The sequence below is a fragment of the Capra hircus genome, chromosome 25, assembly GCF_001704415.2.
Source record: "Capra hircus breed San Clemente chromosome 25, ASM170441v1, whole genome shotgun sequence".
Lineage (NCBI taxonomy): Eukaryota > Metazoa > Chordata > Mammalia > Artiodactyla > Bovidae > Capra > Capra hircus.
This window is the reverse complement of record NC_030832.1, coordinates 16,856,522-17,433,237: the sequence shown is the minus strand read 5'-3', so window position 1 is coordinate 17,433,237 and position 576,716 is coordinate 16,856,522. Positions and strand designations below refer to the sequence as shown.

The window sequence follows — 576,716 nt, the reverse complement described above, 5'->3', positions numbered from 1 at the left end:
ATAGATGAAGATCCTCCTGAGAGACTAGGCAACGGGCCCGGGGGCTGCTTCCAAAGTTCCCCAGGGACCCAGAAGGATGGCTGGGGCCACTTGCCAGCCTGATCTGACTGGCCTTCCAGAATGCCCAGTGAGCTCTTCCAGCCCCACTAAACCTTCCATTAATAAACTCATGATAAGGGAACTGTCTTCCCATTTAAGGATGCACTGCTGATTGCTGCTGAGAGAAACCTGTGTCCTATGAAGGGGGTTGGCCAGTACTGGTGATGGATGACCTCCTCCCTTGCCTGGCCTCCCTTGTCTACCCTCATCTGCCAGCTCTCCAGGTTGGCAGGGGCTGCTGGCCAGAATGAGGAAACCCACTATGGGTAAGGGGAACTTCTGAATAGAAACAACGAAATCCCTCAGCACCTTAGGGATTAAACCACAATTGGGATCTCACTAACTCCACATCTTAACCAACTGACCTAAATGCATACTGTGAATGAGCATCTCCTTTCAAAGTGATAAATTCACCCAGAGGAAGCAGTTAACTGGACCAATAAAGGTAGGAGGGAGCAGAGCAGAAACATTTATCAACAGTCTCTTAATCACCTATTTCCCCTTCCCTCCCATTTAATTTCCCCAATAGTCTTTTTGTAAATTATTTTTTATTATTTAATAAAATATAGTATTTATTATGTAATAAAATAATTATACAGCCTTATAATGTCTTCACTATTATTATTAACCATTTTACTGATGAGAAAACTGAGGTTCAAAGAGGTTCTATGATGTTCTCAATACTACATAGCTAAGAAGCTAATAAATTTGGTCCTTGTCACATTATGTCCACTTTACAGATGAAGAAACTGATGAATCCAAGCCTGAGAGATTAAGTGGCTTCCCCAGGGAAAGACATGTGGCTGGGAAGTGGTGTGGTCATTATTTCTGATCTCAAATGCAGAGTTCTTTCCTTGATTTGATGCTTTGAGACAGAAGCAGAATCTCACCTTGTTAATCACCCTCTTGGAGGCTGGATTAGACCTTTCCTGATCTACTGTATTGCACTGCTTTTTGAAAAGTGGTCCTGGATTCCCTCACAGTGGAATCAAACCAGAGTGCATGCTAAAATGCAGATTCCTGGGCCCTGTCCCAGTCTTTGAATCAAATGCTCTCACCACTAGATCAGGAATCTGCATTTGAAACAAACATCCTAGGAAAGGTCTTTATGCACATTGAAGCTTGAGAACCATGTCACAGGCATCCTTGCCTAATGCCTGGTACATCTTGATCCAAGAAAGGACAAGGCAGCTTTTGAAAGAGCAATGTTTCAAATTTTTTAATCCATCATCATTTTACATTTATGAAGCTCATTTTCATCCCCTTAATCAGGTCTAAAACTGGCAGCCTAGAGTCTTTCTTTTGCCAGCTGTTTAGTCTCCCTAACCCCACTCCTCACCTAGGGTTTTGTAAAGAATCCCGTCAGGGTTCCTGGATTCAAATCCTGGCTCCAGCTGTGCCTCATACATACTTTAGATCCCAGCTTCCTCAAATGCTAAATGGGATAGTAATAGTTCATTCCTCACAGGTACACTGGTCTGTGAAAGTGTGAAATACACTCACCAATAGAAAGCTCATAGAAGAGTGTCTAGCAGAGAGTAAATACTCTGTGAAGGTTAGCTGTCAATATCAAAATGCAGTTGTCTAGGTTTTCCTGATTTACCCATGGTAACACATAGCTGGATCCAGGTGGTGGACTTGGGAGGACGGTGCAGTCACCCCAAACAGCACTTAGTCACCTGATGATCCCTCATGAGGAATCTTCAGCTGTCCCTGCACGCTCTTGCATTGGTGACACTGAAGTCTTGTGGAAAACACATGTCTTTTCCTGAATCTTTGTAGAATGGAGGGGTTGTCTGCAACAGATACAGTTTTAATACTCCTCTTTTTGAAATGCAAGACATGCTCACCCCACCCCCAGGAGTCGGGGCTCCAAACTCCTCATCGCACAGCACCAGCCCAAGCCACACCCAGCCAGGGGCCACCCCAGGGCTCTGCACCCACATTCCTGGGGATGGACCTAGAGCAAGAGACTTCTTCAAGACAAATTCCTGCTGCCCTGCCCAGCCTCATGGCTCACTGCTCTCCGTCTGTAGCTCCATCTCCAGGAGGACTGGTATAGTTACCCAGCCATCACACCATCATGGAAGTACAAGCATAGTGATCATTCTGGGATTGGTTCTTCTAAGGCCTCTTCCCCTGGCTAACCCACCTTCTCTTCCTCAGGTTCCAGGTTAACCATCACTTCCTCTGGGATGCCTCCTAGGCCCACAGAAGCTGCTCTCACTTCCCCGGGTTCCTGCTCTCCAGCAGCTATCATGTTGGAGTTGGACTACCTGTTTATTTTCTCCCCTCACAGATCAGGAGATCCCTGAGGCCAGAGTCTGTGTCTTGTTCACCACTGAATCCTCTAACAAAATACTTAGCACATGCTGCTGCTACTGCTGCTAAGTCACTTCAGTCGCGTCCGACTCTTTGTGACCCCATAGATGGCAGCCTACCAGGCTCCCCCGTCCCTGGGATTCTCCAGGTAAGAACACTGGAGTGGGTTGCCATTTCCTTCTCCAATGCATGAAAGTGAAAAGTGAAAGTGAAGTCGCTCAGTCGTGTCTGACTCTTCGCGACCCCATGGACTGCAGCCCACCAGGCTCCTCTGTCCATGGGATTTTCCAGGCAAGAGTACTGGTGCTTAATAACTGTCTGTTGAATAAGTGACTACAAACAGGGGTTCTGTTCAGAATCCAGAAGAGGGACCAGAATTCTTTTTACAAAAAAAGAGAGAGAGAAAAAAGCAAACATTTATTGAACTATCATATGTGAACCTTCACAACCACCGTATGAAGTGGGTATTACAAATCCTTTTACAAATAAGAAATCTGAGTTTCAGAAAGTTTTAAACTATTTGTTCAAGGCTATTAAGCCAAAGCAGGGATCACCAAAGTCTTTCTGTAAAGTCTCAGTTCACGGATATTTGGCGTCCGTGGGTCATATGGTCTCTGTGGCAGCTATTCCACTCCACCATGACGGCACAAAATCTACCGCATGGAAACAAACAGCCTTGACCGGGTCCCAGAAAAGTGTTTTTTTACATAGCAGGCAGTAGGCAAAAGCTGTAAACCCCTGAGGTAGGTATTGATCTATGGAAGCTTTGTCCACTACATACCCAAATCTTCCAGACAAAAAGTTGGAGAAAGAGGAGTAGCAGAAATGGTGATGGTCCAGGAAGAGGTGTTTGCTTTGGAAAAGGCAGGAGCAAATTGAGCAAATCTGATCATGGAAGCTCATGTGATTTATTTTCTCAAATAGGTCCTCACTGAGCATTGAATATGTGCTAGGATTTTGCCAAGTGCCCAGGGGACCTATGCATGAATAAGGCTGGTCCCTGGCCTTGCTTCACCTGCCGAGTAGTAAATGAAGTGATATATATGCACTTTCCTTTGGTCATTAAATATCGAGCACCTACTATGTGCTGGGAATGAGACAACAGCAGTGGACAAAATCAAGGTTTGGTCCCCTGCTTTTAGGCAGGTTACAGCTCAGCTGCAGAAAAGAACATGAAATAATAATCACACAGATAAATATTTAATTACAAATTGGGATAAATGCCATGAAGGGAAAGAACATGATGCTGTAAGGGAGAATAACAAGAGAAAACACACTGAGGTTGAGGGGCAGGGGATGGTCAGGGAAGAACTCTCTGGAGAAATGGGACATGTACCAAAATTGAGACAGCAAAAAGTAGAGGCAGTTCAGAGGAGGGTTTGAGAGAGGTTTCTGAAAGGCCATGATATCCGACCCTACTTGGATGGATGAGTAGGACTTGGTGGTACAAAAACCAGGCTGCATGGGCATCTGTGTAGACCGTACAAGGCACACAAGTCCTGGGGATGCCTTCCACACAGACATGGTGGAAATGGCACCCACTATGGGTATGCCGCTGCACAACTGTGTGCAGCAACCTGTGCTGGGATAAGGAGAAAAAGCATTCCTATAGGGAGGAACAAGAAGCAAGGTGATGGCTAGGAGCCCCTTAATTTCACCAGGACCGCTGGTAAATTGGCCTGGCTTGAACACTTGGCGTTCTGTATTCTGCCTCCCCTCCTCCTCCTCCGGTGCTGGGTGGGGTGCTCGCGGGTCTCCTCACAGCTGTGATGAATGTCCTCTCATTGCCTGTATTGATCCCCCAGTGAGGCCCTTGCCTGGCTCCTCATCAACCCTCCTTCTGGCTGCAGTATGTTAAGTGGGTACTCAGCCCCATACTTATTACTCCAGTTTAATAAGCTGGTGGCAAAAACTTGCTGATATAAAATTCATATGTATTGAATTTGATTGTCCTGAGGCTGCTCCTGCATGTCTAACCTGCTTGTCCTGGTGGCTGGGACCACCCTGGATTATTGTGTTAGAGTTTTACTGATGGGCAGTATGTGCTCATTTCTTTGGATAAGAAGTCACACACACACACACACACACACACACGCGCGCGCGCACACCCCGACCAACACCTATCACTGTTGGTTGAGCACTGGAGGGTTTTCTGATTAGCAACTGTCTGAGTATGGGAGAGTTAGGGCAGAATCTAAATTCATATGCTGTCAGGACCTGCAGGTGTGGCAGATGAGGGTATTGGGCTGGTGGGCGGAGCACAGCAGGGGATAAGGAAGCGCCATCAAAGGGGATGGCCAACTCAGTCCCCATCTCTTGTTGCCATTTGCAAATGGGACCCTAGTGTGATCAGATCTTCAGTGTTCCAGGAACTCAGAAAAGGTGTTTGTGTGTGTGTCTGTGTGTGCATGTATGAAATGTCTCAATTTCAAATATCTGCGATTAATCTTTAAGAATGTTTTTAACACCATGAAAGCCAAACAAGTCACATCTAGAGGTCAAATACAGCTCTTAGGTCACCAGCTTGCAATTTTTAAGCAAGGAGAAGCTGAGAGTCTGAACATCTATGTGGTGGAACCACAAGCCATTTTGCAAGGCACTGGACTTATTAGTTAAGAATACAGGCTGTGAAGTCAAACAGACCTGAGTTCAATGCAAGATCCAACATGTGACTTGCTTTGCCTAATGAAACGTGAGCGCAGTGACGTATATTGCCTCGAGGCAGAAGCTATACCGGCCAACGCACCATTTGCTGTATGCTCTTTCCTGTACTATGGCCTCATGCCAAAATCGGAACCTCCGTCATTCTGGGACCCTCAGTGACTATAAGGGACAGTTTCCCCTGCTGAACATTGGCAGACTCATGGCATGAGTCAAAACTAATTTCTTAACTGGAAAAAAATAGTAAGTTCTTGGGGAGCCATTGAGTATTTGCGGGGTTTTGCTACTGTAGCAAAACCTACCTTATCCTGACCGGCATGTATTTCATAAAGCCATTGTGAGAGTTAAACTAATTAAAAAATACATGTAGAACAGTGGGCTTCCCAGATGGCACGGTGGTAAAGAGTCCGCCTGCTAATAGAGAAGACATGGGTTTGATCCCTGGGTCAGGAAGATCCCCTGGAGAAGAGAACGGCAACTTACTTCAGTATTCTTGCCTGGGAAATCCCATGGATGGAGGATCCTGGTGGGCTACAGTCCATAGGGTCTCAAAGAGTCAGATATGACTGAGCACGCATGGTGGAGGGGTGGAGGGGGCACAGGGCGGGCGGCATAGAACAGTACCTAGAACTTGGTAAGACTTTGTATTAGTCAGCTTTGTGAGATAGCAAATAACCCCCAAATTTCAGTGGCTTACCACCACAAAAGCTTACTTCCCAGCAACATGATGGGAAGAGATAAGCCCTGAGATGAGCCATTCCTTGGTCAGAAGGAAAAGAACAAGAGAGCTGGTAGAAACAGGCAACAGCTTTAAAGCACCACCTCCACTCACATGCCATTAGTCAAAGCAAGTCACATGGCCAAGCCCAAAATCAGTGGGGCAGGAATATCATTCCAGTGGGAGAAGTAAATAATCAGGAAAAAAATATGTATAAATTCTAATACAGCCTTCAGTAAAAGTTAGCCGTTCAGATTTTCAGACACAGCAGAAGGGGGCACCAAGGAGATGCTAGGCTCTTAGGGGCAAAGATACAGGGAAGGATGGTGAGGATGGTTTGGGGTGTCCCCACCTGGCCACTTGGAGGTCAGGGCTGGTGGAAGCAGCCACAGACGCCAGTTTCAAATGGGGTCTTAGATACAGAGACCCAAGCACAGTTTAAGGTCCACAAAATTAAATATGTTCTCAAGCACCAAGAAAGAGCCTCTCTCTGCATTGTGACCAGGATCCAGCAAGGATGGACTCAGATGCTGTGCTATTGCAGCATCTCAAGGATTCATCTTTTGGGGGAGAATGGGCAACACCTCCAAGATGGAGGGGGGGGGTGGCGGGGAGGGAGGTGGCTGGCATTATTAAAGGTACAAGCTCAGCAGCCACAGTGAATGTCCCCTCCTCTCGTGCCCTGTCAGACAGCCAAGATAAGCCAGAGGACACAGAGAGGCAACCAAAAGGACTGGTCAGGGACATGTGAGGTGCCCGGGACTGCAGGAATGCTGGGAGACTCAGGGAAAGACACAGGGGAATTCTGCGCTATGCAGGTAAAGCCATGAGTCAGCAAAAATAACACTATCTCAGAAAATAAGGCCCCATTGACCACAAAAGTCTGCTGAGCCCTGTAAAATCAGGTAGCTCACTGGGTAAAGAATCCGCCTGCAATGCAGGAGATCCCAGTTGGATTTCTGGGTCGGGAAGATCCCCTGGAGAAGGGATAGACTACCCACTCCAGTATTCTTGGGCTTCCCTGGTGGCTCAGATGGTAAAGAATCTGCCAGCAATGTGGGAGACCTGGGTTCGATTCCTGGGCTGGGAAAATCCCCTGCAGAAGGAAACAGATACCCACTTCAGTATTCTGGCCTGGAGAATTCCATGGACAGAGGAGACTGGCAGGCTACAGTCCATGGGGTTGCATAGTCACTCAGACATGACTGAGAGACTTTCACTTCACTTCACAGGAAAACTATACATAGGTAAGGACAGCTATACACAAATGAAAAAAGTCTCTACACGGAAAAATGCAGAAATCAGCACTTGACACTCACAGGCTTTTCCTCTCCTTGGCAGGCTTGAGGAAGAGGGCACGCTGCAAAAGGTAGGCGAAGGTGGCAGCTGCAGCTGCTGGCTGGGGTCAGATGAGGTGGGGAGAGAAATCAGGGGATGATGACTTTTACCCACGGGAGCCCTCTGAAGACAACTCATGCCTTCACGAGTAAGGAGATGAGTCCTAGAGTTTGGAGATGAGAGTTCACATAAATATTATTCAATAACAGTTATTAAAACCATACTAAAAGCTTGCTTTTAGGTTGAACCATATGAAATATCTGATATCAAACCAGTTCTAACCTGTCAGAATGGCAGTCTCTTATGGTTCAACCTAATTTATGCCAGGCATCGTACTAAAAATTAACATGTATCATCTCATTTAATACTCATTCCAGTTTTCTAAGAGGGTCGATTATTATCTCCATTCTACAAAGGAGGAAACTAAGACAAGTGAAGTTAAATTATTTGCCCAAGGTGCCAACCTAAGACATAAATCCAGGGTTTTTTTGTTTGTTTTGTTTTAGGGTTGATATCCTTTTTGAAAACGTATTTATTTTTAATTGAAGGACAATTGCTTTACAATATTGTGTTGGTTTCTGCCATATATCAACATGAATCAGCCATATGTGTATGCATGTCCCCTCATGCTTGAACCTCCCTCCTGCCTCCCGTCCCACCCCACCCCTCTAGGTTATCAGATTTGAGTTCCCTGGGTCATACAATAAATTTCCCCTGGCTATCTAATTTTATATATGGTAATGTATATGTTTCAATGCTACTCTCTCAATTCATCCTGGGGGTCTTAACCCAAGAACTAGGCCCTTAGCCAGTGGCTACTCAAAGTCAAGAACCAGCAGCAACAGCACCTCCTAGGGATTTGCTTAAAATGCAGTCTTGTTTGCCTACCCATGTTCATAACTACATTATCTATAAGAGCCAAGAAAGATGAGAAGAACCTAAAAGTCCATCCACAGATAAATGGACAAACAAATGTGGTAGACAAGGAAATATTATTTGGCCTTTAATAGAAAGGAAATTTTGACACATGCTACCATCTCAATGAACCTTTAAAATATTATGCCAAGTGAAATGTCAGTTGGACACAAAAGTACAAATACTGGGTGATTTCATTTATATGAGGTTCCTAGAGTAGTTAGTTCACAGAGACAGGAAGTAGAATGGTGGTTTCCAAAAGCTGGGGGTTGGGGAAGGGGAGAGTTGTTGTCTGATGAGTTTTGGACATTCCTGGTGGCTCAGATGGTAAAGAATCTGCTTGCAAAGTGGGAGACCTGGGTTCAATCCCTGGGTTGGGCAGATCCCCTGGAGAAGGGGATACTCACACCATACTCACACCAGTATGAGTACAGAGTTTCAATTGGGGAAGAGGAAAAAGTTCTGGAGATGACTGGTGGTAATGGTTGCATAACAATATGAAGATACTTTATGCCACTGAACTGTACACTTTAAAATGGTAAATTTTATGTTATGTATATTTTACCACAATAAAAAATTAATACTTAATTATCCCCCCCTACAAAATGCAGTTTGTGGCCACATTCAAGACTAGCCCAGGCCCTGCCTTTTTAACAAGTTCCCCAGGTACCTGCCTGCATATTAAAATTGGAAAAGCCCAGCCAGCAGAATGCACAGCCACCAAATACAAATAAGCACTTGCAGGGACGGCTGAGAACAGGGCAAAGTATGACATCGGCCTAAAAGCAAAAAATAAGTGGGAGGAGCTCTGATCACTGCTTCCTGCTCCATAGGCCCCCCTCCCACCCTCAGAATGCAATGTCTGTTCAGCAGCCTCCCAGTCCTGCCCAGCACCAGGGAAGGTGCTTGTGACTAATGGGGTCCTGGCATGCTGGCCATCAGGAGGGACAACAGAGCTCACCTCCCCACCATGTTTAGCTTGGCTGTTTTGAGCCCCTTGGCCGCCAGTGGAAATCACCATGGTGCCTGAGCTCTGCTACAGATGAAATTAATTCCTCCAGAGCTGAGGGAGCTGAGCGGGCAGGCAGTGCTCACAGGGCTGGTGGAGCAACTGCTTTGGCAGCAGCTGTTCCATTTGGGGAACTAATGAGACTCGAGGAAAAACCTGCCAAGGGATGCCAAGTACTTGTTTGCTTGTGGAGCCGATACAGCCTTGGCCAAATTGGACAGCGATGCAGAAGTGTCCATCATTTTTTTTGTTCAATTTTGCAACTCTGTCTTACATTTCAAAAAGAGGAGTATTAAAACTGTATCTGTTGCAGACAACCCCTCCATTCTACAAAGATTCAGGAAAAGATGGCCACTTTACCATGCTGGGTGCTCCTGGAGTCACTTGTCAGGACCCCCAACTGACTCACTTACCATCAAGCCCTGACCCATCCCTACTTTCATATTGGCTACTTTTGTAGCCAATGTATATCTCCTGATAGCTGGTATAACATTAAAAAGTGACAAGCCCCAGTGAGCAAAAATATAATCTTTCTTATTTCCTTCTAACTGGATTGTATTGTTTCCCTGTGTCCCCACTCTATCTGGCTGCAGTAAACCTTATCCTGCTCAACTGAGGATAAACTTGGACAATTCAGGAAGAACTCAGCAAATTCAAGGTTTCATTGGTTATTTCATGATCTATTCCCTGCCTTCTCCTTCCAGTTACATCTAATTTCTGGAGGGCTTATTGGTGGGAGAATTATCTGACCCTTGGTTATCCCTTTGGTATCCACAAAGGATCACCTTGTCTTGTCTAGTGTTTAATCAGCATTGTTACTCCTTGTTGACATTCACTGGGGCTTAATGCTGTCTGGTATCAGTCACTGATGATCATTCCCCCTCACTCCCACTACGAGGCTCTCAGTGTCTTAACCATGCTGACCTTGGATGACCTAGGGTACAGAAAGTATATTCTATGCTCCCTTGGAGAGGCTGCGGATGTTGAGGACTCAATGAGCCTCCCACTAACTAGTCTGCTCAGACAACACCCTCGGCCACCCCTTATCCACCATTCCAAGCTGGGCTGCATGGGAGCTTCTATGAGGCTGAACAGATGAGGTTCAGGTCCACTAAACCTACCTAGAATTTGTTCAACATCCTCCCCCTTGAGGCTCAGTGTGGAGGAGACAGGAGACAAGGCCCCTTCTCTAAAACACTTGTGACAGTTTGACTTTCCACAAGGGAGGCAACAACGTCTCTCGTCCCATATCTCTGCTTACAGTGTGATCTTGACAATCCATCTACTGAGCAGTAGATCTGCATTCCCTTCCCTTGAATCTAAGCAGAAATCTATGACTGCCTCGGCCAACAGAGTAAGGGTAGATAAGACTTTATGTGACTCCCAAGATCAGATCACCTCAGTGCTATGCATTTCCACCTTCTTCACTTGGTACCACTTGGGTTCCACTTGGCTCTTGGAACCGAAACCCCATTCTAAGAAAAGTTTAAACCACCCAATAAGGGCCTCTTGGAGAGCAACCAGATCCATGGCCACTGCCCCAGCTGAGCTCCCCACCAACAACCAGCACCAACCTGCCAGCCAAATGAATAAACCATCTTGAAAATGGATCCTCCTCACCGCTCCACTCCCCATCCACCCATGCCATTTCAGCTGAGGCACTTTCTACATCACACTCAGCCCAAATGGCAGAATACCGGCCACAGCAGATGACTACGATTGCTTTAAACCACTAAGTTTGGGGATGATTTGCTATGCAGCAATAGATAACTGATTCAATACTTATCAGCACCTATTTCTCTTATTTTTCTTTGTTTCTCTCTCTTCCCAAGGAGATTTTTTCATCATTTCTATAGTGATAAAATTGGCTCTTCATCTACGCTTTCCAATTGTTTTATTACAGCATAAAACTTACACCTCAAGTTCTTCAGGACTCAGGCTTTTGAAACTGTAAAAAAAAAACCCTGGCTCTTCTAAACCAAGCCTTTGCTTTCAAAATTACTGTCAAGTGCCAGGAGTTTCAAAAGCCTGTTTGGAAACTCAAAAGTTAAGCATTGTCTTTTTCCTTCTTTCTCCACGCATTCCTGCTCTTATGACCATTCTCTGAGGGTGATAAAGATGGAAAGAGAATGGAACGAGATGAGGAAGACAGTGATACAAGGAATTTTCAGAAGTGGCAGCAAGTACTGAAAAGTGGTTTATAATATTACCATACCGTTTTAACCAAAGCTGAGGCAAGTCTTCAGCATGCCAGATCATCCTATTCCTCTGTTTTCCTTAAATCAACTTAAACCCAATTCTGGGTCCCCATCCTATAGTACTGGTAGGAAAGTTGACCTCAGTCATTATCAGAACACCTTTCCTGGGCATCATAGTCCACCATCCCTGACGGTCATACAAAAATCCCAAAGCCTGAGCCCAAATTCTTCAGGTAGTATGTGTGAGATTTTTGGCCCGTGCTATCACTGCTGACATGTACATTGTTCAAACCAGTCAGCAAGGACTTTTGCAAAGGGCTGGATAATAAATACTTTGCCCTTTCAGACCATACAGCCTCTGTTGCAACTATTCAGCTCTGCTGCTGTTACAAAAGCAGCCATAGGCTGTACAAATGTATGGTCATGGCTGTGCTTCAGTTAAATTTTATCTACATAAAACAGGTAGCAAGCCAGAGTTTGCTGCCTCTGAGTTTAAACCAACACAAGACCTTTGAATTCCTGGGTTTCTCCGATTCTGCCCAAGAGAGGGGCATGGAAATCTTTGCCAAAGCTGGAATCCCATACCCTTAGGGTTCAGAATCCCAAACGAATTGTATATCCATGAGACATTGCTTCTGAGTGAGCTGGGAGTACCAACTGTATGGGTTTCTCCAGAAATATAGAACCATTAGGACATGTAGAGATATACAGAAAGAGATTTATTATGCAAAATCGGCTTGCATAATTATGGGAGGCTGAGAAGGCCCATGATTTGCTGTCTAAAAGCTGGAGGCCCAGGAAAGCCAGTGGTGATGTATATAGTTCCAGCCCAGACCAAAAGGCCTGAAACCCAAGACTGCTGAAGTCCAAAGACAAGAGAAGATGGGTGTACCAGCCCAAGCAGAGAGCAAGTTCACCCTTCCTCTGCCTCTTCATCCCACGCAGGCCCTCAATAGACTGGATAAGGCACACACACAAGGATGAAGGCCACCTTCCAAACTCAAGCCACAGACTCAAAGGCTAATCTCTTCTTGGAAACACCCTCACAGACACACTCAGAAGTAATGTTTGACCAGCTCTCTGGGCCTTCTTCCCAGGTGGTGCTAGTAGTAAAGAACCTGCCTGCCAATGCAGGAGACATAAGAGAATGGGGATCTATCCCTGGGTCGGAAAGATCTCCCTTGGAGAAGGGCATGGCAACCCACTCCAGTATTCTCAGCTGGGAAATCCCATGGACAGAGGAGCCTGACGGGCTACAGTCTATAGTGTTGCAGAGTCAGACATGACTGAGGCGACTTAGCACACACACTGGGCCTCCTAATCCAGTCAAGCCAACACACAAACATCACATCAACTCATCAAGTGACCTGCCAACCTTCAGCCTTCCCAGACACCAGGATCATGTCCTTTCTATGACCTTGCCCTCCCTTCCCTCTTCTTCCTTCATCTCTTCAGTGAGTTTAGGCAGTTTACAAAAAGACAGAAGAACCACTGACTTTGAGTAGATCCTTCTTTTAATCCTGTAAACACCCCCCCGGGTTAGAAATGCATGCCTAGCGATTCACTTGAAACATCAAAAGACAAAAACATAAAGGTACAATGAACACAAATTAACATGCTACACATTATCCTGCCAAATATTGTATCATACTTATCTGTTTCCTTGACTCTCTCTCACACACGCTATGAGATTCTAGAGGGCAGAAACCAAATCGCACTCAGTGCTGTCGTTCAGCTCAGCCCCAGCACATCCTAAGTGCTCCATAAATATTTTTAGAATTAAATAAAGCACATTCTGCAGAAATATGTGGTGGTTGGGTTCCCAGAGACCTTCTCAATAGCTTATTTAACAGTGAAGCAGCTGAAGTCCTCTGTGTTTGCAATCTCTAAAATGGTGTAAAGCAGTTCTGGTGAGTGCTGATAATGAAAATAATTAAATAAGAAAGCGTCAAGTTAGAGGCAGATGCCCTGTGCATAGTGTTAAGTAGTTAGTCAGATATGAGCAGGTCCCCCCCTAGGCCTGGATGGGGTCACTCTTCCCTCCCCCACCTGGACATTGGTCATCAGAACACTCCCAGAGACCATCCTTCCTGTGGTCAAGGACCTCTGCTAGGTCTCGCCATATCAGATAACTCACCAAGCAAGATAACTTTGACAGCACAGGTAGATGCTGGCACGCCAACACCTAAAAGGTGACTCAAGGTAACCTGGGGTTTATTATGCCATATTTAATTTAATTAATTAATACTGCAGTTTTTGCCCCACACATGTGGGTTTCACTTGGGTGCTTATGGCTAAGTGTCTGTGCACTAGGAGGAAAGTATATATAACCTAAAGCTGTCAATCAACTTGTCAGTCAAATAACACAGGGCATAGGGAGGGACCACCACTCTAAAAACCCAACCCTACCCCCATTGGAAACTGCTTCTGGTTTCCAGACAGCCTGCTCTCATCCTTTCTCAGAAGTGCACTTTCTCTCTGCTTAATAAAACTCTTGCTACTTAAAACTGTGTATATCTCTCAACTGAATTCTTTTCTCTTTGAGAGGACAAGCACGGTGGGGTCACTGTTCTGGGGTGACATTAGTAGGATGTGCATCAGTGAGGAGGATGAAAAACAGGTTTAATTAACAAGATGACAGAGAAATCAAGGGAGGCATTCATGTAGATCTTGACTCAACCCTGGGCCTTTCAATGGCTTTTGAGGTTGACAAGGTGGTTCTCCGTGATGCTACTACTGTCAGTGAAACACTGGAGCTTTTCTTCAAACTCAGAGAAACAGAGTGTGGAACAGAGGGTGGGAGAGGTGGGAGACGCTGGTCTAAGGGGCAAGGCCTCGGTGCCATGACAAATAAGCTCTGGGGACTCTCAGGCATGGTAACTGTCATGAATAATACCAAGTGCTTGAAGTCTGAAGTTTGCTAAGACAGCCAATCTTGAGCATTCTCACAATCAAAAAAAAAAAAAAAAACTGAAGTTCTTCCTTCACCCTAGCACAGACATAGCACCCAAAAGTCTACCATTTTAGCAAGCTTGTTTATGACTCTTTGAGGCTTAGAGATTTTCCTAAAGCAGAAAAACTGGGAGAATGGAAGACAGAGTGATGGTTAAAGGGGCACTTGTGTGTTGTGAACACCAGTGAAATTCCTGAAGTAGAACTGAGATCTGCGGTTCAAAGGCAGAGGGCAAGATTGAAAAAAAAAATCCCCTTGTAGAAGGAAATAGAAGCTTGTAAGAAAAAGTCAGACATTCCCAGGGTAGCCGCTAGGAGGTGCTGTGGGCTAACACCGCTTGGCTGCTGTCCAGAGTTTTATTGGGAGACAAGAGGACATCATGCTCAGGATCAGGAACCATCCAGCCACTGTCGCCTGGTGTACCATCTTGTCTCACTGAATGGCTCAGGCTATAAGCATTCTGTGTCCTTGAGAGTCAGGAAATCCATGAGAACCTCCAACCCTGAAGAACAGTCTTAAGGTCAATGCTTTATTATTAGGGCCTGCTTTTCACCTCTGTGTCCGCTCTGCCCCTCTCTCCATTCTTTGATGAGGCCAAGTGAGTTCTCTCTGCCTGGAAGGCTCTTGTCCAGACCTCTTCATTCAGTCTGAGCTCAAAAGTGACCTGAACTTCTTGTCTACAGTCACTTCTTCAGTCACTCTCTATCCCATTATCATGCTGTGGTTTCTTTATAATCCTTGCCAGTATGAGGAAATATCTCCTTTATTTATTTGATTATTTATTATTTGACTCCAAGAATGCGAACCCAAGAAGACAAGTTCCTTTTCGTTTTGTGTGTTTGCACTCAGTCACTCAGTCATGTCTGACTCTTTATGAACCTTTGGACAGTAGACCTCCAGGCTCCTCTGTCCCTGGGATTTTTCAGGCAAGTATACTGAATGGGTTGCCATTTCCTCCCCCAGGGACTGAACCCATGTCTCCTGTGGCTCTTGCACTGCAGGCAGATTCTTTACCTGCAAGCCACTGGAGAAGTCCCCTTTCTGTGTCGTTCAATGCCATGTCCCTGGATACAGCCCCTAGAGCAACATTTGGTCCTGAAAGTGATCTGTTGATGGTGATTTAGCTACCAGGAGCATCTGAAAGTAGCAGAATCAACATCTCCTATTTATCTAGTGAACATATAATCAGCAGATACTGGAAACCCATCACATTATGCAAAAGAGCACACCATTGGACCATGAGTCAGGCTTGGTCCTGGACATTCCTTGACTCCTGTAAGACACACTGTTGGCCTAATAAAATCTCCTATGGTCTCTATAGTATTAATAAGTTAGTACCTTGCCCCAAGGACCCTGGAAGACCCACTGGAAGACAGTGTCCTTGGGAATGGGTACTGATCTGGAAAGCAACGAGGATGCACCTGGCTGAATCCCTGGTGCCTTCTTTTTGAGTTACTAGGCAATTTCAATCACTGCACCTCTACCCTTGGCTTTAAGGAGACATAAATCAGAAGTGGCCCAAACCCACCACTTCCACTCTTTTGAGTATACTCATCACACTGATATGTGCCAAATCTTTCAGCACCACTCAGTTAGGAAGGAGAGAAGACAAGAAATTAGATGATGAGGATGCGGGGCAGCAGTAGATCAAGGAGAGATGAAGTTACAGGTTCTGTCCAGAGTTCTTTCTCCTGTGCTCCAGGAAATGCTTACCAGCTCAACCTGCCCAGCTCTGTCTTTGCACCACCTGGGCATGAACTTTTTCCAGGGGAGGGACTGAAGTGGAGAGACAAGAGGGAACAGGAAAGAAAGACTCCCCCCACCCTACAATAAAGGTCCAGGGAACACACTGCTATTTGACCTTCTGCCCTTTGAATGACCTTTACTGCTATGACCTGTTAGCCTGGTGGAAGGAGTTGGTTGCTCAATCCCTTCTCTTCTTTCCGACACAAAGACCTCATCATTTTAGAAACCACAGCTCCATCGGAAACTCATTCCCTTTACAAGAACCTAAAGCCAAGGAGTCTACCTTTCTTACTGCACACCTAAAATGTTTTTGAGCATATGCCCCCAGTATACATACACGTATACATAGATTATACATATGTCTTATTATATGAAAGTGTGGGAAGATTAAAAATATCCGTGGTGGAAGGGGGGAGTTAAGGATGAGATGAAAAATAACCAGAAAGAGAAGTCTAATTTTTCTCCCTACACCCTAAGAGATGTGTCAATTTAGAAGTCCATAGCCCTAAATAATGAAGGTAGCTTAAAGAAAATTTGCATATGACATTGTCATCTATGTAAAACAATATACTTAAGGAGATTCTGAACTACCTAACCCCCAATAAATAATCTATGCAAATCATCAGCTTCTTAAATCTCTTATGCAAACTATTATAAAGACCCAACAGCTTAGCAGCTGCAGCTGCGTAAGTGTTGTCTGTGAGCCAGCAGCACGGGCAACAACTGGGAGCACATTAGAATTAAGCAAGAAAGTCAAATATTGTATATTAATGCGTATATATGGAATCTAGAAAGATGACACGGAGATCCTACATACAGGCAGCAAAGGAGACACAGACGACAGGATCAGACTTTTGCACTCAGTGGGAGAAGGAGAGGGCGGGAGGATTTGAGAGAATAGCATTGAAACATATACACTGCCATACGTAAAGCAGATAACCAGAGCAAGTTTGCTGCATGAAGCAGGACAAAGCTGGTGCTCTGTGACAACCTAGAGGGATAGGCTGGGGGGCGGGGGCGGTGAGAGGGGGATTCAGGAAGCCAAATTCATATCGATGTATGGCAAAAACCATCACAGTATTGTAAAGTAATTATACTCCAATTAAAATAAATAAATTTTTAAAAAAAAACATAGGATCTCAGGCACCATTCCAGATCTGCAGAGTCAGCATCTGCGCATGAAGAGGTACCCAGGTGAGTCTTGACAGAGATTGAACTAAAACACTGTTTCTCAATGAGAGAGTAGCATTGAAACCTATACATTACCATGTGTAAAACAGATAGCTAATGCGAAGTTGCTGTACAACATGGGGAGCTCAACTTGGTACTCTGTGACAACCTAGAGAGGTGGAATGGGGTAGGGGGATGAGAGGGAGGTTCAAGAGGGAGGGGACACATGTATACTTATGGCTGATTTGCATTGTTGTATAGCAGAAACCAATACGATGCTGTAAAGCAATATTCTGCGATGAAAATTAGTTTTTTTTAAAAAAATAACAACAACAACAAAAAAATCCCCTGCTCATCAGAATCACCTGTGATGGTGAATAAATTTACATCTTTCAGTCGAACTCCAGACCTCCTGAACCAGAGCCATCTGGAGCAGGGCCTAGGAATCTGCATTTTTGTAAGAGCCAGCTAATTCTCTAATCAGGCAAGTTGGGAACTGCTGCTTTAAGAGAGTTCTAGCTGGATGGCTCAATGGTTCAAGAATCCACGTGTAATGCAGGAGATACAGGTTCGATCCCTGGGTCAGAAAGATCCCTTAGAGGAGGAGATGGCAACCCACTCCAGTATTCTTGCCAGGAAAATATGGACAGAGAAGCCTGGCAGACTATAGTACATAGGGTCACAAGGAGTTGGACATGACTGAGCACAGCACAGCACATCTAGCTAGAGGAAGGCCTTTTCCCTTCTGAAAATGAACTTCCTGATGTTCAAGCTGGTTTTAGAAAAGGCAGAGGAACCAGAGATCAAATTGCCAACATTTGCTGGATCATGGAAAAAGCAAGAGAGTTCCAGAAAAACATCTATTTCTGCTTTATTGACTATGCCAAAGCCTTTGACTGTGTGGATCACAATAAACTGGAAAATTCTGAAAGAGATGGGAATACCAGACCACCACCTGACCTGCCTCTTGAAAAATCTGTATGCAGGTCAGGAAGCAACAGTTAGAACTGGACATGGAACAACAGACTGGTTCCAAATAGGAAAAGGGGTACATCAAGGCTGTATATTGTCACCCTGCTTATTTAACTTATATGCAGAGTACATCATGAGAAATGCTGGGCTGGATGAAGCACTAGCTGGAATCAAGATTGCTGGGAGAAATATCAATAACCTCAGATATGCAGATGACACCACCCTTATGGCAGAAAGTGAAGAGGAACTAAAAAGCCTCTTGATGAAAGTGAAAGTGGAGAGTGAAAAAGTTGGCTTAAAGCTCAATATTCAGAAAATGAAGATCATGGCATCCGGTCCCATCACTTCATAGGAAATAGATGGGGAAACAGTGGAAACAGTGTCAGACTTTATTTTTTTGGGCTCCAAAATCACTGCAGATGGTGATTGCAGCCATGAAATTAAAAGAAGCTTACTCCGTGGAAGAAAAGTTATGACCAACCTAGATAGTATAATCAAAAGCAGAGACATTACTTTGCCGACTAAGGTCTGTCTAGTCAAGGCTATGGTTTTTCCTGTGGTCATGTATGGATGTGAGAGTTGGACTGTGAAGAAGGCTGAGCGCTGAAGAGTTGATGCTTTTGAACTGTGGTGTTGGAGAAGACTCTTGAGAGTCACTTGGACTGCAAGGAGATCCAACCAGTCCATTCTGAAGGAGATCAACCCTGGGATTTCTTTGGAGGGAATGATGCTGAAGCTGAAACTCCAGTACTTTGGCCACCTCATGCGAAGAGTTGACTCATTGGAAAAGACTTGGATGCTGGGAGGGATTGGGGGCAGGAGGAGAAGGGGACTACAGAGGATGAGATGGCTGGATGGCATCACTGACTCGCTGGACGTGAGTCTGAGTGACCTCTGAGAGTTGGTGATGGACAGGGAGGCCTGGCGTGCTGCAATTCATGGGGTCGCAAAGAGTCAGACACGACTGAGTGACTGAACTGAACTGAACTAAACTGAAAGGGAGCAGGTGTACATGGGAAGGCAAGCATCAAGCCAGAAAGGTAATAACCATCCTCTGACCTGTGCACACACCTCACAAAGGTCAAGGTTACAGGGTGGGAAAGAATGGCGGGCAGTGTGAACACCATCTAATCTGGGCACTCGCCACCAATAGGTGGACGCTCACTTCAGTGACTACCTTCACTTCCAAAGGGGAACAAAGGTTATTTTTTTTCTCCCATGATCATTGGTTAATAGAATGAATATGATATTTTTATGTAAAGCATCAGTCCTATCTCAAATGTAATGAAATCACAAACAGGACTTGTAAGGAAGATGGAATAAATTATTCACAAGGGAAGCTTTGGCTTTAGAAGTGTGAGCTGGGGTCTGCCGTTCACAGGGCCCTGATTGGTGAGCGCGTGCTGCTCATTCAGTCTAACTGGATGCATCCAGCCTGCCCTGGAAACACTGCTTTGTAGACAAACATCATTTACGTGGATAACGTGAAATCCAAGTAAGCCACTAGCTGACATACTGTTGCCCCAAAGAAATTCAAGATTCCCAACAAGTGAGTTGTGAAGTTGTGGGGAAAGTTTCCTCTGAAGAATTCTTTTGTTTGGTTTATTGCCTCAGTTTTACCACTCGGGAGCATCTTTATTTCATAGAAAAGAAAAAAATGAGGCCAGGTTAACTACCTGGCAATCATATTATCTTTCATTTGTTGAGTGCTTACTATGTGCTACTACGTGTTGCCCGAAGATACTGTTATTACCATCATCATCCCTGTTTTAACCTCCGAGGCTCAAAGAAATTAAGTAACCTGCCCAAGTTCTTGCAGCCAGAGCTGGAATTCACACACTGATTCCACAGTTTGGGGTTTTAACCCCTGTGTTATGCTGCCTCCTTTTCTAAAACTCGCACAAATGGAAATGCCAGGGACTGTCTTCATGTGACGGTAACTCTATGGAAGCCCTCCTTCAATCAGCAAAAATGCACTGAATGTTTACCAAATGCTGTGCACATGCCCATTGCTGGGTATTCATAATCTCCACCCTCACATATTCATAGGATTCACACCTACATAGGCACATAAGTACATTAAATGTGTAGGCACATAAGTAAAATTAAATGTCAACACACAAAGAAGAAAGCTAACAACTCTTTTCAGACTGGAGAGCTTGGGACAGCTTCACAGAGGAGACATGCCTGAAAGATGAGTGCCAGGCAGAGCACAGACAACACTCGGGATCAACTATGCTGAAGCCTGAGCCTCACAGCAGTCCAAGAAACTATTTTTGCTGCAAAGCCTGGGTAGGAGGACCAGCATTGAGCATGGCAGATAAGCCCATTGTAGAGGGGATCTATTATTTCATCTTCCCCAGAGCTCTCTCTCCTGGTCATTGTTCCTTTCCCAACACTATCCATAACATTTCCGCAAGACCTGCCAAGTTCTTTGGCCTCAAGCTACAATCAATTGGTGGGATGGGAACTTGAGCCAAGGAGGGGTCAATCAGAAGCCAAGAGTGGCCTCTCTCTAGCTGGTACAACCATGATTTGAAAAAGTCAACACCTGTGACTGCCATGTTTCCAGCCACATGGAGCAAACTCATCTACCACAAGAGAGGGAAGCTAACACTTCCAGAGGAACCAAACGGCAGAACAGTGGTCCTGCTTGCCATAGTTCATCAGGCCCAGCTGCCTCACAGCCCTTCCTGTGGTTGTTTAACCCTTGCTTGGATTCCATGTGCCAAAACCCCCTACTGTCCTTGGTAACTTCTAGTTGGGTTTCTGTCACTTTCAACCAAACCAAGGCATTCATGCTTCTTGGTTTCCAATAGATCATCAATTAGTGCCAATTATGGCTTCTCCTGTTCACTCCAGATTTGAATCCATTCTGAAATATCTGCAGAGTACCTAGCATGTGTCAGTCCAAGTTATAACTAGAATGAGGTGATTGAGACATGCTCCAGGGCACTGAAATTTAGATTTGAATTTCAATGGATTGAGAGGGGCTTGAAAAGCTGTGTGAAGCTCTCGAACTTTGCAAAATAAAATAATAATAATCTCCATAATCATGCTGTCAGTCAAATATGAACAGAAGGATGTCATATCTTGCTGTCACTTAATTTTGGTTGAAAAATATGTGCTAAAAAAGGTGATTCATTTTTTGTTTATTCTAAGATTTAGTGCAGAGTTGTTAGCAAAACTGAAATTATATTAAATACATCAAACCCAATATAAAAAAACTTAACTTCTCCAATGTTATAAAATCTATCTTTCCATATTTTTCCCTCATTTTTCCCTCTTTGTCTACAATGAAATATTGGTCCTCTTTTAAAGGAGATTGACTTTCAGCAGGCTGTGAAGTGAAAGTCGCTCAGTAATGTCCAACTCCTTGCAACCCCATGGACTATACAGTCCATGGAATTCTCCAGGCCAGACTACTGGAGTGGTTAGCTGTTCCCTTCTCCAGGGGATCTTTCCACCCCAGGGATTGATCCAGGTCTCCCTGCAATCTCCCACATTGCAGACGGATCGTTTACCACCTGAGCCACCAGGGAAGCCCACGAACACTGGAGTAGGCAGGCTGACCCTCGTGTAAATTATCTTTGGATAAGTAGGGCCTCCTGCAGTTAAAATAAGCAGTTACCAGATGGTGCATGATGGGAACATTTTGCCGCTTTCCAAGGATTGAGAATTGACCAATTTCAACCAGTACTAATGGATCCTGGGGTTCCAGAGTCGCTACCATTATGGCACTCTCAATCTAGCTGGAAGACTCAAACCTCTTCCAAACAAATCACAGCTTCTGTGGCCAAAGCTAGTGACAGAGGGAGAGATTCTCCAGGACCCCCATTCATCCTCTCTCTGCCTGCCCCTGCAAGTCCCCAGGCCCAAGCAGATGCCCTCCCTGAGGAGGCATTTTTACCATAGATGTACATTCCCCTAAAGTAGAGATCTGCAAATGTTTTCTGTAAAGGGCCAGATAGCATTAGGCTTAGCAGACGATATGTTACACCTGCTCACCTCTGCTGTTGTAGCACAAATGCAGTCAAAGACGGTGTATAAACATATAGGCGTGGCTGAGTGACAATAAAACTTTATTTACAAAGACATGCTGCAGGCTGGATTTGGCCCCTGGGCCATAGAGTGCCAGCCCTTGCTCTAGGGCAACTGAGGGAACAGGGGTGGGCTGGTCTTAGACCCCCATCCCCTCCCCCGCAGGCTGTGTTTCCCAGGCTCCTAAATCAGTCAGCAGCCAGCAGATTAGCAGGACATTTGATGGTAAGAGAAACAGCAAAGCCAGAAAATTTCCCTGTCCCTGACCCTAGATTCAGTCAACCTCTCAGACAGCATCTCTGCCTTCTCCAAGGCTTCAGCCCCTACAAGACATGTGTGCCACAGTGCCAGCTTCTTCTTGAAGCCCCAGCCCTGGGCTCTGCCAATTCCACTCCCTCCCTTTATCCTTCCAGCCTTCCTGCTTTGGGTTTCCGCACAGTCCCCCACTTGGCTTCCAAAGCTTTTCCTTCTCCTGTGCTACAACAACTCTGTGTATATAAACTCCCTTTTTAAAAAACTTGGAGTAGTTTCTTTTCTATTTCTCACCCCGCACCCCAGTTGGATCTGGCTGATCCAGGCGGCAATGATTATGCCTTTGCTCTCCAAAAGCAAAGAGTGCTGAGAAACATTGCTGGCTGGGCCTGAGCAGGTTTTAAAGATGCTATCCTTTCCTGGCTCTGTTGGAAGAAATAATGAGTTTAGCAGAGAAAGCACTTTGCTTGGAGAGTGAACCTTTCAGCAGTGCTTGACCTGAGCTGATGGATGGTGTGTGCAAGGAAAACTGCACCATTTGGCTGCCGTGGAAAGGACGCAGGAAGAGAGTGAGGAGGGAGGGCAGATGGGGGGAGGAGTGTTATCCTTAGAGGCTGCATGGACACCCCTCACAGCCAGGTTCTGTTCAACGCCAAAAAAAAAAAGTAACTACAATAACGCTATGTGTCACGGCACCATAATTAACAAAATGATCATAAGTACAAAGAAAGTTAAGCACTTTGCATACTTACCTTGGTGTTTCCCAAACTTATCTATTGAAATTACAATTCTTGGACCCCAATGCAGTTTTATTGACTCAGAGGTAAAGCCAAGAAGTTGCATTTTGTAAAATAGCAAAATGACCAGCTGACCAAGTAAGCTGGGGACAAACTAACATATCACATTACATCAAATCGGTGAAGTGTATACTCTTTTCCCCATGTTATAGATGGGGAAACTAAAATGCAGGGAGGAAAGGGGGCTTCAGAAGGGCCACACAGCTAGGGAATAACAGCTGCTGCTAAGTCGCTTCAGTTGTGTCCGACTGTGTGTGACCCCATAGACGGCAGCCCACCAGGCTCCCCCGTCCTTAGGAATAACAGAGCTTGATTCAAACCCAGGTCTGTTTCACTCCAAAGCCCAGAGGATTCATCCCAGATCACTGGCCACGTCTGACCAGCTGGATGCTTTCTGTGATTCATCGTCCTCACAATAACCCTTTGGGGAGGGGGGTATTCATCCCAGGAATAACGAGGAGGTGGAATGGGGTTTTGACCCAGCTCCGTTCAGCCTCCTGCCCCAACCTTCACCCATCCTCCTTTTGGTCCCTATTTCTCATCTGAATTCCTGCTTCTCTACACTTTCAGGTCCACACCCAGCATCCAGTGGGATGTGGGCCAGCTGACATTGTCCAAGTTCCACCATCTCCAGGTCCATGTCCTGGGGCAGAAGATGAAGCAAACACAAATGAGAGGCCTGTAAGTGAGTGCTAAATCTGCCCCCTGTGCGTGCATGATCACATCCATTCTACCCAAGCCCGTGAAGGAAGTACTATTAGGTGTCTCATTTCACAGACGAGGAAGCAGAGGCACAACATTTAAGTCACTTGGGCACAAAGCCCAAGGTCACACAGGTGGGACTGAATCCAAGACAGAGCGACTGCCAAGCCCACTGCTAGCACTACAGTGTGATGCCTTGGACGAGTGGAAGCAACGCCAGGCCAAGTGTCAGAGAACATCATTCTAAAGTGAAGGAAACCAAGGTCAGTTTGCAAGTTCCTTCCATGGCTCTCGGCTTTTATGGTGGTTCCTGAGCCTCTTCATAAAATCTCTCTTAAAGAGTCCAGCCTCATCTCAGCCCCACTACTGAGGATATAAGGAATAGGGTCTCCAAGGTAGAAACTCAAAAGAAATGAAGATATACACCCACAGATTTCCCATGAATGATTACAGCAGTGCTATTCATAAATGATCGAGAAGAGGAAGTGATGTAAGTGCCTATCAAGCGGTGAATAGAGACACAAATAGATAAGTTACATACACACACTGGGAAACTACTCACAATGGAAAGGTACAAAACACTAAGACACGCTACCACATGGATGAATCCTAGAAACATTATGCTAAGTGAAAAACAAACAAAAAAAAACCGCATAACTGTGTGATTTCATTTATCTGAAATGTCTGGAAAACCATGGATACACACCACTGGTGGCTGGGGCTGGAGGTGATGATGAAGATTAACTGTAAATGCACGTAAAGGATCTTTGGGGTGGTAAAAATGATCTAAAACTGAACTCTGATAATGGTTGTCAATGCTATACATTTGTTAAAAATCATTGAATTGTACACTTAAAATGAGTAAACTTTATATAGTGTATAGACGATGCCTCAATAAAACTGCTTTTAAAAAAGGAGACCATTGTCACCTTTGAATCCAGCAACGTGGCCACAAGCCTCTAGAAGCCACCCTGATCCTTCCCGCACAGAGCCCCTCCCTCCAATGGGGGTCTGGGATTTGTTTTCTTAAAGGAAGTAACGTGTTCTTCGGTCCCCTCCAGACCCTCTCCCCTAGGCTCTCTCCAAGGTTCTAAATAAGCAATGTATTAGAAGTCTCTCTCCAGATGGATCAGACAGTCCCTAGAAAACAAGGTCCCGGCAAGTGCTTTCAGCGTGTGTCTAGAGGCTTTTTGCTCACTGTGGGGGCAGCTGGCCAACCAGGCAGGGACCCAGGCCTGGTACTGGGGGGAGCAGTTCTCTCATGCAAGGTCAAGCAGAAGACACTGCTGCTGTTGCTAAGTCACTTCAGTCGTGTCTGACTCTGTGCAACGCCATAGACGGCAGCCCACCAGGCTCCCCTGTCCCTGGGATTCTCCAGGCAAGAACACTGGAGTGGGTTGCCATTTCCTTCTCCAATGCATGAAAGTGAAAAGTCAAAGTGAAGTCGCTCAGTCGTGTCCGACCCTCAGCGACCCCATGGACTGCAGCCTTCCAGGCTCCTCCGTCCATGGGATATTCCAGGCAAGAGTACTGGAGTGGGGTGCCATGTATGGGATTTCAGACACTTAAGGTCAGGAGCAAACTTAACAAGAACGTGGGGCTTACATCCTAGGAAAGGAGTTTATTCCTTATCTGTTGCTATGTAACAAATTACCATAAAATGTAGCAGCTTGAAACATCACAGGTTTTAGTTTCTGTGGGTCAAGGAGTCCGGACGTAGTTTAGCTAGCTCCTCTGTTCAGGGTGTCTCACAAGCTGTATTGAGGTGTTGGCCCGACCGGAGTCTCATCTGAAGACTCGACTGGGGAAGGATGAGATTCCAACTCCACATGGTTGTTGGCAGAATTCAGTTCCATGAAAGGCTGTTGGACTGAGGGTCTCAGCTCTTTGTGGAGTGTTGGCTGCAGGTCTCTCTCAATTCCTTGCCACTGGGCCTCTCCATATGGCTTCTGGCTTCATCAAAACATGCCAGGTAAGAAGGCAACAGGGAAAGAGCTGGCTACCAAGATAGAAGTCACAGTCTAATTCTGTGATTAGATCTGAGGTCATGATCCATTGGCTTGTTGTTGTTCAGTCACTAGTCATGTCTGACTCTTTGCAACCCTATGGACTGAGCACGCCAGGCTTCCCTGTCCTTCACCAGCTCCCAGAGTCTGTGCAAACTCATGTCCACTGTGTCAGTGATGCCATCCAACCATCTCATCCTCTGTTGCCCCGTTCTCCTCCTGCCCTTAATCTTCCCTAGCATCAGAGTCTTTTCTACTGAGTTGGCTCTTCGTATCAGGTGACCAAAATATTGGAGCTTTAGCTTCAGCATCAGTCCTTACAATGAGTATTCAGAGTTGATTTCCTTTAGGTTTGACTGGTTTAACCTCTTTGCTGTCCAAGGGGCTCTCAAGAGTCTTCTTCAGCACCACAATTTGAAACCATCAGTTTGGCACTCAGCCTTCTTTATGATCCAGTTCTCATACCCATACATGACTACTACTTTGACTACAGGACTTTTGTCAGCAAAGAAAGTAATTTGCTTCTAGCCCTGAGCTATTGGCTAGAAGCAAGTTACTCCCTGGGAGGGGATTACACAAGGGCATGAGTACTAGAAGGAGGTGACCACTGGGGGACTTCTCAGAGGCTGACTGCCCAGAGAGCAAGACAGTGTAAGAAAAAAATTAAACTAAATTAGTGTATTAGGTATAGTAAAGACAGGGAAAAATATAGTAAGAAATGGGCTTCCCAGGTTGCACTAGTGGTAAAAAGCCCACCCGTCAATGCAGGAGACCTAAGAGATGCGGGTTCAGTCCCTGGGTTGGGAAGATCCCCTGCGGGAGGGCACAGCAACCCACTCCAGTATCCTTGCCTGGAGAATCCCAAGGACAGAGGAGCCTAGTTGGCAATGGTCAATGGAGTCACAAGGAATCAGACATGACTGAAGCAACTTAGCACACATGCACACATAGGAATAGGGATGGGGAACACGGAGATATAACGTTAAATAATCAGTCAAGTCTTTGCTGAGAAGGCTGCTTTTCAGTAAAGAGTAGAAGGAGGTGATGGCACTTGTTCACTCTCTCAGTCGTGTCTGACTCTTCGCGACCCCATGGACTGCAGCACACCAGGTTTCCCTGTGCTTCATCTCCCGGAGTTTGCTCAAACTCATACCCATTGAGTCCGTGATTCTATCCAACCATCTCATCCTCTGTTGTCCCCTTCTCCTCCTACCTTCTTTCTTTCCCAGCATCAGGGAAAGAGTCAGCTCTTTGCATCAGGTGGTCCAAGTATTGGAGCTTCAGCTTTAGCATCAGCCCTTCCAATGAATATTTAGGGTTGATTTCCTTCAGGACCGACTGGCTTGATCTCTTTGCTGTCCAAGGCATAAGCCTGGCTAGACTCTGGGCACAAAGCCTTCTAAGCAGAGAGAACAGGAAGTGCAAAAGCCCTGAGGTGGAAGTAGGACTAAAGTATTGAGGACCAGGAGAGAGCCTGGACTGAAGCACGGAGGTGACAAGTGATGACTCCAAGGAGGCAAAGGGAGGCTGGACCAAGAAATCTTGCGGGTGAGCTGGGAGCCACTGCAAGGTTTTAAGCAGAGGAGTGAGCAAGCACTGGATGAAGCCTTGTCACAGGGAACCCCTGAATTCTCCTGCTACACTCTGTCTACTACTCCTGCCAGGAAGGCTGGCCAGGGTCCAAACAGCCAGCTGGGTCCAGACTGACAGGAGAGCAAGCAGGACCAGGCACTTCCAGAGGTAGCCTGAGTTGCCATGGAAACAGGGGCTTCCAAAAACCTCCCCAGGGACTCTTGGGGCAGCAGCAGGCTGGGCTCATTTCTTGTAATCCAGCAGCACGAGAACATAAAGAAATCAATTTATTGGCACAAAGAGTCCTTTGGGCTCACACGGTCACTCTACTTAGAACTCAGAGCTCCCCAGACCTCAGAGTGAAGTAGATTTGTGAGAGCTAACTTGGCGGAAGTGGGTTGCTCTGAAGGAGACTGGGTGGTCTCCCTGACACTCCGTGGAGGAGAGCTGAGTCTCCGTGGGGATGGCTCTGGGTTCACATCCAGCTGTCATCTGCTAGCTGTGTGACCTCAGGCACAGGTCACTTAACCTCTCTGATCTGCATGCTCCTCTCGGCCCATTGTTTGGAACGACTGAAGAAGCTGATGCACACCTTGTGCCCACCTCCTCCTCCCACGTAGGACCAAAGCCTCTGTGTGCCTGGACCCTGACCAAACCCCTCCCTTCTGAACCCTCTCCCTCGTGTCTTTCATATCTGCACCCAGGTGTCAGCTCCTGGTGAGGCTCTCCCTTCACCCCACATTTAAACTGCAACATCTGGAATATCCAAATGTCTTATCAGTCGTGAAGAAGAGGCTATGCTTCATCAGTGAGTAGGGAATGGCAAATTAAAACCACAAGGTATTTGGCCTCTTTGCAATCTATACATTTTCCCTTTTCTCTTCTCTCATCCACTCCTCAGCCCTCTGCAGTCCCACTACAGGCTCCAAAGCAGCCCTTCAAGAAGACCACCAGTGACCTCAAGATCACTCAAGGTTACTGAGCCAGATTTGAATCTAGTTTATGTCCTGCCTTTTTCATATCTTCACACACAGAATGAGATATAAGCTCTATGAATGCTTTGCAAGCGATCTCTTCCCAAGGCAAAAGTGACTGTCATGTCAAGGTCATAAGTAAACTCCTTTGGGACCATCCAAGATCTTTCTCTGCACACACACACACACAAACACACTCTGCCCCACAGCCCTCCAAGAAGCCAAATGTCTCTGGATGTGAGAGACACCCCAAATGTCCTCAAGCTGGGCTTACTCTTGATCAGACACCTTAGGGTGAACTTCACAAATTGTTGCTGTGCTGTCTGGTTGGGTTTCTTCAGACAGTTACAGGCACTTACGGGCTGTGAGACGGAACCCACAGCCTCCCCAGCCAGCCTCTCCAGGGCTCTCCTAAGTGTGTTCCCCTCAAAACCCCACTCAGCTCTTCGCCTCCGTGTCTCACGCTGGATGAAACAAACTACATGTTAGTCCCAGAAGCCAAAGTCATCTTTCATTCAGCAAACAGTTAGAGCCAACAAACTCAGGATGGACACAGGACTTCAGAACTGGATAAGACACAAGCCTCTGTGCTTCAGTTCCTCTATATGGAAGTGGGACTAATGACAATGCCTGCTTCACAGAGTACAGTGGAAAAGATTAAATGAGATCTGGCACAAAGCCCTGTGAATACAAGGTGTTAAATAAACTGAAGTTCTGGTACATGTCCTTAGAAGGAACAGGCTTATATCATTAATATATTCTCAGAGGGTGTCAGCTGAAGCTAAAGGCTCACATGGGCTACAGAGCTCGTTCTGTGGCTGTGGACCATGACCACTGCCTCACTACCAAGTTCAAATGTGCTGCTGCTGCTGCTGCTAAGTCGCTTCAATCGTGTCCGACTCTGTGTGACCCCATAGACGGCAGCCCACCAGGCTCCCCTGTCCCTGGGATTCTCCAGGCAAGAATACTGGAGTGGGCTGCCATTTCCTTCTCCAATGCATGAAAGTGAAAAGTCAAAGTGAAGTCGCTCAGTTGTGTCCGACTCTTAGTGACCTCATGGACTGCAGCCCACCAGGCTCCCCCATCCCTGGGATTCTCCAGGCAAGAATACTGGAGTGGGGTGCCATTGCCTTCTCCGACCTCATGGACTACCAGGTACCAAATGCATCATACAAGGTTTGACACTAGTCATCATTTTATTACTACTACTATGACTTTAAACAAACATTTATTAAGCAGAGAGGGCCAGCACTATTCTAAGTACTTGATTAATACATCTAATCCTCAAACAACCCTGTGAGATGAGTGTTATTATAATTTATTTTATTTTTATTACTATTATCATAATCTTTCCCATTTACAAATATGGAAATGAAAGGAGGTTAATTTCTCTGTGGTATCTCAGAGAGTTACATAACAGAGTTGGGGTTTAAACCCAGGCACTTAGACTCCCAAAGTCTCAGTCATAGTTATTATGTTTACACACCCTGCTTACCTCATTAGGTTGGGCAAGGATCAAATAGTAAAGTCCAAAAGCACAAGGACATTCGGTTGAAAACCGGTAATATCAGTATTCAAGCAAAACTCATATTTAATCCAAAATTCGCCTTGAAAATTCCTTATATCATCCATAAGGCATGGTTGTAAATACTACTGTATGACCTCACCCAGCCAGTTTATCCTCCAGCATTGAAACTGAATGCTGATCCTTTAGCAAAACACCAAAAAAGCACCTGGCTGGGGGTTGTTTTGCTGGCTGCTATCTGGGCCAAGCTTGCACGGTTTAATTCCACTAAATTAAGTGGGTGTGTAATGCGGTTCCACCATTCTGTGTGTGGATTTGCGGCATCATGACAGGACTGCCTAACCCTTGCCTGTCTCTTACCGTGTGTCAGGCCCCCCTGTGTGTTTCACACGGGTGGATGCACTTAATCCATCAGTCCCGGGAGGCAGGTAGTGTTATTGTCATTCTCATCTTACCGATGGGGAAACTGAGGCACAAGAGTTCAAGCATTTGTCGGACATCATCCAGCTGGATTTGACCCCAGACACCCTGGCTCCAGGGGTCATGTGACAAGCTGTCTCTCCAAGGATCCCCAGGTGAAGACCTCCACCCCCCAAGTTCTTTCCTCCCTGCCCCAGCTGCCTCCAAAGAGCTTGTTGGTCTCTGGGAAGAAGCAGTCTTGTTGAATCCTCTCTGAAAGCTAATTCAGCCATTTACTCTCAATTTGTAGCTGATGCTGTCGTCTCTCAGATTTCAAAGAAGATGAATGCATGGGTCAAATTGAATTAAAGAATTTAATTGAATAAGACAGAACCAGACAGCTTGATGGAAGACTTTGATCCGATAAAGGGAGAGTAGAAATACGTGCTCCTAAGGCTGGGGTGTGACGGGGAGCTGTCTGGACCTCGTCTAGCCTCTTCTCATCTGCAGGAAAACCAGTTATGCCAATTAAGGGTGAGATTGCCCTGGAGTGGTGTGGGGAAGACTGTTCCCAAGGCATTTACCAGATTACATGTCCCAAAACAGACTGGCAGCCCGCCCACCTTCCCGTCCACCCCTGTCTCCAGATGAACCCGATTCTGAGCCCCTGCAAGTCAGGGACCTCATCTCAGACCTCACAAGACCCCTGTGTCCTGGTCACTACAGGACCCTAAAAAAGAGGTACTAAGAAACAGAGAAAGATTAAACCAGCAGCCCATAGGGAGGTCCCAGCCTACAGGTTTGCTATTTTAATTAGGAGATTTCCCATTTTAAAATCTATACTGCTATTTAAAGAATATATTAATGTATTAATTAGTTAATATATAAATAAATAATTAATATAAAAAATATTAAAGAAGCTACCAGGGGCTTCCCTGGTAGCTCTGCTGGTAAAGAATCTGCCTGCAATGCAGGAGACCCTGGTTCGATTCCAGGGTCGGAAGATCCCCTGGAGAAGGGATAGGCTAGCCACTCCAGTATTCTTAGGCTTCCCTGGTGGCTCAGACAGTAAAGAATTTGTCTGCAATGCAGGAGACTGGGGTTCAATCCCTGGGTCAGGAAGATCCCCTGGAGAAGGCAATGGCAACCCACTCCAGTATTCTTGCCTAGAAAATTCCATGGATAGAGGAGGCCGGCAGGCTACAGTCCTTGGGGTCACAAAGAGTCGAACATGACTGAGCAGCTCACACTTTTAGATAATACTAGAGTTGGACTGTGAAGAAGGCTGAGTGCCGAAGAATTGATGCTTTTGAACTGTGGTGTTGGAGAAGACTCTTGAGAGTCCCTTGGACTGCAAGGAGATCCAACCAGTCCATTCTGAAGGAGATCAGCCCTGGGATTTCTTTGGAAGGAATGATGCTAAAGCTGAAGCTCCAGTACTTTGGCCACCTCATGCGAAGAGTTGACTCATTGGAAAAGACTCTGATGCTGGGAGGGATTGGGGGCAGGAGGAGAAGGGGACGACAGGATGAGATGGCTGGATGGCATCACTGACTCGATGGACGTGAGTCTGAGTGACCTCTGGGAGTTGGTGATGGACAGGGAGGCCTGGCGTGCTGCGATTCATGGGGTCACAAGAGTTGGACATGACTGAGAGACTGAAATGAACTGAACTGAACTGATACTAGTCAAAGTGAGGCCCATGGAACAGAAGCAACGGCACCAAGTGGGAGCTTATCAGAAATGCAGAACCTCAGATCGCACCCTGGATATTCTGGACCAGAATTAATATTCTAATGTTAAAGTTAGACAAAATTTGCTTTAAAACAGTGGTTTTCACCCCTGGCTGCACATCAGACTCATCTTAAGAGTTTTTAAAAACCCAGATATTCAGCCATACTCCAGCCCTTTCATTCAGGATCTCTGGGGGTCAGACCTAGGCATCTGTATATTTGAAGCTCCCAGGTGAGTCCAGAGGGTGACCAAGGCCAAGAACCAGCAGATTAAATCAGAATGTCCAGCAATACTGAATTCCTGTTCCCAGAAGGCAAAAGGGACCAGGGATGAGGAGGCATTCCCCAACCGCACCTGGCCTTGCCATGCATTTTCAGAATCTGCCAGGTACCACGTGCCTGCGTTGCCTGACCTACTTACATACTTGATATCCCTGAAGCTCATCTACTCCTGGGACCCTTGCCCTGCCTTCCCCATCTCTCCCTCTTTTAGGAAGGCCGTTAACAAGATGCAGCCAAGCAATTTCTAATTAAGCAAATATGCATGCAATACACGCCCCAGCAATTGCACTCCTAGATTTATATCCAACAGACGCAAATGCACATGCCCTCAAAGAGATTTGAAGGAAAACACTCAAAACATCATTTTTCATAATAGCTCAAACTGGGAACAACTCAAATGACCATCAGCAGAAGAAAGGATAAGTGAATTATGGTACACCCATTCAATGGAATAAATCTCAGCAATAAAAGGGAACAAACTACTGATTTATGAAAAACATGGAAGAATCTCAAAACTTTTATTTATGCTGAGGAAAAAAAGACAAACACAAAAGCATACATGCCGGAGAAAACATGGAAGAATCTCAAAACTTTTATTTATGCTGAGGAAAAAAAGACAAACACAAAAGCATACATGCCGGAGGAAGTTTCTAGGAAACTCCTTTAAAATGCAAAACAAAGATATGGTGAAATAAGCTAGAACAGTGGTTGTCTCTGTGGGGGAAGCAGGATGTTGACTGGAAAGGATCCTGACAGAACTTTCTGGAGTGGTGTGAATGTTCTGTGTCTTAACTTGGTTATGGTTGCATGGCTATACACATTTGTCAGAACTCATTAAGCTATACTGTTAAGATCTGTGCATTTTACTCCATGGGAACTTTACTTCAATAAAGAACATTTTTAACCACTAATTTTTCTTTTAAAGTTGTCAAGAGGCAGTGTGAGGTGATGGAATATGTGTGAGCTTAGGAATTTGAGTCTTGACTCCTCTACTTTCAGCCTTAGAGGTCTTAGGCAAGGGGGCAAGAGGTCTGTGGAACTGGGAACAATATTACCATAGTGAACATAATTGCTGAGCTGCCCAATTTCTTTCTCCCAAGCTGACTCTGACTGAAGAGGGATGAAAACCAAATATTCACTTTCCCAGCCTCCCTCATAGCTGGGAGTGGTCATATGATCAGATACCAAAATATATAGATAGATGTCAGAGATACTTTACATTTCTAGCTAAAAATAAAGAAACAGGTGTAGCTGATTACATCCTTCTCTCTCCCTCCTTCTTACATTGAAAACAGATATAATGCCTGGAGCAGGGGCAGCCCTCTTTTGACCATGAGACAACAAGAAATTTTAAAAAGTTGGGGCTGGTGCACTGGGAGACCCAGAGAGATGAAATGGGGAGAGAGGTGGGAGGGGCGTTCAGGATTGGGAACTCATATACACCCATGGCGGATTCATGTCAATGTACGGCAAAACCAATACAGTATTTGTAAAGTAAAATAAAAATATATAAATAAATAAATAATGAAATAAATAAAAAAATTAAAAAATAAAAAGTTGAAGAAACTCAGAAATACTGTCCCTGACACACTGGTTTGGCTAAACCAAACTCAGGAGCTGCCTACCTTCAGACTTCTATGAAAGAAATAACTCCCTGTTTGCTTGGGCCTCTGCGAGTCAGGCTCTAAGTTCCTTATAGGTGAAAACATCCCTAGCTACCCACCAGCACAAACTTCTAGGAGGAATGAGACAGATAATCTGCGTGAAATCATAAAACCAAACTGTGTGCCAGACACACATGTGGGGGTCAGTGCATGCAAGCCCCCTTGCAGGAATCTGGACCCTCTAACAGTGAGAACAGTATGATGAGTTGAAGTGGATATTTCCTCCTAATTAATGAATAGGTAATGTAGGTATATATAGTAGCCAGAATAATGTTCCCCCTCCCAAAGATGGCCATATTCGAGTCCCTAGAACTTGTAAACATATGCTCACGACAAGAGAGGATTAAGATTGCAGATGGGATTTTTTTTTTTAATTGCTCAGTCATGTCTGACTCTTTGTAACCCAATGGACTATACAGTCTGTGGAACTCTCCAGGCCAGAATACTGGAGTGGGTAGCCATTCCCTTCTCCAGGGGATCTTCCCAACCCAGGGATTGAACCCAGGTCTCCCGCATTGCAGGCAGATTCTTTACCAGCTGAGCCACAAGGGAAGCCCAAGAATACTGGGAGTGGGTAGCCTATCCCTTCTCCAGGGGAATCTTCCCAACCCAGGAATTGAACCAGGGTCTCCTGCATTGCAGGTGGATTCTTTACCAACTGAGCTTTGAAGGGAATTAAGATTGCTCAATAGCTGACCTTGAGATGGGAGATTAATCTGGATTACCTGGGTGGGCCCACTGGAATCACAGTGGTCTTTAAGTGTGGAAGAGGACGGAGGGAAAGTGAGTGTCAGAGGATGCTACGAGAGGAACAGTCACGTGAGCATTGCTGGTTTGAAGAGGGAAGGGGGCACAAGCCAAGGAACGGGCAGCCGATCTGGAAAAGGCAGGAAAGCAGTTTCTCTCATAGAGCTTCCAGAAGGAATGCAGCCCTGCCAGCGCCTTGGCTTCAGCCCTGTGAGACCCAGTTCAGATGTCTGACCTCCATAACTGTAAGTTAATAAATCTGTGTTGTTTTACGCCATACAGTTTGCGGTAACTTGTTACAGCAGCCACAGGAAGCTAATGTAGCATAATTTGGAGGCTGAAGTGAACACAATAAACAACTCCTGCTCCCAGCAGGATGGAGGGACTTCAAACGCTCCTAGACAGAAAAACTTCTAAATCTTTATCTGATAGTGTAGATACACGTTAACATATGTAAAATTCTCTTTACTACGTTTGCATTACACATCAATTAAAAAGTCAAAAAGTCACGGTGAATGTCCTAACCATACCTTCTCAAACAGTTCCCCCTAAATCCCACAGACATGTCCCGGGCCAGAAGGGGACAGGATGCTGCTTATGGAAGAGAAATGGCCAAATTGCCCCATGAGGCCATAGGGAACCGGCAGGAGCCAGCTCAGTTCAGAGGCCTCCAGCCTCTGACTCTCCTCTCTACCTGCCTGTCAGTCTGACCTTTATCTCACTTCTGCTAACACCTTTTCACAAGCATGTTGCCACTATTACCTAGGATGATTATACCACTCTGTTTGCCCAGAAAAGTCCTCAATTTGTACCTATTGTCTTGGTGTAATTACTAACAGTGTGTCCCAGGTTGGCAGATGAATCATATAACCACCTAGCTTTAGCAAACTGTTGGAAAAGTGGCATCTGGGGAGAACGTACCCAGGGGAAGAAATCACAGCCCCCGCTACACCCCCCATCTCAGCGCTTCTAGGTTATGGTGAAAGAGGGAGGAACACGAAATCGCACTCACTGTTTGGGTCTGACCATGCTCACACCCTCTGCCCCACTGACCACACCAGCCTCATCAGCACAAGGATGAGCTCAGAACAGCTGGGGATGTGGATCTATAAAACCTCACTCACGTCCTGTCCCTGACCCAAACCAAACTGCTCACTCCATCCTCCCTGGGCAAAATCCGCCTGCTTAAAAGCATCACGTGGGACCCATTCAAGGTAATTAACAACTTGCTCGATGTCTAAACCAGCTCCCCTCCCCGGATCTTTCCCCAACCTTGGGACTTACATGAAAGGTGGACAAATTTAGTTTCCATTTGTCTTTGGGCTGAACTTTTTCTCCTGAGCTGGCTAAATGACATCCTGCCTTCTCAGGATCAGAAAACACAATCTATTTTGTGTTCAGCGACTCTGAGTGTCTGTGAGAGTTGCAGGAGTGGTCTGGTGAATCTGGCCCCACGACGGCTGGTTTCCCAGTGGCATGAAGGTGATTAGACTTCAATCTGTGGCTCAGCCACCTCCTAAGGCGAGAGGCATACAATAGTGGTCTGTTAGGCTCAGCTGACAAATCAGAAACCAAACAGATAGAGGGGTGAGTCCAAATGATTCTGGTCTCCCGCCTTCAAGTTTTCCAGCCAAAGACACAGACATCATAGAATAAAGACAATCCATCCCATTCATTATGCCCTGCCTAAGTCATGACCTACAGAAACTGTGAGAGAGAATAAAAATTAGTGTTATTTAAGCACTGTGTTCTGGAATGATTTGCAACAGTTGATAACTAATAGAGAAAGAACCTAAATTATGGCATCTCACACAGCATCTGGGTATAAAATCTTTTGGAAGGACTGGGATTGGCACTCTCTGAGGTGTGTATGCCTCTGGACAAATCACTGAATCCAGGAGAAAGCTATTCCATGATGGGTCCATCAGTAACCCAAATAGGGCGCCATGACAACTCCACTTGCAAAGGAAGGAGATGGAGAGAGGTCCTCCCAAGAAAATAACACTGGCAGACAAAAGCAATGTCAAATGCAGTGACCTCAATGCTTATCTAACTCCCACTCCTGTTAGCTGCAGGGATGTCTTCTGCTGATGTCAAACTAGTTCGCCCATTACTATTAAAGATATCTGCCCTGATAGTTCCCATGGATGACTGTACTAGGACAGTGGGTACCAATGCCATTGCCAAGGTCAGTCTCCCACTGAAGCTGAAATTCTTAGTCGATGCCTTGAGCTACATTTTTACCTTTTTATGGCCATTTTATTTCATTTCTGGCCTTAGAAATCAACTATTATTCTAAACGGGATGCATGACAGACTGTCCCATGAACAGTACCATGCAACTAATCAGCTTCTGCTCCAGTTACTGTGTTGGAACCCAGCACACGCTCCTTGGAGTCCTCTGATTTAGAAAGGTGGTCCTCAGCCTTGACTGCACTTTAGAATCACCTGAGGAGCTTTTCCAAACAACGCAGATATCCAGACTTCACTCCAAGCCTGACCCTAACCCTAACGTGAGTCCTGAAGAGAAGAGATTGATCTCCATTTTTGAAGCTCCTACGGAAGATTCTCGAGGTACCTTCAGGGTTGGGACCACTGGTTTGGAGTGAGGTCAGTCCCTGAATCAGTTTCACTCCCTGAAGTGTAAGGCCGCGCTCACACTGCCACAGCTGCCTTCCTACCATCGCCAGTAGCAAGCTCTGCCGTTCCTCCTTCTGAACATCTTCACGCCCTGTCCATCTGAGTCCAGCTTCCAGTGGCTTGCTACCACTCAGCATGCGGCACCACCACCACGTGCCTCGACCATTCTGGAAGCCTCCTCATTAGACCTCCCCTTCTCTCCTCGCCCTACTCCCCACTTCCTTTTGGCCCCCTCTGGATGCTTCACACAGCAGCCAGTGACCCTTTATTTTCTTTTTAATTGAAGGATAATTGCTTTACAGAATTTTGTTGTTTTCTGTCAAACAACCAGTGATCCTTTTAATACACAAAACAGACACTGCGTGCCTTGAATTAAAAACCATCAATGACTTCCAACTGGACTTGGAATCCAAACTCCTCATCATCAGGACATCGAGAGGGTCCACATGGTCTCATTCCTGCTCCCGTCTTCACCTCGTCTCCTGACGTTGGTCACTAATCTCCAGTCCTCCTAGACCAGCCCCATGCAGCAGAAATTTCTATGCTGCTGAAAATGTTCAATATTAACACTAGCAACAGGGGTCCTCTCAGCCACACGTGGTTACTGAAGACTTCAAATGCGAGTAATGCAAAAGCAAGCGAGAGGCCAATTTTTTTTTTTAATTTTATGTAATTTCCATTCATTTAAACTTAAATAGCCATGTGTGCTTAGAAGCTACCCTATTAGCACAGCACTTGGGTTTCAAGCATGCCAAGTTCTCTACCTCCCAGGGGTTTAGAACAACAACTCTCCCTGCTTGGAATTAGACATTAGTGAGAAGTGTTTCCCCAGAGGCAATCAGGGGCAAGTATGCCCATACTGGGAGGATGGAGAGGTGAGAGTCACAGGTGTCGCCGAACTAAGGGGGTAATCAGGGATGACTCAGACAGCAAATGTCAGGGAATAATAAGGGGAGAGCCCCAGGTGCGGAGTTCAAGTCAGAGCAGTGCACAGATATGAATAGGCCATGGTGTAAAATGGAAAAGCAAGTTGTGGATAAATGCATACACTTTGAGTCCATTGATACAAACTCAGAAATCAGCACAACCGGGACTCCCCTTGTGGTCCAGTGGCTAAGACTCCAAGCTCCCAACGCAGGTGGCCTGGATTCAATCCCTGGTCAAGGAACTAGATCCCACGAGCCACAGCTAAAGGTTCCACATGCCGTAACTTAAACTCAGCCAAATAGATTTTAAAAAAAAAACCACAAAATTCAAATTTTAAAAACAGAAATCAGCACAGCTAAACAATATATTGTTTACAGCTACAAACATACTAGGTAAAACCAAAAAAAAAAAAAAAGGCAACAGAATGATAAACACAAAATTCACAATAATAGTGACTTCTGAGGGAAGAGAAGGAGGTAAGGGAGGGACAGTGCAACCCACCCTGGGCGCAGGCATGGGGTGCATGGCTGTGGAGAACTTTAAAACATTCAGTTCAGTTCACTCGCTCAGTCGTGTCCGACTCTTTGCAACCCCTGAATCGCAGCACGCCAGGCCTCTCTGTCCATCACCAACTCCCGGAGTTCACTCAGACTCACGTGCATCGAGTCAGTGATGCCATCCAGCCATCTCATCCTGGGTCGTCCCCTTCTCCTCCTGCCCCCAATCCCTCCCAGCATCAGAGTCTTTTCCAGTGAGTCAACTCTTCACATGAAGTGGCCAAAGTAAACATTAAAACAAGCTAAAACTCAGTCTGATTTTTACTTTCACCAAGCTCCAGCGATTGTAAACAAGGTCAGCAGTAACATAAACTTCCCTTAACAAAGCTTTCGTTGGTTTAAATTCTAAAAATTGCTGCAATTACTAGACACATAGATATAGATACAAATACAGATGTATATATGTATATACCTATATACCTACATACATATATATGTATGTGTAAACTTCAAATTTTCACATTTTATCGCTTATACTTTGTGCCAGTTATCAATTTTTTTTTTTCGTTTTGGTCTCTCAGCTCCAAATCCGTTCTTCTCTCACCTGCTTTGGGATTTTGAAGCTGGGACTGGAAACATTTCTCAGCTGACACAATGTTGCCTGTCTGTAGAAGGTGCTGCGGAAGGAAGGAGCTTGCCTCCTTTCCCTGGTTCCAGCAGGAGACATCCCAGGGGGTTTCAGGACGACCGCCAGAGGCTTCCCTGTGAGTTCTGCTGGTCCTAACTGATCATTTGCTGCCACCAGCCCCGTCATGTAAGTACATCAGTGAACTGTGTAGTGAACGTCAGCCCTTCCTCTCCCCCAGTTTAAAAGCAACATCTTCCAATCTGTTCCTTCCCTGGTGTGGTAGGTGGAATTCTAAGGATTCCCCCTTGTGTCCCTGCCCTGTATAATCCTTATGATAAATCCTGTGGTTAGATAATGTTTTATGGCATAAACCATAATTGCCTGACCTAATCACATGAGCCCTTTTAAGTCTGAGTCTACGGGTCAGAGACAGGGAAAAATAAAGATTCAAAGCACAGAGGATCTACCCTGCTGTTGCTGGCTTGAGGATAGATGGGGCCACTTGGCAAGGAATGTGAGTGGCAGCTAGGAGCTGACAGTGGCCCCCAGCTAACAGGCAGCAGGAAATAAAGACATCAGTCCTACAAACAACTACGAGGAACTGAGCTCAGCCAAGAACCAGAATGAGCCTCCATATGAGAACTCAGTCCTGCAGACACCTTGACGCAGTCTTGCTATATCCTAGGCAAAGAACTGATAACCTACAGAATTGTGAGCTAACAAGTGCCATTTTTTAAAAAATATTCTTTATTGTGGTAAAATACACATAATATAAAATTTACCATTGTAACCATTTTTAAGTGTACAGACCAGTGGTATTAAGTACATTCACATTGTTGTACAACCATCTCCCCCATCTACCTGCAAAATGTTTCATCATCCCAAACTGAAACTCTGAACTTATTAAATAATAAATCCTCATGCCTTCTCCTTCTAGTCTCTGGCAACCAATATTCTTTCTGTCACTATGAATCTGACTATTAGATACTTCACATCAGTGGGATCATACACTATTTGTCCTTCTGCAACTGAACTTATTTCACTTAACATATTTTCAAGGTTGCTGTATCATGAGTCCATGTAACAGCCTTCCTTTTGAAGGCTGAAGAATATTCCATAGTATAGTTCGTTATACCACACCCTGTTTAGCCATTCATCTGTTGATGGATACTGGGGTTGCTTTTCACTACTGTAATAATGCTGCTGTGAAAATAGGTACACAGATATTTCTAAGTCTCTATTTTCAATTATTTGGGGTATACACCCACAAGGAGAATTGTTGGATCATATGGTAATTCTATGTCTAATTTTTTGAAGAGTCACCATACTGTTTTCCATGGCAGCTAAAGAGGTATTGTTTCAAACTGTTGCTGTTGCTGCTGCTGCTAAGTCACTTTGACCAACTCTGTGCAGCCCACCAGGCTCCTCCGTCGCTGGGACTCTCCAGGCAAGAACACTGGAGTGGGTTGCCATTTCCTTCTCCAATGCATGAAAGTGAAAAGTGAAAGTGAAGTCGCTCAGTCGTGTCCAACTCTTAGCGACCCCATGGACTGTAGCCTACTGGGCTCCTCCGTCCATGGGATTTTCCAGGCAAGAGTATTGGAGTGGGTTGCCATTTCCTTCTTGCTAATTTGTTATTCAGCAATAGAAAACTAATACACTTGAGTATTCTCTCTCTCCTCAAGAAATTGTAACTGCTTCCATCTACTAGTCCCCTATTGTTAATCCCTTCTTCTAGTTAATAATTAATAAAATTTTCCCTATACAAGTTAATGATGTGGTATTTGTCATCTGAGCGGTCCCTGGTGGGCAGAATCTTTAATAAACTTTGTGTTCTACAGAGAAGTTAATTTGTTTATTTTTTTATTGCGTATAATTGATGTACAATGCTTGGTTAGTTTCTGGTATACAGCAAAGTGAATCAGTTATACATATATATTCTTTTTCATGTTCTTTTCCATTATGGCTTATTACAAGATATTGAAATTAGTTCCCTGTGCTCTGCAGTAGGATTTTGTTGTTTATCTATTTTATATAAATTAATAGTAGTTTGTATCTGTTAATCCCAAACTCTTAATTTATTCCTCCCCACTCCCTTTCCCTCTTTGGCCCTTTGATAACCATAGTTTGTTTCCTATGTCTGTAAACCTGTTTTTGTTTTGTAAATATGCTCCTTTGTATCATTTTTTTTAGATTCCACATATAAGTTGCATCCTATTATATTTGTGTTTGTCCGACTTGCTTCACTTAATATGATAATCTCTAGGTCCATTCTTATTGCTGCAGATGGCATTATTTCATTCCTTTTCATGGCTGAGTAGTATTGCATTTATACACACACACACACGTATATACATAAAACACATTTTCTTTATCCATTCATCTGTCGATGGACACTTAGACTGCTTCCTCGTCTTGGTATTGTAAATAGTGCTGCTGTGACCGCTGTGGTGCATGTATCTTTTACATGGAAGTTAATTTGAAGAATTAGTTACACGGTCAGTCTTTAACACACACAGCAGATTCAGTGACATCTTCTTATTTTCAGTTGTAAATTAGTAACAGTTGAAATTAGTTTGGGTTTGTTTCAGGCACATTTCATATCTCTAATCTCCCTGAGTTTTATCACTTCTGTCCTATCTGACAACTTGGAGTTTTTATTTGTGTTTAAAATTTAAACAGCGAAAAAAAAAATTTTGAAAAAAAAAATTTACAAAGTATAAATTTTTTAGTATTTCCAATTTCTGATAAATACATTAAATATTTTTTAATTTGAGTAATACATTTAAAATAGACATGTATTTCTTTTTAAATTGTTTATTCTATATCTAAACATGAATCAGAAAAATTTTTACTGAATAGTAAATGATCCTCAAAGTAGCTTTGTTGAATACGAGAGGGAAGTAGTATAAAATAATATACCCTGAGTGTAAAATATTTGGTGTGCCGCTGGGGAGTACACTCAGTGATGGTAACATTAGATTTGTCCTCATTCTATTGTTTATTCAATATATTAAAGCAATTTTAAGTCAAACAGCACAAAGAAATACAGAATAGGTCTAATTTTAGTTGCAAAATTCCCTTCTCTAATCATGTCCTCCCTAACTGAATTTCCTTCAACCTTTCTGTGCAGACTTTATTTCGAGCTTTCCTCTTAAGACAAAACAGCAATACTGGGAATTTAAGTTCCTTAAACCTTCTCTTTCTGGCTGCTTCTTCTAAAATAAAATGATGAAAGCACTAAATTCCCCCAAAGAGAAAGAGATGAGGCATGTAGGGGGACCTTTTCCTTCACAGAGCTTCCAGCCATGGTCCCTGTGACTGGGGGCTTCCCCCTCCTGTGACTGTCTTCCAAGATCTTTCTGAAGACCCACTGTCTGTCAACCACATGCCTACCAGGCTATGACCCCGGTGCGGGCACACAGAGGCACTGATTCCCAAACAAAGTGCCACATATTGACCAGCTACCATGGCAACGAGAGCTGAGCCACGCCTGCTGGACTCCACAGGGAGGAGGGTTATCGACTCTCTCCCTGCATAACTCGCCTTCCTGCCACGGCTGCATACTTACTCCACAGCCATACAGAGAAGAAAGGGCCCCTGAATCATGGATGCCTGGATTCATAATTAAGGGAGCACCTCGGTGTCAGCTCAGGTGCTCTTTAGAATTGCCCTGACTTATGGCCTGGAGAAGGAGATGGCAACCCATTCCAGTATTCTTGCCTGGAAAATTCCATGGATGGAGGAGCTTGGTGGGCTACAGTCCATGGAGTCACAAAGAGTCGGACACGACTGAGTGACTTCACATTCACATGGCATGAAAGGGCTTCCCAGGTGGCACTTGTGGTAAAGAACCCGCCTGCCCATGCAGGAGACATAAGAGGCGCAGGTTCGATCCCTGGGTTGGGAAGAACCTGGAGGAGGGCATGGCAACCGACTCCAGTGTCCTTACCTGGGGATCCCCCATGGACAGAGGTGCTTGGCAGGCTACAGCCAATAGGGTCTCAGAGTAGGACAACCGAAGCAACATAGCAAACACATGCATGTGCGTGAAAATACCCAAGGCTAGGACTCGGTTCAGTTCAGTCGCTCAGTCGTGTCTGACTCTTTGCGACCCCATGAATCGCAGCACGCCAGGCCTCCCTGTCCATCACCAATTCCCGGAGTTCACTCAGACTCACGTCCATCGAGTCAGTGATGCTATCCAGCCATCTCATCCTCGGTCGTCCCCTTCTCCTCCTGCCCCCAATCCCTCCCAGCATCAGAGTCTTTTCCAATGAGTCAACTCTTCGCATGAGGTGGCCAAAGTACTGGAGCTTCAGCTTTAGCATCATTCCTTCCAAAGAAATCCCAGGGTTGATCTCCTTCAGAATGGACTGGCTGGATCTCCTTGCACTCCTAGGGATTCTCAAAAGTCTTCTCCAATACCACAGTTCAAAAGCATCAATTCTTCAGTGCTCAGCCTTCTTCACAGTCCAACTCTCACATCCATACATGACTACTTGAGAAACCATAGCCTTGACTAGATGGACCTTAGTCGGCAAAGTAATGTCTCTGCTTTTGAATATACTATCTAGGTTGGTCATAACTTTTCTTCCAAGGAGTAAGCTTCTTTTAATTTCATTGCTACAGTCACCATTTGCAGTGATTTTGGAGCCCAAAAAATTTAAGTCTGACACTGTTTCTACTGTTTCCCCGTCTATTTCCCATGAAGTGATGGAACTGGATGCCATGATCTTCGTTTTCTGAATGTTGAGCTTTAAGCCAACATTTTCGCTCTCCTCTTTCACTTTCATCAAGAGGCTTTTGAGTTCCTCTTCACTTTCTGCCATAAGGGCGGTGTCATCTGCATATCTGAGGTTATTGATATTTCTCCCAGCAATCTTGATTCCAGCTTGTGTTTCTTCCAGTCCAGCATTTCTCATGATGTACTCTGCATATAAGTTAAATAAGCAGGGTGACAATATACAGCCTTGATGGACTCCTTTTCCTATTTGGAACCAGTCTGTTGTTCCATGTCCAGTTCTAACTGTTGCTTCCTCACCTGCATACAGATTTCTCAAGAGGCAGGTCAGGTGGTCTGGTATTCCCATCTCTTTGGGAATTTTCCACAGTTTATTGTGATCCACACAGTCAAAGGCTTTGGTATAGACAATAAAGCAGAAATAGATGTTTTTCTGGAACTCTCTTGCTTTTTCCATGATCCAGAGGATGTTGGCAATTTGATCTCTGGTTCCTCTGCCTTTTCTAAAACCAGCTTGAACATCAGGGAGTTCATGGTTCACATATTGCTGAAGCCTGGCTTGGAGAATTTTGAGCATTAGTTTACTAGCATGTGAGATGAGTGCCATTGTGCAGTAGTTTGAGCTTTCTTTGGGATTGGAATGAAAACTGACCTTTTCCAATCCTGTGGCCACTGCTGAGTTTTCCAAATTTTCTGGCATATTGAGTGCAGCACTTTCACACCATCATCTTTCAGGATTTGAAATAGCTCAATTGGAATTCCATCACCTCCACTAGCTTTGTTTGTAGTGATGCTTTCTAAGGCCCACTTGACTTCACATTCCAAGATGTCTGGCTCTAGATTAGTGATCACATCATCATGATTATCTGGTTCATGAAGATCTTTTTTGTATAGTTCTTCCATGTATTCTTGCCACCTCTTCTTAATATCTTCTGCTTCTGTTAGGTCCATACCATTTCTGTCCTTTATCAAGCCCATCTTTGCATGAAATGTTCCCTTGGTATCTCTAATTTTCTTGAAGAGATCTCTAGTCTTTCCTATTCTGTTCTTTTCCTCTATTTCTTTGCATTGATCGCTGAGGAAGGCTTTCTTATCTCTTCTTGCTATCCTTTGGACTGCATTCAGGTATTTAAAAGATGTCCCGCCAGGTGAGTTCCATGCAGTTCGGAACCACTTGAGTGATACAGTTAAGAAACAGTTAAGATCCACTGCTGTATACAGCATGAGCAGAGTTTACAGGAGGATGACCAAGGGATTTCAGACACAAGATGCTAATCTCACCCCGAGACAGGAACCCCGCAATGCAATCATATTTTTCACCTATCAGATTGGCAAAGATCAAAAGTTTGATACTTGTAGACAAAGGGCTAATCCCTCTAGATTATAAAGTACTTCTACAGACAGATAATTAAAAGACCAATAATCCATTTTAGTAGGAAAAGGGCAGAGAAAACAGATAGCTGACTCAAAGGGAAATACGAATGACTCTTGAGCATATGAAAAGATGATCTTTTCATATGTAACAAAAACACCTAATCAGATAGTTTGGTAGTAGACTGATAAGGTCATCCAGGAGCAGGCTGGTGAGAAGACAGACAGATAGGGCCCTATGCAGACAATATCTATAACATGACAAGTGCAATTACTCTTTGAGCCATCAATGCCTCTCCTAGGAATCTAACCATCTGATGCAACTGCACATGTGTGAAAAGATTTCGGTGCAGCAATATTCATTTTTTCAGTGCTGTCTGTAGCAGCAAAAGACCAGAAATAACCCCTTTCCCAACAGAAGTGAAGTGAAGTGAAAGACAGTCGTGTCCGACCCTTTGTGACCCCATGCGCTGTAGCCCTCCGGGCTTCTCTGTCCATGGCAATTCTCCAGGAAAGAATGCTGGGATGGTTTGCCATGCCCTCCTCCAGGGACTCTTCCCAAGCCAGGGATCGAACCCAAGTCTTCTGCATTGCAGGCAGATTCTTTACCATCTGAGCCACCAGGGAAGCCCATTTCCCAACAGAAGACCAGTTAAATCAGAGTAGAGCCGTAGAGTAGAATACTCTACTAGACAACCATTTAAATAAAAGAAAGTTCTGATCCATAAAACAATCCCAAGACATTATATTAAATGAAAAAAATGACAAGGTGAAAAATAGTGTGTGATTAATGACAATATTATTTTCACTACTGATCACTTTTCTCAATTTATACTTTAGATTTTAAAATAAATATTTAACTATTATAAAATAATAAGCTTCTATTTTAAAGATTGTTGATTTTGTTATTGCTCAGTCACTAAGTAGAGTCCAATTCTTTGAGACTCCATGGACTGCAGCACACTATCTCCCGGAGTTTGCTCACATTCATACCCATTGAGTCGACGATGCTATCTAACCATCTCATCCTCTGCCACCCCCTTCTCCTTTTGCCCTCAATCTTTCCCAGCATAGGGGTCTTTTCCAATGAGTCATCTCTTTGCATCAGGTGGCTAAAGTATGGAAGCTTCAGCTTCGAAATCAATACATGAATATTCAGGGTTGACTTCCTTTAGAATTGATTCATTTGCTCTTCTTGCTGTCTGAGGGACTCTCAAAAGTCCTCCAGCACGATAATTCAAAAGCATCAATTCTTTGGCTCTCAGCCTTCTTCATGGTCTGATTTCATGACTACTGGATAAACCATAGCTTTGACTATATGGACCTTGTGGCAAAGTGATAGCTCTGCTTTTCAATATCCTGTCTAGGTTTGTTATAGCTTTCCTTCCTAGGAGCAAGCATCTCCTAATTTCATGGCTGCAGTCACTGTCCACAGTGATTCTGGAGCCCAAGGAAAGAAAATCTGTCACTGCTTCCAAATTGTCTCCTTCTATTTGCCATACTGCTGCTGCTGCTAAGTCGCTTCAGTGTGACCCCATAGATGGGAGCCCACCAGGCTCCCCCATCCCCGGGATTCTCCAGGCAAGAATACCAGAGTGGGTTGCCATTTCCTTCTCCAATGCAGGAAAGTGAAAAGTGAAGTCACTCAGTCATGTCCAACTCTTAGCAACCCCATGGACTGCAGCCTACCAGGCTCCCCATCCATGGGATTTTCCAGGCAAGAGTGCTGGAGTGGGTGCCATTGCCTTCTCTATTTGCCATGAAGTAATAGTATTTTTAATGTTGAGTTTCAAGTTTTTCACTCTTCTTCACCTTCACCAAGAGGCTCTTTAGTTCCTCTTCACTGTCCTTACAGTGGGATCATCTGCATATCTGAGGTTGTTGCTATTTCTCCCAGCAATCTTGATTACAGCTTGTGCTTCATCCAGCCCAGCATTTTGCATGATGTACTCTGTATATAAGTTAAGTAAGCAAAGTGACAACACACAGCTTTGTCACACTACTTTCCCAATTTTGAAGCAGTCCATTGTTCCATGTCCAGTTCTAACTGTTGCTTCTTGACCCACATACAGGTTACTCAGGAGACAGGAAAGGTAGTTGGGTACTCCCATCTCTTTAAGAATTTTCCACAGCAAGTTGTGATCCACACAGTCAAAGGTTTTGACACAGTTGATAAAGAAGAAGTTGATCTTTTTTTCTGGAACTCCTTTGCTTTCTCCATGATCCAACAAATGTTGGCAATTTGATCTCTGGTACATCTGCCTTTTCAAAACCCAACTTCTGCATCTGGAAGTTCTTGGTTCACATACTGCTGAAACTTAGCTTGAAGGATTTTGAGCATAATCTTGCTAGTCTGTGAAATGAGCACAATTGTATGGTGGTTTAAACATTCCTTAGCATTTACCTTATTTGGAATTGGAATGAAAACTGACCTTTTCCAGTCCTGTGACCACTGTTGAGTGTTCCAATTTGCTGACATATTCAGTGCGGCACCTTAACAGGATCATCTTTGGGGATTTTAAATAGCTCAGCTGGAATTCCATCACCTTTACTAGCTTTGTTCATAGTAATGCTTCCTAAGACCCACTTGACCTCACACTCCAGGATGTCCAGCTCTAGATGAATGACCACACCATTGTGGTTTTCCTGTTTACTAAGACCTTTCTTATATTAAGAAGTTCTGTGTGTTCTTGCCACCTCTTTTTAATCTCTTCTGCTTCTGTTGGTTTTTATCATTTATGTCCTTTATTGTGCACATCCTTGCATGAAATGTTCCCTTGAAATCTTCAATTTTCTTGAAGAGATCTTTAAGTCTTTCCCATTCTATTATTTCCCTTTATTTCTTTGCATTGTTCATTGAAAAAGGCCTTCTTATCTCTCCTTGCTGTTCTCTGGAATTCTGCATTCAGTTGGGTATATCTTTCCATTTCTCCCTTGCTTTTCACTTCTCTTCTTTCCTCAGCTATTTGTAAAGCCTTCTCAGACAACCACCCTGCCATCTTGCATTTCTTTTTGTGGGGGATGGTTTTAGACAGACTCCTGTACAATATTATGAACCTCTGTCCATAGTTCTTCAGGGACTCTGTCTACTAGGTCTACTCCCTTTAAACTATTCATTACATTCACTGTATGATCATAAGGGATTTCATTTAGGTCATACCTGAATGGCCTAGTGGTTTTCCCTACTTTGTTCATTTCAGCCTGAATTTTGTAGTAAGGAGTTCATGATCCGAGCCACAGTCAGCTCTAAGTCTTGTTTTTGCTGACCATATAGAGCTTCTCCATCTTTGACTGCAAAGAACATAATCAATCTGATTTTGGTATTGACCATTTAGTGATGTCCATGTGTAGAGTCATCTCTTGGGTTGTTGAAAAAGAATGTTTGCTATGACCAGTGTGTTCCATTGACAAAATTCTGTTAGACTTTGCCCTGCTTCATTTTGTACTCCAAGGACAAACTTGCTTGTTATTCCAGTTATCTCTTGACTTTTTACTTTTGCATTCTAATCTCCTGGGATGAAAATGAAATCTTTTTTTTTTTAATGTTAGTGAAGATTCCCTGCAGAAGACAGTTGCAACCTACTCCAATATTCTTGCCTGGGAAATCCCATGGATAGAAGAAATGGCAGGCTACAGTCCATGGGGTTGCAAAAGAGTTGGGACACAATTTAGTGACTAAACACCAAAAACATAAAAAGTGTTTTAGGTCTTCATAGAACCGGTCAACTTCAGCTTCTTCAGCATCAGTGGTTGGGGCATAAACTTGGATTGTGATTTTGAATGGTTTGCCCTGGAAATGAATGACAACATTCTGTCATTTTTGAGAGTGCACCTGAGTACTGCATTTCAGACTCTTCTGTTGACTGTGAGGGCTACTCCATTTCTTCTAAGGGATTCTTGCCCACAGTAGTAGATATAACAGTCATCTGAATTAAATTCACCCATTCCTGTTCATTTTAGTTCACTGATTTCTAAGATGTCAGTATTCACTCTTGCTTCCTTCTGCTTGACCACGTCCAATTTACCATGATTCGTGGACCTAACATTCCAAGTTTCTTTGCAATATTGTTCTTTACAGCATCGGATTTTATTTTCACCACCAGACACATCCACAGCTGAGCATTATTTCTGCTTTGGCCCAGCCACTTCTTTCTTTCTGGATCTGTTAGTAATTACCCTCTGCTCTTCCCTAGTAGCATATTGGACACCTTCTGACCTGGGAGCGGGAAGGGTGTCTCATCTCCTAGCATCATACATTTTCATGCTGTTCATGGGGTTCTCCAGGCAAGAATACTGGAACGGGTTGCTGTTTCACTCTCCACCGGTGGACCACATTTTGTCAGAACCCTTCACTATGCCCTGTCTGTCTTGGGTGACCCTGTATGGCATGACTCATAGTTTCATTGAGTTACACAAGCCCTTTTGCCATGCCAAGACAGTGATCCATGAAGGGGATACTCTAATCCAATATATACATGTATAGCATATGTATACTTGCATTATACACATAATTCTGGAAAGGTACAAACACAAAGATAATTGGTTATGGGGCAGAGGATCTAAATAGACACTTTTACAAAGCAGACATACAATTTTAGGTCAATTTAAAATTTGAAAATAAAACAGAAAATTAACAAGCATAACCAGAGGAACATATAAGTACTTGGAAGCAAGGTGATTAATTTTCGAGATTCTACAGGAATGGGCTATAATATAACTGCAACGGAGAAGAAAAATGTGTCTCAAAGAAGGACATGACAGAATGGAGATACTGGGGACCGAACCCAGAACCTCATGCATGCTGAGCACGTCCTTTACCACTGAGCTACATCCGCACCTCACACACCTCTTTGAAAATAGCTTCGTGACAACCTAGATGTCTAGCAACAGATGAATGGATAAGAAAGCTGTGGCACATATACATGATGGAATATTACTCAGCAACTAAAAAGAATGTATTTGAATCAGTTCTAATGAGGTGGATAAACTGGAGCCTATTATACAGAGCGAAGTAAGCCAGAAAGAAAAATACCAATATAGTATATTAATGCATATATATGGAATTTAGAAAGATGGTAATGATGAACCTGTATGTGAGACAGCAAAACAGACACAGATGTAAAGAACCGACTGTTGGACTCTGGGAGAGGGAGCGGGTGGGATGATTTGAGAGAATAGCACTGAAACATGCATAATATCTTATGTGAAATAGATCACCAGTCCAGGTTTGATGCATGAGACAGGGTGCTCAGAGCTGGTGCACTGGGATGACCCTGAGGGATGGGATGGGGAGGGAGGTGGGAGGGAGGACCAGGATGGGGAACACATGTACACCCATGGCTGATTCCTGTCAATGTATGGCAAAAACCACTAAAATATAGTAAAGTAATTAGCCTCCAATTAAAATTTAAAAAGAAGACTAGGTACACACCAAAAAAATAAAAATAGGTTCATGAAATAAAATGAATGCGTTCCCTTTTTAAAAAACTGATTACAGTGGTAATCAGTTGTTTTTTAAGAAAAGGCAGGCACAGAGGGTATGTAGGGGGCAGATTTTTGGAATTTGGAGTGAAAAGAAATTTACTTTTCTTCCTATGCTTTCTGTACTATTTGCATCTTTTATCATGGAAGCATGGCCTACTTAAAACAAATAAAGATGTAAAATAAAAGAGAAAATTAAATGCTAAACAAAACCACTTTTCTGCAACAAGGCCTACATTTTACGGATGGAAATCTGAGGCCAAAAGGGAAGGGCCTCCTCTGCCCACAAAGCTTCCAGCCCCTCTCCTGGCCCCCTCTGTCCCCGCCAAGCTCCCTCTGACCCCAGAATCCTTCACTCTTCCCTGGTTAAAGCACTAACCACACCTTGTTGCCATCATTTCCATGTTTTGCCCATATCTGCACCCTCAGGACCCAGATCAAGGAATCCATCATTTTTATTCATCTTGCAACAAATATTTGTTGAGATATTCTGGTTAAGGGCCAAGAGTTCACTGAATAAACTCATGGTCAAAGTCCCTCCTGGCCTTGTAGACAGAGCTGCCATATACAGCCACAGAGGCTTTGCATTATAGAACTTCAGGAAGTGCCATTCACATAGACTATTACTTAACTGGTACCCCCTGGATTTGTGCAGTACACGACCTGTCTATACCTAGTGGCACTGTCCATGTTTTCAATAGTCCAGGGGAGAAGATAAGTTAAATAAAGCAGCATAGATTTCTTTTTATTGGAATCAGGGCAATGAAAGAAAAAAACTTGCTGTATAAGAGAGAGCAAAAAGAGGGAACTCTTTTGAGCTTCATATAAGTCATTCTGAGAAAGCCATTTTTAAACTAGAAATTGTATTAGTCAAGAATTTTATTTAGTTGCTAGGAACAACTTAGTAGCTTTAACAAAACAGTTTCCTTTTTCTCTTATTCCATGAGAAGCCAGAATAAACACAGGACTGATTCGATAACTCCATCAGTTATCAGGAGTCCAGCTTCCTTCCTTCTGGGAAGGAACCAGAATATGCTCTGCTTCACATTTCTTAACATGTGGCTTTCATTCTCAAGGTTGCCTCATAGTCCAAAATGATTGCTAGAGCACCAGCCACCAAATCTACATCATAGACAACAGGACAGGGCAAGAACATTCAAAAATTAAGGGACTACACCTCCACTTACTTAAGGAGCTGTGTCTTATAGAACATTCCATTTCTATCTCATAGGCCAGAAGTTGGTCATATGAACATATCATACTGCAAGAGAGGTTGGGAAATGTAGTCTCTAAGGTATTTCCCAGAATTGTTACTAAAAAGGGGGAATTGTTCTTGAGAGGCAATGAGCACCCCCTGCTATAGACTCAGGAATAACATAAGTTAATTAAGTGAGAGTGTGTGGGGAGCAGGTTCCAGGTAGAAGGAATAGTAAGTAAAGACCCTAAGAAGAGAAGGATGTTGGTGTGTTCTCAAAACTGAAAGGAGGCTGGGGTGGAGCACATTGAATGGGAGGAGATGAGGAACCAGGAGAAGGAGAAGGACCCAGCCCCCTTACACACATCTGCAAACCCAGGTGCCCACCTCCCTTTCTGGGCAAAGCCTTGGAGTCAAACAGACCCACGCTCCTATTCTAACTTCACTTATTGCTCACTGAGAGCCCTTGAGTAAGTCATTTATCTTGTGTGAGCCTCTGTTTCCTTATCTGCAAAACCATGAATTGCACAGAAACAATCTACAGATTTATTATGTGACTTAAATGCGAAAATGCATGTAAGGAGGCTGGCACTGTACCTAACACATATTTCGCACACATTATTACTTGTTAATTACATCCTTGACCAGAAAGACTTGTGTAACGGTGACAGTCAACAGTCAAGATTTTATCTCCAGACTTCAACCAATCACCTGGCACGTAGTTACTGCTCAGAAAATGATAGCTGTTCCTCTTGCGACTATTGCCAAGGACAGTAGACAGCTCATCAGAATTCCTTCCAGCCTCTTTCTTGACTGCTTCCCCCTATGCCAGCCAATCACAGATCAATCCAGTCTTCAGGTTACCCACCCAGCAAACCAGAAGTGAGGGTGCCAGGGTTGAAAGTTGCCACCCCAGGGAGCTAATAGACCCTCAGGTGCCTGGGTCGGGCCCAGTCTCTCCCTTCTGCTCAGACTTTGAGAGTGAATTGGCTCAGCCCTGCTGCATAAATGCTTACGGCACTGAACTTTAATAAAACCTTTGTTTAGACTCCAGGAACCATCGCCATTTATATCCCCATCGATTTTCTAAGCCTATTTTTATTATTCCTCTTCCCGGTGAGGGCTGTATATATTTGGGGACTGTGTTCCTTTCATAAATAAGTAAACATGTTGGTAAATACTGAGAGTTAACATTCATTAAGTGACTGGTGTAGGGCCAGGGATGATGCTGAAGGACTCTGCCTACAATATTTCATTCCATCACGAGACCCCAGTAAGACTGGCACTCTAATGATCTCCATTTGACAGAAGAGGAGACCAACATGCAAAGAGATGATGAGCAAAGCAGATGCTATGGAAACACTCCGGTAGTTCTGAAAAAAGCGTTAAACGTGCGGTTGCCGTATGACTCAGCAATTTCAGTCCTAGGTATCTACACAAAAGAAATGAAGACACACAGCTACACAAAAATGTGCCCGTGAATGTTCACGAAAGCACAGTCACAATAGTCAAAAAGTAGGAAAAGTTCAAATATCCATCACCAGGCAAATGGGTAAACAAAATGTTATATATCCGCACAATGGGATATCATTCAGCCATAAAAATGAATGAGATACTGATGCAGGTTGCAACATGGATGAGCCTTGCAAACATGATGCTCAGTGAAAAAAGGCCGCACATTGATATGAAATGTAGAACAGGAAAACCCATCAGGACAGAAAGCAGTCGGTGGTTGCCAAGGGCTGGGGGATAGAAGGGAATGGGGAGATGGGATTCCTCTAGGGGTGATAAAAATGTTCTGGAATAGACAGTGGAGGAGGAAATGGCAACCCACTCCAGTAACCTTGCCTGAAAAATCCCACGGATAGAAGAGCCTGGCAGCCTGGCTGCCTGCAGTCCAAACGGTCACAAAGAGTCGGACACAGCGAGCAGCATAGCATAGATAGTGATCGAGGCTGTTCGATTCTATGCTGCTGCTGCTGCTGCTGCTAAGTCGCTTCAGTCGTGTCCGACTCTGTGCGACCCCATAGACGGCAGCCCACCAGGCTCCCCCGTCCCTGGGATTCTCCAGGCAAGAATACTGGAGTGGGTTGCCATTTCCTTCTCCAAATCCACTGAATTGTGTACTTTAATATGGTGATTGTATGCTAAATGAATTATATCTCAATTTTTTAAGAGAGAGGCAGAGCAGGGATTTAACCTCAGGCTCTCTGATCCAAAGTCTTAATTGCCACATTCAAAGCAGCTCATGTGGTTACAAACCCAAACTCCGCTTCACATCCCAAATGCCTTGCTTCCCTCTGTCTCCATTAATCAAGCTTCTGGACCTGATGCCAGGCCGGGCAAGGAAACGCTAACAGCTGATGGTTTGCACATGCCAACAGGCCTTCATTTCTGCTGACCACCCAAGCCTGGGGCTGGCTCTTCCCAAGCCTGAGAGCCAGAGCAGCATAACAGACACGCCGCATTAAACACTGCTTTTTGGCATTCTCGGCAGTCAGCGAGTTAATCACAACTGCCTGAGTAAGGCCCACTCACCCTTCAATACCACCAAGCCAGTTTCAGAAGAAAGAGGCAAGATGGCTGTCACTCAAGCATTTTTACTTCATTGATACAAAATCATTTGTTTTCCTGCAAGTCTCCCCCATTTCCATCCCACTCCTGCACAAAGAAGACTCCAAGGAGAAGGTGAGAAGGCTTAGCACAAAGGACATAGACACTAAAGCTGGAGAAATCTGAGGTCATATCCTGGCTCTGCCACTTATGACAAGTGTCCTCAAAGGGACACTTCATTTCCCTGAACCACAGTTTACCCACTTGTCAAGTGGAGTTAATAACTTCCACCTCTTGCACGTTTATCCTGGGAACTAGGAGATGCTGTATTTGAATATTGCAGTTTGCACTGGGGCTCAGCACATGGCAGCTGTCATTGTTAACTGTCTTAGATGAGTTGGGTCATTTCCACAGCATTTCCCCAGTGGTGACCATGGGACCTGAAAATTGTCTTAAAATTTCAGCACATTGTAGGAGATTGTATACATGTATATGTATGGCTGAGTCCCTTTGCTGTCCATCTGAAACTATCACAAAATTGTTTATCAGTTATACTCCAATATAAAATAAAGTAAAAAAATAAAAAGACTAATGCAAAAAAAATTCAGTGCACCTGGACACTTGTTAACGCAAGGACCCAACCCCAGTGTTTTGTGTCCAACAGGGAGACTGACGATGCTGCATTTTTGATAACCAATTCAGGGTTTAAGACTCTCAAAAACACGATTTTCAGTCCTGGCTACACACTGGAATTACCTGGAAAAGGTTAGGCTTTTTGTTTTGTTTTTCCTTTTTTTATAATGCTAGATCCTACCCCTAGAGATTCTGATCTCTTAGGGCCTTTGTGTGGCCAGAACATTAGAATTATTTTTCAAGCTCCCAGTTAATTGCAATGTACAGCCAGGGTTGAGAACCCCAGGTATGAGCCAGTGTTTTTCAACGTGGTCCAGAGACCCACAGCATCAGCATCACTAGGAACTCATTAAACAAGCAAATTCTCAGTCTGTCCTTCCCCAACCTACGAGTCAGAAATGCTGGGGGTGGGACCAGCACACGGTGGTGGTTCAATAAGCCTTTTGCCAGATTCTGAAGCAGATTCAAGTGTAAGACCCTCCACTATGAGGCACGGTCTCCCCTAACGTGCATGATGATAAGAATCACTGCGGGGAAAAGGGGGGCAGTGCTTATCATTCCTAGACACCTCCCCACCCAGATTCTGATTCTCAAAGGCTGGACTGGGGCCTGGGAGTGTGCATTTTTACCAAGTACCCTTTACTCTCCTGCTCAAACTACCAATACCTCCCATTTAATTTTGAATTAAATCCAAAATCCTCTCCTCAGCCCACTCCTTTCTGAGCCTCAGGCAAGTCAGGGCAACACTGGTTAAAAGAAATGTCATATAGGGAACCAAAAACCCCACCCCTTACCTCCACCACCAGGCTCTCACCTCCTGGTTTTTACTATTTCGTTCCAGATGCAGTTTGAGGAACCACAGAACATGGCATGCAGTTTCCCTGAAGAGCTTCTCTAATTAATTACATCCAAACTAACATTTCCTCTGTCACCTGTTTATCTAGACAATAACCTAAATCAGAGAATACTGAAATATATATACGTAGCACAAATACATATTCACATACAACTCATGCATATACACACTACACGTGCATCTGTATACCGCATATACACTCATACCATACACGCATATAATTGTTGTTGTTCAGACGCTGAGTTGTGTCTGATTCTTTGTGACCCTATGGATTGCAGCGTCCCAGGCTCCTCTGTCTTCCACTATCTCCCAGAGTTTGCTCAAAATCATGTCCTCTGAGTCAGTGATGCTATCTAACCATCTCATCCTCTGCCACCTCCTTCTCTTTTTGCCTTACATTTCCCAATATCAGTGTCTTTTCCAATGATTCAGCTCTTCACATCAGGTGGCCGAAGTATTGGAGTTTCAGCTTCAGCATCAGTCCTTCCAATGAATATTCAGGACTGGTTTCCATTAAGATGGACTGGTTGGATCTCCTTGCAGTCCAAGGGACTCTCAAGAGTCTTCTCCAACACCACAGTTCAAAAGCATCAATTCTTCAGGGCTCAGCTTTCTTTATGGTCCAACTCTCACACCCATACATGACTACTGGAAAAACCATAGCTTTGACTAGACAGACCTTTGTTGGCAAAGTAATGTCTCTGCTTTTTAATATGCTATTGAGGTTGGTCATAACTTTTCTTCCAAGGAGCAAGCATCTTTTAATTTCATGGCTGCAGTCACCATCTGCAGTGATTTTGGAGTCCCAAAAGTAGAATCTGTCACTGTTTTCCTTGTTTCCCCATCTATTTGCCATGAAGTGATGGGACCAGATGCCATGCTCTTAGTTTCCTGAATGTTGAGTTTTAAGCCAACTTTTTCACTTTCCTCTTTCACTTTCATCAAGAGGCTCTTTAGTTCTTCTCTTTCTGCCATAAAGGTGGTGTATACATTGTACAGGAGGCCGTGATCAAGACCATCCCCAAGAAAAAAGCACCAAAGTTCAAAAGCATCAATTCTTCAGTGCCTAGCCTCCTTTATGGTCCAATTGTCATATACATACATGACGTATGGACATTTGTCAGCAAAGTGATATCTCTGTTTTCTAATATGTTATTTAACTTTGTCATAGCTTTCATCCCAAAGAGCAAGCATCTTCTAATTTCACGCTTGCAGTAACCATCCACAGTGATTATGGAGCCCAAGAAAAAAATCTGTCATTACTAACACTTCTTCCCCTTCTATTTGCCATGAGGTGATGAGACCAAATGCTGTGATCTTAGTCTTTTTAATGTTGAGTTTCAAGACAGTTTTTTTACTCTCCTCTTTCACCTTCATCAAGAGGCTCTTTAGTTCCTCTTCACTTTCTGCCATTAGAGTGGTATCATCTGCATACCTGAGGTTGTTGATATACCTGGGGATACTTCCCTGGTGGCTCAGACGGTTAAGCGTCTGTCTTCAATGCCGGAGACCTGGGTTCAATCCCTGGGTCAGGAAGATCTCCTGGAGAAGGAAATGGCAATCCACTCCAGTACTATTGCCTGGAAAATCCCATGGGCAGAGGAGCCTGGTAGACTACATGTAGTCCATGGGGTTGCAAAGAGTCGGACATGACTGAGTAACTTCACTTCCACCTCCCAGAGTACTGAAAACAAAAACAAAAATAAGCAATTGGGACCTAATTAAGATTAAAAGCTTTTGCACAGCAAGGGAAACCATAAACAAAAAGAAAAGACAACCTACAGAATGGGAGGAAATATTTGCAGATGATGCAACCGACAAGGGCTTAATTTCCAAAGTATACAAAAAGGTAATACAACTCAATAACAAAAAACAACCCAGTCTCAAAAATGGACAGAGGATCTAAATAGACATTTCCCCAAAGAAGACATACAGATTGCCAAAAATCACATGAAAAGATGCTTAACATCACTAATTATTAGAGAAATGCAAATTAAAACTGCAATGAGGTATCACTTCACACCAATTAGAATGGCCATAGTCATAAGGTCTATAAACAATGAATTCTGAAGAGGATGTGCCCTTCTATACTGCTGGTGGGAATGTACAGCCACGGTAGAGAACAGGATGGAGATTCCTTAAAACACTAAAAATCAGGACTGGGGAACCTTCAAGATGGTGGAGGAACAGGATGGGGAGACCACCTCCTCCCCCACAAGTGTATCAAAATATCACCTGCATGTGGAACAATTTCCACAGAACATCTTCTGAACACTGGCAGAGGATCCCAGAATTCCAGGAAGGCAAACCAAACTCCCCAAACTGAGGTAGGGCAAAAGATAAAAACAAAAAAAGGGAGACAAAGGAGTTTGGGACTGGGACCTGAGCCTGGGGAGGGAGTGGTGAAGCAGGAAGTCTTCTCACACTAGGAAACCCCCTCACAGGCAGGGTCAGGGGGAACTTCAGGATCCCAGAGGGGAGTGCAGCGAGACACCTGCTCCACAGGCAAGACAGTGAAAATTCACCGCAGAGATCACACTGAATGGCATTTCCCAGCCAGGAAGCAGCTCACAGGCTCACGTCCGTCCACAGCAAGCCAGGGCTGGGTATGGAGGCTCAGGCCCTTGGAGGTCAGTCCTCAGGGAAGGGACCAAGGTCGACAGCCATGAAAATGCTCTGAGGTGGCTGATGTGATGCTGCAGAGACAGGCCAGGAAAAACCCTGGGACTGCCAGAGAAGCAAAAGATCACTCGTGAAGGAGGACTCTAGCACCGTGCTCTAACCCCACTCTCTCACAGAACAAAGAATCGTGCTCTAGCGAATGCTAAAGGGGGAGCGGGTCGGCTGTGGTCTGAAGCCCCAGAGACAGAGAAGCAGGCGCAAGTACCAGAGGCGGAAGGTAGGGGGCCACTCCGGTCCCAGCTCCAGAGGTTGCAGCTGCCACCAAGCTGTGAACCGCCGTAGGTTGCTACCCATGTCTTCCGGGAGCCTGAGTGGTCGGCTCTGCCAAGGGTCCCACAACCCAGGACCAACTCCCTGGGGAAATGTGCGGCCTGCCTCAGACGGTGGCAACCTCCCCCAGGGACCGGGCACGGTGGGCACTCCCCACACAGCCTTAGCAGTGTCTGCTGTACCACTCGCCCTGCTGAGCGCAACGGAGCAAGTGAGCCCTAATAAGTGGGTTTTTTCGCCCCCTCGTGTCTGGGTAGAGAACAGACGCTGGAGAGAGAACTTAAAAGCAGAGGCAGGCCCCAAACCAGAGCAGAATGCCAGGGGCTATGCACACTAAGGAAAGAAAGGGAAACTACCCCAGAAGCGGCAGGTGCAATGGCTTACACGCCCACAATTAGCCTGAGACTATGCACTTTAGGGGTAATTATAGACTTTGAGAGCAAGTACAGTCTGGAGCAAGGGAAGATCTGAGTCTGAGCTGACCCCACACTGCCACAACAGATCCAGAGACCTTTCTAGATATACTGGAGGCCTTTCTGTCAATCAACTGGAGCAGAAAAATGGAAGAGTTACGGACATTCCTCTCACTACCACTCTATATATAGTCTCTCTCTTTTTCCCCTTTTTTCCCTCATATTGTATAACATGGTTATTTATTATGCCTTTAATTTTTCATTCTTTATAACCTACTTTTTCCTTTTCTAAAAAAATCCTATTTTAAACAAATTCCATGTTTTTTATTTTTGCTTTTGATTTTATATTTTTGAGGGTCTAATTTTTCCCCCATGTTTTTGATTTTGCTTTTTGATCCTTTGTTTTTAATTTTGTAGTTTTGAGAGTCTAATTTTTAGTATTGGTTTTCACTTAGGGGTTTGATTATTGGTTTGATTGCTCTCTTCTCTTTTGACCCCTCTTCTTGACCTTTTTTATTCTGTTTTCTCCTTCTTCCTTCTTTTTCTTGTATTAGTGTCTGAATCTCTTTGGGTGATCTTGGCTGTTGACAGCTGTTTCACCATTAGTCTAGGGGTTTTGTTTTCTGTGCTGTGTGGCCTCTAAAGTCTTGATGCTACTGGAAGAGGTCAGGCCTGAACCCCAGATGCAGGAGACTCAACTCTAGGACTTTGTACCACCAGAGAACTCCCAACCCCACAGAACATTAGTATGAGAGAGCACTCCCAAAAGCCTCCATTTCAACACTAAGACCAAGCCCCACCTAAAAGCCAGTAAGCTTCAGTGCCGGATATGCCACACCAATCCCTCAGGAAAACAGGAGCACAACTCTGCACATTAGCATACAGGCTGGCCAAAGCCATACCAAACCCATAGATACCCCAAAACACACCACCGGACACAGCACTGCCTTCAAGAGAGGCCAGACCCAAGCATCCAGCAGAATATAAGCATGGGTCCTTCCCACCCCCACAATCAGGAGACTTTCACAAGCCACTGGCCCCACCAACACGGGGCAGACTACACAATTAAGAGGAACTACAACCTTCCAGCCTAGAGAAAGGACCCCAATCACAGTAAATTAAACAAAATGAAAAGACATAGAAACATACAACACATGAAGGAGCATGGTGAAAAAAAAACAAAAAAAAAAAAACCAGCAGACCAAACAAATGAAGAAGAAATAGGCAGTCTAACTGAAAAAGAATTCAGAGTAATGATAGTAAAGATGATCCAAAAATCTTGAAAATAAAATGGATGCACAGATAAACAGACCAGAGGCACGGATAGAGAAGACATGAGAAATGTTTAACAAGGACCTAGAAGAATTAAAGAATAAACAATCTACAATGAACAGTGCAATATCTGAGATTAAAAATGCACTGGAGAGAACCAGTGGTAGAGAAACTGAAGCAGAAGAGGGATAAGTGAGCTGGGAGACAGAATGGTGGAAACAACTGAAGCAGAACACAATAAAGATAAAAGAATAAAAAGTCATGAGGAAAATCTCAGAGACCTCTGGGACAATATTAAGTGCCCCAGTGTTCAAATCATAGGGGTCCCAGAAGAAGAGACAAAAGAAGAGGGCAGGAGAAAATATTTGAGGTGATTATAGTTGAAAACTTCCCTAAAACGGGAAAGGAAATAGCCACCCAAGTCCAGGAAGCCCAGAGAGTCCCATACAGGGATAAATTCAAGGAAAAACTTGCCAAGATACGTATTAATCAAGCTAACAAAAATTAAACACAAAGAGCAAATATTACAAGTAGCAAGGGAAAAGCAACAAATAACATACAGAATGGTCCCCATAAGGCTAATAGTTGATCTTTCAACAGAAACTCTACAGGCCAGAAGAAAATGGCAAGATATACTTAAAGTGATAAAAGGGGAAATCTACCACCAAGATTACTCTATCCAGCAAGGATCTCATTCCAATTCAAGGATAAATCAAAAGCTTTACAGAAAAGCAAAAATTAAGAGAATTCAGCACCACCAAACTAGCTCTTCAACAAATGCTAAAGGAACTTCTCTAGACAGGAAACATAAAAAGAAAATGCCTACAAAAACAAATCTGAAACAGTCAAGTAAATGATAACAAGATCATAAATATCAGTAGTTACCTTAAATGTAAACAGCCCAAATGCTCCAACCAAAAGACATAGATTGGCCAAATGGATGCAAAAACAAGACCCGTCTCAGATCTAGGAATACATACAGACTAAAAGTGAGGGACTGGAAAAAGACATTCCATGCAAACAAAAATCAAAAGAAAGCAGGAGTACCAATATTCATATCAGATAAAATAGACTTTAAAATAAAGATCTTTAAAAGAGACAAAGAAAGATACTACACAATGATCAAGAAATCAATCCAAGAAGAAGATATAATCATTATAAATATATCTGCATCCAACATAGGAGCATGTCAATACATAAGGCAAATGCTAACAACTGTTAAAGGGGAAATCGATGGTAACACAGCAGTAGTGGGGAACTTTAATACCCCACTCACATCAATGGGCAGATCATTTAAACAGAAATTTAATAAGGAAACACAAGCTTTAAACAATACATTGGACCAGTTGGACCTAATTGATATCTACAGGGCATTTTATCCAAAAACATTAGATTTCACTTTTTTCTCAAGTGCACATGAAGCATTCTCCAGGAAAGATCACATCTTGGGCCATAAATTCAGTTCAGTTCAGTCGCTCAGTCATGTCTGACTCTTTGCAACCCATGAACCACAGCATGCCAGGCCTCCCTGTCCATCACCAACTCCCGGAGTCCACACAAATCCATGTCCATTGAGTCAGTGATGCCATCCAAACATCTTATCCTCTGTCGTCCCATTTTCCTCCCTCCTTCAATCTTTCCCAGCATCAGGGTCTTTTCAAATGAGTCAGCCCCTCGCATCAGGTGGCCAAAGTATTAGAGTTTCAGCTTCAGCATCAGTCCTTCCAATGATTATCCAGGACTGATCTCCTTTAGGATGGACGGGTTAGATCTCCTTGCAGTCCAAGGGACTCTCAAGAGTCTTCTCCAACACCACAGTTCAAAAGCATCAATTCTTCAGTGCTCAGCTTTCTTTATAGTCCAACTCTCACATCATACATGACCATATGGAAAACCATAGGCTATGGAAAAACCATAGCCTTAACTAGATGGACCTTTGTTGACAAATTAAAAATAAAATGAAATTTGAAAAATAAAAATCAGAACTTCCCTGGTGGTCCAGTAGTTAAGAATCTGCCTTCCACTGCAGGAGACATGGGTTTCATCCCTGGTCAGGAAACTAAGGTCCCACATGCTATGGTACAACTAAGCCCATGAGCCACAACCACAGAGCCCATGAGCTCTACAGCCCACTCGCTACAACTAGAGAGAAGCCTGTGCCACAAAGAAGAGCCTACATGCCACAACTAAGACCCAATGCATCCAAATAAATGATTTTTAATTATTAAAAAAAATCTAAAAATTGAGTTGCCATTATGACACAACAACCCCACTCCTGGGCGTATATCCAGAGAAAACCATAATTCAAAAAGATACATACACCCCAATGTTCATTTCAGCACTGTTTACAATCGCCAAGACATGGAAACAACCTAAATGTCCATTGACAGAGGAATGGGTTAAAAAGATGTGATACATAAATACAGTGGAATACTACTCAGCCATGAAAAATGAAATAATGCCATTTGCAATAACATGGATGGACCTAGAGTTTATCATACTAGGTTAAGCAAGCCAGACAGAGAAAGACAAATATCATATCATATCACTTTTATGTGGAATCTAAAAAAAATGATACAAATGTATCTATTTACAAAACAGAAAGCAATTATGATTACAGATACAGAAAGCAAATTATGATTATAGATATAGAAAGCAAATTATGATTACAGAAGGGGAAAAGGTGGGAAAAGTGATAAATTAGGAGTTTGGGGTTAACATATACATGCTAATACATATAAAATAGATAGTCAATAAGAACTTACTATAAAGCACAAGGAAGTCTCCTCAATATTCTGTAATAAACTAATTGGAGAAGAACCTGAAAAAGAATAGATATATGTATATGTATAACTGAATCACTTTGCTATACACCTGGAACTAACACAACATTGTAAATCAACTTTATTTCAACATATAATAAAAATTTTAATAAATAATAAAATAAAAGTATATACATACAAAATATATACATTTATATATCACGCATTCCTATGCATGCCACATATACAGGTGCATACCACATACATTTATACACACCATATGCACATATACATACCACAAATGCATATACAATACATGTGTACACATGCCATATATACAGATACATGGCATACATACATGTATATACCATGTACACCTACACATTTACCCACTCATAACACTTCCTGAACACCTCCTGCCCTGCACACATGCACACCTCTCTTCCCCGCGGCTGCTCCTACTCAGTTGTTAGGAGCTTTGTTCTTTCTGAGCCACCCTGGACCCCAGGAAATTTGCTGAGACTCTGCAGCCCATAGTCAGTGGAGGATAGACACCAGTGGTCTCCTCCCAACAGCCGTCACTTCTTCCCTGCCAACAGCTCCCCCGTCTTGTGCAGGATGGAATGGCGAAGCTCTCAGGGAAGGTGGCTCAACTCCAGGAGAAACTTCCAAGCTAAGAGGCCACAGCCCTTCAGACCCAATAGTTCCTTGATTATAATAAAAAAGTTTGTTGTCCCTACATTACTCCCCTGAAAGGAAATTCAAGGATACCCACACACATAATTTTTTCATTAAATCAGAACAATAAGCTAGTTGCAATACAAAGAAAAAAATTAAAGAATATCTATAATAAAAAATAATAGGCATTTTGATATATTGATACCCAGACACCACCACTTGGAAGTCATCAGAATGAAGCAACCATGTGCTTACAGCAAGACTCAAAATCACCAGAAAGGGAATGACCACCAGCATGGACAGGCAGGGGCCTGTGGGGAGTCCCTCAAACACCACTGAGCCAGTTGCCACCAGTAATGTGAGCTCCTGAAGAAGACAGGGAGCAATTCCTGTTAACATTCTCAATAAAACAAAGTCCAGGCTATTGGTCAACATTAAAACCCTCAAAGCATGTCGTGTTTACATGCAAAGTAGAGTTAGGTTCTAGTTTCCGATGATTATAATGAATGTCTAGTAGGAACATTCTTCACAAGGGGGGCTGTCCCAAGCATTGCAGGACACATAACATCTGTGGCCTCCGTGCTCTAAATGACCTTGACACCCTCAGGTCGCTGGGACAACATCAGTGTTTCCATACATTTTTCAAAAACACTCTGTGGGAGCATTACTATTCCTGCAAGTTCCAACAAGAAAACACCTTGATCTCTTGATCTCTTCCTCCTACCCTTTGTGTTTTGAATACTACTGTGTGAGGACATGATGCTTAGAGCTTTGGCAGCCATGTTGGGGCCATGGGGTAACACTCTAGTGCCTAACAATCAATGAGTCACTTCCCCATTCCTTTAACTGACTACTTCCAGACTTCGCATGATACAAATCAATCAAATGCCTTTATTGTTTAAGCTCTATTATTTGAATCTTCTCTTTCTTGCAATGGAACATATCTTTACTGTTAGAGGTAGACCCCCACAGGCCAGCATGAGTCAAAAAGAAAAATACAAAAGATCCAGGCCATAAAATGATATGATGCCTCAGATCTTAAATACTCCCAGCAAAAACAAACAAAATGACTTCCAGTTATAAGATGAGGAAGTTTTGAGGCTGTAATATATAGCATTGTGACTATATAATCCTGTACTGTACATTTGAAAGTTGTTAAATTGCTAAGAAAGTAGATTTTTAAAGTTCTCCTCCCCGACAAAAAAAAAAAAAAAAAAAACTGTAACTATGTGAAGTGATGAATGTGTCAACTAACCTTATTGTGGCAATAACTTCAATATTAACATATATCAAATCATTACATTACACTTGACACTTATACAATGTCATGTCAATAATATAACAATAAGATTGAGGGGGAAATCGTGCTATGGGAGGAATAGGGTGGGGTCGACAAGATTTTCTTTTAAGATAAATCTTGAGAAATCCCTCTTGAGGGAAAAAAAAATTGAATTTCGGCTGTGGGGATAGATGAAACAAGACGGCAAATGATAGCCATTGAAGCTGGGCAATGAATCTATTACACACAATATTTGTATACCATTGTAAAAATTATCGCAGTAGAAAGGTGAAAATAAGTAAAATTTTTAAAGGGTAATTGTTTTTTAAAAGTTGATTCACTTCTCTCCTGGAGCTAGGCTACAATTCTTATTGTTTTGTATTTTTATTTTTTAGAAATACTGGAAACTATCCTGGAGGGTTGGAACCTGCCTCACAAAGTATGTTCCTGGAGATTTTATCATCCCAAGAGTATAGATGAGGGTAATGGAATATTAGAGAAGCTAAGAGATGTTACAGCCCCATGGCTGAGCCCAGTGATTTGACAGCTAAAACTTCAGGCTCTGCTATCTATCAAGTGTGTGACCTCAGGCTAGTTACTAACCTCTCTAAGCCTCAGTCACCACCTCTATAAATGAGTTTAATAACACTGCCCTCCTCTTGCATGACTGATGTTCAGTTGCTAAGTCATGTCTGACTTTTTCTGACCCCAGGGACTGGCATATACCAGGCTTCCTTGTCCTTCACTATTTCCCCTAGTTTTCTCAAACTCATGTCCATTGAGTCGATGATGCCATCCAATCATCTCATCCTTTGTTGCCCCCTTCTCCTTCTGCCCTTAATCTTTCCCTGCATCAGGGTCTTTTCCAATGAGCTGGCTCTTCACATCAGGTGGCCAAATTATTGGAACTTCAGCTTCAGCATCAGTCCTTCCAATGAATAATCAAGGTTGATTTCCTTTAGGATTGACTGATTTGATCTCCCTACTCTCAAGTGTCTTCTCCAACACCACAGTTCAAAAGCATCAATTCTTTAATGCTCGCCTTCTTTATGGTCCAACTCTCACATCCATACATGACCACAGGAAAAACCACAGCTTTGACTAGATGGACCTTTGTCACCTAAGTGATGTCTCTGCCTTTTAAAACGTTGTCTGGGTTTGCCATAGCTTTTCTCCAAAGGAGCAAGCATCTTTTAATTTCATGGCTGCAGTCACCATCCACAGTTATTTGAGTCCAAGAAAATTAAATCTTTCCATTTTTTTCCCATCTATTTGCCATGAAGTGATGCAACTGGATTCCACGATCTTAGATGTTTGAATGTTGAGTTTTAAGCCAGCTTTTTCCTCTCGGTGTTCACCTTCATCAACGGGCTCTTTAGTAGTCCTTCTTCACTTTCTGCCATTAGTGTGTTGTCATCTGCATATCTGAGGTTGTTATTTCTTCTGGCAATCCTGATTCCAGCCTGTGAGTCATCCAGCCCCGCATTTTGCATGACGTACTCTGCACAGAAGTTAAATAAGCAGGGTGACAATATACAGCCTTGATGTACTTCTTTCCCAATTTTGAACCAATCCATTGTCCTATGTTCAGTTCCAACTTGTTTCTTGACCTGCATACAGGTTTCTCAGAAGGCAGGTAAGATGGTCTGGTATTCCCTTCTCTTTAAGAATTTTCCAGTTTGTTGTGATCCACATAGTGGCTCATAGCCGTCCACAATGGCTTTAACATCGTCAATGAACCAGATGTTTTTCTGGAATTGTCTTGCTTTTTCTATGATCCAACGAATGTTGGCAATCTGATCTTTGCCTTTTCTAAATCTAGCTTATACATCTGGAAGGTCTTGATTCATGTATTGTTGAAGCCCAGAATGAAGGATTTTGAGCATTTCCTTGCTAGCATGTGAAATGAGCGCAATTGTATGGTAGTTTGAAAATTCTTTGGCATTGCCCTTCTTTGGGATTGGAAGGAAAAGTAATCTTTTCCAGTCCTGTGGCCATTGCTGAGTTTTCCAGTTTGCTGGCATACGGACTGCAGCACTTTAACAACATGATTATACATGATTGTAAGAAACAAATAAAGTTGCATGTGTGCTTAACAAACAGTAGATACTGTGGCTATTTTATCTTTACTTTAAATCTAAAACATGGACTCTCAGCTTCCCCTTGCCACCCAGCAAAATGATTAGATGTTCTCAAGCTTTTATCCTGACTATATTTCTGAGCATCCTCACCTCCATTCTGCTCTTAGCTGCCCTCCACTCCCCACCCGACCCCAGGATTAATACCGAGTGAACATTTATAATGTCAAAGACTGGGCTGGGCTCTTTACCTGGATTATCTCATTTAATCCATGATATTATTAGATCCATTTTACAGAGGAGGGAACTGAGGCTCAGAGAAGTTAAGGCTATATACTAGATGGGCTTTGAAACCAGGTGTACCTGATTCCCCAAAGTTGGAGTCCTTTTAAAAGTTCTCCTAACATAGGTGTTGAAATTTCAGAATAAAGATCTCATCCAAAGACTGGACCACGTTTGGTCTCTGCACACAGATATCACCCAATTTTTTATTCCATTCTGCAAATAAGAAAGCTGAGTCCTCCGGTCTATCCCAGCAGCAGAGATGGATCTCCTTTCTGATGCCACATCCCATGAGCTGAGTGTGAAGCTCACATCTCTGGACTCTCCATCCAGTGCTCATTCCACTCCTCTCCCCACTCAGCCTTGAAACCCCCCAGCACTGAGCCAATACTGAGCCCCAGGCCTGGGGAAGCAAGCGGAGTGACACACTGGAGAACTGGTCCAGGGAGCAGAAGACGCAGCTCCGGCACCAATCAGCTGCGTGATCTTGGGTCACTAACTTGCCCTCTCTAAGCCCCAAATTCCTCATCTCACCCTGCATCTGCGGTCATCTCAACAGTCCCCTGGGAGAGTCCCACTCTCCTCTCATACCCTGACCCTCCATTCCTCACCCTCACCTTCAGAGGCATAGACACAGGCGCCATAAGACACAAGGAAGCCTGCTCATTGGTGCCCAAAGTTGCTGTCCTTTCAAGGACAAAGAGAAACAGATCTACGTTAACCGCTTATTCTACAACCTCCCCCGAGCTGGATGAGGAGCCATCTCTGCGGGAAGCTCTGCCACCCTGTGGCCACTGGGCGCCATTGCAAGCCACTTTCGAGGATTTGCAAGTGGTCCGCCAGACACTCAAGGGCTGCATTTCAAACGGTGGAGAGGAAGGCACCTTTGACCCTTAGGGGTGGCAAAATTCAACCTGGCCCAGAGGAGAGAGAAGGCAACATGGCGTGCTGGGAAGCGCAAAGGCTGTTTCCCTGGAATGCTCTTCACCATGTAAAGACAGGCTTCTCACTCCTCCAAGCCTCGGCTCACAGTGTCTCTCGATGCCCTGTTTAGAATAGTGACATCAGCAGACCCCACGGCCCTGTGCTCTGCATTTCCCTGTAGCACTCACTCCAACTAAGGGGCTACATGCTTTAGTGCCTTAGACCACAGGTCTTGCTAATTGTCTCTCCCTACATAGAAAGTGTGTTCTAACAGGACAGGAAGTTTTTCAGTCTTGCTAGTGACTGTTGCCAGCACCTAGGACAGTGCCTGGTCCCTATAACACTTATTTTTTAATTGAATGAATGGGTTCAGTGGCTAAGGAAAGCTGCTAAGGCTCTCTGAACCTCAGTTGCCTCGACTGTAAAATAAGGACAAAACAATCTCTTCTTTATTTGCATCACAGGATTGCAGTGAAGATCAAATGAGTGCCTACTCCATAGATTCTACAGTGAGTTGGCTTAAAATTCAACATTCAAAAAATTAAGATCATGGCATCCAGTCCCATCACTTCATGGTAAATAGATGGGGAAATAATGGAAAAGGTGACAGATTTTATTTTCTTGGGCTCCAAAATCACTGCAGATGGTGACTGCGGCCATGAAATTAAAAGACGCTTGCTCCTTGGAAGAAAAGTTATGACCAACCTAGACAGCATATTAAAAAGCAGAGACATTACTTTGCCAACAAAAGTCCATCTAGTCAAAGCTATGGTTTTTCCAGTAGTCATATATGGATGTGAGAGTTGGACCATAAAGAAGGCTGAGCGCCGAAGAACTGATGCTTTTGAATTGTGGTGTTGGAGAAGACTCTTGAGAATCCCCTGGACTGCAAGGAGATCAAAATAGTCAATCCTAAAGGAAATCAACCCTGAATATTCATTGGAAGGACTGATGCTGAAGTTGAATCTGCAGTACTTTGGCCACCTGATGCGAAGAATGGGCTCAATGGAAAAGACCCTAACTCTGGGAAAGACTGAAGGCAGGAGAAGAAGGGGATGACAGAGGATGAGATGGTTGGATAGCATCGCTGAGTCAATGGACATGAGTTTGAGCAAGCTCCGGGAGTTGCTGACAGACAGGGAAGCCGGGCGTGCTACAATCCATGGGGTTACGAAGAGTTGGACACAGCTGAGCAACTGAACTAGTGAATTGAACGTATCCCTCAAAAGTTCATGTCCACTCAGAGTCTCAAAACATGATCTTACTTGGAAATTTGCAGATGTGATTATTTAACAGGGGCTCATCCTGGGTTAGAATGAGCCCTCAGTCCAATGGCACACAGGGAAGAAGGCCGTGGGAAGACAGAAGCAGGGACGGCAGCGGTGCTGCCTCCAGACAGGGACCGCCTGGGCCCGCCAAGAGCAGGAAGAGGCAAGAACAGTCCCCCCTTCAGCAGGAGCATGGCTCCACCAACACCTTGATTTTGGACTGCTCACCTCCAGAACTGTGAGAGAATAAGGGCCTGCCATGTTCAGCCACCTGTTTTGTGGCTCTTCGCTGCGGCAGCCACATCACACTAAACAGCTCCTATCTAACACGCTGCAAGGCTCGAAGCAGATGTTTGCGGTGGAGTTGCACGCATACTCTGTTCACCGCAGTCCAGCCAGCATGGATTCCTTATATGTACTTTTCTCTGAAATGTTTTCTTTTCAATATGAATCCCTTTGCATTAGTTATTTATCCAGGCTGAATACAAATGTGCACATAGCCAGTGAGCTTGGGCATCAGGCGGGGCTCCACACTCTTAGCCGAGGTGCTTGAGCGGCTCTCGCTGTAAGCGTCTCCAAAGAGGAGGCTCCAGGGGTGCTCGTGAGGTGGGGGTTCCCCGCTGGTTAGGGCTCACTCTGCACCCACCTCTCCTTCTCCTGCTTCTCTTGGGTTTGGTGGACGATTCTGACCTGTCGTGGAGCATCAGGGGTACACTGGTGAGAAAGCCCGGCCTGCCGGTGAAGTAACGTTTTCTACCGGCTCCAGGGTTCTCCAAGGAAATGGGTGGGTCAGTTTCCTACTGCTGCTATGACACGTTATCAGAAATGCATGACTTGAAACCGCACTTAGGCTTCCCTGGTGGCTCAGTGGTAAAGAGTCCACCTGCCAATGCAGGAGATACAGGTTTGATCCCTGGTCTGGGAAGATGCTATATGTCACAAAGCAGCAAGCCCGTGCACTGCGCAGAGCAACTAACGCCTGTGCTCTGAAGCCCAGGAGCCGCAAACTCACAATTACTGAGCCCGCGTGTGGCCACTGCTGAAGCCCACATGCCCTACAGCCTGTGTGCCACGATAAGAGAAGCCGCTGCAACGAGAAGCCTTCACACCACAGCTAGAGAGGAGCCCCCACAACCAGACAGAAGCCCGCGCAGCAACGAAGACCCAGCACAGCCGAAACTAATTAGCGTGAAATAAATAAATAAGTAAACAAATGAAATCATTAAAACACAGTCTGAAGAAAATGCATAAAACCACACTTACTTATCAGCTCACAGTTCTGGAGATCAGGAGTCTTAAACAGGTTTCAATGGGCTAAAAGTCAACGTGCTGGTAGAGCTGGTTCTTTGTGGAGCTTCTAGGGGACAATCTGTTGCCTTGACTTTTCCAGCTTCTAGAGGCTGCCCACATTGCTTAGCTTGTGGCCCCATCCAGGGAGCAGGCTGCACACGCCAACCTCTGCTCCCGTGGTTACATCTCCTTCTCTGACCCTGGCCCTCCTGTCTCCCTCTTTCCCTTATAAGGACCCTTGTGAGTCCATGGTGTCCACCTGGCTAATGCAGGACCATCTCCCATATCAAGATCCTCAACTTAATTATGTCTGCAAAGTCCCTTTGCCATGTAAGGTAACATTCTAGAGATTAGTACATTGGCATCCTTGGAGATGGGGGACATTATTTTGCTGACCTCAGTAGTGCAAGGACAAAGAGGATCAAGACCAGCACGCAGTCGGGGTCAGACAGAAGCCCTCTGACATTTCCCATGGCCCCTCAGAGCATTCTCTCTGGCCCAGCAGCCAGAAGGAGTGCCTCAATTCACAGAACAGAATGCCTCTGCCTCATTGTCAACCTCCCAGGTCTTCTCACCACTCAGAATAAAATCCAGACTTCTGATGACAAGGTCCTATAGATCTGACGTTGGCCACGTCACTCGACATCACGGCCCCAACACTCTGCAGCATGCTAACTGTGCTCCAGCCATTCTTTCCTTCTTTCTGTTCCTCAAACACAGAAGGCCATTCCCGCCTCAGGCCCTTTGCACCTGCTGTTCCCACTGTATGCGCCGCTCTTCCCTCTCACCTTCACCCCATGGCTCCTTCTTGTGTGGCAGGTCTCCACTCACAGAGGCACCCTCTGACCGCCGTATCCAAAGGAGCCCCCATCATGCCCATTAGTTTCCATCACATGATTTTATTGTTTTTTCTTCACAGCACTGATCACTATCTGAAGTCATCTCAACTATTTTATTTACTTGTTTACCTTCTATCTGTACGAAAGTTAAGCTCTGGGAGATTGGGAGCCTCCCCTGCCTTCTTTGCTGCAGCACCCCCAATGCTGACCCCTCTGTTTGGTAAGTAAGAGGTGCTTGTTAATTGCCTGTTGTATCAACAAGTCTCAAAGGTAATAATACTTACAAGTATTATTAGTACTCATATCTTACTGAGGAGAAAACTGTGGTACATAGAGGTTCTGTAACTTGTCCAAGGTTGCAGAGCTATCCGGAACAAAGTACTATAACCTGGGTTTAAATTCTGGAAGTGCTGGAAGCTACGCATCCAAGATCACAGTGTCAGCAGGCGTGGCTCCTCCTGCGAGCTGTGAGAAAGCAGGCGTCCCGGACCTCTCTCCTCAGCTTGTGGATGACGCGTCTCCCTCTGTCTTCACTTCTTCCCTCTTGTGTGTTCATGTCCAAATTTCCGCCCTTTTATTAGGACACCTGTCAGATTGGATTAGGGCCCCTGATGACCTCACTTCAACCTGATTACCTCTGTAAAGACCCTGTCCTCGAATGGGCCACATTCTGCAGTCTTGGGTGTTAGTACTTCAGCATTTGAGTTTAGGAGTGTGGAAGGATGTCAGCCCAGACGATCTAGCATGTTGCAAAGACGGGATTCAAACCCAGGGCTGTGGGTCACGACAGCACTGCAAGAAAGACGAAGGTGACAATCCTTGGTGGCCCCCACTGCCATGCCCTTGTGCAGTCCCTTCCGCACCCACTGGACGTGCTCATGGGACTCGCTTCAGCCAACAGGATGTGGGCAAGCTTGATGCTTGCTTTGTGGAAACTTGGGATTGGTTCCTTTGGGAACCCAGCCTCATGGTGAGAAACAGGGAAACTGCTCTACTTGGGGAGAAAACCCATGTGAACAGAGCCCCGGAGCTCCAGAGGCCACCTCGGACCCTCCAGCCCAGAGCACAGACAAGCCCTGTCCTGTGACACAGCTGTGAGCAAACCAACGGCTGTATTCTAAGCCATTGTGTTTTGTAGTAGTTTATTATGCAATTCTGACAGCTCAGACCCCGAGCAAATTCAGCTGCAAACAGGCTGACTCTTGTGTTTATGATGCTGTTTACAAAGGTGCTGGATAAATAATAGATTTACCTTGGTTCTTGAAAGAATAGGACCAAGAATGAATGAGTAATTGAATGAATTAATAAACACATATGCACACACGTTGTAAATAACATCATTAATCCTCAGAAGACAAAGTTCTCACACACCTTTAAAAATGTGTCCCACCCAGGTGGTGTGTCAGATTCCAGGGGTCCAAGGGCCACAGGGGTCCGTGGGAGGTGCGGGGCTGTCAGTTCGGAAAGCTGTCAGGGTACTCGGACTTTATAACAAATCCCAAAGCCCGGGGCCCGCCAGAGACACTGTCAGAATCCAAACATGTCTGGCCAAAAGTAACAGGATGAAGAGACGTCTCCCCCTAGTGGGAGTCTCAGGAAATGCCGTCGGGAGGAAGAAGGAAAGGGAGCCTCGTCCAAATTGTTCTAAGTGAGAACTTGCAAGTGAAGCTGGAAAACAGTCACGATCAAGTTGCAAACTCAAGTGCCTCCGGGGCAGGTGAGGCGGTGGATCCTGGGAGCCGGCTGGGTGAGAACTGGGGCTAGGGCAACTCTCCCACTCAGCTCCAGCTCTGGGCTCTGCAGGAGGATGGCAGGGCCTTGATCTCAGAGAAGACATCTCCACTGCTGCTGCTGCTGCTAAGTCGCTTCTGTCGTGTCCGACTCTGTGCGACCCCATAGATGACAGCCCACCAGGCTCCCCCATCCCTGGGATTCTCCAGGCAAGAACACTGGAGTGGGTTGCCATTTCCTTCTCCAATGCATGAAAGTGAAAAGCGAAAGTGAGGTGGCTCAGTCGTGTCCGACTCTTCGCGACCCCATGGACTGCAGGCTACCAGGCTCCTCCATCCATGGAGTTTTCTCAGGCAAGAGTACTGGAGGGGGTGCCATCGCCTTCTCCGCATGGGAGATTAGTACCCCTATAAAGAGCTGCAGAGACCATAGCCCTCTCTTTCTCTTTGTCTGCAAGTGGCTATCTGCAAGCCTGAAAGAGGTCTCTCCAGGAACCCAATCTGCTGACATCCTAATCTCAAACTTCCCAGCCTCCAGAACTGTGAGAAATAAATGTCTATTGTTTAAGACATCCAGTCTGTGGTATTTTAGCAACCCAAGCTGACTAAGACACCTTTCATACAATTTAACTGTTTCTCAATGAACGGGCTCTGAAGCATAGAAGTCTGTTCAGACACCATTGCCTTCACTCCTGTGCTTCATACAACACCTCCCAAGAGACACAGAGGAGGACAAAGTGCCCTCCCAGGGGCACAGGCTGCTATCAGGTAGGCCTTCCCCTCACACAGCTCTGCCCTCTACCAAAGGGAATGTTAATATCCCCCCTCCTTTAGCCTGCAACCAAGGGAAGTGGGATTGATTAAGTAAGAACAGAGTTTATGGGCAATGGAAGAGATGGAAGGAATTTTGCTTGTTTTGTTTTCTGAGTCAAGAGAGAAAACTCATCAAGAACTCTTGCCCCCACCCTCCACCACCACACATGAGGGGTGACCCTTCCTCACCCCATTCCCTTCACCCATGCCCCTACCTAATCAGCCACTGCTCCCCAAGGTACTGCACCAGCCAGGGGAGCTGAGTCCAGAGGGGGTCCCAGCTCCAGCTGCTCACCAGGTCAGAAGACCCCTCCCCACCTCAAAATCCCAGCCCCGACATAGAACCCAGTAAACAACTCAGACTCCAGTATCATGGAAGACCATTCCAATACATGGGAGAAGTTTTCATCTCTTGCAATCATGCAGAAAGGATATATTAGGTGAAAAGTGTGGCTGTTCATATTTGCTTGTAGTGATTCTGCACCAATTACAATGTTTTTTTTTCTCGCACCACCAAGCAATTCTTTTGACACCACGGAGAAGACAATGGCTCCCCACTCCAGTACTCTTGCCTGGAAAATCTCATGGATGGAGGAGCCTGGTAGGCTGCTGTCCATGGGATCGCTAAGAGTCAGATACGACTGAGCGACTTCACTTTCACTTTTCACTTTCATGCGTTGGAGAAGGAAATGGCAACCCACTCCAGTGTTCTTGCCTGGAGAATCCCAGGGACGGGGGAGGCTGGTGGGCTGCCGTCTGTGGGGTCAGACAGAGTCGGACACGACTGAAGCGACTTAGCAGCAGCAGCAGCATGTCCTACAATTCAACTGACTTCTGTCACAACCTACCTGGAGACAGTACCAGGTCCCACAGGTTGTGGGCTCAGTCCTACAAGACCCCCTCACCCCTACACCCTTTGACAAGATACCAATAGTATATCCAGGTTGTCTCCTTGCTTTTTTCTGAGTGACCTACTGGAAATTAGAGCTTCCTCATGTTTGATTTATTTGCTAGAGTAGCTCACAGAACTCAGAGAAACATTTTGGGCTTATTACAAAAGCATACAACTCAGGAACAGCCAGGTGGAAGATACATAGGGCAAGGTATGGAGGAATGGGTGTGAAGCTTCCTTGCCCTCTCCAAGGACACCTCTCTCTCCAAACTCCCTATCAATCTTCCCTTATCAGAAGCTCTCGGAAACCCATCCTTTTGGGGTTTCTATGAAGACCTTTTTATAGAGGCATGGTTGATTAAATCACTAGACACTGGTGATTGATTCAATCCAGCCTCTCTCCCCTCAGAAAGGTCGGACTGAAAGTCTCTATCTTCTAACATGTGGTTGCCTCCCCTGACCACCAGCCCCCTCCCTAGGTGCCTAGCATAACAAAAGACTTCTTTCTCCTCTCATCACAGGAAAAGCCAAAGTTTTTTAGGAGCTCTGTGCCAGGAGCAGAGATGAGGACCAAATATATATTTCTTATTACCAATCATAGCATCACATCTTGGACTTGAATTTTTAAAAATGAAAACTTCTGGAAGCCTGCAAAAGACATGAAGAGCAGTGGTTACCTGTGTGGGAGATGACCTGGGTGCGTGGCTGTAGAAAGAAGGACAGGTTGAGGGGAGAGAGGGGCTGGGATGGAGACTGGAGGGCACCCACCACACCAAAGTCACTGACCCAGAAGGAAAAAATGCCGCTTTCCTCTCACTGAGCCCCTAGCTGCACCCACCAGAGGTGACATCTGTCCTCATCCATGGAAAGCTCCCTGCAGGCCCCTGCAGATGGGGTTTTACACCGGTATCATTTTGTGTAACCAGAAAGGGTCAATTTTGACCCCATGCTGGATCTACTTCCGTGACTTGAACTCTTATTTTGCCGCTTTTGTTATTATAGGCATACATAGCACCTGCTTCAGAGAGCCCTTACCCTCCTCTACCTGATCCTTAAACTAAGCACACTGCTTAATCCTTAATCTTAACTCACTGCTTTGTGTTTACCTCACAGGGAGATCATCTGAACCTGCCCACCTATGAGGGACTGTGGCATTCTTGAGTTCTTTGTGTGGGAAATGGTGTCCCCTTGTTTGCTGTTTACCAACATGGCTCAGAAATTCACACTTGGGGGGCCAAAATCGCAGGTAGCTGTGGCATCCTTGTTTATTAATATGGCAGGAGATATTCCATGTCACACCACCTGTGAAATGACTGTAAGGAAGCAAAACTAATGAATCCCCCTGCCTGAGACTTACCATTCTAGGAGATATTTGCAAGAATTAAATGTTCTTTTTCCTTTGTTTCTTCACCTCCCTTCATCTCTGATCCATAAAAGAACCTGGCATCCGGGCTTCAAAAAGGTGGTTATTTTGAGATGTTAGTCTGCCATCTTCTCAGTCAACTGGCTTTCTGAATAAAGTTGCATTCCTTACCTTAACACCAGGTCTTCTCCTGGATTTATTGGCCTATCGTGTGGCAAGCAGAGCAAGCCTGGACTCGGTAACATTTGCATTGCTGTTTGTTAACCACTTGAACATATTATCCAAGAAGAAATAAATTTTAAAAACAACCTTATTTTAGCGTGTATGTATACTATTACAAAATTTCTGGATCTTACAAATCTTCACGCATGCATGCTAAGTTGCTTCAGTTGCATTCGACTCTTTGTGACCACACGGACTACAGCCTACCAGGCTCCTCTGTCCACAGGATTCTCCAGGCAAGAACACTGGAGTGGGTTGCCAACAAGTCTTCATACGTCTCAATATAAGAAATCTGCTTTTAAAAATCTAGCTTAGAGGCTTCCCTGGCCATCCAATGATTAAGACTCCATGCTTCCACAGCAGGAGGTGCAGGTTTGATCCCTGGTCAGGGAACCAAGTTACCATATGCTGTGAGGTGTGGCCAAAGAAAATCAAGCTTAAGGAAATAACTTTTTGAAAAATGCAAATAAGTACATTTCCTGTAGGACTGTTGATGGCAGCAGGAATCTAGAAATAATCTGATTGCACAATGATAAGAAATATTGACAAGCTTCTGGTTCCAGATGGCAAAGTAGAAGGACATGTGCTCATTTCCTTCGAGAGGACCAAAATTGAAACTATCTGTTGAAAAACAATCGACAGGAGGAGGAGACAAAGACAAAGAAGCCACAGTGAGATGGTAGGAGGGGAGTAATCACGATCAAATCAGATCTCACACCTGCCAGGCGGGTGACCCACAAACTGGAGAACAATAACACCAAAGAAGTTCTCCCACTGTTGTGAAGGTTCTGAACCCCACATCAGGCTTCCCAGCCTGAGGATCTGACAAAGGGCCTGGGAGTCCCCAGGGAATCTGGCCTTGAAGGCCAGAGGGATTTGATTATAGGACTTCTACAGACTAGGGGAAACAGAGACTCCAGTCTTGGAAGGTAAAAACAATCTTGCATGCAATGACCAAAAGGAAATGAGAAGTGATCCCAAAGAGGACTGAATAAAGCCTACCTGCTGGTGTTGAAGGGCCCCCTGTGGGAGCATGGGTCAGCAGGGGCTCACCGCAGGGACTGGGGCACTGGCAGCAGCAGTCTGGCAAGGCCCCCCTTGACGTGAGCCCTCTTGAGGGCAAACCCTACCATGTGAAAGAGTAAGTCGCTCAGTCGTGTCCGACTCTTTGCGACCCCATGGACTGTGTAGCCTACCAGACTTCTCTGTCCATGGGATTTTCCCAGCAAGGGTACTGGAGTGGGTTGCCGTTTCCTTCTCCAGGGGATCTTCCCAGCCCAGGAATTGAACCCGGGTCTCCCACATTGTGGGCAGGTGCTTTACCCACTGAGCCACCAGGGAAGCCCCAACCCTACCATACCATAATCCTACTATTAACCCTACCATAGATGCCAGAGCTGGGTTGCCTCAGGCCAAACAACTACCAGGGAGGGAGCGCAACCACACCCATCAGCAGATAATTGGATTAAAGCTTTACTGAGCAAGGCCCTACCCACCAGAGCAAGACCCAGTTTTTCCCATCAAGCTTATACAATCTCTTAGTCTCCTCCATCACAGAGCAGACAGAAGAAGCAAGAAGACGCAGTCCCACAGAAGCTAAAAAAAAAAAAAAAAAAGCCACATTACAAAAGTTAATCAGGTTGAAAAAGTAGAAAGTTACATTACAGATAAAGGGACAAGATAAAACCCCAGAAAAAAACAATTAAATAAACTGGAGATAAGCAGCTTCCAGAAAAAGAATTCAGAATAATGATAGTGAAGAAGACCCAGGATTTCAGGAAAACAATGGAGAAGATGCAAGAAATGTTTACTAAAAACTGAAGAACAAATGAACAGAGATGGATAATACACTCAGTTCAGTTCAGTTCAGTTCAGTCGCTCAGTCATGTAAGACTCTTTGTGACCCCATGAATCGCAGCACGCCAGGCCTCCCTGTCCATCACCAGCTCCCGGAGTTCACTCACACTCACGTCCATCGCGTCAGTGATGCCATCCAGCCATCTCATCCTCTGTCGTCCCCTTATCCTCCTGCCCCCAATCCCTCCCAGCATCAGAGTCTTTTCCAATGAGTCAGCTCTTCGCATGAGGTGGCCAAAGTACTGGAGTTTCAGCTTTAGCATCATTCCTTCCAAAGAAATCCCAGGGCTGATCTCCTTCAGAATGGACTGGTTGGATCTCCTTGCAGTCCAAGGGACTCTCAAGAGTCTTCTCCAACACCACACTTCAAAAGCATCAATTCTTCAGCTCTCAGCCTTCTTCACAGTCCAACTCTCACATCCATACATGACCACAGGAAAAACCATAGCCTTGACTAAATGGACCTTAGTCAGCAAAGTAATATCTCTGCTTTTGAATATGCTGTCTAGGTCGGTCATAACTTTTCTTCCAAGGAGTAAGCCTCTTTTCATTTCATGGCTGAAATCATCATCTGCAGTGATTTTGGAGCCTAAAAAAATAAAGTCTGACACTGTTTCCACTGTTTCCCCATCTGTTTCCCATGACGTGATGGGACCGGATGCCATGATCTTCGTTTTCTGAATGTTGAGCTTGAAGCCAACTTTTTCACACCCCTCTTTCACTTTCATCAAGAGGCTTTTGAGTTCCTCTTCACTTTCTGCCATAAGGGTGGTGTCATCTGCATATCTGAGGTTATTGATATGTCTCCTGGCAATCTTGATTCCAGCTTGTGTTTCTTCCAGTCCAGCATTTCTCATGATAAGCAGAGTAACAATATACAGCCTTGACGTACTCCTTTTCCTATTTGGAACCAGCCTGTTTTCCATGTCCAGTTCTAACTGCTGCTTCCTGACCTGCATACAGATTTCTCAAGAGGCAGGTGAGGTGGTCTGGTATTCCCATCTCTCTCAGAATCTTCCACAGGCATCAATAGCAGAATAACTGAGGCAGATGAAGGGATACGTGACCTGGAGGACAGAATGGTGGAAATTACTGCCACAGAACAGAATCTAGAAAAAGGAATTAAAGGAAATGAAGACAGCCTAAGAGACCTTTGGGAGAACATCGAATGCACCAACATTCACATTATAGGGGTCCCAAAAGGAGAAGAGGGGGAGAAAGGCCATGAGAAAATATTTGAAGAGATAATAGCTGAAAACTTCCCTAACATAGGAAAAAAAAATAGTCAACGAAGTTCAGGAAGCACAGAGAGTCCCAGGAAGGATAAACCAAGGCGGAACATACCTAGACATATAGTAATCAAATGACAAAAATTAAATACAAAGAAAAAAATATTAAAAGCAACAGAAGAAAAACAACAAATAACACACAAGGGAATTCCCATCAGGCTGTCAGCTGATTTCTCAACAGAAATTCTCCAAGCCAGCAGGGAATGGCACAATATATTTAAAGTAATGAAAGGGAAAAACCTACAACTAAGAATACTTTACCCAGCAAGACTCTCATTCAGATTTGATGGAGAAGTTAAAAGCAAAGTTTAGAGAATTCAGCACCACCAGGCCAGCTTTACAACAAATACTAAAGAAACTTCTCTAGGCAGGAAACACAAGAGAAGGGAAAGACCTGCAGAAAATAAACCCAAGACAATTAAGAAAATGGTAATAGGATCATACATATTGATAATTACCTCGAATGTAAATGGTTTAAATGCACCAACCAAAAGACACAGGCTGGCTGGGTGGATGAAAATATGTATGCCTGTTGTAAACATGTAGACATGTATGCACTTCCACTTACCACATCATTCTGCTTGACCCCCCAAAATTGCAGGCAATTATTTTATATTGTTAGGTTAATCATGTTCCCATTATGGCTTACAATTGCATTATATTTTATTTTTGCCTGCCTATTGATTGTGAAAACTTATAAACATCTTTTACCATTGTGATTGTGTAACTATTATTCACTTAATACCATTGTACAATGATTAGTCAACAGAAAAATAATAGAACTCTATATCACCAAAACTACCATTTGATAGAAAAACCTGAAATCACCTTTGAAAATCCAGATGAATATCAGAATTATTTTGGAATTTTTTGAAAAGTAAAATGTTCAACTCTGGCTTTTTTTAACCTAAAAGCTCCAGATATGCTTCTAATGAGCAGCCTTATTTAAAAACAACTGTACTGTATGGTGTTGACTTACTTTTACCTAGTTTGTTTCCAGTTAAATCCAGTTCGATTAGTCAGTCATGTCTGACTCTTTGCGACCCCATGGACTATAGCCATGAAATGAAAAGATACTTGCTCCTTGGAATAAAAGCTATGACAAACCTGGACAGCATATTGAAAAACAGAGGCATCACTTTGCCAACAAAGGTCCTCATAGTCAAAGCTATGGTTTTTCCAGTGGTCACATACTGATGTGAGAGTTGGACCATTAAGACTGAACACCAAAGAAATGACACTTTTGAACTGTGGTGCTGGAGAGGATTCCTGAGAGTCCCTTGGATTGCAAGGAGATGAAACCAGTCAATCCTAAAGGAAATCAATCCTGAGTATTTATTGGAAGCACTGATGCTGAAGCTGAAGCTGCAATACTTCAGTCACCTGATGTGAAGAGCTGACTCGTTGGAATCGACCCTGATGCTGGAGAAGATCGAGGACAGTGAGGAGAACAGGATGAGAGAGAATGAGAAGGTTGGATGGACTGACTCAATGGACATGAGTTTGTACAAACGCCGGAAGATAGTGAAGGACAGGGAAGCCTGGTGTGCTGCAGTCCATGGGGTCACAAAAAGTCGGACATGACTGAGCAACTGAAAAACAACAACAAATGAGTCAGTCCCAGCAGAAGAGATGATACTCTCAAAACAGGACAGTGTATTAACAGAAAATATTGTTTGGGTTAATATTGCCAGGTAGCAAAGGACCCCAAAACTTAGTGACTTAACAATAAAGTTTTAGTATCTCTTTTGATTCTAGGGATTGACTGGGCTCAGCTGGCAATTCTTCTGCTATACATGTTGTCACCTGGAGCTGCAGTCATCTGAGTCCTCAGGCTGGATGTCCAGGTGGCTCGCTCACATGGCTAGTGTCTGCAAGCTCAGTTGGTGCTGCCAATCAGAGCACTGCAGCTGTCCAGACTGCGGCCTCTCCATGCAACTTGCCTTCTCACGGCCTGGCAGCTAGCTTCTAAGGAAAAGGTTCCCAAGCATGTAGAAGCAGAAGTTATAGGTCTCTACTGATCCCGCCTTGAACAATACACAGCATCACTACTACCACATTCCACTGAGCAAAGAGATTCACAAGGGCAGCCCTGATTCAAGGAGAAGGGGAAATAGACTCCACCTCCTGACGGAAGGAATAGCTGGAATTTACAGCTTACCTATTTTTTTTAATTGAAAATACATTTGATATTGACTTCCCTGGTGGTATAGTAGTTAAGAATCCACCTGCCAATACAGGGAACATGAGTTTGATCCCTGGTCTGGAAAGATTCCACGTGCTACAGAGCAGCTACACCCCTGTGCCACAATTACTGGAGCCCACTCACCCTAGAGCCAGTGCTCCAAAATGAAGAGTAGCTCCCACTCACTGTAGCTAGAGAAAGCCCAGACGAAGCAATAAAGACCCAGTACAATGAAAAATTAGTAAATAAATAATTTTTAAAAACAAATACATGTGACATATAACACTGTGTATATATAAGGTGTACAAGGTATTAATTTGATACATTTATATTTAGCAACATGATTGCCATTGTAGAGATAATTAGTACCTCTATCACATCGCATAATTATCATTTCCTTTTAGTGGCTGGAATAATTAAATTCTAGTCTCTCAGCAAGTTTAATGATAATAACACAATTTAGTCATCTATAGAGTCACACAGGCTTCCCAGGTGGTGCTAGTGATAAAGAACCCACCTGCTATTGCAGAAGATGTAAGAGACACAGGCTTGATCCCTGGCTGGGGAAGATCCCCTGGAGGAGGGCATGGCAACCCACTCCAACATTCTTGCTGGAGAATCCCATAGACAGAGGAGCCTGGTGGGCTACAGTCCACGGGGTTCCAAAGAGTTGGACACAACTGAAGCATTTAGCATGCACGGATGCACATAGAGTCAGTCCTGTGCATTAGATCCATAGGACTTAATTACTACTCACTGCAAGTTTGTGCCCTTAAACATCATCTTTTCCATCCCTCCAGCCGCCAGTCCCTGGTAACTACCAACTGACTCTGCTCTCACGTATTTGGCTTTTTTCAATTCCTCATATAAGTGACGTCATGCAGTATTTGTCTTTCTCCATCTGATTTACCTCCTTGCCTGAATATAATGCCCTCAAGGTTGCTAATCCACTACAAATGTTTGTTCACAAAGGGGCTATTACGTAAGTGTAGGTACAGGGGCACCCTATGGGGCAGTGTGTCACCCAGGGTTAGTGGTCATGGGGAAAGAGTGGTTACCAGAATCCAAAGGAGAGAGATTTGCATGGAAGTGGTTGCCTCACAAAGAAGAGTGACTTTCAGCTGAGGGCCATCACCAGCCCAAAGCACTGGGATAAATATCCTGGCCTTTGCTGCCAGTCTCTGTCCAATGTTCTGCTGGGGCTCCCACCTGAACAAACCCAATCAGAAGCCAGATGGCAAGGAGCCCACTGAGGAATCTACACAGTTCAGCTTCCTGGAACAAAAAAGGGGTGGGGAGTGGATCTCGGGGGACAGAGAGATGCAGCATATGTGTCCACCTTGCCTACCAGACTGTAAACTCCTGGAAGACCAGCACATTTAATCAGTCAAGTGAGGCCAGGCTGTTTGCAGAAACACACAATGTTTAACATTCAGTTGCATGAAAGTGTGGCGTTTATTTCTTGTTCATGCATACGTATGTCCCTCATGGGTGTCTGCTCACCATGGTCACCCAAGCACCCAGAGACCCCAGAGGTCCCAAGGCTGGCAGGGAAGCCACAGTTTTGTAGTGTTAATCTAAGAAAGCTTGGGAGGGCCTCATGACAACCATGGAATCTTTCTCCTGGAAGTGACACCAGTCATTCCCACTATAAACTCACTGGCCAGGAATGATCAGGACCCCCACACACCCACCCACAGAGAGACTGATGTGCAGATCCCACCATGCATGTGGAATGCAGCAAGCTGAAAATACTGGGTCAACAGTTCTAGCACCCTATTCTCATCTGCCTCCTTGGCTCCCAGCACAGCACCTGGGTAATGTTTGTCCATGGACGAAACGCCTGTCAGAGTGAGACCGTGGTCCTATTGGTGGCAGAGAAGAGATAACTGAGAATAACCCACTGGGCTACTTGCCCACCAAAGTGACCTTCAGGTTGAAAAAAATATGACAATAAAACTACCACAAGAGAATGTATTAAGTAGCCATTGTTCACTTATTCACTTAACACACGTATTGAGTAACTACCACAAGAGAATGTATTAAGTAGCCATTGTTCACTTATTCACTTAACACACGTATTGAGTAACTACCACATGCCTAGAAGTTTCTAGACCCCCTTGGATTCTGATATTTGAGAAGGAAAGGGCTCTGTGTTGCTCAAGCAACAGAGCCTGGCTCTGGTTAATTGAGCAATAAAGGTGTTTGGTCAAAAGTTATTGGAGGGGTTTTGGAATCATCTGGCCCCCCAATGGGGCCCAGATAGGAGAAGTTGGGGTCTCCCCAGGCAGGGGAACTGGGGAAGGGACAGGCCAGAGGAATGTCCACTCTGAGCTGTTTCTGGTGTCCCCCTTGCAAGGCAGCTGCCCAGCCAGTGATGGACACGCTTCCTCTGCTCTGTACTCTTTCTTCCCCCTCTGCTCCTGGCGTCTTCCTCTGCCCTAACTCACTTTCGTCCCTGCCTGCCTCCCCCTTATGTAACTGTCCCCTGTCCCAGGGGCTCTTATGTAACCAAGTCACCTCGGGCTCCCATCCCCACCTCACAGCTCCCACCTCGGCCCTCGCCTGTCAGGTACAATCCTTCACAGTTGGCTGGGCCAAGCCCTCAAGAGAAATGTGGGGAGAGGGAGCGGGTGAGAGGGGGGGAGGGGCCCTCCTCACTCCATCGGGGGCTGGAGGAGCCTCCCTGGCAGGCAGGAGCTCTGGAGGGGCCGGTTCTGCAGGGGAAGCCCTGGCCCATGGCCTGCTGTCAGGAGACTCAAGCAGGCTTTCTGTGCCTCAACTCTCACCTCTGCAAAGTGAGGCTAGAGATGTGGTTAATGCTACTGAATTGTATACTTTAAATTTACTACGAGAATAGATCTAAAGTTATTTTACCACACACCCCCAAGAAGAAATGGTAACTGCAAGGTGATATGTAAGGTGATAGAGTGTTAATTTGCTTCATTATGGTAATCATTTCAAATGTATACATATATCAAGTCATCATGTTATATGCCTCAAATGCAATTTTCTTTGCCAATTGTACCTCAAAAAAGCTGGGGAAATTTTTTGATAAAGCTAAATATGGATATAGTTTGCTTCCTAAGATGTCCACAGGATCAGAAAACTGTATGTGTGTATGTATGCATCTATAGCAGTTCAGTTCAGTTCAGTCGCTCAGTCGTGCCTGACTCTTTGCAATCCCATGGGCTGCAGCACGCCAGGCTTCCCTGTCCATCACCAACTCCCAGAGATGCTCAAACTCATGTCCATCAGGTCAGTGATGCCATCCAACCATCTCATCTTCCATTGTCCCCTTCTCCTCCTGCCTTCAGTCTTTCCCAGCATGAGGGTCTTTTCCAATGAGTCACTTCTTTGCATCAGGTGGCCAAAGTATTGGAGCTTCAGCTTCAGCATCAGTCCTTCCAGTGAATATTCAGGACTGATTTCCTTTAGGATTGAGTGGTTTGACCTGAGAAATCCATATGTGTGTGTGCATGCGTGTGTGTGTGTGTGATTCGTGCCCTCCAAGAGTCTGATTACAGAGCTTACACAGGACTTGGGGAAACAGACTCTTGGAGGACACAAACAAAATCTTGTGCCCACTAGGACCCAGGAGAAAGGAGCAGTGACCCCACAAGAGACTGACCCGGACATGCTTGTGACCCAGACAGGCCAGGAGTCTACAGCGGAGGCATTGACAGTGGCCTGCTACAGCATCAGGGGCACTAAATACTTCAAATCCTTTTGAAGGAGGTCACCATTATCTTCATTACCCCTACCATAGTTTGGTCTCAGGTCAAACAAGAGGGAAGGAACACAACCGGGTCCATCAACAGAAAATTGGATTAAGGACTTACTGAAAAACCCCTCCTCCAAGGCAAGGAGCAGTGGCTGAGCTTTGCTGGAGCAGCCTTGAAGAGATACCCCACGTCCAAGGTAAGACAAACCCAAGTAAGGCAGTAGGTGTTGCAAGAGGGCATCAGAGGGCAGACACACTGAAACCATAATCACAGAAAACTAGCCAATCTGATTACACGGACCAGAGCCTTGTCTAACTCAATGAAACTAAGCCATGCCATGTGGGGCCACCCAAGATGGATGGGTCATGGTGGAGAGGTCTGACAGAACGTGGTCCACTGGAGAAGGGAATGGCAAACCACTTCAGTATTCTTGCCTTGAGAACCCCATGAATAGTAGGAAAAGGCAAAATGATAGGATACTGAAAGAGGAACTCCCCAGGTTGATAGGTGCCCCATATGCTACTGGAGATCAGTGGAGAAACAACTCTAGAAAGAATGAAGGGATGGAGCCAAAGCAAAAAAAATACCCAGCTGTGGATGTGACTGGTGATAGAAGCAAGGTCCGATGCTATAAAGAGCAATATTGCATAGGAACCTGGAATGTCAGGTCCATGAATTAAGGCAAATTGGAAGTGGTCAAACAGGAGATGGCAAGAGTGAACATCAGCATTCTAGGAATCAGCAAACTAAAATGGACTGGAATGGGTGAATTTAACTCAGATGACCATTATATCTACTACTGCGGGCAGGAATCCTTTAGAAGAAATGGAGTAGCCATCATGGTCAACAAAAGAGTCTGAAATGCAGTACTTGGATGCAGTCTCAAAAATGACAGAATGATCTCTGTTTGCTTCCAAGGCAAACCATTCAATATCACAGTAACTCAAGCCTATGCCCCAACCAGTAACAGTGAAGAAGCTGAAGTTGAACAGTTCTATGAAGACCTACAAGACCTTTTAGAACTAACACCCAAAAGAGATGTCCTTTTCATTATAGGGGACTGGAATGCAAAAGTAGGAAGTCAAGAAACACCTGGAGTAACAGGCAAATTTGGCCTTGGAGTACAGAATGAAGCAAGGCAAAGGCTAATAGAGTTTTGCCAAGAGAATGCACTGGTCATAGTAAATACCTTCTTCCAACAACACAAGAGAAGACTCTACACATGGATATCACCAGATGGTCAACATCAAAATCAGTTTGACTATATTCTTTGCAGCCAAAGATGGAGAAGCTCTATACAGTCAACGAAAACAAGACCGGGAGCTGACTGTGGCTCAGATCATGAACTCCTTATTGCCAAATTCAGACTTAAATTGAAGAAAGTAGGGAAAACCACTAGACCATTCAGGTATGACCTAAATCAAATCCCTTACAGTTATACAGTGGAAGTGAGAAATAGATTTAAGGGCCTAGATCTGATAGATAGAGTGCCTGATGAACTGTGGAACGAGGTTCGTGGCATTGTACAGGAGACAGGGATCAGGACCATCCCCATGGAAAAGAAATGCAAAAAAGCAAAATGGCTGTCTGGGGAGGCCTTACAAATAGCTATGAAAAGAAGAAAAGTGAAAAGCAAAGGAGAAAAGGAAAGATATAAGCATCTGAATGCAGAGTTCCAAACAATAGCAAGGAGAGATAAGAAAGCCTTCCTCAGTGATCAATGCAAAGAAGTAGAGGAAAAGAACAGAATGTAGAGATCTCTTCAAGAAAATTAGAGATACCAAGGGAACATTTCATGCAAAGATGGGCTGAATAAAGGACAGAAATGGTATGGACCTAACAGAAGCAGAAGATATTAAGAAGAAGTGGCAAGAATACACAGAAGAACTGTACAAAAAAGATCTTCATGACCCAGATAATCACGATGGTGTGATCACTAATCTAGAGCCAGACATCCTGGAATGTGAAGTCAACTGGCCTTAGAAAACATCACTACAAACAAAGCTAGTAGAGGTGATGGAATTCCAGTTGAGCTATTTCAAATCCTGAAAGATGATACTGTGAAAGTGCTGCACTCAATATGCCAGCAAATTGCCAGTGGCCACAGGACTGGAAAAGGTCAGTTTTCATTCCAATCCCAAAGAAAGGCAATGCCAAAGAATGCTCAAACTACCACACAACTGTACTCATCTCACATGCTAGTAAAGTAATGCTCAAAATTCTCTGAGCGAGGCTTCAACAGTACAAGAACCAAGAAATTCTGGATATTGAAGCTGGATTTAGAAAAGGCAGAGGAACCAGAGACCAAATTGCCAACATCCATTGGATCATGGAAAAAGCAAGAGAGTTCCAGAAAAACATCTATTTCTGCCTTATTGACTATGCCAAAGCCTTTGACTGTGTGGATCACAACAAACAGTGGAAAATTCTGAGAGAGATGGGACTACCAGACCACCTGACCTGTCTCCTGAGAAATCTGTATGCAGGTCAGGAAGCAACAGTCAGAACAGCACATGGGACAACAGGCTGGTTCCAAATTGGTAGAGGAGTACATCAAGGCTGTATATTGTCACCCTGCTTATTTAACTTACAGGCAGAGTACATCATGCAAAATGCTGGGCTGGATGGAGCAAAAATTGGAATCAAGATTGCTGGGAGAAATATCAATAAGCTCAGATATCCAGATGACACCACCCTCATGGCAGAAAGTGAAGAACTGAAGAGCCTCTTGATGAAAGTGAAAGAGGACAGTGAAATACTCAACATTCAAAAAACTAAGATCCTGGCATCTGGTCCCATCACTGCATGGTAAATAGAAGGGGAAAGAATGGAAATAGTAACAGACTTTATTTTCTTGTGCTTCAAAAATCATTGCAGAAGGTGATTGCAGCCATGAAATCAAAAGACACTTGCTTCTTGGAAGAAAAGCTATGACCAACCTAGACAGCATATTAAAAAGCAGAGACGTTACTTTACCAACAAAGCTCCGTCTAGTCAAAGCTATGGTTTTCCAGTAGTTATGTACAGATGTAAGAGTTGGACTATAAAGAAAGCTGAGCACTGAAGAATTGATGTGTGGTGTTGGAGAAGACTCTTGAGGGTCCCTTGGACTGCAAGGAGATCCAACCAGTCCATTCTAAAGGAAATCAGCCCTGGATATTCATTGGAAGGACTGATGATGAAGCTGAAACTCCAATGCTTTGGCCACCTGATGGGAAGAACTGAGTCACTGGAAAAGACCCTGATGCTGGGAAAGATTGAAGGCGGGAGGAGAAGGAGATGACAGATGGGATGAAATGGTTGGATGGCATCACCAACTCGATGGACATGAGTTTGTGCAAGCTCCGGGAATTGGTGATGGACAGGGAAGCCTGGCGTGCTGCAGTCCATGGGGTCACAAAGAGTTGGACATGACTGAATGACTGAACTGAACTGAACTGATATATATAATTAATTTAGAACATTGCCTGACACTCAATAAAATACTTAAGAACTATTTGTTTGGGGGAAGAGGGGAGAAATGGATTCTAAATAATTGTGTCTTGATCTTTATTTCTCAGAACTCCTTTACACTCTTGAAGTTGATAGAAGAGTTCAAAGAGTTTTTGTCTAGGTGAGTTTTACCTATCAGTATTTATCATATTTTTAAATTAAAGCCAAGCAGTTTTTTAAAATATTTTTGAAGCCCAAGAAAATAAAGTCTGTTACTATTCCCATTCTTTCCCCTTCTATTTACCATGCAGTGATGGGACCAGATGCCAGGATCTTAGTTTTTTGAATGTTGAGTATTTCACTGTCCTCTTTCACTTTCATCAAGAGGCTTTTCTAAAAATAACAATAATAAATTCATTACATGTTAACACAAAATCTTATAAAAAAAAAAAAAAACTCCTGTATTTCCCAAAACAGAAAGCACTAGTGAAAAGCGTAGTGATAATATGTTTTTGAAAATCTGTTAGATCTGACTTAATAGAAGGCAGCTGAATGCCACATCTGCCACAGCATTCAGCCTACTGCAATATCACATGTCTTGAAGATGCTAGGAAATTCCGCTGTATACCTGTGAGAGAGTGACAATGAGAAGGACAAATAAGATCTTAGCATTATTATGATGCTCTGGGAGTTGGTGATGGACAGGGAAGCCTGGCGTGCTGCAGTCCATGGGGTCACAAAGAGTCGGACACGACTGAGCGACTGAACTGACCATTATGAATACAGTTTTGATCTGGCAGACCCCCTGAAAGGTTCCCTGGAATTCATTTTGGGAACCGCCTGGTATATTGAGGAGAGGAAGAAAGCAGAGAAAACAGGCATATTTTCATGTCTTCTCCCAATCTGTGAAGGCTCACTGGGCACCAGCTCTGACAAGGCAATGATGCAAAGCCCTTGACAGGCATCAGCTCAGTCACTGCTCATTCAGCTTCAATCAGTGGGATCTGTTAAGATCAGAAACCAACCTAGACACAGAGACACTAAGTGATTTTCCAAGGTTGCACAGTGATCTGGATATTCAGTGCCCACTGTTTCTGATTCAGGAGCTCCTGCTCTGAAACTTGGAGTTCTAATGTCTCCTCCCACCTAGCTTAGGCCATTTCTGGCCAATGAAATATAAAGGCAAGTCTATAGTTGAAAGAAGGGGAGAGGGGAAGTTCTAGGAATGATTTCTTTCCTGGTTAACATAAGGCTCATAAGGAGAGCTCTCTCTTGACCACCTCTTTCCTACATTTGGAGACTATCAAGTGAAGACTTCAAGGGGCTTTGGCAACCATCTTGTGACCATGAGGTGCCAACCTGAGTATGGCAGAACAGAAGGCTGAGAAGAATCTGGGCCATTGTTGACGTTGTTGAGCTGTGAACCAACTGAGATCACTCATTCTAAATCACTGTTTTTTTTGTTTTGTTTTTGTTTTTTTCAAGATAATTATGTTTGTTCTTTCTTTTTTTTTTTCATTCTAATTCACTGTTGTGTGATAACAAGAATCTCTATTGTTGAGGCCATTTTTTATTCTGTATTAATACTTGAATACTGCCTAACTGACAGCTTTAGGGGCATTTGGAGAATGTCCCCATGTTGACCTCACAGGGAACCAGAGGGGCCGTGATGAGACTATTCCAAGTAATCTGTGGACCAACGACAAGGACCTGTGGGAGCCGATGCAGGAAAGAAAGAGCAGGTGGCTGCCATATGGTGATGGCAGCTGATATCCTGGTTTGCGGATACCTGTAAGGCACCCTGATAGGGACTCCATAATTAACTGAGAAGCACTTTGCAAGACTGACCGAATCTCCTAACACATAATGAACAGTATAAGTTACACTGAGATAAGAAAGAGTGTGATGATCGATTAGTGATGTCTGTCACGGGCGCAAACCCACAGAATGATGCATCTCACACTCACTTACTCCTGAATGCTCACTCCAAAAAATGCATCCAGACATGATAATGGCCCCAAAGTCCCTCATTCCCACTCTGGAGGGAAAGTCAAGTTCTGAAGTCTCTGGGGAAGCTGAGCCCCCAAGCAAGGGCTCCCAGGACTCCATTAATTTGAGGTACTCCCACATGCTTTGGACTAACCACCTCTCTCTCACACTCTAGTGAGACAGCCTGCCTCCTCTGCTCACTGGAGCTCCCTGAGGTAGGATCCACCTTGCGTCCATCTGTGAATCACAATAGGATCAGGTACAAAGCCCAGCACTAAGTTAGCAGATACCCAAGGAAAGTGTTAGTGATCCATCAAGGTCTAATATTCAGGTGTCACCTGACCACCTGTGATGTATCTGCATTGACATCATTCAAATTCACTTCTTCATGGAGTTTACTGATGTTTCCAGAATTCCCACCCGTGAGGCAGTGCAGTGGATGGGAAGAGCACGTGCAGCTAAGTTCACATCCTGCCTCTGCTCACGTACCAGCCATAAGACCCCAGAGAAGTCATTCAACCTTCCCAAGACTCAGTGCCGTCACAGCAAGACACCAATATCTACCTCAGAAAGTTCCTTCATTAGAGCTAAGTGATCCACAGACGTGGACGCGGTGACTCCAGAACCCTGAGCGGCACCTTCCTTTGGAAAATTGTTGGAGATTGCGAGCGAAATGACACAAAGACAATACACACACAAGAGACAGACACCACTCTGGCCAGAGGAAAAAGAACTGCGCGAGCAAGCAAGCTTGCGGTTTACTTTTATATCGCCCCCCTGGGCAGAATTCCAGACTGTATGACTGAGCCTTTTCAGTATAGCCATGTGCATAAATGTTATCGTACAGCAAAAGGGAGTGAAATTTCTGCTTACTGCAGAGTCTGTCCAGAGCCCTTTATTTCTTTCACAAGAAGGGAATGTTCCCTCGTTTGCAAGGGACCATTAAACTCAAGGCTATGTCCAGACTCCTTGGCAGAATGCTCGTTTGCAAGCACGTTCAGCCCGAGCAGAGAGCCCTGTTTGCAGGCACATCTCCACTTTCCCTATTGTGGCTGCATTAACCCTTCAGAAAATGATCTATTTAGTAGAGAAAAGAGGTTATTTATGGGTTTGGATGCAGAATAGACCTACCTCCAAGGGGAAAGCAAGGCTTGAATTTATTCATTTAGTCAACGAATATCTAGTGAACAATGCCCTGTACTGGGCATGGGATACAGGGGTGAACAATGGACATCATTCCTGTTTCCTTTGCGCTTAGAGCCTCTGGTCACATGAGGTTATTGAAATTAAAATTAATTAGAAATATGTACAACTGAAAGTTGAGTTTTTACAGTCATACCGGTCACATATAAAGTGCTCAATGGCCACATGTGGCCGGTGGTACCATACCAGACAGCACAGGTAGAGAGCACTCCCATCACTGTAGAAAGTTCTTATTGGAAAGCACTGAGATACAGCCTAGTAGGCAGATAGACACTAAAAAAAGAGCCACACCAATACCTAGTCACGCACCAAGACATTTGTCAGTAGAAAAGTCACAGGCAATGCCCTGGCCATTTTTCAGTTGAGAAATAGAGCCTGGCAAGCAATTAGCTCAAAGTGGTCTGAGCATCTGAGAGCCTGATGTAGCTCTCAGCACCTCCTAGAGCTGTTCTCTTTGGGGCTGGAGCCCAGGGAAGCCCTCCAGGGACATGAGGCTTGTCTAGGATGATATCTGACTTTGCAGCAAATGACACAAGTTTAGCCACTGGTTGAGAGGAAGGGTGTAGGTTGAATCCTAGCACTGCCAACTATATAACTGTGGGAGGTAATTAACACCTTGGGCCTCAGTGCCTCCATTTATAAAATGGGTAAATAACAGTATCTGGCATAGAGAGTTGCTGGAAGGATTGAGTACTCTAAAGAATATAAAGCACTTAGAAGAGTTCCTGGCTCACAGTGATGATGGGTCACTGGGACCTTTGAACCTTTATGGCGGGATGCACCCGCCTCTCAACAACCACCTTCATTTTCACCCTTTACTTCTCAAAGCATCATCACTCGAAGCTAAACTGATCATCACGGTCAGATCTCTCTGTAAAATGAGCCAGGAAGGGGAATATAACCGTAATTGTAATATTAACCAACTCACAGTAACAGCTTTCCAGGCTGGGCTCAGTGTGGAGCCCTTTTTTCTTACGTGTGGTGGTGTTTTTTTCTTGGCCACTGGGCAAGTCTAGTGGGATTTTAGTTCCCTGACCAGTGATGGAACCTGAGTCTTTGACAGTAGTCATGCCAAGTCCTAAACACTGGGCCACCAAGGAATTCCCTGTAATATGTGTTTAATCTTCACAACAACACCAATAGGTATGCATTGCTAAAATTATACTCCATTTTGGATATGAGGAAACTGAAACTTACAAACCTGCATTTCCCCATCTTTACAGAGGGAAAGAGGGACTTCCCAGGTGGTGCTAGTGGTAAAGAATCCGCCTGCCAATGCAGGAGACATCAGAGATGCAGGTTCGATCACTAGGTCGGGAAGATTCCCTGGAGGAGGGCATGGCAACCCACTCCAGTGTTCTCGCCTGGAAGTTCCCATAGACAGAGGAGCCTGGTGGGCTACAGTCCATGGGGTGGGAAAGAGACAGGACTGAAGGAATTTAGTATGCAGGCAGAGGGAAAGAAAAGCATCTTGGTGTCAGTTCCACTATACACCACCAGGTGGCAGTGCCCACCCATTTTCAGTTCCACAGTCTGGGGGACCACTGAGGAGGGGTTTGTCTCACAAACATTTAAAGATGGCCTACAGCATATGGAAGAATTGATGCGTTTGAACTGTGGTGTTGGAGAAGACTCTTGAGAGTCCCTTGGACTGCAAGGAGATCCAACTAGTCCATTCTGAAGGAGATCAACCCTGGGATTTCTTTGGAAGGAATGATGCTAAAGCTGAAGCTCCAGTACTTTGGCCACCTCATGCGAAGGGTTGACTTATTGGAAAAGACTCTGATGCTGGGAGGGATTGGGGGCAGGAGGAGAAGGGGACGACCGAGGATGAGATGGCTGGATGGCATCACCAACTCGATGGACGTGAGTCTGAGTGAACTCCGGGAGATGGTGATGGACAGGGAGGCCTGGCATGCTGCGATTCATGGGGTCGCAAAGAGTCAGACACGACCGAGCAACCGAACTGAACCGAACAGCGTACCAGGCACTGATCCGGGCTCTGAGAATACGTCTGCCAATGAAACAGGGAACGTTTTCAGTTTTCATGCTTCTTCTCCATTTTTTCTTAAAATTAATATAAGGTATTTGGAGAGAGGCCTACCCAAAGATATGTGGCCTGCCTGGGAGAAAATAGTTTTGGCCGGGCAAGAGACTCGCAGGAAGGTGTGAGAATATCCGAAAGTTCCACGATCCCCAAAGATCAGGGCCTGCAGCTTGGCCCAGAAGAAAGTGCTACTCTACAACCCATCTTGCTTGCCTCTCCACAACCCCCTTTCCCCACACAGAGAGGTAGGGGAACTGGAGTCATCTCTCCGTCATGTAGGGCTGGGATGGGGTGAGGGGTCTTATCCATACCACAGTGGGGTCCTCAAAGTTCTGGGGAGGGGGGGATTGCGGAGAGACCACTGGGAAAATCCGGCCTGAAGCTGGAGTGCAGCCCCCAGGCAGGGTCGAGGCAATGCCGACCTCAGATAGCCCAGGTGGTCTAGGAGCCACATTCAGTGTTGAGGTACGTGGTGGCCCAGACCCTTTCCATAAGGAGCGTCTCACAGTTGCGCTGTGGGCGGGTGAGCAGCCTGAGCTCTGAGTGCCGGCTGAGCGCCAGACTAGTGGCCCCAGGCCCCCAAGTGTGTGCTGGAGGCAATCGTGGAAGTGTGCGCATGCGTGTGAGTGATGAGGGTGGTAGCAGTGGTGGGATCCTGCGTATGGATCCATGTGAGGGGTGAGTGGGCGTGTGAATATGCTTGTGGTAGACATATGAGTATGTTTGGGGTGGCCAAGAACACGGACGTGGGGCTCACGTTGCATAAAGGGACAAAGGCACGTGGCAGGAGGTGGCAGGATTGGAGTGTGCCCAGGCGGGAGGGGCTGCCTGGCTGAAGTTGGGGTGTTAGTGATTCTGGAACAGTCTCAGCAGAATCCTCTCTGCACCCTGGATCCAGCACTGGTATATTGTGGGGAAGTAACTGTTTAGAATTCAAGATTGAGAAAGGAGTCCAACAGGGCTGTCTGCTGGCACCCTGTTTGTTTGACCTATCCGCCGAGCCCATCATGAGAAATGCCAGGCTGGATAAGGTACAAGCTGGAATCGATAGGCGGGAGAAACATCAACAACTATAGGTATGTGGATGATACCACTCTGATGGCAGAAAGTGAAGAGGAACTAAAGAGCCTCTTGATGAGGGTGAAGAGGGAGAGTGAAAGAGCCAGTTTAACACTAAATATTACAGAAAACTAAGATCATGGCATCAGGCCCCATTACTTCACGGCAAATAGAAGGGGAAAAGGTGGAAGTAGCGACAGATTTCTTCTTCTTGGGCTCCAAAATCACTGTGGATGGTGACTGCAGCCATGAAATCAGAATATGATTACTTCTTGGCAGGAAAGCTGTGACAAACTTAGACGGTGTGTTGAAAAGTAGAAACACTACTCTGCCGACAAAAGTCTTATGGTCAAGGCTATGGTCTTCTTAATGGCCGGGTACTCTTGTGAGAGCTGGACCGGAAAGAAAGCAGAACGCCAAAGAATTGATGCCTTCGAAATGGGGTGCTAGAGAAGACTTCTGAAAGTTCCTTGGACAGCAAGATCAAACCAGTCAATCTTAAGAGAAATCAACCCTGAATACTCGTTGGAAAGACTGATGCCGAAGCTGAAGCGCCAGTAGTTTGGTCACCTAATGCGAACAGCGGACTCATTGGAAAAGTTCCTGATGCTGGAGAAGATTGAAGGTGGAAGGAGAAGAGGGCGTCAGAGGATGAGATGGCTGGAAGGCAACACCGATGCAATGGACATGATCTTGGGCAAACTCAAGGAGATGGTGAGGGACAGGGAGGAGGGAGGCCTGACGTGCTGCAGTCCAGGGGGTTGCAAAGAGTCGGACACGACAGGGCGACAGAACAACAGCTGTTTAGTAACCCACAGTTTAGAAAACCCCTCTATGTGTGTGTTTCTGCAAGTAGATCAACGGAGGAAAATGTCCAGCGCGTCCACAGTGCTTTGGGACGCACTGTGGATGTGAGGGTGGTGGTCCCTAAATGCGGACACTGGAGGGGGCTCGCCTCGGCGCTGCAAGCGGGAAGCAAGGAGCGTGCGCCGGGTTCGGCTTGGAACAATCAGCCCTGGCCGGGACGGGGGCGGGGTTCGGAGGCTCCGGGGGCGGGGCCTCAGGGGGCGGGGCCGCGGCGGCTGCAGCAGCGCGGGCCGGGCCAGGGGGCGCCTCGCGCGGCTGCGGCTAGCGAGTGCGATGCAGTGAGGCCGGACGGGCGGGCGGGCGGGCGGGATCGCTGGGCTGGGGCCACGGCGGCGCTGCAGAGATGTGACTCGGGCCGAGGGCCAGCGGGAGCGTCGGCGCTGCGGGGCCGCGGGGGTCGGTGAGTGCCAGCCGCGCCGGCAGGGTGGAGGGCGCTGCGGCGACCCCAGAAACTTTTCCCCGGGTGCACTTGGGAGCGTTGGGATGTGGTCTGCTTCTTGGGCTTTTCTGAGTTCCTCCTCTTCCCCAAGGGGTTAGTCTGCTGGGGGAGTTGGGGTTTCCGGGCTGGAGGACCACAGTTTGGCGGCAGAGAGGAGCCCGCAGACCGCGGGGCAGGGGGCGGAGAAGGTTGGGACCTTAATGGGGCGGGGGCGGTGTTCCCGGACCAGACGGAGATCAAAGTCTCAGAGGAGGGTCTGGAGGCGATCGCAGATCAGGCAAAGGGCTGTTGGAACTGTAAGAGACTTCAGGCGTGCCCGAGTGACTCGTGTGAGGGCAGCCGCGGGCAGGTCTGGGGGCTGCGTGGCAGGCGCGGGGCCTGACCACAGACAGGGCAGGCGGAGCCGGGGGCACAAGGGGAGAGCTTTGGAGGTGAGCTGCGGCACCTGCCGTAGGGACTGGGGGTCGCGGCTACGCACTACCGGACAAGGAAGGGACACTGCGGGCGAAAGGAGGCAGAGCTGGGACCTGGAGCTGGGGTACAAGTGAGGGGCGGCTGCATACAATGGCGGGGGGGTTAGCGTTTCTGTTCCGGCCAGGCTAGAGGCGATGATCAGCCCTGTGCTGCGTCCCCACCCTTTGGGGGACACAGGCTTCCAGTCCCAAGAATCCCGGGACCCCTACCGCCCGCACCCGCCTCGGCCGGAGGGTTGGTTAACTGGCCAGGGAGGGGGTACCATTGCCACCGAGGAGGGGTCCAGCGCAGCCCTTGGGTTCATTCCCCGGCTATGTCACTCCCAGGCCTAGCCAATCGCCCTCCCACCCCTCAACGCAACTTGTCCCCAGTTCGCTAAGGGGGCGGCTCCTTGGAGCGCGGACAAAGGCCCCTGGAGTGTGGCGGGCAGCGGCATCCCCGCCTGGGGCCCCGGGCCACGCGCCACATTGGCTGCCCAACTGCGCCAGTATGGGGGGTGGGGGGGACCTGAACTGAGCCCAGGAGGAACTAGGGGTCCTCGCAAAGAGGCGAGAAGTGGGGGAGGGGCTTGGCACAAAAGCTTTGGAACTTCTGCCGAGGAACCTTGATTCATAAGTTTCCCCAGGGATGGAGGCTTTCTGGAGGACTCGAGACGTTGAGTTAAACTGCATGCAAATAGGATGTAAATAGAATGCAAATCGGTATCTGTGGGTTGGGAGACCTCCACCCGGCCGGTTTTGTATCTGGACTGTGGAGTGAACTGTTTCCTATCTGTTCCTGCTCTGTCTGAAAAGGGGTCAACTGAGTTGGGAAGGGAAAAATGGAAGTGGGAAGGAGTCGCCATTTAGGGCACAGGCAGTGAGACAAGCAGTCTTGTTAGAGAGAGAGAAGCTTAAAATCTTGATCGGTTAATGTATTATTTCAGTAAATGTGCCAGCTACACAACTGGCAGATAAGCCCCTGCTCTCAGAGCACTGGGGAGTTGGGCAAACACTAAATAAGTAAATAAATAGTAAGTGGATAAAACTTCCATTTGGGATAAGTGCTGCCAGGAAAATAAAGCAGGGTGATGTAAAATAAAGTGACAAGAGTTCTGCGCAGTGACATTTTAGTGGAGCTTTGCAAGACAGGGCTGCCCCCCCCTCCACCCCCGCCACTGGCAGATGTTGGGGGGGAAGACTGAACCAGGCAGAGGGCACTGCAAGTGCAAAGGCTGGGAGGTGGGAATGAGCTTAGAGAAACTGAACAAAGGCCATTGTGGCTGGAGCTGTAGGCAGATGTTGAGAGTGGGGGTCTGAAAGGGGATGACAGGACCAGCCAAACCCCGATTTGGGGGGCCATGGAAAGGAGCTTAGGTTTTATTCTCCTAAATGAATCCTTGGAGGGAGGGTTTGGAGTAGAAAGCCACGAGATCTGATTTTTAAAAGCTCCCCTGACCTCAACAAGGAGAGGAAAAGCAGCTCCCCTTTCATTCTGCCTCTGGGGATGGCGAGGCGCCGGGAGCCTCCGAAGTGGACCTGTAGGGACTGCTTTGAATGAGCCTACGCCAGGGATGGGTCAGGTTTTAAAACCCACTTCTCACTTTTAGGCAGTTTCTGTCTACCCTAAGCAGCCCCCACCCAGAGCCCTCGGCTCCATATGCACTTCCACGCAAGAGCTTCCTGGGGGTTCTGAGTTAGTCACATTTTCTTCTCGGAATTACAGCCTGAGAGGAACCATCCACCCTGGAACGGGCAGCCAAGGATGCAATTTGCATTTAAATGATTGCTTTTATTTACAGGATTGGAGCTGCTTTGCATATTCATGGATCACGGAGCCTGTGTTCTGACAACCCTGTTTACTAACGTGTGAGGGTTATTAAATTCAAGGGCCCCCAGATAGTCTGGTGGTCTGGATGGTGCTGGGAACTAAAGATTATGAGATGGTATAACTTGGAAAAGAGATCAAAGGGTAAGATTGCAGGTCTGAGAAAGAGTTTTAATTAATGTCAGGAAACCTTGCAACAGTTTAATCCTTCGGGAGCAGGAAATGCTCTAAAGGGAGTGGGCAAGGACAGAGTGTGGTGTTGGGGTGCGTGGGGAGACAGGCTCCGCAGTCTCATCCTGGCCGTCTGCTGAACATGGCGGGGAGTCCAACTGGGGTGCAGCAGCCTTGAGGTCAGGAGTCCGGAGCAGTGGGTTCTAGTCCCAGCTCATCCGTCACTTCCAGGAAGCCTCTGGCCAAGTCGCCTTACCACTTCCTATTCCCAACAGGACACAGAATTGTCTTTGTTTTTGTAACAAGTCAGGACCCAGAGCTCCCTGTCTGCCAGGCACCAGGCTGAGTACTTTCTAAGTACCTTTCACGTCGGCTTTGAGAAAGCGGCACTATTACTATCATTGTTTTACAAAGAGACTGAAGGTCAGAGAGGTTAAGTAATGCCCTGTGTCACTCGGTTCTGTCTGACTTCCTCCAGCTGAGGTCTTCCACTCTTGAGGACACAGATGGGAGTGTAAATTCTGTGCCAGGTATTCATTAGTACTTTAGACATGCCCAGGGCTAGGTAAGGCCCTCCAGACCTGCTTAGTTTTTCTTTCCCGTCCATGCTCCAGCACCTCCTCCCCACTTCTTTAGAGAAGGTGGGTTAAAGGGGCCTCTGCTGGCAGTAGCCAAGGGGAAGCGGGTCAGAATGGCATGTTCCAGAGCAGTTTTGTACGTCTTGTATCTCCTGTCATCTGGGTGGGTGGGAAGGTGAGGACGCTGGTTCCCAGGAGAATGACTGGTGTCTGGTTTCTGGGTGTCTACCTCTGACTCCACAGCAGGGGCACCTGGTTTTAGGGCATGCAGACTGGCCTCCGGTCCTCCAGCGCCTGGTTCCCCTCTGGAAAACCACCTGTGCAGTCAGGCCGCCATTTAGAGCACCTGCTGTGGGAATCAGGAGAGTTTGGGAGTTTTCAAGGCAGACCACATGAGTTTGAGTAGGCTTCGGGACTTGGTGATGGACAGGGAAGCCTGGCGTGCTGCAGCACGGGGTCGCAAAGAGTCGGACATGACTGAGTGACTGGACTGAACTGAACTGAACTGAAGGTAGACCACCCCAAAGGCTTCTCCCCTTCACACCCCCTCAGGGACTCCTTTTCTCAGTGTGTGATGGTGGAGGCTGGAAACCAGTGGTGGACCAACACTTGGGTGAGCCTATTTCAGTCCCATCTCCATGGTAACTGCCCCTCCTGGAAAAGGAAAGTCAGAAAACTTCATAACCTCAGGGCATTTGCCAGTCTGTTATTTATTTAAGACCCTTTATAAGTGCTTCAGTTCAGTTCAGTTCAGTCACTCAGTTGTGTTTGACTCTTGGTGACCCCATGAACCGCAGCACAGCAGGCTATGGTCCTAAACCCTACTTATTATTTTAATCCTCACAAGAACCCCGCAAGTCGGGTGTTATCACTCCCATTTTGCAGATGAAGAAACTGAGGCAAGTAAGGTTAAGTCTGCTGTCCCAGGTCACAAGGTTCTAGCAAATGCCAGGGGCAGAATCGGAAACCCAAAGTTCATGCTGCTTGGTGAGGATCAAGGCTGGGAGAACCAGCCCTGCTTGTGGCCTGCAGGCAGGCAGCAGCACTGTCCTCGCACAAGGAATCTTGCCTGCATTCTTTCCAGCCTCTGCAGGCCCCAGCTTGTGAGAAATGGAGCGTGCTGCTCCACCACCTGCCGGCAGCTTCTGGCCCCTCTGTGGGGAGAGAGAGCGTGTGTGCGCGTGCGTGTGCGACGCAGTGTATTTAAGAGCATCTGAATGAGTCACATTTCTGGGAGCCTGGCCGGCAGCAAAGTAATTAGTATGTGAGCCGAGTCTTGCACATTCGTCACTTTATTCATTACTCCTTTTGAGGAGCCGCATGCCTACATCCCACGGGTTTGTTGCCATATATTCATCCCGCCCCAGTCAGCCTTGCCCTGGGGCTGACTCCAAACCTCTAATCAGGTTTTGTGCAGTGTGGGGATCCTGGAGAGCTCCCTGCTTGGCAGGGGGAGGCCTCAGGTGGCTGATGGGGCTGGGGCTTACCTGACAGTGGGTGCAGTGGAGCCTGAGTGGGGTCTGGGGCAGTGGTAGGAAGGCAGAAGGTGCAAGGCCATGGTTCTGGCTCCCCAGCTGCATATGTTCGTGCTTCTCAAACCTCAGTGCACGCAAGCATCTGAGCACACCTGGAGCTTATCGGAGGGCTGTGGAAACACAGGTGGCCAGGCCCACTCTGGAGAGTCTGCATTTCTTACAAGCTCCCAGGCAATGCTGCTGCCATTGCCAGTCTGAGGATCAAACTTTGACTTAAGCCTCAGTCCCCTCCTCTATAAGATGACCGTGAGAGCATCTTCCTGCCCTGTGCCATGAGGGTTGGAGACCATATTTAATCAGTTCATTCATACAGCAGCTGGGCCATGAGCACTGCCCGTGAGCCAGGTGTTGGGGAATCGATGCAGAACAAAACAGACAGGAGCCTGGGTGTGGGGGAGACAGACCAAAAGAGTAATAAAATAAAACAATAGAAAATTGTGGTACCTGTTACAAAGATAAAGATCAGGAGTATTGGTATAGAGCATAAAGGGGCAAAAGGAACCTAATTTAGATAGACTGGCTAGCAAAGGGCTCAGCCGGTGACATTTCCAGAGCCCTGGTTTGTCTGAAGAGCCCAGTAACAATAGTACGTTTGTCTCCTGATTCCACGACTTTCTAGCTGTATAGCTTGTCCTAGCTTGGACAAGCCAACTGGCCTCTCTGTTTTATTTCCTGTAAAATGCAGATAGTGATACCACTTGCCTCATGGTGTCATTGTCCAGATGATTAGGTGTTAACGTATGTGAAGTGCATAGCAGAGGGCCTAGAGCATAGTAAGCACTGGGAGAGTTAACAGTCATTATTATGTTCACGATGGCAGTAATAGAGAACTCCACAGGGCAATTCTGAATCCCCCAGAAAGCCCAGATGAGCTGGACTCTGCTTCATTCTGTGAGGTGGTATAGCCCTCCTTCCGATCATGCCAGAGTTCTGTAGAACAATGACTGTCACCTCGTGGGCATCCCTTGCAGTGATAATGACCTACTTGGGACAACTGAACCCTTCCAAAGACCCTGGAGCCTAGATGTTGATTAGCGAGGACTTCCTGGAAGAACAGGACCACATCATGTGGGATACATCATAGAACGTCTTTGTTAACAAGTTATATAAACCCATCTCAAAATGGCTTAGTCCAAAAAAAGAGAAGTTAATTGACTGCTGGAGGTGCAAAGACCAGGGTATCTGGCTTCAGGCATAACTGAATCCAGCCTTGCAGTGTACTGGGACTCCTGTCCATCCTGTGACAATTTCCTGTGGGCTAGCTTTCCTCTCAGGCAGGTTCTTTCCCTATGATGGTAAATATGCCCTCTCCAGCTCCAGGTTTATATCCTTTTAGCTTGTTGTTGTTCATTTGCTCAGCAGTGTCCGACTCTTTGCGACCCCGTGGACTACAGCATGCCAGGCCTCCCTCTCCTTCACTGTCTCCTGGAGTTCGCCGAAGTTCATGTCCCATTTTGTCAGTGATGCCATCCAACCATTTCATCCTCTGCTGCCCGCTTCTCCTTTTGCCTTCCTTTCAGCTTATTAACCCCAGTAACAAGAGAAAACCTCTTTCCAGTTAATTCTAGCAAAAATCCTAAGAGTGATTCTCATTGGTCTGGTTGAGGCCAAGTGCCTATCCCTGAGCCAATCAGTGCGGTCAAAGGGTGGGATAAATGCTTCAGTTGGCCAGGCTGGGTCTGGGGCTCACAGCTAAAGGGGGCTCTCCAGAGGAAGATCAGGAGCTCTTTTCAGAGCTGGAGGAAGGAGAGGTTTCCACCCTCAGGAATGAAAACAGAAAGCAAGAGTGTATCTATTTTCCCATGTCAGAAAGGAGTGGGAGCTAGAGACGGGGACCACAGCCAAAAGAACCCACACAATTTCAGAAGCTTGGTTGCCATCTTTATATTTTCTTCACATTGGTTTCCTGTTGTTGTTGGAAGGTCAGTCAGGAAGAGAGACGAGCCGGCAGAACCAAGGGATGAACCGACAGAACCAAGTTCCGACTTGTACGCAGGTCTGAAGAGAGGAGATTCCTCCAAGAGAGTGAGTGGAGGCAGCTAAAGAAAGTCTAGTTCTTGCAAGGAAAGGACCTGGGATGCAGGCATGAGGTTGAGAGACCTGGCTGGTTTCCTGGCTTCTTCTTCAAGTCTGTTCTCAAGCATATAAACCAGGCTTTCTCATCCTCAGCACTGCTGACATGTGGGGCCAGATCACTCTGGTGATCTTAGTGTTGAGGGCTATCTCAGGCATGTTGTTCAGTCACTCAGTCATGTCCAACTCTTTGTGACCACATGGACTGCAGCACACCAGGCTTCTCTGCCCTTCACCATCTCCCGGAGTTTGCTCAAACTCATGTCCATTGAGTCGATGATGCTACCCAACCATCTCATTCTCTGTCATCCCCTTCTCCTCCTGCCTTCAGTCTTTCCCAACATCAGGGTCTTTTCCGATGAGCCAGCTCTTCGTATCAGGTGGCCAAAGTATTGGAGCTTCAGCTTCAGCATCAGTCCTTCCAATGAATATTCAGGGTTGATTTCCTTTAGAATTGACTGGTTTGTTCTCCTTGCAGTCCAAAGGACTCTAAAGAGTCTTCCCAGCACAGGCTGCGTAGCGGCTACCCTGGACTCTACCTGCTAGAGGCCAGTTGCACTTCCCTCCCCAGTTGTGACAAACAGAACTGTCCCTAGATATGCCCCAGTGTTCCCTGGGATCACAATCACCCTGGTTGAGAACCACTGGCCTGGAGGTGTGTGGGGAGAGTTGGGGAGAGGGCTGTGGTCAAGACTCCAGAAGCACCTTCCTCCCTGTCTCCTCCCAGCCGTCCTGGGGACTGTTGGCCACTGTGTGAACTAGAAAGTCTGCATGGGGTGTGTTCTGTTGTCACTTGCTGAGAAGTCTCTTAATCACATTTGCCATTGATGAGAAGTCTAGACGAAATCCACTATACTGTGTCAGGGGCCAATGGCATTTTGTTCCAGCGTATCCAGTTCTTAAACTTTTTTTTCTGGGCATGTTGGTTCTTAAATTTTGATTCCGAGTGTGCTCTTGTGATAAGAAGCTCTGACTAGGACAGCATTTTTTTTCCAAAGGTGGTACATTGGGGTATGGCAATGGGGATGCAACATGAGTTCCATCAACAGGTATTCCAATGTGTTGAGCTGTCTTTTGGGTCAATTTCAAGACCTTGGTGAGTCAGTTAAGTAAGTAACTTACAGGGGGTATGTAGACAAAGCTTAAATAGCTGAGGTGGCACTCTTGTGACTGACACGGCACGAAGAGTGATGGGACCAGGGGCCTGATTACCAGTGTCTGAGTGCTTGTTTCAGGAGCGTGTCTTGTCAGATACCCTCTGTTCCTGCCTTCCCTCATCTCTGGGCAAAGGAAGGATCACCCTGTAGCACCAGGCTCCTTCTCATTCTGTGGTATCAATAATTTATCCCAGCTGATGGCCTTGCGGCCAAGACAGGATCAGAGCTGCTCACTATATCCCATCAAGAAGCTGAGAGAGAGAAGTGATCAATACCACATTTACTTAAGAAAGCCCCAGGGATGTGCTGAACTGCCTGGGAGGTGGCTGGTTACAGCCTCACTGTGGGCGGAGCTAAGTCTGGCTTAAGATGCCCAGAAACACAGCACAGCAGAGCTGGGCAGGCAGGGCTTTCCCAAGGCCAGGCTCCCTCCAAAAGCAAGGACCTGGTGGCAGTGGGTAGAGGAGAGCCCTACTGAGAAGTCTCATTCCTGCAGTATCTAAGAAGCATCTACTCGGTGCTAGTTCTTCACCAGTGGTGCTCATTCTGTGATTTCCCACGCCGCAGGGAATGTTGGCACTGTCTAAGAAGGGGTTGTCACTGCTAGGGGAGAGGGTGTGCTTCAGGCACCCAGTTGGTGGAGGCCAGGGGTGTTGCTCACCTCCTGCAATGCGCAGGACAGACCCCCAAACAAGGGAGGCTCAGACCCAAAGTGTCCGTTACCCCGGGGCTGAGAAACCCTGGTTTGCACTGATGAACAAGACAGTGTCCCTGTCCTCCTGCAGCTGGCGGTGAAGAACGGCAGGAAGGGAGGAGAGGAGGAAGGGACCGGAGAAACAAAGTAAACAGGCGAAGGGATAACAGATGCGATTAGACCTAAGGAATAGACGAGAGGCACTGTGGAGGCGGGAGGGGGTGTGACCTTGGCCAAGGTCTGAGTGGATGACATGAGAGCTGAGACCAGTGTGCGGAGGAGCAGTTTTCCATGAAAGCGGGGGTGGGTGGGGGGGGGCTCTAAGCAGAGGAAGCAGGGGGCGAAGAGGAGACTTGGGTTAACAAGCCCGTCTCTGGCTGCTGGGTACAGTCCTTGGGGGCGTCCTGCAGGCATCTCCAGGAGAGGGGGGGCTCCCTGGAGCAAGAGGATGGATTCTCAGGAGATCTTTGTGAGAAGGGTAGGATGTGTGAGGGGAGGGGGAAAGGCAGAACCCAGGAAGACAGTTGACACTGTTTGATACGCTGGGAAGCTTCTAAGAGGGGGTGCTTCTAGGAGCTGAGTGTGTGACCTTGGGCGAGTGTCCCAGCCTCCTCAAGACTGTTGTCACCGGTGTGAGGACTGGCTGTGTTGGGTCCCTGGCCAAGGCTGAGTCATCGGTGAGTGCCAGCTGTTAGCACTGAGGGACCAAAACCACGATGCACGTCCTTCTCCCAGCGAGCGCTCAGCCCATGCGCATCTCTGTGAGTCTCATTTTACTCCCTTATTTTTAGAGAGGTCAGACACGGCCTCACATTCAACGGAGATGACAGGGTATTCAGAGAAAGGGGGTGTCCCTCCCACCCTCTCCTCCAGCCGCTAGCGCTGACGATTCATGGTTGTTCACCGAGCCCAGCCAAGGGGGCAGATGGGGACCAAAATCCTCACCCACTCCTGGCGCCAGGCTGTGCTGCCTGGAGAAGGGGGCTGGTGGTGGGTTTGAAGGGACGTAGGGTCTCCTTAAAGAAGTCAGGAGAGTGGAAGTCTCACCGTGAATTGGTCTTCTCCCCCCAACTTTTCTGGAACCTTCGCGGTGGCATCAGAGAGAAAGATGAGAACCCACCAGGCGCTCGCCTTCCTCCTGCTCTTCGTGATCGCCTCCGGGGCCTCTGAGAACGCCAGCACGTCCCGGGGCTGCGGGCTGGACCTTCTCCCTCAGTACGTGTCCCTGTGCGACCTGGACACCATCTGGGGCATCGTGGTGGAGGCAGTGGCCGGGGCGGGCGCCCTGATCACACTGCTCCTGATGCTCATCCTGCTGGTGCGGCTGCCGTTCATCAAGGACAAGGAGAAAAAGGACCCTGTGGGCCTCCACTTCCTCTTCCTCCTGGGGACCCTAGGTCTCTTTGGGCTGACCTTCGCCTTTATCATCCGGGAGGACGAGACCATCTGCTCGGTCCGCCGGTTCCTCTGGGGCGTCCTCTTCGCGCTCTGCTTCTCCTGCCTGCTGAGCCAGGCATGGCGAGTGAGGAGGCTGGTGCGCCATGGCAAGAGCCCCTCGGGCTGGCAGCTGGTGGGCATGGCCCTGTGCCTGATGCTGGTGCAGGTCATCATCGCCATCGAGTGGCTGGTGCTGACTGTGCTTCGAGACGCAAAGCCGGCCTGTGCCTACGAGCCCATGGACTTCACGATGGCCCTCATCTACGACATGGTACTGCTCGTGGCCACCCTGGGGCTGGCCTTTTTCTCGCTGTGTGGAAAGTTCAAGAAGTGGAAGCAGAATGGAGTCTGCATCTTGGTCACGGCCTTCCTGTCCGTGCTCATCTGGGTGGCTTGGATGACCATGTACCTCTTCGGCAACGCCGAGCTACGACAGGGAGATGCCTGGGGCGACCCCACCTTGGCCATCACGCTGGTGGCCAGTGGCTGGGTCTTCGTCATCTTCCATGCCATCCCAGAGATCCACTGCACCATTCTGCCAGCCCCGCAGGAAAACACGCCCAACTACTTCGACACGTCACAGCCAAGGATGCGGGAGACGGCGTTTGAGGAGGACGTGCAGCTGCCTCGGACCTACATGGAGAACAAAGCCTTCTCAATGGATGAACACAATGCAGGTAAAGGGGTACTGTCCCACTGGGTTAGGCTGTTCCTCCCAAAAGAGCTCCTTTTCCCCCACTGAGCATCACGGGCCCTGGGGGTAGTCCTGGCAAATCAGAGCCCACAAACATTGACCCTGTGCTGAAACTGGCCCCTAGAGATTCAGCGTTATCAATTCATTTAGCGTGCGTGCCTGCATGTGTGTTCAATCATATCTGACTCTTTGCAACCTCATGGACTGTAGCCCTCCAGGTTCCTCTGTCCATGTGATTCTCCACGCAAGAATACTGGAATGGGTTGCTATTTCCCTCTCCAGGGCATCTTCCTGAGCCAGGGATCAAACCCGCATCTCCTGTGTCTCCTACATTGGCAGGCAGATTCTTTACCACTGAGCCATCTGGGAAGAGACTTAATTAGCACTTTCAACTAATTTAATGTAAAAAGTCAGGTTCCTGGCCTTTTTTGAAAAGTTGGATCTGGCAATGCTGGTGCCATTCCCAATGGCACCAGTTGTCTGCAGCTGGCTGGAAGGCCCTGTCAGGTGGCAGTGGCCTTTTAGGTGGGCATCTGTTTTCTCTTCACTACACTCCCCTTGAGCTTCCCTGGTGGCTCAGCTGGTAAAGAATCTGCGATGCAGGAGACCTGGGTTCGATCCCTGAGTTGGGAAGATTCCCCTGGAGTAGAGCACGGCTACCCACTCCAGTATTCTGGCCTGGAGAATTCCATGGACTGTATAGTACATAGGGTTGCAAAGAGTCAGACATGACTAAGCGACTTTCACTTCCCATGGCTCCCTGTCCCAGACACTATAGTATATCAACATCAGCTCCCTGCTTCCTGGATGTTTGAGTTTGCAGCCCGTGTGCTAGCTGGATGCAGGGGATGGAGAGAGGCAATGCTCACGCTCTCTCCTCTAGCTCTGTCTCCAGGAGTGGATGAATTTGGGCCCTGGAGTCAGAGTCTGGATTGGGATCCTGCCCTTTCCCAGATATAGGCTTTGTGTACTCCATAAAGCTGCTGTGAGTCCTGATGTACCAAGGGACCCCCACGGCGCCTGGCTTGTTGAATGTGTATCCTGGTTGGGTTCCCCTGAAAGCAGAGCCTGAGACTTGTTGCAGGCAGTTTACTTAGGAGGTCTCCCCTGCCCGGGAGAATGAGACCGGGAAGGCAGAAACGCCAGAACAAGAGCGTCGAGAGCTAGTTACCACCACGGGCAGCTGGGGCTTATTCCTGCCAGGGACACGTGTAGAACGAGCCTCAGAATTGATCCCTGGAGGACAGGAGGCTTCAGCATCTGTCCATCAACTCCTATCTCCCACTGCCATGAGTGTCCGCCAGGGCTCCCATAAATGGGCTAATCAAGTTCTATTAGCTCCGCCAACAGAAAAGCAGAGATTCAGCAGGCACTTCAGGTGGAGGTGGGATCCCCAGGTGAGCCAAGAAGTAGCAGCCCAGGCCCCAGCTACCCCTACGGGAGATGCTGGAGAAGTGTCTCTTACAGTTGTTGCTTAAAGCAAGTCGGCTGGGTTCCCAGTACTTGAGATTAATTAAAAGTACCTTTTCTCAGTTACCTAAAGATTTATCAGGAGCTATAATAATAATAGTAGCAGTAGCAGCCGCAGTAGTAATAATTACCTGGTATAATTGTCATTTTTTGAACACTAGCTACATGCCAGACCCTACTCCTTAACCTGCATTATCTCATTAGTCCATCCCTCCAGCTGACGAGGTAGGGTCTGTTATCCCCATCTCACAGAGGAATAAGTAGAGGCTGTAAGAGATTCAGTCTTGCCCAGTGACATAGGAGGTGGCCCCTTCGAATGGTTGAGTCCCCTTTTCTGTGACGCTCACCCAGGTGCCTGGGCGGTGGTCTGGTCATACTGCAGAGTCAGCCTTTTCGGGTTCAGCACAGCCGCCCACCCCTACAGGCAGGGGGAGACACATCAAGCCCCCAGGTCCTCCAAGGCCCCCCACAGCCCTCTGCCCACCAAGAGGTACCCCGCTGCCTCTGCACCCTGCTCCTGCTCAGACCCCCGGGAGAATGACAGGCCTGCCCCCTGCTCGTTCCCCCTCCCCACCATGGGTAGAATCACAGTCCTGGGGTGGCCTTTATCAGAGCGGTCTCCTTCTTACTGGAAGCCCCAGACCAGCAAGCCTGTGTTTGTCAAGAGATTTGACAGGGATGAGCCACAGCTCTGGTGGGGCTGACTCCCCTGGTTGCCAGGAGAAGGGGGTCATTACAGGGAGCCCAGAGGGTCCCTCAGGGCATATGATAAGCAGAGGCCAGGCACCTGACCAGTTCTTGGGGTCCTGGTGGAGCCACCTCTTCCCTGGCCTCTCCTGGAATAGGATCCTCTTTATCTGACACTTGCAAACTCCCCTTGGACCCTAAAGGTAACAGGAACTCCTGAAATGGTTATAGAGCTTTATACATTCACCGTGCAATTAGTCCATTGCTTTGTCAAATTCTCAAGGCCATTTGTGATCCCTAGAAGGTTAAGAATCATTTTTGTTGAACCTGATGGTCTAGTTTACTGCAGTGCAAGGAGGAGTTAGGTGCTAGAACTACCTACAAGTATTAGGGGCATCAGAAGTTAAAAATGGCTAACCTTTACAGGGTGCTTACGATGGGCAGGTTCCATTCTGAGCATTTTAGTGACTAATCTAATTTAATTCCTGCAATAACCCAGTAAGGTCCATTTTGCAGACAGGAAACAGGCATGGAGAGGCTGAACAATTTGCCTAAGAGGCAAAGCCAGGGTTTGAACCCAGGCAGCCTGGCTCCAAGCCCACTCTGCCACAGAACTTCTCCTCTTAAAGCCCTTCAGCATCCCTCATCTCACAGGTATGTCAGAGCAACTCTGTGCCTTGAGAAGACAGGGATTATCAGTCCCATTTTACAGAACAGAAAACGGAGTCTAGGAGTGTCCGGCAACTTGTTCAGGCTCACAGTGGGGCAGGGAGAAGGAAGGTTGGTTTTCTGAATGCCCTGCATCCTTTCTTGGGAAAATGCAGTCAGTATGTCATATCCTTGTAAGATCCAGAGATCAAAGCGATTTGGGACCCATGTCAGAACCAGCAGTGCCTGGACTGGCACAGGGGGTGATGGGGCTTCAGAGGTGCCCACACACCCATCTGTTTCCTACTCTGGGTTTCAGAGCCAAGGACATTGTCCCTCATTCCCCTCTTTCTTTTCCAAAGCAAAAATAACTTTTTTATTCCTTTCTGATGACAGAAGATCAACAATAATCAGGAGTTCAGCAAGTGAAAATAATAAAAATTGCTCAAAATCCCATTGCCCAAAGGCTGACTGTTTGCTCCCGTCTTGCCAGACACAGTACCCCCACCCAAACACACATACACACACACAAACCAGTCCAGCAGAGCGGCTCTTAACCTGTCTGCACATTAGAGTCTCTTGGGCAGCTTTAAACAGATAACCAGCGCCTGCCCCCTCAATCTGATTGAGTAAGTCTGTTTGGGCTCAGGTATTTCAGGCCCTCCAAGTGCTTCTAGGGTGTAACCAGGTTGAAAGCGCTCGTTGTCTAAGAGGCTGTCTGCAATGCGCTTGCTTAAATCGACAGTGTATCGTGCAGGAAGGCCTTTCCAGGTCAACAACTGCAGAGCTGTCCTTTTCACGAGACAGAGCTTTCCAGGAGGCACCATAATTTGTTTTCCTGATCTTGGTGATGGTTTAGTTGCTAAGTCATGTCCGACTCTTGCAATCGCACAGGCTATAGCCTGTCAGGCTCCTCTGTCTCTGGGATTCTCCAGGCAAGCACACTGGAGTGGGTTGCCATTTCTTCCTCCAGGGGATCTTCCTGACCCAGCAATTGAACCCGGGTCTCCTGCATTGCAGGCAGATGATTTACCAACTGAGCTATTTATGGTCTTAGCTGGTGAATATTCTGCTTGTTTCTGGCTTTCCATACAAGTTATGCTGCAAGAACCCTTCTTATCCATTCATCTTTGTGTCCTTGATCAATTACCTCCTTGCAAAAGAATTCCTAGACATGCATCAGAATCTGCTACCTTTCAGTCCTGATATATACTGCCAGATCCCCCTCCCCACAGAAAGGTAGACTGATTTAGTCTTCCCTGATGAATTGTATGAGAGCCCCCATCCCCACTTCTTCACCAACCTTGGATATTGTCAGACTTTTTTAATAGCCCTGTTTTGCATTCTCCCAAATGTGTCTCCTCCAAAATTCACGTGGGCACCAGGCAAAGTCAATTCCCTCAGAAGGCTCACAGAGAGAGAATAAATAGTCACCCTGGTTAGGATTGCCTTTGTTCGAGAAATCCTACTTTGCTGGCTGGGGAATGCCTGGGCACCCTTCCTGGCCATGGTGAGAACAGCTGTTGTCCTCTTTGGTCTGACCTCAGCCAGCTGTATTTTAGGGAACCGGGCCCTACACGGGGCCTTACCCGGGAGCTACAGCTGGCGCTGTTTCTCCTGCATTTTAACCAGCCAGCCCTTTGGGCTCTCTACCCTTGAGAGTCCAGCCCTGAGGTCAAGAGACGGGAGGAATATACCCCAGGCTGGCCTGCGGCTCAGCCTCTGCTGCCTGTTTCCTTCCCCCAGTGGGACCCCAGATATGTAGGACTTCACCAGCCTGCTGTTTCTTAATACTTATCAACAGGCATGAGGTATGTGACAGAAGATGAAAATACACAAGGATATAGCACTTCAGATCACATTTTGGAAAGCGCTAACAAGGCGCATTAAATGTTCACCTTCCAAGAGCAGGAAGGAAAAGTGTTCTTTCCTCCATGAGGGGATTTGGGCTTTCTGATCTCATTAGGCCAAGGGCGATTTAAACTCTGCCCCTTCGCTGCCCAGTGGAAGGCCTTGTGTCAGCTTTAGGGGCAGGACCCAAACTTGCCTCACTTGTAGTGAGGGCTGGCAGGAGAGGGCTGGCATTTAGCCTGTGCTCTTAGATTCTTCTAGGGACTCCTTGTGGGTGAGCCCTGCTTGCCTTTCAGAGGCCTCATCTCTGGGTCAGAGTGGGCTGTCAGTTGGGGTTCTTGAAGATGCAAGTTAATTTTTTAAAAAAATCTCATCTGAAGCAATTTAAGTAAACAAAACAACAACAAAACTAATGTACTGGGGATCAGGCTTCAGAAATGGACAGATCCAGCAGGCTCAAGTGATGCCAAGATCCGGTCTCTCTCCATCTCTTGGCTCTGTTAGAATCACACCAGCTCTGAGCTCATGCAGAGTCCCACTAGAGGAAAGGAATGTTTCCCAGGATGCTTGAGTATAAAATCCCAGCGTTAGCTCTGAGTGGACCTGATTGGCCGGGCTTAAATCCCATGCCCACCTCAAGGCCCGGGGAGGAGGCAGTTGTAGCCAGTACTCAGGGACCCAGAATGTGGGAGGGATGTTTACCAGAGGAGAACCAGTCCAAATAACCACTACACAGAGGGATCGCCGGGCCAGGGCACCCCACAGACACCTATCCAGCTGAGACTTTGTTTCTTTGAAGAGAATGTGAGAGCCACATTCCCGCACTGCAGCTGGCCAGGCTCTGCTTCACGAGGAAAGCTGCGCAGTTCCATTTTCCCTCTTTTCGAGGAGGTCTTGGCTAGGAATTGGGACTAGTGAGAGTGAGAGTCCAGGGACTCTATGTCCCCTGGACCCTGTCCCCTCTTCTCAGCTCCCCAGGAAGGGCACCTCCTTGTCAGTGTGTGCGTGGGAGCTATTGAAGGCTTGGAGATGCTAAAGCAAAGAGGTTTTCACAAGTCTTTTAGAACATGCCTTCCCCACTCTGCCTATGGTTTTTGGTTCAGTCTGGGCCGATCTGCTCCCAAATGTCACTTAAATTCAAATTGCTCCTAAGTAACTAAGTGCAGTCGTTAAAAACATCGTATTTGGACCCAAAATAGTGTGATGGTCAAGGAAACCAATTCTGTCTGCTGCTGCTGCTAAGTCGCTTCAGTCATGTCCGACTCTGTCCGACCCCATAGATGGCAGCCCACCAGGCTCCCCCATCCCTGGGATTCTCCAGGCAAGACCACTACTTGGATTCAAATGCTGGTTCTTACCAGCTGTGTGACCTCGGGCAAATTACCTAATCACTCTGTGCCCCGTGTAAAATGGAAATAAAAGAACCTACTATGCTATGAAAATTAAATAAGATAATACATATAAAGTATTTTTATAAGCAGCCCTGGCTCTTGGTTGGCACTCTGTGAAGATTAACTGTACTATCAAGGTGATTTTGGTCCCTTCCCCAAGTAATTTAATTTGTAAAAATCCCAAGTCCTCTTACTACTTTTTAGTCAGGAAAAAAAAAAAAAAAAAAAGACTCTCTTCAGGGAGGACTTTAATTGAGGTTTTTCTCAGCAAAGTAAGATAAGTGCCTTCAGTGAGAAGGAAGATAATGAAGGCGACAGCTCACAACTGAGACGGACTTTTGTTTTGATTTTTTTATAGTGCTTCTTCTTTCTCTGTTATCTTTTAATAGACTATTTTTTAGAGCAGTTTTAGGTACGGAGAAATTGAACAGGAAGTACATGGAGTTCCCACCTGCCCCATCCCCCCTGGTTTTCCCTGTTATTAACAACTTGCATTGGTGTTAACATTTGTTGCAATGGATGAATCAATACTGATACATTATTATTAACTCATGTCCATAATTTGCTTTCTAGAGGTCACTATGTACAGTTCTGTGGGCTTGGACAAATCCATGATGTCATGTCTCCACTGTTACAGTATCACCCAGAGTAGTTCCAATGCCCTAAAAATGCCCTGTGCTCCCCGCAAACCCCTGCCAATCACTGATCTTCTCACTGCCTCTATAGGTTATACTTTTGCAGAGTATTATAGTTGGAATCATATAATGTGAGATTTTATAGCCCACTGCTTTCACTTAATAATACACATTCATGGTTCATCCAAGTCTTTTTGTGCCATTTGATTTTTCTTCACCGAAAGAGGAAATTTAGATGTATAAAAATACATTGCAAATAAGAAACATCATTTACCTTTCAGAGGTAAAACGAACAGACCTATGTTGCTGCCTTTGCTTCAGATCTCCCTTTTTTCCTGTCTAGAAATGACCCCACCCATACACCTGGGGCCCTTCCATCCTCTCCCATGTCACTTTCCCAGGAAGATGTCCGAGCTCTCCCATGTACCTGTGGTCCAGCATCTCAGGCTTGCCCACCTCTGTGTGTATCCAGAAACCATGTTGCACAGTATGGTGTTGAACCTGACATGGATGGCACTCAGCCGTGAGCAGGTCTTTTGTCAGAAGAGACCTTGTGAGAGGTGCAGGTGCTGTCTTTGTCACCCATGGCTCTCTGGGGGTGCGGGGAGAGGCTCCACCCTGGGTCCCCTCCCCAAGAGCTGCCTGTGCCCTGGATTCTGCAGACTCCCCAACCCCACTGAGATGGGTCAGGCTCCAAGAGAACCCGAGAACAAAGCGCCTTTGTGACTTTGTTTTGAATCTGGCTTGTGACAAAGGGGAGGAGCAGGGAGGGGGCGTGTGCCTGGAGCATGGTGTTGATGCAGGGGAAGAAAACAAAACTCAAAACTGTGTCTTTTTGTGTGTGTGTGTGGTGTTGCCTTTCCCTCCCTCAGCTCTCCGAACTGCAGGATTTCGCAATGGCAGCTTGGGAAACAGACCCAGCGCTCCGTTCAGAAGCAATGTGTATCAGCCAACTGAGATGGCCGTTGTGCTCAACGGGGGGACTGTAAGTATCAAGAGGTGATGTTCTGGCAGGAAGCCTTGGAGTGGTCAGTGTTGAGGGGCAGCTTCGACAGGGACACACCACTCTGTGGAGGCTGCTCACGGGGCTGCAAAGAGAGCAGCTCACGTCAACACCCCTTGCAGCTAGGATGCATGCAGAGTTCCATTTCTCTCTCCTCTCCACCTACTTTCTCCATGCATGAGACATTTCCCTGTAGTTAGTTGACCATCTGTAGATCATTTGAACGAGTTCCTGTTTCTTGCAGCTCTTGCACCCAGTGAATTCGCTATTTTTCATCATAACAGGAGGTGCCCCTTCCCATGCTTTCCTTGGGAAGCGACTTTTAGGAAAAGCCCAGAGTTACAAAACCCTGGCAGATTTTGCTGGCATCCAACCTAGTTGAGCCTCCTGCCCCATGCCCCAGCTGGGTACCAGGTTCCCCCCAACCCCCAATCCTTAAAAGATTTCTTAAGAAACTGAGGTGATTATCATTTCTCTCCCACAAACACAAAAACAGATACTATCTGATGCCAAACAGACCTTCAGCAGAATTGTCATCATTTACATTTTGCCTCTGTGGAATTACATCATTTTGTTTCTCTAGCGATCCAAAATTGCACTGTCATGCCCACATTTAATTTTCAAACATAGCTACATGCTTCTTTTACAAACACATGAACCAGTTTACATGTGTAAATTGGATTCCCATTCTTTATATCATGTGCCAATTCCATAACTCAACCTGAACTTTTTTATTTTCAATGTGAGTCAGAGATGGTCTTTGATCTCTAGAGGAAACTTGGGTTTTCCTGGCCTTTGACTGGTATGAGAGGCATCATTTGCACTGGTATGCCAGGGGCTCAAAGCAATAGGCTCACGGGTTGCAGTCATGAAGAGCACCAGCCATCCATGGGCCTGTTTATTGTTGGGTACCAAGAAAATCCTGAGTTTCAAGCATTTGATCTGTGGGCTTTAATAAATTTAGTTAGAAAACAGCCCCACCAGTCATTCTTAAACCCTCTGTGTTCAGTCAAGGCCAATGTGCATAAAAACACCCTGGACTTAGAAAGTGATGTGGGTTCTGGGTAAGGAAACGTATTTGTTCGGGTGCACGATTATAGAAAAGGGGCAGACAGCCTTCCCAAGAGCAGAATGTTGTAGGTAACACACAGTGGTTGCTGCTTTTCTTGGGAATTATTCAGCCCTTTAGGAAAAGGCAAGCTAACTTAGCTTTGGTACATTGTTAACAAATGGGTTTCTAACATTGACTTTGCAAAGCTGAGTTCTTAGTGTGTTATTCCTATTTCCAGATCCCAACAGCTCCGCCAAGTTACACTGGAAGACACCTTTGGTGAAAGACTTTAAGTTCCAGAGAATAAGAGTCTCTCTTACCAATTTTATTCCCTGGTCGTGTCTTTCTTGAGGGAGAAATCAGTAACAGTAGCTGAACAAGGCTGCCTCGAAGCCAGGAGATTTGGAAATCCTAGACAAGGGGATTTCGTGTAAATGTGAACACTGCTGAACTGAAAAGCTAACACCAACTGCCCTCCCCGCCCCTGCCACACACACACACACACACACACACACACACACACACGTAATACCAAACCAACCTCAAACCCCGCAAACTAAAGCAAAGCTAATTGCAAATAGGATTAGGCTCACTCGAAAATGTGGCTGGGAAGACTGTTTCATCCTCTGGGGTAAGAGCGGAACCGCGTTCACAGCCAGCAGGCCAGGCCAGTGTTGGTTGAGCACGGAGAGCCCCACACCATCGCCCCTCCTGAGCAAGTGCTGGACCCAGGTGGCCTCTTGCAGACGGTCATTTCACTGAGGAAGGAGAATAGGGGCTTTCTCACTGGCCTGCCTGTGGGTTTTCACATTTCAGGGGAGTCAGGAGCAGTGGAGGAGATGGTGAGTGTGATTCCGAGGCCCAGCCCATCTGTATCTGGGGAAGAGCTTTATGAGCAGTGGTGGAGGAAGCCTGGCATGTGCCAAAGAAGAGAAGGCAGTCTGGGAATTGAAGAGACCGTCACACTTAGAAAGTAGCACCCAGGCTTTGCTCCTTCTCTGGGCCTCTTGCTCTGGCGTCACTGCCAGGAAGCAAGCCTGCCTGCCTCCAAGGGGCAGTTTCCGACTGGAGCAGCCGTCTCTCCCCTGATTACCCCTCCCTCTTCCCACCTCAGGAGAGTTCCTCCAGCCCTTCCCCGCCTCTCCTGCCATGTCCATTTCAAAGGCTCACGTGGAGCCAGCAGCTCAAAGCCCCTGCCTTGGCCAGGGGGCGGATGCCGGGGTGGATTTTCCACGATGCTGTCACGTGGCAGGGGTACCCTGGGGTGGAGAGGCGATGCCTGCTGCCTAGCAAGCAGTGAGTTCTTGGGTCTTCTCTGCGGATGTAGTAAAAGGTCCAGCGTTGGGTGGAGTACATGAGGATTTCTTGCTGCTTTGGGAGGGCTTGGGGGACATTTTTGTCTCAGTTTTCTGCAAATTCCATGAAAATGGTTCTCTTCCAAGCCCATTGTTTCTGTCATGGTTTCCATCTGTCCTAAGCAAGTCATCCCTTTCTTTGGCATTTCAGACATCTCGGCCATTAAAAGCCCCATGTTCTCTGCACTGTTTGGCCAGCATAATCGCAGGCAATGATTCAAAGCAAAGAGTTTTAACCTGACGGCATGGAATGTATAAATGAGGGTGGGTCTTTTTGCATATACTCTAGTCACTGTATTGCTTTTTTTTTTTTTTTCTATAAAACAACCCATAAGCCTTTAACCTTTACAGAAAATGAAAAAGGTTAGTGTTTGGGGGGAAACTGACCTCTTCAAAAGCCAATATGTCTGAGCTGAGTATGTTTTAATAAACCTTCTGATTTTTCTTGAGGCCCTAGTCTGGTGTGTCCCATCCTCGCCCTCCCCTGTCCCCGTCCTTGCAAAGCACCCAGGTAGGGAGGCCAATCTGGCCCCAGTGTGGCCCTCCTCCAAGGTAGCCCATTTCCACATGTTGCCAGCATGGGGAAGAGGAGGCATACCCGACCGGGGGAAGCAGGGAAGCACCCACCCACCCGGAGCACGTGCTTGCTTCTAGAGAGAGTCAGATCCGAGACCTCTGTGCCAGGAATACCCCGGGTTGGGGGGTGGGTACTGCCATGGGGAGTATTGGGGTAGGGGGGGAGAAGCTAAGACCTGGGCTGGGGTTGAGAGTGCGGGAGGACGCATGTGGACCTAGAATTCTGAAAATCACAGAAATCTCCGAACACCTCGGTCCAGTCCGGTGAAAAGCGGCCACGATACATGTTCTCATGCCAGGAAACAGTGGCTCACCCCTGCTCCCTGGAGTCCTTCGGAGCTCTCTGATCCCATCAGGGGCTCAGGCTGCAAGAGGCCCCCCACCACTTGCAGAGCGGAGAACTCACACGATCATATTCTAAGTTCTTGGTGGTCTAAGCGTGCACGGTGAACACAGCAGAGATGGCTCCAGGCGGAAAGCAATGTTTCACCACCGCAAAAATAGAACTGGCTTTGAGCCACAGGAAACCTCACTAAATGAGACCTTTTTCTTTTCAAGTTTCTGATAGTTTTTTGCGCTTCTGGGTTTTATTTTATTTTGGCTTTAAGGTCAAGAGGCGGCTGAGTGCTCTCCCAGCGGAGGTGGGTGGGAGGCAGGGAGTGAGGGGGAGGGCAGTAAACTGTTCTCTCTCTAAGGACTTCACCTGAAGGGTACGAAGAGACATCTTTGCCGAGAGACTGTGGCAGCCCCCGCCCCCACCAAGTGAAGTTTAAATACAAAATTAAATGGCACCGCTGTTTCAGATCTGTTGTAAACAAGACGTTGGGGAGCATGACCAGGAAGGAGAGCTTCTGTGATCAAAACACCTCATTGTAAGCACAACTCTTTCCAGATCCAGTTATCAAAATCACCTTGGGACTATAACAGCCACTCTTTCTCCCCTTTAATAGGAAATGGTTATTCTGTGCTGGATTCCTCCCCTGGAGATGGGAGCGGGGAGGGAAGCAGGGAATGACAGACTGGGAAGTTCTGTGTGTCTCAAGGGCTGCAGATCTGGTTGTTGTTGCAAGCTGGGGATCCATTGTTTTAGCACAGTTTCTGTCAGGGTCCAGGAAACATGGGCAAAGTGGGGGTGGTCTTCCTGGTTAGGCAAAGCCGAGTTGAACCCTGAACCGAAAGGGAGCATTGTGGCTTTTATAATCCAATGATGCAATGATTATACCAGCTTACAGGAGTTCTCAGCAGGTGCTTTTTATTAATTGATAAAGAGCTAAGGCTCATTTTTGATAGATAATATATATTTATTAAATGTATTAATGTGTGTTTTATAATGTACCTTTATCCTCCCCTGGCTGACTGTTGCATACTTAAAAAAACATCGTTAAAGAAATTTCAAGACAATCAACATGTATCATAAATGACTGTATATAATAAATATTACAGATTTAAAAAGTTGTAAAGCATGGGCAGATAGGTTTTATTTTCAAAATGCTGTTCTTAACACAAAAAAATAAAGGCTTTACTATTTACTTAAGACGTGTGGTAGCTTGTCAAAACAACCCCATACAACTGTTTGGCTTTCAGATCCGCCTGGAGGCTAAGTCTGTGGCATTTTGAATGGGAAAATCCATTCAAAAATGGGTAACAGCAAACTGTGGAACAATTGAAGATAATAAGTCAGTTTACCCATGAAATGAGAAACTTTCTATAATGTTTTGGGGCACAGACAACAAAACGTATTTATCTGTTATAGTTGCCTGTGTTTAAGCATCTCATCTTGCTAGGTTTGCAGTCAAAGTTCAGGGTCAACCTCCTTGTGAAAGGATCACAGGCAATGATGTCCTTTTTTTTTTTTTTTTAAGCATGCTCAGCGGATAAACTTAAACCCACTGCAGAGGTTTGGGACTTTGTTTTAAACATGGATCTTTGCAAAGGCGACCAAAAGTGGGAAGCTGGTAACTAGAACATTTCAACATCCCTTGGAACTAGAGTTCATTGTACGTTTTAGCAGTGGGTGATGTAGAAGTATATTGCTGAAGAAATAGATGAAAGAATAAAATCGGGGGGGGGGATAATGCAGAAAGTTAAAACTACTACTTTTTTATGATAAACTATTTGCACTACAATATGTTTGCAACAAAAAGATCCTTATCCGAATGTACCAGATCTAGTCCTTCAAGAAAACATAATAGAGGAAACATAGCTAGAACATTGTCCTCCAGTTGGGTCATTGGAGCTTAGAGTGGGAGAGACGCCGACAGCTGTTAAGGTTGTGGAGTCTTAGCTGCAGCCTCTTTCTCATCCTCCATTTTGCATTTCACTGCAAAGAAATGAAAGAGAAAGTCAGGGCTGATTTATCAACACACACCTAGACAGAAGTGGCATCTGGACACCGCAAACTTTGATACACGGAAGTCGGTTGCTTTGAATCCCACTGAGCGCCTGCAATGGTTCTGATCCCACAGATCCACCGGGGAAGAACACAGGGCATTGTCCTCCACTGGCAGCACCTGAAGTTTCAAAGGAACTGCACAAAATGTTCACAGCTGTTCTGAGTTCAGTTCAGAAGAAGGTCAAAAGTATGCTTTGCAGGTCAGGGGCACTGAGGGAAGTTTCACTATAGATGATGACAGATTCGAAGCTCTTGATTCAACCGAATCTATCACCACTTCCCCCGTTCACCCCCCCCACCACCCAAAATTAAAAACTCAGGACATGGGGGTCAATGCACGGCCAGAAGAGAACCTTTTCTTGTCTTTCATGGACCGGACGAGAATGTGATCCGGGTGATTTCCTGAGTTGGCCAAACAGGAAAGTTAGGTGAACACACAACAGGGCACTGTCTGTAAGGGAAATTGTCCCGGTAGATAAAAACCCCTCCCCCAAGGTGTACAGAAATCCAATCTCCTGGCAGGTGGGGGATCCATTTGGAAAGACCCTCTCTTTTTAATAAACCTTTGCTTCTAGTGTCCAAGTGCTTGCCCCCGATGTTAATGCCTAAAGGGTTATCCAGAGCAAGGCCACAGGCTCTGGTCATTTGTGGAGAACAGTGTTCAAGTTGGAAAGGGTATTTGGGGGTTGGTACCATGTAGAGTAAAGATTTCAATCAAGCCTGACCTCCCAGTGATTGAGGTCACAGGCTGGCCGTGGACCCCATCACGTGCAGTGCAGTGGGCTAGACAGGCTAGCCCAGCAGTCTTCAGACTGGGGCTACACGAAGAATTCCCAAGAGTTCTTGGTCATATTTTCTTCAAAGACAATCAATTTCCAAATCTTGGCTTCCTTGAGTGGACCTACAGTGTTAGTTTCCCCATCCTGGCATTGCCCAGGGTGTCAGAAATCCCCAGGGGCCAAACAGGGATGCAGTTTGAAATGCTGGTGTCCCCCAGAGTCTTCTTCACTTTCTATATTTAATAACTATCAAATTTTAGAATGTGTTAATTGGCTTTGTGAACTACTATTAGTTGTATTAATAACTGAAACCAGAAAAATATGTTTAATACTAGGAACCTATAGGCATGGGAAAATTATCCTGAGGGCCCATAACATAAACTAGGATATGAAATGTTTAGCAACAGACTGAGGTGGCAGAGTTTTGATTTGTAGCATTTGCCAGTTTCCATGGCTGATTTCAAGCTACCAGCCTGATAACAAAATACTGAGGTAGAAGGGGGATCACACAGCCGGATGGAGCAGCTTAGCACATGGCAGCCCGGATCCCCACAAAATATGCAGGGAAACCCCCAGTGTACAGTGGTTTCCCACATGTGGTTGGGGGACCAGCAATGTTTGCAGCCCCGGGAACCTACTAGAAATGCACATCCCGGCCCGTACCCCAGGCAAGTGAAGCCCAGCCATGTGTGTTCTTATCAAGTCCCCAGGTGATTCTGTTGGACACTGGATAAAGCTGAGACCCACTGACTACTGGTTCTCTATCCTGGCTGCATTTAAGAATTACCTGGGTAGCTTCTGAAGCCTGTTGGTACCTAGGTCTCTCCCCAGACATTCTGATGTAATTGGTCTGGAGACCAGGCATCAGTATTTAAAAGTTCTTGTATATTGCTAAGATTCAGGCAGGGTCAAGAAACCCAAACCAGGGTTTCTTTAAGGAAACCTGACTACAAAGACCCTCAGAGCAGGTCACAGGAGCCTCAGTGTCTCAATATATAAGCCGTATGAATGACATTCTCTCTGGCCTACAAGTGGCAGACAGACACTTAAGGCTACTGGTAGCATGGGAGGAAGGAGGAATTGGCTGACAGGTGGAGTTCCCAGCCCTTGGGTTTTCTTTAATTCCTCAACCCTGCTGGAAAAATCCACCTGCACGTCTTTCCTTTGTCCCAGGATTTTAACCAGTCCTGTCCCTCCTTGAGGTGCTCTTCCCCAGCTCCACATTTTGACCTTGCCTGGGTAAAGCTCTTCTCTCTTTCAGATCATTATACGAAAATCTTGAGGGAGAAGAGTCAAAAGGGATGCTAGGGACACTCCTTCCAAGTTGGAGTGTCAAGACACTAACTGGAGTTGATGGGATCACCTGGAACTCTGAACACTCCTGGTGCCCAGCCTCACGCTGGCCAATCAAGTCAGATTCTCTGGAGGTAGGGACAGTCCATTGGTGCAAGCACCCTGGAACACTGACATTTTAAAGTGAAACAAGTGTGTACATTCCCCACAATGCAGTGATTCCACTTCTTTATCCAACCCCTGAAGAAGCCCTTGCTCACGTGTACTGGCACACATGAATGAAGGTGTTCGTGACAGCAGAAAAAACTGGAAAGAGCCCAAAAGTCCATCACCAGCTGACTGCATCAATAAATGCTGATTTCCTGGAACAGTGAATATACAGCAGTGAGCCCGAATGAACCACAGCTAGTCATGTCAGCTTGTGTTAGCTTACAGTGTTGAAGGGAAAGGTGCAAGGCACAGAATAACACAGAGTGTGATCCTACTTTTAACACATCTAGATGTTAAGGGATACCTATAAAGGTGAGAAGAACTCTAAAGAAAAGCAAGATCATGATGATCACTAAGGTTAGGGTGAGTGGTTTCACGGGGGAGGGGAGCCTTAAAAGTGGCCACAGAGTTCCACTCCCTTAACTGGGATGATGGTTACGTGAGTATTTGCTTTATACGTTATATGTGTTTTATGGTAGCTGTTATTATGTATGTCTCCCCCTTAAATAAAAGGTAAGAAGATGGCAGTGTATTACTTGAAATTACAAAAAGTCAACTATTAAAGGAATGGAAAGGAGCAATTTAAGTCTTTGGGGAGGGCGTGAATGGGGTGGAAGCAAGCTGATTCTCATGTGTCACAGCAGGAAATCAGGAGACAGTGTCTAAATGCCTCCTGACCCTAACACCCTTAACCACCCAGAGAGACAGCTGAGAGCTCAAAGTGACTGCCAGAGAAGACAGTGACAGCGCTGATGCTCATTCAGCCTCCTGCTTTATCCTATATACCCGTAACCAGGGGAACCATGTACAAGGATGACTTTGCTAAAAAATTAAGAAACATAAAACCTCTCCCTTGTGGTTTTTCTCCTCCTGGTCCTGATGGAACAGAACCTTGCACAGATAGGTTATTCAGTAGAAGGACAGAGCAAGGGAAGAGGCAGCAGGGAGGAGCAGGTGGGGAGATGAGAGACCCCAGTTTCCACCTTAGTTTAGAGACATCATCGAGGTTGGCTTCCATCACGAACGGATGGCTGCCTCCGTGCCCCTGTGCTGTCCTTGTCCCCCTTTGGCAGGCTGGTGAGCAGCCAGTTCCGGAAGGGCTTGAGAGAGTGGAAAATCCCGGGGTGATGCGCCAGCCCTTCAGCTTCAGTCAAAGGAAGTGTGACAAGAAAGGCCTCACATATTAATGAGACCCGCTTATACTCTCCGCCTCTCGATCACCCCCCTACATTCTCCGGTTCCAGCCAGTCACAGAGCTGAGAACTCCAGGCATGGCTAGAGAAGCTACCTAAGATGCAGGGAGGAAATTCAGGGACCACGGGGGTCACCCAGCTGCTCATTCAGTGTTGCCCACATGTGGCCTCAGTGCAAAGGGTCCCAGACCTTGACAATTAGAATCTCAGAGAGTGAGGCCTGGGAATCAGGACTGCGCCCACCACTGTGATCCTTCTGGATGTGACAAGTGATCCTGGATGTGACTGTGATCCTTCTGGATGTGACAAGTTTGGGAAAGAGCACGGTATCACTCAGCCATCCCTCAGGGCCCACATTTGAGAGGTGCCCTACCTCCTAAGGGCCTGGGAGGGGCAATCAAGACAAGACCAGCAAAGGGGTCACTCAGCACTGAGTCGGATCCACAGAAGCAGGCACTGCACATTAGCCATTACTCTTTTCAGGGCACAGACTCTGACCTCAAGGAGCTGACAGCCTAGAGGGAGAGGCAGGAAAATTAACAGGGAATTCGAGATGCTTCCCTGGTAGCTCAGCTAGTAAAGAATCCACCTGCAATGCAGGAGAGCCCGGTTTGATTCCTGGGTCAGGAAGATCCCTTGGAGACGGCATAGGCTACCCACTCCAGTATTCATGGGCTTCCCTGGTGGCTCAGACAGTAAAAAAACAAAAAATACTCTGCCTGCAATGCGGGAGACCTGGGTTCGATCCCTGGATGGGGAAGATCTCCTGGAGTAGGGCATGGCAACCCACTCCAGCATTCTTGCCTAGAGAATCCCATGGACAGAGGAGCCTGGCGGAATACAGTCCATGGGGTCGCAAGGACTCAGGCACGACTGAGCAGCTAAGCACCGCACTCAGTACAGCACAGAGATGCTTACAAACCAGAGCGAGAAGCTGCCTCAGTAAATGTGCATCCATCGCAGAGATGGGCCCTGAGGTTACAAAACGGAGACTGGTTCACACTCTCAAGTCAGCAGTATGCGTATAAGGATGAAAAAAAAATTTTTTTTTAATCTGGTTAGCACTCAGTTTTTAGGATTCCAGGTAAATAATAAAACATCACTTCTCTGGTGCTCACTGGGCCCTTTGAGCATACAAAGGAGCAGTGAGGTACATGCTATTCTTTTCCCAGTGATCATATGGATGAGGAAAGGGAGGCATGCATGAGGGGCCTGGGGTCACACTGTGGGCTGCCTGGCTCCTGCATTCATGCCCTTACCCTCTCCAGGGTCTTGGTCTCCCCCTAGCGAGATGATTTCTGCAATAAAGATGTAATAAAGACTCACTTCCCACACAGACAGTTTAGGAACAGCTACAATGCCCAACCCCTGGGGAATGAATAGGTATCTGATATTTTATAAACTTCATAAAACAGGAGGCTGCCATTGCAAACGTGCTTCTGCAAAGTTTAAAGGAACAGGGAGGCAAGCCAAGGGCAAAATACAGTGGAATTTATAAAATTCCTGTACATTTTGACTATGTAAATTTGTTGCTCCATTCCCAAAGTTAACAGTGTCTCCAGAGGGGACACTGTGGCTTCTGTCTGGTCGTGTTGAAAGCCAACCAAGCTGATTCCTCTGAAAGTAAAGTAGAATTTAGTTTCTTCCACTCAGCCATCTCTGCCCCAGTTTTCCCTCTTGCCTTTCTGAAACAAAATTTTTTAAAAAAACAAGTGAAAAAAAATTAAAACAAGTGACGCCTAGTTTACATTTGTTCCTGGGTGAGCTGTTCATAATACATCCTTTAAATGTGACTGCCCCATTAAAAAAAATTACATTCATAACTAAGTTGTAGCCCAGCTTTTTAACTGTTTAAACAACAACAACAAAAAAAACTAAACATAGATAAAATGATTGAAAAGAAATGGGTGAATTTTCATTTTCTCAAATGTCTACAATATACATGCATTGCTATACTATTGGGGAAATTTTTCTAAAAGAATTATCAGAAAATATACCAGACAGAAGAAAAACAGACTGTCAGAGCATCAACAGGTACGTGGTGCTACTGCGATCAGGCAGAGCGCAGAGGTGGGGAGAGGAAAGAAGGAGGAACGGTGAGGAGCTGGGGAGTCTGGAGGGGCGGGGTGCTGGCCTCCTGGTATCAGCAGACCCGGTGTTAGGATGCTGGGAGACCCCAGGGAGAGCTCTACCCAGGGTGGAGTTGCCTTAGTAGAGTGGTGGTGGTGGTTTAGTCGCTAAGACACGTCCAGCTCTTGCAACCCCATGGACTGTAGCCTGCCAGGCTCCTCTGTCCATGGGATTTCCCAGGCAAGATTACTCAAGTGGGTTGCCATTTCCTTCTGCAAGGGATCTTCCCAACCCAGGGATTGAACCCAGGTCTCCCACATTGCAGGCAGATTCTTTACCAACTGAGCCTTCATGGAAGCCTTAGTAGAGGTGACCATTCAAAAAATATTAATGAAATGTATGCCAGGAACAGCTTGCTTGTTCACAGAAGGGGCGATTTTAGAGACAAATAGACCCAGTGTTCGAATCCTGGCTCTTCCATCTAATAGCTGGGTGACCCAGTCCCAGCCCCATTTCCTCATTTGAAATAAGTGAAATAATCTCGCCCACACAGAGTCCTTAGGAAGATTAGGGAGATAATGTACCTAAAGTGCCCAGTGCAGGAATTAATATGTAGTAGGTACTCAACAAATGTGACTTCTTCTCCCCTGAGTGGTCTGTAGAAATACAAGCTGGAGTGTTACTAAAGAGCTCACTTAGCATCATTGAAACTCATGTCACTCATTTGAAAGTTATTTATCTTCAAGCTCAGCTATCAAACACAGTCCAGGGCCTGAAAGTGAGCAGAAGAAGCATTGTAGATGCTTTGGAATGTGTTTCCCAAACTCTGGTATATTAGTCACAGAACAGTCTCTGAGACCCCTCTCAGAGCTGTGTGCCCATTCCTAAAGCATCATACTGGCAAGCTGAGTTATCCTTGGACCATAACTGAATTTAGGAATGAATTAGTTTCCCAATGGGCTTCCCTGGTGGCTCAGACAGTAGGTTCAATCCTCGGGTCAGGAAGATTCCCTGGAGAAGGGAATGGCAACCCACTCCAGTATTCTTGACTGAAGAATTCCATGAACAGGGGAGCCTGGCAGGCTACAGTCCATGGGGTTGCAAAGTGCTGGACATGACTGAGCGATTAACACACACACATATGCACATACACAGTGTCCCAGTGGCTGATAAGCACATGAAAATGTGAGGGTCCACAGTGGGACAGCCACGACACACCCACCAGAATGATTACAATGAAAATGTCTCATCACACTGAGTGTTGACAAGGATGCAGGACAACTTAATGCTGAGGCATCGCTAGTGGGGATGGGAAACCGTCCCACGTCTTTGGCAAACTATCTGAAAGCATCTCGCCAAATTAAATATTATTATATACTCTCAGGGCACTGAGAGTGTATTCCACTCCTGGCTAATCCTCAACTGAAGTGAGTATTGACATCCACCAAAAAACATACAGGCCTCCCTGGTGGCTCAGACGGTAAAGAATCTGCCTGCAACGCAGGAGACCCGGGTTAGAATGTTCGTAAAAGCTGGATACAACTCAACTGTCTATCCAAACTGTGATGATATTCAAGGGAAAGAATACTACAGTTTAGTGGAGAAGAGCAAACTGCTGCTGCCTTCCACAATTTGGTTGAGTCTCCCAGATGTAATGTCCAGCAAAAGAAACCAGACACAGAGTCCATATTGAGTTTCCATTTATATGAACTTTGAGAATAAGTAAAACCTTTTCCACAGTGATAGAAATCCAAATACAGTTTGCCTTGGGATCAGCTGCTGCCTGGTGGGCAGGCCCCTGGAAGGTGGGGCCCATTCTTCAACCATCTGGGTGCTGTTACATTGTACGTACATACGGACAGTTCATTGCGCTGTACCCTGAGAATTAGCACATCCTGCTGAGCTTCACCTCAACAAACGATAAAACAAAACAGGAAAACAGGGAGGAAGAGAACAGGCACAAGAATCTGAGGCCTTTTTCATTCAGATCCAGGGCAGAGTCTGAGGTGCCTCAGTAGTCCCTGAGGGTTCCACACTTGTAACAGATTATTAACAATATCACAGAACTAATTAGAAAATTTGCATTTACTGAACGCTAGACATTATGTTCAGGCTTTACACAAATTTTTCACCTCACTTAATGTTCCTAGTCACTCCAGGAGGTAGATGCTAGCATTATTTCCATTACTGATGAGAAAATTAAGGCCCAGAGACACTAAGCAACTTGCCCAAGGTCACAGAGCTAAAAGAAATGGCCCTGCCAGGACTCTAAGCCTGGTCTATCTGAGTCCAAAATCCATGGTCTTAACCACCATTCATACCAGTGCAGAGTAAGAACTTGGACCCTTTATCATGACCCAGAATCAGCCAACAGAGCTTAAAGTCATGTTCCAGACTTTCCAGTTAGGAAGGCAGGGGACTGTGCAATATATATTACCAAAGTTCTATTTCTTTTCTGTTTTACCAGGCTGAATTTTTAAAATAAGATTACTTTTTGATTATAAAAGCAGTTCACAGTCATTATAGAAAGTCTGAAAAATATAGGAAAATAATGTGAAAAAAACTCCACATGTCCCCACTGGAAGATGTTGACATGCAGAGGGTAATGTGAGTCCTCTGGTACATTTCCCTCCCTTTCCTAATGATGCCAGATGTTGGGTTGTGTTATTTTTGAGGAAAGTTGAGCCAGCTTGGAAGCCACAAGGGACTGGGGTGGACAGTCTTAAATGTGCAGTAATTACTGGTGTTGACTTCTAAACAATGTAAACTCAGAATGAAGTCTCCTGGGAGGCAGCATTTTGTAAGTGGAAATATCTGGTGCTGGAAGTGACAATATTAGTTATATCGAGACAGAATCTCAATATCAAGTTTTGACCCTGGAAAGGGAGACCATCAATAAAAGACTTGCTTTTCATAGATAACAGAAACAGAGACTCCAACAAGGGAAGGAAGGAGGCCATCGGAGCACAGCTTAGTTGTTCAGGGCACAGCTTCTGAAACCAGGGGACCTGGCTGTGAATCCCACCATCATTTAGCAACTGAGTCACCTGAGCAAGTCTCTTAACCTCTTTGAAGCTTCAGCTCCCTCACTCATAAAATGGGGTCAGTAATAGAGTGCAAAGGGTGAAATGAGATGGAACCTGCCTGGCACGTGGTTGACGCCCAATAAAATTATTTCTTAATTATACAGGTAACGCAAACTCCAGGCAAACTCCGGGAGATGGTGAGGAACAGGGAGGCCTGGCGTGCTACAGTCCGTGGGGTCGCAGTCGGACACCACTGGACAACTGAACGGCAACAATGCAGTGACTTTAGAACAACTGGAAATAAATATTTAAACAAATTTTCTTTAAATTATGTAGGTGAGCTTTTGTGCTACTCATATGTATTTATATATCAATTAGTATTTCCTTTCTACATCAGAATTTACAAAGGTAGTTCCATTTTGAAGTTATCAAGACTGGAGATTTAGCACAGCAGTTTAAGCCACTATGTAGTAGGCTGTGCTTAGAAATTCTGCATCTTCAAAAGCCTAGTGAGTCCGGGGTGTGAATGAACACAGACGAACCCTGTCAGCCGTGTCTCATGACTTTTTTATTTATCTCTGCATTCTCAGCTGCTGCCGCCGAGACTGAACCTTTAGAAATATCCCAGGCATTCTGAATGAGCTTGGGGTATAAACAGTTCTCATCCAGTTCAGACTGGCAGAAGCTCTGTATATTGAATGCTGTCTTTAAGTGAAATGGAAACAGATCCCCCAGTTTATTTTTACACAGCTCCTCTGTAAGTATAACAAGTTAATAACTAACTGAGAAACTATTTCAGCCTGTACTTAGGCACCGTGACAGTATTCACTTATTATCTGGTGGTCAGTCCAGAACCCTGGGCTGACACAGCTCTAGACAAGAATCATCCAGGACTAGGAAGACAGTTTTATCAAACCTTAAATGAAGGAGATGGGAAGTAACATTCCAAGAGTTTCAGCACAGAGTTCTAAAAGGAAGCTCTCTGGTGTATTGAAAAGAAAAAATCAAATATTCTTAAACCCTGACCTTGGAGAGAAACATACTGACTCCTAAACAAACCTACTTTTTAGAAGGGATCACTCATATCACCTATGTCATTTTTACTCTTTAAACATCTCCTAAACCCATCCACTTCTGTCGAATTCCACTGGCACCAAGTCATCCGATTCAGCCCCCACCTCCAGCCATGCTCATCCTTCTATAAAGCCCATCTCATGATGCCACTGCCCCGCTAAAGCCCTTTAAATGCTGCCTGCTGCCCCTAGGACCAAGGCCAAAGTCCTTAACCAGGCCCCTGAGGCCACTGCTCTCTCCCAGCTCCCCATCACCTCACACTTGCTTTCATCACTCAAGCCTTCTTTCAGTCCCCCTTCCAGGCTCAGGTCTTTGCCTCCATCCTTTCCTCATTTGAAAGCCCTCACTGCCGCTCATGTCTAGTTAATTACTAGGGGAACCTAATAATTAGGTTTAGGGGAACCCCACTAAAGTCTCTCAAGGCATCTATCTGATGCCTCAGAACTTATTCAGAGCACTGGTCACAGTCTGTAATCAAGGATTCATGTGATTACTGGAATAGCATCCAGCTTTCCCAACTGGCTTAAGTTTCCAGGAGAGCAAGGTGTTAGCTTCTGTTCACCACTGAACCTCAGCGTTGGGCAGGTCCAGTCCTGAACCCAGAGTAGGCGCTCAGTCAATTGGAAGCCCCCAGGCCTCTCTCTCTCAGCCTCCCCCCAGACTGTTGAAAGGACACACCTGTTTACCAGCAACATAAAGGGCGCTCCAGCTCAGAGGGGATACCCAGACTTTAGCATCGGAGAGGCAAGTGTTTGGAGTGTCTGCATCCAGGCTCCAGCTCTTACTACCAGCATGCCCTCGGCCTAGTCACTAGCTCTCTTGATGCTTGTTTCCTCACAAAAACTGGGGGTTTTGCGGATCGTATTGCACAAGGTAATCTTGATATTTAAATACGTTAACTGAGATTACATACACAAATCCGCCAGAAGAGTGCCCAGCACACAGCAGATGCTATAGATGCTTAATAATTGGCGGTTCCTCTCGGGATTCAGACTGCTGTTTCTCCAGTTTTCTAGGCAAAATATAACAAAATGTAACCGGGGGCCTGCTGCCTTCCTTCTTACCTTCCTCTGCCAGCACCTATTGTGTGTTTGTTGACGCAAGACGTAAAATGACGAATGCACCAGACAGAGCCATGCTCTCTTGGAGGTAATCTATGTTTCAACTAAAAGATAAGTGTTTTCAATATGCAAATAATATCTTCAACAGTTACATGAATTGGGTTAAACCCTCTCACAGACGTTGCTGGGCAATGATCCAAAGAAACTGATCTTAGATACATACAAAGATTTAGGAGTGTGGACACTTATCTGGTGTGTGATACCGAAACACTTCTGTTTGGCTGAGGTGAGAGAACATTTAATGTCTGCTTATTCTGACTGCAGTTCCCAGGCTGGTAGGAAGGACCTGCACATCCCCCGACCATCTCCTCACAGGCATCCTGCTCTGTTTCCACTGCCTGTTGCAAATTTAATAGTGCTAGCAACAAGAACAACAAGGGTGAAAATAATGACAATCATTATAAGTACTATTTATTGAGTTCTTAAAATATATGCAAGCACATATATCCCAAAGAGTCAGACACGACAGAGCGACTTCACCTAAAATATATGCAAGCACATATATCCCTCTATTGTCTTTAATCTTCAAAACAACTCTCTGAAGGTATCATTATCTCCATTTTTCAGATGAGAACACTGAGGCTCTGGAAGGTAAGTGACTTCCCTAAGGTGCAAGTGTGGGATTCGACACCTCATTTGCCTGTTCCTGTTCTACTGCTTTTAAGAAAATCAACTTAGAGTTTGAATTAAAAGGTTCATGTTTCCAATATGTAAATATATCTTCAAAAGCTGTGCAAATGAAATCAAACTCTTAGGAATGAAGGCAGCCGTGGCAGCAATACTTATAATGGCGAAACTGAGAAAGAAGTTTCCAATAAGAAAAAAATTATGTAGCTAATCATGTAAAACAAGTTTATAATATAGGGGGATAGGTCGACCACATAAAGTCAGATGAAAAAAAGCGGGGATACGTGAAATAAGTGCTATGAATTATCTCACTGGTGCAGACTTAGAGCCTTTGTGCTCTAGAGCCTGTGTTGCACAACTAGAGAGGTGCACACACTGCAATAAGGAGCCCTTGTGTCACACAGGCTGTAACAAAAAGCGGCACAGCAAAAAAAAATTTTGTTTTTTAATTAAAAAAATAAAATACATTTAAAAAATCCTTACTATTCAATAAAAGACAATCTAATTTTAAAAGGTGGAGGATCTGAATAGACATTTCTCCAAAGAAGCTACACAAACAGCCAATAAATACCTGAAAAGATGCTCAGTCATTTCATTAGGCATGTTGTTGTTCAGCCCCTCAGTCGTGCCCAACTCTTTGCAACCCCATGGACTGCAGCACGCCAGGCTTCCTTGTGCAGCAGCATCTCCCAGAGCTTGCTCAAACTCATGTCGATTGAGTCAGTGATGCCATCCAAACATCTCATCCCCTGTTTTCCCCTTCTCCTCCTGCCCTCAATCTTGCTCAGCATCAAGGTCTTTTCTAAAGAGCTGGCTCTTTGAATCAGGTGGCCAAAGTATGGGAGCTTCAGCTTCAGCAGCAGTCCAAGGGACTCTCAAGAGTCTTCTCCAATACCTCAGTTCAAAAGCATCGATTCTTTGACCCTCAGCCTTTTTTATGTCCAACTCTCATATCCATACATGACTACTGGAAAAACCATAGCTTTGACTAAACAGACCTTTGTCAGCAATGTAATGTCTCTGCTTTTTAATGTGCTGTCTAGGTTTGTCATGGCCTTTTCTTCCAAGGAGCAAGCATCTTTTAATTTCATGGCTGTAGTCACCATCTGCAGTAATTTTGGAGCCCAAGAAAATTAAATCTGTCACTGTTTCCATTGTTTTCCCATCTATTTGCCATGAAGTGATGGAACCAGATGCCATGATCTTAGTTTTTTGAATGTTGAGTTTTACACCAGCTTTTTCACTCTCCTCTTTCACCTTCATCAAGAGTTCTTTAGTTCCTCTTTGCTTTCTGCCATTAGGGTGGTGTCATCTGCATATCTGAGGTTGTTGATATTTCTCCTGGCAATTTTGATTCCAGCTTGTGCTTCATCCAGCCTGGAATTTCACATGATGTACTCTGCATAGAAGTTAAATAAGCAGAGTGACAATATACAACCTTGACGTACTCCTTTTCCAATTTGGAACCAGTCCGTTGCTCCATGTCCGGTTCTAACTGTCGCTTCTTGACCCTGAATACAGGTTTCTCAGGAGGCAGGTAAGATGTTCTAGTATTCCCATCTCTTTAAGAATTTTCCACAATTAGGCATGAGAAAAACATAATTCAAACCACACTGAGATACCACTTCACATCCACAACGATGACTATAATCCAACACACAGTTAACAACATGTGTTAGTGAGGATGTGCAAGAACTGGGACCCTGATCCACTGCTGGTGGGGATATAAAATGGTGTAACCACCGTGAAAACAATCTGGCAGCTCCTCAACCAATTGAATCTAGAGTCACCATATGACCCAGCAGTTCCACTCCTGGTTATACACCCAAGAGAAATGAAAACACGTGTCCACATAAAATCTTTCACATGAATGTTTATAGCAGCATTACTCATAATAGCCAAAATATGAAAACAATTCAGATTTCTGTCCACTGATAAATGGATGCAAAGGTGTGTTACATCCATATACTGGAATACTATTTGGAAACATGAGTTGTGTCTGCCTCAGATTCACATGTTGAAGCCCTAATCCCCCACATGTGACTGAATTGAAGACAGAGCTTTTAAAGAGGTGATTAAAATTAAATAAGGTCATAAGATGTAAACTGAAAGAATGGGAACCCTTTTAAGAAGAGGAGAAGATACCAGAACTCTCTCTACATTATGTGGGTACACAGCTAGAAGGCAGCTTCTGCATGCCAGGAGAGCTCTCACCAGACCCAATCATGCTGGCATCTTGATCTTGGAAACCCAGCCTCCAGAACTGTGGGGGAAAAGATATCTGCTGTTTGAGTCCCCCAGGCTACAGTATTTTGCAGCCATGTAATCAAGTCATAAAGAGAAATGATATATTAATATGTGTTGCAACATGGGTGAAGCTTGAGAACATTGTGCAAAGTGAAGAAGCCTGTCACAAGGGCAAATCTATAGAGACAGAAAGCCTGTTAGTAGTCGTCTAGGGCTGGGAAGAATGGGAGTCTTGCAGGACTATGGTTAAGCTGAGTGGGGTTTCCTTTAGGGGTGATGAAGATGTGCTGAAATTGATTGCAGTAATGGTTGCAAATTCTGTGAATTATACTAAAAGTCACCGAATTGTATGATACATGAATTATATCTGTGTTGTGTGTTAGTTGCTAAGTCACGTCCGACTCTTTTCAACCCCAGGGACTTTAGCCCACAAGGATCCTCTGTCCTGGAGCTTGCCAGAATTCTCCAGTCAAGAATACTGGAGTGGGTAGCCATTCCCTTCTCCAGGGGATCTTCCCATCTCAGGGATCAAACCTGGGTCTCTTGCATTACAGGCAGATTCTTTAACATTTGAGCCATCAAGCGAGTCCCTGAATTATATATAAAGTTATTTTTTAAAAAGAAAGATGACATTTTAATAGCAATCATCTCTGGATGGTGAGACTTAACTTAGAATGATCTATTGGGTTGGTTAAAAAGTTTCTTTGGTTTTCAAGTAAAAAAATAAAAAACACATTTTCCAGTTTCACCAGAACATTACTAAACAACATATTTACTGTTTTGTTCTAGTACCTTCAGCCATTTTTCAGGCAACTTCATAATTTCATCTTCCCAAAACTTTTATTTTTTTTGAGCAAAGAATTCACTTGTTCCAGGTGCCTTGTATAGTCTTCCAGGGAAAAAATTTTTTTCATTAAAAGGATTTTGTAAAGACCAAAATGAATGGAAATCCGAAGATGTGATGTCTGGTGAATACTGTTGATTAATCAGAACTTCCCAGTCAAACTATAACAGTTTTTGCCTGGTCATCAAAGAAACATATTGTCCTGTGTTACCCTGATGGAAGATTATGCATTTTTTGTTGACTAATTCCAGGTTCTTTCCATCAAGTCCTACCTACAGTTGGTCTAACTGGGAGCAGTCCTTGTTTGAATTAACCATGTGGTTTTCCAGAAGGAGCTCACAATAGAGGACTCCCTTCAATCCCACCATATACACAACATTAGCCTCTTTGGATGAAGACCCACCTTTGGTGTGGTTGGTGGTGGATCGTTTCGCGTGCCCCACAATCTCTTCCATTCCATATTGCTGTATAGTATCCACTTTTCATCACCCATCCCAATTTGTTTTAAAAACAAAATACCTTTAAGTAGAAAATCACAAGTGGAAATATGGTCAAGAAGGCTTTTTTTGCTTCACTTATGTAGAACCCAAACGTCAAAGTGACTAACATTACCAAGCTGGTGCAAATGATTTTCAACAGTTGATTTGGATATTTGGAGTATGCTGGCTATGTCCTGCACGGTATAATGTTGATTGCTTTCAATTAACGTCTCAATTTGATCACCATCAACTTGTCTACATAACTGTGGAGCATCATCCAGCAAGAAATCTCCAGCACAAAACTTCACAAAACACTTTTGACACATTCTATCAGCCATAGCACCTTCTCAATTTGTTGCTGTTGTTGTTGTTCAGTTGCTAAGTTGTGTCTGACTCTTTGGGACCCCACGGACTACAGCACACCAGGCTCCTCTGTCCTCCACTATCTCCCGGAGTCTGCTCAAATTCATGTCCATTGTGTTGGTGAGGCTATCTAACCATCTCATCCTCTGCTGCCCCCTTCTCCTTTTGCCTTCAATCTTTCCCAGCATCAGGGTCTTTTCCAACGAGTTGGCTCTTCACATAAGATGGCCAAAGTATTGGAGCTTCAGCTTCAGCATTAGTCCTTCCAATGAGTATTCAGGGCTGATTCCCTTTAGGATTGACTGCTTTGATCTCTTTGCTGTCCAAGGGACTCTTAAGATTCTTCTCCAGCACCATAATTAGAAAGAATTAATTCTTCAGTGCTCAGCCTTCTTTATGCTCCAATTCTCACATCTGTACATGACTACTGGAAAAACTATAGCTTTGACCTTTGAACTACAGATCTTTGTTGGCAAAGTGATGTTTCTGCTTTTTAATATGCTGTCTAGGTTTGTCACAGCTTTCCTTCCAAAGAGCAAGTACCTTTTAACTTCATGACTGCAGTCACCATCTGCAGTGATTTGGGAGCCCAAGAAAATAAAAGCTGCAGAAATCTCTTTTTGTGTGTCAGTTGTGTTTTTACCTTTCTTGAAATAATAAGCATATTATGCCAAAATGTTGTTTTTTCTTCCTTCTTCAATATTAAAATGGCTACACAAAATTCACCAATTTTGATTAGTTTTTTTTAAAAAAATGCACACTGATATGACAGCTATCATAGTACAATATAATGAAATCACTTCAAATGAAGTTAAAGACAAAGCTGGACCATAAAGAAGGCCAACCAACTGCCAAAGAATTGATGCTTTCAAACTGTGGTGCTGGAGAAGACTCTTGAGAGTCCCTCGGACAGCAAGGAGATGAAACCAGTCAATCCTAAAGGAAATAAACCCTGAATACTCATTTAGAAGGAGTGATCCTGAAGCTGAAGCTCCAATACTTTGGCCACTAGATGCAAAGAGCTGATTCATTGGAAAAGACTCTAGTACTGGAAAAGACTGAGGGCAGGAAGAGAAGGGGGTGACAGAGAACGAGATGGTTGGATGTCACCACCAACTCAACGGACATGAACTTGGGCAAACTCCAGGAGATGGTGAGGGGCAGAGAGGCCTGCTGTCCATGGGGTCGCAGAGTCGGACACAACTTAGAGACTAAACAACAACAAGAAGCATTACGAGAGCCATCTTATGGGTAAAAAAAGCCAAATGAACTTTTTGGCCAACCCAATACTCTTTTTGTTCAACTTTCCAGAAAGACAGTTAAAAGAAATTTTTTTTTTTAAATTCTGTTAGAACAAGTGCTAGCAGTATTCATATTCCTTTTCTGCGAAGCTGATAAAGCTCACACCTCTGCAAGAGTTGAATGCACACTAATGATAACTCTTCCAGGTCAGGCTTCTCAGGGTTTAATGTTCTCTCATGTACATTATCTCATGTGATATTCACACCTTCTCTGCATTGTAAGCAAGGCAAATACCTATTTTCTTCCTGAATCTACTTATGTCCTGTTTCCTCCCTAAAAGGATTTCAGATAATTTTGGGGGTTGGCCAAAATGTTCTTTCATTTCATCCGCATGAAAATTTTGCCCAACCCAATACAATAAACTATAGTTAACAAAAATAGAAAAGAAAAAGTCAGATCTGAAGAGAAATGGAGAACTTAGATATGCTAACGAGGAAGAGTCAATAAGTTGCTATAAATGAGCTTTAAACTGAACTCTCAGCTTCCTGGCAGACGAGGCAAAAAGGAAAAGTTAGGGAATAAAGAACCATTTCCCCAAGGGGAGCTACATTTTTCTTGGCACTGTTTGCTGGATAACATTTCTCATGCAGAAATTTATTTTTGTAAAAAGATTTTATGGCCTGTGACCCAGGAATACTACTCCTTGGTATACACTCAGGAGATACTCTTAGATATATACCAAGAATGATCATAAACAGTTACATTTGTAATAACTAAAAGCTGGAAACAGCTCAAATATCCTTCAAGAGTAGAGTGATAAACAACTGTAATATGCTTTTACAATGGAATACTATACTATCAGTGAAAAAAAACAAATTACTGATACATCCAAGATGGCTGAATCACACAAAATATGGAGTGAGGAAGCCAGAAATAAAAGATCATATAAAATCACTATATGATTTTTATTAAAATGATGATCAAAACACAGGTAAACCTAGTTGAGGATGATAAAAATCAAAACAGTGATTCTCTAGGGGGGTCAGGGAGGTGAGAGGTTAGGAAGGTGGGTGGAGTGGATTGACTGGGATGGGGTACGGAGGAGCCGTCACAAATAACAGTAATGTTGGCACTAAGCTGGTTGGTTGGTGGTTACCTGAGGGGAAATATCTATTCAGATCCTCTGCCTGTTTTTAAATGTTTGAGGTTTTTCTTTTTTTGATGTTGAGTTATATGAATTATTGGCATATTTTAGATACTAACCCCTTATCAGATTCAGTGGGTGGCGTTTTCATTTTTTTGATGGTTTATTTCTCTGTGCAAAAGCTTTTTAGTTTGAAGTGGTCTCGTCTGTTTATTTTTGCTGTTATTTCCCTTGCCTGAGGAGACATACTGCCCCCTCCCAGATCACTTAGACTGAGGTCAGAGAATGTACTGCCTATGTTTTCTTCTAGTAGTTTAAGGTCTTACATTTAAAAGAATAAAACTGGACTACTTTGTCATACCATATGCAAAAATAAATTCAAAATGGATTAATGACTTATTTAAGACCTAAAATTATTTCAGTTTTTAAAATGCATGTGGTAACCCACTAATTGATTTCACCATCCACAGCGGGAAAAACAGTGCTCTAACAGGAGTCAAAAACTGTATGATTTACAATAGTCACTGATCATCATTGAACCCCTACTGTCCGTGAGGCATTGGACTAAATGTGTTAAACGCACCGTCTTATATGAGTTTCTCTAGGATCCACTGAGGGGAGTACTTTTATCATTTCTATTGTACAGATGAAGAAACTAAAGGTCAGAGAGGTTAAATCACTTTCTCAAGATCCCACAATCAGTGAAAATTGATAGATGAGCATTAGCTCAAGGCTTTTTAACTCAAATAACCTTGTCTGCAAGTTGGACCTTTAGGAGGATGTTAGTTTCATTTTATAGTTAAAAGATGGTTAAAAGATCAGGAGGGTTAAGTGCTTTGCTCAGGGGTACACAGATAGGACACTTCCAATCAGGATTTGAATATAAAGCTTGGGACTCCAGGCCCAGGACTTTTTCTGCTGTTATAAGCTGCTCACTCTGGAACAGCTTCGAATATCATTCCAAAACCTCTTAAATGACAGGCCTTCAGATGCCACAAAAAGCAAATGAGGGCGACTCCAATACACACGGCAGAAGTAGACCTCATGCAAAAGACTCAGTCTCCTCTACCTCCCACCTGCTCAGCTGGGATAAATAAAGCACTTTCTGAAAGGTCTCTCTAAGTCTTCCTATACACCAAAATATCACCAGGGACAGCATGGTGGGTAGTTTTATTTTGTTTTGTTTTGTTTGATCTCTTGAAACTTTTCTGTATTTTTTCAGAATGAGAATACAGAACAGTTTTTAAGTTATTAAAAAGGGACAGTTTTAAAATTATAGTTCTAAAAAGAATCAGATTAGCCTCCATAGCTCTATACCTTTAAATTTGTCCATGTCCTGGACTAATGAGAGTTGAATCTAAAAATTGGGAAGACATTTTAGCGGCTCAGATCCTAAATTTAGATCCTCAGGGTGAATACCATGCATCAACCAGGGTTGGACTTGCGCTTACAGAGAGAAGATGGGACAATTAGGTGGGTGGGACCACTGCTCTTTAAAGCAGTCTAACTGCTAAAGGAACATGTGCTTCATGGCCTCAGCAGCTTAATCAGAGGGTGGGTCCTGACGGATTTTGCAAAAATACCAAACACCAGCAGATTTCTCCCGAGCTTAACTCCATAAATAACATCCGTACATTGCAGCATAAGGAGGTGGGGAAGAGGAAAGACTTCCAAGCTCTCTTCCTTTCTGAGTGACCCTGGGTACATGGTTCAACCTCTCTGTTCCTCAGTTTCTTCATCTATAGAATGGAGACCATACAGTACCTTCATCAAAGGGCCGATGAGAAGACTGAGTTCCTACTAAGTATGTGCTTAGAACAGTGGCTGCTTCATAAGAAGCACATGGGAGTGTGAACAGTCCTTTTTATTATTTTAGAAAAACGGATAATATATTTCCTTTTATTTATTTGTTTGGTTGGTTGCTTGGAAACAACTCTGATTACCTTAGATTGACCTTGTCCATAGGGTGTTTATCAAGCTGGATGATTTGGGAAGGGGATTGTGTAACACAGATTCATTCACTGAATCAACAAATACTTCTTGAACATCTATCACATGTATGCTGGGCACTGTGCTAGCAGCTGGGATAGAGCAGTGAATGGCACAGAAAGGAAAAAAATCCCCAAGCTGCCACAGGAAGCTTCCATGTTCCAGGACAGTCACAATAAGCAAACAATAGGCAATAAGCAAAATAAAGTATTAAAATCCTGGGCAAGTCAAAAGAATTAAAACCTTGAAAAATTATTACCTAGTGACTGCTGCTGCTGCTGCTGAGTCGCTTCAGTTGTGTCCGACTCTGTGCGACCCCATAGACGGCAGCCCACCAGGCTCCCCCGTCCCTGGGATTCTCCAGGCAAGAACACTGGAGTGGGTTGCCATTTCCTTCTCCAATTAACTAGTGACTAAATATAATTAAATACATCACATAGTCAAAGACAATTTGTAAAGGAAATACAGTGATTACAATATAACCGATCCTCTATGGTGCAGCCCCCAGAACATACACCGGACTCAGGGCACCCCACCATCCTGGAGCTAGCTGTGTCCTCTATCCTTCATCACTATCAGAGTTGAAGGGCAATCACTTTATTTCTCCAAAGTGGCAAAGAAGAAATGGCACCAACACTAAATTCTTCATCTACGTCCATGCGTGTTTTAATACAAGTCTGGAAGTGGCCAGTTCCTTTTGAATCACCCTGTAGATAACATGTTAGATGGAGATGAGCAGGGCAGAGGGATGGGGGTGGTCAGGGAGTTTGCACTGAGAAGGTAATAATTAAGCAGAGTCTGACGGAGGTGAGGGAGAGAGCCATGAGGGAGTCTGGGGTCTGCACCTTACACTTTTTTCCTCCTAATTTTTTCACTGTGATAAAATACACATAAGATAAAATTTACCATCCTAACCATCTTAAATGTTCAATGCAGACATGAAGGCCACCCCATAAAAAGCAATGAAGGACTGATACATGCTTGAATGTAGAGGAACCTTGAGAACTTGAAAACTTTCTAAGTACAAGAAGCCAGACACAAAAGACCATTATTATGTGATTCCCTTTATGTGAAATGTCCAGAATAGTGTACCATTTGGAGGTATTAAGTACACTCATACCATCGCCACGATCCATCTCTAGAACTCCTCATCTTGCAAAACAGAAACTCAGCACTTATTAAACAAGAACATCCCTTTCTCCCCTCCACCCAGCTTGTGGAAACCACCATCGTACTTTTTGTCTCTATGGATACTGCTGTTCTAAGTATCTGATTTAAGTGGGAACATTCAGTATTTCTCTCTTTGTGACTGGCTTATTTCGCTTAGCGAAATGTCTTCGAGGCTCATCCACGTTATCGCATGTGTCGGAAAGTCCTTCTTAATGCTGAACAATATTCCACTGTATGGACACACCATATATTTCCCATCCATTGATGGACACTTGGGTTACTTCTACCTTTTGGCTATTGTGACTAATGCTGCCATTAACATGTATGTACAAACATCTCATTGAGTCCCTGCTTTCTTTCTTGTATATGCCCCAAAGTGGAATTGCTAGCTCATGGGTAATTCCTTTTTAAAAAAATTTAAGGAACCACTTTATCTATATCATTTTACATTCCTACTAATAATGCAAAATGGTCCATTTTTTCCACATTCTCATCAATACTTGTTATTTTCTATTTTTTGATAGTATCCATCTTAATGGGTGTAAGGTAGTCTGTGCCTTCATTTTTATTTATATGACAGCTTTATGAAAATATAACTCACATGCCATATAATTCACTCATTTAAGGTACACAATTCAATGATTGTTAGTATATTCACAGACAGGTGCAACCATAACCATCACTACAATCAACTTCACAACATCTTCATATTCCCCTAAAGAATCCTCTTACCTTTCAGCTATCACCCCCATTCCCTCAGCCTCCCAGGCCCAGGCAAGCACTAATCAGCTTTCTATCTCTACAGATTTTCCTATTCTGGACATTTCACATAAAGGGAATCACATAATAACGGTCTTCTGTGTCTGGCTTCTTGTACTTAGCAAGTTTTCAAGTTCTCAAGGTTCCTCTACATTCAAGCATGTATCAGTCCTTCATTGCTTTTTATGGGGTGGCCTTCAGGTCTGCATTGAACATCTGTTGCACTTTCGAGAGCATGAATTCCAGACCTCTCCCTCAGCCTACTTGCTCAGGGACTGACAGAAAGAAAGGGTATGAGGCCGGCAAGGCAGTATGATGTTGAGGAAGTCTAAATGTCCTCAGTTCTGCTCCTTAGCAGCTGTCGACCAAAAGCAAGTGACTTAACATCTGAGAAAAGAGATGGGGTGACAATAGGTTATTCTCATTACATTTGTTATGAAGATTAAAAATAATATATTTAAGGCATGTGGTAGGCACTCATAAGGACCATGGATCTTTGCAGACACCAAGGCGTGGCAGCTAAGGCTAAAGACAACACTATCCTGTAGGCTGGACACCACAGCAGGAGCAGTTTCCCATGGCCCTCCCTCTGTGAGCTCGATTTTCACTCAGGAAGTCACCCCTGGGTGTGATAGAAATCCCTCAGTCTAGGAGACATCTTCCTACTCTTCAAGTATATGACCAAACAGAAGGCACCTTTAAACATCCCTACTCTTTCCCCTCAAATTCTCTTAAACTGCCAAACACCCAAAATACCCTTTGCCCTTCTTCCCTCCCCAGCGACTCTCTGGCCCTATCTAACCTCATTCTTCACAGCAAAACCCAGAATGTCCCTCATATATTGTTCTGGCTTCACTCTTAAGACCAAACTCCCCAAACCAACAACCACCACCAAGACAACAGCAATAGTTTTCCAGGCTTTGGATTTGGTCAACAATAGGTCTCTTAGCCCTGGAGGCAGGAGATTCTATAGCAGACACCTATCGGATTTCCTGTTTTATAGAGATTTCCTTGCTCACTCGTTCCACTTTTCAAAGGGGAAAGCAAAGTCCAGCTAGTTGGTAAACTGAAGGAACTCAGATCCCCTGAATTTTAATCCAAATGAAATTGCATTAGTGAGAAGAGCCCCGCAAAGGAAGATTTTGAATCCAAAGCTATTACTGGGATCCTCCAGCTAATCCATAGTATTATGATTGTGCTGATGTGGTTACAACACATTCTCTTCTAAGAATACACCCATGTAATCGCTTTCTCTGGCCTCTGGCCTGACACATCCTGGTAAGTTTCCCCCAGGGTGTTCTAACCTGCAGCCAGGATTGAGAACCACTGCTGCAAGTAAATCACCTGGAATACATTTTGTTTCTCTTTCTTGACAGTTCAAAAAATATGACAGAAACCAGCCACCAGTTATTGATCATTCCCTTTGTACCAGGATCTATTTAATAGCATACATGATATTAAATATTATTTAATTCTCACAAGAGCTCTGTCTGATGGGCCCTAACTGTCCCCACATAACAGAGGAGGAAACTGGGCTTCAAGAGAATGAGCACCTTGCCCTGCCCATGCTAATGTTAGAGGCAGGATTCATTCAGACCCCAGAGCAAGTATTCTTAATAATAACGTATATTAGCCATATGTTGAACATTTATATTACTAATAATAGTAATCATTTATTGATCACTTTTTTTGTTTTTTTTGAGCTAGGCACTATTCCAGTTCATTTAATCCTTATAAAAACCCTACGGAGTGGTTACTAACATTAGTGTTTCTATTTTATTGCCATGCAGATTGAGTCACTGAGAGGTTATGCAACCAGCACAAGGTTATACAGCTGATAAATGGGAAACTTTATCCAGTCTGGTTCCTTGAGCCTTCCAGGTGTTTGTGGATACATCTAGATCCTACAAGAGCATTCTGCGTCTATATAACTGCAAAGAATGCTGAAAAGCCAGATGATAGAATGAAGCTACTGGTTGGAAGCATCCATTTACTGGGGACTAAAACTTTAGGAGCTGATCATTTAATAAAGGAATTCATCTTTTATTTTACTTTACATTTCAGTAGAATAGTAGGGGAACATTAGCATTTTAAGCAAAGGCTTGTCCCAGTTGTGCAGACTTGCAAATTTTAAATGAAAAGATATGTATGAAAGTTGATGTCATCCTAATATCCTCACCCACTGGTGAGTCTTAAAAATAGAACTGATGAAAGTAATCTCAAGGCATGAAGTCACTAGACTTCTTTTAATCAAATTTTTATTTCTTCTGCTGGTTAAAATAGAAAAGGAACTAAGGTTTGAGGAGATATGAGAGAAAAAATTAAAACGAAAACGACACCTTAGATTTCCCAATAGTGTATTTCTTCTCAAAGACCCATGGTGATATCAAAGCAATGACCTCATTTAGAATTATTCCTGAGGCATAATCATTCTCATTTTACAAGTAGGGAAAATGAAACACAAAGATTACATCACCCATCAAAAGTTCCAAAGTGACTTGGTTATGCATTAAGCATAAATTGTTGTAGTGTTTTTGGATGACAGTATGGTGATCACTGTCTAAACTTGATATATTTATATCCTTTGACTCAGCAACTCCATTTCTAGGAATTTATCCTATAGAAATACTTTTATAAGTAAGCAAGAATATATCTACGAAACGCCTTTCAATACATTGGTCATGCTGTGCTGCATTGCGCTTAGTCACTCAACATATCTGACTCTTTCTGACCCCAAGCACTGTAGCCCACCAGACTCCTATGTCCATGGGGATTCTTCAGGAAGAATACTGCAGTGGGTTGCCATGCCGTCCTCCAGGGGATCTTCCCAACCCAGGGATCAAACCCAGGTCTCCCGCAATGCAGGTATATTCTTTACCATCTGAGCCAACAGGAAAGCCCAAGAATACTGGAGTGGGTAGCCTATCCCTTCTCCAGGGGATCTTCCAGACCCAGGAATCAAACCGAGCTCTCCTGCATTGAGGCTGGATTCTTTACCAGCTGAAGCTACCAGGGAAGCCCCTACATTGTTCATAATACAAGCCAAATATCTGTTCATTGAGAATTGTTTTTTTAAAAAATATCATACAGATTTATCAATGGGCTTCCCAGGTGGCTCAGTGGTAAAGAATTTGCCTGTCAATGCAAGGAGATCAGGAGATACAGGTTTGATACCTGGGTTGGGAAGATCCCCTGGAGGAGGGCATGGTACCCCACTCCAGTATTTTTGCCTGGAGAATCCCACGGACAGAGAATCCTGGCAGACTACAGTTCATAAAGTCACAAAGAGTCAGACACGAATAAGCAACAGAGCACGCGGCACAGATTTATCATTTTTACGGAACCACAAAAAATCATGAGAGGTCTCTGTATATGTGTCACGAAAAGATGTCAATGATATGTTGTCAAGTGAAGAAAAAAGCAAGTTACAAGATACTGTATATAACATAGCTCATGTTTATAAACATAAATATGTGTATATATATTTACATATTAATAAGTGAAGAAACTCTATGAACTGACACACTCAACAGTGGTTGTCTCTGGAAAATAAGTCGCTGAAAATTTGCCCCTTTCTGTTATATGATAGATCATGTTTGTCAGTCACAAAAGGTCACACCTAATGCCAGAACCCACCTCCTGAGCCTCAGGCCAGAGTGTTCTCTGCACCTGGGCCGCTCTTCTGTGGTCAAGGCCTTCTCTGTTCATCTGCAGACGAGAAGGGCGTATGGAAGGAGGGAAACAAAGCATCCTCATCCTCATCTTCTCACCCCTGGCTTCCTGCTCTAATGGAAATGTTTCCTAGAAACATAGGTATAGATCCTGCATCCTTCAGACTGAGGACTAGGCCTTCCCTACCCTCAGATCTCCCCTATTCCAGCGGCCTGCCATCACTTCAGCTAGTGTCAAGTGGAAGGTACAGCCACATGCTGCCCACTGTCCAGCCTGGGGGTCCTGGTACCCTGCTGGGAAGATTTGCAGGGGGCCGATCAGCCCTACTGGACACACAGCTTAAGGTATTAATAACTGGACACCATGGCAAGAGATGACCAGAGATTCCCTGGCATCAGGTCGATCTGGTTTAAATCCCTGGTCTCTAGCCTTCCTGGCTGTGTGACCTGGGTGAGTCATGTAACCTCCAGCCCTGGTTTCCTCGCCTGTGCGATGGAGATCATATCCTTCCTCTGGGAGAGAAGTATGAGGGCTACATGGGAGCACGGGTGCTTAGTTCAGGCCCTGGCAACAGTTATGGACTCATAACTGTTCCTGAGCTCCAGACAGCCTTCTCTGCTCTAAGAACAAAGTTCCAGGGTGTGACCAAGACAAGGTGCTCATTTTAAGAATATCCTAAAACCCCAATCCTAATAGCTAAGATTTGTCATTACAATCTAAACTTAAATACTAGAAAAGAAATGTATCTGGTTTCTACCCTATCCGGCACTCAGGCTTTTATCTTTTTCCTCCAGAAGCCATGCCCTACTAAGAAACTCATTATATTTAGGGAAAGGATAATGTTCACCTCATTATAATATCTTCTTTATGAGAGAAAAATTAGCTCCAGAAATAAGCGTGCTTCCAAGAAACTTTTTAAATTTGAGGACAACGAACAATGTAATGATCCTATTTCATTCATTGCTGTGGCTTCTAGGAAGCTCGGATATTTCTATTTATTGTAGGAACATTTTTGAGGTTATTATTCACATTGCATAATGTATAGGGAAGGACCCAGTATTTCTTGAACCACTGGCTCACTTTTTTTTTCCTGTGGATACTGTGAATTATGTAACAGACCTTATTTCCCTCTTTACTTTGTCCCTAAGAAATCTCTAGCAAATACAGACCTTGGAGTAAGTATTTTGCTTATTATATTTAATGGCTTTATTTTTTCTCTACTTTTAATTTTTCCTTAATCCAATCACACATTTACCTAAAAATGTTAGATTATGTGTTTCTGTAAGTGACTATAAACTACTCTTGGACTGACATAGGGAATAAAAAGGTGAGCAAACCAAAGTAAAGAATCTGTTTCCTTTGACAGGTCAGCTTCCCCCACCCTTTCTTTTAAAATATCAAGAAGTGATATTTAAAATAGCAAAAATTCCAAAAAGAAAGTTATAGGTAAATGACTATTTTTTTAAACTGGGATATGGTCACTTTCCAGTGTTGCTAGTTTCTGCTCTACAGCAAAGTGAATCAGCTATATGTATACATATATCCTCTTTTTTGGATTCCCTTTCCATCTGGGTCACCACAGAGCACTGGGGAGAGCTTCCTCTGCTACACAGCAGGTTCTAATTAGTTCTCTGTTTTATCCATAGTAGTGTGTACACATCGATCCCAATCTCCCAACTCATCCCACTCTTGAAGATTAAAATACTGTCAGTCTTACAATGATTGAAATAAAACCACATAAAATCCCCCAGAAATTATCAAGAAGTGATAAAAGTCATTCAAAGAATATTTACATAAATATGCAGAATACACACACACATATGAAAATTATTATCAGATGCTGTATATATACGTAATCTGATGTATACATAAAAAAATGGAATCTGATGTTATGGAACAGTTTCTATGGTTTCTTTCTCCTTACTCATACCAGATTTCCAAATAAAATATGAATATTCAGTTACAAAGCACATTTGAAAACAATTACCAATTATATGAAGCTAAAAATATGCTATTAATCAAGAAGAGCTTTTTTACCACATCTCAAAAATGACTTTGGCATCTTCTTTTGGATTATATTGGCTATAATTCTTATCATAAATGCTTTAAAAATAATTCCTGCAACTGTCCTGATGGATAGATACTTAAGGATAACCTCATACCACTTCTGTCCTAGAAGAAAATCCTCCAGGACGGCCTCTGACTCAGTGTAACATAAGACAGGCTATAAATGACCACGGTTCTACCCTGACAGCTGACGCTCCTCTCCTTCAGACCTCCTGTCTGCACCAAGGTTGCTCCAAGGAATGAACTTGGCAAAACTCATTCATACTATAAATACCAGAGCACAATACGGATGAAATGGCATCCACTAAAAAAAAAATCCTATGCCTGTATGATGGATTTGTACATAGATGAGTCTGTAGTGCTTTTTTTTTTTCACATGAAGGTGAAACCCATTTTCATTTGCAATCACTCCACTTTTTTTTCTTTACCACAAATCTAAAGAACTACATGTGTTTAACATTCATTTTTAAATTGCTTCATCAGAGCTCTTTGGAGGTCTAATTGCAGTGTCACCTTGGCTGGAGGGAGTTGATTTTTGAAATCTCCACACTACCCAGATTCATAAGGTTTTCAATAGGAATAACTCTGTTGTACATGAACTTAACTAAGTACATCATCTCCGTGACACGTGAAGGAGACAAAAAGTTTTACTTCACTTTATGGGAAGCAGGTAGTACCCTGGTCCTGGCAATTCAGCCCCTACGCAAGCGCTTCAGTCAAACAGCAAGAAACCATAGGTCGTAAGAAATCAGACAAGCCGTGTATCATATTCAGGAGGATTTCTGAGAGCTTTGGGTCTGATGGTAGAATCCAAGAGAGTGTCTTGTCTCTCTGCATCGCTCCTTTGGGATGTGTCGGAACACAGGACAAAGAAAGGAGTCCCAGCCCTAGGGCCTCCCCGGCTGTGTGACCTTGGCAAGCCCTCAACCTTCCACGCCCTCTACTTATTCATCTATAAAATGAAAACCAGAGCTCGATCCACCAAATATGTACAGACTGTCTGCTCTGTGCCAGGCTCTGTGCTAAATGATGAATAAGACACTCAGTCCCTGCACGGAACCCCTTCGAGCTCAGAGTCTAGTAGAGGAAATCAATGCAAAAGTGCTTGAAGCACAGACATATTTTAAAATGACAGTAACCAACATGTATGGGAACTATGTGCCAGGACTTATTCCAAAGACCATCTCTTGCGATCCTTTAACAACTGTATGAGACAGGACTATTAACAGTTCCAATCTTGCACATGGGAATACTGAGATTGAATGAAGTTAACTAGATCAGGGTCACACAGATAAAAGCAAAGAGTCCAAGGGCAAGTCTTGCCAACTCCAAAACTCCACTGTGCTGTACTGACTTTCTTCTGAACTGACCACAGATCTGGGGACCGTGTTTAGAACGGTTTTCTTTCCCAAGGGCCATTTCTACAGTTTCATTGCAAATGAGAAGTTTACCCACAAGTTCACAATGGGGGCATTTACGGAAAACCTCATCTTGTTTGGAAAGCACTGCTCCTTTTGGAACTCTCAGCAGGTGGAAAGGCGGCAAGGGACGCGGGCAGCAGGTGGCCGAGATGGGACCAGTCATTCTGCCCTCTGCTGCTGGCTGAATCACTGCATTAAGTCCAGCCTGCACTCGCTGCCACATAGCAAGCCAAACTAATCAGTGAGCCAGTGGCAAATCAACTAAAAAAAAAAAAGTAAAAACAGAAATAAATAGGCACACTGCTGCATGTTCCTTGAGCTTTAACTGATTACAGTTCTGACTGTCTTCTAGTTTTGAAATGAAAGGAACCAGTAGTTGTACAGAGATGAGCCTGTCAAACAGTTACAGCTCAAGCTACTTCTTAAAAAGGGACACTAAGAACACCAATGTGATGAGCCCCTGCTTTGCACCAGGCTCTGTATGTGGACTCATACAAGGCTCAGAACTCCACTCATCTGTCCATTCATTCATAATCATAATAATCATCCAAAGAACTTCAGATTCACCATTGTTTATACTTGATCATTTTCTCTGTGTATGTATATGTGTGCATGTGTGTTATTACTTTTTTCTGGATCATTGGAGTTTAAGTTGCATAAAACCTTCAGCATGCATCTTAAGAATAGGTTTCTGGGACTTTCCTTGTGGTCCAGTGGTTCAGTTCAGTCGCTCAGTCATGTCCAACTCTTTGCAACCCCACGGACTACAGCATGCCAGGCTTCCCTGTCCTTCATCAACTCCCAGAGCTTGCTCAAATTTATGTCCATTGAGTCAGTGATGCCATCCAATCATCTCATCATCTGTTATCCATTTCTCCTCCCGCCTTCAATCTTTCCCAGCATCAGGGTCTTTTCCAATGAGTCAGTTCTTCCCATCAGGTGGCCAAAATGTTGGAGTTTCAGCTTCAGCATCAGTCCTTCCAATGAATATTCAGGACTGATTTCCTTTAGGATGGGCTGGTTGGATCTCCTTGCAGTCCAAGGGACTCTTAAGAGTCTTCTCCAACACCACAGTTTAAAAGCATCAATTCTTCGGTGCTCAGCTTTCTTTATAGTCCAACTCTCATATCCATACATAACCACTGGAAAAACCATAGCTTTGACTAGATGGACCTTTGTTGGCAAAGTAATGTCTCCACTTTTTAATATGCTGTCTAGGTTGATCACAGCTTTTCTTTCAACGAGCAAGAGTCATTTAATCTCATGGCTGCAGTCACCATCTGCAGTGATTTTGGAGGCCCCCCCAAAATAAAGTCTCTCACTGTTTCCATTGTTTCCCCATCTACTTGCCATGAAATAGCATGGCAAATAGATGGTCCAGTGGTTAAGTGGTTAAGATATGGTCCCGTGGTTAAGACTTCATTTTCCAATGCAGGGGGTGTGGGTTTGATCCCTCATTGAGGAGCTAAGATCCCACATCCCTCCAATAAAATCAAAACATAAAACAGAAGCAATACTGTAACAAATTCAATAAAGACTTTTTAAAAAATGATCCACATTAAAAAAAAAAAAAACAAAAGAGGTTTCTGATATTGGCCAAGAACATTGATCAACGTGAGGAAACTTAATAATACTATGTACCATTATCTAACATAAAGCCCATACTCAAAGTTTGCTGTTTCAGTCATGTCTTTTATAGAATTTTCCCCCATCCAAGATCCAATCTAAGATCATGCACAGCATTCAGCTGTCACACCGCTTTGGTCTCCTTTAATCTCTGTTTTTCTTAACATTGGCATTTTTGAGGAGTCCAAATCAGTTATTTTGGAGCATGTCCTCAGTTTGGGTTGATCTGATGTTCCCTCGCAATTAGATAGGTTCCAGTCATGCATTTTTGACAGGGGTTGTGTCTAAGAATGTGTGATGTATGTCTTAGTACATCACATCAGGAGGCATGTGATGTCAGTTTGTCCCAATATTGGCAACATTAATCTTCAGCACTTGGTTAAGGTGGGTCTGTCAGGTTTCTCTAGTGCAAAGTTATTATTTTCTTAGATATTTTTTAAAACTTTTTATTTTGAATTGAGGCATAGCCGATTAACAATGTTGTGATCCTTTCAGGTGAAAAGCAAAGGGACTCAGCCATATACATGTACATGTATCCATTCTCCCCCAAACTCCCCTATCTAGGCTGCCACATAACGTTGAGCAGAGTAGCATGTGCTATACAGGAGGTCTTTGTTGGTTATCCATTTTAAATATAGCAGTGTGTACACGTCGATCCTAAACTCCCTATCCCTTCCCCCTATCCTTCCACTTGGCAACCAAAAGTTTGTTCTTGAAGTCTGTGAGTCTCTTACTGTTTCATAAGTTTATTTGTATCATTTGCTTTCAGATTCTACCTACAAGGGATGTCATATGATATTTCTCTTTCTCTGACTTACTTCACTGAGTATGACAATCTTTAGGTCCATCCACGTTGCTGCAAATGCATTATTTCATTCTTTTTAATGGCTGAGTAATATTCCATTGTATATAGTTACCACCTCTTCCTTATCCATTCCTCTGCCAATGGACATTTAGGCGGCTTCCATGTCTTGACTATTGTAAACAGTGCTGCGGGAAACACTGGGGTGCATGTATCCGTTCAGATCATGTTTTTCTCCAGATATATGCCTAGGAGTGGGATTGCAGGGACACGTGGCAGCTCTCTTTTAGTGTTTTAAGGAACATCCATACTGTTCTCCATAAAAGTTGTACCAGTTTACATTCCCACCAGTAGTGTAGGAGGATCCCTTCTCTTATGGAGAGATATTTTAAGACTATGAATATTGTGTCCTTCAATAAACTTTCACCCAGTGGTTTAGCATCTACTGATGATTCTTGCTTTAATCGATTTATTAATATGGTTACAAAATGGTGACTTTTAAATTCCATTATACCTTCTAAATGTGTTAGTTGTCATTCTAAAGCCTCCTCTTCTCCCACATTTATTTATTCGGTTATTTTTGTATACTTATGGACATCTGGATATTTCTTTTAGTCAATGAGTTCATTACTGTCAGTTAATTTTGATGCTTAAATTAAAAACTCAAAAGACTAGAAAATACCAGAGGGTATTACATATAATACATATGTAATAGGTATGTATGTGAAAGTCACTCAGTCATGTCGAACTCTTGGGGATCCCATGGACTATTCAGTCCATGGAATTCTCCAGGCAAGAATACTAGAATGGGTAGCCATTCCCTTCTCCAGGGGATCTTTTCAACCTAGGGATTGAACCCAGGTCTCCCACATTGCAGGCAGATTCTTTACCAGCTGAGCCACCTCGGAAGCCCAAGAATACTGGAGTGAGTAGTCTATCCATCTCCAGGGGATCTTCCCGACCAAAAACCGAACAGGGGTCTCCTGCATTGCAGGCGGATTCTTTACCAGCTGAGCTACCAGGGAAGCCCATCTAATAAGGTCATTTTTCATAAAACTTTTGTTTTAGCTATGTATATATGAAACCATCAGTATATTCATATGTCATAGATTGTGAATAAAACTATTTCTTCCTGGTTCACAATCCCAAAATGTTGAGACTTGCTGGCCTAGAGGAAAATGCTGTATTTTCCTATCCTCCCTTAGACAGGAGTGGGTGCTTCCCCCATCCAAGCCCAAGGCAGGGGAGGGAAGATCCAAGAAAACAACTCAGAAAGATTAGGGGCCCCTCATTATCTGATTGGTCATCTCCTTTAAGGGTAGATTTCCACACACTTCAATCTACTGCGCCTGCGAGAGCAAGTTAAGTGTGAACCGGGGAGACACACGAGGTGGAGAAAAGGGGGCAGTGGAGGAGGAGTCTGCGTGTCCACTCCTGGTTTCCTCTGTGTCAAGTGAACACTGTTCCATTGGGTTCAAGAGGGCTGGCCACTGGCTAAGGAGACCTCAGGAGCAAAAGGCTGGGAGAGCGGTGGCAGAAGTGGGGTCTGAGTGGAAGGAGAAGAGGGAGCGGCAGAACCAGATCCCCCAAGGGTTCTGCCCTGTGAGCTTTGAGGAAGTGCTCATGTGAAACGTAGGAGTCAGAGAGCCAGCATGGGGATGCCCGCCCACAGGACACAGATGGCCACACAGTCTCAGCCAGAGAAGCAACAGCAGCCAAGAGAGGACCACACAGGAAGTGAGGGGACGATGCCCCCGTTCTCCCTCCCTCCCGCTCCCAATCCCACTGAGTCAGAGCCTTAAATCGGAGCTGAGACTGAGATTTTTAAGTAGGCAGGACTTCATGAAACCAGAACATACTTCAAAGACATGCCATGAAGGAACTGGAAAGAGAGATTTGAGAGAACAGAATTGAAGACAGTCTCTGGGCAAAAAAAGATAACTTTTTTCTAGATTTCGCGATGTTGAGATTGCTCCACATTGTTCCTGGTCCCCTTAGGTAAGGCAAGTGGGGGCGGCCCCGCTGAGGCATTAATGCCCCTAGGCCAAAGGGTGAGAAGGAATGGCCACAGAGCGGCCTGGAGAGGATGATTTGGCAGGAAAGGGATTGAAAGTGCAGTCCCCGAGGTGAGGAAGGTGTTGGCATACAGCAGAACAAGAGAGACTGGAGGCACTGCAGTCCAGTGAAAAGGGACAAGGAACGGGGAGGATGGGGGGTCAGAGCATGGATAGTGAGAGGATAGTGGTCTGTCGAGGGAGGTATGATCATTTTTTCCTGTTGGTTTTCATAATTTAAAAAATTCCAAAAGTGCAAGATTTTCTCTAGTCCTGATTCCTAAAGGAAACTAACACTAATGCATTCTCTAGGCTTTTTAGACATCTCTCTATTTCCAAGCATGTATTTTAGTCAGTGAGTGTTAGTCAGTCACTCGTGTTTGACTCTGCGACCCCATGGACTATAGCCCACCAGGCTCCTCTGTCCATAGGATTCTCCAGGCAAAATACTGGAAGGGATAGCCATTCCCTTCTCCAGGGGATCTTCCCACCCTAGGGATGGAACCCTGGTCTCCTGCTTTGCAAGGGGATTCTTAATGAATCTTAATTTTCTTAATGAAAATGTATTGTCCTGCAGTTATTTTTCACTTGACAATCCATCATGAGTCTCATTCCATGTTGTTGGTTAAATAAATGATGCTAACTCAGTACCACACAGCTATTAAACATCACAATACCACTCTCTAGTGCTGGCCTGAATGATGTTCTGAGTATGTTCAGTGACAGTGTCGATGACATAATAGAATGAACAGATATATGGGTAGTAGAATGTAAAAACCCATATTTAATAATATACAAATGGATATTTATTTGCATCATTTTGTACTGGAAAAAGTATAGCAGGATGTGCACCAAAATTTTAACAGTGGTGACATTTTTGACTTTTCTCCTTTTTTGGTTACTTTTTTCTAATTTTTCTACCACAAATATGTAGTAACAAAGTTTAAAAATAAAAATTTTAAAAAAGGGAAGCAAATAGGACAAAATTGTGACACGTACAAGACAGGTGAAGGGTGCTTGCTCTGTTATTCTTAGCGCTTCACTCTGTACATGTGTTTAATTTCTCAGATAAGGGGCGAGGATGGCATAAAACAGCACTTAAGTTCAGACACACAATCAACAGCTCAGAAGGATAACTACCTGTCACACTGATGGGCACTGTGTTTCCAAAATGATGGGTTATTCTTTTTGTTTGTATCTAAAAAAGACAGAGAGAGCGAGCTGCAAACACGGGATGACACTGACGTGTACCTAAGTGAGGGGAACGGCTGGGACAGTTACATCGCGTCACCGCTGTCATTCGGAAGCCAACTCTTTAACATGCCGCCACCTCCCTAACCCCAGTGGAATTCCGTGCAGAACAAGGACCCTAGGAAACCGCTCGGGGCTTCCTTCTTGAGCCTGGAGTAAGACTCAGGCTTTCCCTAAATGAACCAAGGGTTGTGAATCAAACAACTGACCTTTTTGTTCTTGTTTGGCCCAGAAGATTTTGACTCGCTGGCGAATGTGCTTGTCCTCTCGCAGCTTCTTCTGCCACTGACGCAATTCTTGTATCTCAGGATCGCAGCGAACCTGGAAAATTCCCGCAAAGCTTTTAACTCCCTTTCTACATACTTCTAAACATTAACTTGCTAACCCTGCAAGGAAAATCCTTTATAAGTCACCTGGATTACTTTTGATTCCAAATGAATCATTGTTGTAAATGAATTAAATATACCCCTAAAGCTTATGTAATATTCAAGAGTAAATGAGGCTGGATGAAGGTTTGCTATACTAATGGTGGGCTGAGAACTTTCTAGATCTGTGCTGTTCAACAGAAATATAATGAAACTACATGTGTAATTATAAATTTCCTTGCAGTATCATCTTGTTTTTAAAAAATATTTATTTATTTATTGAAGGATAATTGACATACAATATGTTACCTTCCAGGTGATTTGACATTTAAATACCTTATGAAATGATCACCATAAGTCTAGTAACCATCTGTCACATACAAAATTGTTACAGTATTATTTATGTATTCCTTAGGCTGTAAGTTACATCCTTATAACATTTATTTTATAACTGGAAGTTTTGTACCTCTCAATCACCTTCACCTATTTGCCCATCCCCCCACTCACCTCCCCTCTGGCAGCCACTAGTTTGTTCTCCCTATCTGTGAGTCTGTTTTATTTGTTCATTTGTTTTTTTTAGATTCCACATATAAGTGAAATTTTTACAGTATTTGTCTTTTTTTGACTTATTTCACTTAGCCCAATATCCTTTAGAACTATCCATGTTGTCATAAATGGCAAGATTTCATTCTATTTATGACTCAGTAATACTCTGAAAGGAATGGGAATACCAGACCACCTGACCTGCCTCTTGAGAAATCTATATGCAGGTCAGGAAGCAACAGTTAGAACTGGACATGGAACATCAGACTGGTTCCAAATAGGAAAAGGAATACATCAAGGCTGTATATTGTCACCCTGCTTATTTAAATTAAATGCAGAGTACATCATGAGAAACACTGGGCTGGATGAAGCACAAGCTGGAATCAAGATTGCCAGGAGAAATATCAATAACCTCAGATATGCAGATGACACCACCCTTATGGCAGAAAGCAAAGAACCAAAGAGCTTCTTGATGAAAGAGGAGAGGAGGGAAAGTTTGCTTAAAGGTCAACATTTAGAAAACTAAGATCATGGCATCTGGCCCCATTACTTCATGGCAAATATGGGGAAACAGTGGCAGACTTTATTTTTCTGGGCTCCAAAATCACTGCAGATGGTGACTGCAGCCATGAAATTAAAAGACACTTGCTGTTTGGAAGAAAAGTTGTGACCAACCTAGGCAGGCATATTAAAAAGCCAACAAAGGTCCATCTATTCAAGGCTATGGTTTTTCCAGTAATCATGTTATGGATGTGAGAGTTGGACTATAAAGAAAGCTGAGCACCAAAAAACTGATGCTTTTAAACTGTGGTGTTGGAGAAGACTCTTGAGTCCCTTGGATAGCAAGGAGATCCAACCAGTCTATCCTAAAGGAAATCAGTCCTGAATATTCATTGGAAGGACTGATGTTGAAGCTGAAACTCCAATACTTTGGCCACCTGATTTGAAGAACTGACTCATTGGAAGAGACCCTGATGCTGGGAAAGATTGAAGGCAGCAGGAGAAGGGGATGACAGAGGATGAGATGTTTGGATGGCATCACTGATTCAATGGACATGAGTTTGTGCAAGCTCTGGGAGTTGGTGATAGACAGGGAGGCCTGGCTTGCTGCAGTCCATGGGGTCACAAAGAGTCAGACACGACTGAGCAACTGAACCGAACTGAAATACATGTATGCTGCCGCTGCTAAGTCACTTCAGTCCTGTTCGACTCTGTGCGACCCCATAGGCGGCAGCCCACCAAGCTCCCCTGTCCCTGGGATTCTCCAGGCAAGAACACTGGAGTGGGTTGCCATTTCCTTCTCCAATGCACGAAAGTGAAAAGTGAAAGTGAAGTTGCTCAGTTGTGTACGACTCTTAGCGACCCCATGGACTGCAGCCTACCAGGCTCCTCCGTCCATGGGATTTTCAAGGCAAGAGTACTGGAGTGGGGTGCCATTGCCTTCTCTAGAAATACATGTATATATATAACACATCTTTGTTCATTAATCCATCCATGGACACTTCAGTTGCTTCCATAATCTTAGCTTATTGTAAATAATGCTGCAGTGAACATAGTTCCACAACCAGGGATCAAACGCAGGTCCTTGGCAGTGAACACACAAGTCCTAATCATTGGAGCACCAGGAATTCCTGTATCTTTCTTAATTAGTGTTTGTCTTTTCTTAGGGTAAATACCCAGAAGCGAAATTGCTGGATTACATGACAGTTCTACTCCAATCTCATTTCAGAAAGTGAAAATAAACTGGCAAGATCATTTTTAAGAATACATTTTATTGGACTTCCCTCGTTGTCCAGTGGCTAAAACTCTATGCTCCCAATGCAAGGGGCCTGGGTTTGATTCCTGGTCAGGGAACTAGATCCCACATGGCTCAACTAAATATCCTGCATGCTGCAATGAAGATCAAAGATCCTGAGTGCTGCAACTAAGACCTGGTGCAGCCAAATAAATAAATATATTAAAAAAGAATACAGTTTATCTACCTTGAAAGATCCAAAATAATATCATTTCAACACATAATCAATATAAAATATTTTTTATGAAATATTTTGCTGTTTTCTATACTAAGTATTCAAACTCTGATATGTATTTTACTTATAGAACATTTAAATTTGGACATTTTTAAGTGCTCAATGGCTGCATGTAGCTGGTGGCTATTGTACAGGACAGCAGAGTTCTAGACAAATCATAGTTAATGTATTAACCACAGTTCTATTTGATTGAGTGCGTACTGCATACTGGGCTTTGTACAAGACATTGGGAATAAAGAAACAACTAGTGGTAATTATAATAATAATTATTATTATTAAACCATTAATAAAACTCATATTTATTGAACATTTGTGTCTCAGGCATTGATTAGGTTTTTATACATTTTAGCAATCAAAAGCAGATTATCCCCATCTTACAGATAAGGAAACCAAGTTTAAGTGGCTTGCGTAGTCTCACAGCTAGGAAATGGATTCAAACATAGGCAGGCTGTTCCAGTTTCCCTTGAGAGACACAGGATTCACAGGAGCAAGATCAATAAGGTGTGGTAAGAGTAAGGATATCAGTGAGTACAAGGGACACAGAGGGGAAAGCGAACTCAGCCTGGAGAGGTCGGGAAACCCTTCATGGAGGAGATGGCCTCTGGGCTGAGTGTGGAAGGATGACCTGGAGTTGGCTATGGAGAGGAGGCAAGTGGAGTGTCACGGTGCCCTGGGGAAATTAAAATGCATTAAGCAGTCACTTGCAATTCTCCCCTCTCCCCAGCCCCTGGCATTCACTAATCTGCTGTAGTCTCCATGTGTGGTGCTGTGCTTAGTTGCTCAGTCATGTCCAACTCTTTGTGACCCCATGGACTGCAGCCAGCCAGGCTCCTTTTCCATGGGGATTCTCCAGGCAAGAATACTGGAGTGGGCTACCATTCCCTCCTCCAGGGGATCTTCCCAACCCAGGGGCTGAACCCAGGTCTCCCACATTGCAGGCAGATTCTTTACCAACTGAGCCACAAGGGAAGCCCAAGAATACTGGAATGGGTAGCCTATCCCTTCTCCAGAGGATCTTCCAAACCCAAGGATCAAACCGGGGTCTCCTGCATTGCAGGCAGATTCTTTACCAGCTGAGCTACAGGGGAAGCCCGTAGTCTCCACAGTCTCATCTTAATCTGTAGATTCAGTGTCTATGGATTTCCTATTCTGGCTATTTTATATAAATAAACTCATTAGTAGATAGCATTTTGTGTCTGGATTCTTTCATTTGTTGTTGTTGTTCAGCCACTAAATCCAACTCTTTGCAACCCCATGAGCAGGAGCACACCAGGCTCTCTGTCCTCCACCATCTCCTGGAGTTTGCTCAAATTCATGTCCTTTGAGTTGGTGATGCCAGCTAACCATCTCATCCTCTGCTTGCCCCCTTCAAAGCCTCTAGCGTGGTCAATGAAACAGAAGTAGATGTTTTTCTGGAATTCCCTTGCTTTCTCCATGACCCAGTGAATGCTGGCAATTTGATCTCTGGTTCCTCTGTCTCTTTGAAACCCAGCTTGTACACCTGGAAACTCTTGGTTCATGTACTGTTGAAGCGTAGCTGGAAGGATTTTGAGCATTACCTTGCTCGCATGTGAAATGAGCGCAACTGTGTGGTAGTTTGAGCATTCTTTGGCATTGCTTGTCTTTGGGATTGGAATGAAAACTGACCTTTTCCAGTCCTGGGGCTACTGCTGAGTTTTCCAAATTTGCTGGCATATTAAGCGTAACACTTTAACAGCATCATCTTTCAGGATTTGAAATAGCTCAGCTGAAATTGCATCACCTCCAATAGCTTTGTTCATACTGATGCTTCCTAAGGCCCACTTGACTTCACATTCCAGGATGTCTGGCTCTAGGTGAGTGACCACTGACCACGCCATTGTAGTTATCTGGGTCATAAAGACCATTTTTGTATAGTTCTTCTGCATATTCTTGCCACCTCTTCTTAATCTCTTCTGCTTCTGTTAGGTCCTTATCTTTTCTGTCCTTTATTGTCCCCATCCATGCATGAAATATTCCATTGATATCTCCAATTATCTTGAAGATATCTCTAGTCTTTCCCATTCTATTGTTTTCTTTTACATTTTTGCATTGTTCATTTAAGAAGGCCTTCTTATCCCTCCTTGCTGTTCTCTGGAATTCTGCGTTCAATTGGGTACATCTTTCCCTTTCTCCCTTGCCTTTCGCTTCTCTTCTTTCCTCAGCTATTTGTAAAGCCTTCTCAGACAACCACTTTGCCTTCTTGCATTTCTTTTTCTTTGGGATGGTTTTGGTCACTGCCTCCTGCACAATGTTATGAACCTTTCATTGTTCTTCAGGCTGTCTACCAGCTTTAAGTCCTTGAATTTATTCATCTTCACTGTATAATTATAAAAGATGTGATTTAGGCCATACCTGAATGGCCTAGTGCTTTCCCTACTTTCTTCAGTTTAAACCTGAATTTTGTAATAAGGAGGTTATGATCTGAGCCACAGTCTGCTCCAGATCTTGTGTTTATAGACTGTACAGAGCTTCTCTATCTTTGGCTGCAAAGAACATAATCAATCTGATTTTGGTGTAGACCAATCTGGTGATGTACATGCGTAGACTTATCTCCTGTGCTGTTGGAAGAGGGTGTTTGTTATGACCAGTGTGTTCTTTTGACAAAATTTTGTTAGCCTTTGACCTACTTCATTTTTTACTCCAAGACCAAACTTGCCTGTTATTCCTGGTATCTTTTCATTTCCTACTTTTGCATTCCAATCCCCTAAAATGAAAAGGACACTTCTTTTTTGTTGTTAGTTCTAGAAGGTCTTGTCAGTCTTCATAGAACCATTCAACTTAATTTTCTTTGTCATCAGTGGTTGGGGCATAGACTTAGATTACTGTGATGTCAAATGGTTTGCCTTGGAAATGAACCAAGATCATTCTGTTGTTTTTGAGAGTGTACCAAAATACTGTATTTTGGACTCTTTTGTTGACTTTGGGGGCTACTGCATTTCTTCTAAGGGATTCTTGCCCACAGTAGTAGATATAATGGTTATATGAATTGAATTCATCCATTTTAACTCACTGATTCCTAAGATATCAATGTTCAGTCTCACCATCTCCTGCTTGACCATGTCCAATTTACCTTGATTCATGAACCTAACATTCCATGTTCCTATACAATATTGTTCTTTACAGCATCAGATTTACTTTTGCCAGCAGATGCATACACAGCTGGGCATCATTTTCACTTTGGCCCAGCCATTTATTCCTTTCTGGAGCTATTAGTAATTGCTCTCCACTCTTCCCCAGTAGCATATTGCACACCTTCCAACCTGGGGAGGCTCCTTTTCCAGTGTTATATCTTTTTTGCCTTTTCATACTGTCCATGGGGTTCTCCAGGCAAGAATACTGGAGTGGGTTGCCATTTCCTCCTCCAGGGGACCACATTTTGTCAGAACTCTTTACTATGACCCATTTGTCTTGTGTGGCCCTGCCCAGCTTGGCTCATAGCTTATTTGAGTTACATAAGCCCCTTTGCTTATGACCCCAAGGCTGTGATCCATGAAGGGGATTCTTTCGCTTAGTATTTAATATTTTCAAGGTTCATCCACTTTGTAACATTTTCAGTACTTCTTTCCTGAATAATATTCCATGGCATAGTCATGCCATATTTTGTTTATCCATTCATTAGCTGATGAACATTTGAGTTGTGTCTGCCTTTTGGCTATTCTTATTAGAGCTGCTACAAACATATGTTTATGAGTTTTTGCTTGAGCATCTATTTTCAATTTTTTTTTAGTATATACCTAAGAGTGGAATTGCTGGGTCATATGGTAAGTTTATGATTAACTCATTTCCTCCTCCTCCTAAGTCACGTCAGTCATGTCCGACTCTGTGCAACCCCATAGACGGCAGCCCGACAGGCTCCCATCCCTGGGATTTTCCAGGCAAGCATACTGAAGTGGGTTGCCATTTCCTTCTCCAGTGCAGGAAAGTGAAAAGTGAAAGTGAAGTTGCTCAGTCAAAGTCATCAATTGTTTTTCACAGTAAGCTACATCATTTTCTATTCTCATCAGCAACGTATGAGGGTTCTAATTTCTTCACATCCTTGCCAATACTTATTTCCCATTTAAAAAATTTTTATTATAATACCCATCCTGCTACTGCTAAGTCGCTTCAGTAGTGTCCAACTCTGTGCAACCCCATAGACGGCAGCCCACCAGGATCCCCCATCCCTGGGATTCTCCAGGCAAGAACACTGGAGTGGGTTGCCATTTCCTTCTCCAATGCATGAAAGTGAAAAGTGAAAGTGAAGTTGCTCAGTCGTGTCCGACTTAGCGACCCCATGGACTGCAGCCTACCAGGCTCCTCCGTCCATGGGGTTTTCCAGGCAAGAGTCCTGGAGTGGGGTGCCATTGCCTTCTCCATACCCATCCTAGTGGACGTAAAATGGTATCTCACTTTGGTTTTGATTTGCTTTTCCTAATGGCTATGACGTTGAGCATCTTTTCGTGTGTTTGTTGGCCACTGGTATATCTTCTTCAGAGAAATATCTACTGAAGTTCTTTGCTCTTTATAAAATGGAGTTGTCTTTTTATTGTCGAATTATATTTTTTATATATTCTGGATATTAGACTCTTGCTTGATACATGCTTGTTAATATTTCCTCCCATTCTGTAAAATGTCTTTTCACTCTCTTGATAGTGTCCTTTGATGCACAAAGGGTTTAATTTTGATAAAGTCCAATTTAATATTTTTCTTTTGTTGCTAGTGCTTTGGGTGTCACATCTAAGGAATCACTATTGAATTCAAGGCCTTAAAGATTTACTTCTATGTTTTCTTACAAGAGTTGTATAGCTTCAGGCCTTGTATTTAGGTCTATGATCCATTCTGCATTAATTTCTTACACAGTATAATATTAGGAAGTGAAAGAAAGTGAAGTCACTCAGTTGTGTTCGACTCTTTGCGACTCCATGGACTGTAGCCTGCCAGGATCCTCCGTCCACAGGATTTGCCAGGCAAGAATACTGGAGTGGGTTGCCATTTCCTTCTCCAGGGGATCTTCCTGACCCAGGGATCAAAGTGAGAGTCAATTCCTAGGCAGATTGATAAGAAGTCCAGGGATCCCCAAGGAGGGAGGGGTCTGGAATTCTCAAGGTGGAAAAAAGGACAAACTTCTTTTGTCCCTGTACATTCCTTAGGATTATATAACAATAATGTATCCTGCTTGAGGACAGTCTCTGGAAAAAAACTTCTGGCTAATCCTGTATCTTAAGGTATAAATTATGGGAGTAGGTCTAGTGAGGTCTTTACAACCTCCAGACATTCTTTTGATTCACTGTAATAACTAATTAGAGAGTATATAACTCCATGGCTAACACTAGTAAAGGGATACCCTTTCTACCCCTGATGCCTATGTCAGAAGCTTTTTCTATCTCCTTTATACCTTAATAAAACTTTATTACACAAAAGCTCTGAGTGATCAAGACTCGTCTCTGGCCCCGGATTGAATTCTTCTCCTCTGGAGGCCAAGAATCCCAGCATCTTTGCGTGGTTCAGCAACAACCTTTCAAAACTTGGGTCTCTTGCATTGCAGGTGGATTCTTTAGTGTCTAAGCCACCAGGGAAGCCCATAAAATTATAGTCCAACTTAATTCTTTTCTATGTAGATACCTAGTTTTCCCAGCATCATTTGTTAAAAAGACAGTTACTTCCCCCATTGAATAGTCTTGGTATCCTTATTGGAAATCATCTGACCACAGTTGTATGGGTTCATTTCTGACCTCTCAATTCTATTCCCCTAATGCTTTTTTCTTTAAGTTAAAATTTATTCACCTCTAAATAAGGTACAGGGATTGTGAATAAAGCTTAGTATACACTTATTAAATCCTGACATATTTAATGCTGCCTACACTTTAGCATATGAATTTCTTCCCAAAATGCTCATTACAGCTGGATTGAAAGATTATTTTTTAAATGTGGCCATGTGGTTTAGTTGAGTGCTATACATTATAAGTCTCCTAGATATCCAAAGAGATTTGCATGCCTCTTGCAAATTGGGGGATTATGTTCTATGACATAAATATAGGGTCATTTTTATTCTCTGAAATGTGCATAACTTTATAATTTATAGGTAGATACATATACAGTACTTTGCATGTATATATAATTTTTAAAATATATATTTATAGACAAATTGTATTTTTTAAGCAAGAGTAGTTTTCATTTATAAATTCAACTGGAAACAGTCAGTCTTCTTTATTTTGGAAAAATAAAAGTTGAAGAAGTTGAAACAAAAGAACAAGCAGCAAAATCTATTCAGATCCAGATCCACCACTAAAATATGGAAGTACAGTTGACCCATGAGCAACATGGGTTTGAACTGCGTGTATCCACTTACATGGTTCAGTACTACACAATCCACAGTAGGCTGAATTCATAGATGTGGAGTTTCAGATACCAAGCAGCATCTGTGGGACTTGAGTTTCCTCCCATTCTGGTATCTATGCAGGTTCTGGAGCCAATCCCCTGTACATACTGAGGGATGACTGTTCAGTTCAGTTCAGTCACTCAGTCGTGTCCAACTCTTTGTGACCCCATGAATTGCAGCACGCCAGGCCTCCCTGTCCATCACCATCTCCCGGAGTTCACTCAGACTCACGTCCATCGAGTCTGTGATGCCTTCCAGCCATCTCATCCTTGGTCGTCCCCTTCTCCTCCTGCCCCCCGTCCCTCCCAGCATCAGAGTCTTTTCCAATGAGTCAGCTCTTCGCATGAGGTGGCCAAAGTACTGGAGCTTCAGCTTTAGCATCATTCCTTCCAAAGAAATCCCAGGGCTGATCTCCTTCAGAATGGACTGGTTGGATCTCCTTGCAGTCCAAGGGACTCTCAAGAGTCTTCTCCAACACCACAGTTCAAAAGCATCAATTCTTCAGCACTCACCCTTCTTCACAGTCCAACTCTCACATCCGTACATGACTACAGGAAAAACCATAGCCTTGACTAGACGGACAGGAGACAGGGATCAAGACCATCCCCATGGAAAAGAAATGCAAAAAAGCAAAATGGCTGTCTGGGGAGGCCTTACAAATAGCTGCGAAAAGAAGGGAGGCAAAAAGCAAAGGAGGGATGACTGTACTTTTTTTTTTTTTTTTTCAGTTTCAAAGCAAGAACAACCACTTTAAAGTGGCAGGGAGCCCAGTGACAGCAAACTTGCTGTCATGAACATCCTTTAACCTTTTACCTTTCTGGATTAGTTTCCCAACAGTCCTGCTGTCTTCCAGAAAGATTCTCCCATGGATTTTTATAACCAGGAATCTTGAGAAATGTTGGGGTTGGGATGATCTCTATCCCTCCCCTTCCAGAAAGTTTCTAGTTTCTTTATGCAGATCAATCCAAAGCACCCCAGAGCTCTACTCACCAAGAGGAATTTGGAGAACTGCCGTGATCAAATACAAGAAAAATAAATTTCTTCCTGTTACTTCTTCTCCCAGGGCATGGGGTATAGTGTGCCTTACTTGTTTTAAGACAACTGCTCAAGTAATTTTCTTTTTCCAAAATAAAGAAGATTGACTGTTTTCAGTTGAATTTATAAATGAAAACTATTCTTGCTTAAACAAATACAATTTGTCTATAAACATATATTTTAAAAATTATATATACATATAAAGTACTATATATGTATCTACCTATAAATTATAAAGTGATACAAATTTCAGAGAATAAAAATGACTCAATATTTATGTCATAGAAATAATCCCCCAAATCTTTTAAGTTACAAACCAATACTTTTATAGTGTTCCCCAAAGTCTTATTTCATAAGGTTAGGTACCTTCACCATCTTTGTTCTGGATAGGAAGATTATCAGCTGTGGTCTGAGCAAGCCCAGATTCTTCCAGAAGGCCAAAAAGAGGGTTATCCACAACTTTCCCACAAGCTTCTGTTTATCAGGATCCAAGAACACAGATATCCTCACATTTCTTCCCTGTGACAACTGGTAACCTAAATGAGAATAAACTCGGAGAATCTTCTAAATCACTAAAGAAGGGTTAATGCTAATTATAATCAGCAAGTTGTTTTATTATCATCAAATCATTTCTTTACAGTTGGTTTATTCTTAAAATTTGGAAGGAGTTGTTCTCTAGGGAGAAACCTATATGCAGGTCAGGAAGCAACAGTTAGAACTGGACATGGAACAACAGACTGGTTCCAAATAGGAAAAGGAGTACGTCAAGGCTGTATATTGTCACCCTGCTTATTTAACTTCTATGCAGAGTACATCATGAGAAATGCTGGGCTGGAAGAAGTACAACCTGGAATCAAGATTGCCAGGTGAGACGTATCAATAACCTCAGATATGCAGATGACACCACCCTTATGGCAAAAAGTGAAGAGGAACTAAAAAGCCTCTTGATGAAAGTGAAAGAGGAGAGTGAAAAAGTTGGCTTAAAGCTCAACATTCAGAAAATGAAGATCATGGCATCTGGTGCCATCACTTCATGGGAAATAGATGGGGAAACAGTGGAAACAGTGTCAGACTTTATTTTGTTGGGCTCCAAAATCACTGAAGATGGTGATTGCAGCCATGAAATTAAAAGATGTTTACTCCTTAGAAGGAAAGTTATGACCAATCTAGATAACATATTAAAAAGCAGAGACATTACTTTGCCAACAAAGGTCCTCCTAGTCAAGGCTATGGTTTTTCCAGTGGTCACGTATGGATGTGAGAGTTGGACTGTGAAGAAAGCTGAGCACTGAAGAATTGATGCTTTTGAACTGTGGTGTTGGAGAAGACTCTTGAGAGTCCCTTGGTCTGCAAGGAGGTCCAACCAATCCATTCTGAAGGAGATCGGTCCTGGGTGTTCTTTGGAAGGAATGATGCTAAAGCTGAAACTCCACCGTACTTTGGCCACCTCATGCGAAGAATTGACTCATTGGAAAAGACTCTGATGCTGGGAGGGACTGGAGGCAGGAGAAGGGGATGACAGAGGATGAGATGGCTGGATGGCATCACCGACTCAATGGGCATGAGTTTGAGTGAACTCCGGGAGTTGGTTATGGACAGGGAGGCCTGGCGTGCTGCAGTTCATGGGGTTGCAAAGAGTCAGACACGACTGAGCGACTGAACTGAACTGAACTGACTAGGGAGAAAGTGAAATTAGTGGGGAGAGGACTTTCATTTTTCACTATATGTTTTTCTGGATTGAATTGTTTGGGATGTTTACAATGACCATATATTGTTTTAGGAATACGTGTGTTTTAATTTTAAATAACAGGCTGCTGAGAGGCAAACAAGAGTTCTTTAACTTAAAAATCATTGATGGATTTTTGCTATAATCCCTTGAATTCTCAATCACTGAAGTACTCAACAAACAGAAACACCCATTTGCCCACCGCTCAGGAAGCCTGCAGTTGTGCTCAGGGTTCTGCTGAACAGGTTAGGGTGATTTTCCTCTGTTTGGGCCGAGGCCTTCATCTTTTCTTTGATTTCCATCATTTTCAGTTGAGGACTGCTGTTCACCAGCGCAGAATACAGCAGCCTTGTAGTTAACTTATTACCAGGAAAGCCTGGATCCCTAGAGAAGGCTTTTGTAAGCCCTGGGGAAAGTATGCACCCATTGAACTGGGCTAATCCTGGTCATTATTGTCATGATTAGGGAATCCATTTAAATGGCGGTGGTTGCACCAATCAGCAAATACCACAGAGTGCACAGTAATGTTTAACACATAAACAATTTCATTGCAAACAAAGGCTCCCTTTCGAGTGGCTTTCTACTTTTACTTCTTTAAATTACCGTGCGGAGTCCGTCTGCTCTTCTAGGATAGGCACACTGAGCTTTATACACATTATTGTGTACTTGACTTTGGGGTAAGACTAGGAAGAAAACACTATTATGTGGATGTGAAATTTTTTTTTTTAATGCCCATTAAAAGAGCAAATCCTGAGTTCTCATCACAAGGAAAAAAATTTTTTCCATTATATTTGTATATATGAGATAATGTATGTTCACTAAACTTACTGCAGTCATCATTCCACAATGTATGTAAATCAAATCATTATACTATACACCTTAAATTTACTCAGTGTTGTATGTCAATGACATCTCAATAAAACTGGAAGAAAAAAAGAAAAGAAACAGAAATAAAATCCTCCCTCCCAAATGCCCATGAAGCAATCAAATTCTCCTAATTAAATATTATTTCAATGAAAGCCAACATAGGGTGAAGACAGCCAATTCTGGACCAGAAAGCCTGAAGTTGAATCTCAGCTCTGAAAGTTATAAATTGAGACATCTTTGAATATGTTGTTTAAACTTTCTGAGCCTCCATTTCCTCATTTATAAAATAGAGTAATGCAAATATTTCCCTCATCGGGTCATTATGAAAACAAGATGATATATTGTCTGGCACATAGTAAGCTCTCAAGGTATTAGCAATTTCTTAAATCAGTTAATAAAGTAATGAGAATAATCTGCATTCAGCTCTGAGGTTGCATCATACAATTGCTGTTTAGGAACCAAGAGACTGAAGAGCCAATGATTCATAAAATTGAAAGTGAGACCTTCTCCCAAGGGTTTACAACATATTGAACACATAAAGGATTTCACAATTGCATCACTTTAGGCATTGGTCAGCTGGTAGACGGGTAATGGGTCTGTGAGGTGGTGACTGCAGGCAGAGAGAGAGAGGCTGTCTGAGACTGACACTACCCTTCATAACTACACTTCTTAACTCCTCTTAGCTCAGTTGTTTTCCTTGCTTCCTGGCAAAAACATGGCAATAACGAGCCTCTCTGGATGATTCCCTGGAGACTTGCTAATTACTCTGGAGGAAGAGAATGCATTACAGTTGCTGCTAAGATGCCACAGAAGTAGTAGAGTGGGCAACCCTTCCATGGTGCTCACAAGCCCTTACTACATCTTTGCCATGATGTGACATTTTAATGACTATATTGAAAGGTTTTATGCTCTAGAAAGACAGATTTCAACATCAAGGAAACATACATTTTTGAAATCTCTTTCAATTACCTAAGGAAGTATTCTGAGTTCCCAACTCTCTCATGTAGGTAAGTTTTGTGATTTCTTCTCAGATATTTGGCAAAACGAAACAAATTTGGTTTCATTCTGGTGGTTATGAGTGTTCCTTATTGTCTTTAGGAGCTAGTTATAAAAACCCACAGACTTCACATATTTTCTGGTATTGTAGAACTACAGATATTCATCAGTGGTATGACAATATGCTTCTTAGGAGTGACTTGGGCTTTCAGGGAGAATTAGAAGTGTGTTTGGAGCAGCATTTTTATTTAAAAATTGTTCTCTTTCAGTTCTATAGTACTGTATAAGTTTAAGGTGTACAGCACAGAATGGTTTGACTTACATATATCATGAACTGATTACCATGATAAGTTCAGTGAGCATCCATCATCTCATATAGACACAAAATAAAAGAAACAGAAAAACAGTTTTTTCCTTGTTTTGAGAACTCAGGATTTACTCTCTTCACTTTCATACAGAATATACGGCAGTGTTAATTATATTTATCATGTTGTACACGACATCCCTAGTGCTTATTTAATCTTATGACTGGAGTTTGAACCTTTTGATAGCCTTCATCCAATTCCCCCTCCCCCCACCCCCACCTCTCAGTTCAGTTCAGTTCAGTCGCTCAGTCGTGTCCGACTCTTTGCGACCCCGTGAATGGCAGCACGCCAGGCCTCCCTTTCCCTCACCAACTCCCGGAGTTCACTCAGACTCACGTCCATCGAGTCGGTGATGCCATCCAGCCATCTCATCCTCTGTCATCCCCTTCTCCTCCTGCCCTCAATCCCTCCCAGCATCAGAAGCAGAAGATATTAAGAAGAGGTGGCAAGAATACACGGAAGAACTGCACAAAAAAGATCTTCACGACCCGGATAATCATGATGATGTGATCACTAATCTAGAGCCAGACATCTTGGAATGTGAAGTCAAGTGGGCCTTAGAAAGCATCACTATGAACAAAGCTTGTGGAGCTTTGTTGAGCTATTTCAAATCCTGAAAGATGACGCTGTGAAAGTGCTACACTCAATATGCCAGAAAATTTGGAAAACTCAGCAGTGGCCACAGGACTGGAAAAGGTCAGTTTTCATTCCAATTCCAAAGAAAGGCAATGCCAAAGAATGCTCAAACTACCGCACAATTGCACTCATCTCACATGCTAGTAAAGTAATGCTCAAAATTCTCCAAGCCAGGCTTCAGCAATACGTGAACCTTGAACTTCCTGATGTTCAAGCTGGTTTTAGAAAAGGCAGAGGAACCAGAGATCAAATTGCCAACATCCGCTGGATCATGGAAAAAGCAAGAGAGTTTCAGAAAACATCTATTTCTGCTTTATTGACTATGCCAAAGCCTTTGACTGTGTGGATCACAATCAACTGTGGAAAATTCTGAAAGAGATGGGAATACCAGACCACTTGACCTGCCTCTTGAGAAATCTGTATGCAGGTCAGGAAGCAACAGTTAGAACTGGACATGGAACAACAGACTTGTTCCAAATAGGAAAAGGAGTACGTCAAGGCTGTATATTGTCACCCTGCTTATTTAACTTCTATGCAGAGTACATCATGAGAAACGCTGGACTGGAAGAAACACAAGATGGAATCAAGATTGCCAGGAGAAATATCAATAACCTCAGATATGCAGATGACACCACCCTTATGGAAGAAAGTGAAGAGGAACTAAAAAGCCTCTTGATGAAAGTGAAAGAGGAGAATGAAAAAGTTGGCTTCAAGCTCAACATTCAGAAAACGAAGATCATGGCATCCAGTCCTATCACTTCATGAGAAATAGATGGGGAAACAGTGGAAACAGTGTCAGACTTTATTTTTTGGGGCTCCAAACTCACTGCAGATGGTGACTGCAGCCATGAAATTAAAAGATGCTTACTTCTTGGAAGAAAAGTTATGACCAACCTTGATAGCATATTCAAAAGCAGAGACATTACTTTGCCGACTAAGGTTCGTCTAGTCAAGGCTATGGTTTTCCCAGTGGTCATGTATGGATGTGAGAGTTGGACTGTGAAGAAGGCTGAGAGCTGAAGAATTGATGCTTTTGAACTGTGGTGTTGGAGAAGACTCTTGAGAGTCCCTTGGACTGCAAGGAGATCCAACCAGTCCATTCGGAAGGAGATCAACCCCTGGATTTCTTTGGAAGGAATGATGCTAAAGCTGAAACTCCAGTACTTTGGCCACCCCCACCTCTGGTAACCACAAACTGATCTCTTTTTCTATAAGTTGGTTTTTGAAGTATAATTGACCTACAACACTATGTTAGTTCCTGTTACATAGGGATTCAATATTTCTATACATTTCAAACTAATCATGATAAGTTTATATTATGATCTGTCATCACAGATATTACATAATTATTGATTACATATCAATAACCTCAGATATGCAGATGACACCACCCTTATGGCAGAAAGCAAAGAGGAACTAAGAAAGTGAAAGAGGACAGTGAGAAAGCTGGCTTAAAACTCAACATTCAGAAAACTAAAATCATGGCATCCAGTCCCATCACTTCCTGACAAATAGATGGGGAAACAATGGAAACAGTGACAGACTTTATTTTCTTGGCTCCAAAATCCCTGCAGAGGGTGACTGCAGCCATGAAATTAAAAGAAACTTGCTCCTTGGAAGAAAACCTATGACCAACCTAGTCAGTATATTAACAAGCAGAGACATTACTACTTTACTGACAAAGTCCATATTGTCATGGTTTTTCCATGGTTATGGTTTTGATGGATGTGAGAGTTGGACCATAAAGAAAGTTGAGCACCGAAGAATTGATGCTTTTGAACTGTGGTGTTGGAGAAGACTCTTGAGAGTCCCTTGGACTACAAGGAGATCCAACGAGTCCACCCTAGAGGAAATCAGTCCTGAATATTCATTAGAAGGACTGATGCTGAAGCTGAAATTCCAATATTTCGGCCACCTGATACAAAGAACCGATTCATTGGAAAAGACCCTGATGCTGGGAAAGATTGAAGGCAGGAGGAGAAGGGGATGACAGAGGATGAGATGGCTGGATGGCATCACCAACTCAATGGACGTGAGTTTGAGCAAACTCCGGGAGTTGGTGATGGACAGGGAGGCCTGGCGTGCTGCAGTCCGTGGGGTCGCAAAGAATCGGACACAACTGAGCGACTGAACTGAATGACTGATTATATTCCCCAGACTGTACATTCATATCCCTAATTTATTTACTTTGCAACTGGAAGCTTGTACCTCCTAATCTCCTTCAGCTATTTCTCTCCTCTGGCAACCACCTGCCTGTTCTCTGTATCTATGACTCTCTTTCCATTTTGTTTATTCATGTATTTTGTTTTCTTAGATTCCATATATAAGTGAAATTGTAGGGTATTTGTCTTTCCCTGACTTATTTCACTTAATATTCTCTAGGTCCATCCATGTTGTTGCACATGGAAAGATTTCATTCTTTCTTATGGCCGAGTAATATTCCATTGTATATATGTATATACACATTTCCTTCATCCATTCATCTTTTGATGGGCCCTTAGATTGCTTCCATTAAATAATTATTTTTTAAATGGTGGGTGAGTAGCACATTAGTGAGTAATAAATTCAATTTAATGGGTTGAATAGTATTTTTACATATCAGTCTAATCTGATAGAAAACTAATTTTCCTTTATCATTAAGGACAATCTTTAGAACTTTAGAACACTTTAACTCCAATCTTTCTACTCTGAACTTTCCTATGATTGTTGTCTAGAATTTCCATTTCCTCTCACTTATCCCCCATTGAGATCTGTGTATGTGTGTGTGTCTGAGTGCATGTGTGTGTATGTGTATTTTATATATTACATTGCATATAAATGTTGTATTACACATATATGCGTATATAATAGTCAGGGCCTATTTAGATTTAGCAGCTTTTTCATTCACCATTGTTTCTTGCATCCCATTCTCACTCCTTCCTTATGGGTTCAATTTTCTTCTAACTGAAGAACCTCATTTAGCAGTTCTTTCCGTAAGAGATGTGTTTGAAAATGTATTTACTCTTGCTCTTGAATGATAATTTCACAGGGCATATAATTCTAGGTCGAATGTTACTTTCCTTTAGGATTAGATGATAATACACTTCACTGTCTTCTGGCACATACTACTGCTGATTAGAAGTCTCAGTGTCGTTGTTTTCCCTTCGTAGGTAACTCTTCAAGATAGCCTTAAGGCTTCTTTGCTTTTGGTATTCTAGTTTCACCACGAAACATTTTGATGTGGTTTTGTCACTTTCTATCCCGTCCAAGATTCACTTTCCTTCAGCTTTGTAATATTCTCACGCAGTATCTCAGCTCAGAATGTGGCCTCTTCCCATTCATTCTATTGTCACCCTCTGAAACTTCTATTAGACTTATGTTGAACCTTTTCTCACTCTATCTCTGTCTCAATGCTTTTCCACATTCCCACCTCCCTCTCTGTCTGCTACATTCTGTCTCCCAGATCTATCCCCCAGCTTGCTAATTACTCCTCCAGCTGTGTTTATCTGCTACTTAACTCATACCCAAAATATGGCTCATGGATCAGCAACATCAGCATCACCTAGGATTTGTTAGAAATGTAAATTCATGGGCTCCACCTGAGACCTATGAAGTCAGAATTGAATTCGCAATTGGGGTCCAGAAATCAGTGTTTTAACAAACACTCCAGGTGATTCTGATGCTCACTGAAGTTTGAGAGGCACTGCTTTAGCTCATTCACTAAATTATTTTCATTTCTACAGGAGGTACTTCGGAGAAGGCAATGGCACCCCACTCCAGCACTCTTGCCTGGAAAATCCCATGGATGGAGGAGCCTGGTAGGCTGCAGTCCATGGGATCGCTAAGAGTCGGGCACGACTGAGCGACTTCTTTCGCTTTTCACTTTCATGCATTGGAGAAGGAAATGGCAACCCACTCCAGTGTTCTTGCCTGGAGAATCCCAGGGACGGGGGAGCCTAGTAGGTTGCCGTCTATAGGGCCACACAGAGTCGGACACGACTGGAGCGACTCAGCAGCAGCAGCAGCAGCACAGGAAGTACTTAGTTCTTTTTCAAACCTGATCTTTTTATATTTTTTTCCTTATATCCCTGTTCAGCAGAGTTTACATTCTTTTAAAAATAATTTTGCAGCTCTCTATAATCATCTTAAACATATTATTTCATGTTTCAAATGGCCATTCACAGGGGCCTGGATTCTCCAGTTGGTTGTATTTACTGACTATTTCCTTCCTTGTTGGTTTATTTTTTTATATGAGTTCATAATCACTGAGGGCCCTAGTTTCAGTTCCAAGTTTGCTCAGGTCTGAGGTCATGTATTTTATCCAAAGATCAGTAAACATTTTTTAGTTAAAGGTCAGATAGTAAATATTTTTTGGCTTTATGGACAATATAGTCTCTGTCCTAGTGATTCAACTCTGCCATTATACACAAAAGCAGCCACAGCCAACTTGTTTTAAATACATGGGCATGACTGTTTCAATAAAACTTTATAAAAATAGAAAATGGGCCAGATTTGGTCCACAGGCTATGGACCCATCGCTGCTCTTATCCTTGAGTGGGCATGTTTTAATGTAGCCTGCTAATTACTTCTTCTGTGTAGTTCATAAATATTATTGTTTTAAGATCATTTCTTTAACTACACAGGTTGTTGCCCTGTAGGTTCTGATTCAGTCCATGTGAGGTGGAAAAAAACATGAATATATTTAGTAAGAACCCCAAGTGATCTAATAATTCAAAAAGTTTGCAAAACCCACTCTAATGGAAGAGAACATGAAGAATGAACTTAATGTTACAAGACTGTACAACTTAGTCTCAGTTCTTACTCACACAATGCCACGTTGATTACTGCAAGTCCTTAAAATCAGAGTCAGGAAGGACAGTTCAGCCTCTCAGTGTGTGGTCAGGAGGCAGGATCTGTGTGACTCATGAATAGCAGCTGCTTTTTGCAGGATAATCCTTTCAGTGCAATTCTAGAAAGTCCTTCTCTCAGGAAGCCACACCTATATCTTTTTAAATCAAGTCCCTTTAATAATAAAGCCATATCACAGTACATACTTGGAAAAATGGAATTTCCCCCAACAGCTCATTGATGACAGTTGAGATAAAGTTCATCCAACTTTTCTTGGTACTTATTTACTCAAATAATCAGGGTATGAGTAAGTTGCAAAAGCATTTAAGGTATTTGATGAAACTTCCAATGATTTATAGGGTAAAATTACAGCATAGTTTGCTATGCTATGGACCACATTATTACTTACACAAAGCTTTGATCTCTTTCCTATCATCAACACCCAGATCTGACATTTATGCTGCCCAGATGCCTCTAACGTGCAGTCAAGGTTGAGGACCACTACTCCCCTCCACAAGTGGCTCTCAAAGTGCTATCCCTAACCAACAGCATCAGCATCATTTGAGGACTCATTTGAAATGTCCCACTCCAATTTTACTGACTCAGGAACTCTGGGCTTGGGGCCCAGCATGCCATGTGTTAACAAGCCTTCCAGGTAATTCTGATGCAGGCTAATGTTTGAGAATTGTTGCACTGTGTCCCTAGTGGGTCCCTGCCCCTTTGAAAACTTGCCACTCTCCTAATTAAGTAAGGAGTCTATTCCCCCCCGCTCTTGAATCTGGGTGAGCCTTGTGACTTGTTTTGACCAATAGCAGGGAACTGGAGTGCTGCAGTGCCAATTCCAGAGTCTCAGTCTCAAGAAGGCCTGAAGCTCCCATTTTTCTGCCCTCTTAGAATGTTCCATGGTGCAAGGAAGCTGGTCTGGCCAACTTAGGCCACGTGGAGGAGAACTAAAGTGCCCTAGCCAAGAGCAGCGCCGACATCCCAAACACATGCATGAGACCACCCTGGACCTTCTAGGGCACCCGGGAGGCTTTCCAGGGAAGAACACCATCCTGCTAAAGGGGTGCAGAGGAAGCTGAACCTGCAGGTGTGATACCCTGCAGCTGAGGCTCCTGAACGCGGTGTCCACCATCAAACACACTGACTGAATGCATGAGTGAGCCGAGGGGAAACCAGCAGAGGAGCCACACGGCTGACCCACAGAACCGTGAAAGGTAATCAACTAGTAGGATTTCAAGTCACTGGGACTAAGTAGCCGCTGTGCAACTTACCCCTCAACTTTGCCTTGAAGGGAACTCAGTCAGCCCTTTAAAGCAAAAGGCTCTCGGAAAGTGGGGAACGGGCGGTCCTGACTGCCTGCAGGGCACTGGGTGCCTCGGGGCAGGGCTGGCTCCTGGGCACCTCCCTGCACTGTTGTCACAAGGGCTTCGAAGGGCTTCACACTTGTTCTAAGGCTCCGCTGTTGCCATCTGGAAATTCATAATAACTTTGAACAAAGGGCGCTGCAGATTATGTAACCAGTCCTGCTAAATGCAGCCTTTTCATCTATTCCTCACAAAAATCCTAGGAATTGGGTTTATCAGCTTTCATCACATATTTGGGATACGCTGTGAGCAAATAAAAAGAGGGGCTTTGCAGATAGTCTGGCAAGTTGGCAAAACATTTACGGGGCATATTAAGGAGAATCCCCTTGCTGATAAAATCCAGAGGATATTTAAACAACTACAGGGCCAGGCAGGGGGGAAGGGGAAGGGCCTGGCCTGGGAAGCTAGGCTCTGAGCAGCCCAGACTCCCTATTTATAGTGCTGTGGCCTATTTTGGCCTGCTGGGTGGCCCTGAAAATTGCCCTGAGAACTGGGCCTGGAACTGATGCTGGAAACCAGGCGCCTTCATTATGGGATGTGGCTGGAATCACACTGGGCACAGACAAAGGCCTTTCTGATGAGCTCAAGGACATTTTGAAAAACAGGATTTTCATTGAAAGAGAAGTTTTTAAAAATTAAGGAAAGGCGTCAGGCCATGACCAGGAACATAATCTTAGGGAAGAAAATGCATGGATCTCATAAGTCAATAAAGACCTAACAGTTCATCAGGCACTGTGCAAAGTTGTTGACATGTACCATCTCATTTACATCCTCACATACAACCTTATGAGTGCAGCACTATTATTATCCCCATTTTACAGGAAAGGAAATTGAGGCCTGGGAAAATTAAGTAATTGACTGAAGGTCACAGGGTTGATAAGCCAGGATTCAAACCCACATCACAGCACTCCATATGCCCAGGCACTCACCTACTGCACTGCTTCGCCAACGTTGATGTGTAAGACTCACCTGGGAGTCTTCTGAAGATACAGATTCTGATTCAGGAGGTCTGGGGGTGGGGCCTAAATTCTGCATCTCCAACCAGTTGCCACGTGAAGATGATACCACTGATCCAAGGACCACACTTTGAGCAGCAAGGATGAGTGTTCCTGCTTCTACTTTCAACTTCCTACAATCTGCTTTCTCCACAGCAACCTGAATTATTGAGTTAGTTTCCATTGTGCATAATAAATGAAAATGAACCCCCAAACCGAGTGGTTTAAAACAACAACAAGCACACACACACACACACACACACACACACATACACACACGTATATATACATACATTTCTGTTGATAGTCAATGGCAGGAATGCAAATTCCAGGAGGATAGGGTCTTGGTCTTATTCCCTACAACATGTCCAGCATCTAGACCAGTGCCCGCCTTCTATACCATAGGTACTCAATAAACAAGAGTGAACAAATATCAGTGAGTGAATTGATCTCACTGTAGGGCCTGCTTGCTTAGGCTAGATTGCTTTCAGAGTAGTTCAAAAATTTGCCAAGTATTTTTTTTTAATTGTCTTGAATGGGAGCTCTAAGCAGCATATCAGTCATGAGGAGAATGGGACTCACCCCAAGGTGCCAGCCTTGGCTCTGTGCCAGGTGCCATCCCTCTTCACCTGGGCCACATCTGAAGCCATCCAAAAATGACAACCCGCCCCGCCTGAGAACGGAAGTGCTGCTTTAAACGACACTTGCTCACCTGGTTGGGCCGTTGTCCCCAGAGGGAGGCCAAGGAGACAGCTAGCAACACACACAAAGGGAGGAAATGCCCCCCACCCCCAGAACAGCTGCACCAGGAGACACCCCTTTCTGGAGAGGAGGAAGAGGAAGTCAGCAAAGCTACAAAGCTGACCAACAATCTGGGGAAGCCAACACTCATGACAAAGCAGAAGGAAAAAAGAAGCTGGTCCTTAGATCACTCATTGTCGGGACTTGCTGAGGAAATAAAAACCAACACTAACCCGGAAGTTTTCTTCAGTCCTGCCACCTCAGAACACTTTGAATTGGGAGTATTTTCAATGAGAAATGTTTGACCAAATTCTTACCTGCAAACTACATTAGGAATGTGTTTTCTTTAAAACACAAATGCTCTGCAAAGATCTACCTGTGCTCTTGTGGAAAGCTAGCCTCGACGCTAAATGAAAGGTCCAGATGCAGGCTGTGAAGTGTGAGCCCATATTTATAAAAATATCCCATATTTGTAAAAAGTGCAATAAATATACAGAAATGTTCACATACACAGTGGAAAAACACTGAAAATACACACATGAAACTGTCAACAATGGTTTCATCTGGAAAGGACAGGTTTCATCTTAGTAGGACAGGACATGAGATTTCACATTTTATTTTAAATTGTTTGTTATAGACTGAATGTTTACGTCCTTCCAAAATTCCTGTGTTGAAGTCCTAGTTCCCAACATGATGGTATTAGGGGATGGAGCCTTTGGGAGGTGATTAAGGTTAGATGAGTTCACGAGGGTGGGGTTCTCACGGTGTGATTAGTGACCTTACAAGAAGAAACCAAGTGCTTGTTTTTTCTCTCTGCCACAAGGGCACACAGTGAGAAGGCAGCCATCTGTAAGCCTAGAGGAGGGCTCTTAGCAGAGTCTGCATCTGCCAGCAGCTTGATCTTGGACCTCTCAACCTCCAGAACTGTGGAAAATAAATGTTTGTTGTTTAAGCCATTCAGTCTGCAGTGTTCTTAGAGCAGCCTGAACTAAGACATTATTTCTATATGGCCTCACTTTTTCTTACAAGGAGTATTGGCCCTTTTACAATAAAAATACCAATAAAAGAATTTTTTCATCCAAAGATGGCAATTTTTTTTCTGTACCAGAGGTGACATGCCACTCCTCGCAATATTTTCAAAGGTGGTCAGATGTGGTTGTAAAAGGATTCTTGCTTCATATGATGTTTGCCAGGAACAAGGGGCCCTTCTCTGAGAAGCAGACCTCCTCTCATTTGCCTTGAGGTGCGGACTGGATCATGAGCTGCTCTGTAATTGTATCCTTGGCAACACATATCTGCTTGCCCGTCCTTCCAGTTACATCAGTGTTTACTTTCTACAAACACACTGACTTAACCTATCCAACCAAGGATTCATGGTCTACAGTGGTACCCAGTTCTGCCAACATCACCACAGTCTCAAGAAGGAGTGTATTTATCCCCCTCTTCTCTCCATCTGTGTGTTGGCATTATACTTACTCTCATACATCAAGCAATTATCTAAGGCACACACAGAAGTGACAGAGAAAGACTTCTTTTTCCCTTTGGTCTTTAAAACCTCTCATTTGTTTCAGAACTAGAACTTCTGGTACTTTTCCAAGAGGAAAGACCCTGATATGTAATTACATCCATATTTATGCATCTACAGTTCACAGAACACTTTCTCTAGCATTGCCACTAAAAATAATTTTGATCTTTCTGATAACCTAGTGAAATAAGCTGGGCAGCTACTAGTATTCTTGACTTAAAGAGAAAGAAATCGAGATTCTGAGTTCAGTGATTTGTCCTGGACCATTCAACTAGTAGGTAGCAAAGATGATTCCAATTCATCAGTGGGTCTAAACCCTGGGTGCTTTAAACAAATGCCCATCTCCTGTTCTCACCACTGCCAACCAAACAAGAATCTCAGAGAATGAGGCCCTGAGTATTAGAATTTTAAAATGAAATCTTTGCACAGATGACTTTGATGCACAGTGAGCTTGAGACCACTGCAATCCATAGGTATAAATAAGCCAGTCTCATGTTACTCACATGTGTTTATTCATCATCAGGTGAAGGCCTCCCTCACGATGGAATACTGCACAGTAATAAACAGGAAGGGGCTGCTGATACATGCAACCACGTGGAAGACCTTCAAATGCAACAGGCCAAGTGACAGAAGTCAGACTCAAGGGCTACACACTTTATGGTTCCATTTGTATGCCATTCTGGAAAGGCAGAACCACAGGGGTAAATAGATGAGTGAGTGCCAGGCCCTGGTAAGGGAAGCAGAGGTTAACTACAAAGGGGAAGCATGCAGGAATTTGGGGGATGACATTTCTATACCTTGATTGCGGGAGCAATTAGGCTGTTTGGATTTGGCAAAATTGAGAGACTATACACATCCAGTCAATTTAAAGGAAATCAACCCTGAATTTTCATTGGAAGGACTGTTGTTAAAGCTGAAGCGCCAATCCTTTGGCTACCTGATATGAAGAGCTGACTCACTGGAAGAAAAACCCTGTTGCTGGAAAAGATTGAAGGCAAAAGATTGAGATGGCGGCGGATGAGATCGTTAGATAGCAACACTGACTCAATGGACATGAATATGGGCCAACTCTAGGAGATAGCAGGGGACAGAGGAGCCCAGTGTGCTACAACCCATGGGGTCACAAAGAGACGGACATGACTTAGTCACTGAACAACAACACTGAAAAGGGTAAATTTTATTGTATGTAATATATATATATCTCAGTAAGCTTGACTGAAACACACACACACACACACACACACACACACACACACAATGCAATACCACTATACATGCACTAAAATGGCTAAAATTAAAAAGACTGACCATAACAAGATCAATAGATCAGGACACAGAGCAATGGAAACTCTCAGATATTGCTGGTAGGAATAGTTTTTAAAAAGAAAAAAAAAAAGGAGAGATGGGGTTCTGAGGACAGTCAGACTCTGTCACTTACCAGTGTATGATGTTGGCCAAATCACTACAGGATTTTAGGCCTTGGTTGGTTCATATATATATATATGGGATAATAGAAGTACATTCCTGCCTATTTTATAAAATCAGCATAAGGCATAAAGGAGATGTTGTTTGTGAAATGCTAGTACAGTGCCTGGCATATAGCAAGTGACCAAAAATATTAGATTTGGCTACTCTTAATATTATTATCATTCTCCTTGGTATAGCTGTCTCTGGGTTCCTCCAGGAATGGGTGGATTCTGTGTCTCCAGTTCTTGGCAAGTAGAGTCCTCAACACGTTTGGCAGATGAAAGAATGAATACATGAAGTTGCATGCAATGGAAGACATAAGGTCTCTATCTGAGTAGAATGGCAGAAGAGTTAGCACCAGCCGTCCTCGGGAGCATTCCGCTTCGAGTGTCCCAGGCCTAACGTCTGAATCCCCAGCCCAAACCAGGGCTTCTACATCATTGAGAAGATCAGGAGTTTTATTCTACCTGTTCAGTGGAACCTGTATAGGTGGTCTCAGCTTCCCTAAAAGCCTATAAAAATTTTCCACGTTAGAAAATGTTCAAAATCAGTTTCAAATACGTGGGTTTCACAATCACTTTAGGATGGCTTAACAAAAAGGGGATTGAGTCTTTTGCTTGGTAATGTGGCAATAAAAAGTGGACTGAAACTGGATTTGTGAGCCAACAAACAAGAAGATTCCAAAGAGAAGACAAACCTTTCCACATGGAAGCTCCCACTAGGGAAGCCCTGGGAGCTCTCATCAAATCACAAAGGGCACGGCCAACCCCTCTGAGGATAACTGGAAGTGACTGCACCATCAAGAGGGGGAACTGGTGATAATCTGATGCAATGCCCCATTTCTAGCATTCCTTTTGTACAAAACAATGTCTGACTTTTCCTGGCAAAGTCTCCTCCCCTGCCAACAGATATCAGCAACTGGAAGAGAAATTCCTAATGAAGAAAATCTATTTTGTCAATTCTCAGGTGAATTAGACATGCCCAGTATGCCTTCGGGCTTTCTGGTGGCTCAGTTGGTAAAGAATCCGCCTGCAGTGTGGGAGACCTGGGTTCAATCCCTGGGTTGGGAAGATCCCCTAGAGAAGGGAATGGCTACCTACTCCAGTATTGTGGCCTGAATAATTCCATGGACTGTATAGTCCACGGGTTTGCAAAGAGTCAGACACAACTGAGTAACTCACTGTCAGTATGCCTTCACTGGGCTTCCCTGAGGTTCAGTGGTAAAGAATCTGCCTGACAATGCAGGAAAATCCCATGGACAGAGTCATGCACAGTCCATGGAGTCACAAAGAGTCGGTCACGTCTTAGCAACTAAGCATAGAACATAACTTCAGCTGATGCTCCCCTTTAAAAAGACTGCTTGGGGGACTTCCCTGGTGGTCCAGTAGTTAAGGATCTGCCTTCTAATGCAAGGTACATGGGTTCGATCCCTGCTCCAGGAAGATTCCACTTGCCATGAGGAAGCTAAGCTTGTGTGCTAAACTGCTGAGCCAGTGTGTCTTAAAGCCTGTGCTCCACAACAAGAGAAGCCACTGCAATGAGAAGCTCGCATACCACGAGAGAGTAGCCCTCGCTCACTGCAGCTGAAGAAATCCCATGAGCAGCAACAAAGACCCAGAGCAGCCAGAAAAAAAATTTTAACTAAAATAAATAAAATAAAAAGTCTGCTTGGGGATCATAATTTCTCACTGTTGTATCCAACTCTATGTGACCCCATGGACTGCAGCACACAGGCTTCTCTGTCCTTCCCTATCTCAGGAAGTTTACTCAAACTCATGTCCATTGAATCAATGACGCCATCCAACCATCTCTTTCTCTGTAGCCCCCTTCTCTTTCAGCCCTCAATCTTTTCCAGGATCAGGGTCTTGATTTCAGCTTGTGATTCATTCAGCCAGCATCTCACATGATATACTCTGCATATAAGTTAAATAAGCAGGATGATAATATGCAGCCTGATGTACTCCTTGAGAACAGTTTGAACATTATTTGGCATTGCTTGTCTTTGGGATTGGAATGAAAACTGACCTTTTCCAGACCTGTGCCCACTGCTGAGTTTTCCAAATTTGCTGGCATATTTTGAGTGTAGCATTTTAACAGCATCATCTTTTAGGATTTGAAATAGCTCAGCTGAAATTCTATCACCTCCACTAGCTTTGTTCATAGTAATGCTTCCTAAGGCCTACTTGACTTCACATTCCAGGGTGTCTGGCTCTTGGTAAGTGACCACACCATTGTGGTTATTCGGGTCACTAAGACCTTTTGTGTATAGTTCTTCTGTGTTTTCTTGCCACTCTTAAGCTCTTCTGTTTCTGTTAGGTCCTTGCCATTTCTGTCATTTATTGTGCCCATCTTTGCATGAAATATTCCCTTGGTATCCCTAATTTTCTTGAAGAGATCTCTAGTCTTTTCCATTCTATTCTATTGTTTTCCTCTTTTTTTTTTTTTTTTTTTTTTTGCATTGTTCACTTAAGAAAGCTTTTTTATGTCTCCTTGCTATCCTCTGGAACTCTGCATTCAGTTGGGTGTATCTTTCTCTTTCTCCTTTGCCTTTTGCCTCTCTTCTTTTCTCAGCTATTTGGAGGAGCTGAGAAGCCCTCCTCAGACAACCACTTTTTCTTCTTGAATTTCTTTTTCTTGGGGATGGTTTTGGTCACCGCCTCCTATACAATGTTACCAGCCTCTGTCCATAGTCCTTCAGGCACTCTGTCTACCAGATCTAACTCCTTAAATCTATTCATCACTTCCACTGTATAATCATAAGAGATTTGATTTAGGTCATACCTGAATGGTCTAGTGATCTACTTTCTTCAATTTAAGCCTGAATTTTGTAATAAGGAGCTCATGATCTGAACCACAGTCAGCTCCAGGTCTTGGTTTTGCTGACTATGGCTAACAGGGAGAGATCAAAGCTCCACCCATCAGCAGAAAATTGAATTAAAGATTAACTAAGCATGGTCCTGCCCACCAGAGCAAGACCCAGTTTTCCCCACAGCCAGTCCTTCCCATCAGGAAGCTTGCATAAGCCTCTTATCCTCATCCATCAGAAAGCAGACAGAAGAAGCAAGGATCACAATCCCACAGACTCCAGAATGAAAACCACAATGACCAAAAGCTAACCAAAATGATCACATGGATCACAGCCTTGTGTAACTCAATGAAGCTATGAGCCATGCCTTGCAGGGCCACTGAAGACAGATGGGTCATAGAGGAGAGTTCTGACAAAATGTGGTCCACTGGAGAAGGAAATGGAAAACCACTCCAGTATTCCTGCCTTGAGAACCCTATCAGTAAGTTAGTTCAGTTGCTCAGTTGTGTCCGACTCTGCGACCCCATGAACTGCAGCAAGCCAGGCCTCCCTGTCCATCACTAACTCCCAGAGTTCACTCAAACTCACATCCATCAAGTCTGTGATGTCATCCAGCCATCTCATCCTCAGTCATCCCCTTCTCCTCCTGCCCCCAATCCCTCCCATCATCAGAGTCTTTTCTAATGAGTCAACTCTTCACACGAGGTGGCCGAAGTATTGGAGTTTCAGCTTTAGCATCATTCCTTCCAAAGAAATCCAGGGGTTGATCTCCTTCAGAATGGACTGGTTGGATCTCCTTGCAGTCCAAGGGACTCTCAAGAGTCTTCTCCAACACCACAGTTCAAAAGTATCAGTTCTTCAGTGCTCAGCTTTCTTTATGGTCCAACTCTCACATCCATACATGACCACTGGAAAAACCATAGCCTTGACTAGATGGACCTTTGTTGGCAAAGTAATATCTCTGCTTTTCAATATGCTATCTAGGTTAGTCATAACTTTCCTTCCAAGGAGTAAGCGTCTTTTAATTTCATGGCTGCAGTCACCATCTGCAGTGATTTTGGAGCCCCCCAAAATAAAGTCTGACACTGTTTCCACTGTTTCCCCATCTATTTCCCATGAAGTGATGGGACCAGACGCCAGGATCTTCGTTTTCTGAATGTTGAGCTTTAAGTCAACATTTTCACTCTCCTCTTTCACTTTCAAGAGACTTTTTAGCTCCTCTTCACTTTCTCCCATAAGGGTGGTGTCATCTGCATATCTGAGGTTATTATGTCTCCCGACAATCTTGATTCCAGCTTGTGCTTCCTCCAGCCCAGCGTTTCTCATGATGTACTCTGCATAGAAGTTAAATAAGCAGGGTGACAATATACAGCCTTGATGTACTCCTTTTCCTATTTGGAACCAGTCTGTTGTTCTATGTCCAGTTCCAACTGTTGCTTCCTGACCTGCATACAGATTGCTCAAGAGGCAGGTCAGGTGGTCTGGTATTCCCATCTCTTCCAGAATTTTCCACAGTTGATTGTGATCCACACAGTCAAAGGCTTTGGCATAGTCAATAAAGCAGAAATAGATGTTTTTCTGGAACTCTCTTGCTTTTTCCATGATCCAGCAGATGTTGGCAATTTGATCTCTGGTTCCTCTGTCTTTTCTAAAACCAGCATGAACATCTGGAAGTTCATGGTTCCCATATTCTAACCATTAATGTCGTATTTTGAAAGAAGAAAATGTCTGCTTCTACAGAAGTCCTTAATGTCAAGAGCTATCAGAAGCTATTTATAATGCTGATTATATCATCACAACTCTCAAGAATGGTTTACTACAAATAGTTCTTTATACCATGTGACATTTCTGTTCATGCGGTCAGTTTAAAAATATTTCATGAATGTCTGGATGGTTTTATGACAAGAAGTGAGGGTGTCAGATTTCTGGATTTTAAAACTTCCTGGCAATAATATTATTCAGACTTTAAAAAGGGAGGAGGTTCTGACACATGCTACAATATAGATGAAACTTGAGGACATTTTGCCAAGTGGAATAAGCCAAAAGGATAAATTCTATATGACTCCACTTTTACCTGAGGTTCTTAGAGCAGTCATAGAGACAGAAAGTAGAAAAGTGGTTGCCAGAGGCTGGGAGAGGGAAGAATAGGGACTTAATGGGTACAGAATTTCAGTTTAGAAGATGAATGGTAGTGATGATTGCAAAACAATGCAAGTGTACTTAATGCCACTGAACTGTACACAAAATTGGTTAAAATGGTAAATCTTATGTATACTATACTACACTCAGAAATTTTTTACTTCCTATGGTGGGAGACTATACTTTTCCTTCAGAGTGTTTAAGGAAGTAAAGGTTTTTGTTAATTTTAAGAAAAAATTAATATTAAATGTAGTAAAAACTAGACCCCCACCAGGTCAAAACCACTGGCCCTATACTCATAGACTCTAGACCAGCTGGAGTTGGAAAATTGATTATAGAGCTTCCTGAAATACCATCCTCACTGTCTACCAATCAGAAAGTTGTCTATGAGATGATTAGGTTCCCTGCGACTTTCACCTCTAACACTGTCTCTATAAATCTTTCCCAGGGAGATCGGGTCTTTTGAGCATTAGCTGCCCATTCCCCTTGTTTGGTAACCTGCAATAAATACTGTACTTTCCTTCACCACAACCCAGTGCCAGTAGATTGGTTTTACTGTGCATCTGGTGAGAACACCTGAGTTTGGATTAGTAACACTCCCCCTCTAAAATCAAGAACAAGACAAGGATGCCCACTCTCACCACTTTTATTCAACATAGTATTAGAAGCCCTAACCCAGGCAACTAGGCAAGAAAAAGAAATAAAAGACATTCAAATTGGAAAGAATGAAGTAAAACTGCTACAATATGAGGATGGCATAATTTTATATACAGAAAATCCTTAAGATGCTACAAAAAATATTAAAAAATAATAAATGAATACAGTAAAGTTACAGGGTACAAAATCATTATACAAAAATCTATTGCATTTCTACATGCAAACAATTAGGTAGCAGGAAGAGAAATTAAGAAAACAATCCCATTTAAGATAACAACAAAAAGGATAAAATATCTTGGAATAAATTTAACTAAAGAGGCAAAAGACTTGTACTCTAAAAACTATAAGATATTGCTAAAAGAAATTGAATAATACACAAATAAACGGACAGATATTTCATGCGTATGGATTGGAAGCATTAACATGATTAAAATGTCAATATTACTTATGCAGACAGATTCAATATGATCCTTATCAAAATTCCAAGGACATTTTTCACAGAAACAGAATTTAAAATTCTAAAATTTATATGGAATCACAAAAGACTTCAAATAGCCAAAGCAATCCTGAGAAAAATGAACAAAGCTGATTTCAAGCTATATTACAAAGTTATAGTAATCAAAACAGTATGGTGTCGGCAGAAAGACAGTTACATAGATCAATGGAACATAAATGAGTGCCCAGAAATAAAACCATACATATATGGATAACTAATTTACAACAAAGGAGCAGGTAGGGGTCCTAAGATGGTGGAGGAATAGGACGGAGAGACCACTTTCTCCCCCACAAATTCATCGAAAGAACATTTGAGCGCCAAGCAAATTCTACAGAACAACTTCTGAATGCTGGCAGAGGACATCAGGCACCCAGTAAAGCAGCCCATTGTCTTTGAAAGGAGGTAGGACAAAATATAAAAGATAAAAAGAGAGGCAAAAGAGGTAGGGACGTAGATTCGTCCCGGGAAGGGAGTCTTAAAAAAGAGAGAAGTTTCCAAACACCGAGAAACACTCTCTCTAGCGGGTCTGTGGTGAGCCTTGGAATCTCAGAGAGCAAAATAACCAGGAGGAAAAATAAATAATTAAACCCCACAGATTACGTGCCTAACAGCAACTCTCAGTGGTGCAACAGCCCAGACACTCACATCTCCCACTAGCAAGAAGGGGAGGGACATGGAGGAGCGGGCGGCATTGCTCCATGCCTCAATGCCCTGAGGGCAATCTGAGGGAACTAGCTTGAGATAGCAACCCAGACTGTGGAATAGCTATCCTGAGATCCCGCTAAAAGCCCTAACTACTGCCAGGCACGCTCACAGAACAAAGGACTGAGCAGAGCTAGCTGGCTGTGGACTGGCCCATCCCCCGCTGGAGACAGGCAGGCAAGGGCAGCCAGAGCCAGAAGGGGGCAATCACGGCCCCAGAGAGGCATCCTATACCAAACTGCAAGCAGACTTCTTCGCTAACCAAGATTTTTGGGATTCTGGACAGTCAACACCTGCCAGGAGGGTCACAGCCAGAGATCAGCTTCCCAGAAGAGAAACACGGTGCGCGCGTGTATACCCAAAAACCAAGCGGCTGGGACAGGGGAGGGGATAAGTCACAGCCTTCAAGTGGGGACGACTACACGTTCCAAGGAACTGGTCACCTGAGCTACTTGGACCTGCTGCTGCTGCTAAGTCACTTCAGTCGTGTCCGACTCTGTGCGACCCCATAGACGGCAGCCCACCAGGCTCCCCCATCCCTGGGATTCTCCAGGCAAGAACACTGGAGTGGGTTGCCATTTCCATCTCCAATGCATGAAAGTGAAAAGTGAAAGTGAAGTCGCTCAGTCGTGTCCAACCCTCAGCGACCTCAAGGACTGCAGCCTACCAGGCTCCTCCATCCATGGGATTTTCCAGGCAAGAGTACTGGAGTGGGGTGCCATTGCCTTCTCCACTTGGACCTGGGATGGGCACAAAACACAGGCCCAACCAAGTCTGCGCCTTTGTGGAGTACCTGAGAAACTGAACCTGAACCTGAACAGCTTAGACCTGAGAAGTGCATGCAAACCAAGGCACGCATCGGATAGTTCCCGGCAGAGCAACCTAGAGTCTGAGCAGTGTAGACTGGGAAAGCACCCATGCCGTGAGTGTGGGCAAACCCAGTGTGGCTGAATCACTGTGAACACACACCAGTGATATTTGTTTGCAGTGTTCCTCCCTCCCCATAGCACAACTGAACAAGCAAGCCTAAAAGAAAGTGACCACCATTGCACCCCTTGTGTCAGGGTGGAAATTAGACACTGAAGAGACCAGCAAACAGAAGAAGCTAAAATAAGCAGAGGGAACGGCTTTGGAAGTGACAGGTGCGATAGAGTAAAACCCTGTACTTAGCACTGACCACATAGGAAGGGGCCTATAGACCATGAGAAGTACAAGCTGGATCAAGGAACTATCTGAAAATGAACTGATCCCACACTGTAAGCAACAGCTCCAGAGAAAGTCTTAGATATACTTTTACTATTATTTTTTTAATTAAAAAAAAATCTTTTATTTTATTTGTTATGTTTAAGTCCCCATTACTCCTTTAATTTTCATTTTTATAACCTATTACCTTGCACGGAGAAGGCAATGGCACCCCACTCCAGTACTCTTGCCTGGAAAATCCCATGGACGGAGGAGCCTGGTGGGCTGCAGTCCATGGGGTTGCTAAGAGTACTTTGGCCACCTCATGTGAAGAGTTGACCCATTGGAAAAGACTCTGATGCTGGGAGGGATTGGGGGCAGGAGGAGAAGGGGACGACAGAGGATGAGATGGCTGGATGGCATCACTGACTCGATGAACATGAGTTTGAGTGAACTCTGGGAGATGGTGATGGACAGGGAGGCCTGGCGTGCTGCGATTCACAAGGTCGCAAAGAGTCAGACACAACTGAGTGACTGAACTGAACTGAACAAAACAGGAGAAAAGCTATTAAAAACCCCAACATATGGAGGCTGAACAACATGCTGCTGAATAACCAACAAATCACAGAAGAAATCAAAATATCCATAGAAATGAATGAAAATGAAAACACAACAACCCAAAACCTATGGGACCCTGTAAAAGCAGTACTAAGGGGCAGGTTCATAGCAATACAGGCTTACCTCAAGAAATAAGAAAAAATCAAATAAATAACCTAACTCTACACCTAAAGCAACTAGAAAAGGAAGAAATGGAGAACCCAGGGTTAGTAGTAGGAAAGAAATCTTAAAAATTAGGGCAGAAATAAATGCAAAAGAAACAAAAGAGGCCATAGCAAAAATAAACAAAACCAAAAGCTGGTTCTTTGAAAAGATAAATAAAATTGACAAACCATTAGCCAGACTCATCAAGAACAAAGGGAGAAAAATCAAATCAACAAAATTAGAAATGAAAATGGAGAGATCACAACAGACAACACAGAAATACAAAGGATCATAAGAGGCTATTATCAGCAACTATATGCAAATAAAATGGACATCTTGGAAGAAATGGACAAATTCTTAGAAAAGTACAACTTTCAAAAATTGAACCAGGAAGACATAGAAAATCTTAACAGACCCATCACAAGCATGGAAATTGAAACTGTAATTAGAAATCTTCCAACAAACAAAAGCCCAGGACCAGATGGCTTCACAGCTGAATTCTACCAAAAATTTAGAGAACTAACACCTATCCTACTCAAGCTCTTCCAGAAAATTGCAGAGGAAGGTAAACTTCCAAACTCATTCTATGAGGCCACCATCACCCTAATACCAAAACCAGACAAAGATGCCACAAAAAAAGAAAACTACTGGCCAATATCACTGATGAACATAGATGCAAAAATCCTTAACAAAATTCTAGCAAACAGAATCCAAAAACATATTAAAAAGATCATACATCATGACCAAGTGGGCTTTATCCCAGGGATGCAAGGATTCTTCAATATCCACAAATCAATCAATGTAATACACCACATTAACAAATTGAAAAATAAAAACCATATGGTTATCTCAATAGATGCAAAATTCAACATCCATTTATGATTTTAAGAAAACCCTCCAGAAAGCAGGAATAGAAGGAACATATCTCAACATAATAAAAGCTATATATGACAAACCCTTAGCAAACATTACCCTCAATGGTGAAAAATTGAAAGCATTTGCCCTAAAGTCAGGAAAAAGACAAGGGTGCCCACTCTCACCACAACTATTCAACATAGTTTGGGAAGTTTTGGCCACAGCAATCGGAGCACAAAAAGAAATAAAAGGAATCCAGATTGGAAAAGAAGAAGTAAAACTCTCACTGTTTGCAGATGACATGATCCTCTACATAGAAAACCCTAAAGACTCCACTAGAGAATTACTAGAGCTAATCAATGAATATAGTAAAGTTACAGGACATAAAATCAACACACAGAAATCCCTTGCATTCCTATACACTAACAATGAGAAAACAGAAAGAGAAATTAAGGAAACAATTCCATTCACCATTGCAACGAAAAGAATAAAATACTTAGGAATATATCTACCTAAAGAAACTAAAGACCTATATATAGAAAACTATAAAACACTGGTGAAAGAAATCAAAGAGGACACAAATAGATGGAGAAATATACCGTGTTCATGGATCAGAAGAATCAATATAGTGAAAATGAGTATATTACCCAAAGCAATCTATAGATTGAATGCAATCCCCTTCAAGCTACCAACGGTATTTTTCAGAGAACTAGAACAAATAATTTCACAATTTGTATGGAAATATGAAAAACCTTGAAGAGCCAAAGCAATCTTGAGAAAGAAGAGTGGAACTGGAGGAATCAACCTGCCTGACTTCAGGCTCTACTACAAAGCCACAGTCATCAAGACAGTATGGTACTGGCACAAAGACAGAAATATAGATCAATGGAACAAAATAGAAAGTCCAGAGATAAATCCACACACCTATGGACACCTTATCTTTGACAAAGGAGGCAAGAATATATAATGGAGAAAAGACAATCTCTTTAACAAGTGGTGCTGGGAAAACTGGTCAATCACTTGTAAAAGAATGAAACTTGAACACTTTCTGACACCATACACAAAAATAAACTCAAAATGGATTAAAGATCTAAATGTAAGACCAGAAACTATTAAACTCCTAGGGGAAAACATTGGCAAAACACTCCATGACATAAATCACAGCAGGATCCTCTATGACCCACCTCCCAGAATATTGGAAATAAAAGCAAAAATAAACAAATGGGACCTAATTAAAATTTAAAGCTTCTGCACAACAAAGGAAACTATACACAAGGTGAAAAGACAGCCTTCAGAATAGGAGAAAATAATAGCAAATGAAGCAATGGACAAAGAATTAATCTCAAAAATATACAAGCAACTCCTGCAGCTTCTTTCCAGAAAAATAAAAGACCCATTCAAAAAGTGGGCCAAAGAACTAAACAGACATTTCTCCAAAGAAGACATACAGATGGCTAACAAACACATGAAAAGATGCTCAATATCACTCATTATCAGAGAAATGCAAATCAAAACCACAATGAGGTTCCATTTCATGCCAGTCAGAATGGCTGCTATCCAAAAGTCTACAAGCAATAAATGCTGGAGAGGGTGTGGAGAAAAGGGAACCCTCTTACACTGTTGGTGAGAATGCAAACTAGTACAGCCACTATAAAAACAGTGTGGAGATTCCTTAAAAAACTGGAAATAGAACTGCCATATGACACAGCAATCCCACTGCTGGGCATACACACTGAGGAAACCAGAATCGAAAGAGACATGCGTACCCCAGTGTTCATCGCAGCACTGTTTATAATAGCCAGAACATGGAAGCAATCTAGATGTCCATCAGCAGATGAATGGATAAGAAAGCTGTGGTACATACACACAATGGAATAGTACTCAGCCATTAAAAAGAATACATTTGAATCAGTTCTGATGAGGTGGATGAAACTGGAGCCTATTATACAGAGTGAAGTAAGCCAGAAAGAAAAACACCAATACAGCATACTAACGCATATATATGAAATTTAGAAAGAAGGTAATGATAACCCTGTATGCGACACAGCAAAAGAGACATAGATGTATTGAACAGTCTTTTGGACTCTGTGGGAGAGGGCGAGGGTGGGATGATATGGGAGAATGGCATTGAAACATGTAAAATATCATATGTGAAACGAATCGCCAGTCCAGGTTTGATGCATGATACAGGGTGCTCGGGGCTGTTGCACTGGGATGACCCACAGGGATGGGATGGGGAGGGAGGTGGGACGGGGGTTCAGGATGGGGAACACATGTACACTCATGGTGGATTCAAGTCAATGTGTGGCAAAACCAATACAATATTATAAAGTAAAATAAATAAATTAATTTTTTAAAAGAAGGAGCAAAGAACATCCAGCGGAGAAAGGATAGTCTCTTCAATAAACGTTGTTGGGAAAACTGAGTGGCCGCATGCTAAAAAATGAAAGTAGTCCAATATTCACCACACACAAAAATCAACTCAAAATGAACTAAATACTTGAACGAATGCAAGGCTTGAAATGATAAAACTCCTAGGAAAAAATATATGAAGTATGATCTTAGACTTTGGTCTTAGCAATATATTTCTGGATATGTCTCCTCAGGCAAGGGAGATAAAAGAAAAAAAAAGTGGTACTACATCAAACTAAAAAGCTTTTGCACAGAGAAGGAAACAATCAACAAAACAAAAAGACAATCTACCGAATGAGACATGGTATTTGCAAATCATATATCTGATAAAGGGTTAATATCCAAAATATACAAAGAACTTACACAATTCAGCAACAGCAAAACTCTTTAAAAAGACACAAGAGATGAATAGATATTTTACAGAGAAGACATAAGTATGGTCAATAGGCTCATGAAAAGATGCTCAGCATCCTTATTGTAATGGGTATCATCAAAAAGTCAAGAAATAATGAGTGTTCATAAAGATGTGGAGAAAAGGAAAAGCTTGTGCACTGTTGGTGGGAATGTAAACTGGTGAAAACACTCTGGAACACATTATGATCCCTCAAAAACATAAAAATAGAACATCATATGATCCAGCTATTCCACTTCTGGGTAATTATCCAAAGAATATGAAAACACTAATTTGAATATATATATATTCCGGAGAAGGCAATGGCACCCCACTCCAGTACTCTTGCCTGGAAAATCCCATGGATGGAGGAGCCTGGAAGGCTGCAGTCCATGGGGTTGCTGAGGGTTGGACACAACTGAGCGACTTCACTTTCACTTTTCACTTTCATGCATTGGAGAAGGAAATGGCAACCCACTCCAGTGTTCTTGCCTGGAGAATCCCAGGGATGGGGGAGCCTGGTGGGCTGCCGTCTATGGGGTCGCACAGAGTTGGACATGACTGAAGTGACTTAGCAGCGGTAGCAGCATATATATATTCACACACCTCTATTTTCACCACAGCATTGTTCACAATAGCCAAGATAGGGAAACAAAATAAGTGCCCATCAATGGATGAATGAGTAAAGATGTAATACACACACACACACACACACACACACACACACACACACACACACACACACACTGAAATATTACTCAGTCACACAAAAAAAGAAATCCTGCCACTTGCAACAACATGGTTAGACCTTGAGGGTATTACACTAAGTAAGATGAAGAAAGACAAATTCTGAATAATTTCACTTATATGTGGAATATTAAAAAAAAAAGACAAACCAAAACATAAAATAAATGAACCAAACCAAAGCAATATGGAGATAAAGATTACCAGAGGGGAAGAGGCTGGGGGAGGGTGAGATGGGTAATGGAGATCAACTGTAGGGTGATGGATGGAAACAAAATTTCTGTTGGTGAGCATGCTGTAGTGCATACAAGGCAGGAATATGTCATACACACGAAACGTAGAAAGTGTTATAAACTAAAGTTACCTCAATAAAAAGTAAAATATTAGAAAGGTTGCAGGGTAGTTTTAATGACAATTGTGAAATAAGTTTTGGTAGAAATTCTAAATTACTCTTTAAGACCTGTTTTACAGAGAATCCTGTTTCCAAGGTCTGGATGTTAGCTATCCTAACCTGTGTTTCAAATTCGTCTCCAGGGTTTCCCTCGAGTCCTTCACAGTACACAAATTCCCCATCAGACGGAATGCCAAAATTGCACATGACGCTTACCAGATAGGCTCTCCAGAAGGACTGGATACAGAGTGCTGCTTCCGATGCTGTCAGCAGGAGGGAGAGCGGGATTGCCGGCCGTGGGCTGAAAGGCAATAAAATGGTCATAAGCCCATGAGAATCTGTCTTACCGCCTCAGCAGAGCCTTTGACAACATAATGGCCTCTCTGATTAAGTGCCTCATCCAGTCCCATTCTTAGAAAGCAACAATGTCATTTTTCATAGAAAAGTTTAGGCTTGAGTTAGCATTTGTTTTAAAATCTTGGATGGAATTTTTTTTTTTTAACCAGCATACTCTTAAATCATTATTAGCCTGCTCTGTTTTGAAGGGCTCAGGTTGGAAAGCTGCATGCTGCTGCTGCTGCTAAGTCACTTTAGTCGTGTCCAACTTGGTGCGACCCCATAGATGGCAGCCCACCAGGGTCCTCTGTCCCTGGGATTCTCCAGGCAAGAATACTGGAGTGGGTTGCCATTGCCTTCTCCAATGCGTGCATGCCTACTAAAGTGCTTCAGTTGTGCCTGACTCTGTGCAACCCTATGGACAGTAGCCCGCCAGGCTCCTCTGTCCAAAAGATTCTCCAAGCAAGAATACTGGAGTGGGTTGCCATTTCCTTCTCCTGGAAAGCTGCATATGTGACCTTAAAGTAAAAGAAAAAGCAGAAGCCACCTTTAGATATAGCATCATGACTGAGACATAACAAAAGGCTCTTTTTTGGAGAGAGATTAAGTAGCTCATTTCTTTCCTGAAATATTGCAATTTTCTCTGATTGGTGTACATTCTAGTTTAATGTGGTTTTAAGTCAAGCACATTTTAAAGTTGTTTTTCTATTACATCTTAATGAGCAATAAAATATCTCAAGTGCTGGTTAAATTGACAGTGTCTGCTCTTGTGGGATTCTATGATTATGATGGGATTTTTGATCATGAATACCGCATTTAAAATGACTAAATGCTTTTTTTTGTTGTTTATTTCCTAAAAGCAGTTTAGAGATTACCAACTGCTGACAAGATTTTACAAGTCTGACTTAATTCTGATCCCTTATGTTTCCCCAAAGCACTGCTATCTCTGAAAGACCAAAAGTCAGGACTTTTCAAATATAATGCAAAGAAATAAATCCCTGAAAGAATGTAGGTGACGTGGAGGCTGCTCTCCAGGCAGGATCCCCAGAAATGACTTTGCATGTGGGGGATCCCCGAGAGTCTTGGCTGCAAGGCTATCCCTAATGACAGTCATCACTTGAGTTTACAGCCACTCTTACTGTGTACGGAGAGAGGTTGACTCACCTGCTCAGGGTCACATAGCTTGTAAGCGTCCTCAACAGCATCTGGATCCAGACTTACCCAATTCCCCAAGCCCAGGCTTCCCTCACAATTTGTGCTGACACCAGCCCTCCACTGGGCCACCGCTTGCAGATGTCCAGCCCGACAGATTCCAGAACTAACAGGCAACAATGCACAATTCTCTAGGATCTGGGGTTTTATTTTCCACTACACTCAGACTTAAAAACAACAAAAAATTCCACCCTTGATACAGTATATTTGTGTGAATTAATGAATACTCTTTTGGATTACTCCAAAATCAAAGACATCAAAGCCAGAAAGAACCTGAGGGGTGATCAGGACCATTTTTCTAGCAAGTGCAGTGTTGCCAGGCCCTGGGTCTCCAGCGGGGTGGGTCTTTCTTAGGAGACCAAGGAAAGGAGAGTCTACTTCTTTGGAGAGAGAATTACAACCTCCAAATGATAGTGCTGTTAGAAACCTTTCCCTAATGCTGTGCTTTTATTTGCTTTTTTGTTTGGTTGTTCTGTTTTTTGTTCCCACTTCTTTTTGCCTAATATCTAGTTTTCTGGGCTTTAAGAGAGTATTTGTGTTTTTCTGGAGGCACATGGTCTCCCTGCTTTCTCATTAAACATTTCTCCTTGTACATTGCCCTTATTCTGTCAATCTCAGTTGTCTGACACCAGCAAATCACATCCCTGAAGGAATTTTCCTTCACTAGTTAAAAATCAATAGCATCTAGAAAAACCTTGGTGTTTCTGAAGAGACCTTGGTGGGTTGGCAGTGACTTCGTGAGAATAATGCTATCGTGCATCAATGCCAGCTGACATGCTCAGAGCACCCTGACTCCCCTCCCACCAGCCTTGCTCCTTGGCTCCAACCAGAGGGGCCCCTTTCATCTCCTCCAACGTGCCCTCCCACCTCAGGGCCTTGGCAGAGGGGCTTTCTTCTGTCTCCAATATCCTCTTACTTCCAGCCAGATCACTGCATACAGTTGTGTGAGTTGTTCTCTCCTCAAAGGCTCCCAACAGATGGGCCAGAGGCACTGAAACCCCAGCACATGCTCTGCCACTTCTGTTCCAGGACAGAGGCCCTTTTTCCTAATGTGATCAAAGGCGCATTGGGGCTGAGACCTCTTTCTCCCAGTTTACTCATATTCTTTCTTCCGATCGCCACTCAAATGTTATGAAACCATGTGCTTTCATTAGATCAGGGCCACTGTATAATTTTCCTTCCTAGTCCTTGGCCCAATTTGGAGATATAAATCTGTGTGATTGTCTAATTAACATCCTACTCCTCAACTGGACTGAAAGCTCCATAAGAACAGAAACTGGGCCTGCGTTTGCTCCTCTGGCATTTCCAGCAGTTGGGAGCATGTCTGGCACACAGTAGACACTCAATAAATCTTCGTGGGATGAGCCTCTGCTTGGCCCAGCGCACTGAGCTCTTTCCATGTGCTGTTTCATTAAATCCTCACAACGTTAATAATGAGCTGTTGTTGTCCTTTTAGAGTGAAGAGACTCAGGCATAGAGGGGTGACATGCATCTTCCAAGGTCACTGACCCTTTCCTGCTGAGAATTTAGACTGCCCACAGGAAGTGGTCCACAGAAAAGAGGAGGACAACTCAAAAGTTCTTTCACATGGAATTCAGGGTCTAGGGGCTGTGAGTGTTCAACAGAGGAAAGCACAGCCATTTGTCTGGAAGGAAAAAAAAATGAGCGAGGAGACGTTGTAATCATTGAAATTGCCCTCTTGATTAATTCTTACAGCAATAACTTGGCAGGTGTTCATTTGCCTGATGCTCCACAGAGAAATCCAGTGTCAGGACAGCAGAACAAAGTGGAGTGTGTCATGAGTATCTGAGGGGAGGCATGCTGGTGCCTTTCTATGGAGCTGCAGTTTTCTTGTTTTCAGTATGTTTCTCTGTACTGATATCATGAAATCCTCAAAGTATCCATATCCCTGTTTTGGAATAGCCATAGGATAGGATAGGAGAAGGCAATGGCACCCCACTCCAGTACTCTTGCCTGGAACATCCCATGGACAGAGGGTTCTGGTAGGCTGCAGTCCATGGGGTTGCTAAGAGTCGGACACAACAGAGCGACTTCACTTTTGCTTTTCACTTTCATGCATTGGAGAAGGAAATGGCAACCCACTCCAGTGTTCTTGCCTGGAGAATCCCAGGGATGGGGGAGCCTGGTGGGCTGCCGTCTATGGGGTCGCACAAAGTCAGACACGACTGAAGCAACTTAGCAGCAGCAGCAGCAGCAGGAGAGGAGATGGAGAATCGGGGGACACAACAGGCCCGGTCAGTCCAACAAAGGACTTCCGGTAGTAATGAGACCCCAGATCACTTTGCATCACAATGGCATCTCCAAAAAGCGAAATGAGATTTCTATTAGGCCTTTAAGCAGTAATGTGAGGCCACATTTAATGACACCCCGGCTTTCCTGGTGAAATAATGGGGCTCTGTCTAGTTCTTGATGAAAGTGAAAGAGGAAAGTGAAAAAGTTGGCTTACAACTCAACATTCAGAAAGCTGAGATCATGGCATCTGGTCCCATCACTTCATGGCAAATAGACAGGGGAACAATGGGAACAGTGAAAGACTTTATTTTGGGGGGCTCCAAAATCACTGCAGAGGGTGACCATAGCCATGCATGAAATTAAAAGACGCTTGATCCTTGGGAAAAAAAGCTATGACCAACCTAGACAGATATTAAAAAGCAGAGACATTTCTTTGCCAACAAAGCTCTGTTTAGTCAAAGCTATGGTTTTTCCAGTAGTTGTGTATGGATGTCAGAGTTGAAATATAAAGAAAGCTGAGTGCCGAAGAATTAATGCTTTTGAACTGTGGTGTTGGAGAAGATTCTTGAGAGTCCCTTGGACTGCAAGGAGATCCAACCAGTCCATCCTAAAGGAAATCAGTCCTGAATATTCATTGGAAGGACTGATGCTAAAGCTGAAATTCCAATAATTTGGCCACCTGATTCGAAGAACCAACTCATTGGAAAAGACCCTGATGCTGGGAAAGATTGAAGGCAGGAGGAGAAGAGGACAACAGAGGATGAGATGGTTGGATGGCATGACCAACACAATGGACATGAGTTTGAGTAAACTCCAGGAGTTAGTGATGCACAGGGAGGCCTGGCGTGCTGCAGTCCATGGGGTCACAAAGAGTCAGACACAACTGAGTGACTGAACTGAACTGTCTAGTTCCCAAACCAAGAATAAGTGTGAATCAGGGCAGAAGAAGAGCACTTAATCTTTGGAGAGAAGTCCCTAGGAATTATTAGTCATTTCAGCAGCCCAGCTCAAAAGGATAGAAGCCATTTCAAGCCCTTTTCTCTCTCTTGGAATCAGTGCAACTGGCTTCAGGTCAAATAAAAATTGAGATCAAGTAGAGGTGACTGCTCATCTTTGGGGAACTGGGGAGGGGAGGGGAAACAAGAGTGTCAATCCCAGGAGAAGGCAGCTGAGGCTCCCATGGGCTTAAACTGGACCGCCGAACCCCATCCCCGTGCAAACAGGTTTGAGCATTCCAATGGCGCAACAGTACTGCTGAGTGTTTCCAAGAATTGTCTTATTGGTAGTGCACATTTGTCAGCTCTTCTTCCTTTTTTTCCTCAAACCTGAATTAAATCTATTTGAATCACAATTGATTCTGTAATTTTGAGAAGGAACAAGAATGTACTCTTCTGACTGTGTACACACGTATATATAAATACACACATGTGCACACACACACACACACACACACAACTCTTCCCCTGCTCCCGACAATTTTTGGAGGATCAGCAAAATATTTCAGAACCTAGAGAAGTTATAGCATACTCACAAAATGCACAAGAGAATCTGAGATGTTAGTCTTTATTAATTTCTCCATCCAGCTGCAAGATGAAAGTTACCATCTGAAACAGCATTTATGGTCTATGGCCATACCACTCTGAATGCGTCCGATCTCATCTGAAATGGCATTTATGAAGAAAAAGCAGGAAGGAGAATGGTCTGCTTTATATTGAAAACTGAATCTTGAAATCCAAATTTGTTCCACTTTTCATTAGGTAAAAGATTAAGTTGTTTTTTTGTAACATGAAAGAATAAGCTAGATGCAAAGTCATTTACAAAATGACACAGGCCTTAAATCAACCATCATTCATAAAACCTTTCACCAATTCATAGGGCTGGCATTTGAAAATCTCTACTCACAGTATTCAGCAAAAGAGATTACCCAGTCCCTGCCCTCAGCCTTAATTGGTTTCCCAAACAATCTATGTTGGAGGCATCACCATCTTGAGGATTGAACCTCAAATATTTGGAAGAAGTACAATAGACTAGTGGTCCCCAACTTTTTTGGCACCAGAGACTGGTTTCATGGATGACAATTTTTCCATGGGCCAGGGGTAGGAGGTGGTTTGACTCAAGTGCATTACCTTTATTGTGCACTTTATTTCTATTATTATTACATTAGCTCCACTTCAGATTAGTGATTAGTAATGCCTCCAGACATTAGATCCCAGACACTGGGGACCCCGGCAGTAGAAGTTATCTGGAATGGGACTTCCAGACTAGTCATTAAGTCCAGAATCTCCTAGGATTCTTTTAATCCAGGCTTCCATGACATGAGGAATGGTTCCAAGAAACCTCTTGCTTACCCGCCCACCAACTCCACTCTGAGAGACCAACAAAACAGTTATTACCCAGCATTGGGCTGAATCATTCTCCCACATAAACACAGGGTCAAGTCCCATTTTGCCAACCCTGTCATTGGAAGCCACATAAGGGTCCAGTCAACAGTGCTCCCTAACAATACACTGCAAGACCTTGTGCTCACCCTTGGGCTGCAGGTTTAACCATCTTCAAAACCAGGGCTGGTTATTTTATGCTGTTCGATAAATATGCCCAGATTGCTGTGTCATTGAGTCTCTTCGTAACTGAGTACATGTTTTCTCCAAACTTGTTTAAGGAGGACCTTAAGGAGTTCTGCCTCTTTCTGTGTCCTTCTTCCTGCTCCAGAGGTGTCTGGGAAGAGCAGACCACCTCCTTCCTCACCTCTTCCAAACTTCTCACAGCAGATCTTAATTTGTTTTGTGCCATAATCCCTTTACGTTTTGGAAATTTGGATTTCTTCTCTGAATAATATTTTTAAAAATACAATAGTAAATACATAAGATTTTTAAGCAAACCAATTAGATTAAAATACAGTTATCAAAATGGGATTCCCAGATGGTGCAGTGGTAAAGAATCAGCCTACCAATGCAGGAGACACAGAGGAATCTCTGGGTTGGGAAGATCCCCTGGAAGAAGAAATGGCAACCCACTCCAGTATTCTTGCTCGGAAAATCCATGGACAGAGGAGCCTGGTGGGCTACATTCCATGGGGTTGCAGAGAGTCGAACACAACTGAGTGACTGAACACAACAACAACAGTTATCAAAATATTTTTTTTAACTGTTGGTAAAATACTAATTTACTTGCTTCTAAATCATACTGTAAATAAAAGTGCTAATGGCAGTTCCATTAACTAATATAATTTGAAGAAAGAGACAAGTGTAAATGATATTTCAAGATCACTGTAACAACCGTAGCTGGATGTGAAAACATCTGATTGTTGCTATTAGAGACAAAGTTACAGTTACTGTGGATACTATTGAAGTTGTGTCCCACATTCATAAGTAAAAGAGAGGCTAAATTTCAGTTAGGGATCAGTAAAAATAAAGAGGTAATTTCTCTATCTTCCAAGGTCGAGGACCCCTGAATCATAGAAAATTGTGGCTGGAGCTGGGAACCGGGGAAGATGAGTTTTGCATCCAGGATGAGACTAAAGACTCAGGATTTAAAAATAAACAAGATGAACTCAAACAGTGAAATTAGACTATCTAAAAACAGTGACTAGGAAGTTATGGAATTTGGCCAAAAGGTTCTTAAAGGGCTACTTCCTAGATGGAAGAGAGATTCAAAGCAATATGGTGATGTAGATACTGGAGAAAAAAAGGAAAAAAGGTTTCATGTTTTTATTCCCAGTAAGTTGTGATTCTTCAGTAAACCCATTAACTTTCAATATCTAACTAATTTTCCCCAAAGCATTTCAGTAAATGGTTTCCCATTCAGCTACTTGCGTGGGCCTGAAATCTCCAAGTCATTCTTGCCTTAGCTCTCTGTCACCCCGCATCCAACATCAAAGTAGATCCCAAATCCGACCTCTTCTCACCTTCTCCACTGCAAGCCACAATCATCTCCTGCCTGCAAGTGCCTGTTCACTGGCCTCTCTGTTTGCACTAGTAGTGCAAACCTTTGGTCAACTCCCCCTCCAGCTGCCAGGGTGATCTTTTTATAAGATAAATTGGATTACCTCACTCTTCTGCTCAGAACCCTCCAGTGGTTTCCTATCACACTCAAAAGAAAAAAAAAAGAATCCAAACTCTTCATCATGGCATCCGAGGCCCCACCAAAGAGGCAGCCTCGCTAGCCTCTTTGTCTTCATGTCCTCCCCTTCTCTCGGCCTCCCTCGTCTCTTCGTGCCTCACTGGCCATGTTCCTGTCTCTGGGACTTTGCAGTGGCTGTTCCCTCTGCCTGGAACACTCTTCCTTCCAGTCTTCATAAAGTTGGCTCCCTCCGTGTGTCACTCAGGTGCCAGTGTCACCTCCTTGGAGAAGTGAGCTTCCCTGCCTTCCCTAAAAACACTAGTACCTCTTACCCCAGGCCTGTGACTCTCAATCCACTTACTCGGCTTTATTTTTCTGCAGAGCTCTTGGGTCTTCTTTACATTACACAATATGTTTATTTGTGAATTTGGTTATTGTCTGTCCTTACAAGGTAAATTCCACAGGAGCCAAGACTTTCTATCTTTGTACCTATGGTACTTTGTATCTATGGTACCTAGAAAAAGTGCCGGGAAAAAGGCAGGCATTCAATAAGCATTTTTGAGGGGATAAGTATTATTACAGATAAGAAAACAGAGGACTTCCCTTAGTGTCAGAATGTATCAGTGGCAGAGCTGAGGTTAAATGCAGATATTCTGTCTTTCTCTTGCCTGGTCATGCTGCTCCCCGTGTTTCATCTTGCCAAAGCAACGGTTACTATTCTCTTAAGATTAAGGATAAGATAAAAGCTATCATTCTTTGAATACCTACCGTGAGCCCTCTGCAGTAAGAATATCTTTCATTTTTATTTGCCTTTCATACCCTCCCCCTTCTTGTGGTATCAGCCCTCAGATTTTGTTCTGACTGCTCCCCACCCCGTGTCAGGGGTAACGTGGGTTACAGTGCCTTGCCCTCCCCGGGCTGAGGTGTGCATCTGAAACCCAGGTTGAGCCAAGCAGATGCCCTTTCTCTGGAGCAGGAATCTTGAGTGGAATGTCAAAGACTAGAGGGGTCTATGCACTGTGGGTCCCTAAATCTGCTTCTTAGGCCAGACCCTTATATTTCCTTTTGTGTCTGCGGGTTATCTTTTTACCTTCAACACATAACTTTTTTCTCAAGTAGCCTTTAACTTTCCATTGCTTGCAACAAAAAAAGCTCTGATGCCATCTTTAACTGTCACAGCAACCCTATGATGTAGGTTTTATTACCATCCCCATAGTACAGAAGAGAGGAGTAAGTAAGGTCCAGAGATGTGAAGGGATAGCTCCAGGTCACCTAACATCATACATTATGTTGGCTGCATACAGGTCCCAAGATGTCCACCTCCAGTCCCCAGACTCTGTGAATATATATATATATATATATATATACTCCCTTATATGGCAAAAAAGGCTTTGTAGCTGTGATTAAGTGAATGGTCTTGAGATTATCCTGGATTATCTAGGTGGGTCTAATGATATAATCACAAGGGTCCTTATGAGAGGGTCCTTATGAGAGGGAAGCAGGCCCCGTGACAACAGGAACAAGAGGTCAGAGCAATGCAAGGAAAGGATCAGGAGCCGTCCAGGATGCAGGCAGCCTCCAGATACCAGAAAATACCAGAAAAGAATTCTCCCCTAGAGTCTCGAGAAGGGACCAGCCTTGTCAACACAGACCTGAGCCCTGTGAAACTGATTTTGGGCTTCTAGCCTCCAGAACTGTAAGAAAATAAATCTGTGCTGCTTTAAGCCACCAAGGTTGTGGTAATTTACTAAACAGTCATAGGAAACTAATATTCCAACTACTAAACATCAGAGCTCAGACTGGAACCCAGAGGTGTCTGCCATGCTGCCTCATGCAGGCTCCCCGGGCCTCTCCCCAAAGAGCCACACAGAAACGACAGGAAGGAGAGGAAGCAGACTGTGGGCCCCAGGGAAAGGGCCACCCCCGCGACACACCTCCAGCGAGAGAGAGGCACTCAGCATGTCCTGAACTCAAGAAGCAGCTCTCTTTCCTTCCTGTTTGAAGATGAAAGTTAACATAAAGAGCAAGGAAAATAAAAAAGATTAATTATCAGGATACTCTGGCCTTTGGAATTACTGAGACAGAAGTCTTCTATAAGACAAAATGAGTCTAAAGGTTTTTTTCCTTCCAACAGGGCATGACAACAAAAATTTTGCCAGGCTACCACCTAACTATGATCTTTAGTGCAGAATACACGCCATTTCTTGTGCCGTTCTGAAGGCATGAGGGTTTGGGGTCTCACAACATGCTTAAGCTCAGCACAGACCATCATACAAACGCTGGTGCTTGTCCTCAAACAGTACAGTGACTCTTCTGTTTTCATCTCAGGTTTTGGTCATAAGATACTTTCACCAACCTGAAAGTATTGAGGATTTTTCTTTTCTTTTATCCAATGGTAGAACTTAGCTGAAAAGAGATTTCGCCCAAAGGAAACTTTTCTTTTCTCTTCTATAACATAATCTTTGTTTCATTGAAGGTCTCAGTTTTAATGATGTTTTTCATGAGCCTTTTCCCCAGGGACACAGGGCCAGAGAGGCAGCAGCGTGCTTTTTGTTCCTTGTATTTATTTAGTGATTGATCTGTGCAAGCAAACTGGACTAATACTTTTTGGTCAAAATAAAAAGCTAAATGCTTCCTGTTCTTAGTATGATAGCAAACAGTTTCACTGTTTCTTATGGGCTGGTTAAGTCAGGACTACATTCAATAAAAGAGGATATCGCTGGATTCAAAAACAGGAGCAAGGAAAAGAGGAGAAATGATGTAATCTGCCGCTGCTGAAAGGCTGATTGGAACATGCGCAGATTGTTTTATTTCTCCAAACTATCACTCCTTTCCCTATAAGAGAATCGTGCATCCCTGCTCTTCCATTCGCCTGTGGTTTCTCCCGAAGCGGGTGGTGTCAACTCCCTATAACACTGATATTGAGCTTGCTCACGGGGCTTGTACTGAACAATGAAGTGTGAGCAGAAGTAATATTGGCCTGGGTTGCTCGTTGCCCTTCTCCCTCTGCTGTGGGACTGAGGAAGATGCTGTTCCTCCTTCCCAAGCCCCAGAATGAAAAGAGACTTGGAGCAGGGCCAAAGAGGACACATAGCCAGCAAAACAGGGTGCAGAATAAATCTTAGCTGTTATAAGGTATTGAGATGTAAGGGTTGTTTGTTGCTAGAGCAAAATCTAGAGAGAGCTGACTAATGTGGAATATAAGAAGGTAGCTGGGTAAATATCATATAGAAGAACATATCAGGGCTCTTTCATAACCCTTATTCAGAATGTCTTAAGCAAAAACAGAAAAAAGGGGGGTGGTATTTATCTTTAAAAAGGAAAAGAAAAAAGGTATTTATTAATTTACTTTATTAATAGGGGTAGAGTTAGCTTTAGATGAGATCAGAGAGGTTCAAAACAGTGCCGTAGGGACTCAGACTCTGGTCACCTCTCAGTTCTGCTGTTACCCCAGGTACAGTCTCTTTAGATAATTGCCCTCAGCTGCTCAAGGCATGGCAACCCACTCCAGTGTTCTTGCCTGGAGAATCCCAGGGACAGGGGAGCCTCATGGGCTGCCGTCTATGGGGTCGCACGGAGTCGGACACGACTGAAGCGACTTAGCAGCAGCAGCAGCAGCAGCTCAAGGCTTATAACCTCAAAGTTGGAAGTCTAGAGGAAAAGACAGAAAAGTTTTCCTGGTTGCTTCTTGAAAAATCTTGGGGTTGTCTCTGGGCTTGTCTCTCATTTAACTGTGGTGGTCAGGGGAATTCACTGCTCTGGTCACATACTGGGTCACAAACTCAGCCCAGAGCCAGAGGTGGAGTCAGTTCACTTTGTGCTTGCACTGAGAAGGGGAGAGGGATGATCCTTCCAAAAACACAGGGAGTACTGTAACCAAAAGAAGGGGGAATTCAGTGCAGGGCTGGAAAAAACATAAATGTCTAAAACACAGCAAGAAAATGGAATGAAATGAAATAGAATAAATACTCTTTCATTTTGCAATTCTTTTTAGTTCTTAATGTAACTCTGTAGACAATATGAAAACTACAAAATAATGTAGAGGGGAAAACAAAAGCCATAGTCTTGCTATTTGGAGTGAAACATCCCTTTGAAAGAACTTAGATCTAGAGTTATTTAATTCTGTGATGATCCTTGACTTAAAATGTTTCCTTCCACTGTATAGTTTAACAGATATGTATAGATTATATATTGTAAAACTTCATTATTTGTATAAACCTAAGAATTTTTAAAGGGTGGTCAATGTTTATATAAAACAGCTACGTAAAAGTGCAGATCTTAAAGCAAAGAGTCATGGAAAAGGGATGGGCAGTGTGAAGAGCGTGTTAAATTATTGGGACCTATGGGACAAGGACCCATCATTTATGTGATAAGCAATAGGCAGCTGCCGGTCCGCTGGTGACAAATGATTGCGACCTCCCAGCTGTGATCTGACAATATGATGATGTCGAGCCTCAAAGACAGCTGGACTTGGGGGAATTTATTTTAAGAAGAACATTAAAATAAATCCAAACTCATATTTTAGATGGCTCCCTCGGCTGGTAGTTGAGATTATTTGAGGCAATAAATGCTAGGACACATAATATATACAAAGGAGCAGCATCTGACGCAGGAGCTGACTCTAAAATGAGCACATAAGATGAAAATCACACTTAGCCAAAACTTTCCCTTGGCACACCTTCAATTACCCATATAAAGACATGGCACCTTTCCAGTGGTCTCAGGTAGCCTGTGTTTTCCATCTTAGTACTGATCACTAAGTACCAGGTGATAGGCAGAAGGGCGGAGTAATTAGTCATGCTCCAACAAGCACTGACTCTGGAGCCAGGCAGCTTGGGTCCGAATCCTATCCCTGCTATTTCCTAGCTTTTGACCTTGAGAAGTAACTTACATCGTTGTGCCTCAGCTTTTTCTCTGACATACGGCTGCTGCTGACACAGCTGGAACCCATGGGCTGGCTATCCAGTGTTTCCTTACCTATCTCACCCTCCCTTACAGATGTTTTGAGGCCTTGCTCTGTGAGAAGAGGTGAGAAAATTAAGAATGAGGGTGGTTCCTCCATTCTTGTCTTCTTTTTGTTTTAGTGACTTCAAAAATGAGTTGTTCCAAATAGCTATAATTTATAAGAGGCTGTCCAACCTGTATCAGTCTTTGCATAAGTGTGAAATAAACTGTTCTTTCGGCTATTGTTTGTAATTGGAACCTAGTCTAGGCTAACTTGATTAACAGTTGGTAAATAATAGTTCCCACTTTGTAGGGTTGTCATGGGAGTTAAATTAGGTAATATTTATACACTGTTCAGAATAGTACCTGAGTAAACAGCAGGGCTTCCCTGGTGGCTCAGACAGTAAAGAAACTGTCTGCAAAGCAAGAGACTCGGGTTTGACCCTCAGGTGAGGAAGATCCCTTGGCGAAGGGAATGGCTACCCACTCCAGTATTCTTGCCTGGAAAATTCCATGGACATTGGAGCCTGGTGGGCTACAGTCCATGCGGTCACAATGAATTGGACGTGACTGAGCAGCTAACACTTTCACTTCACTTCAAACACTATATACACCGGCAACCCACTCTAGTATTCTTGCCTGGAAATTCCATGAACAGAGGAGCCTGACAGGCTACAGTCTGTGGGGCCATAAAGAGTCTGACATGGCTGAGCACACACATAAACACTATATAAATGCTTGGTTGGTAGGTAGGTGGTTAGGTAGGTTATGTAGGCAGACAGACAGACACAGAAGGAAGCAGTTGCCTTCTAGGCTGCTCACATGGCAAGTGTCACATAAAACTGAAGACAACTAAGGAAAGAGCTAAATCCTGTGTCCCATTTTATGCTTCACCTCCAGAGTAAATGCAGGGGAAACTGCCTGCATTTTTAAAAGATCTTGTTTCTCTCTATTCCTCTCCCTCTCCTTCTCTCTCCTTCTGCCAAAAGTACGTTGAATTAGCATAAATAAGTCTATGTACATTGCAGTTCCAACTGTGCATAAAATCTGCCCATGAAGACAAACGACCATGTTAGTCTGTGTCATGGTTCCATGACACACAGTAGGCATCCAGTAAATGGTAGCCGGACAGTTTATGAATATGCCTGCTTCATGATTTTAGAGTACAATTAAGCATATAATAGGCTTCCCTGGTGGCTCAGAGGTTAAACTTCTGCCTGGAAAGCAGGAGACCAGGGTTCAATCCCTGAGTCAGGAAGATCCCCTGGAGAAGGAAACGGCAACCCACTCCAGTACTCTTGCCTGGAGAATCCCATGGAGGGAGGAGCCTGGTAGGCTACAGTCCATGGGGTCGCAAAGAGTTGGACACGACTGAGCAATTGCACTTCACTTTATGCATATAATAAATATTAGCTGAATAGATCAGCTAATAAATTAATAATAACTCCCTTCGAACAACTGAAACGTACCCATTCATATATGTGTCATTAGTGGGGAATGACGTATTTCCTTAATAGCTGGAACCAGAATTTCTCCTAGGTAAGGAACTAGCTTTGTTTAGATGAAAGACCATTTTCCAGATGGAAAAACTGAGGCTCTGAAAGCTTAAGTCATGTGTGCTGAGTCACATGGCTGGAAATGGTAGAGCACGGTATAGTATGCACAACTGTGGTTCCAGAGCCCAGGGTCCCAACCCCTACATGCACTATCTCCACTTTGACTTCCAGACCATTATTACTCCACCCTTGACAGCTTCTGGATTTCACATGCATCATCTTCTTCAACCCACCCCACAAGCCTCCAGATACTTCATTATTCATACAGATGACACCTCCGACACCAAGGCCTCCAGGCCATGTGATTCCATGACCCCCATCTTCCTTTGTGACAGTCACCCAACAGAACGGTCACATCTTAGACCGTCACATCTCAACTTCCCAAATTCCTGATCTGATCGTAACCTTCTCTGTCCTTTCATCTTTCCCACCCACTCACTTCTATTTATATTATTTGTCACCCCTGCATGAGACGATGACTTGGGTTACTGGTGTCCATCTAGAACAGGGCTCAGCAAACTAGAGCCCAGGGGCCAAATATGGCCCAGCACCTACTTTTGTAAATAGAGCTGTGCTGGAACACAGCCATGCCTCTGTGTCTCATATTGTCTACGGCTGCTTTCATGCTACAAGTCTGGAGTTGAGTTGTTACAACAGAGACCAAATGATGTGGCCTGCAAAGCCTAAAAGATTTACTATGCTGACCTGACCTAGAAAGTCATTTCCTTGTTCCCCAGGAGCCATGTTTTTAGGGCAAGCCCATGGCTCTGATTATATTAATCCTCCTCCTTGTTACTGGGAAAATTGGATTTGGCACTGGAGGGCCGCAGGGAGGGAGAATGAGGCTGAGGTGAGGGAACTGGCTGGTGAGCTGTGTCTGTTCGGAGCCAGGTCTCAACTTGGGTAACCGGGGCCTCCTCACACCGTGAGGCTTCTCACTTGGGCTCACACTTGTCCCTCTTCCCCTCCCACACCCCAGGGCCATTTTCCTTCTAGGTAACTTGAGCCTCTCGTCGTAATGAGAAAACTCGGTCTCCGCCATCATTCCAGCCATCTCCAGTGAAGAAAAGCCCAGCCCTCTCGGTTCACTGCCAGTCAATAGATGCCTCCTTGACACAGCCCGTCCGCTACTCAATCAGCTGCTCGCGAGGAGCTTTGAAGCAGCTTGTTATTTCTCTTCCTTTTAGTGTTTTATTATCAAACATTTCAGATATAAAAAGTAGGCAGAAGGACTTCCTTGGTGGTCCAGGGGTGGGGACTGCCCTGTTGCCACTGTGGGTTCGACCCCTGGTTGAGAAACTAGGATCCCGCATATCACACAGTGAGGCCAAATAAAAAATAGAACATATATATATATATACATACATATGTATGTATGCATGTATGTATTTATTTAAAGTAGGCAGAAAAAAATTAACCCAGGTCACCATCCAGACTTAATTATATGCTTCTCCTTTTCAGTCACTCAATGTAACTTCCCCTACCTCTATCCATTGACATCATAAGGTTACATATGTCATTCATATGTTCATAAGTATTTCAGCATGTTTCTCTAAAAAGTAAACTTTTTAATCATGACTATGAAATCATTGTGTGTAACAATTCTCTATATCATCAATTATTTATTAAGTGTTTAAATTTCCAATTGCCTCCTAATTTTTCTTTCTAATTTGTTTCTTTGAATCAGGGCTCACATAAGATTCATTGAAATTTCTACAACTGTATGGACCCTACCACTCCCATTTTAGTGCTTCCAAGTTGGTTACTTCCAATGTGAACACGTCATGTAGTGCTCCTTCTCCTTCTGAAAATTGATTGTTAAATATTAACATAATTCAGAAAATATGGTACTTCTTGAGAAAACTGTAAGACGCTATTCTTGTCTTACAAGAAAAGTTAACAATGTTTTCCCATCCCTAAGATCCTGCAAACAAAATTTGCAGCCCCAAAATGTCTCTTTGCCATGTGCCATGAGGATTATTCTGAGCTGAAAACAAACAAGGCCCAGAAGACTCAGGAAGAAACTTCGACCTTCCTCCTAACTGCTGAAAGAATTTAGATAGAGGGCCTGTGCCTGGAATAGTGTTATCACCAGATAAGTCTGCAGAGAATGTGGGTGAGGTGTGGTGGGGAAACGTAGAGATCAGAGGTCACTCTCTGTCCCATTGTCTCTGCAGGGCCACTCCAACATTTATTTACCAAACATTTGCTTTTCCAGCTTCGTGTCAATTGCCTTCCTCCCCTTTGAAGTCCCAGATCCCTGCCCTTAACATCTTCTTTTGTCTTTAGCTGAAGATGGTATTTAAGTGAGGGTCTCAGCCATTTTAGTAAGTTACTCAGTTCTCCTAGGTCTCTCCCGTGAACACATGTTATGAAACTTTTGTCTGATTTCCTCCTGATAATCTGTCTCCTGTCAATTTAATTCTTACAACAGTGAGAAGAACCTAGAAGGGTAGGGGGAAATTTCTCCCTCCCCGAAGATCCTCTGGGCCTAGTCTAGACCTTTTGCTATATTAGCTTTGCCAGTCTTCAATCCTGAGTCTTCCCAACCATCTGTTTCCTCCACCCGCTTTCCAGGATTGCAGAGGGTTGCTGGAAATAATCTCCTAAGCAGGCTGCTATATACATCACAAATTCAGACCATCAGCTGGGCCATCCCTATTTATCCTAGTTGGTTCCCTATCAGTTTCACCATAGCAGCTGCCGTCTCCTCGCCACCCCTACAAGCCTCGGAACCTGCCTGGGTCTCCCTCTCAGCAGATGCCTTCACATCCACACGAATGACCAGGACACCACCGAGCATGAACTTTCTCAGCTTTTCTCTCTTCCCCCCTCAGATTCCTCTCACTTTTCCCTCTGGATGCAATCACAAGTTCTCAGCCAGGGACCCTTCTGCCTCCCCAGTCCCACAGTTGGCAGCATGTGGAGACAGGCGTGATGGTGATGACTGCAGGGGGCGCTACTAGCATGCGGTGGGGGTGCTGGAGATGCTGCGCAACATGCTGTTGTGTACGGGCCACCCCTCCCCCCACCAAAGAAGAATTACCCAGCGCCAACCAGTCCATTCTGTAGGAGATCAGCCCTGGGATTTCCTTGGAACGAAAGAAGCTAAAACTGAAACTCCAGTACTTTGGCCACCTCATGCGAAGAGTTGACTCATTGGAAAAGACTCTGATGCTGGGAGGGATTGGGGGCAGGAGGAGAAGGGGACAACAGAGAATGAGATGGCTGGATGGCATCACTGACTCGATGGACGTGAGTCTGAGTGAACTCCGGGAGTTGGTAACGGACAGGGAGGCCTGGCGTGCTGCGAGTCATGGGGTCGCAGAGTCGGACACGACTGAGCGGCTGAACTGAACTCAACTGAAAAGTCAGCAGGGCTGCCCAGGTGGCTCAGCGGTAAAGAATCTGCCTGGCAATGCAGGAGATGCAGGTTCAATCCCTGGGCTGGGAAGATCCCTTGGAGTAGGAAATGGCAACCCACTCCAGTATTCTTGCCTGGAGAATCCCACAGATAGAGGAGCCTGGTGGCCCATAGAGTTGCAAAGAGTCCAACAGGACTGGGCGATTAAGCACACACACACACACACACACACAAATGACAACAACAACAACAATCAGATGTCAGCAGGGCCGAGGCTGGGGAAACCTGGATTAGAGATCATCTCCTACCTTACCTGGCTCTCTGCTCTCCCTGCTCATGAGCATTCTCAAGAAGGATGTAGCCCCTGAGGTCTGGCCTCTTCAAGACCAAATCTGGGCACCAACCAGCTTGACCACCGGCCCCACCTGACTGGTGCCAGGGCTGCTGGGGGGTGGAGTGGGTGGAGCATAGATGGTCTTGTACATCTGCATTTCCCTATAATGCTTTGTTAACATCTGTTTTACAACACTCACTACAGAATCTATAGCTAGTTGTAAACACATTCTCACCCCAAGGGTCGGAGCCATATTTTATTCATCTCTGTTTCTCCACAGCACCAAGCTCTGCATTGCATTTGGGAGGTGTTCAATAAATATTTATTGCATCAAATTAATTAGTATCCTTTAAAATTTTATCATGCTCTGGGCATGCCTTTGTAAAGCAGAGAACAAACACCATTTAAATCAAGAGCTCTTAGGTTTTTGTTCCTGTGGAGTCCAGTTGATATGCTTGCAATTGCTACTTTGCAGTATATTTATATGAGCTGCCAGCGGAAGTTAGCAACAATTTTAAATTTAGGTATTTGTACAGCAAATGACTAGGGATTTGAGAGAACTCATTGGGAGAAATTATCTTATTTTTCAGATTCTTTTTCATTGGTTATTGCAAGTGAAAAAATGTTTCATTTTCAACTTGGAGAATGATATCAAAAAACCTTGTCTTAGAAAAACATGCAAATCCTTCAGTTACTGATCATTTATAGTCAACAAAGCCTTTTCATTTTCATAGTGAACTAAATTAGGTACAAGCTTAGAAGCTTAATAAGAAACAAGATCTTCTAGTATTATCCTCCTTTCAATGTATAGTCTCAGATTTTTAAAAACTAGTAATACCTGGAGTCTTTCAAACTCTCAAAACTGAGAAACTCAGCCAAGAATCTATTCAATTTAGCATTCTCCAGAAAGGCAGATTTAAGCAAAAGATGTGATATTTGCGGGCTAAGTGTCTAATTTCGTGTTTCATACTCTGTTTGATATGGGATTTTACAAACCTTGCTTAATTTCCTGGTGCCTCAATTTCCTGACATTGTTCTTGCAAAGGGCTGATGTGAAAACATTTGCAAAGAATAGGTTAAATATTATTCTCTCTAAATTGAGTAGTCATTCTTCCACTTTGGGCTTAAAACTATGGATCACTACTTAAATGTCATCTTCCAAGTAAGTTCTTTCCTGAATACTCTATCCCCATCTGCTTTATCCCACTCTGTGTTATTTTTCCCTATAAGCAACTATTTATAGTGCACTTATTTATTTGCTTATTATCTGTCATCCTCCACCGGAACATAAGCTCCATTAAGGCAGGAGTTTTAGCTGCTTTGTTCACCACTCTATCTCCAACACCTAGAATGATGTTTGGCACACAGTAGTACTCAATAAACATGTATTGTATGAATGAACAAATAATGCAAATCTAGAAATGACAAATACTATAACGATATCAAAGGCATGAATCAGAGGTAATTAAATAAACATGGCTAGATTTCAAAATGTATTTCCATCAAATAAAAGCAAGTTGCAGGATAATGCATAAATTTCCTCATTTGCAAAGTAGGGCTGGTAATAGCATTGTTATAAGGATCAAGTTAGTTCATTTGGCATTAAATGCTGAGACCAGTGATACAGCACTCGATAAATGTTAGTTGTCATCATTATTAGGGCTTCCCTGGTGGCTCAGATAGCAAAAAAATCTTCCTGCAATAAAAGAGACCTGGGTTCAATCCCTGGGTTGGGAATATCCCCTGGATAAGGGAATGGCAACTCACTCCAGTATTTTTGCCTGGAGAATTCCATGGACAGAGCAACTTTGCAGGTTACAATCCATGGGGTCACAGAGTCGGATATGACTGAGCACTAACACTTTCACTTCACACTTTCGTCATTATTGCTTTATCATTGATGATAAATGGCTCCCATAAAATAATACTACTAATTTTGTGTGACATAATCTGTTTATATAGTTAAATAACTAATTTAAAGAACTATGGAGGGATGAAATATAGACCAAACATTAATTCTGTGATAAGACTCAGATTAGAATGATGGTCAAAGAGAGTGTTAACTTTATCTGTCATGTTCTAATATTTTAAATGTAGAATTGATGCATATAACTAAAAGTTAAAATTTAGAAAAGTTTGGTTATAAGACATAATGACCTTTGGGGCTAGGTGGAGAGCAAGAGAAAATGGAAAGATTAATTACTTAGGATAAGAAATGTTCTAGGTTTTCTATTTTATTTCTGAAGTGCTTCTTGAAATATCACTGCCTGGATGGGATGCCCTTAGCTAAAATTAACCAGAGAAAAGACCCACATGTATAACTGACCCCCAGGTCCTGGATGGATTACATAAATTAGTTCTCTTAGGAGAACTATCATTAAAGAGGAAATGATCATTAACACAATCTTAAAGTTAGGAATAAATTATTCAAAGCCTTGTGCCATTACTTACTGCAGTTTCAGCCACTCTTCCACAAATGGAATGGAGAAGAATTCTGTGAACGGCTCCCCTATCCTCTTTGGATTTTGACTGGTCACACCATATGTTTGATTGACAAGAAAACAATAAGCAAGAACTCAAGTCAATTGTTGCTATTCTGCTGGCAAATTAACGCTATTGAATTCTTACGGTCATTGAATATTCAAAGACTGAAAAACTTACTTGTATAACCATTCAGTCAGAAAATCACAGGCAATGAATTTGGTTCTTTTCCTCTAAAGAGAGAAGAGAGAATTAAATTATATTCTTTGCCCACATATTTAAGTAGGACAAAGGAATAGGGGTTAATTTATTGCTTGTGTTAGATGAAATATGCTTAAGTCCTTGATGAGGCTTATAAGTACATCAAGAAACAATAACTCAGGCAAAGTAAAGAACACTGATGACATTTCTCCAGTCATCTTGGGATAAGCATCTTTTCTGACTATATTACCAGGAACTAATAAAATACAAGGGACATAGTAGGAGCCTTATTACATGTATTTTGGACTTGCCTCAAAAGGATTTACTTAGATCTAGACATTGTCTTGATGTAAATATATGTATTGCTTTCCCCGATTCCACTCAAATCTTCAGAAGTCAGTACGTCAGGTCTGGGTCCATTGGCCAGAGCATTGACCCTGCCTTGCTGCCCACCCAATAGCCCCTCTCCACTTCATCCTTATTATCAGAAGCCCAACAACAATCAGTCCAGGGGGAAAACTACATTTCCCAGCCTCCCATCAAGCTCCAATATTTTGGCCACCTGATGTGAAGAGCTGACTCATTGGAAAAGACCCTGATGCTGGAAAAGATTGAGGGCAAGAGGAAAAAGGGGCATCAGAGGATGAGAGGACTGGATGGCTTCACTGACTCAATGGACATGAGTTTCAGCAAACTCAGGGAAATAGCGAAGGACAAGGAAGTCTGGCGTGCTGCAGTTCATGGGGTCACAGTCAGACAACAGAACAGCAGCAGCATGCGGCAAGGGACAACCATAAGACATAGTTCGGCTACTTGAGACAGAAATTGACATACCCCATAGATTTCTGAGACAGTGCTACTTTCCCAATCTCTACTGCTCTCTTCCTTAAAGTTTCCTTCCACTTCTTTCCATCTGGAACACAGATGTGGGGCTGGAAGCAAAGCAGCACTTACAAGCCAACAGGCCAAAAAGAGGAGATTAGAAAGAACCTGGGCCTCTGATGACTTCCTTAAGTCAATGTACCAACTTGCAGCTGACCCACTCTGGATATCTTGATATATAAAGGAAAATCAACTTCATTTGGATTATTGCCACTGTTCTTGATTTTTCATAACATGCAGCTCAATGTGGTTCCTAGGTGATAGGTAGCTAACAAGCCACAAGGGAAAGAACGTCCTGGAGGAACAAGGCTGAAGGCTCACAGGACAGATATGGGGTAGAACATTGTTTGCCCTGCCTCCTAGTCCCGTTTAAAATGTCCTATAACCCAAAGAGAACTACTTAATCCCCTTTAGAAGATTATTATGGAAACTGGGAGATAGAAGGCCCATCTGCTTCTCCTTTAAAAAGCAGGGGCTAAGACCCAATCATTGGTTACGATTCTAGTATTAGGATCTAGTGAAAAGATCCTTTCCAAGAGTGAAGGCAAGACAGACTCTGATGGAAATTCTCTCTTTTCCCTTCCCAGGTGTACCCTTCACCTCACTCTGTGCCTTATGAGGCTGATTTTATGGTTCATATCAACCAGGCTCGCTTACTCTTTTGTTGGGTCCAGTCATTGGAGATACCAGCAAGAAATCCGAGAGGGGAAAAGAGAAAGGCAGCGGGTAATGAGCTGAAGTGTGTCTCCTCCCCCAACCTCTGCCCCATGTTCATATATTGAAGTCCTAACCTCCAACACTTCAGAACGTGACCTTGTTTCAAAATTGGATCAGTACAAATAAAATTAGTTAAGCCCTGCCACTCCTGAAGGGCACAACAAGTCTAATGAGAGTGAACAAATCTGGGGTTTTATTAGTAAGGAAGAATTGACCACCAATGGCAGATCCCTAATGACATTGTACCAGACCCTTGATCCAACTATGCCTGAAGCCTTTCATAAGCCAATATATTCCCCCTTTCTTACTCAGCCAGTTTGTTTTGTTTATAGCTTCCAACAGAAAGAGTTTTAACTAATTTCTTAACTAATTCCTTCATTTTCCCATTGGCTAACTCCATTTGTCTTTCAAGATGCCTCCTGGAAGCCTTTCGGAGCATTCTTACCTTATTCAATTTAGAGTAAGCTCTCCTCTCCCGGCCACCACTGGTTCTACGTGCCCCTCTGTTATAGCACCTCAGATGTAACTGTAACATAACTGCTAGCCCACATGTCCAACTCCTCTACCAAACTATAAACTGTCTGAGGACAGGACATGTGTCTTCTTTATCTTCCCAGTGCTTAACTGAGTATCTAGCACAGAGCAGGTGATCAGCTACTGGTAAGTGAATGAATGCATTCCCCATGCAACTCAAGCAAAAAAAGCAAGAAAAAAACTCCTGTACAAGAATTCTGACATTTATAAGTAGGCATTGCTAATAAATTCTGGACAATTCGTCTTCACTTTCTTCTTCTAATATTTTATTTATTAGGAGAAACATTTTTCTTCTGTTTTTCTTCCCCCCTCCCTTTACTTTGAAATAGCCAAATTAGCTTTATAAGCTTAGATAAGCTTTAAAAGATTGCTGTGCAACTGATTCTCACCAAAAAAGGAAAGTGCTACTTAAGATTTTTCCCTGAAAGCTTTACTACAGCTGTTAGTAAATAAAATATAGAGGTGCCTGAGTTGCTGGAGATTGTCTGTAGTCTTTTACCTCACTGCTGATAGACTTTTATTAAAAAATTGAAACACTGCTGGCCACAGTAATAAAATTAAATGCACTCGACCATGTAATGGGGTCTTCTAAGTTTGCACTGCAAGAGTAGGATTCCCTTTGAAAAGCTATCCTTCACCAAAATAAGAAAATACTTGTACAACAATGCAAATATGTATTTAGCATGAATTGCCATCTAATAATTTAAACAATCCAGCAATTGTAGGATGGCAGTGTCTCTCCCTCTCTCCCTACAAAAGATACATTGTTCCCTTGGCATTTAGCATACCCTTTGGTGGTAAAGATTCTTTCTATGAAGGGAATGCAGCTTGACTTACTCCATTAAAAAGGCTTTTAAAATAGCCAAATGGTCTGATGTATGAAGGTCATGCAGACAGATTTAATCATTTTGATGCAAAGGAATAAAATTAAAGAAATTGTGTTTTCCTTCTGTCCTGGGCAAGTGTGGACGTGCTGTGCATACTCAGACACATGGAACAGAGGGGACATTGTTCAGCTGTTGTTTAGTTTAAAAATTATCTTCGGGGAGCTGAAAGGGAGAAGGGAAAGCAAATGAAAAGTTGTGGTGAGTGAAGAGATAAGAGAGGAAGTAATACAGAGAAAAATTAAAGAGTGAGATTAAGAAAGTATGGGCACCCAGGTTAATGTAATGTAGACAAATACGCTGAGTTCATGATTGTTAAAGGGTAAAAAATGTCCAAGATTGGGCAAGCAGGGTGATCAGTTAAGGCAACCTTATACAAAGTTAAAAACCAGTTTTTTTTTAAAAAGTCCAGAATTAGAAGGAAAAAGACTACGTGTCAAAGGAGAAGACATCGTCATGCCATCATGAACCTGTGAGTTACTTTGTTCTGCATCCAAGAAAACAAGATGGATGGAAAATGGGATGAGTTGATGGACTGGTGTACGGATTGTGATGAAGCAAACAAAGCAATGTGGTAACCATGAAATCTAGGTGGTAAACACCTGGGGCTTTAGTCTGAAATTCTTCCCATGCTTCTACATGCTGGAAAAAAATTGTAACAACATTGAGGGGAGGGGCAATGGGGGAGGAGAACAAATGGTAAAAGACTCGAATCCCAAAGAGAAAAAGGCAGAAATCAGGCCGTATTTTGTACCAGTTCTTATGCTGGATACACACATAGCAGACAGACTAGAGGATTGAAGACAGGGACGAGGAACAAGTCACATTAGAAAGTCGCTGACTCTCTTCCAGTAATGAGTGCAATTTCACTCCACCAAGGTCAAAAGAATAGGCTCTGAGCTTAGTGAGGCATAGCTGGCCATAGCTTTGCGTTGAGGCTCTTTGGGTTTGCAAGAGAGAAAAAGATGCCCAGTAACCCTTGGTTACTGGGCTTTGTTAAAAAAAAAAAAAAAAAAAAAAAAAAAACAGAAAAAGGAAACCTATTTTATTTATTTATTATTGATACTGATATTTCTTTTTCACTTTTTAATTATTTATTTGTTTTTGGCTTGCTGGGTTTTCGTTGCTTTAGGAGGGCTTTCCCTTGCTGCCGTGAGAGGGGGCTGCTCTCCGTTGGGGTGCATGGGCTTCTCACTGTGGTGGGTTCTCTTGTTGCAGCTCATGGGCCCTAGAGCGTGGGCTCAGGAGTCGTGGCTCATGAGCTTAGTTGCTCCTCTGTATGTCGAATCTTTCTAGACCAGGGATAGAACCCGAGTCCTCTGCATTGGCAGGTGGATTCTTATCTACCGTGCCACCAGGGAAATCCTAGGCTTAAAAAAAAAAATTAGGCTGTAACAGACACCCCTCAAATCTGAGAAGCTTGTAACATTGATGGTTTCTCACTTGTGTTACATGAACAACGCACATTTCCACCAGCTGTGGCTCTCTGCTCCATGTGGTCTTTGCTCTAAGATGTTGCTGGTTGTCATGGCAAATGAAACAAATATGATGAACTATGTTTTGACCCGTAAAGCACGTTTGAAGCGACATGTGCATTCATTCCGCTGACCAAAGCAGTGATGTCAAGATCCCCTAAGGGAGTTACTGTTCAGTCACTCGGTCGTGTCTGACTCTTTGCGACCCCGTGGACTGCAGCACACCAGGCTTCCCTGTCCTTCTTTATCGCCTGGAGTTTGCCCAAACTCATGTCCTTTGAGTTGATGATGCCATCCAACCATCTCATTCTCTGTCGACCCCTTCTCCTCCTCCCTTCGATCTTTCCCAGCATCAGGGTCTTTTCAAATGAGTTGACTCTTCGCATCAGGTGGTCAAAGTATTGGAGCTTCAGTTTCAGCATCAGTCCTTCCAGTGAATATTCAGGGTTGATTTCCTTTAGGATTGACAGGTTTGAACTCCTTACTGTCCAAGTGACTCTTAAGAGTTCCTTTTTGACTGTGGCTTCTTTTTCAACTTGCTGCTGCTTTTTCTGCTGCTCTCTCCTATCTGGGTCTTTCTCTGCTTCAGGGTCTCCTGACTAATGCATTTTCAAGCTTTCTCCTCTTCTCTGGTATCTCTCCCCTTCTACCCACATTGTGAGTTGCCCTTTCTCTCTTTGTCTGACATCCTCACTCCCCAGACTGGAGAATCTCATTGGACTGGTTAGACACTACCCAGGATGGACCACCCCTGTTGGGCAGAGCAATGCCAGGCCATTTCAATGCCACTTGCCATCCATGAGTGGCTGCCCAGATGGCCTGACACTTGTTCCTGGCTCGTTCATTTGCGGCCAGAGTGATGGGGATATGGATAAAGTAAGGGCAAGGGGCTGCAGTTAAGGCTGTGGGCATGGTACCCACTTAGAATGTCTCACATAGATAGTCTCCACAAGAAACTTCCAGATATCTGAGACCCTCTCCAAACATGACAAAACTGAACAGTAACTATAATCCTAGAAATGTACACACGTGAACTATAATCAGCTGACAACATGCTTATCATGGCAAACTTCAAACAGGGGTTCGTTATTTCTCCCATTGCATTAGAATTTCATTAGCAAAAAATAATACTTCTCAAAAGAAGCTAAAATTATATACTTGTAACACAAAATATTGACTAAGACTTCCAGCACAGGCCACGCGGTCATTTCTAAAAGTGTTTTAGATTTTAAAATTTAGTAACACTAAAGTAATTCTACCACACCTTTCCTGCAAGAATCTATTTTTTTCTACTGCTTAGAAATTTGTTTTCAAACAAAAGCTGATGGTATGTCTAATTTCCCTCATTGGTCAAGGCCAGGAAATGGAGTTTCTTCCTTCAGTGACCAGAGTCCTTGCACTTTTTAAAAAGATATTCAGGATTTTATTTAAACACACACACACTAGAATAAATGACTATTACATAAGCAAGGAATATAAAAGAAAAAAAAAGGTTTTGTTTTACTGAATTATTCATAGTAACAAATTTTAATGTCATGAGATCATCAGAGGACTTATCAGGAGTTAGAAATAGTTTCCTGATACCAACAATTGTTTACAATTCTCTTCACCGTAATGGAATTTGATGAGTAACCAAAAGCCAAAAGGGAAAATTTTACGTTGCGTAGGATAGGATGGGGAAAGAGGCGGAAAGTCTTATCACCTCTATCCAGACTCTGCATGTAATCTGTATTTAAAGCCGAGATAAGATTTATTTTCAGCCATCATTTTATTCATGTATAAAACTCCTGATTTCTTTCTGAATTAAGCAAGGTATGCTGTTCCAGTTTGGCCCTGCTCAGTAAACATTTAATGAAGTCCTACTATGTGCTTCCCTGGTGGCTCAGATGGTAAAAAAATCTGCCTGCAATGTGGGACACCTGGGTTCAATCCCTGGGTCAGGAAGATCGTCTGGAGAAGGGAATGGCAACCCACACCAGTATTCTTGCCTGAAGAATTCCATGGACATAGGAGCCCGGTGGGCTACAACCCAAGGGTCACAAAGAGTTAGACATGACTGAGCTACTAACACTAACACTTAGCATGTTCTAGGCCCCATGCTAAATCCTAGAGATGAAGAAATGAGTAGGCCACAGCCGCACTCTGCACACGTCCAGCAACCCACCCTCCCTGTCCAAGGTGAGCAGTGACTGCAGTGAGTATACAGGATGAACCCCTCTCCAGCTCCAGGTGCGAACCCTGATAAAGTGGCACAGGTAATCCCACCTCACCTGCCACCAACACCTAAACCAATGAGGTCCACATTTATCCTGTCCAAAGGGATTCACTGACTCAGGACAGGCAAGTAATCAATTCCACAGTGCTAAGAGGTGTGTTGGGGCACCTGGGAAACCATTTTGCTTGCTTTTCTGAAAGAATTTGAGCATTCTCTCCTTCTGGCTGAGGCAAAACCTAGGCCAGTGGCCATTGCTGTGCTACTATTTTCAGAGAAGCCAACTTATGGATAAAACTGACTCTCTAAGAGATCAAGCAGAGAGACAGAGCAGAGAACCAGGAAGAGAAACAAGTTTTCGATTACGTCATTGAGCACCTCAATCAATCCAATCCCGAAGCCTTCCTTCCTCTCAGAAACTTCTAACTTCTAATTTCCTGAGCCAATGCTGCTAAGTCACTCCAGTCGTGTCTGACTCTGTGCGACCCCATAGATGACAGCCCACCAGGCTCCCCCGTCCCTGGGATTCTCCAGGCAAGAACACTGGAGTGGGTTGCCATTTCCTTCTCCAATGCATGAAAGTGAAAAGTGTGAAAGTGAAGTCACTCAGTTGACTCTTAGTGACCCCATGGACTGCAGCCTACCAGTCTCCTCCATCCATGGGATTTTCCAGGCAAGAGTACTGGAGTGGGTTACCATTGCCTTCAATAAATCCCCTTTATTATTTAAGCTACTTTCCCGCTAGTTACAACATAATGAACCATAGCTAAGATAGCTGCCCACTATCCCTTCTGCCTTCTTTGTCTAACAGTGCCCCGAGTTCCTACTGGGGTCCACCCTTCTCAACTCTAAAGCTGTGTGCCTTAGATAAGTCTCCTTCCATTTGCCTAATATCCCACTGAATCCCCCTAGTTCCAAGGGCTGATTCCAAACTAAGTCATTGACCTGAGCCATTTTGATGAAATTCTGGGAGAGACTTTCTCTTCTGCTACCTTCAATCTTTATGAAACATGGCCTGGTGTCACAAGGAAAGGGAAGGTTTGAGAGTGGAGAGAAGCCAGAGGAAACAGAATCAAGAGATGGAGGGGGAACTAAGTCATGCACTGGGCCCCCAGATCAAGTTGTAAAGGAAGGTCTCCCCACGGGCCTCTTGTCTATATAAATGAACAACAAAAGAAACCCTTTTCCACCTAAGTCAGTTTGGATGGGGGCTTTGTTTCACTTGCATGAGCTGCCTCAAGGAGTTTTTGTTGTTCTTGCTCAGCCTCAGCAAATATGGGAATATTAGATTTGCATTCTTCACACATCCAGCTGAAATAAACCCTTCAGTTCATACTACTTTTTACTGCTAACAGAAAACCTCATATCAAAAATTGCTTACAGCAAAAACCATTATGTTTTTTCCACTATGGTTTTTCCAGTAGTTATATATGGATGTGAGAGATGGACATAAAGAGAGCTGGGTGCCAGAGAATTGATGCTTTTGAACTATGGTGTTGGAGAAGACTCTTGAGGGTCCCTTGGACTGCAAGGAGATCAAACCAGTCAATTCTGGAGGAGATCAGTCCTGAATGTTCATTGGAAGGACTGATGCTGAAGCTGAAACTCCAATACTTTGGCCACCTGATGCAAAGAACTGACTCATTGGAAAAGACCCTGATGCTGGGAAAGATCAAAGGCAGGAGAAGGGGACAGAGGACGAGATGGTTGGATGGCATCACCGACTCGATGGACATGAGTTTGAACAAGCTCTGGGAGTCGGTGAAGGACAGGGATGCCTGGTGTGCTGCAGCCCATGGGGCTGTAAAGAGTCAGACATGACTGAGAGACTGAACTGAACTGAAAAAAATCATTAACTTTACTCTGAGTACCCAAAATATATTTAGAAAAGCACTGGAAAGAATTTCCAAGTGTAGTTTACAACACAGCCACTAAGCCAGTTGTGTTTAATATAGCAGTCCAATTAAGCTCTAATTAAGGTCTGACCTCTCATGTTCCAATTATACTAATCCAAAGGCATGGCTGAATGTCAGGGGATCAGTTAAGAACATTGTCAACTGTCATGTCTAATCTTTATAATGATATTTACATGTCTCAAACTTAGTTTGCTCCAGCGGAATACAACACACTTCGGGAGAGAACAGGAATGGTATTATAGCCTATTAAACAACCATCTGTCTAAAGAGACTGCTGGTCTATCTTAACAATTGCCCAGTTGATCTCCTGCCTTAAAACCTTTCTCCTTCCTACTCACAGAGATTGTGGCAGCCCAGGGGAACCAGAGAAGGCAGTTATTACTATAAATGGAGGATCCGGAAGTTCAAGGTCAACAGAGACTCCATGAGGAACAGGCAGGTCTTCATGAATACACTGCTCCCATGAAAACTCTGCTCCCATGAAAACTCCTATCTTAGTACCAAAATTATTTGCAAACCTAGCTTCACAGTCATGTCTCCAAGAGACCAAAGGGTCTGGAATAGTCTCTTCAAGATATGCCCTCTGCTCAGAGAAGATGGAGAAGGTGTGTCAGGGCCTGTGCAAAAGGAAGCTTCCGGCAGAGGCTCTGATGGTATGTCTGTCCTGGTCTCACTATTCCTGCCTGAAAGTGGATTTATTCTTTCTTTCACTATCCACCTGGACCCAACTCTCCTCTCTCTGGCTTTTCACTTGCTGACATCTGCCTCTCTTGTGAGTCCCTCCTTCGAGCACAATTCTTAGCAACAACAACTAACCCTTTATGAGCTAAGTGCAGTACTTATATCATCTCATGCAATCCTCCAACAGCCATGGGGAGGCGGGCACTATGATCATCACCCTCTCATTTAACAGATAAGAAAACTGAGGCTCACAGAATGAGGAATCTCTCTAGGGGCCTAGAGGGCAATTCAGCACCCCTGTCCTGCCAGAGCATCCACCTTTATCAGCCTGATCTTCCACCATGCAAGCCCCACGTAGCCTGATTTGGCCCACCTCTTCTTTACACATTGCCCTCAGTCTTCCATTACAGGTCTAAGGAACTTTTCCCCAATTTAATTTTGTTCTTATTTTATTGCTACTTTTCACTATAGCTGTCCCAGTTACTGGGAAAAATGCTTAAATGCATTATCTTTATAATTCTCATAAATTCCCTACATGAAGCAATTACTGTTATCATTATTTCCACTTTACAAGGGGAGAAACTGAGGCTTAGGAAGGTTGAGGTTACGAGGCTGCAATGCTAGCAAGGTCCAAGGCCACATATCTGGGAGGAGGTAGAGCTGGGTCCTAAATTAAGGCGAGCATGGCCCTAAACTCTATGCTAAGCTTTGTGTAGACTGCCTTGCATGTAACAACAGAAGCTATTACATAGAAAGAAAGAAAGAAATCTGATTAGTTCCAGGATTTCAGAACAGAGGTCAGCAAATTTTTTCTGAAAGAGTCAGATGGTAAATATTTTAGCCTTGTCTCACACTCTTCAGCTTTGCCACCATAATACAAATTTGGCCATAGCATATGGAAAGCAATAGGTGAGACTGTGTTCCAATCAAACTTCACTTACAAAAACAGAAGGTGTACCCCAGGGGCTGTAGTTTCCAGCCCTGTGCTTCAGAACATTATCAGTTACAGGTAAATACTCTTTCACATGGATTCATGGAAAAATCCACTGTACTTGGTTTCTGACGCAGATGTTTGACTTTAGGAAAGGTCTGCTTTGGGACTTGCCTGGTTGTCCAGTGGTTAAGACTCTGTTTCCACTGCAGGGAGCATGGCTTCGATCCCTGGTCTGGGAATTAAGATCTCACATGCTGTGCGATTAGTTAATTAGGCTGACTAACACATTTATCCTCACAACAAGTACATATTATTAAGTACTTATTATTACACCTAAAAAAAAAGAAAAAAAGAAAACTCCGTTTCACCTCTTCTATTTCCTGAGTAACCCTTTAGTCTAAGGGACCAACAGTTTAAACATCTTTTAAGTCTAAGACTAGTTTATGACTTGGGTTTTCTGTTCCCAAAAAGTGGCAGCAAATATGCAGCTCTCTATAAAATCAAGAGAGTCAATGACTTATTTTAAGATATGTTCTTGTGAAAAACCAAGCAACTGAATCTATTTTCCCTTGTTTTAAAAAATGGCTTCAGTTCTTTAAGACATAAGTTCTCAAGAGAAGTCTGGGATACTTGCTGGTTGTCTTCCTTCCTTCCTTTCCCTTCCCTTCTTTCCTTCCTTCCATCCTTCCTTTCTCTCTCTCTCTCTTTCTTTCTTTCTTACTAACTGTGATTCTAGCATCTCTTTAATTCTTGGAAGTCTTAACTTTATATTGCATTGTCAGGTTCTGAGCCCACCATAATTTCTAAGAGTTATGTTTAGATTTTTACATATAAATATCATTTCTTTCAGTTCAGTTCAGTCACTCAGTTGTGTCCGACTCTTTGCGACCCCATGAATCGCAGCATGCCAGGCCTCCCTGTTCACCACCAACTCCCGGAGTTCACTCAAACTCATGTCCATCGAGTCGGTGATGCCATCCAGCCATCTCATCCTTGGTCGTCCCCTTCTCCTCCTGCCCCCAATCCCTCCCAGCATCAGAGTCTTTTCCAATGAATCAACTCTTCGCATGAGGTGGCCAAAGTATTGGAGTTTCAGCTTCAGCATCAGTCCTCCCAATGAACACCCAGGACTGGTCTCCTTTAGGATGGACTGCAGTCCAAGGGACTCTCAAGAGTATTCTCCAACACCACAGTTCAAAAGTATCAATTCTTTGGCGCTCAGCTTTCTTCACAGTCCACCTCTCACATCCATACATGACCACAGGAAAAACCATAGCCTTGACTAGAGGGACCTTTGTTGGCAAAGTAATATCTCTGCTTTTCAATATGCTGTCTAGGTGGGTTATAAATTTCCTTCCAAGGAGTAAGCGTCTTTTAATTTCATGGCTGCAGTCTCCATCTGCAGTGATTTTGGAGCCCAACAAAATAAAGTCTGACACTGTTTCCACTATTTCCCCATTTATTCCCTATGAAGTGATGGGACCAGATGCCATGATCTTTGTTTTCTGAATGTTAAGCTTTAAGCCAACTTTTTCACTCTCCACTTTCACTTTCGTCAAGGGGCTTTTAATCTCCTCTTCACTTTCTGCCATAAGGGTGGTGTCATCTGCATATCTGAGGTTATTGATATTTCTCCCGGCAGTCTTGATTCCAGGTTGTGCTTCTTCCAGCCCAGTGTTTCTCATGATGTATTCTGCATATAAGTTAAATAAGCAGGGTGACAATATACTGCCTTAATGGACTCCTTTTCCTATTTGGAACCAGTCTGTTGTTCCATGTCCAGTTCTAACTGTTGCTTCCTGACCTGCATATAGATTTCTCAAGAGGCAGGTCAGGTGGTCTGGTTTCCCATTTCTAGAAGAATTTTCCACAGATTATTGTGATCCACACAGTCAAAGGCTTTGACATAGTCAATAAAGCAGAAATAGATGTTTTTCTGGAACTCTCTTGCTTTTTCCATGATCCAGTGAATGTTGGCAATTTGACCTCTGGTTCCTCTGCCTTTTCTAAAATCAGCTTGAACATCAGGATGTTCATGGTTCACGTACTGCTGAAGCCTGGCTTGGAGAATTTTGAGCATTACTATACTAGCATGTGAGATGAATGCAATTGTGTGGTAGTCTGAGCATTCTTTGGCATTGCCTTTCTTTGGGATTGGAATGAAAACTGACCTTTTTCCAGTCCTGTGGCCACTGCTGAGTTTTCCAAATTTGCTGGCGTATTGAGTGCAACACTTTCACAGCATCATTTTTCAGGATTTGAAATTTCTTTAAGGTACTAGTATTTTAAGGATGAGGGAAGTCCATCCTTTGCCATGTGTAATATCCAGAAAGTAGTAAGAAGGGTACTACTCCATTCATTCAAAAGCAACAGTTGGTGATCCTGAAGGGGCCATGAAGAATGGCATTCCTTTTGTAGGCTTGCTATTTTCCAAGACAATGTTAATAGTGTCAACAACAGTTAATGCATAATGAATGCCTTCTAAGTGCCAGACACCCTTTTAAATTTTACTTAACTCATTTATCCTCCAATAAGTACATATTATTAAGTTTGTTTTTTTATTATTCCAACTTTACAGATTAGGAAATGGAGGTACAGAAAGGCTAAATACTGTCCTCAAAATCATTTAAGAGTAAATGGAACAGGGACTTCCCTGGTGGTGCAGTGGATAAGAATCTGCCTCCCAATGTAGGGGACATGGGTTCAATCCCCAGTCTGGGAAGATACCACATGCCAAGGAAGAACTAAGCCCATGCCCCACAGTTACTAAGCCCAGATGCTGCAACTACCAAAGTCCACGTGCCTAGAGGCTGTGCTCCACAACAAGAGAAACCACTGCAATGAGAAGCTTGAGCACCGAAATGAAGAGTATCCTCTGCTCACTTCAACTCGAGAAAACTCACACAGCAATGAAGGGTACTGCAACCAACAATAATAAATAAAAAATAAACGAAGTATTGCATTCTAAAAATATATTTTAAAAAAGAGTAAAGAGAAGTAGAAAAATTTGAACCCAGCTGGACTCTAGAGCTAACTTCTTCACCTATTACCTCATGTATCCCCTCAGTCATCCTGCCTGTGATTTACAGATGAGGAAAGGAGAAAGTTTAAGACACTAGGCTAGAGTCAGAAGTCAAATATGCCCATCTACTGCCAAACCCACTTTATTTCTAATATACTGTAAAAGGTAAATTGCAAAAAAGGCCACCATTCCCACCTCTCCCTGTATATGTGTCTTCCCACCAAGAGACGGACTCAGTTTCCTCACTCCTGAATCTGGGCTGCTTTTCACGCCTTGTTTTGGCCAGTGTGACACAGCGAAAGTGACACTGTGCCAAATCCAGGCCTCAGATTCAAGATCTTGAGGACTGCGACTCAAATCCTTGCAACTCTGCCCAACTGCCATGTTGAGCAATCCAGGGTTAGTCTGATGCAGGATGAGAAACCACGTGGGACAGAGATGATCCATCCCAGCTGAGGCCATTCTAGACAAGCCAACACCCAGCCTACCTGGCAGCTGAACACAGACAAATGAACAAACCCAGCCAAAGCCAGAAGAACCTCCCAGCTGAGCTCAGTCCAAATCGCTGACTTGCAGAACAATTTATTTAAATTGTTGTTTCAAGACACTAGCTTTTGAGGTAGTTTGTTATGCAGTAAAAAGTTAACTGATGCCCAAGTACAAAAAATGATATACAATTTATGGTCAAATGATAATGTTCTCCCTATCAAGAGGCCAGTCAAGACTGCTACCACAGCCACCTGGCACAGAACCATGCTTTCAGGCAAGAGGACAAAGTTTTAGAGCAAAGAAGGAAAATTCTGTCACAAAGCCGCAGCCTTTATTTTGTAGGACAACCATGGGGTCACCCTCAGGTCAGAGTCTGTTGACTTTCTTTTTAAAGTCTTGTCTTTTGAGGATAACTTTGATCTTTAGAAACAAAAGCAACTCCTAGCCAAGCTTGGAGAATGAAGAGATCAATGCCACTTTTGTTAAAAAAGAAGAAAGAAAAGAAGCACGACTATAAAGCTATAAGATTTTCTTGCATGGTTTACAAACTGGATCTGACAGCAATTCCAAGAGTCACAAAGGGAAGTCTTTTCAGAACCAGCAGCCTTATTGACATAGTAGAACTGGGTGCCAAGCTCCGAAGCCCAACTCCTTGTTCAAATTCGGGCTCTTCCTTTTAGGAGTCATATGAGCTTCTCAGTCTCAAGTTTCCTCAGCAACAAAATGGAACAATAAAAGCATCTGCTCAAAGTGTTACTGTGATGATTAAGTGACATCTCAATGTAAAGTAATGTCTGGCATTTAAGAAATATTCTATCAGTGATTGGGGGTTTCCTAGGTGGCTCAGTAGTGAAGAATACACCTGCCAATGATGGAGACAGAATCGGGTTTGGTCCCTGGATTAGAAGATCCCCTGGAGAAAGAAATGGCAACTCACTCCAGTATTCTTGTTTGGGAAATCCCATGGACAGAGTAGCCTGTTGGGCTATAGTCCATGGGGTCACAAAGAGTTGGACACGACTGAGCACACACATGCACACACATGAGCACACTCATGCACACTATCAGTAATTGCCATCAATCACTCTTGATTAATCACATAAACGGACATTGTTTGGTAACAATAAGTCATTATGAAACAGCCCTTAACTTGGAGCCAAATTTCCTATTTAGGTTCTAAATTCCAAAATGTGAAATTGAGATCTGCTGTCTGAGCCTATTAAATGTCATGACATTCAATCAAATGTAATAAGATCAGGTTTAAAACTCAGTTTCCTCCATTCCTAGGTACCTATCAAAGAGAAATGAAAACATATGTCCACACAAAGATTTGTATGCACATGTTCATAGCAGCTTTATTTGTAATAGCCAAAAAAGTAAAAACACCAAAACAAAATCCATGCAACAAAAAATTATTCAACAACAACAAAAAAATGAATGACATGCTATTATCTGTTACAACAAAAATGGACTTCAAAAAACACTACTGAATAGCACTGAAACATGTATAATATTATATGTGAAATAGATTGCCAGTCCAGGTTCGATGCATGATACAGGGTGCTCAGAGCTGGTGCACTGAGATGACCCTGAGGGATAGTATGGGGAGGGAAGTGGGAGGGGGGTTCAGGGTGGGGGACACATATACACCCATGGCTGATTCATGTCAATGTATGGCAAAAACCACTACAATATTGTAAAGTAATTAGCCTCCAATTAAAATAAATTAATTAATTTTAAAAAAACACTACTAAGTGAAATAGACCAGATGCAAAAGACTTTATCATCTGTGATTCTGTTTATGTGAAACCTCTGAAAAGGTAAATGTATAGCAATAAAGAACAGAGTAGTGGTTGCCTGAGGGCAGGAGTAGGAATGAGAAGTGATGGCAAATGATCACTTAGAGGTCTTTTTGTGACAATGAGAATGTTCTAAAATTAGGTGGTGGTGATGGTTTGCACAGTTCTGTAAATTTGCTCCACTTAAAATGAGTGGACTTTTTTAAAGGTATGGTAAAACACACAACATAAAATTTATCATCTGAACCATTTTTTAGTGTATAATTCATTAGTGTTGAGTACATTCACATCATTGTGTAACCAATCTCCAGAATTCCTTTCATTTTGCAACTCTAGGTGTCTCATATAAGCAGAATCACACTGTGTTTGTCTTTTCCTGTGACTGGCTTACTTCACTCAGGACTTTGCAGATGGTGCAGTGGTAAAGAATCCACCAGCCAATGCAGGAGATGCAAGGGACGTGAGTTTGATTCCTGGGTCAGGACAATCCTCTGGAGTAGGAAATGGCAACCCGTTCCAGTATTCTTGCCTGGAAAATTCCAGGGACAGAGGAGCCAGATGGGCTACAGTCCTTGGGGTTGAAAAGGGTTGGACTTGACTGAGCATTACACTGCACTATTTCACTCAGTATAATATCCTCAGGTTTCATTCATGTAGTAACATGTGACAGAATTTCCTTTCCATTTAAGACTGAATTATATTACATTGTAAGGATGAATATTTTGTTTATCCATTCATCTATGATGGATACTTATGGAAATAGTGGATTTTATGGTATGTAAATTTTACTTCAATAAAGCTGTTCCAAAAAGTTTTATTTATATCAGTTCAGTTCAGTTCAGTTGCTCAGTTGTGCTTGACTCTTTGCGACCCCATGGACTGCAACATGCCAGGCTTTCCTGTCTATCACCATCTCCTGGAGCTTGCTCAAACTCATGTCCATTGAATCAGTGATGCCATCCAACCATCTCATCCTCTTTCATCCCCTCACCTCCTACCCTGATGCTTTCCCAGCATCGGGGTCTTTTCTAATGACTCAGTTTTTCTCATCAGGTGGCCAAAGTATTGGAGTTTCAGCTTCAGCATCAGTCCCTCCAATGAATATTCAGGACTGACTTCCTTTAGGATTGACTGGATCTCCTTGCAGTCCAAGGGACTTCTTGAGTCTTCAAGACTTCAAGAGTCTTCTCCAACACCACAGTTCAAAAGCATCAATTCTTCAGCGCTCAGTTTTCTTTATTTATATGTTATCCTGTTGAAGCATCTTGAGGTCAATTTCATTTCTTTATATTTCAAACAATGCTGCATTTAATATCCTTCTTCAGAACTCTTTGTATACAACTAACGAGAGTTTTTGTAACAGCATACAACCTTAGGAGAGAAGTGTCTAGGCCAAAGAGTACATTTATTTTCTGTTTTATTAGGTTCTGCTGGCTTTCTCTCCAAAAGCGGGGCATACCAGTTATGCATTGGTACATGAAAGTTCTCTCTGCTCCAGGTTCATCCATTGCTTATATTGCTAAACATTTATATTTTTGCTAATCTATGAGGCATGATGAGCTTCCCTGGTAACTCAGTGGCAAAAAGAATCCACCTGCCAATGCAGGAGACTCGGGTCTACTAGACCCTAGCGTCAGGAAGATCTCCTGGAGTAGGAGATGGCAACCCACTCCAGTATTCTTGCCTGGGAAATCCCATAGACAGAGGAGCTGAGCAGGCTACAGTTCATGGGGTCACAACGAGTCAGATGAGACTAAACAACACTGAGACATGATCTCGCTGTGGTTTTATTTTAATTTCCTTCAACATTAGTGAGATTGAGCATCTTTTGATTTGCTATTGGCTCTCTGGGTCTCCTTTTTTGTGAACTTCCTGATCTTATCCTTGTTTATTTTTCTATTTCATAATTCTAGTGTGTTGTTCTCTTTTTTCTTATTGATTTATACGAATTCCTTAAAGCCTGGATACTAACCTGTTGTCTGTGTTGCAAGTAGGTAGCAAACACTAAGAGATAAGCGTCAGTAAGAGCAGAGATCAATACGAGATGGGAAGTGGATAGCCTGACGTCAGAGCCACTTCAATACCCATTGCTGTTATTCTCCATGTACTTCCCCCAGGGCCCAAGAATAATCATGACGATATCAAGTTATTTACTGATCACTTGCTATGTGCCAGGTATTAGGCACATTCAGTTCAGTCAGTTCAGTCGCTCTGTCGTGTCCGACTCTTTGCGACCCCATGAATCACAGCACGCCAGGCCTCACTGTCCATCTCCAACTCCTGGAGTTCACTCAGACTCACGTCCATCAAGTCAGTGATGCCATCCAGCCATCTCATCCTCTGTCGTCCCCTTCTCCTCCTGCCCTCAATCCCTCCCAGCATCAGAGTCTTTTCCGATGAGTCAACTCTTCCCATGAGGTGGCCAAAGTACTGGAGTTTCAGCTTTAGCATCATTCCTTCCAAAGAAATCCCAGGGCTGATCTCCTTCAGAATGGACTGGTTGCATCTCCTTGCAGTCCAAGGGACTCTCAAGAGTCTTCTCCAACACCACAGTTCAAAGGCATCAATTCTTCGGTACTCAGCCTTCTTCACAGTCCAACTCTCACATCCATTCATGACCACTGGGAAAACCATAGCCTTGACTAGACGGACCTTATTCGGCAAAGTAATGTCTCTGCTTTTCAATATACTATCTAGGTTGGTCACAACTTTTCTACCAAGGAGTAAGCGTCTTTTAATTCCATGGCTGCAGTCTCCATCTGCAGTGATTGTAGAGCCCAACAAAATAAAGTCTGACACTGTTTCCACTGTTGCCCCATCTATTTCCCATGAAGTGATGGGACCGGATGCCATGATCTTCGTTTTCTGAATGTTGAGCTTTAAGCCAACTTTTTCACTCTCCTCTTTCACTTTCATCAAGAGGCTTTTAAGTTCCTCTTCACTTTCTGCCATAAGGGTGGTGTCATCTGCATATCTGAGGTTATTGATATTTCTCCTGGCAATCTTGATTCCAGCTTGTGTTTCTTCCAGTCCAGCATTTCTCATGACGTACTCTGCATAGAAGTTAAATAAGCAGGGTGACAATATACAGCCTTGATGGACTCCTTTTCCTATTTGGAACCAGTCTGTTGTTCCATGTCCAGTTCTAACTGTTGCTTCCTGACCTGCATACAGATTTCTCAAGAGGCAGGTTAGGCAGTCTGGTATTCCCATCTCTTTCAGAATTTTCCACAGTTGATTGTGATCCACACAGTCAAAGGCTTTGACATAGTCAATAAAGCAGAAATAGATGTTTTTCTGGAACTCTCTTGCTTTTTCCATGATCCAGCGGATGTTGGCAATTTGACCTCTGGTTCCTCTGCCTTTTCTAAAACCAGCTTGAACATCAGGAAGTTCACGGTTCACGTACTGCTGAAGCCTGGCTTGGAGAATTTTGAGCATTACTCTAGCACGTGAGATGAGTGCAATTGTGCGGTAGTTTGAGCATATTAGCCACATTAATATGTACTAAATATGTAAGTATGAGTTTATATGAATTTTTTAAAGCCCACAAAGATATTTAACACTAACAGGGCTATAATTATGACTGATGCAAGGTTTCTGTTTATTTGCTTTTCTTATTGGTCGTTTCTAATTTTTCTACACAGAGCAAGTATCGCTTGCACAATAACCATTCCCTTCTTTTTTCTTTTTAAAAAAGGGAAAGGCTTAGAGTCCTTCAAAGGAGTTGGGTTTCAAAGCAAGAACAAATTCCAAATCCAAAGGGCAGGTGAGGCAAGCTCAGGGCTTGAATCCAGACCAAGGTGATGTAGTCCAGCCTGGTGGGAGGGCAGGAGCCCCAGGAGCACTGCAAACAGCCTGGGGGTAGGGGAGGGTGTACGTGAGCCTCCATCATTTGGGTCAAGAGTCGACTTCCTGGAGTGGTTAAGGGCTAAGCCTTAGAGTCAGAAGGACAGATTAGCATCCTGGATCTGCCTCTAACTAGCTCAGCAACCTTGTGTGTGTAAGTGAATTTTGTTCTTTCTAGTCTGCAGTTTCCACATTTATAAAATGATAAAGAATACCACCTACAGCAGAAGACTGTTCTTAAAAATCAGTAAGACCTTGTAAAGTTGAGCATCACAGAGCCTGGCATAAAGGGGGACATCCTAAAGGGAAGTAGTTATATTCCTAAGGGTGTAGTCTGGTCAGAGGGTGGGGTTCAGTATGTCCCGATGGGCCCGAGGCAGGGGGATAGTAAATAGAGAAGAAATGCAGACCAGGAACTCATAGGAGAAGCTTAGGGTACAAACCAGAGCTCACCAGTTGTTGAGATCCAGCTCACAAATGTGCTCCGTTTGGCATGCTGTGTCTAATCTTTTTGAAAACTGTCAACAGTTTTATTAAAAATTGATCAGAAAGGTTCATGGCAAAGTCTGAATTGGGGGCTTCTATTGAAAACTTAGGAGATATGGCCACACTGAGCCCACAGTCAGCATGGAAACAATCAGTAGGCAATGAGAAATGGGGCAGCCACCCCTGTAGTGGGTGAGCTTCTGTGGTGAACACAGTCCCAACCACTCCCTGGTGTCCCCTTATTGTTATTCCATGCCTGTTTCAATATCTATCTGGCCCTGCAGCCCTTTGAATGTTTTTCCCTTAAGATAAACTGTGTTGATGCACTGGGTACAGTAGGTTGAATAATTACCCCACAAAGATGTCCATGTCCTAATCCCCCAAAGCCTTACATGGCAAAAGAACTTTGCAGATGTGATTAAATTAAGGCTCTTGAGATGGGGAGCTTATCCAGGTGGGATCAATGTAATCACAAGAGTTTTTGTAAGGGAGGAGAGAGGGTGAGTCAGACCAGGAGATATGAAGATGGGAGCAGACGTATGAATGATACTATCGCAGGCTTTGAAAATAGATGAAGGCCACAAGCCCAGGAATGCGGCGGCCTCTAGAAGCTGAAAAAGGTACAGAAACAGATCCTCCCCGAGGCCCTCTAGAAGGAACACAGTCCTGCAGACCCAGTTTAGATTTCTGAACCAGAGACACTCTATGCTCTGTGATTATGAGTCCTGCATACAAAAAAAAAAAAAAAAACACGTCTCCTGAAGCCTAAATATTTTCAGATATCTCACTGGATGCTTATCAGGTAAAAAACTGTTTACAGTTATCTGAATCTGGAACTTAGCTCCATTTAATTTGTAAACACCAAGATTTTCTGCATGGTTTTAATAATAAACATTGATTTTTTCCCCAGAAAAGCAAGTACTATATATATTTAGAGAAAATCGTACTTTAAAAAAATTCAGAACCTGATTTTCTCACCATTTCAGAAAATTAGGGAAAACATCACATTATTTGAGTGACTGATAGAACACACGTGATTCTGCTTTCTGTAGCTGTTGTGCTCATGGTGATTCTCTGACCATCTCCAGTATCTTCTGGTGTTCAGTTCAGTTCAGCTGCTCAGTTGTGTCAGACTCTTTGCGACCCCATGGACTGTAGCACGCCAGGCTTCCCTGTCCTTCACCAATTCCTGGAGTTTACTCAAACTCATTTCCATTGAGTCAGTGATGCCATCCAACCATCTCATCCTCTGTGATCCCCTTCTCCTCCCGCCTTCAATCTTTCCCAGCCTCGGGGTCTTTTCCAATGTGTCGGTTCTTCCCATCAGGTGGCCAAAGCATTGCGGTTTCAGCTACAGCATCAGTCCTTCCAATGAATATTCAGGACTGATTCCCTTTAGGATGGAGTGGTTGGATCTCCTTGCAGTCCAAAGGACTCTCAAGAGTTTTCCCCAACACCACAGCTCAAAACCATCAATTCTTCAGTGCTCAGCTTTCTTTGTAGTCCAACTGTCACATCCATACATGACTACTGGAAAAACCATAGCTTTGACTAGACAGACCTTTGTTGGTAGTGTAGTTTATTTTAATCTTTATTTATATGTTTGGGCTTCTCTGGTGACTCAGTGGTAAAGAATCCCCCTGCCAATACAAGAGAAGCAGGTTCAATCCCTGCATGGGGAAAATCCCTTGGAGAAGAAAATGGCAACCCACTTGAGTATTCTTGCCTGGGAAATTCCATGGACCTGGCAGGCTACAATCCACGGGGTCACAAAAGAGCGGGTCACGACTTAGCAACTAAACAACAGCAAACTTATTTATTTGGCTGTGCCAGGTCTTAGTTGTGGCATGAGAGACCTTTGATCTGCATTATGGTGTGGAGGATCTTTTACTGTGGCAGGTGGGATCTAGTTCCCTGATATAGGGATCAAACCCAGGCCCCCAGCATTGGAAGCACAATCTTAGCCACAGGACCATCAGGGAAGTCCCTTTTCTAGTATAGTTTTATTTGAGCTTTAAAAAAGGAAATACACGTTACCTATATTACAAATAATTCTTTTATTTCTCCCTTATATTATAGTCCACAATAATTAAATGACCACTATATATACGTTTGAGTTTATTGTATGAATAGATCATGATGACAATGGCCCCTAACTGATTGTGCCTCCTGGTACCACGCCCCTTAGCAATGCGACTTTGCTACTTCTACATGGAGTCCGTTTCTCACCCACTTCTGAGTTGCTTTGTGAGTTGCTGGCCTTGTGAGCTGTTTCGACCAATGGAATGCGGTGGAAGTGATATTATTGGAGTTTCGGAGCCCAGGCCTTAGGCTTTAGCCTTTGTCCTCTTAGGAGGTGGCCCTGAAACCAGCAGGCTGTGAAGCAGCTGGTCTGGCCTCCTTGAGGATGAGAGCCATGTGGAGGGGAGCTGAAAAGTCGCAGCCAAGGGCCAGCAGAGAGGCCCCGGATAGGTGAGTGAGGGCAGCCTGGACCTCCTAGCACAGCCCTAACACCAGCTGAGAGCAGCCACATGAGGGAGCTGAGGTGAGACCAACAGAGGAACTGCCCAGTCAGCCCACAGATATAATAAATCATTGTTTGTTTTTTAACCTATGGGGTTTCCAGGTAGTTTACGGTCAGTAATACATCAATCAGGTAATTGATAAATAAGCAGTATTACTAAGCATTTCATTTCAGAATAGTAAAGAGAGCACCATGAAATATGCTGACAAGGGGACAGGGGCCCGAACAAGGTTGATTTCCCATGAGGATTTTCCATGTTCTTAAAGTAAAACCCACACTCTTCACTGGCCTATATGATAAGGCTGCTACAGAGCAACCTTGCCATGGCAATACTGGAATATAATATAGGGGAGCAAAGGCTCCAAACATGTCATCTCTCCCCCAACTTACATGTGATTTTTCACTTATTGGCTAACAGATTTGGATACTATTATCTAAGCTCAGAAAGTGACTGTACAATATCTATTGTTGGCCCACAGATATGCTTCCACCAGCTATTTGTACAAACTAATCTTTTGGACACCTCATGTGAAGAGTTGACTCATTGGAAAAGACTCTGATGCTGGGAGGGATTGGGGGCAGGAGGAGAAGGGGAAGACAGAGGATGAGATGGCTGGATGGCATCACTGACTCGATGGACGTGAGTCTGAGTGAACTCTGGGAGTTGGTGATGGACAGGGAGGCCTGGCATGCTGCGATTCATGGGGTCGCAGAGTCGGACACGACAGAGCGACTGAACTGAACTGAATCATTTCTAGTCATTATCTTTCACAGAGTATAGTTGTTTAACAACATATAAAGCCCCATTTATACAGAGGATGAAATGGTTGGATGGCATTGCCGACTCAATGGACATGAGTTTGAGCAAACCCCTAGAGATAGTGAAGGACAGGGAAGCCTGGTGTGCTGCAGTCCATGGGGTTGCAAAGAGTCAGACACCACTGAGTGACTGAAGAACAAAACCGCTGCTAGTACCCAGCCAATTTCACAGCAAAGCTAAAACACTCATTGACTTTATTTACAGATGCCACTTGAGTTTTCTCTATGATCTATATATTGTCACCAGGTTTATTTAACTTTTACGCAGAGTACATCATGTGAAATGCCAGGCTGGATGAATCACAAGCTAGTATCAAGACTGCCAGGAAAAATACAAACAGTCTCAGATATGCAGATGATAACACTCTAATGGCAGAAAGTGAAGAGGAACTAAAGAGCCTCTTGATGAAGGTGAAGGAGGAGAGTGAAAAGTTGGCTTAAAACTCAACATTCAAAAAACTAAGATCATGGCATCCGGTCTCATCACTCCATCGCAAATAGATAGGGAAACAATGGAAACAATGACAGACTTTATTTTCTTGGGCTCCAAAATCACTGCAGATGGTAACTGCAGCCATGAAATTAAAAGATGCTTGCCCCTTGGAAGGAAAGCTATGACAAACCTACACAGCATATTAAAAAGCAGAGATATCACTTTTCTGACAAAGGTCCCTCTAGTCAAAGGTATGCTTTTCCAGTAGTCATGTACAGATGTGAGAGCAGGACCATATAGAAGGATGAGCATCAAAGAACTGATGCTTCTGAATTGTGGTGCTGGAGAAGAATCTGAGAGTCCCTTGGACTGCAGGGAGATCAAACCAGTCAGTTCTTCTTCTTCTTTTTTTTTTTTTACAAAACCATAACAACATAAACATTTTATTGACTTCTAACTTTAAGAATGACCTTTTGGCAAAGTATGGACGATTTCATTTTAAATGAATCAATTCTAAAGGAAATCAACACTGAATATTCATTGGAAGGACTGTTGATGAAGCTCCAATGCTTTGCCCACCTGATGCGAAGAGCTGACTCACTGGAAAAGACCCTGATGCTGGGAAAGATTGAAGGCAAAAGGAGAAGAGGGCAGCAGAGGGTGAGATGGTTAGATAGCATCATCAACTCAATGGACATGAATTTGAGCAAACTTTGGGAGACAGTGAAGGACAGAGGAGCCTGGCATGTTGCAGTGCATGGGGTTACAACAGGTGGGACATGACTTAACAACTGAACAACAAAAACAACAACAGTGTGATTTTTTTACACATAGTTGAAAACAACTATCTGGGAAAGGATTAAAGAAATCTATTTCACTTGCTAAATTCACAGCATGAAATGAGCAGGGTCTTCATCTAATGCTAAGGCTGAGATAATTGATGGAAATCATAAACTTATGGTTTAGCTCCCCCAACTATGTTCTCCAAAAGTTAAAGAATAGAGAAATATCTGCTTATTAAATAATCTGGATTTTATTTCTGAGCATTTGAAAGATTTAAACATCTAATGATGAGCAAACTATTTGGTTATGAAATCCATCAGCCTAACTGATAATATCTAAAATGCTGTAGAGACTTCCCAGAGGTCCATTGGCTAAGACTCTGCACTCCCAGGGCAGGGGGGCCCGGGTTCAATCAGGAAACTAGATCCCACAAGCCACAACTAAGAGTTTGAACTCCATAACTAAAAGTTTCCACATGCCACAGTTAAGACCTGATGCAGCCAAATAAAAATAAGTACATGTTTTTAAAAATTAAAAATTTAAATGACATATATAAAAGAATTGGGGTTATTATGAATCAAAGTCAAAATCATCAAGCTTACACACACTGTCCCAGGCAGAGTCTGTTTGCTCCTATAGGCCAGGTCCTAAACCACTGGACCATGTAGCACAGACATCCTTACTCACGTAGACACACACACAAGCGCCAGGCATGTGTGTAATTGGCCAAATGCTCTATGGCCTAGTCTTCCGGTGTCCCTCTTGCTGTCTCTTTCTCGCCCTGTATCCCTTTCGCTGTTTTACTCTCTCTGGTTTCCCATGAAGTGTCCTGGTGCTCACACGACAATCGAATCAAGGGCTCAGCCCCACGAGGTGCGTGCCCCAGGCCTGTTGAGTGCCTCAGTCTCCTTCTTCAGAGCCAGGTCATCTTTCATATTTGAACCTGGCCTCTGCTTTTGGAAGCCGTTAGAGTGGCTGGCCGTGTGGTGCAGGGGTCAAACTCCTAGACCCAGGAAACAGGCTGTTCAGTTTGAATCTTGGCTCTGCCACTTGCTTCGTTGTGCCCTTGGTTTGTTGACTAACCCTGGTGCTGCATGGCCCTCATCTGTAAGACAGCGAGAACAGCACCCACATCAGAAGACTATTGGGAGGATTAAATGAACTTCTGTGGCTAAAGTGCTTGGAACAACGTCTGGCACAAAGCACTGGCTCTCAATGTGCTGGAAATTACTGTTCTTGAATTCCAGCCTCTTTTTCAACTCTGGCTCTCTACTGGCTATGGGGCTTCTTCAATTTTAGAGGATTTGCTCGTTACTCAGCTCTAGCTCCAGGGCACTGGACAGATCGGAGCAGCCTCCTCATGGTCTACCTCCATCCAGGGGTGGCAAATCCAGACAGAGCAGGTACAATTAGTAAACACCCTCTTGCATGTAACAGCTACGTGCTCCTGTAACTTAATTACGATCTGAAAAGTAAAGTCTGACTTATGCACAATCAGTGGTGCAGTGGCAAAGAACACTCCTGCCAAAGCAGGAGACATAAGAGATATGGGTCTGATCTCCAGGTTGGGAAGATCCCCTGGAGGAATGCACGGCAAACCACTCCAGTAGTCTTGCTCGAGAATTCCATGGACAGAGGAGCCTGCTGGGCTACAGTCCAAAGAGTTGCAGAGTCAGACATGACTGAAGTGACTTAGCATGCTCACATATTCATATATTCATCTCACAAATATTTAGTGAGTCCCTACCTTTCTGGGTTCCAAAATCACTGCAGATGGTGACTTCAGCCATGAAATTAAAAGATGCTTGCTCCTTGGAAGAAAAGCTATGACAAACCTAGATAGCATATTAAAAAGCAGAAACATCACTTTGCTGACAAAGGTCTGTATAGTCAAAGCTATGGTTTTTCCAGTAGTTGTGTACAGATATGAGAATTGGACCATAAAGAAGGTTGAGTGCTGGAGAATTGATGCTTTCAAACGGTTGTGATGAAGAAGACTGAGAGTCCCTTGGACAGTGAGGAAACCAAACCAGTCAATCCTAAAGGAAATCAACCCTGAATATTCATTGGAAGGACAGATGCTGAAGCTGAAGCTCTAATACTTTGGCTGATGCAAAGAGCTGACTCCCCTGATGCTGGGAAAGAGTAAGGAGAGAAGAAGGGGGTGACAGAGAATGAGATGGTTGGATGGTATTACTGACTCAATGGACATGAGTTTGAGCAAACTCCAGGAGATAGTGAAGGACAGGGAAGCCTGGGATGCTTCAGTCCATGGGGACGCAAAGAGTCGGACATGACTTAGCGACTGAACAACAACTATGTTCCAGGCACTGCTGAAACAATATCATAGAACAAAGCAGAAAATAAGGAAAGCAAGAAGAAATAACTAGAACTCAGCATTTTAAGGGCAAAACACAAATCAGCAATTACGTGTAAGCTGCTGTTTCAAGATATAATTTGAATGGCCCTAATAAACAATGAATTATGCTGCTGTGTGAGAGTCATTTGGAGGCAAGTTCAATTGTAGGTGACAGATAAGAATGCTCCGGTTATGTAATTCTGGCTGGAGGCTGGTTATCATTCAGTTTAAGCATCTATTCCCAACGACAGGATGCGAGGAAGAGCTGAATGGAGAAAATGCAAATCTGTTGTGCGTATCTGGATAAGCGGAGCGCCACTGGGGTCTGACAAATGCTGAGATGGCAACAATGTGATTTTCAAGCCTGCGAAAATAACCCACAAAAGACTAGGTGACATGGGGGTGGGGAGGGGAGGGAATTAAATTTAATTAAGAAATTCTAAAATCTTGAATCAAGAAATGAAAGAGGTAATAACAATTCACCCATCTTGCCTATTTGAGATACCAAGCTTCCAGATAAAGACTGCAGTAAGGTGGGGTAGGAAATTGACATTCAATAGTGCCATGACCTGGATGAATATGGATAGTCAGTACTGAATTGCTGTTTCTAGACCCTTCAGCAGATCAACTCCTCAAGTTAATTAAAATAGGGATCTGATCATTGCAGTTTTTTCTGGTTCAGTCAGGGCAACTGGTCTGCACAAGCATATCAGGAGGATGAGGCAGGATCAAGGTTTCCCAGATTTAAATTCACTAGGCCTGTGTCTCACAACTAAGCATTTCTGCCAGAGCAATATAAAGATAACCTTACAATTCTGTCTTTGTTTGGTTGAGAGATGAGAAGCCCCCTTCGACTACCCCACCCACCAAAGGCTCCAAGTATTGGTTTAATTGCATTTTGAGGAAGGAAGGGTAAGCTGAATGCTGGACTTTTTTTTGCTGAGTAGGTCAAGCAGGCTGACATGACATGGTCAAGCAGCCAGATCTGAATTGTTCAGGATCAAGGGGTCTGGAGAGGCTTGCATGGGAGGAGATGACTGGAGAGAACAGACATGGCTTTAGAGAGAATTAAAGAAGAATTTCATAAGAGATGCCAACAAAGGCCTCTTCCACATCCCTATGAAATTACCAGCAAAATAAACCTTCTTGAAGTCCTTGTGTAATTAGATGTTTGAGGGAAGCTGGGACCAAGTACTAAATAAGGCCTCGGGGTAGCTAAGGAATAAAAGCAAGCCCACTTAGGTAACAGGTAACGTGTATAACCCATCCTACCTGGGGAGCACCTGTAGCCCAGTAATACCAATGATCAGTCAGTTAACATTTACTGAGTTCTTCCCACATTTGTGGGACTGCTCTAAGCACTTTGTATGCACTACCTCATTTCATCAGCATGATATCCCATTGAAACCGTGCTCCACAGTGTTAACAGAAACTGGTGACTAACAAAAATTCTTGAGGTTGTCTTGAGCAGATAAGGGAACTACTTGTGAAAAGCTCCTCTGCTTAGAACCTGCTTTCACTGATCAAGCTTGCCTTAATTATTTTTGCAGATTGCATACCCTCCAAGCTTCATGTAGCCTAGATAATATATCAGAAGACTCCATCACCGCTCCCTGTAGATAACACCTCTGATGTACGAGTTGCTATAGTAACAGTGGCTTAAGCTGTTTTTCAGAAATTTGGAGTCAGTTTTTGTCCAGTTCAAGCCGACCCTAAAACTGCACCTACACAGGTGTCCAATGAATGACCTTTTGATGTCAGAGAGCCAAAATCTCTACCCTCAGATCAGACTAGCACCTCTATTTTCTGAACATGTGTCCCATGAAGAAGCATATAACTCAGATATACCTGTGTAGAACAGTGACTATCTTTTGTCTTGTTCTTGTTTAGTCACTAAGTTGTGTCTGACACTTTTGCAACCCCAAGGACATAGCCCACCAGGCTTCTCTGTCCATAGGATTCTCCAGGCAAGAATACTAGAGTAAGTTGCTATTTCCTTCTCCAGTGGATATTCCTGACCCAGGGATCAAACCCAAATCTCCTGCTTGGCAGGTGGATTCTCTACCACTGAGGCACCAGGGAAGCCCAGCATGGTCTTACTAAAATTAAAAATACCATTTAACAAAGTTAGTAGGCCAAAGTATCAAAAGTCTAAACAGAAGTGAGTAGTCTGTCTGGGTTAAAATTGGCTCATGATTTACTGGCTATGATTTTAGGCAAAGGACTTAAACTGTTAATCCTGTTAGGGAAAATTAAGACTGACATTATGCATGGAAAGCACTTACATATTCCTAGCACATAGCAAGTGCCCAATGTTAGCATTAATATTATTATGGGATGGAAAATTTATTTGCAAAATGTCTACACTGTGTCGAATATCAAAGAAATAAAAATTCAATCTCCTTTTTCCTGCTTCCAGTCACCTGCCCCGTACCTCTGACCCTATACTCTTCACCAATAAATATCCCAAGTCCCTTGCCTTTGGGGAGGTGAATCTGAGACTTGTTCTCCCATCTCCATGCTTGGCTGCCTTGTGAAGAAACCCCTAAAAAAAAAAAAAAAAGAAACCCCTTCTCTGCTGTAAATATTGGCATCTTATTGTTTGCCTTGCTGTGCATCAGGCAGATGAACCTGGTTCAGTGACACCATGAGCAAGTGCTATTTTTCAGTTTACATGTAAGGATAAGATGGTGACTTGGAAAGATGAAATGACTTGCCCAAGTCTGTACAGCCAGCTAAGGTGGAGGTAAATGTCCAAACCAAGTAACCCTGACTCCAGAGATGTGTTCTGAGCCACGATGCTATAAACCAAGACTCAATTTACTTGTTAATTGCATAATTAATATATATATAATGAGGATTCGATTCAGTTCAGTTCAGTCACTTAGTCGTGTCTGACTCTTCGCGACCCCATGAATCGCAGCACACCAGGCCTCCCTGTCCATCACCATCTCCCGGAGTTCACTCAGACTCACGTCCATCAAGTCTGTGATGCCATCCAGCCATTTCATCCCCTGTTGTCCCCTTCTCCTCCTGCCCTCAATCCCTCCCAGCATCAGAGTCTTTTCCGATGAGTCAACTCTTCCCATGAGGTGGCCAAAGTACTGGAGCTTCAGCTTCAGCATCATTCCTTCCAAAGAAATCCCAGGGTTGATCTCCTTCAGAATGGACTGGTTGCATCTCCTTGCAGTCCAAGGGACTCTCAAAAGTCTTCTCCAACACCACAGTTCAAAAGCATCAATTCTTTGGCACTCAGCCTTCTTCATAGTCCAGCTCTCACATCTATACATGACCACAGGAAAAACCATAGCCTTGACTAGAAGGACCTTAGTCGGCAAAGTAATGTCTCTGCTTTTGAATATACTATCTAGGTTGGTCATAACTTTTCTTCCAAGGAGTAAGCGTCTTTTAATTTCATGGCTGCAGTCACCATCTACAGTGATTGTGGAGCCCAACAAAATAAAGTCTGACACTGTTTCCACTGTTGCCCCATCTATTTCCCATGAAGTGATGGGACCAGATGCCATGATCTTCGTTTTCTGAATGTTAGGCTTTAAGTCAACTTTTTCACTCTCCTCTTTCACTTTCATCAAGAGGCTTTTTAGTTCCTCTTCACTTTCTGCCATAAGGGTGGTATCATCTGCATATCTGAGATTATTGATATTTCTCCCGGCAATCTTGATTCCAACTTGTGTTTCTTCCAGTCCAGCGTTTCTCATGATGTACTCTGCATAGAAGTTAAATAAGCAGGGTAACAATATACAGCCTTGACGTACTCCTTTTCCTATTTGGAACAAGTCTGTTGTTCCATGTCCAGTTCTAATGGTTGCTTCATGACCTGCATACAGATTTCTCAAGAGGCAGGTCAGGTGGTCTGGTATTCCCATCTCTTTCAGAATTTTCCACAGTTTATTGTGATCCACACAGTAAAAGGCTTTGACATAGTCAATAAAGCAGAAATAGATGTTTTTCTGGAACTCTCTTGCTTTTTCCATGATCCAGCAGATGTTGGCAATTTGATCTCTGGTTCCTCTCCCTTTTCTAAAACCAGCTTGAACATCAGGGAGTTCATGGTTCACATATTGCTGAAGCCTGGCTTGGAGAATTTTGAGCATTACTTTACTAGCATGTGAGATGAGTGCAATTGTGCGGTAGTTTGAGCATTCTTTTGCATTGCCTTTCTTTGGAATTGGAATGAAAACTGACCTTTTCCAGTCCTGTGGCCACTGCTGAGTGTTCCAGATTTGCTGGCATATTGAGTGCAGCACTTTCACAGCATCATCTTTCAGGATTTGAAATAGCTCAACTGGAATTCCAGCACCTCCACTAGCTTTGTTCGTAGTGATGCTTTCCAAGGCCCACTTGACTTCACATTCCAGGATGTCTGGCTCTAGATTAGTGATCACACCATGATGATTATCTGGGTCGTGAAGATCTTTTTTGTACAGTTCTTCTGTGTATTCTTGCCACCTCTTCTTAATATCTTCTGCTTCTGTTAGGTCCATACCATTTCTGTCCTTTATCGAGCCCATCTTTGCATGAAATGTTCCCTTGGTATCTCTAATTTTCTTGAAGAGATCTCTAGTCTTTCCCATTCTGTTCTCTTCCTCTATTTCTTTGCACTGAACGCTGAAGAAGGCTTTCTTATCTCTTCTTGCTATTCTTTGGAACTCTGCATTCAGATGTTTATATCTTTCCTTTTCTCCTTTGCTTTTCACCTCTCTTCTTTTCACAGCTATTTGTAAGGCCTCCCCAGACAGCCATTTTGCTTTTTTGCATTTCTTTTCAATGGGGATGGTCTTGATCCCTGTCTCCTGTACAACATCACGAACCTCCTTCCATATTTCATCAGGCACTCTATCTATCAGATCTAGGCCCTTAAATCTATTTCTCACTTCCACTGTATAATCATAAGGGATTTGATTTAGGTCATACCTGAATGGTCTAACAGTTTTCCCTACTTTCTTCAATTTGAGTCTGAATTTGGCAATAAGGAGTTCATGATCTGAGCCACAGTCAGCTCCCAGTCTTGTTTTTGTTGTCTGTATAGAGCTTCTCCATCTTTGGCTGCAAAGAATGTAATCAATCTGCCACCCACTGCTTTCTTATATTGACTAAACTCACAAAGTGGATGGAAGTCTTCTTCTTTCACTCCCACTTCATGGTGTCCCCCCCAGGGATGTGCCCAAGAGAACAGCCTTCCTAGGTAGAAGAGAGCTGAGTTTTGGTCAAGGACATAGTAGTGGAGGTGCTCCCCTGATGTCCAACCATGCACTCATTTATTGAGGGCCAACTACATGTTCACCAGGGGCTACGGTTCTGGGTAGAATATACGAGGCACTAAATAGAGACACAAAAATAAATCAGAGTATCTGTCCTCAAGGAACTTAAAATGCTGGGGAAACAGACATTTTAAAAATGAAGTGCATTTATGGATCAAGAATGTCTTAATTAAGGATGTCTTAATTTTACACAAGAAGAGAAATAGATGAACTCCTCTGAAATCTGAGGGCTGGGTTCAATTGCTTCCAGTTTTGGAAGAGTAGGCCTGAAAGAGAAGCCACAGTACTGAGTTAGGAAAAACAAGCAGAACTTAAATATGCAGAGAATAAGCACTCAAGGATTTTTTCCTAAAAAAAAAGAAGAAGGAGGAACATATTCACAGAAGTGTGGGACTGACAGGGACCTCCAGGTGGTTCTACCTGCTGGAATGGAGGGTATCATCCAGGAAAGAGAACAGAGAGTGATGAGGCTAGAAGGAAAGAGGGGGAAAACTGTGGAGGGTCCTGAAAGACAGGCTGAGGGGTCTTGGCCTCCTTATGTGGATCCATGGTTCTCAAATGGTGTACCATGGCCCAGCAGTGTGCCCTAAACTCTTCCTTCACAGGTATGCTGCCTGGTTTCAGATCAATGCCTCATAATTCTTCTCCTATCAAAGACACAACTGTCATGGTGAGGCCTGTCAGAAGGAATGTTATGCTGAATGGATCAAGTTGTAGTGAATTAGGCTAAGGAATGAAGACAAGGAGGGGCAGTGCTAAAGCAAAATTGAGTGTTTGCTAGAGCATGTGAAAATGTTCTCTCTTCAGCATATAAAATCATCAGGACAGTATATCTCCTATTCTCACAGAGATCCCATGCTGAAGGGCAACCAAGCAGATGATAATATCAACTGTGAATGCTTTAAAGACATCTGTCCAGCAGATTGGGGTTTGCATTGTAGTTATGGCCAATATTTTAAAACATTGTTTTGAATCATTTGATCTGGATCTGAATCCTAGCTCTGCTATTCACCCTTGATCACCTTTCTGAATCTCTCCTTTCCTCTGTTTTCTCATCTGGAAATATGCACATGGTATGAATTGGAGGAACCTCAAAGGACTGTTGAGAGAAGTAAATGAGGTCATTGATGATTAAGCCTTTAGCAGAGTTCCCAGTGGAGAAGGCAATGGCACCCCACTCCAGTACTCTTGCCTGGAAAATCCCACGGACTGCAACCTCTGCAGTCCATGGGGTCGCAGAGTTGGACACGACTGAAGTGACTTAGCAGCAGCAGCAGAGTTCCCAGCATAGAGCAAGCACTTGATCAACGTTAATTGTTGTTGTTTTATTCTCTGCGTGCAGGCAGTCCAAAATTCTAGTCCTGTGCAGCAAACACACACACCCAGTGTATCCTGTCAACTGCAGCAAAGAGTATTCACTGCAGAAAAGAGTATTCACTTTGGGGTATTCACGTGGCGGGGGAGGTGCCAGAATTGGAACTTGATTCATACAGGTAGCTAGCTAGCTACAGGGTGATAATGACTGGTCACCGAGGACTCGCCAGGGGAAGCACGGCAAGAGGCAAGTACATTCATGGCATTTGGCATGAAGTGGAGTAGGGAGAGGCCCAAGCTGGGAAGGTCAATCCAGAGCCAGATAAGAGGGAAGGAGAGCTATAATGTGGGCTTGTCCTAACAGAAGCAGGCAACTCAAGAAACCTGGCAGATGCCAAATGCCCAGGAGAAGGGCAGGCAGGGAGGCCAAGCAAAGCAGAAAACCTCCCCATAGCCAGGGGGCCAGACAGATGGCAGTGCGTGTGTGCACAGCTAGATGTCCTGGCTGGAGCTGAGTAAGTGACCAAAACACAGGCTTTCTCTCCCAAAGGGATTGTTTTGAAAACAACCACCTGATGGTATAATGAGCTACCATCTGATAACAGTGAATTATTATCTAGAAATAAACAAAACAACTGACCTCAAAACACTTTTCTTTCTTTGCTTGGTGAAGCAGGCTAGCCATTCCGGGCAGCAGAACTGGAAAGATGAACATTTCCAAAAACTCTTTGGGGGAACCTAAAAAAACACAAAACATTCCCATCCCAAATCCCAAATGGCCCAAGTTAATCTGGGAGGAACATTTGCTTCTGAACCAAAAAAAGGTACTCTCCATTAAACAACATGACCATAAATGTTGCATTTGACTCCAGACTGCTGAGTTGGGCTCTATTACTGAAGAAACTTAAAATATCCCCCTGAGTCTGGTGGGGCTGTAGACTGGGTCCCTCTCGGGGTCGAGGTCACAGGCATAGCCAGGGGCCCAGCTCAGCTGGAGGGAAATACACAAGGGGAGTTTGGTGGGAACTGAGGCCACAAGGGAACAGGGCGGGGTACGAGGTTCGGATCCTCAGGGCACGGTGATGGTGGTTGCCAAGGCCCAGAGTACACTGGCTGAGGGAACAGAACAAGCCAGCAGGAGAGGGCCTGGCACCAGTGGGGAGGAGGAATGGGAACTCAGGGAGGAGGACGAGGACACCTACGTCTCTGGCTTCTGCACGCCAAGCAAGACAGCATGATATTTTCTTTCACTCTGTACATTTTCCCCCTTTGTATTTAACTTAGAACCTAGGTATGCTTGTTATTGATCATCTTTACTATTAATACATTTCAACCTTAAAGATACATCAGTGGAATAAAGGACACTTTAATTAAAACAAGAACACATTCTTTCTTATTACATGATCTCCCTGAGTTCTATCTGTCCACCCGGTCCCCACCCCATGATTTCGCAAAGTTACAAGTCCCAAAACATAGACCTGAGATCTCACTTCCTTACGTACATGTTTTTGGGTCAACTGTTTCCCGTTTCACTTGAGAACAGGATGCTTGTGAGGCCATGGTTAAACGAGGAACTGGATAAAGGTGTTCTGCGTTGAAGCCATGGAAAACCATTTCCTCCAATGGCAACACCTGGAGTGGTGGTGTGAGAGAGAATCAATTCATATTGTTTAAATAATTGTATTTTCTTTTATAATCTAACAAAGAATAAAATTCTGTGTCAGACTTTAGAGGGGGCATACTGAGCACTAATCTTTCTCTCTCTTCTCTCCCAAGACAGCTATAAATAACAATCAAGAAATAAACCCCTAACAAAGAACACAAAAGCAGAAACATCACTTTGCTGAGAAAGGTCCATCTAGTCAAAGCTATGGTTTTTCCAGTAGTCACGTATGGATATGAGAGCTGGACCATAAAGAAGGCTGAGTGCCGCTTTCAAATTGTGGTGCTGGAGAAGTCTCCTGAGAGTCCCTTGGACTGCAAGATCAAACCAGTCAATCCTAAAAGAAATCAATCTAAATCTTCATTGGAAGAACTGATGCTGAAGCTAAAGCTCCAATACTTTGGCCACCTGATGCGAAGAATTGACTCACTGGGAAAGACCTTGATGCTGGGAAAGACTGAAGGCTGGAGGAGAAAGGGGTGACAGAGAATGAGATGGTTGGATGGCATCACCGACCCAATGAACATGAGTTTGATCAAACTCTGGAAGACGGTGAAGAACAGAGGAGCCTGGTGTGGTGCAGTCCACGGGGTCGCCAAGAGTCAGATGTGACTTAGCAACTAAACAATAAGAAAGAAGAGAAGGGTTGTCAATGGGTGAGAGATCTTCAAACATTTCCAAAAGAAGCAGGATAAAGCCTGTTGTCACATAATGGAGAGGAGTGGCAGCTCAGAATCCACAGGAGGAAACTGCCCTCAGAAGGCAAGAGTCCATGTTCCCACCAGAATGCTCAGTGGCTTCAGTGCTCCGAAATTCAACTCCACAGAGTGTGGAGATGAGCAAGGAAACAATATACAGGTGAGGTTACGTGAAAATCCAGCTGGGGTTCCCTTGGCCTGCCCCTCTGTCACCCCTCCCCCTGCCCCCATCAGCATACATAACGCTACATTCACAGCAGCCCATTCTATCTTGCTCTCCTTCCTTTCCAATGAATCTTTTGTCAACAATTTAAACAAACAGCCTGGGAAAGAGTACAACTACTCAGGGTGCCAGGTCGGCTGTCAAAAGATTAAAAAAACCCACAAACCTCAACATTGATTTGGAGGCTCCCAGCTCAGTCCCCAAATAGGGACTCCCTGCCTGCCAACCCTGAAGAAAAGTCCTCCAGAAGACAATCACCCACCATGAGCTCCCAGCCAGTGTTTCTATTCATAGAAGTGACCCATCCAGAAAACAAACCTACAGGTATGGCAGGAAAAACAAGAAAAAGAAAACCCCGCCTCTTTGTAGAAAAATCCAAGGCCTGCATTTTAAATTCTGAATAAAAAAATCAGAACTTTCTACATAGGTGAGGAACATCAACAGCATAAAAGACAAAGATCAAGATCTGTAAAGAATAATTGACCCTGAAGAGGCACAAATATTTCAGGGAAGAGAACTGCAATTAGTATTTGCAGAGAAACTTGAAAAAGCACTGCATCCATAAAGCAAGAACAGGATGCTAGGAAAAAGGAAAACTCACAGGCCACGCAAGTTCTTAGACACAGAATCTCTAACAGGGGCAGCTATAGTGAGATACTGGAAGTCTGCTGCTGCTGCTAAGTCACTTCAGTCGTGTCCGACTTTGTGCGACCCCATAGATGGCAGCCCACAGGCTCCCCTGTCCCTGGGATTCTCCAGGCAAGAACACTGGAGTGGGTTGCCATTTCGTTCTCCAATGCATGAAAGTGAAAAGTGAAAGTGAAGTCGCTCAGTCGTGTCCGACCCTTAGTGACCCCATGGACAGCAGCCTACTAGGCTCCTCCGTCCATGGGATTTTCCAAGAGACTAGGTTTTGGACCCATTCCAGTGACACTGCTCATCCTTCATAGCCTTACCTTTTTATTTTAAACTCCATTAAGACCTATTTTATTCCCAAGAATATTGCCTTAAGTAAGTGTCAGTCGCTCAGTCATGCCCGACTCTTTGTGACCCCATGGACTGCAGCCCACGAAGCTCCTCTGTCCATGAGATTTTCCAGGAAAGGATACTGGAGTGGGTTGCCATTTCCTTCTCCAGGAGATCTTCCTAACCCAGGGATTGAACCCAGGTTTCCTGCACTGTAGGCAGATTCTTTACCAGCTGAGCTAAAAGGGAAGCATCAATATTGCCTTAGGGCCTCCCTTTCTGATGCTTTGTCCTTGGCCCTCTCTTTTCCTTAGTACAATTTTAGCCCACCCAGCTATGCAAAAAGAAATCTGCTCCATCTGCAAAACTGTCCCCAACATGGAAGCGACACTGAATTCACTGGAAAGGTCTTCCTCACCTAGGATTTCATTTGAGCCCTACAAAGGCCCTATGAGTCAGTCAAGGATGACCTGCTCCATTTAATGGATGCAGAAACTGAGACTCAGAGTGGTTGTGTGATGCCCTTTAAGCAGCAGAGGTGGGACTGGCCACTTCTGGTTCCGGTTCCAGGGCCTTTCCTTTCCCCACTTCCCGATTCATGACACTGTCTGATGCTCACCAGTTGTCAAAGCTGTTCTCCAGTTAGAACCTTTCAGTTAGGTTGGGGCCCGGGTGATACTCACAGTAACCACAGCGTCTTGTTTGACTTTATATCCTTCAGGAAAGGGAGGAAGCTCAGCTTCATACTCTGTGGGGAGTGGAGGAAAAAAAAAAAAAGACCCTCAATTCCACAGTTCATTAAAGCTTGATGTAATTCCGTTTCCTCTGAATAAAATATTCTTAAATTTTATTTTGGCTAGCGGTTTACAAAAGTGAAAAAACAACAAACAGGGTGTTCATTTAAATGGGTGAAGGATGATTCTTCTCTTGCATGAAAGAGTCTAGGCTTTATGTAAGAGTTTGAGACTCTTCCTAAGCAGGCAGACTTAGATTTTGCCCCCCAAATTATGCTAATGACAAGGGATAAGAGAGGAAGAAAATGCAGAGCATGGCTCAGGGAAGACACCAACAACATACAGGAAGGAGAGGGGAGAAAAGGAAGAAGAGAATGTTGTGTATAGGAGGGCAGAATAAAAGAGACAGAGGCAAGATGAGCCATCTCAGGCATTTCTGGGGATGGGCGTGAAGTTAAGATTGCCAGATTGGGGCACACAGCTAGAAAAGCAATCCCATAAACGCTTGCTAGTCAAAGCATTGCCCACAGACCAGCAGCATCGGCATTCCTGGGGAGTTAAAAACACAGCTAAGGGGCTTCTCTGATGGCTCAGTGGTAAAGAATCTGCCTGCCAGGGCAGGAGACAGAGGTTCAATCCCTGATCTGGGAGGATTCCACACACCTTGAGGCAACTAAGCCCGTGTGCCACAGTTATTAAGTTTGTGCCCTAGAGTCTGCAGCTGCAACTGGAGAGTAGCCCCTGCTCACTGCAAGCAGAGAAAGCCCTCGGGTAACAATGGAGACCCAGCACAGACAAAAATAAATAAATAAACATTATATATAAAAATATTATATAAATTATATGTATGCATTATATATGTGCATATTATAGTATATAAATATTATATGTATAAAATTATATAAATACTATATATGTATACATATATATATAATGAAACTAAAGTTGGAGAGGTCCTACTGTAAGCTCCATTAAGTTTCCATCTTTGCTATACATTAGAATCACCTGGTAGCTCTTTGAAAATGTCAATGTCTTGGCCCAACCCCAGAAATTTTTTTTCCAATAGGTCTGACGCAAGAATCAGAAGATCAGTATTTTTTAAGTCGTCAGCTGATTGTAACACGCAGTGAGATGCAGAATGATTGCCGGGTTTCAAGACTGATCACAGTTAACCTGCTGCGGAGCTCAATGCAAAGAACATTCCGCACAAGCTCTACGACAGCTATTGCTGAAACAGAAAATGCCCATGGCTGTATTAGTTCTGCCCCTAAGGGAAAGACTGGTAAAATATTTCCAGAAAGGAGAGTGTTTCAAAGGCAATCACATAGTTGCTTTGTAGTGATGAGGGAAAACAGAATTTCTGGGTAAAATGGAACTGATGCAGTTGTACTGAAGGCAAATTTTATTCCATCATCTAGTTCCTTATCTGGAGAAGGCAATGGCACCCCACTCCAGTATTCTTGCCTGGAGAATCCCAGGGACAGAGGAGCCTGGTAGGCTGCAGTCCATGGGGTCGCTAAGAGTCAGATACAACTGAGAGACTTCACTTTCACTTTTCACTTTCATGCATTGGAGAAGGAAATGGCAACCCACTCCAATGTTCTTGCCTGGAGAATCCCAGGGACGGGGGAGCCTGGTGGGCTGCCGTCTATGGGGTCGCACAGAGTTGGACACGACTGAAGCGACTTAGCAGCAGCAGTTCCTTATCAAGTAGCACAGAAATTCTCAACTTTTTTTTTAACTCTTAAGTATCAGATTGGGAACAAGTACGTCAGGATGCAGGTTCTAAGCAATTTAATAGGTTTCAAGTGCTGTGTAACAAACTACCACAAACTTAGCAACTTTAAATAATGCAGATTTATTATCTCACACTTCCCGAGGGTCAGGGTTTCATCAGGTTGAAACCAAGGTGTGAGCCATGACTGTGATCTCATCTGACAGCTGGAGTCCTCTTCCAAGTTCACTGACGGTTGGTGGGATTCATTTTCTTGTGGATATAGGTCTGAAGTCCCTGTTTTCTTTTGGGTTGTTATGAAAACTGCTCTCAGCTTCTAGAGGCTTGCTACCCTCAGATCCTTGCCACAATAGCTCACTCATGGTTATTTGCTTCTTCAAAGCAAACAGGAGTCTCTTCTGCTTGAATCTGACTTCTTTTAAGGACTCACCTGATTAAACCAGGTTCGCCTACAATAATCTCCCCAATTTAGAGTCAACTGAGGGAATTCCCGGGTGGTTCAGGGGTGAGGGCTCTGAGCTTCTAGTGCCAGGGCTCTGGGTTCAATCCCTGGCCAGGGAAACTAAGATTCCATGAGCTGCATGGTGCAGCCAAAAACAAAACTACAGATTCAGTTTAGAAAAAAAAAGATAACGTCAATAGATTATACACTTGAATTCGATCTCGAAAATCCTTTGACACCAATCCCTGGCTTAGTATCTGACTGGACAGCTGAGAGGTATGAGCATTAGGGGCAGGAATCTTGAGAATTCTGCCCACCATGGTAGCTCTAGTTCTACCACGTTAGTTTTTCCTCTCGAGCAAAAAAATGTAAATTCACTGTCGTCCTCCAACACGTTGAGAATCACCAATGTGGTGTAAAAACTGTTTGTTTGAATTTAAGATACATATACATTTACAGGCTTCCTGGTAGCTCGGCTCGTAAAGAATTCGCCTGCAATGCGGGAGACCTGGGTTCAGTCCTTGGGTGGGGAAGATCCCCTGGAGGAGGGCATGGCAAACCAGTCCAGTATTCTTGCCTGGAGAATCCCCATGGACAGAGGAGCCTGGCTGGCTTCAGTCCGTGGGGTCTCAAAGAGACCCCATGGCTGAGTGACAAAGCACAGCATAGCATACATTTATAGCTTTGATTACAAAAGCAATACATGCTTGTCAGAAAAATTCCAAATAACACAGAGATATCTTATCACACCTAATCCCATTACAGCTCATAACTATTGTTGGAATTGGCATAGATTCATCCAAGTCTTTTTCAATGCATTTACTAACCTTTGTACATATTTCACAAATACATTCATCTACTTTAGATCTCCTGTTGCTGCTGCTGCTGCTGCTAAGTCGCTTCAGTCGTGTCCGACTCTGTGCGACCCCATAGACGGCAGCCCACCAGGCTCCCCCGTCCCTGGGATTCTCCAGGCAAGAACATTGGAGTGGGTTGCCATTTCCTTCTCCAATGCATGAAAGTGAAAAGTGAAAGTGAAGTCGCTCAGTCGTGTCCGACTCTTTGCGACCCCATGGGCTGCAGCCTACGAGGCTCCTCTGTCCATGGGGTTTTCCAGGCAAGAGTGCTGGAGTGGGGTGCCATAGATCTCCTAGACTAGGTCAAATTATCCAAGCATAGAACCTGATAAACACTGTGTCCTTATTCTGCAAAGCTCATATCAAGTCTTATTCTTATTTGAAATTTATAAAAATTATTGAATATCTTTTTAATTTAGAAAGATGGCAATGATGACCCTGTATGCAAGACAGCAAAAAAGACACAGATGTGTATAGCAGACTTTTGGACTCAGAGGGAGAGGGAGAGGGTGGGATGATTTGGGAGAATGGCATTCTAACATGTATACTATCATGTAAGAATCAAATCACCAGTCTATATCCGATGCAGGATACAGCATGCTTGGGGCTGGTGCACAGGGATGACCCAGAGGGATGTTGTGGAGAGGGAGGTGGGAGGAGGGTTCATGTTTGGGATCGCATGTACACCCATGGTGGATTCATGTCAATGTATGGCAAAACCAATACAGTATTACAAAGTAAAAAAAAAAAAAAAAGACTGGTTTTCTTTGGGGGTGGGACGGGGATGTACCTGGTCTCTTTGTGCTCACCATCATATTCCCAAGAATATGAAGCTGAATGAATATACTTTTTTTTTTTTTTAAAAAAAGGAAAAACTGTTGGCCACTCTGCATAGCATGTGGGATCTTAGTTCCCCTACCAGGCATCAAACACACGCCCCTGCATTAGAAGTGCCAAGTTTTAACCACTGGACTACCAGGGAATTCTGAAACTGAATGAATGACGCAGTCAATGAATGCATGAACAAAACAAGTATTACAGCAAGTTACTTCTGACTCTTTGTCAGTTCACTGTATTTATGAGAGCCCACTGTGTGCCAGGATCCATTCTATGTCCTGAATCGTGGAATTCTTTCAGTGCTGCTACTATACCATGTGCCTCATTTATTCAACCAGTGTACTTAGTAGGCTCTTAGATTACTTCCAATTTTTCATTATTACAGTGCCACTGTAAGCATCTTTATACATTACACCATTGATCAGAAAGGAGGTGCTTTTGTAGGATTAACTCTTAGATGTGAAATTGTTCTTTCAAATGAAAAAATGATTTAAATTTTGGGCCAAATTGCCCTCCAAAAGGTTTACAATAATCCATACTCCTAAACCCATCTGTTCTTCTCAGGTATAATCTATCTAACACATATTTAAAATTATATTTTACTTTTATCTATAATTCCTTAATCATTACTTATCTGCCATATTTTTCCCAAGGAGAAATTTGATGGAAAATTACAAACATTTTCATCATACAACCACAAAAGATATAGTTATGATTCTGCAGAAGTATGGGAAAATAATTAGCTTCAGGACAATCTGATGTGTTTTTTATTTCAAGCCTCTGTAATGTTTAAGACAATTTGGCATATTTGAGAATTTAACACTGCTATCACCTTGTGATTTCAATTAAAACATAGATTGATTAAAGACTGATGCTTTTTACATTGAAAGCTTTATGAATCTGATTAACTTTGTAAAGGGAACTGAAGAAAAATTTGCTGGTTTGGCATTAGAAATTCTTAAGAAAATCAGGTGTATTCTGTGTATAAATGTTGACAATCTTTTAGTTACTTAAGCTTGTAAACTGGATTCCAGGTCTCTCCCACTTTTCGAAAGTTTGCTTTATGCCCTTCACTTTGACAAAAGACCTACCTGTGTTCACTAACCAAAATTAGTCCAAAGAGCATTGTTGTTTTTATCAGAAAAGATGAAAACTGAAAAAGGACATTCAGTTTGTTGTGCCGTGAACTGTTGTAGAAGAAGTGTGTACCCCAAGCAGTGGAGTTCAGTTCAGGTCAGTCGCTCAGTCGTGTCCGACTCCACAACCCCATGAACCACAGCACACCAGGCCTCCCTGTCCATCACCAACTCCCGGAGTTTACCTAAACTCATGTCCATTAAGTCGGTGATGCCATGCTCCTTCCCTGGGACTACACTGAACTCAGCATCAAGCCGCCATAGCTTTGAATTCTCTGTGAACACTGTGCTTTTTCTCGATTTATTTTATGCATCCTTTAGCAAGATGTGACCTAAGGTATAATTACTTCTTCACTTCATGCCGTTTTGGCTTCTGAAAGGTTGCATAGGAACTCTCTACTTTTGGATAGCAGGAGGAACCTGAAATTGGTTAGGAGAATTTGATGCTCCATATTTGTTAAACAAACAGTAATCCAAGAACAAGTAAAAGTAGATGTTCATTTTATACAACAACAGCAACATTATGCAAGAGACAGAGCAGAAACAGCCTGTAACTCTGTTGGTGGAACAAAACCTTTGCGCTCAAATTGGAACCTGCTCCCCACCCTGCCATGCTCCAGGGACGTGACATAATGAAATGTCTGTATTGCTCAGGCCACTATTGGTGGGGCTTTCTGTGATTTGCAGCTGAACATGTTTCTAACTGAAACAGCCATTAAAATACAATGTTCCCCAACAGTGGCCTACTGGAAACGAATGAACCAGGAAGGTGGAGGCTGGAAGTGAATCCAGTGAACACTTGGCTAGCATACTCTGTGGTGAGGGGCTGTGCAAGGTGCTGGAGGGACAGATGAAGAGGGCAGATGAGCTTAGTAAGAGCCAGAGGTTACGAGGTGTGAAAGCAATGTTGTAGAGGGCTGCACTCAGGAAGCACCAGGAAGAGACTTCAAAATCAGTGTGAAGAATAATAGAAGGCTTTCCAGAAGAGAGGTCACGTGGGCTTGAGCCTTAAAAGATAAAGACAGAAGAAAGCAGAGATTGTCCAGTGAGAGGCAAAGCTTGTGCAAAGGCTCAGAGGAATGGAACAGCCTGGTGTGTTGGAAGGCATGGTTTCTTATGGCTAAAGGTACACAGCACAGGACAGTGGTACTGGGGCTGTCACTTGCCAAGAGAGCTTATTTAAAATGCAGAGCTTAGGGACTCAACCCCAAGGAATAGGGGTGAGTCATCACACCAAAGGAATTTGCACGTTAGCAAATGTTTGGGAGATTGTGACGTAGGTGCCCCAGGTCTACACTTTGAACGACGCTGGCGTGTGGCTTAAGGGCTTAAACTTGAGTGTCGCACATATCTGAGTTGCAGTCTGATTCTACCACTTATTTGGGGCAAGTTTAAGCTCTCTATGCCTCAATTTCCTGATCTGTTTAAACCACCAAGTTGCTATGAGGTTTAGACAAGAGGAAAATCAAGCACCTAGCACAGTGCCTGGCACATAAAGGGCAGCTCTGTAAATGTTAACCATTAGGATGATTTGGATAAATGGTAGGTGATGAACCTAAAAAAAGAGAGACAGAGACCAAATTATTGGTTTTTTATTTTATTTATTATTGGCTGGGTCTTTGTTGCTTTGAGGGCTTTTCTCTCGTTGCAGTGAGCAGGGGCTACCCTCTGGTTGTGGGGCACTGGCTTCTCATTGTGGTGGCTTCTCTTGTTGTGGAGCTCGGGCTCTTGGGCCCATGTGCTTCAGCAGTTGTGGCATGTGGGCTCTGTAGTTGTGGCTTCCAGGCTCTAGAGCACAGGCTCAATAGTTGTGGCTCATGGGCTTAGTTGCTCCACAGCATGTGGGATCTTCCCACATGTTCGATCAGGGATGGAACCCATGCCTCCTGCCCTGGCTGGTGGATTCTTTACCACTGAGCCACCAGGGAAGTCTGAGACCAAATTACTAAAGGGCTTAGATGTTAAGCTAAAAAGCTTATATTCACCATGAAAGCTATGAAAATCATTCTAGGTCATTGGATGATGTGATCAGATTTTGAGAGAGCTTCTTGTGGAAAGATAGTCTGGAAGGAAGCCCTTCCCAATTAGAAAGCTACAGCAGTGATCTAAACAAGCAGTGGTAAGGGCCATGAGAACCAGGGGGTGGGGAGTTGGGGCTCACAGGAGATAGATGGATGTGGAGCCAGTAGGATCTGTAGGGATTAGAGAATCAATGCGGGGATCATGAAAAGCGAAAGGGACATATATCAGATGAAGTGCTGATTTCTGAACTGGCAGTCTATGATGGAAAATAATTGTTGGTGTCTTGGACAGTGCCTGGGGCCAATGCCTGCCCAACACGGGTAGATATAATGACTGACGTGTGAGAACGGTTTCACCAGAGCAGTGAAACGGGAGCTCATGGGCTTACAGAGGAATGGGAACGACAGCAGTGTTGGAATCAAGCAAGACGCTCTGGTCCTAGCCCATCATATCCTCCACTTTCCTTCTGTTTGTGGACAAATTTTAGCCAAAGAATAATCAGAGAAGGGAGCAAATGCAGAAACAGAGGAAAGCAGTCCAACAAAACTAAATAAAAATGGTTTAGTCATTAAGCATAGTCAGGGACCTTTAGTTCCATCTCAAGAAGGACTATAGATAATATTCTGAGCCATATCCTGTAAGCTGTCTTACAAGTACTGAAATACCCAGCAGGTAGGGGAAGAAGTTAACTGCATGATGACCAGACTGCAGCCATAACATGAGCTGCCACAATTCCAAAAACTGACCTCAAGGAAATGGGAACCAACCGACCCTGGAACTGAAGATTAACTGTACTCTAAACAGTCAAGATGATCCTGGCCTGACCACCGACGACCAATTTCAAGATGACTGTCACAGGTGATTGTGCTATTTCTGCATGTAGCCCTCTCCCTCAGCCTACTGGTTGGGAAGGGGTGGGGGACAGAGGCAGGGCGTTGGCCTTTGGACAGGAGTCTGCCTCCCCCACCACCCCACCCCTGCCCACAGGTTGCCAGCATCCAAAATGAAGCATACTTTCCTTTCCACCAAACTTGCCTCTTTATTGGCTTTTGAGTGATGAGAAGCCAGACCCCACTTCTGGTTGCAGTGCAAAGAAGAGTTCTTTTTGGAGCTGAGAGGGCATGAGGGACAGACAAGAGCTAGAAGACAACAGGGGTCAAGGGAGAGGCTTTCCCCAAGCTAACTGACTACAGGATGCTTGGAGGGAAAAGCCAGCAGCGAAGTTAAAGATGTAGGAGAGATGAGTGATAGAGCAGGATCCGAGGACACCAAGAGGAAGGTACCAAAGCACAGATGCAGGGTTGAGCTGTGTGGGTAGCGAGATAAATACTTCTTCCGTGTATGCAGACACAAATCTGTCTGCTAGTATTTGCAAATTGGAGGATTCTCTCCCTACTCCTGATCACCTGCCTAGTCTCAGTGAATGCTTCCTCCATCTGTCAAATGGTTTCACCAAGTCAGAGGAGTGGAGGAAAAACGGGACCAGCACACGTAGGCAACGTGAGAAGGCGCTGATGGAAGCTGCCTGATAAGCACTGCTGACAAGCCATCTGCTGCCATTTTTCTCCAATTGCTCAGCTGCTGTGCTGGGGGAACAAGCACTGAATCAGAACTGATCCATGTTGTTACTTAGCAGGTGACATGAAGGGACCTGGTTTCACAACAGCACTGAGAGCTGAGGCCAGCGACTAGCTTTGGAGTGATGAACCTACAGCAATAATGAGGATGCCAATGGCAATGATAATAACAGCGATATCAGAATAGAAGACTGTAAGCTTCAAATACCGCACAATTGCACTCATCTCACACGCTAGTAAAGTAATGCTCAAAATTCTGCAAGCCAGGCTTCAGCAGTACGTGATCCGTGAACTTCCAGATGTTCAAGCTAGTTATAGAAAAGGCAGAGGAACCAGAGATCAAATTACCAACATCCGCTGGATCATCGCAAAAGCAAGAGAGTTCCAGAAAAACATCTATTTCTGCTTTATTGACTATGCCAAAGCCTTTGACTGTGTGGATCACAATCAACTGTGGAAAGTTCTGAAAGAGACGGGAATACCAGACCAGCTGACCTGCCTCTTGAGAAACCTATATGCAGGTCAGGAAGCAACCATTAGAACTGGACATGGAACAACAGACTGGTTCCAAATAGGAAAAGGAGTACATCAAGGCTGTATATTGTCACCCTGCTTATTTAACTTCTATGCAGAGTACATCATGAGAAACGCTGGGATGGAAGAAGCACAACCTGGAATCAAGATTTCTGGGAGAAATATCAATAACCTCAGATACACAGATGACACCACCCTTATGGCAGAAAGTGAAGAGGAACTCAAAAGCCTCTTGATGAAAGTGAAAGAGGAGAGTGAAAAAGTTGGCTTAAAGCTCAACATTCAGAAAACGAAGATTAGGGCATCTGGTCCCATCACTTCATGGGAAATAGATGGGGCAACAGTGGAAACAGTGTCAGACTTTATTTTTGGGGGCTCCAAAATCACTGCAGATGGTGATTGCAGCCATGAAATTAAAAGACGCTTACTCCTTGGAAGGAAATTTATAACCAACCTAGACAGCATATAGAAAAGCAGAGATATCACTTTGCCAACAAAGGTCCATCTAGTCAAGGCTATGGTTTTCCCAGTGGTCATGTATGGATGTGAGAGTTGGACTGTGAAGAAAGCCGAGTGCCGAAGAATTGATGCTTTTGAACTGTGGTGTTGGAGAAGACTCTTGAGAGTCCCGTGGGCTGCAAGGAGACACAACCAGTCCATTCTGAAGGAGATCAGTTCTGGGTGTTTATTGGAAGGACTGATGCTAAAGCTGAAACTCCAATACTTTGGCCACCTCATGCAAAGAGCTGACTCACTGGAAAAGACCCTGATGCTGGGAGGGATTGGGGGCAGGAGGAGAAGGGGACGACAGAGGATGAGATGGCTGGATGGCATCACCGACTTGATGGACATGAGTTTGAGTGAACTCTGGGAGTTGGTGATGGACAGGGAGGCCTGGCGTGCTGTGATTCATGGGGTCACAAACAGTCGGACACGACTGAGCAACTGAACTGAATTGAACTGAATTTCCAAATAATTTGACTCAGTCTTGGCTAAAACCATAGTTACAAATCATTAAGTCATAAGCAATCACAAGATTTAATTAGAAGCCTTAGCAGGAAAGACGTTTATTGATACTAATACAGGTGCTTTTGAAAATAAAAAGCCCTGGATTATCTGTCACTGGAAAGAAGAGAAAACTGAAGAATATTCACAAGTAAGTCATCGTACAGACACACAGATGCGCAGGACTAGCCAGGTAAAATAAAGGTCTTAACACCTATTCTCATTTTCTTGAAATTGAGTTTCTGACAGGTCTGTTAGCTGTGATGATTTGCTTTTAAATGGAGATATCCTAACAAAATATAATACTTAACCTCAAACACACGATCATTACCAAGCCTGCTTTTCATGTTTGCTGCGAGAAACTGAATTTACTATGTTTGTTATAGAAAATTACATTTGTTAGAATGTTTGTTTTAAGAAACTGGATCTATCATCCATGTTATAACAATCATTTCAGGGCCTGTGTATATAAACTCACCATCTTTGACCTCATTAACTTATATTTGTAACTCTACCACTTTCTAAGTGACATCAAATTAGCTGCTTTCGAGAGCAACAAAACACTTCTGTCTTTACCTTCTTGCTACAGGCCTGTGTGACAAAAATAAATCCCATGATTCTAAAACAAAGCAAAGCATGCTTCTTTGTCAACATCAGAGCATTTATTGAGCACTTTGTAAATGTCAGGCACTGTGCCAAGCACCTTCGCGTATGTCGTCTTAAGCCATCCTCACAACAGCCCTGTGAGGTAGGTACAAGGATTATCCCCGCTTTGAGTTGTTGAGCAGCTTCCCCAACAAAACACCACTAGTCAATTGCATTGTGAAGAGCTGTTTGCCCTGGAGAAGGGCACACTCCTGGGAAAAGACAGCCGCAATAACAATCTTCTATTGACATTTGAGTGTTTTCTGTGATTAGCGACTGGGATCATAGCACCAGGAGGGTAAGGACCAAGAGGTAGACGTTACAAGGAAAACATCCAAGGTGAAAAAGATTTTTCTAGGTATAATGCAATATGGGAGAAGGAATTCAAGCATTGGGTAGGAGTTGAAATAGACTGGACATCTATTTCATTTATTTCTATGGTCAAATAGATATCACCTCTGAGTCCATTATTCTCTTCTTTCTTTGAATTTTCCACTTCTCTCAACTCATCACTCTCTCCCGCTACCTAGTCCAATATACCAGCACATTCACTCTTTTCTCCATTCAACATTTATTGACCTGCACTGTCCAATATAGTGGTCACTAGCACATGCAGCTGTGTTAGCTTATCAGAACTTATTAGAAGCAAAACAAAAAATTCAGTTCCAAGGTTGCACTAATCACATTTCAAGTGCTCAATACCCATCTGTGAAAGTTCTAGGACAGTACTCTTTCAGACAGTTGAGGTAGTGATGGTAGCCGCAAGAATGAAAAATCTGAGTTCCTGACCTTGAGGAGTACACAACCTTAGAGAGAAAAATAAAACAGCCAGCATTATTTATTAAGAGTAATACACACTGAGCCCTGGTTGTCAAATGGGCACCCTGCTAAGCCCTTTCGGAAGTGACCCTTTAGCTGCATCCTAACACCATGAAAGAAATGCCGTTATTACACTTATTTTACTGACAGGACGAGATGCAAGTACACCTTGTTTTATTGTGCTTCACTTCATTGCACTTAGAAGCTATAGGGTTTTTCTTATTTTACAAGTTGAAGATTTGTGGCAATCCCACCTATGTCAAGCAAGTCATTTCTCAACAGTATTTGCTCACTTTGTGTCTGTATCACATTTTGGGAATTCTCACAGTATTTCTAACTTTTTCTTTATTTTGTATTTGTCATGGTGACATGTGCTCTTTGACATTAGTACTGCAAAAAGACCATAACTCATGGAATGCTCAGATGATGGTTGACAGTGTTTTTCTTTTTTTAGCAATAAAGTATTTTTATTTTTGGCCACCCTGGCTTGTGGGATTTTAGTTTCCCTACCAGGATTGAACCTGGGCCCTCTGCAGTGAAAGCTCGGAGTCCTAACCACTGGACCACCAGGGAATTCCCCAGCAATACAGTATTTTAAATTAAGGCATATACACAGTTTGTTTTAGACACAATGCTATCACGCCCTTAATAGACTACAGGATTGTGTAAACAAACTTTTATGGGTACCAGGAAGCCAAAAAATTCCTGTGAGTCTATTTATTGCTGTGGTCTGGAATCCAGTAACTCAGAAGTATGCCAGGTATACTTAACTTGTCCAAGGTGTGTGAAGAGTAACATGGGGCAGCAAGACCAAGGGAACACTGTAGGTCAAGAAAGGAAGGTGAGCTAAATGCCATTTGGGGATTTTAAGGAAGGTCAGAAGTAGATAGGGCTTCCCTCTTAACTCAGTTTGTAAAGAATCTGACTGCAATGCAGGGGATCCAGGTTCGATTCCTGGGTCAGGAAAACCCCCTAGAGGAGGAAATGGCAATACACTCCAGTATTCTTGCCTGGAAAACCCCATGGACAGAGGAGCCTGGTGGGCTACAGCCCATGGGGTTGCACGAGTAGGACACTTAGCGACTAAACCACCACCGCCACAGAAGTAGAGGATTCAAGCCAAATCTGTCTAGATCATGGTTGCTCAACACGTGGGCCAGACTCTACATCAGAATTACCTGGGGTGTTCCTTAAAAGTGCAACCCCCCTACACCCCATTAGGAGCCCTAATGGGGGTGGGGCCTGGGAATCTATGTTTTAAACAAGCTTCCTGTCTCCATCTCAGTGCTTCTTTCCCGCTCACTAAAGGAGGTTTCATTCTTTCTGGAGTTTTTTCTCTACTCTTCTCCAGTAGCATATTGGGCACCTATTGACCTGGGGAGTTCATCTTTCAGTGTCATATCTTTTTGCCTTTTCATACTGTTCATGAGGTTCTCAAGGCAAGAATACTAAAGTGGTTTGCCATGCCCTTCTCCAGTGGACCACATTTTGCCAGAACTCCCCACCATGACCTGTCTGTCTTGGGTGGCCCTACACAGCATGGCTCATAGTTTCATTGAGTTAGACAAGGCTGTGGTCCATGTGATCAGTTTTCTGTGATTGTGGGCTTCATCCTGCCTTCCCTCTGAGGGATAAGGATATGAGGCTTATGGAAGCTTCCTGATGGGAGAGATTGACTGTGGGGGAAACTGGGTCTTGTACTTATTGGGGGGGAGGGGGGCCATGTTCAGTAAATCTTTAATCCAATTTTCTGTTGCTGGGTTGGGCTGTGTTCCTTCCCTGTTGTTTGATCCGAGACCAGACTATGGTGGAGGTAATGAATAATGGCAACCTCCTTTGTTGCTGTAAAGAACAATATTGCATAAAAACCTGGAAAGCTAGGTCCATGAATCAAGATAAATTGGAAGTGGTCAAACGGAAGATGGCAAGAGTGAACAGTGAACAATGACATTTTAGGAATCAGTGAACTGAAATGGACTGAAATGGATGAATTTAACTCAGATGACCATTATATCTATTACTGTGAGCAAAAATCCCTTAGAAGAAATGAAGTAGCATTCATAGCTAACAAAAGAGTTCAAAATGCAATTCTTGGGTGCAATCTCAAAAACGACAGAATGATCTCTGTTCGTTTCCATGGCAAGCTTTCAATATCACAGTAATCGAAGTTTACGCCCCAAACAGTAATGCTGAAGAAGCTGAAACTGAACGGTTCTATGAAGACTTACAAGGCCTTTTAAAACTGACACCCAAAAAGGATGTCCTTTTCATTACAGGAGACTGGAATGCAAAAGTAGGAAGTCAAGAGATACCTGGATTAACAGGCAAATTTGGCCTTGGAGTACAAAATGAAGTAGGGCAAAGGCTAACAGAGTTTTGCCAATAGAACACACAGGTCATAGCAAACACCCTCTTCCAACAACACAAGAGGCAACTCTACATATGGACATCACCAGATGGTCAATACTGAAATTAGATTGATTCTATTATTTGCAGCCAAAGATGGAGAAGCTCTATACAGTCAGCAAAAACAAGACTGGGAGCTGACTGTGGCTCCAAATATTGCCAAATTCAGACTTAAACTGAAGAAAGTAGGAAAAACCACTAGACCATTCAGGTATGACCTATCAAATCCCTTACAATTTATACAGTGGACGTGACAAATAGATTCAAGGGATTAGATTTGATAGACAATGTGCCTGAAGAACTATGGAGCTATGGAGGGAGGTTCGTGACATTGTAGAGGAGGCAGGGATTAAGATCATCCCCAAGAAAAAGAAATGGAAAAAGGCAAAATGGTTGTCTGACCAGGACTTACAAATAGCTGAGAAAAGAAGAGAAGTAAAAGGCAAAGGAGAAAATGAAAGATATACCCATTTGAATGCAGAGTTTCAAAGAGTAGCAAGGAGAGATAAGAAAGCCTTCCTCAGCGATCAATGCAAAGGAAGAGAGGAAAATAATAGAATGGGAAAGACTAGAGATCTCTTCAAGAATATTAGAGATACCAAGGGAACATTTCATGCAAAGATGGGCTCAATAAAGGACAGAAATGGTATGGCCCTAACAGAAGCAGAAGATATTAAGAAGAGGTGGCAAGAATACACAGAAGAACTAGACAAAAAATATCTTCACAACCCAGATAATCATGGTGTGATCACTCACCTAGAGCCAGACATCCTGGAATGTGAAGTCAAGTGGGCCTAAGGTAGCATCACTACAAACAAAGCTAGTGGAGGTGATGGAATTCCAGTTGAGTTATTTCAAATCCTAAAAGATAATGCTATGAAAGTGCTGCACTCAATATGCCAGCAAATGTGGAAAACTCAGCAGTGGCCACAGGACCGGAAAAACTCAGTTTTCATTCCAATCCCAAAGAAAGGCAATGTCAAAGAACGTTCAAACTACCGCACAGCTGCACTCATCTCACATGCTAGCAAAGTAATGCTCAAAATTCTCCAAGCTGGACTTCAAGAGTACATAACTGTGAATTTCCAGATGTTCAAGCTGGTTTTAGAAAAGGCAGAGGAACCAGAGATCAAGTTGCCAACATCTGCTGGATCATCCAAAAAGCAAGACAATTCCAGAAAAACATCTACTTCTGCTTTACTGACTACACCAAAGCCTTTAACTGTGTGGATCACAACAAATTGTAGGAAATTCTGAAAGAGATGGGAATACCAGACCACCTGACCTGCCTCTGAGAAATGTGTATGCAGGTCAAGAACCAATAGTTAGAACTGGACATGGAAAAACAGGCTGGTTCTAAATTGGAAAAGGAGTATGTCAAGGCTGTATACTGTCACCCTGCTTATTTAACTTATATGCAGAGTACATCATGCAAAATGCTGGCTGGATGAAGCACAAGCTGGAATCAAAACTGCCGAGACAAATTATCAATAATCTCAAATACACAGATGACACCACCCTTAGGGAAGAAAGAGAACTAAAGAGCCTCTTGATGAAAGTGAAAGAGGAGTTGGCTTAAAACAACATTCAGAAAACTAAGATCCTGGCACCTGGTCCCATCACTTCATGGCAAATAAACAGGGAAACAGTGGAAACAGTGAGAGACTTTATTTTCTTGGACTCCAAAATCACTGCAGATAGTGACTGCAGCCATGAAATTCAGATGCTTGCTCCTTGGAAGAAAAGCTATGACCAACCTAGACAGCATATTAAAAAGCAGAGACAATACTTTGCCAACAAAGGTCCATCTAGTCAAAGCTGTGGTTTTTCCAGTAATCATGTATGTATGTGAGAGTTGGACTATAAAGAAAGCTGAGCACTGAAGAACTGATGCTTTTGAACTGTGGTGTTGGAGAAGACTCTTGAGAGTCCCTTGGACTACAGGAGATCAAACCTGTCAATCCTAAAGGAAATCAGTCCTGAATGTTCATTTGAAAGACTGATGCTGAAGCTCAAGCTCCAATACTTTGCCACCTGATGAGAAGAACTGACTCACTGGAAAAGACCCATGCTGGGAATGATTGAAGGCAGGAGAAGAAGGGGACGACAGAGGATGAGATGGTTGGATGGTATCACCGACTGGATGGACATGTGCTTCAGCAAGCTCCAGGAGTTGGTGATGGACAGGGAAACCTGGCGTGCTGCAGTCCACGGGTCGCCATGAGTCGGACACGACTGAGCGACTGAACTGAAAGGAGTTTTCAGCATCACTGGTTCAGGCCAAGGTCCCGTTTGTTCCCCCTTCTTTCCCTTGCCTTCGACCTGACTATGGATTTAGGCTGGAGGCTGCGCTGCGTAACCTCTGGCAAGCCTCTCAAGAGTCTCAGTTTCCCCGTACGTAACACGGGGAGCCCGGCGGGACCGCGGCGAGGCTCCCTGGAGGCCTCGCACGTCAGCCGCCTGGCGCACAGTAGGCACCCAGCAAGCGCGAGCCCCGTCGGGCCGCCAGAGTCCCGTCCCTCTCGGCCGGCCCGGGCTGCCTACCCTCGCAGATCTGCTCCCACAGGTTCTTGCTAGGTAGCTCCGAAACCTGCACCGGCGAGACGGGCAGATCGAGGGACTCAGGAGACACTACGGGCACCTGCGTCCTGGCAGTAATGGACGACTCGTTGGAGACTGTCCCTTCCAAGCGCTGGGCGGTGCGGCCCACAGGTCCGGGCGCCGCCATGGCCGCGGTCATGGCCGCCGTTTCCACGGCAACCGAGCGCCCAGAAAGGCCGCGACCCGGAAGAAGCCGTCTCTTGCGGGGACGGGCCGGCGAGTCGACATTGACTTCCGGGTCACGGCGGCGCGGGCTCTCACGTGGAGGCGGGGAACATTGGCCTTTGGGTGAGTTCGGAGAGCGCGTCGTAGGCGGGACGGAACCAGGACTGCAGACTGAGTCTGGGGATTTGCGCGGCGAGCCGAGGGACCGGACGAGGATGGCTTGCACCCTCAGATCCACGTCCCCCTCGTCGCCGGTCTGAGGCGCCATCCTCAGGAAGTTCTCCCGCCTTGGAGCGGACCTGGCACCCGGCGTAATCCCTCCCTCTTTGCGGAAACCTTGGTGCGGTCGGGCGTTTGAGGGGGCAGTCTGCCTTCGCGGCTCCCTTGCTTCCTCTTAGTGAGCCTGCGGTGGGAGTTGGGTTTTGGAGCACAGGCTCCGCAGTTCTGCGGGCTGGGTTCGAATCCTTGTTTTACCCCTTGCTGGCTTTGGGACCCAGGGCAAGTGAATTAAAGTCTCCAAGTCTCAGTTTGCACGTCTCTGAGATGGGTTATTTACACCGATCCTCATGAGGCTACTGCTAGAATTTAAAAGCGCTTTTGGAGAAAGTATTTTGCGTTCTTAGGCGACGCTGTAAGGTTTATTTCCCCTTCCCTTCTTGAAGGAATGAATACACTTGGGATGTCGGGTTTGAAGGAAAGGCTCTTCTTCACTGCCGAAGAGGACAGTGCTGCAGTGTTTTAAACGATGGAGATAGGAAGAGAAAGGGATTAAGCTGGCAACAAACACCCTTTGACTTCTTCGTTGTTATAGATCTCTAGACCACTCCTCCACTTGAGGCGCCCTTGGCTCCACCCTCTCCGGTTTGGCACCTTCTCCCTCTCCTTTGCAGGCCCCTCTTCCTCTGCCCACCCATTTAAACGTTAGAATTCTCTGAGGTTCTGTCTCAGGCTCGTTCTCTTCAAAGCTTACATACCATCCATATATTTCTAAATTTATGTCACCCATATCAGTCCAGTCACCTCTGAGCCTCAGACCCATACAGCCAGCTGTCCACCAACATCTCCCCATGGATACCTCAAGGTGTCTGGCGTCGCAGAGAGTCAGACACGACTGAGCGACTGAACTGAACTATTCCAACCAGACTGTTGCCTTCAGTCACCTGTCCGCAGTCACCTTACACTTCAGTTTTTTTGTCTTAGGGCTTAGCATTTCCATCCTGTGCTTGCCCAAGCTGGAAACCTCTTCAGAAAGTTTGCTGACAACTGGTAGGCCAGATTTGATGACCTCTCTTACTCTGACCTTACCACTGTGCTTGCTTTTATCACATGTATCACTGTTAACACAACTCTTTCCCATCCACACCTACTTGCTTCTTGATGGCAGGGAAATCTTTGTTCATTTCTGTGTCTCTAGCATCCCTTCCTTCATTCAGTGAGCATTTATTGAGTACCCACCCTGCTAGGTACAAAGCTGGGCCCTGGGAATACAGCAGAAAGCCAGACAGCCAGGAGGAAGCGTGGGGTTGATCCCTCAGATCTCCAGGTGCTATAGGAGCCAATTATGAGTGAACTTGAGCTACAGCTCAGACCTGGCCTGGCTCTTTGAAACAGCTTAGAGTGAGGCATGTCCAGCCTCTGGGCTCTGAGGCTGAGGAAAACTGCCGGATGAAGCAGCTCCTGGCCTTTGCTGCCCACTGTCCAAAGCTCCTGTGAGGAGCCATTTGTTTCTGGATTCCCTGAGTGTCTCCATGTCATCTAGTCCAGGAAGCAGGACCTGGGCTGGTGACTGGAGTGAGAGACTAGTCTAACTGGAAGCTGAAATGTATTTGATGGCCCACCCAGCACCTTCTCATAGGTGCCTCCATGACAGCCTCCCTCCAAAAATAAAGAAGCTGATCATTCAAGGTCATTAAATGTTGCCAATTTGTTTGAAAAATTAAAAACATTGAAACAGGCTTGTAGACTGGATGTGGCTCCCACCACCACCTGTGAGCCTATGATCTCATCTGGTTCATTGCCTCTTATGGATGGGGAAACTGAGGCCCAGAGAAGCCTTGCTAGGTGGCAAGACTATATGAATCACCATTTGAACATTCTCAGCCCCAACCGGGGCTCCTCACCATACCTCGCTTTTGCTCTCATTCTTAGGAAGGTAATTAGAAGAGAGTTACCCTAGGTATAGGCTGGGGCAGTTAATTTCCAGATGCAAAGCAACAGAGCTCTTCAGATGAAGCAAGGGTTAATTATATCACAGTTACTATCTCTGGTGAGAATGAGCAAGAAGAGTTAACCTAAGATTTCTGTCCCCTTCATCCAGTAAAAGGTAAGACACCAGGGGTAATGCCTGGCCTGTGGCTTGAGTGCAGGTGTTTCAGTGGCTGGCACAGGGTACATTTCTGTGGGATGAATGATTAGGCTTAAGAGGCTTGAGGAAGGGGGTTCGGAAAGCAGTCAACAATCTACCAAGCACTTTCCATGGATTATTTCTTCTTTCCAACAGCTCTCTGAGAAAGGACAGGTTATCTCCCCCCATTTTCAGGTGGGGAAGTTAAGGCCCAGGGAGGATAGGTGATTGACTTAAGATGAGGGAGCAACGTGGATTTATTTGAACCTGAGGCTGTCAAGATTTAAACTGGGGGTTTCCTAGGTGGCCCTAGTGGGAAAGAACCTGCCCGCCAGTGCAGGAGATGTAAGAGACTCAGGTTCGATCCCTGGGTCGGGAAGATCCCCTGGAGAAGTGCATGGCAACCCACCCCAGTATTCTTGCCTGGAGAATCCCATAGACAGAGGAGCCTGGTGGGCTACAGTCCATGGGGTCACAGAGTTGGACACGACTGAAGCCACTAAGCACGCACTGCTTCTTCCATCATATTTCCCTTTGCTCCCCAGGAATCGTGCCCATTTTCCCAGCCCCTAACCTTTCAGACCATCCACTCCAAGAAGCATGACTCTTGGTCATACGTAGTGGAGTTGTACTCAAGGCCACTTCGTGTGGGATAATTAGTACCATTTCTTTTTTTCAGGAATGATCACTAAGGCTCACAAAGGAGAGGTGGGCCTTGGGCTCCCAGAGAAAAAGAAGAAGAAAAAGAAAGTGGTTAAAGAACCAGAGACTCAATACTCAGTTTTAAACAGTGACAATTATTTCGCAGAGGTTTGTCCAAGAGCCACACCACCCTTGAAGGATGTGATCCAAGAGCAGGCACCCAGAATGCCTCTTGTGAAGAAAAAGAAGAAAAAGAAGGGTCACAGCACCATCTGTGAGGAGCACCTGGAACCTGAGATCACATTACGTGCTGGACGGACTGAGCGGTCACGCAGCCCCAGGACGCAGGCACTTGGTCTGTCTGAGTCCCTCAGTGCAGAGAAGAAGAAGAGGAAGTCCATGTCCCCTGGCTCAAGGGTGAAGACCTCTCCAGACCCCAGACAGGACGAGGAAGTGACCAGAGTTGGCAAGAAGCTCAAAAAACACAAGAAGGAGAAAAAGGCCAAGGAAGCTACAGCCTTGTCAGGCAGGGATCCTTGGTTCTGCGAGTCTGGGAATGCATTGTATACTCACTCAGCTGGGAAGGATGGCGTCCAGGAGCAGGCAGCCTCGGGACAGGAGCAGAAGCAAGGGAGTCCCAGGGAGCGCAGCGTGAAGGTGAAGAAAAAGAAGAAGAACAAAATCCACTGGGAGGGAGATCCCCCTCTGGGGCGCCCTGAGTGCTCCTGGTCCCTGGAGAGCAGCCCTACGAAAGGAAGTAAAAAGAAGCCAGTCAGAGTTGACGCTCCAGAATACATCCCCATAGGAGATGGCCCCAGGGCCTCAGTGAAGAAGAAAGTGAAGTCCAAGAAAAGGGTGGAGCAGGCAGACGCGGAGGAGCCAGCTCTGAAGAGGAAGAAGAAGAAGAAGAGGCAGGAGAGCGAAGTAGCAGAGGAGCCTTGGGAAGAGGTAGGCTTTCCTTCAGAAGCCAGCTGCTTGGGGAGAATAAGGGTGGAAGTTCGGAGTGTGTTTGTGTGTGTAATCAGTCAGAAAAGGGGGATTTATTAACACAGATAACTGGAAAGTTTGATAGCTGTCTAGCTTCAGGTATGGCTGGATCTGGGCGCTAGTGTAATATCCCCAGTAGTACAGGTATATATCCCTTGCTATCGAAACTTTACCCAAGTTTTCACTATTCTGCACTCAGGGTCTGGATTAATAGGATTAAGGTTTTGAGTTATTAATGGGACTTAATTACTATTAATAATTATTGATAATTATTTTTAATTATTAAAATTTATTAATAGGAATAAGTTTTCAGATAAATTCCTCTTTCTAAACTCTTACCACTTGCTATCTAAAGCTCAGGACCCAAATAGTTCTTGAGATAATATGATGTCCAGAGCTATCTGAGCTCAAGATACACAGTTTAGGGATCAAATTAAATTTGGATCACAGAAGATGCCTATGTGGCTTTTCCTCGCTCTGGCCTTTGTATCTTTCAATGCTGGTTTTAGTCTCAGGCTCCTCCCCACCCCAACCCCGAAGTGAGATGGTCCCAGCATCTCCAGGCTTTCGTCATAGTAGTTAAGCCACCCGCAAAAGGAGAAGGGCAGCCTCTCCAAAACGATTACGGGAAGTGTCCTGGCACTGCTCTCCCAGCTCTCCATTGGGTCACACAAACCAGAAGCCCTGGTCTGAAGCCAGTGAGTGGGCAGGGGCTGACAGCATCCATCCCACTGGCACCCTACTGTCCAAAGCTGGGGGGAGGTGGGAGTCCTGTTACCAGGAGGAGGGGAAGGGATGGCCGCCTGCTGGAGATGGCAGAGATATGCTGTCCATCCAGACCAGCTTCTGGGATGGGGGCGGGGAGGAAGGGGGTGGGCTGAGCACGGGGACCCGGGGGCAATGTGAGCGAACAGAGCCCTCCAGGGCTCAGTACGTGGGACTCGGGCTGCCAGACAGAGCACACCCGAAGCACGGAAGTGGCAGTTGTCACTGCTGAAGACCTCGGGGAAAGTGGCCATCCTGAATCTCACTGTCACAGGGTCCTGCAAGGGGCTGCACAAGGCAAGGACACCGTGTGGGAGCTGAGACCTGTGAGGGGCCGGGGCCGTCTGTGGCCGGGGAGCAGCAGGTGCGGAGACCTGGGAGGAGCAAAGGGGCGGGGGTGGCAGGGGCTGGGCCTGCTGGGGCCTGGCTGAGACTGTAGCCACTGCAGGGATCTAGACTTCCTCGTAAATAAGATGGGAGCCCGTGGAGGGTTTGGGAGGATGGGGTGGTGTAGTCCAGGTGTGGTGGTTTTATTATTTTTTGATTGAGATAGAACTGACATAGGGCATTCTGTAAGTTCAGGATGTCCCCAAGCTGCTGTGTGGAGTGGACTGGTGTTGGGGGTGGGGAAGCAGCGGTGGAGCCTGTCCTAGTCGTTCAGGCAGGAGAGAAGGTACTGACTGGAACTCAGAGTTGGGGGGGCGTGGGGCATGGTATGGAAGGGAACTGGGGGGGATTCAGGTTCGCTGCAGGGCTGCCAGCCCCTGCCTCTGCCTCCCCTAGCCCCTGCCCGCCCTTCCTCCACCATCAGTGGGGCCCTGGCCTTGCGCCTGGCTCGTTTGGTGTCACCTGGGAAGTGAGGTGTCGTCTGGCAGGAAAGGTCATGCTCTCAGCCTGAGTCGGGAGATCTGGGTTAGTGTGAGCCCTGTCCCTGAGCTGTGCGGTGACCTCGTGATGGTCCCTTTACTGCTCTGAGCCTTAGTTTCTTCATCTGGCAGATAGGTCAGTGCCACAGTTCTGAGGCCAGAATTGGGGAGCGTGGTGGAAGAGAAGGGCTTCGCAGGTAGCTGAGCAGTCAGGAATCCACCTGCCAATGCAGGAGACGTGGGTTTGATCCCTGGGTTGGGAAGATCCTCTGGAGTAGGAAAGTAGGAAATGGCAACCCACTGTAGTCTTCTTGTCTGGAAAATTCCATGGACAGGGGAGCCTGGTGGGCTACAGCCTCTAGGGTCACAAAGAGTCTGCTTCAACTTAGCACCAGTGGAAGAGAGGGGAAGGCAGGTGTTGTGGGGGAGGCGGGGAGGCGGGGGGGCGGGGTGGGAGAGGGGTGGCGCTGCAGCCTTGCGTCTTTTCTGGACTCTCACAATCTCACCTGCTGGGCTGCCCCAGTGGAGGCCATGGTCCACTTGAGCCTTACTTCCTCTGCCTTCTCTGCAGGAGCCCGACACGGACTTGGAGGTGGTGTTGGAAAAGAAGGGCAACATGGACGAGGCACATATAGATAAGGTATGGCTGGTGCTCATCATCCCCCACCTCCCCCAGCCCCCCAGAAACAGGCTCGCCTCCTAACCAGCTACAGGAGCCTGGTCCCGGAGGCGCTGGGGGCTTCTAACCGGCCAAAGGAGCCTGGTCCCGGGGGCGTCGGGGGCTCCTAACCGGCCAAAGGAGCCTGGTCCTGGGGCGTTGGGGGCTCCTAACCGGCCAAAGGAGCCTGGTCCCAGAGGTGTCAGGGGCTCCACAGGCCCTCAGGCAGGCCTCTGCCCCACCTCCAGGGGCAGGGAGCCTATGGCCGCCCTCAATGCTGGGAGAGCCCTTGACTGCCACAGCCTTGGCTGAGGAGCATCTGGTCCTCAGCATCCCAGGCTGAGGTTGTCCTACTCCTGACTGCCGCAGGGGGAGGAGAGGACATGTCCCCAGAACCCTCAGGCTGGGCAGGGGAGACAAGCTCTGCCTGGCCCATGTGCCACCTCCTTGGCTCCTTGCAGCAGTGTTGTTTTTTTCTTTTTTAACTTTATTTAAATATAATTGACATATTTAAGGTGTACAGTTTGATGAGTTTTAACGTATGTATCCATCTAGGAAACCAGCTAAGCAATTAAGATAAAGAACATACCCACCATTTCCAGAAGTTTCCTTGTGCCCCTTTGTAATCCATCCCGCCCTTCCCCATCCTCGGGTAACTGCTTCTACTCTGTCACTGTGAATTAGTTTATATTTTCTAGAATATGTGTATAATTGGGATTATACAGCAGTGCTCCTTTATAAACAGGCTTCTTTCACTTAACATAATCACTTTGAGATTTATCTATATTGTTGCATGTTTCAATAATTTATTCATTGTTATTGGCTGTCCAGTATTCCTAGTACTATTTGTTTTAATGTTAAAAACATTTTCAATTCTCAACTGAATTGCCTAGATTGCCTTTGGAAAAAATCAGTTGACTCTGCGTGTCTGATGTGTGGTGTAGGTCTATTTAGAGGCTCTCCATTGGGTTTCACTGATCTGTATGTCTGTCTTTACACTAGTACCTCATTGTCTAGATTACTGTAACTATATAATAAGTCTTCAGTCGGGTAGTGTAAGTCTCTAGCATCATTCTTTTTTAAGTTACTTTGGCTCTTTCACGGCCTTTGTGATTCTATATAAATTTTAAAATTAACTTGTTGATTGCTACCAAAAAATACTGCTGGGGTTTTGATTAGGATTGCCTTGAATCTCTAGGCCAATTTGGGGAGAATTGACATCTTAATAGTATGAAGCCCTCTGATCCATAAGCATGGCATCTTTGTCCATTTGTTTAGGTCTTCTTTAATTTCTCTCAGTAATGTTTTCTAGTTTTCAGTGTACAGGTCCTACACATCTTTGTCAAGTTTTCCTTAATTATTTTATATTTTTGGTGCTGTCGTAAATAGTATTTCAGTTCAGTTTTTCATTGTTGCGTGTATTGCTAGTCTGTAGGAATATAATAACTGCTGCACAGAAGCTTTAGGGTGGATTGTTTTATTGTGGACCAGCTTCTGCTATTGTCATGCCCAGAACTTACGTGGGAGCCGGACTTTTGGAATTGGGATATTTTGTGATCCTGGTCCCCAAAGCTTATCAGAACATCATAGTAAATAACTACATAAATGTGGCCTTGGGCCATTGCTGACGAGGTGACCTTGGCAGTCACCAGCCCCACGACCCCATGTAGGGGGCTGTGACGACCTGACGAGGCCGCACTGGGGAGGCGCTCAGCAAGGGCCTGCCCAAAATCTGTGCTTAGTAAGCGGGAGCCATTCACCTTCCTGTGTCCTCAGGCCGCGTCAGGGAGGGACTGCTGGACAGAAGCCGCAGGGTGTGATGTGGGCACAGCCCGGGGTGGCCCCACTGCTCCAGGAGAGAGAAATGGAGGAGTGCTTGCAAGCCAGCCATGTACGAGCATGGGGGGCCTACCAGATGTTTCATGGAGAATTCCCTACCTGATGCCTTTGGGGCCCTTCTCCCTGGAGGAGGAGCAGAGAGAATCAGTAGGATGCTGCTGCCAGAGCCCAACCCAAGGCTTGGCACAGAGTGCGGGCCTCCCAGAACCGGGAGCTCCCCAGCCTCCTGCAGGGCATAGTCATTTGGCAGGAGGGGAGGGGAGTGGGGAGGGCTGGGCTGCAGGGGCTGGTGAGGCCTCCCAGAGAAGACAGGTGAGCGCTGACTCGTCTAGGCCCAGCCCCTGCCCGCCTCTTCTCCCAGGTGTCCCAGCCACTCACATGCCACTTGTCCCTGCAAGGCTCACCAGCCACCTCTCTGCTTCCTATGAATTTGTGCCTGTTAAGTACTTCACAGTTTCTAAGAAAACTGTTTTGGGTGACAGATGGCCTCAATGTAAGTGAAGCTTTCTGCTTCACCTCTCCGTCTATTTTTTCTGTAAAAAGTTCCTTATGTCAAAAAAAAAACAAAGGTGGGAGAAGCAACCTGAAATCCCACCACCTAATAATAATTGCTGTTAACCCTTTGTTATATTCTTCCAGACTTTTCCTTTGTAACAGTATACCTGTGATTTCAAAGCAGCATGCAGTCATAGGCTGTATACTGTTCTTTTCACTTTTATCACTTAGCAGGTGAGCTGCTTTCCACTTCGCTGAGTGCACATCCACTGAAGTTCCACATGGTTCCTCGCTGGCAGCTTGACTCCCCTGTGGGAATCTGCCATCACTTTCTCTTTCATCCCCGCAGCTGCCACTCGACTTTGTTTTATGTAGTTTTGAACTACATAAACAGTCACCTCGTTTCAGCCTATGGCAGATGAGAAGAGAGGAGGAAAGGCCACAAACTAGGGGCAGCTGAATTACAACTGAACCCTTGGGGGAAGGGTCAGGCCCTCGAAGCTTCTGTATCCAACTGCAGCGTCATTAGTGCGCTGACTGTGGCCTTGAGCCACTCTGCTCACAGTGTGTGAGATCCCTGCTGTGCCGGGGGCTGATAGTCTTACGTTCCGAACCAGTTCATTGTGAGCGGGGGACTTTCTCACACCAGCCAGTAAGTCCCTGACATACTCAGCATCCTGCAGTTCAGCTCAGCCTGCTGCTATCTGCCTGGAGATACTGTCAGATCCCTCAGCTGAAAGGCTCTGTCCCACCAGACTACTCCCCACCCCCACCCCCCACATTCAGATGTCAGTCTTAAGCCAGGTTGTCAGCTGTGCCTCAGACCAACCAGCTACATATCAGAGGTTCCAAAGACTTCCTCCTTGGGTTCAATTAATGTGCCAGAGCAACTCACAGAACTCACAGAGGCACTTTACTCGATAGATCACTGGTTTATTCTAAAGGTATATAATTCAGGGGCAGCCAGAAGAATGAGACTCACAGGGCAGCGGGGTTTGGAGCTGCCATGCCCTCCTGGAGAGCTCCAGTCTCACCAAATATCCAGGGTTCACCAACCTGGAAGCTCTCCAAAACCCTGGCCTTTTGGGTTTTATGGAGGTCTCATTACTGATACAGTTAATTAAATCATTGGCCATTTGGTGGTTGAGCTCAATCTCCACCTCCTGGCCTCTCCCCAGAGGTCAGGGGGGTGGGCCTAAAGGTTTCAACCCTTTAATCTGGTGGTTGGTTCTCCAGGCAACCAGCCCCCATCCTCAGGTGCCTCCCAGAGTCACCTAATTAACATAACAACTTGAATCGTCCTTCTCAAGAGATTCGTAGGGTTTTTGGAACTCTGTGCCAGGAATGGGGTGAGTCTATATATGTATATTTCTCGTTGTATATTTCTTACTATAGATTACAGTATGATGGTTCTCTGTCTCCCAGTTATCCTCTGTGGTAGAGGTATTCGTCTGTTTGCGGATAAATAGACCATGATACAGAAAGATTAATTGACTTACCCAAACTACACAACTAGTTAAAGGCGGTGCTAGGATTCAAACTTGCCAATCCCTGTCTCAGCATTCTGTGTTCTTTCTAGAAGATGCTGTCAGCAAGAGAATTAACTACAATATCCTTTGCACAGCCAGGGCTGTGGGCCATATATTTTGGGAAAATTTCAACCCCAAATGGCTTTTACAAACAAAAGAAGGTTCTAATGCTAAAGGTAGATAAGCGTCTTCTAGTCTAGAAAGATTCATCTTTTTTCATTTTTTTGTCACATCTTGTGGCTTCTGGGATCTTAGTTCCTCCATCAGGGATTGAACCCAGGCTCCAGCAGTGGAAGTGCTGAGCCCTGACCACTGGACCACCGGGGGACTCCCTGGAAGATTCATCCTTAAGGAATGGAAAACAAGGATGAATGAGGCCTGCACATCTTAGGCCAAGGAATTGCTCCTTCAGGTGATTAGAGAATATTTTTGACAAATGCCTCCTGCAGTCTGTAGCAGAACAAAGCTGCCTGAGATACCACCAGATCCCTCAGGTGAAGATCCCTTCAGTCTCTCCCTGACTCCCACCGCATCTCTGTCCTGGCTTTGAAGCTCAAAGGAAACTGTCTGTCTCATTGCCCTCTTCGCTTTCCTTTCCCTTGCTCAGGTGAGGCGAAAAGCCTTGCAAGAAGAGATTGATCGTGAGTCGGGTAAAACGGAAGCTTCTGACACCAAGAAGTGGACAGTAAGTTTGCCACTGGGCTCTTTGAGGAGTGCTCCAGCGTCCCACCCACCCCTTTCACCTTGTGGAGCGGAGGGACAGGAGGCCGAGTCCATCTGGCCCAGAGGCAGCCCCAGCCCGCCAGCTGGCTCCCTTCTCCACAGAGCTCGTCCTGAGCTCATTTCCTTCCTTTTGGGAGAGGTGCTTGCCTACCTCCTGGAGAACTGGCTGCTTGAGATAAGCTGCCTGGACCTTTGTCTCCTCTTCTGGACGGGCGGGATGTCCTGGGCACCAGTCTCTTGGGGCACATGATGACGAGCCCTTCCCCGCAGTGGGCGGTGTCCTTAGAAGGCTGCTGGCACAGGGGAAGGGGGCAGAGGTGGGGGTGTGTGTGGCAGGCCTCTGGTCCAGTTGGAGTAGGAAATTTCCAAACCAGGGCCGAGGAGATGGGGCAGGAGCATGGGGCACGTGATCTGGCTGAAGTGGGGATGGGAGGGTGTGGTGGGCGCTGCTGCAGGGTATGTGTGTGGGAAAGCGGGGAGCTGGGGTAGAAGGCTCCGTCTGCAGGCCCGAGGCCTAGGAGTGGGCAGAGGGAAGAGAACTTGTTAATAGGCATGGATCTGGGGGAAGAGGATCCAGATGCCGGGAAGGTGTGTCTGCTTGTGCTGTTTGAAGCTTTCATAGCGGAACACAGAAAAGAACAGTTGATTTGAATCTAAAGACCCGCGATCCTTTCTGAGCTCGGCCACTTTCTATAGCTATGAGACTTGAGCGAGTAACTTCCCTCCTGTGAACTTCAGTCTCCGCACCTGTAACCTGGGACTGGTGCTCTGGCCCAGTGGAGTATGGAATGCAGCTTGTCGCATGTCGTTCCTCTAGGGCCTCCTTTCTCTCCATCCGCTTGAGCTGGGCAGAGCTGATAAGATTCTGTGATTGAGTGAGGAAGGCCAGAAGCCGGCCGGCGCCACCCAGAGCCACAGCCCAGCGGCTTTACTAGCAGACCCGACCACAGGGGGCTGCCCTGGGGCTATACTGGCGGACCCGACCACGGGGGCTGCTTGGAGGCTGGAGTCTTCCGAAAATGCTTTAGTGGCACTGCCCCAGGGCCCAGGACCCCTTGACTGCTGAGGAACATGGTGGGCATGTGAGACCAGGTCCCCTCCAGGAGCTGGCGCCCAGGACCCCTTGACTGCTGAGGCACACGGTGGGCATGTGAGACCGGGTCCCCTCCGGGAGCTGGCTCCCAGGACTGGTCAGCCCCTGCTCAGACCAAGCGCGAGGTTGTCAGATGTGGCCTCATTCTAGAAATTGAAGGCCTGGGAAGCTGTCTTTGGTCCTGTATTGGGGCCACGGTGAAGCTGGGGGAACTTGTCACCAGTTCACTTAGGGCAGCTGTAGTAATGACTGGTTCCTATTATTCTCCCAAAGCCGACCTAGAATTAAGAGCTCCGCTAGTGTTTGGCTTACAAGGGGAAAGTTCCTGGGTGGCACGGAGGTCAGCAGTCCTGGTGGGGTGGGTGGGTAGGAGGTGGGGTAGAACAGCCATCTCTTAAGGATTTAAAACCAACCAGGAATCCTGCTCTGGGTTGTTGGTATCAAGTCTGATCTGAGCCTCAGTGAGCCCTGTCGGGGATGTGGGGGGAGTGTTACACTCCCACTTTACAGATGAGGACATTAAGGACATTCAGAGAGGTTAAGTAACTTGACCATGGTAACACAGGTAGTGTTTGATCCTGAGTCTTCAGAGTCAGTCTTCATGGGGAGCTGGGTTTCTTGGGAAGGGAGCCTTCTGTTGGGCCACTTCTCTGAGGGGCTCTTTTGCATTTTCTTGAACATGGGTGATTAGTGCATGGGTGGTAGAGTGCTCTGGACAGGAATTGGAACCCTAGGTTCCTGGGCTGACTCTGCCTCCCGACTCCTGTGACCCTTAACCTCTCCGGGCCTCCATGCCTTTCCTGCTAGGAAATGCAGTGCTTCTGCGAAGATAAATGCATTTCAGACTCCTGCTTGCGCTCTCCACCTCCACCTTAGGCTGACAGATGAGTAGCCAGCTGGTGAGGCATGTTGTACTGACTGCCATGAACTGGGGGAGAAGGAGTTAAACAGACGGGCAGCTCGGTGTGAAAGGTGGCTCTGGTGAGGGCCAGACCCAAGACGCAGTTCCAGCAGGATTACTGAGTAGCCTGAGTCCCCTCCAGCTGCAGATCTCCATTTCCTCATCAGAGGAATGGGAACCCACAGCACTCCTCACAGGGCTCTGGTTGGAATTAAGAAGTAATTCCAGTGAGCCTTTGATCATCTGGAGCCTCCCTGACTGGGGGCTGGGGAAAGACCAGGGCTTTGGAAGCCAGGAGAGTAACCACCTGTTTTCTCTTACCACAGGGAACCCAGTTTGGCCAGTGGGATACTGCTGATTTTGAAAATGAGGAAAAGAAACTAAAATTTCTCAAACTCATGGGTGGCTTTAAGAATGTGTCCCCTTCCTTCAGTCGCCCCTCTCCCACGGTGGCCAGACCCAACATGGCTCTCAGCAAGAAGGCGGCCGACACCCTGCAGCAGAAGCTGCAGCAGGACTACGACCGGGCCCTGAGCTGGAAGCACAGCCGAGGGGCCGGCCTCGGCTTCTCCACCGCCCCGGCCAGAGTCTTTTATATTGACAGGAACGCATCCAAGTCAATCAAGTTTGAAGATTAAACTCTGCTGTCTTGTGCCCCAAAACACCCAACGTTGCTTTTATTGTTCTATCAGGCAGATGAAAGCCATAGGACAGTTGTCTTGAATCGAACTCCTGCGGAGATTAAGGACAACTGTGTTGATGCTTGGACAGACTGGGGTGAGGGCAGCTCCTTTCAAGACCCAGGAGAACGTGTTGAGTGGCTACTGTTTTCTGTGTGACGCTTCCATTCCTGTTGAGGACAGTATAACTAGCAGTAGCTCACACTTACCGAGTGCTTCCTGTGTGCCAGGCACTTACATGTCTCCCCTGCATTCATGTATTTAATTGTCATGATTTGGAAACAGGTGCTATTATTATCCTCATCTTAGGAAATGGGGTTCTGAGATGAGGAAACTGGGGATTAGGGATAAATAGTATTGCCTCGGGTCACTCGACAAGTGCCAAGAGTACTTTTGTGCCCCAAGGCCTGTCAACTATTCACTACACTGAATGTCCCCTCTTGGGAATTTCACCCAAAATACTCATTGGGATTAAAATGTCTTTTGATTGAAGAAACAGAGGCATATTACATGTCTACATCTCAAACAGGAAGTGGGATTAATGTAAACGGGCAAGAGCAAGCTTGTTCCCCTCCCCCTTGTTGGAGTAGCCACAAGCAGAGAGCATTCCCACCAAACAGATGTGGCTGAGCTGCCTCTGCCGCTGGGAAACTGTTTCTAAACCCATCATGCCTTCTGCAGTCTGTGTTCCTTCCATCCCCAGGGCTGTGCTGGGATTTAATCTTTCTGCTTTAACTGGATTCTGAGCAAGGCATTTAAGAGAGCAATTGGCTAATCCTCCACATGCACGAATGGCACGTTCATTCCCAGGGATGTGTTTACTGGATTCTTTCCAACCACAAGGAAGAGAATCCTAAGTGACTTCCATAGAGGAGGTCGAATGTCAGGAGGCACAGAGATGGTGACAGGGCGCTGCCTCATCAGCCTGGGAACAGTGTTTCCAAAGCCTCGATGCTGCAGCCAGCCTCACAAACTCCTGGTACCACCCTCCCGAGTGACATGTGACTACCTTCTCTCCATTCACCTAACATTTTGCTTCCCAGAATATAAGTTCTGCATGGGCCTTTTTCACACCACTTGGCTTGAACTCCCCTGCCAGACATGCTATCTCAGGCAGGCCTGGGCAGCCAGGAAATTCAGTCTCACATGGAAGGGGGAGTCCTGTGTAGGGAGTTGATTCAGCTTCCCATGAAGGAAACAAATGCTTCCTCTCTGCTCCACCATCCTACCTTGGCTTCATCAGCTTGTTGGAAAGATGGCTGTAGCAATTCCATGCAGCAAATCAAGACACTGGACCATTCCAGAGGGAGAAGAGAAGGCTTCTTGTGGTTCAAGGAAACTTCCAGAAGCCGTTTTGTCATAACTTGTTGCCCAGCATTGGGTGCCCAGCGTTGCCCGTCCATTCTTGAGCCAGCCTGGCATGTAGAGGGAAATTCTCAGGCCAGTCAGGGAGACAGGTTCAGATGCTGGCAAGGTGAGTGTGGGTCCATTACTGGCCCAGTGGGCAGAGAGGAGGCCGGTCTGCCTGGGCCCTGGCCAACAACCATTGGCCAGGTCTAGAGTCCTGCATACCTGTGATAGCCGTGATTCTGGTGGGCCACCTCCCTCAGAACCTGAACGTGGCCCTCCACGGATTCAGTCTTGAGATACATAACAGAAGAGGCCTACACGGTAAGGTTCTGCATTGAGTTAGCTCTTCAGGGCATGTCCTCTTCTGACAGGTGGTCTTGATTCACCCTATAGGAACTTGGCCCAGTGTGAAAGGACCAACCACGTCTCTGATCCGTGTGTCTTGCTGAGAGCTCACATCAGTTTGGGCCTGCATGGCTGTCAGGAAGGACCGTGCTCACCCATGTACTGTGTGATTCTGGAGAGTGGATGAGCAGTTGTCCCCCACCTGTCCCCATCATGGTCCTTCTCGTTAGGGGTGTGATAGTCAGGCCATTCCCCTCTTGCCATTCAGTGTGTAGTCTCTCTGTGATAGGATTTGACATTCTAGCACACTGGCAGAAGAGTTCCACTTGGCTTGGGAAGGTTTATTAGTCTGTTCCTAAAGCAGGGTCTAAACAGAGAAGGTTGGACAGCCAAGATGGCAGGATGCCAGGTGTCCTCAGATTGAACTTAGCCTTGTCTCGGCTGCTCTCGTAGGTGCAGACCATGCTGCTCTAGCGACGGCTCCAGCTCTGAGGTTAACTGGACCTCTCTGTCCTTTTGTAAACTGAACACTGTCTTGAGTCACCCCTCTCCACTTTGCCCCATGTCCTGGGTCCTCCTGAAGCTTTCTGCAAGGTGTTTTTTTGGTGTGATTTTCCATGTTCATTTGTTGATTCTGTGTAGCACACAGCCTGTCTCCACTGGAACAAAGCAGTTTTTGGATTTTTACTCAGAATCTGGGAGAGGTGGGTGGGGGTGTCTGGTATGTAAGCACAGCCAAGGTTTTAGTTGAATATATAACCACCCTGTTCTCAAGCACGTTGGCCTTTTCTCCCTTGGGGATTTCTCACAGACTGACCCTCCTCCTATGTATGGCAAGGGCCTTCCCTCCTTACAATTGCCTTTATCCAGCTGTTTCCCAAACCTCAGGATTCTTAACCACTTTATTCCTTGAGGTGATTTCCTGTTTCCCACTAAGTTCCTCCCTGAGGCCACCCTTATGCAACTAGATTGGCCCATCAAAAGTATTTGCCGGATTAGAGTTCTTCCCTTAAAAATTGTGTGTTTAGCTCTACAAACAGAATTGTTCAGGTTCTATGCATTCCCCCAACCCCCCGCCCATCCCAGTCCTCATTGGAACCTGTTAATATGTTGTGATAAAACAACAGGAGTTTAAGGTAGCAGATGGAATTAAGGTTGCTAATCAGTAGTATGATTTGACTGGGTCTACCCAGATAATCCAGGATTAAAAGTATCAATAGAAGACAGAGACAGAAGACTCAAGAGATTTGTAAGAGACACTCAACAAGCTGTCACTAGTTTGAAGACAAAGGAACCCCATGCTAAGGCATGTGGGTGGCCTCTAGAAGCTGGGAAAGGCAAAAAAAAAAAAAGATTCTCCCTAAAGACTCTGGAAGAATGCAGCCCGGCCAACACCTTCATTTTGAAGGAAAGGCCACTGGACTTCAGACCAGTAGAGCTGTAAGGTGATAAAACTGTGACATTTTAAACCCCTAAGTGTGGCAGTTTAAAGCAGCAATAAATTAATACAGGTCTCATGCAGTTTTCATTTTTACCTTATTTCCTAAAAATTTTCTTTTTCTTCTGGTTCCATCATTCTTCACAATTGTAGACCTCATGCCATGTAGGCCACAGTCTTCAGAGACTGGCTAATTTAGTTAACAGGCTGGGGAACCCACACGAGAACACTGAAAATCTCAGCTTTCACCTGGGCCAGGGTGACGCGTGAATCAGAAGCTGCTTTGGTGTAACGTATCCCTGACCTAATGTGAAAGTCCAAGTCCAGGTTAATGGAAGAGCAATAGAAATTTAGGCTTGACTCGGGCTTGGGCACTGATGCCATCTGGTGTATATAGACTCAAAATAGAAGAAATGACTTAAAAGTGCATAATTTGAATTTGCCAATTGATTTTTCATTTGAACAGTATCATATGGTTAAAGTGGTATAGGAAATGATTTTAATGGAATAATCTTGTGTAATAAAGGCCACTTGGGAATATTTAAGCAATGCCACCATGCTTTCTCAATATGTTTTGTTCAGTACACTCTGTGCTTCAGTGGAGGCCATTTTCTCAGCAGAATTCTTGGGGTGGGGGTGGGGTGGGGTTCACTGTTAAGCTGGCAGAAAATTCACAGCATATTCTTGGTCCCAAATTATTCAGTTAAAACATGAGTTTATATAAATTTTAAAAAATTATGTTAGCTACTTCCACTGTGCAAAGTGTAATCAGGCTTTTCACAGAGTAGACGTGAAATGTAGTCTGCTCAGTGGATACCTTCCAAAAATATAATGGTTTGGGGCCACTTTTTATCCACAACTTGGATGCATTTTCCTGCACAAAGGGTTCTAGGCTGTGAGTCACCACTAGGACCAATGTTCATGATCTTACTGATTCAAAATAAAATGTCAGTGGAAGCTCATTATTGGTAACACAAGAATCAAACTCCACCAAACTAGTAAAAAAGCAGGCTGAATCATATGCTGTTTAGGGTTACGGCTGCAAGAAAACCAGGCAGTATGTTTAGACACATACTGAGGATGTTTAGACACACTCTCTTCCAGATGAGTGAGAGTCAGTGGTAATTAAATGAAAAATCATGAACATAAATATTCCTTCAGGGAGGTTTATTCAGTTACAGTATATTTTCCATCGAAGCCCCAGAGAATCTCAAATCTGGCTTTTTTCTCCTTTAATCTATCAGCATATTTAAAATCCAGTCAAGAGCCGGTTTTGACATAAAGCAAATCAGGGAAAGGGCACAGCAGCTCTTTCAAAGTGGACTGCTTTTCAAGGTTCTTTTTTCAATTAACCCTTCCCGAAAAGAGAGATGTTACTTGCATTCCTCTGTTTTTCTCTAAAGGCCCATCTGAAGGCCAGTTGTGCAAAGAAACAGACGCCGTGCTCAGTGAGCAGGAATAGATTCGAATACTCTTGACAGCTCCCACTTCTTCACTTCACTGGCACAACAGCAGAGAAACCCATCTGTATGTGCATAAAAATGAAAACAAAAAGTACAAAACAGGTCTTTCTGGATTGGCATCAGAGACCCTGGAGTCAGGTCCTCGTCTGCAGAGGGAGCCTGAGGGCCAGCTCAGTCAGATGCCCCATGTCTGGCTGCTTGCTCTGCTTCTTGATGTATTCCAGAGTTTTCACCTAGGAGGAAAGAGAAAGGCTCATCTCCTTTGTGGTTCATGATTCTCAAGGCTCTTGACAAATCAGCCATACTGTGAACTTAGGCTTTTTTTCATAGAGAGGAGGAGAAGCAGCAGTTTTTAAATAAGACTCCTTAGATTACAACTTGCTCTTAAAATCACCAAGAATTACTGATGTTTTCATATGTGCAGCTTTTATTTACAGGGAATTAATACTACCCAGTGGTCCCTTGGTTCCAGGATCCCCAGCTGATACCAAACCAAGGGTACACAATCCTTTATAGAAACTGGTATAGTATTTGCATGTAACCTTCATACACCCTCCTGTATATTGAAATCATCTCGATTACTTATAATACCTACTATAATGTAAACACTATGTCAGTAGTTGCAGATACATGACAAATTCAGGTTTTGGAAACTTCTGGAGCTTTTCTCCCCCTGAATATTTCTGAGCCATGGTTGGTTAAATCTGAGGGTGCTGAACCTGTAGGTATGGAGAGCTGTTTGTCCTTTGTAGGGCCTGGCACCTTTCTAGAAGGGGAGATGGGGGCTGTTTGCTGTCCAGGCCCTGAGGCTGCGCTGAGACCGCCTGTGCCTGGCCAGCGGGCTTGCATCACTCGGCGAGACAGCCAAGCCCGCTGGGCCTGTTGAGGGCCGCCCTGCCCCACCCCGCACCTCACCATGGTCCTGGTGTCCACACAGCCGTGCCTCTGTGCCAGGTGCCACAGGTTGACAGACAGCTGGTTGAGCCTGTTGTTGCGCAGGTCCCCGTGGGCCAAGATGCTGTTAAAGAAGGAAAGGCCCAACGAGCTCTGGCGCTTTAAGGCCTGAAATAGAAAAAAGAGGTTACTACCTGGCACTGGGCTCAGACTCATCCCAGTGTTGATGCTGCCTGGGGTGTGAAGGCCAGCTCTGCCATGGATCTTCTGGAGGGCGAGCTGCCTCACCTCCCAGCTTCAGCTGTAGGAGATTAAGGTAATACCAGCTCAGAGGGTAAATGAGACTAAAACGAGATGCTGTGTGCGAAGCCCACTTGGGCATTACTCATGGAGTGGAAGCAGAAGGCAGGGATGTTCTCAGGAGACTCAGTGCTCAGTAAGAGGAACGACATAGGCCAGCAGAGACCGGCCTTCTTGCTTTAATGCTGGTGCAGGAGGTAGAATATGTCTCTCACAGGTGTTTCCTCAAGCCACCCAAAGTTTCATTATTCCTGCCCTTTGGCTGGAATAAAGACAAAAGACCTCAGCTCCCCATGAACAATGCTCCCTGATACCCAGCTCTTATAAGAACAGGCAGCAATACTAGAGTGGGTTGCCATTCCCTTCTCTCCTGGATCTTCCCAACCCCGGGATCAAACCTGGGTCTCTCGCATTGCAGGCAGATTCTTTACTTTCTCAGCCACCAGGGAAGCCCATAAGAACCACTGGATATGCTTAAGACCAGATCTTTCCCTTCTTGCTCAATGATCTGATGTGAGAGGTACTCAAACGAGGAAAGTCTAACCAAAATGTCAGAGTAGACCAAGCCTGAACCCCAGCTTTAAGTAGTAAAGGAAAAAGGGAAACTAAATCTCCAAAATGCAGCAGGCCCAGGACATAGGATGCCAGCTCCCAAAGGTAAACAGAGGCACTGGGAAGGCCCAAGTCAGCAGGCGGGCCTGAGTGGGGACCGGGTCAGATCACAGGTCTGTATGGGGCCTGGAGAGCTGATGCCCAGGCCTTTGCTGGGTGCTCTTGGCTGGCACTGCAAACATCAGTGCTGCCAGGAGCCTTGAGGGCCTGCTTTGCACAATGTAGGGTATAGGGCCCTACACTGTGCCAGGTATGAGCTCTGTGCTTTACACAACTTATTTCATCGTCACAACAACTCTTTGCAGGTAGGAAGGATTCTAGAGCTGTCCTCCAGGATCTCACCCCCTGGCTATTCAAACAGCAATCTAGGTGCTACTGTGAAAAGACTTTGCAGGTGTAATTAAGGTTATGGACCTTAGGGAGATAATCCTGGATAATCTGGGTGGGCCCAATCTAATCATTAGAGCCCTAAAAAGCAGAAAAATTTCTCAGGTTGAAGTCAGAGACAAGTCAGCAGCAGAGGAAAGGTGCTGCAGAAAGGGAGACTAAAGAGATTCGAAGCTTGAGAAGGACATGACCCACCACTGCTGGCTTTTAGGATGAACTGACGCAGCCAACTCGAATTAGCTGAGAAGTAGATTCTTCCCGGTGCCTCCTGGTTAGAGCCCAGCCAGTCAACACCTTGATTTTGGCCTTGTGAAACCAGGAGCACAGAAACTGGCCCAGCCAACGCTGACTTCTGACCTCCCAAACTGTGAGATAATAAACGAGGGTTTTAAGTTTGGGGTGACTCAAAGCCATAACAGGAAACCACTACATTCCCATTTTGCTGATGAGGTCAGAAAGCTTCAGGAACTTGTTCAAGGATCGCAGCTAGCAAATGCAGAGTGAGGCTCTGAGCTCCAGGTGTCCAGTTCTGAGCCTGTGCAATTCACAACCGCCCCAGATTATAAGATGTTCCCACAGACCCATGGCTAGCATCACATTATGGATCCAAAGAGCTTCCCAGGTGGTGCAGTGGTAAAGAATCCACCTGTCAATGCAGGAGATACAACAGATGCAGGCTTGATCCCTGGGGCAGGAAGGAAGAGCCCCTGAAGAAGGGAATGGCAACCCACTCCAGTATTCTTGCCTGGAAAATTCCATCGACAGAGGAGCCTGGTGGGCTACAGTCCATAGGGTTGCAAAGAGTCGACAGGACTGTGCACAGCACAGATCAGGGATCAAACTCTGAAGAGGCCAAGAGATTTGCCCAGTGCAGCTACAGATTTATCCAGGGAAGTGGGAATGGTCTGAGATGGTTCAGAACAATACATCTTTTCCCTGCTTTCTTCAAACAACCTATTAACTGTCCATCCTTCCATGTGTGGAGCCTACAGAGCAGCAGACTTTGTGTTAACTGCTGAGCCAACTTAGTCATCCCCTCCTGCTGCCTTCTCCCAGGTGAGAATTTCAAATCTAGTGGAGGAAAAAGAGCAAGACAGTAAAACTGCCAAGGAGCAGCTAAGAATGCAGTTGGGTGAGGATGTCTGTGTGACAGTGAAGAGACTCAGGCCCCCCAAAATTGAGCCTGCCTTGGCAACAGTCTGGACCAGGTGACCATCACAGAAGCAGCTGAGCCAACTGAGACACTGCCGTCAAGGGGTGGGGTCGTGCTGCGGGGTCCCAAGCTTGCAGGTGTGGAGGGAAGGCAGCAACCACCTGGCCAGCAGATCACTAACTGGCTGGCCACTGCCTACTTTGGGCTCCTTTGTTTAATCAGACAATGAGCTTGCCTGAACCAGGAACCGGGCAGAGTTCATTCAGTGGGTTCCAGCCTATCCTGCTCTCCCTTTAAACTGGAGATGCCTGGAAACGAGGGCCCTAATTTCTACTCAGATCCAGAGGACCAACCTCATAAGAAAGCTCTCAAATAAGACTCTTCTGAGAGGTGCCTTTTAACTACAGAGCAGAGTTTTAAAAAGTCAAACAAGGAAAACAGTATCTCACTGGCTTTTTCTCTGTTCTGTATCTTCTCAAGCATTTTACCCTGAAAGCCCAGTTTGCGTGTTTTAAATACACCGCCCATTAACTATGAAATCATTAGAGAAGGGCCTGGGAATGAGCAGACAGGCCGACGGACGTGCAGAGACCCAGGAACCTGTGAACACAAGACAGAACCAAACCCAGGCCTCAAGGCCCTCCTGTCTCCACAGAGCTTTTCAGTAGAAAGGGGCTGCTTTTGATTCCTTGCCTACGGGAACTGTCACTTCCAGGAAGTTTTAAGGGTCTGGCGTGGTTCCCAGCTCCACCACACCCAAACAAACAGCTTTGTGAAGCTCGTGACTAGAGCAGCGCTGGCTCCTTCACATGCGGGCAGAGGCGGCTTGGAGGCAGGGCGGACACCAGTCAGTGCTGAGAGGTGAGACACGCAGCTCGGGCGCCAGCGCAGGGCTTTCACAGCACCGAGCTTGGCTCCCCCGCAGCGGAGAGAGTTCAGAAGCCTCCACCCCGCAGGGCCGCCTGTGCCGAATCTCACAGCACATTGTTAAAATGAAGGATGACATGTTCCGTCCTAGCTTGGTCCACCCATGCTTTTCCTAATAAATGTGCATATATGGACAGACACTTTCAGTGAGCATCCCTGGTATTCATATGAGTTGAAATGTCCTTTGGAAACATTCCAGCCCTGCTATTGCTTCAGAAGTATTTCAGCTGTTATCACCGTCAACGCCTCCTCCCCCAAGAGAAAAAGAGACAAAGGTTAAAACAGTTCCAGGTTATATGGTTCTGGGCTCATTTTTATTGTGAGCCTGGAGGTCCTACACTGTGGTCATTTATGCTGTCAGCAGTCACCTCTGATTAGACCCAGCCTGTGGCATCAGAGTGAAGAAAGGCATTTTCAATTAAATACACAGCACTGCTCTGGCAGGAAGCAAGAGCCAGAGCATGTTTGCAGGGATCGAGAAGGTGGTAAGGATCCTTCAGAGCAGGGGAGCAGAAGGGATGTGGTCAGTACAAACTGAAGGTGAAGAACTCCCCTTTCTTCTGCAGGGTGCTGAGGGCTCTCTCTGACCACCAGTGGAGAGATCAAGTTGACACCCATTCAAAAAAAGGCCTTTCGGTTCGAGGAGGGGAGTTACCTCTTCTAACTGGGGTTCTAATGCTGCCCTTCATGCATGAACTTCCCCAGAGTTCTGCAGCCCTGCACCCCGTGGGTCCCAGGCTAGTGGGACCCACCTACAACCCTCTCATCCCTATAGAGGGCACTAGGAGGCACTTAGGGGCCCCGGGGTGGCAGTGGTTCTGGGTTTTCCATCTGCTCTCTGGACTGCTAACCTTAAGGCTGGCCCTTTAGGCTGTGCCCCTGACCTTGGCAGTGGCCACTGGGGAATGGAGTCCAGAGAATGTTTCACTCTTTCTCAGACCTGCTTGAATACCCTGGAGAGAATAAGAACCCAGGACATATATGTGCGTTGTGTGTGTGCACTCACAGCTACAGAACATTCTTGTTGCTTTGTGTTGGGGTGGGGAAAGGCGGTAAGGGCAATGGTGGCATGCTATACAGTCCTAGAAGTGAATAAGAATTAAACTAAAAATCCAGTTTGATCTTATTGTCTTCAAAGGATTTGGTGGATGGGGGTATAGAAGCAAATCTGAGGAAAGTGAGACTCCAAGTTGGGAAAGAGGGAGCTGGGGAAGTGTGTGGAAGGAAGGGGAGGGCTGGGAACCAGGCAGTCTGAAGACTGTCCTGGGTCTGGGAGGGAACGGAAGCAGGGTGAGGGTGAGTGGAGTGAGAGGAAACAGGGTCTTCTAGCGGGGGATCAGGAACAGGGCTCAGGTTGTTTCTTGCTAGATGGGAGTTTTAAAAACTGAAATGCTCAGAGATGCAAGCAGACAGCCTGAAGTAACAAAGAACAAGCTTTGGGGCAGGAAGGGGGTATGGCAGGGGAACACAGAAGCAGAAAGTCTGGCAACAACTGTCCCAGGGAAGGACACAGACAAAGGTCAGGCACTGGCTTTGACCTGAAGTGAAGTCAAAGTGTTTGTTAGTCACTCAGTTGTGGGTCTGACTCTTTGTGACCCCAGGTTCCTCTGTCTGTGGAATTCTCCAGGCAAGAATACAGGGGTGGGTTGCCATTCCCTTCTTCAGGGGATCTTCTCAACCCAGGTCTCCTGCATTGCAGGCAGATTCTTTACCATCTGAGCTACCCTGCCCACCTCCCCACCTTGACTACACAACAGGAATCAGTCTTAATGTCTGAACAACCATCCCCACCAAGCCTAACACAGAGCTTCTGGGATCCATCTGTCACCCACATGTTTGAGCTGAAGCTGCATAAATGGAATACTGGGAAAGGGTACCAGGTAGTTATTAGACTGTAGTATAATTTGGAAATTATTTTGAAATCAATCAACCATCTATCTATATGGAAAATATGCAAAAAACCGCTCTGAAAAGGCAACATCTGGTAAAAGAACATATTCAGGGATCAGAGCATGGGTTCTAGAAGACTGCCTGGGCCACACTGCACAGCTGCCACTCTAGGATTCAGTTTCTCTAAAGTATAACGGGATAACAGCTGTCCCCACTCACTGGACCATGATGAGAGTCAGCCGAAACAATGCACACAAAGCTCCCCACACTACACTTTTGCGTAAGAGACGTTGGAATGGGAACCCCCTGGTGTCCAATGGTTAGGACAACACGCTTTTGCTGTCAAGGGCCTGGGTTCAGTCCCTGGCTGGGGGACTAGCAAGCCGCAACGTGCAGCCAAGGCAAAGGAAAGCAAAACCGAAAGGCAAGGAAAGCACAGCCTGCTGCCGTGGCGGGGTGACACCATATGCCACTTTCCACTTTCACAAGGGGAAAGGCCTTACTGAGGAGGGCAGTGCAATGGCTAAGGCTTCAGGCTTGGGGCTTGGGCCAGGAACCTTGTTCTGTCACAACCAGAGGAAACCCGGGGCTCTGGAAATCTCTCTGAGCCTCCGTTTTCTTTCCTATCCAAGGAGAATAAACACAGCACCCACATCATAGGCCTGTTGAGGGCATCAAAAGAGCTAAGGTGTGCAAGTGCACGCTATTATTCACTCAACATGCTCAGACTGGCGCCCGCGGCACGCCAGGTTGCAGGGGAGGGTGCTGAGGTGAGGGACAGAGGGATCCCAGGACCCCGTCTCCAGCACAGGCAGGTCTCTAAGACCCCAGTCTCCAGGGCCTGGCCATGTATAGCTTACATTCTGGTGAGGGCAGCGGGTGACTAACAAGTGAACACACACACACTGTTTCAGAGCACACCAAAGCGTCACAGGGACACATGCAGAGATTCAGAGGGATGCAGGAGGGCGTGGCTGCTTGAGACAGGGGTCAGGGAAGGCCACTCTGAGGAGGTACTTGAGTTGTGACTAGAATGGTGAGTGGGGCGGCCAGGGGAACCCTGGGTGGGGAGGCGCAGTGCAGGCAGAGAAAACGGCGGCAACAAAGGCCCCGGGGCCCTCGATGAACAGTCTTCACACAAGCACATTACTCTCAGGACGAAACAGTGTCCAAGCACCCTGGGAACTTGTGGTTTGGGGGCAAGTGGCAGGAGTGGGGGGCTGCAGCAGGCACCTACCTCATCCTTGGCCAGGGTTTTCAGATGCTCCAGGATCTGAGCCATCACCGTCTCGCATAGCTTGTTGTTCTCAGCCAGAAACTTGGAGTCTCCCCCATAGAGGCTGTCGTTGGAGTCGACTGATGGAAGAAACAAGAGCTGTGAGACATCCCCAAGGCCAGGGAGAGGCAGCCGCGTGGCACCGGTATCAGCACATGGCAGGAGCGCATGGCAGGGCAAATGGAAATGGCCAGAATCTCCTGCTGACTTGGGCCCTTGGGAATCACGGAGAAAATACCTGGCCTTCCGGATGACTGAGCCAGACAGCAGGAGCATGGACGTTTGTCTGTCCCCTCTGGGCTGGCACAGAGGGGACAGCAAGCATCGCAGTGACCATCAGAATGGTTGTCAATACTGAGCACCGTGGGCCAGGCACTGGGCTCAGACTTCACAGGGTCCTCATAACTAGCACAGGCAAGAGATAATGGATGGGGACATGGAGTCTCAGAGCCCACCCCAGCCAGGATCCCAAAGGGGGAAGCTCCTTTCAAGCTAAGCACCGCCCCCAGCCCCCTGTCCTGTCATTCCTCCTCAAAACTCCCGCAGACGGCATGGAAGCTTCTCTGATGTCTTCCTGCAAACCTGAATCTTCTCACCAAAGTGCCCTCTCTCCTTGGGTACCTCCCATCACAGCTGCTGTCTGTATAAAGACCAGACGCAAGAACAGCCTAAGTCTGACCTCCCTCTGCCTCTTTCCTGTTGACCTTTATACGGAGCATGACCTCTGGGTCAGGAAGAACAGAGACTCTATAGGGTGCTGTTTTGTACTTTTTTTTTTTTTCCATTTAATGATTCTTGGAGCTATTTTCGTATAAGCATAAATAGATGTCACAACAAACTGGAAAATTCTTCAAGAGACAGGAATACCAGTCCCATCATGGTCAAGGTCACCAGCTGTGGACAGGACAGGGTCTGCACAGAACTGTTCCCTGGACCGCTGACAACAGGCCACAGAACCAGGGGATCAGGTTCAATAGGTGCTTGCATGAAGACAAGAAAAGTCCAGGAACAATGTGCAGGGATGGCTTCTGAACTTTTAAAAAGTGACCCCATTAGGGTCACTTACAGGAAAATTGGCAAATACATTAATTGTCAATATATCATACATACATCTAAATGGCCAATAATTTTATGGAAAAAAGTTTGATTTCACTAGAAATCAAAGAACAGAAAACTAACACCACAGAAGGACTTAAAAAAAAAAATCACCTATCAGATTAACAAAGGTGAAAAAGAACACTTGGCTTTGATGTAGGCCTGTGGAAGCTACTGGTGGGAGTATCATGGTTTGGAAATCAGTAAGAAGAGCCTTAAGAAATGTCTAGTGCTACTTCACGTCTATTAGGCTCGCTATCATTTAAAAACAACAGCAACTACAAAAAGGAAAATACAAAGTGTTGGTGAAGGTGTGGAGAAACTAGAAGCCTCGTACACCGCTGGTGGGGATGTAAAATGGTACAGCTGCTGTGGAAAAGCTCAGTGGTTCCTCAGAAAGTTAAAGAGAACTGCCCAGGATCCAGAAATTCCAATGTTAGATATGCTCAAAGAAACTGAAAGCAGAGACTCAATCAGACACTTGTACATGAATGTTCATACCAGCCTTATTCACAAGAGCCAAAAGGTGGAAACAACCCCAGTATCCACTGATGGATGAATGGGTAGGCAAAATGTGGTTTATCTGTACAATGGAATATTATTCAATCCTAAAGGAATGAAATTCTAATACATATTACAACATGGGTAAACTCTGAAAGCATTATGGGAAGGGACATGTACCAGACACACAAGGACATCTACTGTATGACTCCACTCATATGAAGTACCTAGAAGAGGCAAATTCATGAAGACAGGAAATAGAACAGAGGCCACCAGAGGCCGGGCGAGGAGGAGGCGGGCAGTTATTGTTCACTGGATACAGAGTTGTTTGGAGGGATGAAAAAACTCTAGAAATGGATAATGAAACTCTGGAAATGGATAATAGTGATGGTTGCACAACACTGCAAATATGCTTAATAAAATGGAACTGTCCACTTAAAAATAGCTAAAATGGTAAACTTTATATCTATTTTACTCCCCAAAAAAAAGGTCTTAGAAGAAGGCCAGATCTTTGACTTGGGAAAATCCACTCTAAGAAAATCATCCCACAGGTGCACAAAGATGCATGTATGTGACAGTCACTGTCACATTAGAGAGAACAATGCTCATTATATGGTTACTGTATGTTCATCATAAATGTGTATAAAGGTGAGAAGAGAAGCAGTGGAAATGCATACCAAGAGTTTTGACTCAATGCTCTGTGGCATTAGCATTAAATAAAATATTATGAAGACAATAAAAGTCTATGATCTATAGTTAACTACCATGTACTACACTGCACTATACTACGGCTACTACTAAAGATATTTATAATATACTATCAATAAAGTGACGAAACAGTATACATAGTGGAGCCCCATATATATCACACATGGACATATAAAGCTATGTATCTCCTCATTTATAGCTTCTAAGAACCAACTTTTTCAATTAAAGACAATTACATTTCAATTATTTTATATATTTCCTGTAAACTGTCTTGAATTTTTGGGGGGAATGGGACAGGTACACAGTAATTAACTAACTGGTAAGGTAACTTCAGAGATGCTTTATGTACATTTCTGGTTGCTACTTCAAGAATAATTAACTCCTTTTATCCCCGGTTCTTACTTGAATGTCAAGGCTGTGGAACAGGGGGATAACAGGACCCTGAACAGCGGCCTCTCTCGCCAGCATCACTTGATGCCACTGTGCCCTTCAGTGGCGCTCTCGCTCTCTCCGCACTCTCACACGCACACAGACATATACGCCATTTTTGGGGCTGAATCTTTTGTAAGCAGGCTGTAGACATATTGCCTGCAAATAAGGACAACAGTTGGTCTTTTTCTCCCTGCTTCTCTGTCCGCATGAAACCTCCACTCCAGTTCTGAACTGCCCGTTGCTGGGGACTGTCCTGGGGTGCTCTCCTAGGCGGCTGCTGGCGCTGTAGCCGTTACCATAACACAGGTTGGTAGTGGACTGCCGTGGGCTGCAGGCAACCAACCGCCCTAGGATTTCTGAGTCAGCTCTGGCTGCTGTGTCTCAGCGGTCCATGATGTGGAAGATGGCAGTCATTCTTGTAAGAAGAGAAAGAATTTGATTCAGCCATTCACCACCATCAGATTTTGCGGGATGGCAAGACTGCAGCTGGTGAAGGAATTTCTCACACCTGCTGCCGAGGACTAGGATAGTTCCTGGCATAAACTCCCCGTCTTCACTCCGAGCTGGAACCTACTCTCATTCAGATTAGCCCAGCAGCAGCGGAGAAGACAGAAGGCCTAGGACCGCCTGTGGCCAACCACCCAAGCTGCAGGCACCCTGCCCAGAGGGGCCAGAGGCGTGCTTGGAGCAGGCCGCTCACACACACAGAGTACGGGCTGGGTGAGAACCCGCTCCGCGCCGGGTTCCAGGAGCTGGAGGCCTGGTGGCTGGGGGGGGGCCGACCCGGCCCTGCCCTCACAGAGCACACAGCCCCTAACGAGACGCAGACGAGCAAACGGACGATCGCCACCATATGCACTGCAGGGCCAGAGACAGCAACCCTGGGGGCTCCAGGTCCTAAAATCCAGGCTTGGGATGGAATTACAGAATCAGTGAGATCTAGGCTGAACGCTGACGGGAGAAAATTCACAGAGAAAGTGAAAAATAGGGTCAGGAGTGCTGAGTGCCACACCTGAACTCGGACCCGCTCTGGATTCCAGCCAAGTAGCTCCTGACTCTCCACTTCCCCCTTCTCTCCGTCCCTCTGTTTCTGCTCTAACACTTGGAGAGTCCAGACAGGGTGCTCGCAATGGGGAGAAATGAAATCCCTGGCAAATGGCCACTAAAAATAGCCCAGGATCTCTGCATCTGTCTGGCCTTGGGGTCACGACCCCGAATGCTTCAAGGGCTGGCAGGCGATGTGGAGGAGTGAAAGGGCTGTGATGACCTCCCACGGGCCCCTGGGTTGTACTCTTCCAACCAGATGTCTATCTGCACGTTAAACGTCAGTGTCAGGAGTGTCCTGCCTCTCCACAGCAAGCACGCTCTCTCATTTCCTCGCATGAAAGCACTGGAGTTATGGCTCCAGGTAATTTCAGAACATTCTCTTCTTATTCATCTGGAAAGAAAACAGCCTAGGCATACTTCATACGCAAAAGAAAAAAAAAAATCTGACCCCAGTTTTTCAAAAGTTCGAACGCTTGTTAACAGGAAAATGGGGCCCCCATCTTGTGGGCCTCATACGCTCCCCCAGGACTCTCTCTCCTACTAAGACAACTGTCAGGTCACAACTGTGCATCCAGGGTGAACAGAGCTAGCCAAGAAGGCAGCAGAGAAAACCCACCCTTCTCTTTTCATCTCTAAAAGCTAGAAAACTAGATTCCTCCTGTGCTGGCGCTCCAGCTCCTACAGTCTGCCCTGCTGTGTTCTGTAGAGATAGGATTCAGGGAATCCGCTGAAGGAAGCAAAAAGCGAGGAGAGGGCTTGCGCCTCTGACAAGGCCCAGGATTTCCAGACCTACTTCCATGGCAGCGTTTGGGCTTCGAAAGCTTCTCTACTGTTTTGAGTCCTCCATGAACCCTTCACCAAGAGAGAAAATAAAAGTGCCAAGAAACACAGGAAAAGTTCAACCTCATTAGCTGTGCTGCTGCTGCTGCTGCTAAGTAGCGTCAGTCGTGTCCGACTCGGTGCGACCCAATAGACGGCAGCCCACCAGGCTCCTCTGTCCCTGGGATTCTCCAGGCAAGAACACTGGAGTGGGCTGCCATTGCCTTCTCTGCATTAGCTGTGAGAGAAATGCAAATTACACTCAGCAGAAGAGCCAAAACGAACAAGACGGACCACATCAAGCAAACAACCAGAAACCTCATTTATGCCTGGTGAGAGTGTAAACTGGTGTAAGTATTTTGGAAAACTGTGAGATGGTACCAACCAGAACACAAGGAAATCCCACAAGCCAGCAATTTCACCCCAGGCATATACCCAACAGACACGAAACCCGAGAGCTACATATTCAGGAATGTTCACAGCAGCACTCCTCCTAACAGCCCCTAACTCCATCCACAGGGGAAGGAATAACTTCTGGTATATTCACACAGTGGAATACTACACGGCAAAGCAAAAGGATAAGCAACAGCTACACACAACACAGAAGAATCTCACAGACATAACACTGAGTGAAAGAAGCCAGACACTCACTTAGAATGCTTGCTAAATGAGTCCATTCATGGAAAAGAAAAGACTAACAAACTAACTTGTAATATTAGCAGGAGAGAAGTATATCTATAGAGAGGCAAGTGGTGGTGCTGACTGGACAGGGGCATGCAGGGAACTTCTGGAGAGCCAGTAATGTTTGACATCTTGATCTGAGTAGTGGTTCCCAAGTGGTACTCATCACGTGATAATTCACCGCTTTATGGTTTGCTGTATGAGTATACAACCATCGCTGTTGTTTAGTTGCTAAGTTGGGTCTGACTCTTTGCAACCCCATGACCTGTAGTCCACCAGGCTCTACTGTCAATGGGATTTCTCAGGAATGAACACTGGAGTGGGTTGCCATTTCCTTCTCCAGGGGATCTTCCTGACCCAGGGGTCAAACCCATGTCTCCTACACAGGCAGGCAGACTGCCACTGAGGCACCAGGGAAGCCCCCGTGTACAACCATATACTTTAATTAAAACACTGTTATTCTGTAATCACAGAGGCAGCATAACGCATGTGCCACAGTGAATTCCACTCACAGCACCAACTGGCCCTGAGCTCTGGAAACCACGTGGCTGGTAAAATCCTGTTGTCTTTTGGAGTCTCCCCTTGCTCAAGTGTAAAATGGGGACACCAATGCTCATTCTCCTCACAGCACTGCAGGATCAGAGGAGAAAGAGGCCCACCAAGTCTGGGGCCGTACCTGGCATGCAGTAGGAGCTCTGACCATGGAAACTATCAACTCCAACGTTCACCAGCCTCCCCAAGGTACGTCCCTACAAAACCTCAGCCCCTAAATCCCAGCCAGAGGAACCCCCTGAGAGCTATGACAGGAGGCCACCCTCAGCACTCCAAATCCATTCCCTAAAATTTCCAAGTGCTTAAACCCTAAAGTATACAGGTATTGGCCAAAGCACTTTTAACAATAGGGCCATTTTTTTGGAAACCAAAAATAGGAACTGAGGCTCTGACAAGTAGGGAGATGCTGAGGCTCAATGGGTGGCAGTCTGGAATTGGGACTGTCCCATGTTATCTCCAGGACATGAAGAGGCTGCCCCCAAACCTGCAGCCACAAGCTCAAAACGGCTGGTTGCAGATGGGGGTACAAGGCCATCTCCTTTCTCCAAGCAACTGCTCTAAGACCAGGACCCATGTGAGACTGGAAAGGAATAGGCCCGGGGTGAAGGTCACACATATGCATATGTAACCACCGTTCTAGAAATTCTGTGGCACACGCAAGGCATCACCGATCCGAAAGAGTACTTCTCCAAACTCATCTGTGTGTCAAAATGATCTTGGATGCTCGTGAAAGATACAAATTCTCAGGTCTCTTCCTGGGCAATCTAATTTAGAAGAGACAGATGGGACCCAGGAATCTGTGTTTTTTAAGAGTTGCTCCAGGTAATTCTTACATTGGACAAATTTATCAGGGCCCTGAACTAGAAGTTCATGGTGGGTAAACACAAAAGAAAATGAAAACTGCGCACTTGCCACTCAGGAGTTCAAACACGGTGCAGTCTGGCGGGGGGACTTGGCTACCTTTGTCTACGTGGTAGAGATAGGTCTCCTGGCTCATGGCAGACAGCAGGTGCAGGACGCAGGTGTAGATGCGGATTTTCTCATCGCTGTTCTCCTCCCAGGTATAGTCCTGGATCACGTTGAGCAGCTCTCGAACAAGAAACAGGACTCCGTGTTCAGGATGGTCCTAGTGGAGGACCAAAACAAAAGAATAAATAATCCTAAATGTGAAGCAGAAGGGGAAAAAAAGAAAAAAATCAAGACAGAAATCCAGGTCCCTCCCTTTAGCAGCTACAGAAAAATCGAAGTGCCAGCTGTGGTTAAACAATAGAGAGAAAAGCGGCAAACTGCTGTTAACTTTACTAATCAGCACACTAGTCTGGGGAGACAAGGTTTGAGAGCCTAGGGTCTGAGAAAAGAAAGCAAAGTTACCTGTCAGTTTAATGGCCTGTTTCCAAAATTACAACCTTGCTCTTATGTGCGTAAGAGTAAAAAGCCCTGTTTTTCCAACTACAAAAGCTAGATTGCAGGGCTCGCAGCAGATGGCACAGTAGAAGCCACCTACCTCGGGTAAACCCCCAAATGATCACTGTCACCCCCAAAGGCACTGACTTTAAATACAGCCTTGCTCTTTAGGGCGTTCAGCAACATTAGCAGCTAAATTGAGGATCCTCTCTTGGGAGATCATGCTTGTGCTCAGTTTAACTCTCTGTGACCCCATGCACTGCAGCCCCCCAGGCTACTCTGTCCACAGGATTTTCCGGGCAAGGTATTGGAGTGGGTTGCCACTTCCTCCTCCTGGGAATCTCCCCGACCCAGGGGAGACGTCTGGTTCCTTTGACAGCTGCCGTACCTCACCTTACACGTTAGCTCCTCCTGTGATAGTCAATCCAGAGCCCCTAGCATCTTCTCCTAGTCTCTGTATCAAGTCAACCATCTCATATTTTCAGAGCAGTTCTCAGCATCTGATTTTACCTACTCTTTTAGTGAACAATATCTCTTGATCTTTTTTGCATCCTGGCCTAAAAACCTCTAGGAGGGCAGGTATTTTATCTTCTGTGTTTACCGATAATACAGTTCTAGGACGGCCCAGGGAACACACTGTGAATGGTGCCCTTATTCCTGTCTTTGCTTGCTGGGACAGTGCTGGGCACACAGCAGGCACTTGGTAGGTAAATGATGTTGAAAGGATAACATTTTTCGAGCACCTTCCATGTACTAGATACTGAGGTGGCTACAAAAACAGTAGCTAACTTTTATGGTAGCTATCATGGCTACCATAGCTTTTCTCTGTTTCAGAAAGATACTTTTATGACCACTACCCGCCCCCCCAGCCCCATTTCAGATGGGAAATGAGCCACACTGCTGGGACAGGGGAACCAGGATTTGAGCCCTGGGAGTCTGGCTCCAGAGGGGACATTCCTAAGTGCTAGTACTCTATATAATGCCTCTCGACAGATGACTTAGGCATGAGCTAGAGCGGGCTAGTTGGGGAAAGGCATGCACGTAGTCAGCTCTTTTAAATTCAGGCTCGGGGTAGAAGCGTGATAACTGAGGTGGGTGGGAGTTCATGGCTTCGTATCCAAAGTGTGGATCCACAGCAGAAATACTTCCAGTGGGTAAGAATGAGGGTGGAGGGGTGTGAGATGATCTGTACAGCTGATAACATCTACAGAAATTGCTGTTACGGTATCGGCACGAAAGAAGACACACGATGCTCCAAAATCTGAATGCCTCAAACGATACACAGTGAAATTGCCCACGCTGTGGTCTGCCTTCCATTGCCAGAGTCAGGCTCAGCTGGCAGCTTACTACTGTCTCTCTTTGCTAGCAGCTGTTTCTAACTAGGCTATTTTGTTCCGCTATGTGGATGCTCAAAATATATTTATTTCAGGATCTGCCCTGGAAAGAGACAACAATGTGAATGGTCCAGTAATTTTCAATACAAACTGCCATAACTATCATGAGAGAGCATTCGACACACCTTCAAAAAGGTGGAAGAAGGGGTAACGGAGACGTGAAGGTTTGTAGGAAGCTGTTCCCACGAGCTTTAACCTGAAGAGACGAAGAGATTATTTCCAACCTTCTCTACAAGGAAAACATTTTCCACACAATAGCCATGCTTCAGTGGCTGTAACATTTTCAAAAGAAATTGTACCAGTGCCAGCAACTGAAGCAAGGCAAACAGATTTTAAAAAGAACTTAAGAAAAGATCCTGGATTCAGTAGACAATCCGAGCGGGAAAAGGTTTTCCCGAGGTCTCTGCCAAGGCTGCCTCCCCGGCAGCAAGCAAACACCCAGGAGGTGGCTCCCAAGGGGCACCTGGGAGGGACGCAGCCCTCTCTCTCTCTCAGCTGGAGGAAAGGGGGCCTGGCTCCCACCATTCGCAGTGTCCCTCTGGGTCCTTGGTCTGCGGGAATCCTTCTATTAAACATCACTGTTCGGGAGAAAGCATACCCTGGAAACAACTAACTTCCCAGGAGAGCTGAGAGGCAGCGAAGACGGCGCCGAGCACACACATCCTGGCTTGGAATTCTATCTTGGCCGCTCATTGGCTGGTGACCCTGGGCGAGTCACTTGACCTCTCTGTGCCAGGGCCTGCTTCTGTGAGAGGAGGATAATCACAGGGTTGTTTGGAGTGAATACTGGTGAACTGCTGGCTGGCTCTCTCTCTGTTAAATAATATTCAAGTCCTTTACAAAAGGAGCCAGAACACAGAGGGGCTGGGAGCAAGTGCAGCAAAGAGAAGTGGAGCATTGGTGGGGTGGGGGCGGGGGGCCACAGAGCAGCTGGAGGCCAGGAGACAGATCGCCATGGAGACGAGCGGCTGTGGGTGACTCTGGGGTCTGTGGCGCTCCCTGGCCTCGCTGTTGCCACCCTGCCGTCCTGCCAGCTCATGCCCCTCTAGCCTCCCATCACCGCGGCTCTCTTCCAGTCCCTCCAGTGCTGCTGGGTGCCCCCCACCCACCTCAAGGCCTTACCCATGCTGTTCCCTCCACCCCAAATGTCACCCTACCCCCCACCCTTACAGAACTACCAGTCTTCCTCTGAGCTCAGCTCAAATCATACATTCTCAGGGCACTTCCCTGACCCACTTCCCTTCAAAATTTGAGTCTTTCAGAAGTGCCTGTAATTCTTTATGACACTTTATACAACCGGAGTTAAGTATTGATTTGCTTGGAGTCTGTCTCCTTGCATGGAAGCAGACATTTCTGTTCACTCCTCCATTCCCAGATCAACAAATATTTGCAGGGTAGATGCAATGAATGAAGCTTTGCATCTGGATACCATGTTATGCTGACAGCTGGACCTTTTCACTAAGATAAGAAGGAGAGAAGACATTTCCCTGCTGTGTCCTGGTGATCAGTGCCAGAAAACTGAGGGGGAACATTTCCATTGCCTACAAATTTCAACTGAATCAAAATTAGGCATCCGCAGTGGTTCACACCAAACTTGCTCAATTCATTCTAGTTTCCTTGTTCTACCAAAAGTTGTTCAAAGAAATATGTTAGTTCAAGATTATGGAGAAAACTGTTCTGCAGTCCACCAAGAGGCTGACCACTGCTAACACCAGAGCAGAATGATTCAGAATGCTCCCAAAGTGGGGCTGCTTGCTAAGGAGAGAGGGCTGTCCTGGGGGAATGTTCACCTCTGTATTCATAAGTATGAATAAAGTGGACCAGTTATTTTATTTGGTCTAAAATGGCATCCTTTTTTTTTTTTTCCTAAACAAATAAAATGAGTCAAAGCTTTTCAAACCCATTCTTTAAAAAAGTCTTGTGCTCTGGAGTGGGAATGCAAAATGGTGTAGCCACTACAGAAAGCAGTATGCAGGTACCTCAAAGAATTACAAGTGGAACTGTGATGTAATCCAGCAGTCCCCTCCTCTGGGTACTTCATCAACATTTGAAATCCCTAATATCTCAAAGAGATACTAGTGCTCTCATGTTCACTGTAGCATCATCACAACAGCCAAGAGGTAGAAACCAACAAGATGTCCATTGATAGATAAACGGATAAAGAAAATGTGGCATACACATACAACGGACTGTTATCCAGCTGTATGAAAAAGAAGGAAATGCCATCATATACGACAACATGGATGAACCTTGAGGATATTATGGTGAGCTAAACAGGCCAGAAAGACAAATACACCATGATTCCACTTATATAAGGCATCTAGAATAGTCCTTTCAAAGAGTGGAATTCAAGGGCTGGAGCGGGAGGAAAACAGGGAGTCACTAATCAATGAGTTTAAAGGTTCAATTAAGGACGATGAATAAGCTGTAGGGATCTGCTGCACAGTGTGGGGCCTTGAGTCAACAAAGTTACATCATACACTTAAAAATGTGTTAAGAGGGCAGACATGGTAAGTGTCCTTACAATTAAAGAATTAAATTTTAAAAGTAAAATAATAAAAGTTACGACAAGAAAGGTAACAATGTGAACCAGGTAAAAAGGGATACAGGAGTCATCTCCTGCTGAACCTACTGACCACAGTGGGGTTCGCACTTGGCCCATCCTCCGGACTCAGACGGGTAAGCACTCAACCTTGGCTCTTTAGACTTCACATCTCATGGCACCCGGGCAGCCAGCCAGTAGTTACTATGCTGTGTCCCATAAGAGGGATGTAGGGTTGTAGAGTTCCAACTATCTTGAGCAATAAAGCCTCCTGCAAATGTTTCAGGCAGGACAGGCTCTGGGGTAGCACAGACTTCCCAGCTCTGCTTCTCACCAGCGGTGCAACCCCAGGCAAGCCTCCCAGGTCCTGCCTTGCAGAATCCTAGAGACTGGATATTGACAAAGGGAGCTAGCATGGCACAAGGCACCTAGTAAGTCCCAAACTGTGGCTAGAACCATCTTAACATCTTGAGAAATCCTGGCAAAAGCCAGAGCACTATCAGGAACAATGAAGTCTGACAGGGGTAGGGTTACCTGAATGCCTCAGGGAACAGGTAAGCAACAGAAAAGGATTTAATGGACCCAGAGGCGCCCAGAGACCTAGAGAGAGTACACGTGCCCCTCTAGGACAGGCAGCTGCTCTCCAGCTGAGGACAACTGGCCAGGCGGAGAACGCGGGCCTCATAGGGCTGGACCTGATTTTTTCTCAAGGAACTAGAAATCTGGGTTTCTCTGTGATCTACAAATTTTAAATGGGGGTAATTCGTTCCAAATGTTTTCCATCATGATGCAGCCAACAAGTGTGTCTCCAGGCTAGATTCCACCCACTGGTCATCAGCCTGTGATCCCAGGGACCAAGCTTCTGGTTCACGAAGGACTTTCACAGCGATCTTTTCAGTCGACCCTCACAGCGGCTCTGCTAGGTGTGTATCTGGATGATATTTTAAAAAGGTGACAACGGAGACTCTGAAAGTTACAAAACTTTGTCAAGGCCACAAGGCTGTCGAGTCATTGGGTCAGGACTAACACAAGTTTCTGACTCCAAGCACAAGACTCCAGTGATTTTTTAACAGAGAAAACCCCATATGCAGAAGGAAAAGGTAACCCAATTAATCAATAAACTATGACACTGATCCACTTCCTCATCAGAAATCCTGATTTTATCACCTGACAAATAACTAGAATAGCAAAAAACCAGAGAGAGTGACTATAAACTACTAAGAAGGATACCAGAACACAATGAAGTTGACCATCAAGCCTGCCTCCCGAACATCCCAGGTTCTCTTCAAAGAATTTGGGATTTGAACTTGGAAAGTTGGGAGCAACTCAGTTTTTGTTTTCTCAACTTCACTGAGATGATTCACACACCCAACAATTCACTCACTTAAAATGCATAATTTGTTGGTTGTTCGTATATTCACAGAGTTCATATATTCACAATCATCATCACAATTTTAGAACATTTTCATCACCCCAAAGTAACCCCATACCTGTGGGAGCTGAATGTTTCATGGCCTGAGACCAGAGGGACATTTCTTAAAGTGTGGTCCTAGGACCACCTATAATTGACTCAAGGGAGCTTTCAAAAATGCTGATTCCAGGGCCAATCTTACCTAGGGAATGAGACTTTCAGTACGGAAGTGGGGATGGGACAGAGCAAGACTATATTTTAAAAAGCATCTGTGGCTCCTACGCACATCTGGCTTCACCATGAGCCAACCCATTTTGTGCCTGGACTTTTCATGACCTGGTGAAGCCTACACACAACTCAGAGTTCTATTTCTAAAGCAGAAAATAAAATACATAAGACCACAAAGGAAATCAATTATGCTGAAATACAGTTGCCAAAATATTTTTTCAACGTATCTGTTATACTGTAATCTATTACTTCTTGGTGAATACATTTAAATAACAGAACTAGCCAATGGGCCTAATAACGATTGCATTTGTGAAGGAAGGAAACATGTAGATAGTCTTGTGAAATGTCTCTCACACCTGAAATGTGATATAAACATACTGCTGATTATTTTGGTGATAAAGTCCCAGTTACTACAACTGGTACTGTGGTTCACTGCCTGGGACTTGTAATGAAGTGAAAAGCTAAATTTCACTGAGGTTTGTAAAAAGAAAGGTTTTTTTTCCTCTCTCTCATCTGAATTCGTGGTTGCTCTGCCAGATCCCCATGGGTTAGGTGCACCCCAAGTTAAGAACCCCAACTAGGGTGAGGGCCCTAATGCTGGATCCTGGGAGTGGCCCTGATTCCTTCCAGCCCAAACCTGACTATTCATCCCCTATATTCCACAAGAAACCCCAGCATCTTCCAACAACAGCCCTTTGACTTTCACTATCTTGTTGTGTATTCTGGTATTTGCCATCAAAATAACATCACCATTACCTCTTCAAGTGCTTACTATATACTAAGGCACTGATGGAGAAGGGAGATGGCAACCTACTCCAGCATTCTTGCCTGCAGAATCCCCATGGATAGAGGAGCCTGGCCGGCTGCAGTCCATGGAGTCACAAAGAGCTGGACACGACGGAGTGACTAAGCACAGCACAAGTCACTGTTCTAACCACCTACGTATATTTGCTCACTTAATCCTCACCACAACCTAGACATGTAGATACTATTATTATGCCCATTTTGTAAATGAGGAAACTGCACCCTGGTGATGTTACACAATCACCTGAAACTACAGAGCTGGAAGGAAAGGAAGGGATTTCACCCTAGGTGTTTTGGTCCAGTGGCTTGAGCCCTGAACAAGTAGTACCTCCTTCGCCATACAGACAGCCTTGACTATATACCCTGGACACAGATGAATACAAATGCATTGAGAAATTCAAATATCTGACTACAAAACCAACAGAGATATAGATAGAACATCCCTGCACTTCTAGGGCAAAGAATGTATATAAAACAGGTCAAAGAAAGACATCACCTACAGGTCTTCTGGGGAAACGTACCGGAACTATTAATAATGTAGAAAAGAAATTGCAGAGAAATTCCAGAAGGAATGATTCTGAGGGCCGCATCTTTCCATCAATATTAATCATCTTGGGAACTTCTGGAACGAGGCTTATGGCGGCTTTGAAAAAGGCATCAGCTGCAAGACAGAGGAGAAGTCCACATATGAGAATGTCGAAAAATTCAGGGTCTGCTTTCTTCTTCACATGGCCCAGAAGCCAAGCCTGAGAGAGGCATGTGGAAGTCAGGCCACACCGAGGGCCCAAGACAGCTGGTGGGTCCTCGAAGAGGGTTTCTGCACCGTGACTGACTCAGTGGAACATTTGGGTGAGAGGCGCTGCTGCTGCCTCCCAGCTCTTCTCTTCTCCTCCTTCCTTCTTGGAGCAATTTGGCTCCAAGAACCTCAGTCAAACTGGCTTTAGACAGTAAGTGAAAAAAGTGCACAGTAAATTATCACAGAGAGTACAGAAATCAGTTTTTGGGATAGAAGGCTTCATCTGAACTGGCTCGGTCAATCCTCCTGTCCAGCCCAGGAGGAAAGTGCTGTCCGAGGGCCCACTCCACAGCTGCGGAAAGAGACGTGCCTGGTCCTATGATAGAGCCAGTGCGTGCAGGAGGGTCCAGCCGCAGAGGTGGAGCCCAGGTCAAGTTCTGGTTTGTCTGAATCTACTCTAATGCACGCTGTATTTGTTAAGGAAATAACAATGGAAATGTCTGAAGCAAAGTGTGTGTGTGCGTGCACAAGCGCATATAGCTTTAAAGACTCTGATTAGGTGACAGTTTCAGGGAATCATCTGGAAAATGAAGGCCTTTTAAGAAATATGCAATAGTCTATAAACCAGGAAGACCTCCAAGGGTGAGAGGAAGGAAGAGGAGGGGAGAAGAGAGGAGGAGGGATGAAGAGGAAGTGGGGTGCTGAGAAAGAGGGCTCGACAGGAGGACACAGACGGGGAGGAAGGGGGTGAAGGGGGAGGATTGGAGGTGAGGGGGGGCAGTGAGATGGAGAGGGAGAGAGAGAGTTCCTTCTCGAACTGCCAAAGTATTAACCATGAGAAAGAGCCTCAGGGTCAAACCAGACAGAACACTGACCTGACAAATGAAATTTTAAACTACCCGACAAGATCAAACGTTTGCATGGTCCAAATACACTTCCACTCTGAAACGGCCTGCAGTGATGCAGAGAAAACAGCTCTCTGGCCGGCAGCACCCCAAGTTCAAACTGGAGCCCCGCCAGCGCAGCAGAGGGGCAGATGCAACAACAGACGCCCAGGCTGGCCGGGGACAGAGGCCGGCCCTTAATGAGAAGAGTCTGCATCTGAAGCTGGAGAGTGGGGTTTTGCCTTCTCTTCCTTCTTCCAAACGGGGGGAATAAAAATCACAATATGGAAAGACACCAGGTTTACTACCTGAAGTTCCCTCTGCTCCAGAAGCTTGTCTCCCAGGCTGCTTCTGGGACAAGCAGTGGCACCCTAGCATGTTCACTGATACAGAGGGGTCAAGAGTTGCCGACATGCAGTGTGGTGGTGAGCCCAACGTGATCACACTCATTAACACCGATCCGCTGGGAACCTGCTCTGTGCTCTGCTCTAAGCGAGACGCGGAGTAGCTGATCTCATCCTAATATAGGGGTTCTGGTAGATGAACCTCCCAGAAAGAGTCAGAAGCAGCAGGATCTTCTGTCTTGGCCTCCAGACAGTAGTAAGTGGCACTATTCATAGAAACCAGAGGAACTCCTAGGCGGTGTCTTAAGGCAACTTACATTCTCAGTCCTCAAGCAGGCCTATGGGGAAGGTACAATTATTTCCACGCCCAGATGACAAACCAAGCTCAGAAAGTGAGTGGCCAGGTGAAAGTAGCCCGTGGATGGTAAAAGACTGAGCTCAGCAGAATTTAAAAGACCATCACTAGCACTAGAACTGAGCGACACAATCAGATTTGTGTTTTTTAACAGAAACGCAAGTCTGCAAATGATAGCTGTCATAAAGAGTTTATTACATCCAGAACACAAAAAGAAATTCTACAACAATGAGAAAACAAGTTACCTGACTGAAGGTTACCCTGAATAGACATTTTTTTCCAAAGAAAATACACGAACGGTCATCGAGCATATGAAAAGACGTTCAAATCATTCATCACGAGAAGTGCAAATCAAAAACAGTGAAATATCATCTCACACCCATGAGCATACCCACTATGACAAAAAACAGAAACAAAAGCCAGGAAATAACAAGTGTTGGCAAAGAAACTGAAGTCTCTTATGTACTGCTGGTGGGAATCTAAACTGGTACAGCTGCTGTGGAAAAATAGTCTGGTGGTTCCTCAAAAAGGTAAACATAGAATTACCATCTACTAGCAATGCAATGGCAATCCACTCCAGCACTCTTGCCTGGAAAATCCCACGGACGGAGGAGCCTGGTGGGCTGCAGTCCATGGGGTCGCTAGAGTCGAACACACATGACTGAGCGACTTCACTTTCACTTTTCACTTTCATGCATTGGAGAAGGAAATGGCAACCCACTCCAGTGTTCTTGCCTGGAGAATCCCAGGGACAAGGAAGCCTGGTGGGCTGCCGTCTGTGGGGTCACACAGAGTCAGACACGACTGAAGTGATTTAACAGCAACAGCAACAGCAATGCCACTTCTAGGGGTCTACCCCAAAGAAATGAAAGCAGGGACTCAAACAGATATTTATACATGAATGGTCACAGCAGCAATATTCACAAGAGCCAAAAGGTAGAAACAACCCAATGAACACATAAACAAAACATAGTAAGTGTGTGTGTGTGCTGAGTCACTTCAGTCATGTCCGACTCTTCGCAACCCTACGTACTGTATGTAGCTTGCCAGGCTCCTCTGTCCATGGGATTCTCCAGGCAAGAACACTGGAGTGGGTTGCCAAGTCCTCCTCCAGGGGATCTTTCCGATTCAGGTATAGAACTCGAGTCTCTTAATGTTTCCTGCATTGGCTGGCAGGTTCTTTACCACTAGTGCCACGTGGGAAGCCCAACAAAACATGGTACATATACACAAAGGGGTATTACAAGGCCTTAAAAAGGAAGGAAATTCTTACATGTGCTAGAAATATGGACAAAGTTTGAAAATGTTCCAAATTGGGAAAGGACTATGTCAAAGCTGTATACTGTCAGCCTCCTTATTTAACTTATATGCAGAGTAGTACATCATGAGAAATGCTGGGCTGGATGAAGCACAAGCTGGAATCAAGATTGCTGGGAGAAATGTCAAAAACCTCAGATATGCAGATGACACCACCCTTATGGAAGAAAGTGTAGAGGAACTAAAGAACCTCTTGATGAAAGTTAAAGAGGAGAGTGAAACAGCTGGCTTAAAACTCAACATGCAGAAAACTACGATCATGGCATCTGGTCCCATCGCTTCGTAGCAAATAGATGGGGAATCAATGGAAAGAGTGACAGACTTTATTTTGGGGGGCTCCAAAATCACTGCAGATGGTGATTGCAGCCATGAAATTAAAAAGACACTTGCTCCTTGGAAGGAAAGCTATGACAAACCTAGACAGCATATTAAAAAGCAGAGACATTACTTTGTCAACAAAGGTCCATCTAGTCAAGGCTATGATTTTTCCAGTAGTCATGTATGGATGTGAGAGTTGGACCATAAAGAAAGCTGAGTGCCAAAGAATTGATGCTTTTGAACTGTGGTGTTGGAGAAGACTCTTGAGAGTCCTTTGGGCAGCAAGGAGATCAAACCAGTCAATCCTAAAAAAATCAGTCCTGAATATTCATTGGAAGGGCTGATGCTGAAGCTGAAGCTCCAATACTCTGGCCACCTGATACGAAGAACCGACTCATTGGAAAAAACCCTGATGCTGGGAAAGATTGAGGGCAGGAGGAGAAGGGGACGACAGAGGATGAGATGGTTGGATGGCATTACCGACTCAATGGACATGACTCTGAGTAAGCTCCAGGAGTTGGTGAAGGATAGGCGTGCTGCAGTCCATGGGGTCACCAAGAGTAGGATGCAACTGAGTGACTGAACTGAACTGAAATGAAATAGGTCAGACGAAAGGAGAAACAGTATCTGATTTCACTTGTGTGAAGTATTCAGAGTGGTCAAATTCAGAGAGATAAAGAAGAATGGGAAGGAGGGAACAGAGTTACCACTTTACGGGTACAGAGTTTCATGCTCTTTGGGATGATGAAATAGTTCTGGAAATGGAGAGTGGTGACGGTTGCACAGGGTTGTGAATGTACTTAAAGCCACTGAATTGTACACTCAAAAATGGTTACAATGGTAAATTTCATGTCGTGTAAACTTAACTACAACACAAAAACTAAAAAAAAAAGAGCTGAGCCTGCCCTTGACACTACCCCCCAGAGAGCACAGGCAGGCCTGGACTCCACCACATCTGGCATTTTCCTCCTGGCTCCACAGGCACCACTTTCCGACAAGGACATTAAGTCCATTAGAAAACAAGGTGAAGAGCTTCTCTTGGCAGGAACTAAAATTCTGCTCAGAACAACCTGAAAGACTGTTTATTCTATTTATGTGCTTGTTACCAAGTGGCCCTGAGAAAAGTGCCCGTTACTATGACTCATTAAGGAGGGAGCCACTACATGCTGAGCGCTCTGCTCCTCACAGCTGCCCCACTGAAGCCCCATCCAGAGGAGGGAGCTAAAAGGAATAGTTACTTAAGGGCTGAGGCAGGAAGTGCTCCAAAGCAGATGTCTAACCTCAGAAGACTTGCCCCATATATAAAGTCTTGTCTAGGAGACTTCTTAATTTTGTCTTGGTAATTAGAACTCAAATGCTGCTGCTGCTAAGTCACTTCAGTTGTGTCCGACTCTGCGCGACCCCATAGACGGCAGCCCACCAGGCTCCACCATCCCTGGGATTCTCCAGGCAAGAACACTGGAGTGGGTTGCCATTTCCTTCTCCAATGCATGAAAGTGAAACATGAAAGTGAAGTTGCTCAGTCGTGTCTGACCCTCAGCAACCCCATGCACTGCAGCCTACCAGGCTCCTCCATCCATGGGATTTTCCAGGCAAGAGTACTGGAGTGGGGTGCCATTCTAGTGTGTATGAAAACAGTTTCTTTCTCATAGTTCAGAATAATCATAATATAATATTTAAAAAACTGAAGTTTGTTGATAACATTATGTAAATTTCATGTACACAACATTATATCTCTATTTCTATATAACCTACAGCACATAGTAACACTTGACTCATTGTGGCTATTAAAAGTCAGAGAAGACAATTACACATAAAATGGGTTAAGAAAAAAATTTTAAGGACCTCTAGGAAAAGGAGAAATCAGATTCCAATTCATAAAGAGTATTACCCTTGTTCCACTGGGGGAAGAAAGAGCATGTATTGGGTTGGCCAAAAGGTTCATTTGGGTTTTTCCATAAGATCTTCCAGAAAAACTTGAACAAACTTTTTGGCCAACCCAATATATGCACTGGCTCCCCCATGCTATGCCTTCCTCCATCTGAATCTTGAGGTCTCAAGGGATACCTAGATTTGTTTTCCATATTTCATCTTCAAAAAAAAAAAAAAAACTAAAACAAAGGAAAAAATAGACCCAGGCCTGGCTGATGTCACCCCTGAGTTCATTCTGCTTGAGATCCTTTCTCTTGAGGTGCCGACTGCTCTGCAGACAGGCATTCTGCTGCTGTTCTCTGCACAGTAATCGGCATGTCCTTCAAGTGCTGCGGGGCACTGGGGGAGGAGAAACACAGCCACTGTCCCTGCAGTCACAGGAAGCGGGACCGTGCTACTCTCAGAGACGGTGTTTTCCAAAACTGCTTGATCGTAAGAATCATCAAGGACCTTGTAAAAAAAAAAAAAAATGCAGCTCCCAGGGCCCCAAACATCCATCTGCAAACTGAGGGGAATGGAACATGGTAAAGCCATTTTGCACAACAATCTGGCGGCTCCTCCAGTTCTACATGGATGCTGCATATATACGGACACACACGCTACCATGTGAATGACTCTTGAAAACCATTATGCTAAATGGATGGAGCTAGTCATAAAAGATCTGCATTGTATGACTCTATATGAAATGACCAGAATGAACAAATCCATCAAAACAAAAAGAAGACTGGTGGTTGGCAGAGTGGGGAATGACTGCTTAATGGATTTGGGGTTTTCTTTTGGGGAGATGGAGATGTTCTGGAATTAATGACCATGATCACAAAATTCCAAATATACTAAAAACCACTGAACTGTACACCTTAAGAGGATGGATTTTATGCTACATGAATCAATTCTCAAAAAAGCTATTATTTAAAATACATATATGGGTTCCCAGGCTCCACCTTAAATGGAGGCTATTAAACCAGACTATCCAAGACAGAGACTCAGAAATCTAACTTTAAAAAAAATATATTTCTCTTTCAATAACTAAAAGAGTCACGCAATTCTCCCCTCACTCCTGTCTTTGGCCATCCAGCTTCCCTTCCCAGAGGCAAAGAGTATTATCTGCTGCTTGGGTATGCTTCCGAGCACACAGGAACAAACACGTTTCCTCCTTTCTTTCTCTCTTCCTCTTTTTACAGAGTTAACACACAGTAGACACCATTTTGCAACTCCTCACCCACTACTTAACAACAGTCTTGGAGATTAATCCTTTATGTATATAAAGCACATCTTTGTTCTGTTTTACAGCCAAAAAGCGGAATTTGGTCCATTTCCTTTTTTCCTCCATTTTTTTTTTAAGAGATAAAAGGCACACAATATCAAATTTACCATCCTGATCATTTGATTCACCTTTTTTTAAAGAAACAAGTTCCTCCGTTCATGATTCAACAGGTTTGAAAAAAATTGTTCTAAATCCTTCAGCTAAATGCAGAATATGACTTTCTAACAGCAAATGGCACATTCTGAAAGGTTTAATCTGGAGACATTCTGCCAGAAGCAAATAGAAGTAGCAAGCAACGATGAAATTCAACCAGGGCAGGCTACCTCCTCATTTCTCAGGGAGGCCTAGCATTGACCTTTTGATAATTTTGTTTGAAGTTACAAGTTTTTGTTTCCCAACCTGGGGAGTTTCAAAGGGTCTGCAGAATACCAAAGGAGGATGATATTCTAGAACCCTCTACCAGGGCAAGGAGAAATCAAACACACCCAAACACACAGCCACTGAAACTACAGAATGGTCACTAAAGTATATGCCACTAGCAAACCCTGGGAGAAGCTGAAAATAAGGGCTCAGCTGAAGGTACTAAGTAAACTAGGTATGTTGGGATTACCTGTATTACCCATGCTGCCCAGCTACTGAGAATAACTGAGTCAACGGTTCTCCATGCATGAAGGTTTTTTTATATCAATTTAGCTTGACTGGAGAAAAACTGAAAACAATTCAACCGTAAGGGACTAGTTAAAGAAATCATTGCACTGCCACACTGTGGAAATGATATCATTAATAAAGAGAATCGTACTTTGGTATGTTTTGAAGTATAATACATTATACCTATGATATATTAAAGAAAAAATGTTATACAACTGTATATAGCATGATGCTATCTCTACAAGAAAAGAAATATATATACACATATATTTTTGTTGTTTTTGTGTTTAGTTGCTAAGTCATGTCCAATTCCTTGCAATCCCATGGACTATAGCTTGCCAGGCTCCTCTGTCCATGGGATCTCCCGGGCAAGAATACTGGAGTGGGTTGCCATTTCCTTCTCCGGGGGATCGTCCTCACCCAGGGATCGAACACAAGTCTCCTGCTTGGCAGGCGGATTCTTTACCACTCAGCTACCTAGGAAGCCCCATAAATATATTTAGCTGGATGCATAAAGAAAGGCAGGCAAGATAATGCCAGACTACAAAGCGTTATCCAGGAGTGCTGGCTGAGAGCGAAGAAAACCAGGATCTTTCATGTACTGCTAGACTACTGTTTTGGAATTTTTATCTACAGATATCCAAAAATAACTTTTCTTTAGCAAAGTCAATACAAATTTATTACAAAATTTTCAATCACAGAAATGTACACGACAGAAGGGGCAGTGAGGTAGACAGGCAAGACGGTCAAAGGGCGTTCCGAAGAGTAGCCCCTTCTTTCTTTACTAGAGCAGGGCGTGCTGAGGATAGAGCTGGGGAAGGATCACTGTGGACTCTAGCACTCCTGCCGCGCCCTGAGGGTCGCCCACCCCTTTCGTCTGCGTAAGGCCAGGCACTAAGCTGAGGATGACACACACGTTCCAGGGCTTCCAGGGCTGGGGTGCTGCACCGCACTCCACAGTCAATGATTCTCTGCTCTACAAAGGGAGTTAGAGCATGCTCACTAGACAGCTTCATTTCTTCTCAAGGCTTGGAAAGGCTTTGTTCACCCTATGCTTTGAGGCATCTTCCGGCTGCTGCACAAACTGAGGGGCCAGCAGCCTCCCACACACATGTCCACCTGAGGAGCCCCACTGCTATCTGTTCTGTGCACTGAAGCTCTGCGCAGGACTCTCTGAACAAGGTTCCAGGTTCTAAGAGAGGAAAGTATCAATCAGACAACTGCCAGTAAGTTTCAAAATGCTCAGTTAGGATGCAAGTTGCTCACTGTCTATAGGAGCAAAAAACTAGAAAGAGCTCAAATGTTTTTCAATAGGAGTTTGGGGAAAAAAAATGGAAGCGGGGTTTGGGGAAATAATGTATAGCCCACCCTGCCCCTGCCAAAGAAAGAAAGAAAGAAAAGAAATAGAATACTGAATAGTTTACAAAGAATGGGGTGAATCTACATGCATTAACATGGTGGGCAGGAAGGTGTGAGGACAGAGGCCAAATTTTATTGATCAGCAAAAAAGCAAGTTGAAAAACATTGGGGAAGTCACATTCCCATTTCTAACGTGGGGCTTAGTAGGACTGCATGTTTATACAAGAATATAGATAGATGAGAAGAGCATTTGGGAGAAGAGTAGAGGAGAGAGGCAGAGAGCATATGAGAATAAAAGGGCATTTTTAAATGGATATTTAGAAGGAAAAAATCAAGACAAATATACAATCTGTAAACAGTGGACTTTTCAGAAGTGAGGAGAAAGAGTAGAGTAACAGGTGACTTTTATCTGGGGGCTTTTTACTTTCTAAAATCTGCAATTCTGTACTGTCAGAATTTTTTCCAAATGAGCATGGAATATTAAAATGAAAATCATTAAGATTTAAAATAAAGTACAGGCTGTCTATTTTTCAACAGGATACAGGACAGTTTCCTCAAACACATGTCATACATGATAAAACTCAAGTTTAACTGCGATCTCTGACAGTAAGTTCATCCTCTATGTCCTGGGCATTGTCAACACAGAATACAACTCAGTATCTGAGTCATAAGACAGGATCAAGAAGTGATAACCCAGGCCACCTTCAGAGGGGGCGTTTTATTTTTTAAACAGTGCAGTGGGTCAGTGCTAATGGAAATCTTTACTACTTATCAGGGTCATAAACTCCTAAACAAGACCTCAAGAGTAATCCACCCCATTCCATTCCAAGACCTTCAGCTATCATTGCCCTCCTGGACAACTCAGAAGGATAGCTGTCCTAATCCAGGGAATGTCAAGAAAGGAAACATCACGTTTCTTAAGTAAAAATGTCATGAGTGGTTGAAAGACTCCTGTGCCTTGAATATACCTTATTAAAGCAGGGTTCAGGCTACAAGAACTGTTCACTCTCTGTCAAGTCCTATCAGCTCCACTGCTGAACATTTTCACCAGTCTTCAGCATTTTCCATCTCTGGATAAGTTTAGGTTTGGACTCGACAATATCGATATAGTGGAAACTACTGTATAAAATGCAACAACAGGGCACAGTCTGCGCTCTCTCACTCTGTTATAGGACTAAATGTTTCTCCCCCACCAATTCATACGCTGAAATCCTAAACACTGAGGTGATGGCATAAGGAGGTGGGAACTTTAGGAGGTGATTAGGTCGTGAGGGTGTTGCCCTCATGAATGGGATTAGTGCCCTTATAAAAGGACCCCAGAGAGCTCCTTCCTCCCTTCTGCCATATGAGGACACAGTGAGATCACAGTCTATGAACCAGGAAGTCCTCACTAGACAGTGCATCAGTGAGTAGCCTGATCTTGGACTTCCAGTCTCCAGAGCTGTGAGCAACAAATGTTTGTTGATTAAGCCTGGTCCATGGTACTTCTGTTACAGCAGCCCAAACAGACTGAGGCAGTCTGCCACGAAGGTGTGCCATCACCAAGTGATAGGGGGGTCTTTGGGTAAAGCCTCATAGTCCAAATGGCCAAGTTATTATCCACAGGCAAGTTATTTATAGAGATTCAATACCATTTATTACTAAACTATGTTTTTATAATAGAACTTGTCATTATAGGAATTAAGTTTGAGGATTTAAGGACCACGGCTTTGATGATACGTGTAAAGAGCAAAATTTAAAGAAATAGTGAATGCCGAAGGACAGTTAAATACCTTATACATGAAACTGTCAGTGATAACAATTAAGCATTAACATACCCTTGACTTTGCCACCTGGTTTACACAGATTGTTGACTCTTAATGTGAAAAGTCCACCCAGACACACAGATGACTTCTCAGTTTTGGCAGCACCATGGGAGGTGCCTGTAAGTTCTCTCTTCTATCTCCGATAGGCAAGGCCTCTCTTCGAGTTGAGCACATTCAGTCCCTGTTTCACCTGATTCACATTTCTGGGTCCTGCAGGGGTAACACACTTTACTGCTAACCCTGTATGAGTTCACAGGAGGCTGTGAAGGTCTTTCGGTGGACATTAAGCTTGGGTTTCCCCAAGCAGATAGTCAACAAAAACAAGACCAGGAGCTGACTGTGGCTCAGATCATGAACTCCTTATTGTCAAATTCAGACTCAAATTGAAGAAAATAGGGAAAACCGCTAGACCATTCAGGTATGACCTAAATAAAATCCCTTATGATTATACAGTGGAAGTGAGAAATAGATTTAAGGGACTAGATCTGATAGATAGAGTGCCTGATAAACTATGGAATGATGTTTGTGACACTGTACAAGAGACAGGGATCAAGACCATCCCCATGGAAAAGAAATGCAAAAAAGCAAAATGGCTGTCTGGGGAGGCCTCACAAATAACTGTGAAAAGAAGAGAGGCGAAAAGCAAAGGAGAAAAGTAAAGACATAAGCATCTGAATGCAGAGTTCCAAAGAATAGCAAGAAGAGATAAGAAAGCCTTCTTCAGCGATCAATGCAAAGAAATAAGGAAAACAACAGAATGGGAAAGACTAGAGATCTCTTCAAGAAAATTAGAGATACCAAGGGAACATTTCATGCAAAGATGGGCTCGATAAAGGACAGAAATGGTCTGGACCTACGAGAAGCAGAAGATATTAAGAAGAGGTGGCAAGAATACACGGAAGAACCGTACAAAAAAGATCTTCATGACCCAGATAATCATGATGATGTGATCACTAATCTAGAGCTAGACATTTTGGAATGTGAAGTCAAGTGGGCCTTAGAAAGCATCACTACGAACAAAGCTAGTGGAGGTGATGGAATTCCAGTTGAGCTGTTTCAAATCCTGAAAGATGATGCTGTGAAAGTGTTGCACTCAATACAGCAGCAAATTTGGAAAACTCAGCCGTGGCCACAGGACTGGAAAAGGTCAGTTTTCATTCCAATTCCAAAGAAAGGCAATGCCAAAGAATGCTCAAACTACCGCACAATTGCACTCATCTCACATGCTAGTAAGTAATGCTCAAAATTCTCCAAGCCAGGCTTCAGCAATACGTGAACCGTGAACTCCCTGATGTTCAAGCTGGTTTTAGAAAAGGCAGAGGAACCAGAGATCAAATTGCCAACATCCGCTGGATCATGGAAAAAGCAAGAGAGTTCCAGAAAAACATCTATTTCTGCTTTATTGACTATGCCAAAGCCTTTGACTGTGTGGATCACAATAAACTGTGGAAAATTCCCAAAGAGATGGGAATACCAGACCACCTGACCTGCCTCTTGAGAAATTTATATGCAGGTCAGGAAGCAACCGTTAGAACTGGACATGGAACAACAGACTGGTTCCAAATAGGAAAAGGAGTACGTCAAGGCTGTATATTGTCACCCTGCTTATTTAACTTATATGCAGAGTACATCATGAGAAATGCTGGACTGGAAGAAACACAAGCTGGAATCAAGATTGCCAGGAGACATATCAATAACCTCAGATATGCAGATGACACCACCCTTATGGCAGAAAGTGAAGAGGAGCTAAAAAGCCTCTTGATGAAAGTGAAAGAGGAGAGTGAAAAAGTTGGCTTCAAGCTCAACATTCAGAAAACGAAGATCATGGCATCTGGTCCCATCACTTCATGGGAAATAGATGGGGAAACAGTGGAAACAGTGTCAGACTTTACTTTTGTGGGCTCCAGAACCACTGCAGATGGAGACTGCAGCCATGAAATTAAAAGACGCTTACTCCTTGGAAGAAAAGTTATGACCAACCTAGATAGTATATTCAAAAGCAGAGACATTACTTTGCTGACTAAGGTCCGCCTAGTCAAGGCTATGGTTTTTCCTGTGGTCATGTATGGATGTGAGAGTTGGACTGTGAAGAAAGCCAAGTGCCGAAGAATTGATGCTTTTGAACTGTGGTGTTGGAGAAGACTCTTGAGAGTCCCTTGGACTGCAAGGAGATCCAACCAGTCCATTCTGAAGGAGATCAACCCCTGGATTTCTTTGGAAGGAATGATGCTAAAGCTGAAGCTCCACTACTTTGGCCACCTCATGTGAAGAGTTGACTCACTGGAAAAGTCTCTGATGCTGGGAGGGATTGGGGGCAGGAGGAGAAGGGGACGACAGAGGATGAGATGGCTGGATGGCATCATGGACTCAATGGACGTGAGTCCGAGTGAACTCCGGGAGATGGTGATGGACAGGGAGGCCTGGCGTACTGCGATTCATGGGGTCGCAAAGAGTCGGACACGACTGAGCGACTGAACTGAAGTGAACTGAACTATCTTAATTCTGACTGTCTCCTAAATAAGTTATCTATTCAGTCTATACTCACTGGTCTCTAGTAACCACACACACCAAGGGTCAGAAATAAAACACTGAATTAGGGGGTTACCTGGTGGTCCAGTGGTTGAGAACCTGCCTTGCAATGCAGGGGACAGCAGCTCAATCCCTGATCCGTGAAGATCCCACATGCTGCCAAGAAACTAAGCCCATGTACCACAGCTACTGAGCCTGCGCTCCAGAGCCCGAGAGCCACAGCTACGGAGCCCGTGTGCTCAACTACTAAAGCCCATGTTCCACCACAAGAGAAACCACTGCAATGAAAAGCCTGCATGCTCTGCAACTAGACAAAGCCCACGTGCAGCAAAGACCTAGTGCAGCCAAAAATAAGTAAGTATTTTTAAAAACCCACAGAAAAAACCCCACCAGATTATGTTTAGAGGAACTAACCTAACTGAAGAGAAACACAGTGGTGGAAAGAGCACTCGAAGTCACTTATTAGCTAGATGCTCCGGGGCAAGTCATGTCACACCTCTGAGCTTCAGTTTCGTCTTTTCTAAAAAGATCAGCCACCCAGCAAATAATATGTATTGAATAAAACTAAACTGCTTTCCTTGGAATTCAGTTCTCTCAACAATTAGTCCCCAAGCTATCTTCCTAACTTGACCTCCCACTCAGTCCTTCCAGAGGCACCTTTTTTCCAGCCTCTAGGCCTCTGCTCTTGCTGTTGCCTAGGCCAGAATGCTCCCCCCGACCCCCTTGCCTCACTTCAACATCTACAGATCCCCATTACCTTCCAGACTTTTCAATGCCAACTTTTTTTTTTAATTCCTCTTCCAAGTCAAGGGTCATTTCTAAAATTCCCTGGTACATTTTATGAACATCTTGCACGACACTTATCATGTGTTGCAGTAACTGTAAACGGACCCACCACTCTCCCCTGTGAGCATGAAGTCTCTTTAAGTGCATTCCTATTTCAGCACAACACTTGGCACAGGGGTTTGCATGTGAAAAATGGCCAAGAACTACTGGCAGGAGGAAGCAAATCACAGGCATTTACAATTATAAGCAGCTGAGTGAACTTAAAGGGGGCGGGGCACATCCTTGTCTTTCTTGTGGGTTCCATCCCAGCCCTCACCTCCCCTAAGGTGGATGGATCATGTGCATTCAGACAAGCTTCACGCCGTCTGCCCACCTGCGAACTGTTACAGCGAAATTAACCTACTTCATCCATAATCACCAGAGAGGCCTTAAGTTTGAGAAAAGGGTCACATCAAACACATTCTTCAGAAGATGGTTTGTCAAGAGAACAAGTAAATATGGCCTTAAGCATAAACTCCAAAGACTTGTTAAGTGGATAGAGATCGTTTTTCTCCATTACAAGCCACTCCTTACCCTCCAAAAGGCAGAAATACAAAATTATTTTCTCCTCCATTCTACTGCCCTGGCTTCCTCCATCAGCAGTTACGATTCACAGTAGCCAGTGGGCTGCATGACAGCAGGCTTTAGCCTCTCCTCTGTGCATCCCCATTCTCCTCATGGACCAAACCAGCACAGTGGTGCACTCAACATGTCTATGAGCCTCGGCATATGTTGGAGCTTACCTTGTTTTCTTTTTTCTATAAACAGGAAAATGAATTATTTAAAACCTACCAAGAGGACTTTGATGAAACTCTTCTGAACAACAGGGTTGCTTAAGAGTTAGGTCCATACCATAAAAGGTTCGGTACCATTTTACATTCATCAATACTGTAAAGAGTTACAATCAGTATTATCATGTGGTGTCATTCATTCCTCATCATTTATTGAGTGCCCATGTAGTAGGCAATGTGCCAGGAGCCAGGCACAGCACAGGGAATAAGGAAGATAAGAGCTGACACTCTTCAGGGGAGGGAAGCATACAATTCTTTACATATTTACTTGTTAAATAACAACAGTGATAAGTACAATGAAGGAAAGTGTATAGTGTGAGGATAGTATGTCTTACAGAAGAATCTGACCTAACTTTGTTTGGGGCTTTTGATTAAGACATGGTTTGTGAGCATAGCTCTCCAAGATGAAGATGTAAAAAATTAGTAAAACAAAGTTAAGATTTTTAAGGGTGGATGCATTGAGAGGAGGAAAGAAATAGGTAGAATCTAAAAACAAATGAAAAAACATGAAATGGAAATAAAGTAAGATACAGAGAACAAACAAGTGGCTGCCAGACAGGAGTGTGGAGGGGGAACGAGAGAAATTAGGGGACGGAGATAAAGAGGTACAGTCTTTCAGTTGCAAAGTAAATGAGTCAAGGGTATGAAACACACAGTGTAGGGAATATGGTAAATAACAACATAGTACCTGTGTATGGCGAGTTAACTAGATTTATCACCATGATCATTTTGAAGCGTATAGAAATATCAAATCACTATGCTGTGTTGTGTTGTACGGATATGAGAGTTGGACTATAAAGAAGGCTGAGCACCAAAGAATTGATGCTTTCAAATACTGGTGCTGGAGAAGACTCTTCAAAGACCCATGGACAGCAAAGAAATCAATCCAGTCTATCCTGAAGGCAATCAACCCTGAATATTCATTGGAAGGACTGAAGCTGAAGCTCCAATATTATGGCCACCTGATGCGAAGAGCTGAATCATTGGAAAAGACCCTGATGCTGGACAAGACTGAGGGCAGGAGGAGAAGGGGGCAACAGAGGATGAGATGGTTGGATGGCATCACTGACTCAATGGACTTGAGTTTGAGCAAACTACAGTTTATGGGGTCAAAGAGAGTCAGACATGACTTGGTGATTGAACAACATGCTGTGTTGTAGGTCAACCATAGTTTTAAAAACAAAAACAAAAACAAAAACACTCCTAGAAAAGTAGGTCAGATTTGGGGTTACCAGAAGTGAGGGATGGGAGGAAGAGGAACTGGATGAAGGCAGTCAAAAGGAAAAAATGTCAAGTTATAAGGTAAGTACTATGGATGTAATGTACAACATGATAAATATAATTAACACTGCTGTATTTTATATATGAAAGTTGTTAAGAGAGTAAATTTTAAGAGTTCTCATCACAAAGAAAAAATACTTTTAACAGTTTCTTTAATTTTGTATTTATATGAGCTGACAGGTGTTCACTAAACTTACTGTGGCAAACAGTTCATGCTGTATTTAAGTCAAATCATTATACTGTACACCTTAAACTTACACAGTGCTGTATGTCAATCATATCTCAAAAAAAAAAGCTGGAAGGAAAAATATTTTCAAACAAAGGAGAGGGAGAGAATTCTAAAGGAGGGAAAAGCATTATTATTAACGATAAGAACAAAAATCATTCTTTTTACCACTATCTTGCTCTAATTGTTCTCACTATTGTTTCACCTTTGGAGGAACTGCAGATTTGTTATTTTCAGGATAATTCAGCAGGTCAGTCTTGAAATGAACAGCTTTCCTGCAGATTTCTCAAGCTTCTGAGTATGAGAATTGGCTTTCAGAATTCTGAAACTGCAGAGCTGCACTGTATGCAGTTAGCTCCTAAACCTCAGAGCATACTTTCATCTTTTGAGAGATGATTATACTAAGTTAATATTTACTGAGCCGCTACTATGTGCCAGTGGACCGAGTACCCGAGTAGTTTCTCTCATTTAATCTACCATAGGGACTTCCCTGGTGGTGCAGTGGTTAAGACTTTGTGCTCCCAATGCAGGAGGCCTGGATTCATACCCTAGGAAAGGAAAAATGGACCGCCTCCACCCCACCCCAGGAACCATGCCTCAATTAAAGATCCCAGGTGCTGTAACGAAGACAAAAGGTCCTGCATGCCACAACTAAGACCTGGCACAGCAGAATAAATGAAAATAAATAAATATTTTTTAAAAAATTAATAAGAGTCTGCCTCCTATGCAGGGGCCATGGGTTGGATCCCTGGTCCAGAAGGATTCCACATGCAATGGGGCAACTAAACCCAAACACCACAACCACTGAAGCTGTCGCACCTAGAGCCTCTGTTCCGCAACAAGAGAAGCCACCGGAATGAGAAGCACGCCCACTGCAACCAGAGAGCAGCCCCCGATCACTGCAGTTGGAGAAAAGCCCTTGCACAGCAAGGAAAGCCCAGTACAACCAAGAATTAAAAAAAAAAAAATCCAGCACAGGAACCACCGCCATCATCTCCACTTTACAGATGGAGAAACTGAGGCACCGTCCAGCCAATCAGTCCAAGAGCATACAACTCATAAGCAGCAGAATCAGGATGGGGACCAGCACACTAGGGAGGTCTGAAGCTCACCAGTCATTAGGGCCTCATCCCTGACACATCATATGATCCCACACATCCCCTCTTTTGCTCAGGCCGGCCCCTCTACCTGCAATGCTAACTATTCCTTCTTTCCTTCCTCACAGCCCTTCCCTGAGAAACAAATGCTCTTCTTTCAAGACCCACTTTTAATATCTGTTGTTGTTTAGTTGTTAAGTTGTGTTCGACTCTTGCAACCCCATGGACTGTAGCCCACCAGGCTTCTCCGTCCAAGGGATCTTCCAGGCAAGAATACTGGAGCGGGTTGCCATTTCCTTCTCCGGGGGATCTTCCCGACCCAGGGATCAAACCCGTGGCTCCTGCATTGGCAGGTGGATCCTTTACCAGTGAGCCACCCGGGAAGCCACCTTTAACAATACTACTTTCATTATAAAACATCCTCCTTTCTGAGGTGAGGAACTGTAAAGACAAAGGAACCGAGATAGAGAGAAAAGAACTGACTCTTGCTGTGGCTTGGTGATAACCTTCCAGAAAGAATCACTGACTAACAAGGACAAGGAGCTATCCCCAGTGACAGTGAACAGGCATCTCTGGGTCAGAAGATGTGACCGACAACTGATTTACAAGTCCTTCATTTTGCCTAAAGATCTGGGAGCAAAGGATGGCCCTAGACCAACCCCCTGCATGATCCAGCCTACACGCTGAACCAATGTGTCCAAAGGACCAGAACGGGCCTCCCTGTAATAAGCCTTCGTCAGCACTCCACGCTGGCCTGGCTCAGGGTTCAACTCGAGTTTATTTGTTGGGCTGAGCCAGCCCTGGCAAAGCTACAGCTGATAAAGAAGGTACAGCAGAGGCTGGATCAAGGGAGGCCAGAAAATGAATAGGGGGGAGGGGATGTTTTATAACCAGCTGAGAGGGGAGGGATGTTTAAGGAGGCAAACAAACCCAATCAGCCCACTTCCACAAGCTTCATTTAATTTATATTTAGCCTTCCCCTTCTCAGTAATTGAATATATTATTTATTTTGGCCAGCAACTGCTGCATGTGGCTTTCAGAACAACAACAATAAGCTTTTAAGGTTTAGCACCACAGCATTTAGAGACTTGAGCAAAATCATTGGATAAATTATTAAGCATGAAGTGGACACTGACTCCTGCACCCCGCCCTGCCCCGTAGCAGTTTAAAGTGCAGGGGAGGCAGTGGAGGAAGCCAGAGCTCTAACACAGGGGCACTGAGTTTGTGTGGGATCTGTAACATTCAAGACATGGCTCTGAGCTTATTAAGTCGAGAGAAGAAAGATCTAGGCTTCTGGGGCCTCCATATGCAGCTCACAGCTCTGGTATCTCCAGCTTACAGCTCATTCCTAATGCTACAGGTGACATCAAACTCAGGGGTCCCCCACACAGGGATCCCCACACACTATTCCTGACCTTTTTAAGAGGGAACCAGTTCATAAGATTTAAACTTTCCTAACATCAATTTAATCTAATTAATTAATTTAGTCTAACCTTCATTTTGCACCTCACTGGGTTGTTGGCAGAGGCTGTTAATTTTTGTGTTGTTTCCTGCAAAACCCAAAGCAGGCATTAGGAGTAAGTTCCACGTCTGCTGGCGAGTAATGAGGGCATACCAGCGCCTATGGGATTTGCAGTCCTCACGGGGGAAGGGAGTGTCCAGACAATAAGAAACAAATACACACAGTAAGAAAGCATCAGATGACGGCAAGTGCAATGAAGACATGAGGAGGATGGTACGGAGTGTGATTGGGAAGGTGGGGTTACTTTAGAAAGGGTGGACAGGGAAGGACGCCCAAAGAGGCGAGGCTTGCTTCTCATCTCTGGCCCAGTAATTTTAGAAAATGCAAATATCTGGGGGGACAATCATTCTAGAAAGAGGGAGCAGCAAGGGCAATGGCTCTGAACTGGTAGATGGCTTAGTATGTTCAAAGGACAGAAAAAAAGCCAGCATGGCTAAAGCATGGTGTGAGTTGAGGACAGAAGGCTGCTGCCAGACACACCAGATCACGTGGGGACTTCAGGCCAGGCGTCTGGGGTCTGTGTCTGGTGCCTTTGGTTTGATCCCAAAGGCGCTGAGAGGTTACGTTAGCACCCAGGAGTTGAGAACAAAACCAAGCAGAGTCTGAAAAGGTTCTTGGACAGCAATCATGTTTGAAGACTTCGGTGACACTGAGGGTCCGATGGGAAGGACCCAGCTGCCCACAGTCCTGACCCTCCACCAGTGCCCCCTTCACTGGCATCCTTCCCTTCCTCATCTCACCTCACCCCACCCTCCTGACACTTCCTGGGATCACCTCCCAAATCAACCGCTCACACAATCCTGGTTCCAGGACAGCTCTGTACATCTTACAGAAACAGGTTTTGGGCAGAATTTTTATCCCTAACAGCAAACTGTAGAGAGTATTCATTCTATACTGCTTCGACGCTACTCCTGTATCTCTGGAATTTCAAAAACTGACAACAATAAATAAACTTGAATCTGCTGTGAATGAGCAGGCCGAAGTTCTAAAACTCTCTAGGGATGTCTGAACCACCTGACCTGACATGCCTGAGACAGATGTAGGAAGGTCCTTACAGGAAATAACCCAGGCTCTGTAATCTGTCTGACTCTAGAAATGTGTATATGTCCAAGGTGCTTCCTACTAAAGAAAAAACTCATCACTAATTGATCACTTTTTCTTTTCTTTCCTCCTTAAAGGAAGCTCTCTGCACGCATTCACACACTGCCGAGTCAGTTTTCCTGGGGAGCCAGGGAGAGTCTGAGAGAAGAGAGTGAGTGGCAGGCTCACCTTGGGAGAGGCACTGGTTGGCCAGGGCCACCTGACCGGAATGCAGGTAGAGATTGAGGCGGGTGAAGATCCCCACCAGGGAGGGAATGGTAATGAAGCAGTAGGCAACGCAGGCCTAGAAGAAAGGGGAGAAACAGCAGGTTAGGCGGCAGTGCCATCACAGTGGATTAATATCCTCATTTTCATCCATCATATATTTTCAAGCAAAAACACTTACAACAATTCATCTCCCCATTATGAACCCCAATTTCTCCTCCTTGCCTCTGCTGCATTTCCCTTTTGGGGAGGAGTAGGAGGGGCAACCAAGGACAGTGATGGTGTACAAAAACAAATCTTCATCTGTCATCACAGGAAGTGAATAGATAACACCTAATATTGATCATTTAAAGAAGCAGTTGTTAAAACCAATTAATTAAAAATGAATTAATTGGTAATTTGAAGAAGAAATTGCTAAAGAGAGACTGTGAGGAGAGAAGTATATGGTGAGAAAGGTCAGGGCTGGGAAGCTTATTTTCACTATGATTTTATTTTTAAAGCATGGATATGTATTGCTTTGATAAAACTTTGAGCAGCTTACTCAAGAAACAAATTTCTTCCAAAGCTGGGAACTTGACAAGAGGAAAAAAAATCCTAGGCTTTCCAGTTACTGGCATGAGCCAGAGATAATTCAGCTGGCATACAAAACTGCAAATCCATCTCAACCACCTCCCCTAATACATATCAAAATTCAGACTCTTTTGATTGTTTCTTTAGAAAACATTAAGAAAATCGGTCAGTCCATGAGTATGTAAGGAAAAATCTGGAAAATCAATATTAAATCGCCCTTAATCTTTTTCTGGGAGGAAAAATTCAGAAAGTTGTGTAAGAAACAGCCCACTGGAGTTCAAAGTAAGTCTTATCTTTGAAACATACCCGGACAAATGCAGCGGTCTTTCTAGAATGATTTCCCTTCATTACTTTCCTTGTTTCCATTGCCAACCGGTTCACACTCTAGATTAAAAAGTAAAACAGAAATGGGAATGAAATGATGGTTAATTCAGATTAAACATCTTCCAAAGAGATTTGAATGCTGACTGTATACAAGTCAATGAGAACAAGCTAACTGGTTCCGGAACCAAGACCGGTGAGCACCAAACCCTGAAATGGCAAAGGAGTCATCAGGCCAGAATCAATCTTGGCTTGAACAAACATCTCCAAGGGGCACTCACTAAGTTAAATCATGCCTATCAACTGGCATGATAAATGACCATTTTCTGGCTTAATGAATAGCCAGGGTTCACTTATTCCATTTCCAGAAATCCCACACACTAAGCTTAAGATCTTAGAGATCTTAAGAGAAACCTCCAAACCTGAACATAAACCATACAAAATACCTCTGCAACACTAACGCTAATCTTAAGAAAGTAACAGCAGCCACATTATCACTCATAGCACACCAGGTACCGTTTTAGGTGCTGTACATTCTTAAGCTCATTTACTCCTCATGACTTTACAGGCTGAGTACTATCAATTCCCCTGACTTACAAGATTCTACATTTAGGTCTTAAGTTTACTAATGCTACAAAATCTGATAATCAGTGAACAAATATATAAAAAGGTCATTTTCCTTAAATTTACATGAAGCAATTCAAGAGCCTTAGGGAATCTTTTCACAAAAATTAAAAGCTTGGACCTATGGTTCCCAAAATGTGTACCATGACACCCCAGGGTGTTACAGGAAAATCAGAGGGGCATCCCATGTTTTGGACAACCACAGAAGGGCTCAACTGTTGAACACTATGCAAAGCACTTCTGTGAGGTAGCTCACAGACATGGTACCTTCCTTGCAGTGATGGCATATCTTTGCAAAACTTTAGCAACTGCCATGACAAAAAGTACTGTGCAACATTAATATAGGGGAAAAAAATCTATCTGGAACAGGAAATAGGGTAGTGGTGTCCCATCTGATTCCAAGGTTTGAGAAGTCAAGCAATGCCTAGAGGTACATATACTTCATTAGTAAGTAATTGTGATGATTTTAAATGGAATGCAAATATATACTATTTTTCTTTCAATTTACATAAATTGTTGGTTCAGAGAGCAAGCTGTTAAGGCACAAATTCTTAAGTTGCTTGAGCCTAATTTCTTAGTAAACAGAATTGTTATCTCTTCCTGTGTTGCCTAAGGGCATCATGAAAAGTTACTGAAAGGCAATGTGAACCAAGAAAGCTGGGACTCTGGTTAGGTAACGTGGAATTCTAACTAGGTTAATTTCTATAACTAAATAATCACTACAACTCACTCAGCTCTTTGCTGTTGACATGCAGGAGTGAGAATACGCAAATTTCAGAGAAAAAGAGACCAATGAAACCACTCTAAGGCTCAAGCAAAGTTGTAGATTTTATTAACCTTTGAGAAAACATCTTTCACCCCTTGGGAACAGAAGCAATATGGGGCCAGAAGAATCTCAGATTAAAACTGGTGCGTGGCCTATCAATGATTAATAAACATGTATCAAGAGAATAAATGAATGAGTGAAAATCCTTACGTGAATCAACTGCACAAGAACAGGTTCCAGATTGCAAAACATTGACCTGGCCTCAACATAAAAACTCAGCTGTTGTTCAAAATCACGGCCAAAGGACACCTAGAATCAAGGAGAAAGAAGTGACAATGTTATCTCTAGGCAGCTGTAAGCTCACAATTGGAAAAGTTCCTCCTGAGTTTTGTGGGGACAGGAGAGGTGCTGCGATGGCAAGACACCAAAAATTCCACAGATATAGATGGGTGGTATCTCAAGGGGATGTAAGCAAACACACACATCTGTGAACTGGAATACACTCTAACAGATGTTACATTACTTTACCCAGCATATAGCAGAAATATTACTATTACCACCTCATCTTCATGACATGGGCATTGGAGCAGACCATAAAAAGACCAAAGGGTATAAAACAGAATCTCAAAATGCAAAGAGGATTTCCTACGCTAGAAGGAAACCACTGGAAAGGAAACTGTGGCACTTTGGGTGTCAGCTGCAGCCTTTTCACATAGATTTGGTGATTGGGAGTCATTTGTCAGAGGGATTCCGTAATAAGGGCCACACATTTCTGCTTCCTGATGGGGATTCCAACCTTTAGCAGCTCACTGGTGGCTGCTGGAGCCATCGATGGATGTTAATCCACCATTAAAAACTTCTTCTTCTCCTATTTCTTCAAATTTATGAACAGCTGGTTGGAAGGACAAACTTTACTGCTACAACAATCATTTTTGTCCAGAAGAGGTTTAAAGTCGTAATTTCCACTACAGCTATCAAGTTTCACATCTTATTTTCTCAAATTCTTTCCCATTAAAACTTAGTGGTTTTCAGACAAACCCATAAAAGGATAAATATCACAAGAGCAGCATATAAATGAAGGGAACAAGAGAGGCACCTAGTATCAATCATAGGTACATTTCCTAACATGGGAATTAAATGGCTTATCCTGAATTTTCATCAAAATTAGTATTTTACCATAGTTAAATCAACCTCTGTTACTGAATGAGTTACATTTTTCAAGGTGATTTTCAAAGTGACCTACTTATTTTCATCTCAGTCAGCATTTATCTTGACATTTCTAACAGGAGATACTGGCTGAAGTGGGTATTTTAGTTTCGTGCACCGAGATTTAAGGCAAAGGTTGTTCTGGCTAGGATGGAAAGCTGGTTGTTCCTGATGAAACCTGCAACAATGCTGCCCACTTCGCTCGTCCCTCCCCAGTGTCCCTGTGGACTCTTCCCAGCCGGGGGTGGGTCTGCTTTCCCTCCCCTCCAGACAGCTGGCCCTGGGACTTGCTTTGACTAACAGAATGAAGCAGGAGGCAGCACTGGTCACTGTGTGACTGCTAAACCTCCAAAGACCCGGCAGTTTCTGATTCTGCCCTCACCAGGCAAGAGCCCAGACGTGAGCAAATGTTGAGAGAATGGTGGAGAGAAAGAGGTCCCATGACTGAGAAATAAGCTGCCCCAGTCAACAGCCAGCACCAAGACCCCAAACACATGCTCAAGACTGTCCTGGATCCTCCAGCCCCAGTTCTGCCACACTTCTGACATCACACAGAGAGGCCTGGTTACCCAGTCAACCCACAGACTTGTAAGAATAAAACATTGTCATGTGAAGCCACTAAGTCTGGGATGAGCTGTCGTGTATCGCTGAGTAACGAGGATGAATGGAGAGGGGACACTGGACATTTCACCCCCACCCACTCCCCACATCATTTTCAGCAGCATCTGAAGAGCAGCACATCAGGCGCTTCAGGAAGCCCCTTCTCCACGGGCCCCCAGTAGCCTACAGCCTAGAATTCTGGGCTCTCACTTTCACTGCCCAGGTTCAATCCCTGGTCAGGGAACTGAGGATTCTGCAAGCCATATGGAACAGCCAAAACATGTAACAATAATTTTAAAAAATAACAATGAAAGAATTTAAATTGGCTTCATTAAAAAAAGAAAAAAAGGAAGCCTCTTCTCCCACTCCGGATCCACACGGTCTGGCTGCCCAGGGGTGCCTGTCTCCCTGGCCTGGCCGGTGTGTTCCTTCCTTCTCACAGCAGCAATTTGCTCAGGGACGAGCTGGTGACCCAAATTAATCCAGACTCAGCCCTAGAACTTCTGCTGGACCTCTTCCTGCTGCACTGCAGAACTGGAAGGAATGGAAACCCGGGGCTCTAGTGGGGAGCAAGCCTGCCTGGGAGGGACGCCAGGAGAGAAGAGCCGTGAGCCAAAGACACACACAGCAGTTCTTGATGACACTACGGAGACCCCGAGTCCAGCTGCTCCTTCCGAGAGGTCCACCCCTGGACTTTATGTCACATCGGCCAGTACCCCCCCACTGTCCCCTTTTTATTTTTCTTAAGTGGAGTTTGTCTTGGCTCTTCTTGCCCCCAGGGGAGTGCTGGCTAATATAAGTTGTTTTCTAATTTCATCTTATCTCCATAAAAATGAAAAGCACCAGGGAACATAATGTTAACTGCTTTCACCAGAGGAAGGATAAACAATTACATCATATTTCTAAGTACACTGAAACTTCTTCCCCAATACTTACCATTTTTATAAATCCATTAATCAAATATGCCAACATTCTTTTCTCATCTTCAAGAGTGAGTGCACTAAAATCAATAATTGTACATAATTGACACTGAGGTAATAAACGAAAGTTTCCAAAGGAAAAAAATAAATGAGAAATAAGTCATTTAACAGTTAAGAACATTCTGCATTTTCTAGATTTAAAAAACTCCCATATTTGTGTTTCTTTTGATGAAAATATGTAACCTAAATTAACATAATTTAATTGTGTTTCTCATCTCTCTTAGGGACACCGTTCTCAAGAAATATTCATTAACAGCAAAAGAGAAGATTTCTTTGGAATTTGGATAGCAAAGTTCAACTTCAAATTTTGTATTCCAGAGAACTTTCATTCAACATTTTACTATAAAAATATTTAAATGTAGCAAAGTTGAAAATTATATAGTCAACGCCAATATACCCCACTATTATCATTTTATAATATTTGCTTTATCACATAACTCTCCATTCCACCCTCTACTCATCAATCTACCTTATTCTGGAAATATAGCTTAAAGTAAACCACAGATCTCAGCTGCTTCGGTTTAACAGCAAAGTTAATATAAATGAGAAAATGTCAAGTCCTTATAGTTTTGATAATACATGTGAAGGTTTATAAATGGTTTCCCAAATTTTTTTTTTTTTTTTTTTTTAAATTTAAGAGTCAAAGACCAAGGTTCTTGTTCTAAGGGAAAACAAGTCTGTACTGGCAAAATCAGCATTCTGTCCTCCAATATGCAGCATCCCCTTCATTCTTTGAGACTACATTTCCCAAAGCTCTTTTGAGGCTACGAGTAGCCACATGACACTTTTGGCCAGTGGGATGCGAATGCAAGTGATGTGCAAAGTCTCCCAAACCGTGGCCCTAAAAGGAAGCTGCTGTCCTCTGATGCCTGCAGGCTGCAACATGATCATGGTTGAGGTAAGCCATCTCTATCAGGAAGACAAGGACAACACCCTAGAAGGACAGGAGACCTGGAGGACAAGAAACCTGGGATCCTGGATGATATTCCAGAGCAAAGCTACCCTACCCTGACCTTCTGGCTCCACTTCTCACAAGAGAAATACATCTGCTATTTTATTTAGGCCAAAAACGAATGTCCTACTAATACAAGTACTTTCCTAAATGTCTTTTGGGTCTTTATGTATTTTTGTGCAATGCAAGTCTATCAGTTCTATTTATTATAAAAAGTCTTGATATTTTAATTTTGATAACTAACAAAGTTGAAAGCACAGGTCATGAAAATAAAGATTCTACAATTCAGGGGGAAAAAAATAAAACAAAAGAAACACAATTCATCTAGTTGATGGTTAAGTTCCAAAACAATTTTCTCAGTTCTTGTAACATTTTCCAGTGAATCAAGCTGCTGTGTTTAAAAATTCTTTAGGGATCAAAATTTCAGCCACAGAGAAGCAGGAATTGCCTCAAGCATAGTCAAATGGAAACATGTAATGAAAAAGAAAAAAAAAAAAGATAAATACATCAAACTAGAAAGCAAAGGAGATAATCTGGCTTTTGACCCAAAGGTAAGGCCGGTGACTAGGTCTGAGCCTCAAGTATACTGAACAAATAAGGTCCTTCATGTAAAGAATATATGCAACTTCATTTGAATTTCAAATAACTGGCTAATAATGAGAAAAAATTTAAAGGCTATGTTACTGGATGAGTGAACTCATTATTCTACTATCTGCTGCTCTCAGAAATCTCCAGGAGACACGTAGCATGAGTTCATTTGGATGAAACCAGCCTTTTCCTCCCAACAGAAATCCCTTTGTAAAAACATCTGCCATCTCATTTTCTCAGGAAGATTACCCTCAGCTCAGCCTCCCTCCTCCCCTGGATTGGAATGTCCTTGTTAACAAGAATCTTAATAGACCCCATAAAATAATATTATTCACAGCGGCCGCTTAAAGCAGTAATTCCCTAATGCACTATTATGTGGCATTAAGACTCAATCCAGGCTCGTCTCAGCCTTAAGCATGGCTTACTTCACAGAGTCGTGCATGGTCTTGCAAACGTGCAAAAGGGCGTTCAGAATCACGGGGTCCTTGGTGGGCTCCTGTTGATGCCTAGGAGACATTTGGGAATAAGAGTGAAAGCCATCTACACCAAGCACTAAAAGCATGGGTTTAGTTCTCATCTACGGGACGTATGTGAGAAGCAGTAAATTATCTGGTGGGCATCTAACATAGCTCGGCTCACCAGCAATGGGCAATGTTCTAGTTTTCTCTGAATTTTGCTTTAACTAACAAGTTTGCTCTTCTAACATAACATCTCCCAACTGCAAAATCATGGTAAAACTGCCACATTTCCTAAGCCAGGCAAAGGGCAAATCTGTTTTCTTACCATGTTTCTTGAACCCCTGAAGCTGTCTACAACTGTGTTAAGTGCAGACAAAATTATTAATTTAGTTTCTCAAAAGACAAGCTCTTACAGCAAATTTTTATGAAAGTAAAGTAGATATACTCATTTCAAGCATAGGGAATTAATCTTTTAGAAATAAAATACAAGGAAAGCTTAAAACATATACTCAACTAACTTCTAACTCAATTTTCCAAACTCTGCTATTTGAGCTTCATTTTTACACACATATTTTTTAAAATCATATCTACATACTTAATGTTTAAAGTCAGTTTAACTTTTAACTTAACCCTGTTCTAAAGAAAAATACATTAGAAGTCACTGATTAAACTAGTTATATATTATCTAATATACTTTAAAATAAATATACATTTTAAAAATAAAAATTTCTCTTCCATGTACTATCAAAGTATTTCACGTACCACCAGCAATAGTTTTGGGAAAGAGATTTAATCAATAAAAGGAAAGGAATTAAATTGAAAACCTATCATAAATCTACATATTGAAGATAGAAATCTTTCAAGCTCTGGTATGAGAGAAGATAAGTATGACTATCTTAAAATCTTAAAACTCTCTAAATAAATAGTACATCAATAGATTGCTCCTTCCCAAAACTCACAGGAATGAGATGTGGGTGATGGTCAGCCCATCTAATATTTATATTTATTACTTTGTCTTCTTAAGAGCTAATTATAAACTTTTATCATGACTGCTCCCTTTAATGTGGTTCTCCTCTCAATGTTATTTTAGGTATAAATACATCATTACATCATAGGGCCTCAAAGTGTATAAATTGATTTCTTATCAACAGGTTTCACAAGGGTGGTGGGAATCGAAGCTTCTGATTACTTTGTGTTATACTTACTTGATAAAAACTTCCATGATGCATTTGCAAACCTCCACCCGGACACTCTCTTTTTGGAACATGTCCAGAAACGGCAGAAATTTTTCCTTAAAAAAAAAAAAAAAAAAAAAAAAGCACTCTACCTGCAATTTACACAAGTTACTAGAAGAGATTTATGGGTTACTTTTTCTTTGAAGGTCAAAACAGAAGAAGAGTTTTTTGTCTTTCTGAGGCAGGTCTAATCAGGACTCGTGTGAGAGCAAGAAGACGACTCTGAGGTGCTTGTTTTTTTTTTCCTAACATAACATGGGCCTTCTTAAAAGAAAAAATTTTATTTATTTGTGAGTGAAGGATAATCGCTTTACAACAGCGTGCTGGTTTCTGCCAAACATCAGCATGAGTCAGGCACGGGGCACCTGTGTCCCCTGCCTCTTAAACCTCTCTCTCAGCTCCCAGCCCATCCCACCCTTCCAGGCTGTCACAGGGCACCGGCCATTTTAACCGTTTCTTAGTTTTTACACGCACACACTGCTTTATTTATTCACTCATTTTCGGCTACACTGGGTCTTCGTTGCTGCACGCGGGCTTTCTCTAGTTGCGGCAAGTGGGGAGCTACTACCGAGCTGTGATGTGCAGGCTTCTCACTGTGGTGGCTTCTCTCGCTATGGAGCATAGGCTTCAGTAGTTGCAGCACTCAGGCCCAGTGGCTGCAACTTGCTGGCTCCGGGGCTTGGGCGTTCAGCAGTTGCAGCACAGGTGCTCCTCAGTCGCGGCTTGCGGGCCCTGGAGAATGCAGGCTTCAGTACTTGTGGCACACAGGCTCAGTAGTTGAAGCCAGAGGGCTCGAGTCAGTAATCGTGGCACACGGGCTTAGCTGCTCTGTGGCACGTGGGATCTTCCCGGACCAGGGGTTGAACCTGTGTTCCCTGCTTTGGCAGGTGGATTCTTAACAACTGTACCACCAGGGAAGTCCCAGACTCTGAGGTTTTTTAAAACTATTAAGATTAAAATAAATTACATGTGCCCAGGGATCAGGGCTGGAACCAGTTACTATTTCAGTGAATCAGCTGGGCAACGCTTTTAGAAAAATTATTTATTCATTTTTGGTTGTGCTGCATTTTCATTGCTGCCATGGGCTTTCTCTAGTTGCCGACAGCAGGAGCTACTCTTCGTGGCAGCGTATAGACTTCCCATTAAGGTGGCATCTCTTGTTGCGGAGAACAGGCTCTAGGTGTGCGGGCTTCAGGAGTTACAGCACAAGGGCTCAGCAGCTGTGGCACACAACTCAGGCTTCAGTTGCTTCGTGGCATGTGCTATGGTCTGGGGATCAAACTTGTCTCCCCTGCATTGGTAGGCAGATTTTTATCCACTGTACACCAGGGAAGTCCTGGAAAACCTTTAGGTAAGTATAAGCTCATACTGTTTACAGGGTTCTCACAGCAAGAATACGTGCAGTGGGCTTGCCATTTCCTCCTCCAGTGAACCACATTTTGTCAGAACTCTTCACCATGACCTGTCCATCTTGGGTGACTCATGGCTCATAGCTTCACTGAGTTATGCAAGCCCCTTCACCATGACAAGGCTGTGATCCATGAAAGAGAACTAAAGAGCCTCTTGATGAGGGTGAAAGAGGACAAAAATTGACTAAAAACTCAACATTCAAGAAACTAAGATCACGGCATCCAGTCCCATCACTTCATGACAAACAGAAGGACAAAAAGTGGAGGCAGTGACAGATTTTATTTTCTTCGGGCTCCAAAATCACTGCAGATGGTGACTGTAGCCATGAAATTAAAAGGCACTTGCTCCTTGGAAGGAAAGCTATAACAAACCTAGACAGTGTATTAAAAGCAGAGACATCACTTTTTTGACAAAGATCTGTCTAGTCAAAGCTATGGTTTTTCCGGTAGTCATGTATGGATATAAGAGTTGGATTATAAAGAATGCTGACTGCTGAAGAACTGATGCTTTCAACTGTGGTGCTGGAAAAGACGCTTGAGAACCCTGAACAACAAAGAGATCAAATCAGTCAATCTATACTAAAGGAAATCAGCCCTGAATATTCATTGGAAGGACTGATGCTGAAGCTGAAGCTCCAATATTTTGGTCACCTGATGTGAAGAGCCGACTCACTGGAAAAGACCCTGATGCTGGGAAAGATTCAGGGCAGGAGAAGGGGGCGATAGAGGATGAGATGGTTGGATGGCATCACCGACTCAATGGACATGAATTTGAGCAAACTCCAAGAGACAGTGAAGGACAGAGGAGCCTGGCATGCTGCAGTCCATGGGGTCGCAAAGAGTTGGACACAGCTTAGTGACTGAACAGCAACAAAGCTCTTCTTGGTACCCAAAGGCGAGGCAGGCTTCAGTCTTTTTTCGACTGTACAGAGGAACAGAGAAAGCAAAGTCAGAGTTGTTCCAACAGTGGCTTCTGCATCCTGACTCCACGTTCACTGCCTCTGTGACCTTAAGCAAGGTTCTCCGCCCCTTCTTGTACTGGTTTCCTCATTTGTAAAGTGGGACTCATTACTACTCTTGCTTCCCAGTACTGTTCTAAAAATGACCTGAGGCAATGCATAAAAGTAAATAGAAAAGATCAAGAAAACCAAAAGCTGGTTCTCTGAAAAAGATAAACAAAACTGAAAAACCTTTAGTCAGACTCATCAAAAAAAAATAGTGGGGGAGGGTCTAAATCAATAAAATTAGGAATGAAAAAGTGAGGTTACAACCAACACCACAGAAATACAAAGGACTGTAAGAGACTACTATAAGCAATTATATGCCAACATAATGAACAACCTAGAAGAAATGGAGAAATTCTTAGGAAGGTACACTCTCCCAAGACTGAACCAGGAAGAAATAGAAATATGAACAGACCAATCACAAGCACTGAAACTGAATCTGTGATTAAGAAACTCCCAAGAAACAAAAGTCCTGGACCAGATCGCTTCACAGGTGAATTCTATCCAATGTTTAGAGAAAAGTTAACACCTATTCTTCTGAAGCTATTCCAAAAAACTTCAAAGGAAGGAACACTTCCAAACTCATTCTGTGAAGTCACCATCACCCTGATACCAAAACCAGACAAAGATACAACACACACTCAAAAAATTACAGGCCAATAACACTGATGAACATAGATGCAAAAATCCTTAACAAAATACTAGTAAACCGAATCCAATAATACATTAAAGGGATCATACACCATGATCAAGTGAGATTTACTTCAAGGATGCCAGGATTTTTCAATATCCGCAAATCAATCAGCGTGATACACCACATTAACAAATGGAAAAATAAAACCCATATGATCATTTCAATAGATGAAGAAAAAGCTTTTGATAAGATTCACCATCCATTTATGACTAAAAAAAAACTCTCCAGAAAGTGGGTAGAGGGAACCTACCTGACCTAATAAAGGCCATGCATGACAAATGCACGGCTAACATCATACTCAACAGGGAAAAGCTGAAAGTATTTCCTCTAAGTTCAGGAACAAAACAAGGATGTCCATTCTTGTCACTTCTATTCAACATAGTTTTGGAAGTCCTAACATAGCAATCAGAAAAGGAAAAAGAAAAAAAAAAGGAATCCAAACTGGAAAAGAAGTAAAACTGTCACTGTTTGTAGATGACACAATTCTACAGAGAGAAAATCCTAAAGACACTGAATAAAACTATTGGAGCTCATCGACGAATTTGGTAAAGTCACAGGATAAAAAATTATACACAGAAATCTGTTGTATTTCTATACACAACAAAAGGTCAGAAAGAGAAATTAAGGAAACAATCTCATTTACCACTGCATCAAAAAGAATAAAATACCTAGGAAGAAACCTACTTAAGAAGGCAAAAGACTAGTACTCCAAAAACTATAAGATGCTAATGAAAGAAATTAAAAATGACACAAAAGAAAAGCAAAGACAGGCCATGTTCTTGGACTGGAAGAATCATTATTATCAGAATGACTATACTACCCAAGGCAACCTACAGATTCAACGCAATTTCTATCAAATTACCAATTGCATTTTTCACAGAACTAGAACCAAAAATTTTTTTAATTTGTATGGAAACACAAAAGGACCCCAAATAGCCAAAGCAATCTTAAGAAAGAAAAACAGAGCTGGAGGAAACAGGCTCCTTGACTTCAGACTATGCACAAAGCTACACTCATCACAACAGTATGGTTCTGGCACAGAGACAGAAATACAGATCAATGGAACAGCATAGAAAGCCCAGAAATAAACCCAAGCACATATGGTCAATTAATCTACAACAGAGAAGGCAATATACAATGGAAAAAAGACAGTCTCTTCAATAAGCGGTGCTGGGAAAATTGGACAGCTACATGTTGAAGAATGAAATCAGAACACTCTATTGATGCTTTTGAACTGTGGTGTTGGAGAAGACTTTTGAGAGTCCCGTGCACTGCAGAGATTAAACCAGTCAATCCCGAAGGAAATCAATCCTGAATATTCACTGGAAGGACTGATGCTGAAGCTGAAGCTCCAATACTTTGGTCACCTGATATGAAGAGCTGACTCATTAGAAAAGACCCTGATGCTAGGAAAGGCAGGAGGAGAAGGGGACGACAGAGGATGAGATGGTTGGATGGCATCACGGATGCAATGGACGTGAGTTTGAGCAAGCTCTGAGAGTTGGTGATGGACAGGGAAGCCTGGCAAGCTGCAGTCCATGGGGTCACAAAGAGTCGGACACTGAGCGACCGAACTGAAATGAAAACACTACACACACAAAAAAACTCCAAATCTATTAAAGACCTAAAACTCCTAGAGGAAAATACAGGCAGAACACTCTGACATAAATTGCAGCAATATCTTTTTGGATCTGTTTCCAGAGTAACGGAAATAAAAGTAAAAATAAACAAATGAGACCTAACTAAAAGTAAAAGTTTTTACACAGCAAAGAAAACCATAGACAAAATGAAAAGACAACCTACAGAATGGGAGGAAATATTTGCAAACAATGCAACTGATAAGGGATTAATCTCCAAAATATACAAAACAGTTCATATAGCTCAGCATCAAAAAACAAACAATCCAATTTAAAAATGGGCAGAAAATCTAAAAAGATATTTCTCTAAAGACATACAGATGGCCAAAAAGCACATGAAAAGATGTTTAACACTGCTAATTCTTAGAGAAATGCTAATCAAAACTACAGTCAGCCATCACCTCACAATGGTCAGAAAGGCCATCATCAAAAAGCGTACAAGTAATAAATGCTGGAGAGAGTGTGGAGAAAAAGGAACCCTCCTAAACTGTTGGGAATGTAAATTATCAGCCACTAGAGAGAACAGTATGGAGGTTCCTTAAAAAACTAAAAATAAAACTACCATATGACCCAGCAATCTCACTGCTGGGCATATAACCTGAGAAAACCATAACTCAGAAAACACATGTACCCCAATATGTTCATTGCAGCACTATTTACAATACCCAAGAAATGGGGGCAACCTAAATGCCCATCATCAGATAAATGGATAAAGAAGAGGTGGTGCATATATACAATGGAATATTACTCAGGAATAAAAAGGAATGAAATAATGCCATTTGCAGCAACATGGATGGACCTAGATATTGTCATACTAAAGTGAAGTAAGCCAGAAAGAGAAAGACAAATGATATCACTATCACCTGATATCACTTATACCTGGAATCTAAAAAAAGATAAAAATGAACTTATTTACTAACAGAAATAGACTCACAGAGAAAACAAACTAGAGCTACCAAAGGGGAGGAAGTGAGAGGGATATATTAGGAGTTTGGGATTAAAACATACACATTACTATATATAAAATAGATAACCAACAAGGATCTACTGTACAGCACATGGAACTCTGCTCAATATTCTATAATAAACTACATGGGAAAAGAAATCTGAAAAAGAATGAATATGTGTTTATGTATAACTGAGTCACCTTACCATACACCTGAAATTAACACAACACTGTAAACCAACTATATTTCAATTTAAAAAAATTCATAAAAGCTCTAGCACAGGGCTTGGAGTGCGGCAAAAATCCAATAAATAACAATTTCTATTATTAAATAAACAAAAGCTTACAGCCCTGTGAGAGAATAGAAGCGGAAACAGGAAGAAGGAAGAGGGAAGCTAAGGGAAGGGGCAGAGAGTGCTACTGCAGAGAAGTACGTAACTAGATTGGTACATAACTAGACTGGTACATACCCAGGGCATTGCAGCAAATGAGAAGGGTGTCATAGGATATTTTAAATTTCTAAGGAAATATAATAAATCTCAACTCTGTCAAGACATTGAGACAACTATAAGCTTGATACATTTCTGAGTTTCAACATTAAATTGTGTGATAAAAAGCAGATACGATGCAAAAAAATAAAAAAATCAATGTTCAGTTTAGTTCCAAGGTTTCAGAAGTTGTATGATACCAGTAGGCACACACATCGCATAGAAAGTCATGAATGAAATAAAAACAATATTTTTCTATCAGTCTATGCCTATTATTTTCACAATAATAGAAATATTATTGCTTAAGCTGCCTAAGTCATTATGATATAAATATTTAAATTGTTTAGACCTACTTTTTTTTTTTTAATAAAAAAAGGAACTGTTAAGTTGTTTTTTTTTTTTTTGGTCAAGGACACCATGAAAAATTTACTGAGACATTAAAGGAACCTCTGACTCAGATATAAATTTTCAAAAATAGTTCAAGATAGTTACTTACCACTGAGAAAAGAACTGAGAAATCGTGAAAGTGTGCAATTACTTTCTTAATTATTGACTGAAGCTGCAAAACAAAATGAAAAACACATCTTTAATAAAACTTGGATATTTTTAAAAAGGCAACCCTGTCTCATAACATGCAATCACAATTACAATTAGGGAAATCTGGCGTGCAAAAGAATAGGGAATTATTCAGTCAGGTTAAGTCTTGTCTCAGTTAGGTTAAGTCTGAGTTTACCCATTTTATTCTACACTTAGAGGAAGAACTTCTCAGCCTCAACCTCCTCTTCTCCAAAGCAGTCTCTTGCTCACTGGGAGGATTAAATGGGATGGCGCGGCTACAGTGCTTAGAGCAGTGCCTGCCCGTCCAAGTTCTCTGATCAAGTCAGCTATGAATATTCAAGAGGAGGGGAAACTTTTTCTATAAAGGGCCATACAAGTCATCACAACTATTCAATTCTGCTACTATAGCTGGAAAGCAGCCATTGACAATATGTAAACAGATGGCTGGGTGTGAGTTCCGATAAAACTATTTGGGCTACATGGGCCGTGATTTATAGATCCCTATTCTAGCCAATAAAGAAGGCTGAGTGCCAAAGAATTGATGCTTTTGAACTGTTAGAGTTAGAGAAGACTCTTGAGAGCCCCCTGGATACATGGAGATCAAACCAGTCAATCCTAAAGGAAATCAACCCTGAATATTCATTGGAAGGGCTAGTGCTAAAGCTGAAGCTCCAACACTTCGGCCACCTGATGCAGAGAACTGACTTCTTAGAGAAGACCCTGATGCTAGGAAGGACTGAAAGCAGGAGGAGAAGGGGACGACAGGGGATGAGATGGTGGATGGCATCACAGATGCAATGGACATGAGTCTGAGCAAACTTGGGGAGAGAGTACAGGATAGGGAAGCCTGGGGTGTTGCAGTTTATAGGGTCGCGAAAAGTTGGATACTTAGCAACTGAACAACAATTCTAGCCCATGGTCAGTTCAGTCGCTCAGTCGTGTCCGACTCTTTGAGACCCCATGAATCGCAGCACGCCAGGCCTCCCTGTCCATCACCAACTCCCGGAATTCACTCAGACTCATGTCCATCGAGCCCATGGTAGTCCTGGGTTTTTTGACTACTTCAGTGGAGAGACACTGGTCTGAGTCTGACAGCGAGGTCAAAGGCCACGGCACTACCTGTGGATGATGGCACAGTCTGTGAGGCCTGTCCTGAATACCCAGATACTGATGTCCACCACCCCTCACCCTGACACACGCAGAGTCTAGTGACACAGCCTTGGCATGGGAGAACCAAGGAGGCACTTTTTCTAAATGAAATATAAACTCCTATCCTTGGTTGCTGTCAAGAAGGGAAAATTTACTGACAACTACTCTGCTTATACTAAAAACACTGGTGTTTAAATCATCTGCAAAGTAAACGGCTCATGGTCAAAAATACAGAATACTAACAGTACACACCCTGTTTCATAATTAAGCACTTGACTAGGTCATCAAGCAAAAGGACTTCAAAATGTCGTGACAATGTTCTGACACAGAGCATTCAAAGATAGTGCAATATGGTCTGGTTGAAATAGCTCCTGAAACGTTGTCCACAGCAACTAACCCTTTAGAACAAGAAATCTTTTTTTTAACTACTTAAGTACACTTACAAATGAGCTTCCCTAGTGGCTCAGATGGTAAAGCACTTGCCTGCAATGTAGGAAAACTGGGTTCAATTCCTGGGTCTGGAAGATCCCCTGGAGAAGGGAATGGCTAGCCACTTCAGTATTCTTGCCTGCAGAGTTACATGGACAGAGGAGCCTGGCAGGCTATAGCCCTTGGCAGGGGAGGCGGGGGGGGTCCCAGAGTCAGACACAACTAAGTGACTAACACTAACACACTTACAAGTAATGTTTAAAAAGATTTTTTTTCCCTTCAATATATCATTATGAAATGCTGAAACACAAAGAAAATTCAATGGAAATATAGAAAACACTCACTCACCACTGAGATTCTACAAGGGCTAATATTTTGCTCTATTTGCTTTATCTCCTCATCTATCTATTGATCCAATGGAAGAATTTTTAAAAATGTGTAGATTGTGTATTTATAACTTTTTACCATGAAATCATTTCAAACTTACAGAAATGTTGAAAAGAACAGTATAAAAAAACTCGCAAATTCTCTAAAGAAATACTACGTCATAAAAAAAAAACTCCAAACAAGAAACTAACATGTAATATAGTATTATTAACTAAAGTACAGATTTTGTTCAAATTTTACAAAATTTTATGCTAGTGTCCATTATTTGTTTTCATGATGCCTTATTTATGATTCCACATTGTGTTTAGCTACACTGAGCAACTTCAGCTACATGCAACAAATTCTTTTCACTTTTATTCTGTTACAAATATTTTCTAATTTTCCTTGTTATAGCTTCTTAGATACATCTACTATTTAAAAGTGGACATTTAATTTCCAAATTCGTGGTTTTTTTTAAGTATCCTTTGATATTAATTTCTCATTTTGATGTTTATTTCTCATTTAAGTGCTTTCTTCTCTGCATTACCATCTGCATTTTTTCAGTTTTTTTTCTTTTCTTTTTTTTTTTTTGAGGCTTTCAGTGGCTAAGCCAAAGATCTCTCCTGGTAAATGTTACATTATACTTGAAAATATGTGGGTTATTTTCAAATATTTTTTGATACTGATTTCTAACATAATTCCATAGTGATAAGAGAACAGACTCTATGATTTCAATACCTTTAGACTATGAAATTTTTGCACCTTGTTTTACATTCCTGGATATGTTCCAGTGCCTCCTGATTTACAGTCTATGGGAACTTGAATTTGTATCCTGCTGTTGTGTGAAAATTGTACACATCTTAATTATGTTGAATTGGTTCATAGTGTTTTTCAGGTCTATTATATCCTTCTATTTTTCTGTGTATTCATTCTACTAATTTCTGAGAGTTTGATATTAAAACTCCAACTAAAAATCTTAATTTATCTACTTAAAAAAAACCTGTAATATACAGTAGAACTATATGTAACTTTGTTCTGCATTTTCCAAGTTTCCTATAAATGTGTTTTTATACTTTAATAATTTTTTAAAATGCTTTAAAAACTCCCATGCTCTCTTTATCCAAAGTCATCGATCTTTAGTATTTTGCTGACTTTGTTTTATTATCCTGTCTATGAGGTAAGACATATTACGTTTTTCCTGAACCATGTTAAAGTAGCTTGCATGTATCATGCCCCTCACCCCTGAATACTTCATTTGTATTTCCCAAGAATAAACATATTCTCTGATATTTCCATTTTGTCATTATCAAATTCAGAAAAGTTAATACTGATATAACTTTAACACTTTAATCTGTCATTTGTATCCCAGGCTTGTCAGTTGTGTCAGTAAGTTCTTAACAGCCTTATTTTTTCCACTCTGCAGTACAGGATTCCGCTCAGGATCATTGAACGGATTCTGTTTTCATGTCTCTATAGTCTGTGATGATTTGAAACAGTTCCTTAACCTTTGTAGTGCTGATGGCAATGATTTGGCAATGCTTTGGCTATTACCTTTTAGCATGCAACTCCATTTGGACGTGGTGGAGGAGCCTGGTGGGCTGCAGTCCATGGGGTCGCTAGGAGTCGGACACGACTGAGTGACTTCACTTTCACTTTTCACTTTCATGCATTGGAGAAGGAAATGGCAACCCACTCCAGTGTTCTTGCCTGGAGAATCCCAGGGACGGGGGAGCCTGGTGGGCTGCCGTCTATGGGGTCGCACAGAGTCGGACATGACTGAAGCGACTTAGCAGCAGCAGCAGCAGCAGTGTTACCTCCTGATTAGAGTCAGCCATGCATTCTCGACTGGAATGCTACATGGATGACGCTGTGTCTTTCTCAGGGTACCGTATCTGCAGGCATGCGATATCCCACTTGCTGATATGGATTTTGACTGTCAATGGCTGTCCAAATTCTCCCCCGTAGAGTCACTATTTTTCCCCCTTACAACTAACACTCATTCTACAGGAAGAGATACGAAAATATCCTGCTCCTCATCGAACATCCCCTCCAGATTTAGCATTCATTGATGATTCTTGCCTGAGGATGAAGAATGATTCTTGTCTTTACTGAGATGGCTGCAGACAGTGATTTTCAACTCTACCATTTCTTTCACATTTCGCTGATGGCACCCCTATCCGCCTGACCCCTCATCTATATCTATTTATTTACCTATTCTTCATAAAGGCCAACTCCTGCGTTCTTATTTTACTCAATGGATTATAATTCGTTATTGTATTTATTTCTTTTGATGTTCAAATTGGGGCCCATGACAGCCCCTTTAACGCTACTCCCGTGCTCATTTCACCTGCCTGCAACAGTTCTTCCTTACTTCCTGCACAAGAAAATGCTTCAGGCTCACCTTGCACCTTCCCTATCCTAGACCTGGAGTAAGCTAATTCTTCACAGACTCTTGCAGTTTTATTCTCCTGATGTGGCCCCCGCTGAAGACAAAGGGCTCACAACCAATATGGGCAGCTGTCTGGAACATAGGCTGACCCCTGGGCATCTTTTAAAGTTGCTTTTGCATATAACAGAATGACAGGACAGTATAATTCCCTTGTCTCTTAGGAATGAACGGCATTAAAATTATTATGCTCAAGTTTTCGGTAAATTGGGTCACTGGCAGTCAAGGTCTTATCAGAATTCCCCAACTAAAATTTTAATGCACATCAGAGAAGACTCAGAGCAGCAGGAAGAAGAGGAGGAACTGGCAGCTTCTCAGATCTTGTGGTCTCTAAGCTGGACCTGATCACCTTTCTGGAGCAACTGAATGATCCCAGGAGTATAAGGAGAATGGAGACAACAGCCATATTCCCAGAGTACATCATGAGAAATGCTGGACTGGATGAAGCACAAGCTGGAATCAAGATTGCTGGGAGATATACCAGTAATCTCAGATATGCAGATGACATGACCCTTAGGGCAGAAGGAGAAGAAGAGCTAAAGAGCCTCTCGATGAAAGGGAAAAAGAGACAGCTTATGTTCCAGGATGTGACCACAGAGGAGTGGGAATGCCTGGATCTTGGTCAACAGGAATTATACAGGGACGTGATATTAGAGAACTATAGGAACTTGGCCACTTTGGGCCTTGTGGTTTCTAAGCCGGACCTTGTCACTTTTCTGGAGCAAATGAAGGAGCCCAGGAATACAAGGAGAATGAAGACAGTGGCCATACACCCAGCTTTGTCTCCTCATGACACCCAGGATTTGATGCCAAGAATCCAGGGTTGGAAGATGTATTCCCAAAAGCAAACCTAGGAAAATATATAAAGTATTTCACCACAGAAATTTACATTTAATGAATGACTGGGAACATACGAGGCCATATGAAAGACAGAGAGGATGTTTACATGGACATAAAGAAACTGAAATAGTTACACATAAGGCAAACATTACTGCAAAAAGTCAAGTCAAACCGGGGAGAACACCAACTTCAGTCTTTAACATCTGATGAGAACTGTAAGTTTTTAAGAAAAGATTTCCATCCTTTTTTGAAACATACCTGTTCTCTGAAAGGAAATGTAGAAAGCCCAGAAGGTAATCTAGTGTCTACTACCAATACTCATTCAAACAATACTCAATATAGCCTAAGACTAAGCAAATATTCAAGCATGTCTGAACACCAGAAATTTAAAAATGAGGGGGAAAACTCACAATATAATCAATTTGAGGGATTTGTGAGCAGTGGGTCATTAGTCTTCCACCAACAGATATTTTCTCCCCATGCCAAAATGTGTAATGTTGATAATAATGGAAGAGATATAATCCAACCATCACTGTTCAATACATCCCATGGTATGGTTAATATGGAAGATCTTTTGATATATAATAAAATGAAATGAGTCAACCCTTAACTAAGAGCTCCAGCCCCAATAATTGCAAGAGTATTTATGATGGAGTGTGAGATTCAGGCAATAAAACTGGGTATAAGGTTGAAAGAGACTCAAACCTTATGAAACATCAGGGACCTGAATCTTCACACAGGGATTCAAAAAGCAATAAATGTACAAATATCTTTTATCAGATGTCAGGTCTTTCTCTATAAAGAGTAAGAGAATATGATAACATAATTGTAGTGAATGATAACATTTCTAATCAGTCTTCAGAACTGGTTCAACAGCAGACTACTCAGAAGTCACAGAAAGAAAACAAGAGTAAGATATGTGGGAAAGTCTCTAATAACTCATCTGATCTAAGTAGACATAGGAAAATTCATACAGGAAGGAAACCTTCCAAGTGTACAGAACATAGCAAAGCATTTATCCATCGCTCACATCTTACTCAACATCAGTGAATTCATACTGGAGAGAAACCTCATAAATGTATAGTATGCGGCAAAGCCTTCAATCAGAACTCAACTCTTACTCAACGTCAGCGAACGCATACTGGAGAGAAACCTTATAAATGTAAAGAATGTGACAAAGCCTTTATCCGTTGCTCACATCTTACTCGATATCAACGAATTCATACTGGCGAGAGACCTTATCATTGTACAGAATGTGGTCAAACCTTTATTTGAAGTTCAACATTAACTGCACATATTCGAATCCATACTGGGGAGAGACCATACACATGTAAAGAATGTGGCAAAACCTTTATTACAAGTTCAAATCTTACTCAGCATCACCAAATTCATATGGGGGAGAGATGTTTTAAATGTATGGAATGTGGCAAGGCCTTTATCAACAGTTCTTGTCTTACTAAACGTCAGCGAATCCATACTGGGGAGAGACCGTATAAATGCATTGAATGTGGCAAAGCCTTTAATCGGAACTGAAGCCTTACTACACATCTGCGAGGTCATACTGGAGAGAAATCTTATAAATGTACAGAATGTGGCAAAGCCTTTAGTCATAGTGGTCATCTCACTAAACATCTCAGAACACACGCTGGAGAGTGATGGAACAAGTGATGGAAGACGTTTGCCCTAAACATACATCAGAAAACAAGAGTTTATACCAGAAACCTATGGAAATGTTGTAACAAATATGTAGAAAAGTATTTAATCAAAACTCAAATTGAAATAAATATCAGAGACTGCATACTAGAAAGTATTTCATTAATCCTCTTTTCTAAATTTTCTCTGAAGGAGACTTACTGTAGAGAGCAATCCATAGTTAAAAAACATAGAAAATGGATATATTAGCCAGGATCATGAGATGAAGGTTAATGGTTAGAAAGCTACACTTACTAGCAATGTATCTTCGTTTACAATGACTTGATTTGAGATTAGTTGAAGAGCAAAATGAATGTAATTCAATGCTCAAATAATCCATACTATGCTTTGTTTCTAGTGTGAATGAAAACAGATTTTGGACGGTTTATGCCTCAAAGATTAGCCTTTTTATGTTGTGTTGTAACCATTTCTATTTATTCTCCGTTAGAAGATGAAGAATACTGTAATGTAAAATGTACAATGAACATCTAAACGGAGATGTTTGTCTTTGATATGAAATATCCTGGGAGGTTGCCGTGATGTGTAAGACAGAAGTTGGTTCTATTTTTTTTTAATATTTATTTATTTAGCTGTATCAGATCTTAGTTGCAGCATGTGGGATCTATTTCCCTGACCAGGGATTAAACCCAGACTCCCTGCATTGGGAATGCGGAGTCTTGGCCACTGGACCACCAGGGAACTTCTCCAAAAGTTGGTTCTAAATTTTCAATAGTTGTATCACTTGAATTGTAAGAACACAATCACAGTTCACTACAGTATTGATGTATCTTTATAATATCAACATAAGGGAAGTATATTACTTGACAATGTTGAAATAAAGACACCTTCTGTAATAATCTAGAAATGTATTAGAAACCCTTTCCAGAAAGGCATGTAATTAGTGTATTTCTTGTTTCCTAGGCTTTGTTTTGTAAGTCATAAAAATAATGATCCTCACATCCTTTTATCAGAAAAATGAGTATCTTTCTCTACTTTTAATCTGATTTGATCATAGATCATACTGTGGATTGTAAAATGTTTGATTTCAACCTTGTGTGAAATTAATACATGGTTATTAATAAAAGTGAATGGTTCTAGTGTTTCAAAAAATAATAATAATAAAATTTTAACACACATCAGTCTTCATATGATCCCAAGACCCTGACCACCCTCAAAAGCATGACCGATCTTCTCTACACATTTTATGTACTCTGCTGTACTGACCAAAAGCCTGCTGTGCACAACTATGTCATTTTTCATTCCATCAACAAATAGCTAGTGGCTGCTCAGTAGATTGTAATAATGAGCCATTTTAATTAGCAAGTGGTGAACAATTCTTAAATGAGTAAAATGTTAAGAATTCTAAAATTTGTACAAGAATATGGAACTAATTTTCTTATATTAAGTGAGTCAGGACACCAACCTAGGCGATAAGTGCCAGAACATCATGTTATCAAATATAAAATAAAATCTTAATTAGGTTTGAAGTTACTTTACAGTAAGTGATCCTGAGCTGGATTCTATACTAGAGGGGAAACAAAAATCTGCTATTAAGGACACTGAACCCACTGACAAAATTGGAATATGGACTGTGGAGAGGCGAAAGTAAGATATTAATGTTAAATTCCCTGAAGTTGATAAACTAAACTGTGGTTATAAAGGAGGATGTCCTTGTTCTTAGGAAATGCTCATTGAACTCTGTAGAGGCAAAAATGGCATGATGGATGCAATTTACCCTCAACTGGTTTTAAAAAATTTTACATACACATGTAGGAATATGTGTGCATATGTGTACATACAATGATAATGATAAAGTAAACATGGAAAATATTCACAGTTAGTGAATCTGGGTAAAAAATAATAGGAGCTTTCTGAGCTATTCTAACTTCCCAATAAAGTTTGAATTTATTTCCAAATAAAAGTTTAGCTTAACTGAAGAACATAACCATCTTACTTACTCATGCCAAGCAACTGTACATCCCACATCACACCTCACTCAATTCTCACAACCACTCGGATAGGACTATTATTTTTCCCATTTTACAGGTAAGAAAACTCAGGCACAGTAAGACAAAGTAACTGATTAAAGGGCACATGGCTGGGACATGGGAAGGTTAGGACTCAAATCCAGGATTACCTGACTTGACAGCCTGACCCCCATGCAAAATACTTATTTAATGCAACAGAATAAAATTCCTGACAATGTGGAAATGAGAAACATAAAGCTGTCACCTGAGGATAGGAGTCTTCAAAGGCACGATCTGGAGTCATATGCTTGATGACATCAGCCAAAATGGTGTTCACCTCTCGTTTCTAAGAGGGGAAAAAATTAGACCTGTGTTAGACACTGAATGACAGTTGTTGACCATTTTTCTGGTAGAAAGAGCTAACATTTTCAGAGTATAGCACACACCTTCCAGGGAACAGTTTCAACTACTCTGCTACAAGTAATGTTAGAGGGAAAATTCCACCCATATCACAGCCCTAAAGACAGCTATGTCTGCACCAGGCCAGGACTGAAACACTGATCTCAAGGTTCTGGAGTATTACTGTCCCAGCTTTCCCTGAGTGCTGGTGAAATCCAACGTGCCACTTTCTGCCCACCCACCCTGGGCCCCTCCCCGGTGCTGCAAAGAGCAGCGAGGCTCTGTGAGAAGAGCACAGGCTGGCTGACCCAATGCCCACTGCACCGCACTTTTCTCAGCTGTGTTAGGGGCCAGCCAACTGCAGCCTAAATCCACCCTGGTGCCTGTTTTCATACAACCCAGGAGCAAAGAATGATTTTACATTCACACTAAAAGAATAATATTTGGTGACAAGGAAAATTGTATGAGCTTCAAATTTCAGTGTGCATAATAAGACTTACTAGAACAGAGTCACGCTCACTCATGTATGGTCTACGGTTGCTTTATGTACAGTGGCAATGACGGACACGTGTAACGTAACAGATCACGTGGTCCAGAGTCTCACATACAGGAATAGTGGCCTTCTACAGAAAAAGCAAGCTGATGTCTGGTCTGTATAACCGGAACAGTGAAGATTATTGACAAGGTCAGTTCGAAGCAGTGCAGCGTCCTGGCACATAGCACACCATCTAAACAGTTGCCAGTATGTACTCGTTTTATGCTCACTGAACTCCCCAGCATGGACGTCATTATCCCCATTTTACAGATAAGGAAGTTAAGGCTCAGAGAAGTTAAATGGCTTAGCCAGTGTCACAGCACTAAAACAAAAAAAATCTCACAGTGGCACTGAAAGGAACCAAAGCTTCTTAGAGAAAGGGCTGATTCAAAATGTGGGATAAGAAAGTACAAGGGAGGCTGGAGCATCTTATATAGAAAGCAAAGAAGGTATCAAGGACTACAGAGAGTATGTCAGGACTCAGAAGCCACCCTAATAAAGCACTCACTGGATGAAGATGGGACCACTGAGCATCAGTAAGAATAATGTAACTGCAAGGACTGATACACAGCAAATATATTTCAACCCAAGAATCCCTGAAGATACCAACAGCAACTACTACTCGCTGGTCACCTTTGGGGATGCTAGGAGATTGACTCATTCTAAAACCTAGTAAGTAACAAGGACAAAAAACTTTGTAAAAAGCAGTATTTCCCAAACTTACATGTAAGTGTGAACCCTTTTGTTATAGCTCACATATTAATGCTTCATTACATTATACTGAAAAAGGTGTCATTTTCATAAATTAAGGATAATTAGCATCACAAAATGCATAAAGGTCTATGCTAGACTTATTCACAATTATGAACATGAAAAAAATATACAACACATAATACCACAAAAACAATACCACAGTACACATACCGTGAAATGCTTGCAGGTGTACTCCACCCACACTTCAGCACAATTAATGTAGTCCTACAAAGAAAAAGCAAAGACGCCTTTACAACTGACCATATGGCAAAAACTCATAATGTACCAATTCTTCAAGGGCTCTGAAACGATTGATAGGGATTTCAAAAGTCATGTACAGAAAACTCTGGTCCATTGATAGATTCTACCCCTGAGAGATGAGATGAGAAAATATAAGTTGCCTGAAACTAATTAGACTTTCATTTCAGAATCACTACTTGGACCAAAACAGAAATCTGGGAAGCTCTGGCTCGCCTGGAGAATGGGAAGAACCGCAGGGCAGCAGAGATAACACTGGGGAGTCCTCATCATGTCTCAAGGACCACAGAAAATTCACGCATTGTTTAAGATGTGACATTTCAATGTCCTGAGAAAAAACAGGTCTCCTGCCTTTAAAAACAAACCATTTGTCCTAGAGAGGGGAGATGTATATACGTTGTAAAAGGGTTAAGAAAGCACAAAGGTTTTAGGTAAGAAAGAATGTGTTAGATTCAAGTAGGAAAGATAATGAGATGGGTATGGAAACGGTGATGACCAACTTAGTAAGGCTGTCTGCTCCAGAAAACAGGCAAATGGGAAAAAATGTCCAAGGAAAAATAGAATCTGGGACTTCCCTGGCAGTTCAGTGGTTAAGACTCCATGCTCCCAATGCAGGAGCCATGTGTTCGAACCCTGGTCTGGGAACTAAGATCCCACATGCCACAAGGCGCAGCCAACAAAAAAGAATGGAAAAATAGAGTCTGCAAGGATGCCTCTTCTGTTCTGACACCTCACAGAAAAGAAAGAAGAAAGCGGAGGGGAGAAAACAGTTATCTCATTCACACAAGAAAAGACAGGAACATTCTAAGGTCTAACAGAAATGCTAAGAAGGACTTAATGAGGACAGTATGAAGTTAAAAGTCTGGAGAAAATTGTTATTATGAGCTTTTGATGCAAGGTTGCTTTTAAGTCCTGCAGTACAGGCACCAGAGGCCCAGAGGCTTTTGACATAAATATCCTAAATAAGCTGTTTTCATTACCAATCAGTTTAAGTTAAACAGGGAATTTCAATAGCTGGAGTTTAGCAAAGATTTTGCTGAACATAGGTTTAGGAAATGGCAACCCACTCCAGTATTCTTACCCAGAAAATTCCATGGACAGAGGAGCCTGGCAGGCTATACTCCATGGAGCAAACAGTCAGACATGGCTGAGCACAACACAGGTACACAATTGTGTAAACAAGCTTCTAATTTTTCTAAATTATACCACTGTCCTTAATACACTATCATAAATGTGGTGATTAACAAGGGTTTATTTTAAAATTTATTTATTTGACCAGGTCTTAGTAGCAGCATGTGGATCTTTTAATTGCGCAATGTGGGATTTAGTTCCCTGACCAAGGATCAAACCCCGGGCCCCCCACATTAGGAGCACATAGTCTTAGCCACTGGATCACCAGGGAAATACCCAGTAAGGGGTTTATAACTGGGTTCATTTTAACACTTCCTTCTCAATAAATGATCCAATCAAATGCTACCTCCAATATTCACTTACTTGTTGTGTTATGGTCTGAATGTTTGTATCCCCCTTGAACACATATGTTGAAATCTTAGCCCCTGATGTGATGATGTTAGGATGTAGGGTTTTTGGGCAGTGGTTAGGTCATGAGGGTGAATACCCTGTGAATGGAATTAGTGCCCTTGTAAAAGGGACCCCAGAGGTCTTCCTCCCTCTTTCTGCCATGTGATGAGGAGAAGCTGACAGTCTGCAATCGGGAAGAGGGTCCTCATCAGAACCCAACTATGCTACGATGCTGCTGTTGAGTTGCTACGTCATGTCTGACTCTTTACAACCCCACGGACTATAGCCCACCAGGCTGCTGTGGCCACAGAATTTCTCAGGCAAGAATCTTGGAGTGGGCTGCCATTTCCTTCTCCAACCAACCATGCTGGCCCCCTGATTCTATACTTCTAGCCTTCAGAACTATGAGAAATAAATTTCTATTGTATAGAAGCCACATGGTCTATTATATGCTGTTACAACAAACTAAATGAACAAGTACATAGGACAGAAGTGCAGAGTGTGGCGAAGCTTGGCCACAAAGACAGCCAATACCATTCCCCAGTGGTACCCACATAAATCGCTGGCATGTTCCCTAAAAGGAAGTGAGGCATAAAACCCAAACCTACAGAATGATGACCAGCACTACACGCATTGCTGCTGCTGCCGCTGAGTCGCTTCAGTCGTGTCCGACTCTGTGCGACCCCACAGACGGAAGCCCACCAGGCTTCCCCGTCCCTGGGATTCTCCAGGCAAGAATACTGGAGTGGGTTGCCACTTCCTTCTCCAATGCATGAAAGTGAAAAGTGAAAGTGAAGTCGCTCAGTTGTGTCCGACTTTTAGCGATCTCATGGACTGCAGCCTACCAGGCTCCTCTGTCCATCGAATTTTCCGGGCAAGAGTACTGGAGTGGGGTGCCATTGTCTTCTCCGACTACATGCATTATAGCAACTAAAATCAGTTGGTTCCTCTTCCTAAGACTTCCCGTGTCAGAAGTATGGGGAGAAAGAGGCTTCAGCTGTCCATTCAAGGGATGGAAATTGGAATTCCCTTTTGCTAATTACTGGCTTGACTGCTGATCTTCAATTTAGAGTTATCTCAATAACTTATTTTTCAAATCCAAATATAATTTGACCTTTAAACAATGCAGGGTTTAGGGACACTGATCCTCTATGCAGTCAAAAATTATGTATAACTTATAGCCAGCCCTCTGTATCCATGATTCCTCTGTATTTGCAATTTCGCTTCTATGCATTTAACCAACCAACAGTTGTATAATATCATGGTATTTACCACTGAAAAAAAATAATCCACGTATAAGTGTATCTGTGCAGTTCAAACCCATCTTGTTCAAGGGTCAACGGTGCTATCAATTGCCGCACTTAGAATGCTCTTTGCAGAGCTGTAGGTCTTTTCAAGTTTCAAGTATTCATAATTTTACACTGCTCATTCGTCTTAAGGCCACAAGAATAAGACATAATAGGGACACAAAAATCAAGAAATACATCTTTAAAGTTGTAAGTTCTCCATTACAGGCTGACCAACAATACAACTAAACGAAGAAGATTTCATTTTTTAAAAAATAAGGATGATTAGTTGAAAGAGAAATTTTTTAAAGAAAGAGCATACTACATAACTTGGGCACAAAGCAGTCAAAACAAGGTCTAAATTGTCACCCACCTGTGGATTCTTCAATTTAGTGATAACTTTCCAAGCTTCATTGAGAATCTGAAGTCGATCACTCTCAGGAGGATCAGCCAAGGCCAAGTTTAACCCCAGGGAGCGAAAAAGGAGATGCTAAGAAATATAGCAAACATTACGATCTCAGAAATTAAAAATCAGGGTAACTTAAGAAAATAAAGGCAAGGGCTGTCATAGTCGGCCAATCTCAAGGTTAATCTTCCAACGACCATTTCCTGAAGTCCTACCACAAACTTATGCAAGTTAGACTGAGAAGGTCGAAACAAAGAGCTGGCTCTGTGAACTGGTCCGGTCTGTGGGCCGTACTATTCTCCTGGACAAAGTTTTGCATAATTAATGGATAAAGATACAGTTTTAAAGATATAAGACCAAAGTTTTTCCTAAATACTTCAGAGTGAGCCAACTGGTTAGATTTAAGACTCACAGAGCCCTGACTCTCGGCAGTTACACATGCCTCACAACCCCAGTCGCTCACTCGTCCTCCTCTGCACTCTTCAGAAACACAGCCCTCACCTGTTTTCCTCTTGGCCCGAGCTGCCCCCGACATCAGATTCCCTCTCCCTGGAGAGCTGTCAGACAAACACTGCCTATCTGTTCTCCACCAAGGATTAAGTCAAGAGCCTACCTTAGGGAAACCGGACTCGTCGCACTCCTTAATCATGCCAATGAAATCCATGGACCTTGCAGCAATGAACTCGGCCCGGAAAGCCGACATCACAGAGTTCAACAGCAAGGCACTGCAAGACACATATGCCCCACGTCAGCAGAGCTTCCCTTTAAGAAAGTCGCTTTCATTTTAGGATGTATGCTGTTAGAAAAGATGACTGACAGCCCTTTAATGGTAGCGCTGGGGAAAAAAAAGATTGCTAAAAAGGCAACCTCTAGAGACTAACACAGTGTTTTGTGCATATTCAGAGCTTGATAAATATTCAACTGGCTGGAAGAATGGAAGATGGGTGGATGGATGAGTGAACGGGTGCACAGATCAGTGGATGGAAAGTAACCAAATCCATTTAAACAGAAGAAATGGAGGGAGCCTTCAGTGCACTAATAAAAATAAACATTAAGTAACAATACTGATCCAAGCTGCAAATATATATCCACACCACCTATGAAAAGCACTGTTCTAGGACCTAGGGACACAGTGGTGAACAAAACCCACTCCAGGCTCCTCATCTACCACTAAAAGGACAGTGGAGGAGAAACCTCTTAGGCCTAGAAGATAAGAATTCAAGTTTATCCTGACTTTATCACTTATCACAGCCCCACAGGGAAAGCATTGCTATTACACCCAATTTACAGATGAAGAGATGGAGACACAGAAAGGTCAGAAAGAGTGGAAAGGTCAGAAAGGTCATAAAGCTAAGAAAGAGTGGAGCCAATATCAGAAGCCAGGCTACTGGACTCCAGCATTCTTGAGGTCAGGTGCTATCCTGCTGCTCTATAGGCCTCTTGCCCATGCAAGCATGCCAAGCTCAAAAAAACCCAACTGATTCTATTTTCAAACACAGGCTTTATGAATTTCAAAATACTTACTTGTTTCCTAGCTTCTTACATCTCTCCATCATCTCTGTTAGCAGAGCCTAATTTAAAAAAAATAATAAAAACCATCAAGTTGGGGGATCTAAAGTAACACTTCTCATGAGCAGATTTGCAAAGTAATACTCTAAAATAAATGTAGTCATTTATATACCCATTTCCATAATTCGCTGTGTTTGGTGGGATGGGGAGGATGGAGGAGAAAACAAGTTCACTCCTGTGGCATTTAGCGTAACGGGGAAGAGCTAGGGCCCTGGTCATACGCACCGCTGGGTTCAAATCCAGTCTCACCAACTACTTTTCTTCATCTGTAGGCAGGTGAATACATACAGGTGGTACCATGCCACCTGCAGATTCCTACAGGACAATGAGAGTGGTACCACCTGTGCTCTAGGGTACCAGTGAGAATGAAATTTGCTTTACTCCCCACCTCTCCGAAGATCCCCTGGAGAAGGGAACAGCTTACCCACTCCAGTATTCTGGCCTGGAGAATTCCATGGTCTGTATAGTCCATTGGTTGCACAGAGTCAGACATGACTGAGTAACTTTCACTTTCCACCTCTTCTAGACCCCCAGTGTTCCTCCCCTTTCACGAGGTGTCTGTGGAACTCTAAGTAAAATGAATAACACTGGGCCAGTCACAGGGAGAAGTGCTTGACAGTCATGCTGCCACCTGTCACAATCCCTATGAGGCAGGCTCTCAATTCTCCCATTTCACAGATGAGAAACCAAGCTACTGAACAGTGACACGGCTGGGCCAAGATGACATGGCTAGTTACAGTGGGCTGGACATGACCTGGGAAGTCTGGCATCAAAGGCCATGCTCTTCACTCCACTTCCTCTCAAGTGCATTTTGAAGCATTTTTTTCCCCAAAAGAAAATAAATGTTTTACTCATTGGAATACTATTACTGGTTTTAGAGCTATCTTAAGACAATCATGCATCGTTAAAAGAGCTCTTGTTATTAAGAAAATCAATAGAAAGAAGTATCTCATAGTGCAGTGGTTTGAGGAAAGTTTCAAACGCACAGACAAGGTCAATCCCAAGACAAAAGAGCTAATAACAGTAGCCTTGACACTGAGCACTCACCAGGCACCCAGCACTAGGCACTGGGCTTCCCTGGTAGCTCAATGGGTAAAGAATCCGCCTGCAATGCAGGAGACCCCAGTTCGATTCCTGGGTCAGAAAGATCTCCTGGAGAAGGATAAGCTACCCAATCCAATATTCTGGTCTGGAGAATTCCATGGACTGTATAGTCCATGGGGTCGCAAAGAGTCAGACACAACTGAGCGACTTTCACTTTCACTTGAGTGCTTTATATACCTTTTCCCATTCACTTTTCACAATGGCCTTTGAGACCCTGTCTGTTATCCCTATTTTACAGATAAGGAAGCCAAAACTCAGCTAGGTTAAGACACTTCCTACTAAGTGGCAGAAATGAGATTTGCACCTAAGTCTGGCCAGGATATCAAAAAATAAAATGGGTCTTTTTTAGTGCAATTCCACTTTTTTCAGCTGTGTCCTTCCGTGTCCTGGGTGTCCCTGAACAATTAAGGTGATCGTTGATTGTGGGGATACTATCAATACCCTAGAACCCCTATTTTATTCAGATTTCTGTCTTTGTCCAACAAAAATCAGGTTGGGTCCTGTTCTGGAGTGAATTATGTTCCCGCCATTCATATGTTGAAGCCCTAACCCACAATGTGACTGTGTTTGGAGATAGGGTTTTTAAAGGAGTTAATTAATACCAGGTGAAGTCATAAGGGCGCAGCCCTAATCCAATAGGACTGCTGTCCTCATAAGAAGAGGAAGAGAGGCTAGGGACACATGTGCACAGATGAGAGGACCAGGCAAGGACACAGTGAGAAGACTAGTCTGCAAGGCCAAGGAGAAAAGTCTCACCACAGACCAACCCCACTGGGACCTTGATCTCAGACTTTCCAGCCTCCAAAACTGTGAGAAGATACATTTCTGTTGTTTAAAGCCACTCAGTCTATCATGGAAGCCTGCTAATATCAATCGCCACTAACTCCCAAGTTAACGGTGTTAGAAGGTGGAGCCTTTGGAGGTGATTAGGTCTTAAGGGTGGAGCCCTCATAAATGGAATCAGTGCCCTTTAAAAGCAGCCCTAGAAAGCTCTCTTGTCCCTTCTGCCACGTGAGCACACAGCCAGAAGATACAATCTATGAACCAGGAAGTAGGCCCTCACCAGTTACTGTATCTGCCAGCATCTTGATCTTGGACTTCCCAGCCTCCAGAACCATTAGAAATAAACTTCTGTTATTTATAACACACCCACTATGTGGTGTTTTGTTCCAGCTGCCTGAATATACTAAGCAAACTAACACAGGCCCAAGTCAATCACGGTGGTCTCATTCCCCTTGCAAGTGGTGGGTTTAGACAAGGCACATGACCGATTTTTCTTGCTACTGAGATGGGGGCTTAGAGGAAAGTCTTCCTGTTCTTAAATAGGAATTGGAGGAACTGAAGACTCCCGATCTTTCTGCCTCTGGATTCTGCCATGTCTGGGCGTGATGCCTGGAATGGCTACAGCCACTGTGCTGCTATCTGGTGATGGCAGAGCAGAGAGAACAGAACCCGCCTGGCCCAGGGCCTTCATTTGCTATTCAAGAGAACACACTGAGTTTTCTGTAGGGCCAGTTAAGTGTTCCTTGCAGCCACAGCATCCCAACTGATGGTAAAATTGACAATGTCACAAAAGACCTCCCTAACCCATTCGTAGGGGATTCAATATTTGAAAAGTCATTCATGAAGAACAGTATCAAAGTGGTTCCTGGGAAAGCTGAATAAGAGATACTCTTATAACGATCACATTGATACTCCTCAACACACACAAATAATCACTCATTCAACACTTGCCTGTGAAGCAACAGCAATATTATTGCTGTTGTTCAGTCACTAAGTTGTGTCTGGCTCTTTACAACCCCATGGACTGCAGCACACCAGGCTTCCCTGTCCGTCATCATCTCCCAGAAATGGCTCAAACTCATGTTCATCACATCAGTGATGCTATCCAACCATCTCATCCTCTGCTGCCCCCTTCTCCTCCTGCCCTCAATCTTTTCCAGCATCAGGGTCTTTTCCAATAAGCCACTATTCTAGGCACTAGGAATAGGGCAGTGAGGAAATCAAGACAGAAATCCATGCCCTTGGGCGGCTTATTCTCTATCTCATACACACACACAAATGAATGAGAAAACCTTGGTCCAGCACTTCTGAAAAGACAAAATGGGACAACTGCTAACATAGGGACAAAATGTTCTGGCCATTAAGACAAATGCCTTAAAAGCTCTCTTTTCACAGAAGATGAATACACTAAAAATGCATCCAAGAATATAACTCAAAAAACAAAAAAGGCTCCATTGTCATTACCCTAAGTGTCCACAGAGCCAAATGGCTATAGACCCCAGGAAGATCTATTAGCGGTTATTAATTTTTTTTTTTCCAGAGAGTGACAGGATTGACTACTTTCGGCAAGAACAAGAGGAACAACAGTTCAAACCAGTCTGAGATCGAAACAAGCCTGTTGTTGGCTGAGATAAAACACTGAAAAACTTGCAGCTCGGAATATACATTTACAGACACATCAGAACTTGAAGTTTCATTAGGCCCCTACACTTATTTGGCTATATATTTGCTTTTTATAAAAATTATAAAAATAAGAAGTGCCTTTGGACAGAAGTTCAAACAATACCGTCATGTATCAAGTAAAATATGCATGCTCTCATTCCCAACTCCCTCTTCCTAGGGATCATCAGTGTCAACATTTGGTGTCTAATCTTTCAAGGCCTTTGTCTATGTTCTATGAATATACAGCTTTTGTTGTAGGAGACTTTGGTTTTACAAAAATGGACACGTGCTATATGGACTATCAATATGGAGAGACAATTTGCCTTTTTTGCTCAAGAATCTGGCACAGGGCTCCCTCCTCCCATGTTAGTACTCATAAATCCATCTCTCTAGTGCCTGAGGAATCCACACCATGTTTATAACATTATTTTTCAAACTGCTCCAAATTGATGACGTTTTTGAAAAGTTTTATTTGTAATCAACCATAGACTCATAAGAAACTGCAAAAATAGTACAGGTGCTGGTTACCCATCACTAAGCTTCCCCCAATGGTGACATCTTACATAACTACAGTGTACTGTCAAAGTTGAGAAAGTGACATTGGTATAATGTTAATATAATTAACTAGACCGTTTCACCAGACTCTTCATGTACCTTTTTTTGTAGGGGAAAGGATACATCTTTGTGATATTTCATTAACATATTTCGCTTTGCATAGCCACCATTATATCTAAGGATGTCTCCAGATTAGGGTTATTCACCCACTCCAAAAGTACAGGAAGAGAAAAAAGAAGTTGGGTCAATAACACATTTCTGTTTTCCAACAAGGGAGGGACTTGTGGTTAGAACTCTGTGCTTTTATCTGCAGGGGCTATGGGTTTGATCCCTGATCTGGGAACTAGGATCCCACATGCCACAACTCAGCCAAAAGCAAATAATAATAAATAATTAAAATAATCTTGAGAAAATAACATATTTCTGATTTCTAAGCTAAGATTAACTCATATGAAGCCCAGACTGCTCTAGAGATGTGTAATTCTACTTTTAATAAGTAAATATGCTTACAATCAGTCTTTATAATTATTGCTCTGTTAAAAAGTAAACTAAATAATACATATATCATATTTTCATTGTTTTTCTAGATGAAATAAACATGTAAACCGTAGGCAAAATCATAAACTAATCTTAAAAGATAAAACCTCTTTCCTCTAAACCAGAGTTAATGTGATTAATTCTCAAAGGAATAAAATATGTCAATGTGAAGAAAAAGAACTTTTATACCAAAGGCATTAAAAGGAGAATGTTTTATTCTTCTTTCTATTATTTACCTTTCTCTGGGGTTTCTTCCCTGATTCAAAAGAATGAAAATAACACACATGTATGCTTGAGAGGGATTTATCAATCACCAGGGATTTATCAATCACCAACACTGGTCTTAGATTTGCATTGCCAGTCGAATTGTATTTTAGAATGTTAAAAGAGCAGTTTATATTAATAGCCAACAAAACAGTCCGAAATGGAGTACTTGGGTGCAGTCTCAAAAATGACAAAATGAGCTCTGTTCGTTTTCAAGGCAAACCATTCAATATCACAGTAATCCAAGTCTATGCCCCAACCAGTAATGCTGAAGAAGCTGAAGTTGAACGGTTCTATGAAGACCTACAAGACATTCTAGAACTAACACTCAAAAAAGATGTCCTTTTCATCATAGCGGACTGGAATGCAAAAGTAGGAAGTCAAGAGATACCTGTAGTAACTGGCAAATTTGGCCTTGGAGTATAAAATGAAACAGGGCTAAGGCTAATAGAGTTTTGCCAAGGGTACGCACTGGTCATAGCAAGCACCCTCTTCCAACAACACAAGAGAAGACTCTACACATGGACATCACCAGATTGTCAATACTGAAATAAGATAGATTATATCCTTTGCAGCCAAAGATAGAGAAGCTCTATACAGTCAGCAAAAACAAGACTGGGAGCTGACTTGTGGCTCAGATCATGAACTTCTTATTGCCAAATTCAGACTTAAATTGAAGAGAGTAGGAAAAACTACTTGATCATTCAGGTATGACCTAAATCAAATCGCTTATGATTATACAGTGAAAGTGAAAGTGAAGTCGCTCAGTCATGTCTGACTCTTTGCAATTCCATGGACTATAGTCTACCAGGCTTCTCTGTCCATGGGATTTTCCAGGCAAGAGTACTGGAGTGGGTTGCCATTTCCTTCTCCAGGGGATCTTCCTGACCAGGGATCGAACCCAGGTCTCATGCATTGCAGGCAGACTCTTTATACAGTGAAAGTGACAAATAGATTCAAAGGATTAGATCTGATAGACAGAGTGCCTGAAGAACTATGGATGGAGGTTCATGACATTGTACAGGAGGCAGTAATCAAGACCATCCCCAAGAAAAAGAAATGCAAAAAGGCAAAATGGTTGACTGAGCAGGCCTTACAAATAGCTGAGAAAAGAAGAGAAGTGAAAAGCAATGGAGAAAAGGAAAGATATTACCCATCTGAATGCAGAATTCCAAAGAATAGCAAAGAGAGATAAGAAAGACTTTCTCAATGATCATTGCAAAGAAATAGAGGGAAACAATAGAATGGGAAAGACTAGAGATCTCTTCAAGAAAATTAGAGATACCAAGGGAACATTTCATGCAAAGATGGGTACAATAAAGGACAGAAATGGTATGGATCTAATAGAAACAGAAGCTATTAAGAAGAGGTGGCAAGAATACACGAAAGAACTATACAAAAAAAGATCTTCATGACCCAGATAATCACGATGATGTGAGTACTCACCTAGAGCCAGACACCCTGGAGTATGAAGTCAAGTGGGCCTTAGGAAGCATCAATACCAACAAAGTTAGTGTAGGTGATGGAATTCCAGTTGAGCCATTTCAAATCCTAAACGATGATACTGTGAAAGTGCTGCACTCAATATGCCAGAAAATCTGGAAAACTCAGCAGTGGGCACAGGACTGGAAAAGGTCAGTTTTCATTCCAATTCCAAAGAAGTGCAAGGCCAAAGAATGTTCAAACTACCACACAATTGCACTCATCTCACATGCTAGCAAAGTAATGCTCAAAATTCTCCAAGCCAGGCTTCAACAGCACGTGAACCGTGAACTTCCAGATGTTCAAGATAGATTTAGAAAACGCAGAAGAACCAGAGATTAAATTGCCAACATCTGCTGGATCACAGAAAAAGCAAGAGAGTTCCAGAAAAACATCTACTTCTGCTTTACTGACTACACCAAAGCCTTTGACTGTGTAGATCACAACAAATTGCGGAAAATTCTGAGAGATGGGAATACCAGACCATCTTAGCTGCCTCCTGAGAAATGTGTATGCAGATCAAGAAGAAACAATAAGAATCAGACAGGGAACAACAGACTGGTTCCCAATCAGGAAAGGAGTATGTCAAGGCTGTATACTATTACCCTGTTTAACTTATATGCAGAGTATATCATGCAAAATGCTGGCTAGATGAAGCACAAGCTGGAATTAAGATTGCTGGGAGAAATAACAATAACTTCAGATATGCAGATGACACCACCTTTATGGCAGAAAGTGAAGAGGGACTAAACAGCCTCTTGATGAAAGTGAAAGAGGAGAGTGAAAAAGTTGGCTTAAAACTCAACATTCAAAAAACTAAGATCCTGGCATCTGGTCCCATCACTTCATGGCAAACAGATGGAGAAACAATGGAAACAGTGACAGACTTTATTTTCTTGGGCTCCAAAATCACTGCAGATGGTGACTGCAGCCATGAAATTAAAAGACACTTGCTCCTTGGAAGAAAAGCTATGACCAACCTAGACAGTATATTAAAAAGCAGAGACATTACTTTGCCGACAAAGGTCCATTTAGTCCAAATATGGTTTTTCCAGTAGTCATGTATGGATGTCAGAGTTGGACTATAAACAAAGCTGAGAGCTGAAGAACTGATGTTTGAACTGTGGTGGTGAAGAAGATTCTTGAGAGTCCCTTGGACTGCAAGGAGATCAAACCAGTCAATCCTACCGAAATCAGTCCTGAATATTCATTGGAAGAACTGATGCTGACGTTGAAACTGCAATACTTTGGCCACCTGATGTGAAGAACTGACTCATTGGAAAAGACCCTGATGCTGGGAAAGATCAAAGGCAGGTTATGAGAAGGGGCCGACAGAGGATGAGATGGTTAAATGGCATTACTGACTCGATGGACATGAGTTTGAGCAAGCTCCGGGAGTTGGTGAAGGACAGGGAAGCCTGGCATGCTGCAGTCCATGGGGTCACAAAGAGTCAAACACAACTGAGCGACTGAACTGAACTGCACTTATATTAATAGTAAGAGCACTGGGACAGCAGTCCCATGGTTCAATTTGTTTAAGTCTCACTTTAATAGTATAGCAGTTACTAGAATGAAAGTCTAAAGCAAAGTTGTCAAGCAAACAAATCTGCTGGTTTCAGAGTCACTCTGAAAATGGCTACACGGCTTCTTTCTAACTGTGTGACTGTAACAAGTTTCTAAGCCTCAGGTGCCTCATCTATAAATGGCAATAACAGCAGCACCTAGCTTGGGGAAGCTTTGAAAGTGAATTAACACAGCCAAATAAAGTAACTGGGCTTCCTCAATGGCTCAACAGTGAAGAATCCATCTGCAGTGCAAGAGATGCAAGGGACTCAGGTTCAATCCCTGGGTTAGGACGTTCACCTAGAGGAGGAAATGGCAACCCACTCCAGTATTCTTGCCTGAAAAATCCCATTGGACGGAGGGCTACAGTCCATGGGGTCGCAAAGAGTCAGACAAGACTGAACAACTGAGCCACGGACACAAGTGAAGTAACCAACACAGGCAGACCTCAGAGATATTGCAGGTTCTGGTCCAGACCACTGCAATGAAGTAAATATCTCAATAAAGCAAGTCACACAAGTGTTTTGCTTTCTCGGTACATATGAAAATTATGCTTTATACTATTCTGTACACTATGAAATGTGCAACGACATTATGTCTAAAAATCAGTGTATATATATGTATACACACCATAATTAAAAAACACTTTATTGCTAAAAAATGATAACCATCATCTGAACCTTCAGTGAGGTATAATCTTTTTTTTTGCAATAGTAACATCAAAGATCACTGATCATTGATCACCGTAACAAATAAAACGAAAAAGTCTGAAATGTGAGAATTACCACAGTGACACAGAGACATGAAGTGAGCAAATGCTGTTGGAAAACTGGCACCAACAGACTTGCTTAACGCAGAGCTGGAAAAAATGAACTATCTCCACAGGGCATCACAGCACAGTACTACAAAAGTAGGGCTGCCCGTGGGGCGCAGCGCAGAGGGAGCCTCAGAAAGAGGCAGTTGTGTTAAGGGCTCCGAGCTCAGCAGCATCTCTGACCCAACTCCATGCTCCATTTCTTCACAGCCAACCAACACTGCCTTCTACTCTCTTCCTGAAAGGTCACAAAACTCTAACAAAGGGCATTTGTTATAATGTTAAGTGAGGGGAAAGCATCAGAAAGGCATACGGGAAAAATTTCTCATGTGCAAAACACAATTGTAACAACAGAGCAAGAGTGAAAGTGGAGAGAGAAGTATTAAAAAGCAAATGCACCAGAATGTTAACAATGGCCAGTTACTTAGGACCGAATTTTAGGTGGCTCTTTTTCTCCTTTTAACCTATCTTTTCCAAAGTCTTTCCAATGAATATGTACTTATTAAAGAATGTTTTCTGATTATGAAAATCCTCTCCTATCCATTCTGCCTCTTGTTTTTTCCATGGCTGCCAACTGGTACTCTTCTAATCCATCTGGTATGCTTCTGCCAGTCTGATCTTCAAGCACCACTTTTTTCAAATCATCTCCCTGATCAAAAATCTTCAAGAGCTGCCTGGTCTCCGCAACACAATGATCAACAACCTCTGCAGCCTGGGCTACTCCCAGGCGGCCTAGTTCCTCACTCTTCTCCGGTAATGCATGTCTCCTTACTATGCCTCTTACCTGTCAGTCTATACAGGTCTCTTCCCTCAACCCCTCCTTACTACCCCCTGACTCATCTCCTGCCCTTCAAATCAGTCCAGGCCCCATCTCCTGTTAAGATCAAAGATAACGATGATGACCACCCCCATCTGCCTGCTGCCTGTCACACCAATCTTGGTCATGTGCTGACGTGCACTATCACAGTCATCTCATGAGAGCCCTTTGAGGAAGGTTCCATTTATCAGCCCCATTTTACAGCTGATAAAACTGAGGCATCAAGAGGTCAAGCAGCCCAAGCCAACACAGTCACAATTTGAACTCAGTTCTACCTCACTACCTGCCCCAGCCTCTACCACCTTCCTCTTCTTTCCTTCAACAGTGACAACCTGCATCACACAGCTGAGCACAGCATTACAGGATTCCATACCAGACCCAGACAACAAGCTGCTGAAAATGGTAAGCTTACCAAGGAATTTGTTTTCACTGCCCAAACCATGTTTTATGAAACAGTTGCTTTTCTCTGCAAAGTGTTCCTAAAATTGGGGGCATAAAGGTTTAACTTAATTTTAATTGTATAAATGGTGGGGGTGGGGAGAATCTTATCTTTAAACAACAACAAACAGCCTTACTGAATGATCATTCCCTGATTTGGGAAGGGAGGGAACTGGGGATTTCAATATGAAATTTCGTATGTCAGGTATTTGCAGCTCGAGGCATTTCTCCTTTCTCTCATCTAAATGATTCTCCCTTCCCCCCTCTCACTTACCTGTCCTGTCTGTTGCTAACTGCTGCAGACAAATGCCTACATTCTGGAGGTGTGGCCCCTTAAAGACACGCACAGCTCCAGCTCCCTAGGGGACACACCCCAGCCACCGTCGAAGAACTTTTTAGCTATCACTTTGTCACACACCTTTCCAGCACCACCCTCCACACTGACATTAATTCTTCCACATTTTGAAAATGATTTTTTTTCTTATGAGACACGGCAATTTCCTTGTTTAAATGCCCCAAGAATCAGAGTTTGTTATTATTCGGGTGACCTAATTTTTGAAATCACTTCTTCTGGTACAATAATGATTTCCTAGAGTTTTACTCCCCAGGAAAGCTCTATTCCCAGCTTCTGCCATCCTCTGAGATTACCGCCACTTAAAATAAAGGAAGAATTCCTTATGACACGTACTTTGTTTTTAATCCAATTTCACTGTTGTTTAAGGAGAAAAAGAATAAGTGTTCTTATTTTCAAATGCATCAGTTTTGCTCATAGGTTTCAGTCATTAAGCTCAATCAGTCAAGTTCATGGTTTTTCTTCCTGGGAGCCTGGGCAAGCATATGGTGGCTGAGACTACCCTTATGATCAGAGAGAATGGCCACAAGTTTTCAAAAGAATCTTCTATTAAACTGATTTGATTTAAAATCAATTTACTTGATAAAAAATTCACCTATTTTTTAGGTGAATACAAGATGGCCCTATTTTTCTCCTCATACTTTAGGATTTGCAAAAATTAAAATATAAGCAAGGCATTATACTGGCTGAAAAGTTAAAAAAACAGATTGGGCAAGAAAAATAAGTTAAAACAATCCAAACTCTGCCCTCCAGTGACACTTTGTCTTAACTCTTTCCCAGTTCTCTTGTGCAGATATAAAAACCACATTTGCAATCCCAATGACACAACAAGCACGCAAGCACCGTGTGTGGGGCCCTCCTCCACCAAGCACTGTACATGGACCGTCTTGTTTGATCCACGCAATAGACCAGAAAACAGGAATTACTACTGCTCCCATTTCACCGATAAAGAAAAAAGGCTGCACGGTTAGGGACAAGTGACTTGAGCTCTGCTTTAGTAACAACAGCTGCCAAGTAACAGAGCTGAGATTCAGATTCAGGCGCCCTGAGCCCAGGGCTCACATGTGAAGAGCAGGCCAAACCACCACGTAGGATACACACAATGCAGGACAAGGGCTGAGCGCAGAACCAGACACAACAGTGAATCACTGTCAAAGGGCCGTGATGATGACGTCACTGGGCACTCCAACGCGGAAGAGGGGAGTGGACTTCACATTGAAGCCACTGGGCAGTTACCTCGGGGGCGTGGTAGGAAACACACTGGAAGACCCAGTCCATGGCAGGCGAGTACAAGGGAAGGTAGGACGGAAGCTCCACGCCCTGGAGCACCAGCTGGTTCTGGACCGTATCCCCGTGAATCTACAGGAGACCAAATAAATACTCAGAAAAGGAGGGGAAGTCACAGAACAAACAAAGAACATGTGAGCGTATCTGCAAGCATCTGAATGGCCCCAGAGAAACTGCCTGGCTTCTCAGGTTTTTTTAAACTAGAAAAACACACAGTTTCCCATGTCACCAGGCTGAACTGTTCTGGGAATGTGTGCTGTGAGAAGCAGCAACCTGATAAAAAACGGACCCAGCAGATGCTAAGAAGGAAGTCTGATCAACTGGAGACGTTTCTTATTAACACATGCATATTAATCCCCTGTGCTTGTTCAGTATAAGCAACACATTTTAATTGTTTGTAACAGACGGGAGTGTAATTTTCTAGGGATTACGCATCTAAAGAGCTCTAAGGCAATCTAGACTTGGAAAACCAACTGGGTTTTATGAATCTGTGATCATGTAACTATCACACCAATTGGCTCTTCTGATAGTGTTCTCTTACCTGTTTGAATGTGAGGAGAAAGTCAAAAAAGTTCTTATTTAGGCTTTCTTTGAGATGTGGAGCCACTTCCATGCCCACCTGTAGCCAAACAAAATGAAATAAACTTGACAGTGGAAAACCAGGTTGCAAATAACATATACAGTGTGATGCATTTTTGTAAATTAAAAATACACATATAGGTAGATATAAGCACAGAGAGGTCCAGAAAGTTAACTTTCATTCTTTTTATTTATTTTCTTATTCAACAAGCATATCTCGCTTTTATAAGAAAAACCACAGGAGCTATTTTTAATGAAAAAAAGGGCAACATTTGCAGTAATCATCTTCGCAATTTCCCAAAGGTAATGAAAGTATTTCTGAACAGATGACCAAGGGAACAAATCAATACAGCACTAAGGAGAAATGTACTCTCAAGACAGTGTATACATTCTTTTCCTCTCTAAAAAATGATAAACACACATGTGGCTGTACTTATTAAATGAAGCAACAAGATTCTGGTATGTAAGAGAGTCAGCTGGGACTTCACTGGGGCATTGTTAAAATACACGGATTCATTCTTTGCTGGGCAGTCAGGGAAGCAGACATAAATTTTGATGTATTTTAAGAAAATTTTTTATTACACAAGCATGACTGACACCTAACAAAACTATAATCCATCGACTCCTTCATTCATTGTTTTAAAAAGATATGTAATATTTTCAGAATATTTATTAGAAAAAAATTTGCTAATCACAGAGACGGTGGCCAGGGCTCTAGAGTCGGATGGAAGAGTAAAGGTCACAAAAATGGCAGGGACTACATGGATTTAAAACAAAGCACCATAAGGTTCCTTAAACTGAGTTCCTCAAATGCACCTCAATTCCACACAGGTGCTTTAGCACAAAAACAACTTTGTAAGAGGAGTTGCTTTCTGGGACCCGGTTTCTTCCAGGGAAGACAGATTTCTACCACTCACCTCCCCCAACAGCCACCCAGAGGTCATGAAGATTAACAATAATGGTGTTTTTTAGATGTCTGAAAGGAATTCCTTTGACGGAAATTATGCAAGATCCACCGGGGCAGTGAATTCCAGGGGCAGCTCTCTATAGCTGTTGGAGATGCTTCCAAGGACAAGTACAGGGATTTAAAAAAAATATCAACAACTGTCAGGTCCATTTTTACTGTGTTCTGATTCTATTGTTTCCTTCTACTGATCATTTCGTAGAAAAAGCAATAATTACCTGTTAGGCGACAGCAAAGAAAGGCCCAGTGGACAAGCAGTGGAGATGAATTGAAGGGGTTGTGGCTTAGAAGAGGAGTTAATCATACTTTCTTTTAATAAACAGCTCTGAGCACCCCCCACGCCCTGCCTACTCACTGCTTTTGTGTTTTGTTTATCTCTTTCCATAAAACCAAATGAGCAGCTTGGAAATCTGCTCAGGTCGAAAAAATCTCTACCTAGAGTAGCAAGGGTAGTTACTCACGACATCCATCTGTTGTTTCTGCCTCCCTGGCACTCATTCTTTCTGTTTCTGGAATCAGCAAAGTGGATTTGTCTTTGGGGACTCAAACTTACCTCTCAGATAAAGAGGTTTGCGGCAGCTGGACCCAGCCAACCCTGGGTTGCCAGGGTGGGCGTGTGACCCAGGCTCAGTCAGCAGGCATATTAACAACAACTGTCACGGTGACTGGCATATGTACGGACTAAGGACCCAAGATGGTTCCATGAGATTCTGCCCAGAAACTGGCTAGAACCACTGGGGAAAAGATAATCTTGTCACTGAGGTTCCTAAGTTGAGAGGATGGAAGCCTTTCCACCATATGGACAGAAAAAGCTACAGACTGAAGTCACCCAGAGGAGAGCAGAGCTGAGCCATGAGGAAGGAGACAGCTCCCAACACGGCACAGGGTCCCCGGGTCTGCCATGCCGGGACTACCCCAGGCTCTTCAGATGCAAGCGCCAACAAATCCCCCACCTTTGTTTCAGAGTACTATGAACTGAGGTTTTGCCACTTGGAATTGAAAGAGTCCTTACTATTGTACACTGTCTCTTATTCTTTTTATGTCAAAAGATTTTCAGTAACTACCTAACCAAAGTAAAGGGTGCTCTGCCTGAACTGGCACAAATGATTTCAGATACAGGACATCTCACCCAGCTTTCCCGGGGTGTGTCTGTAATCTCTCCTCATTGCCACTGAGTTTTAGAGCTGCATCTGCCATGCAAAGGTACTCTGAACGTGAAAGTGAACAAAAGCGTTAGTAGCTCAGCCGTGTCCACCTCTTTTGCGACCCCATGGACCGTAGCCATGGCTCCTCTGTCCATGGGATTCTCCAGGCAAGAGTACCGGAGTGGGTGGCCATGCCCTTCTCCCAGGAATCTTCTCAACTCAGGCATCAAACCCAGTTTCTCCTGCATTGCAGGCTGATTCTTTACCATTTGAGCCTCCAGGGGAGGCACTTTATATGCAACAAATATCTTTCACTAGTTTGTGTACCTTCCTTCAAACTTTAAAACTGAGCAGGTTTGCAGGGAATGAATTTTCCCCTCACTCTCTGATTTCTATATAACTGTATGTCATTAGACACACTAAGATTCTAGGCCTTTATTACTCATATGAAGGTAAGTTCAAAGAATGCTACAAGAGGAAAGGCAACAGAGCACAAATACACAAACAAGGCTATCTTTACATCCTCCCCAACCCACCCCACAGGATCCAGTCCAATTGCGCACACAATAGGCCCTCAGCAAACTTTGACAAGGGAGGAGCATTTAAACTTCGTGATACTACACAGTTGAAACTGGAGGAAATATATCTGATATTCTTCTATGAAAAATCTATGCCAGTTTCAAGCAGATGGCAATGCATAAATACTTTGGCCTCAGTTACTACAAGGGAGCAGGTGTCCTTAATTGGAAAGCTTTATCTTTTTTCCTTTATTAGGGAACGGACCTATAAAAAGCATTCTTCCTAAGGATGTCTGCTTCTCACTCTGAGGGAAATGATTTTGATTTCTTTGAGACACTGCAGACCACAGGGCTGCTATCATATGCTAGATGTCAGGTAAAAGAAGCTGATCAAAGGCTGCAGTCCTCACCTTCTAATTTCATAGTATTGATGATCACTAGTAGCTCAGCTGGTAAAGAACCCACCAGCAATGCAGGAAACCCTGGTTCAATTCCTGGGTCAGGAAGATCCCCTGGAGAAGGGATAGGCTACCCACTCCAGCATTCTTGGGCCTCCCTAGTGGCTCAGCTGGTAAAGAATTCACCTGCAATGCGGGAGACCTAGGTTGGATCCCTGGGTTGGGAAGATCCCCTGGAGAAGGGAATGGCTACCCACTCCAGTATTCTGGCCTGGAGAACTCCATGGACTGTATAGTCCATGGGGTCGCAAAGAGTCGGACATGACTGAACGACTTTCACCTTCACAGTAGGGGAGGGATAGGTCTCTAACAGTTGCTTTGTCTTCAAGAAGTCTGGGGTTCACCAAGACCCTACAGAATAGGGAAAATAACCCCTCTGAAGGTAAACGATGCTTCAGGAACCAGTAAGGGGGACTCCCACGAAAGCTGACAAGAGGCAATGGCCCCATGTGAGTTGAAGAAAAAGGACTGTAAACTCTCCACAGGGTGCATTTTTCATAAATGGAAACTTACTAGTTTTAAGCAGGAGCTTCAGGGTGCTTTGAGGAGAGAAAGGCTGAGTAACCTACAATCTGAACCCAGCAGAGCAGCCCTCCAAGGCCAGGCAACACAGACCCTGATGCCTGCCTCACCAAGAGAGCCTCTCCCTGCCAGACAGCCCTCACCAACTAGCGCTCTGAGCCAGCTCTTTAGTACAGAGACCGCAAATCTGATAAAACAATCAAAAAGACAAAGAAAGCACACTTTGAGTCAATGAGAAGTAACCTATCAGCCGAAAGGCCTCGGGAGCCTCCTTCCCAGCAAGAAGGGAGAAACAATTAGTTCTGAAACCCAGTTCATTTGTGAGATGATGACCCTAATTAGAGTTACGGGTAAGTGGGTCTACTTAGAAATTAATTTTAAACAGAAATCCTATAGCCCTGCTTTCTGTGGACAAGCTGTGCTCTAAAATTAGCAGCTAATGAAGTCCTTCGTCCAGTGACTCCTGAGGTGGCGAGGAGGGAGAAGCATGAACGGTGGAGGAGGCAGGACGTGGTGGTCTCACCCTGCACAGGTAGGCCCTGGCGTACACTGACACCAGCGGGTCCCCGATGCCCCGGACCATGCACGTCAGCCGCGGCAGACACTCTGAAATCCCCCTGCGAGAGAGAAAAGACAGCAGCATTTATACCCAAAAGTCTACATTTAGACTTCCTAAAGGTAGGGGGGCAAAATCAGGTTTCAGAAACAAACCAAGGTCAAAGCTGACGTTTTCTAAGGCCATGTACCAAGTGTTTCTCTCTTGCCATAATTCATCTTTTGAATGGTTTCATCTTTACCATCTTTTCAGTGCTGGAGTCTAATCTTCACTTTTTTCCTGTTTGAGGTCACTTTTACTAATTTAACAATTTTTGTCCCATCCCCAGTTATCATCCATTGACAGGTCACTAGGTCACACCTCACCCTTCTTGATATTTCGGCTGTTATCTATATCCCTTTGGCATAGATTTACTGCCGTGCTCCACCCACTCTTAACGCCTGACCCCAGCATCCCCCGTAAAGTGAACTGTGACTTCCTTATTCCTTCAGCCACATGGGACTTCCCTCTGCCCCAGGCCTTATTCTCCCCCAACTGGTGAATGAAAACTCCCCCAGGCATCCCAGATCTCAATCATATTAACACACCTGGTACACATGTTAAACCCAACTCAGAGCACAAGTCAGCCTGTGGCTCTGAGGAGTTATGTAGATGGTGTCCAGCACCACTCAGAAAGCTGATCTGGTATCTCCTGGCTCCACAAAACTACTCTCAAAACAACATCCAGAGTAGCAGGGGGCTCAGGGGCAAGGGCTTTTCGTTCTGACATCTCTGACCTCTTCATCATCTTGCACAGCAGCCACAAAGACACTGAACGAGGGCCCACGGGGGCCGCTCCCAGTGTGGTGTGCAGCTCCCTGAACGCTCACAGACCCCCTTCACGGGGCTTGTTCACCAAGGAGACCGGGGGTCAGAGATGCTAAGTAACTTTCTCTGGACCACACAGCCGGTAACAGCAGAGCTAGGATGTCAAATCCAGTTGATCTTCCATGAGCTAGTCAACCAACCTCTCCCAGCTTGAGTTTTCTTCTCCGTAAAACAGAGTTTAAAAAGTGATCTCTATTTCAGTAAGTTTTCATTTGGGTTAAATGAGAAAATGGATGGAAGGTGCGTAACACCAGATCTGCTACACAGTAAGCAGTCAAAGAATGATAGCGACTACCGCAGCACCATTCGCAAAGGCGTGTGCAAGACAGAAATTTTTTGGAAATGTATGGCTCTGGACATTTAAGAAGAGCCTTACGTTTTGGAGAGGAACTTGTTACACTTCAGGATGGAAGCTTCCACATAGCTACAAAAACATTCCGTTAAGGAAGACATTTTCCAGACTGCCTGTTCCCTACGGGGAAAAGCCTAACTGTTCACGCAGAGAACTAGGTGTGTCTTCAGGAGAGGGGCCACGACAGCTCTCGACAATCCAAAGAATTAAATCAGTGAGTGGCTTGTGGTTTCTACATTTGATTTTCAAGATTTTTTTCTTATTTAAATTAAAATTTGGAAAACATTATACACTGATTTATGATTACGTGCTGAAATTTAAACTGGGCTTTGAGCACTTCCAACTGAGGCTTTATGAGGAAAGGATGAAACTTAGAGAACTAATATTCCTTTTGTGTATAAGTCAGACTGTCTGTTCTTCAACACTGGTGTTTGTGCAGAGAAGCTGGACCCTGCTCCTTTCAAGGTCTTGAGACCAGAGAAAACATAAACTAAAAAACCTCGAAGCATTTTAATTGAGAAAATTAATGTGGGAATGTTCTTCAGGGAAACAAAAGCCTGGTACACAGCACCATAGTCAAAGTCCCCTCTCTCCAGAGAACTGGAGAGAGCCAGAGTCCAAGGGCTTCTTGGACAGTGTGGCTGGCGCTGTGCTTCCAGGCGAGCGACCCTAACAGGACCCCATTTTCAACAGGAATCTCAGGGCAGCCCATCACATAACCTCTATTAACAGTGTAACTCTTGCAGCCTATCTTTAAAATCATCAGACAGAAAAAAAGGATACAATCTTGGAATGAGTTCCCTGATGGAAGCAATCTTGAAAAACCAATTTAAGCATGTTTCTTTGGCTGTGTCATTTACATTCTCTGGAGAGAAGTGATCTGTAAAACAAAAATAATACCCATCAGCCTTCCTAATTCTTGGGATCTGTTACAGCTGCTCTGAGTCCTGGGACAGAAAACAGTTACAGTGCAGCAGAAGGGCGGGGCGCCCCGTCCTTCCACGGCTTTCCGTTCAAATATCATTATTACTAGGAAACAACCAGTGACGATGATAGCTGACACACAGAGGCTTTCTAAGGGGCAGGCGCCATTCAGCACTTTACAGACATCAGCCCGCTCAGTCCCCACAAGAGCCCTCCAAGTCATGTACTCTTTTGGTCCTCTTTCACAGACACAGAGTGAGGCACTGCGAAGTTTAGGGACTTCCCCAGGGCACATAGCAAGCAGACTTATGAGCTAGAATTCAACTCAGGCAGTCTGGCTCCACAGCCTATATTCTTAGCCACTGCCTTTAATTTAATCCAGAGGCTCTTGGTGTTACAGTGATACCGCTGAGAATTCCAGATGCTCGAGGAACCTGCAACTGTAACATGAAATGCGATGGAAGTTTGTGCTTTAAACATCACATGGACCTGACATGTATGGTAAGTCAAGACCCTGAGGTGAGAAATCAGTTAGGCTGCCATACCACTTGAAGACTTGAGTCACCTTGTGACAAAAATGCTACTTTCCCCTACCATCTGCTCTCTTCTTCTTTAATAATAGGGCTCTCATTTTCTGCTGGGCATACGGCCATCCTTGCAGCTCAGTGTGGCCATGTGACCAAGTTCAGGTCCCAGGATATATACAGGAGTGCAAGGAATTAGCTCCAAGGGAAGGGGATTGATCTTCATTTCTTCTTCCTTCCTGCTGGCAAGAATGCAGATACAAAGGCCAGAACCTCCATAACCATCTTGAACCACAAGAGCAAGAGAGAAATCAAGACGGCTGGCACCACAGGCTGGCTGCCAGCTGTGATTCTCTTTACTGTGATTTTGAGTTTTCTGGAACTGATGACCAAGCCCAATCAAGGACATACATCTTCGTAAGAAATGGAAAAGAGTACAGAAAAATGAAAACAAACAGACAAAAAACTATTCAACACCAAGAAGGCTACTGTTGCACTCTCACATTTAAATGATTTCTGCACAAACTGGAACCCGATCCAACCCCTCGGCGTGCTTTATACTTCTAGGACTCAACCAAGACAGGAGAAACTGATTACTATAGAACGTAAGAAACTAATGTTAGCCTGTCGCCCTCATCATGTTGCTCAGTGAGTCATTTTTCTTCCCTGGTTCTACTTTCTGCTACTTGGTGGTACACCATTAATGTGATTAAAATATCTATGGAATCAGCAAAAAATAAAATTCTAGGTACTTCACTAGCAGAGAACAGTCAGTAATCACAACTGAAGATATTTCAGAACTGCAATCTCAAGTATTTGTCTATTTTTGGATGTTCTGGCATGCTTCATTCATTGGAGAATTATTCACTTGCCATTTTCTAAGAGAAGGGAAATTACCATTTTCCCTCTCCTGGCCTGAATCCATGTACTTAAAAGTAACTTTTTTTCAAGTTCCAAGAGATCTAGATAGGAAAAGATAAGGGCTATTCTTAAATTCATTTGTCAATCTTGCCTTTTGGAAAACAGACGAGGGGTGAGGTTAATTTCCCTTAATGTGACTAAATCATGTGACTTGAGACCCAAAAGCAAAAATAAGTCTCTGAGGTCATCTACTAAAAACTTTTGCTTTCCAGATAAGGGAACGGAGGTGCAGCAAAGGGTGAGATGACACGGAATCAGGCTGCCAGGGAGAGTGGGACATCACACCAAAGCAAGATGTCCTGCGTGTATACACCAACAGCCAGCTATGCAATAATCCACATATGCAATACCAAGGCTTTAGATTTTCCTTCCAGTTCAAGAGATCATTTAGGAAAAGGATTATGTTATGCAGGACTTTAAAGTCTTACAGAAAAAAGTAAATAAAATGGGAAGAAAAAAATGTTACAGCAAGCTCAATAGTACATTTCATTACTTCATCTGCTCACGACGGACGTCTCAGGAACCAACTAGAAGTGGTATTCTAGGCTCCAGGGAGATAGGAGAGCACAGCACATAAGAGAGACCCTGACCTCATGAAGCTTACATTCCAGCGGGTCTGGTCAAAGAACAAGAAAGTGACCCGTAAAGATGCGAGAGGAAGGGGAGAAGTGGCCAGGTCATGAGGGGCTGCAGCCTTGGTGAGGAGTCTGGGAGTTCTAAGTGTGGCGGAAGCTCCCTGAAGAGCTCTGGGCAAAGGAATGACATGACATCGACTACACTTCAGCACCTGGGCTGCTACATGGAGAATGGATTTAGAATCTGGAAATTAATTAGGAAGAGGCTTCAATGTATAGAAGAGCTGAGACATTTTCTTCCAGTTCCCACCTATTTTTCCTTTATGGGCTCCTTTTTTCAACCCTGAACTTCTGTGGATATTTTAAGAGAAGGGAGTAGACCAGTGAGTCTGGTTCTCTTCCATTTATCAAGTCTCAACCCTGGAAGTGAGACGTCTTTTTATGTAACAGGGTTCATAGGGGTGCTACGTCATCTTAATATGATGACCTGAAAGGCCAGGTCAGCTAAGGACACCGCTTATCCAGAGGTGGCTGTATCAGCCACAGGGAAAACCAAAGACAGGAATGCCCACGGCTAATGAGAACCACAACACAAGAAACCCAAGTTACTCATCCCAAGATGGAAATGAAATTGTTTTACCACTTAGAGTACAGGCTCTCTTCACTCATATGCTGGATGAAGAAATGTTGGGGGGAAAATTACCATATCTAGCAGCACATACTTTCTGTGAATCCAAAGGACATCAGTTTCTTTCCGAACCGGTAAGAGCTATGCTTCAGTTAAAGCTCCTGAAGGTAAAGGGCTCAAATACTAAGATCACAGTCTGAACTTGATTCAAATGGAAAGAATCAGTACACATGCCACCAGACTTCTCTCTACACATAATTTCTTTAGGCAGAATTCTGCATAGTAGATTTCAAAAGTTTTCTTTATAATTATTGTTAAGAGTCATCCCCAAGATTAAAGACATTTTTGAGAAAAGTTTGCCCCTCTCCTTTTCAGGTTCTAGGAAACAGAACATACATGCAGATAAAGATTTTAACTGAAAGGGGAGAAATGAAATTATTTTCAAGAAAACAAAAGCCCAATTCAAGGTTAAAAAAAAAGTATTTGGGGAGGCAAGAATTTAGTAATAAACATGCTAATTAATTAGCACATTTAGATAAGAACTAAAAGTGAATATGAAAATAGCCTTTTATTTTGAACTTTCATAGTTCTAGAGTTCAAGTAGGGAGAAAGCTATTGGCAATTTTTCCTTGCGTGCATTCATACTAAGTTGCTTTAGTTGTGTTGGACTCTTTGGGACCCTATGGACCCACCAGGCCCTCTGTCCATGAGATTTTCCAGGCAAGAATACTGGAGTGGGTTGCCATGCCCTCCTCCAGAGGATCTTCCCAACCCAGGGATCAAACCTGCATCTCTTATATCCCCTGTATTAGCAGGCAGGTTTTTTACCACTAGAGCCACCTGGGAAGCCCAGTTTTTCCTTAACTAGCCCTAAAATTGGTATAGTCAGTGAAAACTGACAGGAAGGAAAATTATTGTAGTAGGTATGAACATAAATGCCCCTAGGGGCCAGGCAGGTGATATAAACATTTCTAATCAGGTATACAACAGGAAGAAGTAGAAACTATACCAAATAGCATTTTAAAAAATACTCTTGTAGCCAAAGAAAACACCTAACTGGGTTTAATTCTGCCTGCAGGCTGAGAGTTTACTGCTGCTGATATAGTACATGGAAGAAACACTGGCAAGTGTAAAATAAATGCACCAAATTTGCCAAATCCTTAAGCTGACAGAGAAGGCCTTTCCATCAGGCTGGCCCCTGCCTCCCAGTCCTGAGAAGCCTAGAATGTGTGAGGAGCTGTTAAAAACCATTGCAGGTGGGAATGTGGTGGAGGGGAGGGTGGAGTGCAGTGCTATCCAATGGAAATACCACATGAGCCCCATTCAAAGAGCTAAAACAAAAACATGTAATTTTAAAATATACTTCATTTAATCTAGTTCATCTAAATATCATTTCAATATGTAAACATGTAAACTTAAAAATCAGGGAGATACTTCATGGTCGCTTATTTGCATTAAGCCTCTGAAATCCAACATTTTTTTTTTTTTAATACTCACAGCTTATCTCACTTTGGACTGGTCAATCTCTAGTGCACAAGAGCCTCATGGGACCGAGTGTGCAGCATAATGGATGCTGCAGGTCCAGCACTCAGAGCCAGGCTCTCACTTGCTGGTGGCAGGACTGTGCCAAGTTCCTAGCTCTTTCCCACTGGGTGGGGCCCCACTAAAATGAGACGAGGTGATTCCAAAGAGCTTTTCTAGCCCTAAAGGTCTGTAGAGTTCTGTCTTGCTTTCTGAGAAATGTGCATATTAACTAGTTTTAACAACATGGATGATGGAAGGAAGGAAAAGAAGGAAACAGAAAGAGAAGAGAGAAAAAAAAGAGACGATGAACGAAACAGCAAAAGAGAAAGAGACACAGAGAGAGAAAGACAAAAAAGAAAAGGAAAACCAGAAAGACAAGACAAGACCGATTAACAGACACAAAGAAAAGTCAAATTGCAGGTCTGTCTGATGCCATCGCTTCATCCTCCAGGGAAGCAGGAGCAGGAGGAGGTGGGATGAAAGTGAAGACAGTCTGTTGTTCTAACTTGAACAGATAAGCATGCTTCCTCCCGGCAGTGCTAGGAACTCAGAAGGAGGAGTAAGACAGAATGGATGCTGTTGCTACGAGTTCCGTGCTAGCCTCATCGTCATCTTTCATTTATGTGACAAAATGAATTTGTGATCTCATTGTCCCAGTATAACCTCCTGAGAGTTCAAAATTGAGCCGCAATAAATTTAATGCAAATATCACTTGGGCATATACTGTAGATGCAAAGTATCTGTTATTTTTGATTTATCTGACATTGTTCTTTAATATAAAATTAGCTCTATAAAGCAATTTGCTTCTTAGGAAAGATATGTAGGAAAAATATTAAAATGTCAAGCAGCAGAGAAATTTAAGTTGGTATAAAAGTTCAATTGAATCTAATCATAGGACCTTTTCATTCTTGCAGATTCAAATTACTTGCTCAAATCCCTAGCTGGGCTGCTTTTCAAAGACTGAGATGATCAAAAAACTTTAACAGTGTTTCTTTAACTTTTAACACAAAAAAAATTTCAGGTCTCAATAAATCCTGACTTGATATAAACCTTCTAACCCCGACTTGAGGGCAGAATGAAACCCGTTGGAACAGCTATGACATTACCTGGTAAGACACTGCGGTTATCCACACACATGGAAAAGATGCGCTCGTACACCAGCTTCCCTGGGGAGAAAAGGACATATGGCGTCAGCATCATGCCCTTCAGGTGCAAACACTAAATTAACATTTGTTAATTAGGGACAGAGATGGTGCCATCGCCAGGATGAGCTTCAACTTGTGAGAGTGTGCTGCCACCTAGTGGACCCAATGTTTAAGCCATGATTCTTTCAGATTTTAATTAAAACAGGGAACTTTACACTTTCTGTGAAGAGGCAGAAAAGTGATCCTTCACTTATGCCAGGCAAAGTAAGTCAGACAGAGAAAGGCAAATACTGTCTTTCACTTATATGATTTCACTTATATGTGAAATCTAAAAGCAAACAAACAAACAAAAAATAACAGAGAGTAACAGATACAAAGAACAAACAGGTGGTTGCCAGGGAGGAGGGGAAGGAGAGAAACAATGAGAGAGATAAATGACTCATGTGTATGAAATGTAGTTATGGGAAATACAGTCAATAACTACATATTATCTTTATATCATGATAAATACTAATGCCTTATTGTGGAGATCATTTTGAAATCACTGTGTTATATAACAGGAACTAACGCAGGTCAGTTTTACTTCAAAAAGAAACAAGCAGAGCCTGGGACCTACAGGCTCTATGGTGGGGTCAATGGCAATCTCCAAGAGGGCTTACGCCAAGGGGAACCTTCCAGGGCTGCAGCGGCTAGTACCCATTTCCCAAGGTGAGCCACCTCCTCAAGGTCTCCACAAGAGACTCTCCAACACATCTGATAGGCTGAAAGTGTTAGCCACTTAGTTGTCCAACTCTTTGCAACCTCATGGACTGTAGCCCACCAGGCTCCTCTGTCCATGGAATTCTTCAGATGAGAATACTAGAGTGGGTTGCCATTTCCTCCTCCAGGGGATCTTCCCAACCCGGGGAATGAGCCTCCCGAATCTTCTGCACTGCAGGCAGATTCTTTACCACTAAACCACCAGGGAAGCCCCTGAGGCACTTGAAAATAGGCTCGTGTGGAATCTGTCCTCAGAGGTTCTAATGTAAATGGTCTGGGGCACAGCTTGGCCACTGGAAGTGTTCTTAAAGCTCTCCAGGTATGTAACTGAAGACGAGAACCACAGCTCCAAACCATGGATTCAATTTAGAAGTTCCTAAGAAGCCTCAGGGATTGAGCCCCAGTTCTCAAAGCTACCTGCCTTTGACCTCCTGGCAGGAAGCATTTGGTTACCTGCAGTCACAGGCTCTCCAAGGCAGCCACATCTGATGCCGAGAGAGGCCTCCTGAGATGAGCACGGAACTCCGAGCACTGGGACTGCATGTGCACAGCACAGCAGGCCCCGCTGGGCAGCCGTGTGACTTCTCATACCTCCTCGGGTGTGTGGACCCGACTTCAGAGAACCCAATGCCTTTACTCCACAAAAAGCTTACCATCTCTCCAAAACCGGCCTTCTTTTTTTTTTTTTTTAAATACATTTTTGTATTTCACCTTCATATTCTAAGGGGCCTTTAACTACTAAACCATTTTCAGCCAAAAGAGCTGGGTGAACATTTGTTTTCCTTTGTTAACTTCAGTTTAGTTCAGTCACTCAGTCGTGTCCAGCTCTCTGTGACCCCATGAACCACAGAACACCAGGCCTCCCTGTCCATCACCAACTCCCAGAGTTTACCCAAACTCATGTCCATTGAGTCAGTAATGCCATCCAACCATCTTATCCTCTGTCATCCCCTTCTCCTCCTGCCCTCAATCTTTCCCAGCATCAAGGGTCTTTTCAATTGAGTCAACTCTTCACATCAGGTGGCCAGAGTATTGGAGTTTCAGCTTCAACATCATTGTTAAGTTAGTGGACAACTATTTTGAGAAATAACACCTGATCCTAGATTCCTTTCCTTTCTTGATTCACTTACTTATAAACCAAAGACACTGAAATACAAGAGATCAGTGACAACAGTTAACATTTTCTGAGCACCTTACTTTGACACTGACCCTGCCAGTTCCTAGAGGGGGACAGACAGACATCATGTGCTTCCTGCACATTCTCCCAATTAAAATTCTCCCCAGAAGTTCCCTGAGGCAAGGTCTACATTCCACAAGTGAAGGTGTGGGAACTTCACAATGGGAAATTCCACTTCCCATTCCACAAGTGAAGAGACCAAGGCTCAGGTTCACACCACCCTGGAGGATAGGCAAGGAATGCAGGCAGAGACGCCAGAGCCCAGCTTCCAGCTCTGCGCTCACTGCCTCCAGGGAAGTCCCAGTAAAAGCACCGCCACGCCTGCGCACTGCAGACGCCCAGGGCGGTGTCCCGCATCCCCACCCAGCTGGATGCTCCCACGCTCCCATGCCTCGTCCACCACCACAAACCCCCTGCCCCCCAACAGCAGCACGTGTTCCTGTGGCGCCGAGGGTAACAGAGACACATGCACAGTGGACCTCCGCACTCCGAGCTGCCACTCAAGCAAGCGAGGCCCGCCCCCTTTGTAAAAGGTGAGAGCGGCTCTCTAGCCCCAAAGTGTAACATGCAGCCCCTGAACATGCAGGCTGCCTCGCAGGCCTGAGGAAAGCTATTCACAACAGATCTGGACAAGGGTGCCTCTGGGAATCCTTTGAATAGGTGAAACATGCCCACCGTTCCAAATTCAAAAAGGCTACAGGAGGTACCGAATGATGCTCACTGCCTGGACCACCCTCGTTTGGAGGGGGGCCGGGGTGCGGGAGGGAGGCACTTTTACTAGTTTCTTGAGTATCCTCCTAATGTTTCTTTAGGCAAACACAAGTGACGAGAAGCAAGTGTTCTAACTTTCCTCCTTTCTTACACAAAATGGAACATACTCTCATAGCCGTTCTGCATCTTGAGTTTTTCACCCAACAACATAACATGGGTACCTTCCACACCGGGACACAGCACGGCTTCACTCCTCAGGGGCTCCTAGCGCTGAAGTGCACAGACGTGTCATCTTCTGTTTAACTGGTCCCCTCTGGACGGTCACTCGGGTTGCTGGGATGAATTCCCAGAGGTGAGTTGCTGGGTCAAGGCTACACGCACTTGTAGTTTTCATAGAGAGAATTTCCCCCATAAGCCAAGTGATGGATAAGCGTTTGGGTGGACTCCGGGAGTTGGTGATGGACAGGGAGGCCTGGCGTGCTGTGGTTCATGGGGTTGCAAAGAGTCAGACACGACTGAGTGACTGAACTGAACTGAAGAGCAATCAAGCAGGTGCTCTGACTGCTCAGAGAGAACTCAATTTGAGCCCCTGTTCTGCCACTCACTACCCTGGGGAAGTGGATGAGCTGCTTTACATCCTTGTGCCTCAACCTCCTCATCTGTGAAGTGAGGATAATTATAGCTGCTGCTGCTAAGTCGCTCAGTTGTGTCCGACTCTTCGTGACCCCGTGGACTGCAGCCTACCAGGCTCTTCCATCCATGGGATTTTCCAGGCAAAAGTACTGGAGTGGGTTGCCATTGCCTTCTCTGGGATAATCACAGACCCTACCTCATAGAGCTGTTACAAAGACGGCGTGACTGAATATCACTAAAGAACCTAAAACAGTCAGGCCCAAAGAAAACCCTTATTTGCTGAGGATTCTCACCGTTATTCTCAACCCCCAGCCCAGCTCATTCCTAGAATACAGCAAGGACAGCAGGCATCTACACCATACCTCAGTCCTGCTGGCTGAGGTATGGGATTGGGCTGCCACCACAGAGGCTGACAGAATGACTGCCCCAAATTCTCACAGGGTTAATGTCTGGATCTGGCCAGGTTTGCGGGCTCATCGGCCTCTTGGAACTAGTCTCGCCCAGGGATGCTGACTCAGGCAAAAGAGACTTGCAGGAGGCTGGTGAGGGAACCAGAAGGTCAATGTGTCAATTCGCCATGAGAACAGAACCGTCAGGAGAAACAGACACAGCTACCAGCCTCTCTGGCTGACTGACACCCTCGCTCCCTGAAGGAAAGCTGGGCATGAGGACAAGCTGAGGCCCAAGGGGTGTGTAACTGATGTCTATTCTGAGAGCCTGAAGCGCCTGTCTGTTCTGGATCACTACCCCCCCTTCCATCCCCACTGCCTCCCCAGGTCCCTGCCACCCTCATTTTTTACCTGAAATGTTGCACTGGACTCACAACTGGGCCCCTTGCCCCGCCCTTGCCCTACAATCTAGTCTCAACACAGCAGTCAGAGGAAGCACATTAAAAACTAAATCAGAACTTGCACTTACTCTACGTAACACCTCAGTGGCTCCTCATGTCCTCCAGGTCAAAGCCCAAGCCATTTCAACGGCCTACATGGCCCCCCAGGTTCTGGCCTTGTCCCCATCCCCTCACCACCACTCCACACCACCTGCAGCAGCACCCTGGCCTCAGTTCTCTGAAGCTGCCAGGACTGCTCCTACCCCAGGGCCTTTGCACTGGCTATTCCTTGGTCCTAACTGGCCCCACGTTGCCAGCATGTGATTCATCTCTCACGTACTTCAAGTACTTGCTCACACATCAACTTCTCAGCGAGGCCTCCTCCAACCACCCTATTTAAAAGTGCAGCCCACCTCCACCCACTGCTCTGATTTGGAGTTTTTTCCCTCCATAGCACCAGTCCTCGTCTAATATACAATCAGGTTTACTTATGTATTCTGTAAATCTCCTCTTTGTGGCACAGCCCACCAAGGCCTGGATTTTTGTTTCCTATTTGCTGACACTGTCAGTGCCCAGCAGAGCACCCAACACCACCTCCCCGGATCATCTGAACCCAAAGATCCTAGATGTCTCTTCCTGGCTCAGTTAGCTCCCATTCCCTTTTCTCCTGGAAAGAGCATCAACCTTTCTTCTTTGGGGTATCTGAACTCTGGATTATCTGCACATTCCCTCCTCCAGAGCCCATAACTGGCTCAGGGACTGACGAGTGATCCAAGCCAGATCAATGAGATGAATTCCAAGACTTCTGCTGGAAAGTGTGGCTAGAATTTCCTTCCTTCTCCTGGGACTACTAGCAGCAAAGCTGATAGAAGCTGGGGACACCTTGTGGAGCTTGAGAATGAAGTCAACCCAAGAAAAAGTACTAGAAAAAGCCACAATTCTGAAGATATTGGTTGGATTCTTGAATCTAGCTGTACCTAAAGCCAGAAATGACCCCTGGACATTTCAACATAAGCCGATAAATACCCTCCCTTCTCCAAGACTAGTATGAGTTAGTTTCTCTATCACTTATTCCAGTTAATACACTCAGGTCCTCGGTCTCCTACACAGAAATATATGGTCTCTCTGAATGACATTTTGTTTCCTAACACATTTGACCTTTCAATGGGTTACAGGCTAGACTTGCCAGGTTGGGAGCCCACTGGCAAGACAGCTAACGTTATGTGCCAACCTCCTCCGCATTCAGTTCTCAGAAGGAGACTACCTCCTAGTTCTTGCAGGGCACCTCACTGCTGAACGTCACGTACGGCCCACAGGCTGCATGGTCTGGGCAAACTGCTAATGGCATGATGTCTTGGCCATTGACCATCAGAAGCAGCATGGAGACCTCCTGTTTCTCCAAGGGACTCCTGGTTAATCTCTTCCATCTAGATCTCTCTGCTGGGCTCCCAAAGACCATTTGGCTTGAGGGGTTGAGCACGTGACAAGGGGCAGCCACAGTGATGCAGTAAGACCTCACAGGAGCTGCAGCCATCATCCACGGGACAGAGGGTGGCGGCTTAGACTAAGGTTTCAACAGAGAAGACAGGAAATAGAGTACCGGGGAGAAACTGAGGAGGCTGAAGAGAAGAACCTGGTGATGGACTGTGCATGGGGCATGGCGAGAAGATGCTCAGATTTCCAGAGTGGGCAACAGAGTGCATGGTGCTGCCGTTCCCTAGGACAGAAACCCAGCGTGGGTGGGGAAGGGCTGGGAAGAGATGCCGGGCTGAGTTCTGAACAAAGTGGGTTCCAGATGCCATGAGCTGGCTGGCAGTGGATCAAGGCCTCGATAGGACGCGTGCTCCCCAGCCCGCCTCACTTCGCTCACTCACCTTACTAGCCTGTCAGAAGGGGAGAAACAAGTAATTCAAAATTCTTTCTGGAGGAGGAAATGGCAACCCACTCCAGTATTCTTGCCTGGGAAATGACCTGGACAGAGAAGCCGGACAGGCTACAGTCCATTCACGGGGGTCACAAGGAGTCAGACACAACTGAGCAAATGAGTGCATGAGCACGCACATGTGCGCGCGCGCGTGCACACACACACACACACACACACACACACACACACACACACACACACACACACACACACACACACACACACACACCCCTATATATATAATAGACAGCTGAGAACCTGCCATGTAGCACAGGGCCTCTACTCACCGCTCTGTGGTGACTGAAATAGGAAGGAAATCTGGGAAAGACTGGATGCATGTGTATGTGTAGCTGATTTGCTCTGCTACACAGCAGAAACAAGCACAACATTATGAAGCAGCTATACGCCAATAAAAATCAAGTTAAAAAAAATAAAATTCTTTCAAAAACAGTACGGGAGCAAGGGTAAGGGTGGGGGTTTTGATTTCCCTCGTACTTACCTCAAAAATGAAACCACAACAGAACCTATTTTAAAGCAACTCGACCATCCAACTTCTGGCAATCAAACTACTTCTTAGATTTAAGATGAATAAAACTAGTACTTACCAAATGTATCAAGTATGTCAGTGATAAGGACAAATTTGCTTGGGTAGAACTGAATAACACTTGTGTCCGAAAGAAGCTTTGAGCACTAGAAAAAGAGAAGAGAAAAGTCACTCTGTCATGTCTGACTGGGTTGAAACACTCCAAGCCTGGAAAGTAAAGGATTTCTATAGACAAGTGCAGGTTTTTACCACGGGCCAGGCCTGGTGCTAATCTCTGGAGGTATAATTACAAGAAATACCACTGTGCTTTTGACAAAGGGAGTCGACTCTGCTCATAACAGAGCCTCTTGAGGAAAGGCACCATCACCTGCCTCCAGAAAAGCCACAACTCAGGAATCTTATCCAGAGGGTCTGAACTAGGATCAGTATGTAGCCACCAGGAAAGTCAGCCAGCATCCCTGCAGGTGACTCCATCTTTTCAGTATGGCCTCCTCTGGTTTATTTCAGAATAGTCTTGATTCTTAAATGTTCTTTTCTATGAAATGACCCCACAGGTTCTCCAGGGCTTCTTACACTAGCATCTATTATTTATACTCACTCTTAAATTTCCTTCTAAAAGGAAACTGGACAAGTTTCAAAGAGTTACATGTTTCTCTGGAACTGTGCTCTGCAACACCAGGAATGTTTTGGGTTTGCAGGAAATTGCTCAATCCCTCCACCATCACCTACGCCAGAAGGTCACTGACATGTTCAGGACTCAAACCAGATTACAGCCACACAACGTGGCCCCGAACACCCCAGATGAAGTCATCTCGTATAATCAAAAACAAAAATCTATCTCTACTTTGAAGAATTCAAAGTGATACCCTGAAGTCTTTACAGATTCAAAAGTCTGGATAAGGAACTAGATAACCTTGCCATAGTTTATCAGAGATTAAAAAAAAATGTCATGTAAAAACCAAAACTATTTGGACATTTAGAAAGAGTCCTTTCATATGTATGCACTTTCAATGTGCAGTCAATGGCTAGAAAGTTCATCTTATCAAGATGTAGACTGACATGTGTTCTCAGTTTGGCTCTGTTACCCAATCTCTAAATTATTAGATTTATCAAGTTTCTTTTTAGCATTATATACTTAAAAGTAAACAATGCGTCCGGTTTGTGAAGCAACCTCTCATAGCCCTAATGTTATTTGGAGGTTGGCGGCGAGAGGAACGTAAGCTGTGAAAACAATGGCATCGACACCAAGCGTGGCATTTGCATGTACACAGAGCTCCATTTCCTGACACCTTGCTTTATGTTTTTCACATGCCCTTTATGAGAGCTCCAACTTAAACAATTACCCCATGGGACTTCAGGGCTTGGAGAAAACAGACAGCTCTGAATCTTAGAGACTGTTTACAGTACACAGCGCTTGGTTCCTAGGGATGTTGATATCTCCTGAGTTTCCACCAGAGCCCCTCAGAGATGAGTTACTGCCCGTGGTGAGGAGGGAGGGAGAGAGAGAGAATTCAAACAGAAGATTTCAAATTAAACACAGCTGGCGATTCCCAACACTGCATGGATTTGTCTCCCCAGCTGGTGTCTCAGAATATAAGGTTTTTTAATCCAAAGTTAAAGTTATATAATGTTATAAATTGAAGTCACTATTTTGAAGATTCCACAGCTATTTTTTTTAAAAGCTTTGCTGCAGTTTCCTAAACTAATAAAAATCAGGCACCCCGTGGTATGTATTAAAAACAGAGTTCCTGCTCCTCTCCAAACCGACTTGTCAAAACCACCCGTGGAGGCACCAGGGAATCAGCATTTTAAACAAGAGCTCCAGGTGCTGCACTCACACAAGCCCAGGACACACTGGGCTCGTGAAATCCACAATCTGTACTACCCTCTGAATGGAATAAGCGTTCTACAAACCAGGGATTCTCAGCTTCAGAATAACCTAGGGAACTTTGTGAAAAAACAGTGCCTGGGATTCTGATCGAGCAGCTCCAGTGTTCAGCTTGGAAAACAGGATTTCTTAAAGCTCCCAAGTGATTCTAATGCACAGCCAAGGCTGAGAACCATTGCTATAAACATTTCCTGAGCAACTGACTAGTCAATTACCTGCCTGAAATACTTGCTATCGAATTTATCAACACTGCAGAAAAAATACTAAAAGAATGTTTTTCATTTGTTGCCAATTAGTGATATTCTAGAAGGAAACTCACAATTTCAAAAACTAAGTTGGAATTAAAAAACAAAAATTTGAACCAAAGCAAATGAATAAATTAAAAGATAACCTATGATTGAGTACTAAAAAAGTATGACTATATGGATGGATGAATGGGAGGAAAGAAGGAAGGAAGCAGACTAATCAGAGGACAGTTATTGCCTAGAACACATTTTTTAAATCCTAAAAATCTGTAAGAAAGATACAAATAACATATTGGAAAAATGAGCAAAAGGAATCAACAAAAGCCATCTTACAGAAAAAGAAACCCCAGTGGCCAATAAACATTTGAAGAGATGCTCAATCTTATTATAATCAGGGAATTGCAAATTAAAATCACAATAAAATATGATTTTATTACCTTCTAAATTGGAAAAATTAAAATAGGAAGTCTGCTCATACCAAATGTTGGTAGGCTGCCGAACAGCACAGACGCTCACACTCTGCCACTACGGTGCAGGCTGGCACAGCTACTGCAGAACATAACTTGGAGTCATCTGGAAAAGTGGACGAGGCACACGCCGTACACCTGAGCTATTCTACTTTCAGGTATGGGCCTTCATTAGGGAAACACCTTACATGGTCACCAGCAGACATGACTAGTGTTCACATGGTTCATAATAATGAAAAAGGAAAAAGAAAAGGAAAGAACTGGAAACTCATCAACAGAATGAATGATACATAATTTATGCATCGGTAGATGAATTCTCCTGGAGAAGGAAATGGCAAATCTCTCCATCTAATCTAGAGGGTCAGCACAATCCCTATCAAAATCTCAGGTTTTGTTTTTGTATTTTTTTGGTAGAAATTGATCCTAAAATTCACATGGATACACAAAAGACCCAGAAGAGCCAAAACAATTTTGAAAAAGAAGAAAAAGTTAAAAGACTTATACTACCTAGTTCCAAAACTTACCATAAAGCTAGCTATAGATCAAGACAGGTGGTACTGGCTTAAGGATACACTTAGAGATCCATGGAATAGAATTTTCAGAAATAAACCCTTACATTTATGGCCAACTGACTTGACAATGATGCCAAGATAAGTCAACAGGAAAAAGTCTTTTCAGCAAATACTGCTGAGACAACTGGATATTCATAAGCAAAAAAAAAAATTAATAAATTTAGAGACTCATACTATACATACAAAATAATAATTCAAAATGGACCATAAACCTAGATGTAAGAGCTAAAACTATAAAACTGTAGAAAAAAATGGAAGAAATTCTCATGACCCTGGGTTATGCAAACAGTTCTTGGATACAACTCCAAAAGCATGGGCCAAAAAGGAGAAAACTGATAAACTGAACTTCATTAAAATTAAAAACTTCCACATTTCAAAAGATAACATTGTGAAAATGAAAAGACAAGCCACAGACTAGGAGAAAAATACATGTACATCATGTATTTGATAAAGAATTTATATCAAGGATAAAAAATTGTTACAACTCGGCAAAGAAGATAAACGAAATGACTTCTCAAATGGGCAAGACTTGAATGGACAGTTCACTGAAGAAAATATAAAAATGACCAATGAAAAGATGATCAACATCATTAGTCGGGTGGGATATGCAAATTAAAATGGCAGAAGATACCTCTTCACACCCAATCAGATGGCTATAATCAAAAAGACAGACAATACTGAAACGAGTGATGGAGAAGATACAGAGAAACTGGAATCCTTGTACACTGCCGGTGGGAATGCCAACGGAGCAGCTATTTTGGGAAGCAAACTGGCCATTCCTCAAAAAGGTAAACATAAACTTACCATAGCAATCCCATTTCTAGGAATCTATTTAAGAAAAATGAAAATATATGTCCACACGAAGACTTGTATGCAACTGTGAACAGCAACATTATTCATCATGGTCAGGGTGGAGACAACCTAAATGGCCACCAACTTACTAACAGATAAGAAAAACGTGGTTATGCCTGCGGTGGAATACTACTCTGCAGGGAAAAAAAACAAACTGCTGATGTAACAACATGGATGAACATCAAAAACATAGTAAGTGAAAGGAGCCAGAGGCAAAAGAATGACCCCACGTATATGAAATGTCCAGGAAAGGTAAATTCACAGAATCAAAAAGCAGATCAGTGGTTTTTCTGGAGCTGAAAGTGGCAGTAGCTATGAAAATGTTCTAAAACTGGATTGTGGAATAGCTGTGCAACTCTGTAAGCTTACTAAAAATTACTGAATTGTACATTTACAATGATGAACTTTAGGACATGTAAATTATCTCAATAAAGTTGATAAAACAAAGTAAAATCTTACTACAGAGCAAATAAAGGGAACTGTGTTTCCTTTCTCCATACTCTGCACCTTCACCAGCTTTTTCTGGATAAAGAAGGTAGTCTTTAAAGTAGTGAAAGTCAAATAATTACTATTAACCAGATGTGGAGTTAATTAAACAGTTTTATGGTTCTTTTCTTTAGGTACACATGAATCAAATCTCCTCCAGATGTAAAACTCTTAGAAGTCACAGCTCTGTGCTACAAAACTCTATGGAGAGATGTTGCCAACGAAAATATTTTGAAGAAGCTCTTGTTAGTTTAGGTATTTTCTCACTTGAGCCACTCAGCAAGCAACCTCCATCATGTGCCTCCAGGATGAGAGAAACCTTCAGATATTTACTTTGTCAACTGACAACTGTGATGGAAGGGAAATGGGCTTGGGTTTGCCTCTATCATGAACACCAAAATAAATAGTACCTGCCATACAAAGTGTTATCCTAAACGCTTTCAAGTACCCAGTGTAAAGACTCTCAGACTCTCCTAACCCTCCTCCAGAAAAAAAGGTAAGAAAACAAATGTCACATTCCCATGACAATAAACAAGAATGAGAGCTAGTACTTCTGAACTAAAATGGCTGTTCAGCAATTCTGTTACCTCTGCTCTGAAAATCATAATGTATACTTCATTCCTTGTATAGTGTACTTCTGGACATGTTTTGCCAAGACAGGATGTTTTTATGATTCAAGAGACAGGATAAGCTGTTTTCCCTATACAACTTGCTCTTGTGATCCAAAAGTTGCCATGGATCAACAAACAGGACTCAACAAATGTACTGCTGACACTGTAAACACATTGTCTATACCACATCATTATACAGAACATGACCCCAAAATGCATACATTAGGAACATACAACCATTGGTCCCAAAGATACAAAGAAAATCTGGACAAGAAAACCCAAAACACAGTTGCTCAATCTTTAGTCTATACAGATCATAAATGTGTCAGGGGCTGTAACAGGGCCAACAAACTGCACAACCCTGGGGGGACATCAGTAATTCTGTAATCTAGGGTGAAATTTCCTGGAATTACACAGTGCATAATCTATACAGCTGCACATGGTGGCCCTGGGATTAGCCACTGCATAAAAAACACTGATTCATAACCATGGACTTTCACAGGAGGGAGGTGAAAATGGAACAGGTGAAAAAATTAGGGTAAGACCCTGAAGGCAGGCCTCTGAAAACCCTAATTATCCACAAAGGAGATTTACAAAGGAAATTCTGGAGGAAAAAAAAAAAAATCACTCAACCTGACCTGGATGACTATTTTTAGAGCCTTCACTTTCTGGTCCGAGGCCCAGGCGTCCTTCAGCGACTGGTTGAGCTCCTCTATGCGGTTCACATAATCCTGTTGAGTCAAATTCAACAGCTCCTTTTGGGATCCCTGTGGGCAGAAAGTAGAAAGATACATATACAGAAGAAAAACATTTTGGACTTCCCACCCCCATGAATATTAGCTGAGTTTTGATCTGTAGGTTGTCCTCATATCCCAAGCAAGATTGATAGTTCTGCCTTGGGATCAAAGAAGTTCTTTGAGTTTTCTGCGAAGATGGGCAGAGGGCAATGATTGGGAGACTGGCCTGGAACATAAGTCAGACCTGAGCCCACTCCCAGCTCAGTCACATTCTAGCCATATGACTCAAGATCAGCTGCTTTCCTCTCTGAGTCTCCTCTGTGAACAGAGATAACAGGACTTACCTTTATTCAACACATAGTTAATGGGGCACGTTGTGCGCTAGGCAACTATGGTATACTAGATGTCCCAGATACAAAGTTGTGCAAAAAGACATTATTTCAGGACTAACAGAGTTTAAGGTACAGAGGACAAGATGGACCCTAATACAGAGACAAATATTCAGGGAAACCAATTCTACGAAGATACATATCACAGTGTATCTAAATCTGAGGTGTCCGTTGTAAGAAGCACAATTGTTTTATGTATCACCAAGGAAGAAAAAATGCTGATGGTGGACATCCACCAATTGAGAGACACAGCTCAATTTCAGGGATACACAAATGTTGAGGAAAAGGTTCACCTTAGTCTAGACTGGTGGTCAAGAATGGTTTCCTGGAGCAAGTGATGCTTGAAACAAATTCTCAGTGGGGTGCAGGTATTAAGTAGGCAATGGAGGGTATTAACTGGATCAAGAAGAGTGCATTCAGGACAGAGAGCAGACTCGGCAAAAACCCATGGCAGAAGTGCGTGAGGTCATCACTTGGATGAAATAACAACATATGTAAAGACCAGTACCACTGGCACACAGTACATGCTTATTAATCCTTGGCTAACTGTTAAGATGCTGATTACACTGCTCACAGGAGTGAAGGTCATGCTAACAACCCACATGAGACCGGGAACCAAATCCCTTTTATATGAATGTTCCCTGGAATTCAAAGTGAAGAGCTCTTTTTTTTTTTTAATTGAAGTATAGTTAATTTACAACATTGAGTTTATTTCTGGCAAGGGTTCCGTAGTGTGGTGGTGATCACATCTGCTCTACAACACGGAGTTCATTTCTGGTGTACAGTAAAGTGATGCAGTTATATCACGTATGTATACATATTCTTCTTCATATTCTTTTCCATTACAGTTTATTATAAGATACTGAGTATAGCTGCCTACTGTACTGTACAGTAAGTCCTTGCTGTTTCTCTATGTTACATATAGTAGTTTGTATCTGCCAATCCTAAACTCCTAATTTATCCCCCCACCCTTTTCCCTTTGGTAACTGTAAGGGGAAAAAAAGAAAAGTTTTGTAAGTCTAGAGCTTGTTTTTGTTTTGCAAATAAGTTTATTTGTATCATATTTTAGCTTCCACATATAGGTGGTATCATATGATATTTATCTTTTTCTGCCTGACTTACTTCACTTAGTCTGATAACCTTTCGGTCCATCCATGCTGCTGCATATGGTATTATTTCACTCTTTTTATGGCTGAGTAGTATGCCATTATGTATATGTCCCTCATTTTCTTTATCCATTCATCTGTTGGTGGATATTTACATTGCTTGCTGGTCTTGGATATTGTAAATAGTGTTGCTATGAACGCTGGGGTGTATGTATCTTTTTGAATTAAGAGTTTTCTCCAGATACACGCCCAGGAGTAGGATTGCTGGAACAACTCTTTATTAAAGAAATACAAGTAGGAGGTTCAGGAAATGTGAACTGATCCCAACTGTTCACTTGAACAGTAAGATAGGATTCTCCCTGCCCCTTTGGTGTAGGAGGAGCCACATGAGTAGTTTGGACAAACGGGTGGTGAACCGAGCTGCATGTGTCCCTTCTGGGCTGAGGCAGTGAGAAGTGACCCTGTCTCCAGCTCTGCTGTTGACAACCCTGGAACCATCTGTTGAGATGGCAGCACCATGAGATGGTGGTATGCCTGTCACCTACACTGAATGAGTAATGCGAGAAGAAATAAACCTTTGTTATATTAAGCCACTGAGATATCAGGGTTCATTTGTTTACAAACTTGCCTTGTCCTGACAAATATACCATGTTAACCTGGAAACCATGCCATCTGCTGCTGTGAGCAGGGAGAAGCCAGGTAACCATTCTGCAGAAAAACAAAGACAAAAACAAAAACAAAAACAAAAAAAAGGAGAACTAGGAAAAGTCTGGAGGCTACACAGAACCAAGAGAGGCAGAAGACAGCTGCCGGGGTTCTGGATGGTTTTTCAGTTCCTGCTTCCAGGCCTGTGTGCCCTTGCATTCAGTGTACCCTTCAAAACAGTCCTTATTTTCCACATAAACCAGTTCAAGTGAGTTTCAGTTACTCAACAGACAACAGAGCTTTGATAAAACCCTTGGCATTTCCCTACCAGCCAAGGTTGGCTGGTGACATGCAGACTGGGGCTCTCAGGCACCCTAATTCAAAACATCATTACTGAATTGAGAAATAAAATATTGGCTATTAGACTCTGCTAAGCAGCTAACAACTCTGGTCTCAGGGCTAGAAGGACCCAGAAACCAGAGGCAAAATGTAGAACAGAGCAATGGCAATTGCTATTACATGGAAAGAAAAACTGAAAGTGAAGTTGTTCAGTCGTGTCTGCCTCTTTGCCACCCCATGGACTGTAACCTATCAGGTTCCTCTGTCCGTGGGATTTTCCAGGCAAGAACACTGGAGTGGGTTGCCATTTCCTTCTCCAGGGGATCTTCCCAACCCAGGGATTGAACCCAGGTCTCTTGCATTGCAGGCAGACGCTTTACCATCTGAGCCACCAGGGAAGCCGCTATTAATGGACCTTTGTGATTTCAAGGCATTCCCATTCAGCCCACACAACTGTATTATCTCCATTTTACAGATGAGGAAATGAGAACAGTAAGATGGATGCCCAAGGCTATCCTGTTAATAAGCAGTCAAGCTAAGGCCTCCAGACTCAGAACGGTGCTGACATCAGCTACCACTTGCAAAGCCTGTACAATGTGCTAGGTGCTGGTCTAAGCACTTCTTGTGCAGTAACTCACGTGATCCTCTGTATTCACTCTTAAGAGGCAGATACTAGGTAGCAGCTCCACCTTACAGATTAGCAAACTGAGGCACAGAGCTCAAGTTCTTAAGCACCTTGTCCCAAATTACAGAATTACCGAATAGTAGAGCCAGGATTCAAATCCAAGGTCTGGCTCCAGAGTTTGCCCTCTTACCTACCAGTCTCACCCCGACCCAGGAACCAGGCTAGTAATGTTTATGAGTGAACTGTGCCAGGGAGAACTACGCAATCTGGATGGTGCACCTCCACGTTAAACATGAGACTGTGAGCCCACAGTTAGGTGGAATTCAAGAGAATCCAGAAATCTAGATTCATACGTCAATTTTTATGAGTTGGCAAAGGAGCCGTGTTCTTTAAAAGCACGGGCAGGCTAATGAAAGATTCCAGCAGCAGAGCAGCTGCGAGCAGCCTCTGCAGCAGGCACGTCCATGCCACACTACACAAGGCAGCTTCCCAGTAGATGATTCCAGTTGGCTTCCCCAGTTAACTTCTGTCCCCAGACGCCCTGGGTTTGCTCAAGTATCACAGTGAGAAGGACGCCTTCGGAAAACCAGCCCGAGCTCGGCCAACCGCGCTGCTGGCATCTTTCCCCAGACTGGTTGGTGCCTCAGGAGGCCTGAACACAATGCGCAGCTCGAGGATTAATCAGAGAGCAGCCACCGAGATTGACTTCACTTGGCAGAAGCACCAGAAGCATCACTGCTCCCGGGATTCAGCAAATGACTCGCTTACCTCCTCAAAGTCATCCAGCTCCTCCAGCCTGGTCCTAACCTTCTCCGACATTGCAGATGTGGCGGTCCCAGCTTTGCCTAGAAAGAATGGATTTATGTCACATGGGTGGCTTTCCTGTGTCACCAATCCCCCTAAAGGAAAGCATCGGTCACTCTACGCTTTCATCATGAATAAAGAGGCTGGGGAACAATTTTATTACAGACAACTCCCTGAGATTTTGAAAGCAACATCCTTACGAAACCCAAGTTTCATTAGAAACATTTCTGCCTAGGAGCTGTTCGTGGGAACACAGCAGGCCAGCCTCAAAAGGGTTCCATGACATTTGATATTTACAAACTTTTCACTAAATCATTTGTTTATTCCTAAAGAAAGGCAGTCCAGATAAGGATGCCAAGAATCCATCATTTAGTTGTTTTCCTCAAACAAAAGGCCCTCTCAGGCTTTACTCACAGTGTAGAATTGTTGTACTAACAACTAACAGAACAACAATCCCACTGTCCAGAAGTGGAAACACTAGGGCTTCAAAGCCCTCTCTTCAAGCAAACAGGACTTGTGAGCCAGCCGCCTTCCCTCGTCCATCAGCACGATTCTCATCACCAGGGACCGGAGGGAAGAAAAGGAAAGGAACCCAGGCCATAGGCCAGTCACAGGGCAGGGTTCTCTGCCCAGCTGCCTGTTATCCTCTGGAGCCTTCTATTTCAGAACCCTTTCTCCATCTTAAGGGGGTTTCTGTTCTAGACCAGAGGCCCGCTTGCTCCTGCCTACCGAACTCACTCTCAGGAACTAAAGTTCACTCTTTTAAGGCACTGGTTTCGTAGCTCTGGTGTTAATGCACAGATTTGCTGGGATCAGTTGAGAGCATGGTACAATTATTCAATTACTAACAACTACTAAGATTCCAAATAATTTGATTTTTTGACCTGGTTTCTACTTTCCCCTTTATTTTGAAATATATCACAGAACGTGCATATTTGTACATTTTAGCAGACCACCATAAAACCTTTGTTAAGAGTCCCTTGGACAGCAAGGAGTTCAAACCAGTCAGTCCTAAAGGAAATCAACCCTTCAGTGGGAGGACTGACGCTGAAGCTGAAGCTCCAATACTTTGGCCACCTGATGCAAAGAACTGACTCACTGGAAATGATCTTGATACTGGGAGAGATTGAAGCTAAGAGGAGAAGAAGACAGAGAATGAGACGGTTGCATGGCATCACTAACTCAGCGGACATGAGTTTGAGCAAAGTCCAGGAGACAGCAAAGGACAGGTTAAGTCTAGCGTGCTGCAGTTCACAGGGTGGCAAAGAATTGGACACAACTTAGCGACTGAACAATAACAACATTAAACCTTTGCAGCCACCACCCAGATAGTATATTTTCTTGCTTCACCACTAACTTTAGTTCATTAAGTTTACCCACGTCATTGCACAGAACTGCAGCTAACTCATTTTCATTGCTGCTTAGTATTTTCCATGGTGTGAATACACCACAAATTATTTCTTATTTTACCATCAACAGATGTTTGGGTTGTATCTTGTTTGGGGCTCCTGTGAACAACACTGCTATGAACATTTCTGTGCGTGTCTCCTGGTTCCTATATGCATGCATTTCCTCAGGGCAGTGCGGCTCAAACTTTTACAATAACCACTTAAGAATGTGTTAACATGCAGGTTTTGATTTTCAGTAGGTCCAGCAGGGCCTGTGGCTCTGCGTATCTAATGAGCTCCCAGGTGATATCACTGACCACACTTTAAGAAACGTGGACTTGGGCAGAGTTGAAACAATGCATTCTCTAGAAGGCTATATATAAGTATTTTAGGTTTTGTGAGCCATACAGTCTCTGCCCCAACTTCTCAACTATGACACAAGAGTACAAAAGCAGCCATAGACAATGTGTACACAAACTGGCATGGCTTTGTTCCAATATAACATAATTTACAAAATTAAACCAGACTTGGGCCAGATGTGGCCTTGAGGATACAGCGCGCCACTTTCTGATCTAGGGTATACTCTAATAGTGGAACTGCTAAGGAAAAAGGCTGGGCCATCTTCAATTTTAACAGATAACACAGAAGTGCTTCACACAGAGGTTGTGTCACTTTAGACTCCCATCAGCGTCACATGATGGTTCCTGTTGCTCTACATTCTCACCAGCTAGTGATATGGTCACTTTTTGATCCCTCCAAACTGGTAGACATGCAATGCTATGATTTACTTTTTTAACGGTTTGGGGTTAAAGTTACGCCTATAACAAAGGTGCCCCCAGTCTCTTGATTTCTAATGTGCTGTCTCAATCTGCAGAGAACACACAGAGTTGTAGCTGCCATACCAGCAATTTGCAATACAGCACGCCTGTGCACCTCTGCACCCCAGTGATATAGGAGCTAAGTCAATGGCTTCAGAATCACCCAGGAGCTTCAAAAATGGAATTCCTGGGATCCATTCTGCAAGATTACTTTGATAAGCAGAGTAGGACCCAGTGGTCTATATTTGCATGAAATATAAATATATGTTTATATATAATATATATGATGTATTATATATAACTTCCCTGATGGCTCAGACAGTAAAGCATCTGTCTACAATGCAGGAGCCCTGGGTTGGGAAGATCCCCTGGAGAAGGAAATGGCAATCCACTCCAGTACTGTTGCCTGGAAAATCCCATAGACAGAGGAGCCTGGTACGCTACAGTCTATGGGGTCACAAAGAGAGGAACACAACTGAGCGACTTCACTCACTCATATATTTATATATATATGATGTATTATATATATATATATAAATATATATTTATCCCCAGATGACCCTGCTGCAAAGCTAGTATGAGATGCTCTGGTCCAGACAATGTCTCCTGGCAGAATAAATTGAGAACTGCTGTGTTCAGGGACCAGTGGCTGATAAAACTGAACGTGTGATTCCCCTTATTGGCGGATCTGTGTTAAGGGATAAAGATGTAAAACAAAGGAAAGAATCTCTAAAAAGGAGAATTTCAACCATTCCCCAGCCAGTGAGGAGGCATACAAGAGGGGTGACTGCTGCCCTGTAACCCCAAAATCAAGGTTTCTGTTTTACTCCTAGTAGTAGCCTCTTTGGTCTTTTTTTCTTTCATTCATCATCTAAGTATGTATTTCAATTCTACTAAGTCTATATATAACCTAGGAAATAATAGCTTCAACTGAATTAAACATCAGGATTGGATACTACAAACTTTTTCTCTTTGGAAAGCTATTTCAAAGATAATGGGAGAATTCTCCACCAAAACAGTAACAACAACAAAAACTCACCTTTTTCAGATCCCATAAAAAGATTCTGCAGAGGCAAAAGAAAAAAAAAAAAACAATTATTAATTTTTTTTTAAAACTTACTGGATTCTATATCAAAAACTTATAAATTATTATCCAAGTAGCAATAAGACCACATGAGCCATCGTTTTGTGATAAAGCCATTTACTTATCCAAATGAAAAACAGAAATATTTATTCAAAGGAAGAAGATACAGCTCACTAGAAACTACTAGAGATTCCCATTTCTAGTCAATTCAAGACTCTCAAAGCGAGACAAGAAGCAAGATTTTGAGAACGATGGTGGCATGTGAGAGCCTCCAGCGCACTCTAATAAATCAAGGTTTCATAACCTTGGCAATAGTGATGCTAAGGGGTGGAAAACTGTTGTGGGGGGCTGTCCTGTGCATTGCAGGATGTTTAGCATGATCTCTGTTTTCTCCACATTAGACACCAGCAGCACTCCCATGGCTGTGACAACCAAAATGTCTCCAGTCATTGCCACATTTCACCTGGGGAGTAAAATTACTCCTGGTTGAGAATCACGGCTCTATATTAACTCAATGCAATCAGAAAACAGTAAGAAAAAAATTTAAATAGACCAGCAATTCTGCCACCATTCTTTTTAACAAGTACAGACTGGAAGAAGGGACTTGAACCTTCCTAGCTGCTACTGAGTTCACCCCTTCCTCCCTACTCACAGACCCAATTTCTGATGGATGAACTGTGAACAGCCCATGATGACCTTCAAGACAAATGTAACTGGACGTGTGGAGTGAACTCCAGGAAGTGTTCTTGAATGTGAGACGGTGCATCCCACTTCTCCCCTTCCAATTTGGACATGAGGTGACACTAAACAAGACAGAGCAGCAAGACAGAAAGAGTCAGGGCCCTGAGGACTTCAGAGGTGCCACACAGCCCTGGACCACCAGCCTCCAGGCATCTTTCCAGTCTGAAGAGAGATGAAGCCTTAGGGAAGGCTTCAGTTACAAGCTAGCCCTCAAGTACATAAGCATTAACCTGCTTACCCCAGCTGAGCAACTTGCAGAGTACGGGGTAAGCCCCGGTCATGAGCCAACAACTTGACCTAGTGGCCTTCCTCTAAACAAACAGTGAACTTCTGGCCCTGGCAGAAAATCCACCAGTGGGACTCTCTGAACAACAGTAAGAAGTTAACCTTTAGGATGGCCCTCTCCTCCCCTGATAACTCTCACCTCCCCCAGAGATGGGACTGTGTGACTCCTATTCTTTTTCTGAACTGTGCCTGATACCTGATTTTTAACACATTTTTTGAGCAACCAATCAACATGTTTTAAACCAACTAATACTGACATACCAACTGAAAAATAAACTAGGCAACATAATTGTGATACTGTGATTTATAATAAGAAATACATGCTTAGTCTTTGTCTAGATACAGGGCACAAAACTGCTAATCCTTGGAATTTCCTAGATGAGAACAATCCAGGGATCTTTTGTTATGTTAATGAGGTGGATTTTTTTGCAGCACCAAAGGATGAGGGCTGTTTCTCAGGGGAAGCAACCTTTCAGTGCCACCTCCCTGATTTCCCAAGAGGAGAGAGGGACTAGGGGCAATTACCAGTGGCCAACAACTTAAGGAATCCTCCCATGTAATGAAGCCTCCATAGAAACCCAGAAAGATGGGATTCAGAGAGCTTCCAGGTTGGTGAACCAGAACACATCCGTATGCTGCCATGCTGCACACCAAACTCCACGTGAACAGAGGCTCCTTTGCTCAGAACCTCACTCTAGGCATCTCGTCTCGTACTGGTTCGTATCCTTTAATATTCTTAGTAATAAACCAGTAATCAGGTGAGTCAACTGATTTCTCAGTTCTGTGAGCCATTCTAACAAATTATTGTGTGCTTAGCCGTTGTGTCTGGGTCTTTGTGACCCTTTGGACGGTAGCCCACCAGGCTGTTCTTGTCCATGGGATTTTTCAGTCAAGAATACAAGAATGGGTTGGCATGTCCCTCCTCCAGGGGATCTTCCCAACCAAGGGATCAAACCCACCACTCCTGCATCTTCTGCACTGCGGGTAGATTCTTTACCCACTGAGCCATCAGGGGAGCCCAAAGTGTTAGTTGCTCGGTTGTGCCCAACTCTTTGAAACTCCAGGGACTTTAGCCTAACCAGGCTCCTCTGTCCATGGAAATCTCCAGGCAAGAAAACTGGAGTGGGTTGCCATTCCCTTCTCCAGGGGATCTTCCCAACCCAGGGATTGAACCTGAGTCTCCTGCACTGCAGGCAGATTCTTTATCATCTGAGTCACTAGGGAATTAATAATAAGTGAACCCAAAGAGGTGGTCATGGGAACCTCTGACTTTTAGATAGTTGGTCAGAAGCAGAGTAACAACATGGACTCTTGACTGGCATCTGATGTGGGCTGAGCCCTTAACCTGTGGGATCTGATGCTTTCTCCAGTATCACAATTGAGTTGATTTACAGGACACCAAGCTGTGTTGAAGAATTGCTGGTGGGGTGAGGGGCAGCGGGCGGGAACCTATATGCTGGAATCAGGCACAGAATCACAACAACAAAAAGAAATGACTACTACATCTGAAGCAGACACTGGGAGAAAAGTGTACTGGTACTTACAATAGAGAGCTTTTCCGTGGTAGTGTACCGGGCAAGGATTTCTCCTCGTTTGCTGGCCCAAGGCTCAAAATCTGATCCTACAATGGAGTTATCATCCCTGTCACGTTTCTTTCTGGAGTTGTCCTAAGGAAAGGCAAGACAATCTCTTCACCAGCAATCGTTTTAAAAAGTATAAGTAACCATGGTGATGAGGGTTGATAACAGTACTGGATAACTGAAATTTACTAAGACAGTAGAACTTAAATGTTCTCATAAAGAAAAAAAGGGTAAATATGTGAGGTGATAGACAAGTTAACCCAATGTACGGAATATTTTCACATGTATATGTGTATCAAACCATCACACTGGACATTTTAAATACATTTCAATTTTATTTGTCAATTATACCTCAACAAGGTTAAAGAAAAAAAAAAGGCATGAACAGAAGGCCTTTACTGTAGAATATAATCATCCTTACAAGGAGGAAAGAAAGTGAAAGTAAAGTCGCTCAGTTGTGTCCAACTCTTTATGACTCCATGGACTGTAGCCTACCAGGCTCCTCCGTCCATGGGATTTTCCAGGCAAGAGTACCAGAGCGGGCTGCCATTTCCTTCTCCAGGGGATCTTCCCAACCCAGGGATTGAACCTCCCACATTGTAGACAGACATTTATCCTCTGAGCCTTACAAGGAGGAGACCTCCTTATTTGTGAGGAAGCCTTACAAATACCTGAGAAAAGAAGAGAAGGGAAAGGGAAAGGAGAAAAGGAAAGATATACCCAATTGAATGCAAAGTTCCAAACAGCAGCAAGGAGAGATAAGAAAGCCTTCCTCAGTGATCAATGCAAAGAAATAGAGGAAAACAACAGAATGGGAAAGACTAGAGATCTCTTCAAGAAAATTAGAGATACCAAGGGAACATTTCATGCAAAGATGGGCATAATAAAGGACAGAAATGGAATGGACCTAACAGAAGAAGAAGATATTAAGAAGAGGTGGCAAGAGTACACAGAAGAACTAGAAAAAACAGATCTTTATGACCCAGATAATCACAACAGTGTGATCACCCACCTAAAGCCAGACATCCTGGGATGCAAAAGCAAGTGGGCCTTAGGAAGCATCACAATGAACAAAGCTAGTGGAGGTGATAGAATTCCAGTTGAGCTATTTCAAATCCTGAAAGATGATGCTGTGAAAGTGCTGCACTCAATATGCCAGCAAATTTGGAAAACTCAGCAGTGGCCACAGGACTGGAAAAGGTCAGTTTCCATTCTAATCCCAAAGAAAGGCAATGCCAAAGAATGTTCAAACTACCACACAATTGCACTCATCTCAGACACTAGCAAAGTAATGCTCAAAATTCTTCAAGTCGGGCTTCAAAAATACATGAACAGTGAATTTCCAAATGCTCAAGCTGGATTTAGAAAAGGCAGAGGAACCAGAGATCAAATTGCCAACATCTGTTGGATCATCAAAAAAGCAAGAGAGTTCCAGAAAAACATCTACTTTTGCTTTCTTGACTATGTCAAAGCCTTTGACTGTGTGGATCACAACAAATTGTGAAAAATTCTTCAAGAGATGGGATTCCAGACCACCTGACCTGCCTCTTGAGAAATCTGTAAGCAGGTCAAGAAGCAGTCGTTAGAACCGGACATGGAACAACAGACTGGTTCCAAATTGGGAAAGGAGTATGTCAAGGCTGTATATTGGCACCCTGCTGATGTAACTTATATGCAGAGTGCATCACATGAAATGCCAGGCTGGATGAAGCACAAGCTGGAATCAAGACTGCTGGGAGAAATATCAATAACCTCAGATATGTAGATGACACCACCCTGATGGCAGAAAGCAAAGAAGAACTAAACAGTCTCTTGATGAAAGTGAAATAGGAGAGTCAAAAAGTTGGCTTAAAACTCAGAATTCAGAAAACGAAGATCGTGGCATCTGCTCCCATCACTTCATGGCAGATACATGGGGAAACAATGGAAACAGTGAGAGACTTTATTTTGGGGGGCTCCAAAATCACTACAGATGGTGACTGCAGTAATCAAATTTTAAAAAGCTTGCTCCTTGGAAGAAAAGCTATGACCAAGCTAGACAGCATATTAAAAAGCAGAGGCATTACTTTGTCAACAAAGGTCCTACAGTCAAAGCTATGGTTTTCCCAGTAGTCATGTATGGATATGAGAGTTGGACTATAAAGAGAGCTGAGTCCCGAAGAATTGATGCTTTTGAACTGTGTTGTTGGAGAAAACTCTTGAGAATCCCTTGGACTGCAAGCAGATCCAACCAGTCAATCCTAAAGGAAATCAGTCCTGAATATTCATTGGGAGGACTGCTGCTGAAGCTGAAACTCCAATACTTTGACTACATGATGGGTAGAACTGACTCATTTGAAAAGACCCTGATGCTGGGAAAGATTGAAGGCAGGAGGAGAAGGGGACCACAGAGAATGAGATGATTGGATGGCATCCCTGACTTGATAGACATGAGTTTAAGCAAGCTCCAAGAGTTGGTGTAGGACAGAGAAGCCTGGCGTGCTGCAGTCCATGGGGTCACAAAGAGTTGGACACGACTGAGCAACTGAACTGAACTGACATTAGATATGTCTAAAGGTTTACTATGATAAAAAATTTTCAAGCCAATTCACCACAAAAGGCCAACAAACCTATCAAAAGATGCTCAAACTCATTAAGAATGAAGGAAAGGCAAAGTAAAAGAGATTATTTTTCAACAATCAGAATGGCAAGATTTAGGACTTTGCAGGTGGTCCAGGGGTTAGGACTCCACATTTCCAGGGCAGAAGGTGCAGGTTTGATCCCTGGTCAGGGAAGTTCCACATGCCACGAGGTGTGGCCAAAGATTTAAAAAAAAGGTTTTCAATGACTCATAATTATCCTAGTTGGCAAGGATGCAGGGGACAGGCACTCCAAAATACTGCTATGCTAATGAAAGTGTAAACTGGTAAGGCTTTTCTGGAGAACAACCTAGCAGTAGCCATCAAAATCTTACATGCACATTACCTTAACCCAGTAATGAACTCCTAACAAGATACCCTATAGAAACCCTTGTGCGTGGGCACCGAGATCTATGTACGTTCAGGAACCAATGCACCACTGCCTATACCACCAAACACCACATGCACACAGTCTATGTGTCCACCATGGCAAATTAAAGCATGTCCTGTTCCTTATGATACAATGCAGGATTCAAAATAAGAAAGTTATTCTATAAGTACTAATATAGAAAGTTCTCTAAGACGTATGGTCAAGTTAAAAAAAAACTGTATATATGTTAAAAAAGAAAAAGAAAGTAAACAGATGTATGCAATGCCAGCAAAGAATGATGCTGAAGTCAGGCCAGGACTTGAATTCTAGCTTGGATGTGACTTATTTGTTCCTCTGTGTGGTCCTCTTTAAATGAGGCTTATAATATCTCTTGCACAAAGCAGCATGGGAACTAAACTTGGAATTTACTGTAAAACTCCGGCCATGCTGTTAGCCGATACTGTTATTACTGCTGTTGCTATTATTTATATATGAGTATGTATGTAAATGCTCAGAAACTATTGTCATAGATATCTATGAAAATACAAACAAAAAGTTAAATGATATGCATTCACACTGGTAATACCGCTGACCTCCAGAGTGGAGAACAGAGTGAGGATGGGCTGACTTCACTGATAATATTTGATTTTTTAAATGAAAAATTAGCGAATTACTTAAGTAATTAATTACATAAAATCCAAAGGAAAGAACATAAAAAGAGTGAAATGAAAAAATTTTAAACGCTTAAAAAAAAAAAGGCAGCTGCAGTAGTTTCCAGGATCTACTCTGGCCTCTCAGCAGCAGTACCATCAGACTCTGCTGCACGTTACTTGTTCAATGAAAACCCCCATCCTGGCACCCACAGGACCAATCCAGCTGACAGCATTACCATGGCAGCCGCCAGGGTTGCAGGGTCAGCAGAGGCTGCGAACATGGAGAGGGGGTCGGTCCCATCCAGGACGCTGCTCAGCGGGTCCACCACGGAGCTGGAGGATGAAGAGGATGTGGAAGAAGTGCTTCCCTTCCGGCTCACTTTCTTTGTCTTTGACTCTGTGACCTGTGGGGGGAAATTGTGGAGGTAAAATGGAAGTCTCCTATAACTTCTCCCAATGAGACACTCAAATGCATTTTCCCTTGTTTCATTATGGACTGACCATTCCTTTGCAGCAGGGACCCTTATTTTTCGTGAAAAGCTGACATGACTCAGAATCCCAGCTGTTGAGGAAGAGAAGCTGAGAAGCTAGGATTAGGAAGGGAGAGACGGGGTCTCTGTGGGTTAGGAGGTGATGATATAACTGATTTTTCACGGGGCCTTCTTACTCAAAGTGTGGTCTCTGGACAAGCAGCATCCATTGCACCTGGTGGCTTATAAATATGCAGACTCCCAAGCCCCACCCCAGACCCACTGCATCACCATTTACATTTACATTTGCAGCAATGGTCCCGGTAGGGTAATGAACCAGAATATGAGAGATCCCAGCATCAGGGCCTTTGCACGGCCATCTCATCATCACAAAGCAGTGAGTGCCCAGCTCCTCCCTTTTAGGAGAACGGTGTATGTGCTGAAGGACATGTTTTTGCTCCACTGGCCTCCATCCCTCCCCAACTTCAGAGGACCGACCAGGGTCTGAGCCAAGAAGATCCAACCAGAGTTTGTCTGCTGAAAATTGAGTCAGCATTAAGGAGGGCTAGTTAGGTTCCACTCCTTTTCAAAAGGAAGCTATGAAAACCCAGAACCAATCTTCAGAAAGACAACACAGGATGCAATGAGAATTTGACTGGCCTCTGTCCCTGGTTCCTGAAAAGGAGATTCCTTGTCCTTGGAGCATCATTCACTCATGAGCCTCTCGATCACAGCTGAGTTTATGCTAATGAGAAGATGCTACATGGGGGCATGAGAAAGACCAAACATGTGATTAGAGGGTCAAGACTTTCAGCCAGGTGATAAGAGCCTCACTTCAGTGGGGCTGGGGGAAGCTGGAGATAAAGTTCGATCATGTGGCCAAGGAATCAGCCAATCATGCCTATGTAAACAAAACCCCAGCAGAAAGTTTGGACACCAAAGCTCAGTGGAGCTTCCCAGTCAAACAGATGATGTGCTGGGAGGTGATGGACCCTGACTCCACAGGCAGAAGGCACGGAAGCTCTGTGTTTGGGACCCTGTCAGACCTTGCCCTATATTTGGCTGGTCCTCATGTGCATCTTTTATAACAAAACTGTAAGCCTAAGTGCTGCACTTGCCCCGGTTCTGTGTGGTGTTCTAGAAAATTATCAAACCTGAGGGACACGGGGCTGAATCTCCAATGGGCATCCAGTCTGACTCTAGGCTGGAGTTGGAATTGTAGAGATGAGGAAGGAAACCTCACCCCCCAACCCCCAGACGGAGGCTGGGGAGGCTGACCTCACTTGGGTACAGGACAGAGGTATCCTAGTGGCTTCCGATTCCGGCGCTGCTGAACTAGAGGAGCTGGATGAGAAGGAGACACTTACTGTCAGGAAGTTCTGCAAGTGTGAGAGCGATGACACTGTGTCTACAGGCAGTGACCTGAGTTCTAGCACACAGCAGAAAAGTCCACAGTAGAAAAGACTTCTGCACCAAGGTTTTGAATTCATTCTGAGCTCACTCTGAGCAGGTCACCTGCGCTGCTGCCTCTCCCCACAAGGATTCTTCCAGGTGGTGAGGACAATGGAATTTTACTGTGGGATACCAGCTGTCTCAAGCCAGCATCACAGAAGGACTGCAGTGCCTCCGGCTACCTTCCTACCTCGCTGGCTGGGCCCCCTCAGCAGAAGGAAGTTGTCTTCAGTGCTGAGAATGGGACTGTCTCCCATGTGGACAGCAAGAGTGTGAGCTGTGCCCTCAGCTAGCTGCGCACTCCCAGGGTGTCACTGGGCTGGTATTCTCCCCACTTGGTTCTCCTTCCTAGCTTTTCAGTGAGCACTGCTCACTCGCTGTGGACTGAGGCCTTGCCAGAGTGTTTAGAAGCCAAATCCACAGAGACTTTGTGAGAGATGCTACTTGGTCCCCACTCAATCACAGTGAGCTGGGACCATCAGGTCATCCACCATCTCACACCCACAGAACCTCTCCCAGAGCCTGGAGTGTTGCTGAGCAGACTGGATTTGAGACAAAAAGCAAATCCCCCAGAAGTATCCACTCTCTTTGCCCCTGCCCTCTCAGTTGTGAGGAGCCATATACAATATGTTAGTTTATCAGATCTGTGCAGTTAATAGGCAGTGTCTCTCGGCCTGGAGGAAGCCAGATTCTGGAGTCCTGAACTCATGTAAGAAAACCTTCCTTGAACATGGATATGTATGTGTCTGAGTGTGTGTGTGGATACATAATTTTTGCTGGTGGGGGGAATAAAAAATCCTTCCTATAGGGACTTCCCTGGTGGTCCAGTGGCGAGGTCTCCATGCTTCCAATGCAAGGGGCCTGGGGTTCGATCCCTAGTCAGGGAACTAGATTCCACATGCTGCAACTAAAGATAAAAGATCCGATATGCCGAAACTAAGACCCAGTACAGCTAACTAAATAAGTAAATTAAAAAAAATAAAATCTATATCCCTCAAAAGTTAACAAAAGGTTTTTACGCTTCCCATGTAGCTCTGCCTGAGGAACTGGCCACGTCTGGATGAGGAATAAGATGCGGCATCCCTGGATTCCTAGAAGCAGCTCACAGAGACAGCAGCAACTTTATTTTTTTTTTAATAGAGTCTAACTCGCCTTTATCGTGAGTAGTGCTTCCATTCACACTGAGCTCTAGCTTGAGGAAGAGCCAGGACACTCACCACAGTTTTGTGCGTCTTCTTGTTATTAAATTCAACCAGAAGTCCAGTTTCCGGCTGAAAAAGAAGTCTGGCCGGTACTGATGTAATGCCCCCACCTCGCCCCCACCCCCACGGAGCTGTGCATATGAGGATGAGTGTATTTCTGTCACAGATGCCACAGAAGACTTTCGGGATGGAGAGCTTAAAGGCATTTCAGTTCAAAGCTGACACAGACTTGCTCAGGAATGTCTGCCACTGTCCTGCCTGAAAACAGCCTGGAGCCTCTGGTCCATTTTTGCCTCTGGTCCATTTTTGCCTCTGGGTCCCTGTCTCTGGATATAGGAAGCCTGAATGCTGTTTTGGGGCCCTCTGAAGATTTTAAACACAGCATCAGACACACAACTGGAAGTACTGGTCAGGGAAATGAAAAGTTGACTCATAAAAAAAAATGGAGGTCTCCAGAAACCATGGATTTGGAGCCAGTTGATCAGAAGTGTGGGTGGCGTAGGGACCCCCAAATTTGCTGCTGGAGTCTGAAGCTAGGTTGAAGGCCCTGCCCTAAACCTGTGGTCTGACACTAACTGCAGGGAGTCAGGTGAAGTGCCTCCACTGGGGCATGTTTATTGTTCCTGCCTGCCTGGCATCCATTCCTCCATCTCCCAGGCTCAACAGTCCCGATCTTCTTTGGGAATGAATGTAGCCCTACCTGACTCTCAGCTCTTACAGGCCTGGTGAAGTGGACTCTGCTCCCAGTTCCCATGGTGGGCATGAGCCCCAACCCAATCAATCAGCATATTCTACACCCCAGTCAACATGGTTGATTCGGGGAAGGACAGGTGCACACAGAAACTGCAGAGAAGAGACTCTCCTTGCTGCTGGGTTTGAGCTCCTGAGGTTGAAACCAACTCACTGGTGGGTCAGCCACAGCCACATAAGCCCATGGGGATTTGAGGGCCCTGTGAGGTTGAAGCTCAGTCTTGTGATTGCCTGCTTTATAGAATCATCTCTATGTTTTCAGGTTCTCTGTCATTCAGAAATTTCACGTCCTCAATACCCACTGGCATCTGTCAACCTCATCCCATTCAAGATGACAACCACACGGCATCTATTACCTGCTAATAAAAAAGTGCTAACCCAAGAGGGAACATCTATATCTCTTGCCTGATTTTTGTTTTGTTTTTTAAATAAACTCACAGACTAAGATGCTATTTAGGACAGCACTCCATTTTAGTAATTAGTGTTTGTGCCAAGTCACTTTAGTCATGTCCCACTCTTTGTGGCACTATGGACTGTAGCCTGCCAGGGGATTCTCCAGGCAAGAATACTGGAGGAGGTTGCCATGCCCTCTTCCAGGGAGCTCACGACCCAGGGTTTGACCCACACTTCTAACGTCTCCTGCATTGGCAGGCAGATTCTTTACCACTAGCGTCACCTGGGAAGTCTTTACATAATGAATTAATTCATCAAGTATTACACCAAACTTAAATGCCAAGTACTGCAAGGAAGGACTGTAACTTAGTACTGTGAAATCTCTTAAAATTTTTCACTTTTGAGGCTTGGCCTCACAAACCAAAAGTTGCTTCTCTTCATGTTCATGCTTAAGTGAAACCACCTCATTTTCTCAAACACCTAATTATCTTGTAGTCCTCAGATCCTGAAGCTCCCCATTTTTGCTTACCTGACTTATGTTTCTGCTTTCTTTTATCCTTCTACTTTCATTCAAAAACCTTTGAGGCTCATGCCATTCTCCAATACTGTTCTCCATCATTTTTATGCAGCAGTCATCAATTTATTGTGTATCAGTTCCAAATCCACCCTTTGCTGTATGTTATGATACTAGAATTAGACCTTATAAACACTCCTCCTTGCCAGCTAGCACAGTGTTAGATTTTGTGAATAGAGGGCACTCAAAGGTAACAGTAGCAGGAAGATATTCTCATCAGGGTTCCAGTCCTCCATTTTAAAACTCAGTATAGAAGCCCAGTGGTCCTCAAAGACAAGTTCCAGCTGTACCCTCAGGCCATGCTCTTCCCATCTGACAGCTCTATCAAGTTTCTTTGCCACAGGCAACCTGTGTGTTCCTGTGACAGCCATACCCTCTTCAACAATGCTGAATTTCAGCCTGGGGTTGGGGGAGAGGCTCTATCATAAGTCCTCAAAGTTCCTTCACTAGCCACTGTTCCTCAACCTGGAGTTGATATCTGCATCTTTGTACCGGGTACTTTTGGACCTCTCAGAGCAAGGTTGGCACTGTTATAAGGCCCAACAGCAAATATTTTTAGGCTTTGTGGGCCGAACAGTCTGTCCCAATTCAACTCTGCATGAAAACAGGTAATATATAACGAATGAGTATGGCTGTGTTCCAATAAAATTTCATTTACAAAACTGGGCTACTGGCCATAATAATGCCAACTCCTGCTTTAGCCCTGTTTCATCCTTTATAGTAATAAACTACCTTTTACTAATTAACAATTCTTTAAATTTCCCTGTTCAAAAATCTTCTATCGTTTCTGTTGCTTGACTTGGCCCCTGACTAACTGATCTGCCTTGCCAGTCACATGTGGTTATTTCCTCTACTACCCGCCTTATTTTTGCTCTGGACATTTATCGAACTTTCCATACTCTATCCTACTCTTTGCGACTCTTTGCAAAAAGAAGCCTCAGTTAAATGTCCATATGACAAATTCACAACATTTTCAACCCCAAAACTGTACCCTATCAGAATCTTAACAATATAATATTCTGATCACAATTTCCTTTGCTTCCAGCTCTCACACTCTCACTCTGACCAAATCTGTTCTCTGAGCTCAGAGACGTCTCTGCTTCTTCCACCAGGCAGCTAGTGCATCTAAGAATATCTCACAACCATAAAGATCCAACGGTCTCCAATTTCAGCAGGCATCTGTATGCCACTTAACATTCCTTTTACAAGCCCTTGGTCTGCTCTCTTTCCCATTTCCCTTAGAATATAAAGCCTAACCATATTCCTTGCCTCAAAACCCCTACTGCCACCCTAGCTTCATTTAGTGAAATAAATTAACAACTTATCCCTAGAAAACTAAGACTAGGAGGAATCAAAACTTTTACAACTTTCTGACCTCTCCCATTAACCTGCCTGAAAGAAATTAAGACATACATCTACAGAAAAACGTATACATGAATGTTTACAGCAGCATTATTCATAATAATAAAAAACTATAAAGAGGAACTTCCCTGGTAGTACAGTGGATGAGAATCCGCCTGCCAATGCAGGGAACGTGGGTTCAATCCCAGCTCCGGGAAGATTCCACATGCTGCAGAGCACCAAAGCCTGTGGACCAAAAGTACTGAGCCCACGTGCTGCAACTTCTGAAGCCGACACTCTGTAACTTCTGAAGTCTGAGCACCCAGAGCCTGTGCCCCACAAGCAGAGAAACCACTGCAGTAAGAAGCCCATGCACCAAAATGAGAGTGCGGCCCCCACTCACCACAACTAGAGGAAGCTGGCACAGAGCAACGAAGACTCAGTGTAACCAAAAATTAAACAAATGAACTTTTTTAAAAAAAGCAAAAAAGTACTAATAGTCAAAAACATCAGTCACTGGGTGACAGGATAAACAAAATATGGTACAGCCTTACAATGGAGCTAACAGTAATTAGAGTGACCTCAATACTTCAAACAGGCAAGTTAAGAAGTATTTTCTTTACACCTCCAAATGAGGAACAAAGGCATCCCACACTCGTGACCACCTCACTAATATGACATAGGGAATGAAAATGATGGTGGGTGAAACCATCACAAAAAATGGGGCAGAGAACAAACTGGTAGACTTAAAAATCCAAAATCAGCTACCGCTGACAAAATGAGAAAGAACCAGGAACACTGTCTATGATGTTATGGAATAGGAATGTCATAGAGGGACCCTTGACAAAACTTACTGTTATCAGTTTCAGTGGGTGATAGTCCCCAAACTCCAGCGGTACAGCCTCCAGTCGGCATGATGCAAACTCAGCCTTGTAGTTCCTATTCCTAGAATGCCTGGTAAACAGCAAAACCCAGAAACCAATTTAGTTGGAGATGCATACACATTAAAAACTTTTTGCTAAAAAAAAAATAAAAAATTGTTTTTGATGAGACAATTGACAGTGGAACAGTATTTCTACCAAGACCAGTAAGTAACGGTAAATTTAAAAAAAAATTTTTTTAATGGTTTGAAGGTATAAAGAGCTGCCAACGCAAACAGAACCTGTGAGGCCAGACACCAGAACAAAGGGAAGTTCAGTGAGGTGAAGCCAACTTCTTGCTGACTATCTCTGGCCAGGCACTATTGATTCTTGACATGGGACAAGACACTGAAGCCAGGCAGAGGGCGGCTGCTAGGAGGCAGAGCAGCCAAAAGAGCTTTAAGGAAAACTCATAAGGCTGGAGAGATAAACTAGGGTTCAGGGCTATGGAGAAGGCCAGGGCTTGATGGAAGAGCTTCTGAAGACAAGGGAAGGCTGAGAAGTGAGAGATTTGTTCCCGGTTTCCCTTCAAAGTAGTCACCAATTAAGCTGTATAGAGCAAGAGGAAGAAGCCAAATAGATGAAGAGAAGACAGTTTCATCAGTCTGGTGGAGAACTAACAAGTGAAGGGATTCGTGAAAAGAAAAATAAAGGGGAGAGATTATTCACATTGAGGCACGGAAAGGAGAAAAGCACAGAAGAGTGGAAAAGACAAAAAGGACACGAAGAAACGCCTAACACACATATCTGAATCTTGAAGAAGAGAGAAAGAACAGGCAGAAGCAGCAATTGAAGAGATAATAGCTAAAAAATTTCCCAAACTAAAGAAAGACATCAATTCACAGATTCAAGAAACACTTGTGCCCCAAGCAAGACGAGTATAAAAACAACACAAAAAACAACCATACTTAGGGCCTTCATAGTAAAATGGCTAAAAACTAAAATGAGAATTTCTTAAGAGAAATAAAGATTCATTATTACCAAAGGACAAGACTAAGATTATTATCTCCGCATAAAATGAGATCCAGAAGACAAAGGAATACTGGAGTATTAGAGCACTGAAAGAGAATAACTGCTAACCAAGAATTTTAGACCTAAACTATCCTGCAAACATTATAGCAAAACAAAGAAGTTTCCAGTCAAAGAAAAGGGAGAAAAGCAGCAGTAGCAGAACCAAACGTTAATTTTTTTTTAATGCTGAAAGTAGAAGGAAAATGATCCCAGCTGAAAGCAAAAAATATGCATGTATATATGTATTTCCGGAGAAGGCAATGGCACCCAACTCCAGTACTCTTGCCTGGCAAATCCCACGGATGGAGGAGCCTAGTAGGCTGCAGTCCATGGGGTCGCTACGAGTCGGACACGAGTGAGTGACTCCACTTTGACTTTTCACTTTCATGCTTTGGAGAAGGAAATGGCAACCCACTCCAATGTTCTTGCCTGGAGAATCCCAGGGATGGGGGAGCCTGGTGGGCTGCCGTCTCTGGGGTCACACAGAGTCGGACACGACTGAAGCAACTTAGCAACAATATGTATTTCAGTTCAGCTCAGTCACTGAGTCATGTCTGACTCTTTGTGACCCCATGGACTGCATCCATATGTGACTACTGGAAAAACCATAGCTTTGACTAGACAGACCTTTGTTGGCAAAGTAATATCTCTGCTTTTTAATACGCTGTCTAGGTTGGTCATAACCTTCCTTTCAAGGAGTAAGTGTCTTTTAATTTCATAGCTGCAATCACCAGCAGCAGTGATTTTGCAGCCCAAGAAAATAAAGTCTGTCATTGTTTCCATTGTTTCCCCATTTATTTGCCATGAAGTGATGGGACTCAATGCCATTAGCTTAGTTTACTGAATGTTGAGTTTTAAGCCAGCTTTTTCTCTCTCCTCTTTCACCTTCAAGAAGCTCTTTAGTTTCTCTTCACTTTCCACCATAAGGGTGGTGTTATCTGCATATCTGATATACATGCATATGTGTTTATACATATATATATATAATGTATCAGTCCTAAATATTCATTGGAAGGACTGATGATGAAGCTCCAATACTTTGGCCACCTGATGCAAAGAACCGACTAATTGGAAAAGACCCTGATGCTGGGAAAGATTGAAGGCAGGAGGAGAAAGGGGACGACAGAGGATGAGATGGTTGAATGGCATCACTGACTTGATGGACATGAGTTTAAGCAAGCTCCGGGAGTTGGTGATGGACAGGGAGGCCTGGCATGCTACAGTCCATGGGGTCACAAAGAGTTGCACACGGCTGAGCAACCAATAACAACAATGCATATATACAATATGTACAAAAGAGCACAAAAGATAAAGGTGTAGGTAAAACTAAATCAACTACAGAAAATAACTTCTTGCGGTGTTTACAACATACATAGAGTAAGAATGCATGACAACTAGAACATAAAAGGCAGAAGAGGTACTACTCAAAAACTCAGAAAATTGTCACAGCACAGGAAGCTGGCCCCTTTGTTTCCTTGGCCTCCAAATGCCTTGAATTCATCCCTCCCCCCTCAAACCCACCCCCATTCACAGCTTCTTAACTTTATTAATACCTGTATGAACCCCAAATCTAGTCAGCAGATAATTGGCTTTACTCAGTAAGCCCCACCAACCCAGAAATCTAACACAGTACCAAAGAAATGAAACCCCATGTAATTTCACTTCTATCCCTTTCCAAATAAATTTCACTTTGGGTGTAGGAAAGGAGAAAAACTAGTGAACAATCAGACCAGCCTCTGCTTGTTTCTGTTTTTAAACGAAAACTCCTACCACAATATACTGCCTAGTTCCTTTGGGTCACATTTACTAAATATATACTGTCTTCATCTTCCAAAAATATTGCAGCTGAATTCAGTGCTGAAATATTCTTCCAAGCTCCTTTTAATATGTCACCAACCAACTCTTGATTAATAAAACAAACAAAACCCTGAAGAATAAATTGGAAGACTAGTCATCAATAGCCCTAATGGAGTTTTAAAAATCAAATTATACTTTTCCTCGTTTCAGATCACTCTTAACTTTATCAATAGAATTCTGAAAAGCAAATTGAATGAGTAGAAATATAATCTGACCTGAAATTTAACTGCAAATGTGTTTTTCACCTCTATAATAATTATTAGCAAATCAACAGCTACAAAAAGCACAAAGTCAAAACAACAAGATGATGTGATACACAACTAAATATCTGTTCTCATTTATTACATGCTTATTAATGTTGGGGCCCACCGTAGGCCACCCCAAAATATGGCATATTATGTTGAATTAAAGTTACCTAAGAAAAAGCTGATTAAAAAGGGACACTTTGACCCTCCTCTCTGTCTTCCTGAAAACAGGAAATAAGTCTCCCATGTTAGAAGTGCGCTCCCTGAATCTGAAGGTAGAAGGACACCCTTGTCATCAGAGACAGGGAATTCAGGGTTAAGAAGTGTATAAAAATGAACCTCATTATCTCTTTACTACCACAAGTCTGCTACTTAGATTCTTCACTAATTAAGCACCCAAAGCCTAACTTGGAAAGAATAGAGAACTAATCTTTCTTCCTTCCTAACTAGGAAAGACTAGAGCTCTCTTCAAGAAAATTAAAGATATCAAGGGAATATTTCATGCAAAGATGAGCACAATAAAACAGAGAAATGGTATGGACCTAACAGAAGCAGAAGATATGAAGAAGAGGTGGCAAGAATACACAGAAGAACTGTACAAAAAAGATCTTCATGACCCAGAGAATCACGATGGTGTGATCACTCACCTAGAACCAGACATCCTGGAATGCGAAGTCAAGTGAGCCTTAGTCACTATAAACAAAGCTAGCGGAGGTGATGGAATTCCAGTTGAGCTACTTCAAATCCTAAAAGATGATGCTGTGAAAGTACTGCACTCAACATGTCAGCAAATTTGGAAAACTCAGCAGTGGCCACAGGACTGGAAAAGGTCAGTTTTCATTCTAATCCCAGAGAAAAGCAATGTCAAAGAATTCTCAAACTACCACACAACTGCATTCATCTCACATGCAAGCAAAGTAATGCTCAAAATTCTCCAAGCCAGGCTTCAACAGTACATGAACCATGAACTTCCAATATCCAAGTTGGTTTTAGAAAAGGCAGAGGAACCAGAGATCAAATTGCCAACATCCGCTGGATCATCAAAAAAACCAAGACAGTTCCAGAAAAACATCTACTTCTGCTTTACTGATGATGCGAAAGCCTCTGACTGTGTGGATCACAACAAACTGTGGAAAATTCTTCAAAAGATGGGAATACCAGACCACCTGACCTGCCTCCTAAGAAATCTATATTCAGTTCAAGAAGCAACAGTTAGAGCTGGACATGAAACAACAGACTGGTTCCAAATCGAGAAAGGAGTACATCAAGGCTGTATATTGTTACCCTACTTATTTAACTTCTATGCAGTGTACATCATGTGAAATGCTAGGCTGGAGGAAGCACAAGCTGGAGTCAAGATTGCCAGGAGAAATATCAATAACCGCAGATGCACAGATGACATCAACATTATGGCAGAAAGCGAAGAAGAACTAAAGAGCTTCTTGATGAAAGTCAAAGAGGAGAGTGAAAAAGTTGGCTTAAAACTCAATATTCAATAAACTAAGATCGTGACATCTGGTCCCATCACTTCATGGCAAAAGATGGGGAAACAATGGAAACAGTGACAGACTTTATTTTCCTGGGCTCCCAAATCACTGCAGATGGTGACTGCAGCCATGAAATTAAAAGACGCTTGTTCCTTGGAAGAAAAGCTGTGACCAACCTAGACAGACATTACTTTGCCAACAAAGGTCCATCTAGTCAAGGCTATGGTTTTTCCAGTAGTCATGTATACAAATGAGAGTTGGACTATAAAGAAAGCTGAGTGCTGAAGAATTAATGCTTCTGAACTGTGGTGTTGGAGAAGACCCTTGAGAGTCTCTTGGAATGCAAGGAGATCCAACCAGTGAATCCTAAAGGAAATCAGTACTGAATATTCATTGGAAGGACTGATGCTGAAGCTTAAAGTCCAATATTTTGGCCACCTGATGAGAACCAACTCACTGGTAAAGACCCTGATGCTGGTAAAGACTGAAGGCGGAAGATAAGGGGACAACAGAGGATGAGGATGGTTGGATGGCATCACCAACGCAACAGAAATGTGTTTGAGAAGGCTCCAGGAATTGGTGATGGACAGGGATGCCTGGCATGCTGCAGCCCATGGGGTCACAAAGAGTCTGACAAGACTGAGCGACTGAACTGAACTGAACTGACTGAAAGCCTAACTTTCTTTGTTCTGTCAATTCCTCACAAGTTTATAGTTTCTCTGTCTAAAAAAGTATAAGAGCTGCCTATTGTGACCACTTCTTAGGTCTCATTTCTCTGAGACCTCCAAGACACATAAATTAAAACTTGTTTCTTTTCTCCCATTGATTTATCTTGTGTCAGTTTTATCAGCGCAGCCACAAGAAATCAAGAGAGTTGGGGTGGAGGGGGATTTCCCCTCCCTGACACTACGCATCAGGATGCAGGCCAAGGCCTTTAACCTCTATTACCACATTTAATACTTTGGCCACCTGATGCGAACAGCTGACTCATTGGAAAAGACTCTGATGCTGGGAAAGATTGAGGGCAGGAGGAGAAGGGGACGACAGAGGATGAGATGGTTGGATGGCATCACCAACTTGATGGAAATGGGTCTGGGTGGACTCCGGGAGTTGGTGACGGACAGGGAGGCCTGGCATGCTGTGGTTCATGGTGTTGCAAAGAGTCGGACACGACTGAGTGACTGAACTGAACTGAATCACACTTAATCAACTTTATGAGGTAGGCACTATGATTATGCCCATTTCTCAGATGGAGAAGCTGATGCTGTTGGTACCTTGAGACAGGTGAGCATGTGACAGAGACAGATGCATACTGAGGCAGCCTGCCTCTAGGATTCAGCAGTTCTATAGATCATCCACAGGTCACCTTGAGAATTTGAAAAAACAATTGTCATTTTAAGGATTCAGCTTTGAAGTGATTTTTTTTTTAAGTTTGAGGGAAGGATTCTTTAAGGAAAAAATACTGATTCTGATAAAAACAAAACCTTTAAAAAAAAAGAGAAGAAACATTTACACTTCCTGAAAGTCCATGGCAAGTTGCTATTTTGATTTTTCAATCACATCTTCTACTACTTCCATCATTTCCTCAGCTTTGCTCTCAGTTCCTTCTGTGTGTGTGTGCGCGCACGCATGCATGTGCACTTAGTCGTGTGTGACTCTGTTGCCACGTGGACTGCAGCCCATCAGGCACCTCTGTTCACGGAATTTTCCAGGCAAGAATACTGGAATGGGTTGCCATTTCCTATAAAAGCGTTTTCTTCAAAGCCTGGGCCTTTGATAAGGCTCACAGTGACCTCTAGTGGGCATTTTCTCAAAAAGCCTTACTTTTCTTCCTGTGAATGCACCTGATAAACTGGTAAAAAATGCCCCCAAATCCCAGCTCCCAGCAATGCAAAACGTTGGTCAGGTTCCTTGGCAGTTGCCACAGAAAAAAGGCCAACATTTCATACCTCCACTCTGAGCTTGGTCTGACCTCTGGCTACTCCAAGTATGGCCCACAGATCATCAGCGAGGGCTTCACTGGGGAGTGTGAAATATCCCGACCTACAGAATCAGGGTCTAGATTTCACCAAAATTCCCAAGTGACTGAAATGCACATTAAAGATTAATACTGCCCTATTCTTAAATTATTTACAGTGAATAACATGAATGCATATAAATCCTATTACCAGTTACTAAATGAATCTCCTTATACTGGAAATAGTAAAATCCACTAACTCCTTTATTTTTTTTAATAACTTTATTTATTTATTTTTGGCAGTGCTGGGTCTTTGCTGCTGCTCTGGCTCTTCTTCAGTTGCAGCAAGCAGGGGTTACTCTCTAGTTTTGGTGCTCAGGCTTCTCAATATGGTGGCTTCTCTTGTCGCGGGCTTGGGTAGTTGAGGCACGTGGGCTCAGCAGTTGCAGCTCCAGGGTTCTAGAGCACAGGTTCAATAGTTGTGTGGCGCGCAGGCTTAGTTGCTCCAAGCTATGTGGGATCTTCCTGGATCGGGGATTGAACCCGTGTCTCCTGCACTGACACGTGGATTCTTCAACACTGAGAGACCACAGAAGCTCCAACTAACTGCTTTTTAATTCTCAAGTGACTTTTTAATTGCTAATGACATAATCTGGCCACACAACTTTTTATCCCCCAATCACAATGTACTCCCCTTCCCTAACAGTCTTAAAATGTAGAAATTCTGACTCCAAGGAACAGTATTTTTACCAGTGCTATGACCACAGGATTGAACAGGAAATGCCATCCACAGTGCACTGGCCATCTCACAAGTGAAGTCAGTGATAACAAAAAGTGTGGGTGAAAAGAGGTATTCTGGGGAGACCCATGACAACACAGCAGGATTCAGGAGCTGCAGAACCCAAGAACCTCAGCCCATTACCTAGGCTGAAGGACCAGCTGACGATGATTAAGATCACAGGACTGATAAATCTACCATATGACACAGCAATCCCACTACTGGGCATACACCCTGAGGAAACCAGAACTGAAAAAGACACATGTACCCCGATGTTCACTGCAGCACTATTTACAGTAGCTAGGACATGGAAGCAACACAGATGTCCACTGGCAGATGAATGGAAAAGGAAGTTGTGGTACATATATACGATGGAATATTACTCAGGTATAAAAAGGCATGTATCTGAGTCAATTCTAATGAAGTCGGTGAACCTAGAACCTATCAAACAGAGTGAAGCACGTCAGAAAGAGAAAGACAAATATCATATATTAACATGTACGTATGGAGTCTAGAAAGATGGTACCAATGATCCTACGTGCAGGGCAGCAAAGGAGACAACAGATATAAAGAACAGACTTTTGAACTGAGTGGGGCAAGGAGAGGGTGGGATGATTTGAGAGAGTAGCATTGAAATATAAATATTAGCATATGTATATGTAAAATAGATGGCCAGAGGGAGCTTGATGACTCGCACCCAAAGTCAGTGCTCTGTGACAACCTGAAGGGATGGGTGGGGGGGAGGTGGAAGGGGGATTCAGGAGGGAGGGGACACATGTATGCCTATGGCCGATTCACACTGATATATGACAAAAACCATCACAATACTGTAAAGTAATCATCCTGCAATTAAATTTTTTTTTTTTAATCACAGGCTTGAGCTTCAAACCTCAGTGCTCCTTGCAGGCTGTAAAGCTAACTGAACTGCTTCATCTTTCTGTCTCCATTTTTTCATCTGAAAAATGGGATTTTTAGGAGATAAGATGTTGCACCTTCAGCTCGAAGCACAGCATTCAGCACAAAATAAAAAAGCTCAATTAATACCTCAGTTAATGTCACAAACACTTTTCTCCTCTGAGGGCCTCCTTAGTTTCCTTATTCATTCAATAATATTATTCAACACCTACTATCTGCCAAACTCCAGGCCAAGCACTGTAAATACAATGATGGTTAAAACCCAGTCCCTTTAACTTGAAGAGCATCAAGCCTCCAGAGCAAACTGAAAGATGAACACGTGCTACCACAGACAGAAATGTTTAGAGGACAGTCAGACTAGGAAGTGTGGCAACACTTGATGCTAAGAGCCTTATGGCTCCTCTCTCTGTAAAAAAAATTTTATATATATATATATATATATATATAGTCATTATTTAGTCACTAAACAACTCTTTGTGTCCCTCTGTCCATGCGATTTCCCAGGCAAGAATACTGGAATGGGTTACTAGTTCCCTCTCCAGGGGATCTTCCTGACCCAGGGATCGAACCCTAGTCTCTTGCATTGGCAGGTGGATTCTTTAACACTGAGCCACCTGGGAAGCCCCAAAGTAAAATATACCAAAGGTAAAAATGCTCTGAAATTAAACAGCATCTTCCTGGATCTTCTAATTAAAAAATTCCAGCCAACTAAGTTCACTGAAGCCATATGTTATGGCATTTAAGTCCTAGTAATTCCCTAAAAGGACTTTTGCGTGACCAGGTCAAAGAAAACTCAGGGCAGGACATATAAGAACTCACTGTCATCTAATGCTAATTTAGTGCACCGAGCCTTTGAAGGAAGACTCTTTAAAGAGTTAGCCAGGTGAAGGAAATACAAACCAGAAGTACGTATCTGATTATTTCTAAGGTCCAGGGCTGTATATTTTTTCATTTGTTCACTTACTCGCTCATTTAACGTAAACCACTTCACATCACTTGCAGATAAAGATTAGAAAGTAATTTCCCTTTCTGAGATGTAGAGGAGAGCTCACGTGCCCATATGACTCCACCACTATCACAACTTGCTCCCGTTCTTCACACAACTGTCCCAGGAAATCCCATGGACACAGGGACGCAAAGAGTTGCTTAGACTTAGTGACTAAACAACAAATATATATGTATATATATATATATATATATATATTTTATCTTACAGAGAGAGGAGCCATAAGGCTTCAGCTGCTGCTGGAGCGCCAATCTCTCCTAGCTACTCCAGCCAGAAGGGCCCCTACACACCCATTAGCCTCCGCACACGCCCACAGCTCCTTCTCCATGAACTCCTATTCATCCTCCAAAACTCAATTTATGACTCCTCCTCTCTCAAGCCTTCCCGAAGCCGTCAGGTGTGCCTCATCCCAGAACCTTCTTCGGTCATTCTTCTATTCTGCGTATCTGCTCCGCTAAACATCAGCTCCTTGAATCCAAGGAGTATGTCTAAGGGTTCTGTATTCTCAAGTTCTACGCCCGCCCGGTGCAGGGAGCGCCCTGCAGAGTCGGATGAATGGCAAGTTTCCTCTACAAGAAGCCAGTCATTCAGAACACAGCCAGGCCCCCGAGTTGTCCAGACCAGGGCTGAGTCCACCATTCTCTGCATCCGCGCCCCCAGAAGACGCGCCAACTTCTGGGAAAGCGGAAGCCGGGGAACTTGAGCTTTTTTTTGAGGAAACGAATGGAGAAAGGAACCGGGAGGGCGATAGGAGAAGAGGACCAAGACCCCACCGGTCCGGCATCAGGAATGTCCTCTGAATCCGGGTAGCCGCCCCACCCGGAGACTGGGTGGGAGACTTCCCCAAACCCAACGGATAACAGTTCATACACTCCCTCGCGGAGACACACACCCAGAAACAGGAGTCCCGAAGACAGCCAAGGCCACTACCTCCCTGAACCCCACTCGCCGCTTCTTCCTTACCAGGGAAAGGCGGCCATCTTCCCAGTCACATGACCGCTGGGTCTGGAACCGCCCGCCCAATTCACCCTCTCAGACCCCGCCCCGCCCGGCCGCCATGTTTGCGAGGGGCGGGCTCACTGCTGCCGCGCCGGGGCCCCCGTGGTTGTCAGGGGCACCGTAGGCGGCCGCCGCAGTAGCGCTGACGTCAGCGGGGACTTTTGTGCAGGTGAACGTCTGGTCCGCAGCGCCCTCTGCAGGCGGTGAAGAATCCAGACGCCTACTGAGGGAAAAGGACGACAGAGAGGACTAGATGGTTGGATGGCATCAGGGATTCAATGGACATGTTTGTGGAGGACAGGGGAGCCTGGCGTGCTGCAGTCAATGGGGTCGCCAAGAGTCAGACACGACTGAGCGACTGACCAACAACTGAGGGAAGATGCTAACCCCAGCAGAGGATGGGAAGAAGGCGCCCCTAGGCTTGCTTTTGAGGCTAATTCTGTTTGGCTGGCTAAGCCACGCCCCCTCTGCCAGCCAACCACGCCCCGCTCCGTGCACCGAAAAAGTTAGGCCTTTCCGATATTCTGCTCCCAGGAATAACAACGTGCGTCTCTAAGGGCTGACCTAGATCCAAATGGACAGCCCTAGATCCAAATGGACAGCTCTGGACTGGAATTAAACTGGAAAAATGGGGGTTAGCATTTCACAGAGCCGTTCGTTTCTATGAAGGTGGTTGTTCGTTTCCACTACAGAACTTCCCATGCTCTGGTGTTTTCTCTGATTTAAAAAAGGAAAAGGTAAAGAATTCAGGATATTTTAACAAATGCTTACCATTGTAGCTTCCCTTGTGTCTCAGCTGGTAACGAATCCGTCTGTGATACGGGAGACCTGGGTTCGATCCGAGTTGGGAAGATCCCCTGAGGAAGGGAAAGGCTACGCACTCCAGTATGCTGGCCTGGAGAATTCCATGGAATGTACAGTCCATGGGGTCGCAAATAGTCGGACACGGCTAAGCAACTTTCACTTTCACACCATTGTAAGTAAACGTGTCATGCCGAGGAGTTTGCATTCAATTTTCCTTTATTCCTCGATAAACCTCTGAGACCAGTCCTGGGTGTTCACTGGCAGGACTGATGCTGAGGCTGAAACGCCAATACTTTGGCCACCTCATGCGAAGAGTTGACTCATTGGAAAAGACCCTGATGCTGGGAGGGATTGGGGGCAGGAGGAGAAGGGGATGACAGAGGATGAGATGGCGGGATGGCATCACCGACTCGATGGACATGAGTTTGAGTGAACTCCGGGAGTTGGTGATGGACAGGGAAGCCTGGCATGCTGTGATTTATGGGTAGCAGAGTCGGACACGACTAAGCGACTGATTGAACTGAACTGATGACTGAAAGTCTCTTTTGTTTTTCAAAATTATTTTTAAACCTATATGTATGCTCACCGTGGTCTGTTAGGGATAGCTTTCCAACTTCACTTTTTTTTTTATAACTACTACTCTTCATTTCAGGGAAAGAAGGGGAGTTGTGTGTGGTTGTTCATGGAACAGTGACACCTAACAACAAAAAAAAGATCTTCATCTCCAAAATGGATCCTTGTTTTCAGCTCAATATGAATAATAAAGAGTTCCCAGCCATACTCATTATTCCCAACATATGAAATAAACAAGAATAAAGGGTAGCCATATGAAAAGGGAGGGGCTCTTCTCACACTGCCTTGCAGACTATCAAATACAGTATCTCCTCAATAAGAGGTAAAAACAAGGACCACTGGACTATCCTCACATTAGACAGTCGGGCAGCATCAAGAGTTGGAGGCTTAACGCTGCAAAATTGGCAGCTTGATGTGAGCCTCAACCTTAGCATTCTCTCCCAGTGGCTCAGCTCCAGCTGAAGACATTTCCAGCTCCAGCTGAAGACATTTCCAGCTCCAGTGAACTTCTTCCCTCTGAGAAGTCCAATTCAAGTAAAATTAGATGCTGGGCTAAGCACTGTTACATATTAAACAGTGGGACATATTTTTCGGTCTTGTAAAGAATCATCATATGAAAGTATTAATGTCTTGGTCACATACTTTTCAAAAGTCCTTTCTTTGGTAAATTTAAAAAAAAAACACACTAAATTTCTTTTACAATGAAAAATTTATTTTGCCTTTTGCCTAGAAGCAAAACTAGTGAAAATTAAATTATAAAAATAAATATAATTTACATTAATGGACATTCCACTCAAAGTAAAAATAATAAAAATAATATATATAAATAAAAAGCACATTAAAAGCACAAAACAATGTCTGGCACTTTTATGAGAAAAAGCTGTGAACATTAAAAAATTCGTAAAACATGCAAGCTTTACCCTTTAAAAAAAAAACCCTCAAGTTCTGCATCCTTAATCCAAAACTAGTTTTAACTTTCTCTGAAACACACTATTTGTTATAGCCAATTTGTATTACTATACACAAAACATTTAGCATCTATCTTTCATACTGGAAAGAGCCACAATGATAATAAGTAATCTGTATCCTGAGTTTTCAGAACGATAAAGCACAATTTATCATATTAAGAAGATCATTTTGATATACTTTGCCCAAAAATATAAATTGGTAATTCAGACATTTTTGACTGTGTTCTATTTCTAATTTTCTGATTCACTCCTTAAATAAATGATACATCTCAAAAATCAAGTTTATACCCAGAGCAGATTACAATTTTCTGTCTACAGTTGGATGGAAAAGTTAAATTTTAAAAGGAGTGGAAAATCGAAGAAAACCATCCTTATCTCAACACCCTTAAGAGAATATTAAGAATACATACAGTCTGCATTTTCAAAATACCAGTATCTTTTTAATATTCAAGTTAGAAAGATTAAATGCACACATAAATGTTCCCAATTTTACTTGAAAAGCACAAAGCCTTTTTGGAAATGGCTTGATAAATTAAAAATGATATTCTTTTTTATAAAGTCATGTTCCCTTGGTAACCTTTTTTGGCTTATATTTTAAATGAATATGTTAGTGATGAAAAACCTTAAATATAAGTGTCTCATGTAATGCAGCCTTTCAACTAGAGTATTATTATCCCATTTGAAAATCTGAATTTATCATATTAGATAGCCCTTTATCCTCTCCTAAATCAAGCATGCTAAAAAAAAGCAGAGTATGAAGAAATAAACAGACTAAATAGAAAATGTAACTGCATGCAACATGTTATTCTATTTTACAGAAATAGATTTAATAATGCATTCATTCCTAAGCACTACTACATTCAAGATTGTGCTATCTTCCCCAAATTTGTTACCCTCGACAGATTTCATAGTTCAGTAGAAATGTTTCTGATATTACTGGGTAACATACATTAAGCCTAACATTTCTGTAAGACAACTAGTTTTTGAGAAGAATGTACACTTGTGACCAAAATGATGACACCCAGCTACTTCTGTGGTACATTTTAGGTAGGCCACAATAGGCAGGCAAGTGTTTTATCTTATGAGATTACATCACAAATCCAAGAATATGAGAGATTAATCAGAGTTTTTGCAGTAATAAAACAAAAGAAAAACATTCTTCTGCAATAATTTTCTCTCAAACAGAATAGTATCTAATTTATCAAACAGTGTGCTAAGATGAATGAACTTTATATTTCAGAACTTATTTATAATTTATCACACCTTTTCAATATTTTATAGAAATAAACCCAAATGTCCTTTAAGTTTACAAAAAGGTTCTCAACAGACACCTGAGTCATAAAACAAACTTATACAGGCTAAGGACAAAAATAAGTCAGTTACTAAGCACTAATTTGTCTTCACCCAAAAGTGAAGAGCAGACTCATTGGAAAAGACACTGATGCGGGAAAAGACTGAGGGCAGGAGGAGGAGACAGAGGGTAAGATGGTTGGATGGCATCACTGACTCAATGGACATGAATCTGAGCAAACTCCAGGAGACAGTGAAGGACAGGAAAGCCTGGGGGGGTATATTCCAGAGGGTCTCAAAGAGCCAGACAAAACAACAAAAAACTGATACTAAGGAAAATTTGAAGGGGGGGGGGAGGGGAGCGTGGTTAGAAAGAGACCAAAATATCCAGATGATTTCTCAGCCCTTTGACACCACTTTGCCTGTGTTAACAGAGTCCAGAGTTAAATAAAAAGTCATGAGCAGGGAAAATAATATGGATCCTAACCTTTCCCCCCGTTTTATCCTAATGAATGTTGTCTTCTTAAATTGTCGCAACATTTGGCCGCTTTCTTTGGATTTTTCCTGCATATACTCCTAGAAACAGAGCAAAACTAATATTATTTCTCAGTGTCGGTTTTTCTATAATGATACCATTTAATGACTGCTCACTATGTACTAGGCACTGAACTGTACACTATGTACCAGCAAAACACATTAACATATCTAATCCTTATGTAAAATAATGAGGTCAAAATTGTTATACTATTTTAAGGGTAATAGTCACTCGTATAAGTAACAGAGTAAGAAGCAGAAACTCTGAGAGCCCAATTCCGCTTGATTCATTATTTTCCGTAACCATTTTGCATTACTGTCTCCTACTCTAGTCAGTAGTTTCTGAATTTCACTATAAACTCTAAAGCACAAGACATAATATGTTTTAAAATATGTGAGATCAGAGATTGCAATTTAGTTTGTAAAAACTACAAACAACTTTAACTGCTTTGCAGCAAACTTTGCAATTCAAACACCTCAGAACTCTACTTCAAGCTGAGAGATTGACAGTCTATTATAACAAAACTGAACTTTCTGTAAAATGCTTAATAAAAAGTATGTTCTTTTATTAGAACATGTAATGTAGGTAAAATCAATCCATAATTTCAAATTTGTTTGAAACACAATCCAGGCCATTAAAAATTTAAGGAAGACAGAATAATCTTTTCAAAAGCAACTATGGATCCCTGTGTTGAGATTCACAGTCAGAATTTTAGTCAGTCATAACCGAAATTTTTGGTTTATGTAAAAGGATAAAATTCTTTATAGTCTTTTTCAATTGTCTAAATATGCACTCATGTATAAATAAATCTTGAGAAAATATAGGAAAGAATTTTTATACTTGTTAGATACATATTAATTATACATGTTTGAATGAACATGTATAATTAAGGGTTAAATATGTTTTTATTAATAATTATGTTGCAATGCATTTAAACCACAATAGTTCTAAGTACTGAACTTCACTGTACACGTTAATTGCAATGACTTTCTATTCATCCCTTATACTGTTGCGTATTACTGAAAAGAAAACAGTAGTTGCTCTTTTTCTTATAGGTTCACAAGTGACAAATAGTGGAGATGAAATGCATGAGAAAAGAATATGGAAAGTAGTCACTGTGGGAATAGATAATATTAAGCAAAACAAAACTTATTCTTCAATAACTTGCCAACTAGCTAGGATTTATCAAATTATATAATGCTAACATGATAAAAAACTAAAAATGTCTTAAAATTTCACGTAACTTCACAAGCAACAGATCTGGTGTTTGGTCCAAATGGTTATCTTTCAAACAAGCTGATCCAACCTCTGGAATAAGCAGGATTTTCAACTCTCTAATCCCTTTAAAACAGCTCCATTGACTGTCACTCGCAGTGAATTCCAAAAGATGACCTTTTAAATCATCCACATGTTCAACATTATGAATTAAACTATGTATACATGCAAAAGGTGAGCAATCAATTCAAAGGTGTGATCAATATCTTGTTCCTTCTTTGAACTTACGTGAATAACATGAAAAAATTTGTTGCTTGTTCCCTAATTTGGAGGAAATCACTTAGTAATAAAAGCTCTAAAATATATTAAGAGGAAGATTAGAACTGTTAAAGATTTAATTTTCATTGCCTGGTGATTAGATTTCTTTTGAAAGTTTAGAAAGCAGTCTAGTTAAAGCAAAACAGTTTTAAAGTATTTTTAATGGATCACATAATTTTTGGTGAGCTTATCATAGTGTCTTAACAAAGGTACCTAAAAACATTAAAACATTAGCTTAAAGGTTTTGCATTAGCTTAAAGGTTTTGCATTAGCTCAACAATGAATTTGTCTTTCTGCCACCATAAATAGGATTTCAAAATACATTTTTTGGTTTAATCCTTAAATAATTCTCAAATAATGAATATACGGACATTTAGCTCAAGCTTCTTATTGAGCAAAAGATTAAGCCCTTACCCCCTCGCACTTGGCATATTCACATGTGACCCTGTAGTCAGACGGAAAAATTCCTTCCCTTATGAGCAGATACAAATATTCCTGGGGGATGCACTGCCCCAAAACTGAATAGAGATGCCCAGATTTAGATAGATCATTATATTTTACTCATTTATAAAAACTCTTCTGAATTAAGTGTATATAATTCTGCAAACTTTTCAAATTAAAAAATACATAGTATCTTCACGGAATTTACACTGAACCACAATTTTACTAAGATCTCCTGACTGCCATAAGATATTAATTCAAATGATCACCAGTAGGAATGACTGTGAATATGCCAAAATTATGGTGGCAAGGAAAGACACCGTATCCCCCTGGTATGGCCTGCGTTATGGGGCAGCTTGTGCACGTCTTTCTATCAAACAGGTTTCAGGAATTTGTTACACACCTGAAACAGGCGCTCTGTTAGGCACTCTGCTCTGTGAAGACTTCTGTCTATTTTGCACAACCCCCTTCACTGCTGTCTTAGGGGTTCTAATTGAATATAAAAAAATTAATAAGTCACTTGCATTAAGTTCTAAATGTTCAACATTCAAAAAGGCAACCATACTGCATCAACTGTTCAAAGCACAAATAACCCTGAAGAGAATTTAAGTCTCATGCATGCGCACAGCAAGAAAACTATACTTTTGCTTCAGCAGGAGACTATAACCACTAAACTATAGCTTATGCTTTGTTGGAGAATCACTTTGGTGATGCTGAACGTACTATATGGATGTTTACAGTATTTAATGAGCAAAATGGTATGAAATGAAAAGTAAAAACACACCAACAAAAGATGATAATTAAAATATAATACACAACAGTACACCAAAGGGTTATCTTTGAACAAAACATTAAAAGCTCTTCCTAATGCTATAAAAAGATCACATTTTAAAATAATTATCTTTTACATAAAAAGCATTACGTTATTTTTCCCTCTCCAAGCTAATCTTGATTTGAGTATTTTTAAATACCCATGTGTGTTGAATTCTTACCCTTGTCTACTCAGTAGCCTATGAACAGGTGCATTCTGTCCTTGATTTGGCTGAAGGACTCTGTTGACAAAGTAAATAAAAATTAATCAACAGGATAAATTCAGTTTTTCCCCTATTGTCTTTCAATAGGTGAAACAAACAGTGAGGAGGAAGTCAACTATGCAATGATCTGGCCTATACGTTACCACAAAGGAAAACCAAGTGATTAAAGCACAGTAATATGGTGCTTAAATGCTCACCAAGAGGCCACACCCTGGTTTTTTATCAGGAGATATCTAACATAAGTATTAATCCTGTGCTTTTAGATAATTTATTTGTGTACTTTACAAACGCCAGTTTTTCCTTTCAAACATCTGAGAAATAAAACACTCTTGTAAGAGCACAAAACAGGTCACAATTAAGTTTAACCTTCTAAAGTTTTAAAGTAAATATCCAAGACCCCTGAGACTGCAAACTGAACTCAAAGACATATGAGGCTCAAATTTCTATGTCCTACAGAAAGCCCCAGGAACATCTGGTCTGACACATGACCTTGTACATGACCAGGTATTACTGTGGATTCTGACCCTCTCAGCCTCCAACTCAACAGGGAGAGATTTACTGATGTAAACGAGAACAAAGCTAATAAAAAGCTTGGGATTTATAAAATTTTCTTCTCCTTAAAAGTTAAAAAATAGTCTCTCAGTGAGACTGTGATTTTTCTCACCTTGTTTCAGAAGGATTTTGCTTAACCAGAAATTTCTTACTTGGCATTCCCATTTCTGCAGCCCTAACACAATATAAAAATAAGGACATACAAATAATGTTTTTAGAAAGGGAGAAAACACATGATTACAAATGTGATACAGGATGACAGAAACAAATCATTTCAAAGTTGGTACACTACTGGAAGACCTGTAATAAGCATACTAAAGACAAATTTCAAGAAAGAAGAGTTTTAATAGGATAGTTTCAGAATATTCTTTGCATTTTTTCCCACTATGAAGTCTTCAGAATATTTGAAAAAGAATATATTTAAAAGATAAAATTAACATTGAACATAAGGATTAAGTATTTTTAAGATTATTTGATTAGCTATCAATTACACAAGCTGACGCTGACATACTTTATTAATAAATTTATAGATAAAACTAGATTTTACCACCTGATTTTAATAAAACTCTTTATATAAGGGAACATCTATCACCGTAGTTGAACAGGAGTTAACTGTTCTTTATTTCTAATTTGAAAATACAAACCAACAGATGCTTAAAATCAATTGGCTTGATAATAAAATTAAATTAGAATGTGACAAGTCATGAAAAACTTACTTCATGTACTTCTTCCTATCAAGAGACTTCTGTGTTGCAGCTGAAAGAGCCACTCGTGGACTTTTCATTTTATCCTTTAAGACAAAAGTAACAAGAAGCTCTAGTGGTATCAGTAATACCACTGTATTATAGTATAGGATGATCTCAAATTGTATGGAAAGACTTCTCTTACTAACATTTTGAACTTTAACCTAGTCCTTACAATTAAAACAGTCTGATTTTTCAAAATTAATTAAAATTGTTTTGCCCAATAATATAAATTTAGCTTGTTTTTCTTTTGCCAACCACACTAAGATCACTGATTCAAACCACAGATTTCTAACACTCTGATATACAGCTGACCCACCAAGGGTCATATAAACTGCCCAGGTGACATATATCCAGATTTTTTTCAACAAATGTATTGGAAATTTTTTTGAGATTTGTGACAATTTTTAAAAACTCACAGATGAACCGTATAACCTAGAAATAAACAAAAAAAATTAAGTATGTCAAGAATGCATAAAATATATATATCTACTGGCCTATCCTTTATAAGCATAAGGTGTGACTATTTCACATAAAATTAACGTTTATTTTGTTTAATAAATTTGCTCTCCAAGTTACATTACCATATAATACGCCAGCCTCTCTCTTTCTCCCTCCTACTCTCTTCTCTTTCAACTGCAGCCTATCATAACAGGTAAATGGTGTTAAAAAAAAAAAAGGCTAACAGTTTCCAATATTGTATTATGAACATAACTGTAACACTGTAAGTCATAATTATAATGATTTATTCTTAAGTGTGGGCTTCCCAGGTGGTGCTAGTGGTAAAGAACCCGCCTGCCATTGCAGGAGACATGAGAGACTCAGGTTTGATCCCTGGGTTGAGAAGATCCCCTGGAAAACAGCAAAGGCAACCCACTCTAGTATTCTTGCCTGGAGAATCCCATGCACAGAGGAGCCTGGTAGATTACAGTCCATGGGGTCGCAAAGAGTCGGACACGACTGAAGAGACTTAGCACAGCCAGCAGCACATTATTTAGTGTACAGGCTGGTCTACTATGAAGTAATCATAGTGATTATACTAGGCTCCCATACATCAAACATATTGCTGTCTCTTCATTATCAATGCATGAATCATTATACCTGTAAACAGACATGAATTTCTTCATGTTATCTTTTCATTTTTTATGTCTAATGTTAGTAATACATATAGCATCTTCAGTGTTTTGTATCATAAAAGACAATACTGCTGTAGGTACTGCAAGACAGGATTCATCTTGTAAACAACATAAATTTATGGTATTGATACAGTACAGTACTGTAAATATATGTTCTCTTTATTATTTTCTTTGGCTTATTTTATTGTAAGGATATAGTATATAAGACATATACAAAATATGTGTTGACTGTTCATGCTATTGGTGAGGCTTCTGGTCAACAGTAGGCTATTATTAGTAGTTAAGTTGTCGGGAAGTTAAAAGTTATACTCAGATTTTTGACAGTGGGCCACCCCTAATCCCTCACATTGTTCAAGGAGCAACTCTATTTCCAATTAATTTGGAGCTGTTTTCTAATTCTCATTTATAAAAGAGGAACGATGCACATGATAGTTTCAAGGATATTTAAACAAGAAGAGTCAATAGTTTTTTAATGAGTCGTCCAAGCAGCATTCAATGCTTAATTCAAAAACCTAATCACAAAACAGTATGTAATCCTTTTACCAGTTTCTTTTCAATTTGTCTACAAATTTAAATATTTTTGGTAATCCTGAGAACTATGTTTTAAGAATTGTAGGAAGGGTGCTAAAAATCAATAAAGAATGATATTTAGTATCAATTACTCCAAACCCAGGAGAACCTCATTGTGAAGTAATTATAGATACATAAGTAAATCTACCCCTAGTTCCTATTAATATTTGGTCTTTGAACCCAGTTCCTGACACAAAGCTCCTAAACTCTTGTAATCAAATATCCTGAGTTACAGGATCAACTTTTTTCCTAATGTTCGATCTTGGACTTTGATTCTTGACACAGAGCTCCTAAATCTTTTGGAATTTCCTGGGTGACAGAAGCATCCTTTTTTTTTTTTTTTTTTCAAACCTGGGCTCTGACAGTAAAAGCACCAAGCCCTAACCACTGGATTGCCAGGGAATTTCCCAAAGCACCTGTTGTTCTAATAAGACAAACCTGGGGGTCTCTGGATAAGGGCTAGTCACCAGAAAGACCAAGCATGATTGCAGCCTTAGAACTTCAGTCTCACGCCCCTATCATCTGGGGCAGGACTGAGGCTAGAAATTGAGTCAATAATCAATCATGCAACCATGCCTACATGATGAACCCTCCATAAAAACCCAAAATACACATCCCTATGCTGAGAAGATGGCACACAGCCTCCACAGGATGGAAGCTCCTGCTCTCAAGACCCTTCCACCCCGCACCCTGTGCATCTCTCCTTCTGGCTCTTCATCTCTATCGGTTACTGTATCCTTTATTATATAATAAACCATTAAATGTAAGCAAAGGTTTCCCTGTGTTCTGTATGCCATTTTAGAAAAATTTTCAAACCGGAGTAGAGAAGGTGTTCATAGGAACACCAATTTATAGCCAACTGGTCAGAAATACAACATAAAACCTGAGACTGGCATCTCAAGTGGGGCTCAGTCTTATATAAATGCCTCCCTATCTTGTAGCATCTGACACTGACTCCAGGTAGATGGTATCAGAACTGAACTGAATTGTAGACACCCAGCTGGTGTCAGAGATCTGGTGTGGGAGGAAAACCCACATATCTGCTATGAGAAGTATTTTGTGAGTGTAAAAGAAATAAATGTGTTTTTCATCATTCACTAATTTAAAAATCATGTAACATACCATTTGCCTGAGCATTTTCTCTTTGCGAACTTCTCGATCATGATGTAGAATAGACATTCTTTCAGCTGCATCCATTACAAAGAATATGTCATGAATGCCATACAGGGCAGCTCGCAACTAAGTTCAAAAGAAGAAAATATTATAACCATTTAAAAAGATGAGGTTAGAGGTCAGTAATATTATGTACTCTTAAAGAAAAAGGTTAAAGTTTTAATTGAAACCTACTTTCAGTGGTTCAATCAAGGGAGAGAAATAAAACATTTCCATTTCCTAACAGCCTTGAGGACACATGCATTACCTGAGCTAACACTCTTTCCTGAAGAGAAGCATCTTGTGCTGAAACAACTCCTCTCTTTAAAGGTGCTTCGGACTGAAAACTTCTTATAAATTCCATAGTATCCTGAAAAAATAAATGTTCCTTCATTTTTCTAGATTTCATGATCATTGGAGTTTCCTTGTGTTCTTTTTTTCAGTCAAAACAAATGTAAGTATACAAATAAAACTATTACATCAGAAGTCAAACAGCACTCACTTTAAGATGAGACAAAAAAATGCACAACCTACTTCATTTACCTATTTTTAAAAATTATCTGAAAGAGATGAATCAATTTCTAAAATTTAAGCCTTTAAAGGGACTGAAAGTATTTGATCTGCCTAAGTACTGAACTCAATTGTCAACTGTGATGAGGTTAGAGGTTAGAACACTGATAGAAACTGAGAGGGATATGCAATACAATTTACACAATCCTCTTACTTTTACAGTTTGTCGAAGTTGTTTCAGCTTATCTGTCTGCATAAGCCTACGAGTAAGGAATCCTTTTGCCACTGCAGTGACTTTGTTAAATTTTGCTTGTACTTCTGGACTGAAAACCTAGAAGAAATAGTATAGACAAAACAATTTAATAACCTGAACATTATACTCAAGATTTCTTAGCTGTTACAATGAATAGTTTGTACATATGAAATTCTTCTATATGTGTTTGCTGTGTTGTTGAATATCTAATAAAAGCTAAGCTTCTGATGTATCACAAAATATTTATGATTCACTTGTAGAACCTAAGATAATGTAGCTCTTTAAAAAAGACAGATTAGGGACTTCCCTGGAAGTCCAGTGGTTAATCCTCTGTGTCTCCACTGCAGGGGGCCTGGTTTCAATCCCCGGTCAGGGAAACAAGATCCCACATGCCATATGGCACAGCCAAAAACAAAATAAAATTAAAAAGACAGAAAGACAGACATGCATGCATGTATCATTAAGTTTGCCCACCTGAGACCACTTAGTTTTGGCCCTTCCAAAAGGCCTTGTTACTGAGAGTTTGGTCAAGCCACTAGTTGATGATCCCCAGAGGTAGAACGGTACTTCATTTGCAGAACCAAAGCTATGTTGTAGGGCAGAACTTGTGAAACCTTGAGAAACATACACATAGTATTGTATTTGATGTCAAAACAATTAGAATACACAGAACATCCAAATAAACATGACACTCGTTAAGAATACCAACTCCTCTGAAACTGATCCACATGCAGACTTAAAATATTTATGGACTTTAAGCTTATACACCAGATGGATCTTTTCAACACAAACAGCATTTCAGGATAATTGAAGATAAGCTCTTATTGGGGCTGGGGAATGAGATGTAATTCAGCATCACCCAGGAGATAGCAAACTGAGTTTTCCCTTGAAGAATATCACCTGCTGCATGAGTGAACAAAGACTGGGCTCTGAGTCAAATTTCCTGATTTTCCTTGCTAAGGTGGCTTTTCTTCGCGAACACCTGCTCACTGGTCTTTGCTGCTATCATTTCATTTTTCATTGGTTAGTAAGCAGCTGGCAAATAGCAGCAGGTTGGGCACACAATGACTAATACAAAGGAGGTACAATTTTAAAGTGTGCCAAACAAAGTATCTTAGTATAGGGTAATTTTTTTAATGTTAAATGATTTTTTAATATTTACCAGAACTATCTGAATTCGAAGTATGGAGTGAGTCCACTTGAGACAGCACTGTGTCTAGTAAACCAGAGTCACTTATCTTTCTCCAGTCTAAGTCCACAGCATTGCTAATGTCCAATTCAGAGGCTTCTGCTGTAATTACCGTCTTCTCTTTTAACATTTTCTCCTGTTCTTCTATGTCCTGCAGATTAAGTTTATTACAATGTGGTAGGCTCTTTTGTTTAATTACGTCTCCAAATAGTATCATTTTAGGCTCAGCAAAAGTATGTATGATTATCAGCAAATTATTACTTCAGGTTTTCCTCCCTCAAATAAAATTGACAATTTGTTTAACTGATTCTAAAATGTGATAATCTTAAAACAAGTGTCCTTCCTCTCCTAATATACTCTTACAGAAGGCATATTTCAGCATCTACTTATAAAATACCTTTTAAAATATTAAAAATTTTGAATCAAGGATTCAATTAAGTATCCTTTTGATAAATTATGCATTTACTTTTAGATAAGCATCTAAATATTGTAACTCACACTTTGGCAATAAAAATACCATCCATGTAACAAAATCAATGACCCCCTTAGAGTAAGATACACGTAAGTAACAACTACAAATATCCTCTACATGACCAAAATTCCACTCACCAGCCCTATATCTCTACATTTTAATTCCTCACCTTTTGCAGTCTTTCCTGTTCCCTTTCCTGCTCAGCTATGAGTAGTGATAACTGCTGGGCATGCTGTTGTTCTAGTCTCTTCCGCATTTCTTCAAAAGCTAACATCCTGCTTTTTAGTATCTCCTCGCCTTCTGAAAAAAAAGTGTCCCCTCAAATTTAGAAAATGTAGTAATATCTGATGATTTATGCCATCAATTTAAATTACGCTTCTAACCAGAGAATATTCCTGGATCCAACATAGTACAATCAAGATACAGCCAAATCGCCATTCTGAACCACATTCTCTTTTGCTCTCCTTTCATTTCAGGCTACTGAAGGTCTGTATCTTATCACCCTCACCCAGTTCTTCAACAGATGCCTTCATGATCTGAACTGATGGAGACAAGACTGTATGTTCCATCCAGACTCTCCTTACTCCAGTGAACTTCAAGATGTGGTTCTCGTGTGCATCTCACCTCCATTTATTCTCTTCACTCTTGTCCTTTTCCAGGGTGTCTAGTATTATAGCTTAGCCTGTGCTTTGTTTTATTTTTCTTTTAAATAAATGCCTTGATAGTGTAAAGCTACTCAGTATAAAGTTCCAAAAAAGATTAAATACTAAAAGTCCAGGTATTTTAATTATTAAAAAATGTATTAAATCAGTATGACTATGCAACTTACTGAACAGAAAGTGGTGAGATACTTTGAAATGTTGAAATACCAAGTATTAGACAGATGTAGCACAGATATTCAGGGATCCACTATAATTCCCCTAAATTCAAAGAATCCTTCTTTTCAAATACACAATGATTTTCATTGAAAATAATTATATTTGTTGTACCTCCTATAGTATTCCAATAATTTGTTCCTAAATCCATTTTACTCAGCTACAACAATTTGCATTTGTACATGGGCAATTTTTTATAGGTTGCGGGGGGAGCTGGAAAAGTAGTAGAATAGTAACTCTCAGCAAGAAAGGAAAAAGGCTCTCCACTTAACCACTCAGCCAATAGCAGGAGTCCATTCAGCTCTACCTTAAAAACTTATAAATGAGTGCCTGTCCAGAGGCTCCCTCTTTGGGAGGTGTGCCCAAGGTAGGTGGCCAAGCTATGGGCAGCTCTCAGCACACTGTGCTGCCTCCCACGCCCACCATGACAGCAACCCAGCTGCCTCCATGACCGGCCTGATCTCCCACACATGGCCTTCCTCTTCTGCCAGAATTGCCACTTGGTTAGTCCCTGTACTTTTGGTATCCACCAAGAGAACCTTAGCCTGTTGTGTCATCTATCTAGAGAAGCCAAGCCAGCTCCTCAGGTATCAACTGTTTTCTTTATTAGAGTTCTGATAAAGCTGCACATGCATTAGACAATCTGCCCCAACCCAACTCTATTTTTCTGATGAACTTTGTTATTTTTAGTGTGCAATTTTATATAGTTTTTTTTCAGGAGGCTATATATCACATTAGAGTTAAAATGTCTGTGTCTAAAAGCTTAATTTACTTGATTTATAAGTCTTTACTATCAGTAATGAAGAATTATGAACCATAACAACAAAGTAAGGTGTAATAAGACTTGTTTTAACAAGTTGGTTGTTAATATAACACTAGATGCAACAGAAATTTTGAAATAATTTTCACTACTAAATATACCATTCTTGAAACACTACTCACAGAGCCTTATCAGTGCGATTTTCTCTAATAATTTGACATTAAAGTGTTTACTAAAGGGCCAACTTGTGGCTCAGATAGTAAACAATCTGCCTGCAAGGTGGGAGACCCAGATTCAATCACTGGGTCAGGAAGATCCCCTGGAGAAGGAAATGACAATCCACCCCAGTATTCTTGCCTAGAGAATTCCATGAACAGAGGAGCCTGGTGGGATACAGTCCACATGGGGTCACAAAGATTCAGACAGATGACTGAGCAACTACACTTTCACTTTTCAAAGAGCCAACTGCATAAGCATCTCATTACAAACCAAAGGGCAAACTGGTGAAAATATTGGAAGGAATATTGGTGAAAATAAAGGAAGACATAACAGCAATACAATGGATTAAAACTATGAATGATGCTTCATGCAAGAACTTTTTCTTTCAGTCATTAACAATATTCTCTATTAATACCAAATGGACTGTGAAAGATTCATAATTTAAATAAGAAAATCCTTTAAGAAAGCCTATCAAGTGGCAATACACTGTAGCTAATTTTGCTGTGATAAACGAAAGCAACCTGAACAGGTGAAGACAATTATTATTACTCTGCAAATTGTCAATTTAAAGTATTAAATAAAGATGCCATCTGTTTGGCAGATATTAAACACTTCAAAGCCTTCTTACCTTTGGAACTACTTTCTAACATCTTATTCTTGATGTAGACAGATCCTTTAGAATATCTTTTTTCTGGCAAATGTTGCCTTTCCTGTTCAGCTACTCCAGTTGTTACAACATAAGGGTAGTTTTCTTTTTGCAAATTATCAATATCTAAATCAAGTCTCCGTTTAACTTTCTCAAAACTGTTTTCCAAAAATTGCTCTTTTCCACAGGACACTGTAGGGGTATCCATCTGCTGTCTGGTATTCTGGTTCTGCATCAGTAAAGGAGATGGGTTTTTTACATCATAAGACTTATTCAGTTCCATCTGTAAGTTGCAGTTTTTCTCTAACACATTGGTTGACTTGACTCCACTCACAGTACCAAAGTTTTGATTCAGAACACACTCTCTGGCGGCATATGACTCATGCAATCTTTCCCCTGCAGTACATGTACTGTCCATTCTGTGCAGTCCTCTTGCATCAGATATTAACTGACCTTCCATGTGAGCAAGTCCATGAAAAACTTTATTTTCTAATTGATTACCTGAAGGTTGAGATACCTGATTTGATTTACCTAAAACCATTTCCTGTATGGCTTCTGTATTTTTGCTGACATAAACCTTACTTGAACAAACTGCTGCTAAATCAACTGGTAACTTTGGCACCGTTTCGGGTACATTTGTTTTTTCATCAGTTTCTTGAACAACTAACTCTACTGCCTGTTCTTTCCCTTTAGGACTTAATTCTGAAGCATTTATTGGGTTATTTATAAGTATATGACATGCTGATGATGGCCTAGAACGCCTTCGATGCATTTTAGGACTCAGGCTTGGCTCTGGGCTAGGTATTTTGGCATATGAACCAGTAAGACTTTTGATAACATTATTTTCAGTAACAAAAGTGGGAATGCCTTGGAAATTAGAATCAGTCTCTAAAACAGTGGAATGGCCAGTTCGTATTGATATATCCACTTTAGAAAAGTTACCTAAAACAGATGTATTCATGCTGCTTGCTTGAGTGAAAGCACCTTGGAGAAGAACATTAGATTTATTAAGGCTTGGTTTGTCAGGAATAACTGAACCACAGTGTTTGCCTATCAACTGGGACTTCTCCTTTCCATTGTCAGTCACCTTAACAGCATCATTTTCTTTGTCTGAAAGACTCTCATTAACACTGCTCTTTACACTACTTCTCAGACTGCGCCTAGACTGCTCCCTTTCTATGTATTCCTTTGACTTTTTCATCAGGTTCTGAAGACTCATTATGTAGGGATCCGGAGTAACTTCCTCCAAAAGTGATGGATCTTGTTCTTCATTTGTTGGAAAGAGAAGTGTCTCTTGTGCAGCTGTTGAGGAAGTCTTTAAAGAAGCTTCATTTTCTGCCTGGCTAATATTTGAACTATCACATTGCTTCAGATAACTCAATTCTTCCAAGTCCCTAGCTAAGTCTATCACATTAGATTTAAATCGATCCTCATTATTCAGTGGCAAAATTCCAGTTATCTTTTCAAACTTTGCTAAAGTAGAGTGTTCAGTGGGGCTTGGCAAGATATTTGGAAGGGTAGCAGGAACATTCAAGTTTCTGACTTCTGAATTAGAGTAAACTGTTTCAGTCTCCCACTGATGAAAATCACTGGCATTAGGTGCTTTTCTAACCTGGAAAAGGAAATACAAAAATTAACACTTCATCACTACACAAAAAGCCTTTGATTTCATTGTTTTCTAAAGCAAAACTGAAACTGAAGATTCAGAATTCTAATATTTAAAAACACAAACAAAAACTCAGATGACCTTTTCCATGGTATTCTGTATCATATGCAGCACAAATTACTATAAAAAGCATCTATTAGTCATGCTGGACTATTTATTAAAAGATTAAAAGAAAAAAAGTAACATCTAAATCATCTAATAAAATTATGAACATATGTACACGTCTATACACACACACACATATATATTCATATACCAATGTGCAATTTAATCTTGGAATAGAAGTATTTTCCATAACTTTCTTCTGGTTTTATTTTATTAACATCACCAACTGCTTCTCCTACGAGAACTATCATCTAAGATATGTATAAGATAAATACCAAGTAATTAAATTTCTTATTTAAATGATTCCTCTTTAAGAAAGATTAACTTGCCCAGGATATTGATTAAGCAACAGTAATCCAGTACCAAAACTCTTGCCTCCCACATGCTTGCTCCAAATTTTAACTAAAACCCTCTGTATGATGAAACAAATTTGTGGTAAATGATAGCTCACCTATGTAGTTTAATACTTGAAAAATAAAAACTTTAACTTAAAACCCAATACATTAAAGCAAATTCCAATTTGATTAACCGATGACTACTTAAAACAACTGCCTGCTAATGAGTTTTTGAACAAGCAAAGTAAGTTAAAAGCTTAATTAAAAAAAAAAAAACTTAAAGAGAACAATTGTATACACAAGTTTCAACAGAAAAAAAAAGTAAAATTACATTTTGGATCTATTATTTTTAAATAAAAAGTCAACTAGGATGTTTTCTAAAGATTCAGTTCAGTTGCTCAGTTGTGTCCAACTCTTTGTGACCCCATGGACTGCAGCACGCTAGGCTTCCCTGTCCATCACCAACTCCCGGAGCATAATTCTAAAGATTATACAAGCATACATGAAATTGGCAAAAATCATCACCATATTATCTTATGAATACAGACTCCAGAATCCTGAATTTAAAAAGGATTTTTAAGCTGCTTTGTGTTTTTTTTCTTAGACAACATGGCACTCCTATTTTAGCTTGTAAATCCCAAGACATGCAATTGTTTCCAGGTACTCTGCAATAAACAATACAATGAGATATACGTACAACTTCACAACTGAAATAAAATGAAAGGGATACATACTCAGGACACGTGTTCACAGGTTTAAGTAAAATTATTTCCTCAAAATAGCTAAACATTACACATCTGTGATATTCAGCACCCATCCTTTTTATACATCACTAAAATGTCTTTGATTATACAATTAAAATAACAAAAACAATCTACCACAAAATCAGATTTTACAGGTAAAAGAGACCTTAGAAAGCTACTTGTGTAAGATAAAATTTCTCTAACTGCATAATTAATTCATTACTCTATATTGTACACGCAGAGAAAGTTTTTAAACTCAACGATAATCCCATTAGTACTGTATGTGAATTATTCCCTCAATGGACCAGGAATAATATGCCAGTTTTGTTCCAAAAACAGGAAGTATGTAATAAATCAAAAACCCACCCTTGTTGTGCTACTCATTATAGTTTTAAAATTCAATATGAGAAGTAATTATACTTTACAAGATCAACTACCCACAGCGAAAGGAAGGTAGCAGTTAGTGGGAAATACCATCTAGCATGAATTATATGAACCACACTTTTAATTCTTACAAAAGAATTAAAAGATGTAACCAGCAAAACAGTGCTACATATGGCAGAAATTATTTAACTTACTCACTGTTTTTGTTTTTAGTATGACGATCCAGACCTTAAAACAAATTGTTTATACAAATCTAAAGAAACTGCAAAAGGTAAAGATGTGTGGTTTAAATAGTTTCAGTTTATATCTAAGATGCATCAAGAAAATTCTGTTATGTAATCTAAACTGCATTTGTATATCTAAGATCAGAATTTTCACCAAAAAATATTGGAAGCAGTTATTTACTTTAGCAGAGAATGAGAATAAGGTCACTGAGTCAATAGACTGATTAGTTCAGAGGTAAACTACAATGGCCAATTCTATCATTTTGTCACTGAGAATTCAATGTTTTTAGAGTCATAAGACACAGACAATAAGCAACTATACTCAGTGTATGGGTCCACTGTCTAAATACCCTCTGATTCAAGTACTGAGCATCACTAACAAGCAAGTGAATTTTCTTTGGAGTAACTGACATGGAATATCACAAATTTACGAAGCTTCTCAAACACAACTGCATATTGGTAATTAACTACTAAAGCAAATATATTTCTGAAAAATTATCATCAAGGCCTACCTCATGATTTCTTAATTATAATTTAAAAGAGCTTATATTACACACCTGAACATTTTCAAGAATCTCCTGGACACGAGTCAGTAAAGCCTTCTTCCTATTAACCTGCCTTCTTGCTTCGACATCAAGTGCTTTCTGCTTTTCTTGTTGCATTTCCTTTCTTTTCTCAATATTAAGCTGAAAAACATCATAAATATGTAATTACTTCTCATAAATGTAAAAATATCATAAAATCAGGAAGTTCTGAACCAGAATGATTAAAGATGTGTGCAACAGGTAAAACTATCTATAGTGAAAGAAATCTGAACCGTGGTTGGGGTTGATTACTGGGATGAAGGATGTGAGATCTTTCTGTGGTGATGAAAATGTTCTGTATTGGTGTGAGTTCTAAATGGATGCCATATATCACAACTCAAAAAAAAAAAAGCTATGTCTCTCCTTTTGAAAAGGGTTAAGCATCTTTTAGATATTTATTAAGCCTTTCTTTTATTTTTCTGTGAACAACCTTACTGATTCACTATTAAAAAAAAATTATTTAAAATCAAAGAACATTTACCAGTGGAGAAAGCACAGCCACTCCATGGAAGCGAATAAGTGAGATGCTTTCAGACTGGACAGGTAGAAAGCTCTCTGTGGATAACGATGCTTCTTGGATTCTGGAGAGACTTTTCTCACAAAACTTCTCATACTCCTCCATCTTCCCACAATCACACTACAGCAGGGGAAAAAAGCCACTTTTAATGTGCTGATCTTAAGTTTATTTGGCAAATCTGTAGAGCACTGAAATATTCCTAGAATTCACAATTTCTAGAACTGGGCTTCCCAGAGTTGTTTTCCTGATCAGGAGCTAATTCTTGGGCACAAAAAAGACCTCAAGACCATGCCCAATTAAGCCTGGCTTTATATACTAAACATTTCTGAAGATTTGTATATAGTCAATCTTTAAATGTAATTAATTTAGAAAGGCACAAAGAATTCAGCAATGAAACCTTCTGAAAAGAAACGCTATACAACCTAACTTCAGACTGTAAAACAATATTATCTTTTTTTCAGCAGGACTTATCTATATATCACAGGAAAAAGTATATAATACAAAGGTAGGAATCCTTCTTAGCAAAACAAAAAAGGGGGGTGGGGGCTAAATAAATAAGAAAGATATTTACTTTCAAAAATTCTTTTACTACAAAGTCCAGTCTATCACTTGTGTATCTTTAAGAATATAATTTGACTCCATGATAACTGGCCAAATCAGAAGCGAAAAACAGAATCTATCGGCCCTCATATTAATTCTACTTTATAGTTGAAAAATGGAACCATCACCAAACTATTTACAACAATCAGTCCAGTAATTTCACAATTTCTGGAAAACTGTGATGGTGGCTATGAAAATATAAGGTAACCAGGAAGGATTAGCTACCAATTCATTCATCCAGCATGTGTTAAATATTTGATTGCCTGTTTTCATAGTATTATGTCTGGCATTGCTTCCTTTAAATAAGCAAGGGAAAGGGAAAGAGAGCTATCACTGGACTCATAACCAACAAGGATATGAATTGTGAAAACTGAAAAACTAATACGATAATATTCCTTTAAGTGTTCATTTTAAAACAATTAATTAACAAAAAAAAAGAGACAGGGAAGTGAAATTCAATTCATGACGTGGGATATGCAAAGATGAAATAAGATACAATATGATACTGCCTTAAGCCTCAAGGTACTTAAAAATTTAGTACTCTAATGTATCTAGGACAAACAATAGCACAAATGGAAATGAAGGAAAATCATATATGAAATTATGATTACATTATGAGAAAATAAGATCTATTGCTACTTTTGACAAACTGGTAGTCCTTTTTTTTTTTTTGGTAGTCTTATTAATAGCAAAACTTCTTCCTACCATCCCATCAATTCTAATTATTTCTATTTTCATTTATGCAAATTGAGAACTTAATTTCAAAGAAATGGTTCTCTAGCGTATAAATGAGATTATCTTGCAAACTTAAATTCATAAAACAAGAAAATAAAATACAAAACAGCTTACTGCATGATAACCAAAGCAGGCCTCATTTAGTCTAGGTTTCAACCCACATTATATATTAAAAATTAGAATAGGCAGAAGCTAAGATATAAGAGAAAATTAAATGATCCCCTCTCTACTAAAATGCTTCAAAAGAATTTTTAAACACAACCCACACATCCAGCATTACAAGAAACAAAAATAGATTACTCATACAATTAATGTAATATACTTCCAATGGATACACAAGCAAAGCATGGAAGGTCTGGGAAATTTAAGGAAATAAAATATCTTTATGGTAATAGCTTTATATTTCTTTCAACATCATATAAATATGCCTCATTGCTTCAGAAAGTTAAATTCACATCCCTTAAACAGTATATGTTTGCCATACACACTGCAGACATACAGCAATATATTATTATTACCGCATAACTTATGGCCTATGATAATATCATGATTATGAAAATAACCAAGTGACTCTATAGCATGAACCCTGCGTCATTCACTATCACACTATCCTGCTGTTTCCCAAGTTTCATAACACTTACCCCTATCTGAAATTATCTTATTTCCTTGGGTTTTGTCTGTCTTCCTCCACCAAAATGTAATCTCCATAAGCACAGGTACCTTCTCAGTCTTGCTCACCACTGAATCCCCATTACATAGGACAAAGTCTGTACACAGGAGGCACTTCATAAAAATGTTGAATAAACAGAATAGTTAGCTCAAATAATAAAGTAAATCAGAAAAAAGAAGACAGTAGACTACACTGCAAAGAAGCTAGCAAGGAAGAATGGAATTTAGAGAATAGGACTTCCATTGATGACACTATTCCCAGAGAAAATGGTACCTCTAAACTGCAAAGGCAACCATTTAAAAATTGAGAGCCGGAATCCTATGTAATTAAGCAACAGGGAACTCCATTTCTCATGCCACAATTACCTCTGTTAACAGGGTTTTATTTTAAGGGAGCATTGATTACAAGGCCACTGCAACCACAAATCTACTGCCCCATACTTTACCACTAGGTATTACTGGTCCACTTGAATTAATAATTTGTTGGCTGCATCAAGTTCAGACATGGCCTGTCTTCTCCACTTAAACTAGGATCCTTCTCCAAATGAGCCTCTTTGCAAACCCCATAGACTCACAACTCTGCTACCTGCTCCTCATCAGTGCTCCATCAGAAGTCACTGAAGGGAATCGTAAAAGAACACAGAACATGTCCTGTTTACACATCCTAGCTACTTGTTTACCCATCAGTCTTTTCAAAGGGGCAAAAAAAAAAAAAGGGGAAGCTTTCTTTTTCAGGCACACACGAGCTGAATGTTCTTGGCAATTCACTTACCATCTCTATGCCTCGTTTCCTGTAAAATAGGTATAATCATAGTATTTGCTTTGATGAGATTCTGTGTGGATTCATTAATAGGACATGCAGAAAGCAACGAATGGGAGCAACTTTCATTAGGAAGAGAATGATGACGACTATTTTTTTCCACTAGTTTATGAATTCCTAGAGGCCAGTGACAGTGCTTTGGTTTCTGGTAAGATTCAAATTTAACTTAAAAACGTGGAGGTTGAAGAGGGAGGGGACATATGTATACCTATGGCTGATTTATGTTGAGGTTTGACAGAAAACAACAAAATTCTGTAAAGCATTTATCCTTCAATTAAAAACTAAATAAATTTTTTTTAAAAAAACGTGGAAAGGGGGACCTCAGCTTCCTCATTTTGCTGCGTTCATTAAGTCAAACTCTAGGCGCCTGCCATTGCTTAAATTGGGAGCAGGGAACTGGGGTTATAACCACGTAGAAGCAAAAGGTGGAAACCACCTAGTGGCATGAGGGCCAATAAAGATAATTTGCTTTTTTATCCTTCTCCTTGTGCCCCCAGAGAGTCACAAACGCAGGATGAAGAATGCGCCTAGGCCCTTTAGCTGGTGACAACTGGCATTCAGAAACGGCCAGTGCACACCCTGGGACGCTCCCCTTGCCAGAAAAAAAAAAAAAAAAAAAAATGGCCCAACCAGTTCTATCAACAGGAGATGGTTCCCCAGTTTTGGTCTGATTTTATTTACTGGGGACCCTCTGCCGTCTCCCGAGCGCCCCAAGTCCACCTTCCCCAGCTCCTCTGATAAAGCTCCATCCCGAGGACCCACCAGGCGGTGCCAGCATCTGAACATCACCTCCGCGACCGATGCCGCCGGCCCCCGGGGCACCCGCCTCCACACAGCCTGAGTCTCTCCAGGGGCTCGAGGTCCGGAAGCCCCTGCGCTCGGGTTTCTTTCAGCTCCTCAGCGCGCCAATTCCGCCCGCCCTGCGGCCTCGCGGCCGAGACCCGCTGAGTCAAGCCCACTCTTAGGCACACACCTGTTCTCCCACGGTCCCGGCAGGTTTCCTCCCCTAGCTCCTGGCCTTGGTAGGAAGCAAACTGCTCAATTGGTACTGACTGAAAACAGCTCCGTTCGCCGCCGCCTTCTCCTCCTCCTCCCCGCCATATTACGGTACTCTGGCGGCAACGCGGGCTCCTGGCAACCGCCGCCGCCACCGCCGCCGCCACGGCCGCACCCCCACCTCCAGACTCCACCTCTTAGGGCCAGAACTTCCGGTGGCTGCTTCCGGGTCCGTTGGCCCGGTTGGGCCTTCAGAAAACTACAATCCCCGAGTTGCTGTGCGCGCCTGGGTACGCGTCCCGGCCCAGCGATGGAAGGCGTTGTTCTTACGGAAGGCGCGGTGCACGCCGGGAAGCGTAGTCCTCACTGACAGCTCTCAAATTTTCTTTCGTTAGGAGCTGAAGCCTCGAGAAATGTTCCTTGAAGCTGCTATTTTTCACTTATCTGTAAAGAGATAACTTCTTTCTGTACAATCGTTGGAATACATACAGTAGGCACCAAATTTTTTTTCTCTCTAAAAAAAAAAAAAATGATTGAATCCTAGATGCCACAACTTGAAGCTTCAACACTTGCCTACTCTTGCAAATTACAGGGAAAATACCTCATAGAAAGGAAGGCAGCAGGTTAAGAATGGCAGGAAAAGCTCAGAATGTTTTGCCAAAGTTCTCTGTCCAAACATATTGCCAGTTTTCTGTCAACTTAAAAAAAAAATACCACGAGAGTTGTAGGTTAAGTTTTATTTGGGACAAAAATGAGGACTATTACTCAGGAGACAGCAATTCAGATAGTTCTGAGAAACTGCCCCCAGAGAGGCAGGAAGAGAGGTCAGTATTACATACGATTTTAGCGAAAAGGGGTATGTGAAGTCAAGCACACGTTTTGCCAGAGACTTCCGCTGGCCATGAGGAGCTGATATCACCATTAATGATTTTAGTGCTTTTCTAGATAGGAGGAGATGTAAGAATTGGGCCCATAAAATCTTCTGAAAATACCCAATTTTTCCCAGAGCACAAAGTACCTCATTCCTGATCTCCACCCTGAACGCCTTTCAGGATATGTTGCAGGTCAGTGGCTGCAGTGGCTAATAATTTAACCCTTACAGAGACAAATGGCAACTGCCAATTTTTGTTGGCATTTTCAAAATATGATTTAACAGCTAGCCCCTTTCCTAAACTGGCCTTACCGTCTGCCTCTCTTACCCTCTTTCCCATGCCAATTTTCTCGTGTATAAAATAAGAGATTTAAACGTGCCTATCACAAGAGTATCTGTAAGGAATACTTGAGATAATTCTTGCAGTTACTTGTACAGAACCCCCATCATTAGACCTTAGTAGGAGAAGAAGTAAGGTTAGGAGGAGTAGCAGTAGAAATTTCATGGCATAAAACTGGGTAGCATGATGTTAGTCCTGACTCTGCCATTATCAGCTCATTTCACTTCACTTCTCCTGGCCTCAGTTTCCTCATCTATCAAATGAGGGCATTACTGAAATCCCTTCCAGCTTTACAATCTGATTATACCTGCTTTACTGTTCTGTTGTTGTTCAGTCCTTGAATTTGCAGCCCCATGAACTGCAGCACACCAGGATCCTCAGTCCTTCACCATCTCCCAGAGTTTGCTCAGATTCATGTTCATTGAATTGGTGATGCATATCTAAACATCTCATCTGCTGCCCCCTTCTCCTTTTGCCTAGCATCAGAGACTTTTCCAATGAGTCAGCTGTTCGCATCAGGTGGCCAAAAATTGGAGTTTCAGCTTCAGCATCAGCCCTTCCAATGAATATTCAGGGTTGATTTCCTTTTGGATTGACTGGTTTGATCTCCTTGTTGTCCCAGACACTCTCAAGAGTCTTTGCCAACACCACAGTTTGAAAGCATCAACTCTTCAGCACTCAACCTTCTTTGTGAGAAGAAACTCTCACTTCTGTACATGACTATGAAAAAACCATAGCTTTGACTATTCAGACCTTTGTTGGCTAAGTGATGCCCCTGCTTTTTAATATACTGTCCAGGTCTGTCATAGTTTTCCTTCCAAGGAGCAAGAATCTTTTAATTTCATGGCTGCAGTCACCATGTGCAGTGATTTTGGAGGCCAAAAAAACAAAAATCTGCCACCATTTCTACTTTTTCTCCTTCTATTTAACTTCAAGTAATGGGACCAGATGCCGTGATCTTAGTTTCTTGAATGTTGAGTTTTAAGCCAACTTTTTCACTCTCCACTTTTACTCTCTTAAGAGGCTCTTTAGTTCTTCACTTTCTGCCATTAGAGTGGTATCATCTGCGTATCTAATGTTGATGTTTCTCCTGGTTATCTTGATTCCAGCTTGCGATTCATTCAGCCTGGCATTTTGCATGATATACTTTATATATAAGTTAAATAAGGGTGACAATATACAGTCTTGATGTACTCCTTTCCCAATTTGGAACCAGTCTATTGTCCTATGTCCAGTTTTAACTGTTGCTTTTTGTCCTGCATACAGGTTTCTCAAGGGACAGGTAAGATTTTCTGGTATTCCCACCTCTTTACGAATTTTCCACAGCTTGTTGTGATCCACACAGTCAAAGGCTTTAGCATAGTCAATGAAGCAGTACATGGTTTTCTGGAATTGCCTTGCTTTCTCTATGATCCAACAGATGTTGACAATTTGCTCTCTGGTTCCCCTGCCTTTTCTAAGTCCAGTTTGTATACCTGGAAGTTCTCAGTTCACATACTGCTGAAGCCTAGCTTGAAGGAGTTTGAGCATAACCTTATGAGCATATGAAATGAGTGCAACTTAACAGTAGTTTGCTCTGTTATGTTCTTTTATTCCCTTTGAATCTGAAACATCCTTCTAAAGTCGACTAAATTCAGTCTTCAGAGAAAATACGCAACTGAAGCTGTTGTGAGAATAAACAATACATAAAGCACTTGCAGGAACGGAAACTGTAACATGGTTATGTGCTCTATAAACGTTAGCTGTACACTCTAACACTATTAATTTCCCCCATTAAGAATGTAAGCACCATGAGAGCAAGGACCCTGTTGGTCCTGTTCACTTGCTGTTGCCCTGAGCATCTGGACTGGTGTTTGCATGAAGTGAAGTGAAAGTCACTCAGTCGTGTCTGGCTCTTTGCGACCCATGGACTATGCAGTCCATGGAATTCCATGGAATTCTCCAAGGCCAGAGTGGGTGGCCTTTCCCTTCTCCAGGGGCTCTTCCCAACTCAGTGATGGAACCCACGTCTCCCGCATCGCAGGCGGATTCTTTACCAGCTGAGTTACAAGGGAAGTCCCGGTGTTTGCATGACTTTAATAAATAGTCTAAGCGTCATGCCCCTTCAAAGGAACCCTGGGCAGGTCCCTTGATGGCAAAATGGAGTCATTAAGATCTTTTCTAGTCTTACGACCTTAAGACTGATCTTATATCCCTCCCCTTCTTTCTAGTGTTTGAAAGCCTTGATAATGAAAGTCCGGACTGCAGATTAACCCCAAGGCACTTTGGAACGCCAGCCGGGAGCCTGAGCCCGCCTCCGTTGCCTTGGCAGCGGCTCCGCCCCGAGCTCTGGAGATCCTCGGCCCTGATTGGCTAGGCCTCGGTCTCCTTCTCCGGAAGTAGCGGCCGCCGCCATTGTGCGGCGCTGGTCCACTCAAAGGGTGCTGGCTGCAGCCGGCGTTTTGGGCTCTCGTCCTAGCTTCTCGGTCTCCCGTACTGGGAGCCCGGCAGGTCCGGGCCTCCCATCCGTGCCGGTGCGGGCGCCGGCATGTGGCTGTGGGAGGAACAGGGGGGCCTCATGGGCCCCTTCTCCTTCCTGCTGCTGGTGCTGCTGCTGCTGACGCGCAGTCCCTTCAATGCCTGCCTCTTCACTGGCAGCCTCTACCTCCTGTTGCGCCTCTTCAGCTTTGAGCCGGTGCCCTCCCGCAGGGCTATGCAGGTGCTCAAGCCCCGGGACCGCGTTTCCGCTATCGCCCACCGCGGAGGCAGCCACGACGCCCCGGAGAACACGCTGGCAGCCATTCGGCAGGTGAGTCCCCCATGCCTTCCGCCCCTACGCCCCTCCTGGGAGCTTGGGCTTTTGCCTGCCTTTCCGAAGGTTCCCCAGCCTTTTCATGATGGCCTTACCATTCCTCATTCGTCCACAAAGAATACATTCAAGTGGCCATCAATCCGTCTCAATGCCGGAAAATCTCCTGACTTCCAAGTATTTATGGAACACTGCAAATACCTGTGTATTTGCTATATGCCAGGTACTGAGGATAGTCATGAACAAGACAGAAAGGGTCCCCGCTTTCACAGAGCTTGGCGTTGGAGTAGGGGAGACAGGCCTTAAACAAGAAAGTACATAAATGAGGTACTTTTAAGAGAGCAATGAGTGCAATGAAGAAATAGGCTAACGCAATAAGGAATGACTAGAGGGAGAAGTCATGCTACTGTAGACAGAAATCCTGTTGGAAAGTGACCTTTGAACTGAAACTGTAATTATGAAGAGCCACCCATGAATCTGGGGGGAAAGTGCTCCAGGAAATGGAAACAGCGAGTGCAAAGGTACTGAGGTGCGAATGATGTTGGGATCCTTAGGTAACAGAATAGTATATGGCCTGACTTCAAGGGGCTAAACAAAGGCTGGTGTGTGAATGAAACAGGAAATCTGGCCTGGTTAAGGAGAGTCTTCGTCAGTGGTTAGCTTACATATTCTAAGTGGATCACTTTCCCGGGGGCTGTCTTTATTTGTTCTCCAGAGTGTCCAGGTCCTCTCCTTATCAGGATCCCCATGGTCAGACAACCCTGGCAGCAGGACGCCTGATGATTTCTGCCTCCCCTTTTCACCAGGCTCTCTTGGCAGTCTCCAGACTTCATCATAATGATACCTTGCTTAGTAAGAGAGCTTTGCAGTTGTCTAGGCACTATTGCATCTGTGAAAATATATCTGATCCTCTCATTTCTCTGAAACATTTTAATATTGAGTCAGTAGGAAAACTGGCTCACACACACACAGCTCTTTCTCAAATTCAGCCTTTGATTCTGTTAGCTCAGCTTCTCTATATACTGGTGCCAAGTGAAATCTCAGACAGTTTTGGGTGAAGTAGAAAGAGAAAGGAGCCGCAGTGGGCTACTACCCTCAAAACCATGTGTCCCCACTTTGGGAAGATAGTGAGAGGTTTTATAGTAATTGTTCAAAGAGGGCATGATCAGCTCGTGGACATTCTTCTGATGGGTTGGTGGTGAGGTAAGTCGGAGTCAACATCTTGAACCTTCAGGTCCAACTGGTCTGGGGTCTACAAGCTTTGGGCAGCATACCATCGTTAATCATAAATTCTCCCACCTGGAGGGGGTTTCAGTACCTGTAAATAACTCAAAGATATTGCGGTGCTTATCTGTTGATAGGGAAACAGGACCTTGCCCCAAGACTTCTCTTGACTGTTTCTCCCTGGTCTCACATCCACTCCCTTCCCTGATTAACAACTGCTTGAATCTGCCCTTTGGAATTCAGGGAAGGTCATGGAGGCGGACTGAAAGCTGTTTCCTGTAATACAAGAAGTGGGGGGACAGATAAGTCTTGGTGCCCACAAGCTCCACAGGGCCCTGCGCAGTATCACCTTCTGATTCCAAGCCCCAGTGCTCTTTGTTGTAGATTAGAATATTCATGTTCCAGGATGTTGAATTTGGAGTGACCTTTCTTTGTCCAGCTAGGGGACAGACAGTTTTGTGTGGTGAGCGAGTTGCTTAAGTGCTCTGTGTCCCAGTCAGAGTCACGGGTAGGATGTAGCAAGCATAGGATACCTTGCCTCACTCTGATCCTAGCTCTGACCTTAGTTTCCTCATTTGTAAAGTGGGAATAATGTTAATATCCGCCTTGGACTGCAAGGAGATCCAACCAGTCCATTCTAAAGGAGATCGGCCCTGGATTTCTTTGGAAGGAATGATGCTAAAGCTGAAACTCCGGTACTTTGGCCACCTTGTGCGAAAAGTTGACTCATTGGAAAAGACTCTGATGCTGGGAGGGATTGGGGGCAGGAGGAGAAGGGGACGACAGAGGATGTGATGGCTGGATGACATCACCGACTCGATGGACATGAGTTTGAGTGAACTCCGGGAGATGGTGATGGACAGGGAGGCCTGGTGTGCTGCGATCATGGGGTCGCAAAGAGTCGGACACGACTGAGCGACTGGACTTAACTGAACTGAACTTTACTGAATCAGTTGTGATTCAGTAAAGTAGTCTACATAAAGTGCTCGGCCCAAGATAAGACTTCCACAAATGTTAGCTCTTTGGGCCAAGAATCTAAAGACAGAGTAAAGGTAAAAAGTTTTAAGTCTGAAGCAGGAGAGAGTCAGAAGGCAGTTTTAATTTGGTGAAGGGCATCTGTTTATAAACCAAGTTATGTCTTTTATGCTTCTTTCCCTTTAGTTCTTTGTGACAGAAGGGAGACAGAGCAGCTCTTCTAGCATTCTGCTTAAAAATAAGTCTAAAAACATGAACAAAATTTTTAAAAAAAGCAAAAATAATTTTTAAAAAACAGACTTTTGGGCACAGTGGGAGAAGGAGAAGGTGGATAATTTGAGAAAATAGCATTGAAACATGTACATTGCCATATGTGAAATAGAAAGCCAGTGGGAGGTTGATGTATGATGCAGGGAACCCAAAGCCAGAACTCTTAACAACCTGTAAGGATGAGGTGGGGAGTGAGGTGGGAGGGGCATTCAGCAGGGAGGGGACACATGTATACCTGTGGCCAGTTCATGCTGATGTATGGCAAAAACCATCACAATATTGTGAAGTAATTATCCAATTGAAATAAATTTTAAAAATAAGTATAAAGATAGTGAAGAATATTTCTCATTCTAAACAAACTGAAAGGTTGGATGAAGTAACATAACTACACAGGAGATAAAATTGTCATGAGAAGGAATAATTACTATAGAAAAAAACATTAATTGTTATTGGCTTTCATTTCAACTTATGTAAATTGCCTTAGAGTATGTTGTTGTTCAGTGGCCAAGTCATAGCTGACTCTTCACAACCCCATGGACTACACAGCACACCAGGCTTCCCTTTCCCTTACCATCTCCTGGAGTTTGCCCAAGTTCATGTCCATGCCTTAAAGTATAACTCAGTGTTAGTTGAGCGCAGAAGATATCCATAAGTATTTACCAGTGGATGTTGTGGTTTAGCCAGGAACACCTCAACTAAATATAAACCATATTAAATGTGGAAATATGTGTATGCAAAATACACATACGTGGATAGAGTGTCATATCTTGTTGTGTTGCAAGGGAATTATAGCTAAATTCCATCCATACCTTATGTGTTTAGGTTGAACATGTCTTTATTTAATTATGATTAAATAACATTGTTCCAAGCTGATTCCTGGTTTCAAGAGGAAATGAGATGTCATTTAGCTTGAGGTCATTGTCAGTGAACTGTTTAGCCATGATCGAATTTAGCTGCTGAAGACAGCTAATACAGACTGCAGAAGACATCCCTCTTGACTTCAAAAGAAGTATGTAGTTTATTCCCTTCAGAGTTTGTTTTTTGTCCTGTTCTTCCTCCCTGTGCTTATTTGCAGCTCATAATTTATATTAAACATTCCATTATGTAAAAAATTCAGGGAAGACATTTTGACAGTGGCAGAATTTCTGGTAGGTTATAGAATAGCTAGAGAAGGGTGCTCGCTTTGGCAGCACATATACTAAAATTGGAACGATACAGAGAAGATTAGCATGGCCCCTGCGCAAGGATGACACGCAAATTCGTGAAGCGTTCCATATTTTTTGGATTCATGTCAATGTATGGCAAAACCAATACAGTATTATAAAGTAAAATAAAGTAAAAATAAAACGTTAAAAATTTTTTAAAAAAAAGAAAGAAAAAGAAAAAAACCGCAAAAAAAGAAACAAAAACAAAATTGAATCCATTCATCTTCCCCCCACCACCAAAAAAAAAAAAAGAATAGCTAGAGAAGGAGAAACTTGAGAGATGAAATGAATGCATTCCGGAAAGATGCACAATTACAACTAGTGACTGAAGCATGAAATTAAACCTGCAGTTCAGTCTCCACAGAGGGACCAGAGTGCAGCTTTAAAAGTTATACTACTTTAAAAGTATAATTCAGATTAAATCCTGCCAATTTTGAAAACCCTTCAGTTGTTTTTCTCTTGGACTTAGATAAAACCAAAACAACTTTCTATTTTGAACCTTTTGGTTAAACTACCTTGGGCGTTTATTAATGATGCTTTCAGCTTCATGCAATAGAAAGTCTTAACTTCAAATGTTTCAAACAATAAGCGGACTTTATTCCATAAGAGGTGTGTCTGGGAGAGGTAACTTCTCGGATGGTTTATTCAGCTGTGCAGTTTGTGATTGTGGAGGACTTGGTTTCTAGCTCTGTCTGCTCTGCCACCTGTGGCATATTTGTACTATATTGATAGCCCTCATTGTATTGATAGTTGCCAGGTGACCATTGCAACCCCAGGCCTCATATTCTTATGGATCACCATCTGACCTCGAGAAAAGACTCCACTCCCTCTTCCATAAGTCTTTCCAGAAGTCAGTCGCTCTCTGTCAGTCTTTCCATCTCCCACCCGAGGAGGGATTGGTAATAGTCCACTTACAACACAGGAGACAACTGAACACGGGCCAGAGCAGCTCTGTGCCAGCAGGAAGAAGAAGAGGAACAGATCCTTGCAGGCAGTCGGTCCTTTGTGGCTCCTTTCTACCTTGTGGCGTTTGTATCATACTCACTATTTCTTTTACTTAGAAAACTTTTCTCCTGGATCTTTGTATTGTTGACTCCCTTTTATCACTAAAGTCTCAGCTCAGATGTCATATTCTTTTTTTTTTCTTAATTTATCTATTTTTAATTGAAGGATAATTGCTTTACAATATTGTGTGAGTTTCTGCCATACATCAACATGAATCAACCATAGGTATACACATGTCCCCTGCCTCTTGAACATCCCTCGCACCTCCCATCCCATCCCACCCATCTAGGTTGTCACAGAGCCCTGGTTGGAGTTCCCTGAGTCATAAAGCAAATTCCAGTTGGCTGTCGATTTTACATATGGTAGTGCACGGAGAAGGCAGTGGCAACCCACTCCAGTACTCGTGCCTAGCAAATCCCATGGACGGAGGAGCCTGGTGGGCTGCAGTCCATGGGGTCGCTAGGAGTTGGACGTGACTGAGCGACTTCACTTTCACTTTTCACTTTCATGCATTGGAGAAGGAAATGGCAACCCACTCCAGTGTTCTTGCCTGGAGAATCCCAAGGACGGGGGAGCCTGGTGGGCTGCCATCTCTGGGGTCTCACAGGGTCGGACACGACTGAAGCGATTTAGCAGTGTATGTATTTCCATGCTACTGTCTCCATCCATCCCACCCTCTTCCTTCCCCCAACTACCCAGAGTCTCCATAAGTCTCTTCTCTATGTCTGCATCTCCATTGCTGCCCTGCAAATTGATTCATCTGTACCATTTTTTAGTTTCCACATACATGTATTAATATATGATACTTGCTTTTCTCTTTCTGACTTGGTTTGAGGTGGGAACCCTCAACTGGAATACCAACCCCCATTGAGAATAACAACTTTCTGCCTTCTGCCTGTTATCTTGCTTAAACAGCTTTTGCTCACCGCTCACCACCTCTGCTTCTGTAATCTTGCTTGCCCATTGCTTCTGCCTGGGGCGGAGCCAAGGGTTGGGGGGAGCAGGGGGGAACAGGAGGGTGGGGGATGGGGGGAGTCTGGAGGTGACTCCACTGAGCCCGCGCTGGTGCTGAATAAACCCTGTTCTGCATCTCCAAGTGCCACTTGTCTGTTTCCGCCACCACAGTTTCTGTAACAGCTTCATTTTGTATGATAGGCTCTAGGTTCATCCACCTCATTAGCACTGACTCAAATGATTGCTTTTATGGCTTAGTAGTAGTCCGTTGTATCTGTCTACCGCAGCTTCTTTATCCATTCATCTGTCAGTGGACATCTAGGTTGCTTCTGTGTCCTACTACTCCTAGTAAATAGTACTGTAGTGAACTTTGGGGTACATGTATTTTTTTCAGTTATGGTTTTCTCAGGGTATAGGCCCAGTAGTGCGATTATTGGGTCATATAGTAGTTTTATTCCTAGTTTTTTAAGGAATCTCCATACTGTCTTCCATGTTGGCTGCAATCAGTTTACATTTCCCACCAGTAGTGCAAGAGAGTTCCCTTATCTCCACACCCCCTCCAGCATTTATTGTCTGTAGATTTTTTTGATTATGGCCATTCTGACCCATGGGAGGTGATGTCTCATTGTAGTTTTGATTTGCATTTCTCTAATAATGAGTGATGTTCAGCATCTTTTCATGTGTTTAATTGCCAGCAGTACGTCTTCTCTGGAGAAATGTCTGTTTAGGTCCTTTGCCCATTTTTGATTGGGTTGTTTGTTTTTCTGGTATTCAGTTGCATGAGCTGCTTGTCTATTTTGGAAATTAATCCTTTGTCAGTTGTTTCATTTGCTATTGTTTTTTCTCATTCTGAGGATTGTCTTTTCACCTTGTTTATAGTTTCCTTTGCTGTGTAAAAGCTTTTAAGTTTCACTAGGTTCCACCTGTTTATTTTTGTTTTTATTTCCATTACTGTAGAAGGTAGGTCATAGAAGATCCTGCTGTTATTTATGTCATAGAATGTTTTGCCTGTGAGTTTTATAGTTTCTGATCATGGCTTAGGTCTTTAATCCATTTTGATTTATCTAGTTTCATTCTCTTGCATGTAGCCGTCTAGTTTTCCCAGTACCACTTAATGAAGAGACTATCTTTGCCCCATTGTATATTCTTGCCTCCTTTGTCGTGGGTTTATCTCTGGGCTTTCTGTCTTGTTCTCAGATACCATATTCTTAAACAGGCCTTCCCTGATTGCCTTGTCTAGTGACTCCTGCCTGCCTTAACTTTCACATTACCCTCCATTTTCTTTTTCAAATTTTTATCATTACGTGTAACATGTTGATAATCTCTTTCTCCCCACTAAAATGTAGGATCCATGTTCCTTTTTTTCATTGCTCACCAATCTCCTCACTACTTAGAACAGTGCCTGATACATAGTAGGCACTCGATAAATATTGACATTTGTTGGAAGAATTGTGGTGTACAAGTAGCCCATCAGAAAAGATGACCAACACTGTCAGCCGCTGGAAACATGCAAATCAAAACCACAGTGAAATACTACTCATACACCCTTGTTGTCGTTCAGGTGCCAAGTCATGTCCAACTCTTTGTGGCCCCATGGACTGCAGCATACCAGGCTTCTCTGTCCCTCACCATCTGGAGTTTGCCCAAGTTGATGGCCATTGAATCGGTGATGCCATCCAACCATCTCATCCTCTGTTGCCCTCTTTTCCTTCTGCCTTCAATCTTTGCCAGCATCGGGGTCTTTTTCAGTGAGTCAGCTGTTCGTGTCAGATGACCAAAATACTGGAGTTTCAGCTTCAGTATCTCCTTCCAGTGAGTAGTCAGGACTGATTTCCTTTAAGATCAACTGGTTTGATCTCCTTGCTGTCCAAGGGACTCTCAAGTGTCTTCTCCAGCACCACAGTTTGAAAGCATCAATTCTTTGGTGCTCTGCCTTCTTTATGACCCAGCTCTCGCATCTGTACGTGACTACTAGAAAGACCATAGCCTTGATTATACGGACCTTTGTTGGCAAAGTGATGTCTTTGCTTTTTATTAACACTGTCTGGACTGTCATAGCTTTCTTGCCAAGAAGCAATCGTCCTCTAACTTCCTGTCTACAGTTACCATCCGCAGTGATTTTAGAGCTCAAGAAGAGGAAGTTTGTGACTGCTTCCACCTTTTCCCCTTCTATTTGTCATGAAGTGATGGGACCAGATGCCATGATTTTAGTTTTTTTAATACTGGGTTTTAAGCCAGATTTTTCACTCTCCCCTTCCACTTTCATCAAGAGGCTCTTTATCCTCTTCACTTTCTGCCATTAGGGTGGTGTCATCTGCATATCCAGGGTTACTGATATTTCTCCCAGCAATCTTGATTCCAGCTTGTGCTTCCTCCAGCCCAGCGTTTCTCATGATGTACTCTGCATAGAAGTTAAATAAGCAGGGTGACAATATACAGCCTTGATGTACTCCTTTTCCTATTTGGAACCAGTCTGTTTCATGTCCACTTCTAACTGTTGCTTCCTGACCTGCATACAGGTTTCTCAGGAGGCAGGTAAGGTGGTCTGGTATTCTGTCTCTTCAAGAATTTTCCAGTTTGTTGTGATCCACACAGTCAAAGGCTTGAGTGAAGTCAGTGAAGCAGAAGTAGATGTTTTTTTGGAATTCCCTTGCTTTTTCTATGAGCCAGTGGATGTCGGCAACTTGACCTCTGGTTCCTCTGCATTTTCTAAATCCGGAGTGTATATCTGGAAGTTCTCTGTTCACATACTGCTGAAGCCTAGCTTGAAGGATTTTGAGCATAATCTTGCTAGCATGTGAACTGAGTGCAATTGTAGGGTAATTTGAACATTCTTTGGCTTTGCCTTTCCTTGGAATTGGATTGAAAACTGCCCTTTTCCAGTCCTGTGGCCACTACTGGGTTTTCCAAATTTGCTGACATATTGAGTGCAGCACTTTAACCTTCCCCACCCCGCCTTGAAATGAAACACAGCTTGAAAACCAGAGGCGGCTTCACCTCCTAGGTCCTTCCAGCGCTAACAGTATTGTTTTCCCCTTCAGAAGTTATCGTGGACCGTGCAAAACAAGTAAGCCGAAGGCAAGGTATCATCTAAAAAGAGTGAGTTCAGACACCATTTTTTGGAAGAAGACAAATGGAAAATCAGCAGCAGATCCCACTGGAATCTTTCAGTGACCAAGAGTTTCATTTCTAGTAAAAAATATAGAAACAGTAGGTGTTCTCAGAGGACCTGTGGTTTGGTTCTGGACCTCCCTGTGGAGCCAGTTGGTGTCCCTGAGGGTGAGGAGGGCAGAGGACTCTGCTCAGAGCCTCTGTGAGCTCATCCACAAGTTTCTGATCTCCAGTTCCAGCTGTTTGGCCTGGACCTTGTCCTGTGTCACCAGCTTCCAGAGCCTTTGGGTTTCGTCTTAAAGCCGGTAGAATATCTGCAGCAGCTCGTTCTCTGTTTCTGATCTGTGAGCCAGATTTTCTTCTCCAGTCCATGTTCTGCCGCCCACCTTGGCGCCTTCTCCTCTAGCAGGGAGAAGGGCCTCTGGCCATCCTCTGCAACCAGCCTTTCTGTCTGGTTGAAGAGGTGAGGTGGGGGCTCTGGGGACAGAGAGGGGTCTCTCTGAGGGCAGAGGCTGCGGGCTCAGCACCAGGCCTAAATGACATCAGGATGGGCTCTGTTCATCCCACTGAGCCACTCCTGGGCTATCAGAGAGGGCTGGGCACTGGCCTTAGGCAGGTAGATGTCCTCTTGGTAGGATTCTGACCGCCTGCGTACAGTCATGGATCCGGGCTCGATGAGGCTTTTGGTTGTGATCAGCTTGTAGAAACGGAAGATCTCACAGGAGGACACGTCGAGACCTGTCTTTGGCACAACCCTGACCCCCTTCTGTGGGTTATAGAGCAGTATTTCATCGGGTAGTTCAGGTGAGGTTTGTTGGCACTGATCTCATAGTAGCGGATGTTCCTGTCTCCCTTCCCCACCATGTACAGCATGTTGGTGTCCGCATCATAGACAGGAAACAGCATGCCCAGGGAGCCGCTGAGGTCCCCCTCTGTGCCAGGCACAGAGAGAGGTCGTCCTGGTCCCATCGGGCCATCTGCTGGTTGTTCCCTCAGGATGTGCTGTGTGTGGACAGCAGCTTCTTCAGGTTCCCCAGAAACAGCACTTTGTTGGCCGGGTGCCCTTAATGGTTGGCCTCCTGGAGGATGGCCCCTGCTCAGGGATCCTGAACCCGAATCTTGCGGTCTTTACAGGCAGTGGCCAGCAGGCTGCCATCAGTGTTGAAAGACATGGAGAGGATCACATCTTGGTGACAGTTAATTGTCTTCATGGGGCTCATGATTACAGACTTCTTCAAATTCAGGTTCCAGACCATCACCTTGTAGTCGTAGCTGGAGCTGAAGAGGATGTTGGCAGCCGTGGGGTGCCACTCCACCAGGCCCTCTGCAGGCATAGCCCACCAGCTCCTTCCTGAAAGCTGTGAGGTTCTTGGTTAGCAGCTGCTTGGGGATGCCCCAGATTTTAATCGTGGCATCTTCAGAACAGGAGGCAATCTCAAAATCATTGAAAGGGTTCCATCTGACATCTAAGACATTCCCTCTGTGCCCGCAGACCTTCAGGTAGTGGGGGTCCAACTTTCCCGTCTGGTGCAAGGGGATGACAAGGAAGGCACCCCCACCAGTACTCTCAGTCACAACTGCAGTGAAGTTGGGGTTCACAGCACAGAAATGACTGTCTGGGACGCTATGGGTGATGGGCACAGAGTCATAGCAGTTCTCGCTGGCTGGTTTGCCAAAGATGTGGCGGAACTTGGAGCTCCGGTACTGGGGATGCTATGACATCTGAAAGTCGCTTCAGCACCTAGCAGCTGCCGCTCCCATCTTTTAGGATTTTAAATAGCTCTGCTGGAATCCCATCACCTCCACTAGCTTTATTGGCAGCAGTGCTTCCTCAGGCCCATTTGACTTCATGCTCCAGGATATCTGGCTCTGGGTGAGTGACCACACCATCGTGGTTATCTGGGTCATTGTGATCTTTTGTGTACAGTTCTTCTGTGTATTCTTTCCATTTCTTCTTGATCTGCTTCTATTAGGTCTTTACTGTTTCTGTCCTTTATTCTGCCCATCTTTGGATGAAATATTCCTTTGGTTTTTCCAGTTTTCTTGCAGAAATCTCTGGTCTTTGCCCTTCTGTTGTTTTCGTGTATTTCTTTGCATATTTCATGGAAGAATGCCTTCTTGTCTCTCCTTGCTATTCTCTGGGACTCTGCATTTAGTTGGGTGTACCTTTCCCTGTCATACCCACTAGGACAGGTATAAGCAAAAAGACAAGAAGTATGGACAAGATTATGGAGAAATTGGGACCATCATACACTGATGATGGGAAACTAGTCTGGCAGTTCCTCAGAAGGTTAAGTATAGAATTACCATATGAACCAGCAGTTCCACTCCTAGGTATATAGTCAAAAGCATTGAAAACATGCACCGTGTGAAAATGTGCATCATTCAAGAATGTTCACAAAAAACAAAAGTGTTCACAGCATTATTCATAATAGCAAAAAAATGCAAACAACGGAAATGTCCATCCGCTGATGAAAGGGTGAATAAAATGTGCTGTATCCACACAATGGAATATTGTTTCACAGAAAAGGAATGAAGTCCTCATACACGTATAACATGAATGAACCTTGAAAACAGTATGCTAAGTATAAGAACCTAGTCACAAAAGGTTGCATATTATGCAATTCTGCTTTTAGAAAATGTCTAGAGTAGGCAAAGCCACAGAGGGAGAAGTAGATTAGTAGTAGTTGCCAGGGACTGGGAGGGTTGGAGAGGGAAGTAGGGACTGACTGCTAATGGGTATGGGTTTTTTTTAGCGGGGGTGATGAGGAAGTTCAGAAATTCATTGTGGTGACGGTTGCACAATTGCAACCACGCTTTAAAAAAATTGAATTGTATACTTTAAATGGATTAATTTTATGATATGTGAATAGTATCTCAAAAGCCGTATGAATATGATGACTTTGGAACTTCCCTGGCAGTCCAGTGGTTAAGACTTCAGGCTTCCAACACAGGAGGTTGGGGAACGAAGATCCCACAAGCCGCACAGCATGGTCAATAAATAGATACAATGACTTTATTAAAGCAGATACTTTAAAGTCAGTTTTGTCAAAGTATAATTTACATACAGTTAAAGGTATATTTCGGTATACACTTTGATGAGTTTTTATAAACATATACCTGGGTAGCCACCACTTCAGTTCATTTCCGTCACCCTAGAATGTTCATATGTCTTCTCTTTGGAGTCAGCCTCTACTCCTGCCTCTCTCCTGAGGCAATCATTGATCTGATTTCTGTTACTATACTGTGCTATACTATTCTATTACTGATTGTTACTGCTAAAATACAAGAATTTGTATTATATGTTTATTTGTCAATTACTATACTACACTGTACTGTCCTCTCACCATTGTTATTTTTTGTGTGGTAGCCAAATAAAAATGCCTATAATGAATAAAAGTATAATTGAACCTAATTGCTAGCCTCAAAGAATAAGGTTAACATTTGTGTTACAGAGAGAGAGATGCACTGTGAATACTGGAAATGAGATCTTGTTTTATGTTATAAAATATATAACCAGTGTTGATTTACCAGTGCATAATTAATATCTTTAAGTTAGAAAAGGTACACTTTTATAAAAAGATGTACCTGTAATTAGTGTACATGTAAGCATTACATCTTAAATAATGACGTTTCCGCTGAGGCATATAGTTCTAGTCATAATAGCTTATATTGAGTGCTGTCTCTGAGCCAGGTACCAAGCTTGGTTATATACATGCATTATTTCTAAATTCTCACAACAACGCTTAAGATCCTTAGAAAAGCATCATCATAAAAACGATGAAAACAGGCCAGAGTAATATAAGTAATTAGATGACGTAGCCAGTTAGTGTTGGGATTGGGATTTTTAGAGTGGGAAATCTTAGTAACATATGTGAAAATCAACCTTTGAAGCCTAAAAAAAATACAGTTATTTATCTTTGTAAATGAGGTTAAGAAAGGATTTAAGTAAAATAGACAAATCTCCACCTATAAAGGACATAATAAATTTGACTGTATTACAACTATAGTCGTTAAAAAGAGCATAATAACAGTAGCTAATATTTACTGAACATCTACTATGCACTACTGTGGTGTCGTATATTTTTATTGACACTGAAGTGCGTAGTAAATATATAAAGACCTATAAGGGATTGATATGGAAACAATGCACGTCCACTTGGCAGTTACCTTTGGAGAAGAAGAGGGTAGGGATTTAGCTGTATCTAGCTGTATCTAGTGTGATAGTAAGGTCATGTGGTTATAGTGTAGCCTCAGGACTTTGCTGGTAGTCCAGTGGTTAAGACTCCATGCTCCCAATTCAAGGGGCTCAGGTTCGATCCTTGGTCAGGAAACTAGATCCCACATGCCTCGCAGCTAAGAGTTAACATTGCCACAGTGAAGATGAAGATTCCACGTGCCACACCTAAGACCTGGTGGAGTCAAATAAATAAATAATTTTTTTTTTAAAAGAAAGTGCAGCCTTTACCACATCCTTGTTTGTGTAACTGAGAACAAGTTTCTGAATCTCTGTCAGTTTTCCTCATCTGAAAATGAGCCTATTAATCAGTTCAGTCACTCAGTCGTGTCCAACTCTTTGCAACCCCACGGATTGCAGCACGCCAGGCTTCCTTGTCCATCAGCAATTCCCAGAGCTTGCTCAAACTCATGTCCACCAAGTCGGTGATACTCTTCAACCATCTAATCCTCTGTTGTCCCCTTCTCCTGCCTTCAATCTTTTCCAGCATCAGAGTCTTTTCCAGTGAGTCAGTTCTTTGCATCAGGTGGCTAAAGTATTGGAGTTTCAGCTTCAGCATCAATCCTTCCAGTGAATATTCAAGGTTCATTTCCTTTAGGATTGACTGGTTGGATCTCCTTGCAGTCCAAGGGATTCTCAAGAGTCTTCTCCAACACCACAGTTCAAAAGCATCACTTCTTCAGCACTTAGCTTTCTTTGTGGTCCAACTCTCATATCCATACATGACTACTGGAAAAACGATAGCTTTGACTATACAGACCTTTGTCAGCATAGTAATGTCTCTGCTTTTTAATATGCTTTCTAGGTTTGTCCTATCTTTTCTTCCAAGGAGCAAGCATCTTTTAATTTCATGGCTGCAGTCACCATCTGCAGTGATTTTGAAGCCCAAGGAAATAAAGTTTGTCACTGTTTCCATTGTTTCCCCATCTGTTTGCCACGAAGTGATGGGACCGGATGCCGTGATCTTAGTTTCTTGAATGTTGAGTTTTAAGCCAGCTTTTTCACTCTCCTCTTTCACTTTCATCAAGAGGTTCTTTAGTTCCTCTTCAGTTAACACCATAAGGGTGGTGTCATCTGCATATCTGAGGTTATTGATATTTCTCCCAGCAATCTTGATTCCTGTTTGTGCTTCATCCACCCCAGCACTGCACATGATGTACTCTGTGTATAAGTTAAATAACATATTAATAGTACCTCCTAAAGGCTTGTGATGATCAAATGAGTTAATACATTTAAAGCAGTTAGAATAGTGACTGAAAATAATACATATTATTGTTTCAGGGCAGCAAGAGGTTGAAGCAAATATGGCAAAATGTTAATATCCATTAAGTCTTTCTTATTATTTATAAAGATTATTTCATGTTTTTGCATAATTACAAAAATTTATTTTAACTTTAAGTTCTTTATTATCATACTAAACATTTCATATCTTCATGGTCTCAAAGAAGCAAAGGAAGCAAATGTTGGACAGTGTGTCTCGGAGGAGTGTGGCCCCTCAAACTTTATGTTCCTGTTCTATTTTTAGATAATCCTTCTATGCCGTATTGGGCTCACCCACTTGTTGGCCAACAGCCAGTGCTGCTCACATTAACAAATGTAGTGTCTCCTAGAAGCAGGCTTGGTGTTTCTGCTCTAGAGGATGGAGTTAAACCAACAAAAACCTGACTTATCCAGTATATGCCAAAGTATTGCCAACTAATCAACAAACACAGAGGAATCATCAGAGAGTCTATACCAGAGAGTGGGGGTAAACAGTGAAATTTGACTAAATATTTGTAATTGTAAGCCATTAATGGCCCGTATAGTTAAAGCAACCAGAGAAAACAAATTCCAAAAGTCTCCCCATTTGCCAGTCTGAGTAGGAGAAAAGTGGGGAAGTCAAAGTTTTTATGGAATCACTTACTCTGACATTTTTAACCTTGTGCTGTGCCGTACTAAGTCATTGAGTCGTGTCCGACTCTGTGTGACCCTATGGACTGTAGCCCGCCAGGCTCCTCTGTCCTTGAGAGCCTTCAGGCAAGAATACTGGAGTGGGTTGCCATACCCTCCTACAGGGGATCTTCCTGACCCAGACAACTGGTCTTTAAGTCTCCTGCCTTGGCAGGCAGGTTCTTTACCACTAGCGCCACCTAACCTTACTTGTATTGAAGTAAGGTTAATGTCCATGAAAAAAACAGGTTGGGTTGCTATTTGGTATAGGAAGGGAATAGAATCAGTAAAAGAAACAGTCTGCTCAGCCAGCCCTGATGGTCATCTTGAGTGCTTGGATTGCAAAATGACATCTGTGGCCACTTGACAGTAAAATCATCGGTGTTTTTGTTAAGGCAGCTAAGAATGGAGCAGCAGGCGTGGAACTGGACCTTGAGTTCACTTCTGACGGGATTCCTGTCTTAATGCATGATAGCACAGTAGATAGGACGACTGATGGCACCGGTCGACTGTGTGATTTGACATTTGAACAAATTAGGAAGCTTAATCCTGCAGCAAATCACAGATTAAGGTAAGTGGTGTATTGTCGCCTAAGCATATCTTTCAGCTTGTGTTGGAGATCACATCAAGACACTGGCACCTTCTAATTCTGCTCCAGGAAAGTTGTTTTGTTATGTTTGTTTTCCACTATATACAAGTTTCCCAAGTAACAAGCACATGCCAGGAGCAACAGAAATAAGATGTTTTTCATCTTTTCCCACTGAGGCCAAATTTGATTCAGAATTGTTCTCAAGACAATACTCTAAACATGGCAATTACTTTGTACTGTCACAAATGTCTATATGTGTGTGTGTGTATGTATATCAGAGCTAGTCCTGTAAGATGTTCCAGAAGAAAAGGGTTCTATGATCAAATAAGATCAAACACTGTATACTTCAGGTGTTTCCCTTAGGGATACATCTGTCATTGTATCCCTGTCAATCAATTCTTAGCTTTAATTTCATGTTTCTCAAACGTATATGACCACAGAACCCATGCCCATCCCACCATTACCAGCTATATAAAAACCTTGCAATTGGTATACTGGATGATATACTTTGTAATGTGACTGTTTAAACCCCTCTCCTCTTGTCTTTGTAATACTGAAAAATGTGTTCTTACTGTAATTCATGTTATATCAGTTCTCTGGTCAATTTATTTGACCCAGTGATTAAGTTACAGTCCTCCCCACAAGATGGCTTGGACTTTATTTTCCTTGGAACTGAAAGAAAAAGTGAGCCAAAGAAAGTCATACTTTAGAAAGGAGACTGATAACATTTGAAAGTTCTGAGTCAGGGCTGCTGAAATTGCTGTCTGCTAGTACAGTTACTTCATTGCTCTGCCAAAGGGGAGGGAAAGGCTGGTTTCCATACTACAGTGATGTAGCTATTAAGATGTGGAGAAGGCAATGGCACCCCACTCCGGTACTCTTGCCTGGAGAATCCCATGGACAGAGGAGCCTGGTGGGCTGCAGTCCATGGGGTCACTAAGAGTGGGACACGACTGAGCGACTTCACTTTCACTTTTCACTTTTATGCATTGGAGAAGGAAATGGCAACCCACTCCAATGTTCTTGCCTGGAGAATCCCAGGGATGGGGGAGCCTGGTGGGCTGGCGTCTCTGGGGTCGCACAGTCAGACACGACTGGAGCAACTTAGCAGCAGCAGCAGCAGCAGCAGCTATTAAGATGTAAAGTTCAAAGTCAACACTTAAAGCAAAAATGCTTAGATAAGTTATCTTTTCTAAAACTAAGATCTTAACGCTGGAATAATGTGGTTGAATTAGCATACGTTAAATCATGTAGACTGAAATTTCATTATGTGAGAAAAGCTGATTTCTTATGTGTCAGGCACTTAACTTTCCTTTTCTTTTTAAAAAATTTATGTATTAGAAAATTATTTTTTAAAGTTGCACTTAAATGTATAACAATACAGTTAACAGATGTATATGTATTGCTAGGAATTTTCTCCTGCATCAGACTCTATTGGGGAAGTCACAATCTTAAAATTAAGTCTCTGAGTTCTCCAAAGATGGCATATAATCTGCCCTTTAAAGTTACTAATTACAAATCCAGTGAATGCCTGAAAAGTAAATGATTTTTATTGTTGCTGATCTTTGGCCTAGCATATCTTTAATTTGGTTTAAGAAGATATAGTAAATTGTCCTTGGACTTTGGGATGATTAGAGAAAGGAAGTTGGTGAAAACACTCTTCCTTTGGTTGGGAGACATTTGTCAGATGTCTGTTTCATTTAATGTTTATCTTTTCTTTTTTCCTATATTGTACTTTTCCTTTTCCCTCTCTTGTAGGAATGATTTCCCTAATGAAAAGATCCCTACCCTAAGAGAAGCCGTTGCAGAGTGCCTAAGCCATAACCTCACAATCTTCTTTGATGTCAAGGGCCATGCATATAAGGTACAGTTTATGCCATAGGATTCTCTTTTGAAAATACCTCTTTATTTGCTAGTCTGTTTCAGAATTAATTGTATATTTTCTTATTTATATTTTCTTCTTAAATTATTTTTACAAATTATATTTGCATAATGCAAGTTTACAGAGCAAAAATCCACATCTTCAAGGAAGCAGTAAAGTATGGAATCTTTTAACCTTTTAAACTTTGATGGAACTATTTAATTCCTCCTACTCAACAACTAGCATGAAATAGAAGAGTCAGGTTTCTCTTACTTGAATAAAACATTCACGGAAGATATTAAATAAACAGTAAAGAGGCACTTCTTGAATAGACCACTCTAGTAACCTCATAAAAAGAACTTCAGAAGTTGAACAGGAGACTGGTTGGATCTGGCTGATAAGAGTCTTAGAGCGCTGTGGACTGAATTTAAAGAAAGCTTCTGTATTTAACGCTTCTGATAGCTAAGAGGATATTTATCTTCTACAAAGATGTGCCCCTTTTGTATGATTTCTGTCCCTTATGTATAGTTTTTGGTTGTTTTTTTTTTAGTTGGCTGTACTCGGTCTTCGTTACTGTGTACAGGCTTTCTCTAGTTGCAGCGAGCAGGGGCTACTCTTCATCGCGGTGCTCGGACTCCTCATTGCAGTGGCTTCTCTTGTCGCAGAGCACAGGTTCTAGGTGCACAGGCTTAGGTGCTCAGTAGCCTGTGCAATCTTCCTGGACCAGGGAAGATGGTAGACTATGTCCGCTGCATTGACAGGCGGTCTTAACCTCTGGACCACCAGGGAAGTCCCACTTGCATATAGGTTTTTATTCTATGACTTGAGCAGTTATTTACTATAATTCTTTTAAATATTGTATTACATTTCAAATAAGATTTGCATAACTTTTAGAACATATACTTTTATACATAAAAACACATTATTGCAGTGGAAATCAATGGGAAAATATGGTTCATATTATGTTTGTTCTCTTAACTTTTCAAGTACAAATACATTTTTTTGCATTTATACAACTGGGGTATTTCCCCCCAGTGATAATTATGATCAGTTATGACCAGCTAGGGGCTCCCCAGGTGGCTCAGTGGTAAAGAATCCGCCTGCCAAAGCAGGAGACACAGGTTTGCTCACTGGGTCAGGAAGATCCCCTGGAGAAGGAAATGGCAACCTACTCCATTATCCTTGCCTGTGAAATCCTGGAGAGTTCTAATGATACCAACTTTTATTAAAAATAAAAAAATGTTAAAAACAATTTTTATTTAAAATTGAAAATAATTGTTAAAACCTGAAATATGAACCTCTAACTTAAGTACAATAAAGTCCCATTTTTGAAGAAAGAGGAGAAGGGTGCTCTGGCTAATTTATTATTTTGGTAAACTGATAGTTCTCTATATCTAGGTTTTTCAGTCAGTCTGCATCAGAATCACCAGGAATAAATACTGAAGATACAAATTCCTAGGCCACCCCACTCAGAGATTAAATCCTAAAAATGGCTCAGATAGTGGGCTCAAGGAGCATGTATTTTTAATGGGCACCTTAGGTTTTTTTGATGACATGGCCCACATTTGGAAACCCTGATAGGCCCTACGTTTGACCCACAGTGTACTGACCTTCTTGCTTATTTTCTTAGACTAAGGAGGGGTGAGGGAGGAGAAGAAATTTTGTTTTTTAATCCAGGTATTGCCGTTTGAGCTTTCTGGCTGGGGGTTCATAGATGGTTTGGGCAGCTTTGGACAGAACATCGTGATCTGATTCACCAGGACGGGACTATGAAGAAACAGGTGTCAGCAGCAAATTGGAGCTGCAGTACAGGGCCGAGATCACAGGCGTTGGAGATCATGACTGAACTGTCACTTCCTACAGCGTAGTGTTAACCTTGATCGGGTTCAGTTTCCTTGTGGACAAAGAGGGAACAACATAAGAAATGACCATGTAAGGTCATTATGAGAGTTAGATAAAGAATCTAGATGAAACATCACACACAGTGTGTGTTGGTTGAAAATGACTTCAACTCTCTAGCGCATACTTTGTGATATTAGTGAAGGGAAGCATGACATGAATAATTTCTTTCTGATTTTTTATATTGCATTTCATTGCTTATATTTGGTTATAGGTTAAATGTGATTTTCCAAAAATTAGGGGTATTTCAAAAATTATGATGTAACAACATTACAGTCCACTTAACATCTGGACACCTCTGTTGTTAGCTGCTACTGTTGTTCGATGGCCAGGTCTCTTAATTCAATAAAGGTTACACAATGCCAGTATTTTAATTGTGTCATTTCTTGTCATTTAGTACCTGGACTGCTACAAAAAGAAACTTCTGCTCATCCTGGGAAGAGTTGGGCGACTTTCAGCTCTCCCCAGTTTCTCCCTGTCCCATTGCTTCTCCCTCCATGCTGGTGATGGGTGACATTTCCTCTCAGACATTTCCTCTCTCTGGACTGAGAAAATCTATCCTTTCTAGTTCCCAGACTGGTTGACTCCTGCTTCAGCTAGGAAAGGCAGAGAGTGATAGAGTTGTAGGAAAAAAGGGACCTTTCCTAGTGGCTAAACTGGGATATAAGGAAAAGACTTTTAAAATTTTACTTGCAGCCTCCACTGGCCTGTAGTCTGCCATATTTTTCCAAAGTATGACAGAAGGAGGTGAGCCTCTCAACAAAATAGTAAAGCAGCAGTATCCAGCTGCTTACTTATCTGCTGGTATGAATTTATAATGCATCCTAGTGGATAATGCAATCTACCAATACTCCTTTGAACATCCCCATATATTAGTAAACTTCTGATGTAGTTAATAGAGTTGTACTTAATAATACAGTAGTTAACTGGCTGGGACTACATTTTAATAGATTTTAAATACATGAATCTCTCTGTTTTACAGGCTACTGATGCTCTAAAAAAGGTGTATATGGAATTTCCTAAACTATACAATAATAGTATCGTCTGCTCTTTCTTGCCAGAAGTTATCTATAAGGTAAAATTCTGGGGTTTTGTTGTATGTAATATTATGTTGGTTGGTGGTGATAATAGCAATGGACTAAATAAGCATAAGTAGATGCCTGTTAAACTGAACTGAATCAATTAAAGAGACCCCTCTTTTAAATTAACAAAATTTGAGAAGGGCAGGGTACTTGGACCCCATTTTAAAGTGCCTTGATTCCTTTTTAGCTCCTCCTCTTATGTTTATAAGGGCTTCCCTGGTGGCTCAGAGGTTAAAGCGTCTGCCTGCAATGCGGGAGACCTGGGTTCGATCCCTGTGTTGGGAAGACCCCGTGGAGAAGGAAATGGCACCCCACTCCAGTATTCTTGCCTGGAGAATCCCATGGACGGAGGAGCCTGGTGGGCTACAGTCCACAGGGTCGCAAAGAGTTGGACACGACTGAGCAACTTCACTTTCACTTTATGTTTATAACTCATTCAGATTACTTTGGTAAGCATTCTCAGACAGAAAGAATTATATTTCTGCATCTTACTAAGTAACAGCAGAATGGACCTTTTTAAAAAATGTCTTACTTATAACAGACAATTTAAAATATGCCTTAATTGGAAATATGTAGATGGTAGAGTGAGCCCTCTTTAACAGTAATCTTTGTTTCATCCATAATCCCATTTATCCCCAATGTTATTTGGAAGCAGATTTCAGGCATTTCATCCATAAAAATTGCAGTAAATATCTTTAAAAAACATACTCATGATATCATTATCCCATCTAAAACCATTAACAGGAAGTCCTTACGATCATCAAAAATCCAATGTATAAATTTTCATTTGTCTCACAAATATCATAGTTTTTTTTTTTATTTTGAATCAGGACCCAAATAAGAATTTCATGTTAGAATTTAAATCTTAAAACCTGTAAATTTTGTCCCCCCACCCCCACCTTGTGATATATTTATTGAAGAAACCAGACTGTTTTGTAGAGTTTATTTACCAAAGTCTGGATTTTGCTAATTATGCCATGATACAATTGAACACATTGTCTCCTCTGTATATTTCCTATAAATTGGTAGTGATGGCTATAAATCAGATTCAGTTCAGTTCACTTCAGTCGCTCAGTCATGTCCGACTCTTTGCGACCCCATGAATCACAGCCAGGCCTCCCTGTCCATCACCATCTCCCGGAGTTCACTCAGACTCACGTCCATCGAGTCATTGATACCTTCCAGCCGTCTCATCCTCGGTCGTCCCCTTCTCCACCTGCCCCCAAATCCCTCCCAGCGTCAGAGTCTTTTCCAATGAGTCAGCTCTTCACATGAGGTAGCCAAAGTACTGGAGCTTCAGCTTTAGCATCATTCCTTCCAAAGAAATCCCAGGGTTGATCTCCTTCAGAATGGACTGGTTGGATCTCCTGGCAGTCCAAATTAGGTTCAATTATTCTTGGCAAGGTAATTTCTTAAGTGAGGGTCTTTTCCCATCAGGAGGTACATAAGTCTTACTGACTTGTGTTGTCAGCAGCTGCTATTGATGCCAGTGGCCAGTTCTGGCAATTTACTAGCAGTTGTAAAATATCAATATTTTAAGTCTGTCATATATTCTTCATGTATTAGGTAGATGAGGGGCTTCCCTGTTAGCTCAGCTGGTAAAGAATCTGCCTGCAATGCAGGAGACCCCGGTTCGATTCCTGTGTCGGGAAGATCCCCTGGAGAATGGATAGACTACCCACTCCAGTATTCATGGGCTTCCCTGGTGGCGCCTGCAGTGTGGCAGACCTGGGTTCAGTCCCTGGATTGGGAAGATCCCCTGCAGGAGGGCATGGCGACCCACTTCAGTATTCTTGCCTGGAGAATCCCCATGGACAGAGGAGCCTGGCGGGCTACACAGTCCATAGGGTCGCAAAGAGTCAGACACGGCTGAGCAACTAAGCACATTAGCTAGGTAGAATTCTTCTGTAGAAAAGAGCTCTCATCTATGATTTAGCTACTCAGTAGCAAATAAATGCTTAATTTTGCCCTTTGTTCACCAGTTCCCAAAACAATGAGTTGGTTCCTCAACAATGGCCAACATAGCATATATTTAAAATTTTACAATAAGGGTGGAGCCTGCTGAGATATAAAGTGTCATTGAGATGAATAGTGTAATGGGGCTTTCAGACATTTGAATCAGCGTTTCCCAAACTTCCTTAACCACAGACCTTTAAAATGTGTGATACATTTTCCAGAGCAGCATAGAGCACAGACTGAAAGAATTCTATCCGCATCCCCGTCTCTCCATTGCTTTGTCTTCGTCCCTGCCCCCACTTGTCTCTTCTCATATCTCTCAGCCCATTTCCCCACCCCCACACCTTTTTTTAGCCATTTTCTCTAAAAAGGATCAAAAACTAACCAGCCCATCTTGAAATGGTCCTGGTTTCATCCTAATTGCGTTCTGATTATCTCTAGCCATAGTTTAAATCCGTATCCAATTAAAAGTTATTACTCTTTGTGACATTGTTAAAATTTGATCCTGAAATTGTAATGTTCTCATTGTAAAGATAGGATTGCAATTCTTTTAGGATTGTGGAGGAAGTGTCTATATTGTATATTTACATCTTTACATCTAACACATTATTTTCTCAAAGGATGTATGATAGAGTATTTAGTAGACTTGGGGGCAGCTACCCATGGGGGTACTACCCATGACCACCTCATACAGAAAGAAGTACATTGGCTAAATAGAGCAAATGAGAGGTATTAGAGTTAAGTTGTGATTATGGCTTTCTTTCCCCAAATTTCTTTTCAGATGAGACAAACAGATCAGAATGTAGTAACAGCTTTAATTCATAGACCTTGGAGCCTTAGCCACACAGGAGATGGGAAACCACGCTTTGAATCTTTCTGGAAACAGTCCATGTTTGTGGCATTGGACATTTTGCTCGATTGGAGTATGCATAATATCTTGTGGTACCTGTGTGGAGTTTCAGCTTTCCTTGCACAAAAGGATTTTATATCTCCGTAAGTTGGAAGATTTTATCTTCTCCTGACACATTTCCTGAATGTTCTTCTTGAAAAGGAGGATTAGCAGTGGACACCTGCATTGGTTCCCACCCACAGAGCCAGTCATGCCTTTATTAATTTGGAATGCCATTAGCTGCTTAGGTGGGAAGAGTTCAGGCCTATTTCACTGTTTCCAAAAGATACTGATCAACTATTCTTGTTTTTTAGTGCATTTTAAAGAAATAGTGTCAAACTATGACAACAGAAACAAAGAAATTATATTTCCTTGTGATTGGCTCCCTTTAAAAACAAACGCAGGATCCAGGGAAGACGTCTTGTGGGCACCTGCCTCATCTCTCCTAGCTTTCCTACAGGCTCCACTCCATTGCTTCTGAGGAACTTTCCATTCCCTAAACTGTTAGCATTCTCTGAATCTGTTTTGGCAATTTTATGGCTGTGTATTTCAGATGGTTATAGTTTTTAAGTTTTGTATTATTTCAGGCATGCATGCATTCAGTTCAGTAGACATTTGGTGTATGCCTGTGGTATTACAAGATCCTGTAGTAAGAAGCTGATGATGGCTGTGGTGAAAAAAAGGAAGCCCTAGTCTGCCCTCATGGAGTTTATAGTCAAGAGGAAGAGAGAGATGCTAATCAGAAAGCGATCCAATAAATATTAAATTACAGCTAAGATAAATGCTATATAGGAGAGACGAGTGCGTATATACTGTTCAATTTCTCCTAGTAAAGGAGTCAGGGAAAACATCCTCACGGAAGTAACAGCTAAACAACTAAGCTAAGATCTGAAGGGAATTGAGGAGGGTAGGGGTCGAGATCCAAGTCGGGGGAAAACACGTGCCAAAGTGTTGTGGCAGGAAAGAGCCTGTTTCTTGCAAGGAATTGGACGAAAAATCAGTTCACGCACAGAAAAGAAAGAGGGAATGTGGCATAAGATGAGGCCAAAGAAATAGGTGAGGCTAGGCCACTGCTTACAGCCTCCAGTAGGGGCATGTGGCAGCAAGGGATGGTTTTTAGGAGGTGGCTGAAGTGTTTAAAGCTGCGGCCGTGTTGGGCAGGCGCTCATGCTGGGCTTGGAATAGTCTGGCTGCAAGGCAGAGGCCGGTTAAGAGGCTCCTCTTGGATGCTGTTAGTCCTCCGTGAATATCATACTTAGAGACCATTAGAGATTTCTGGGACAGTTGGCATTATTCTAATGGTTGATTTTTCCTCTTTCTCCAGGGACTATGTGAAGAAGTGGTCAGCTAAAGGCATTCAGGTTGTTGCTTGGACTGTTAATACTTTTGATGAAAAAAGTTACTATGAGTCTCATCTTGGTTCCAGCTATATCACTGACAGCATGTTGGAAGACTGCACACCTGAATTCTAGACTTCCCTCCCCACCCCAGGGAGGAAACATAATTACAGAAACTGTCTGTGGGCCTCACGCAGGGACATCAGTGAGCCCAAGCCCTTGAGGGATCGGGCGGCTCACATAAGCAATAGTCGTAACTGGGTTTTCACCTGAACCAAAGCAAAACCCAGTGTAGCCACCATGCTCCATGGAATGCCTGAGTTCAAAATTGATGCTCTTCAAAGTCTGGGTCTGCAAAAAGGCACAACACTCCTGCCCTGACTTAGAGGAGACACACTTCAAGACCCAGTGAAGATAAGCACAGATTGTATTGTGCAATGTGGGGGTGCAATGCAAATGCATGGGAAACGCATGATCACTCGGAGTAGACATTTTAAAACTTGACACACTTACGTAATTGACTTATTTAAGATGTTTGTATCTAGCTACATTATCAATGTACTGTAGACATCAAACTTGTGACCATACTAATAAAATCATTAAAAGGAGCACTAAGGGAAAACCGTGTACCAAGCGTCATATCCTGATCTGGAAAATTTAGGGGAGCTGCTGTTGTCAGTCCAGTGACCAGGGCTGCTGATGAGACATTGTTGTTCGGTTGCTGAGTCGTGTCAGACTCTTGAGACCCCATGGACTGTAGTCCACCAGGCTCCTCTGTCCATGGATTCTCCAGGCAAGAGTCCTGGAGTGGGTTTCCATTTCCTTCTCTAGGGAATCTTCCAAACCCAGAGATCGAACCCAGGTCTCCTGCATTGCAGGCAGATTCTTTACTGCCTGAGCTACAAGGGAAGCCAAATGATAGGGAAGAAAATGAAAATGGTAGGGAAGTCTTGACACCAGTCTGAGGAATTGTTGATGGTATCTAGAAATAAGAGCTTCAGACCACTAGGGGGCAGAGTTGTACCCTTTCAAGCTACTCTTAACAACAGTTCGGACAGAACTAGAAGAAACCTCAGGAACATCTAGGCTTAGCCTCATTTTACAGATGAGAAAAGTAAAATCTGTGGAAGGGAAGGGTCCCAGAAATGACAGCTGGTGACGTAGAGCCTGATCTCATGATAAAATTCCTTGTTTACTATTTATGAGTAATTTTAGTAGTTTAATATATGTTATTTTAATTAGCCTTCACAAAAATCTTAAGAGATATTAACCTCTTTTTACTGATAAGGAAATTGAGGCACTGCCAAGTTAAAAAACTGAGGCACTTACCCAGGATGTCATATTCCTTGGTGTAATTGCTACTCAAATCCAGGTCAGTCAGTTCAGAGAACCACTCACTCTGCCTACCTTTATAACATAGAACCCTTGATTCCCAGGCCTGCACTTTCCCACGTGAGCTTCCAGGCGTCACATTGTGAACTTAAGTAGCAATATTTAAAATGAAGTTGAGTAAAAATTGCAAAGTTCTCTCTCCTCTACCTCCCTCCCCCACTCCACCCCCTGTTCAGCTCCCTCAGCCTTGATCACAGGCCCACAGCTTCGTTGTGACTTCCCTCCTGAATCCTAATGGGTCCCCAGCCTCACACATGCAGCAGCAAGGCCATCAGCTCACACAAGGCCATCAGCCCACACAGCTAGATGGTGGTGAGAAGCAGACTGATTATTGCTATAGTTGGTGTTGGCAGGAGGGCAGTAAATCACACTTAGGATGTTTACAAGTGAATTTTCTTGAATTTTAAAATACAAAGATCCAATGACTGGAACATATCCAAGCTGCATGACCTGCATGCCAAGTTATGACTGGAGGGGTGACAAGAAGAAGAGAAAGGGGCCAAAGAAGACATCTGTGGGCTGAATTTCCCCTTTGGCCTACCTGCAGAGACTACACGGCAACTGACAGGGAAGGGATTATCTTGGGGCAGTACAGAGTTGACAGCATCATTTCTGTGGTGTGAAGACCCTTTGAGAGTCAGAGTTTCCGGTCTTGACTTTGGCCCAAATCCATATTGCACTTGACTCAGCCAGGCCCAATTAAGGTGCTCATGGGCCTTGAGTAGAGAATTCCGATGAAGAAAGAAGGTTGGAAGGCTTAGTAAAGGGGTTAACAAAAGGATTTGGCATCAGATAAATCTGAATTCCTGGTCACTGGGTATATGACCTCTGCAAATTATATAGCTAGTGTCTTAATTTCATCTCTCAAATAGGGGCAGTATTAGTACTGTGCCAGGGAGTAGGTGTGATTAGAGTGCAGTAAAGTGCTGATGACTAGGATTTATTGACTTACCATCTACTAGACACTGTTTCAGATCCTTTCTGTGTGTCTACTAGAATACCATGAGGTCAGTACCATTATAATCCTGGTTTGCAGTGAAGAAACCCAGGGAAGTTAAGTAACTTGCTTAAAGTCATGCAACAGTACTAGAAAAAGGATTCGGGCTCAGATTATATAATTCCAGAGCCCCCACTCTAAACCCAGGTTTATCATCCTGTCTGGCCCTTAGCAAGAGCTCGGTCATGAGAAACATCCCCAGCACTCCAACAGTGCCTATCGCAGTAGGCAATAAAAGTTGAATGGTTTGTGGAATGTCCCAAGTGGAAACTTCCCTGAGGAAACTGGATACAGACCTAGAGTTAGGTAAAGATTTGGGAGTGTAATGATTCATCAGGGTTGACAATGAGCCATCAAACTATAGCATTCTTTCCAAGAAAATCAATAGGGATAAAAATCACATCCTCTGCTATTCATTGGACTGCCTTGGATGCTGGAAACAGATAACATAGAAGGGTTACTTCAAAAGATGAGAGACACTGCTTGTTTCATTAAACTGCTCATTTTCTTATTTGGAAGTTAGTGTCTTCAGTCATCTTGACAAGAATTTCACTAAGTCATAAGTACTCTTTATTAGACATGAATTTCTAAATAACATGGTCTCCTAAAGTGGGGCTAATGCTTCAATAGGACAATCAACCACAGCTTTGAGGACAAGGGTGGAAGTTAATGAAGTTCACTCAAGCTTTTAGCATGGAGTGATATATCATTGAGTTGCTAAGTTGTCATGTCTGGTTCTTTTGCAACCCCACGGACTGTAGCCCTCCAGGTTCCTCTGTCCATGGGTTTTCCCAGGCAAGAATACTGGAGCGGGCTGCCATGCCCCCTTCCAGGGGATCTTCCTGACCCACAGATAGAACCTGCATCTCCTGCATTGGCAGGTGGATTCTTTACCACTGACTCACTTGTGGGTCAAAGTTATTTGATTTCTTTGATCAAAAATACTGAAGATTAATAACCCCATGTGTTCCTTTATCTAACTTCATTCTCAAACGCTAACAGCAGAAACCAGGTGTTAAGAGGATGGTTTTCAGCTGGACAGAGGGTTCCCAAAGAATGCTGTCCTCTGAGACTGAAAAGGGTTCCTGGACCCAACTCCAATGTGTTACGTGTGTGGAGAGTCTCCCACATCAGCAACAGTTTTCAGTCGCAGGCAGGATCCTCCAGAATTCAACTCAGTTCTGACAAAGTCTACCCAGAGACAGATTCCACAGGCAAAGGGCTCAGTCCCAGAAGACCACCCTCCATCCACTTCAGACACCAGTTGCAAGCATAAGTTGTTACCAGCACTCTGACTGGCTGGCTATAATGAGGCTTTCCCAGGATCCCCTCCTTGGGTTTGATTAATTTGCTAGAATGGTTCCCATGATTCAGGAAAACCTGCTTACTCATTAGATCATGGATTTATTATGAAAGGATATTAAAGGATACAGATGAAGAGCTACATCTGGCAAGGTCCTCCACAAAAGAGCTTCTGTCCTTGCAGAGCTTGGGGCCAGGCACGGGGGCACACAGAAGTGTTCTGTTTCCTTCACATGGAAGCTCTCCAAAAAGAAGGGCAAAAAGCTCTCCTTTGGGGTTTCTAAGACAAGCTCATTACATAGTTGCATGTGTGCGTGCTCAGTTGCTTTAGTCGTGTTTGACTCTTTGCAACCCTATGGACTGTAGCCTGCCAGCCTTCTCTGTCCATGGGGTTCTCCAGAAAATACTGGAGTGGGTTGCTATTACCTCGTTCAGGGGATCTTCCCAGCCCAGGATCAACCCCGCACTGCAGGCGGATTCTTTACCGCTGAGCCACTGGGAAGCCCAATGTTTGACTAAATCACTGGCCAATGCAGTTGATTCAACCTCAAGCTCCTCTCCCCTCCCCAGCAATCAAGGGGGTCAGGAGTGAAAATTCCAACTCTCTAATCATGTGGTTGGCTCCACTGACAACTGACCCCCAACCTTAGGTGCTTCCCAGAAGTCACCTCATTCACAGAGCAAAAAGATATTACTCAATGCTCAGGAGATTCCAAGAGTTTGGGGAGATTGAAGCCAGAAACTATAGACAAAGGCTAAATGTTGTTGCTGTTGTTCGGTCGCTAAGTCATATCTGATTCTTCGTGACCCTATGGACTGCAGCATGCAGGCTTCCCTGTCCTTCACTATCTCCCGGAGTTTGTTCAAACTCATGTCCATTGAGTTAGTGATGCTATCTAGCCATCTCATCCTCTGTTGTCCCCTTCTCCTCCTGCCCTCAGTCTTTCCCAGCATCAGGGTCTTTTCCAATGAATGAGCTCTTCAAATAAAGTGACCAAAGTATTGGAGTTTCAGCTTCAGCATCTGTCCTTCCAATAAATATTTGGGGTTGATTGCCTTTAGGATTGACTGGTTTGATCTCCTTGCTGTCCAAGGGACTCTCAAAAGTCTTATCCAGCACCACAGTTCAAAAGCATTAATTCTTCAGTACTCAGCCTTCTTTATGGTCCAACTCACATCTATATATGGCTAGACTACTGGAAACACCATAGCTTTGATTATATGGACATGAGACAAATTTTGGTCATCTGAATGACCAAGTATACGTATTGATCATTCAGATGATATATATTTATAAATTTCTCATAAATCACAATATCATGGAGACAGTTATTCAACATCAGCATAAAGGGAAACTGGCTAGAAATGCAACTTCTTAGAGCCCATTCCAGAGGTAATGAATCTGAAACTCTGGGTCAGGCTCACGATCTGTGTTTTAACAAGCCCTCCAGTTGGGTCTGATCTTTGCTGAAGTCTGAGGACCACTACCAGTAACTTGCTATGAGATGTCAGAAAAATCACTAAACCTGTGTGTGCCTAAATTTCCATCTGTCAAATGGAGATTATAAAACTTGTACCAATTGTCTTATAGCAATAATGTTAAAAAATTTGAATGAGGAAAAAAAGTTAGTGTTTTGAGAAATGTGTTAACAGTATAATACTGTTGTTACAAAGATAAAAATTTTTTAAAGTGTGGAGGAGCCATAACACCATACTCAGGGTATAGTCTTCAGACCCACAGCACTAGATAGAAATGCAGGCTCTTGGGCCTCATCCCTGAACTCACAGATTAGAATCTGCTCTTTTTTCTTTTTGCCACACTGCAAGTCATGTGGGATCTTAGTTTTCCAACCAAGGACAGAACCTAGGGCCCTGCGGTGAGAATGCCAAATCCCAACCGAGTCCCTGGGACCACCAGGGGATTCCCTAGAATCTGCTGTATAACAAGATCCCTGGGTGATTGAAATGGGGAAAGCACTGGATGGATCGGAACACCACACAGGTGTAAGGTGCTGCCTGCATCAGGCAGGTGTCGTCAGGAAGGAAACAGAGGGCCCTGCTCTGCTCTACACCTGAGCTCCTCCCAGTGGTCTGTCTCACTATTGATCAGACACGTGTGTCTTAGTTGCCCAGTCATGTCTTACTCATCATGACCCCGTGGACTGTAGCTCACCAGGCTCCTCTGTCCACGGGGTTTTCCTGGCAAATCCCATTTCCTACTCCAGGGGATCTTTTTGACCCAGGGATCGAACCAGGATCTCCTGCATTGCAGACAGATTCTTTACCATCTGAGACACCAGGGAAGCCCTGATCAAATACATAAACGCTATGAAAAATGCACACTGTGGGAATTTAAGGAAGTACCATCAAGTGCTACCTATTGAGACAATTCCTATTTATGAGTTTAATTCTCACCACCTGTCCTCAATTCAAAAATTATAAAAACATGTCAGTCGTGATTTTTTTAATCCTTATAATTGAACTTCACACAAAGTCATCTCATTGCCTCGTAAAAAATGAACTGGGTGATTCACTGTGGACATTTGAAGGATCAGAACCTGCAGAAATTCAAGACAGACAATCTTTTTTGAATACTTAAAACCTCAGGGATTATCCAGCTTTCAGGTAACTCTTGGAAAGCATATGTACTTTGATCATTTTGAGCTAATTAAGACAAGTTTTGAAAGAGGAAGATGGGCAATGTTCCCAGAAATATTTGATGCAATATTCTGAGTTCACTGTTTAATAGGTGCCTCAGGTGACTTCTATGGTCAATCAAGTTCAGAAAGAACTACCCTAGATCCTAGCTCAGTTGTTCTCAGCCCTGGCTTCCCACTGACATTATCTGGAGAGCTTTAAGGGAAAAATGGGGACGATCCCCTGAAGGAGGGCATGGCAACCCCTCCAGTACTCTTGCCTGGAGAATCCTATGGCAGAGGAGTCTGGCAGGCTACAGTCCATAGGGTCACACAGAGTAAGATATGACTGAGCAACTTAGCACAGTACACACTGATGCCTGACTGAGTTGGTCTAGCACAGGGCCTGGGCCCAGCTGTTGGAACAGCCAGCTCTCTGTGTGACCCTGCACGCAGCCAGCATTGAGAGCCCAGCTGCCTGGTGAGAATTCCTGCTTGGCAGGGGCGAGTTGCCCCATGAGGGCTGAACTGTGTTGATGCAAAATTCATATGTGAAGACCTAACCTCCAGTGCCTCAGAATGAACCACATTTGGAGAGAAGCCCTTTAAACGTGTGAGTTGGTTAAAATGAAGCCACCAGGGTGGGTCCTCATCCCATCTGACTGGTGTCCTTATAAGAAAAGGAAATTGGGACCCAAAGGTACACCAGGATGTGTGCGCACAGAGGAAAGACCATGTGAGAACAGAGCAAGAAGGCGGCCATCTACAGGCCAAGGAGAAAGGCCTCCGAGGGAAAGCCAAACTGTGGACACCAACTGTGGACGCCTTGGTCTTAGACTTCCAGCCTCTGGAACTGTGAAAAAAAAATGAACGTGTTTTTGAAGCCTCCAGTCTGTGGTACAGGTTACAGCAGCCCTAGCGAACTCCTGTATCCCCCGTACGTATCTCGAGACCATGGGTGTGAGATGTTGCCCACTCAACTCCGTGTGTGAGACCTGCACACACAACACTCCCGGGCCTGTATTTCCAGGAGAAGTGGGGCCGCACTGAAGTGGAGACAAGAGGTGGATGGAGAAGCAGTTCCGATACAAGCCCTGAGCATATGGGAAGTGAGCAAAAATGACACTTCCAAGGGAGTTCCCATTTCACTGTAGAAGCCAAAGAGGCACAAACAGCATTAGGATAACACATAGAGGGAAAATCCCTTCAAATATCAGTTCCACAGACTGCCTTCACTGACCCCACGGACAGGTCGTCTCCCATGATTTCCTGGGCATCTCCTTCATGACACCTGCTGTAATTATTGTTTAATCAAGTTCCTGCCTAAAGTGATCTGCTAGACAATAAGCACGTGAGGGTGGAGACTGTGTCTTGACTTGTGCAGCATCTTGTTCACCACCACTTGGCACATCCTTGTGACACGAATGAATGAACACTTTCAACAACCACTAGCAAAGATGATACTAAAAGAGCTTAATTAAGCTCATGAATGACTTAGTGAACAAATAAGTCAATGATGTGAACCAATGATTGAGCACTGACTGGATGGTTTATTTCAAATTCATCTTAAATGTTTTCTAAATTCAGTTCCAGTTGGATTTCATGACAGTGATCACTCAAGAGGAGATTTTTCCTCCGGAGTAATTTGGTAATTGCTCTTTTCTCCTGGACCCTTCAGTTTTAGGTAAAGTCACATGCCTTGTGAATTATTTGGCAAATATGCAAAAGAATGCCTCATATGTATATGCATTCATTCAGTTCAATTCAGTTCAGTTGCTCAAGCATGTCTGACTCTTTGCTACCCCATGGACTGCAGCATGCCAGGCTTCCCTGTCCATCACCAACTCCCAGAGCTTACTCAAACTCATGCCCATCAATTCAATGATGCCATCCAATCATCTCATCCTCTGAGGAGAAGAGGATGCCCTTCTCCTCCTGCCTTCAATCTTTCCCAGCATCGGGGTCTTTTCCAATGAGTCAGTTCTTTGCATCAGGTGACCAAAGCTTTGGAGTTTCAGCTTCAGCATCAGTCCTTCCAATGAATATGCATTCATATGTACACACATATACATACATATATATTCCACACATCACCACTGATTTCATGTTTGGTTCAACCTAAGACTGATGATCATGTATAAAACCTCACAGGGACAGAATTCCAGTCCATACATCCCCACCCCAGTCCAATCTGAAAGACTCGTGTACTCAATACACAACAAAGTTCATAGATGAGACCTCTGGTTGTCTTTCATTTTGGGGTAACATGGGGTTATTTTTAGTTCCAAGTCATGAAAAAATGCAGGTTCCACAATCTAGAGGTTTCACATCCTTGACTGAGGATCACAATTTTATTCAGGCTGGACCACTTGTCTTAGCAGCAGTCTCCAAACCTTTGCCAGGTCTGGGAGTACTAGGAGGGGAGATTTCTAAGGACCAAGAATTCATTACATAGCTCTTAAAGATAAACTGTAACTCTTCCCAGGTTTTTGTGAACTAGTTCAAATACTACAACTGTCTTTATTGGAAAATCTCAAATATTTTGTCTGGAAAAATCAGCAATTCAGGTATAGAAAACCCAACAGGGAATGCCCAATTTTACTTCAGTATTTACATTGTAGTCAGTTTCCACTTCTGGCTAAAGGTTTGAATTTCCCATCTGGGAAGCTCCTAAAGGCCCAGGTGGCACGGAGGAAGATGCTCCATCTTTATCTTCTTTCCTTATTTGGTTGGCGTCTGGGTGCCACGATAATTATCAGGCCTTCGGATTATCTTCTTGAAATGATTGCCTGAATCTCAGGTCTGGGTTTGATACAAGAGAAGAGATGTTAGCACAGATGCACACTGGCCCATATCTCCACTGGAAAGACCAAAGTGGCTTTCAAGATCCCACAGCTTCTCAGGCTTTCTCTGCTTCCTCCTTCTAAGTTTCTTCAACTTTCCCCCTTGAATTCCCACCATTGGAGGTATCAGAAATACTATTCCAAAAAGATGAGTGGGTTTATTCATTTGTCCATTTCCTCCCCAATATTCATTCCCCTTCTGGCATCAGTCACAGGTTTTCTTTGGAAAACTACCTTTCTCTATTCTCTCAGCCCCTGTGGTCTCTATGTTGTACCACCTATATCTAAGATAAGGCCTGTGACTAAGATCTGGCCAGTGAAGCCATCACAGTATCTTGATCACAGCAACTGATTCATGGATGAGTACATCACCCAATCAGATCAAATGAAACATAAAGGGGATTCTGGGTCTCCTGACCACTAGACTTGAAACTGCAAAGATTCAAGAAGCTAATAAAGTTGTCTTGTGATTATCTAGAGATCATATGAGAAAGGAGATAACATGGAGAAGAACTGAACAGAAAGAAACCAGGTCTTATGACATCTGTGAGTCCGTGCTTCTGGCTATGCCTAAGGCAAGAAGTAGTCTCGAGTTTTTGCTGAAGCCAGTTTGGGCCAGTGACTGAATCTAGAAGCAGTTTTGACCCTCTGTCTTGGGATCTATCATCTGGATGAATCAGACCTTCTTCAGTGCCAGTCGGGTACTCACCTCGAGCAGCATCATGTTGCCTGACATGCAGAGGGCCCCATTGCTAAAAAAGAAGAAAACAAGAAATCTCATCATTAGAAAATTGTGTAGACCTCAGATCCTGCTGCCTAGGTGATAAGACTTGCGAGCCCCACCATTTTAAAATTAAGAGGTGACAGATTAAGGTCAAGATTCAGTCACAGAAATATCAAACATGTTCTGTTTTATTTTTTATAGACAGTGATTCCATTTATTTAATCTTTCATTTCACAGATATTTACTGAACATTTAAAACACACCAGGTAATATATTAGGACCTGTGGCTGCAAAGGTACAGTCATGGTCCCTGCCGTGATAGAATTTTGAGCTGGGCCTCTAAGTCCCTTACCTGTATCATGCTGATGGTATTAATTTGCACAGACAATAATCAACATGGCAGTCTCTTTGGACAAGATCATAACTTCTAAAAGTAGTAGCATTTGAATTAACATGGGTTTACTGTTTATCCACATTTTCTAGGATACCAGTGAAGTCAGTGCAGGCTTTGGTACTAGAGCAGGGTTCTAGGGATCTCTCAAACCCTTTTGGTAAGAATAAAATTTGCGAAACCTTTTTAAGAGCATGATATGGCAATATCTGTTAACATTATCATGCATATGCCTGAGGCAGATAAAACACTCACATACAAAAACTATAATAAAAAGGTTTCATTACACATTGTCTTTAGTATCAAAAAAAACAGGGAACAATCCAAATGCCCAAGTATGTACAAACTGAAAGAATGTTTGAGATACAGTATTAAGCAGGGAGAGGGGAAGTTATGTATAAAATATAGCCCATTTTTGTAATAAATAAATAAAAAAGAATGTTAGTAGATGTATGGATGTGTGCAGATGCCTGGGGGAAAGATCTGGAAGAATATACACTGAAGCATTAACCTAGTGGGGAGAAATTTCAAGGCATTTTTCATCCCAGTGGGACACACTTCTGTATGGCTGGGTAATAGAAAGATGTATGCAAGCTCCAGGAGGGAACGGCCTTACTGTGTTACCACAATATTACCATGATATTGTATTACCTAGAACATGGCCAGGCATAGAATATGGTGAATGCATACTATATTTTAAAATTAAAGTAAAGAAATGTTAAAACACAGAAAGTGAAGGGCCCAGATGTGATTCTAGCTCCTGATGCACTTTTCACAGGAGGACACATCCGTGTCACAGGGATCCCAAGGCAGCCTGCAGCCTCACCTCCGAATCTCTTCTTTCCAGTGTAAATAAGGTGGGGTTTGCTCTCTTCTCCATACCTTGCAGCTTGATCAACTTATCTATCAGGAACATTTTGTCTTTGCCCTCCTGCCAAGAAGGAAAACAAAAACAAAATTATGGAGAATGAATGATGGTGTGGGGTTGAGAAGCAAATGGAGGAAAGGTTGATTTTTAGGCAGGTAGGGTCCTGGACGGGCTTCCCTAGGATCTCAGCTGGTAAAGAATCTGCCTGCAGTGCAGGAGACCCCAGTTTGATTGCTGGATTGGGAAGATTCCCTGGAGCAAGGATAGGTTACCCACTCCAGTGTTCTGGGGTTTCCCTGGTGGCTCAGATGGTAAAGAATCCACCTGCAATGGAGGAGACCTGGGTTCAATCCCTAGGTTGGGAAGATCCCCTGGAGGAGGACACGGCAACCCACTCCCGTATTCTTGCCTGGAGAAGCCACATGGATGGAGGAGCCTGGAGGGCTACAATCCATGGGGTCACAAAGAGTCAGAGGCAGCTGAGTGACTAAGCAGAGCACACCGCACAGGGTCCTGGACCCCGTGGAGGCTGGAGACTGCTGCCACATTACTATTGATGAGAGAAAAGAGACATCTCACAGCAAAACCAAATTAACCCCCATAGCCTTCCCAAACTGTAATATTCTCCTCTAAAGCAATTATCCTAGTAGGCTGAGTAGTAGCTTTCTCTAGTCTGCTGCGAGAAGCAACCTACACACCATTGTCAGAGGGCCCAGGACAAATGGTTTATAGCATCCCTCCTCTTGGCATGCCTTTTGCCCTGGAACACTCTCTGGGGGCCCAGCATTGCCTGGCTCTGCCCTGTCCTTCCACTGAGAATGTCAAAGTTTATAGCTCTGCATTGAAGAACATCAGATATATTTCCTTTGTCAAAGTTATCTGTGTAAGGGCGTCCCTGGTGGCTCAGTGATAAAGGATCCACCTGCCAATGCAGAAGACGCAGGTTCGATCCCCGATCTGGGAATATCCCACATGCCACGGACCACCTAAGCCCATGCGCCACAACTATTGCGCCTGTGCTCTAGAGCCTGCTGAGAGTCAGTTCCTAGGCAGGTTGATAAGAAGTCCAGCGGTCCCCAAGGAGAGAAGGGTCTGGAATTCTCAAGGAGGAAAAAAGGACAAACTTTTTCCCTCTACATTCCTTAGGATTATATAACAATAATGTATCCTGCTCGAGGATGTTCTCTGGAAAAAACCTTCTGGCTAATCCTGTTTTCTTAAAATGTCAATTATGGGAGTGGGTCTAGTAAGGTCTTTACAACCTCCAGGCATTCTTTTGATTCACTGTAATAAGTAATTAAAAAACATCTAACTCCATTGCTAACACTAGCGAGGGGGCACTCTTTCTGCCCCCTTCTGATGTCTATGTCAGAAGCTTTCTCTATCCCTTTTATACTTTAATAAAACTCTATTACACAAAAGCTCTGAGTGATCAAGCCTCGTCTCTGGCGCCGGATTGAATTCTCCTCCAGAGGCCAAGAATCCCGGCATCTTTCGTGGTTCAGCAACAGCCTTTCACTGGGAGTCACAAAAAGAGAACCCACCGCAATGAGAAGCCTGTACACAGCAAGCAGCAAGAGGGTAGCCCCTGCTCAGGGCAACTAGAGAAAATCCCACACATCAGTGAAGACCCAGCACAGCCAGAAATAAATAAATATATAAAAAATTTTTTTAAAGTTATCTGTGTTAACAAAGTAGACCCTGACAAATAACTCCTGAATTGGGAAAGAGAGCAAAGGAATGGGGTATGCCTTCCCCAGGAGGGGGACTCAGTTTCCTATGAGTCTATTACAGATAAGAGAGTGCTGAGGTGAACTAGCACTCACCTCGTGGTCTATCCAGTCTAGGTCAATCCCATTTTCCATGCCCTTGTTTCTTCCTAAACTTTCACCCACTCATTTCAGCATCCACCAGCGGATCTTGCTTGCAACAATTATTACTGCGATATTTGATTTATAATGGCCTTCTATTTCCCTCATTCTTTCTACATTTAGTAACTGAAATTCTTCTGTAAGTAAGCGCTGTCCATGGTAATTGGTACTTTTAACAAGTTCCCCAGCTGTCTTGGGTGTGGCCAACTCGTTTGAAAATCACTGGTCTGTAGCAACTGTTTGCATACTCTAGTGTGAATTAGAATTACCTGGAGAGATTGCAAACTCATAGGCTTTGCCCAACAGAATTTTGACTCAGGAGGCAAAGTTGCACTGTAGCTGAGAGCATAAACTTAGGAGCTGCCTGATTCAAATCCCACTGTTACTAGCCCTGTGCCTTTGAGCAGGTTGCTTCACTCTATAAGCATCCATTTCCTTAATTTAAAAATAGAGGTTTAAGGAGTGAATGCACTATAAAGTGAGTAGTAAAAATTAAATAAGAATCTTTGTTCATCACTTAGCACAATGCCAGGCATCAATAAGTGCTCAACAACACTGTTATCTGTTGCCTCCATTGCTTGGAGGAAGGAAGGGTAATAAGAATTTGCAATTTTAACAAGGAACCAGGAGTTTTGAAAGGACTGTTCCTGAGCCTATTCCCAGTCTCTTTGAGTTCTTTTAGAGACAGCAACCCTGTCTTTGTGGTCCACATTCCAGGCAAGACTCCCAGGCAGGCAGATCTGCATGATGTTTATGGTGCCTTCCTGAAATGATGTCATCCCAGTAACTCCTGCGTTTACCTGACACTACTCTTACAACAGAAAGCATTAACATCAAATCCCTCCCACATTGAAATCTTCATAAGACTTGCCCCAAACATTCAATGTTGTATCAGAAAACTATGAGTAACGTTTCTGGGGATAGGTGGGAAAGAGCTTAGCTAACTAACCCATCAAAAATACTAAGATCATGGCATCTGGTCCCATCACTTCATGGCAAATAGAAGGTGAAAAAGTGGAAACAGTGACAGGTTTCATTTTCTTGGGCTCCAAAATGACTGCGGACATTGGCTGCATCCATGAAAGTAAAAGATGCTTGCTTGGAAGGAAAGCTATGACAGATCTAGCGGGTGTGCAGGCTCAGCTGCAACTGCGTCTGTGATCCATGAACCGTAGCCCACCAGACTCCTCTGTCCATGGGATTCTCCAAGCAAGATCACTGGAGTGGGTTGCCATGCCCTCCTCCAGGGGATCTTCCTGACCCAGGGATCAAACCTCGATCTCTTATGTCTCTCCTGCATTGGCAGGCAGGTTCTTTACCACTAGAGCCACCTGGGAAGCCCCATGACAAACTTAGACAGCATATTAAAAAGCAGAGACATCATTTTGCCAGCAAAGGTCCATATAGGCAAAGCTATGGTTTTTCCAGTAGTCATGTATGGATGTGAGAGTTGGACCATGAAGAAGGCTGAGCCCCTAAGAATTGATGCTTTCAAATTGTGGTGTTGGAGAAGACTCTTGACAGTCCCTTGGACCACAAGTCTTCTTGCAAACCAGCCAGTCTTAAAGGAAAATCTACCCTGAATATTCATTGGAAGGACTGATGCTGATGTTTAAGCTCCAATACTTTGGCCACCTGATATGAAGAGCCAACTCATTGGAAAAGACCCTGATGCTGGGAAAGATTGAAAACAGAAGGAGAAGAGAGCAGCAGAGGATGAGATGGTGAGATAGCATCAATAGACAAGAATTTGACCAAACGTCAGGAGATAGTGAAAGACAGGGAAGCCTAGTATGCGGCAGTTCATGGGGTTGCAAGGAGTGGGACACAACTTAGCGACTGGCCAACATCAACAACTAACCAATGCTCTTTCTTTACAGTACAAAATGCGCCAACTCAAGTAATCTGAAGCCCCAAAGATTCAAGCAGATAGACTCCTATAGTGTCCTGCTTCTTCCTCATATTTTCAGACATAAGTGCTCACAGTTACGTTGGTATTTAGAGAAAAAGGGAACTAGTCCAGTAGCGATGACCATCTCACCATGTCCAGACTTTGATCTCTAAATACCATTTGATCAGGACTCCTTGAAGAAATGCCTAATTCCTATTCTGAGACAGGAAATGAACAAGATGAGTCCAGACCATCTTATCTTTGCAGAGAACAAGGAAGCAACCAAAGACTCCTGGGATCATGTCAAAAGAACTGAGGAGCTAATTCAAAAGGATTTTCTCTAGCAAAGGATGAGACTATTTTAAGCATAAACAAATGATTACAATTGAAAGATGACAACACATACTTAATGAATTCATAATGATAACTTCTTATTGGCCATATTTGGAGGTTCTAGGTTTAGTGAGTTGAATAGTGTCTCCTTTTTTAAAAGATATGTTTAAGTTATTCTTATTCAAACCCCACCACCTGTGAATATAGTTTTATTGGAAATAGAGTCTTTGCAGATGTAATTAAATTTCAGGGTTTTTTTTTTTTAATATATGAGATCATCGTGGATGAGGATGAACCTTAAATTCAATGAGAAGTCCTTAGGCGAGAAGGAGAAACAAAGAGAGAAAAAGACCCCGTGAAGATGAAGGCAGAGATGGGAGTTATGAAGTTATGCCAAGAAACGCAAAGGTCAGTCAGCAGCCACCAGAGAAAATGAGAGAGGTAGGGAGAAGACTCTTGCTCTGAGCTTCGGAAGGAAGCAGCCCTGCTGACAACTTGGCTTTGGACTTCTGGCCTCCAGAACTGTGAGGCAATACATCTCTGTTGTTTTAAGCTGCCACATTTGTGGTACTTTGCTTTGCAGCCCTAGCAAATGAATACACTGGAGGACCAAATCATCATTTTGAAAACAGGGAGATCAGCCCTGGGATTTCTTTGGAAGGAATGATGCTAAAGCTGAAGCTCCAGTACTTTGGCCACCTCATGCAGAGTTGACTCATTGGAAAAGACTCTGATGCTGGGAGGGATTGGGGGCAGGAGGAGAAGGGGACGACAGAGGATGAGATGGCTGGATGGCATCACCGACTCAATGGACGTGAGTTTGAGTGAACTCTGGGAGTTGGTGACGGACAGGGATGCCTGGCATGCTGCAATTCATGGGGTTGCAAAGAGTCAGACACGACTGAGCGACTGAACTGAACTGAACTGAAATAAAGGGACTCATGTATTTAACCTCATCTTTCCTCTCCTGAAGCTATTTGAAGGTGCTCTAACAGTTGATGAGTAAAAATTCTTCTTTTATAGAATTCCAGCTAATAAATGCAGAAGAAATTCTAGAATTAGAGTACCACTATTTTGCAATCCCTAATGAAATAAATGGACAATGAATAAAAAGTGCATGCTGAGTCACTTCAGTCATGTCTGACTCTTTGCAACCCTATGACTATACTCATCAAAGGCTGCTAAATCCATTAGCTCAAAGACTGCTGGGAAGCTTTATGATGGATAGGTTAGCTGACCAAGCATGGACCCACAGATTGTTCTTAAGATACAAAAAAGGAGACAATCAAACATTTTATGTTATGAGGTAATGCCATGAGAAATATTGACTTAAAGCATCACCTATGAATTATTCTGGCTAAAAAATTTAATCTGGACTTAATCAGGTCTTTGAATTTCACCATTCATTTACAGGAAACACACACAAAAAAAACACAACCTATTAAACACCACTGCAGGGTTGAAATTCAGATATATACAGAATGAGGGAACTACTGCATGACAAATGACCTGGTTTCTTCAACAATAAGTGGCAAGAGAAGAGGGAGGTGTGAACAGTTAGAGATTGAAAGAAACATTAAAGACATATCAACCAAATGCAACAAGTGACACTTTTGCAGATTTTTCACTTGAGTAATCCTGCTGTAAAAAGACATTAACTGGACAACTGGGGAAATTTGGCCTTTGACTGACTATAAGATGATAGTAAGGTATCATTAGTTTTTTTAGGTATGATGATTGGTACTGTGGTTATGTTTTTTAAAAGTATATGAAAGAGTCTATAGATAAAATGATATAAAGGCCAGGATTTACTTGAAAATAATCCAGAGATTTACAGCAAAGGGACAGTGTAGAGGACATGAGAGTACACAAACGTTGATGGTGGTCAGGGCTGGGTGGTGGGAAGGTTCATTCTACTATGCTCTTTATTGGATGATGTTTGAAAATTTTCATTGCAGAGTGTTAAAGGTGGGGAGGGTAACAAAGGGGTCCAATGGACTTACATTAATGATCTGTTCATGGAGCAGTCTTATCATAATCTTCCTTCCCTCTGTGATCTGCCAGTAAAGGTAAGTGATGATTCTGGAAGAGAAGAAAAGAAAGAATGGCAGGCGCTCTCTCCAATGCTTTGCAGGAAAGAAAGAATGGCAGACACCCTCTCCAATGCTTTGCAGGCTCCTAATTTCAACTGGGTCCATAGGAACTCGTATATTTGCTTACAGATGGATGTTGGCCCAGCCAGCATTCCTGCAAAGATGTATCTGGGTGACTTAGAGGTTAACTTCATTTTAGCAATAGTTCTCAGGATTCTACACATAAATCACCTGAGAAGTGGAGAAAAGACTCCTGCTGTGGCCCCTCCTCAGATCAATTAATTGAGCTTTTTTGAGCACGAGGGCAGGCATCAGTATCTTTTCTTCCTTTTATAGCTTTATTGAGGCGTGGTTGACATACTACAAAATGTACTCATTTTGAGCGTAATTCAATGAGTTTTAGTTAATTCATATAGTTATGCAAACTTTACCCCAAGCTAGTTTTACATTAATTTTTTAAAATTGAGACAGAATTTACATATAACATTGAGTAAGCTTAAGGTGTTGATTTGACGCGTTTATATATTGCAGTATGATTACCACCATGGTGTTAGCTAACACTCCCTCATGTCATGCGATTATTATTTCTTTTTCTGTGGTGAAAACATTTAACAGTATTTTTATTATTTATTTATTTATTTATTTATTTGGAGGCTTCCATGGTGGCTCAGTGGTAAAGAATCCGCTGGTCAAGCAGGAGACCTGGGTTCAAACCCTGGATCCAGACAATCCCCCTGGGGAAGGTAATTGCAACCCACTCCAGTATTCTTGCCTGGCAAATCCCATGGACAGAGAAGTGTGATGGGCTACTGTCCCTGGGGTCACAAAAGAGTCAGACACAACTTAGGGACCAAACAACAACAAACAAGAACACATTTATTTTTGGCTGCGTTAGGTCTTGGTTGCTGCGCAAAGGCTTTCTCTCTAGTTGCGGTGCATGAGCTTCTCATTGCCATGGCTTCTCTTGTTGCAGAGTACAGATTTCAGCAGTTGTGGTGCACAGGCTTAGTTGCCCCAAGGCATTTGGAATCTTTCCAGACCAGGGATCAAACCTGTGTCTCCTGAATTGGCAGGCAGATTCCCAACCATTTGACCACCAGGGAAGTCCTTAACAGTATTTTTAACTTATTTTATTCATTTATATTTTGGCCACTTGGCTTGTGGGATTTCAGTTCTCAGACCTGGCACAGCAGTGAAAACTCAAAAGCCATACCGCTAGGCCACCAGGGAACTCCAGAGCAGTATTTTTTCAGTGTATATGATTCTAATGTGTAGCCAGAATTTGGGAATATGGACAGTGCTATTCAAACTTCCGTGTGATACAGACTTCCTGGGATTTTGTTAAAATGCAGATGCTATAGGTCAGGGTAGGGTCTGAGAGTTTGCATTTCTTACAAGCTCCCCAGGGAATTAGAAGTTTGGAAGAGCAAGAGAGGAGAACTTCCAGTTTTAAGTAAGAAGGCCAAAGGCAAACCAATGTTGGGAGGGAGAGCATGACCAACAGCTAGGAGACCCAGTTTCCAGCCTCCTCTACAATAAATAGACTCTACAGCCTGGGCACTATCCCTGTCTCTGCAAGTCATCACTTCCACCTGTAAAATCCAGGCGGGGGTGGGGGGGTGGGGGGGGGTGGGGTCACTCAACAATTGGCATCAGCTGGCTCCACTGGTCTGTGCTGTTGAGTTGTGTCTCTGTGTGAGGATGGACAAGCTCAGCCATCAGAATTTGGCTTCTAAAGAGGAGCAGCCGTCAGCAGACCAACTGTTCCTGCAGGAAAAGGAGTCCAGTCTTGGCAGATCTTCCACTTTTTCATAAGAAGTTAGAAATCATTTTAAAGTTTGAAAATGAAAGTACACTAACCCATATATCAATAACACCCAATCCACTTTAAGATAGTCACAACCTCAGAAAGAATCACACAGTAATTTGCCTAAGCATTCTCACACCCAGGTTTTTTCTTTTGGTTTTCATGTTAATTCTTAAGAAGGAACAGAGCAGGTGTTCCTTTCTTCATAAAACAGACCCCCCAAAAGGACAAGATATTAAATAACTTCTAGAAAAATTCAACGGCAGAGTTGGGATGATGCAGAACACGGAGCCACACTGCAGTCTTCACCTTCCCACCAAACACCTGCCCCTCCCAAGCCTAGCCGCCCGCATGCTGAGTTGATGGGGTGTTTCCCCCTCTAGTCTTCCGAAGAACCCCACTTACAAGACAATGAGGGTGAGGATGAAGAAGAAGTGCACGCTCCCGATGAGGTTCTGGTAGATCCAAACAACCCACGGGTAGCTGCGCCTGTCATTCAGGGTGTTGATCCAGCTGTAGATGGACTCAATGAAGAAGGGCAGACCTCGAAACGGACCACAATCAGCTGAAGGTTTCAATCTGATAAAACAAGGGACAGGGAAACATCTCTAGCACCAGACTCAGGTATAGTTTTTCTAGACTAGGCCAGTCCTTTCTGGGCTCTTAACCTGGAACCAGTGATCCCTGCCTGCTCCATCCACATTCCCTTCCAAAGGAAACCCTCTCGCTCACAGGCCCAGCTGGTGTGTTTTGTACTCATGACCTGTATTCTGAGGACCAGCTTTTGGACAGCACTATCACTTGATCCAACCGTCACCAATCCAAAGACCAGGCTGTGACCTCAGCCATGTCCTGGCACAAAGAAATGAGCTGGGGCTATAGGACTCTCTTCCTTAGGAACTTGAACTAGGAAATATGAAGAGGGGAGGCTGTAATCTACGGAAGCTGCTCCTGCTGCTGCTAAGTCGCTTCAGTCATGTCCAACTCTGTGCGACCCCATAGACGGCAGCCCACCAGCCTCCCCTGTCCCTGAGATTCTCCAGGCAAGAACACTAGGGAAGCTAGAGCTGTAATAATGGCCACATGAAGTCAGTTGTGAACAAGCAGAAACTAGAGGGCACCAAGAACTGGTTAGGAAGAGAGAAAAGAGCCAACGCGGTGAGACAACTGAGAACATCACACAACAGAAGAGCCTGCCCTGAAGCTGCCAAGTTCAAGTTCTACAGGTATTCTAAAAAGTCAACTCCCTTGTGCATTCATTTGCTCATTCATTTGACAAAGGCCCACTGAACTTGTAACTGAGGCAGGAGATAGATGGGCTCCAGGCTAGACATTTGCAACTAGCCTCCTGTATATATTTCTCGAGGCAAGACATAGATGGGCTCCAGGTGAAACATTTACACTCAGCCTTCTGTTTACACATCCAGATAGAAATAACCACAGGAACAGGGTAAAAAGCTGGCTTTGTCTCCAGCGGACACTTTAAGAGAAAAATAATGGTCAGGGCTGGAAAAGAAAATGGCAACCCAACTCCAGTACTCTTACCTGGAGAATCCCCATGGACAGAGGAGCCTGGTGGGCTACAACCCATGGGATCACAAAAGAGTCAGACACGACTGAAGTGACTTAGCACACATGCAACAGCAGAGGCAGAGAGGAGCTCAGTCTTGCCCGGATAAAAGATAAAGAGACCACATTTTCTCATTCTTGAGGTCAAGGAGACCTCCTCAGCTACACATCTGCAGAAGGCTCCTTGGGGTTAAAAAGGAGGGGGCACCACCCCATAACAGGCGATGCCAAGCCTCCCACAGGCCTCTGTGCTAGAATCCATCTTGGCTAAAAGGTACGCACGCATGTTGGAGAAAGTTCCCAGGGCAGGTAAGGTATGGAAAATCAAGATAATTGGCCAAAGGTAAACAAAGACCCAGAAAAAATGCCCTAGATAAATGATTTCACTTCCTCTTTACTGGAGGAAGCTCACATTCTTTCTCTCCATGTGTGTATCTCTGCCTTGCCTTTGTCTTAAATTAAAAAAAAAAAAATTGTTTCTCTGTGCGCTCTCCCACTTACTGTACTGCATCTCTAATAATAAATTTTGTACAGGTTTTTTTTTTGTAAAAAAAAACTATTTTTACAGTTTTTGCCTCCTTACAACATTCTTGCTTTCAAGCATGGCAAGAGCCAGGGATATTTTGCTTCTAGCCTCTAGCCCTTGCTGGTCTAGCAGCTAAGAATCCTGCTTTTCACCCAGGCTATCCAGGTTCAATTCCTGGGCAGGGAAATACAATCCTGCTTCAAGCCACCACTCACTGCTGTCTCCTCGAGATCAGTAGCAGGCACTGTGCTAGATACTAGGCCTGGTGAGCCCACAGTAAACAGAACAGACATGATACCTGCCTTCCCAGGTTCTAATGGGAAAGATGGTCAAGCAGTGAGGGTACAATTAAACAAAGATTCAAAGGCATTTCTGGCGTGAACTAGGAAATGAAGAAAGGAAACTGCCCTGAGAGAAAAAGGGAGGAAAAGGGGATGCACAGAAGATGGGGATGGTCATGAAGGGCAGATCTTCAACAGGACTTTCGAGCTGAGAGAGGAGAGAAGGTCAAGCAAAGAGAGCAGGTAGAGCGCTTCAAACAGATGACTCTGAACAGACTGAGAGGCTGGGGAAGGATGGAGCCATGGGAAGTGAGGTTGCAGGGGTAAGAGGGAGCCTGACCGGACGGGGCCTTTCAGTTCATTAGAGGAAGTTCTGTTCTCTGTGTGGAGACCAGGCTTCTCCCCAGCTGGGACCCTGCAGGACCTGGAGGAAGTGAGGGGTCTGTGCCAGTCAAGACAGGGCACCTGACAGGTGGTGACCAAACTCAGATGTGTTCCTCCCTTTGTGATAGCATCTGTTGGTTACCAAGGGATCTTGGGCTAAACACTGAATGAAGCATTTTCTGATCTGTAACATCTGGGGCCTTACTGATGCTAGAGAGACTGCCTTTCCCAGGGCTAGCCTACAAAGCACGTCTTTCATATGCAAACCAATGAGTCCAGAGCCCACATCCCACCCCACCTCCTCCCTCAAGCGCTCACACTCTGGGCCATTGTTCCTCTGCTCCCACCACCCCAGCGCCAGGTACCAGACAACCCCAGATGGCCCCTCCACCCCAGAGCCCAATGAGATTATTCACATTTGCCCCTCCTAAGCCTGCTGACCCTGCCTTGCCTTCTCCTCCCACTGAAACCACAGTAAAGACTTCTGCCCAGATTTACTACTCTCTCTCTCCCTGCCTCTGACAGATGCTGGTGCCTCCTCCCAACGTGGCCCCCAGGGTGGGACAGATCCCCTCCTTTTGGGGTCTGTATTTATTGTTGCTGTTGTTCAGTGGCTCAGCCACATCTGATTCTTCGCAACCCCATGGACTGCAGCACGCCAGGCTTCCCTGTCCTTCATTATCTCCTGGAGTTTCCTCAAACTCATGTCCATTGAGTCAGTGATGCCGTCTAACCATCTCATCCTCTGTTGTCCCTTTCTCCTCCCGCCTTCAATCTTTCTCAGCAACAGGGTCTTTTCCAAAGAGTTGGCTCTTCGCATCAGGTGGCCAAAATGTTGGAGCTTCTGCTTAAGCATCAGTCCTTCCAGTGAATATTCAGAGTTGATTTCCTTTAGGATTGACTGGTTTGACTCTTTACTGTCCAGTCAGTCAGTTTGGTCACTCAGTCATGTCTGACTCTTTGCAACCCCACGGCCTGCAGCACACCAGGCTTCCCTGTCCTTCACCAACTCCCAGAGCTTGCTCATACTCATGTCCATTGGGTTGGTAATGCCATCCAACAATCTCATCCTCTGTCGTCCCCTTCTCCTCCTGCCTTCAATCTTTCCCAGCATCAAGGTCTTTACCAATGAGTCAGTTCTTCGCATCAGGTGGCCAAAGCATTGGAGATTCAGCTTCAGCATCAGTCCTTCCAATGAATATTCAGGACTGATTTCCTTTAGGATTGACTGGTTTGATCTCCTTCCAGTCCAAGGGACTCATTGTTTGCTGTCTAAACAATGGAAACAGTGAGAGACTTAATTTTTTTTGGGGGGGCCTCCATAATCACTGCAGATGGTGACTGCAGCTATGAAATTAAAAGACGCTTGCTCCTTGGAAGAAAAGCTATGACAAAACTAGACAGCATATTAAAAAGCAGAGACATTACTTTACCAACAAAGGTCCGTCTAGTCAAAGCTATGGGTTTTCCAGTAGTCATGTATGAATGTAAGAGCTGGACTATAAAGAAAGCTGAACACTGAAAAATTGATGCTTTTGAACTGTGGTGTTGGAGAAGACTCTTGAGAGTCCCTTGGACAGCAAGGAGATCAAACCAGTCAATCCTAAAGGAAATCAGTCCTGAATATTCATTGGACGGACTGATGTTGAAGCTGAAACTCCAATACTTTGGCCACCTGATGGGAAGAACCTGACTCATTGGTAAAGACCTCGATGCTGGGAAAGATTGAAGGCAGGAGGAGAAAGGGATGACAGAGGATGAAATGGTTGGATGGCATCACCGGCCTGATGGACATGAGTTTGAGGAAGCTCTGAAAGTTGGTGATGGACAGGGAAGCCTCATGTCCTGTAGTCCGTGGGGTCGCAAAGAGTTGGACACGACTGAACAACTGAACTGGACTGAACTGAGGCTGGTTATAACTCTCATCAAGAAAGTGAAAGTGAGGTTGGAGGGGTAAGAAGAAGCCTGACCAGACAGACCTTTCAGTTCATTAGAGGACGCTCTGTTCTCTGTGTGGAGACCTGGATTCTTCCAGCTGGGAACCTGCACCACCTGGAGGAATTGAGGGGGCTGTGCCAGTCAAGACTGGGCAAGTGTTAGGTGGTGACCAAACTCGGATGTATTAATCCCTAGGTCGCAGCATCTGTTAGCTACCAAGGGAACTTGGTATGCAGATGATACCACCCTAATGGCAGAAAGAGAGAGGCTGTCCAAGGGACTCCCAAGAGTCTTCTCCAGCACCACAGTTCAAAATCATCAATTCTTCAGTGTTCAGCCTTCTTTATGGTCCAACTCCCACATCCATACATGACTACTGGAAAAATCACAACTTTGACTATATGGAATTTTGTCACAAAGTGATATCTCCGCTTTTTAATATGCTATCTAGGTTGGTCATAGCTTTTCTTCCAAGGAGCAACTGTCTTCTAATTTCATGGCTGCAGTTACCGTCTGCAGTGATTTTGGAGCCCAGAAAATAAAGTCTGTCACTGTTTCCATTGTTTCCCCATCTATTTGCCATGAAGTTGATGGGACCAGATGCCATGATCTTAGTTTTCTGAATTGAATTTTAAGCCAACTTTTTCACTCTCCTCTTTCATTTTCATCAAGAGGCTCTTTAGTTCTTCTCTTTCTGCCATAAAGGTAGTGTTATCTGCCTATCTGAAGTTATTGATATTTCTCCTGGCAATCTTCATTCCAGCTTGTGCTTCATCCAGCCCAATGTTTCTCATGATGTACTCTGCATGAAGTATTAAAGTAGTCCAAATCATAGAAACAAAATACAAAGTGCTGGGAGGACAGAGGAGGGGATAGGTAAAATTACAGTTTGACAGGCATAGACTTTCAATTTCACAAGATGAAGAAGTTCCAGAAATCTGTTGCTAAACAATGTGAACATACTTAACTCTACTGAACTATACACTTTTAAATAAGATGGCTAAGATTCCAGCTTGTGATTCTTCCAGTCCGGCATTTCACGTGATATACTTTGCATGTAACTTAAATAAGCAAGGTGACAATATACAGCCTTGATGGACTCCTTTCCCAATTTTGAACCAGTTCATTGTTCCATGTCTGGTTCTAACTGTTGCTTCTTGACCAATTATTTTTTCAGTGGCAGTCATCTTCTGATCTGTTGGTCTCACTATACCTGAAGAATGATAAAACCTACATTTTAAAACACCCGCTCCTCCAAGGCTGCCATCTCCTACCTCCAGATGGTGATGGCCAAGGTGCACAGGACCCCAGTGAAAGATGGGAAGAAAAGCAGAAAGATGAAGAAAGTCATCATCTGCGAGGCCCGCCATGCTTTGCTCGGAGGCTGGAAATTCATCATCAGGCTGATCTGAAGAAAGAGATGCAGTCACCTCCCTTGTGCAGCCAGAGGAGCAGGCCAAGGGGACCCCAGCTAGACACCAGTTCCCTGATACCCTTCCCAGCACCGCCCCCCCACCCAATTCCAACCACCACTGGGTCATATGGGACTGCAAAGCCAATTGGTTCCAACTTCAGACTGACTCACATTTTTGACGTAAAACATGATGAAAAGAGTAATCATCTGGATAAAGGGCAGCAGAGGACAGAAGAAGGTTCCAATCCTATGAGAGAGTGGGGATGAGCGTCAGAGGTCAGGGAAGGCACAGGGAACGGGTTAATGATGGGTGTGGGGGGAAGAGGGAGGGTGTGACGGGCTGCATTGTGTCCCTCCAAACTCATTTGTTGAAGTCGTAACCCCAATACCTCAGAACGTGTTTGGAGATAGGAGCTTGAAAGAGACAATGAAGGTAAAATGAGGTCACTCACCTGGTGTGGGGCCTAACGGACACACAGAGGGAAGAGACATGTGAGGGGCCAGGGTGAAGGCGCCATCTACAGGCCAAGGATGGAGGCCTCAGGCGAAGTCAACCCTGCCAACACCTTGATCTGGGATTTCAAGCCTCCGGAATTGTGAGAAAATAAATTTGTGCGGTTTATTGTTTAATAAATAGCCAGAATTTAAAGTACCTGTGGTACTTTATTATCAAAGTGCTAGAAAACTCATACAGAGGGGGACTGCTTCCAGTATGGCAAACCTGGCAAATCCCCACCATATCCAGAATCCACAGTTCTAGGAAAGAGATTCTGCAGAGAACGTTACCCACACGGCCATTAGTTAAACCACCAGATGGCCTCCGGGCAGCCCTCACCCAGGTGTCCCAAATGCGGGACGTGAACCCCGCCTCCTCATCTGGCATTCGAGAAGGCCTGACATCCTGCCAGGACAGGCACTAAACTGCATTATTACAAATGAGAAGGGCCCTCCCTCTTTAATTCTCCCCAATGCTGCTGAGGCCAAAGGAAGAAAATATCAGTTTGGGTGCTGGTGTCTTTAAGTCCTAACATTTGCCAACCTCCTTAAAAAGAAAAAAAAAACAAAACAAAACAGGTAGTCTTTAGACTGAGAGCCTTGATAGCAGCATCTAGCTAGAATTGTACTTTTTATGATGGGTTTGATTTTATTTTTCAAATGACTTGCAATTTAAAGTCAGATGATATGATTTTCCATTGATGATGATAAAATAAAGACTCATTAAAATGTATTTAAGTTTATAAAAAGCACACAACATAAAAGAGAATATGAAGTCAAAAACAGTTCACTGATAGACAAGCCACACAAAATAGGAAGGCTGGTTAAGATGGTAAATGTTAGGTTCTGCGTTTTTTTTTTTTTTTTTAGGTTATGTGTTTTGTACTACAAATTTTAAAAAAGAGCCCTTAAAAGGATAACAAAACAGTCATGTAATATCCCTACCTATAAACCTTTCTAAGTCAGTTACTCACCAAGCACTTAATGCACGCATTTTCTCATTTAATCTCACCAAAAGTCCATAAAGTAGGTGCTACTATTTCCCCCATTAACAGATTAGAAAACGAAGGTTTAGCCAGAGTTTATATATAACTTGCCCAGTGGCATCCTGTTCACTGGGTAAAAGGACTTTGTAAACTGTCCATTTGCCAGTGGCGTCCTGGCAGTAAGCAAATGCACCACCTAAACCACATAAAAAAAAGTCTTCACCACCTCCAAAAATAAATTCATTGACGCTCCTGATTTATTTGCAAATAGCCAAATCACCCAGGGCAACTTTAAAGAGTTGGGAAATAAGGCGCTTTACAGTTGTATGGCCTATTTGAGATTGCAGAGCAGATTTCTTATATCACTTGACTTAATCATCGACTAAGGTGAAGGCAGCTCTTATTATGTGCATTTGACAGATGAGGAGACTGAGGCTCAGAGAAGTTCAGTGACCTCAATGAGTAGAAGAGCCAACGCCACAATCCAAGTTTATCCAGGTTGCCCTTCAGGTTGGGGTCCCTGTTCCGTGTCGATTCTTGGCTGAAGTCCTCATAAAAAAGAGAATACTCTGGCACATGGTCCTCAGACTGGCTGAATTTGGTATCCCCTGTACAGCTTTGAAAAACAACAGATTCTGGGCATTGCCACCAAAACTCCAAGTTCACAGTCAGGTGGGAACCACTGAGCAAACCAAAAATTTCAAAACTTACCACACCAGAGTTTGTGCATAAATGAGTTCTAACACATTTCTGGCAATATCAAACTCCTGTAAGCCAATACTTGTGATCAGCCGCATCCCAATGATTCTGTGAAAATATGATGGGGTTAGTACACAAACCATGAACTCCCTCCTTCAAAAGATTCCCCACAATCAACAAAGGAGGACAAACTTTCACCAGTTTGGAATAAAGTTATGACTACCCTTTCAAATTTTTGAAAAATTCCAAGTATGAGCATGTTTTAAAAGAAATAATTGAGGGAATCAAGGGAAAATGGAATTAACACAAAGGATTCAAATGGAGATACTGCTAAAGTGGTTCAAAAATTTCTAGAGAACATTATTTAAATTATCCTACCTGCTACTTAAACAGATAACTAATTATTAATAGGTTTACTAAAATAGGTATTATTTAAATGAGATTATTTAAGTTACCCCCACCTATTATCTTCTTTATACCACATTTTGCTTTTAAATCTTTCTTTTAAACCTTTATTTTAATATAGTTTAAATCTATATTTAAACTCAGCACCTCTCAACCCAAATAAACTGAAAAATTCTCAACTTTCAGTTACTGCTATTGAGTTAATGGTGTTTCCCTGTTTTCTAAATCCACAAGGAGGAAACCTAGGTCCCCATTTATTCTGAAGAAATTTGAGACCATTTTGATTTTTTTTCATACAGAAGAATTGCCCAAAAAAAAAAAAACTGCTATAAAAGACAAACAAACAAAATAACAACAACAAAAACTTTCTCATCTTTATGTCCAGACCCTGGACAGAGGCTGAACTAAAAGTGAGTTAGGGTAGACTGAGTGAGGAAATTTGGCATTCAACCCACTGAGGAAGGAATCAGCATTACGTCATGCCATCTTATTACTAAGGCAGCTTGTGAAATAAGTAAATGTCTATTAAGAATGAGATGCTCATAATATCATTATAAAATACATGAGTAAATAAATAAAAGAAGACCATACATGGGCCAACGATGATATTGCCCCAATCCTGCACACTTGGAATCTAAATTAAAAATCAGTGCATTAATTAAATTCAATGAAAACAATGAGATAAATCTATACATACAAACATGGAAAGATGATAAGGCATTCTCACTATACAAACTCCATAGCAGTTTTGCAATTTAGCACGCACAAATATACACACACACAAAGCAGGACGTGCACAGAAAATCTGGAAGAATGTACATACACTAGAAGATTAAAATCATCTATGGTGGATACAGTTTCAAACAACTCAGTTTCTGTGTCTCATTTGTAGAACTTTCTTTCTCAGGAGGTTTCAGTTCAGTTCAGTTCAGTCGCTCAGTCGTGTCCGACTCTTTGCGACCCCATGAATCGCAGCACGCCAGGCCTCCCTGTCCATCACCAACTCCCGGAGCTCACTCAGATTCATGTCCATAGAGTCAGTGGTTATAAAGGGCCAATTGAACTAAATGAACTTTGACAACAGAACTGTCAAGGTGAAATTCCAGTTAATTCAGAAGAAAACAATATTCCTAAGGACAGTAGGCAGACTTAGGACAATGTACACTTAGAGTACAGAAGGGACCCATACTTCCTGCTCAGCCAATGCTATGGCTCTGGTTACAGCAGCAGGTACTAATTACTCAAGACAGACAAATATTTACCTTCTCAGGAACTCCCCCAGGAAGGAATCAGCTAAAGAGAACACAAAATCCATCAGAAGGAGCCGGTAGATTTCTTGGCCAATGAGGGTTTCCCAACACTGGAAAGTAAAGGCAAACAGGAGTTGGGATGTGGGAGGAGGCTGTTGCCATCTGCTCCTGCCCCTCTGGTCCCATAAGAATGGAGTTGGCAGCTTTGTTTGATCGAGCCTTGGAGGCTCCAGAAAAGCAGACCCACTCTCATCAGAAATGCATCTCTCGGCTGTTTATTTTTGAGTGTTGATTCTCTTTCTGCGGGCCTTCTTCCTCCATTAAGGCTTGCCCTCCTCATGTATCCAGACTTTCCTGTCTCACTACCTCTCCCCTTTAACACTTTTCATCTTTGTCCTATGCCTTCTAGATACTGTTTTTAGCCAAGAAGAGCAGGAGGTGTCAATGGCTAATAATGCCTCCATTCCTTTTGCTTATTAACCTTGTGAAAAATCAATATCTTAAAATTTTTTTAAATTTAATTTTACTTTTATGTATACTTTCTCTGACATGTTTCTTTTCTTTATATTGAAGCTTCTGATTTAAATCATTTTTTCTCTGTCTAAAGGACTTCTTTAAACCTTTCTCGTGTAGAAGGTCTGCTGGAAATAATTTCCCGCAGTATTTGTTTTTCTGAGAAGGTCTTTATTTTTCTTTCACTTTTGAGGGATAATTTAACCAAATATGGAAATCTTGGTTGGTGTATTTTTTATTTCAACTTTTAAGAATTGACGCTAGACCCTCAAAAAATAATTTTTGAGTGCTATGAAAAGTAACCCCCTGCATTTTCCTATTCTTTATCCTCTATAGGTAAAGTTTTTAAAAATAGTCTAGTTTATTTTAAGGCTTACTCTTTGTTTTTAGTTTTCTGTAATGCTATCTGATGTGCCAAGTTGGAGTTTTTTTTAATTTTTAATTTACTTTACTTCTTTCTTTGGGTGTTTTCTTGCTCAGTGTTCTTTGAGCTTCCTGTTTCTATAGTTTGGTGTCTTTCAAGAATTTTAAAATAATTTATATCTTCCTGATTATGAAAGTGGCCTAGAGGTTTAGCAGATTGGCATAAACAGAAAGGTTGAAATGGTCAGTTTTTGAAGTTAGTTACTTCTGTAGGAAGCCCAAGGATGGATGGAAGGGTGGAAAGGTGAATGGATGGATAGATGGATAGATGAATAGATGGATATGTAGATGGACAGATGGATGGGAAAAATAACATGGTATCTACTCTAATATCATAGGCAGAAACCGTTGAGAAACTCACTTCCTCCCTGATGGTCAAAGCCAAGCTTAAAGCAAAACGGCATAGGAATCTTACCTCTTCACTATCCAGGGCCACAATGTTGAGCCAGTAGTAACACAAAATTCCAATGATTGATATTTTCAGAAAGATATTTCTAAAAAATGAAGAGAAAACAACTATCGTTACTTCCATGGCAGTCATGGGAGATGTTTGCTAATATTTCATTTGGGGCACATGGTAGGATGGAAATTCCTGCCCCCTGTGGTTATGTGCTTTAGTTGCTTGGTTGTGCCCAATTGTTTGCGACCCCGTGAGCTGCAGCCCCCCAGGCTCCTCTGTCCATGGGGATTCTCCAGGCAAGAACACTGGAATGGGTTGCCATTTTCTCCTCCAGGGTATCTTCCCGACCCGGGGATTGAACCCAGGTCTCCCATGTTGCAGGCAGATTCTTTACTCTCTGAGCCACCAGGGAAGCCCCCTGTGGTTGGTAGGGGGGCGGCGCATGTGGCTAGTTCTGGCAAATAAGCTGCGAGCGTAAACAATGTGTGTCACCTTGTGTCACTTCTAGACTAGAGTATTTAAATGCCAGTGAGACTCACCATCTTCCCTCTGGAAGGACAATCAGTCTGAATCCCTGAGTGACTAACATAAGCAGAATTTCCCTGCCAATCCACAAGGGCGTGCAACATGAACAAGAAATAAATACTTGTGTTCTAAACCACTGTGAGTTTGGAGTGGGTGTCGGCAGGGGGGGGTTGCAGGGATGTTTGTTACCACAGTTTAACCTCGTTTATTCTGACTGATACACTCTCTTTTGCTGCTAAGTTGCTTCAGTTGTGTCTGACTCTGTGCGACCCCATAGACGGCAGCCCACCAGGCTCCCCCGTCCCTGGGATTCTTCAGGCAAGAACACTGGAGTGGGTTGCCATTTCCTTCTCCAATGCATGAAAGTGAAAAGTGAAAGGGAAGTTGCTCAGTCGTGTCTGACTCTTAGCAACCCCATGGACTGCAGCCTACCAGGCTCCTCCATCCATGAGATTTTCCAGGCAAGAGTACTGGAGTGGGGTGCCATCAGCTTCTCCGACACTCTCTTTAGGGCATATCCAAACTATCTGATCTCACTTTTCACTGTAGTTGTAGTACACATACATACTATTCATCAGGTGCCACCAGGGACAGTAAACATGCTACACATTTTTTCGAATCACCCCTCTTAATCATTCTACCGTCAGGTAGATAGTATTTTATGCCTATCTTACTGATGAGGAAACTGAACCACAGAGAGATGAAATAACTTGTACAAGATCACACGGATTGCTTAGGGGCGTGACAAAGGTTGAAAACAAGGACCACCTGATTTAACAGCCTGAGTTCTTAAACCTAGTCACTTTGCCGAAATCAATAACTGCTGGTTTTAAGAGGTCTTCAACATTGATGTGCCAAGAACCATGCACCACTACACCAGTCATTTTCAAAGTATGGTCCGCAGACCAGCAGTAGCATCTGTAATCTTGTTAGAAAGGCAAATTTTCTGGCCCTCTCCCAGATCTTCTGAATCAGACACTCTGGTATAGGGCCCAGCAACCCCTCCAGGCAATTCTGGGGCAGGTTAAAGGTTGAGAACCAACCATTAGACAAAAGAACACAGTGAAGGAAGAGACAGGATTTGCCTTTTTCAACACTAGATCCCAAATCTCTTGCCCAGTGCCTCGCCTATAATAGACTCTCAATATCTACTGGATTAATGCCTTACTGTTCAGTGATATTGTCATTTATGATAAGAAATATGCATTTGGTCTTCTTGTCCTTTTCTGGCACTGAGCTCCTAAAACCTTTGGAATCTCTAGTAAGGAGAGCTATCAAAGTGTCTTTTGTTATATTAATGTGACTGTTGGAAAGCCCCTAGGTCTACTAAGGTTAGGGGCTGGTTGCTGTGAGAACCAATCCTGTGATTTAGAGGATCTGAACTCAGCATGCCTATTGCAGACTCCAGAGAGGAGAGAGGGGCTGGAGATTGAATTTACTGGGCTTCTCTGATGGCTCAGTGGGTAAAGAATCTGCCTGCAATGCAGGAGACCTGGGTTCAATCCCTGGGTTGGGAAGATCCCCTGGAGGAGGGCAGGACAACCCACTCCAGTATTCTTGTCTGGAGAATCCCCATAGACAGAGAAGCCTGGCAGGCTACAGTCCATGGGGTTGCAAAGAGTCAGACACAGCTGAGCTACTAAGTACAACACAGAACCAGTGGGCCATTTAATTAGCCAGGCATACGTGATGAAGCCTCCACACAAACTCAAAAGGAGAGGGGCTCAGTGAGCTTCTAGCTTGGTGACAGGATGGTATTTGGGAGACTGAAAATCTCAGAAAAGGCAAGGAAGCTCTGTATTCCATAGACTTTGCCCTACACATCTCTTCTACCTGGCTGTTCTTGAGTTATAGCTTTTTATAATAAAGCAGTAATCTTGTAAGTAAAGTGTTTCTCTGAGTCATGTGAGCTGTTCTAGCAAATTCTCAAGCTCAAGGAAGGGGTCATTGGAACCTCTGATCTGTAGTTGGTCGGTCAGAAGCCCAGGTGACAATGTGGATTTGCAACTGGTACCAGAAGAGCGGGTGGGGGCAGTCCTGTGGGGCTGAGCCTTACCCTGTGGGATCCTGACACCACCTTCAGGTACATAGTGTCAGAGTTGAATTAAATTGTAGAACACCCATCTGTGTGTATTGGAGAATGGCTTGGTGGTGTGGGAAAACCCCACATGTCAGAACTGGTGTCAGAATTTAAATATATTAACTGCAGTGTAACTCCAGGTTAAACCTATTTCTGAGCTTTCTTATTTTCTCTGCGTATAGAGAAGATTTTGAGTATTTGTGAAAAAATAGATAGGGCTAATATATATTAAAAGATAATGAATTTCTCTTGGGATCAGAAAAATGCAAATTAAATAAAGTGATTAGATCAAAATGACATGCTGAGCATTGGAGTCTATTACCTATCATACTGAACCTATCACCTCTACATCCAAATTCTATTGAAATGATACCAAAAAAAAAGTCGAAAGCTAGAAGATCCATAATGCAGTGGGAAACAAAAAAGTCATCATGAACAGACCAGAAATATAGAGGAATTTATGGAAAATAGAAAGCAGAAATAAAGGACACAAAGATTAAAATATGAAAAGGGGTCAGTGAAGAAGACTGGAGAAAACCCAATTTAAAACAAATTTGGGAGAAGACTGCCTCAGAGGTGGTGGTAGTTCTGAGGATGCCTGGAACTTAGAGACAGCACGTATAAAGGGTCTGGAAAGAACAAGGGGGTGACTGTTTGGTGATGCCAGATGTCAGAAACCCTCAAAGTCATACCTGTAGGCCTCAGAATAGGTAGTTAGAATACAGAGTCCTTGGCCCATGCAAATCCACATTCAAATCGAAAGGCAAAATAAAAAATGTGTGGGAACCTGGAAGTACTTAAAAAGTTGACCATCCCAAGGTCCACTCTAAAATAACGTCTTATCTTCTCTCACAAAAGGACACTGTAAGTAGGATACATTGAGCAGACACTGATGAGCAAAGAAGCCAGCGTACTGCTGAACTGTGTGCTGAAAATGGTTTAATTCTTTTTTTTAATCGCAATAAAAAAATATCCCGATTGTTTCTAACCATTGAGAGGAGGCGCCCAGAGGTGTAGTGTGGGTAGAAAGGAAGGCTTTCTAAAATTTTTTTCTTCGGGAAAATGATACTTGTATCTGTGTGTGCTCAGTGGCTCTGTGCTCAGTGGCTCTGTCGTGTCCAACTCTGTAACCCTAGGGCTGTAGCCCATCAGGCTCCTCCATCCATGGAATTTTCCAGGCAAGAATATACTGGAGTGGAGTGCCATTTCCTACATGCCCTTGAGGAAAGGCGTGGCAACCCACTCCAGTATTCTTGCCTGGAGAATCCCATGGACAGAGAAGCCTGATGGGCTACAGCCCACAGGGTTGCGAAGAGTCAGACATGAATATGGTGACTTAGCACGCACACATCATCTTCTCTTCCTTATGTTTCATAGCTCTTTGAATAAAGATGAACTCTGGACCTATCTATCTAATACATATATAGATAACTCTAAACATTAACCTGAAGTCAGTCAACATTTTCTGTGAAGGGCCGGACAGTTAATATTTTTGGCCTTGCAAACCATACAGTTTGTGTCCCAGCTCTGCAGTTGTAACAGGAAGGGAGTCATAGATGGTAGGTCACCAATGGACATGGTTGCATTCCAATGAGACTTTAGTGATGAAAATGGGAGGCAGGCTGGGCCTGCAGGCTGCTGCTTGCTAACTCCTGATCTAAAATAATAAATATATATATATATATGTGTGTGTGTGTGTGTGTGTGTGTTTTAAAATATGCTTGTTACAAATTTAAGGGTAACAGAAATGTTTAAGATTTGTATGAAGAAACTATAAGCATAAACATAAGTATAGATTTGCTATTCCAGGAAGAAGGAATGGTCAGTGCAAAGGTGCTGAGGTGGGCATACAGTTTGTGAACAATGAGAAGGCGAGTGAGGCTGGGGTCACTGAGGAAGGGGAAAGAGGTAGAAAATAAAACCGTAGAACTGACCAGGAGCCAGATCTCAGAGGCAATGGTAAAGTAAGGACTCTGAAATTGATCAGTAAAACAAAGTCTGTCTGGTAGTTCAGCCTCATGCCTATAAACATCACCATAACCAGGAAATGGTCAGCGTACTAGCCAGGAAGAAGCAATAAAGAAAACAATTTGGGTAGCTTTATACTTTACCAGGAGAAGGCAATGGCACCCCACTCCAGTACTCTTGCCTGGAAAACCCCATGGACGGGGGAGCCTGGTGGGCTGCAGCCCATGGGGTCGCTAAGAGTCGTACACAACTGAGCGACTTCACTTTCACTTTTCACTTTCATGCACTGGAGAAGGAAATGGCAACCCACTCCAGTGTTCTTGCCTGGAGAATCCCAGGGACGGGGGAGCCTGGTGGGCTGCCATCTATGGGGTCACACAGAGTCAGGTACAACTGAAGTCACTTAGCAGCATACTTTATCAAGACTGTGGGGTCACTTCTAGCACATACAATGCCTTTCTGGGAATCACAAAAAGGGATCCTCTCCCAGCCAATGAATTGCCAAAATCATCCCCTCAACCTCAACCTCCCCTTCCAACCTACCATTTGGATGGTTAAATGACAGAAATGAACCTGTTCCTCCTGGCTGATTCAGTGGGTACTCAGCCTCACAGTCGGACTCACAGGAACTCTGGATGATCAGTTCCCACATGACTTCTTAGCTAAGAACATTGTGTAGTGCACAACCTACTCACCCATACATCTCATAACTGAGAACCATGCTCCTCAAGCTGGCAGCAAGATAAGCCATTACTGGGAAAGCTTATCTGGGAAAGATTAGCCATTACTATAAGCAAAGGGCAAATGTACCCAATTACTGTATTTCTTCGGGGCTGTTTGGATTTTATAGCTAATAACTCATACCATAAAAACATAATCTACTCTTTAAATTCTTTCTGGAAAACAGAACTTTGATACTTGAGTGTAACCCTTTCGAGTTTCCATCCCATTTCTCTCCATGAAAATCGAGGCTGAAGTGAGAAGTGACAGCCACACCTACCGGATCAGGAGGGTATAGACTTCGTGCCTCGGCATTTCGTAGCGCTCCACCAGCCTGAACAGGGAGTAGAAGCGAGGCACGACCAGGTTGATGCAGGACACGACAAAAGGCAGTAAGAGCACCGCCCCAGGGTTACTGTGGTTTTCCAGGAACTGCAGGGGATGGAGGGAGAGAATCAAGTTGCTGACTGTACACTGGACCCTTCTCTGCCTGACTCAGAAGATCCCCCAAGGTGGGAAAACCCCAGATAATGGCTCCTCTGATAAGCCATTAAAGGACCACTTACCAAGCACTTGCCCTCGGCCAAGAATCACTCACATGATGCTTTAATTCCCCCTATATCCCAATAAGTGGGTGTTAATAGACATAACTGATGGACAACCTGAGGCTCAGAGAGGCAAAGATGCTTGCCCAGGGTTCCCCAGCTAGGAATTGGCAGATTTGAAACCAGGGTCTATCAGACTCAGGGACCTATGGCCCAACAGCCATTCTGTGACTTTACTTTTCTCACCAAGAGGTTTGGAAACATGAGAATGTGCTCCAGGCTGCTGAAAGAAAAGCTTGAGTTACCAAAGCTAGGACACAAGGGAATTTCTCCTCTGCTATCCTGCGTGCCCTGGTTCATTTCACCAAGCTTTGCCTGTCCTCGGGTGCTGCAAGGGGAGCCTCTGCTAGCCCACGCTGCTCTTTTCTATGAGGGTCAGAGGGGTGCCCCTGCCTTCGTGGGGACACCTCCCTGGCATTTGTCTGGAGTGAAGCCTATGCCGCCCCTCTGTCAGGCACTCTTGGAGTAAGAGATTCTAATGGATTTATCTGATGTCTGAAAGTTCCCTCATTTCCCACCCTGAAGCCTGACTCTGCCTCTATTTACCTCTGGAGGCTACAGTCTGTGGGGTCACAGAGAGTCGGACATGACTGAGTGACTTCAATTTCAGTATTAATTTGATCAGAATATTAATTAGGTCAGAGTATTAAAGTAACCATCATCTTTATTGAGTGAATTATAATCATAGAGGCTAGACCTAGAAACAGAGAAGGCAATGGCAACCCACTCCAGTACTCTTGCCTGGCAAATCCCATGGACAGAGGAGCCTGGTAGGCTGCAGTCCATGGGGTCGCTAGGAGTCAGACACAACTGAGTGATTTCACTTTCATGCACTGGAGAAGGAAATGGCAATCCACTCCAGTGTTCTTGCCTGGAGAATCCCAGGGATGGGGGAGCCTGGTGGGCTGCCATCTATGAGGTCGCACAGAGTTGGACACGACTGAAGCGACTGAGCAGCAGCAGCAGCTTTGGAAACACCACTTGCACTTTCACAGTATCTTTGGAGCCAGAATAACTTACGGTCAAATGCTGCACCCCTCCCTGTGCTTATAAGCTGAAGCTTTGGAACCACAAGCATAGCTTCTCTGAGCCTCTTTCCTAGTCTGCCTGATGGGGAGATTATCATATAACCCACAGAAATACTGTAAGAATTAAGTGAGACCACATAAGGGGCTTCCCTGGTAGATCAGTTGGTGAAGAATCCTCCTGCAATGCAGGAGACCCCAGTTTGATTCCTGGGTTGGGAAGATCTACTGGAGAAGGGATAGGCTACCCACTCCAGTATTCTTGGCTTCCCTGTGGCTCAGCTGGTAAAGAATCCACCTGCAATGTGGGAGACCTCGGTTCAATCCCTGGGTTGGGAAGATCCCTTGGAGAAGGGAAAGGCTACCCACTCCAATATTCTGGCCTAGAGAATTCCATGGACTGCATAGTCCATGGGGTTGCAAAGAGTTGGACACGACTTTCACTTTCAGATGAGGAAAGGTCCCGTTGCAGAGCTGCTAAATGACACAGCTGGGGGCACCATTCATGTGAAATTGTAGCTGCCAATGAATGTGCCTCCTCCAGCTGGGCAGAGGGTTGATCTTGCCTGGCACAGATGTTCAAACAATGGGAATGATTCTTCTCCTCCTTCACTACCTCCTTCACTTCAGGTGAGTGTGAAGAAAACCTTCAGAGTCAAGGAGAAACTCAGAAGTCTTTTTTTATACTTACAGCTGCCCTGCCACAGCTTCCAACCCAGGTAGGCAGTGCCAGGCCCTGGAGCAATGGGACTCAGTTTCATCTCTTTCAGGGCAAACCTTAATAGGAACCCTTCGGTTTGTATCATTTCACACCCATTTCTTGCTGGCTCCTCCTCCGCTGGGTTGAGCACCTACTATGTATCAGGAGTTGGGCCAGGTGCCTGGCTATTCTTTTGAAGAAATAAATGTGTAAACAAGGATTTTCAATGCTGCATGTGGCAAGCGCACAGGGAAAGACTGCAGAGTCAGGCTCACCTAACTCAATCTAGTAAGAGACGTGATGGTAAGATTTCCCGGAGGACGTGTCACTCGTGCTGAGGTCTAGAGGGAGAAAAGGAGGAGTTGGCCAGATGAAGGGGAGGGGTGGCAGTGTAGAATGAACTGCGTGTTTCCCATCTAGAGACAAGGGAAAACATGGTGTGTTCAGGGAACTAGGGGCATATCATTTAGTGTTGCTGGTGTGGTATACAGGTGGTTGTGGGGTATTGAGACTAAAGATATGGGCAGGGGCCACATCACAAAAGATCTATCAATCGTGCCATGGAGGATAGATTTTATATTTAGAGTACTGGGAAGACAATAAAGAGAGAGACACAATCAGACCAACCTGTACCACAATTCTAGGGGTCTGCAAAGTCAGCACAATTAGCCCCATTTCCAGAAGAGTAACTGAAAATCACAGAGAAACAGTACTTTGTCCACCCACCAACTAATTAGTCTCAGAGTTCATATCAAAAAAAAAAAAAAAAAAAAAGCTAACATTCCTTTATCACCCACAGTACTGGGTACTAAGTAGACTCTTCACATAACTTTTCCTTAGTCCAGACCACACACCTACAAAACAGGCATTCCAGTTTATAGGTAAGGAATTAGGGGCTTGGGAAGACGAAAGTGAAAGTGTTAGTCACTCAATCGCGTCCAACTCTTTGTGACCCCATGGACTGTAGCCCGCCAGGCCCCTCTATCCATGGGATTTCCCAGGCAAGAATACTGGAGTGGGCTGCCACGCCCTTCTCCAAGGGATCTTCCAGACCCACAGATCAAGCCTCAGTCTCCTGCGTTGCCAGCAGATTCTTTACCATCTGAGCCACCAGGGAAGCCCGTGGGGAGAGTAAATCACTAGCCAAATTCCATTGGTTCATAATATTTATTAAGTGTCTACTTGGTGCCAGAGAGGCATTAGGGATATAATGATAAAGGAGGACACCAGAACCTCATCCCAGGTCTGTGGCCAAAGTTCCCATCTCTCCACTAGCCCAGAGCCTCCACCCTGAGGTATGCACACACGTCCACTGGGGATGTTCTTATGATGCAGATTCTGGGTCCATGGACCAAGAGAAAGACCCAGGATTTTGCACTTTTAAGCAAACTTCCTCCTGGTGGCGATGCTGCTGGCCACGACATCGTTTTCAGTGGTGACCAGGACCCCACCCGCCCCCTCCTGCATCCCATGCCTTCACCTGCTTCTCTGTGCTCTGGACCCTGGATCTCCAGCCTCTCTGGTTACCTGTAAGTTGTTGTCAGCCAGGTAATAAACGGCTACACAGCAGGTGATGGCCGCTCCGGAAGAGACAACCCAGGCTGCCGCGTGGGCAGAGAAGCGGATAAACTGCTGATTGAATGCTAACTTGACGTTCTCCTGACGGATTTCTGACAGGTTCTCCTGTAAACACAAGGAGGTCAAGTTCACTCATAGAACCCCTACACTGTCAGCAAAGATTACCACCCCTAGGGTTTGGTGCTCTCAAAGAGACAGAAACCCACAGGCGAGAGAGTGGGAAAAAGCACCATGAGCTTGGATTAGGAGACCAGTAGGAAAATCTCTAATGGGCAAGAACCCCCCAACGCTTCATTGAATACCTTTTCCATCTCAGAGGGAAAGAGACTGGGGCCATGATCTTGAGAGAATACACTGAGGCCATAGGGCCTTCTTGAAGAATAAGGCTGAGGAATCCTCTGCAACCCTCTTGTCAAAGCCCCTTAGTTTATAAATTCTGCTTGCTCTTTTTTTCTCTTAAATATTTTTCTATAGATCATGGTTTGTCAACCTTGGCTCTATTGTCATTCAGAGTTGATAAATCTGTGCTGAGGGCTTGTCCTGTGCACCGCGGGATGTTGAGCAGCTTCTTGGCCTCTACCCACTAGATGCTGGTAATACACACTCCTCTGCAGCAACAATCAAAAAAGCCTCCAGACATTGCCCCGTGTCTCTGGGGCAAATCTGCCCCAAGTCAAAAACCACTGGATAAAATTATAAACCTAGAACTGTGAGGTCAATAAGTATTTAGCATCTTGTTATAAATTGTTAAACTGCCCTTCAGCAAGCTTATGTCAATAACAAAGTCACCACGTTGTGTGAAAATGTTCATTTCCCTACACCATCACCAGCACTGGGCACTTAAAATAGTTTTAGGTTTTTGTCTTTTTTTTGCCAATATCATGGAGAATAAAAAATAAAATATTATTACTTTAAGAAAAGTTACAGGCATATTGAAGGAGGAAAGAAGACTGGCCACGGGAAGGGATTTAAAGCTAGCTCTCCTTACCCTGATTTCAGTGCTCAGATTCTTCTGTTTCAGCTTTACTGCACTTTCATGAGTGACAGTGAAGTCCCAGCAAAAAATGAGCTTGGCGATCCCTCTGGAGTAAATGTGGGGGTTAATGAAGTTGTTCCGGAAATACCTGGCCATACTAGGAAAGGCAGAAACCAAAATACCCAAGCGTTACTGGGACAGACATTGGAGGTGCAGGGATTATAACAAAGAACAGTTCCATCATTAGTGGTGAAAGGTGACATGGAAGAGTTAGCCTGAACTTCCGGAACACGGCACCAGCAAACATGATAGTTAGCAGCACTGGCTTTGCGATCCGACTGTGTAATCTTTGATTGCCAACCAGGGGATTTTGTCATTTTAAGGGTCCTAACCCTCAGTTTCCACATCTGTATAATGGGGATAATACTAGTTCACTATGAGAGTTGTATTAGTTTCCTCCTGCTGCTATAACAAATTGCCCTAAACTTACTGGCTTAAAACAACATGTATTCTTACTTCAGTTCAGTCATTCAGTTGTGTCCGACTCTTTGCGACCCCATGAACCACAGCACGCCAGGCCTCCCTGTCCATCGCCAACTCCTGGATTCCACCCAAACCTATGTCCATCAAGTTGATGATGCCATCCAACCACCTCATCCTCTGTTGTCCCCGTCTCCTCCTGCCCTCAATCTTTCCCAGCATCAGGTTCTTTTCCAATGAGTCAGCTCTTTGTATCAGGTGGCCAAAGTATTGGAGTTTCAGCCTCAACATCAGTCCTTCCAATGAACACCCAGAACTGATTTCCTTTAGGATGAACTGGCTGGATTTCCTTGCAGTACAAGGGACTCTCAAGAGTCTTCTCCAACACCACAGTTCAAAAGCATCAATTCTTCGGCACTCAGCTTTCCTTATAGTCCAACTCTCACATCCATACATGACCACTGGAAAAACCATAGTCTTGACTAGATGGACACTTGTTGACAAAGTAATGTGTCTGCTTTTTAATATGTTGTCTAGGTTGGTCATAACCTTCCTTCCAAGGAGTAAGTGTCTTTTAATTTCATGGCTGCAATCGCCAACTGCAGGGATTTTGGAGCCCCAAAAAATAAAGTCAGCCACTGTTTCCACTGTTTCCCCATCTATCTGCTTTGAAGTGATGGGACTGGATGCCATGATCTTCGTTTTCTGAATGTTGAGCTTTAAGCCAACTTTTTCACTCTCCTCTTTCACTTTCATCAAGAAGCTCTTTAGCTCTTCTTCACTTTCTGCCATAAGGGTGGTGTCATCTGCACATCTGAGGTTATTGATATTTCTCCTGGTTATCTTGATTCCAGCTTGTGCTTCCTCCAGCCCAGTGTTTCTTATGATGTATTCTGCATATAAGTTAAATAAGCAGGGTGACAATATACAGCCCTGACACACTTCTGTTCCTATTTGGAACCAGTCTGTTGTTCCATGTCCAGTTCTAGTTGTTGCTGCTTGACCTGCACACAGGTTTCTTGAGAGGCAGGTCAGGTGGTCTGGTATTCCCATCTCTTTCAGAATTTTCCACAGTTTATTGTGGTCCACACAGTCAAAGGCTTTGGCATAGTCAATAAAGCAGAAATATATGTGTTTCTGGGACTCTTGCTTTTTCGATGATCCAGCGGATGTTGGCAATTTGATCTCTGGTTCCTCTGCCTTTTCTAAAGCCAGCTTGAACATCTGGAAGTTCACAGTACACATATTGCTGAAGCCTGGCTTGGCGAATTTTGAGCATTACTTTACTAGTGTGTGAGATGAGTGCAATTGTGCGGTAGTTTGAGCATTCTTTGGCATTTCAGAAAGCATTGCTTTTCTTTGGGATTGGAATGAAAACTGACCTTTTCCAGTCCTTTGGCCACTGCTGAGTGTTCCAAATTTGCTGGCATATTGAGTGCAGCACTTTACAGCATCATCTTTCAGGATTTGAAATAGCTCAACTGGAATGCCATCACCTCCACTAGCTTTGTTTGTAGTAATGCTTCCTAAGGCCCACTTGACTTCACATTCCAGGATGTCTGGCTCTAGGTGAGTGATCACACCATCGTGATTACCTGGGTCATGAAGATCTTTTTTGTACAATTCTTCTGTGTATTCTTGCCATCTCTTTGTAATATCTTCTGCTTCTGTTAGGTCCGTACAATTTCTGTCCTTTATCAAGCCCATCTTTGCATGAAATGTTCCCTTGGTATCTCTAATTTTCTTGAACAGATCTCTAGTGTTTCCCATTCTATTGTTTTCCTCTATTTCTTTGCATTGGTTGCTGAGGAAGGCTTTCTTATCTCTCCTTGCTATTCTTTGGAACTCTGCATTCAGATGCTTATATCTTTCCTTTTCTCCTTTGCTTTTCACTTCCCTTCTTTTCACAGCTATTTGTAAGGCCTCCTCTGACAGCCATTTTGCTTTTTTGCATTTCTTTTTCTTGGGGATGGTCTTGATTCCTGTCTCCTGTACAATGTCATGAACCTCCGTCCATAGTTCATCAGGCACTCTATCAGATATAGTCCCTTAAATCTATTTCTCACTTCCACTGTATAGTCATAAGGGATTTGATTTAGGTCATACCTGAATGGTCTAGTGGTTTTCTCCACTTTCTTCAATTTCTTACTAGAGGTCAGAAATCAGAAAATGGGTCAACAATCAAGATACCGGCAGAGTTGTGTTCCTTCTGGAGACTTTGGAGGAGAGTCTGTTTCCCTGCCTTTTCCAGCTTCTAGGTGCTGCCTGCATTCCCTGGCTTGTGGCTCCTTCATCTTCAAAGCCAGAAGAGTAGCACCTTCTGCTCTTTCCCTGACTTTGACTCTCCTGCTTCCCTCTTTAAAGGACCCTTGTGATTGCATTGGCCCATTTTAAGATATTTAACTTAATCACTTCTGGAAAATTTTTTTTGCCAGATAAGGTACCATAGTCACAGTTTCTGGGGATTAGGTCATGGACATCTTTGAAGAGGGAGCATTATTCAGCCCACAGCAAGAGTCAATGTAGCCCTTAGCACAGTAAGCACTCAGTAAAGGCAGCTGTAATTATCATGGAGATGTCTAGGATTCACTGAAGTTGGGTCCAGGAAGCACTAAGCCTGGCATGTGAAAAAATTCTGAGCAAAATGGACACTACCTTTGTAAAGTTTGCCACCAACAAGTAATAACAGCTTAAGAAACGGAAACATTTCTTAGTTCAATAGGACAAAACAAAATCTTATTTTATTTTGGATTATCATGCTGGCAGTGAGGTTGTTATGGACTGAACTGTACTCCTTAAAAATTAATATTTTGAAATCCTATGACTACAATGCAAGAAACCCGGGTTTGATCCTTGGGTTGTGAAGATCCCCTGGAGAAGGGAATGGCTACCCACTGCAGTATTCTTGCCTGGAGAATCTAATGGACAGAGGAGCCTGAGGGCTAAAGTCCATGGGGTTGCAAAGAGTCAGACATGACCGAGAGACTAACACACACATACGCACAACCCTTAGTACCTCAGAAATAGACTGGGTTTTGAGATAGGATCTGTACAGAGGTAGTTAAAGTAAAGTGAGATCATTTCAGTGGGCCCAATCCAACATGGCTGGTGTCCTTATAAGAAGGGGATATTAGGACTCAGATATACATGGAGTGTAGATCATATGAGGATAGAGGGGGAAGGTGGCTGTCAGCAAGCTGGTGAGAGAAGCCTCGTGAGAAACCAACTCTGCCGAAACATCTTGAACTTGAATTTCCAGCATCCCGAATTTGAGAAAAAAAAAAATGTTATTGATTAAGCCCCCCAGTCTGTGGTACTTTGTTACAAAGACCTAGTAAACTAACAGGTTTAACAGATTGGACATTTGACAACTGTCAATTTACAACCGTTCATCAAAACTACCTGAGTCACTGCATCCTTATTTTCAGACTGACCAATTTCTTTAAAAGCCCATGAAAATTTCTCTTCCTCTGTCCAAATGTCCTATGTTCTAGGACAAGAAAGGAGTAGAAAGATGAAATTGCAGAGAAACTGTTCTCCCAGTAACTTTTGAGTCTCTAAAATTCCTAACGCTATAAAGAGCTTAGAATCAGAAAATGCAAACATTCCATACCTGAAGAGCAAACTAAAAAAGCAGATGACCAAACACCCTCCGATTGTGAAGATGTAGGCCAGCTGCATGTTGTACGAGGCCCCGCTGCTGCCATGCCGGATCGAAGAATTGGTGTAAAAGCCATAGTACATCACTGTGTTAGTAAAATAACCCTGAAAAGGACAACAGATCCCAGGTCAGGTGGATCTCTCAAGAAAACAGTGAATGACTCTGGGCCGCAGAGTTTCCTTTTTCTGTATGTGAGAAGCCTGCATTGGTCAGTTTAGACATTTTGTTTACCGGGAAAGAGGCAAACAAGGCCATTGAGAACCTAGATGTCTTATCACAAGGCTCTTAGAGGTAGAACACAGTTTTACAATGGAGGGGCCCAGTAATCACCACCTGGAGCCAGTGACCAAGCCAAGCATGGCTAAAAGCAGGACAGCCAGCTGTTATGTGCCTCTGTCATCTATTAAGTATTACATTTGGTATGACGTTTAAAATGAAACAAACCAAGTCTTTAGGTCTAAACTTCAACTTATAGGAAATAAGGCACCTGTGTAAATCAGAGGAACAAATTAGAGAGACCGGGAGGAAACAATTCAACAATTACATGTACATTCCAATGTTCTACCTTCCACAACTGTCTTATTGTTTCCTCTGGGTCTCTCTAATTTGTTCCTCTAATTTATACAGGCCCCTTATTTCCTTAAAGAACTAAAACCAGAACTACCATATTACCCAGCAATCCCACTACTGGGCATATACCCTGAGAAAACCATAATTCGAAAAGATACATATACTCCATTGTTCAGTGCAGCACTATTTACAATAACCAGAACATGGAAATAACCCAAATGTCCATCAACAGATGAATGATAGAGACGTGGTACATATACACAATGGAATATTACTCAGCCAGAAAAAGGAACAAAATTGGGTCATTTGTACAGATGTGGATCGATAGAGTCTGTCATACAGAGTGAAGTAAGTCAGAAAGAGAAAAGCAAATGTTGTATATTAATGCATATATGTGGAATCTAGAAAAAATGGTACAGATGAACTTGTTAGCAGTGCAGGAATACACAGGCAGATATACAGAACAGACATGTGGACACGAGGGTAGAGGAAAGGAAGGCGAGATGAATTGGGAGAGTACAATTGACATGGATACACTACAATGTATAAAACAGATCGCTAGTGGGGACCTGCTGTATAGCACAGGGAGCTCAGCTCAGTGCTCTGTGATGGCCTAGATGAGAAGGATGGCACTGGGGTGAGAGGGAAGTCCACAGAGGAGGGGATATATATATACATACAACTGATTCACTTCATTGTACAGCAGAAACTAACACATTGTAAAGCAATTATATTCCAATTAAAAATATTATCCTTTTTATTTTTTTCCAACCATTTAAAAATGTGGAAACCAATCTTATTTTGCAGGCTATGCAGAAACAGACGGTGAGCCAGATTTGGCTCTTGCCTATCCATAGAATCTCAGTGGCAGAAACCTCTTCTAGAAAGTAAATTCACAAGGTGGGAGCTATGTGCTCCAATAGAGAGCTTGGTAAGATACACTGTGGTTGTTAATAAAGAGAATAACATGGATGTGTATCCATGCTCAACATACACAGTAAAGCAAAAAAAGTTGCAAAGCAAGACTTGTATTATCTCACCCTCTTTTGATTTAAAAAAATATTTTAGTATTATTGACTTGTGTATCTATGTATCTATGACTGTATAGGAAGAAAAATGGTGGATAAAGATACACTCCAAACTAGAGAGGTAGAAAAAAGAGCAAGGAAGACAAAGAAAAAAGAGCAAGGAAGACACAATAGACTTTTTCTTAATTTGTTCTCTTCTATACTAGGAAATTTTTTAAAAGAAGCACTGTATTTTGTGGAAAGAAAATTTGAAAAAAAGAAAAGGTAGATCTATGAACAGCAATATAAGATGGTGGAAGGAAGCAAGTCACAGGACGTCTATATGAATAATTCATCGTTTGTTTGGAAAAAAAAGAAGTGTATGTCCATGCATAACATGCCCAAAGGTGTGCAGAGAAGAGGATTCTGGGCAACAGAAACTGTTAACATGGTCACCTCGGGAGACAGAAATTCTCCCGAAATTGTGTGTGTGTCACTTTGGAGAAAAAGAGAAAGCATTTTAAACACCCACTTTCGCAGTTGACTCTCAGACAAATGAGAAGCCTGGAAGGGCGCCAGCAGGAACGTCCTGGGTTTCCAAGTATGAACTCCAGGTGTAGGGGGAACACTTACCGCCCCGGTTAAAAATTCCAGTCCAGTGAATTGGAGGTTGTTCTTCTCCATCACAGTTAGCTGAGGGATTATGATGAAACTGAAGGTCACAATGAACGAGAAGATGTTGAACTTCAAAAGCCACTTCAGAAAGTTGAAATAGGAGAGGACGCTGGTGCCGAACTTGCCTCCGATGACCTTGAGCGTCTTCTGCCACAGGCTGATGGAATTGAGCAGTTCCGACAGGTTGTTCTTGAACCTTCGGTATGCCTGGGCATAGACACAAAGCACAGGGCTGGATGGCCCCTCAACAAATATCTACTGAGCAGGCCTGACAATAGCAACAGGCCACCGCTTCTAAGTCCCTTGGACATCAAGCCAGTCTATCCTAAAGGAAATCAACCCTGAATATTCATTGGAAGGACAGATACTGATGCTGAAGCTCCAGTACTTTGACCACCTGATGCAAAGACTTGACTCATTGGAAAAGACTCTGATGCTGGGAAAGACTGAGGGCAGGAGGAGAAGGGGGTGACAGGATGGGATGGTTGGATGGTATCACCATCACTGCCCCTCCCCTGGACATACCCCTACTCTCAGCCCATATTAGGAACCAGCCTGCCCCTACTTGGGGAGCAAGCAAGAGAACCTGCTACTTGTTTTTGCAGGTGCCTTAGTAAAGACTTGCCTGAATTTCTTTTCTGGCCTCTTATCAATTTCTATTGATCAAGAAAGGCCAAGAACCCAGGTCGGTATCACTATATTTATTACCTTCCTAGGTTTGCTGTTGAAGGTGACATTCACAGGAGCTAGGTTGCCCAAATAACTAAATAACTCTGCAGCTCCTTAGACTTTCCTATGCCCACATTTTCCCCACACATAAACTGACCCAATTTCTGCATTCTTTCAAGGAAACAGCCCTGAATTTTGGTTTTTCCTTCCTGTGAGCCCCCTGTCATCCCCACTCTCCCCGCTCCCTGGTTTCACCCTACTCTGTGCCCATTTACTGACCTCAGTAAAGACCGACTTACCAGTGAAATGGAGTTCAGGCACTGAGCACAGCAGTTGAGCTCCAGGATACGACGGGACTGCTTACTTCTCTCTTTGTCAACCATTTTCCTGTGGGAAAGGGCAGAAGAAAGTGAGACACCAGTGCAGTAATGCATTCATCCCCTGGACATTTCTTGAGTGCCTGCCACGTGCCAGGCACAGTCCCAGGTGGTGAGACACAGACAGATCTCCCCAGCTCATGGAGCAGACACCTTAGTGGGGAGAGAGAGAAAATAAATAAGAAATGTAATCATAAAGTAGGTAAACAATATAAGATAAGAGAAGGTGAGTGGTACTATGGGAAAGAGAAGGGGGAAACAGAGCCGAGTAAGGAGGTGGGAAGTGCTGGGTTGAAGACCCTGCTTCAATTTGAATAGTGCCTTATTTGCACAAAGTCTGGAAGGAGAAGAGGGGGTTAGTCTGTGGATAAGGGACTGTCTGAGCACAGGAAACAGCCAATTCAAAGCCCCAAGGAGGCCAGGATGGGCAGGAATGAGCAGGGGAAGGGTGGAGAATGTGAGTGATAACCGTGAGTAGGTGGCTGGGGTCTTATAAAACTGTGGTTCTCAACCAGGAAGATTTTTGGCTTCAAGGGATGTTTGGGTACATCTGGTGACATTTTTTGGTTGTCAGACTGGGGGTTGGGAGTGCCGCTGACATCTAGAGACCAGGGATGCTGCTATATACCCTACAGTGAACAGGACAGTCCCCCAAACATGGAATAATCCCAACTCAAATGTCAGATTGAAAATCCTGCTGTGAAGTCTCTTGGGCCATCACAAGGCCCTCACTGTGTGACAGAGCCGAGCAGAGCTTGAAACGTAAGAGTTTTCAAGAAGATCCAGCTGCAGTTCTTCTCTTTACTTTTCCATGAACTCATCACATCTCCTTTGCTCTGGGCTCTTCCCTCTGGCCCAGCCAAAGGCCCACCCCCACAACACCATCTTCCAAAGCTCGGTTCACAGACATCCCCTACTTTGCCCAAGTGGACCGTTATCTCTAGTCCTGTTATCATCTAATCCTCCCCCTAAAGTCTTCTCCCTTGATTTGGCCTGATATTCTTTCTATCACTTATAAGTTACTTGTTGACCAATCTACTTGCCCTGCCAGACTCTGAACCTCAGAACAATTGCATCATTTATTTACATATATACAATTATTTATTAGCAATTGCATCTACTCTACTACCAGCCCCTTGTGCTCGTGTTCAATCGTGTCCAATCTTTGTGACCCCATGGACTGTAGCCCACCAGGCTCCTCTATCCATGAAATTTTCCAGGCAAGAATACTGGAATGGGTTGCCATTTCCTTCTCCAAAGGATCTTCCCGATCCAGGAAATGAAGCTTTGTCTCTTGTGTCTCCTGCCCTGGCAGGCGAATTCTTTACTACCGTGCCACCTGGGAAGCCCTGTCAACTCCTAACAAATTGCAAAAAGAAAAACGCTGAGGAGTGATAAATGTAAGAAGGGCTCAAGACTTAAACAGCCCTCACTCTTGCTTTTGAACTCCTGGGCTTAGAAAGCTTCTGCGGTTTTGTTTGATTTAGTTCTGTGTACCCCCAACCCCCAGCTCCGCCCCTGCCTGGCACAGCATGGTTTGCAGGATCTTACTTCCCCTCCCAGGCACTGAACCCAGGTCACAGCAGTGAAAGTGCCAAGTCCTAACCTCTGGCTCACCAGGGAAATCTTCCCTTACACACACCTTTTTTCTAAGAGGAGTTTAAAATTTACAGAGAAGTTACAAAAACAACACAGAAAATCCCCATCTCCTACGCACCATTTCCTCTGCTAACATCTTACATTTCCAAGGTAGGTTAGTTGCAACTAAGGAACCAACTTCGGTATGTAACCTTTACCTAAACTCCAGACTATTCTGACTTGACTAGTTTGTCCATAGATGCTCATTTTCTATCCCAGGACCCATCCAGGACACCACATCGCATTAGTACTCATGTCTCTTTAGAACTCTCCAGTCTGACCGTGTCTCAAACTTCCCTTCTTTTTGATGACCTTGACAGTTCTGAAGAATACTGCTCAGATAATAGGAAGACTGTCCCTTGATTAGGGTTTCTCTGCTTTTTTCCTCTGGTTAGACTAGGGTTGTGGGTTTTAGGAGAGAGTACTCAGCGGTGGGGGGCTTCTCAGGTGGCTCAGCTGGTAAAGAACATGCCTGCCAATTCAGGGGATGCAAGACACACAGGTTCAGTCCCTGGGTTGGAAAGATCCTCTGGAGAAGGAAATGGCAACCCATTCCAATATTCTTGCCTGGAGAATTTCATGAACAGAGGACCCTGGTGGGCTACAGTCCATGGGGTCACAAAGAGTCAGACATGACTAAGCACTCATGCACGCACACACACAGAGGTGACTCTCTGATCACATGACTTATCTCCGGGGACGTTAACCTTGAGCATCTGGCCCAGGTAGGATTAGCCAGACTTCAGCCCAGAAAGCGATGTCCCCCTCTTTCCGTCCTCCACTCTCTAGAAGCAGGTCACTAAGCACAGCCCACAGTCCAGGTAACCAACACACATTACGTGGAATTCTTTGGTAGGAAGATTGCCTCTTCCCTTGAGTTTATTTCTTACCTTTCTGACATGAGACAAAGGTAGAAGACTAAGGTTTCCATGAGATCTGTGCAAGGAAAAAAACATTTGGTTCATACCTAAGGTTCCTTTTTTCTTCCATGGTCCTTGGCTGATTCCTAATGGCTTTAATTCTGTCTCTAGATGTCATGGGTATCAGAGACTCAATTAACTTTTGTCCTGTAGGAAAAAAAAAATGGAGATTAATTTTTTTTTATTTTAACGGAATAACGTGAAAATATGGTGCTAAAGATCTAGAGTATGGTTTTATGAGTGCACAGGAAAGAATATGCAGACTCAGTGAGCTGAAAAGTCACAAACAAAAACAAGAAGATGGTGCCTACACGTGGGACATCTCAAAGCCAAAGCACGTGACAGTTTGTGTGCAATTCCAACTCCATGTTTTCCTTTTTCCTAGGACACGGCACATTCAGCAAAGCCAGAACGTGTGGTCAGCCTGGCTCTTTTCTCTCTGTAATTTCCTGCACGCCTTTCTCTCGCCCCCTGAGCTCCAGGCCCAAGCATCTTCTTTACTTTTCTTGACTGTTGTCTTTTGCTCTTCCACCCTGGAATGTCCTCCTCCCTTCTCCCGAGAATTCAGATCCACACTTTGGGTCCACGTGGCAGATGCTGTGATCACCTACCCCACAGTCATCTCTCCTTTTTAATAGGATCCCAATTCAGTTTAGGCATCTACCCACCTCCCTCTCTTGGTGCTGGGCTTCTGCAGGGTGGGGTCCATCTCCAGGGCCCGTCTCCAGCAGGCAGGTCCCTGTGAGTCTGGGCCTATCCCGATGGCCCCAGCCCCCAGCAGGAGACCTGTTTAGCTCCAGGCATGTGACACATTGGTGAACGTGAGAGGTAGTCTGCTAAGGGGTTACATGAAAAAGGTTTCTTCCTTCTCAAAAAAGCAAGACTCAAAAAACAAGGAAAAGGCAGTGCCTTCTCCCTCTGGGTGGGTTTTGTCTGCCTGGCACTGTGGCCCTATCCATAACGGGGAAGAAGCGGGGGCCACCAGGCCCAAGGCAGGAGCGGCTGGCTCCTGGCCCTGTTGTTGAGCTGCATGGAACCCCTCCTCCTCTCAATGACACAGCTGAGGCGGAGGGAGAATTCCCAGAAGGGGGCCTCCAAATCACTTGGCTGAACATGAGAAATCTGAGCATCTCCTGAGAGGGAAGTGGGGACAGACAGAGGAATAAAGGTGAAGGAGGAAAAGAGTCCAGAAATTCAGGGAGACAGCAACGTGACAAGAGACGCCCCATCTTTCAACAAAGGAGCTAAACTCATAAAATGCTTTGGTGTGAATAGATTTTTTTTCCCCCTCCTCTCTTAGAAGTCACTGAGAATGGTTGGACTTCATGCCTGGAGCATTATGGGATGAAAGAGAAACAACATCTCAGAAACCAGTGTTTGATGTCAGGAGCTGTGAGGCAAAGGAGGGTCTCAGCTACCACCTGGTTTCACAGAGGACTTGACAAATAGTGGCATCCCATAATACTCGAACCTAGGGATTGGATGCAAAGCAGTTCGGGGCAGAGGTTAAGGTTTCAGGCTTGGGAATCAGGCAGACCTGCATTTGATCCCAGATCTGCTATGTCATTTAACTTCCTTGAGCCTCAGTCTCTCAGCAAATGGAAATGACAGGTGTGCCTGTATCACACGTGCAGAGAGTGGCAGGCAAATGAAACTAAATTCGATGGATAACAAAAAGGCAGAACACTGGGCACGTGAAATGAGCTTCTTCTTAGGTGTCAGATCCTCTCAAAGTGACCCCTTCCGAGTCCCAAGCATTCTCAGGTCATCTACCAAGCCTTCATCTTATCTGGTGTTTTAAAACCACGGCCCTGTGGGCAACTCAGAAGGGGCTGCTCCCATCCTAACTCCTCTGCCCCAGGGTCTCACCTTGGATGTTCTCATGTGAAGTATGAGGGGTGTCTAAGCCTGTGTTTTCTGAGTGATGAAGGGTCTGAGCAAACGATTCCTTCAAAGGTGTTGCAAATCGTAATAACTGCTTGCCCTTTTTGTCATTCCGATTGCTGAAAATCTGAGAGACTGTTACATCGCTGTCAGAAATGGAGGAGACCAGGATGGAGTTTGAGTTCACCGGTGTCTTTTCTGGAACAATCTGACTTGAAGATGGACGGCTTTGGACCCCAGAAGGGACATGCTCAACCTCGACAATGATTTCATTCACTTGACCACCAGAAAGCATCTCTCGTTCCCCCAAGCCTTAGGTCCCACCAAGGTGAGCTTTCCAAGACCTCATATAGCAGTCATACTGGCATTGTTGGGAACCACCCAGAAAAGTGACGACAGTCACAGAGAGCTGCCCCATTCAGAGTTTTTAATGCCAGGTTGAGATGGACAAAACCAGTCCCCGACAAATCACAGTACAGCTCCCCACATCTACACCAGAGGGGATCCCTGAGAAGAGGAGTTGTTTCCCTGTGCAAATTCTGTCCCAGTAGCTAGGTAAAAGGCCAGAAACAGAATTCTTTATTAAAGCAATAGGATTCTAGAAACAGAAGGCAGAGATTCTTCTGGATGACTCATAGTCAAAGGGCAAGGTCTTCTCTTTAACTGGTGCCTCTGGTCCAAGACTTATGTTTTATTTTTGGTTTTATGTGCCTATATAAATCCAGATGGGTTTACAATGAAATAGCTGCTCTCTCCTGACTGCCTGGGTGGTCCCACTGCTGTCTGTCTGCTTCCCACACCCATTCTCTCTTTCTCCCACATCAGCAGATGCCTCCTTTCCTGTACAGCCACTGCGCTCAGCTACAACTCTCCCAGCTTCCTTCGTGGCAAAGGGTGGCTCCTTTTGCAGCCTAGGATGGATATGTGACCCCATTCTAGCCAACAAGATTGTGGCTTCCATTAACGCTCTTTAATGGGTGAACGTTTGCCTGATTTAACCTTTGACATTTCACCATTTCACCTTCTTCTTGACCAGATACAGCCATTTGGAAAACAAGAGGGTAAAGTGTTCACCAGCCAAGGGTGATGGTAAAAGATGCTTCAGAAGGAGCCTCGGGCCTTGAGACTGTCATGGGCAGAGGTGCCGTGAAAACTCTGGACTCGTTCCTGGCATACTTCTTGTCACAGGAGGAAAATAACTCCCTTTATTGCTAAACTACTGTCCTATGTCAGTGCTGGGCACCTGGACACAGTCTCTACCCAGCAGACCTGATCTGGAAATCACCTTGGCCGTGCTGTTTATTCAGTAGTTGGAGAAACTGAGGTGCAGAGGAATGACCTAAATCCCTCCTACTCATACTCTCATTAAATGGCAGGACTGGACTAATAATAGAACTCTTTCCTTCTCCCCACACCAACGGTAATTACTAGGATTGGGAATCTGCCTGCTAATGCAGAGGACATGGGTTCAATCCCTAGTCCAGGAAGATCCCACATGCCGTGGAGCAACTAAGCCTGTGCACCAGAACTAGAGAGCTGGGCCCCCCGGCCGCAAGTAGAGAAAGCTTGCACATGGCAACAAGCGCCCAGCGCAGCAGGGAAAAAAAGTTCCCTGTAAAAGACAATAAATGATAACTATCAGTAACAATACCTGCAGGCCAACTACTTTAAATAGAATATATTGTTTGATTTTCACGATCACCCTATGAAGTAAGTACTGTAATAAACCCCGTTTTGTAACTAAGAAAACTGAGGCCCCAAAAGGTAATTTGCTTAAGGCCACAAAACCAGCAAGTAGAAGAGCTCAGAATCAAACCGAAGTCTGTCTGGTCCCAGAGCACGGTGCCTTAATTACATCACCCTGGTCCTTTCCTGTAACCAGATGCTGATGTATCATTCACCATGTCCTTCATTCATAAACGAATATTTGTGAGTACCTACTATGTGCCAGGCATTTCCTAGCTGCTAGCATGATCCACCAAAGTGACACTCTATCAGTAGACCGTCCATCAATTAATTGTAAATGATTTGAGAATCAGAACTAGTAAAGCGAAATGGTAGAGAAAGCCAGGTTCATCTCTGGGTCCTCTATTTCTTTACTTCTCTCTGCCTTCTGGGAACTCCTCATCCACCTAGAGGCCCTAATCTTCATTTTGGCCACAGATCATCTTAAAAGGTTTGAAGGCATTTCTTTTCCCCAGTAGTTAAAGCCATTCCCTGCTCTTGTGGAAGACAGACAGAGAGCATGATTGTTTATATCCCCATGGTTTTCTCTGCCAAGTGGCAAAACCAACCTCTTGAAAGATACAGGCCTCTTTAAGAAGGCTCGTAAAGAGTGATGCTACAGGGTCGGGTGTCAGAAGGTGACAGATGGTTTCAAGTCACGGGGCCCCAAAATATATGTTGTTACACAGAGGATGTCTTCAATTTATTCCTTGGTATTCACAGGTTTGCCTCTAGCTTCCAGCATTCCCTGGCCTCTCTCCTCTGATGCTTTTTCATTTCCTCGGCCTCTGCCTCTGATCAGACCTTCCTCACAGCACACAGCGATCCTTACAGAGCTTCCTAACTGATTTCAAAGCCTTCTTTGAGCTGATTGCCCCTATCTTCCACTATCATAATAATTCTATGATTATTCAGAAAAATTTTGATCAAGGCAATGCCACCTCACCAATACATGTATTAGCCATGGGATGGACATGTGACTCAGCTTTCTTTCCTATGTAAAAATGACTTGTTCATGTGTAGGCATGTGTCCCAAACGGGGGTGGAGAAAGGTTCCTCAGTAATGACCAACAGGCCTAGAAAGAAAGGAAGATTTCCCCTGAGATTCCTGAGCTGTGTGTGTGTCTGCTCTCAAGCTCCCTGGCCTGCAGAGAAGGCCTAACTAGTTGAGATGAATGAGGTGAAGCTTAAAGAGAAGCTGTCTGTGAAACAGATGGAGAAAAAGAGAATCCAGGTGGCCCTGAGCTCCTGACTTCAGACCCAGAGGCCCTGGTTCCTGTAACTCATCCAACAAATACCTCTGAGCACCTACTATGTGCCATGCCAGGCTCCGTACTAAAGTGCTGGAAGGTAATTCTACCTTCTGTTCTTTGTTTACCCACATCCTTTCCACAGTACAAGCCTTGGGCCTGGGTGAGCTGGGTTTCTGTCATTTGCAACCACAAGAGTCCTAGTGAAGACACCTTGATATCCAAAGGAGAAAGACTCTGCATGTTTAGAATAAAACCTATTGTGATAAATTAAGGAAGTTCTGCATCAGTTACTACACCAGAGGCCAAGAGGCAGCGGCAATGTCTGCACTGCCTTGAATAAACTCCTTCTGCAGGACGGATGCTTTTGGTCACTGTCCACTGAAGCCTTACCTTGGGGTAAAGTGAGCCAATTATGTCCAGACAAGGGTGGGTCTCCATAAGCTGGGCCGGGACCTTCATCACCCACATAAGCAGGATTCACTGGAATGAAGAGACAAGACAATTAATTCCACACTAGTTACTACTGAGCACACAATGGTCAGCAGGACCTTGTTAGTGGGCAATAACTCAGAGTTTGAAAAATACTTGTCTGGAGGGATGAATAGATGGAGGTCAGAGGGGTTTGTGTGCTAAGTTGCTTCAGTTATGTCCCACTGTTTGTGACCCCATGGACTGTAGCCCACTAGGCTCCTCTGTCCATGGGATTTTCCAGGCAAAGATACTGGAACGGGTTGCCATTTCCTCCTCCAAGGAATCTTCCTGACCCAGCAATCAAACCCACGTCTCTTATGTCTCCAGTATTGGTAGGCAGGTTCTTTACCTCTAGCGCCACCTGGGAAGCTTCAGAAGGGTTTAGGACAGTGAAAATACTCTGTAGGATACCCTATGATGGATACAAGTCATTATATATTTGTTGAAACCCATAGAATGTACCACCCAAGGTGAAACTTAATGTAAACTAAGGACTTTGGGTGATAATGCTATGTCAATGTAGGTTCAGTTGTGACAAACGTCCCACTGTGGTGGGGGACCCTGATAATGAGCGAGGCCATGCACGTGTTCCCTGGAGTAGGAAATGGCAATCCTTTCCAATGTTCTTGCCTGGAGGGTTCCATGGACGGAGGGGCCTGGCGGGCTATAGTCCAAGGAGTCTCAGGGAGTTGGACACAACTGCGTGGCAGCACACACACATGCACGTGTGGGGCACAGGGTATTTGAGAAATCGGTCACCTTTTCCTCGATGTTACTGTGAACCTAAAACTTCTGTTAAAAAAAATGTCCTACTTTTAAAGATTGTTGAGATGATTACAAAGCTTCCCTCTAGTTGTAGCCTTTTATGATGACGCATGAATAAATTTGAAATCTGGCATGATTCTCATAGGGACAGAGTCCACTTTCGACATCTACATGACAGTGTCACATTTCAATATATTTTTATTCAACTCGTGATAAACAATGAAGTCTAAACTCCACAGCAGAAAAAATTGGAGCACATTTTGATGGAGATGTATGAAATTATACTGTGGGAGGTTCTGGAACTTCTTGCCAAGGATCAGTTCCCAGCTTTGCTGTTTTATTACCTGTGTGCTCTCTGTCATATGTTACTGAACAGCCTGAGTTTCAATATCTTAGTCTGTAAATCAGGGATAATAATAGGCCTTCACATAGGATTGTTGGGGAAATTGAAGCAGTTAATTTTTGTTGGGGAAACCGAATCAGTTAATACATGTAACTGGGTATACTGAGTAACTATGTATAAAAGTGCTTGAAAAAAATTCCAGAACACCACAAATTCTTAATATACACTATTGTGGTAAATCAGTTGTTTTTCAGCAAACATTATACTTCCTCCACTTTGGACACCTCCACTGAGGTTGGACTTGGTCACGTGACTTGCCTTTACCAGTGGAACACAGCAGAAACCACAGTTTGCTAGTTGCAAACCAAGGACTCAGAGACATCATATGTTTCTGCTCACTCCTGTGTGTGCTTCCAGCTTATGCCACGGGATGAAAATGGCCCAGGTTAGTTCACTGGGTCAAGAAGGACACTATACCTAAATAGAATCTGTGAACTCAGATCAGACACAACCAAACCCAATGTGGTTCAGTCAAACTCCAAGCAAACCCACAGATGTGTGGGTGAGAAATAAATGATGCTTATCGTGCAACACTGGGTTTTAGAGTTGTTTGTTACTCAGCATTCCTGTGGCAACAGCTAACCAGTACATCCCTTACAGCTATTGCTTTTAATTCAGTTAGCATTGCCCCAGCACCTACTGTGTACCAAGCATTAGGAAAATGACATGGAGCCTTGGAAGATACATGGATGAAATGGGTTCTCCTTAAAAGTGCATAGTCTAACAAGATGGTATAGCACTGGGCAAGAGCATGCTGGGGCTACAACCTTGGTCCTAAAAGGAGCCCAGAGAATGAAGCCACACTTTATGTGGCCACTTTTAAAAACAGCTTTTTAATTCCAGTGTTCTGTGGAGCTTGGTGGTCAGCAATCCGTATTTCGCTGCTTCTACCCAGCAGTAAAGTGGAGTCAGGGAGATTGTCTGATACAGGCTCTTTTGATTTAGTAGCTAGGTAACCTTGAGCACGTTTCTCTCTGAACCTCAGTTTTCCGCTCTGTAAACAGGGAGAACAGTAGTGTCTGCTGCAGAGGAAACAAGACTGTAAAAGTAAAGTGCTTAGAAGAGTCTGCAGAGCATGGGAAACACTCCAGACCAGTTATTAGCTCTGCTTGCATTAGAGCGGGCAGTGTTTCTCAATCCTTTTTTTTTTTTCATTACCGGCCACATAAGGAGTCTTTTAAGATGTTTTTACTCATTGCCCTTCCTCACAACATTACTTATTTATTGATTTTTGGCTGCACTGGGTCTTCGTTGCTGCTATAGTTGGCTTTCTATAGTTCTGGCAAGTGGGGGCTGCTCCAGTTGCGATCTGCAGGCTTCTCATTGCAGTGGCTTCTTCTGTGGCGGAGCAAGGGCTCCAGGTGCCTGGGTTTCAATACTGTGGCACCCAGGCTTAGTTGCCCAGTGGAATGTGGGATCTTCAGGGACCAGGGATTGAACCTGCATCTCTTTTACTGGCAGGTGGATTCTTAAACACTGGACCAACAGAGAAGTCCCCCCATGACATTTTAATACCATAGTTATACTGTATAATGGAGAAAGCAATGGCACCCCACTCCAGTACTCTTGCCTGGAGAATCCCAGGGACGGGGGAGCCTGGTGGGCTGCTGTCTATGGGGTCACACAGAGTTGGATACGACTGAAGCGACTTAGCAGCATACTGTATAACTGTGTGTTTGTGTATCTTCTTTATACATAAAAAGAGGAAGTTTTTTTCTGGCCTTTTCAATAAATTTTCACCCCTTGAGATACATATGCCCCACTGAGAATGCCTGGCATAAAGGTTTGGAATAGCCCAACTGAATATTTTCTCTGCAAATGTGTAACACTCTGCATTTTTGCTGAGTATGTGGCAATGCATCCCATCTCCTCCTCCCTGTCTTCTTCAATCTCTTCCCTACCAGTCAGGGCTGAGCGGTCTTTCATCTGCACCAATCAGCACTTGGACCCCCACGCTCTGTTCAAGGCTGAGCACTCCCTTCTCCAGCTCTGAGTTCCTATAACTTCGACTTATGCCACGAGCTGGCTTTCTCTATCAGAAAAGTCCCCTATTTTTTTTCTCAGAAGATGAGAACTGGTAGAGTCTTATTTACCTCCCAGAGCTAAACCTTTACACACAGCAGATTCTGAGAATGATGTGATTTTTCCCATGTTATCCATCCGTTTGCTCATTTTCTTTAGTCTTCAAATGCTCTTGGCACCTCCTCACCTAGGCTTTAAGTAGCATGAGGACAGAGCTGCTTCTAACTCTCCGTATGCCTAGCAGGTTCCCAAAATAAAAATGCTGACCATCTGAACACCTTTAGGAGGTGCTTAACTAAAGCTGGCCACTGGCAGCCATGCAAACTGAATCTAGTCTACCAATTGTTTTGTTTGCTCAGCACAGGGATTTTATTCATTTATTTTAAAAGTTATTTTGGAACATGTAAAAACCCAGATTTCTGGCTTCTCTAGAAAACTCTGAGGATCTGGCCACACTAAGACCATCTTTCTCACATAACCACCATGGGCTTGAACCTGACCATCAGCCTCCACACACGGGCACCACTCCTGCCCAGCGTGCTCAGATAAATGATGACACTGCTTCTCTTCTCTACACCCTCAGGGTTCAGCCCTTGTAAAGTGGGTGTTTGAAGGAGGAGGGGTAAACCACTTCCCTCACTGATCTTTAATGACTGGTCCCAAGCCCATTGAATTTTATTTTCTTCCCAGGAAATGATCCTCTTCTTAACAAATGCTTACCATAGCCATTGCCAGGAGCACCTGGATATGGGTTTGCCATCTCCACAGATTGCATTTCAATGCGTTCAGGATAATCAACATCTTCTCTCCCAAGGGTGCCCAAGGGGCTGACACCCTCATGGTGAAACGGGGGCTGGACTGAAGATGTTCTGCTGAGCATTCTGCAATCCCGAAATGATGAATCAGTATTCATCTGGTAGTACAGTAAGGACAGTCATCCATCCATCCATCCATCCACCCATCCATTCATTCCACTGAATGCCAACCATGCATGGGCAAGGGGGAGAGAACACAAAGACAAAGACACGGGTTGTTGGCCCTCAAGGAGCTCTCCATACAGTCTGGTTGAGCTTCTTAAACACAATCATAAGCAATTATAATACAAGTAGTAACTGGTGAATATAAGAAGACAGGTCCAATGAGTTCACAGGAAAGAGAAAATTTGGGCTGAGAGTTTGAAGGGAAATCTACATGGAAAAGAAACATCTGCCCTGGGATTGGAAGGACAAATCCATACATAAAGAGTTAAAAGTAGGGCATCCAAAGATGAAGAATAGCACAAGTAAGCCTGTGAGACCAGAAAGTGTTGAATAGATAAAAGGAATGCTATGAAGGGCAATTAACTGGAGAAAAGATTCTCAATTTTATGTATATATCAATTCCCAGGCCTCACCCCAAACAACTAAATAGAAGCTTTGAAAGTTGGGCCCAGGATTTTTAAGGCCCCCCGGGTAGTTAGGTAATTATGAGCATCAGCCAAGGTTAAGAACCACTGACCTATAGTATAGGGCGGAGGTAGGGAGAAGATGGGCTTTCCAGGTGGCTCAGTGGTAAAGAACTCGCCTACCAGTGCAGGAGATGTGAGTTCGATCCCTGGGTTGGGGAGATTCCCTGGACAAGAAATGGCAACCCACTCCAGTATTCTTGCCTGGGAAATCCTATGGACAGAGGAGCCTGGCAGGCTAGAGTCCATGGGGTCGCAAAAGAGTCGGACATGACTTAGCAACTAAACAACAATGACAGAGAGGGGATAGCAGAAGTGGGAGGAGGCCAGTCAGCCGGGGCTTTGGCTGGCATCTTACGTTAGCGCAGCACATCCTCATTCTTAAGGTACCATAAGTGAAGTGGCGGAGTCTTTCTCCCAAAGGTTATGGAGAACCATGGAAGATAATAAACAAGGGAGTGACAGGTCAAAGGCATATTTTCAATGATGAACCAGGCATTGGGGGATAAGACCAAGAGGACATTTTGACCTAGTCCTTTTAACCCTCCTGTTTAGGTTCTGAAGACATTTGATCCCACTACACACCCAAATCCTATATTTTTGTTCTTGTTTTTCAGTCACTAAGTGATGTCTCACTGTTTGCAACCCTATGGACTGCAGCATTCCAGGCTTTCCTATCCTTTATTATCTCCCAGAGTTTGCTCAGATTCATGTCCATTGAGACAGTGATGCCATCCAACCATCTCATCCTCTATCACCCCTTCTCCTCTTGTCCTCAATCTATCCCAGCATAAGGGTCTTTTCCAATGACTTGGCTCGTCACATCAGGTGGCCAAAGTATTGGAGCTTCAGCTTCAGCATCAGTTCTTCCAAAGCATATTTAGGGCTGATTTTCTTTAGGATTGACTGGTTAGATCTCCCTGCAGGTGAAGGGACTCTCATGAGTCTTCTCCAATACCATAATTCAAAAGCATCAATTCTTTGGCGCTCATCCTTCTTTATGGTCCAACTCTCACATCCATACATGACTACTGGAAAAACCATAGCTTTGACTAGATGGACTTATGTCAGCAAAGAAATGTCTCTGCTTTTTAATATTCTGTCTTGGTTTGTCATAGCTTTCCTTTCAAGGAGCAAGTGTCTTAATTTCGTAGCTGCAGCCACAATCTGCAGTAATTTTGGAGTCCAAGAAAATAAAATTTGTCACTATTTTCACTTTTCCCCCTTCTATTTGCCAGGAAGTGATGGGACCAGATGCGATGATCTTAGTTTTTTGAATGTTGATTATCTTTTTAAGGTAATTATTGAATTTGTTACAATATTGCTTTTTTTTTTTTAATGTTTTGGTTTTTGGGCCTCTTCATCGAGAGGCTCATTGGTTCCTCTTCACTTTCTGCCATAAGGGTGGTGTCATCTGCATATCTGAGGTTGTTGATATTTCTCCTGGCAATCTTGATTCCAGTTTGTGCTTCATCCAGCCCAGCATTTCACATGATGTACTCTGCATATAAGTTAAATAAGCAGGGTGACAATATACAGCCTTGACGTACTCCTTTCCTGATTTGGAACCAGTCCCTTGTTCCATGTCCAGTTCTAACTGTTGCTTCTTGACCTGCATACAGGTTTCTCAGAAGAAGGTAGTCTGGTATTCCCATCTCTCTAAGAATTTTCCACACTGCACTGTGAGCCACACAGTCAAAGGATTTAGCATAGTCAATGAAGCAGAAGTAGATGTTTTTCTGGAATTCCCTTGCTTTTTCTATGATTCAACAGATGTTGGCAATTTGATCTCTGGTTCTTCTGCCTTTTCTAAATCCAGCTTGTACATCTGGAAGCTCTCGGTTCACATACTGTTGAAGCCTATCCTGAAGGATTTATGCTGAATGCATAAATATTACTAGTAGAAATAGTACAAACAAAATAAAACTCACATTGGTTAGAATTTCACATAGTAAATTTGTTACAGGTTACAAATAGCCTGAAAAATAAATAAAGAATCACATGCTGTTGGCAACATGAACGTTGAGAAACTTAACGCAGGAAACATTAGATTTGGTAGAACTGTCACCCAAGGTTAACACTGTTAATGACCCAAACTGTACCTAATAAAATTTGTCAATGACTAAAACTGATGGAAGATTAAAATCTTCTTGACAAAATTTAGATCTACAGAATCTGAATCACGAAAAATTAGACTTAAAAAAACCTCCTTAGAGGAATTCCTAACAATGGCAAAAACTATAATCAATACAACTTGATGAAAACAACAGCAATGGAGAAGATCAATGAGCCAAATCTGCTCTACACATGGAAAGTGGTCAATTCTGGCAATAATTTCGGCAAAATAAAGATGAAAGTGGAAAAAGTCAGAAGTGGCTCAATCACCTTGTATAAAAATAATTGAGTTAAATGGATTCCATGGTGTTAGATTTTTCAAAAGATTTTCTTGATTAAAGTGCGTTCCTGTTGATATAGTTCTGGTTAAAAGGTTTGGGTTCATAATTATCACCTTAACCCTAATCTCATTGGCGAAGTAGCAGGATCAAAACAGTGAGATCTAAAGGTCTTGCAGGGACTAGGCAGGAAGAGATAAGAGACTGGGAAGGATGTTATTCAAGCAAGAAGTGATGAAAGATTATCAGTTAAGAGCATGAAGCCTCAGGCTGAGAATCCAAGGCCCAGTGAGGTATACAGGTAGGGGTGAAAGTTTCACCATAAATCCAGGTCATCATATGTGTCCTTATCCCAATTAAGTTAGACATTAATTGACTTAATGATCTAACCTTCATCTCCCATCCCCACTGGAGGGAGATTCCAGCACTTACTGCCTGGCCATTTCTGGGTCCTCTGAAGAGCCATAATCACGACCATTCTCAGCACCTGGGTAATTAGGCTCTCCCCAAAAGTCTGGAGAGTTCCGATAGTCCTCAGCACCCGGATAGTCTGGTTCTCCAAAAAAGTGTGGATGGTTAGATTGACTTTCAGCACCTGGATAATCAGGCTCTCCCAGAGAGTCTATGTATGCCTTGACTCTGGGGCTAGCATGTTCCAGATTCCTTCTGGAGCCTGGATGGTTTGAACCGGCTCTGGGGCCAGAAGAGTTCAAGTTTTCCTCAGCTCCAGGGTAGTCTGGTTCTCCCACGGAGCCGAGATAATCTTGATTTATTCTGGAGCCTGTGTAGTATCCACTGCCTTTGGAACCAGGAAAATCAGGATTTCGTTGAGACTGAGAGTAGTCTGGCTCTCCAGATGAGCCTGGCTGGTATGGATTCCTCTGAGATCCAATATAATCTGGTTCTGCCAAAGGTTTGGGATAGTCTGTCCCTGCAGAGTATGGATAGCTCCTGGTGCCAGCATAGTCTGGATTACTCTGAGATCCAGGATAATCTGGTTCTGCTAGAGACCCAAGATAGTCTCGACTTGTTCTGGACTCTGCTGGGTATGGGCTGCTCCTGGTGCTGGGTTCATCTGAGTTGTTCAGAGGACCTGGAGTTTTCAAATACCCCTGAGTATGATTTCGAAACCCAGAATAGTCAGGGTAATCTGGGTCTTCCTCATAAGCACTATTCCTGTAGGCAGACATGTTTACTCTGGAGCATTAAAATGCATCTGCAGTTATTCAGCAATCTCTTTCTTTATCTGAAAAACAAAAGGAAGAAAACGTCAGATTTTTTTCCCTTTCTTCCCTGCAATAATTGATGGTTACCTTGCAGTATCTGTTCTTTTTCCCTTCCTGGTTAGGTACACAACTGTCCAAAATAGAGACTATATCTCCCAGCCTCCTGTGCCTCTAGGTGCAGCCATGAGAGTGGGCAATGAGATGTGGGCAGAAGCGGTATGTATTACTTCTGGGCTGTGCTGTTAAAGAGAAGGGGTATTCCTCCCTTTCTCAGTCTTCCCACTTCTGTGGACTGGAATGTGGAAATGATGGGGTGCCATCTGGGCCATCTGTGGATGGTGACTGCAGCCATGAAATCAAAAGATGCTTGCTCCTTGGAAGGAAAGCTATGACAAACCTAGACAGCGTATTAAAAAGCAGAGACATAACTTGGCTGACAAAGGTCCGTCTAGTCAAAGCCATGGTTTTTTTTCCAGTAGTCATGTATGGATGTGAAGCCTGAGTGCCAAAGAATTGATGCTTTCAAATTGTGGTGCTGGAGAAGACCCTTGAGAGTCCCTTGGACTGTAAGGAGGTCAAGTCAGTCAATCCTAAAGGAAATCAACCCTGAATATTCATTAGAAAGACTGATGCTGAAACTGAAACTCCAATACAAGGAGGGGAGAAAATTTAAAGAAAGAATTAATAGGATTGTGGATTGACCTGATACGGGAAGGGTGAGAGCTAAGCAAAAGAAAAGTTGGAAATAAATTCCACAGTTTGAGCCAGCATGATTAGATAAATGGTGATGCTTTTGAAAGAAGCAAGTAGACCACTTTTAAAGTTCAGCCAATGTTTACAGATTTATCTCTATATAAAAACGAAAAGGGTTAGACTTTTTGTTGAGTAATCAGAGCTGAAGAATTAACCTTCTGCCACTGTCATCGACAACCTTTTCAGCATAGCAGAAAGTTTTTCATTATTTGTGTCCCTGTCCAGCATCCACTTCTCTCTTTTGTAGTAACATTTTCCCTCTCAATTCATGTCAGCCAGGTGTAAATGTGTGCCCCAATCAGAATTATTTGCTTCTTGGCCACAGTGGGTTGAGTCAGAGCCAGTAAGACTCAATTCTGGGAGTTTTATCAGAAATGTTGAAAAAGAGAAGCTCTCTCTTTTGGTTGGACTTGGGACTTAGGAAGTTATAAGCCTGAAGCTGCCAGAGGTCACCAGGGAAGGAGGCCTGCCTGAGAGCAGTGCCAACAGCAAAGAGAACAGAACCAAGAGATAAACAGAAAGAAGGATCAAATGCAACGACATTGTTTAAGCACCTGAATCCAGCCGTGCCTGAAGGCAGCCAGCCACTGGACGCTTGAGCCATTACATTCCCCTTTTGACTTACAGTTGATGGGGCTGGGTTTTTGTCATACATAAATGAAAGAGAATTTCAACGTATTTTACAAACAGAAACATTCACACAAACTGAGTGCTAGAAAGGCTAAATGCTGGGCTTTACGGCAACTTATTTTTCATAACATGGAAAATGAACTCATTTACTTATGAAATTAATATGTATTTAAGATTTAGGGTTTCCATGGCCTACTAAAACCTTAGCTATTACTATTACATCTAAAAACTAAATGTGCCTACTAAATCTAAGAAAATAAATCCTGGTACAATACCAGCCTAAGAGAAAAAAGTATGTCCACCAAAAGGCGATGGGAGTGCTCATAGATGCTTTTCTTACATAAACACTCTACAGCAGTAACAAAGACTGAACTTCTGTGCCATGCAATGACATGGATTCATCTCACAGAGGCCATGATGATTGAAATTCAGATACAAAAGACTACAGATTGCATAGTATTTATACAAAGTTCAAGAACAGGCAAACTATATAATGGAGCTAGAAGTCAGAATAGCGATTAACTTGGGGAAGGGAGGAGATGGGAAACAATATGAGTGAGCAAGCTTCTGGGATTCTGGAAATGTTCTCCTCTTGATCTGGGTGGTGGCTACATGGTGGCATGTGTGTGCACATCAAGGACACGTAAGAACTGTGTGGGTGCATGCATGCTCGGTTGCTCAGTTGTGTCCAATTCTTTGCAACCTCATGGACTATAGTAAGAACTGTGTACCTCTCTATAAATATACAACCTCTTACTCTTAAAAAGAAAAAGAAAATGAGAAAGATCTAAACCAGAAACCATACCGTGAAACCTTCTATTTCCCCTTCTATTTCCTTCTAATTATACTAGTTGAAAATAAATGAATGGCTCTAGCTCACAAACATTACCAGTTTTCTCACATATGCATCACAGAACATCTGAGTGGATGAAAGCAAAAACTAGCTGACAACAGGACACGTTATCTGAATTGAATCATCTGTTGATGTCATTTCAGTTCAGTTGCTCAGTCGTGTCAGACTCTTTGTGACCTCATGAACTGCAACAAGCCCGGCCTCCCTGCCCATCAGCAACACCCAGAGCTTGCTCAAACTCATGTCCATCGGGTCGGTGATTCCATCCAAACAAGTCATCCTCTGTCGTCCCCTTCTCCTCCTGTCTTCAGTCTTTCCCAGCATCAGGGTCTTTTCAAATGAGTCGGTTCTTCACATCAGGTGGCCAAAGTATTGGAGTTTCAGCTTCAGCATCAGTCCTTCCTATGAGTATTCAGGACTGATTTCTTTAGGATGGACTGGTTGGATCTCCTTGCAGTCCAGGGGACTCTCAAGAGTCTTCTCCAACACCACAGCTCAAAAGCATCAATTCTTTGGTGCCTAGTTTTCTTTATGGTCCAACTCTCACATCCATACATGACTACAGGAAAAACCATAGCCTTGACTAGACGGACCTTTGTTGGCAAAGTAATGTCTCTGTTTTTTAATATGCTGTCTAGGTTGGTCATAACTTTCCTTCCAAGGAGTAAGCGTCTTTTAATTTCATGGCTGCAGTCACCATCTGCAGTGATTTTGGAGCCCAAGAAAATAAAGTCTCTCACTGTTTCCATTGTTTCCCCACCTATTTGCCATGAAGTGATGGGACTGGATGCCATGATCTTAGTTTTCTGAATTGAGTTTTAAGCCAACATTTTCACTTTCCTCTTTCACTTTCATCAAGAAATTCTTCAGTTCTTCTTCACTTTCTGCCATAAGGGTGGTGTTATCTGCATATCTGAGATTATTTATACTTCTTCTGGCAGTCTTGATTCCAGCTTGTGCTTCATCCAGCCCAGCATTTCTCATGAGGTACTCTTCATATAAGTTAAATAAGCAAGGTGACAACATACAGCCTTGATGCACTCCTTTCCCAATTTAGAACCAGTCCATTGTTCCATGTCCAGTTCTAACAGTGGCTTCTTGACTTGCCTATAGATTTCTCAGGAAGCAGGTCAGGTGGTCTGGTATTCCCATCTCTTGAAGAATTTTCAAGTTTGTTGTAATCCATGCAGTCAAAGGCTTTGACATAGTCAATAAAGCAGAAGTAGATGTTTTGCTGGAACTCTCTTGCTTTTTCAATTATCCAGTGCAGGTTGGTAATTTGATCTCTGGTTCTTCTGCCTTTTCTAAATTCAGCTTTAGAAATATCTGGAAGATCTCAGTTTACATGCTGTTAAAGGCTCACTTGAAGGATTTTGAGCATTGCTTTGCTAGCGTGTGAGATGAGTGCAATTGTGCGGTAGTTTGAGCATTCTTTGGCATTGCCTTTCTTTGGGATTGGAATGAAAACTGACCTTTTCCAGTCCTGTGGCCATTGCTGAGTTTTCCAAATTTGCTGGCATATTGAGTGCAGCACTTTCACAGCATCACCCTTTAGGATTTGAAATAGCTCAACTGGAATTCCATCACCTCCACTAGCTTTGTTCCTAGTGATGCTTTCTAAGGCCCACTTGACTTCACATTTCAGGATGTCTGGCTCTAAGTGAGTGATCACACCATCATGATTATTTTGGTCGTGAAGATCTTTTTTGTACAATTCTGTGTATTCTTGCCACCTCTTCTTAATATCTTCGGCTTCTGTTAGGTCAACACCATTCCTGTCCCTTATTGTGCCCATCTTTGCATGAAATGTTCCCTTGGTATCTCTAATTTTCTTGAAGAGATCTCTAGTCCTTTCTATTCTATTGTTTTCTTCTATTTCTTTGCATTGGTTACTGAGGAAGGCTTTCTTATCTTTCCTTGCTGTTCTTTGGAACTCTGCATTCAGATGCTTATATCTTTCCTTTTGTCCTTTGCCTTTCGCTTCTCTTCTTTTCTCAGTTATTTGTAAGGCCTGCTCAAGCATTTTGCCTTCTTGCATTTCTTTTTCTTGGGGATGGACTTGATTACTGCCTCCTGTACAATGTCCCGAACCTCCGACCATAGTTCTTCAGGCACTCTATCTATCAGATCTAACCTATTGAGTCTGTTTGTCACTTCCACTACATAATCATAAGAGACTTGTCTATGTGATGCTGTGCAATGAAACGGGTAGGAATCAAGCCCTTGGCATCGGGTTTAGTTTCCGTCTGCTAGCTGTGTGGACTTGGGCAAATCGATTTACTCAATCTCTTTGATCCTGTTTGCTCATCTATCCAATACTGAGTAACAATGCCTCAGAGAGTTGGAAGGAGTGAACAATATGGGGCGCATAAAGAACTGGCATCGAGGAAACATTCACTGAATGGAAGATATTATTTACCACTATTTTGATTTATGTGTAGTGAAAACCCTGGCAGCTTTCACGAGAAAGAAGCCTTGGTGGACAACAAAAGTCAGGCATTCCATTTGCAGCAACATGGAAGGACCTAGAGATTATCATACTAAGTGAAGCAAGTCAGACAGAGACAGACAAGTGTGATGTCGCTTACATGTGGAATCTAAAAAAATATGATACAAATGAACTTCTTTGCAAAACAGAAACAGACCCACAGATATAGAGAAATTTATGGTTACCAAAGGGGAAAGGTATGGGGGAAGGATAAACTAGGAGCTGGGATTGGCAGATACAAAATACTATGTATAAAATAAATGATAAGATCTTACTGTATAGCACAGGGAACTATGTTAATACCTTCTAATAAGTTACATGGAATTCCCTGGTGGCTCAGATGGTAAAAGAGTTTGCCTTCAATGCCAGAGACCCTAGTTTGATCCCTGGATCAGGAAGATCCCCTGGGTAAGAAAATGGCAACCCACTCCAATATTCTTGCCTGGAACATCCCATGGACGGAGGAGCTTGGTGGGCTACAGTCCATAGGGTTGCAAAGAGTCAGACACAACTGAGCAACTCCACTTTATTCACTGTATGTATAGGCTACGTATAGTTGAAAAGAATCTGAAAAAGAATGTGTGTGTGTGTGTGTGTGTGTGACCAACCTAGACAGCATATTAAAAACCAGAGACATTACTTTTCCAGCAAAGGTCCATCTAGTCAAGGCTATGGTTTTTCCAGTGGTCATGTATGGATGTGACAGTTGGACTATAAAGAAAGCTGAGCACAGAAGTATTGATGCTTTTGAGCTGTGGTGTTGGAGAAGACTCTTGAGAGTCCCTTGGACTGTAAGGAGATCCAACCAGTTCATCCTAAAGGAGATCAGTCCTGGGTTTTCATTGGAAGGACTGATGTTGAAGCTGAAACTCTAATACTTTGGCCACCTGATACAAAGAACTGACTCATTTGAAGAGACCCTGATGCTGGGAGAAATTGAGAGCAGGAGGACAAGGGGCCGACAGAGGATGAGATGGTTGAATGGCATCACTGACTCAATGGACATGAGTTTGAGTAAACTCCAGGAGTTGGTGATGGACAGGGAGGCCTGGTGTGTTGCAGTCCATGGGGTCACAAAGAGTTGGACATGACTGAGCGACTGAACTGAACTGGTGTGTGTGTGTGTGTGTATGTGTGTGTGTGTGTGTGTGTGTGAATTCATATATAGAAACCAATACAATGTTGTAAAGCAACTTATACATCAATTTTTTAAAAAGGCAGTCAACTAGGACATAATTTTAAAAAATAGAAATCTTTTATAACAAAGTAGAAGGAAAAGAAATTCTACCATATTCCTCAGTTGACATAGTGACTGTAAACGAGAACTAAATTTTGGTGTGAGCTTCTTCTTAGTTCAGACTGGAAGAGAATCAATCATACAAGTTATGTGATACTCATTTCTTGTGAAAAAAAGGAAGTATATCAGTTTTTCAAGAAGTCAATGCTTCTCCTCAAGATGAATTTCTGAAAAAAAAAAAATGTGTCTCAAGGACCTTCTAAAGGGATCAGTTGACCCCATAATATAGCTCAGGGTCACCAGCAAAGAGCTCAGACCCTCCAGCAACTCCAGGACAAGCTGTTGGGGCTGGGAGTGGGGAGTGTTGGGGGGAGCTCTGGAGTCCCTGCAGGTCATTGTAAGGTGAGCAACCCCCTTCCATAAAGGCAGTGGCATTGGGCTATTTTTGGCCAGTGGGCTGTGAGCATGTGTTACTTCAAAGCAAAAGAATTTAAGAGTCAAAAACACAACCTTCTAGTGCCTTTCCCATGCCATGGCAGCCAGTGACATTTCAGATGGAGACCCGTTCTTCACCCATAGACCACATAACTAAATGGAGCACAACCCACCCCCAATAATCCGTAATAGCATTTCATGGGCAAGAAATTAACTTTCCGGAGTTAAGCCATTGAGATTTTGAGTTTGTTTCTTAATGCAGCAGAGTCTAGCCTAGCCTGACAATACAAGATCATTTAGAATCTTTGACAAATATATCTTTGTGTATTATATGAATATATATATTTGTGAATATATTCATGAATGAATGAACTGTTGGCTGATCACATATAACATCTGTCTACTTATCTATCAATCATTTATTTATTTACCTGTTTATCTCTATGTGTTTATGAATATGTATTGTATGAACATACCTATTCATACAACACACACATTTAATACATGTATTCATAACATATTATGAATATATAAGCTCATGAATATATTCATATAACACAAATATGGATAGATAGACACTATATGTGATCAGCCAATGAGTTTCAATCTGCTGTTACAATTCTCTGTTCTACTGACGTCATTTGACAGGAGTTTGTATAGTGCGCTTGTCTTTTTCACAGACCAGGCACAAATATGCTCTAACCACTACCACCTGGTGGGACAAGTCCCTAAATAAGCAAAGAGATAAGCCACAGAAAATGACTGAAAGAAAAGAGAGAGGAGGAAATGACTACAAGGAAATAGTCTTGAGCTGACAGGGAAACTAAATGGGAGTGGTCTTCTGAGAAATTTACTCATAGTTTCCTACTAAGTATTAGAGGTACAAATATCCTGTCCTTTCCAAGGAAAAATTTCTCTTTGTGCCTTGGAAGAAGCTCAAATACATATGCATTTTCCTTTTTATTGAAATATAGTTGCTGTACAATATTATATGTTACAAGTGTACAATTTCAATTGTTACACTGTATTTTATAAAATATGAGTTTTAGATTTTATAGAGTATATCATATATTCTTTTGCCTCTAAATTTTGTTGCTCTAGTATCTTCCCAATAAAGGCCGTTGAATCATCTATCCTGAGTCCTCCTTTTGACATCCATTTAGGTTTTCCTGCTTCACGGTTTCACTGGTTTTCAGTCACATTCCCACACAATTATATGTCTTTTGAATCTGTTAATTGCAGGCTCCCTATTTGATCTTGCAAGTCTCCTGGTTTGAATGGGTGATCATAACCACCTTGCATTTAGCTAGTCCAATAATGTTCAAGGGATAAACTACATCCTAGAATCTTGATAAGGTCACAGACAGGCTATTTATCTGGATCTCTACTGCCTCTTACATTTCCCAGACTTAAACCAGCATAAGCCACAGCAAGCCACCTAGGATCTTTGTTCTGCAGTCACCAAAATGACCTCACAAAACAGTGACATGGAGTCATTAAGGCCAAGCTTTATGTGTAATGAGAAAAAATGGAAACAATCCAAAAACCCACCAACAAGGGATGGATCAAATCAGCGACAGCACACCTGCATAATGGAATATTGTGGAGCTAAAAAAGAACGCTCTGGATCTCCATGTTCTGGCAGAAGACAGCCAGCTTTGTATGGCTCTTCTCTCTAATCTCCTTTTCCCGTCTCCTGCCCAACCCCACGCTAGAATCACGAGGCAGTCGTAAACTGCACAAAGGTTAATTTTGCTAATCAAGGCCAGTTATTAGCCGAAAGACAAGGGAAGAGAGGACAGAGCCTTGTAAAAGCTCACTTGACCACCATCAAACGCAGGACATCACCCCCTAAGGGGCAAAATGAGGCCACAAATTCTCATTTCAGCTCAATGTTCTATCTTCTGATGGGGTGAACTTTGTTGTTTCCACACGAGACAACCTTTCAACCTAAATGAAACCGACATGCTTATAAATGGTATAAAACACATACAAATTTAAGATCCACAGTCAAAGTTATTAAAGTGAGTCTGTAGAAATTTTTAATTAGTTCCAAAGAGCCACCATCATTTTGATTTAAATCAACCAAATTTTTTAGGTTTTTCTTTTTTTGGGGGGGGGTGGTGTTACATTTTATTTTGCTAACTAAAGACATTAAAACAACAACAGCAACCATGACCTACTATCACTGTTATTTCATAAAACATTTTATAGACAGTTTTTAAAAGGAAAAAATCCCAATCTAAAAAGGAAGAACAGTCCATTTAATTAAATAGATTAACTTTCTTAAAAACTTACATCTCTATCCTCGTTTTTCTCACTTTGTCCCAAACGAATGCAAACTTCACACACACCGACTTGGCATGCAGATGACGTTGGAACTACAGGGTCAGATGGATGTGTGTTTTCTCCCCCACTGGCTGTTGATAGAAGCTGGATCCAGGACGATTTCCAGAAGGTTATAGTCCTTAACATGAGTCTGAAGTCTAAAAATGCCCTGCTACTGATTGCAGGCCATACATCCTGAAAATCAGATGACAGAGGACTTTGACTTCTACAAGAGATGGTGTCACACCACACCCCTTACTGGTGCGTGTGAAGGAGGGACATGCTAGCTCAATGCCTTCTTATTTTCTTTCCTCTTAAGACTTTTAATTGAAAAGCAGAGACATTACTTTGCCAACAAAGGTCCGTCTAGTCAAAGCTATGGTTTTTCCAGTGGTCATGTATGGATGTGAGAGTTGGACTGTGAAGAAAGCTGAGCGCCAAAGAATTGATGCTTTTGAACTGCGGTGTTGGAGAAGACTCTTGAGAGTCCTTTGGACTGCAAGGAGATCCAACCAGTCCATTCTAAAGGAGATCAGCCCTGGGTGTTCTTTGGAAGCAATGATGCTAAAGCTGAAACTCCAGTACTTTGGCCACCTCATGTGAAGAGTTGACTCATTGGAAAAGACTCTGATGCTGGGAGGGATTGGGGGCAGGAGGAAAAGGGGACGACAGAGGATGAGATGGCCGGATGGCATCACCGACTCGATGGACGTGAGTTAGAGTATACTCCGGGGGTTGGTGATGGACAGGGAGGCCTGGTGTGCTGCGATTCATGGGGTCGCAAAGAGTCAGACACGACTGAGTGACTGAACTGAACTGAAGACTTTTTAAAAATGGACAACAATCAAGTATAGAGAACAAAAGAATAAATACTACCAAACACTGATCTTTTTCATGTTAATTCCAGATTTATGCTTATTTTCTCAAGGAAATAAAGCATGATGGTAAAATGGAAGCTCTCAAGCTTCCCCTCAACCCAGTTTTCCACCACTCTCCCCCTCCCCCTTTCTCTGTCCAGAAGCCAGCACGATTCTGAATTTGGTTGGTGATTTTCCACTTCATATTGCTTATATGTTGACCACTGTTAGGGGTTGGATTATGTCCCCAGTAAAAGATATACAAGAGTACTTAACCTTTGGTATCCCAGTTTGTGACCTTATTAGGACACAAGATCTAACAGGTAATCAAGTTAGAATGAGGTCATTGAGGTCCGGTATGACTGTTGTGCTTGTTAGCAGGGGAACTTTGGACATGGCCATGCACACAGGGAGGGGTGTGTGGAGAAACACTTGGAGGATACCATGAAGATTGGTGTTCTCCTGCCTCAGGCCAAGGATTGCTAGAAGCTGGAGGAGGCAAGCAAGGATCCTTCCACTATAAGCATCGGAGGGACCATTACCCTCCCAACACCTTGATTTCAGACTTTCAGCCTGCAGAACTGTGAGACAATACATTTCTGGTAAGCCACCCAGTCTGTGGTACCTTGTCAGGCACTGTTAAATTCCACTGGGAAATAAATCGGCCGTTCCCCCTCCCCACCTTACCCCTGCGTTTGAGAATGGCTAAGTTAAACTGACATTAACACAGGCAATCTAAAAAAGGGCTTTTCCAGCTCTCTAAGTTCATGAGATAAAGAAAAATTTGCAGGAAAAAAGGAAAGGAAAGGGAAACAGAGGTGAGATCTTTTCATTAAAGAGGAAGAAGTGGACATTTTGTATGATTAGGAAGTGAAGGGATGTATCAATACTTTTGAGACATAATAGCACCTGCCTGCTCGGAACCAGGCGGCAGGGGCGTAAGCTTGCTCAGTCTTCACTCATTTTGGCGGGGGGACTCTATATCCTCTCATTTTGTTGTTGTCCACACTAAGTAGCGTCCAACTCTTTGTGACCCCATGAACTACAGCACACCAGGTTTCCCTGTCCTTTACTATCTCCCTGAGTTTGCTCAAACTCAAGTCCATTAGTCAGCAATGCCATCCAACCACCTCATCCTCTGTCACCCCCTTTTTCCTTTTCCCCTCAGTCTTGCCCAGCTTCAGGGTCTTTTCCAGAGAGTCAGCTCTTTGCATCAGGTGGCCAAAGTACTGGAGCTTCAGCTTCAGCATCAGTCCTTCCAATGAACACTCAGGGTGATTTCCTTTAGGATTGACTGGTTTGGTCTCCTTGCTGTCCAAGGGACTCTCAAGAGTCTTCTCCAGCACCACAGTTCAAAAGCATCAGTTCTTCAGTGCTCAAACTTCTTTTTTCCAATCATTTAAAATCATTCTCAGTTACAGGGGTTGCATTTATGGAGGGTAGTTTGCCAAAATTTTATAAACACGCTGGCCTGTTTTTTCCTGGGTCATGGCCGTCGTACATGCTGTTCCCTCCACCTAGAATGCTTTTCCCTCCACTCTTGGTCTGGTTAACTCCTCATCTTTAAGGAGCCAGCTTCAACTCTGCCTTCATAGAGAGGCCTCCCTTATGCCTCCACATCCAGACAGTTCTCCTTGTGTTTCTCTCATAGCATCCTGCCCCCTTTTCCATAGGACTTACCAATTTGTAATTATATATTAATTGTATGCACTTATTGTTGAAAATGTGTCCTCCATTGACTGAGAGCTCTGTGAGGGTCAGAGGTGCTCTGTTTTGTTCAGTATCTCCCCAGGATCTAGCACCATGCCTGGCACATAGGAGACGAGGGAGACACTCAATATCTGTTGAAGGAATGAAGGTATGTTGTCCCACAAAGTTCTCATTCATTACATGCATTGCCTGGAGCCTATCTTGCTGGCAGCCAGTAGGAGGGCAAACCAATCTAACTGGGATCTGCTGGACCATCCTGGGAGAGTGGGGAGTGCGGAAAGATTCATTCAGACCTTCTCAGGCCTGGGTCCACTGTGGCCGCAAACACATCCCATTTATAAACTGAGGGTTTCAGATCATCACAGGGATTCTTGAAAGGAGAAATTTCCTCATGGAAAATAACAAGATTTTATTATTTATTATCTCCCAGCGATAGCTCCTTCCTTTTTATTTCTTGTTCAGGGATTCAAGTTAATAACTACATCATCTCATTAGCGCTAGTGATTCTTCAACAACTCTCTGAATGGGCCACTGTCTCTTTTTCAATGAGGAGAGAGCAAACCTCAAGTTTAGAACCTTCATGAGGCTACAACTTATGACTAGACTCTAACAATTTCACTTTTAAATTAACAAGCAACAAAATATTTGGGATATGTAGTTCTGTGAGCACATGCACAACCATCGCAATCAGGATAGACAGTTTCATCACCTTAAACTCCCCGCTGCCATTCCCTGAAATCACCCCTCCTCCCATCCTTAGCCCAAAAAGGGTCTGTTCTCCATCCCAATAGTTTTGCATTTTTCAAAATGTCATATAAATGAAATCATACAGAATGTAGCCTTTGAGGTGCTCCTTTCACAATCTAGAATTTAATCACATGGTTTGGTTTTCCCTGTGTGTGTGTGTATGTCTGTGGGCTTCCCTGGTGGCTCAGACGGTAAAGAATCTGCTTGTAACGCAGCAGACCAGGGTTCGATCCCTGGGTCAGAAAGATTCGCTGGAGAAGGGAATGACTTCCCCCTCTAGTACTCTTGCCTGGAGAATTCCATGGACAGAGGAGCCTGGCAGGCTACAGTCCATGCGGTTGCAAAGAGTTGGACACGACTGAGCAACTAACACTTTTCACTTTTTTCATATATGTCTATAAATACATATAAAGGTAAATAAATATAATAATGTCTATAAAATAAATATGACTATATAGTCACCTATATCTATAAGCAAGCGATACAAATTTTTAATTTACAATAATGACATTTCCTTTTAAAATAAATCTATTAGTTAAAAAAAAGATAAATAATAACATTCATAGTACAAAAGGGGGGTAACAAGAATGAAGGTGGAATGCAAATGACAATATTTAGGGAAACAACGGACATTATACAAATAATATAATTACATACTCTCCTCTTTCCCTCCACATGCATTTGAAATACCAGTCATAATTCTAAGAATTCCTGAAAGGGAAGGAAAAGGAATTCAAAAAGAAGACATTGCTCATTCCCAGGCATCTCATTTGAGCCAAACGCTCATAATTGCAGTTCTAGAAGCTTCAATTCCTCTCAGGAACCTGATCTTGGGAAGTCAATTCCCACACAAAGAACAAAGACCACCACATGTCTGAGAGCGGTTGCCCAGGCATGAGGCCACACGCTCAAGCACGTCCACGTATCAGCGGAGACGCAGATCTTATTTGCTCACAAGTGCCTTGTTGTTCTGGGCTGGTCATGTCAGCTTAATGATTACTTTGGCTGACATCATTGATGCCACTGTAAACAAATACCTTAGACTCCTTTATCTGCAGGGAAAGCGCAGAACAAGGAAATAAAACCAAGGAAATCAATCTCTTTAAAGCATGTGAGGGAAAAACCCTTCAATCACCCATTTAACTAGTTCATCCCGGAACTAATCATGTGTTAGCTAGCACCCCATGAGAGTCTTCTCCCGGAACTAAATTATTTTAGGAACTGTTTCTGCCTTTGCCTCAGGCACATTCAAGACCACACATTGGAGCCCTCAGAATATAAGATTTGGTTTGCTATGAGTAGAAGGGGAAAAAAATAACAAAAAATAACAAAACATCTTGTCTTTTTTCAAGGTTTCAAGAAGGAATTTACTAAATTTTAAGAGATTTACTTAATTCCCAAGGAACAGTAGTTGTATTTTATGAATGCTAAAAGAATGTAGGATTTTTAGCTTGTTAAGCACATAAAAAAGTGTCAAAGACTAGAAAATGAACTTGAATTTTCATCCTATGAAGGACATCACCTTGACATGGCAAAAGTCTATCCAAAGAATGGTCTAGAGGGCTACATTTAGCACTGAAGTAGCCCTGGAGAAGGGAATGGCAACCCACTCCAGTATTCTTGCCTGGAGAATTCCATGGACCGAGGAGCTTAGCAGGCTACCATCCATGGGGTTGAAAAGAGACATGACTGAGCGACTGACACTTCATTAACTTTAATGCAGATAACCATGAGTGATTGTGGGACTATCAGTGCAAGTCTAGGGAAGGGAAAGAGAGTGAAGCATAGAGCCTAAAGGAACTTCAACATTTAAAGCGTCACTGATCTGTGTGTTCTGGGGACCATCAAGCTGGATGCCCAGGAGTCACCCAGGCGCCTAAGGGAGATGGGGACCCATGGATCATCAAGTGACCAACTTGTCCCAGTTTCTGCAGGACATTCTCAGTTTTAGCACTGAAAGTTCCATGTCCTGGAAACCTGCCAGTCCCAGGAAGACCACCCTAGTTTGGGTCCCATCCCCAGAAGTTTTGATTCAGTGGGTCTGGGGTGGGACCTGGGAAGCTGCCTTTTTATCAGGTTCCGTGCACGAAGGTTTGAGAATCACTGCAAATGAGCCAGGGAACGGATCAGCAAGGAGCAGGCAGAGAAGTGGAGGGAGAAGAGGAGATGTGAGGGTTGCATGCCTTCCTGCCTGGCTGACTGCCCCAGCCCCTCCCAGAAGAACAAGGACCCCTTCCTGGGAGAGCTGGACCCAACACAAGGAGTCATCTTGGCTCCTATACCTGCAAAGACCCGCTGGGAGGAATGGGTGATTCTGCTGCCCAAAGAGGGACCCCACTTCTTGGAGACCCCGCCTCTTCCCCTCCCCCACTGTCAATGTGCTCAGAATCCTGCCCAGAGCAGGGAAAAATGATAAACTTAAGTGATAGCCAGGAAGCTGGCTGAGAGCAATGAGAGGCCACCCCTTCAGCTAACCGCCCAATAGCCATCCAATCCCACCAAGCAATGTACCAGCCCAGCCCCTCACACGCCACCACAGGGGGCTGAGAAAACCCCCTACCAGTGGACTGGGGGAACTTTCCCTACTCTAGCACATGCGCACACCTTCCACTAATCCAGTACAAAAGTAACCTTTGGTGGCTATTGGATTCATTAACTGCTCATAAATATTCCATGAATACATACATCTAATTATAAGACAGAACTATGGCAAGGCCAGGCACAGTAGGTCTTGTTACATAACTTGCAGCTGTCAGTCAAGGCTGTCAATCAACGACCCCTCTGGATTATGCAAACGACCCTGCCTTAAAAACTAGGTACCCCAGTCCTCCAGGGCCATTTGCCTCCCTTGGCCTAGCCCACCTCTCGTGAGGTGTTCTCTCTGTTCTTTCTTTGCGTGCAGCTCAGTCGCTCAGTCGTGTCCGATCCTTTCTGACCTGTTCTTTCTTTGGTCATTATTAATAAACTTTCTTGCAATAGGTAAGACCTTATATTCGGCTTTGCCCCTTACCAAGAGCTGAGGCCCACAGGAGGAAGGGTCTCCAGACTCTCCTTCCACTAACACTTGGTGCCTCTCCTGCCTGGGGTTGGGGGTCTCCCTCTTCTCTACCACTGGGTGTCAGAAAGGCAGGAGGGGCCAGTAAAGGCTGAGCTTCATCCACACTGCGATTCTGGGTCTGTGTCAAGCCTCCCTCGTTTAGAAGAAAAACAACCCCTTTCTAAATCCACCTTTGGCACTAGAAGCTTAGTTCTTAGACTAATTCAGATTTGTATAATATAACAGTCCTATTATAAGGCCTATTTAAACAAACATTATATAACACAATCTAAGTATTATTCCAGATTTGCAGACAGGAAAAGAGAAACTGAAACCAATGACAACAAAACAACAAGTACGTATATGCCAGACATGTTATGAGTACTTCAGAGGTGTTAACCCATTAAATCCCTACCATAGCCTTAGTAATAGATGCTATTATTATCCTTATTCTACTGAGGACACAGAGGCACAGAGAGGCTAAGTAACTTTGCCAAGAAACACAGCCAATACTGAGTGAAGTGCAGTATCATAAATGGCCCTTCCTCTTAGGGAAGAGAATCCTCTTTTTCAACTTGCTTGTCCACCATTCACATTTTGAATACAGTCATCTTTTTGCCCATGCTGAGTAAGTATGAAGTTAGGCGTGGGAAGTTTCTAGATTCAGGGCTATTTTCAGCAGGGCCAGGAGCCGGGTGAGGGATACACATTCAAGGGGTGCCCAAAATTCCAGTAATCAGGATCAATAACATTTTAATGCAATTTTTTTTTTTTACTTTACAATATTGTATTGGTTTTGCCATACATCAACATGAATCCACCACAGGTGTACACATGTTCCCAATCCTGAACCCTCCTCCCACCTCTCTCCCCATACCATCCCTCTGCAATATTTTTTAAAGTAGGAAAAATGCTAAACTCCATGATGAACTAAAAATCAACATTTTCAGTAAAGACAGGTCTGTTGCTGCTGCTGCTGCTGCTAAGTCGCTTCAGTCGCATCCGACTAAGGATTACTAAATTGTCCTCTGGCTCCCATTTGGCTGAGTATGGATTGTCTGGCAGGCAGGAGCCCACAATCCCTGAGTCACACTCCCACATATTGTCATCTCGCCCCAGGAATGGAGGTTCTGGGGGCAAAGAAAGTCATCTTACTGGAGATCACCACCTAGCTCCTCTCTTTTTAAGGTCTTTCCCCTGATCAGACAATTCTAAGTCAAGCCTCCACCACAGGAGAAAAGTCTGCCTGTCACTATTTTGCATGTATTGGGGATGCAAATACAGGAAGTATTGGAAGCAGTAACTATGATTCCCAGTTCTTCTGTTGAATTATAGAAATAGGACGTTCTTTCCTTCTTTTAAAAACCATCCACCCTGATTCAAATGCCATAGAAAGCAGAACTTGTTTGTTTGGGCTTGTAAAAATCCAGAACACTTACCCAGTCTCTTCTTTCCCTACAAATAAAGAGTATCTTTCCTAGAAATGACCTTGCCTAATAATTAGCATTCCATCACCGTGTAGGTTTGTCTCTGGGAACACTGAACCTTCGGTGGCTGCAAATAACCTGAGCAGTAATACAGTCCAGTCTCCTTTTACTCCATCCTGGGACCTCTTGGCAAACATGATCTATCATATGACTCACTGAATTGTCAGAAAGTTCAGCCTGACCCTGCCTCTGAGGAGAGAACCCTTCCTGGCAAAAGAGGACTCTAAACCCCACCCCTGACATCCAGTTCCGTTGGAGGTCTGTTTGCTAATCTGTGCAGAAGGAATCTAGTAGAATAGCAACAATAACTAATAAAACGCATCAAGACAGCACCATTTGTTGAGAGCTTAACTCAGCACCAGGCACCATGCTATGCATTTGTAACTGAATTCTCAAGCAACCTTATGGGGAGGTACTATTATCTCTATTTTATGATGATTACATTGAGGCCCAGAGAGGTTACGTAATTTGCTCAAGGTCACACATTTACAGATAGAATGAAATTCAAACTCTTTCCTTTCTGCCTGAACTTTAATTATCATCATCATCATCATCATCATTGTTATCAGAGGAAGAAGGGAAGGATGAGAAGGAAGAAGGGAAGGATGAGAAGGAAGAAGGGAAGGATGAGAAGGAAGAGTCAGAGGTAACATTTACTGAGTACCGACAGGGCCCCATATGTTCCAATTAGCCCTGACAGCCCCACATAGGAGTGGGAGCTCTTAACACACTGCTCATCCTACAGACAAGCAAGCTGAAGCCAGAAAGGTCCACCTCCCCCAGCTTCTCCCAGTGAGGACCCGGGAAGCCGAGATTCCAGTGCAGGCAGACAGCTCTAGAGCTTTCTCTTTAGCCAGCACACTGCTTTGCCTCCCACTTCCCCATAGTCATTCTTTCCTCTAACAAATATTTACTGTGCATTTATTCTGTACATAGCATCTGGTGCTAAGCAACAGAACAGCCCCAGTTTTGGCCCCTCCCAAGACTCGTTCCCAAGCATTCCACATTATTTCTGTGACTCACTCCCAACCTTTCTTCAAAGTATCCTCTCTTACCTGCGCCCCATCTTTCAGGAATAGGCAGGTGTTTCCTCTCTAATCTGCAGAGACAGTGAGGGTCCTCTTTTCTTACTAACTCATGAGACCCATTTTTTCTGCCTTAAACATAGCCCTGCTTGCTCTCTTGGTCATGCCTCTGAGCTCCAAGGGAGAGGACGTCCTACCAGCTTATGGCAGTTTTATGCCACCCTGGTTATTTTCTCCCCCCTTGTCAGCCAATAGATAACTGGGTCTCATCCATTATACACAGATCAGTCCTTGACTTCCAAGTTCATGGCTGCACCATGGCCTCTGTGTACTGGGTTTGAGGAGAAGGTGGGGAGAGCCCTAACTCAGGGCCTTTGTGTATTTATTTCTTCCTGAATGCCAGCCCCACCCTCTCATCAATATTCTTTCAGCATCAGTGCAATAAAAGATCAAAGTTCTTCCTACAGGTTATTTGATTTCTTGGACACTATAAGGAAGTTAGTTTTTTGTTTGTTTGGTTTTGGTTTTGTTTTTTTTCCCAGAAAGCTTAGCTTTTCATTTTTACAAGAAGGTGATTCTGGAACAGACTGCTCCACTAGGCACCCTCAGGCACTGGCTAGTCTGTCGTGCGGATTCAGCCCCTGGGGCAATATATTCAGACCTTACAGGTTTAACTTCGTAATTATGATGGCTTGACTTTCAGGGACATAGGGTAGTGTGGAAGCAGCTCAAACTCAAGGCTGACTTGAATCAAACCTTGACTCCAGCACTTTATGACTCTACCCTCTCTGAACCAAGTGTATCCTTCTGAAACTCCATTTCCCCTGTCTTATCTGCAGAATGGGGACAATATAATCTATCCCCTGAAAGTGCGGTAAGACCTAAATGGGTTTAGGGCCTCCCTGGTGGCTCAGACAGTAAAGAATCTGCCTGCAATGCAGGAGACCCAGGTTCAATCCCTGAGTCAGGGAGATTCCTTGGAGAAAGGAATGGCTACCCACTCCAGTATTCTTGCCTGGAGCCTGGTGGGCTACAATCCATGAAAGAGTCGGACAGGACTGAGCAACAAACTCTCACTTTCACTAATGGGTCAGTCTCTGAGAAAGGCTAGACCATTTTAATGGTCGAGTTAGCAACAGCGCGGGTGGCTGCGACTGGCGCACCAAGTGCGCCGAGAGGAGCTACCCCACGTCCAAGGTCAGGGGCAGAAGCTGGGAAGACCCCATGCCCGAAGGGCGGCGGCCAAGAGAAATTACCCCACATCCGAGGTCTGGGGCAGCGGCTGAGAGTGCCAGGCTGCGACGGCGCAGAACAGCCGAGATGAGCTACCTCTCGTCCGAGGAGCAGTGGCTGCCCGGGCGCAGGAGGGCCTAGAGGAGCTATCCCACGTTGAAGGTCAGGAAGGGCAGCAGTGAGGAGATACCCTTCGTCCAAGGTTAAGGAGCAGTGGCTGTCCTTTGCTGGAGCAGCCATGAAGAGATACCCCACACCCAAGGTAAGAGAAACCCAAGTAAGATGGTACGTGTTGCAAGAGGGCATCAGAGGGCAGACACACTGAAACCGTACTCACAGAAAACTAGTCAATCTAATCACACTAGGACCACACCCTTGTCTAACTCAATGAAACCAAGCCATGCCCGCGGGGCAACCCAAGACAGGTGGGTCATGGTGGAGAGGTCTGACAAAATGTGGTCCACTGGAGAAGGGAATGGCAAACCACTTCAGTATTCTTGCCTTGAGAACCCCATGAACAGTAGGAAAAGGCAAAATGATTGGATACTGAAAGAGGAACTGCCCAGGTCATTAGGTGCCCAATATGCTACTGGAGATCAGTGGAGAAATAACTCCAGAAAGAAAGAAGGGATGGAGCCAAAGCAAAAACAATACCCAGTTGTGGATGTGACTGGTGATAGAAGCAAGGTCCGATGCTATAAAGAGCAATATTGCATAGGAACCTGGAATGTCAGGTCTATGAATCAAGGCAAATTGGAAGTGGTCCAACAAGAGATGGCAAGAGTGAACGTCGACATTCTAGGAATCAGCGAACTAAAATGGACTGGAATGGGTGAATTTAACTCAGATGACCATTATATCTACTACTGCGGGCAGGAATCCCTCAGAAGAAATGGAGTAGCCATCCTGGGCAACAAAAGAGTCCAAAATGCAGTACTTAGATGCAATCTCAGAAACGACAGAATGATCTCTGTTCGTTTCCAAGGCAAACTATTCAATATCACCGTAATCCAAGTCTATGCCCCAACCAATAATGATGAAGAAGCTGAAGTTGAACAGTCCTATGAAGACCTACAAGACCTTTTAGAACTAACACCCGAAAAAGACGTCCTTTTCATTATAGGGGACTGGAATGCAAAAGTAGGAAGTCAAGAAACATCTGGAGTAACAGGCAAATTTGGCCTTGGAATGTGGAATGAAGCAGGGCAAAGACTAATAGAGTTTTGCCAAGAAAATGCACTGGTCATAGCAAACACCCTCTTCCAAGAACACAAGAGAAGACTCTACACATGGACATCACCAGCTGGTCAACACCGAAATCAGATTGATTATATTCTTTGCAGCCAAAGATGGAGAATCTCTATACAGCCAGCAAAAACAAGACCAGGAGTTGACTGTGGCTCAGATCATGAACTCCTTATTACTAAATTCAGACTTAAATTGAAGAAAGCAGGGAAAGCCGCTAGACCATTCAGGTATGACCTAAATCAAATCCCTTATGATTATACAGTGGAAGTGAGAAATAGATTTAAGGGACTGGATCTGATAGAGAGAGTGCCTGACGAACTATGGAATGAGCTTTGTGACATTGTACAGGAGACAGGAATCAAGACCATCCCCAAGAAAAAGAAATGCAAAAAAGCAAAATGGCTGTCAGAGGAGGCCTTACAAATAGCTGTGAAAAGAAGAGAGGTGAAAAACAAAGGAGAAAAGGAAAGATATAAGCATCTGAATGCAGAGTTCCAAAGAATAGCAGGAAGAGATAAGAAAGCCTTCTTCAGCAATTAATGCAAAGAAATTGAGGAAAACAACAGAAAGGGAAAGACTAGAGATCTCTTAAAGAAAATTAGAGATACCAAGGGAACATTTCATGCAAAGATGGGCTCGATAAAGGACAGAAATGGTATGGACCTAACAGAAGCAGAAGATATTAAGAAGAGGTGGCAAGAATACACAGAAGAACTGTACAAAAAAAATCTTCATGACCCAGAAAATCACGATGGTGTGATCACTCACTTAGAGCCAGACATCCTGGAATGTGAAGTCAAGTGGGCCTTAGAAAGCATCACTAGGAACAAAGCTAGTGGAGGTGATGGAATTCCAGTTGAGCTATTTCAAATCCTGAAAGATGATGCTGTGAAAGTGTTGCACTCAATATGCCAGCAAATTTGGAAAACTCGGCAGTGGCCACAGGACTGGAAAAGGTCAGTTTTCATTCCAATCCCAAAGAAAGGCAAGGCCAAAGAATGCTCAAAGTACCGCACAATTGCACTCATCTCACATGCTAGTAAAGTAATGCTCAAAATTCGCCAAGCCAGGCTTCAGCAATACGTGATCCGTGAACTTCCAGATGTTCAAGCTGGTTTTAGAAAAGGCAGAGGAACCAGAGATCAAATTGCCAACATCCACTGGATCTTGGAAAAAGCAAGAGAGTTCCAGAAAAACATCTATTTCTGCTTTATTGACTATGTCAAAGCCTTTGACTGTGTGGATCACAAAATACTGTGGAAAATTCTGAAAGAGATGGGAATACCAGACCACCTGACCTGCCTCTTGAGAAATCTGTATGCAGGTCAGGAAGCAACAATTAGAACTGGACATGGAACAACAGACTGGTTCCAAATAGGAAAAGGAGGACGTCAAGGCTGTATATTGTCACCCTGCTTATTTAACTTCTATGCAGAAAACATCATGAGAGATGCTGGACTGGAAGAAACACAAGCTGGAATCAAGATTGCCTGGAGAAATATCAATAACCTCAGATATGCAGATGACACCACCCTTATGGCAGAAAGTGAAGAGGAACTCAAAACCCTCTTGATGAAAGTGCAAGAGGAGAGTGACAAAGTTGGCTTAAAGCTCAACATTCAGAAAACGAAGATCATGGCATCTTGTCCCATCACTTCATGGGAAATAGATGGGGAAACAGTGGAAACAGTGTCAGACTTTATTATTTTGGTCTCCAAAATCACTGCAGATGGTGACTGCAGCCATGAAATTAAAAGACGTTTACTCCTTGGAAAGAAAGTTATGACCAACCTAGATAGCATATTCAAAAGCAGAGACATTACTTTGCCAACAAAGGTCCATCTAGTCAAGGGTGTGGTTTTTCCTGTGGTCATGTGTGGATGTGAGAGTTGGACTGTGAAGATGACTGAGCACCGAAGAATTGATGCTTTTGAACTGTGGTGTTGGAGAAGACTCTTGAGAGTCCCTTGGACTGCAAGGAGATCCAACCAATCCATTCTGAAGGAGATCAGCCCTGGGATTTCTTTGGAAGGAATGATGCTAAAGCTGAAACTCCAGTACTTTGGCCACCTCATGTGAGGAGTTCACTCACTGGAAAAGACTGATGTTGGGAGGGATTGGGGGCAGGAGGAGAAGGGGACGACAGAGGATGAGATGGCTGGATGGCATCACTGACTCGATGAACGTGCGTCTGAGTGAACTCCGGGAGTTGGTGATGGCCAGGGAGGCCTGGTGTGCTGCGATTCATGGGGTCACAAAGAGTCAGACACGACTGAGCGACTGAACTGAACTGGACTAGCAACAGCCACTGAAGGTTCAAGTTCCCACAAAGAAACTCCCACCAGAGGAATGCTAATCCTCCAGAACAGTCAGGTCTAGAAAGTGAAAGTGCTCAGTTGTGTCCAACTCTTTGGGACCCCATGGACTAGTCCATGGAATCTTCAAGGCCAGAATACTGGAGTGGGTAGCCTTTCCCTTCTCCAAGGGATCTTCCCAACCCAGGGATTGAACCCAGGTCTCCCGCACTGCAGGCAGATTCTTTACCAGCTGAGCCACAAGGGAAGCCCAAGTCTAGAAGGGAGACTCTTTATTCATATGGAAAGAAAGAAAGAAGTAAATGATCCAGGGCTGGGTAAGATCTCCATATTTTTACAAATGCCATAACAAGTTTCCTATTGCATCTGAATCTGAATCATTTAAAAGAAAAAAAGAAAGTCCTGTTTTTATAATTCACAAGGCAAATTGAGGGACTGCTTCCAACTTTTGATATGTTAGTAACATCCCCCCCCCCCAATAAATACAGAATAATGGCTCTCCAAAGACAAAGAGAATTTTCTCCTTTTTAGACAGAGACAGGCTTTACAAAATCTGATCAAGGAAAGGACTAAAAATGAGAGGAGCTAGGTGGTGATCTCCAGGAAGAGGGCTTTATTTGTTCCAGAACCCTCATTCCTAGGGTAAGTGACAGTACCTGGCAGTTGTGTGGCAAGCAGAGCGAGTTTGGACTAAGTAAAAGAAGGATAAATCAGTAATTCTTTCGTAAGTCATACTCAGTCCCTTCAGTCTTGTCCGACTCTTTATTAATTTCCCTCAGTTTCTTTTGCTATAAAATGAGATAATTATAACTATATAAGGGACTAGCATTTATTATCACATTGGTTTTATCCTACATATGTTAATTATGTTTAATCCTCATGGCAGCCCTGTGATTTATGTATATTAAAATCATCCCATTTTACAGATGAATCTTTTGAAGTTGTTGTTGTTCAGTCATGTCCAGCTCTTTGCAACTCCATGGACCAAAGCACACCAGGCTTCCCTGTCCTTCACTATCTCCCGGAGTTTGTTCATACTCATGTCCATTGAATCAATGATACCATCCAACCATCTCATCCTCTGTTGCCCCCTTCTCCCCCTGCTCTCGATTTTTCCCAGCATCAGGGTCTTTTCCAATGAGTTGGCTGTTCACATCAGGTGGCCAAAGTAGAGTGTTTAAGTAGCCTGTCCAGAGGCCACAGAGCTAGAAAATGTCAGAGGCAGGACTGAAACCCAGACAGGCTGGCTTTGGAGCCCAGGTTCCATTGATGACTAGAGCTGGGGCTTAGCACAGTGTCTAGCACAGAACAAATTAATGACTCTGATTATAAACTGATGACTGATTATACCAAAAGGCTAGGATCCTCACCCCCACCAAGTGCCCACATCAAAGGATGAAATTCCCCAGGCAGAGAGCACAGTGGTCTTCCCATCATATGCCACCTTTCCTGTCCCCAGAAACTGCCCTGGAACACTAAAGGGAAACACCTGGTCTATCAGAATAAAAAGCTCTTCAAGGATTTGACGGGTGAAAATCCCAGGAGACTCTCTCAAGACGAGAAGGGGTCAAGGAAAGGGCACTTTATTTAGTCTTCCTTGAGGAGTTTTACCTGCACATCAGATCCTAAGGCTAGTAATCGAAAAGAACACCACATCCAATAATAGGAGCAACAGCTGGCATTTATCATGTGCCAGACAGTGTGCAAAATGCTTTTGCGACAATTCAGATTATCCTTTCAACAACCCTATGAAGTCCTATTATTGTGCCCATTCTAAAGATGATGGAACTGAGGCTTGCAAAGCGACTTGCCAAAGTCCCAGAGCTGGAAATCACTTTGAGATGATATTTGAATGCAGCTCTAGCTAGAACAACCACCACGTAACTGTTCTTGCTACCTGAAATCCTCTCCAAAGCCCATCTGCTGCCATGGGAATCAACTGAAGCAGGGAGGACTCAGCACCCACTTTGTGTAACAAAAAATGGTAACAGATCCTGCCTTTCTCTCTTTGTATACTAGATGGGGAGTGGAATGCCAGGTGACACCTTTCCCTCTGCACTGAGCATGAGGGCTTCTCAGGAATATTCCAGAGGGCAAACAGGAGCCTGGCTCTGTGGATCACACAGAAGGCAGGAAAGCTCCTTGGTAACCTCGTCCCCCTGCCTCTCCTTCCCACTCTCTACTGGGCAGACATAGCCTGTACTGTAGCAGATGTTTATTGAGTCCCTGCTAAGCACCAGGCATTATTTTGAGAGTTTTATCTTCATTTGATCCAGACAAAAATGATATGGGATAGGTATCATCATTGTCCCTATTTTGTGAATAAGGAAACTGAGGCAGAGAAGAATTAAATAACTTGCCACACTCTATTAGAAAGTGATGGAACCTGGACTGGGCATCAGAACTACACAGACTTCATGATCAAACAGACCTGGGTTCAAATGTTGACTCCTCTACCAGCCACCGGTGTGACATTCCCTAAGTTGCCTAACCTCCCTGAACCTTGGTCTCCTCATCAGGAATATGGGGACACCAAGGATTATGGTAAAGGATAAAAAGTAATATGTGTTCCTTACTCACTGGACAAATATTTATTTAGCATCTACTGTGTGCCAGGCACCAGTAGTTTGTTTGCACCTGCGAACAAAACAGGGGGGAGAAAGTCCTATCCCTGTTCATGCACACTTTAACAGGGAGGCACTTACATGGTAGCTCAGTTAACCCTCACAATAACCCCATAGGTTAGGTACTGGTATACCCATTTCACAGCGAGAAGGGGTCTCAGAAGCAGTTTATCCCCACCTCCACTACATCCTTCTAGGAAATAGTGGAACCTGGATTAGACCTTAAAGACCAGACTCTGGAGTTTGATTTCCTGGCTTCAAATCCTGCTATTTCTATCTAATGGCTGTGGGCAAGGTTCTAAATCTGTCAGAGCTCAAATCTCCTTCTGGGAAAAATGGAACCAGGAGACCCTAACTCGAGAGATTATCCGAGGGGAAATAATGAAGTCTATCTAGAAAGCCTTTTCATAACTGTTCATGGGGTTCGCAACACGCAGAAGGCCGTCCTTTTTTTTTTTTTTAAACTGAGGTGGAAACAGGCGTGCAGAGACAGTAAGTGATTTAACTAAAGGCGTACAGCGGGTAAACAGTGTGATCCCTGGGAAACTCCCACCGCGGAGGTCCGCGCGCGGCTGCCTGGAGCTAGAGCCGCTGTCTTGAGCCCCTACTGTCCAGTTCCCGTCCCCGGATGGTTCTCCCGCATATCTCGTATCCCACCCCAGCTCTCTCCCCTCTCCCGGCCGCGGCTGCACCTCCGGCCCCAGCGGCTGCACCTGCGGCCCCAGCGGCTGCACCTCCGGCCCCAGCCGCCGCAGCCCCGCGTTGGGGACACGCCCCACTGGGGCGCCTGGTTCTTCCCATCTACCTCTTCTCGGAGCCGGGGAGAGGGCTCCTCCACGCCGCCCGACTCGGCGGATACCTGGGGAGGCAGCCCCAGCGTCCGCCCCGCACCCTGGAGAGCTGGCCTCACCTCCCACCGGCGTTCGCGTCCCCTGCGCCCGGCGCTCCCGCCGCCGCCGGGTTGGCTCAGCCGCGAGAAGCGTGAGTGACCCGCGGGCAGCGGGTAGGGTGTGAGTCCCTGCACCCGCGCCGAACTTCCTCCTGGAGGGCCTACTACTTTTTTTTCCTGGAATTGAGCCAGGTTCTTCTGAGCGCCGGGTTAGCACACCTGATGGCATCCGAAACCTCTATTCACTGCCCCGAGTCTGCGTTTATTCTTTGCTTCCATTGAGCAAACCTTATGGAGCGCCCACCAGATGCCGCGCGTCGGCCTGGGTGCTTCGGGCACCCAGGGGACCCGGAGGGTGTGCTGGCTAGGGCTCCGCTCTCCAGAACGTTGGCCATTTGCCACATTTGGTTATAGAGCACTTGAAATTGTGGCTCCAAAGACTGAGATGTGTTCAAGACGTAGGACCAAAAAAAAAAAAAAAGAGAGAGAGAGAGAGAGGGAGAAAGAGATAGAGGTGTTTTGTTTTGTTTTTTTAAGCTCATTAACAAGTGTTTAATTCAATGTTAAAATGATAATATTTTGGATATAGTTTTTAAATGAAGTTATTACTAATCTCACCTGTTTCCCCTCTTCTAAACCACAGCTGCTTGAATATTTAGAATTCTGTGTCTCCTATTATACTTCTATTGGATAATCCTGATCTGGGGCAGGGATCCACAGCATGTTCCCAAATAACCTGTCCCAATTCTCCCTTCCAGAATTTATTCAGCCCTTCCTTATTTCCTCCAGGAAACACATGGGGGAATTGTAGTGTGTACCAAGCTTAAAGCTTGTGTTGATTCACAAACTCAGGAGTTTCCAGGGTGAAATCTGAAATTGGTCCTGGTACATAAAGGCAAGAGAAGGCCAGAGAAACAGGCAGGTCACTCCAGACTGGCAGGTTGCAGGTCTAACAAGCAGGAGAACCCACCTATGGAGGTGAGAAATGGAGTATTTCCTGCCAGGCTAATAAATAAGGCTGTCACAGTTATCAGTGATTCCAGCCCTCCAGGGCTGGAGAATACCTGTAATCCAGAGGCCATTGGGCTGCAGCCACTCCCCATGGTGAGCACTGAGGAAAAATGCAGGCTAAGCAGAGTACTGGCCCCAGTTAGCTGAGATGCATATGAAAGGAGTGATTTCAGTAAGCCCAGACACTTGCATCTTCCCAAACATAGAAAAGTGCTAAATTCCTTAACTTGGGATATCTGGTTTTCTTTAATTCACAAAACCACTTCTGATGTTCAGACTCCCTGCCCTTTGTTGCAAACTTCTATATGAATTGACCCCCTCCCTCCACCCCCCAGCCTCCTCAGAGCAGTTCTTTCAGGGTCACTTGAGATGTTGTCCCCAAGCTCGAAGTCCTAAAATTTCCCACCAAATAGAACATAACTCTCAACTTTTGGGTTGTGACTATCTTTTTAGTCGACAGAGGATTGTCTTGGCCGCTGCAAGATCTCCACAGGTACCTGCCAGAATCTTAATGGTTTATAGAAAGACCTCAACCAGCTTCAGTCAGGTGCACTGTCCAGATGGCCTCAACAGCTCCTTATTCTGTCTAGGCTGCCTTCTTGAAACCGGCTCCCACCATGGGAAGGGCAGGCAGCATGTTCCTTCCAAGGATGGCAGTGAGGGTGGCAGGGGCTGGGGAAGTGAGAAGCCTCCAACGGTCCAGTCCAGCTCACTGGTCCTCTAGTCATCACGTCCTCTCTGTGGCCTCCTCCAACAGCCAGACACTGGAGGAACAGAGCAGTAAGCAAAACGGATGCTACCAATGGCCTCGTAGAGCTGACTGCCAGGTCAGATGAGAGAGGGCTGGCAAATTAAGTGCACAGTGACTGGAGAGGACAAGCTAAGTAGTGGGGGAAATATTTGCAAATCATATCCCTGATAAAGAGGTAATATCGAGAACATATAAAGAAGTGCTACAACTCAACCACCACTACCACAACAAAAAACAAATAACCAGATTTAAAAATGGACGGAAGCTTGAATAGGCATTTGTTTGAAGAAGATATACAAATGGCCAATAGTCATATGTTCAACATCACTAATCATTAAGAAATGCAAATCAAAATCACAATGAGATATCACCTCGTATCCATTAGGACAGCCACTGTAAAAAAAAAAAAAAGAGTGAAAATTAAAATTGTTGGTGAGGATGTTGTTGGTCAGTTGCTCAGTCATGTCCGACTCGTGCATGTACAGCTGCAGCATGCCAGGCTTCCCTTTCCTTCACCATCTCCCGGAGCTTGCTCAAACTCACGTCCATTGAGTTAGATATGGAGAAATCAAAGCCCCTGTGCACTGTTACTGAGAATGTAAAATGATGCAGCCATTTGGAAACCTGTATGGAAGCTCCTTGGTCTCCCAGGTGGTGATAGTGGTAAAGAACTCGCCTTCCAATGCAGGAGACGTAAGCGATGTGGGTTCAATCCCTGGGTCGAGAAGATCCCCTGAAGGAGGGCATGGCAACCCACTCCAGTATTCTTGCCTGAATAATCCTAAGGACAGAGGAGCCTGGCGTGCTACAATCCATAGGGTCGCAAAGAGTCAGACATGACTGAAGCGACTTGGCACACAGCACACATGCATGGAAGTTCCTTAAAAAGTTAAAAGTGGAACTACCATGTGATCCAGCAATCTCACTTCCGGGTACACATCTAAGAATTCAAGGCAGGATTTCAAAGAGGTATTTGCACATCCATGTTCACTTATTCATAATAGCCAAGAGGTAGAAGCAAACCAAATGTCCACCAACAGATGAATACATAAAGAAAATGTGTTATATACACACAGTGAAAGATTATGCATTTCCTCCTTAAAAAGGAGGAAATGATATTCAATATCTTTAATATCTATAATGGAAAAAGAATCTGAAAAAGAATACACGTGCACACACACACGTACGTATAAATGAATCATTTTGCTCTATACCTGGAGCACTGTAAATCAGTTATCCCTAGATTAAAAAAAATATGAGGAAAAGAAAAAAAAAAAGGAAAGTCTAGTACATGCTACAACATTGGTGAACCTCAAGGACATTATTCTGATTGAAATAAAAATAAACCAATTACAAAAAGACAAATAGTGTAACATTCCCCTCACATGAAGTATCTAAAGTAGTCCAAATCATAGAAACAAAGTGGAAAGTGCTGGGAAGACAGAGGAGGGGAGAAGGAATATAGAGTTTGGCAGGTATAGACTTTCAGTTTCACCAGATGAAAAAGTTCCAGAAATTTGTTGCTAAACAATATGAATATACTTAACTCTGCTGAACTATACACCTTTAAATGGTTAAGATGGCTAATTTAGTAAGTATTTTGTTCTTGGTTTAGCTGCTGAGTCCAACTCTTTTGCTACCCCATGACTGTAGCCCACCAGGCTCCTTCTGTCCATGGGATTTCCCAGGCAAGAATACTAGAGTGGTTTGCCATTTCCTTCTCCAGGGGATCTTCCCAACCCAGGGACTGAACCCGAGTCCCCTGCATTGGCAGGTGAGTTCTTTATCACTAGCCAGCAGGGAAGGCCAGTAAGTATTTTACCACAATTTAAAAAGCTATATGATGATGTAAATGCAATTGCAATTATTACAAAAGAGGTGGGTGCTATAAGAATTTGTATTTGGAGGGATTTAGTGGGCTTCCCTAGTGGCTCAGACAGTAAAGCATCTGTCTGTAATGCAGGAGACCTGGGTTCAATCCCTGGGTTGGGAAGATCCCCCTAGAGAAGGAAATGGCAGCCCACTCCAGTATTCTTGCCTGGAAAATCCCATGGACGGCGGAGCCTGGTAGGTTACCATCCATGGGGTCTCAAAGAGTCGGACACGACTGAGCGACTTCACTTTCTAGTGGGTATCAGGGAAGACTTCCGTAAGAAACTGATGGCTCACTTAGTTATCCTTGGAGTCAGTTAAACAGGGTCGGGAGAGCACGTGCCGAGGGAGTCGCGCATGTAAAAACCCAGGGCAACAGGTCACATAATGAGTCTGAATTTATTTTACATAGTGCAGTTCTGTTGAACTTTCCTGCTCAAAGAAAGAATCCATGATAATGAAAACAGTAACAGTCAAGATGCGTTGAAAATTAATTCACTTAGTAATGATTAGTTAAAGTAAATGTAAAGTGCAGAGATTCTGAACCCGACTACTTGGATTCAGATTCCAGTTCTGTGTCCTTACTAGCTTCATAATCTCGAGCAAGTTACTAAATCCCTGCGTCTCATTTGTGCTGCTGCCGCTGTGCCATGCTCAACCATGTTTGACTCTTTGCGACCCCATGGACTGACTGTAGCCTACCAGATGCCTCTGTCCATGGAATTTTCCAGGCAAGAACACTGGAGTGTGTTGCCATTTCCTACTCTGGAGGATCTTCCCAACCCAGGGATCAAATCCACATTTTTTGCATCTCTTGCATTGGCAGGCAGATTCTTCACCACTGAGCCACCTGGGTATCCAAGTGCCTCAGCTTCCTCATCTGTAAAATGGGGATGATATCAGGACCTACCACCTAGGGCTGGTGTGAGGATCTAATGAGGGAGCATATATAACAAGTTATGGTGTATATACAGTGCTCACTGTATCCTAAGTAAGAGCTATATAAGTGTTTGTTAAATAAAATTTATTTACATGCTGTGATACATTGCAAAAAAAAAAAAAAGGTCATTAATTCCTCCCATTCCTATGAGCATAGTCTTTTGCAATGTGACCTTTCAGAATCAGAATCAAAAGTAGGCTGCATCGAACTTAGACTGGTGATCTATTTCACACATGGTAATATACATGTTTCAAGGCTATTCTCTCAAATCATCCCACCCTTGCTTTCTCCCACAGAGTCCAAAAATCTGTTCTTTACACCTGCACCGCTTTTGCTGTCTCGCATATAGGGTCATCATTACCATCTTTGTAAATTCCGTATACTGTATTGGTATTTTTCTTTCTGACTTACTTCACTCTGTATAATAGGCTCCAGTTTCATCCACCTCATTAGAACTGATTCAAGTGAGTGGGAGACGGGTTCAGGATGGGGGACACATGTACATCTGTGGCTGATTCATGTCAATGTATGGCAAAAACCATTGCAATATTGTAAAGTAATTTGCCTCCAATTTAAATAAATTAATTTTAAAAATTAGAAAAGTAGGGTGCATCTCGAGCTCAACAAAGCGAACACTGATCCCTGCAGTTCTCTCCTCTAGCCTGTTCTTCCCTCAATCGCCCCTCCATCTATGTCTTTCCAATTTTTGCTCCCCACATCTGCCCTGTTTGGGGAAGGAAATGGCAACCCACTCCAGTATTCTTGCCTGGGAAATCCCATGGACAGAGGAGCCTGGTGAGCTATATAGTCCATGAGGTTGCAAGACGGACACGATTGAGCAACTAAAGCACCAAACCCATTTGCTCTGTCAGCAAATCCTGTGGCCCAGCTTTAAGTGGGGTCAGAATCCGACCACTTCCCCCTCTTTCCATACTGCTGCCTTCTTGGTCCAGCCGCCATCATCTCTTGATCACCGCACCAGCCTCTCCACGGTCTCCCTGTGACCACCCTCGTCCTCCACAGTCTATTCTCAAGCCAGCAGTCAGAGTGATGCTGCGAAGGCGCAGTTAGGTCCTGCCCCTCTTCTGCTCACCCCTGTAGTAGCTCCCACCTGACCCAGAGCAAATACCAAAGTCCCTACAATGGCCTGAGAGGCCCTCGATGCTCTG

General features: G+C 43.6%; 7 protein-coding genes and 3 pseudogenes across 16 annotated transcripts; 5 read left to right on the top strand and 5 right to left on the bottom strand.

Moving 5' to 3' along the window:
* Window positions 97,294-118,627, top strand: GPRC5B (G protein-coupled receptor class C group 5 member B). The gene is made up of 4 exons (XM_018040564.1): window positions 97,294-97,429; window positions 107,057-108,070; window positions 115,642-115,754; window positions 117,062-118,627. The coding sequence occupies exons 2-4, from the start codon at window positions 107,065-107,067 to the stop codon at window positions 117,104-117,106; spliced, it is 1,164 nt and encodes a 387-aa protein (XP_017896053.1). The 5' UTR covers window positions 97,294-97,429; window positions 107,057-107,064; the 3' UTR covers window positions 117,107-118,627.
* IQCK (IQ motif containing K) lies at window positions 118,480-270,234 on the bottom strand. Its single transcript, XM_005697542.3, has 9 exons — window positions 270,048-270,234; window positions 253,438-253,502; window positions 250,707-250,836; window positions 249,845-249,942; window positions 215,790-215,842; window positions 215,580-215,657; window positions 195,287-195,371; window positions 155,879-155,990; window positions 118,480-121,074 (listed from the first exon to the last, which is right to left on the bottom strand). Exons 1-9 carry the CDS (start codon window positions 270,229-270,231, stop codon window positions 121,019-121,021), a joined length of 861 nt encoding a protein of 286 aa, XP_005697599.3. The 5' UTR covers window positions 270,232-270,234; the 3' UTR covers window positions 118,480-121,018.
* Window positions 270,399-287,474, top strand: KNOP1 (lysine rich nucleolar protein 1). 2 transcript variants are annotated; one of them, XM_018040563.1, is made up of 6 exons: window positions 270,399-270,580; window positions 273,293-274,203; window positions 275,282-275,371; window positions 276,445-276,513; window positions 281,002-281,079; window positions 283,438-287,474. In XM_018040563.1, exons 2-6 carry the CDS (start codon window positions 273,295-273,297, stop codon window positions 283,747-283,749), a joined length of 1,458 nt encoding a protein of 485 aa, XP_017896052.1. In that variant the 5' UTR covers window positions 270,399-270,580; window positions 273,293-273,294; the 3' UTR covers window positions 283,750-287,474. The 2 variants fall into 2 exon arrangements, with proteins under 2 accessions (XP_017896052.1, XP_013830388.1); XM_013974934.2 differs by having other exon boundaries at window positions 270,399-270,609.
* Window positions 288,073-427,771, bottom strand: C25H16orf62 (chromosome 25 C16orf62 homolog). 3 transcript variants are annotated; one of them, XM_005697540.3, is made up of 31 exons: window positions 427,696-427,771; window positions 417,411-417,510; window positions 410,611-410,778; window positions 406,698-406,820; window positions 404,083-404,107; window positions 400,802-400,878; window positions 396,831-396,959; window positions 391,133-391,217; window positions 384,456-384,515; window positions 379,037-379,133; window positions 378,278-378,325; window positions 377,002-377,095; window positions 372,834-372,911; window positions 372,242-372,364; window positions 360,590-360,636; window positions 359,679-359,790; window positions 359,033-359,149; window positions 355,766-355,819; window positions 354,173-354,253; window positions 344,957-345,019; window positions 338,253-338,338; window positions 337,015-337,095; window positions 335,006-335,069; window positions 332,474-332,572; window positions 330,859-330,936; window positions 329,947-330,061; window positions 309,966-310,105; window positions 302,622-302,787; window positions 295,788-295,906; window positions 289,303-289,449; window positions 288,073-288,620 (listed from the first exon to the last, which is right to left on the bottom strand). In XM_005697540.3, exons 1-31 carry the CDS (start codon window positions 427,710-427,712, stop codon window positions 288,522-288,524), a joined length of 2,892 nt encoding a protein of 963 aa, XP_005697597.1. In that variant the 5' UTR covers window positions 427,713-427,771; the 3' UTR covers window positions 288,073-288,521. The 3 variants fall into 3 exon arrangements, with proteins under 3 accessions (XP_005697597.1, XP_013830321.1, XP_013830322.1); XM_013974867.2 differs by having other exon boundaries at window positions 288,534-288,620; window positions 289,298-289,449; window positions 427,696-427,755; XM_013974868.2 differs by lacking the exons at window positions 288,073-288,620; window positions 289,303-289,449; window positions 295,788-295,906; window positions 302,622-302,787; window positions 309,966-310,105 and adding an exon at window positions 317,943-318,434 and having other exon boundaries at window positions 427,696-427,755.
* Window positions 348,796-351,904, top strand: LOC102182276 (annotated as a pseudogene).
* Window positions 412,069-412,952, top strand: LOC108633839 (annotated as a pseudogene).
* On the bottom strand, window positions 429,799-452,564 carry CCP110 (centriolar coiled-coil protein 110). 5 transcript variants are annotated; one of them, XM_005697537.3, is made up of 16 exons: window positions 452,342-452,564; window positions 450,521-450,662; window positions 448,509-448,664; window positions 448,001-448,129; window positions 443,969-445,598; window positions 441,656-441,786; window positions 440,988-441,165; window positions 440,300-440,439; window positions 439,787-439,903; window positions 439,331-439,432; window positions 439,033-439,149; window positions 436,178-436,251; window positions 435,574-435,636; window positions 434,868-434,927; window positions 434,279-434,364; window positions 429,799-431,942 (listed from the first exon to the last, which is right to left on the bottom strand). In XM_005697537.3, the coding sequence occupies exons 3-16, from the start codon at window positions 448,647-448,649 to the stop codon at window positions 431,890-431,892; spliced, it is 3,021 nt and encodes a 1,006-aa protein (XP_005697594.2). In that variant the 5' UTR covers window positions 448,650-448,664; window positions 450,521-450,662; window positions 452,342-452,564; the 3' UTR covers window positions 429,799-431,889. The 5 variants fall into 5 exon arrangements, with proteins under 5 accessions (XP_005697594.2, XP_013830379.2, XP_005697596.2 ...); XM_013974925.2 differs by having other exon boundaries at window positions 450,521-450,646; XM_005697539.3 differs by lacking the exon at window positions 434,279-434,364.
* Window positions 455,942-481,513, top strand: GDE1 (glycerophosphodiester phosphodiesterase 1). Of its 2 annotated transcripts, none has more exons than XM_005697536.3 (6): window positions 455,942-456,363; window positions 471,669-471,844; window positions 473,621-473,726; window positions 476,605-476,697; window positions 479,442-479,653; window positions 480,874-481,513. In XM_005697536.3, exons 1-6 carry the CDS (start codon window positions 456,103-456,105, stop codon window positions 481,019-481,021), a joined length of 996 nt encoding a protein of 331 aa, XP_005697593.1. In that variant the 5' UTR covers window positions 455,942-456,102; the 3' UTR covers window positions 481,022-481,513. The 2 variants fall into 2 exon arrangements, with proteins under 2 accessions (XP_005697593.1, XP_017896421.1); XM_018040932.1 differs by having other exon boundaries at window positions 455,947-456,363; window positions 471,673-471,844.
* LOC102176931 lies at window positions 465,299-466,829 on the bottom strand (annotated as a pseudogene).
* On the bottom strand, window positions 489,438-571,184 carry TMC5 (transmembrane channel like 5). Of its 2 annotated transcripts, XM_018041009.1 has the most exons (21): window positions 570,995-571,184; window positions 544,284-545,097; window positions 540,735-540,895; window positions 536,744-536,833; window positions 531,539-531,638; window positions 528,856-528,943; window positions 527,846-528,094; window positions 525,588-525,739; window positions 521,507-521,651; window positions 520,468-520,623; window positions 516,891-517,042; window positions 511,333-511,411; window positions 509,994-510,091; window positions 508,339-508,434; window positions 506,318-506,393; window positions 506,007-506,140; window positions 500,440-500,613; window positions 498,138-498,216; window positions 491,998-492,102; window positions 490,766-490,808; window positions 489,438-490,015 (listed from the first exon to the last, which is right to left on the bottom strand). In XM_018041009.1, exons 2-21 carry the CDS (start codon window positions 545,039-545,041, stop codon window positions 489,969-489,971), a joined length of 2,982 nt encoding a protein of 993 aa, XP_017896498.1. In that variant the 5' UTR covers window positions 545,042-545,097; window positions 570,995-571,184; the 3' UTR covers window positions 489,438-489,968. The 2 variants fall into 2 exon arrangements, with proteins under 2 accessions (XP_017896498.1, XP_017896499.1); XM_018041010.1 differs by lacking the exons at window positions 536,744-536,833; window positions 540,735-540,895; window positions 544,284-545,097; window positions 570,995-571,184 and adding an exon at window positions 533,361-533,746.

Coding starts and splice junctions, on each gene's coding strand:
- TMC5 (XM_018041009.1), bottom strand. CDS start 545,041: ATGTCTGCCTACAGGAATAGTGCTTATGAGGAAGACCCAGATTACCCT. Junction 528,944..531,538: donor GAAGAAAAAAGGAACCTTAG/GTATGAACCAAA, acceptor CCTTTCCCACAG/GAAAATGGTTGACAAAGAGA. Junction 506,141..506,317: donor TCATGTTTTACGTCAAAAAT/GTGAGTCAGTCT, acceptor CTCTTTCTTCAG/ATCAGCCTGATGATGAATTT.
- CCP110 (XM_005697537.3), bottom strand. CDS start 448,649: ATGGAGGAGTATGAGAAGTTTTGTGAGAAAAGTCTCTCCAGAATCCAA. Junction 439,150..439,330: donor AGGAAAGAGTGTTAGCTCAG/GTAATGCATGTG, acceptor TTTTGAACTTAG/TTGCGAGCTGCCCTGTATGG. Junction 435,637..436,177: donor GATAGGAAGAAGTACATGAA/GTAAGTTTTTCA, acceptor ATATTGTGTTAG/GGCTGCAGAAATGGGAATGC.
- GPRC5B (XM_018040564.1), top strand. CDS start 107,065: ATGAGAACCCACCAGGCGCTCGCCTTCCTCCTGCTCTTCGTGATCGCC. Junction 108,071..115,641: donor AATGGATGAACACAATGCAG/GTAAAGGGGTAC, acceptor TCCCTCCCTCAG/CTCTCCGAACTGCAGGATTT. Junction 115,755..117,061: donor TTGTGCTCAACGGGGGGACT/GTAAGTATCAAG, acceptor TCCTATTTCCAG/ATCCCAACAGCTCCGCCAAG.
- C25H16orf62 (XM_005697540.3), bottom strand. Junction 359,150..359,678: donor ACGAGTCCGGTTTCCCTAAG/GTAGGCTCTTGA, acceptor TATATTTCTTAG/CATCTCCTTTTTCGCTCCCT. Junction 302,788..309,965: donor CTACATTATTAATAGTTCCG/GTACGTTTCCCC, acceptor GTCCTCCACTAG/GACCATCCTGAACACGGAGT.
- KNOP1 (XM_018040563.1), top strand. CDS start 273,295: ATGATCACTAAGGCTCACAAAGGAGAGGTGGGCCTTGGGCTCCCAGAG. Junction 275,372..276,444: donor CTGTGGCCGGGGAGCAGCAG/GTGCGGAGACCT, acceptor CCTTCTCTGCAG/GAGCCCGACACGGACTTGGA. Junction 281,080..283,437: donor CTGACACCAAGAAGTGGACA/GTAAGTTTGCCA, acceptor CTCTTACCACAG/GGAACCCAGTTTGGCCAGTG.
- IQCK (XM_005697542.3), bottom strand. CDS start 270,231: ATGGCGGCGCCCGGACCTGTGGGCCGCACCGCCCAGCGCTTGGAAGGG. Junction 215,843..249,844: donor AGAAAGAAAAGTGTTTTGAG/GTCAGTTGTTTT, acceptor TTCTCTCTTTAG/AGGAAAAGAACCAAATTCAT. Junction 155,991..195,286: donor CCTTCTGGAGAGCCTATCTG/GTAAGCGTCATG, acceptor GGAATTTTCCAG/GTTCGCTGCGATCCTGAGAT.
- GDE1 (XM_005697536.3), top strand. CDS start 456,103: ATGTGGCTGTGGGAGGAACAGGGGGGCCTCATGGGCCCCTTCTCCTTC. Junction 473,727..476,604: donor TCAAGGGCCATGCATATAAG/GTACAGTTTATG, acceptor TCTGTTTTACAG/GCTACTGATGCTCTAAAAAA. Junction 476,698..479,441: donor TGCCAGAAGTTATCTATAAG/GTAAAATTCTGG, acceptor ATTTCTTTTCAG/ATGAGACAAACAGATCAGAA.